The following is a 550,867-nucleotide window of genomic DNA, read 5'->3' as shown; positions in this document are numbered from 1 at the left end:
TGTGAGCTTAGAGGGTGGATCAGGGGCAGTCTGTAAATGGGGCTAATGATGGCAAGGTCAAGGTGATACCAACAAGGAAAATTATAATTTCTGTAAATTTGATTTGGAAAACCAACACTGTCCAAATATTTAAAATGTATCCTGATATATTTATTCCCAAGATGTCTATTACAATGTAAATAAATTATTGCACACAAAAACTAGATTTAGAAACATTATTAAGGTTGCTAAATTAAGCACTAATAAGTAAGGAAATGCCAGGATTAATATTGCCTGTGTAACCTTAATTCAGCTCCTTGTGTGTATACATTATGCGATAGTTTTTAACTACATGGTCACATGCTATTTTTTCCACAGACTCCTGCCTCATTCAGTGCACAGCCTGGACATTATTTTGTTTTTTCCTCATTGTTTAACGTTTGGCCCTATGCCTTATTTATCACACACTATTCAAAGCCATCTCTGAAGAGAGAATTACTAATTTTTTCATGGGCTTTTCTGTAGTGCTCATCGCTATAGTATCCAAGTGGTTCACAAATATTAATTAATTAATTTTCACAGCAACCCTGTGTGATGGGGTGTCTACCGAACAGGACAAGGGAACAAGGAGTCAGAGATCAGCCCACCGTGCTTCATCTGGAGGCTGCTTCAGGTTTGATTTGTTATTAGACTCAGTGGGGAAAGAGCTGGGTCTTCATAAAAGAAGGAAGTGAAAACTATATGGGAGGTCCAGGAGAGAAGAGGAAGGGAGTTCCAGCTTCCTGGGAAGGGGTAGGGTTAGAGTAGACTGAAGAAGGAAAGGGTGTAGCGCACAGTTGCCAACTTTCATGCAGTAAATAAGCACCCCAACTTCCATAATAAGCCAAAAATCAAGCTGATTCCATTTCAAAACAAGGCCAAAACAAGCCAATCCCTAAGAACTGCAACACTCTATGTGACTAGATCCCCCCGGCGTGCAGTCTGGGACTGTGGTAGGCCTGCTGTGAACCCCTGATTCCCTCCCTCTCCTAGCCCCTGCTTGTCCCCCTTTGCCCCTGCTTGCCAGGAGCTGATTTAAAAAAAAAAGTTACAAACCAAAAACTAGCCAACAAGCAACTCACAAGCCAATTTAGCCAAAACCAAGCCCAATTTCTGCATTTTTTTGTGGGTTTGGCTTGTCTGGTGTAGGGAACAGAAGGGCAGTCCTAACGGGTTGGAGTTCCAGCAAGAGAAAGAAGGAGCTGGGAGGACCTAAGGAGAAGCCAGAGCCGTGGGAACCATAATAGAGCTATGTTATGCACATGTTGCAGGAAAGTAGCAAAAGTGGCTAATAGATAATAGGAACTAGCTCAGGGAAACAGCAGTGCATCTGAAATGCAACCCAGATGGAGCTACTATAACATAGGTGCATAACTGGTTGGAAAACTTTTTCAAGAGAGTAATTATCAGTGGTTCACAGTCATGCTGGAAGGGCATAACGAGTGGGGTCCCGCAGCGATCAGTTCTGAGTTCTGTTCTGTTCAATATCTGCATCATAGCATAGAGAGTACACTTATAAAGTTTGTGGATGATACGCAGCTGGGAAGGGTTGCAAGTGCTTTCGAGGATAGAATTAAAATTCAGAATGATCTGGACAAATTGGAGAAACGGTCTGAAGTAAATAGGATGATATTCAATGAGGACAAATGCAAAGTACTCCATTTAGGAAGGAACAATCAGTTGCACACATACAAAATGGGAAATGACTGCCTAGGAAGGAGTACTGCAGAAAGGGATCTGGGAGTCATAGTGGACCACAAGCTAAATATGAGTCAACTGTGTAACACTGTTGCAAAAAAAGGCAACATCATTCTGGGATGTATCAGCAGGAGTGTTGTAAGCAAGACATGAGAAGTAATTCTTCTCCTCTGCTCTGAGTCTTTCAGAAGCAGACTATCCCAGAGTGGATTATTTGAAAAACTCTAGCATTTGCCTGTGCATATAAAACCGTGTATTTTTGCAAACTATAGTTTTAAAATTAGGAAGCTGGACAGTATGGCCATGTCCTTTTACAAAACACCTACAGACACGAAGAAACCTGAATTGTTTTGGGGTGCCCCTAGCTGTGTTCAGAAGAGATGCCCCATTTACAGTTGTTTTGCTAAAGGGACAGTGCCGATGCTGAATGTCTTGTTTCAGCTGAAATTGAACCAAAGAACCAAGAACACTTTATGGAGTCATCACCATCTATAAAAGAGGAAAAGAGTAGTGCGCGAAACCAACTGTTGCCAACTTTGGAGGAAGGAGACTCGAAGGTGGAGGTAAGGTGATTTATATTATTTTATAATAAAATGTTGAAAAATTATAAATGTTTTATATTTTATGATTAAATATATTTATGCTTTTTATAGGTAGGAATGGAAGAAGAGCCAGTATATGAAGACATGGCTGCCGATGTATTGTCGGAGTATAGTGAAGTCAAGAGCCAACTGATAGACCCTGAACCATGGAAAAATGGCAACATTGTTATGGTAAAAGCATCTGAAAGTTTCACCAGGTGTGAAAAAATTATTACAATTATGTGCTTAAAACGTAATTGTTTTTTACAGATAACCAAGCCAGGACTGTACATGATCACAGTTCTGGTGTGTAGCGAGTGGCCATCAAATGCAGAGCCAGAAGCGCATGATGAGGTAAAAACAGTTTAAATTACTCTGAAAGGAAAAAAATATATACAAGGCTCTTGTTTACAACCTTGGTACGATAGGATTGGTTCAGAAAAAAGCATTCTGTGACAAAGCTGTAAAATGGCTTCTGATTGGTCTGACTGAGAGGTGGGGATAGCTCCTGAGGCTTGCCGCCCAGAGCAGCTATCATTTCCCTACTGGCAGTCATTGGGGTAGGATGCTTCACTCTGCAAGTGTTCAGTAACACGAACTCTCTTGTTGCTTTATTTTTTATTTGTTTCTCTAAAACCCTCTCTCCATACTCAGCCTAACCAAACAATCTTTCTATTCTTTCATAACAGCGCTCCTTACTCAACCTAACCAAAAAGCTTTCTTTTTAAAAAAACTCCTTTTCTTTAAGCTCTCTCTTTCTATTCTTTCATACTTTTTCTCTAAACAAGCAGTCAAATGTGTCAAAACACAAGTGTACAACATTCCCCTGGCCAAACACAGAAAAATAATTAAAAAACATCAAAATGGCTGACAGCACCAAAAATGTACGCATCTGGATACGGGAATGGGGAGCCAGGACATAAGCCCTATATGGGGCATGGAAACCTGTCAAAAAGTCTATGGTGATGAATATTATCAAGATTATACTACTTATGAAGGCTCAAACCTAGTTGCTTGATATACAGTGTTCCTGGGCTGGAATCCAGAACAGAATGTGGATTGGGTTCCCCTGCCATCCTTGTGGAAGGTGTGAACAAGCCTGATATAAGGACTACTGAGCGAGGCTGGAGACTGATCCTTGAGGATGAGCTGAGGACTAGCCCAAGAAGGGGAAGAAGGATCTCTTATGTTAGACTTTCTGTTACCCTGAAAGGGGTGGAAACAAAATGTGACCTGGCTGGAGGGCTGCATTGCAGGGCTGGAGTAAAATTATCCCCATTTTATAGATTTACAGAAGGGGGGGCAAGGCACAGAGAGATAAAGACAAAAATATTGACTATGGTTGAGTATTCCATCTGAGAAATACAGGCCTGATTTTTCAGACTACTTAACATATTATATGTTTAAAGCACAGGTCCCAGTGTTTTCAGCTGCAGCTGTGAGTGATCATCACTTTGGCAGTTCAGGCACCAAGAAAATGAGGAACACACAATTAGTGATCACCAGTGAAAAGTAGGGCCAAGTGAGTTGTCTGGCATCATATAGCAACTTGATGGCAGGGGCAGGGATAGAATATAATTCTCCAGGGCAGCATTCAAATGGCTTAACCAGGAGACATCCTTTCTCTTCATGTAATCTCTTGCTTCAGTATACTTCCTCCAGTTTTTGCAATAACTGGAGCAGGGGTACTACTGATAAGTCTTCTTCACTAACCCAACTGTTGTTCATTCCCAAAGCAGGATCGTCCAGTACACTGATCAAGACAGAGGTCCTGTGGGAAAAAATAGTATGTGAACATATAATTAAAAAGTCTTATCATAAAGCATATACACAAAGGAACCCAGTTAAGGTTGCACAGGCAACCTTAATTCTGGCATTTCCCAACTTTAAGTGCTTGACTTTACAACCCTGACAATACACTTTTAACATGTGTTTTCAGTGTGCATATTTCCATGTGAGCTAACAGAGTAACTAATAGCAGTAATTGTCATCCTCTGTGTGGACCAGCAATAGAGCAGGAGGGGAGTCATACACTTTGCTAGTGGGTTTCACAAATATTTGCTGACAGCAAAGGAGTGTTCAGATTCAGGAATCTTGGGTTCTATTCCAGGTTTGAGAAGGGAGTGTTCTCTAGTGGGTACAGACTCTTCTGCCCTTTCCCCCCATCAAGCTTGACTCTTTCTGGCCTCATCCTCTCCATTATGAGAGAGGATATCCTTGATCGTATTTACAACCCTAACAGAAACAGAAGAGCTTGGAAAATTCATCATAACTCTTGCTCCTTTGAGATTTCCAGCTTTCCTTGGCCACAGATATTTGGAATAACAGGACAACTTTTAGGTGCTAATAAGTAATAAGCTGTGAGCCTGATTCTTCTCTCTTGAACAATAATTCCATTGATTGACCTCAGTGGAATTATTTCTGTTTTTCAGTGGAAAATCAGGTTTGCAATGAGAGCTAGTTGGAAACTTTCTGTTGGAAATTTTTTTCAACAAAAAATGTAGTTTCCACAACAAAATTGAGAACTTCTATGGGAAAATGTCAAACATTTTGGCAAAATGGAATTTTCTGCTGGGAAAAATTAGACAAAACATTCCATTTCAGGTCAGTTCAGTGTTAAATGGAATTTTCCTGTTTTGACACATTGCATCAAGGGAGCTGTAGTTTGGAGGCCTGATCTACATCTCCCATGATGCAGTAAAGCCTACCACTGACAGAGCAACATTATGCATCATGGGAGTCACATGGCTGCAGATGCATTGTGGAAGATGTATTCTAGCCAGACAGCCTGGCCTATAGGGGAGAATAAGGGACATTGAACCCATGCTACAACTCCAATGAGGCAATGAGCCACCATAAATAAGGTAATGTAAGTAAATATAGTTTCTATACTACTGAACTGACTCAAAATGAAATGTTTTGGCATTTCTGAATCAATTTTTTTTGGAATACGTCATTCCATGAAAAAAAACCAATGCTTCAATTCGTACTGATTCAGGACAAAAAACATTTTGAAAATCTAATATTTCACCAAGGAATGGAAATTCCAGTTTTGCTCAGCTTTACTGGGAACAAATGTTTGTGCAGTGTCTATGCTAGAATTTAGAATTATGTTAATTAAAACATATTAATACACAGCTAATTGTAAACCATCGATAGGGCCCTCAGATATAAGCCATTTTCCCCTTTGTTAAGGTTACACAAATCCCATTTAAGTCAATGGGGATTGGGAACAGAACTGAGAGCAGAATCTGGTCCATAATCATTACACTGCACATTGAATTTCGCCCTAACAGCTTGCGGAAGTCAATAAAGCTGTATGTGGGAAAAATCCTGCAGTCTTGGCACACTCAAAATTCAAAGTGAAGACATCTGGAGTTTTAGGTATACAATGAATGCAGGGTTGAGACTAGGATATAACTCAGGGAGAACTTAGCCCCATATGTAGAAGCCTGAGTAAGGAAAATAAAATTCAATGAGAGGGAAGCTAAGCATTTCGCTTTAATGGGAGGCATACTGGCACTGATCTTGGGGTCTGATATGGCTGCTTTACACTACATCACAAGATCAATCTGCCCATACAGCCAACATAACTAGCTGCAAGAGGCTCACTCCAGTGGACAGAGATTCCCTTAGTGGAATAGAGTTGGCTTAGAGGCTTGTATGCCTTCTTCTCTGCTGCCCATGTTGGGAACATGGCCAGGAAGAAGGGGTTGTAGCCTAGCACCCTCCTGTCTCCCAGATGCTATATTGACCTACTGGGACTGTTCATTGCTGGCAGTAACTTAGATCAATTTTGGGGGTGCACTAATTTATGTCAGGGGAATGGACTGGTATATAGTAGATCCAGGATTGGATGAGTGCAAAACCCACCTTTGCACCCCTCCTGCCATGACCTCCGCTGTGTGCCCCTTTGCTGGAGATCAGGATCTGAGCCAGTATATCTGAGATTCCTTTAGTAAGGAAAATGCCTGGGAATGACATCTGTGAAACAAAACACATTTTTCTCCTAAATACTTAATACAACAAAATGACCAAAACATTCCAGCATATAGCCAATTACAGTAAACAAACTGATCCAACATAACCAATTAAAAAAGTAAGGTAACTGAAATATCATGTGCCATCTCACAGCCTAGTACTAATCTCCCTGAAGTCCATGGAAAACTTCTCATTGACTTTGGCGTGAATAGGAACTTAACACACATAGCTGAAATTGCAATGTTGAATTTCCTGCTGAACGTGTAAGTTACTGGTTAGCTATGGCTGTGTCCCTAAAGATACACATTATTTTTCTCTTGCCTTGAGAAAAGACTTGAAGATTGTATGCATTGGCTAGTCTATCTTCTAATCAGTAGCTGTCTTTCCATCAAGATTCAGTAACAGGGTTCAGATTGTGGGTAGTGGGGTGGGGATTCTGTTCTCAGTATAGTAGCTGGGTATCTGTGTCTGTCTCTCATGTTCTTGTAAATCCTCCATTGTGATTGCCTTCACAGCCCTGATTCATGGACAAGCATGCCAAGAGTCTTTAACTATTTTCTGTATATACAGAGTCCTCTTTAGTATTGATTCCCAATAGCTTTGCTAGCAATTCTTCCATAAAAGCCCAGATAGTTCTGACTTTGGTACTATGGGAAGACAGGGATTGCCAGACTAGATCAGACCCAAGGTCCATCTAGTCCAGTATCCTGTCTCTGACAGTGATCAGTACCAGATGCTTCAGGAAAGGTACAAAAAATCCTGAAGTAGGCAGTTATGGGATAACCTGTCTCAAAGGAAAGTTTCAGCCTCATACCTGTTATTTAGAGCAGTGGATCCCGACCCAGCAGTGGATTGTGGGAAGGTTCTATATGAGTTGTCACATCCAGGGTTATATTAACCTGTCACTGGGTCATAGGCAAATATATATTTCTCCCTTCCCAGGGCAGAGGTGAGGCCCGGGCTGAGGGGTGTTAAAAAGTGAGCCCCTCTCATACTCACTCTGTTCCACAGGACTGGGGCTTGCTCCCCACTCTGGGTGTTCCAACCTGGAGGATGGGGTTGCAGAGCCACTCACTCAAATTTGGTCTGACTGCACCTTCCTCATGATGAAGAGGCATCCAGACCAAATCTCAGTAACACTGCAACCCTGTGCATCAGCTCGCAATGCTTGAAGAGGGGCACTGGGACAGGAGCTGCTCCTGCAAAGTGTCTGTGGGGTGGGCGCACTCTCTAATCCCAATCCCCTGAGGCCTCCCCTCTGCATGTGGCCAGGACTAAGGTTGCAGTGTTGGGACAGAATGTTGTTGATGGGTTGTCTTAGTAAAAAGTTTGGGAACCATTGATTTAGAAGTTGGCTTATACCCTGCAGCATGAAGGTTTATATCCCTTTCAAAACACACCCTTCTCTCTCTCTCTCTTTTTAAATCCTTTATTACTACTCTGGAAATTCTTGTTATACTGATTACTATCCAGTCCTTTTTTGAATCCTGCTGAGCTATGGGACACAATGATATTTTGTGGCCATGAATCTGCGTTTCAATATCTAGCAAGTTCTGAGAACAGGCCTGGTTTTCTGACAACTGAGTTTGTCTTTGGGAGTAGGTGTGTTTTGTAATTGCTGCTCTTAATATAATTAACTCCTCCACTTGCATACAGTATCTTTGAGTTTCATTTTCCACACCTTCAAGGTTCCTGTTCAGTGTCAATCCGCCATTCAGCAGTTGTCATTCAAGTGGTGAACAATTCAGTTTTGCCCTTCATTCAGGCAACTTTTAATTCTTTTCAACTAAATGTAGTGTTCATGAAGTATGTTTGACTGACAGCTCTGGAGCGTGAAGCTCTCTTTATCCACATCAAAAGTCCAGAACAAACAGCAGCAGTGCAAGCATCTCTATAATGCCCTGACCTGTTGTGGGTGAGAGGGGAGTTCAGTTTCCAGTTCCTTGTCTTCCCTGCTGTGACTTGCTAACAAGGGTGCTTGTTGTGGGGTTTGTGATGTGGACCCTCTTTCACTAGCAGTTGGTCTGAGACCCCAAACAGGTACCAAAGGGCAGCAACTTTTATTTACAATTAACCTGGGCTGGATTTGAGCCAAAATCTATAAATAAAAGCTTATTTTGTTAAATACCAGAGAATTGCCTATAAATAAACTAATCTTTTTTTTTTATTGTGGGATATTTCATTATCAGCCATGTCCCCTTGTTGATGGGGCATATGGCCCACATTAGCAAGAAGTGGGTTAATGAGGGCCTGTGGATCCAATTAGCGCTGCTCTGTTACACCTGTAACAGATTTCAAGTGAGAGGGGATTTAAAAGGAGTAAACCAGTCAGTGGATGTCTGACTAGGAAGGAAAATATAGTTCTGCTTCTTCTTTTGTGAAAGAAGCCAGGTTATAGCCAAGAGTCTGAGACAGTTTGCTGGTTGGATGATTCCTGGTGGATTGGATAACTGGACCCTCAAGGTTACAAAATGAGTGGTTGTTTGAAGATAGGCCTGGGGTGCTGCTGTGGACTTATGGGACAACATTTTGCGTTCCTGATTTCTCTTAATTTTGGACTTTAATATTTCAGCATTGGTGGAAATGAAGAGTGCATTAGCTGGAGAGCTATAGCACCACTGCATTGGGCCTCATGGAAGGTAAGGGCTGACCCCTGAAGACGATGAGGTAGGGTAAGTGGCTGGCCATGGGGGTATGTTGCAGAGGCCTAACCTAGCTCACATCCCATTGTCCATTTTCTGATTTACAGTCTAAGAGTTCTCAAAGAGATTTCTTGAGTCAGTAGATTAAGTGAGGTGTCTATAGAACCATGCCTCCAGCCTACCACCAAATGTGGAGAACTCTGTGCTCTCATGGGGTGATGGGAATTTTTTTTTCAAATTCTGTTTTTGTGGGTAGGCTCTTGCTTTGTACATTTTTTAGTACAATCTGGCTCTTGTTCACTTTTTATCAAAATAAGTGTATTTGCCCAAACAAAAAAAGTATTGGGCCATTCTGCAGTATAAACTTGTAAAGCCCTTATTCTTCTATCATTTACACCAGTGCAAACCTGAAGTAACTCCACTGAACCTGAGTGTTGCTCCATGTGCTTTTGTAGCTGAGAGCAGAATTTGGTTCGCACAATTCTCCGAAAGCATGTTTGCCTCATGGAATGTTTGCCCTGCTGCAGTTTGTATTTCATTTTGTGTTCAGTCTTGTTTCTATTTATGTATGAAAGAAAATGTTCATTGCTGATTACTCACTGTTACCGTGGAAATAAGATTAAGGCTGCCAATATTTCTAAATAGACACTACAGCTGTGAGAAATTTTATTTGAAATTAAAATCATTCTGGAATCTGCCTTTCCAAGAATTCAGTGTTCTCTGCAAAATTTGTCATATCAGTCAAATTTTTGTCCAAGTTGGGCATGACACTTCCCCCCTGCTATTTGGATGTAAGTGAAAATTTTGATAGATTTTTATGGTGTGGTTTTGAGCTGGATTGGTTGGATTTCATCACATATTTTTTTCTTTCATTCTTTCACTGGGTGAGCCTACTCCACGTGCTCTGGAGGATAAGAACTGAATTAGGCTGTTTATGTGCAGACAGCCATTGGAATGTAGAATAGAAATGTAATAGCCATTCTGTACCAGGAGCATAAGAGAGCAGTGACTCATTCTTATTCAGGCAAAATTCCTACTCACTTAAACAGGATTTTTGCTTTATAAGGTCTGAATAAGAACTTCAGGATTTGGCCCAGTGTTTTAGAGATGAAGGTACTTTCTAACTCTACCAGACACTGGAGGAATTTAGTAGGGGACAAATCTTACTTTTTTTCTTGGTCTTTGATTTAAATGGGAATTTTGCCTAAATGAAGACTACAGAATTGGGCCCTTATTTATGCATAATATAGGTATCTGATCAGGAATTTGATCAGACACTATTCACACAGTATGTGGTGATATATCTTGTTAACGCAGAGGAAAGCGGGGCCTCTACTGAGTTAACAATATTTCCTACAACACCTAGGTTTTCCTTTTGAGACAAGGATGCTGGAACAACTTTTATAGGGCTGGTGCTGAAAGCCATTGAACAAAACTGTAAACCCTATGTATGATGCAAGCCATGCATGCTATTATTACTTCAAGCCAGGAGGTGCCCAGCACCCTTGCTTAGGGGTGTCCCATCCCATTACAAACTGAGGCCAGAATGCTAAATTGATGATTCTGATGAAGTTACAACCCAGGAAAGATGGTGACTGCAGGATCAAGAATATAATCTAAACAGAGCTGATATATCTGCCATGGTTAAAATGAAAGTACCCCAAGAACTAAATGGTGACAGACAGTGGAAAAATCAATCATATTGTAGACTTACTGTCCAGTTATAGGTAAATGAGCATTGTATTTCCAGACTTCTTTTTTGTTTAGTTTGTCTAAATTGTTAACATTATTTTAATTCATGTGCATTTTGTCAGATTCATATTATGTACCGTCTGTGAATTTAAACCAGGCCATTAAGAAAATGTAAACATTAGCTGAACTGAATACATTTCTGTGTTTTCCCCAATGGACGTCCAAGAACATGCAGCACTATAGTAAAAATGTAGGAAAGGTATGTGCCAGAATTTTTAAAGTTGTGATTAGCTGTTTATTGAATATTCAGTGCAGGCACAGAACTAAATGTTTTACACTCAGAGATGGCACTAGGCATAAAGCAGACTAAGCAATGCCTGGTGCCCTGCCTATTTGCTTTTTATTATTATGGGGGGGGACACAAAAATATTACTGCAAAGGGTCCTCAGTGGGCTAGCACTGCCTCTGTTTGCACTTGTCAAAATAATTAATCTGCTTAATGAGCCTTCTATAGCAACCAGTGTCTGATATGTGCTGATGGAATTCATGAAAGCTAGAGCCAGTGAATCTTTGATCTTTGGATAATACTGCGAAGGCTCTTTGCGTACCCATTTCAGTGCTGCAATAGTAAAGGTTATACATGTATATGGGGAAAGGAGAATATGTCCCTAAGTACTGCCATTAAATAAAGGGGTGTGTCATTTCCTCCTGGGTTATTCTGCTGGCATAATGCAGGGCAGGAGGCTTCAGCTGGTATATATCTGTTTTATTGTGGTTTAAAGTATCTGCTCTATCAGGGGGCTTGCAGGCAGCCAGCACAGGCCTTATGGGGAAACTGAGGGAAGGTGCAGGTACAAAACACCACCTGTATCTAACCTGGGATGCATCTCCCTTGGGAGTCAGAGCATTTCACAGGTGCAGAGATCGCAATTTGCAGCTCTCTGCATGCAGGGAGGTGAACTAAGCCTAAGCAGTGAAAGAAGAGTAAAAGTTTCCATATGAAAAATTGGATGAAGACCGATAACTGTCAACCTTTGAAACATCTTGGCATTGAAACATCCCAGGTCCTCAGATACCATGGCGATGAGCATGGTATAAATGCCGAGGTAGACAGATGGCAAACCTATCTGATCTCTAGTACCTAGTCATCTGAGAAGGCTGAGTATTTATATACAGTTTATTCTAGTTGGAGCTTTTTTTCCTAGTGTAACCTTTGCCAGGTTGTTAACAGCATCAAAAAGGGCAGCATTCAATGTAGCTAGGTTCCCTCCTGACAAATGACTAAACCATCTCATGAATCCCATCCACAAACCTGGGAAAACTAAATACACCCTCCCTGGAGGCCTTTAACAGGAAGAATGTTCTTGCTCACAAGCAAGCCAAGACTGTACAAACAAGGAATATTGATTAGGGGAAAGGGACTGCAGTTATAAACTTGGGAAAAGACAGCAACAGAAAGTGTATGCAAATAAAGAGTAAAATACCCTTCTTCCAGTAATTTTAGCAGCTTCTAACTCCCTTCCTGTTCCCTGGTGAGAATGTCCCACAGGTGACAGTGCCTTGGCCATATCACCTCACCCACCCACCTAACACTACTCATGATTGGGATCAATGAGTAACAATAGCCTTTGTCTCTCTGTGCAGGTCTGTCTCTAGTCCAAAGGGAGCTGCTTGCCTGGAGGCACCTTCCCCTAGCCCAGCTTCGTGATTCAGCTTTGTTAAGGTGCTGGGTAAAGCTAGGATCTCACCAGAGTCCACTCAGCTCTCTTGGTGTTCTCTCTGTTATTGCTTTTGCAGCAGAGTCCTCGTTCTGCATTCCCTGTGGGAGGTAACCAAGAGCATTAGGACCCCTGAGCAGTGGCCTGGCTGCACAGAAGGGAGCTCTTTGTCAAAAGGTAAGAGTTCTTTCCCCTTTCTGGGAGCCCACTACCCACTCCAATCCAAGATCATATAATTTTTGGTGTGTCCCCAAATGTTACTAGAGAAACAGTGGGTAGGTAACCTATTCAAATGAAGCTCTCTGTGGCAGAATTTTTCCCTTTTCACCTACAGAGGGAGTGGAGAGTCTTTTCTCCTCTGGAGTGTCTGGCCATAGGGTGTGTAAGGACATTATAACAAAATTATAGTTAGATGGGTTGTATTTTTTTTATGTATTCTGTACACACCTTTTTAATGAGATGCTTATAGTTTTTGTCAGTGGTGGATTAACCCCATTTGTTACTTTGGCCCTAGCCTAAAATGTCATCCCCCTTCTGACTAGCTCATTCTAATGAGTAGGAAGTAAAAACTTGCTCCCAAGCCATGTAAGCTGCCTAGGCTAGTGGCACTACACTCAGCTGATAGACAAAACCACAGATGTGTGTGTGAAGGCATTGGATGCTGTTTCTGAGTGCGTAAAGACCCATCATAGGAAATCAAAATGGGAACATCATGAAAAATCACTTGTCCTTTCTCTCTCTGCTTTTTGACCATAGGAAGTTGTCCCACATTTATTGTTGCTTCTGGCTGTGGCCCAGGCACCCACAAACGACAGTGCTTGTGAAAGTATGATGCCACTTGTTCCCAGATAAATTGATGGCTACTTCTATGCCTAGATCTTTCTTCCATGTCTTTCTGCACTAAAATGTTCTTGTGTATTACTGTTCATAAAAGAGTCAAAAGGGGCTGAATTGCAAACAAGGAAGACTGTGCAATTTTGTACAGTGTTCCTGGAAGTGACTGGATATGCTTAGCAAGCAGTTTAAACTATGGTAACACATTGGAGGGGGGAAAAAAGATAAGGCTGCATCTATAATCACAATAGGACAGTGAAACTAGTTCACAGTGCAAGTATCACCCTTCTCTCAGCATTTGTCATTTGGCTCTTTCTGCCGGTGACTGATGCAGGGGCAGTGCTCTTGAGCCAGCATTTGCTCCCAAGCCTATTCCTGAATCTGGCTTAATGTACTGGGAGGATTCCTCAATGCCCAAACTGGTTTCTGTTCCAAGAACTGGTACCATTCTATGCCATACGTAGGAGAACCTTCCCTCCTGTCCTGAGCTGGCTTCCTTTTCCAAGCTTCCTCCCACTTTGAGAATTGGCTCTAAGCATTGGTGATGGAGAGGGAGAGAATTGTGTGTGGAATCTTGTGTGCCAGTCAAGGTGTATTCTCTTGCACCAGCAACAAACAATAAAAATGTTTTGTTAATGTCAACTTTGAAAACAGTGAGAGGTCTATCTCCTGACCTGGTAATATATAGCCTAGCCACTAGTCCCTGCTTGTCACCACAGGTGTTGGAAAAGTGGGCTTTCATTGGAACACAGCAAAGGACTAACAGCTGGCATCATAATCCTGCTGTGATGATGCTTAATTTCAAAGGAAAAAAGCAAATTGTAAATGGACTGTCAGGACATATAGGATACTGACCTTTTGAAAGCACAATTGACTGCTTCTGTCATTCTGTTCTTCACTGAAGTACAAGACAAAGTATTTATGAACAGAAGTCTTTTTTTTTAAACAATAAATTGTTCTAGATACTGCCCAGTATGAAACAGGGCAAAGAATGAGAAATGCAAGTGTAATGTTTTGGGATGCAGTCCAGACCAGTAAGGAGTTATATCACTGCCTACCTTGCAACCCAGCCATGCTTTAAATGCTCTGCTGCAGTAGTTTCCAAACTGAATGCTCACAGCCAGCATGCACTGAGTGTCTGTCTGTGTGTTTAAACAGCCCTAGTTCAGCAACTCTGACGCAGACAGACAGCTTGTTACACCACAGCCTGGTTTCCACCTGCTTTGGTTACTACTAGCCAAGTGATCAACACACTCTGTCCTAATTTTTCCCCAAATTGTCTGCCCTGGAGGATCCAGCCCTCTCCTGAGCTACTCAGAGAACTAATAAGGTTTGCTTATTAATTTTAAAGGGACAATTCCCAGCAGTTTGCCACATTAACTGGCATTAACAATCACTTTAATTCAAATGCAGCATTGGGTTGTTTAGATTAAAAGTAAAACAAGTTTATTAACAAAAGGACATGGTTAAGGGATACCATCTAGAAGTAATGAAGTTAGAAAGGCTTACAAACAGTAAATATGCTTTCTAATGGCTTACACCAACTTCAGCAACTTACCATTTTTGTCCAAGGTAGTTTTCTATCCCCTTGGTGGAGGGACCCATCTTTCTCAGTTTGCAACAGCTCTGGCTTCTTGTGTATGTCTAGTGATGGGTGCCAAGATGTCTAGTGATGGGTGCCAAGATGGCTTCTTCTCTCTCCTTATATTTTTTCCAAACTCACTGCTTTGTCCCTAGACTCAGGATGACCTCATGCTGTTCCTCCCTTCCTGTGAACTTCCCATCACCCTGCTGATTCATATGTAAATGGAGCTTCCACTGTTTTGATCACACCTTGCTTAATTTCATTGGAGACAGATAATTGCTCTCTCTCCTATCTGGGAGGGAACCTGTTTCTCCCTGTTTAGTCACAGACTTCGAAGCATGATATCACTGAGTATTCATAATTCCTCATAATATTAATACATACATTTCACAATTATATTAATCCAGTGTGTCATTTGCTTTTGTAAAAGACCTTAGTTGATGCACTTTTATAATACAGCATGGGGTTGTCAGGGAGGGGTAGTACCTCTGATGGGGGAGCAGTCGTACTCCTAGGAATAGCTCATCCACTTTGGTCCCAACTTGACATCCAGCTCTCACCTGTGGCTCCAAGTAGCTGTCAGCATGTGACAGTAGCCACACCCTGTAAACCGTCTCGACTGGCAGGCTAAACCAGGTGAGGGTAGCCGATGAGTCTGAGACCCTCGATGAGTTAGGGCCTGTCTACCCATTGCATGCGAAGGCTGGATCTGGCTGACTGAGGAAACCTGGTTCAACGGTCAGGAAGGTGGTGACAGCAAGTGTTGTGGAACGCTCAAGAGCACAACAAGACACGTAGGTGTCCTGGTCATTCACTGCACCTTGCCCTATTTCCAGCCATCTTTACTCTTGTCCTGCCACTGGATACAGATAGGAACTGGGAAAAGAGAGTGAGGTTGATGTCGCGCAACTCTCCCTCACTTTAATCCAATTCACGTGCAAGTCTCAACATCATATCATATCACATCAAGTCCTGTGGCGATGGGCGAGCAACGAAACAGCAGGTATGGATACACTGGGAGCTGTAGCCGCTGACCTGCACACAGGCGGCTCAGGTATAATGGTCGTTCCTCACTGACCGAAGCAGCAGTGGAGCTCGGCGTCTTCTTGAGCAACTGAGCAGCCCTATTCAGGATTGCGCTGCTCACCTCCGTAGAATGAGGAGGGGGCTAGAAAAGGTGCCCTAAACATTGCCTGCTTCACCTTACCCTGGCCAGCATAGTGTGGCTGGCGGGGATCCCATAAAAGCGGTCGAACAAATACAAAACTTAGAGTGATACCGATCACTACTGGCACATGGCATGTGCGCACGCTACTGGACAACACCACAGCAGATAGACCGGAGAGAAGAACTGCACTTGTCGCCAGAGAGCTTGCACGCTACAACATTGACATTGTAGCCCTTAGCAAAACTCACCTTGCTAATGAAGGACAGCTGTCCGAGTCAGGCACAGGCTATACATTCTTCTGGAGTGGCTGCAGCAGCGATGAGCATTGTGAATCTGGAGTTGGCTTCGCCATCAAGAATCATCTTGTTTGGAAACTTGCCAGTCCCCCCAAGGGTGTGAATGACCGACTCATGACAATGCAGCTTCTGCTTCAAAAAGGAAAACAAGCTACTTTGATCAGCGCATACGCTCCCACAATGACCAACCCAGAGGATGTGAAGGATAAATTCTATGAAGAACTAGATGCTCTGCTATCATCAGTGCACTGCACAGACAAGCTGATCCTGCTTGGCGATTTTAACGCAAGAATTAGATGCGATGCTGCAGCCTGGGAAGGAGTCATTGGGAAAAATGGAGTGGGAAAGTGTAACAGCAATGGCCTGTTACTGCTGAAAACTTGTGCAGCACATGACCTTCTGATCACCAATATAGTCTTCTGCCTCCCTACCAGTAACAGGACTTCATGGTGCTTCCAACTCTGCTGTACGCCTGCGAGACATGGACTGTCTATCAAAGTCATGCACGAAGACTCAATCACTTCCACATTTCCTGTCTGCGAGAGCTTCTAAAAATCAGATGGCAGGACAAAGTGCCTGATACTGAAGTCCTTACCAGAGCGTCTGCTGTCAGTTCACACACTGCTGATGAGAGCCCAGACCAGATGGGCCGGATATGTCGTGAGAATGTCAGACGAGCGCATTCCTAAACAGCTCTTCTACGGAGAACTCACCCAGGGAAAGCGCTCCCATGGAGGACAAAAGAAGCGGTTCAAGGACACGCTGAAGACCTCTCTGAAGTCCCTCGAGATCAACACCGCCACATGGGAAACCCACGCACTGAACCGTCCAGCATGGCGCAGCTTCATTCACACTGGCAGTAGTACTTCTGAGGCGAGGCGTACTGCTGAGGCTGAAAGAAAGCGTGAGCTGCACAAGTCCAGAGCTGCCCACACATCATCGACAGTGCCATCACATGTCTGCCCGACGTGTGACAGGACGTTCCACGCCCGAATCGGACTGATCAGTCATCTTCGGACGCACAGAGCCCAGTCATCGAACAAATGAGTTGTTGAGATCTTCTTCGACAATGATGGATGAACATCATAATACAGTAATATTGTATGCGTGCAGTTGATTTGATTGCTTATCATCTGAGGTGCATGCCCCTGTATTTATACCCCAGATAAAGCTTCTCTCTCCTGCTGGAGTGTAGACACCAGGCTGTCTTCTCCCTCACTTGTTAGCTTGATAGCTTTGTTTACCTTATATGTAAATGGACCTTCATTGTGTCTGCCTGATGACCAGGCTGGACAGACACATACACCCTCCTTTGTCAAGGGAAGACTGTGCTTATGAATTTCTTGCCAAGCAGATATTAAACATAATTCTAGTAGGTATCAATAATTCCTTGCACACACCCTGTACATGCATCATGCAAGGATATTAATGCTCCAGTGGGTTATTTGTTTTCCAGTGATACATTACATGCGACCTTTTGGGTATATGTCATGACAACAGTGTTAGGTGTAACGAGTATGTCAGGCCTGACAAGTTGCTGACACGGAGTAGTGAACCAGCAATGGGCCTGTGTCACACTAAGGTTGCAAAGTTGAAGAACTCAAAGGTTAGGATATGCCACAATTAAGGCTACCTGTGCAACCTGATTCAACCCTCTTTCATAAAGTCTATGCATGAGTCTTTAATTAAATTTAATTAAATGATTACATATTTTTTTCTGCAGTGCAGTGAACAGGATGGACTTGTATTGGGGAAAAGTTAGAGTTGATAAGGGAAGGAGACCATTGTTTCTGAAATTGGAAAGTGTTCAGTGAATGAAGCAGGGAACTGCAGCAGGAGAAAGGGTGGTCTCCTGGCTAAGGCCGTTGAATGCTGCCTGGGAGAGCTGTGCCTCTGCCACAGAGTTCCTATATGAGGAGCTCATGCTAGTTAAACTTCTGATTTAACTGGAAATCACAAGACCTATTATACCATCAGACATAGTGAAGTAACCAGGTGATAGAGTTCTGTATTTAATCATGAAGCTTTTAATTTTCTTGTGCTTTTAATCAGTTCTTTCATAACTGGCCATTTCTACCACTTCTTTCAAATTCCAAAGTGTAAAAAATTAAAGACAAGATTCTAAACTGTGGAGTAACTGTATTGGAGTTACTCCAGACCTATATATGTGTAACTGGGAGTGAAATTTGGCCCTCTGCTAGCAAATCGAGTAGGGAGTAGATTTTAAAAAATGGGCTTCCTGTGGTGTTTTATTAGACTGAGATAATTATTCCAACTGAAAACTACTGCATTTAGTCCATGATCCTAATTTGTGATTGCCATATAAACACAACCCATGAATTAATGTATTGGCTGGTGTAGATACTGTAGCTCAACTAACAGGGTAAAGTGACAGTTTTAAATAGAAGAATTAAATGTTGGAAAATTTTCTTTTGGAAATTCAGCTAGAGTTACAATAACTATTGTACAAGCATGCCTCCTGTTAGCTAAGCAATGCCATCTTACACTACAGACATGCTTTATATCACTAATGTGAATTAGAATGCTCATCACCCTTACACTCTACTCTCAAGTTAAGTGGAATGCTCATAATTAGGAAGAAGATTAATATAAGAGAATATGCCAGTAGCATTCTCATCTGTTTGGGGCAAATGTACTATCCTAGTAGACTCAGGGCCAAATTCTACTCTTACATTTATTTCAACAAGGATGAGGTGGTGTGTGGGTGGGTGGGTGGGAATGAAGGCTTGGAGTCTTTGCCAGTCCTTCTTGCTAATGCTGTAGGGTTCCCACTGCTGGCTCACTGAAAGTATATAATGGTCCATGCTAGCAGCAGGCAGGGCTTCTAGCATGGCATTACAACATAGATTTAAAATAATAAGCATACCACTATTAAGTCATGGGATACATCTACACTTGGAGGTAGGGGTGTGATTCCCAGCTTGTGTAGACACACTTGCGTTATGTCTCATCTAACTAGCATGCTAAAAATAATCATATAACCATGGTAGCATGGGCAGCGTTGAGTAGTAGCCCCAGGGGTATGTATTTGGGCAGTTAGTCTGCGTTGCCACAGACTGTGCTACCTCAGCTGTGCTAGCTCAGTGAGAGCTAGTGTGAGTGTGTCTGTGAACTGGGAATTGCACCTCTGCCTCCAGGAGTAGACGTAGCCAGGGTTTGGCTGTCTCTTGGGAGGCTCTAGTGTCCTTTTCTTCCTTTGCCATGCCCTTGCTTCCTTCTTATGCCCCTTACTCAGGGCTGGCCAAATCAGTCCTTGAGCTTTCCTGAATACAAAGATTGTTCCCTGTAAGTGTTCTCCGAGGCACAAGAAATGGGGCTGTGAAGGAGGGGGGGCACAGGGGACACATGCTGCACTTCCTAGTGGAGTAGAGCACTGGCCATGGCCTTACTAAATTTCTGGCAAGCAAGACCTCTCAGAGCTCTCCCTAAGGCAGCAGGAGCCTTCCCTCTGCCCAGTATGGGACTGTCACGGAAGGCTTGAAACTTCCATTTGAAATGAGTCATTTCTGTACTGCACTTTTTGTATTGCACAGTGGCAAGGCCCATATGGCCCATTAGTGCACAGCAGGCTAGTGCACAGCACTGTGTGTTCACACCCCAGCTGGCTGTGCACTAACTAGCTCTGTAGGCAAATCCTGAGACTATCCATCTTGGCTTCAATCAGCAATGTATGCCAGAAATTGGAGCTAGAGAGGCGATGAGGACTGGTCTTTAATACAGACTGTGACAATATGGTCACTAATTATATGCTAAGAGGACTGTTTTAAACAGCCACTCACAATATAGTATTTCTGAATCCAATTTTGGTAGTGCTAGTTAAACAGATGAATTACAATGGGGTAAACATTCACTAACACCCAGGGGGTCTGGATTGAGAAACTCCTTCTCTAGTGGCATTATATTTAGTGATTCAGCTCTAATAACTTATTCAGACACTGACTTGAAAAACATGACTGCTGAAAGAAGGCAGAGCAATTAGAGGGCCATATTCTGCCATTCTTACTTCCCTAGAGTAGTACCTTACCCTTCAAGGAATGCCATTAAAATCAATGAGACTACTTGCTGAGTAAGATTCTACTTCATGTCAGTAAAGGAATGTGATGGGGTGTCTACCACATATATGTGAACAAAGGGTTAACGGGAGTCTCGGAGCTCAGTTTGCCCACCTGGTTGCACATGTGAGCTGGGCTAGGCCTAATTAATAATGAAATCCAGCTGGGGAGGGACTGGATGGTTCTATAAACAGGAAGTCTGAAGTGGAAGGGGGTGCAGGGAAGAACTCTGTTGTCATTGCAACTGGGAGACTGAGTGGAGAGACGTGGGGAACAGGAAGGCACTTCCAGGGTGAGGAGAGAGCCCAGGAAAGAGATAACAAGAAATCCAAGGTGGCAGCAAAGAGTCTGTGGAGTAAACCTTGACTGCCTCTCCTAGGGTCCCTGGACTGGAACCCTGTGGAGAGGGCAGCCTAGATTCTCCCCAGCACCCACTGGTAAGGTGGTATGAAGCCCCTGAGAAGGGGACATGGGCTATGGGAATCTCCAAGAAAAGGGCATACAGACCAGTGGTTCTAGAATTGAGAGTGGCAGACCAGAGGGAGGGATTGTTGGATTTGCTGTTACCCCAGGAGTGGTGGGACTAACATGACCTAGCTGGACAATTGAGTCATGAGAAGACACAGGCCATGGCAGGGCTGGAACTGCTGTCCATAGAGGCACTAGAGGAGAAAAGGTTGCTGTGTCATGCTTAGCTGTGAGAAGACATTCCAGCAGTGAGTTGATTCATCCACCTGAAGGTAGAATCAGGCCTAGAATGAATTTGAATATTAAGCTGGGAGAAAAGTTCTATGCCTGATGTGGAGGGGAACAAGAGGGGGACTTTCTTTACAGCATAGATGCAAGGAGAGGAGCAGAGAAAGGGAAAGCCTTTGTTACACTTCCCCCCCTCCTGCCTTTTTAAAAAGGAACAGAGGTTATGGGGGAGGAAGGGGGAACTGCCAGAACAAATACAACAGAAAGGATTAATTTATAAAAGGATTGCAAACTTGTTAATGAGAAACTTTTGGGGGTTGTGTTTTAAAGAGTGACAGGCAGCAGTACTTGTCACTTGTACAGCTTTCTGTTTTCTAAACACTCTATGTACAGCACATGTGCAATACTGCGAGTTAACAGTTGTCATAGTTGAATGCCTTTCTTTCCACTTCTGCAAAACATTAACAGTGTTAATTTAAAATTGTTCAGAGGATAGTGCTGCTCCGTCTATCATTAACATGATACGGTAGCTAACTAATACTTATGTGGTGTCCTCAAATTGACTATATTGGACTGTGTCCCATAGTTAACACACTGGAGTTATAAAGCTTCAAGAAACTGTCTCCATGCTCAAAGCATGCAGAAGATCATTGAATTGCCTTCACATAAATGGATGGTGCAACCTCATCTGAAATATTCTGTGGAGTTCCTGGTCACCCCACCTTAAAATAGATATTGCAGAATTGGAGAGGGTTCAGAGAAAGGTGACAAGCATGATCATGGCATGGGGGAAAAAAATCACAGATGAACAGCGAAGGAAAAGAATCCTAGAATATCAGGGTTGGAAGGGACCTCAGGAGGTCATTGAGTCCAAGCCCCCTGCTCAAAGCAGGACCAGTCCCCAACTAAATCATCCTAGCCAGAGCTTTTCAAACCTGACCTTAAACCTCTAAGGAAGGAGATTCTACCACCTCCCTAGGTAACCCATTTCAGTGCTTCACCACCCTCCTAGTCAAAAAGTTTTTCCTAATATCCATCCTAAATCTCCCCCACTGCAACTTGAGACCATTATTCCTTGTTCTATCATCTGGTACCACAGAGAACAGTCTAGATCCATCCTTTTAGGTAGTTGAAAGCAGCTATCAGATTCCCCCCCCCCATTCTTCTCTTCTGCAGACTAAATAATCCCAGTTCCCTCAGCCTCTCCTCATAAGTCATGTGCTCCAGCCCCCTAATCATTTTTGTTGCCCTCCGCTGGACTCTTTCCAATTTTTCAACATCCTTCTTATACCGTGGGATCCAAAACTGGACACAGTACTCCAAATTCCTCTCCAAGCCGAACAGAGGGAATGATCACGTCCCTTGATCTGCTGGCAGTGCCCCTACTTATACAGCCCAAAATGCTGTTAGCCTTCTTGGCAACAAGGGCACACAGTCAACTCATCCAGCTTCTCATCCACTGTGATCCCTAGCTCCTTTTCTGCAGAACAGCTGCCTAGTCATTTGGTCCCTAGTCTGTAGCAGTGAATGTGATTCTTCCATGTTAAGTGCAGGACTCTGCACTTGTCCTTGTTGAACCTCATCAGATTTCTTTTGGCCCAATCCTCTAATTTGTCTAGGTCCCTTTGTGTCCTACCCCTACCCTCCAGCGTATCTACCACTCCAAGTTTAGTGTCATCTGCAAACTTGCTGAGGGTGCAGTCCATGCCATCCTCCAGATCATTAATGAAGACATTGAACAAAACTGTCCCCAGGACTGACGCTTGGGGCACTTTGCTTGATAACGGCTGCCAACTAGACACGGAACCATTGATCACTACCCCTTGAGCCCAAGGATCTAGCCAGCTTTCTATCCGCCTTATAGTTCATTCATCCAGCCCATTCTTCTTTAACTTGCTGGGAAGAATACTGTGGGAAACCATATCAAAAGTTTTGCTAAAAAGTCAAGAAATAACACATCCACTGCTTTCCCCTCATCCTCAGAGCCAGTCATCTCATCATAGAAGGCAATTAGGTTAGTCAGGCATGACTTGCCTTTGGTGAATCCATGCTGACTGTTCCTGATCACTGTCCTTTCCTTGAATTGTCTCAGAATTGATTCCTTGAGAACCTGCTCCATGATTTTTCCAGGGACTGAGGTGAGGCTGACTGGCCTGTAGTTCCCCAGATCCTCCTCCTTCCCTTTTTTAAGGATGGGCACTACATTAGCCTTTTTCCAGTCATCCAGGACCTCCCCCAATCGCCATGAGTTTTCAAAGATAACGGCCAGTGGCTCTGCAATCACATCCACCAGCTCCTTTAGCACCCTTGGATGCAGTGCATCCAATCCCATGAACTTGTGCTTGTCCAGCTTTTCTAAATAATCCTGAACCACTTCTTTCTCCACAAAGGGCTGGTCACCTTCTCCACATACTGTGCTGCCCAGTGCAGCAGTCTGGGAGCTGACCTTCATGGAGACAGAGGCAAAAAAAGCATTGAGTACATTAGCTTTTTCCACATCTGTCACTGTGTTGCCTCCCTCATTCAGTAAGGGGCCCACACTTTCCTTGACATTCTTCTTGTTAACATAGATTGCCTAGGGAAGTTGTGGAATCTCCATCGCTGGAGATATTTAAGAGTAGGTTAGATAAATGTCTACCAGGGATGGTCTAGACAGTATTTGGTCCTGCCATAAGGGCAGGGGACTGGACTCGATGACCTCTCGAGGTCCCTTCCAGTCCTAGAGTCTATGAGTCTATACCTGTAGAAACCCTTCTTGTTACTCTTAACATCTCTTGTTAGTTGCAACTCCAGTTGTGATTTGGCCTTCCTGATTTCACTCCTGTATGTGAGCAATATTTTTATACTCCTCCCTGGTCATTTGTCCAATCTTCCACTTCTTGTAAGCTTCTTTTTTGTGTTTAAGATCAGCAAGGATTTCACTGTTAAGCCAAGCTGGTCACCTGCCATATTTACTATTCTTTCTACACATTGGGATAGTTTGTTCCTGCAATCTCAATAAGGATTCTTTAAACTACAGCCAGCTCTCCAGGACTCCTTTCCCCCTCATGTTATTGTCCCAGGGGATCGTGCCCATCAGTTCCTTGAGGGAGTCAAAGTCTGTTTTTCTGAAGTCCAGGTCCGTATTCTGCTGCTCTCCTTTCTTCCTTTTTGTCAGGAACCTGAACTCAACCATCTGCTGGTCACTGCCTCCCAGGTTCCCATCCATTTTTGTTTCCCCTATTAATTCTTCCCTGTTTGTGAGCAGCAGGTCAAGAAGAGCTCTGCCCCTACTTGGTTCCTCCAGCACTTGCATCAGAAAATTGTCCCCTACACTTTCCAAAAACTTCCTGGATTGTTTGTGTGCACTGCTGAATTGCTCTCCCAGCAGATATCGGGGTGATTGAAGTCCCCCATGAGAACGAGGGCCTGTGATCTAGTAACATCTGTTAGTTGCCTGAAGACCACCTCATCCACCAGGTCTGGTGGTCTAGTAGATTCCCACCATGACATCACCCTTGTTACTCACACTTTTAAACTTAATCCAGAGACTCTCAGGTTTTTCTGCAGTTTCATACTGGAGCTCTAAGCAGTCCTACTGCTCTCTTACATACAGTGCAACTCCCCCACCTTTTTTGCCCTGCCTGTCCTTCCTGAACAGTTTATATCCACGCATGACAGTACTCCAGTCATGTGAGTTATCCCACCAAGTCTCTGTAATTCCAATCACATCACAATTCCTTGACTGTGCCAGGACTTTCAGTTCTCCCTGCTTGTTTCCCAGGTTTCTTGCATTTGTGTATAGGCACTTAAGATAACTCGCTGATCCTCCTGCTTTCTCAGCATGAGGTAGGTGTCCTCCTTTCTTGTGCTTCCTCCTGGTATCCCACTTCCCCACTTACTTCATGGCTTTGTTCTCCTCTCCCCGCGACCCCAAACCTAGTTTAAAGCCTTCCTCACTAGTTTAGCCAGCCTACTTGCAAAGATTCTCTTTCGTCTCTTCGTTAGGTGGAGCCCATCTCTACCTAGCAATCTTTCTTCTTGGAAAACCATCCCCTTGTCAAAGAATCCAAAGCCTTCTGTCCGACACCACCTGCATAACCATTGGTTGACTTCCACGATTCAACTGTCTGTATCTGGGCCTTTTTCCTTTTCCAGGGAGGATGGACGAGAACGCCACTTGCACCTCACACTCCTTTATCCTTCTTCCCAGAGCCATATAGTTTGCAGTGATCCACTTCTCAGCTTTCCCGGTTGGGACAGCAGATAGATGACTCAGTCCCCCCTTAGGAGGGAGTCCCAGACCACCACCCCCTTCTCTTGGGAGTGGTGGTCTTTGAACCCCCATCCCTAGGACAATGCATCTCAGGTGTTCCAAGCGATGGAGTCTCCTTCTGCTCCCTTCCCTCAGATGTATCATCTAATCCCCCTCCGCATTAGTACCCAGGAAGAGAATATGAAAACAGTTGCTCACCTGTATCTGCATTGCTGGTATGGGATGGGATTGTTAACTTCAAAAAATGACAAGACGAGAGACAATAAAAGTATAAAATTAAATGTTAAAGAAAAAGCAGATCTGTGCCGTCTATGGTCCCTGTGCCATAACAAAAAGCAAGGCACCATTCAATGAAATTAAAAGGTGGTTAATTTAAAACTGACCTAAGAAAATGCTTTTTCAAACAATTAGACTGCAATTAGCTGTTCAGATCACTGCCACAAAATGTTGAGGTCAAGAATTTAGCAAGATTCAAACAGGGATTGGACACTTATACAGATAACCCTGGATCATCTTGTAACCATAATTAGTGTTACCTATTTTAGAAAGGATGTTAAACCTCATGAGTCAGGATTTAAACCAATTTCTAACTACTAGAGTCTGAGACCTAAGGTGGCATAATCTCCTCACATTTGCTTACTGAGGAAGGTTTCTTACACTTTCTTCTGAAGCATCTGGTACTGGCTACTGGACTAGATGGGCCTTGGATCTGATCCAGTAGGGCAGTTCCTAATGAAAATCTGCCATCCCCACTGCCCTTCCACTTGTAACTAGCTAACATAAGGAGGTGATACTTCCATCAGTGACACATTGGGGCCAGCAACTCTGCATTTCCAGAACTGAAATACAGGGGCATGATTTTCTTCTGGGTGGCTTCATATCACCCTTACTCAGTTGACTTCACTGGAGTTCTGATTCTTATGAGTCAGAGCAGAATCATCCCATAAATTCTGAAAATGACAGATCTGATTCTTCACTGTCTTGCATTGTGTGTAGTCATTGATACCAGTACAAAGTAGGGGTAAAATGTTTGCTCACTGTGGAAACACTTTATATTTAGTTTGCATAGGGACACATGGACAAGACAGTGGAGAACCAGGCACATATATGCCAGCATCTAAGGAGATAACATATATCCTATGTTGTTTTTAAAAAAAAAAAAAGGGAAATTTTCTATGCTCTGAAATGGCTTTGGAAGTTATCCTGCATGATCTAAGAACCTCTTCGCTAGGGCCAAAAACAGTCACTGATAAAAGTCACAATGCTGGAAAATAAAATTTGCATTGGAGCCAAAAGGTAAATGACAATGAGAGAACTGGATTAGACAGACACCAAAATGGTAGAACTCCTCCTTTCCTGAAATCAAGCAAAGAATACCAGTATATCAAATGAAACAAATGCAGTCACCTCCTTACATGAAGGTTATGTTGCAACACAACATTTTAAAAGATTGAGCAATTTATTCTAAGTAATCTCTCTCAACTCCAGTCTGATTGCTATAAACTGAACTATGTGGCTCCAAAGCTATATTTCCCTTGGAAAAGGAAAAAAAACTTTGCTATAAGTGAACACAATTGATGTAACAGGCAAACTTGAGGTTGAAAGAGAAATAACTAGGGGGAGGTTGGCACTGCTGTCTCCTCTCCTGAATCAGAGAAAACAGTCACTAGCCTCACACACATGCTTTCACTTCAGCCCAACAGGCTAGGAGTGCTGATCCAATACCATCAAAGTCTTTTTTCTTGATATCAGACCAGCAGGCTAGAGCTGCTGAGCCAGTAACCTCACACAAGCCAATCCTTTAACATCATGCTAGTAAGCTAATAGGGCTCAGCCGGTGAACTCCTAAAGATCTGGGCCTTGGCATCATCCCCTCAAGCTAGAAGTGCTGAGCAAGTAACCTCATAAAGACATGTCCCTGGACATCAGACCAGCAAATCAAACGAGTTGCGTCAGTGAACTTACAAAGACCTGCAACTTGATGACATATCAGAGAACTAGAAGGGCTGAGAGAGTGACCTCTGAAAGGCTAAGTCCCTTTCTATAAATCCAGGAAACTAGATTTGCAGAGCCAGTAACCCCCCAAAAACCTGTTACTTGACATAAACCCAGCAAGTTTAGAGGTACTGATCAGTGACCTCAGAGGCCTGTAAACTGGCCAGCAAGCTCAAGGTGCTGAGTCAATGAGCTCATGAGGTGTGTGTCAGTCACTCATCAGCCCAGCAAATTCATGATGCTGAGCAGTGGATATATTGGAGTGCAGCTCCCCTCCTCTACCTAAAGTAGGACAGTCCCCATTTCTCTTACTTGTGTGTGCTCTCCTAGAATGCTCCTTCCTTCTGCATCTTCACTGAATGGGGAAATGTGGACTCAGCAGTTGGCAGAGCGTGAAGTAGGAAGAGCTGGTGCCTGGCTGAGTATTCCCTTGAGCTCCAAGCCTTCGCACCAGTAGGTGAAACAGCTCCCTCATCTCATGTGGGGGAAAAGAAGAATTCAATGTAATTGTTCCTTATATTCCTGGAGAAGAAAGGAGGAAGGTGGACAGAGCATCTGCCTGTTCCCCACCCCCTCCAGCCATCATTCATTTTCCAGGGGAAAAGGATGACTGTGCCCCTGACTTCCCCTTCATTATCAGATACCAGGGGAAACAGCATGGGTCTGTCAGTTCCCTCTCCCTTCTTGGCAATCCATAGTAGGGTGTGTGGATGGCATGTTCCCCTATCACAACTCCATATTCATCTCTTGCTTGCACTCCCCAATACACTTACTTGGCTGAGTGTGGGCCTGACTGGGGACACACACTCCTATCAGATGCATTTTTTTTTTTCCTGTGACATATCCCAGCTCAGATGATGCATTGACACTTCGCTTCACACTATCAACAACCATGATGAGAACTGGTGAATTTCCCCCTCTATTTTGGTCTATTTTAACAATTGAGGAAAATGCTCCAGGTGAAGGCAGACTTACCTCTTAGTACACCAAAACCACCATAACCTGTATAAATCAGCATTCAGAAACAGGCTGCCAGATTCCCTCAATTAGCCTCCATCACTCTCCGGTATAAACTAAGCAAAATGCAACTGCTGCAGCCCTAACATGCCAATTTAATAGTTTTAGTGATTGACATAAAACTCTTAGCCAACATCTTGGCAACTAGTGCAGAAACCACTATAATACAAATAAGGGGAGGGGGGAACCCATCTTGTGTCACTAAGCTTATTTAATACACTATTTTACCCACAAAGTAATGGGAAGATACCCCTGAGCCTGGACCTATGCATGTGTTCAACTAAGACCTATTCAACTTTACAGTATTTTCAGGTAGTTCATTTTGTAAACAGGTTCCCTGTTAAGAGCGAGCAGGCAGGAGAGAGAGAGGTTAGTGACCGGCAGGATATTGCAGACCTCTAAAGGAGAGGGCATGGTTTGTTGAGGCAGGGGAGCAGATGTGGGGTCCTGGTTCTCTTCCTGACTCCATCACTGAGCTTGGCAGATCCCCGCCCCTCCTTAATGAAGGGGAAACTGTGGCATTACAATGGGAATAATATTACTTACCTGTCTATCTTACAGTGGTTTTGTGAGGCTTGTGCTAACTTGCCTTGTTGGACCAGGGCCTAAGGGTGGAGGCAACCCAGCTGCAAAACACCCAGAATGGCATGGTGGAAGCTATATGAGAGCAGGGATTCTTACTGATAGGACACGTGACAAATGTACTTACAAAAGGACTTGATTTTAGGCTACGGCTACTCTAGAGTTTATAGTGGTGGGAGAGAGCTCTCCTGTCAGCTCAACAGTTACTGCCAGTCGCAGGTCTGGAGTAATGTCAGTGGGAGAATCTCTCCCACTGACATAGTGCTATTCACACCAGCGCTTAAGTCGGTGTAACTTGCATCACTCAAGGGGGTGGGGAGTTTACAGCCGTGAGCAACATAAATTATACCACAGCAAGTGCTAGTGTAGACAGCCTACAGGTGGCTGGGGTGGGGTCTTGTCCTAGAGCTGTAGCAGTTGGAAGCCAACTGAAATGCATTTATGCCATGGACTGGGGGAACGGAAAACTTAGCTTCCATGTCAGAGAGTTTAGGATGAGTAGTCTGATCTCTGTGGGGTTTAAGTGATGCATCGGCTTTGTGCTGGCTCTCTTCCTGGCAATGAATTTTACCCAGTGTCGTTTAGAGGTGAGCTCAAGCCAGGAATCTGGGCCTGGATTTTGGAAAGACAGGGTTTGACCCCTATTCACAATTGTGCGGCTCAGACCCACCTCTAGTGTGGATGTTTAATTAGTGCTATTTCTAAGTAAGCTGGCATTTTGTATCTTTACCTCCTTCACTGCATATATAGCTCTAACTTCAAGCTGGTGAGCCATGTCTAAGAGTTTGCTCCCACAGCCCTTATACAGACAAACACCATCACTGGCTTCAAGAAAAATTTCACTCAAATAAGAACTGCAGGACTGAACCCCCAGATTTGGTGTATTTCTTATTGGCACAGAGTAGCAACTGCTAGATTTATTAGAAAATCTTTTGGTAAAAACATTTTAACTTAAACTGGACATCCTCTCTTTTCATCCCTTAATCCACTAGTACCATGTGGAATAACTCTGTCTTTTCTAATGTCAGTGGGCTGCAGAAGTGCACACAAGTTTTGTTAACTTATTTTCTACTAGGATTTGGTGCAAATGAACTCGTCCTACTCTCTGTAATCATGTATCCATCTGGACCCTGTTATCTATTACTTAAGCAATAAGGCACCACAAGGCCTGAGTTATTGTGCAATAATGACATGCTGGAGGTAGGACATGATGAAACAATAGCCAAGAATACTGTGACAAAGTTCCTTCTCTACTTCGGTGGGTCCCTGCGCTTCTTGGCAGATTTGCTCATCTCAGTGATCTTCCCCACAGTCTGGATCAGCTCCTCCTGTGTCTGATCAGGAGTTGGGAGATTTAGGTGGGAACCCGGGCCCACCCTCTACTCTGGGTTCCAGCCCAGGGCCCTGTGAATTGCAGCTGTCTATAGTGCCTCTTGTAACAGCTGCATGACAGCTACAACTCCCTGGGCTACTTCCCCATAGCCTCCTCCAAACATCTTCTTTATCCTCACCACAGGACCTTCCTCCTGGTGTCTGATAACGCTTGTACTCCTTAGTCCTCCAGCAGCACAGCCTCTTGCTCCCAGCTCCTCTCACACACTTCCTCTCCTCTGGCTCCTCCCCACCTGACTGGAGTGAGCTCCTTTTTAAACCCAGGTGCCCTGATTAGCCTGCCTTGATTGGTTGCAGGTGATCTAATCAGCCTGTCTTAATTGGTTCTAGCAGGTTCCTGATTACTCTAGTGCAGCCCCTGCTCTGATCACTCAGGAAACAGAAAACTACTCAGCCAGTGACTAGTATATTTGCCCTTTACCAGACTCCTGTACCCCACTGGTTTGGGTCTGTCACAATACATTATTACACAATAATCAGCATCCCAGGGTATTATGTTCAGATTTTTCTCCCATCTCACCTGCTACACTATGTTTTTAAAAGATAGAAATGTAGTGGGTCAGAATCTGTGGTGTGGTATATTCATTTTATGCCACTCTGCTTATCTGTCACTAAAGACAGTTTAACCAGCTTAGGGAAGATCACTACAGTGTAAGAATGATGTCTGGTGGTGGAGTAAAGTGACACTTGCAACTGTAACAGAGGGAAAAAAGGAGCTGTGATACTCCTGGGTTATGCTGATGTTCCGCTGTGTGTTTTTGGCTCCCTGTAACCATTAGGGTTAATGTTGGGGACAACTGCTGTAACACAGTGCAGGGGAACTGACCGTTCACAGAGCAGCAGTCCAGGGATGAAGCAGTGCAAAGGGGGATTAAACTCACCATCACAATCTGGCCTGTGCTCTCCACAGCTCAGCTAACCCCAGCATCTGCTTAGGGATTTCAGTTATTCTATTTTAGACAAGAAGAAATATCCTAGGAGCGATGATGCAAAGATCAAAGGAGGTACCTATGTGGTCCCTCTGCTGTATGATGACATTTGAATGCCCCATCTAGTCCAGTCCGCAAAGAGTCTGAGGTGGCATGTGATTGTGAGCATCTTAATATTTAGGTGCCCGACTCCAGAATTCTTGTGCCTAGTCTACAGAAGTGCTGAGCACCGGGAACTGGTCAAGTCACTTCTCTCTGTCTCACTGATTCCAGATATCTTGTACTGGCTGTACTGAGCAGCAGTAAACGCATGAGTAGAATAATGCACAGCCAGGGCTGGAAACTTCTACACAATAGCCAGTGTTAAAAAGAGTAGGGTCAGTGAACAGAGTCTTAAGGGCATGCCCCAAGTGTACTTTTTGAAGAAAAGCGAATCAGATTTATCATCCTTTTGAGAACTTTTTCTTCACATAATTAATGTTAAAAACAAACAGTCCTTTATTTCAGTTATTGGCAATAGTGGCTCGGGTGTGTGTTGTTCCTTCTCCGCCCGCACACCCACCCCCCCACTCCAGGCACAAAGGGGAGTTAAGTTCCCAACTCCCATTGAAAGTAAGCTCCTGTTTGTACCTTTGAAAATCTCCCATGTTACATTTGGGTTTCTAAAGACCCAAGAACCATATTTAATGATCAGTTACTCTAGTTATAACAACACTGTAATTGTCCCAAGGCATTGTTCCCCAGGATCAGGCACCACTAATGTACGGAGACTCCACCTTAACTATAAATTGTTGTGTTAGGGAGCTGCATGGCAAATTGGGGGCACTGATTTGCATGCGTTTATGAAAGATTATGAAGCCTTGTGAGACAAGCTGGGTGAAGCAATTTCTTTTATTGGACCAATTTCTGTTGGTGAAAGGGACAAGCTTTTGAGCTTCATGCAGCTCTTCTTCAGATCTGGGAAAGGTAACCAGAGTGTCTAAGCTAAATATGTATTGGGACAGATTGTTAAGCATAATGGGATCTCACATGTTGCAGAAGATCTCTTCAACAACAATAATACTGCAAATATATACAGCCATGTGTCACAAACTATGAATTGGGAAGTCGTTGATCTTGAACATAAGGGCCCAGTTTTATGCCAATGGTGAGCTTTGTCCAAAGAGAACAGTGGGCATATTTTCTAACTCACTTTGCAAACATTGTGCTGAAATAAACCTAATTTTTATTTCCTAAACTTTTATTAGGCATTGGTGACATCTTGTGGTAAGTTAGTTTAACTGGAAGTAAATAGTCTCTGTAGTTATCCCAGGATTTTCCCATGTCTGCTTTCTTATTTTGAAGTGGTAGTCTGAATTCTTACACCCTAATAAAACAGTTCAGTAGTAAATACAGTATCACTCCATAATGCCAACTTTACATGGGAGGAAACTTCATGGATTCAATAAAGGTAAACTGGAATACAACTAGTTTAATGAACTGGTAAATCAGGCCCCCAGCTATAAGTTTGTCAGGTTTTGGGTTTTTTTTGCTTCCCCACTTCCAAATTTCATTTGTATTCCTTGATCTTGATTCTTGTTTAAAACTCTTTAATGAATTCTGCCAGCAACTACATGAACTCTATTCAATAAGGCCCTCCATTTTTAACTTCTTGTTCCCTCCCAGAGTAAAGGCAAGGGCATTCTGCTTTAGCCCTTGAATTTCAAGTGTCCTTCCAATTCAGATCCCCAACTCTCTATCTGATCCTATGGTTTTGGGTCTAAATGGCATCCAAAAATAGATTTTTCTAGATCTAGCATTGATGTGACCCAAGAGGGTCTTCTGAGAGCAGCCACAACCTCTCACTGGTATATATCCATTTATGAAGAACAACAATTTCACATACTGGTACTTATTTTAGATTGAGAAAAGCAACAGTAAGAAAGAACAAATAAAGTATCAATCACAGGACGCGCTGTGTGTGTATGTGTGCATGCATGTCTCCCCTCTTCATAGGCTGCAACAACTTTGAAGACAAAATAGCTGCTGCTTCTGTGCACTGACAAGTCTTTTGATTTTTTTTTTTTAAATAAATTTTGGCTTGCGGGAGGGCTGTGTTATAGGTGGATGTGCCCAGCAGGAGATGCCTCTGGTACTTGCCCCTCTTTCAGTTCCTGGTCTGAACTTTACAGTTTGCTTTCTACAGAAATACTTCCACTTACAATACATCATCATCAGGCCTGTAATCAAGGCAACAATTTACCTTCCCTGTATTTACATCATCTTGAGTTTCTGTTTCCAGGACCTCCCTTCCTCTGAACCTTTATTGTTTAACAATGTTTCCTCATTACCTCTCCTGTCACTAGCATGTGTGTCACTGGTTCCAGTCCTTTCTTGGCAACACCTCTACCCACCCTTCATTATTTTCTTCCTGGTAATGTCATACCAAAATCTTCTTGCTGAGCCTGGGGGAAATAAGGATGCTCAGCATTTGCAGAAGAAACTCAGCAAGTTTGAGGATTTGAAATCCTTGGATTCTTATTAGTGAAAAAAGCTGGTCAGATTTTTCCAGCAGAATATTTTTTTCCTTGGGGGAAAACCCCACTTTGTTGAAATCTAAACTTTCTCCAGAAATGTGATTTTTTTTCCATTTAAAAATAATTAGAAACAAACATTTTGAACATAGGAGAATAGAACACTTTGCTTTTGTTTCTAAGTTATTTTGTTTATGAATGTTGGGTTTTTATTTTAATTACATTTGATTTTTACATTTACAACTATTAAGCCCTAATTTTAAAATGTAAAATTAAACAAAATATTTGAAAAATCATCACTGAAACAAAACATTTCAATTTTAGTAAAACAATGTTTTGATTGTTAAAATAATTGTAGCTCAAATTGATTTTGAAGGACATTTCAGATTTTGAACTTTGTTCTAATTTGGAGCCTTGTTTTTTTTTTTTTTTTGGTTGGGTCAGAATTTCCAGCAAAATGAAAATTCTGAGTCTTTTTGACCTGCTCTGGTCTTGAGCGCTGAGTCAGGGCTGGCTCCAGGCACCACCTTAGCAAGCAGATGCTTGGGGCAGCCACTCCGGAGAGGGGCAGCTAGTCCAGCTATTCGGGGGCAATTCTGCAGAGGGTCCCTCACTCCCGTGCCTAGCAAAGGACCTCCCACTGAATTGCCGCAGATCGCGATTGCGGCCTTTTTTTTTTTTTTTTGGACTGCTTGGGGTGGCAAAACCTCTGGAGCTGGTCCTGCTCTGAGTATGATGCACTGTAAATCCCACACAGGGGAAACCATGCCACTTTTGAATGCATGCACAGTTGGTTAGAACAGTGGCATGGGGACTGACCACAAAATGACAGCAAAAAATATTTCTAACAAATAGTGAAAGTGTGATATCTTCTGAGCCATCACAAAACCTTAGTTTTTGTTTTTTTTAAGAGTCTTGTCTTCTACTCAATCTTTTATAACCATTTAATACAGTAACAGCGTGGTGGGTTTTTTTGGTTTGTGTATTATTTTTTGCTGTTGCTACCACTGCTTCAGCTTCAATCGGCGATTGCAGTCATAGAAGTGCCAATGGAGACCTGGTTCTGGTAGTTGCTGGCACATTGTGCACTGTCTTATACAGCATAGGGAGGAATATTCAGAAGGGCTCAGCAATGATTAACTCTGCTCTCATTGAAGTCCACACAAATTCTACTGCTGACTTCAGTGGGAGAATAGTTATATTGACACCGAACATCTTAGAAAATACAAGCCATAGTTAGGCTTTGAAGGATTAGATTTTCATTAGGCTGTTAATCGCAGTTAATGCATGTGATTAACACAACAAATTAGATTTTTTTTAAGAAGTCATGATTGATAGCCATTTTAATCACACTTAATAAAATACCAATTAATTTTTAATAAATATTTTGGACGTTTTTCTACATTTTCAAATATATTGATATCAATTACAATACAGAATACAAAATGTATAGTGCTCATTTCATATTTTTATTACATGTGTTTGCACTAAACAAGCAAAAGTAGTATTTTTCAATTCACTTCATACATTGCTTTTGTTTACAAATATTTGCACTGTAAAAAAGATAAATAAGAGGTGAGCACTGTACTCTTTGTATTCGGTGTTGTAACTGAAATATACTTGAAAATGTAAAAAAAATCCAAAAATATTTATAATAAATTTTAATGGGTATTCTATTATTGCTTTACAGTGTGATTTTATTTTTTTTAAAAAGGTGCAATTCAATTTTAATCACCTGATTATTTTTAATCATTTAACAGCCCTAATTTTTATCAGTAAATGTCGGTAAACATCAATTTCACTGTACGTGCACAAAATGACAAAAGTGTTTCCATTGATCAAAATTAACAGGCAAAGCAAGGAAAATGCTGCTTGAACTTTAGAATTTGACTTAATATTTGTTTTGTATGTTTTGACCTGCAATGACGACAATTTGTGTCTGCCCCGTATTTCCGACAATTGTGAAAATTTAAATGGATTTTTTAAAAAAATCAAGAATGAATATGTGAGAGAGAGAGAGAGTGAGTGTTAAAAACATTGATTTCTGCCAAGGCTATCCCACATGTTTAAAATGCCAGTGGACACCTGAAGCTCTGTCTATACTAGAGCTCTTTCTGCTGCTGCCACTGGCTGTGCAAAACTGCTGGTAGCAACAGTGGGAAATGCTAGCAAAAAACTCCAAGGGACAAATCCTCAGCTATAGCCATTTACACTAGTTGAGGATTTGGCCTTGAGTGTTGGCAAAGTCTGTGTCATTCTGGTTGCTTGTAAATTGTTAACTATTTCAGTTTCTAGGAAAATGTGCTTGTGTCCACTGTGCTTCATGCTAATATTTTCCATCTTGTTGCTTTGTTTGTTCAGCTACGTGCTAAAAGAAATTTTGCTCTCTAACCCAAGAAAGAAAAAACAGTTGCTATTATGAGTAGCCTGTGCCAGAAAATTCATAACTCACAGCTTGAGAAAACAAACACTCCTAACTGAAGAGATCTGGCTAAATGAAACTTCAGGATGGAAGAAAAAAAATGTAATAATCAGAATTAGGGGATCATAAATGTCAGTGAGCTAGCCTTGCTTTCCTACTCATGATATGGATACAGTGAGATGCTGCCAATATTTTGACCCACCAGTATTCCCTGTGACCTGTATTTAAACCACATGCACCAGGGTGCATGCACAACAAAGAAAATAATGGAAAGTCTGGCGAAATCTCTTATTTCTGTATTTAAATAAAACTATTTGTTTCCCTTCTTGGTAGGGAATAGAAGAAACACAGTGGGAAGCCAGCAGAGTAAGCCAGATCCATCATTATATGGAGGGTATACCTACACAGCAGCTGGGAGCATGCCAAACTGCTATTTTTAGCACACTAGTTTGAGTGGAGGAGGAGGAATGCGTGGTTGGAGCTCCAAAGCCAGTACCTCTGCACAGTACACAACTGCACCCACAAATGATGGTTCACTTGCAGTTGGCCCAGGCAACTCACTCTCAGAAGAGGCTCCAAGCAGCTGTGTGTGCGCAGCAGCACCACACACTGGTGTGACTTTGCCTCGGCTGGCATGCTAAATCTAGTGAGGGTAGCTAGTGGCAAAACTGCTATGGAAAGGGCGCATCTGGCTCTCCAAGTGCATCAAGTCTCATATGATGAAGCTCACACTTTTACTAATATAGTTTGTTTCACTCAGGGACGCTGGAATAAGCTATGCCAGTAGGAGCCGCATCCATACTTTAAGCATTTTACCAGTATGGCTACACCAGTTCAGCAATCCTAACAGACTTCACCTCGGCAAAGAATTAATCCCAAATCAGAGCCAGGAGAAAAACGAAGGAGGTTCCAACTTCGCAGACATGCCCTAGGCTACAATTGCAAAACAATTCATGTTTTTATGCTGCACTCATCACCTTGGTTTCTGAGCACCTTTCAGTGAGAAATAAATGATTAATTTGTAAATCCCTATCCATTGCTTTATTATTACTAACTAGCTGCTACTGCATTCAGAAAATTCAGATCTGAAAGGCTAAAGACATTTTGATTTAAAAACAAAAAAATCAATGCAAATGAGACCTGTCATGTCAATACTGCTGATGTTATATTAGTAACGTGGTCCCATCCATTGCTTCTAGTATACCAAACTGAACAATCTGGTGATAGTGCGCATCCTTGTTTCATTCCTACGGTTTTCTTGAATAATTCCATCAGCTTCTTGTCTACCCTCCTCAACTTGCTATAGATGTTTTCTAGCAGCTTGATCAATTTTTCAGGGATGCCATACTTTTTCAAAACTTGCCATAAGTCTTTCTGCTAAATGCTATTAAAAGCCTCTGAAGTCTGTAGAGTTGTTGTAATAAGTTTGGTTGTGTTCTGTATACTTCTGATATTTGTCTTATCACAAATAATGGATATATTATACTTCGTCCTCATCTAGACACCTGTTTCTTTGCAAGATCCACTTCCATGTAAGTCTTCATTCTCTCTCATGTGGGTCATTCTAAAAATTTATCAATTTCTTCCTTGGGCTCTGCTGAGGTCAGGACATTCAATAGTACAAGTGTAACAGCACAGGATTTGATTCTGAATCTCCTCTTCAGCATACAAAGAGATATTAGGTTAAATACCTTGAGACCTAGGCTTGCCTTTAGCTTCAGCACCAATGCAACTCCCTTCCTGATATCCACCATCTTCTCTTTCTAATGTCAATATCCTGTGTTCATCATGATAGAATTCTCCATTGCCTTCCCGTATCATTTTGCATAGACAGATGATTTCCCACTCATCCCTTTTTACTTGCATCATTACTGCAAGTGCTCTAGCCTAGGATAACATTATGTTCCATCTTATCTTTCAAGTACATCATGTAATTCCCTGTTCTGCATGTTTGTTTGTTCAGATCACATACTTTTCACTCCTGCCTTGGTTTCTGAGCAAGGAACATGGCCCTTGTTTAACTGGGTGATGACTCGGCCACTGTACTTTTCCTTCTTTTCCATTCTTCATTTGGTTCTACGATCCAATATTCATCAAGAGTTTGTCCATGATTCCTCAGCTTTGTGGTTCAGTGTATTGTAATCTATCTGCAACATTGTTCTAAGCTATCAACTAGCTTTTTCCAGCATCATTTCCGCCAATGATACTTTGAAAGTTTATTTGGTGACTGACTATAACTGCATCTACACTAAAGGCTCTTCCTGGCAGTTATGTTGGTCACAAATCATCCCTTATCACAGTCCTGACTGTCAATTCTGGCAAAAAAAAAAAAAAAAAAAAAAAATAGTATAGACCTGGCCTTGATCCCTTGTTAGTAGCATCCATTTAGAGGGTCTTGCCAGAGGCTGCTCTGGCTCATAGGTAGACAAGGAGTCTTCATGCAGCTTGTCTGATAGTCTATGGCAGGCTGGATTGGCCAAAGGTGTGTTGCGAGCTAATGGATATGGGAGGCCTATTTAGCAGTGCGCAAAAGAGCAAAATGTGGTCCTGCCTATTTAAGGCCTTGTTTATACGGTTACACTGGTAACTCCCCATGTGGACACTCTGTTCTGATATAAGTGACCTTTTATTTATAGTTTTAAACCCTTTCTCAAGTCATACATGTCTTTTTTTGGTTTAGCATGTATGTGAAAATGAGTGTCTGTGCTAGGGATTATATTGGCATAACTCAAACAGTTTAAATACGCACCTTAGCCTATACCAGTATAACTCTCTCATAGACAAGCCCTTAGATTTTGCAGGGCACTAATGAATGTAAGTGCTCAGCTAGGCTGGTGATCAGCATGATATGAATGCTTAGTTAGATACACCAACCACAGAACTGTTTAACACAGCATTTCCAAAATGGTGGTTCCCGACCACCAGTGGGTCGTGGGTAGGCTTCTAGATGAGTCACATATCCAAGGCTAGATTAACCCATCTCTGGGCTCTAGGCCTGATATGGAGGTGCCACCCTGCAGCAGCTGGGTGACTCCTTTCCTGTCATTTTGGAGCAGCAGCTGGGCATAATCTGAATGGTGTTGTGATCCTACCCAGGTTGATTATGGGGCTGGCTTGTTTTCCAATTCTTTACCTCTGCACTGGGCCTGGATTAGGGTTGCAGTGTGTGGATCTCAGAAAGAGACAAAATGCAGTTGGTGGGTCACCTTAGTAAAAAGTTTGGGAACCACTCGTCTAGCACCATGGTTAAATACTGATTCAGAGGAGAAGAGTGCCCCCTGGTGGGTCTCCCAGCACACTTCCTGTAGTATTTTGGGTGTATCTAATTTTGTCTTATTGAAAGGCTGCCCATTTTCATATCCAACCTTGCTTAGCTTGTGAGATCTGGTAAAGTAACAGCACTAAATGCGATAGCTGTAGTGATAAATGGCTCTTCAGTCTTCTGAATAAATTCCACAGAAGGGAAATGCTCTGAGGTCTCTATTAAGCAAAGGTCTCTTGCCTTGCCTAGACTTTCTCCACTCACATGCAGATACCAGGTTTTCCACATAGGACTGTGTAAATGGGTTGGGACTCACCACCCGCAGTGCCTCCTGCTGGTGATTTCGGGAATTAGCTCGATTCCAGTGGAGCACCCCCTCCTGGTGGTGTCCCATCCATTGTTCTGCCCTCCGCTGCTGTTGCTGGACCCACGTTGCTCCCTGCTCGGCAGCTTCCTCTTCAAGGCCACTGCCCTCCGGCAGCGTCCCTTAGTCCATCTGGACCCCCTTACGGGGATCGATGATCAGCAGTCTGATATTCCAGCCACCATATGCAACCAGACACCCCAAAGTCTAATCCCTCTTGTCAGGGATCTGGTGCAGTCTATAATGGCCACTCCCTATGGCTAATGGCTGGGTGTACTGCAAAGAGGAAGGGGGGACCCAGGCCCACCCTCTACTCTGGGTCCCAGCCCAGGGACCCTCTGGCATCAGCCTCACTGTCCTCCTTCTTTCCCCTCCTCTGTCTGTTCCCCTGGGCCACTTCCCCTACAGCCCCTTGCACCCGCTAGGCCCTTCCCTTCAGGGCCTGCAACCTGGCGGCTATGGGCTAGAGCCTTCTAGCCTTCCTGAGCCTGTGCTGAGCTCCTCCTTGGAGACTGACCTTCCCCTGTCAAAGGCCTGGAACAGACTGACTGCTCCTGCTCTGGGCAGCCTTTATATATGGGTGAGTCTGGCCCTGATTGGTTCTCTCCAATCTGGGCCCTGATTGGCTCCCCATAAGCCCTTTTCTGATTGGCTCCTGGGCTGCGCAGGCTCCCTGGCCTGCCACAGCCCATCCTCCCAGGGAGTGGGGCAGTTTGCCCCACTACAAACTGTATAACTCATTCCTTGTTAATTTGTATGGAAATTAAAACAATTAGAAGAAAAAGGCCATTCTCAGTCTTTTACTGAGAGATCACTATCTGACTGGCATTTGGATGTGCCCTTATTCTCCCTGCATTTGCTCTTTAGGCTGAATGAGTAAAAATCTTCCCTCTTGCCCATTTTTTAATGTTTCATTTATTTTAATTTTGGGGTTTTTTTTTTACAGTTGAAGGCAACAAGGTGTTTGCTACAAATCAAGTTTAGAATTCACATGTTGCTTAAAACATGCTAGATGCTATGGTGAGTGGAGCGCTAGAATTACAGATACAGCTGGATATTCTCTCCTTTTGTCCTCTTTTCATATCCTCTACGTTTGAAAGGATAGACCCAGCTACCTGAAGTGTCTTTTCCATCTATAGCTCTTCAAGATCCTCTCAGTGCAGTGTGACACTCTGCTATTGTGGAGCAGCACCCAGACACTCCACTCTGAAGGTTGCAGCTGAGTTTCTGGTGAAGGTGAATTTTCCATCACCTCTGAACTCTACAGGCAGAGACAGATCAGCCTGAAACTTGATAGGCTAGGGCAGAGTGCATGCAATATGAAGTCATTTGAATAAGGGTTACAGCACACTGTAATTGAAGGTACTGTCAAAGCTGCTTTTTGTGCAGAGCTGGTGGGGGAGGGGAAGAATGGTAGATAGGACAGAGGCATATGAAGCTTATCCCCACCCTGGGCTCCCCCAGGTCAGATCTAAGGCATGAATGTCCAGGGCTTTAAATATGGAGAATTATCAGAGCTTGTGAGGGATTCAGCCCTCTCTCCCCAGTCAGCCTGCAAGGAGAATTCCCCAAGCACAAGCATAGGTTGGCCCTATGCTGCCCCTGGTATGAGTCTGGGTGCGGATTGCTGGTGGATCTATAGTGTATGATGGGGATTGTGGGCTGCATCAGGCTGTGAAACAGCCCTCTGCAGGCTGCTGTAAATTAGAGCAGCCCAGAATCCTGAGGGTGCTCTTCCTCTCGCTGGGCTGCTCATTCTTGAATGGCATGGTGCACAGAGTGGAAAGATGATATGCTGGCAATTCACTAATGGGTCTCTGGTGCCGTGTGCAGACTTCTTAGCATAGCTGTTAGCTGAACTCCTGCCAGTGCTTCAGTATAAACTCCCTCTCTCCAAATTAGAGATTTTCAAGCCTTCCCTAAGCTAGCAAAAAGGTGTTTTAATGTGAGATAAGAAGATTTATACATTTTACAGGTGAAATCTTAGCCCCATTGAAGTCCAGTGGCAAAACTCCTATGGGTCCAGGATTTTCAGTTTAGCATCTAGCATAGTCAGGGTTTAACACCTTTTAAAAATGTTAGGACTTGACATTGTGGGGAGCCCATTGCAAAATCCGCTAGGGTGTAATTTAAAGCACAATAGCCATTCCACACTTAGCATGGATTGTGCCATTTTTTCTTAATCCACTTTCAAATAGCAATAGCTATTCTGGGTTATACTCTCCAGGCCCCTCCCCTCCAAGCCCTTAGCTGCTTCATTTGCCACCAGTTCTATTGCTTGAAGACAAAGAAAGGCCATTCCCCCTCCCCTCCCCGCCTCACCCCCAACTTGACACGTGGTTACATGGTCTTTGCAATCTTCAGCTTCCTTACTGCAAGCTTCCTTGCTCCTGCCCAGCAGTCAGATTCTGATCTCCATTACACTAGTGTACATCCATTGATTTTAGTAGAGTTATTCTGGGGTTCCAAGGGAACTGGCTGGTAGAACTATAGCTATGCCATACTACACCAGCATAAGGTCACTTTTATTCTGGTATAATTACTCTGTTTACTCCTTAGGAAGTACAGTAATTACACCAGAATACAGTCACTTTTGTTCTAGAATAGAGTGTCCACATGCGAAGCTATGCTACCATAACTATATACTGCTACAGTTCTGCCAGTAAATGCTCCTGAGAAGAATAGCCCACAGTCTCTCTGGTGTCCTGATACCAGTAGAATCCATTTACACTAGCTCCTCCCCCCCAGGTTTGTGTGTGTGTGTGTGTGTGTGTGTGTGTGTGTGTGTGTGTGTGTGTGTGTGTGTGTGTGTGTGTGTGTGTGTGTATTTTAATCTCCAGGACACTCTTAAAATAATCGTATTTTCTCATTCACAGGATAAATGTGGGAAAGTGGGTTACAAATTCAGGCCCAGCAATGGCAGGATCGTACAACGCAAAGTCAAAGTACAAAGAGTACATTGTAGTATATCTTGCATTGTTAACTAGCTTTGTGTTATACATGTTATGAGCTTCATGCTAACACTCTTAAAAGGTAGCATTCAGAAAATAATGGATACCCAAAAGAACAATTGTGTTCATCTGTTGTGGAAGGCTGATACAAATTGGACTAGCACAAGATAAATAATGCATTTCTTGATAGAGACTGTTACGTATTTAAAATGTTCGCTAGCTCCTAAGACTGTAGACTAAAAGGTCATATAACCAATCCAGAGTTTTCTGGAGTGAGTTTGATAAGTGACAGTAGCAGCACCTTCAGCAGGATTGCAGCAGGAAAACCGCAATGTTACAGTAAAGTTTTTCTGACTTCCTGTTGACTGGCCAGAGGTCAATAACTCAAGTCCAGAGCATCAACTGGTTTCTGCTATCAAAACTTCCTTGCCTTAATTGTTTTGTCACTGTAAAGAGTCTGATTGAAGGTGGGGCTTTGTAACTTGTCTGAGCTCTACAGAGACTCCTTAATTAAGGACACTTTAAAAAAGTGCCTTTCCATGCTATTTTGTGACTGACAAGCTATTCATTGATAATCCGCATCTGTACTGGAGCCTCTTTACCAAAATGCATGCTATACACTGTAGGTACTAGAACAAGTATGCTACAAGGATCCTTATCAGCATTAATTGCTGTCAAGACCAGGCCTAGACAAAATGGCACCCTGAGGAGTGTCTTTGGCACTCCTGCCCCCACCTGCATTTGTTAAACTTTTGAATTATTATTTTTGATTGCATTTGTAGCCCATTTTGCAACTTTGCATAATTTGCATACATGATTTATCCCTGTCATGTAAGATAATAAATTTGCATGCTAGGATCTGTAAATCTGTATTTAATCATGCCATATATAAGCAAATAAAAAATAGTTTCCTCTAAGCTTATAGGGACGTCTTAATTTTAAGAATAACTGAAATGTACTAACATCAAGAAATTGAATTGTGCACCAACATTGGGTGGACCAGTATTAAATAGTGTTACAGTGGGTGACAGCCTTACAATGTTAATCCTTGTCCTTTAGTTCAAAAGGTCGCTTTTCTCCCCTTTGCTCTTGCGAACTGAAGCACATCTCATTAAATATGTCCTTTATTAGTCATTACTTACACTCATCAAGTCTTAAAACACAGGTACACTTTCACAATTACACAGTATAACAAGGTTCACAATATCACAGCTGGGCTCTCACTTCACTTTGTTCTTAATCTCACTGATTGACTTGCAGTGCCCCACCCGTTATATACCCATGAGGGCATGGCTGACAACATTCTAGGAGGTTCAAGGAAAATGTAGTTCTCAGAAAGTCTGGAAGGTTCCATGAGATTCTACAAACCTCTAGAACATTGTAGGTTAGTGAAAAAATGAATCCACATATGGAATAACTGAAACATTTTACGTCAAACATTCAATTTTCCTTTTGTTGCTAACAACAAAACCAGCACACCAAGCAGTTGCCTGGGTGATGTGCCCCTAAATCTGGCCCTGGTTACTGTGCTTCTAGATTTAAGGTGAAGTAAATTTATTTTACTCTGAGGTTGACCTAACACACAATACTTGTAAAAATCATTATATGCTACTGTGCTTTTCACTAGTTAGTGCTCTTGGCAACATCATTAGAGTAGCCAGTGGAAAAAATGAACGGTGAAAGTGAACATCTCTCTCACTCTTAGAAATGACCTCTCCAGGGTCGGGATGAGGCATATGAGTGAAGCAGTGTTGGGGAAATTGTACAGGATGGGCAGCAACAGCATATCTGTTCTGAACTCAGTCTGTTCAGACAAAGCTTGTGGTGGCTTTACTGACTTACACAGACTTCGTTGGGTGTTCTATGTGAAGAAGACATGCACAAGTAAGCTCTGTGTGGATGATAATGACAGGACCTCAGTATCCTGGGTCATCAGTCTAGCACCTTTCATCAGCTGTCAATTAAAAAAATGTTTCTTCATTTATTTGAGTGGGGCTGTGCCCCCAGTGTATCCTCATGGTTAAGCCCTGCTGTGAGGTGTCAGTCACTCTAAGCATTAAAGTCTAACTGAAGGAGACAGTGCCTCAAAATCAGGCTATAGAGCCACACAGCTGAGCCATTTCAGGGCTGGTCTTACCATGAGGTGAACTGAGGTGGCCCCCTCAGGTGCCAGACGGGGCGATGGGAGAGGGGTGCCACTAGGAACCAGAGTGTAGAAAATTGTGTCTGCTGCTGGTGCATATGTATTCTCTCTGCTCTAGATGCACAGAGATGGTGCGGTGCTGTGCTGGAGGAAGGAGGGCACAAGAGACATAACAGACAGGCAGGAGAAAAGCTGAGAGGGAGTAACGGAAAGCAGCAGAAGCTGCAGGGAGAGAGGAGGAGCCTCTTATGTACCTCTCTGGTATCCCCAGGAGCCTGGACTGATTAACACCAGCTTCTCAGGGAGCTTCCTGTTTCCTGCTAATTCCCTGAACCCACTTGAGGAGAACAGGCAGTTAACTGAAGTAGTAGGAGTCAGTTAGACCCTTAAGATGCTGATATCTTTCCTCACTCAGGCCCTGCTACCAGCCTGCTTATTTGTCCCCTTCAATTGAGTGTTGAGAACCACTATAGCTGGCACAGAACAGCAGTCATGAGTGAAAGAAGAAAATGCCCCTCTGGGGTAGCATTCAGAAAAAGAAAGAAAGCAAAGGAAGCTTTTCTGTCTAAGCAGGAAGGAGCTCTCCTGAGATACATAGACACAAATGTTCACAGAGAGCCTTCTGGCCCCAGTGAGGATGTGAGTGGTGAGGAGTGTCCTAACTCTCCTACTCAGATCTGAACCTTAGAGTTCAGAACATGAGAAGCTAGCATGAGACCTCCAAAGCTTAATTACCAGCTTAGATCTGATATCGCTGCCACCAGCCAGAAGATTAGAGTGTCTGGCTCACTCTGGTCTCCCCAAAACCTTCCCTGGGGGACCCCAAGACTCAGATTCCTTGAGTCTCACAACAAAGGGGAGTAAACCATTTCCCTTCCCCCTCCTCCCCTCCAGGTGTTCCCTCCCTGGGTTCCTGGAGAGATATACAGATTCAAGCTCCGTGAATCTAAACAAAGGGATTCCACCCTCTTTACCTCCTCCCAGATTTCCCCGCCCTGGGGACCCTAGGATACTCCCTGCTTCAAGTCCTTGAAACACAAGTACCGAGAGATCTAATCTCTCTCCCCCCTCACCCAGAGGGTATGCAAAGTCAGGCTTAGTAAATCTAACACAAAGAGATTTTCCCCCTCCCTTCGTTTCTTAGCCTTAACCAGTGAAAAACACTCAAACAGGTCTTAAAAGAAAGTTTTATATAAAAAGAATGAAAAAGGACATAAAAGGGTCTCTGTATCAAGGTGACAATATACAGGGTCAATTGCTTAAAAGAAAAATGAATAAACAGCCTTATCCGAAAAGAATACACTCCAGCAACTACACGCATGTAAATTCAAAAAAACCAACAATATAAACCTATTGTCTTACTATCCTTGTACTTACAACTTGGAAACAGAAGATTAGAAAGCCTGGAGATTCCTGTGGTCAGTCTCAGAGCCGAGAAAGAGAACAGACCAAGAACAAAGGACTCACACCCAAAACTTCCCTCCACCCAGATTTGAAAAAGTCTTGTTTCCTGATTGGTCCTCTGGTCAAGGGTTGTTTGTTACCCCTTTCCAGGTGAAAGAGACATTAACCCTTAGCTATGACAAGGAGATGCCTGATTTTGCAGTTAGTCAGAGTGCAGGTGACATGCCAGCTACTGCAGCATCCATATCTCCATCTCAAATGGATGTGATCATGTACATTCCTGAAGAAAAGTATAGATCAGAGAAGTGTGTGGTGGAGGCTCAAGAAACAGCTGCTGCTGAGTTTAGTTCCTTAAGTCTAGATGATCCAGGACTGTGGACCCAATTGAGCATTAGCCTGAGGGACTTCCTTGTACTGCATGGGCCATAGCAAGTGAAAAACTTCATGCTCCCCAAAGACAATGAAAATAGAAGTTTCCCTCCAACACATTACTGGTGTGAAATCTCCAATGGTGACAAAGTGGAGAGGCATGGCTTATATACTCAAAAACCCAGAATGCTGCATACTGTTTTTATTGCAAACTCTTCTAGTCTAATATTCCAGCCACATTGGGGTCTACAGGAACAAAGGACTGAAAAAATCTGGCTGGAAATCTGGTATGCCATGAGAAGGCAGCAAATCACCAGAGAGAATTCCATAGGTGGAAAGAGCTTGAGATGAGACTAAGGTTAAAGGCCACCGTAGATGATCAGTATCAAGAGAAGATTGCATCAGAGTCTCTTTACTGGCAAAATGTTCTGAAAAGGCTCATTGCCATTGTGAAAATGCTTGCTACCCAAAACCTCGCACTGCGTGGCACTTCAAATCAGCTGTATGTGCCAAACAATGGAAACTTCCTTAAAATTGTGGAGCTGATGGCTGAGTTTGATGCTGTACTCCGGGAGCATCTAAGAAGAATCACCACCCAAGAAATGTATACACACCACTTCCTTGAAAAAAACATTCAAAATGAGATCATACAGTTACTGGCAACAAAAGTCAAACAGAAGATTGTGGCAGATCTGAAGTCAGCAAGATATTACTCTGTTATTCTCGACTGCACACCTGACATCAGCCATACGGAACAAATTACTTTAATGGTGCATTTTGTAACAACAACAACAGAACCTAGTGAAAATGTTCCTGCAACGGTGACTGTCAGCATTTTCTAGAATTTGTTGACATTGATGATACTACAGGGGGGAGGGATTGCTCAGTGCTTTGAGCATTAGCCTGCTAAACCCAGGTTTATGAGTTCAGTTCTTGAGGGGGCCAATTAGGGATCTGGGGCAAAATCAGTACTTGGTCCTGCTAGTGAAGGCAGGGGGCTGGACTCAATGACCTTTCAAGGTCCCTTCCAGTTCTAGGAGATAAGATATCTCCATTAATTTTTTTTTTATAGAGGAGTTGGTATGACAAATGTGCTTCTTAAAAAGCTGGAAGAGTTGGGAATTGTGATAGCTGATATGAGAGGTCAGTGCTACGATAATGGTGCCAACATGAGACGAAAGAACAGAGGAGTGCAGACACGAATCCAAGAGTTAAACCCTCAAGCTTTTTTTGTCTCATGCAGTTCTCATTCATTGAACTTGGTGATCAGTGATGCAGCATCAGCTGCTAGTGAGGCTGCTGAATTTTTTAATGTAATTCAAAGCATCTGTGTATTTTTCTCTGCACCAACTCATTGATGGCAAATTTTGAAGCAACATCTGGGAACATCCTCTCTGACACTGAGACCACTGAGTGCCACACGATGGGAAAGTCGAGTGAAGGCAATAAAGCCTATCAGACACCAAATTGGGAAGATAGATGATGCCATAGTTGCCATTATGGAGGATAATGCTATGACAGGAACTGTTCATGGGAGAACAGTGGCAGAGGGAAATGGAATCACCAGAAACATACATAACTTCAATTGTCTGTATGGCTTAGTGTTGTGGCATGACATACTGTTTGAAATAAATGTTATAAGCAAGAGACTCCAAGGTGTTGACCTTGATATATCTGGAGCAATGGAACAACTGGACAAAGCAAAGTCATACCTACAGTCTTACCGTTCAGATGAGGGATTTCAAAATGTTCTGAAGAGTGCACAGGAGTTGGCAGAGGAACTTCACACTGAAGCTATTTTCCCACCCATTCAAGAATACAAGAGTCACTGAAGAAGAAGACATTTTGATTACAAGGCACAGGATAATCCCATAAGAGACCCCAAACAACAATTCAAAGTTGAATTCTTTAACCACTTGCTAGATTGTGCAATACAGTCAGTTGAACGTTTCATGCAACTCAAGAAACACAGCAGTATATTTGGGATGTTGTATGATATTCCAAAACTCCTCACTATAAGGGAAGGAGACCTACACCAGCAATGCAGGGCACTAGAAACAGTGTTGACACATGATGACATGCGGGATATTGATGTGAGTGATTTAGGTGATGAACTGAAAGCCCTTTCAAGGTACATTTCAGCACATCAACTTCAAAGGCTGTCTGGAATATATGTGCACAAATAAGATGACCACCCTCTTTCCAAATGCTTTTGTTGCTCTGTGCAAACTTCTAACACTTCCTGTAACAGTTGCCAGTGGAGAACACAACTTCTCCAAGATGAAGTTAATAAAAACACAATATACTCCACAATGACACAGGAGAGGCTGGTAGGCCTTGCAATCATCTCAATAGAGCATGAGTGGCCCAGACTCTGGACCTTCATGAAGCAGTTCAAATCTTTGCAACCAAGAAGGCACAGAAAGCACCACTTTGATTATTCAAACAGATAAAAATGCCATTGTTTGCTATGCAGACAAGAAAAGTTACATTTCCTGTTCAGGCATTTGAAAGTTAAGTGTTACTTACAATTTTTGAACAAGGCATTGTTAGTTCTCCTTTATTGAGGTAGGTAGCAGAGCAGTACATGAGAGGAGTAGAACAGGAAGAAGGCAGAATTGAGACCTTTCAAAGTTTTGGCCCAAGCAAGGGGGTATGAAGGCGTCATTTGAGCTCCCCGCCTCAGGTGCGAAAATGTTGTAGGCTGGCCCTAGCCATTATCCCTACATATTAACTGTGAATAAGGCATTTCCCAATGCATTCTAATGGAGGGCATGAATAAGCATTCGCATTGCACTCCTCGTCAGTATTTGTCCCAAGCTGGAGAAGCTAATGATACAACCAGCGGATCAAATTCAGTGATGAATTCTGGTCATGTGCCACATGAGGCACATTACGCATATGCTAAGAAGAATGCCTTCTAATAGAAGTGAACTCAGAACCTGATTGTAAAGTACTCTTACTTGCAGCACATTCGAAGGAGAAGTAGGGAAAAAAACTAGCAGCTTTCATTCCCTTTTGTACTAATTAAATCACAATAAGATGATGCATTGGTACCACTGTTCGATCAAGGACAAAGCTAGCAGCCTGAAGTTCAGGGTTCTAGTCCTGACTTGCAGTGCAATCTTGTATTAGTAAAATGCAAGGATGTTTGTAAATACAGTCCTTTGAAATCATGACTTAAAAAATCAATAGGATTTCTATATGCAGATAAAGTAAAGGATTAAGTATAGAAGAGAATGAATTATAGTTTCTGTGTCCGGGTGCTAATCTCCTCCTAGTCCTCTGACAAGTAACTAACCAGTGCTTAATTAGTAATGAAAGAGGTGCTGGGCTCAAGAAATTTTTTTACTTTCATAACTGAAGTGGCAAGTCCAGAGGTACCAGTGCTCAGCCCTGGCAAGCCCTGACACAAATTAAGCACTGTAACTAACCTTCCTGTGTCTGTTTCCTCATCTATAAATTGAGATCTATAAATTGCCCCACCACTGTTATCACTTCCCCGTACTATTATTACTATCTAACATCAGTGTTTAATTTGTAATGACAGAGGTGCTAGGAATCAAGCAATTAGGTGCTGGGGCTCAAGAAATTTTTTTACATTCATAACTGATGCAGCAAGCTCAGAGGTGCTGGGACTGTGAACTGCCAAGCCTAGATGTGCCAGGGCTCAGCCGTGGCACACATTACGTACTGTCTAACATTCAAGTGAACTGAACATGAAAAGTACTGAAATACATATTAATGCTTGTTTTTCTTCAACACTGAGACTATCTTTCAGGGTAAATACTGGCAGTCAGATTCAAGATCGATATGCACTTCTCAGTTCAGTATACAGTAAAAGCTTTGTTATTTGGCATGTTGGGGGGTGCTGATAAGTAAAAAATTCTGATTAACTAAGAGGGAGGGAGTTTGGGTGTGGGAGGGGGTTGGGGCATGGGACGGCGTGTGGGTTGTTGGATCCAGGCGCCGGTCATCTCAGGTGGCTCCCCGCAAGCAGTGACAAGTCCCTACTGCTCCTAGGCAGAGGCGTGGCTAGGCAGCTGTGTGAGCTGCCTCTGCCTGCAGATGCTGCCCCACAGCTCTCATTGGCTGCAGTTCCCAGCCAATGGGAGCTGTGGAGCCAGCGCTCAGGGCAGGAGCAATGAGCAGAGCCACCTAACTGAGCCTCTGCCTAGGAGCAGCAGGGACATATCCGCGCTTGTGGGTAGCCACGTGGAGGCAGGTAGGGAGCCGGCCAGACCTGCGCCAACTGGACTATAAACCGGACATTCAATGAAGATCATAAATGCTAGCTTATAGCGCTTTCTGGCTGGTAAAGTGCCACATAATACAGCTTTTACTGTATCTTAGTGTTGTCTTCAACCAAAATCAGTGGCTGCATATGTACGTATGACTGAAAGACATGTAGCTCTATTGCTTTTTGATACTTTTGGTTTCAAAATTAATAGTGTCTAAAGTGTGGGCTTTTCACAATATAAGGCTGATATCCTCTGCCTATGAAGTATTTCTCCTCTATGGATCTGGACCTAATAGTTAATGCATGGTTTATTTGTTCTAGACAGCAGCATAAGCATGAGGTTCAGCTGCGTGGTTTTTGGTGAAATCTCTTGTTGGAACCATTCACCATTGTTTGTCTGGATTAGTGATGAGCATAAAGTTCAAAAGAGTCAGATAGGCATCCCCAGGTATGAATGTGAATTTGCAGCTGACTTTCTCTCTCTGGTTTGGAAATGGAACTGGAAATCTATAGTGATTGGGATCTGTGTTCATGTACCTTTGCTCCTCTCCATGATCTCTGATTTGAAGAATTACATTCTATTATTGCTCAGCCAAAGCCGCCCAAGGAAGCAGAACTCAAATTAGCTCCTGTTTCTTGTCTCTACACTAACAGTGCCTGCCGCACAGTGGGATACCATTCAGTTCCATTGCTCTTCATCCAGGGTGTAAATTGAATTGAACATCCTCCAGAAACTGGACTGTGGAAATTCCAGCCAAGTTCTGCTCTCCCCACCCCTCCCCCTGTTATACCTATGCTCAGCACCTCACAGGTGCTTACAGGATCAGGCCTTCTGCCCTGCACTTCTCTGGTAGTGGTGCTCCACTGAAACCTCTGCTCCACTGGACTTTTCCACCTGCTGCTGTCCCTGCAACCCATCCCAAAAAAGGGTTTCACAGAGCAGAAGGGTTCTTTAGAAACTTTAATGCAGCCACAGGTATTGCATCTCAGCGGGTTCCTTGTGACTGGATGCATCTTGACCCCAAAATTGGCGATGATCCTCCTCCTCCTTCCACACAGAGACGGAAAGATCTGTGTGTGGAGGATCTCCACCGTACATGGATCTGTGGGTGCACAGGCTGGTCCAGCATGATTATTATTTCATGTATCCTAGCTTGGAACACAAGTGCATCTATTTTAGGTCTATCCTATAGAGGTCACTGCAAACTCACTTGTGAAGAAGAGGCAATATTGTGTTTCACAACAGAATCAATGTTAATACTTAAATGAAGGCTGAAGACTCTTTATCTGTCTCTAAGCAATGTTTATATCTCATGCGTGTTTGTAGAGTGACAAATGAAAATCACTTTTACTCCACATAAATAAGTCCTAATGTACCAGAGAGGAGGGCATTAACAAAAGTTAGATTTTCAACTTGGTTTTTCTATGAAAGAAAAACTGATGCTAGTACCATGCATTTTATCGTTTAATCCTGATCTCTAAATTAGAATAAAATTCTCGCATCTACCTTGCATTTTCCTCCATTTTAAGGTAGATCTGCAATTTCCATAGAAACAACATCATAGCTTTCTTTGTATTGGCAAAGGTGGTTGGCAAATAATTTTCATTGTACTTAAATCATGTTCAAAAGTGTGCACATAATGGTTAAAGGAAAATTACAAAGCCAGCCTGGCTTCACCAGTAGTGGCTGAGTGCTCAGGTAGACAGAATGAGGTAGCATTTTAGCAAACAGACTCCACCTTAACAGGAATCTGTGATTACTTTTAATCATGGATTTATTTTCCAAATATATTGAAAGGGCTTATCTGCTGTATTGGAGTACAGCAGGGGATAAGGGATGTAAGGAACCTCTTTCTTTTGAAACAAGAGGGACACAATCCTCCTTTGCTACTCAAGAGCACTAGAGGAGATGGTTAATGATCCTATCTGCACCCTACATTATTTTAAAATTTGTATTATAGTAGCAACTTGAGGCCTTACTGTGCTAGACCCTAGACAAATCTGTAGTAAAACACGGTCCTGGTCAATGGGATTTTGGCAACTAAGTGCCTAGATCCCTTTTGAAATGAGACTTAGGCTCTTAAATCAGTAAAGTGTTGCAATGGTGAGCACAGCAATGCCTAAATACCTTTTAAAAATCTGGGCCTTGCAGTCTATATAGATAAGGTAGACAGTGGAAATGTTGTTCCCATTTTACAGATGGGGAACTGACAAAGTTAAATGACTTGCCCAGGACATATAAGAAGTCTGTAGCAGAGCTGGGAGTTGAATCTAGAATTCCTGAGTTCCATGCCAGTGCCTTAAGTACCAGGCAATCCTTCTTATTACACAGGTTTACATAAAAGGGTCCTTTTCCAGCCTCCCAGATTATTAGCTGAGTGTATTTTGCATCTTCTCAGACAAACAGCAAAATGAGCTCTACAGTGCATTCCAGCCTGCCAAGAAGAGTTCTACCCACGCTAATAGCAAACACCTGAGAGTAGACTTGATCCAAGAGTGCTAGGATCATTTTGGAAGTCAGTGAAAGATACCTTAAAAATAGCTCTGGGGAAGCCTGGATGTAGTAGTGCAAGTAGAGGGGAAAAATGTCTGTCCAAAGCAGGAAGAAATATGTTGTATTTTTCCCCCTCGAAGTCCTCTATCTCCCTTCTAGACCCCTAAGTCTGTATTACACTCTCCACTCTCAAGACCAAAGCCCATGTCACTTTGGTGGTGCAAGATTAGAGTGGATTCCTTTTGTAGCCTATCCACACATTTCCTTACAAGTCTAGAAGTGTTGTGAACTACTACTAGTGACATGAACTACTTCCCACCTCAGAGCTTAAAGATGCTCTAGCTACAGCACTCTAAGCATCTACCATTCTAGGAAGCCAGAAACTCAGGTCAGGAATGAAATTCAGGTCTTCTCTGCCTTAATGCAGCGCTCTGCCACTGGGCTAGCAGGATCACCTGGCTTCAAATGTTGTTATTGTAGTTCTATTTTAATTTGCACAACAGCATCATTATTGATTTGTTTGTGTTGTAGGAGTGCCCAGAAGTCTCAATCAGTTAAGACAAGACATCAAATGGATGTAACAAACATGATGGGAGGGATGGAGAAAGGAAGATGAGAGGAACAGCAATACGAACAGGTAGGTTACGTAAATTGGCAATCTGTATACTTCAGTGATTCCAAGACACTTACATTTTTATTATATAAATATGTCTCAGTATATGCATAACTATTACAGATGTTTTTAACATAGATATTTACATAGAGCTATTTTATAACAGCAAAAGGTCAATCCAAAGTGTATGTCATGCTTGACTATCAGGCAGAAAATTAATCCATTGATTTTTATGGCTGTTATTTGAACTAATCAGTCTCTCTCATTATATAGCGTGAAGCAGATTAATCTCAGAATGGAACTGATGTTACAATAGTTGCTCTGTCTTGAGTTGAATAATTATAGGAACCTAAGAAATCATTTACTGATCTCAATGTGGCATGTAACACAAAAGCACTTAGGAATTATAACTGCAATATAGTAACCAGAGGCAGAGGTGGCATTTTTTAACATGCATTTTAAATGAGTAGTTAGTAGTTTATGATTTTTAAAACCCCACAAAAACTGACTGAAGAGCCAACTGACTTCCAGAATGATTACCTTTAAGTATTTGAGTATTTCACTGTAGTCAAACTATTTTGACTACTTATGCGGCCTTATAAATGTTTCATTGTAAAAGCTATGTACTGAGCTGTAAAATGGCAGAGCTGGAAATTAAAAAAAAAAAAAAAAAACAGCAGTAACTGTAAACGTTAGCAGTTGCTACTTAACATACAACATTATGGCATTGTTTTCTGTTTTGTTTTCAAGGGTAAACATGCCTTTTGTTTTATATAGTAATGTAATTTTATATAAAGTCGATTCCATTCTTTCAGCAGCTAAATAAATAACCTTTTTTTAGGAAGTCCAAAAACTCCAGGAAGCATAAAGGTTTTGTTTTTTAATCTTGAGTAGTTAGAATCCTGTACTGATAAAGTTTTGATTTTATAAGTTGGGTGTCTGATAGATGGGGCTATTTTTGTGTGTGTGCGTGCATTTTCCCCCTCTACAGGTTGAGACATATTGCTTCTCTTGAAAGTGTATTACTTTGTATCGAGGCTCATGAAAGTATTTGGGTGCTGATAAGTCAACAACATTTATTCCTTGCTAAGTAAATTACATTAACAGAAGGAAACAATGCCATGTACCTATCAGTTATTCAGATTTCTCAATTTCCTATTCATAAAAGATCTGAATCTCTGTGCTCTAGTTTTTCTAAAATAAATTGCATATCTCCGGATTGTGCAACGATAAGTGGACAGATTTAGCACACAAAAGGGGTGCTTTAGCAAACGCCCCTTTTGTATACAACCCTGGCAACAACAACAAATGAGTTTTTGTTTGGATACAGCTTCCCAAGAATCATCTTTCACTGCAGGAGAGTATTAAAAAGATTAGAATAGTAATTCCCCTCTCTATTGGTGTACTTGGGGGCAAGGAGACCTCATGAAATCTCTAGGGCAGGATTTCAATCTATTGCTCAAGAGCATTAGCAGGCTTTTTCTAAAGGTAACCTTTAACGGGCTTGCTACTGTAGTGTTAATGTAACTGAACTTTGAAGAGTGATACTCATCCAAGCATGTTCTCAGCTGAAACGCTGAATGCCAGTGGTTTTTGCGGAAATGCAAACTTCTCCAGCTATAATGAATAGTGGATTAATTAAGAATTTCTTTTACAGCCAAACTGTAGGCTTAGAAATTTTAAAAGGGGCTTTAACTGTCTTTAATAAAGTAAATTAAATGGAAGGAAACTGCATTGAGCAGGGACGAAAACACACTTCTAACAATGAAGGGAGAACACATAGACATGGATAGGGCCAAATTATCCCTTAAGATTTGCAATCCCACTCCCACTGAAGTCAGTGAACTGCATGTGCATATCAGAGGGCAGAATTTGGTGTAGTAAAAGGAAATGCATTGAACAGAGTCAGTAAGGGAGCATTTGCAAGCTCAACTGACTAAGATGACTTAAAGAAATGTGTCATGCTCAGTGAGCCAGGTTTTAGTTCAGTTCCATTTTCTGGAAGTCCTAAAAAGTGTATTCCACCAGGGCCAATCAGGGTTGTATTTTCAACATGAACTCAGGAGTTTTAAATTCAGACAGGAGGATTTGATCTATAGCTTTTGTAACAGAAATTGCCTGCAACATTGTGATGGAGTATTTCACACACTATAATTAAAATAGTTTTTATGGTCTTTTAAAATATATTTAATTATGTCAGGAAGACACTTTTCACTGATGATAGACCTGTTACTGTTTTTACAGTATCTGAACTTTTGTATATCTGCAGTCCAGGGTATCCTGGTGCTAAATTTTAAAAAAAAGAAAACCCTGAGCTTGCTAAAGTGGCATTATATGGTTCATTAGTTATTTAGCTGTATCCCTGCATTCTTTAGTCATTCACACTGCATATCATGTGCCTGATCAAGAGTTTATAACCTGAACTGTTTCTACTGTTCCTCTACTTAGAGCCCTATTTTAAGAGAAATAAAGATAGTAATGTAAAGAACTATTGATAGGTACCATATCATATTGTTAATGTATTTTACATTTATTGGGGAACTTTTTATATAAACGTGAATTAATTAAGCTTCACATTATTATGCCCATTCTACAGATGAGTAAACTGAAGTACAGAGATTTTTTTAATAGTGACTTGGCAAAATCAGAGGGTAAAGAGCAAATGGAGGAATACAGACTTCCAAACCACTGCACCCACCACTAACTAAACTTCTCGTGGTTCAGAAATGTGTGTATGCTCGTATGTAGACCCAAAAGCAACGTCAGAAAAAAAATAAGATTTTGATACCTTTTTATCATCTTTCGTCCTTCAGATATGTGCAGACATAGACTTAGTGTGTGAACAGCTCCAACCTGGGACCTGAGCTTGTATTCAGTGAAATCAGTTTTGTCACTAACTTCAAGAGGAGTGGGACCTTTCTAGGAAATAGACATAACTGTGTAGGAACAAAAGACACAAACCTCAAAACAAGGCATTTAGTCTATTAGAAATTGCCTATGAAATCAAATAATGGAGATGCACAGCATCATTTAGGATGCATGGCTTTTTTAACTTGTAGATGCTGTCAAGATACTACAGTGATGGGCACCTAAATGCAGAAGCTAGATAGATTCTTTTCTAAAGGAATGATAGAAGGAACAGTCAATGTGCTTTAGACTTCTATGATCTGATTCTTTCATTGTTTGGACAAGTTGGAGTGATATTTAGTGAAACAAGGCAGTCCCCCCCCAAAATTTCTTATTTACAGCTTTTAAAAGAATTTTAATTCTCACCTAATGGCCCATTCCATGAAGTTTTGGAAATTGTAGCTGGCTACATAGTGCATGCATCTGCCCTATGATTCCATGATAAGTTAATGCAAAAGAATGACAACTAATCAGCCCAGAAAATTATCTTCTAACCATTACACTAGATAGCAACTATTACACTAGAAATCAACCTATTGAAAGTGATGGGCCCATCTTGCTCTCCTTACTCTGGACCTGATTGTCCGCAATGCTACCTTGCATTGAGCCAGATTGGGTACATCTGAAGTGGATATGGAATATGAAAAGGAAATACCAAGTTTGCAGCATTATTCCCTGCTCTCTTTCCTGCCCTCCCCCACAAATGGGAGCTCTAGGGATTGGGGGCTGGAGGCTGGTATTGGTAGCGCTGAGGAGCAGCCACCACCCATCAATCAATATGCTTCCTTCCAGAGATGGCAGAGAACCAACACAATATCTGTCCCTAAGCACCACATCTTCATGCCTTTCGGAGCTGAGGGTTTTGCACAAAGTGATTGGCCAGTGGGAATACAACTCCTGCAGAAGCAGTGTTCCATGCAAAGGTGATTGCCTGGGCAGAGGCACTGGACCTCTGCATGACTGATCCTGCCCTTGACAGGTGTACCAAGATTCACACAAATTTCTGGACAACTGCATGTTTAGGGTGTTAAGTCCCCTGTCACTCTAGGATTTTTTTTGTCCTTTAACATGCATTTTCTGGACCTTAGTGCTTCCTCAAGCAAAACTTCCATTGATTTCCAGGAATGGGCTATGTGTGTGTATATATTTATAATAGATAATGAAAAAGAATTTGAACTCCAGAAAGTGTGGTTAAAGGCTGAAGGTATAGAAACAAGAGAAAACAGAAGACTAACCATGTGTGTACCACAGAGGTGATTAGAAAAACGCTGATGCTCACAAACAAGAAAAGTGAGTTTCAGTATTGCACTTATCAGACAAACAATCTCAGGTTGCTGGGGCTTACACAAGAAATCGTTATTCATGTCAGAAGATCTTAGTGTAGGACAAACAAATGGTGGTTCCACTTTCTCAGCATTTCCTTCTAATGTTTCTGTGTGGGCTGTGGGAAATTATTTTCCTTGCTGCTTATTAAAGTTGTAATCATTGTACTACATGTAGTGTTAAGACAGCATATACTAGGGGTAGGAGGGGTTCATGCCAGCTCCTGGTATTGAAATAAGAACACACAAACCCTTTGGATGGTAATTAGGCATGTATGGCAGAGTATAAATTTTCCATAAGTTTTGCCAACTCAGATCAAAGCCTAAGGCCATGTCTACACCGTAAACTTTAGCCAACACAATTTATGTTGGCATAAATGTATTGCACTTGGCATATCACTTGTACATGTGCATGCTTGGCTCCTTGTGTCAGTTCTGTGTGTACTCACCAGGAGTGCTTGCACAGTGTTGTGCACCATAGGTAGATATTCCAGTGTACAGCTCACCACCATCCAGTGCACTGTCTTTTGGGAAGTTTTGTCAGTGCATGGTGAGGCAGAAACAGGAGTGACTGGGAGAAAGGTGTAAAGTTCCTGACATGCAACTTTCTCCATACCATAAAGTCAACCATATCTGTCATGGTATAATTCAGCACTCTGAACCTTAGCGTCTAAAAGATGGGGTACCAGCATGAATTCCTCTAAGCTCAATTACCAGTTTAGTACTTGTAGCGCTGCCACCAACCAGGAATTCCAGTGCCTGGTACACTCTGGTCCCCCTAAAACCTTGCCCGGGGACCCCCAAGACCCAGACCCTCTGGAACTTAACACAAGGAAAGTAAACCCTTTCCCTCACTGTTGCTTCTCCCAGGCTTCCCCTCCCTGGGTTACCCTGGAAGATTACTGTGATTCAAACTCCTTGAATCTTAAAACAGAGAGGAAAATTCACCTTCCCCCCTCCTTCTCTCTCCCCCTCCCAGACTCTCCCTGAGAGAGAAAGTAATCCTAACACAGAGAGAAAATTAACCTTTCTCTCCCCCTTCCCTCCTTTCTCCCCACCAATTCCCTGGTGGATCCAGACCCCGTCCCCTGGGGTCTCACACCAGAATAAAAAACAATCAGGTTCTTAAACAAGAAAAGCTTTTAATTAAAGAAAGAAAAAACAGTAAAAATAATCTTTGTAAATTTAAGATGGAATATGTTATCGGGTCTTTCAGCTATAGACACTGGGAATACCCTCCCAGCCTAAGTATACAAGTACAAATAAAAATCCTTTCAGCAAAATACAAATTTGAACTCCTTCCAGCCAAATACACATTTGCAAATAGAGAAAACAAACATAAGCCTAACTCGCGTTATCTACCTAGTACTTACTATTCTGGACATATAAGAGACTGTATCAGAGAGATTGGAGAGAAACCTGGTTGCACGTCTGGTCCCTCTGAGCCCCCAGAGTGAACAACAACCAAACACTAGCAGCACACACAAAAACTTCCCTCCCTCAAGATTTGAAAGTATCCTGTCCCCTGATTGGTCCTCTGGTCAGGTGACAGCCAGGCTCACTGAACTTGTTAACCCTTTACAGTCAAAAGAGACATGAAGTACTCCTGTTCTATTAACCCTTAACTATCTGTTTATGACAATATCCCGTAACTTTTGTGCCTTTTTTAAAAATCCCGTGAACCTGCATGGCCTCCTTTCTGTCCACCATTTCTGACAGAAACCTGAATCATGCACAGCTCTGCGCTATTGTCATGAGCGTTGCAAGCACAGGCTGCACTATACTCCAGCATTTCCAGTGCTGCAAGAAGAACCACATCAGTGAGGAAGAGGACAATTTCATGGAGGACAGATAGGTGTAGGATATAGCAAAAAACAATTTAAGGTTGTTGGTGAAGTTCATGGAAAAGATGCAGATGGTGGAGCACCACTTCTGGGCTTGAGAAACCACCACTGACTGATGGTATCGCATCGTAATGCAGGTTTGGTATGATGAGCAGTGGCTATACAACGTTTGGATGACAGAGGCCACATTCATGGAATCTGTGTGCTGAGCTCACCCTAGCCCTAGTGCAGGGACACTAGGATATAGGCAATGCTGGCAGTGGTTAAATAAGTGGCATTCACACTGTGGAAATTTGTGATACCGGATTGCTACCAGCACATGGGAAATCATTTTGGAGTTGGAAAGTCCACTGTGGGGTCTGTTGTCATGTAAGTTTGCAGGGCCATTATTCATCTCCTGCTACACAAGACTCTTACTTTCAGCAAAGTGCAGGACATAGTGGGTGGATTTGCAGCAACTGGATTCCTGAACTGTGCTGGTGTGATAGATGGCATGCATATCCTAGGCACCAGCTCACCTTGCCCCAAAGCATCTAACAGAAAAAGCTACTTTTCCATGGTTATACAAGTGCTGGAGGACCAACAGGGATGCTTCGCTGACATCAGTGTTGGCTGGTCAGGGAAGATGCATGACACTTGTGTCTCTAAGAACACAGGACTGTTCAGAAAACTGCAAGCAGGGACTTTGCCTGTGGTAATCTGCTGGTTAGGAAAGAATGTTGAAATGCCAGTAGAGATCCTGGGTGACCTGCCTTATCCCTTGCTTTCTTGGCTCATGAAGCTGTGCACAGGCCACCTTGACAGCATTAAGGGAAGATTCAGCTACAGCCTCAGTTGGTGCAGGATGACAGTTGAATGTCCTTTTGTAGATTGAAGGGACCATGACATTGTGTACTCATAAGATTAGATCTCTGTGAGAAAAATATCCTAATGATTATAGCAGCCTGCTGTGTCCTGCATAATATCTGTGAGGCAAAGGGGGAATGTTGCTGCTGGGCTGGGGGTGGGGCGGTTGTCCTGCCAAGTTTGAACAGCCAGACACAAAGGCTGTTAGAAGAGCTCAGCACAGAGCTATATGGCTGTGGGAGGCTTTGAAAGAGTATGTTGACAATGAGCCACAGTAATACATTGTGAACTGTGCTGTACCTGGCCTTGTAGTTTTGGGGCTTGTTAGGAATTATATGGTGCTTGGTGTGCACCTGTATATATAACACTGTCAGTGCATCTGTTAATTTTCTGGTCCTTGCTGTATGTTTGCAACTATTATACTGTTCATCGCTAATCCTATGAGTTCTGTCACACAGTACAAAAACAAGTAAGTGGGTGCTTTCAGCACTGCTAGGCATTCTGCAGCATACATTGTGAACTAATAAAGATGAATTATGTTCCAAAGTGTAAAATTTTATTGAGTAACAAAACCAGTGGGAAAAGTCTATGCAATTTAACAGCAAATACATTAAAAACTTAAGTTCTGATCCATTAGTTTATTAACGAAAGGAAAGAACATTCATATTCATTTTGACTGCATGCACAGCAACCGTGGCTCTCTCAGGTCAGCGTATGTGAAGCTGTGGTTGCCCTTACTGTCTCCTGCTTCGGAGTGGTAGGGGTAAGGATGCAGCCTCTGGTGCCCTGAGGAAGGTAGGGGCAGGGATTTGGAGGTGCTAAAGTGTAGCACTCTATGGAACGCTAAGGGAGACAAGCCTATGATTTGTGAACCTATAGGTCCACAAAAATGTGCAGCATCTGTGTTTACTGTCAGAGAAGCCCCCCAGTGCATCTCCCTCTTTTTTTCCTGCTGGGACTCCTGGGCCTTTCTCCTGTTCACTCTTTCCTTCTCCAAGCAGCTTGAAATATTCACCCTCCAGGCCCTCTGCTTACGGTCCGATGCAGCACTGGCTTGCAGGCTGTAGCTGAACATCTCATCCTCTCTCTCCTCCTTATCAGGCTCAGGCATTCCATGGGTGTGGAGGGAGAACCCTCAAGCCTGCAACTACAAATAAAACACACAGAGGAACCATTGTCAGAATAGTCACAATGGAAAGCAAAAGTTATGGTTCTGAACTCCCTTTCCTTGCTCTCCGAAGTTTTAAACCAGACATGCTTAAGACAATTTCATTTGGGTACAGTATTCTTAACTTCCTGTCCCTAAAAGATCTCATAGTGTCACTGTATACTGTTAAGTGGCTGTTGTGTTTTTTTCCCCAAAGGCAAGTGCATTTTGTTGAAGAGATTCCTCTATATGTTTGTGTATAATAGATAATAGGCCTGAATTTTAATGCTCTGATTCCTATGTGTTAGCAGAAGTGTTTTCTGAATAAGAACACTGCAGAATCAAGCTCATAATTTGTCGAGTACTTTATGTGCTTCAGTATGAAAGTCTATAAAAATGTGTGCGTTTTTTTATTTGTTTTCTAGCACATCTTTCTCTCATGTTGAGTTCTAAATGCATGTGTCTTAGCTTCCACTGGTGTGTTCTGTTGTTTTGGTGACTTCAAAATTAGGCTTGCACATGAGTGGAAGGGAAAAGAAGCTGGCTTTGTTGATGGTGATAGGAAATTTAGAAATCTTAAAGAGGTATTCTGAAATAGAGTGGTAGTACTGTAAGGGGGAAGGAGGGAGGGAGGGAGATGATGGTGGTTACATAGCAAATAAGACTCTTTATGATGGTATTGTTTGTAAAATTTGGCCAAGTATATGGAGAATAAAATTAGCGATCCAAATTCTGTAGCTCTTTCTCTGTAATTATTCATGGAAAACTCTCATTGATTTAACATAAGGACTGAGTCAGAGGTACAGGCTTTGGCTAGCACTTATCAAGCTGAAGAACAAGACCTTGACCTAAGAACTCGCATCTAAGCATGCCCCTTTTGTAGGACTAACTCTTAGCTGAAAACTGACCACGGTCAAGTTGAATAAAGGGCTTTGGTTCCCCCCCAGTCCTGCCACATGTAGGTATTAAACATCTAAGTTCAAGGAACAGGAAGAAGTTTCTGGTTGAGAGCTGCTGTGGCGACGAACAATGGGGAGGAAGATGTATTTGCATATATGCTCCTCTCAAGCGTTTCAGTCTGTTTCCTGTGGTGAGACACAAGACTTGCTTTCCCACTGAAAACTGGGGAATGCAACCACAGCATTTTGGAATTGATTTAACTTTAATTCTGGGAATCTGCTATTCCTTATTTTACATAGAGTGCATTTCAGTCTCTTTTATCATTTCACCTTAGTTAATGTACATTGTATCAGTTACATGGCTATTACTATTGAAACAGAAGATAAGATCAGAGATAAAATTAAAGAATTAGACTTTTGAATCAGCTAGCAAGATTGTTTTTGGTCAAGGTGCCACAAACATCTGAAAGAATAAGCAAAGTTTTTTTCCAGCTTTGAGAGCAGAATGTTCAGACTTACCCCTAAAAGATTACATTGTAAGAACAGCACACAGGCATGAAAAGCCAGCTAACCCTAAGCCATCCATCACACATCTTTTACCTGGTCCTCTGGTGATGTAGCCACTTTCTCCATTTCTCCTTTGCCAGTTTCCCTCTGGCTAAACTAAGCTTTGCCCTTTCCAGGGTAACAGAAGTCAAAAATAAAATCTTCAGTTTGGACAAAAGAAATCAACAAAAATAATTCACCTCCTCATCATGTTCCTTCTTAAAGTGTTTGTGAAAAATGGTACTGTCTTTTGACCAGCTGTAGACTAGAGCCTTGTCTAAAGGGTCAATGCACCCTGTTGAATCATAGATTATTAGGGTTGGAAGGGACCTCAGGAAATCATCTAGTTCAACCCCCTGCTCAAGCAGGACCAATCCCCAAATGGCCCCCTTAAGGATTGAACTCACAACCCTGGGTTTAGCAGGCCAATGCTCAAACCAATTTTCAACATGGGGCACCTAACAAAAAGATTTTTCTAAGTCTGAAGGTCTAAACTTGAGAGCATGGTCTGGCCCTAAAGCTTTGAGACCTTATTTCCAACATCCGCACACCATGATGCCATGTCTTAGTGGGGCAACTAAATGAGTTCACAGATACTCACATAGATTCTATTTTTATTTCTATTAAAGCTGTCTTATTAGGTACGGGTTCTCAATAAGGGAGAAAAAAATGTTACTATGGAGAATGTGTATCTGGTCTGCTAGACAAGAGGCTAGTTTTCTGAAAGACTACATTAAGCCATTTCAGGCTCCCAATAGTTGTGTGTAATACCCTAATAAATTAAATGAATCAAATTGCATGGCTTCTCCCATATGCACATCTACAATAACGGCACATATACTAAATATTGGCTTTAAACTGGGCCTGACTGACTAGATTGTTGGCTGTTCAGCAGTTAAAGCATTCTGGATATGTTTACATGTAGATTTGCTAACGTGTCTAATTTGGTTAGTTTTCAACCAACTTAAATGGCTTGTGTAATACATTGGAAATTTAAGCCAGTCTTTGGGTGTGATGTGGAATAGTAACACATTCCATCTTGCTTCAAATGAGATTGTAATCTCTTTGGGTCAGGGGCCATCTCTTCCTGTGTGTTTATACAGTGTCTGTCACAATGAGGCCTCAATCCTTGATGATGCATTTGCAAGCTACTGCAGTACAAGTAGTAAATCATAATGCTTGAAAACCCACTGAGAGTAGTGTAGATTCATGTCAGCATCCGAAAATCAGGCTCCATTGACTCTTTGGTTTGAAGGAGTGATACTTTATTTTCTGTATATGGAGACACTTTAAAACAGACAGTAGCTTTTTAGGGAGGTCAGATTTGGTTCCTGACAGCCTTGTCAGTGTACCTTTAAGGTAATGCTCTGTCACTGGAATTTGACATAGTATTCCTTATCGGTTAAAGTGTGTGTTCCATTGCTTTTGTAGGTTTGAGTCATTAATTTAAAAGTTATCTTAGTCTTTATCTGGCAAATTTCCTTATTAATAAAAGTTAGTTCATTGTATAAATCAATAATAAACAAATTTGTACTGGCTCCAGTGTAAGTCCAGGGATAAACCTCGTGAATTCTTAGTGATGGGATCCAATAAAAATATAACTTAATGGAAAATTCTTGCCTATGGTATCAATACAAATGTAGTCAACCCAGTAGATACTGTAAAATATTTGTTGTTCCCCCCACAAAAAAAATTCTTCTGTATAAGCTATAAATTCTCCTTGAATTGTTCATGCTTTTAATGTGATTTTGAAGTGAAGCATATCTTACAAATACTTTTTGCATAAAACCACCAATGTCCTATATGGCAGTTACACTTAAGAGCTAATCCACTCACTGCTGGGGCTTCCATATACTTAGCAGTAAGTAGACTGGATAATAATGTACGTTTATGGGAACTCTTGATGCATCAATATCTTCAGTAAATATGCACGGACCCAGGAAGCTTTAAGAAAATAGTATTGAAAAGTACATCCTCCTCTTGTACATTTCCAGACTTCTTTAAATTAATATACAGAAGTCAAAATAAGGCCAGACTAATGGAAAAAGAGCTTTAGCTCTAATTAGGTCTCACAAGCCATAGGCTCAAGGCTGGATGAAGGCAACTCAGTGTTTTATGCATAGCATGGAACTGCTCCTCCTGAGGCCCTGTTCCTATGCTATTACTTCAGTGATAGTATAAGGTGATGAGTGCACAGTACATACAAGCAGTAGCATACAGAACTCTTGCAGAGCACTCCCCGCTACAAACTATGCATGACTTCCTGCTGGGCAAGCCCCAGAAGGAGATAAGACACTGATTCAGTGGTAAGTTAACTCTTTCAGATGAAAGATTGTCCAGATACTAATATGTTTTAACATCCCCTCCATTCCATCCCCTTAGGAAATGAGTGGCAGAGCTACCTATAGGGAACTCAAGCCTTCTATACGTTGCTATTCCTGGTTTTCAGGAGAGTCTCCCCTCCCACAGGCGCACAGTCCGCGGGAGTTACTATAGGGTTCTTCCATGGCCATTAAAAGGTGAAAAGGGGGTGAGGCTTAGGAGTGCTGGCAAAAGAGACTGAACTTTCCTAGTCTCATTCATATCAGGGTTATAAACAGTTAATTTCCCAGTCAGGTGACAGGATCTTTATCCACTGACTCCAGTGGCTACTCTTATGCTGTTTTTCTTAAAAATTCTGCTTTTAAATCCAGGTTGTGTTAGGTCCCAATCCTACACCCTCTGATGTCAATAGCAGCATTCCCACTGCTTTCAGTGTTTGTAGGATCAAGCCTTTAGTTACCATTGGTGAAACCCTGGCCCCACTAAAGTCAATGGCAAAACTCCCAGAGACTTCAATGGAGCAAAGATTTCACCCCCATTATTCTAATTGCCTCTCCAGGCCTAAGAGATAAAAATTAGAACATACATTTTTAATAAACCAACCTTTTAAAGGTTCTGAATTAGTGTTCATACTTAGTTATGCTGTGCTGCTAAGGTCCGATATCTCTGGAACTTAATCATAGACTTTAAGGTCAGAAGTGACCATTATGATCATCTCGTCTGACCTCCTGCACAATGCAGGCCACAGAATCTCACCCACCCACTCCTCTATCAAACCTATGTCTGAGCCATTGAAGTCCTCAAATCATGGTTTAAAGACTTCTAGGACTCCAAGCAAATATTGTGTGTCCCATTGGAAATCTGGCCATCTCCTCTTTCCAAAAGCTTAATGCTCCTCTTTCTATCTATGAAACATTGTGATATATTAAAGCTTAAACCTGTCTCTGGTACAAGATTGTACATTGTCTATCTGAGGCTTCAAGCCAGTGTAATTTGGGGGGCAAACTCCACCTTTTGGGGGGAAAGAAAACATTTCTCCAGGATATATTTTTTAAAGGCAGGTGTTGGCAGCTGCTCAGCAGTTTGGAATGTTAGAAGGAGCCTTGGTGAAGATGGAGTAGTGGACAGTGTGCTAGTGGTGATATATTTAGTGGGCATAGTGCATAGGAGAAGACCATAAGCACCTGACCAATACAATTTATCACAGGGCTCTGTAGTTCTTTGCACATGAATGGGCTTGATTTACCCCTGTAGGTGCAGAATTTACAATCTCCATTGTCTGTGGAGGCAGCTGCATCTACAGTACCACAGCTAGCCTTTCTTCGGATTATATTTAGAGCAGATCCCATCGCTAAGATTGCATGATTGTTATCCTGGGGCTTCTGCTCTGATGTACTGCCCAAGATCCACAGAAGCTTATTTCATGCTTCTCTAAGGAGCTACCCATACTAAGATAAAAAGTGTATTTTAAAAAAACATTAGTTAACAGGTTTTAAAAGCCTAGTGAAGGCAAGGCAAATTGCATTTTAACAGGTGTTAGAAGCAGGTGTTCATGCTGATGTGTTAGTATGTCTTTGATCCTGGTGTAGGCAGGCCCTACTATAGACTGACACTACACCCACACCCCAGGATGGCTTTATCCACTTCCTAAGCTGTGCTTGCCTGCTCTGCCCTCCACAGCACCCATCCACCTGGTTCCGCTAGCTAACCCTAGAAGAGAATTGAGCACAGTGTGTGGCTGTGGATATGCAGTATAATATGAAGAGGATTTGATCCAATACCCTGGTTCCACTGAGTATCTGAACCAGAATCACATTTTACAGATGGATCTAGTTCTTTTATGGGCTGAACCAAAATACTGGGCAAATACCCCTGAACTCTTTTGGGAGAGGTGGTCAGAAACCAGCCTACCTATTTGTCTGATCCTTTCTGAGAGGTTACTGGGCTTTCCATGTTCTCTCTCAATGTTTCCAGAACCAGGAAGCAGTGCAGGGGGATTACATGGAAATAGATCTACCCTTATTCACACCAAATCAAGTACAACTATAAAGAATGCCCAGGAAGGCAGGGAAGTGTCACCAGCCTGTCAGTCGCCTAGTTTCTCTTTCCCAGTCTCCCCGTGTGTTTGAGTCAGAGTGAGTGCCGAGGGGGAGAGAAACACTCTGTCTTTGAATTAGCCAACCGGCTGACCAGCAGTTACCCGCCCCCTTGCCCCCTCCCTCCCCTCCTAGGCTCTGGCACTCGGGAGGCTGCTGGCTGACGGCCCTTAAGCATTCACCCCCCGCCTCCTTCCCTGTACTGCAATCCCCCTGTCCACACAGCGCTGATACAACCAGCGGAGAGCACGGGTCTCCCAATTCCTGGCGCTTGCAGCCCGGTCGCCCTTCTTCCCCAGGCAAGCGTGGACAGACAGCACCTCTCCCATCACAGGAACAAAATTACAGCAGTGAGCTAGCAAAGTCATCATCAAACAAGTCAACTTCATCTTCCTCACCTACGGACACTGACTGCGGGACCCGGCAGTGAGAGGCGAGCCCCTCAAGTTTTGTAAAACCAAATTCCCCCCCACAAGAAAAGAAAAAGCAACTTTTCCCACTCCTCTCTTTGTATGTGTCTTCCCGAGACCTGATGGAAACTGTTCATGCTCACGTGGATAGCCTCTCTCAAGTGTGTTTGAAGGGAACCAAAGTTGCTTTTCTTTATTCGGCTCTCTCCTTGCAATTAGTTGCGGTCATTCTTTCTTAGAGGAGAGACAGGCTCTGCCTGGAGAAGGAATATGCACCTTGGGCTTTGTTGTGGAAAACCTGGTTACCTGGTAAGTGGATGCTGCCATAGGAACTTTGCTTGCAGGCGCACGCACAGAAAAGTAAAAGCTGACCTACCACCAAACCAAGTTAAGAGAAGCACGTTAGCAAAACCACCACGGCAGCAGCAGCAATCCTGTGGAGTCTTAACTGTTTTGTATACACACTCGCCTCCTCTCCTTCTTCACGGGGAAGTGTATTTCAGAGGGAAAGGTAGAGTGTGCTTTACTTATCAGCTGAGACGTGGGCAGAATAGAACTTCCCACAAGGAAACTGAAATGTACCTATGGCTGTATGTATAGTAGAACGACAATGTGTAAAAATGAAAGGGGCGGTGGCTGCTTTAATCTGACCATAGACGGATGTGAGATTTATTTGCAGGAGGAGGCGAAGGGTTAATTGACAAGAGACGAGGCTCATGAAATCTTACAGGCAAAGCAAAGGCTTGGTAGTTTGTCAACTAGTAACTAGTGTAAACTTTAGACCTAAGGGGATTTTAGGGAAGAGTAAGAACCGGGTGAATGAATGACATGAGGAATGCTGTCTCATAAATGCTGTGTGTACATATGCAGGCAATTAAGTCTTCATTAGTTATAGTTTATTTTACGTGTAGTTGTAATATATATTCGTTGTTTTATAGAGTGTGTGTGAGCGTGTGTAAATGCTAGAGTTGGGATATGTATACACACCCAACAATTATATGTAAGACCCTTCAACGCTCTGTTTTTGTCAGCTCTCCAGCAAACATATGCGTTTACATTTTATTCATGCCTAGTGTCAAATATTATTCCCATGTCTCATCCCCACTGTAAGGGACTTTATCCTGGTTCTCAGCTCCAGTCCTATGCATTATCTGACGTTTTTCTGCAAACTGCCCAGTCTGCCTTTGGAAAGCATGAGTCTGCAGCAGTCTTCTCTCAGGCTTCAATGTTTGTTTGTTTGTTTTAAATCTTGTGGTGAAGTTACTTCGAAGTTACTCACTTATAAGAAGTCTGCTGTAGAGAAAGAGAAATAGCAATGTCTGGAAAGTTGGCACAAGTATTCTCTGACTCCGGGGGATTTGTCATCGTGTCGATGATTAAGCCGAGACTTAATACCTTGAGGAGGAAATTTTGAACTCTGGAAAGAAAATGACTGTTTGATGCTCTCCCCTGCGTTTGTTTGCGGGCACAGAATAGAATAAAGCACGGGGGTGATATTGACACTGCAAGTGACTCATATTTACCCTTTGGCAACTGGCCGGTACCCGTATGATCTCCATATAGATGGTGCATTTAATAGATTACTATACCCGTTGGCAGGGGTCGGCTGATTTTTTCTACGCACACATCAGTCTCTGCTGTACTGAAATGCCATATTCAGAGCACCGCAGAGAGGACGGGAGACAGGGGCGCTCGCAGCCCGGATGAGAAGCCCCATGGTGGCCCCAGCGGTGTGAAATCCACCTGAGCGGTCATGTCAGTTTACCAGGGCGCCTTCCCTCCTTTAAGCCAGCCTCAGAAGCGCGTTTAAGGCTGAGCCCAGGTAGCTGGTGCGCTCGCTCGGTAGCCAGCGCTGCTGCTAGGGGGTCGCGGGTGGGGAGCTGACCAGAGGCAGCGTGGCTGCAGATCTGATTGTACCGTCCCCGTTGCAGTCTCGGGAGCTGGGGATAGTCCCCGTACCCAGCCATTAGCCGAGGACACTGCCCTTCCCCTCCAGCAGAGGACAGTGGAATGGGTGAAGCAGGAAGCAGTGGGAGTCAGGGGGTTCCTGTCCCCCTCCAGCAGGGAAGAGTGGGAGCTGGGGAAGGATCTCACTGTAGCCAGGGTTGGTGCTGGTATTTCAGCTGCAAACCAGAGCCAAAAGGTGAACAGCCGCAGTGGGCACCCCATTGCACCAGTGCTTCTAGGAAAGGAAGGGGGCTGCAGCTGATTAAAATAGATGGATAGGTTTCTTTGGGAGCTTTTGTGAATGCTTTCCTGAAAAAATGTTGTCAGAATCTTGAAAAGCTTCTCCCAGCTCTCCTTAGAGCTAAGTTCTGCCCCTTACACTTCGGTTTCTCTCCAGATGGTAGAAATCTTCCCCTTTAAAAACAAAACAAAACAACAATCCTGCACTTCCTGTAATCCAGATGCAACCCACAAGTGTCAATCACATCAAAGAAATGCCACAGAGCCGTTCAATGCTCACCAAAGTGACAGCTTAATCTTCAGGCCTTTTTGTGTCACTGGTAATTTCTATTTGTTAAACTTCGCTAAGTTGTCATTTCTGTTCCAGGCTTCAACTGGATATCGTTTTCCTTCTCTGAGACACTAAGATAGTTTGTTGGAAACTGTTAACTTTTTAATTAAAAGCTTTGGAAAGAGAAAGTGAGAGAGGCTGCATCTCCACTGCTGTTTTTCTTAATATTTCTCACCACTGCATTAACCACAATGGGAGATCTAGTGTCCAGGGGATGCCAATGGTGCCTGTGATTCTACCACCCTGTAATCTAAGCCTGTTCTGAGTAGGGTAGATAACATGGGTGGCAAAAACATACACAGCTGCTGTTGTCCTTTCTGCACTGGAGCTCACTATAGCTAGCTCTGGTGGTTGGCAATGGAAGACTGGGGTGGGGGCTAATGGAACTGTGAATGGGGAGTAAAGACTTTTCACGAGTATGGATTTATAAGACTGGGCCTGGGGCTGTTGACCTCTCCACATCAGAGATCCACAGTCTGCTCACTACAAGTGTTTGGAATTAGGTGTCAGACATAGTTCTGCTTAAAACTGACTTGACAAGTTTTCAAACATGGCTGTACTTAGCACAGTGTGTGCTCTAATGTGAAAAGGGCTTTAGAGAATAATGCCATCTGTGGGTTTGTGTACTTTCTTCAGTACTTTATTTTATTTTCTTGTAATGATTATATCAGTTTAGATGGAGTCTGAAAGTTAAGAGGCCAGATTTTATTCTTAGGTGCATCAGTGTAAATTTACTCCGGGGATAGACTCCGAGTTATTTCAGATTCATACTAGTGTGAATGAAAGAATTCTGCTCTGGATGATTTAAAATCATTTTTATTCAAATTAATACTTAAATGAATTAACATGGTTTAAAAGTCTCTTGTAAAGCGTAAGTTCCAGCCATTTAAGGAGGAAAAATGTGGATTTCAGCTTTTATTAGTGACTTAATAGCAATACCATTGTGTGATCCTTGAACTAGAGCCAGATAACCCTAGAAAGGGCTTTATCCTGACCTCCAATTCACAACACACATCCTCATATGTTAAGGAAAATCAGCTTCTAAGTTTGAGCCTACTGTAGACTAAATCTTGTCCCCAGCAGCATCTGTGACACAGAAACTGCAGAAGCCCACAAGGCCCACTTGGACTGTGAAGCTTCTGATGGTTCAGGGGAAGAAACCCAAAACTGGAGGCAGACGTAGCACGTACTGGCATCCAATCCCTCTCCTTCTCAGGGTGAGTACAGGATTCTACCCAATGACTCATCAGGCCTTGGACATGATGTGAAGGAGGGTACTGACTTTTCACCATTTCAGTGGGGGTAATGTGTATGGGTTTCTGACTGACTGATGGCTGTGAAAGACTGATTGAGGCCATATTATCTGAAGACCTCTTGCCTGACAACTTCAAGCTAAAATGGACAGTCAAGAAGCAAGCAGGGAAACCTGTAGGGTGAAGAACAGTGTTCTTGTCAGAGGGGGAGCTTTGCTAATCAATTTGAGTGGCCATCATGACAGCTCCATTCCCTTCCAACACCCCCTTACCCAAACATAAGTGCATGGTGTTTTTTAAAGACCTGTGCAGAAAAGATAGTAGGGAGAGAGTCTGGAGGCAGGCTGGTTTGTGAGTGGTGATGAGGAGCTTAGGGAAGGGAAGCTGGAAGGCTGCATTCCTACAAGGGCAGAGTTTTATGGTTGTGGGGTGTTATCTGAGGTATATGCTGGTTGTGCCAGAGGTGAGGTGTGTGTCTCTGGGTGGAGGAGTAGATAATAGGGACTGTTAGATGCCTTCACTTTCAGTCTTCTTGCTTTTGTGGCTTTATGTTAGGTAGTGTTATGTGCAGAGCAATATAAACTCACACATCATGTAGTGGTTTTGTATATTCGTACTTTTGTCAAGAAATCTTTGGTTAATAATACTTATTGTCCTGGTTTGTTGAGATGCAATGCAAAAAAATGCATAACATAAGATTAAAAATCTGAATATCTCCAGAGAGAAGACACTTCAGAAAGGATCAGTCTTTTTTTTGAGTTTCTTCCAAACAATGTTATCTAGAGTACTGTAAGAGCTGCAACAGAGTGAGTCAAATAGCATAAGAATATGAACCCTTGAATGTTCAGTATTTTTGATGATTTAAGTTAGACCCATAAAATATTGTTGGCCTATTCTCTTATAGGGACCCAGACTTGCTCCTCTCACTCAAACAAAACTACTGTTGACTTTGTTGGGAATTTTTTCCTTAACAGGGATTACAGGATCAAATTGTACAGGTAAGATTTTCAGACACTCAGCATTGGTCTAACTTTACTTCTATTGAAGTCAATGAGTTTTATCTTCCCAGAGGACTATCCTCAGTGTATTTATACTGTGTATGCATACCATAGTAGGGGCACAGATATTGGTGAATTCATCTTTTGTTTCTCTTTATGAAGGAATTGATTCAGTTTTTCCAGTTCTGCAGCTTGAATTTAAGTCATACTATGTGGTTTACTGAGAGTAGACTCATGAGTCAGATGTGCATTTTGAGTAACTGTTGTCATGTTGTTAGTAACAATGATGTCAGCTAAATAAAATACAGTTTTAAAAATAGTGGGCCTAATCATGTTTCTGCAGACATCAGTGGGAGGAAGAATAGACCCAAGAATGGACTTTACCCATTTTTAAATGTTATTTTCAAACTATAGAGAAAATAAAATGCTCATGTTTATATCACATATCTGATGATGTTACAGTAAAGCAAAATCTGTCTAATAAATTAATACAATCTCAGGACAGTTTTCATTTTATTGGTAATATTTTTGTCTCTCTAAATTCTGAATGGTAAGTTGATTGAAGATATTACATTTGATACATCTGTATTTACATGTTTCAGTTTTAATTTTGTATTCCATGATTTCTTTTATGCAGTATACTTACATTTTCCATGATTAATATGGTTAGAAGGATTTTTTTTTAAACTATGTTAGGGCGTGGTTATAGGTCTAAGTCAGCAGTCAGTTACTATTCAGCAAAACATTTAAGCATGCATTTAACTTTCAGCATGTGCTTAAGGCCCACTGACTTGTAGTTAAGCACATGTTTTAGTGCTTTGCTGAGTAGGGATGGTCTTAAGCACACACTTACAGGCTCTGCTGAACTGGTGCCTGTATGAGTAATAGGCATGACTGAAACATTGTTAAATGATAAAAATCAGTGTGATATTATAATACTTGACTATAATCTACCCGGATGGGCAAACTGAGCTGTAGAGGGAGAGGAGTAGCACTATTATAAAAGATTCCATAGAATCTAGTCAGATAATATTTCTAAGTGATAAAGACCATACAGTAGAATGTGTATGGATATAAATCTGAAGCCACATACAAATAATAGCAGACTTATGCAATCATAGAATTGTGGGGCTAAAAGGGATCTTGAGAAGTCATCAAGTCCAGCCTCCTGTACTGTGTCAGGACCAAGTAAATGTAGATCATCCCTGCAGATTAAGCCCATTACTTCTGGTCCTCCCTTCAGTGAACATGGAGAACAACTGATTACTGTCCTCTTTTTAATATTTGAAGACAGGTATCAGGTCCCACCCTCAGTTGTCTTGTTTCAAGACTAAACATGCCCAGTTTTTTTATCCTTTCATCAGAGGCTTCCTGATCAGAAGAGGGATACTGTATGCATAATGTTGAGGGAGATCAAATTGCAATTAAGGCATTATTAATATGGTTGATGGAACCAAAACAGCAATATCTGTTGTGCTTTACATCCTTAGTTAATTCGGTTTTAAGTCTCTGTGTGAAAACACTTATTTTTGTATAACAGTGCTTTTATAGCAATATAACTTAAGTTGTTTCCTTATCAGATTAACAAAATCAATGTAAAGACACTGAAATAAGAGAGTGTGCACACAGACTTAAACTGAAATAATGAGTGTGAATGCTGACTGATATAGTTCCATTGATTTAATTTGCCATGTACACAAGGACTAAATGTAATAAAACTAGCAAAGGATAACTTCAACTACAGATGTACATTGGTCAAATATCAAAATGGGGCAAGGTTTAGAGAAGCAATTTCTCAGCTGAATAAATGGTGGCTTCCTGGAACACTGATTTGAGTGCACATAAGGGTCCTCCTCCAAGGTAGCCTGAAGTGGCAGACAGGAGTTAGTCCAAAATATAACACTTGTTGACTGACTATGTAATAATGACCCCAATAAAATTAATTTCACCATTTCTGAGAGAAGTCATAACAAAATCTAGGCCAGTGGATTTACCAATGAGGAAGGGAATTAAAAATACCCTACAGTAAAAACTACAGCAGTTAAAATCCTTATGTTTGGCATGGAGGCTACAAAAGTATATGTAAACAGTCACAGAAGTCATGCACACCGTTAACCAAAAAAATAAGTAGGATGGGCTGGTGGAAAAAAACAAACAACAACAACAAACCCCCCACCAGGGCTAAATGGCGTAGTTCAGGAGATTATTTAAGCCAAACAGGTATTCTGCAGAAAGCAGAAATCCAGCCCTAGTGAAGCCAATAGAGTGCAGCATAAACTATGCCAGGTAAAGTGTAGGATGGAAATGAGGGTGAAGAGGATATTTAAAGAGCAAATAGCCAAAGACACAAAAACATTCTCAAAGTATATCCAAATCAGGAAACCTGTAAGAGAATCAGTGGGTCTGCTAAGCTAGCTGGGAGTAAAGGGGAGAAAGGCTACTAGCCTGGAACTCAGGAGGCCCATGTTCAGTTTCCTGCTCTGCCAGATATTTCCTCTGTAACCTTGGGCAAATTAGTTAGTCTTTCTGTGCGTCAATTCCCCATGTGTCAAATTGGAATAATAGCACTTTCCTACCTCACAGGGATGTTGTGAGGATAAATACATTAAAGATTGTGAGGCAGTCAGAAACTACGGTCTTGGGGGGCAGGTAAGTACCTGTGACAGAAATATGAGGAAACTAAGGAAGAAATTGCAGAGAAGCTAAATGACTTATCTGCAATTGCCTTCACCACAGAGGATATGGGGGACTTCTGCAGGTGCTGTAAATTTGCTGCGGTTCAAAATATAAATTATGTGTATGTATGAAAAAGAAGAAAGGGGCAGAGATGGTGAAAAGCAAATTAGATTATTAAAAATTGGCTTATTTTGGAAAATTTACGGTATTTTTAGTCACATAGATTTTTATATTTTAAAATATATATTTATTTTGACAGTGTCCCTTTAATATTGTTGACTAATAGGTGTGTTTTCTTCCATGCACATAAATTTCAATCAGTAGTAAAAAGTTACACATACCTATCAAGTGAAGAACATCAACTTAAGTATAATTGAAATTAATTAATTATATTGGTACAATGGTTAGCTTGAAATCCAGTGAAGTATAGTAAATTTCATCTGTAAGTGTGAAGAACAGTAACATATGATAAAAGTATGACAAAAACAAATCCAAGTATTGCATCTTATTGTAGCATACAGTATTACAGGAAAAATAACAAGGAAATCAGAGTATTAAAAACACATGGAATATATTGACCTGGATTTGATAGGGCCCTTTAGGTATATATATTGTATAGAAATATGCTTCTGTCAATCTAAATATACTGTGAACAAAAGTAATAAACCTGTCATGTATAATCTCCTCTTTATTATGTTTGCACTTTTCTAATGTAGTTAAAAATTATAGACAAGAATGATTTTGGCTTGCTGCTGATTTATACTGCTGTAGTGTACAGCCTTGCCAACAGCATGACAGCTTTTTGTTTATAAGCTCTTTTCTAAAGAGCCAGTCACCTGTGTTAGGGCAAAGTACATTCTGCTTACTAAAATGAACCTTGGGAATCTAAGAACACTCAGCTCTGTCTGTCCTTGGTTGAATTGCAAAATGTGATTTATGTTGCAGCCATGCGTGAAAATAAATGATACTGCTTTTTAACCAATATGTTTTCTAATTTACATTCTTGTAATATAAAAAAATGAAAAATAAGGGAATAGGATTAGACTCTTTGTTATCGAATAACAAACTGAAATATGTGTATGCATGTGTGTATATATGTATGTGTCTAGTTGATATATATTAAACATTATATATATATAAAATACACACACACTTGATCTTCATGGTGCTGAGCACTGGGGTCCCAAATCATCAAAGCAGTTAAGTGTATGCTTAGTTTTTTTGGACAGAACAGGGCCATAGTGCTTAGACCTTGTAGGACTGAAGTTCTTAACTTTAAGCATGTGAGTGGAGTAGTCTGTGATGGCTCTCTGAGTACCTGGCACTGAGAGTCAGCTTGTTATCCCAGCCTCCAGCATGTGGGAGTCTTGCTAGTAGTAACTGAGTGGTAGCTCTGTGACATCACCAGCCTTTCAGCCACTCAGCCGCTCTTCTGTGGGCTATGCCACCCTGTGTCTGTCTTGCAGGTTAACAAGAGATGTGCCTGAGTCCCCGAGTTCCCTTGAACTGTTCCCCTGTGATCTCTAGCTCCTGACACTGGCTACTCAGAGAAATCCCAGATCCTCTGCCCCCAAAGGAGCAATGTGCCCCAGTTTACTGATCGGACTTTAAATCATCACTCCTGTATAACACACGTCACTTATGAGCACTTATACGAAAACAAAAATAGCTTTATTTTAGAAAGAGTAGAGATTCAACTAGAAACAAGACAGAGTGGTAGAAACAAATGGTTACAATACAAAACAAAGTCATAAAACGCAAACCAGGGTCTACTCTTACTAACAGTTACCTTTCCTATCTAATAAAGTAGTTTCTCTTCAAAGTTCAGTCTGTTGCAGAGCTGGTTGACTTTACAGGAAACAGGATCCAAACTTTCATGAAAACACTCTTGCCCCACAAGACACAAGATATTTCCTCAGTGAATGAACCCAGAGCGTCTTTTCCCACTCTGTGATATACTGAAACAGTCTTTTGTCTCTGGGAGAGTCCCTTTCTATTGAAACATTGCTCCCCGCTTTTTAACTTCCAGATGATTTTGATTGTTTGCAGTTGTCTCTGATGGGTTTCTATGGATAGTCTTGGGATGGAGTAAGACTAGACAATTAATCTTGCATTATACCAACAGCTAACCAAAGAGTGGTGACAGCTCCATTCTGTCTGAATTGGTCATCACCAAAAAAATATTATCCCATGGTGACTAACTTTTACTCCAAGACCATAAAGCATACTGTCAATATAGTTACATTATTCCTTAAATCAGAGGTGGGCAAACTACGGCCCGCGGGACCCTGCTGCACAGCCCCTGAGCTCCTGGCCTGAGAGGCTAGCCCTTGGCCCCTCCCCTGCTGTTCCACCTCCCTTGCAGCCTCAGTTTGCCCCACCACCGGCGCAACTCTCTGGGCAACAGTGCAGCTGCAGAGCCGCAGCCTGACCTGGTGCTCTGTGCTGTGCTATGCCATGGCATGACTGGCTCCAGCCGGGCAGCTCGGCTGCCTGTCCTGGATGTCTGGGCGGCATGGCTGTAGTGCTGCCAGCTATAGGTGCTCCAGGCAGTGCAGTAAGGGGCCAGGGAGTAGGGGGGGTTGGATAGAAGATAGGGGAGTTTGGGGTGGTGGTCAGGGGGCGGGGATGTGGATGGGGTGGGGCAGTCAGAGGGCGGGGAACAGAGTGGTTGAATGGGGGCAGGGGTTCTAGGGGGGCAGTCAGGAAGAAGAGGGGGATTGGATGGGGCTGTGGGAGGACAGTCAGGGGCAGGGATTCCGGGGGCGGTCAGGGGACAGGGAGCAGGGGCGGTTGGATGGGCAGAGGTCCCGGGGGGGGGGCATTCAGGAATGAGAGGAGGGGTTGGATGGGGCAATGGAGGGCAGTTAGGGGTGAGGCAGTCAGAGGACAAGGGAGCAGGGGGAGCGGATGAGGGCATGAGTCCCGGGGGAGCTGTCAGGGGGTGAGAAGCGGGGGGCGGGGGGATTGGATGGGAGCAGGGCCGGCCCATGCCTGGTTGTTTGGGTACAGCCTCCTCTAACCAGCCCTCCATACGATTTTGGAAACCTGATGTGGCCCTCAGGCCAAAAAGTTTACCCATCCTGCCTTACCTATATGTTCATCTTGCAATGGTAATGAGTCTTCATAAGTTATAAGTTTTCTGTAGATACTTCACTTTATGGATAAATACCCTGCAAGACATGTGTTTGGTGTAGTGAGTTTGTCAGATATAAGACGAGTTGTTTGCAAAGAACAGGGGGCCCTTTGCCAAGCGGCCTCTGTGTCACGTAGTCCTATGGACTTCAATCATGAACCATCTGGCCCTGTGTCCATTGGTTTCAGTGGGGCTACTCATGTGTTTAAGTGTTTTGCTGGATTGGGGCCAGGGTTCTTGGTCTTTTGCAAAATAGAGTCCTGTATGAATATAAATGCGTGTAATTTGAGCCTCAGTTTTGTGTGTGCAAACTGCAATTGTGCAAAACAGCTAGGTATCTAAGTCCTGAGTCAGCAGAACACTTAAGCATGTTCTTAAATTTAAACACATGAATCTGGTGGTTAAAATTAAGCATGTGCTCGAGTGTTTTGCCGAACTTGGAATTATCCCATTTGTGTGATATCTTTAACCACTTGATTTGAATCCACAAATGCTGCTTCTCTTCACAGATCTGATTGTGTCTGTATATGTGAACATTCATAAAAATGTAAGTGGAAAAATACTCTGGGAAAAACTTGCACAATTAAAAGGCTGCCTTTGAAAATTTGGCCATACGCTTTATTAGGACATTAAAAATAATCTGAATCTAGAAGATTTACATCTTGATCCATCTTTGCAATGATTGCAATTATTTTTATGAACTTGGCACAGTAGAGCACTCTTACAGTATTTTTCCTAGTAGAATCGCGTGCTGTGTAGTAGGGAAAAAACCCTCTGCAATCAGTTCTGCTGTATTTCTGACCTTTAGAATGTCAGCTGGCATCTCTTTCATGTCTTATATGTGTGTGAATATTGCTTGTTTTGGTTTTCAGCACCTTTTTAATCAACAGAGTGAAGGGCTGGCAGAATGGGATAGTGGTGCTCATCCTGGTGATGACTTCCACTCAGCAGCTGCTTTTCACTCCAGGCTGACTTCCTTGACTTGCTCAGCATTCACTCCCTTTCATGGCTAGTTTATCTAGTCTGAAGACAGTTGACCTTATTGTAAAATTCTGCTTTTGAAGGGGCAGGCTTTCTTATTACAATTCTGAGTCATCATTTAGCTTTGTCCTCTCTCTTTGATTGCCTGTATATTGCTCATACTTTGCTGCTCACAATCAATTTTTTTTCATATAGTTAAATATTGTGTGCAGTCCTGTCATCATATATTATTTACTACAGTGTAAAATATTGTCATTTATGTATTTTTAACAGGCTTAATCACTATGGATAACAAATTGACCTTGGCCTGATGTCATTGATACCTGTGGATTTGTATAACACCTTTTGATCATTGCAACTACTTGACAATGAATGGGAAGTCATGCAGTATGAGCCACCGGACCGCGGGTACTCCCCATGGTCCTGGGATGATCAATGGACAGCAAATTCCACCTATCAGAGTTCATGCAGGAACACCTTGCCCATCTTCAAATAGCAGCACCCCAAGCCCAGCTATTGGAAACTTGTCTACCAGCCTCCACTTGAAGATGCCCTTTGGAGGAGGAGTAGCTCCTCAGAGCAACATCACTGATAGTACCATCCACCTCCCTGCTTTAAGTCCCAGGAGACAAGTGGTTACAAATGGGAAGCCTTTATTCCAAGTCCCACAGCCTCCAGGGCTGCCAGCACCACAGTCTTTAAAACCAAAGCAGCAGGAGTTTGGGAACACCTTCTCCCCAAGCACAATTAAAGGTAGGAGCGATTTTTAATGTTACTAGTACTATTTTTCTGATTATGATCCTTCCTTTGCTGCTATCTCATGCTTAACAGTACTGGAGAAAAATTTAAGTAATTCACAGTTTGATTATTACCACAGAAGTTGCAATATCTAGTGATTGCCCAAAATTGTTGTATTGTGCAAAAATGCCAGTGAGCATGTAATCAATGTTTTCTGACTTTGCTTTGCTACTGCAACATCTTAGATCAACAAGTCCAGGTAGCAATTTTATTTGCTTTTGTAGCAAAGTTGTGCAAGTGCTGCAGGAAAAATTCTATAGTGGATGTAAGAGCACAGCCTCCTATGAATGACTAACAACTGCTCATTGATGGAAGCAGCAGTGTTGCTGATGTTTTTGAAGTAAGGGTGCTGCACAGTATGTAAAGCTCTTTAGATACTTTGAAGGGCTACTGGCCACTGAGCACCCTTCAGCCATGACTTACTGATTGGGAACCATTGTATGCGTCATTCTAACTAGTGACGCAGACCTCACAAGGTGTGGAGTTCAGTTCTGTTTGGATAGGCATTTTCTACTTCAGAGGCTTATCTGAACTCCATGAAGCTCTGGAGTCTGCAAAACAAGGCTGGAACTGGGGGATCTGATTCAGGTTGGAAATAGTGAGTACCATTTTTAGGTATTTTGGCACCACCCCTTCCAGTCCTGGAAATGCAGAGAATTACAGATTGAATGAAGGAAAAAAGTGAAACATTTTCAAATATCGGGAAAAGGTTTTGGTCTGAGTGAAAATTTGAGGAGTGGGGTTGAGGTATCTTATTTATTGCTTCAGCTGTCTCTTGCTTTTCACAACTTTATTCTAAGTATGTGGCTGCAGTATTTGAGGGATTCTTGACTTTAATGAAAATGCCATGTCTACATCTGCTCATAACAGGCATATTGGGCATACTGGATTTTTTTTTTGAAAACTTTCCCTGCTCTTTTAAATAAGGGATAAAGTGGGTTGAAAAGTCAGGATATTTTCTTTGGAATGCAAGGAAAAGCAGAATGTTTTGGGCTACCTGATATGTGAATTGCTTTTTAGTAAAGTTATATATATAGGTATTGGTGCTGAAGTCAAGAAAAGAAAACACTAACAGTCTACATTAAAAGATGCTTGCTCAAGATACTAGTAGTTCTACATTTCTATTTTGTAATTATGTTGCAAAAGTTCAAAAGGAAGTGTTATTCATAATGGTACTCACCTTCTGTCCTGTTAAGAGGAATGTTTTGTAATGCACTTGTGTATGGTAAGAATCCATAACATACAGTTTTCTTCTTATTCTCTGGATAAGAAAGACAAGTCTGAACAGGTACTATTGTATGTCTGTTACTTTAGTTAAGTATTACCTTACTTCATTTGTGGCATTGATTGCATAATATGGCTACAAGTACAGGGTTAAGGCATCTAATAAAGAAAATATTGGACATCATGGGATTTTTCAGTACATAAAAATATTACCGAAATAGAATTTATTGTTAGATATGTGTATTTAACAGCACTTTGTGAACAATCAGTTTCTTTTTTTTTTTTAAATCTACTCAGGCTCTGCAAAAGGATATTCACTAGTAACGCATCAGCAAAGCTGAAAGTGACACTTAAGAGGCAGCAGGCAGAGTGGGCTGAGAGAAAAGGGATTAGGGCAGGAGGGAAGAGACATGGGCCTGGGCCTGCTTGGTATTGCTTTGAGGCCTGCCTAAAAGACCATTTGAAATATCACAGGGAGTAGAAAAATCTTATAATTAAAATAAATAATTACCAAAACTCCAGGATATATTATTTAAAGGGAGATGTCTCAGGAAAGAAAATTTAAAAAATGTACCATTTTCACATAATCAAGTTGACATCATCCCTTTAAAGTGTAGTTATGCTCAGAAAAATGACTCAGTACAAATGGCATGTGATTGCATAACATATCTGCTCCCTATGTCTTTTTCAGTTGATTGCTGTTTACTTTTCTTGCAAAAATAAATATTTTCCATATTTTTACTCCTCTTATCCCTGCATTTACATAGTCAACAGTTATGTGAAAATAACCTGGATTTTTTTCTGGCCTGTACATCAGATGTAGAATTGTTAACTAAGTTACACTTGCAGACTCCTTATGAATGGTAATAATGCAAGAACCAAAAATAAACAAGTGTGACTTTTATATCCCTTGGTGAGATTGTAACACTGGAACTTAGAAAAAAACCTTTCCATTTGGAAACGTCATAAAGTTGATCTTGAAATCATTGTGTGACCATAATCATGACACCCACAATGCCGTTTTTAGAGTTACTTCTCAGCATATAACCATACTGCAAGATTAGCCAATAATTGGCAACAGAATACTGTGCTCTCTATTTGAGAAGGAATTACCTCAACAGCTAACCATAACATAGTAGGATTTTAAAGGTAAGATCTCAGTAGAAAACTTATATAGGAAGACTATTTTTATGCTTCAGTTCTGCCTCTTATGCTATGTGTTAATTTCACATCCTGCATGTAAACTCCTCTCTAGAAACCTCTGTATCAGAAATGTAATTTAAGCTCTTACATCTACTCTGTAATCTTCTTGGAGAAGGAGCTATCTTTATTCTATTGGTAAAGGATCATATTTGTCTATGGCACTGTTTGTGGATGTTCAAAATGCTGTTGCAAAGATCATTCTCCTGGAACATCTCTGTGACCATCTCACCCCCTTCTTTGCATCCCTCCACGGGCTGCCCCTTCTCCACTGCAACAAGCACAAGCTACTTGTCTGTGCTTTTGAGACCTATAGCCCCAACACACCTATTGTCTCTTACACAATATTGAGATATTAACTGTCATCTTAATTTCATAAATGATGCCAGCCTTGACTGCCCATTTTTATAATATTCTTACAAGCACCTGCATGCTTCCACCCATGCTTCCTCTAATGCATGGGAGGAGCTCATGGTAAATACTGAAAAAGACACTTCATTATCCTCCTTCAAATCCATCCTTAAAACTATGGATGTTTTCAGTGATGCCTCCAAAAATCTCGATTATGGTTAGGCAGCTGGTTTGCTGTGACCACTGTTATCATGCTGACCAGTGTCAACTCATTGTTTCCTTGGGCTCCCCCACTCTGTTTTATTTATCCACCTTTTGTCTGTAGTCTTACACTTAGATTGCAAATTCTTCAGGGTAGGAACTGCCTCTTTGTTGCATGTTTGTATGATAGTAGCACCTAAAGGTGCATATTAGAGTCTGAATCGAAGCCCATTAACTTCAGTGGGCTTTGGATAAAGCCTGTAGTGTTTTTACTGTAATGACAGTTTTTGAACTAGAAGGAAATATACACATAGTTTATCACCAGCCCAAGCACCATCAAGATACTAAGAAAATAGCTCGGAAGAAGGAACACAAAGAATGTGGTCATACCACTACTGCTCTGAATAGCGTCATGGTTTTCTTTGGTCTGACAATTTTTATAATTTTTTGTTAGAGAATTTTATTAGAGTATAGTGAGTTTGAATAGTAAAGTGACATAAAGACCTATTCTGGGTAGGATTGTCAAAAGTGTTCAGTTTTCAGGGCTATCTCTAATGCCACTGAATCGTAAAAACTCCCATTGACTAATAAAAACAGAGTTAGGCCAACACTGAGTGTTTTTGAAAATGCTCCCCAATAAACTTGGTGAGATGATGAGAAACAGGAGTCTTAATACTCAAAACAGTGAGGAGATTTAGTTTACGCATCTTCCATTGGAATTAATCTCTGGCCAGCTTTGAAAATCTCAACTAGATACTTAATTTTTGTTGTTAACTTGGGCAAACCCAGGACCTGCACCACTGAAGACAATGATAAAACTTCCTCTTATCTTAATGGAAGCGCAGTATCGAGCCCTTTGTTTTAAACTCCAACAGCATCTGCCTTTTACTAATAAGTGATTGATGTAGTCATGGCTAAGACTTTCAGCAGCTCTGAAAACCAAGAGTCACTCACAGCTCACTGAAAGCAGCATTTAGGGCACATACAGTGCTTCGTTGTGGGACAAACAAGTAAAAGAACTAGCTGTACATAGTGCTGCTCGAAGGAGTTCAATTTTCATAAATTCCACGCTTGGAACCTCCTGTTCTTGGAGTCCCACTGGGCTTACAGTCATCAGAATGAAGTGGTATGTGAGCCCTATTCTGGCCTGGTAAACGAACCTGTGTCTTTAAGGGGATAGTCTTATCTTTTCATGTTCCAAGCTATAATCCCACAAGTACTCAAACTCAACAATGCCTCAATAAAATTATTGAGAAGATGTGAAAGTGAGACAGAAATCTTCTTAGTCATGAATTTGTGCATTCATACACTCAGATATCACATGGCAAAAATTAAAAATCTATCTGAAAATGATGAATATTTAAAGAAAGGGTCTATAACTTAAATGACTTTGCAGTTTTTCCTGCAATGTTGGTTAAAACTTTGCCGATTACAAATTTAGGGCTGGATTTTCCAATCCAGTAAGGCCAGCACAAAGTGGCCTTAAAGCAGCAGAAGATGGCTAATGGAGAATTCTCCCCAAGCAGAGAAACTCTTTGCTGGCATACGGTTGATGGAGGCGGCTGATCTGCTGCTACACCATCCACTCCTCCTATGCCCAGTGTAAGAGGAAAGAGGGAGTGCATAAGGGGCATGGCATGGGCAGGACAAGAAGGGGAGCAAGGGTGTCAGAATGATGTTCTAATCTACTACACCCAATCCTCTAGTGATCTTATGCCAGTGGCATAATTTTGAGCTGCCCTGTGCAGCAATACCTTGCACAAGTGCTGAGCATGTCTGAATCAGGGAGTTGCAACCAGCTTCTCGTGGCCGTCACGCTGAATGTAGTGGAGAATCAGCGCTTTGGAATCAAATCTGGCCTTCAATCACACCAAAAAAACTCTGTAGAAATCAATGTAGTTGAAGTACAGGGAAGTAACTGAAGCTTGAATCTGACCTTTAGAGTGTGACTTTGGAAATATTTGAGATACATTATAAAAAAATCATCCAGGTACATTTGTTAGTAAAACTACCAAACTGGAGCCTTTAAAAAAAAAGTGCACATTTAACAAGTTGTGCTTTAATTTACACAGCCACATAACCTCCAGCAAAAGTCTTTTCCATTTATAATTCCTGTGATTCCAACAAGCACTAAGCTTGACACATCTGACAGTTAGAATCATAGAATATCGAGGTTGGAAGGGACCTGAGCAGGTCATCTGGTCTAATCCCCTGCTCAAAGCAGGACCAATTCCCAACCAAATCATCCCAGCCAGGGCTTTGTCGAGCCTGACCTTAAAAACCTCTAAGGAAGGAGATTCCACCATCTCCCTAGGTAACCCATTCCAGTGCTTCACCACCCTCCTAGTCAAAAAGTTTTTCCTAATATCCAACCTAAACCTCCCCCACTGCAACTTGAGACCGCTGCTCCTTGTTCTGTCATCTGGTACCACTGAGAACAGTCTAGATCCATCCTCTTTGGAACCCCTTTCAGGTAGTTGAAAGCTGCTATCAAATGCCCCCTCATTCTTCTCTTCTGCAGACTAAACAATCCCAGTTCCCTCAGCCTCTCCTCATAAGTCAGGTGCTCAAGCCCCCTAATCATTTTTGTTGCCCTCCAATTTTTCCACATCCTTCTTGTAGTGTGGGGCCCAAAACTGGACACAGTACTCCAGATGAGGCCTCACCAATGTCGAATAGAGGGGAATGATCACGTCCCTTGATCTGCTGGCAATGCTCCTACTTATACAGCCCAAAATGCCATTAGCCTTCTTGGCAACAAGGGCACACTGTTGACTCATATCCAGCTTCTCATCCACTATAACCCCTAGGTCCTTTTCTGCAGAACTGCTGCCCCTAGCCATTCGGTCCCTAGTCTGTAGCAGTGCATGGGTTTCTTCCGTCCTAAGTGCAGGACTCTGCACTTGTCCTTGTTGAACCTTGTCAGATTTCTTTTGGCCCAATCTTCTAACTTGTCTAGGTCCCTCTGTATCCTATCCCTACTCTCCAGGGCATCTACAACTCCTCCCAGTTTAGTGTCATCTGCAAACATGCCGAGGATGCAATCCACGCCATCCTCCAGATCATTAATGAAGATATTGAACAAAATCAGACCCAGGATCGACCCTTGGGGCACTCTGCTTGATACCAGCTGCCAACTGGACATGGAGCCATTGATCAGTACCCGTTGAGTCCGACGATCTAGCCAGCTTTCTATCCACCTTATAGACCATTCATCCAGCCCATACTTCTTTAACTTGCTGGGAAGAATACTGTGGGAAACCATATCAAAAGCTTTGCTAAAGTCAAGAAATAACAGATCCACTGCTTTCCCCTCATCCACAGACTCAGTTTTCTCCTCATAGAAGGCAATTAGGTTAGTCAAGCATGACTTGCCCTTGGTGAATCCATGCTGACTGTTCCTGATCACTTTCCTCTCCTCTAAGTGCTTCAGAATTGATTCCTTGAGGACCTGCTCCATGATTTTTCCAGGGACTGAGGTGATGCTGACTGGCCTGTAGTTCCCTGGATCCTCCTCCTTCCCTTTTTTAGAGATAGGCACTACATTAGCCTTTTTCCACTCATCTGGGACCTCCCTCTATCACCATGAGTTTTCAGAGATAATGGCCATGGCTCTGCAATCACATCTGCCAGCTCCGTTAGCACCCTTTGATGCAATGCATGTGGCCCCATGGACTTGTGCTCATCTAAATAATCCTGAACCACTTCTTTCTCCACAGAGGGGTGGTCACCTTCTCCCCATGCTGTGCTGCCCAGTGCAGCAGTCTGGGAGCTGATCTTGTTCATGAAGACAGAGGCAAAAAAAGCATTGAGTACATTAGCTTTTTCCACATCCTCTGTCACTGGGTTGCCTCCCTCACTCAGTAAGGGGCCCACACTTTCCTTGACTTTCTTCTTGTTGCTAACATACCTGAAGAAACCTTTCTTGTTACTCTTAACATCTCTTGCTAGCTGCAACTCCAAGTGTGATTTGGCCTTCCTGATTTCACTCCTGCATGCCTGAGCAATATTTTTATACTCCTCCCTGGTCATTTGTCCAGACTTCCACTTCTTGTAAGCGTCTTTTTTGTGTTTAAGATCAGCAAGGATTTCACTGTTAACCTAAGCTGTTTGCCTGCCATATTTACTGTTCTTTCTACACATCGGGATGGTTTGTTCCTGCAATCTCAATAAGGATTCTTTAAACTACAGCCAGCTCTCCTGGACTCCTTTCCCTCTTATGTTGTTCTCCGAGGGGATGCTGCCCATCAGTTACCTGAGGGAGTCAGGATCTGCTTTTCTGAAGTCCAGGGTCCATATTCTGCTGCTCTCCTTTCTTCCTTGTGGATTTGTGGGTTTGATTGCTGTTGTACTTTTGCTGAAAACTGTGTGCAATAAAGTGGGACATGCTTGATACATGAGGTCATTAAGGGATTGTTTCCATGAACGATTAGACCATGACAAGCTGAGATGCGTATCTGCCCCATACTAGCCTTCTGTGGTCTAACTGTCTTTGTTCTCTCTGCTGATGCATGGTAACAGTTCATGAGAGCACTTTGATCAAGTCTGTCACAATTCAGGGCAACTGCATCTGTATTTCCCCCCAGTGGTTCAGCAAGGGCAGCCACTCTCAGGCTTTTGGCTCGCTAGCTGTTGCCTTTCTTGTGTGCAGACCCTCTTTCTCCTCTGACTGGGTTATCTCCAGGTTGAATGGTTCCCTGCCTTTACTGTGTTATTCCCAACAAAAGACAGGCTTCCTAAACAGGCTTGCTTGCTTTCTTTTCACAGATTAATAACAGAGTGATAACTAATAGTAATAAGTCATCACACGGCATTTCCTATACAAGCAGTACAGAGACAACATATTAAAAACAATGAAAGCATGTACACACATATTAATAAGTTTACCGGAGATCATCCCAACTTTAACATGGGCTCTGGCAGGAGATTAGTTGTTCAAACCCCACCAAAGGGGTCTCTTCTAAGGTCACAAGTTCATAGCTGATAACCGAAGGAATTACATTAGCACCCAAAATTACATACAATCTCAAAATACTATATAAACAACTGTATTTTTAATACAATGGACCCTGAAGTTATTACATCTAATTCAATAAGGTTTAACTTAATTCCATCAGGTTTATCCAGGATATTATCAGTCTGTGACCAGCTCATAACACTCTAGCGAACTGTTAATATGTATCAGCAAAGTGCACATAAACAGTTAGACTGTGGCAGGCTGTTGTGGGGTAGATTTACACCCCAGTTTACTGCAGACTAATTGTTCCCGCAGACAAGCCCTAAGACTCTTCCTCATGGTAAATAAATAAATAAATAAATAAATAAATTGTCAATCATGCCAAGGTTTTTGGACTAGCTGTGGAAAAAGGAGCAGCTCTCAAACTGTTAAGCTGTGTGAGAACTGTGAACTTGGTCAGTAAGGATCATTTGTCCCTAGCTGTCAACAAAGTCTTGTTTTACCAGGAACAATAACTGCACAGGTTTGAGAGGAGTGTTATGTGCAAAAGTGTTAATCAGTAAGCAGCTTGAGCCACATTCAAAATCTTTTACAGAGTTATTTTGCTCTTTAGTACTGTTGTTTTTATTTGTTAGTTGGCACAATCTGAAAAAGAAGTTCATCAGTATGCTGTAGAGCTCCTTACATGGAAAGCTTAATGCGGTCTTACTTTTTTTCCAGTTGTTCTCTTTAATCAGTTTTCAACAGTTTATAAGCCTGGTTATTGACAATGTTTAAGCAGCAGTGAAGTGATTAAATGATACTGATCTTAGTTTGTATCCACATACTTCAGCAGACTTGACATGGTTAAAAAAAACAAAACTAGACTTGATCACAAGGAGATCACAAATGGGGACTTCTGGCAGTTGGCTGGGAGATGCATTTGAAGACAACAGAAAGAGGCCTGGCCTGGGTGAATTCTTCAACCAGATTTGGCTTTTGCCAAATGAACACAATTTAGTGCATGAACCTTTCAAAGCTTAATTACAACAACCTATACAATAGTATTTGTATGGATTGTAAAGATGCTGGAAAAATATATATGGTAGGGCTTGGCATACTGCAGATAGTGTATTTGAGGTATATTTCCCCTGATTTCCATTTAAGCTGTACTGGGTACATTATTGTTGCAAGAGGTTCCTTTGGCAGAGGATGTTTTAGAATGCAATTTATTTTGCATTGTTCATGCTTCAAATTTAATTCAACTATTGAGACACCTTGAGCATAAAAGATGTATTTGATGTGCAGTTTTTCAAGTATATTGTCACACAATACCCAAGTGAATCCCAGGAGTCATTTTTGGGGAGTCTAAAAGAAATGATCTCAAGCATGAACTTCTGGTTCTTTTTCTTATTGTTTGGTTGTTTGTTTTAAATTAAAGAAAATGTGAACAGACAAGGAAACTAGCAAACACATAGTCACACATATACAAAAGCCCCAGGCAACTTACAAAGATCCCTCAAGAGTATTAGGTCTTGTGCCAAAATGGATCTACTTTTATATTGGAACTCTAAAATCCCTCAAGAGTATTAGGCATAATTCCAGCACTTATCCATTCTATGTTAGAATTTAATTTAATTCCTGTTATATTCAATCCTTCACCCTTTTTCCCGGTGCTTTGTAGGTTATGGCAATTAAGTTTAAAAAAAATTATTTTTTTTTTAGATAAATCACATGTATCCAAAATTGAACTTGTTTTGATCCACTGGAGTGTGCAACCTCTCCCCCCCCTCCCCGAGCACTGCTTTACTGGGTTATATCTGAATTTGTGTTATATCGGGTCGTGTTATATCGAGGTAGAGGTGTATCTACAAACTTCGGAGGCCAAATTCTCCTCTGTTACAGTGGTGCAACCCAACTGAAGACAGAGGGTGTTGTTCAGCACTGTCCTATGCCACTTTGTGCTTCACACTGTGGGCAGGTTACAGCAGTGAAAAGTACCTGAGGACTCTAATCTCCAGGAGGCCTGCAGCTGGCTAATGAAGCCCCCAAAGTTGGCATTACTGGCTATTGAGGAGGCAATTGAGGAGGCATGAACAGGCTGCAAGGGGGAATGATATGCTGATCCAGCAAATTCTATAGGCTGCTCTCAGTGGTGGGGTTCTTAAAGAGCACTGGTTGTAAATTAGAAATGCCCTCCCCAGTGTGATCTCTGGAGAATGATGACAATGCAGATGCCAGCTGCTCTCTCCTGGGGCTCAGCAGCTCTCACTGGTGCAGGAGTGTGGATGGGTGTGTATGCATTTTACATCCCTCTACACTACAGAGGGTGACTCAAGCTCACTAGGTTTACATTAGTGTGACAGAGAGGAAAAATAGGCTCCTTAAGTTTAAACATTTTTTAAAACCCATATAAAAATGCAACAAATAAAAACTAACAAACAAAACGCTCAACCAACTATTTATCTTATTTCATTAGCCTTTTTTGAGAATCTCCACATTAGCAAGTGATTTTCAGTTCTGCTTTTTCTCCAGTAGGCGGCAACACCAATGTCTGTGTTCATACAGGAGGTACACATTGTAACTGTCCTCTTGGCTGAAGTTTAGAACTGGTGTCTCAGCAAATTCTTGAAATCACTATAATATCTACCTAGAAGGTAGCAAGGTCTAATGTAGAGGGCACCAGACAAGGACTCCAACATGTGTCCAATTCCCTGCTCTGCTATGGATTTGCTGTGTAACCTGGGTAAGTAACTTAACATCTCTGTGCCTCAGTTTCCTCATTTATAAATTAGGGATAATATGACTCCTCCACATTTTTAAAGCACTTTGAGAGCTTTGGATGAAAAGCATTATATTAACACAAAGTATTATTAAGTACATTTCCGGGCTGCATTTTCACAGGAAAGGGAAATAGGTGCACATGCTACTCCCGAGGGCATTCCGCAAGAAATAATTAAAAATTCTGTGCCAAAAAAATAAAAATTCTGCACACAATGTTTTAAAATTCTGCAAATGTTATTTGTCAAATAAATGTGCAGGCTACAGCATGGCATTGGGGAGCACAGGCCACTGGCCGCACAGAGATGGGAAATCACTGTGCAGCTCCCCTCCGGGGACATGGACTCAGCGGTGAGGCTACACCCAACCCTGACACAGCTCAAGGACTGGGCCTGCCCCAGAAACACCCCAGGGTCTTGCCCATCTGTGCCAGGTGCACCCGGTGTGGGCAGGCAGGCTCAGAAAGGCAGGATCTAAGTATGGAGGGGCTTAGTGTGGAAGCATCCAGGTGTGGGTTGAGGGTTTTGTGTGGGGCAGTCTGGGTGCAGGGGCTCAGTGGGGGATCTGGGCATGGGGCGATCTGGATGCACAGGGGCTTGTTGGAGGGTTCTGGATGCAACAGTAATGGGACTCTGTGGGGGATCCAGGTGAAAGTGGCTGGGGCACAGTGGGGGGTCTGGCTGTGGATGGGAAAGAGCGCAGCAGGGGGTCTGGATGTAGGGGCTTGGTGGGGGTCCAGATACTGGGAAACGGGCTCAGTGGTGTGGGGATCTGGGTGCAGATGGCTTGTCAGAGTGTTCCAGTTGCAGGCGGGTGGGGCTCAGCAGGGAGGTTTTGAGTGTGCAGGGTGAGGCTTGGCGGGAGGGTTTGGGTATGAGAGGGTCTGGATGCATGGGGGTTGGGCAGATGGGGGAGCAGCTCCCCTGAACAGGGATGCCTTCCCCTGCAGCTGAGGAACAATGGGTGCAGGAAGCAGGAGTGGGGAGGGGGGAGACTTTGCAGAGCTTATTGCAGCTGGGAAGAACTCTGGAGGTGGGTCTGACCCAGCCCTGGATGCTGTGCAGGGGAAGAGGAAGTCCCATCTTCCCTAACCCAGCGAGGACTAGCAGCTGAGTCCAGCGCCGGGTAGGACTCACCAGCCAGGTCTTCCCCAGTCTTGCCTCCTGCCCCACAGTGATTTACCTCTCCGAAGGCTGCCCTAGGCTCCCAAAACATACTGCTGGAAAAGATCATGTGACCGCTCTTGTATTTTCCCTTTGCTTCCCTGTCAGAAAGTCATTTTTCTGCAGGGAAGCAAAGAAATCTGTGGGAGACATAAATTCTGTGCATGAGCAGTGGCACATAATTCCACCGGGAGTAACATGCAAAAAATGCATTATTAGGCATGTGTGCATTTCAACTGAGTAACTGGGTGTCCATTTTGTGCACAGTTACCCAGACGTGTGCAAATGCAGGTTTTTGAAAGCCACTTTTGTACTCACTTATATTGTGCTTTCTTTGGACAATTTCTATTTATTTAGCTATATTATACCATGTTCTTCACCATGGTATCTCAGTGCTTTATTTGGTCCTCATTGTCACCACCATTCTTGGAGAAGCCCAGATTTCCCAGCTTTTGCTTTTGCTTCAGCTGTTCTTAATAGGAAGTAAAGAGGAGCCATTCTTGCTACAGCTGCTCTGTGCTTGGAGTGCAAATATGGCCTTCCAGAGTTCTCATGTCTGCAAAATCTTTCAGATTGTAGCAGTGCAAATGAGAACAAAATTTGGTCCAAATATGTGGGCAGACCTGATAGGCTAAGAGGTACGTTCTCTATTCAATACAGTAACTCCTCACTTAATGTTGTAGTTATGTTCCTGAAAAATGCGACTTTAAGTGAAACGATGTTAAGCGAGTCCAATTTCCCCATATGAATGAATGTAAATGGGGGTGTTAGGTTCCACGGAATTTTTTTTTGCCCTACAGTACAGTATTATAGTTGGGAGGTGCCCCTGCCTTACCCCACATAGGCACTGGAGACAATGAGATAGGCAAGGAGGCTGAAGGTGCTGTAGGCTAGGAGAAGCAAGTTGTGCAGCAGCAGCAGCAGCTTCCTCTACTCTACAAGCACCAGGGGTGGGAGGCTCAACCCTTGGCCCGCCCACGCACCCCTTCCCCCAAGCCCCCACCCTTATCCCGCCTCTTCTTCTCCTCATCCTCCCCCTTTACTCCACACGCTGCATCCTTGCTCCTCCCCACTCCCTCCCTTCTCCTGCCCGTGACAATCAGCTGGCTTGCAGCGTTCAGGAGGGAGGGGGAGGACACCGCGTTCAGGCTCCCCCTCCCTCCCCCTGCCTCCTGAACACTGCAAGCCAGCTGATTGCCATGGGCAGGAGGCAGAGGAGGGAAGGGGGGAGGTGCGCTGAGTCCTCGCTCCTCCCCCCGTCCCTCCTGAATGCCGCAAGCCAGCTGATTGCCACGTGCAGGAGACGGGGAGGCACTGATCTCTGGGGTCTGCTGGTGGGTGGGAGGTACTGGCGGGGGCGTAGGGGAGCTGATTGTGGGGCTGCCTGCTGTGGACAGAGCAGGCAGCCAGACAACATTATAGAAAAGCGTTGCACAACTTTAAATGGAGCATATTCTGTAGTTGAGCAGGGAACTAAGATTGAAACAATGTTAAGTGAGAGGATGTTAAGTGGGGAGTTACTATATATGCCTGCTCCTGCTCCAGTTGAATTTGATAGGGAGCCATTGACTTCAGTGGGAGCAGGTCTGGGTCTTGTGACTCATTTTAAAAAGACCATGTTGAAATATTTGGGATTCTGTTTGTCATAATAACTGTCTTCAGCGACTTCCGGTGTGTCCTGTTTCTTAGTGCACTGGATAGTGCAAGCATGGCCTTTCTCATGGTATATTAGCACCTACATTTCTGGACCATGTGACTTTTATCTTCTCTAGGGGTTGCACCTAAAGTCCTATCCTAGCTGTATATGCCGTTTGGAGTTGTATATGCCATAACCTACAAAGCACCCTATTTTCAAAATGAACTAGAATGTTATGCTTTTCACTGCAGTTAGTACCTTTCTATGTTTTGTTTTAATGGGCAAGCTTTTCTTTAAGTGCTTAAAAGAAAACACACACCTTCTCATCAGTAAGGCAGTGAGGTCTAGTAGATTGACTACTGGGATTCAGGGGACCTGGTATGAAAATCTGGCTCCACTGAAGTCAATGACAAAACTCCTATTGACTTCAGTGATGCTGCGATTTCATCCTTGGTTTCTGTTGCTGGACTCCCTAGTGACTAGCTATGTGCCCTTGAGCAACTCATTTTACCTCTTTGTGCCTCCACAAACACCCATCTCTGCCCCAGTATTTTAAAGTCTTCTCAAAGAAATCCAAATCATTTGCTTCTGTTCTCTGTAGTTCTACATAACTGTAGAGAAAACTTCACCTGTTGACCCTTGAACTAAATCTATTTCTTCCTCTTGATCGCTTCCATAATCTGATTTTACTCAGTAACTGAAAAAAATATGTAGGCTCTTTCGGGCAGCATATCATTTACTATGATGGTACAGTTCCTAGCACAATGGGCTTTGACTTCAGTTATGGCCTGTAGACTGTACTGTTATATAAATAATATGGTGATGGGTGTGATGCAAATGCTAATAGTAAATAATTAAATCAGAAGCTTATTTTCTTTTGTACAATGAGCAAAAGTTTTATAACTGCTGTAAAAATTAAGTTTTCAAATACAAAGTTATGTTCTGGTTAGTGTATTCTCTTAACAGTGCTGAAAAATGAACTGCAGCAGCAAAATGCATTTGATATCTTTTATCTCCATTACTAAATTTGTTGGACAAATAAAATGACGACAAAAATGTTATTAAGTTTTGACACTTTTATGTGCAAAATTGCTAGCATGTGATGAAATTGTGATACCTCTCTGTGATGGCATTTTTAAGGCGTCTAAGTTTTGATTCGCTCTTTCCCACTCCTGGACCATGGGCAAGACTGCTCCAGATGATGTCCTTATTGACCACTTTGCCTTTGATCATATTTTACAGTAATATTGCAAATCCACTTGGAAAATTAGCCACTGCATATGCACAGGCAAGATTAAAATACAGTACATGGTGATCTGTTCAGTGGAGTGGAATCAGGACATATATATGAAAGTTACACATTTTTCCTTGAGGAACTTGGAAAGCTTCAAAAAGCTAATATGCAGCTGCAGTTTGTACTAACCTGTAAGCCCCGCTCATCTAGGTCCACTGTGTTTTGTAAATCAATATGAAATTATATGGAAATATGAGCTGCAATTTATTTCTCTTTGCTGTCAGGAATAAAGACTGATTTATATAATTTCTATTTATTTACTTCTGCTTCTCATGCCACAGTATAGCCCAGGACCTTCAAGAAAGCAAACTTGACTTGATAGCTGTTTTCCTAACAATAAATGTTAAATAAAAACACTGTTTCTTTTCTACTGATTTCATATCAGTGCCCTTGCCAGCAAACAAAATCTCTGGTTAGTTGTAAATTAACGTAATGCACAAAAATGCCAGGAGGAAGAGATACAGGTGGGTAGGGTAATATCTTTTAATGGACTAACTTCTGTTGGTGAGAGAGAGAAACTTTTGAGCTTATACAGAGCTCTTCTTCTTTGTAACTTAAGCTCAAAAGTTTGTCTCTTACCAATAGAAGTTGTCCATTAAAAGATATTACTCCATCCGTCTTGTCTCTCTAATATCCTGGGACCAAGCTGGCTATGACAACACAGTAAAGGAGGAAGAGATCTTTGTTTATCAAAATGTAAGTAAGGGTACATCTTCAGTACAGGCCGGATCGGCGGGCAGCAATCGATCCAGCAGGGATCGATTTATCGTGTCTAGACTAGACACAATAAATCAACCCCCAGGTGCTCTCCCGTCAACTCCTATACTCCACCACCACCAAGGGCGCAGGCAGAGTCAATGGGGGAGCAGCAGCAGTCAACTCACTGCAGTGAAGACACCATGGAAAGTTGATCTAAGTATGTTGACTTCACCTATGGTATTCATGTTGCTGAAGCTGCGTAACTTAAATTGATCCCCTCCCCTAGTGTAGACAATGCTCTCATCCTCATCCTTTGTATCTCTTATAAACAACAGTATATTTGAAGGAAAAGAGACAATGGCAGGAGTCCAGCTGGTGTGTGTGAAGATAGACACTTCTATGCTCACTTTCATAATGATCATTTGCAGTGCTTAGGGAAGACAGAACCATTGTATCTTACTGCTATTTGTTTATCTGACAGACCTAACTCCCCCCACCAGCACTGCCATCTTCATTTATTGTCCGTTAGGCCCAAAATGTTGCACTACAGCTCGAATAAGATAAAATTTAGGGAGAAATATTCAAAATTCTGGTCATATGTTTCAATTATAAAAAATGCCAATGCACATAAGTAACAAGTTTGCATAAGCATATGGAAAGTACTTGAATGTGAAAAGATACATATATATACTGTCCGTATATGCACTCTCTATCAACTGTGTGCTTGTGCAACATATGCAATTAGCTTGTTTGTGCATGCAACCAGCTGTGTGGTTGTGCATATACATTTTTGTGGGTGAACCACAGACCTCCAAGTTTTGAAAAAAATCTCCTTTACTGTTTTAGACCCAATCACGGGACAGACATGCAGGAAGGCACTCCCTATCTCCAAAATTATAGTGTAAAAAGATAGGACTTCATCATCAATGGAACTACTGAAAGAATAAGGTATGCCTCATTGTGCCTAAGGATGATGGAACCCAGCTCATAGAGTGCCCAATAAACACACACCTGGGTAGCTATTTGTTTAATTTAACCTCAACTAAGGAATGTCACTAAAACAGTTAGGTACATTATCTTTCTGTTAGACAAATAGGTTAATCACATTTGTCAATTTCAAACATTTATAGTGTGCAGTGAATAGAAACCTATTGTGGTACTCTCGTTTATTTCCTTAAAGCTAAATTATATACATCCAAGAGAGAAAAATATTTTCTAAGACACCCAATTAGTGATGCTTTTTCCACAGTCCTAACTGTCCAAATACCAGTCCTGCTTCAACACACATCACAGTTCATGCTGAAAGTTAAATGGAACAAATCCCAACATAGAATAGGGTAATTGCTCCTGAATGAAATTTTTCTCTCTGATCATCTTGTCATAAAGGCTTTCAAAATGCCTTTTTGTGAAAAGGCAGCAGTGGTAAAATTGACCCATATTCTGTTTCAAGCTATTAGTGTGTCAAATAGTTAGGCCAAGCAGGGATGTATTTTCTGCAAACTCAGGAGAAAAGAGCCTTTAAACACTGATTTCCTCTATTGTGCTGTATCTGTTGGAGTGACCAGATAGAACCTGAATTGAGATCTTTATTGTAAGAAAAAGCTTTCACTTCCTCTAGCTAGAGTAGAAGTTTTTAGCAATTGGAAGTTTATGACCCAAATGCATGTTGTGTCATAAGGGGCCACACACCAGCTCAGAGCTTCAAAACCCCAGGAGCACTACAACTCACTTGGAGGCAAGGGCAGGAAGCGGTACGAGTATCTTGCTGCCTAATCTCTCCTTCCTTGTTGCTGTGGTTGCTCTCTCTGCCCCTTCCCTTCTTTTCCCTCCATCCACCTAGCGCAGATGGGCTTATTATTCCCACCATTCCCAGACTTTGAGGTGCTGTGGATTTGCCTTCTCTAGGCCTCGAAGCAGCATCTTCCAACTTCCAGATCTAAGTACCGTGCAGCTCAGCAGTACACCCAGCTCACCAGATGTCCCGATTTTATAGGGACAGTCCTGATATTTGGGTCTTTTTCTTATATAGGCTCCTATTACCCACCACTCCTGTCCCGATTTTTCACATTTGCTGTCTGGTCACCCTACCATCAACACCAGCTCCCTCCCCACACCTCTTTTGATCTACATGCCACAAAATGGCTGAAAATAAAGGCTGCAACATTTTAAATCAGTCCCACATATACAAAGGTAAAATAATAAAACATACAGGCTTAAATTAGAAATGCAGCACAATAGATTTCCCTGTTTTTTTGTCTTAATTCTCATGAACTTTCCATGTCCTCCCTGCCATTTTTTCCTTATGTTCAGACAATCAGGAAATGCATATCCTCCTTCTCTTCCTGATCCTAAAAGATATACTTCTAGGGCCAAATTCTGCTTTTGGATACAACTTCCTGGTTACAAGGATTGCACTACAGTAATTTTTAAAAGAAATTGGCCCCTGAATTGTTTAAAACACTAAATGAACTAAAACTGCCGCATCCAGAGAACCTAATTGATCACAGATTAATTTTTCCCTTAATTTGAGTGGCTTTGCCTAGATCCAGAAAAGTGGAAGAAGAATTCTTCCATTGACCTAGCTACAGTGTCGGGGTTAGGTCGACTTAACTGTGTCACACAGGGTGGGAAATTTTACACAGTCCTCAATGATGTAGCTTGGTCAACCTAAGTTTTAGCTGTAGGCCCGAGTTACCCCAATCTTACACTAGCAAGAAGGGAGCAACAGTTCCATAGTGTAAGCTACAACTTCGTTTATGCACAAGCTTGAGACAAAAGCCATCTTTTCTTTTATATTTATTCTACGTGGGAACAATGAATTTTTAAGATAGCTTTTAATGTGGCACACAAAGTATCTACATGGTGAGATTTCCAAAAACACTCAGCATTGGCCTAACTCTGCTCCCATTGAAATTAATCTTTTTAACACTGACTTCAGTAGGTGAAGAATCAGGCATGCTCTGAGTGCTTTGAAAAGCCCACCCATGCAACTTTACAATATACATTTTTCAAGGTAGACTTTTTCTGTAGATTACAGGTAAGATTTTCAGAAGCCTCTAGGTGGCTTTCAGTGGGATTTTGTTACCTAAGGGACATTAGTGCTCTCAACATTTTTACCTCCTGACTCAACAATGTCCTTTCAAATACTTTTATTTAAACATATGATGTAGAAAACTGAAAATAAATCAAAGACTGTATTAGTTCATCTTAAAGGTTTTACTTACAGGGGTAGAAAAGGAGTCTATATTCTTATCCAGGGTTGCCCAGAGGATTCAGGGGGCCTGGGGCAGGGCCGGGTCTTTGGCAGCAATTCAGCGGTGGGTCCCTCTTGGAGGGAAGGACCCACCGCTGAATACAGCTGAAGAATGAAGTGGCGGCGGTAGAGCAGCCTAGGTGCCACCAATTGCGGCTTCTTTTTTTTTTTCACCTGCTTGCGGCGCTTGTACTCACTGGGCAGCGCTCTGAGGCTTCGGCAGCACCTCAGCGGCGGGTCCTTCTCTCTCTTCGAGTCTTCCGCTGCACTGAAGGACCCACCACTGAAGACCTGGAGCTAGGGAAGGGCCTGCCACCGAAGTGCCGCTGAAAATGCGGAGCGGCTCGCGGGGCCCCTAAGGGGCCTGGAGCAAATTGTCCCACTTGCCCCCCCCCAGGCAGCCCCGTTCTTACCATGGAGACATTTTAAAGAAGCCAAAGTGATCTTTTAACATTCATCTGAGTTCATGTTGTATTCGGTATCGGTGCAGGACAGTCTTCTCCACTCTCTGACATTAACAATGGGAAATCTACTTTGGCAGCCAGGAATAGTGAATAGCCATATTAAAGTATACCTTGTTATATCCTATTATGACATCTCTAAAGTCTGGTTTCTAAGAACAGTTCAGCTGCAATGTAACTGATCTACAGTGTATATTTATTGAAGATTACAGTTGGAACACGTATTAATAAATCTGTAGTTGCTTTGCAAACTATAGCTAATCAATTGTAACTATTCTCTCATTAACCAGCATTCTCAGAACATATAGTGCTTTTAAAAAAATCAGCTTAGCACTAGTGTCTTTATTAATTAGCATTGGTTCAGCTTAATAAGATCTGCAGTGTTTCTTGTTAACCTTTGACCACTTTTGGCAGCTCCAAGAGGACTTGCGGGTATTTGTTTAAAGTGCATAGGATGAAGGTCACCTAGCTTTCAAGGAACAGGAAAGATGTTTTAAAAATCTAATCAAGATGCAAAAATGTATGCTTCAGTCCTAGCAAACAGACTGAAGAACATTATTACCTAGATATATTAGCAGTTAACAGATAATGTTCAGAATTTTAGACCTGATCCTCTTCGCAGACTCAATGAGTCCCATCTCTTTTTTATCACTAGAAGGAGAGCTTTGACAGAGTGACCTGGAAGTTCTTCAAAGATACTGTAGCTACCTTTGGTTTAGGCCCACATTTGGATTTTCGTCTTATAGTCCAACCCTCCTTCTACTGTGAGAGTAAACAGATATTGATCAGAAAAACTCCGCCTTAGAGAGAGACACCAATGATGCCAATTATTATGTCTTTTTTATTTTTGCTGTGGTAATGGAGTCATTCACCCAAATAATCAGAAATAATCCTCATATAAATGGAATTACAATAGGAAACAAGGAACACAAGTTAGTTTTATATGCAGATGTTGTCATGACATTTGTTATAAATCTAGCTCACATGTTACCCAAATTTCAAGGCAAAATCATAAAGTCTGGCAAAGTGTCAGGATTTAAAATAAACTACAAGTCAAAACTCCTGATTTATAAGTGTGTCCTCTGATCTACAGAACGCTATAAAAGATAAATATAAATACAAATGGGTAACTACTCAATAAGATCCAAGGGAATATATATTTCTAAAAGATGGCAAGACTTATGTAAAATTAATCACACTCCTTTGGTTTAAGAAAATCAAAACAGATCTGGGAAATTGGTCCAAATATCAAACTTTATGCAGAACTGTGGCAGCTTAAATGAATATATTTTTCTAAATTAATTCTCTTTTCCAAACACTCTCAGGAAGTCTCTGAGATCAGAGTAGATGGAGGCCGTGTTGAAACATTTGCACCTATGGGAGGAGAAAAAGGGAGGGTAGTATTTTAAAATATACATTTCAGAGAACAAAGGGGACACTTTGGTATGAGTAAGCCATCACACACAGCTGGGCAACAGAATTCAGCTTGCAGGCAGCCTAGGGGCATGTGGGGTTCTGCTTCTTCTACATTCATTTCAATGTTTTCAAACTGCTGGGACCCCTTTCCCATAGCAAGCAATGCCTGGTGGGTTTGCCATAAAGGAAGGCCTGCGGGCTCTCTGGGATGATCACTTCAGCCAGCCCCTCCTCCTCCTCCTCTCATCCACCACGTGGCTCCGATGAGGCTCTGAGCAGGCATGAGCCCTTTAAACTATATGCGAACAGCCCAGCGCTGCTTGGTTTCCTCCCAGCCCCACACTGTGCGACTCCAATCAGGCTCTCACTCACCAGAAGTACCTTCCCCAGGGTCATGGTCCAGGAGCCCGCATTGGGAGTGGGGGGGAGGCTATTGGCTCTAGCGTTAAGCATAGTTCCTGGCTAGTGGGGAAAATGGATTCCCCACTTGCTGCCTGTGCACAGTCCTCCTCCTCCTCTTCATCCTTCAATGACTCTTCCTCCTCGCTCCATGCAACTTCCCCCTTGCAGGTGTCCACGGACAGTGATGGGGTAGTGGTGGCGTCGCCCCCCATAATTGCATGGAGCTCACAATAGAAGCGGCATGTATGGGGCTGTGACTCAGAACTCCCGTTTGCCTCCCTGGCTTTTTGGTATGCTTGCCTGAGCACCTTGATTTTTGTACGACACTGCTGTGTGTTCCTGGAGTAGCCTCTTTCCGTCATGGCCCTGGAGACTTTAGCGTATGTATTTGCCTTCCTTTTTTTGGAACATAGTTCTACCGTAACAGACTCGTCTCCCCGACATGTGATGAGATCCAGTACCTCCCATTTGGACCATGCTGGAGCTTGTCTGCGAATCCAGGACTGCATAATCTCCTGTGATGGTGGACTCTGCATAGTTGCCTGTGATGGTGGACTGTGCTGACGGTCATCTGTGCTGATGGTGATCAAACAGGAAATGAAATTCAAAAGTTCCCAGGGCTTTTTCTGCCCACTGGGCTAGTGCATCGGAGTTGAGAGTGTTGTCTGGAGTGGTCACAAGGGAGCATTCTGGGATAGCTCCCGGAGGCCAATAACTTTGAATTGCGTCCAAATACTTTAACCCGGGATTGCGATCTGATTTAAGCGCTTCTCACTTGCTGAGGTGAAGTACAGAAAACAATTTAAAGAGCCCTTTAAATCGAAAAAGCTGGTTTGGTCATGTGGATAACTCGGATAATTCTGAAATAACAGACTAGTGTAGACCAGGCCTGAGACTCAGCACTGCGGGAATTTTTTGCAGCGTAGACTTACCCCTACTTTACAAAGACCATGGCAAAAGGGCTGATTGGCTTTACCAAATGCTAAGTACTATTATCAGGCTTGTCAGATCAGAAACCTGATGTGCCAAATAACACTAACTGATAGAGTGAGTACAGATAGAACAAGATTGTTGTGCTATCAACTCCATGTGATCCCCTGGACAAAGAAAACCTATAGGCCCGAATTAGTAACCATCATTTTCTGAAGGCAAAAATAGAAATGTGGAATAATGTATTTAGAAAACTAAGCCCTTACACATTACCTCTATTGCCAGTGCAGACAATAAAGAATTTAACTCCCAATAAAAGCTTGGGAAATAGGAATTTGGGAATTTTTATAGGCGTATTACAATTTGGCCAGCTGTTTAGAAACAATACATTTAGATCACTAAAAGAAATACAACAAGGACATTTGGGAATTTTTATAGGCGTATTACAATTTGGCCAGCTGTTTAGAAACAATACATTTAGATCACTAAAAGAAATACAACAACTCACAAAAGACTCCAGTATATCAGAGCCTACAGTCTTCCACCCACTGCCTCAAAAAGACAAATCTTTGGAAAACGGACAGAATTTGAAAAACTACTACATCTGTGAAGTGTATACGTAGAAGAAATAACTATATTCAGGAAAAGATGGAAAGTTGATGTAGACATAGACACCAAAATTGAGAAATGGGAGAAAATATGGGACAATGGTCCCTAGCCTTAATAAACACAATAAAAGAAAATGATGTTAAAATTATTTCAGTGGCACATAACTCCCCTTAAAATTAAACAAATGTAGTGTACAGGGACAAGCAAATGCTGGAGAGTATGTAATGAAATGGGAGAATTTCTCCATGTATGATGGACATGCTCCAAAATCAGATAATAGAGAGTCAGCTGTCAGATAATTCCTTAGTATTTTTGTTAAATTGTCTTGTAAACTCTGCATCGTATGAAAGAAATGAAGGAACTCATCGCTCCTTTCCTAGTGGCTGGTAGAATTACCATATCAAGGTGGTGGAAGAGAAGTGACAGGTTATGAATCTAAATGTAAAAAAATCCAGAAGTTTGGATCTTAACATGAGATATAGAAATGTTTTAACCAGCACTAACAACTCACAAGACAGAAGAGGAAGAATAGAAAAACATGACCACAATATGTGATCAATAGCACAAAGTTGAAGAAAGTGTCTGGTAGTAGGTCTCATCACTACAGCTATCGGAACGTCCATAGGCCATTTCATAATTGTATATTGTGTGTATATTAAGTTTCTCTCTATTTAAATTGTAAAACAAGTTTTATAAGATTTCTGTTAGTAAATAAATTAAAAACTGTTGTAATGTAGGAGAAATTATGCTTTCACTGGGAGCTCAGTGTATGTAGCAAGAGGACTGTTTGCATGGAGGAGTTCCTTTTCTGGCATGTTGCTGGGTAGTGGTGGAAGCAACAACATTACTTGTTCTCTCCAAATCCTCCCACAATTAGGATACTGCAATCTGTCTGGAGATAGTGGCTCTATGGATGAAAATATTGGAGTGTAAGTTTTAATGGGATGGAAGAAAAGGAGGAACTTTTTCTGTGTAATAGAGGAGAAATGAAGCATTTAGTTAGATCATGTCACCTGATCTGACCTGGATTGAAACCCACATCCCAGCTTCACTAACCCCCTGCTCCAACATGTAGAGAAATGGCTCAGAAGCCTCTTCCCAGCTTCAGAACCTCTTTCCAACCCCATTGTCATGAGTGTCGGGAAGAAATTTTAGGCAGAGAAGAATGCAGAATTCCTTATCCCTTGTCATATCCATATCAGAGAGGTCAGCTCAGACTCTCCGTTAACATTAATGTTAGCAGGAGTAAAACATGCATTGTAAAGACATTACATTTTCATGTCTAACTATTAGTGTAGTACTGAATCAGTATAGTTAAAGTTTAAATTTTTATCCTTAAAAATGTAAAAATATATGTAAATATGTAGATATCTGTATGCTGTATATTTTCAGTAGTTCTTTTCTCTTGTTTTTCATACTAACAATCGCATTAAAAAAGTATCTTTGGTATTTTTAAGTGTTCATCTACTCCTGCTGTTTAATTAAGTCACTGTTGTCTTCTATGGACTTTAGATCAAGCCATGTATGGGGAGGTTAGCTGTTTCACAACATAATTTTGTATATTTAACAGCTCACTGTAACTGGAGTCTTACTTAGCATCTAATACCATTAGTTCATTACATTTTTTCCTATTTTGAATTCCTCTCCTCATTTTAAAAAAATCCTTTTCTTACTAAATATGGAAGCTGTTAAACTCTGAGACTTTCATTTACCTCATGGCATGTCCTGTAGAATTAAATTAAATAGAGCTGGCTTGTTGAATATCTCATCGTTTCAGACTATTATGAGCATTTTCATTGCTACTTGAAATGTGGAATATTTTTTTGAGTCAGCCTCAGAAAATGTTTAGAAGACAAAGGGGACTAGATGGATCATGAATCTAATAAGGAGTTGTAAAATCTTTAACCTCTATTGCTGATCCAAATCTAGCCCAGGTTGGTAGTGACTGAAAGCTGCTTTCATCTCACGGCAGTCTGGTGGGCAATATGAAAGTCCTGTCAGTCTCAATATTTCCCACTCTGTCCCTGTCCCTAACAGGCCTTCTCCCTCATCTAGCCTCTTTAGCAATCCAGAGTGCTGCTTTATGGTATGCTTGTGAGCTGAGGCCCTTTCGTCCTCTTACCTTACACAGAGTCCTTTTCTGCTGCTGTCCCCTTATAGCACCACTCAGCTCTTCTTGAGCCCCATCTCTCCCCACAGATTTTCCCCTGCCTTACAGCCTGTTTTCCCAGGAGCCCCTTGTGACGAACAGCACTGATGAGAGAGGAAGCAGGCCGACAGTGTCCGAGAATGGAAATAGAAAATAGAAATTGCAAGTTTTGTCTTGCAGAGAACCAATACCGTTAGGTTATAGTAAGTAAGGAGAAAAGTTAATTATTACATTGTTCTTCTTTGTGCTGTTATGAAAATGTCTGAGAGCGTGTAACTTGGAGTTTGTAGGGACTGTCGCTCTTTAGTTAGAGGAGTTTGAAAAACACAAGTTTCATAGGAAAACATTGTTTTTAAACATTGCCTTTGTCAGAGATACTGAATATTTGATCCAGAAAATATTATAGGGCCAGATTGTGAATCCATTATTCATGATGAATATTACTTTACACCAAAGATAGTCTTATGGAAAGCAAAGGGGCTATTAGTGGAGTAAGGCACTACTCACTGTGAGTGAAGGACTCTCCTCTTGCCCATCAAAACATTCAAATGCGCTGTGCAGAGCGAGCATATTAAAATATGTATGCACATTAACTTTAGTCATGCAGGTATTCCCATTGACTTGAATGACTGCATACATACTTAAGGTTAAGCATGTGCGTAAATGTTTTGTAGATTGAGACCTTAGTATCTATGAAGCTGCGAGGGTGTCTCCAGAGCATGGAAACAATTTATGGTCCCTTGTGGCCTGGGAATCTGTGAATGTGCTTTTCTTTAAAGCATGAAGCAAAAAAATCATAGTTTTCCATTGGAGTAGCTCCTGTTTTAGTCTTTGTGGAAAAGTCCTATAGAAGCTAGTAGAAAATATAAACACTTTATAGAGTTTAATATAAAATTATATCCTTGCTATAGAATTCAATGAAATGGTTTAAAAACATATATTCTGCATTATACTGTCTAGGTTTTTAGCGCAATTGCTATGGAAAACTAGTTCTTTTTCTCCCAACTAAATTCTGTTTTCAGACTTTTTCATAAGAGAGTCTTCCAGGAGATTCATGTGTTAAAAATAAGTTTGAAAGAAGGTTAATTCACAGTTTAGAGACATACTGCCAAATAGAAGAGACATGTTAAATAAGTAGAAATAGTTTTGTAAAAAAGTTGGAAGAATAACATACAGGAGATGCCGGTATTCTCTGAACGTTCAAAAAGCCCCAGATTATTCTGGAGCAGAACATGACAACTCTGTTAGAAGAAGTCTGGTGTATTAACGACTCAAATTTCTATCACTGTTATTTTTATGACAATTAAAAGAAAAACTCAGCATGTATGCTTTATGTGGCATCAATAGCAAACTATTCAGATGTTAAGGTGCAATGTAATTTACTGACAATAGAGTTTAAATTATTTTTATTGCAGTAGGTATGTTGTTGCTTTTAACGCTGTATGCTAGAGTTTACTGTTGTTTGATTCTCCTAAGAATTATTTTGGCCTCTCTCTCCTACAGAATATCTTAATTGCTTAAAATATCGGAACTTGGTATCCATTTATGTAATGATTTGCATAGAGGGTCTAAATTTGTATGGACATAGGGTGACCAGATAGCAACTGTAAAAAAACGGGACAGAGGTGGGGAGTAATGGGCGCCTATAAAAGTCCCAAAAAAACAGGACTGTCCCTTTAAAAACGGGACATCTGGTCTCCCTATATCGACATGACTAACAAGATGCAAATGAATCTCCACCATAGCTATCTAACTAGTGGCATTTCCAGGGCCATAATTGCTGAACTCCCCTGCTTACTGCTGTATGTTTTGTGATAACCCAATCACAAAAGAGACTGAGATTAGCCAAGATCCTTCACAGCAACTGTTCTCTTTGTACTAAAAGATAGAACCTATTATGGCAAATTTGCCCCATAAATAACAAAGAGCATATGAAGTATGCATCCTCCCCAGATCTGCCAGTTTTTAAGAATTACTAGTTTTTTCCTGATTTTTAGTTTTGCTGATTTCTCAGTGCCTGCTCTTCAAGACACTGTCACTGTTTGTTATTGCTATGTGCCCCTAGTCCATTGTTATTTCACCAAAAATACGCAGCTACAAGGAACATTACTGTCTAGTAGTGACTGCCCAGTGTCTGCAGCAATACCTTTTATGTACCAGACATATGCCTTCAGTATGTCTCTTTTTGCCTGGAATATGTCTACGTAGTTCAAATCACGGTTCAATAATATAATGCTTTGCAGTATACCTCTACTTATACATGCACTGTGAATGTTAGACCCATCTGCATAGCACCTGTACAGACATATGTCAATGCCTGTAATAGGAATGATAGGTGTGTATATAACCATAGCCTGTTCAGTGCTTGCACTTTGCCAGTGAGTACACCGTGTCTGAGCTGCTGATGAAGCAACTTCTTTGGGGAGAGGGGCCTTTCACAGACTCTATGAAGTCAAATGAGGTAGAGGGAGCGGGATGTTTCAACTTAGGCTTTTACCTCTGCTGCTTTTCTTCTCCATCCCAATCTCTCCTCCTTCCTCTTTGTACGCCTGCTATCTTCCCCCCCACCCCACCCGTTACTGCCTTTGCTTTTTTCACAAACATCCCAGTTTCCAAAGCACTGCTCAGTCCAAATGCTAAAACCCCTCGTCCACCTCCAGTCTTTTTAATGACATGGTGCTACTATGTTAGCACCCATATGCTGCTGTTTAAAATATGTAGTTTACAATGAGAAGTTTACATATAGCTACGTAAATAGATTCAGATAAGATAGGGTACCCTTCAAAGACCCTAGGCACATACTTGGGGTTGGCTTGCCTATCCCCCCACTTGTGCTGCTCCACTCTATTTTGACACATTAGCTGGATGAGAGCTAGTATGAGTATCTCTCCTCAAGCTGAGAATCACACCGCTGCTCAAAGTGTAGACACCTGTAGATACAATGTAATAGGAGCCTATATAAGAAAAAGACCCCAAAATCGAGACTGTCCCAATAAAATCGGGACATCTGGTCAACCTAGTTATTTCTTCTTTTTAAATTTTATTTCCCAGGAGAATGAAATGGACTGAAATTCATTTGGGCCTTGGAGCTGAAGGCATGTGCATGCGCATATGTGCAGTGTTTAATTAGCTGCCCAAGAGTGGTGAATGTCATCTGTAATTTAACAAACAATTTTTATATATATTTTACAAGCTGAGAAGCTTTATGTACATTTCAAGTGCTGTAGATAATAAAATAATAAATTAATAGTTAAATTATTAACAGGACCTGATATTGAGAGATGCTGAGCCCCCTCAGCTCCCATTAATTTCAGAGAAAGTTGTGTGTGCCCACCATTAATGAAAATCAAGCCAGAATACCATGGTAAATGCACTATAAATCCTACAATGAAAGATGATCACATAACCGTATAGGATAGCATTTTCAAATGCCCTGAAGTGATTTAGGATCCCAAGTCCCATCGACTTCCAAGGAGACTCAGTCTCCTACATGCCTAAGTCACTTTTGCAAATGGGACCTAGGCTCCTAAATCATTTAGGTACATTTGAAAATTGTACCCATAGTCATATGGTGAGTTGGCTACATTAAACTTATTCAAGCTGCTCTTGCTCTTTACTTTTAGAGGCAAAGTTGAGAGAAACAAAATTCTGACTGCCCACAATCCACTGGTTACAGCACTTCTTTACAAGATTTCAGTCTCCATCAAGAGTACTTTCTGTCTTTTCAACAAAGGTGTTTTATTCTAGTGCAGCACATGCATATGCCTGGCTTTTATGTGCTTCTAGCCATGAAAAATTCTTGTCATCTTTTAGATTGTTCATCCTCCACCACCCCATCATACACATAATGCACACAGTTGCTTTGGTATGCCAATATTGTTTCCTACATCTTTACATTAGATGTTATTCAGTAGCCAGTTTCAGATCCCAAACAATGTAAACTCAGCAGCCTCCTGCTTGGTGAAATAAAAGCTGTGGTTAAGATGTCATTCTCCACAAATCAGTTTTGGCAAGAATGAAGACTGAGGGCAGGAACTGCAGTAGTCTTTACAGGGCAGGATTCATTCAAGTGATCTTAATCCTACCTCTTATTCCCACTAGCTTTGTGGAAGGTAGATGGACGCACTTTAACATGAAGAAATAAGCTTGCTTTTTTTTTTTTGTCACAACAACAAAAGCCTTGGGAAATTCCAGTTAATTAGCATGCCTTGGGCTAATGAAAGAATAAAACTGAAAGAGAAATGCCTAAAGCTTTGGGATGAGTGGAAGCATGTAGGGACAATGCATGTTTTAAATATTTGTGGCTGTTTGTATGATTTTCCCAGGGTTTGCCTCCCTGTGACTTGATGGGATAAGAGTGGAAAGACAAGTGGAAGGTTTTGTGTGGGTCATGATGTAGTAACATTTCAGCTTTTAAGGAGCATAAATAGGCCATAAATTGAAGAATGCTGATAATGGCTGGCCTGTAAAGTCCGTCGGTAATTAAGACTTTAGAATGAGACCATTTTCTGTTTGTATTAATATAATCTGCAGTAGTGACCACAAACAACATGGAGTGTGAGGGTGATTGTATAAACTTCAAAGGAAGGTGCAATAATCATCAGTGTTGCCAATTATGGAATAAGCTGCCCATTTGTGAAGCAACTTCCTAAACCACTCGGAGGCTGGTATATGTCCTGAAGCACAAGGGTTTATGTCCCTTATGTAAAAATTGTTCATCCTAACTAATGTCGCTGGGAATGTTCTCATTGGCCACATTAACAGCTTTATTAAACCCTGTTAAATTTGTGGCCTCAGTGATACCATACAGCTGCAAATTCCACAGGCTAATTATATGTTGTGTAAAAGGGCTGACCTCTGCAGGAACTGAGCTTCTCTGATTTGTAAGAAAGGAAAGCCAAGACTATCTTTCCTTCCATGCAGGACTGCCAAGAACTGCTAAGCTGGTATCATGGAGGGGCTTGAGCAGAGCATGTAGCGATCAGGGCATTGCTTTATTAATATTGAAAACTGTGCATCTTTGTTTTTCTATACAAAAGATATTCACTTCTGAAAAATATTTCTTTTCCATTTTAGCCTAGCCTGAGATTTGCCTACTGCTTCAAGATACTGCTACTGTAGAAATTCAATATTGATAGTGTCTGATAGACATGCTTGAAATGTATATACCAGTTAACAGGATTATCACTTGAAAAGACAATTGTATTTTTACTGAAAAGTTTTTTTGAGGTGATGAGATGTATTGATATTTAATGAAGCATGAAGCTTGTAAATGAACCATGAAAGCAATAGCTAAACTAATTAACTGAGTAATAAAGCCCTTAGAATTACATATGTTATGTGGGCTGCATGCTTATTATTTCTGCCTGGTTAAATTGACATCTAGGATAACATACTTATATAATCTTTTAGGAGAAACAACATTTAATTTTGCTCTTAATGCTGGTTTGCTTTAGGCAGAGGTTATGCATAGGAAATAACTATAAGAAAAGAGAAGCTGTCTCTTTAAAATGCCCTGCTCTGTCCCTGATCCCACGTGGAAACTACATCAGCAGCACTTTCACATTACTGCAATAGAGGGGAATATGCCACCTTAAATTTCTTGCAAGCTCAGATGTGGAATATCTAACTCAGCACTACGGTTTAAGAGTTACAGCAATGTAGCATCCTTGCACAATGTCTTTAACTTGGGAAGCAGGTAGAGATTTAGTGTAATGTCAAGTTATTTACGCATTCCTGCTTGCATAACACCTCTGCCATTTCCTGTAACTCTGTCAATGTTAAAACTTTCATCCTCTCAACTTATGTGGTGGCAGTTGGCCTGTTTTGTCCTACTTATGCACGTCCGTCTCTTGGGGAAAGAGAGAGAGAGAGATACTTTACTGAGAAACAGGACTCCAATATTCTGGACTATACTAAAAGACTCGTTAGAAATTTTCTATTGCAATCACAATTTAAAATCTGACAAATCATTCATTGTATGCTTGTTCATTGTACACTTCTTCATTGGTGTCCTGCTAAACAATGATTTTTGTTGGTTAGGTGAGAATAAGATTGGACTGTCCTGCTAAAATGTGAAGAGTGAGACTGGGCCTTGCTCTAGGTGAGGGAGGAGCAAGGAACCTCTCTATTCTTGCATCACCCGTGCAGTAGCCCTGTCGTGTTTTGGGGGTAGATCCTCAGCTGGTGTAAATTGTAACAGACCACTGGAGTTCTGCTTCTGAGGCTCTGCCTACACTACAGCTGACGTTGGCAGAACTTATGTCACTCAGGTGTGAATAAACCACTCCCCTGCGTGACATAAATTACTCCAACATAAATGCAGGTATGGACAGCGCTATGTTGGTGGGAGACTGGCTGAAGCAGGGTTATGCCCTCCTCCACACAGGCCATCTAAGCTAGTTGACTGCAGAGGGGAGTACATACTGCACCCTTTTAAAGGTGCTGCAACATGTGCTCTCCCTGTGCACACTGGGGAACCTGTCCCTGCACTGGTTAGTACTCATTAGGCACAATTTTGACCTCTGGAGAGAGCAAGAAATCGTAAGTTACTGTCACAGTCAGAGCTGTGTTTCGCTACCTGAAACTACAAAGTCTTTTCAGAAATGAACTCCAGTTACCCGTGACTGCACAAAAAGAGTGATTGTTCCAAAATGGAAAAGCTCTTGTGTCCCACTTCTAAAAGATTGGGATGCTGGCATAAGCAGCCTATATATAAGATTAATGACAAACCTGAAGAATTTCACGTGATATTGCAAAAATATATCCTCTATCTAAAGAAAAGCACAAAGGTACAGTGAAAAGTAAATGATATTGCTTGGGAGGTGTTGTGGGAGGTGAAGTGGTGTAGCAGTCTAAGACATTAGTTTTGTAAAGTGTTGGCTTGTTGTTTACGTCCATAGTCTGCTGTTCTTATGTACAAGATAATATAGTTGCACTTTGAAATTATTAAAGATATTTTTTGCAAAATTCATTCTTTACAAAAATCAGGATGCCTGTAGTCATTGTCCAATGGTCCTAACATTGCTTTGCAGTGTCTTCCTGGTGGTGTCGATCAATACATGATGATGAATTCCACTGATGTGACATCTTTCATACCAACATCATGGCTACATCCAAGCTTTATTTTGTGGCTATCTGCAACTCTGTTTAATTCCAAAGTGACTTATGAATACATGTTTCACTGAGCTGTACTATTCAATATACTATATAGCCCAAAGTTTTCATGATATGTGTTGTATTTAACCACTCAGCAGTTTATTTGCTTGATAAATGTCACATATAAGTGAGCCCTGATACTGTACATTGTTTTGCTGAACATCAGAATACTGAATCAGTGGCAAGTCAGGAAGGAGAACCATTGTCTGACTTCCATTACGCTTCCCTGTTTTTCATGTGTGTTTGTTTTCATTTTGATGATATTCAAAGTTTTCTTTGTGTTGATATTGTAACAACTAAACTTTAAAGTTCTGACTAGTAATAAGAGATGAAGATTTGTCATCATACTACTTTTACTTTGCTATCTAGAGATGGAGGGCCTGATTCTGTTCTTACACTGCTTTAACTCATGTATAACTCCCTTTTCTTCAGTGGAGTTATTCTGATTTATACTGGCATATGTGAGAAGAAAATCAGGCCTGGATAGTATGGATAGTATATCATTAATGGGTGGGAGAAAGTAGTTTATTCATCTTTCAAGAATAAAAGTTCTTTATACCTGAAAATGTCTGGGTTAGTTGTCTATCTGTAAAGCTCATAGGGTACATATACAGCAGTGAAATAGGTGTTGGCCTGGAGCTGAGATGGAGGACAAGAGATCTGCTGTAACATAGGAATACAGATATTTCGTGCATGATGTCATGTCAAGCAGAATAACAGGAACAGCTGGCAAATCATTTTAGACAATAAACTGATATTGCATAGAGCTCATTTTATCCAATATTGCTGATAATTAATTAAGAGCTACTCATTGCAGCTTTATTGATTGTGAAAAAGAAGAGCATTAAAAGATTCCCACTCCTTAAGTTTAACATTGACTGGTACATGGAGTTAACCAATAACTTATTTGTCCTTATGCAAAATGAGAAAAAATCCAAAACAAAACAACACTTCCGAAATAACTTTTTATCAATGCGGGTCTTGCTAATGTAAATACCAATACATAATTAATATGAAATATTATAAATTATATGTGGACTCCAGAGCTAAGTGAAAAAACTTTCAGACAAATTGTCTTTGTGCTACAGCATTTTCTCCTGGAAGCCTCACAAAGTTCACATTTTATTGTGCATTCTTAGTTTAGCCATTAGAAAACCCAGTGTTTTCATTTGTCTAAACTCAGACGCTAAAAATTGTTTCCAAGTAGGTGATCTCATTGCTGTCTGCTTTGAACCAGCCAAGTTAATTACCTGCATGGTATTGTTTGCACCGGTCAGTGCTGGATAATTTTTACCCCAGTTCCACTTGAAGGGAGACATTGTTCTTCATGATGCTTTGTCACTCTCTTTCGTCTCACATTTGCATTGCTGAAAGTACATGCCTGATTACCTCATAGAACTGAACTGCAAATAGCTTTGGAAATTAATGCAAGCTAATTTACCAAATGTGCTCTGGCAGCAAAGGAAACTGCCTTTCCAAGAAGCGAGGTACTGAAGGTCTTTTACTTTATGAACATACAATTTTCTCATACTAAAACATGTAATCATAGATCTCTGCTGACTGTATTTTACCTGGACTATTGTTAATGATAGTAAAGATAAGACCTGTGTAAACAGTTAAGAACATAAGAATTGCCATAACGCCTCAGACAATTTGTCTGTCCAGTTCAATATTCTGTTTCTGAGTGTGGCCAGTACCACATGGTTCAGAGGAAGTTTCTTTCTAACACAGTGTTGCCAATCCTTAGTGTTCAAAATTCAGGAGTAAGACCTAAAAAAAAATCAGTTTAAGAATCATGAGATTTTTTTAAAAATTCAGTTATTTTTATTTGTTTTCTGATTTTTGAGCCTGTCAGATGCAGTTGGCTTGTGTGTCAAGCTTTTCTCTGTAATTGTGAGGGCTAAAAACTGGATGGGAGAAGAAAATAAAAAAGCAGAGACTCTCACATAGTCACATAACTCCAGGAGCTGGGTTCTTTAGGGGAACCTCCAGCATGCTTCATGTGACGCACAGTAAAATTGTTTCTTGGCAAAGCAGATAGTGGCTGGCTTGTACTCTGAAGTATGTGGGTATAAATATCTCAGAAATTTTCATCAGATCAAATGAAATTTTGGCTAAATGTAGTGTAGTTCAGCTACAACCCCTGAGCCCTCTTGAAGTCAGGTTCGGTTCTGGGCATTAGCCCTAACTGTGAACCAGTCCCAAGTTCTCAAAGATTCGCAGACCTGGATTGATGCAGTAGGTACCATCCTTGGGCTCCTCCTCCATCTATCCTGCTTCTTCCTAAAAGGCTCAGGGAGACCACCACTCCAGTTTTAACATTGCTGTCTTCTGAGGGGTAGGAAGCCTTTATGAGGAAGGTACAAGCAGCTGTCTGTCCCCCGAAGAGCCTGATAGGTATGCAGGGCAGTGGCTCTTACCTGGTGGCTCCTGCAGCTAGAAAATGTCAGGGAGAGGTACACTGTGCTCAAGGAGGAAGCATGGGAATAGTCACCAACTCCCCAGAAGTCAGCAATGGTGGGGTTGTAGGATCTAGGGGAAGGAGCTGACTGGAGTTGGTAGGGAGCTTTGAGGCACAGGAGTGGGCTTTTCCCCTTCTAAGTGATTTTTTCCAGCCACAACCACTGTAAAGGCCCATGGCCTTTCTGTGTGATCCATATGAACAGAACCTTGCAGGCAGTGTTTAGCTGTAGCAAAGGTGTATGCATTAGATGGGATATACAATCCTTGAAGAACTACGCTGTGGTGTGGGAGTGATGGAAGGTAGTTCAGAGGGGCACTGTTGACTTGAAAGGTAGCCGATTAAAAGAATGTGTTCAAATAATTTCAGGTACTACACTGGCTCCTGAGCCATCCTGCCAATTTTTATAGTTTCACAATCGCATTCTGGAAAATGTTTTTTCCCTCCTTTATTGCTGGATAAAAAACCCACACAAACAACAGGCAAAACTGACTGACAGGGGAAATTGTGAGTATTCACAAAGTGCTATCAAGTGCACAAGGTAAACAGACTGAAAAAATAGAGAAAAACTTTTTTGTCTGTTGCAGTCATCTTAGGAGTCACATCTACCAATATTAGGTAAAAGAATTTGACTGAAGTGTGTTTTTTTTTAAAGATGATGCTATCCTTTTCAGTATATACATTTCATACTGACCAATTAAATAATGAGGAAAATCATTATGTAATATTCATAATAACTCATAATTCAGAAGTACACTACTATAAGAATTGTTTGGGTTTTCTGTGATGAATGGACAGTGCAAGAATGATTAATTTTAAAAAAGATTTTGAAGATAATACACTATTTATTTAATTGGAAGACTGATTTGGATTTTGATGTGGTGTCTAATTCAAAATATTGAACATTAAAACAGTTTTGGCCTAGTTGGACGTTTTTGCTGTACTATCATTTGTCGGTTTTTAAAAATAGTTTACAGTTACAAAAACAAGATAAAATAGTTGCATTGTTTGAGGATATGATGTGGGTAGCATTATACAACTAGCAGATACCAAGACTTGGGGACAAAAAATTAACTGGTTTTTACGTCAACATCTGCTAGAAGAAATTATGTTTAAACAAAACGTCTTCCTCTTGCCCTCTCAAAATTGTATGAGAATGATTTAAACAAGAAGATCTATTTATCTGAAGTTCAGTCTGCCAAAGTACGGCAGTTAGATTTTCTTGTATTCTATGCATGTTGGCCACATTCTTGGGAAGATTACAGTGGCGTATTATTGCATGTCAGAGATGAGGGAGGCTTAGCTATTAACCAAATACAAAGGGTAAAGAAGGAAATAGGCTGAGGAATGAGGAAATGGATGGATTAAAATATTTCCATAATATTTTTACTGTTACACATTGTATTATTATGTAGTTATTGATGGGGAAACTGTTTTGATTTACATGTATTATGTTGATTTGGAATAAATTATTTACTACTTATCTGAAATTATTCCTTTCAGCCAATTCTGGAACAATTCTGCCTTCTCACCAGTTTTACATAAGTATGATTCCATTGACTTCACTGGGAGGCTCCTGATTTACCCCCAGTATGAGTGAGAGGCGACGTAGGATCCTCTTATCATTTCAAATAATGAATATTATTCACTGTTTCATAAATGTTAGTTTTCCTTAGAATTTGAGGCCTAATCCAAAACGCACTGAAGTCGGGGGAAAGGCTTCCATTGATTTCAGTTGGAGTTAAATAAGACAGGGCTGATTCTCCACTGAACCTGTGTCGTCATTTACATCTGTGTAAAGGGAGTGTAAAATGCTACCTTTCTGCTTTGGTAGTATTTTATACCCACCGGTACACTCACTGTGCATTAACAAAGGAACGTAAATGGTGAGAGCTGATGATAGCAGATTCCTAGTTGATAACTAACGTTTCTTTGATGGTAGAGATTGCGACCCCACCCCTTCTTCATAAAAACAAAAGCACAATGAAAAATTTACCACAGGCAATATTCACTCCCTTCCAGTTCTGAGTTAGAGGAATTGAAAGACAAACGTTTCCCATTAACAGTTACATGAATATAGGGATTGAAAGACGATACCCTTTACTCACAAGTGAAAAATACAATATAATATATTATAGGGCTTGTGTCTCTTTGTTTAACAGCTCCTTTTTGCACTGATCACCTTTCTGACTTTTTTGGCAGGTAAATTCCAATGAGCTCATGGTTAATCATGAATAAACAACAGTCTAATTGTATGGTTTCAAATTTTCATTTGACCAGCTAAACAAAAATATGGCCTATCCCCCAAAAGAAACCTGATAATCTCATACTCTTTGGTTTCTTGCTTCTCTCTCCTTGAATTTAAGAAAGTGGATGTTGTTATTGTTTGCTTAACGTTCTAGAGAGTGGCATAGAGTGTGTTAGCACTGAGAAACTATAAGATTGCTATCTGTGCAGGTTTCTGAAGCTGGGCTCTTCTTTTCAAAGCTAAAAAACAGTTCACCAAGCTACATTATGCATTTTCTTACAAATCACTAGGCCTGGTCTACACGGGGGTGGGGTGAGGGATGAGCTAAGATTCGCAACTTCAGGCGACTGAGAATAGCATAGCTGAAGTTGATGTATCCTTAGATTGACTTAAAATCACTTACTTCGCGTCCTCGCAGTGCAGGATTGACGGCTGACCCTCCCCCATGACTTTGCTTCCGCTCTCACCGAACTGGAGTTCAGCAGTCGACAGGAGAGCGATTGGGGATCGATTATTGTGTCTACACTACAGGCGATAATCAGTCCCCGATAGATAGTAATCACTACTTGCCAATCTGGCGGTAGTGTAGAGTACCCTTAGTCTATTGTTTCTTTCCCCTATATGCAGAGGCTGTACAAGCATTCACAGTTGTGATTATACTAGCAATTACAATTGGTTTCTTCTGTACTATAGCATACTTTCCAGATGGTGGTGATGGTGGGTTTTTGAGACCTATTTGTCCCTTACAGTAGAAAGTGGAAAGACCCTATAAAGTGACAGCAGCTGATGAATTTATTTTGGTGTGGTGCAAAAAAGTGCATATTATTGCCAAGAGGACAGGGACAACCGATGTTATTTTTCCTGACTTGTTCCAATTAGAACTCAGCCAAACATAGGGACATCTATTAAATAGTAAGTTCTTTACACCTTTTGCTTAGGACTAAGTGAAATGATTAGCAAGAAAGAAAAAAAAATCCCTCTCTTTTTCTTTGGATTTGGTTGAGCCTCCTTGGGAAGTATTCCTAGTTACCCCCAGAGGTAGGTGTACATAAGAACATAAGAATGGCCATACTGGGTCAGACCAGTGTTCCATCTAGCCCCGTATCCTGTTTTTGGCATTGGTCAATGCCAGGTTACTTCAAAGGGATATGACAGAAAAGGACAATCAACAAGTGATCCATCCCTGTCTTCACTCGCTGCTCTAGGCTAGGGACACGTAGAGTTACATCTCTGGCCCTCTTGGTAATAGCCATTAATGGGATATTCTCCATGAATGTATCTAATTCTTTTCTAACTCAGCTATAGTTTTGGCCTTCACAGTTTTCTACCGGTTGACTGTGTGTTGCATGAAGTAGTACTTCCTGTTGTTGTTTTAAACCTGTTGCATATAATTTCATGGGTGGCCCCGGGTTCCTGTGGTTATGGAACAAATAATAATTACGTCCTTATTCGCTTACTCCACCTCCTTAATGTTTATAGACCTCCCTTAGTGTTTTCTTTTCCAGCTTGAACAGTGTCAGTATTTTGAATCTCTTCTCATATGGAAGCTGTCATACAGTTAATCACATTTGTTGCTCTTCTCTGTACCTTTCCAATTCTAATATATCTTTTTTAAGAAGGGTATCAAAAATGCATGCAGTACTCAAGATATGAGCATTCCATGAGTTTACATAGTGGCATTATGATAGTTACTGTCTTATTATCTACCCTTTCCTAATGGTTCCTAACAATTCTGTTCGCTTTATGGCTGTCATGCCCATTGGATTTTCAGAGAACTATCCACAATGACTCCAGATCTCTTTCATGAGTGGCAACAGCTAATTTAGATCTCAATCATTTTATACTGTATAGTTGGGATTAGTTTTTCAATGTGCACATCACTTTTCATTTTATTAACATTGAATTTCCATTTTGTTGCTCACACACCCCAGTTTTTGTGAGATCCCATTGTAACTCTGCTTTGGACTTAACTATCTTGATTAATTTTGTATCGTGCCATTTACCATCTCACTATTTATCCTTTCTTCAGATCATTACAAATATGTTGAACAGCACAGGTCCCTGGGGCACATCACTATTTATCTCTCTCCACTCTGAAAACGGGTCAATTATTTCCTACGCTTTGTTCCTGTCTTTTAACAAGTTGCTGCTCCAAGAGAGGACCTTCTTTCTTATCCCCACGACTGCTTACTTTGCTTAAGAGCCTCTGGAGAGGAACCTATCAAACGGTTTTCTGAAAGTTCATGTATAGTATACGCACTGGATCACGTACCTACATGTTTGTTGACCCCCACTCAAAGAATACTAATGGATTGGTGAGGCATGATGTTCCTTTACAGCCAGAGAGCTGCTGTTTTGATGCATGGAAGTTCCCTCACTGGAGGTTTTTCAAAAGTTTTCACCTGTCTTAGATGGTTAGATCCAACAAATCCTGATCGGTCACCAGGGGAGTAGACTAAATGACCCTTGCGGTCCCTTAACCCTATGGTTCATGATTTATAAGTAGTGCTAAGATGTACATAGGAATTATCTGTAGATGCTCACCTCTTACAGGGATTCCAACTGCTTTCGATGAATGTGATCCCCACTCCATAAAGAACTCTATAAAAGCTTCCTGTGCTTCAGTGTATTTTTAACATTTTTACTTGGAGCATTTTAGAGCATGTTTCATGCTCTTTGACTATATGGTGGTTTAAAATGCATTTTCCTTGTCTTCTGCAGAGAAACAGCTTGGCAAAGTACTAAACTATAACCAGTTAGATCATTAGGAAATTACTGCCAATTTGCTGATTAGATAGGGATGAAAAGAGAGTGTGGAAAGCTGCCAATGCTTGTAATTTATATGTTAGCCCTGCTGCCTTGGGGATTGATCCTTTCAGGTTGCACAAGCATAGCCACAGCCAGGTGAGCAGACTGGTGAAATCCATAGGACTCACACAGGTGCTGCTGAAATGCTGATTCAGTAGGTGGTATCCTTCTCTGAGCCTGAACCAACAGTCAGTCCTAGGTACACAATGGACCCTGTGCCTCACATGGGGAGACAGAAAACTCTTGGTAGAAAGGAGGGAACAGCAGCAAAAATAACTATTTTTAATAGGAAGAAAGTAGGAGTGGTGTTAATGTGGAAGCCTCATGGAGTGGGAGATAAGATCCAGGAGCTTACTGATGTAAGGGGACCAAATAGTAATGTTGATCTCTGTAGTAGTTTTGTCACTTCTAAAAATAGGTAATATTGGCATGGAGCATTGAACCAATGCTCTAGCTTTGTGGTAGGGGTGCTGTGCTGATGGGTATGGTCGGATGGGATGAAAAAACTTGTAGTTGTTAAAGATTCCATGTTATTTCTTGTAAGAAGAGTATTGCTAATCCTTATATCCTCATCAAATTTCAAGTTGGGTTATTAAGGGCTGCCTGATTTCTTTCCCCTTGTAGTTCCAGTTGGACACAGTATTCTTCACTTCCCTTCCTAAATAGTATAGCATTGGTACTGTGTGTCTGGTTAAATTGCTGTCACATCTCTCTGTCTCTCACTCACTTACACACACACACACACACACACACACACACACACACACTGCATTTTGGTGGTAGGTGATGTGCTTCCTATGTAAGATTTGTACATTAATTTTGGTTTATACAGCACGTTAGGATCTTTAAAGATAAAAGGTCCTGTGTAAATGTAAGCTATTTCCATTATTATTACTCAGATAAAGAGAAAGGAAGCAATTTTAAAACGAAGTGTAGAACTGTGAAACTGACATAACTAAACATTACTCACTCTTTTTTGAAATGTTTGCCGCCCCATGTGGAGTTTCTTCAATGATTTGCTTTGATCATTTCCTCCCAGTTTTAAAGGAAATCCAGTTTGATCAGGAGGAGACTGAAGGGTATGGATTTTTCCCCCCTAAGCCTGCCTTTGCCACGAATGTCTTAGCCCACGTCCACACTACAGGGTAAAATCGATGTTATTAAAATCGATTTTATAAAGCAGGCTTTATAAAATCGATTTTGCGCGTCCACACTAGAGCTACTTACATCGATGTTGAGCGTCCATGTTCCCTGGCGTCCATGTTTTCCCTGAGCGTTGCACTCTGGGTACCTATCCCACAGTTCCTGCACGGGTCCCTGCCCTTTGGAATTATGGGTTACTAGCCCAGTGCATGATGGGATCAAAGTCCCCGTCCTGGGTGGTTCTGGGTACAGCCCCCCCCCCCCCTTCCTGTAAACGGCACACAGTCAGTTCGCGCTGTTTTTACTGGCTGCAGTGAGGGAAACGCCATTTTGCAGCAAGCATGGATCCAGGTCTGCTCTTGTCCTTGATCGCGAATGCTGTAAATAATTCACGCATTCTCGTTCTATCACTGCTGACCCATGATGCAGAAGTGCAAGAGAGAATGCTTGAATGCGGGGACGACAGCGATGACGAACTGGAGAACGAGTTTTCTGACACCCCGGGCCCCTGCACGTTGGAGCTCCTGACGGTTATGGGTGAGGTTCTACCCGTTCCGCGCCACTTTTGGGCACGGGAAACAAGCACTGACTGGTGGGACCGCATAGTCCTGCAGGTGTGGGACGATTTGCAGTGGCTGCGGAACTTTCGCATGCGTAAGAGCACTTTCTTTGAACTTTGTGACTCGCTTTCTCCTGTCCTGAAGCGGCATAACACCAGGATGAGACCAGCCCTCACAGTGGAAAAGCGAGTGGCAATAGCCATATGGAAGCTTGCAACGCCAGACAGCTACCGGTCAGTCGGGAATCAATTTGGAGTGGGCAAATCTACTGTGGGGGCTGCTGTGCTGGAAGTATCCAAAGCAATCATTAAGCTGCTGCTTCGAAAGGTTGTGACTCTGGGAAACGTGCAGGCCATTGTGGATGGCTTTGCTGCAATGGGATTCCCTAACTGTGGGGGGGCCATAGATGGAACCCACATCCCTATTTTGGCACCGGAACACCAGGGTGCCCAGTACATTAACCGCAAGGGGTACTTTTCGATGGTTCTGCAAGCCCTGGTGGATCACAAGGGACGTTTCACCAACATCCACGTGGGATGGCCAGGAAGGGTTCACGACGCACGTGTCTTCAGGAGCACTACACTGTTTAAACGGCTGCAGCAAGGGACCTACTTCCCTGATCAGAGAATAACAGTTGGAGATGTCCAAATGCCTATAGTTATCCTTGGGGACCCAGCCTACCCCTTGATGCCCTGGCTAATGAAGCCATACACAGGCAGCCTTGACAGTGCTCAGGAGTTGTTTAATTACAGGCTGAGCAAGTGCAGAATGGTGGTAGAATGTGCATTTGGCAGGCTTAAGGCGAGATGGCGAACGCTTCTCACTCGCTCAGATCTTAGCCAAACCAATATCCCCTTTGTCATTGCTGCTTGCTGTGTGCTCCACAATCTCTGTGAGAGCAAGGGGGAGGCCTTTATAGCGGGGTGGGAGACTGAGGTAAACCACCTGGCCGCTGATTATGCGCAGCCGGACACCAGGGCAATTAGAAGATCTCACCAGGATGCTGTGCGCATCAGAGAAGCACTGAAAAGTAGCTTCCTCATGGGCCAGGGTACAGTTTGAATGCTGATTTTCCTTTCAATTGATTGCTGCCCTCCCCGGCTATGCGGTGTTGCTGCTGCAAGATACTTTGCCTGCAGCATTCCTCAATTGCTTGCTTAGGTTACTTGCGAGAGCTGTCCATTGGAAAACATATAATTCTGTATTTCCCAATTATTACCTACCTCCACCATTAGCTGCTTCCGTCTGCTGCTAGGCACAGGACCTGCAACCTTCCTTAACTGCTTTTTTATTGAAAATAAAGTTACTACTATGTGTTACAAGAATTGTGTTCTTTATTTAAAATCAGATCCTTTCATCAATCAAGCATCAAGCTTGTTGTTACAATACTGTGCTTGAAATTTCATAACTCAGCGTTCTATGGGGGACGGAGCGAGGGAGGTTTGGAGGAAGGGGGAGGGAGGTTTGAAAGAAGAAAGTGCATCACAGTAGACAGAACAAGAATTCTCATGGACCAGGGTACGGTATGGCTGCTTTCTTTGTTTTCCCTTTATTACCCATATCCCCAATTGTCAAATCCTGATGCTGATAACTAGCTTCCGTGCAGCTTTCCAAAGCTGCTTGCTTCAGTTCATTACCAAACTACAGTCACACTTCCTTAATAGCATGACCTGAGAGTAAAAATAGGCAAAGGTGCCATGGGAGAAGTTTGGATCATTAGAGGAGGGAAAAAACAGGACACAAAGGGCTTTTCAATCTAATGAAAGCCTTCTGGTTGGAGTGTCCGCAGCAGTGGAGGGGGCTGGTGTAGAGAGCCTTCCCCCACGCGTTCTTACACGCCTGGTTCTGGAAGGTGTGGGACAGGGTGAGTACTGAGGGAGGTTATACACGGGCTGTAGGGGCATTCTGAAACCACGGAGCTCTTGCAGCATATCACGGAGGATGTCAGTCTGATCACGAAGAAGATCCAGAGTTGCTGCTCGCCAGCGCTGATCTTCCTGCCACCTGACATCATTTTTGGCGTCCCTCCTGTCTTCGCGTTGACTGGCAGCCTCCCTGTACTTTGCGACCAATTGCTTCCAGTCTCCCTGCTGAGCTCTCTCTGTACGGGTCACTGCCATAATTTCGGTGAATATGTCCTCACGCGTCCTCCTTTTCCTCAATCTTCTTATGATACCCCCCCCACGTGGATGAGAAGCGAGAGGGAGGCTGGAGAAATGTGCAGCTGTGTGTGGGGGGGTGGGGTTTGGAAAGAGTGATAAAAGAATCATGAGACACATTTCACACAACCATTCATACAGTCTTTCTCCTCACTGACCTGTGCCTGTTACCGAACCTTGAACATTTTACTTTACCACAAGGTCACCTTAGGATTCCTTTAATACTTATTGCTTGTGGCTGAGGACAGAGAGTTCTGCTCAGACGCAGGTCAGGGAAGCACACAGACCTTGTCCGGAGAAAATGGGAAGTTAATAATGGCTAGTAATCCCTGTAGTAGATTGTACTGGTAATCAAGCTACTGTCCTTCCCTGCTTTGCTCTCGCGTTCCCCGAACAAGCAGGTCTCCTTGCCTGCGGTTTGCTGGGTGGTTCGTGGAACGGGAGAGCAAACCGCGGCGAGGCTGCTCTCCTTCCCTGCTTTGCTCTCGCATTCCCCGAACAAGCAGGTCTCCTTGCCTGCGGTTTGCTGGTTGGTTCGGGGAACCGGAGAGCAAACCGCGGCGAGGCTGCTCTCCTTCCCTGCTTTGCTCTCGCATTCCCCGAACAAGCAGGTCTCCTTGCCTGCGGTTTGCTGGGTGGTTCGTGGAACGGGAGAGCAAACCGCGGCAAGGCTGCTCTCCTTCCCTGCTTTGCTCTCGCATTCCCCGAACAAGCAGGTCTCCTTGCCTGCGGTTTGCTGGGTGGTTCGTGGAACGGGAGAGCAAACCGCGGCAAGGCTGCTCTCCTTCCCTGCTTTGCTCTCGCATTCCCCGAACAAGCAGGTCTCCTTGCCTGCGGTTTGCTGGTTGGTTCGGGGAACCGGAGAGCAAACCGCGGCGAGGCTGCTCTCCTTCCCTGCTTTGCTCTCGCATTCCCCGAACAAGCAGGTCTCCTTGCCTGCGGTTTGCTGGTTGGTTCGGGGAACCGGAGAGCAAACCGCGGCGAGGCTGCTCTCCTTCCCTGCTTTGCTCTCGCATTCCCCGAACAAGCAGGTCTCCTTGCCTGCGGTTTGCTGGGTGGTTCGTGGAACGGGAGAGCAAACCGCGGCAAGGCTGCTCTCCTTCCCTGCTTTGCTCTCGCATTCCCCGAACAAGCAGGTCTCCTTGCCTGCGGTTTGCTGGTTGGTTCGGGGAACCGGAGAGCAAACCGCGGCGAGGCTGCTCTCCTTCCCTGCTTTGCTCTCGCATTCCACCAAAAAAGCAGGTCTCCTTGCCTGCGGTTTGCTGGGTGGTTCGTGGAACGGGAGAGCAAACCGCGGCAAGGCTGCTCTCCTTCCCTGCTTTGCTCTCGCATTCCCCGAACAAGCAGGTCTCCTTGCCTGCGGTTTGCTGGGTGGTTCGTGGAACGGGAGAGCAAACCGCGGCAAGGCTGCTCTCCTTCCCTGCTTTGCTCTCGCATTCCCCGAACAAGCAGGTCTCCTTGCCTGCGGTTTGCTGGTTGGTTCGGGGAACCGGAGAGCAAACCGCGGCGAGGCTGCTCTCCTTCCCTGCTTTGCTCTCGCATTCCACCAAAAAAGCAGGTCTCCTTGCCTGCGGTTTGCTGGGTGGTTCGTGGAACGGGAGAGCAAACCGCGGCGAGGCTGCTCTCCTTCCCTGCTTTGCTCTCGCATTCCCCGAACAAGCAGGATGGAGACTTTTCTAAAAACCACCTCATGGGTCAGTGTTTTAGGAAAGGTAAGAAAAATTACACTCACCAGAGGACGGTCCCTCAGCTTCATTTTCTGGAGTAATGCCTTGAGATGGCTGGCAGGGAACCTCAGTAAGGGTGAGGAAAAGATCCTGGCTGTTTGGGGGGATAAAATGCTCTGTGCTCTCTGCTGGAGCCCCCTCCTCTTGGTCCTCATCATCCTGATCATCGCCATCAAATAAATCTTCCGTAGTTGCAGGAATCACGACGCCCACCTCTGAATCAACAGACAAGGGGGGGTTCGTCGTTGCGCTGTTCCCCAATATTGCGTTAAGCTCGTCGTAGAACCGGCATGTTTTGGGGGCAGAGCCTGACCTGCCCTTTGCTGCTTTGGTCTTCTGATACGCCTGTCTGAGCTCTTTCACTTTCACTCGGCACTGTAACGAGTCCCTGGTATGTCCCCTCTCCCGCATGGCATTAGAAATTTTTTCAAAGGTTTTCTCATTTCTTCTGCTCGAGCGCAGTTCTGAAAGCACCGACTCTTCTCCCCATACAGCTATCAGATCCTGTAACTCCTGTGTGCTCCATGCTGGAGCTCTTTTCCTATTTTCAGGAGACTGCATTGTTCTCTCTGCTGCTGAGAGCTCCACGCTGTGCAAGCAGGAAATGGAGTTTCAAAGTTCCCGGGGCTTTTCCTGTTTACCTGGCCAGCAGAAGAGTACCTTTACCTGTGTAGAGCGGCCACTAGAGCACTGTGGGATACGTCCCGGAGGCCATTAACTTCGATGGCCGTCCACACTATCATAAAATCGATTTTAAAAAATCGATTTTGGGGTTACTCCTCTCGTTTTGATGGAGTTCCAAAATCGATTTTAGGGACCCTTAAAATCGATTTTATGCACTCTGTAGTGTGGACGGTTACAGCTTAAAATCGATTTAAAGCTCTTAAAATCGATTTAAAGCTCTAGTCTGGACCTGGCCTTAAAATGCCTTTTTGTGAAGTTCACAACCCTTTGAGCACTCTTAATAAGAAACATACGTCAGGGTTATATGCTAGAACTCATAGACAAAAGGTAGAGAATAATTTAAATCAGTAGTAAGGGACTTCTCATGGTATTCACCTTGTGTTCTCCTTTCTGGCTTGGGGAGGATTTGGAACAAAGAACAAATAGAGATATAAATACTTTTAGTACTTATACCTAACTGTAATGTCAGTGGGATTATTTACTTTATATCATCTGCCTTTCATGTACTTGACATGTATTTAAACTCATTCATCTTCTCTTCTATGAACAAAAGTGAGCTGTTAAACTTCCCTTCTGTAGTCTTAAATCATTATCTTTAGGACACAAAATATTCTGAATGTTTTGTGGTTATGTCCCACTTGCCTACGCTCCTGATAGTTTTCCATACTGCTGTATAATAGTCCATCAATTTGAATCATGGCAATATTGATTAAAGGCTTTTAAAGAACTAGCTATGTGTGGTAGGAAGGAGCTCTGGGAAGTTCTTCTTGCCCTAAGAGAAACACGGACTCAGCCAGAATTTCTCCCAGGGCTCCAAACTTCCTTTAGACTGCAGGCTGCAATGGCAGGTCTGTCCCACTTTGCACAGCGTGCAACATGCGCTCCCCTCTACACCTCTGCTGTCTGTGTGGGCTAAGGAGTCATGGGCCTGCCTTTATCCCCAGTCCTTTCATATAGCTAATGATACTAGCGATGCAGTGGGTCCCCAGATCTGGGAGCAGTGCCTCTCACTCCCAGCAGGATTCTGGATGCAGGATGTGCATGTGGGCAGACCCCCAAAGCTCTGCAGGGATGGACTCAAACCAAGGCTGGTGCAAGGATACTTTGCGCCCTAGGTGAAACTTCCACCTTGTGTGCTGCCACCCCTCCCCCCCATCCCGCATATCAGTTCATTGAGGGGCAAATCCCAATGAGCCTTTATAGACCCCAGGGGCCAGCCATGCCCAGAGGCTGCTCCCCAGACCAGGTTCCCCCCCCCTTCCCCTGTCCGCTGCACTCCCCTAGAGGTGCACAGCCCCCCCCATTGAGTCCTCCCACCCCAGCAGCCCCCACCCTGAGTCCACCACTGGCTTTGCCAGGCTTGGGCTGCTGCAGCATCTCGGAAGGGAGAGCCACCTTCTGGAGGCACCAGAGAGCCCGAGTGTTTCACTTGCGGGCAGCAGCGAGCCTCAGCCATGGAGGAGCCAGCACAGCACAGGGGCAGTAGCAACCCTGCAAAGGAGGCGGTGCCACTAGTGGGGAGCAGCCTTCCCCCACCTCTCCTACCCAGGCTGCAGCCCGGCGCCCTCTCCCCTAGGGGGCTCTCCTGCAGGCTGCAGTGGATGCATGTGGATGCTGGTCCCCATGTGCCCCACTGGTTCTTCCCTCACCATGCTCGAGCTCTGCGGTTCCCGGGCATGTGAGCCACTGCTGCCGCTGAGGCATGGGCCCTGAGCCTGCTCCGGGTGGGGCAGTGGTGGCTCACATGCCTGGGAGCCACAGAACCCAAGCGCAGTGAGGGGGTTGCCGGGGGCACGCCTGCCCAGGCTGCAGCCCGGCACCCCCCACCAGGCAAGTCTCATCTTACGCTGGAGTCACGTTCCGCTGTCAGCGCGTAAAGTGAAAATCGCGTATAGTCAAAATTACATTGAGTGTAATGGCAGGTGGAATTGCCTGCACTACAGGTACAGTATATAAATTGTTGTTTTTCTCTTTTTTTTTGGTTTTGGTTTTGTTTTTGCCGACCGCGCAAAGCTGAATTGACACATGTTAAATGCGCATAAGATGAGACTCACCTGTAGTCGCACCGGCCCTGCCTCAGACCAGTCCCTAATTATGGCTCAACTATTTCAGGGTGTCTTGTCTGACTTTGAATAACTCCAGTGAAGGTGATTGTGTAACCTTCTTCAGTAGCTTGCTCTTTTACCCAGATTGTTCTTACAGTGGTTTTCCCAGTATTTAACCTAGATGGTCCCCCTTGCTACTCAAGTCTGTTCGTTCTCATTCTGTCCTTGTTTGATTAGCATGTATAACTGATTCCACTTTAGAACATCGCTTTATATATTTGCAGAAAATTATAGGGTTCTCAATCATCTTACATGCTCATTTCCAGTAATTTCTCCTCACTGGTACCACAGAAATGGGTGCAATATAATTGTGAAGTCTCTGTTCTTGTCATGTATAAAAGAGACATGAAAACTAATCTACCTCATTTATTTTTAGGAGGTCTTGGCTATGGGCCTCGGGGCAAGTCCATTGGAAAAGGCAGCTGCAACAATCTAGTTGTTACCAGCAGTCCCATGATGGTTCAGCGGCTGGGACCTATATCACCTCCTGCAAACCAGGTCTCAACAGCATGTAACCGGATCAGTCCTAGCTTACAGAGGGCTATGAATGCTTCAAACCTGAATATACCTCCATCAGATACAAGGTCCTGAGTTACATTTCTTCTCTTCAGTATTACAAAAGAGCATATTCATTTTACTGTCATTTAAGTACTTAAACACAACCTGTTCTGATAAGTGTTAATGGAGTTACTCTGATCCATTATATCAGTGATGCTAGTCTGGATTTACACCACTATAACTAAGGCTATGTCTACACTACAGAGTCTATAGTGGCATAGCTATGCCAGTATAGTCCCCTGGTGTAGTTGCAGCCTACAGTTACAAAAGGAATTTTTCTGTTGGGGTGAGATCATTGCCTCCCTGAATTACGTTAATTGTGTCGACAGAAGCACTCCTCCGTCAGCATATCTGCATCTGTACTGGGAGGTTTGTTGACATATCTGTGTTGGTCGGGGGTGTGGATTTTGTTTCATACTCCAGGCCAACATAACTATGCCCATATAGCTTTTAGGTGTAGACCAAACTTAAGAGCAGAACTTGGTCCAAAGCTTCCATGCTCTGTAGTTCTTTTACTGAATGAAGACTTTCATAACTGCAAAAAAAATTACTTTTTTTGACAATGGAAAAATTGTGGCCCAGTAGGTGACTTGTAGGATGGAAACAGCAAAACTCCTAATAATAAATCCAATTGGTGCAGGGTTTCATTGTATTTTATGTCTGGTACAGTGCTTTGTATGTTGTGCCAGTGCTTACCAAATTATACTAATGTCAAACTCATGGTGCAGTGTCTCCATGAATTTGTAAACTAAAATATGGCTATTTACATTGCAAATGAAAATATTATAGAATCATAGACATTAACGAAAGAAAAGAACTGTTATATAGACCATTTTACTACTAATATAGCATGTTCCTGATAGACTAGTTGTATAAACACTGGGTAGAATTTTCAAAAGTGCCTAAGTGACTTTAGGAAGTTGTACCATTTTCAATAACAGCTAGATCACTTAGGCACTTTTGAAAATTAGACTTAGGCTCTTAAGTGACTTAGGCACTTTTAAGAATTTTTGTCAGTGTATCTAACCCAGGCATTGGCAACCTTTCAGAAGTGATGTGCTGAATCTTCATTTATTCACTCTAATTTAAGGTTTCGCGTGCCAGTAATACATTTTAACATTTTTAAAAGGTCTCTTTTTACAAGTCTATAATATATAACTAAACTACTGTTGTATGTAAAGTAAATAAGGTTTTTAAAATGTTTAAGAAGTTTCATTTAAAATTAAATTAAAATTCAGAGCCCCCAGGAGGGGTGGCCAGGACCTGGGCAGTGTAAGTGCCACTGAAAATCAGCTTGCGTGCTGCCTTTGGCATGCGTGCCATAGGTTGCCTACCCCTGGTTTAACCATTGTGTTCAGTGCTGAAATGTATTTTTTTTAAATTTACAAAATTTAATAGTTACTGTTTTTTAAAATATCTTGTACTGTATCTCATTACTTCACTGTAAATTCCAGAATTGTCTTGAAATGCTTAAAAACAATACTAGTATTTGACTAGGTTGAAACGTTGTTTTCATCTATTTGTAAGCTATATTGTGAAGAGGGGATTTCCATCATTTTACCACTGAAGATTGTCTTTGTAGGGCCTCCATATGTTTTCTAACTTGCAAATTAACTGCCAGTCCAGTGTGTGTCACTGTCAGCCATTCAGATCCAAGGCCATGCCTCCGAGCCAAAAGCCATCATGATTAATGTGACAGCAGTCATAATGTAGTTACAGTTAAAGCCATATATGTGTGTTTTGTATATGTATATACTCAGGTATTTAAATGTGTCACTTCTATTGAGTTTAAGCTGTGCCTTCCAAGTATCTATTTTTAGGCTCATCTTTTGCAGAATTTTAATTCACTTGGGTAATTTCATTTTAAAGAGAAATTTGCTAAAGATTATTTGAAATCATCAGACTGTCAAAATTCAAAGTCAAAGGAAATTTAAATATTTTGACACTTGTTTTTGTCCTGAATTGGAATGCAAAGTCAAATCATTGAAACTTGTTCCAAAAAGTTTCAATTCAGAGATGTTGAAATGTTTCATTTTGGGTTGGTTCAACATTAAACTGCATCTGCCTAAGCTGCGGCAGTGTCATATGTGTGTTGTAGTTGGGGGCCTCATGACCCCATTCTTCTGTATGAGTTGGGCTAACCTATAACTCTTGTGATGCCCCACAGTGCCATAATGCACTCTGGCAGCTCAGCATGGTGCAAATTAATGTTGAAATGGACCAAAACAAAATGTTTCATTTTGATTTTCCCAGTGGGACCAGTACTGGGACCTAGGAAGTGCGGGGAGTTCTTTCAGGGGAAACAAAGAATGCTGAACTCAGGGACAGATTTTCAAATGAGTTCAGCATTTTGGTTGCTGACAATCTGTTTCTAATTGTGAATACTGAACACTTGAAATTCTGGCCATAATCAAGTTTAATTTTATAAAATGCAACTTTAAACAAAATAAACTAGTGTGAGCATCCATTTGCATTTAAAACATTTCAATATCTTTCTGAATAAGCCTGAGTCTGATGCCCATTTTTTTGTTTATGAATGGGCAATTTTTGGTTTATATGTAAAGGAGAAATATCCATGCTAAATTAATTAAGCTAAAAAATCCCCAATTTTATTTTCTAGAGAAATACTCAGCCTACCATGTAAAAATCAAATTTTACTATGTTTTACTTGCTTATTCAGCAGACAGTAAGTACGCCTGTTTAGGGCCACATCATAGTAGTATTCAGGACTATACTGCAGCCTAGAATTTGGGCCCTCGCAGTTGCCTAAACAAAAGCAAGAGTTCTTCCCTTACATTAGTGTGTGGACTACTGGACCTTGGGACCAGACATGCAGAAGCAACTTCGGGATGCTGCAAAGCCATTTACTTCTCACTCTGGAACAGCTAACTGAGGAGTGGCAGTGAATAGGTAGCTCCACCTCCTACCCCAACAAAGCACATCAGCCAGTAGAGCTGAGAGAGTCCCTGGGATCTGCAACTTACTATCTCCTTGAAGCAGGGAGGCAATTATGACTACCTGAGTCTGTTTCTTTCCTGAGATGCTCCTGGGGTGGTTTGTCTTTGTGGTACAGTCTAGCCCTCAGCCCAAATTACTGTTAGCTGATGCCTTTGATCAATTGACTCCTGACCACTGTAAAATGCTTGTTATGTTAAGCAACAGGAGAACTCAAACAGGCCCTGCCTCCCAGGTTAAGGAGAGTAAGTGTTTCAGTAGAAATAAACACAGTGAGGATTTTTCAGCTGTAAACTGTATAACTGTGTAGAATTCAGTGTCAAAAGCCATCTAAGTTTCTCTTGTCTAGTGTTTCATACACTCTTCTAATTTGACTGATCTGATAAAAAATTCTACCAATCTCAGAGGTGAAAAGTTGTAGTATCAAACAGAATCATGTCAAGGACAGCCAGCGTACAATTACATCATTTGTGTATGCTTTGATAAACATTACCTCATTAACTGGAAATATCACATCAGCCATTGTTTAGAGCCTGTTCCTGCTCACGCTGAATTCAGTGATAAGAATCTTATTGATTTAAATGGGATTAGGATTTAGCCTTAATCAAAACTGATAGCAAAACTGTGAACTATATATCTATTGCTATATCTTTGTCACATACATTCAGTACCAGTACAACTAAAGATGGAATTTTGGCTTTATTTGTATTGAGTGTTGCCCCTACTTCTGACACCATTGTCCCATCATAACATTAGTATTGTACCTCTTCCAAATAATAGTAGAATTCTGGGGCCCTGTAAGTTGATTTTCCAGAGGAGGAAAGATCAGAGATGTGGCATCTGGGTATACTCTAACTATAATTTCCTTTAATTACACGCATACCCCAATTCTGAGATGAGATAGTCTGGTTCCTAGGGCTGAACTCTTCCTCAAGAATTGACTCTAATCAGATACCAAGGCAGAGAACAATCTTTCCTGCTGCTCCCTCTCTCTTGAAACTGTATCTACACAAAGACTGTGCGTAACTCAAACAGAATGGCAACGCAGCATGTCTTCCCAAGAGTCAAAACTTGCTTGCACTCTAAGAACAAGAACTTGGAAGACTATGTGTAATGGCGCCACCTGGTATTGCCTGCCATAGCGATATCTGGAATATATGCAAATATCAGATGACATTTAGTTCTCTTTTTTGTTTTTGTTTTCTTACTGTAATTTTGAACAATAAAAGTGCATAGTAAAATAATATTAACTAATTGTTTATGGCAGTATATGTGCGTAACATCCAGGTAGGCATAGTTCTTTAGATTAAAATACAGAAAAAAATGCTTATCCCAGGAGCTAAGTGCTCTGACAATTTTTTCCATTATTTAGTAGTTTTCTTATGGTGTTCATCATAGCCTGTAAACCCCCCACCCCCCACAAGCTTTAATTAATTTAGCCTCTGCCTTGTGCGGTAGATAAGCTATTAACCTAATTTTCCAGAGAGGGAACTGAGACTCATAGAGACTAAGGCCACGTCCAGACTAGGAATTAAAATCGATTTTAGATACGCAACTTCAGCTACGAGAATAACGTAGCTGAAGTCGAATTTCTAAAATCGAGGTACTCACCAGTCTGGACGGGGCTCCATCGATGTCCGCGGCTCTCCGTGTCGATTCCGGAACTCCGTTCGGATTGATGGAGTTCCGGAATCGATGTAAGCGCGCTCGGGGATCGATACACCGCGTCCAGACTAGACGCGATATATCGATCCCCGAGCAATCGATTTTAACCCGCCGATGCCGCGGGTTAGTCTGGACGAGGGCTAAGTAACTTGTGCACAGTCACACAAGAAGTCAGTGGCAGAACTGGGAGCAGAAGCCAGATCTCCTGAGTACTGGTCTAGTGCCTTAGTCCAACTCTGTGCTTCTTAAAAACACAAAATATGCAGTGAAAGTAACAAATCCAGCAATTTAACTTGAATCCGCATGCTATAACTATCTTAATAACGATATCTGCCTATATGTCTAGGTGCTTATAAGGACCCCATCACCTCATCTCTATTTGAGTACTTCACAAATATTAATGAATTTATCCTCCGAACACCCTCAAGGTGGGAAGTTCTGTCTCCAGGTTACAGCTGGGGAACCGAAGCCCAAACAGATTAAATGACTTGCGTAAAGTCACCCAGCAAGTCTGTGCTGGAGCTGGGAATTGTAGCCCCACCCTGCCTCTCCTCCTCCTGCCTCTTTGTGGAAACCAGTGCCATTATTGGCTTAAGATGTTAAGATGACACTTAAGAAATCCCAGGCTTAAGCAAATTTCCTGATATTTCTGTGAAGAATTTATATGACAAGTTTGGGAATGTGAGAATTTCTGAAACACTTGTTCTGACTTAGCTGTGGAAACATCATAAAAACAAAACTAAAACTCCTCAAACTGTTGCTCTTCTTTATTTAATTCACTTATTGTGATTTTGTACAGTTAAATATTATCTGCACTTTAAGCTTGAGTTATATCTTTAAAGAGTGATATTTGCCAGCTTGCATCCATTATAGTCTATAATTTCCTTTGAGTTTAATACTTATTTCTCTGCTTATTCATCGGCTTCCTATTTTTTCCACCACCACCTGCCACCAAAAAGGATGGATAGGCAGGTCAACTCAGCAGAAGTTAATATCTGTTTAATAAGAAGTAGAAGCGTAATGTTTTGCACTCAGGGCCTGCTTGTGCTCCTGTTGAAGTCAATGACAAAGTTCCTTTGACTTCAGTGGTGCAGGATCCAGGGGCGTATAGAGTAACTTTCATCCAAGACTCTTAAAGTGCGTTACAGATTTTCAGTTGGCTTCTGAACTATCCAGCATATGCATGCAGTGCCTATGTGTGCCTGCAGGTGTAGTAACTGAGCAGGCAAACCCTTGAAAACATAAAATTAGAGGGCACTTTTAAAAAAATTGGCCCTGCTATGACACTGTGTGAGACTATGCCAATTGAGAGAAGACAGAAGAACCAGTATATTAGTAATATATAAATTTATGAACCAAACTTTTAAGGTGACTTTCTAAAACCCATGTCTTTATTTTTCCTACCTTTATTCCAGATCCCTCATGTCACGTGAGTCTCTGGCCTCTGCAACATTAAGCCTGTCAGAAAGTCAGTCAACACTGAGTGTGAAACATGAGTGGTCTCATGGGTACAGGATTCTTCCTTCCCTTCCTTCCAACCAAGGATCCCAAAATGGCAGTGAGCTAGGGGACATACTGAGTATACCACCTGGAACATCCATGTCCAACAACAGTGTATCTAACTCATTACCTTCTTACTTGTTCGGTATGGAAAATAACCATTCCCCTTACCCGAGCCCTCGCCATTCTTCAACCAGATCTCATTCAGCCCGCTCCAAAAAAAGAGCCCTCTCTCTGTCTCCTTTGTCTGATGGCATTGGGATTGACTTCAATACAATCATACGTACATCCCCAACCTCTCTGGTTGCGTACATCAATGGTTCGAGGACATCGCCAGCAAACATATCCCCGCAGCCTGAGGTCTATGGGCATTTCTTGGGAGTAAGAGGAAGCTGTATTCCCCAGCCTTGCTCTCTTCCAAACACTCAGAAAGGTCTTCTTATGGCTAACAGCAACATCACCCTCCCAGGTTACGGTGAAAATGGGACTGTGGAATACCAGCGGATGCAGCAGTTGGAACAAAGTAGCTTGCAGTCGGCAGTCATGAACAACATGGTGGTTCAACAAGGTATTCCTCTGATAGACAGCCAGCCAATGGGCATGTTAAAAAGTGAACGTGTGGATGATTTTTCAAGTAGCACAATTGACATGCCTCATCCTCCCCCTCTACCACCTCCTCCACCACAAGGTCCACCTCCCCCTTACCATGCACATCAACACAGACATCAGCATGACCTCATAAACCATTCCCATCAACTTGCCTTGCCTTCCTCTGCCCAAGGCCCTCTGTTGGATGAGGATGGTGAATTAGATGATTTCAATGGTAAACACTGCTGTCGCTGGATAGATTGCAGTGCTCTGTATGACCAGCAAGAGGAACTTGTGCGGCACATAGAAAAGGTTCATATAGACCAGAGAAAGGGAGAGGACTTCACTTGTTTCTGGGCAGGATGCCCTCGAAGATACAAGCCATTTAATGCCCGTTACAAACTGCTGATTCACATGAGAGTTCATTCAGGAGAGAAGCCAAACAAATGCACGGTAAGTCTAAAGTGACAGATCCTGTCAGGTAGAAGTACAGTTCACTGCTTATGAAAGTTTAGATAAGGTTTAATTCTGCACTAATTTCTGCTGGTAGACAGAATTTAAAAAAAATTAGAATGAATAAATGACTGCCCATATTTCCATCTACATAATTAGGGAGAGGTGTTCTGTAATATCAACTCTTTACATTTGACCAGAAATAACTTTTTCTGCCTATCTGAATTATTTCTGAATCCAACCTGAGAAAGACACGTGAGACTTTCATAAAGCAAGGAGTAGATACCATGAGAGTCTGAACTTGCCTGCATGATAAGTACTGTGGGATATTTATTACTGGTTATAATTAAATTGTCTTGCCTCAGGTTAACACTTTTTTCCTGAGCAGTTGGCCAATATTCAAGATCTTGGTGGTGGTTTCTGGTAGGAGGAGAAAGAGATGATGGAGTCAGGTATTTCTTTGACACAATCCTGTGTGTTTATAAAGCATGTACAAAACTCCTGTTTCCCTGAACACAGTAGGACTCAAACAACAGGAGACAGCTTTTTTCCTGACAGTTCTACATATCTTTCAGCCAGCACTCTACTCAAAAAGCATTCTCTAAAGGGATTTTTGCAGGGCCACACTATCAGTGCATTTCTGGCTGTGTCTGGGGCTACCTTGGTGCTGCTCTGTGTGCTCCTTCTCCCTCTTAGAGAGACAGAGCTGCAAGCAAATCAATCCCCCATCCTTGCATTTACATTCAACCCACAGTGAAACCCTTCTGACATCATAGCTCAGATTCCTGAGCAGCCTTATATGTATTATATGTTTTGGATGGTGGCTTCTGATCTTTCAGCTATCTTGAAACAAAAGGACATTTAATTTTTCTCCTCATCTAGCCTGAATGGAAGGCAACTGTTATCTCTACCAGCATCAGTGAGGTGTCTCCCAACTACCAGTGTAACACCTCACAACAAATGAACGTATATTTTCTCAGAATAACTGCTGATCGGTACTCAACTAGGAGGAACTTACTGGGTTTTCTCTATATCATGTGGAACATAAATTAATCCAAGGACATTATTGTCAGTCTGCTTCCAAGTAATTTTTTGTGGGTATAATACGTGGAGAGGAATTCTTCGCTTAACATTGTACCAGTAAAAACCTTACAGTGTGTAATAAAAACATTAGTAAGACTAGTTAATGCTTTTTTGTCATTGTAAGGTGCTTGAACTTTTCATTGTGACTAAAAGATGCTATATTTATGTCACACCTATTAGAAACACTAAAAATGAATTAATGTTTTATGAACACAATGTAACCTGAAGGACAACAGGAAGGATTTGCTACATTGCAAAAAACATTTTTTTTCAAACTTAAAATGAATAGCATTTCTTTTACCTTAGGATGGGTAAAAATGATTGTGTATAGCAAATGTTCCTGAACCTGATGAATTCTGTGTGTATAGCATATTCTTCCATGTCACTGGAAGCATGAAATATAATGTGGCAACACAAAGCACAGTTATCACGTAGGGAAGAGACTAGGCAAAATGGAGACATCTTTTTTTTTTTAGTTGGTGCTTTCCGATTTTACAGGATTTCTGCCATATGCATTAGTGTATAATTGCAGGTGTTTCGAATTATGCCTGATTAATTTTAGAGGCAAACATGCCATGTCTCAACTTATTTTAGGTTAATAGAGAAGGTGCTTTTCTCCTGTGCTCAATCAAATGATCTTTGCAACTGCATCCTGAATGGATGTGATTGGGGGAAGATTGCATTTTTCAAGGCTAGAGAAGAGGATGTTGCAGTAATCAAGAGCTGAGGTGATGAGAGCTTATATGAAAGCTTTCACTGTGTGGATGAATAAATAAGGTCATAGCTGACAGATACTATGTGGAAAGAATCTGCAAAGATTAGATATAGCCTGGATATGAAGACCTAGAGAGACGTCTGAGTCAAATTTAACAGGCAGGTTACAGGCCTGAGTGAAAGGCAGGATAGCGGAGTTGTCCAGAGTGAAGTGACCAAGAATGGAGGTGGTAAGCAGGGGCGGCTCCAGGCCCCAGCACACCAAACGTGGGGTGCTCTGCCGGCGTCGCGAGGGCGGCAGACAGGCTGCCTTCTGCGGCTTGCCTGTGGAGGGTCCGCTGATCCTGCAGCTTTGGTGGATCTCCCGCAGGCGTGCCTGCGGGAGGTCCTCCAAAGCCGCAGGACCAGCGGACCCTCTGCAGGCAAACCGCCTGAGGCAGCCTGCCTGCCATGCTTGGGGCGGCAAAATCCCTAGAGTTGCCCCTGGTGGTGTGGATGAGATGGGGGAAAGAAAATAGGAAGAGTAAGAGCTCTGTTTTAGTCATGTTGCGCTTGAGCTGATGGCTAGACATCCACAAGGAATGTCAGAGACAGGCAAAGTTTTTAACTTGGACATAAGGTGAGAGGTCTGGAGTAGAAAGGTAGATATCTGAGTTATCAGCATATTTATATTTGTGAAGGAGATTTCCCTCCAGGCTTTATTTCTGGATAAAGTGAAGGGGACCAGGAACAGAGCTCTGTGGAACCCCCACAGAAAGCTGAGTGAGTGCAGGTGATGAGGAGGAAAAGGGAAAAGAAGGTGAGTCAAGAAGAGGGGGGAAGTCACATCATATTTTGTCAATTCTCTCTTGAAATAAATTAATAAATGTGATGTCCAATTCATCAGTGTTGAAGACTTTTCATCTGCTCTCAGTCCTCTCCTCCCTGCCTTCTCTTCCCTTTCTTCCATTGTTATGGTTGTTGACTCTTTCCAGTTCTCGCTCTCCTCCATCCTTGACTCTTTGGGGTCTGCTCTGCCTACTCCCAGCCCTGGCTCACCCTCTCATTGTCAATTTTCTCTTGAAATAAATTGACAAGATCCTGTGTAAAGAGAGAAGCTGAGGCAGGAGGGGAGGGTTTGAGGAGTGAGTCAAAAGTGACAAAAAGGTGACTGAGATCATGGGCATGTATTCAGTGAAGTTGGAAAAGTAGAACTGTTTAATTAGCAAGATGGTAGAACTGAAAGAGCGGGAGAATGAATTTGTAGCAGAAGAAGTCAACCTGGTCATGGGATTTCTTCCAGAGGTGCTCAGCAACATGAGAGCAGGAACAGAAGAAGTGGGTGTTGAGGGTGAGCCAGGGCTGGGAGTAGGCAGAGCAGACCCCAAAGAGTCAAGGGTGGAGGAGAGTGAGAATTGGAAAGAGTCAACAACCATAACAATGGAAGAAAGGGAAGAGAAGGCAGGGAGGAGAGGACTGAGAGCAGATGAAAAGTCTTCAACACTGATGAACTGGACATCACAGAAAGGTTGAGATGACAGGGTGTGGGGGCAGGGCACTGATGAGTGATGCTGAAAGAGACCAAGTCATGGTCAGAGAAGGGGAAGTCAGCAATGGAGAAATCAGAGAGAGAGCCATGTGTGGTGAAGACCAAGTCAAGTGAATGGCTCTTTTGGTGACCTGGGATGCAAGTTGAATTAAGAGGTGAAGGCAAGGAGACATGCAGCCATGGGTTGGACAGGTCATCAACATGAAAGCTGAAGTCACTGAAGCATGGGAAATTGTGAGGAGAGGAGGAGAGGGAGGGGGAGGAGTTGGTGGATGTAGATGACAGCAGCATGGAGAGGGAGAGAAGAGTCAATTGGAGTCTTGCTCAAAAGAGGATAAAGAATGGGAAAAGGGAGGAAGGGGGGATTAGAAGCACCAAGAATGGGAGAAGAGAAGCCCAACACCACCACTGTGATCTGAGCCAGAGCAGGGAATGTGAGAAAAGGAGAGAGCTTCATAAGAGAGGGCAGCTGCAGATGGCAAGTCAGACTAAGGGATCCAGCTCTTTGTCAGTGCCAGGAGCTGGAGTGAGTGAGATATGAAGAAGCTGTGGATGAGTCAGATCCTTTTAGAGGAGAAATGGGCATTCCAGAGACAGTAAGAGAAGGAAATGAAATAACCCTCAGGCAATAAGCTAACCATATCATACTGCATGAACATTTCAGTGAAATGATGGTTCTTAGCACCATGCAATTGTCTGTAATGGAGAAAAATCCTCCTTTTATTCATGTGTCAGAAAAGGCATGGTCAGTACATTCATCATCCCATATTCTGTACACCTGTCTATCTCTTGGAGTCCATTGTCAATGTAATATATGGTGTATTTTACCTTATCTCCTAGTATTGTAATGACATTGCTTTTCAATGTACCATCAACACAATAGAGGGTCAAAGTTGTTTCTAAGCTATATTACGCCAATGCCAACAGAACTAATGCAGACTCAGACCCATAATTATTTGTTCAGGTTTCCTTCCTACAAATAACCTTTCATAATTCTATGCTAAGTTATACATCTGAAAAAAAAATCAAGGAACTGCTAAACGTGCAATATTGTATCTTCCAATGATTATAAATGTCCAAGTGCACAAGGTTACATAGGTAAGGTTAGTGCCAAGAAAAAATTTCTCCATTGAATTAAATGGATTTATACCAGGGACGAGCTTGTTTCTTTATGTTGATGAAATAGAGGTTTGGAATAGTGTGTAACATATCGCAGGATGAGATGATGTAGTCACTGATAGCATCTGGTCATGACTAAGCAGTCTGCTATGATTCTGAAAGATATAGTAAAAGTAGTATATGCTATGAGTCAGCCAGCTGACAGTAAATATGATGAGTGGCTAATGACTGTGTTTGTTAGATTCAAACTTAGTGACATGCACTGGGGATTTCATTCCCAGGAATCCAGAATATAATTGTACTATCATACCAAGAGCTAATAGCCATGAAACAGTGAAAGCAGCAGTTACAGAGGTCTACATAAGAACACAAGAACAGCCATGCTGGGTCAGAACAAATGTCCATCTAGCGCAGTATCCTATCTTCCAACAATGGCCAATGCCAGGTGTCCCAGAGGGAATGAACAGAACAGGCAATCACCAAGTGATCCATCCCCTGTCGCCCATTCCCAGCTTCTGGCAAACAGAGGGTAGGGACACGATCCCTGCTCATCCTGGCTAATAGCCAATGGAGCTATCCTCCATTAATTTATCTAGTTATTTTTTGAAACCTGTATGACTATAAGGAAGTGATCATACAATGAAATTAGGGTGGCAAAAACTTACAGACTGGTCCTGACTAGACTTACTGCTAATACAGTGAGTTATTCTGCACCTGTCTGAGCTACCCGGTAAGTTAGGCTTCCTGTATAAATTTGGCTGGATCTACTGATAGAACTGCACATTCAGATTAGGCACTAGAGTTGGCTGTCCCTTTCCAATACATTTTTTCTGTGCTAGTAAATATTCTAGTACATTTTTTTTAAGTTGGAGAATGCTTCATGCATGGGAGGGATTTTTCCCACTGTTGACTGTGTTTGGAGAAGGAATTCGATTCAGTGTTTGTTAACACTTACTCTATTTTCCTAAGGCTAGAACTCCCATGGGATTCTGTCCTAACATGTAAATCTGCGATGGATTCTTTAGGGGATCCTGTTGCTATTTTCTAATTACCTGGTTAAGAAACCAAAAAAATCTTTTCAGGACATTACAATTGGGACAATAGATTGCCTTTATCTAAACTTATATCTAAATGTAGATATTTCACATTCCAGTTTGGCCAGTGTACTCCTTTATTCGCTTTTATTTAGGAGTAAATAATTTTTCTAAATAAAAAAATAATCTGGTTTGATGGGTAAAGAAAGACAGAAAAACCTGAATCAAAAATTGATATTGACATGCCAATGACTGTTATACCAGTGGTTGCCGTTAAAAACCCCAGAAATGTTTGCCAGCAGTTGCCACATAGCAGTAATTGAGGTTTCCAGTTTCCTCTGATATTAGAAAAGGCAAGTTCTGTGGTAACTGAGTGAAAACTGTACAATAGCACTTGGCAAATACTGACTTTTTAATATATATGTGAGTTTATTTCATATCCTGTGTTTTTCCTACAGTGGATGCTTTTTGTACTTAAATGTTCAGCGGCTGTGCAGGGTATTTAATTAATTTTCTGCCAGTGTTATGCAAATGATAAGCTTAAATATTTTACTTTAATGTAATAATAGAAGTATGCAGTTAGAAATTTCAGGCGCTCTCTTCACATTTTGTTACAGGTACAATAGAGGTGCTTTCCCTTGGAAACAAAGTACAACCTTTCTGCTTCTAATAACACTTGAACCACCCTCAAGCACACTACTGCTCTGAAAAATGAATCTTTCCTGTGCCATCAGACATTGCTAAGGGCACGAACCAGGCTCTGCCATCCCTATCTGTCTTGGATCACTCTTTGTCCTCTGTGTTGTTAAGTCCAACAAGTGTTCTCTCTCTGAGTAGTTTTTGACAGAGGTATTCTTTCAATCAGCCCCTGTTTCATGTTTCTCCAGATGCCCAATGGCAAGCCTGCCATGACACATGCTCTGGCTTCATTCTTAATACTTGTCCCAGACACTTCATCTTCTCTGGTGATAAGAGGTCATTGAACTCTGTGACAAATCTTGGCATTTGTTATAAATTCATTAAATTTTTATACCTAATATTTTCCTGAGGAATTTGCTTTAAAATGCATTTAGATCTCTGTGCTTTTTGGTGGATTTCCAGTTTTCACATCCATATAGTAAGGTGGAGATGACATTTGAGTTGAAGATTCATAGTTTGGTCTTTAAATTGTAGATTTTTCAATGACCAAATCTTGTTTAAGTTGGTAAATACAGCTGCCACCTTAACAAATCATGATATTATTCCTTCAGGATAGTCCCATGGGCTGCTACTGCTGTTGTTAATATTTTTGAAGTGTAGGATAGTTACAAAAATATTGAATTTTCCTTTTTATCTAATATGCTTGATGTGATTTAAATAAATAAAATTAACAGTAATGTCCCCCTATCAGGTCTGAAACAGCATCAACTGAACATCTGTTAAATATCAGAAATATCTTGGCTTCCAGAATATATCACATGACACCTCAGTCTAGCAAACATATAAAACAGTTGAGATGTTTACAAAGAGAGACAAAGATCCTAAAACACTCGAGTGATTACTAAATGAAACACAAGGAAACCTCTTCTATAGTGTATTTATGTATTGTTTGAATAATAGCTGCTCAGAAATTTTCCATAAAAATGAAACTTTGATGAAAATCAGAAACAATTTTTTGCAAAATCTTTATGGAAATTTTTCCATTTTCTAATGAGATCCAATAATGTGCCTACATACATACAATATACATTTGTACAGCATATACCATGCATTCAGTGTGTACACTATGATATCTATATTATAGGGGGAGCTTGATAGCAGATCCTATATTGAGGTCATCTAGCACTTTCCATTATAAAAGATTACTGAAACCTTTTTTGAGACGTTCTAAGAGCTCCACTGGACTTTTAAAATTTGGCATGGAGAAAACCCTCAGGCCAGAGAGGTTCCTTTTCTTTGTCCCATGAAATTCTGTTCAAGTTTAGCAGAAATGTAAACCGTTAAAAACTGCTTTTTCTTTCTCATCCTTACATTCCTGAGGAAAGTTTTGTTGATGTGCCAAAATAACAACTGAACACAGACATTCTTAAGAGTTGGACTCATGCTGCTTGCAAAGCGGCAGGAGCTACAGCAACAGCAGACACTGCGCTGGGAATGCCTGGGAGCACACTCCCCAAAGGTGCATGGACAGCAGTACCCCCTCTCTGGGGGTACTATATCCTGCAGGAGCTTACCCTACCTTCTCAGGAGAAGAGAGAGTCAGTCCAAGTTCCCTGTGACCTGCCCATGAATCTAGGACATGTAGCCCGTGGCTCACCCCCAGCTCTGTGATAGCATCCTTCTGCTGCTAATGTAGTTAGTTTTGTAGTTCAAGTGGTTGACATCTGTGCTGCACTGCTGATATTTCAGCATTCAAACTTCATTGAAGATCCATGATGAGGTGTTTGTTACAATCGTACATAGTAGTTTGTTTTTACCTTTTAAAAATTAGGAAATTATACTTTAAAAAATGTTTAAAGAATATTATTTAGGTTGCATAGTCAACCATTTGAAAGTTAAAAAATACCATGTTTATGGTTGCCCAGGCAACATTAATCCTGCCCCTTCTGCATATGCACTGATACAATTTTCAGTTATATGATCACATACTGTTTTTTCCACAGAACCTCTGCCTCATTCAGCACACGGGATGGACATGCAAGGGACAACCGTTAAGATTGCCCAGGCCACTGTAAAACTGGCATTTTCTAACTTCCAGGAGCTTGACATTGCAATCTAAATAATGTTCTTTTAACACAGTGTTGTTTGTTTGTGAAATAGATAATGTAGTCACAGAGCAGAACAGTTAGTGAGATACTACAACGACTCCCAATTACTGTGCTGGATGTTTTGGTGGGATTTTCAAAGGAACCTCAGGGAGTTAGTTGCCCAAATCCACTGTCAATAGGCACCTTACTCTCTAAAGTAATCTAAAAATCCCAGACCAGTATATATGTATAGTTATCCATGCTATATATAAAAATACAGAAAGAAGTCCCAGATGCGGCACTGTCATCTTCAGGATGGTTATTTGTGAAACCCAGTTCCACATCACAGAACACACTTTAGGAATCTTCCATTTGATGGTATTTTAAATTTTATTTCTCATAAGGAGGTATTTGATCCGGTTTACCTGAAAAGCTGTTCTCTGTTTTACAGACTTTTAATCTGTAGAAAATTAGTTTCAGATTTTTGTAGACATGTCCAAATAGGCTTCTTTTCTGTTTCACTGTAATTCAGAACATGAATATAAAGTATCCAAGAATGTAAATGGAATTTCCAAGTAGTACCAACACTTTTTCTGTGATCAATACTAGATTTTTAAATAATTACTTCACCATAGAAAGTGAATGGGTAGCAGTACACTAATTTATATTTGTTGTTATTTTTTTCATTCCCTTTTGCTGTGTTTTAGAGGAATGTTTTCCAGATTTTCTGCTTCAATAAAGCTTTTGTCAAACAAAAGTAGACATGAGCTTGAAACAAATCTTCAAATCCTGAATTATGGGTCTGGTTCTAGAGTTGGTTCCAAGTTCTGTCTCTCTCTAACGGGCCAAACAAAAACACCTTATCTGATTGCTTCTGAACCTAGGGTTTGGAATCCGGATCCAAACTCAAAGCTTCCCAGATTTCAGAGGACTTAGATTTGGAGTTTGAATTTGGCTCATTATAGGGTTATGGTTGAGTTACAAATTTTAATCTGAATTTGGGTTTATATTTGAGGTTTTAGTTCAGAGGTATGTCTGAATAAGCATCAGAACATTTGGATCCAAACCACCTGAATATACAAAATTGGGCTGGAGATTTAATGAAATTAGATGTATCCATTAGTTTATGATGAAAACAGATAATGGGCCCAATCCTTCAAACACTTCAAATTGTGAGTAAGTCTTACTTAAGTGAGTAGCTCCATTGACTTCTGTGGACTGCTTGATAGAATTAAGGATTAGTCATGTTAGTAACAGTTTGTGGAATGAGGTTTTTATTTCCTTGTAACTTCCAGTCTCTATCTGGGTTGCCAGCTTTACCTTGGCCTTGGAGAGCAATGCTTGCCAATGGCTGAAGTTGTATCAGGAGTGGCATGAATAAATGATGAAAAATAACCCCCAAACAGGCTTTTTTAGCCTTCCATTTATTGGTAGAAATGTCTAATTAGACATATCTAATACATTTCTAGAAAGATAAATTGTAAAAGCCATTTGATTAAATTGAAGTCCCAATTATGATACACTATTTGTATCCCCCAGACTCTGTTTGTTACACCAGAAACAGACTGAAGCCCCCCCGCAAAATATATAATGTTTTTAAAAAAGAAAGACATAAAAAATTACTAGTTAATAATACTCTGAAATACGTCTCTTACTTCAAAAAGGAAATACAGTTTTAGATAAAACAAAAATGGTCAGCTTCTGCTCAGAGTACTGGCAACTCATTTGCTAGGGATTAAGCTTTTAATTAAGTATTGATGCTCTAGCCCATTGCAAAGAACCTTCTAAACATGTGACACTTTTGATTTATCCCAAGTGTTCACACTGAAATTCAGTGGTATGCACGGTGAAGGACAAATATGAAGGTTTACTTGTGAATGTGGGTCTTAAAAACTAAAGTTGAAGATCCAATCTTATAGATCAGCTATCTGATTGTTTGTATAGAATAGTTAAGAAGTGGACAGTTGGCATAGTCTTTCTGTATGTGCACATGAATAACTTTCCATTAGTTAAATATGTTGCAAACCAAAGGCAAATTAACTGCTCGTAAGGATTTTGATCACTGCTCCTTATTTAAAGTTCAGGTAACCTTATTTTTTTTCAGCATTCCAGTTTACTTTAGACTGTTTCTGTTAATAATGAAATGAATGTGTATAACATAGCATTTAAAGAAATACAAGTGGGGGGATTGATCCTGCAGATTCCTACAAGAATACACTATATGTACGTGGACAGTCCCATTGACTTCAGTGGGGTTCCTCATGGGCATGATCCTGCAATCAGTTGTGCAATTTTTTAGTTCAGTTGATTTAAATGAGACTACTTAAGCACATAAAATTAAGCACATGCATAAGGCTTTGCATACCGAGGCCCCTGTGCGTAATTCCATGCATGGATTAAAAAATCTAGGGGTTAAGAACCCATAACACCTAGGAAATTCAGAATTAAGGGCAGAATGGGTCTGTTTGATCATGTTGCATCCCTAAGTCACGTTGATGTGCCTACATTTTTCAGCGTGTATGATATGTAATATATCACCCACTCTTCTATCAAAGAGGACTGTTCCATCCTTAATTTCTTTATTGTGATGCTCCATTTTAGTAGCATGTCAGGGCTACTCTGTGATTGAAGGATTGCAGCTCTCCCAGTGCACAGCTTCTGACTTACTGTTACCTCTTCTGGTCCTTTCTCCACCCCACCTGTCCGACAGGGTTTGTCTTTATTAGAAAATTTGATCATGATAAACATGACCTTGAGGAGTCATGTTAACCGCAGATGATACTTAGTACAACTTTGAAGTCAATGTAAACAGGAACAAGTCATGTTTGACATCATGTCACCTGACTGTGGTTAACCCTACTCCAGTGGGGTTTACCCAGGACCAGCTGACATAATGTCTATCACCAACGTCCACCTGGACTCAAAGCAGTGTTTAATATCAAGTTCGAAGTGGGTATTCACCCACAAAAGCTCATGCTCCAATACGTCTGTTAGTCTATAAGGTGCCACAGGACTCTTTGCTGCTTTTACAGATCCAGACTAACACGCAGAGGTGAAAGTAAGCTGGTACGCGCCGGTACGGAGGACAGGTAAGAAAAGACTGACTGAGGGTGGGAAAGAGAAGCCTGCTCCCTGCATAAGAATAGTTTAAACTCACCTGTTCCCTGATGGTTCAGCCCCTAAGGCTAGGTTTCTGGCCTCCTTGTTAATTTCAGTCACAGTAGCTAGGGGGAGGGGGTCGAGGAGAGGGTGTGTTTGACCATGGCAGGGGCAGTCCCTGTCTGCCCCCAGGGATGAGGGGATCTCTCCTACTAATATACACAACAAATACAAGCATTTGGCTGCACAGCTTAAATCCTGAGCTAATAAAAACAGGTGGAAGGGGAAAACTCACTGTCACATTGGTTTCTCATCTCACCCTTCCCCCTCTCCAGCCAGGCTGCAGACAAGGCTCTGAATTCCTCCCCATTCCCTGCAGTAGGGGTTTTCCTCTAGGCTCTAGCTTGCAGTAGACTGGCTGAGATGCCTGCTATTGCTGCCTGCAAAAGAACAGTTAAAACTCAGCTGTTCCTATGCAGTTCAGTGCCCAGAGTTAGGAGCTGTTTCTGGCATCCTTGTTAATTTCACTCCCAGTTGTTGGATGTGTGTGACCATGGCAGGGGCAGTTCTTTTCTGCCCCCAGGATGAGGGGATCTTCTAAACACAATCAAAATCAGGAACTATTTCCAAGTTCAAATCTATCCCATTCCCTCCCCAGCAGAGGATCATGGTTGTGAAGTCCAAACTGCTTGCAGATCCTCTTTGAAATGTTACTGTTTAAAAAAAAACAACACAAAAACATGGAGAACATGGTGGAAAGATGTGTCAGGATGATTAGGGTTTATTTTGGGCAAAGCAATTTGCTAAGGCAACTAAAGATTTACAGGGAAAGCAAATAGCCCCCATAGACAAAACCACAAAGGGATTGGAGGGGAAAACTGAATATTCAGCGAAATTATTGAGCCTCTTTTGAAAGAAATAGTAGTTTTCTTTCCAATCCACCCTCTTTCTATATTGATTTAAACACCTGAAATGTCCTTAGGACAGTGGGTGCAATCTCAGATCTCTTTTTGTTTTGTCCTGTCTGCAGAGTGCAGAGGTTGAAATTGATAAAACTTTCTTTAAATATCTTGTATATTTCATGAAGGCTATTCCAGTTGTCCTTCATTCACCCTTGACTTTCCCTTCCTCTCCTCCTGCCCTCCCACCCCGGCTCCATCCCTGGCTGGCTGGCTGTGGTTTTTGCCTTGGTTACTTATTCCTTGGCAGACCCAGCCCAGCGGCATTTGCTGGCTCTCTGCAGGCAGCAGCCCACAGGGGCCGGTTGCTGGGGTCGCTGCTGGTCAGTGGCAGGCTGCAGCTGCATTGTTTGTGACACATTCATTCACATACACATACATACAGTATGTCTGTGTGTGTCACAAACAATGCAGCTGCAGCCTGCCACCGACCGCCCCGACCCCAGCAACCGGCCCCTACTATTGTATTTTAGTAGTATTGGAGATCCCCTCATCTGCCCCTGCCATGGTCTCACACAGCTTCCCCCGCCCCCAACAACTGGGAGTGAAATTAACAAAGATGCCAGAAACCTCTCAACCCCGGGGGCTGAACCATCAGGGAACAACTGAGTTTAAACTGTTCTTATGCAGGAGGCAGTCTCCCTGCTGCAAGCTAGAGGGAAGCCTCTGCAGCAGCTGCTGAGTGCCAGGCAGGGAGAAAGCACAGAGCCTAGCATCGGCAGCCTGGCTGGAGAAGGAGGAGGGAAGGCACAGAGAAAAATATGACAGTGAGTTTTCATTTTTTCAGGCTTATTCCAATAGTAAAGTTTTATTACAGACAGTACTGGTAGTAGTAATAGTAGCTTTATTTTCTCTATCTATGTCATGCAATGGGAGGGATCCATGAAGTACGTAGGAGAGGCGGGTGAGTTGCTTGCGATTGGACCATATGGGTAAGAAATGTAAATTCCTTTCACCCCTGCCCAAACCCCAGGGCTCCCAGCCACCTTTGCAGCTGGTATCTCTGGGGTTAATTTAAAGGGCTTGGCTGCTAGCTTCAGCTGAATCCCTGAGTCCTTTAAATCCTAATGTAAAGGCCCCACCTCTTCCGATAGAGGCCACGCCTCTTCCAGTTGTGGCCCCTCCCCCTCCGCAGGACTCTGGAGTACTGTTAAATCCTTTAAGTTACTTTCACCCCTGCTAACACGCCTACCCTCTGATATTTGACAAGTTAGTTAACGTGACTGCTCGAGGTAGTGCTCTCACATAATCCAGTTTTCTAGTGGAGACAAGCCCCCCACGTGCAACATCCAATCCTGCATCCCAGGAACCTACTGCCACTTCCAGGAACCCCGCTCCTTTCCCAGTCATCTTCCCCACTCTGCTACTCATCTTATTTCCCCATCCCTAGGGATGCTATTAAAAATATACAGGGTATAATTTTGCACTGCCTTTCTGTTGTGGTTTTAAGGGGAAGCCTGAATTAAACAACAAGATATGACAGGAATTGAGTTAGGTCTTCATGTACATTGAGTGGTATATTCTTCTTTTGATGCAAGCATATAATTCCCTTGCTTATTACTTTGTGTTACGCACATGTAATAAGGGGAGATCTCAAGGCTCTGAGTTATAACAAAAAGTGGATGATTTTTTGTCATATAGACCAGGTCTCAGCTGGCTAATGAAGGAAGGAGGAGGAGATCCAATCAGTCAGTCCCAAATTAGCTGTTTTCTATCTGTAAAATATTATTTATTATTTGGGGGCTTTCTTGGCCCTGTTCTGCAGTTCTCTATCTGACCTAGACAGCTTATGAGCACAGCCTTTCTCTTTGCATGATAAGCTTTGCCCCTTCTTTATTCTGGCTTACAACCTTAAGTATGTTCTCCCCATAATATTAACATTTTGTAAAATATTATTTTCCTTAAAGTTCCATTTCTTTGAAACTTTGTAACATTTTGTTCTGATTCAAGAGAATTAATAAAAACAACAAAAGCAAACCCCCAAACTTTATTTTAGTGATGCATTGCCAATCCTTAGGATGCTTCCACAAACACGTTCTGCCTAAGACTGTGATAAACCTTTTGTATCGGAGTTGCAGTCCCCACAAAAGTGGAGGAGTGAAAGACTGGAAAATGTAGGTATTTGTTTTCCTATTTAAATAAAAAATACATTCTTATTACCAAAACCAAAAATGGAAACAAAATCATGTTGCAAACAACCTGATATTAATTGCCCTTCACTGGAAATATTTATTCTTTGTTTCTGAAAACTGTATTGCATGTTGCAATAGCACAAAGGTGAATGTGTGATATTTGACTGTCCATTCCTCCTGACCAAGCTTTGCACAGTCCACAGTGCATGTGCTGATTTCTCATTGTCATTCTTCTACATGCCCCCTGTATTTGTGAGTAAGACTAAGGTGCCCTTTTGGTGGAGGCAGTGATGGGGATACATATTAGGGCTGGGTACATTGCTAAGATTAATAGGAGGTGCCTAGTAGGGAGCTATGGTGATAGAGGGTGCTAAACCACCTTCCCCTAGGAACAACCAACATACCTAGAGCCAATTTTGTTAACTACATCTCAGTTCACTATAAGTGGGTTCAACTGCATTGCAATAATTTTTGGAACTGTTTATTACCTGTTTAGATACTCATTTTCCAGTGTCTTTTTAATATTGATTGGTTCTTTGCTCACCATTTTCATTGCTGCCACCATCATTTATGAGGATGGACAGCAATTTCATCGCACAAGTGCTCAGCTCTTGAGGATTAACACATCATGACAAAGTTCAAGATCAGAGGTGAATGGTTTAAGAGAGATGTCATGTGCTAGGCAATTCTTTTTCTATGTTCTGTTTTGCTGCCTGTGGGTACTGGAAATGTAATATTCCCCATCTGTTCACAAGTAGCTTTCTTGGTATAAAGAGTTTTATGACTGCTTTCCCTCTCCTTTCCCTCATGGAATGCTTTCTTTTGGTCATGAACTAGCACATGCTTAAGACAAAATGATAAAAGACTTCCCTAGGCACTTTGGTACATTTCAATAAATACATTCCCACAAAATAAAATTGCTTTGGCTCTTTACTATGTTCTTTACACTTTCAAAATTACCCCAAGGAGATCAGATGTAGACATCATGCAATGCCATGATTCTTGTACAAGGTCAATCGTAGAGCACAGCTGATGGATGTATTTCCCTAGTAGCATTCAGATCTGTGTTTTAAGAAAGTGCAACTATGCAAAAAAACTTATCTGGGCCAACAATTAATATCATTGATTCTAATTAGGATTTGTCACATAATAGAAAGACAAAGTTTCTTTTGTTTGGTGAAAAGCCTACTTTGCCTGCTTACTAAAATGCAAGGATTTCTTTCCAGGGGCTTTAGATAATCAGTATGACAAAGTTTCAGTCCTGTGATCTTTCAGCTCTCATCAAGTGATTCAGCCTCACTTGTTGAAACTTGTTTAAGGTGTTTATGTGACGGCAATCCAGCACAGAAGTTGTTACATGGTGTGACAATGAGATCTGCACTTTTTGTTTATAGAAACCTGCGACTCCATCATCAATGGAACTAAGGAACATTTATGCACTTAATAGATTGTTGGGTTTATTAACTTTATCTGTAGTACTCCTGTTAGTAAGCGTGCCCATGGTGAAAGACAGGATTGTTCCTCTCTGACCATCTTGCAAGGACTGGCTGTCTTTTCTGGCTGTCTGGGTCAATGAGATCTGAATCTATTGTGTGAATTAAGAATTTGAGCTGCTAGTTGTGATACTGATTTTGTTTTGGGCCAGTGAAATGGGCCCATTATGGCAGAACACGTCGAGGAAAGATGCATATGAGTTGAGTGGATATTCCAGAATTCAGTAGTAGTTCTGCAGAGGTAATAATCAAAAATATATCAGTGAGTCACCAGTACTTTCCCAGACTTTTAAATTCAGAAGAATGAATTTCTGCAACCCATGGCTCAAAGCATAGAATATTAATGAAACAACAGGCAACTTAATTCAAAACTAAAAGCAACGTCAGCCATCTGCAGTTTCATTAATTATTTTAATTGTGGGAATTTGCTAAAAAGTGTGTTGTGTAATTTGTGTGGGTTGACATTTCCTTTGAATGTAGAGGTTGCTAATTCTAATCTGTATTGGTAAGGCTTGATGAAAGGTCACTGAGTAAAATTCTAATCTCAGCTAGTGAGACTGCATCACCATGCATCTTGAAAATCACTGCTGGGTGATGATCTCTGTAGAAACATATCCTTCCCTCCTCAACGACTAGCCACCTATGTTGATCAGCCCCAAAGCTTAATTCCTTATCTCTCATATGCTCCTCACTACCATATATACCATAGCCATATACTCAGAGGTGGCTCCAGGCACCAGCAGGCCAAGCACATGCTTGGGCGCATGCCGCGAGGGGTGCTCTGCCGGTTGCCGGGAGGGCGGCAGGCAGCCAGCCTTCGGCGGCATGCCTGCGGAGGGTCCGCTGGTCCCGCGGCTGCCGGTGGACCTCCCGCTTCGGTGGAGCTGCGGGACAGTGGACCCTCCACATGCACACCTGCGGGAGGTCCACCGGAGCCGCGTGACCAGCAACCGGCAGAGCACCCCCTGCGGCATGCTGCCGTGCTTGGGGCGGGCAAAATGTCTAGAGCCACCCCTGCATATACTGCAAAGCAAATGGCTCCTACGATGTATCTATCCAGGCCTGGAAAATAGCCAGAAGGGAACTCCTCACAGATGGCTTAAATGTATTCTATCTAGGTTTCTTATACATTGATCATCATCCTGCTGTCTGAACACCATTAAATATCACACAAGTAGGACTAGGAAAACTAAGACTAAAGGTGAATACACTTCTGATTAATGCTGTTTTGTTGATATAAACCAAGCACAAGAGCAGCTGATGGTGGAAAGCTCACGAAGAGATGGTTCAATAAAGTAAGGCAGACACAAACTCCCCTCCAGAGGTGTGCAGGTGATCAGTTCAGGCTGAAAAGTGGCAGTGATGACTTGCACTAATTTGTGTCCAGGGTACTGCAGACTGTGCTGATGTCAGAAATTAAATTTGCCTTCCCCTATAGGAACCCAGTAGGACCTGGAGATGGTCCTGTCACAATGAACCCACACCTGGGGAGAATCTACCTGTTAGACAGACTCCAGGCTTCTAGGGCACCTTAGAGCTGACTTGGTGGGGCTTTTTGTTTTGGCAAGTGCCTGTCCTTTAAATCTTCATTTTAACTTTAAACTTTTAAGGGTCAGATTAAACCAACTTTGTTCACATTGAATAGTCATTGCTCTCATTAACTAGTCAATGGATTTAGTGGGAGCTAATCAATCACATGAATAAGGTGTTACTCAGTATAAATAAGGTGACAGAAACAGGACTACATTCTAAAGTTGTGGAGGAGATTCTGAACTCAGTTATATTGGTTTAAATCTGAAGTAACTCCAGTTAAGTCGATGGAATTGTTCCAGATTAAACTTGTGCCACACTTTTTCGGTTACTTGATTCATTGTTGTCCTTCAGTGCTGTGGTTTTGCATGATTCGTCAGCTCAGCTTTGATTTAAAAGAAATCTTAAAATAGAGGAAAATTGTTACAGTATTAATGCATGTATGTAAAATACAGGGGCTAAATTTTCAAGAATGATGGCCTACTTCTCTGAAATTAAAATAGAGCCTACGGAAGGATTATTTGAAAGTCTTTATGAATAGTAAATTTACATTTTCATTTCTCATTGTATCAAAGCAACTCATACTCTCCTAGTTTACTTTCTTTCTTGTTCTGTTGCTTAAATCCAGTCAATATTTTGGCTTGATTATTCACTAGATTTCCAGAAGAAAACACACAGCTCTGCAGTTAAATGTACAGAGAAACACATAAGTCTACTTAACACACTGTAAATCTAATTCAGTAACATGATATAGGCTTTTCTTTTTAAGTTGATTCAAATCTTACAAAAAAAAATAGCCTGAACTGATTCCCAGACAAACAATTTCTTGTTTCAAATCTGGAAGGGAATTTATTCATTCAAGGCTATAACGTAATAAATACCATATATAATTAATTTAACCCCCACCCCACACCCAATGTATGGCACTTGAAAATGTTGTCAAACAAATCAAGGCCTTAAAATTATACAGAAAGTCTATGTATTATTGGATTTGTAGAGAAAATACCAGCAAAATTTAGGGAGAGGACAAACAGAAAATGAAAGGCACCATGTCCCAGATCCTTAATGGCAGTGACCATGTATTGTATTTATTGTTTGCCTAGAAGAGGGGTTCTCACAGCAACTTTTTTGGTGGCCTCAAAGTGCGGCCACCATCTCTTACTAGTGACCGCTCTGACAATTTTTCCTAAAATACTTAATTAACTTTAGGAAAAACAAATAAATTGCACATATACATGTCCAAATTATTGTAATTTATTTATGCAGGGTGTTTTTTTTGCAGACTTAATAATAAAAATAATGTACAGTTGTCATAAACAGATAGTTAAGGGTTAAAGTCTCTTTTACCTGTAAAGGGTTAACAAACAGGGACCCAAACATCTGACCAGAGGACCAATCAGGAAACAAGATATTTTCCAATCCCGGTGGCGGGAAGCCTTTGTTTGTAGTTTTTGGGTTTTGCTTTGTTCTCTCTAGGCTCTGAAAGTGACCACACATACCTACAGGCTCTCTAATCTTCTGTTCCAATTTTGTAAGTACAAAAGTAGAAAGACAGTTTAGCCTTTTTAATTGTTTTCTGTATTTGCAACTGTGTATCTGGCTGGTAGAGTTTAATGTGTATTTGGGTGAAAGTACTTTAAAATTGTATTTCTGCTGGAGAAGGCTTTCTTTCTATTGTCTATAAGCTGAAAGACCCTGTAACTTTTTACCATCTAAATTGCAGAGATAGACCTTTTATTTTTCTTTCTTTTATTAAAAGTTTTGCTTTTAAGACCTGTCTGATTTTTCTCCTTGTTGAGGCTCAAGGGAATTGTGTCTGTACTTAACAGGGAAGGAGAAGGGAGTGCGGGGAACCCACCTGATTTCTCTGTGTTGTGATTCAAAAAGTTGAATCACAGTGATCTCCTAGTGTACCCAGGGCGGGAAAGATCTGGGAGGAAGAAAGGAGATGGAGGAATCCCTTTGTTTAGATTCATGGAGCTTGAATCTGTATATTTCTCCAGGAGCCCAGGGAGGGAACAGGGGGAGGAGAGGGAAGGGAAATGGTTTATTCCCCTTTGTTGTGAGACTCAAGGAATTTGGGTCTTGGTGCCCCCAGGAAAGGTTTTAGGGGAGACCAGAGTCTATCAGGCGCTCTACTCTAAGTCCTGATTGGTGGCAGCAGTACAAGATCTAAGCTGGTAATTAAGCTTAGGGGAATTTATGCTAGTACCCATATCCTGGACGCTAAGGTCCAGATTTGGGAATTATACTATGACAACAGTTCTCTCTATTCTTACTGGACATAAACAGAATAGAAAACACAAATATGATGCTTTGCTTGTTTGCTCTTTTTGGTTGCTTTATTTTTTAGACTTGCTAGCTAGTAAAAAGTGGTAGTTGTATATTTGTTTAATAATCCCTTTTCACAGTAGAGTTACTCCAGCCCTGGCAAGCTGGGAGCAAATTAAGCCCTAGATGAGAGGTAGATAGGGAGAGGGGGCAGAGGGGATGGGGGGCTGGAGGAGGCAACAGAGGCCCTGGGTGATGTAGGGGGAGGGTGTGAGCCCAGGGCCGACTCCGAAGTCCTGCAGCTGGGGGACAGAGCCTGCTGCCCACCCCCTGGCTGAAGCCCAAGCCAACCACCCGCAGAAAAGGTGAGAACTCATTCGGGTTGCCTGCTCCTACAGTGTTGAGTGGCTCCAGAAGTGGGCTGGGACAGTCCTGATGGGGCCTTGGGGGAAAGGCCACTGGGCTTGGTCTCCCCTCCCTTGCAATCACCACCCAGGAAGCTGTGAGTCACAAGAAAGCCCCTGGTAGCTGCATTTGAGAACTGCTGACCTAGAATATTTTCATCCATATTTAGCCTGGGCTGATAAAAGACCTTCCATTGAGGTACTGTCTTCTGGTTTCCAGTATACCACAGGCAGTAACAATGGCAGATTTTCCTCTATCATTTAGTTTCACTGAACTGTAGATAAACAGAAATCAGCTAGAAGACTCTTTAAACCAGGAAGGTGAATATTTTATTATTTTTAGGATGATTAATTACTTTTAAAAACTGATACCAAGCTTCACTCTGCAAACAGTTTATTGTTCATAGAAACATGTTTATCTGACTGTAAATATAATCTGAAATGTCCAAACACAGTTCAAACTGTTCAAAAGCATGTGTTTGTTTTTAAATAACTGAACTTGCAGTAATTTGCATAGTTGCAATGGTTTACTTTTCCCCCCAAAAATGAATAATTTGTTGATATGATTGCAGACAGGATTGTACAGCTGGGAGGATAGTGAAATGCTTGATATAGGATTGTACATGAGGGGAGGGAGCTTCTGGATACATGATTTTATACAAGTTCCCATGTCTTTTATAGCAAGCCTGATTTAAATTCTCCAGCAATCTTCACACTTCAGCCCAATTTCTTCGGCAAGCCAGTTCTGGGGCACGTTGCAATTTCTGTGGCAACATGGAATAAACTGGAAAAAAAATTGGAAGCATATGTTTTTATTTAAATATTAAAATGAATAACCATCAATACAGCATGTTGTGTTACTAGCATTTGATTCTACTGAAAAATCTCTCTATTACAAAATCTAGCTCACATGCTACAGGAATGACAATTCACTATGCAAGGTAATATCTTTTATTAGACCAACTTCTTCTGTTCGTGAAAGAGACAACAGAAGTTGATCCAATAAAAACTATTACCTCACCCACTTTGTTTCTCTAATATCTTGGATCCGACATGGTGACCACAACACTGCAAATTCACTGTACACACAATACTGATCACATCCAACTGCTCTGTGGCCAGTGTTGGGGCAGAAAGTAGGTGGAAATAGAAGGAAACAAAGGATTTGACAGTTGTCCCTATGAGAAGAAGAGAAGCTGTTTCAGAGGTGTTCTCTGTGAAGTCCTGTTCATTTCACAGCAAAAGAAGAACTTTGTGGCCATTTCTGCTAGATGACTGCTTGGGCCAGGAAATAAGTAGAGAAGATTAGAAGAAAGTCATTAACCACAGGAACAATTTATCAGTGGAATTTGTTTGCTCAGATAGAAGTTTTGACACCATCACTGCAGGAATTCAAGAGCAGGATAGGTTGTTTCCCTGCCAAATACACAGGTGTAGAGTATATGGGCTTGCAGTGTGTTTCAACTGGGAGCCTGCCCTAGGAACTGTAAAGTGTGGTCTGACTTGATTAGCTGTACAGTAGACCTCAGAGTTATGAACTGCCCGGTCAACCACACATCTCATTTGGAACCAGAAGTACACAGGCAGAAGCAGAGACCAAACAAAACAAAAGAAAGCACACACACAAAACCACACCACAGTACAGTACTGTGTTAAACGTAAACTACTAAAAATATAAAAGGAAAGCAGCATTTTTCTTCTGCACAGTAAAGTCAAAGATGTGTTAAATCAATATTCAGCTGTAAACTTTTGAAGGAACAACCATAACGTTTTGTTCAGAGTTACAAACATTTCAGAGTTACAAACAATTTCCATTCATGACATGTTCATAACTTTGCGGTTCTACAATATTTCAGTGTGCGAGTGCAAGTTTGCATCTAGGTGTGAATCATTATTTTATGTGAAGAAGCTCTTTAAATTCTGCTTTGCTTCACCAGCCATATATAAATAGAGATTTAGATTTCTAAGAACAACCATTTCAAAAAGTTCTGCTTCTCATTCCCCAAGAACATATCTTAATAGTATCTTCTATCTAAAATGTGTTGGCTCTGTTTATTAATCATTTAGTAGGCCAACAAAATATCAGCATCTTGGCTTTTGTACAAGAACATGGTCTTTATGACTTATGGTAATAAAACTTTGTCAGTTTTAGTCAGGCTGCCCTCTGTTAAATAATGTTATTTCAAAGTCACCATATGTTAGAGAGAGAGTCAGCAGATTTTATTCTCTCTTCTTATTTCTGGTTTTTGTGTGTTTGATTTTTGGATAATATGAAGCAGGGATACTAAGTGGTTACAGATACATGTGTATATAATTTGCAGGGTTGCTATAGATATACATTTTCAGGACATAGCAAATAATTGAGTGATACGGTACTGATTCTTTTTCACATAAACAGTAGATTCTGTTGAGAAATTGGATGTCTCAGGAACGATACATGAAGGAAAATCAGACAGAAAATAAAGCAATACACTTTGAGAATAACTAGAACTAAATGATGAAGTTATAAACACATGAAGGGTCTGAGCCTTCTAAACTTACTCATACAGAAACTCCAGCTGACAACAATAGGAGTTTTGCATAATCAAGGACTGTAGAATCAAGCTCAAAGTGAGTAAGGTTTATTTGTAATTTAATTTGGCATAATTCTAGCATCAGAGCCAAATAACAGAATGCTAGAAAGGTTTTAGTACTATTATAGCATTTGGCTGACCTAACCAGAAAATGGCTTGGCAATTTAGCTTCACTCAGCGCTAAACCAATTGACTGGCTGGCTGTTCTTAGAGTACCTACTTACGTCTTGCTAAATCAAATAGGTGACAGGATGTATTCTCTTACTTAAAACTGCCATCGGCTACATAAAAACATTCCCATGCAAGAAAGTTTCTTCCATGTTCATTTTATAAGTACATCCACTGGTAAATTTATTTTACTATTTAATTTTGTTAAGCTTATCAGTAAATTATGGACAGGAAAAAATATCACATGACTTAGATTGATATTGTGTGTACTAAACATCAAAAATAATGTTTTTAACATAGGCAAGGAGCCATCACTAAAAGGACAGCAGGGGGAATGGGTGACTTTTTCCTTGTGACCCAATGTACAATAGTAACTAGGAAGTTTAGCAATGTTGATTTCTGGATTTAAAAAAAAAAAAGTCATGTCTGCATTGTGTTCAGTCTGTTGAAAGAACTGTTGCAAAGGCCTTAGTTCACAAACAATTAATCTCCCGGACTAATTTGTTTACCTGATTCTGTTGCCAGATGTACTGTACATGTATGGGTTACTCTTTGTGGTGGATAAAGAGACTTAGCCAATAAGCATTTTATTCTGTTTCTGCATTATAAAGCATATTGATCTTGATCATGGAAAATGTTAGCAGTTTTCCTTTGTTTGAATCGTTCATCTAGCTTTTTCAGTGATTGTTGTGTCACTGAAGTAGATCTCATTAAGAATATGCCAAGGTCATTGAATGGCATGTCAATATAACAGTGCCCTTCAAGCTGAACAATTCACAGACCTGCAAATAGCAATTCACAATGAGGTAAGAATAATCTGAAATCTTAAAACTGGGGACTAGTAATAATATTTAGCTCTTAGAGAGTCCGATCCAGAGTGATCCAGTGAAGTAAGTCTCCTTCAACTCCCGCTGACTTCAGTGGCATTCTAAGGGCACTCAACATGTCAGAGGACTGCTCAGCACCTCGAAGGATTGACTCCATATTGCAGTTATCATCCATACATCTCAAAGCACTTTATAAATGAGGGGAAAGTACCATAATCCCCGTTTTATGTCTGGGGAAACTAAGGCACAAAAGTGACATGACTTAGGGCAGATCATACAGCAGGGCAATGACAAAACAAGGGATAGAACCCAGGAGTCCTGATTTCCAATCCAATAAGCGATCTCCATGCTTCTCTTTCTAGTCCCTTCTTAAAGTCATTTCTTTAAACATGTTTAAAAACCCCATGCTACACTCAGGAAATTATTTACAAACCAGACCTTTGACTTGCCTACTTCCCAGTGAAGTAAAAATAAAGTGAAGTGTCCATAAAAATCATGGAACTAATAAGACCTACTTCCATAGTTCCTTGTTCAATCACTCTGCCTTTGGTTAACGTTATTTATTTAGAAAGTAAGTTCCATTAAAGGTGCAAAGCACAGTAATTCATTCAGCACAGTAATGTGTGTCTGTAATGGAAGCTATGTGGGGATTTCCTCTTTTGCATTGGGATTTTTTACTTTTCCACATAGACTATTTGGTGAGTGCTTTCTAACTGCCTGCCACTTTTTCTTTCATCAATTCTTCCTTTCTCTTCCTCCAGCTTCTCTCACTCTTTTTCAAAGAACTGAGTTTTTGACCTTCACGTCTGCCATTACTCTGGTTCTTGTCAACTGAAGCAAATGTGGGTATCGATTTCAAATGGCTAGTGATTAAAATCACTGGTATGGCATGACAGATGTCCAGTTTCCACAGAGCAAAATTGTCCTGTGTATGTAAACAATGAAGGATCATAAATGTTTTAAATACAGAATTTAAGGAGGGAAATTTTGGTATCTGTTTGCCTGACTTAGTTATTATGAGTCCAGTTCTATAATACTCAAAGGAAGCCATATATCTCCCTAAAAAGTACCTAAAATAGTTTCTATACATACAAATGCCAAAATTTTAAGGTTCAATATCATAGGTCTTTCCAAAGTTAGAATGAGTGTGCCAAGGTCCAGTTAGGAATTTGAGAATCTCCCTTTCCTGTTGGATAAAGCTTCCATTTGTAGCTCTGCAGAGTCAGGAGATAAGTTTGTAAGGCTGGGATTACATTTTTTGATGTAGCTCTTTACTGAAGTGATATCCACATAACTTATATAAATCAATCTAATGTACATTTCCATGATACATTCAGCTTGTGCATTTATCCTGGACATCTGATTTTTCTTTTGTTGTGACATCTCTCTCCATATATGTCAAATGAATCTGAAATAAAAATATCAGAACACCAAACAACAAAGCAGAGGCACTGCATAGATGGTTCTGAGCAGTTACATCAGTTAACCTGTGTGAAACTCATTTAGGTTTTTCTGATTTAAGGTTTTAACTTTTTAGTTTCAAAAGTGACCTGTGTCTGACATATTATCTCTCTAGATTGTAGAAATTGTTGGTTGTTAGCTGGAGGAGCCCAGGACAATGTGATAAAACAGTACACATTTTTTAAGAAGTCTTGGCATGCTGCACTCTGATAGACTTTAGTTGGAGAAAGGAACATTCTGCAATCCTGAGAATTTTTTTTACTGGGGGGAAGAACCCTAACAAAATTCAGTTGTTCTATGAAGAATTATTGTGGCAAATCTGAAAATTCAATTCAGGAATGAATTTATAAAATAGATGGATTATAGTCCTATTTAAAGTCTATACTTAAAGTCTCTATTGAGCATATGCAAACTTTTTTTTTTAATAACTTGGCCAAATATAGGTGGGTTTTCATGAGAAGAGCAAAAAGCACATTCCTGGCACAAAGGCCACCCCTCTGCCAAATTTCAATAGAAAAGTGCTTGTTACAAAGCATATAGTCATTAGATTCTGTCAACAAAATGGTTGGAAGAATTTTTATTCACATGAGCAAAACAACATATTTGCCCTATTGTTGTTGTGAGAAATGGCTGAACCGCTTCCAAAATAATTCAGCCTAAGACAGACACATGAGACAGGAAATTTCAGTCCAAACAGTTAATGTTTGTTGTAATTATGAGCAACTGAAAACAGGATAATATGATGGCAAGTGTAGGGCAACCTTAACTGTAGGCAGAACTAGCAGCTCTGTTTATGATATCCCCAGATATGGCATTTTTCTTGTTTTCTATCAATGTTAAAACATACAATAGCTGAAGCACTAATGACAGCTGTAGTTAAGGTCGTCTAAACATTTCCTTTATAACTCCCAGTTTTCAATTGTGCATGACTTTCGAAAGTTTCAACTTTCAGGCTGAAATTTTGCAGGCCTAGTGTCTATCGAAATGTGATTATTTCGGTAAATTTAAGCAAAAACAGCTCATCTGGTTTTGAGTATAAGGACGTGTGTGGTAGGGAATACATTTTTCCAATTGTTAAAAAAAATCTTGTAACCTTTTTGATCATCTGCAGAACTGAAATGGCTGGTGCTGAGAAGCTGACATTTGGCGGGGAAATAGTATTTACAGAGAAGTACCCTTGAGTGTTCCAGTGAAAACTGGTTTGGATTTGGCCTAGTTTAGAAAGTATGAGAATCAGACTTTGCACAAATGGGTTGTGGTTTCTTAGCCCTTCTATTTAATGTTCTGAGGGAGAGGTGAGGCTGTACCAGAATTCTGCCCTGTGCACTGCCAGTAAGGTAAGCATTAGACATTTAATTTGTACCTTAACAAATCAATGGGAGGTGCAAGTATTCAGCACCTTGCTGGGTCAGGCCTAAAATATAATTGACACTATTGGTATTTATTTATTTATTTATTTATTTATTTGAGGGAAAAATTGATATGTTCAATTTGTCACTGGTTCATCAACCTTTTATAATTATTAGGAATATTTTGTAGGCTCATGGAAGTCACTGATGGGAAAGACCTATTAAATCCAAATATCCGTATAAGATTGCAGAATGTGTTAACCAGCAAATAAGTATTCTGTACTTGAATTTATAGCACACTTCAATGGGCAACTTCAGGCTTTTAATATTAAAATGATCTCCTGCTCAACTTGAAAGAAAAATTCGCTGCTTGTATTTTGAAATAATGGTTGAAGGGCTTTCATTCCAGCTCTACAGTGTCTTCTGGAATTGGTGACAGCACATGCAGTTAACATGCAAGTCCTCCAGGTGACTTGCAAAATACACTGTGATTACAGGCAATGTCAGCCTGCAACGTTTTTGTCTTCCTGTGAAATCATATTATTAGATGAAAAATGTCACAGTTCTCGAATAGAAAATGTCTGATTAGATTCCAGGTTCACATTGTCAAAAGTGAGTGTTGATTTCTTAGTGCATTTTGCTAGGGATGGCTAATATTTATAGCATATGGGCTGATGATAGTTGATACTAATCAGATTTTATGGTTCATCTTGACCTGTTGCCTCATGGGACTCTGATCAAAGTCTGTGAATTCTTCTAGTGCAAAGAGTTATTCATTATACCTCTCAGCACATTAGTTATGTACTGTCAGAAGATTTTTGCTAATAAATCAGAAGCATACAGCATGACCAAGGGTCAGAGGCATTAACCTAATATCTCTGCGTGATGTTTTTCAGAAGACTCATGCTTGTTGGCTTTTCTGCTTGGAGAACATGTTTGTTAGTAGTCACAATTTGTTTCTAAGACAGAATTCCTTTAGTCCTCTTTAGTGCTCTTATTTGAAGGATAACTTGTGCAGTATCATTATTCATAAACATACTGCATGCTGAAAATATTGGGAAAATGTATAGAACGCTAGTTAATTGGTGCTGACAACCATTGACACTGTGACATTGTAGTTTGTCCATGAATCTTTACCCATTACTCTGAGATGTAATTATTTTGTTGGATTTTGGCAAGATATCACTTGTGATATTCATTGACCAAAAGTAGAACTTGTAGTAATGCAACAGCCATTCTTCCAGAGAATAACAAAATTGGCCAGATTCATTACTGGTGTAAGTGGGAGCTGTGACACTGGTTTTATACATCTATAGGCAACATCTATAGACAGGTTTTTGTACTCAACTACTTATCCAAATTTTGCAGCTCAGGACAATTTTTGTGATTGTGTATTTGTGCCAGGATATTCAAGAAGCAAGAGTCAATGTCATTGATTGTTATTAACTAGGCGTTTCATTAACATTTTCCTTTGTTTTTGATGTGGTATTACGAAACGCTTAAAAAAACGCTTTGTTAAGCATAGTTCATTAAGTGTAGCTTTAGCAAGTTTCATCATTAATGTAACTGGTTAACTGATATAGTAACTACAAGCACAGCAAGAGATATAGATAAAATGATAGGGTTCAGTTGTGTGAGTAAAGCAGACATGAAGTTATTGTGTCATTTCTAATCTCTGTTTGCATTTCTAAAGCATTTATCAGTATAGTATGTGGGCAGAGGTGAACTATCCTCAGGCAGGCACCATGTGTCCAGGAGCACACCATCTCAAGGAAGGGTGCCACATAGTTCCTTATACTCCTCCAAGAGGCCAAATGCAGTGGGGTGGGTCCATGGCTACCACCTCTCTGTCCCCTTTGGAAAGCCAAGTGTCATTATGTATACCAGACTTGGGCAGTCTTTGCATTCAGAGGAATGCAAGGACTATAACTACTATAACTATGCCTGGGGATGGAAAGAGGGAAACTCCTTGTGTCTTTTTTTCCCCCAAGCACATTTGCTCCTTTGCAAACTATTCAGGCATAATCTGCTCTCTATTATAGGACATCCAATGTATGTATGTATATATTCCATATAAAACACTAGAAGAGGAAATTAAGATTGTATAGTTAAACACTTCAAAGTCAGGAAATGCAATATTTATAGTTGCATGCATAACTTTAACATTATCTCCTTATGCACATGCACTGGATAATGTCTTTAATTACATCATCATCACTGTTGCCCCTTGACACCAGTGTCACTCCTATGGGCCTTGCAAGTCAGCTTCCCAGTGGAAGCTGTAATGTGGAATCTGGGAATACTCCAAGTATAGCTTTCTTTACTCATACATATAGACTTCTTACTTAACGTTGTAGTTATGTTCCTAAAAAATGCGACTTTAAGTGAAATGATGTTAAGCGAATCCAATTTCCCCATAAGAATTAATGTAAATGAGGGGATTAGGTTCCAGGAAAATTTTTCACCAGACAAAGACTATATATAGTCACGCACGCGCACACGCACACACACATGCACACACACACCACACAGAGTATAAGTTTTAAAGAAACAATTTAATACTGGTACACAGTGATGATGATTGTGAAGCTTGGTTGAGGTGGAGGAGTCAGAGGCTGACATGTTTCCCAGGGAATGCCTTACTGCTAAATGAACTAGCAATTGACTGAGCCCTCAAGGGTTAACTCTCACAACACTCTACAAGGCAGCAGAAAAGGAGGGAAGGCAGACAGAGATACACACTCCGTGTGTGAGAGAAAAAATGTGCATTTCCCCTTTAAGTAGCTGACCCCAGGCTTAAGTACACTGCCTTGTTAATTAAATCAGCTTGCTGAGACCCCAGATGGCAACTACTGCCTAGGCACTCCCTCCCTCCTTTTTGTGTCCCCCCTGCTTTATGGAAGATTGGGTAAGCAGGGTGCAGGAGCAGGGGGAGGGGGAGACATCCTGACATTAGCCCCTTTCTTCCCCCCTCACCCTGTACAGCAAGCAGGAGTCTCTGGGAGCAGCTCCAAGGCAGAGGACAGGAGCAGCACATGGCAGTGGGGTGAGGGACAGCTGCTGCACAGGGAATTTAGGGAGGGGAGGGGGAGCTGATAGGAGGGCTACTGGTCCACCCTGGTTCCAAGCCCCGACCAGCTAGCTGGAATGGGCTGCTCTTCCAGCAAGCAGTGGACAAAACAGGTGGCTGCCAAACGACGAAGGGAGCATTTCACAACTTTAAATGAGCGGGTTCCCTAATTGATCAGCAACTTAACATTGAAACAATGTTAACTGGGACAGCTTTAAGTGAGGAGTTCCTGTACACCAGTCCTGGAAAAGATGCTGTCACAAACAGCATGCAGGCAACCCCTTTTTCCAGAAATCTTGCTACCTGCAAGAACTTCCTCTATACAAACAGGGCCGTCCTTAGGCATGCGCAGCATACGCGGCTGCATAGGGCACCCAAAAATTTGGGGCACCATTCCCGTCACTGGCTGCAGATGGCATCCTCTCTTCTCCGGCCCTTCCCCATGCTGGGCCAGTGGGCTTCTCCCCACCCCCAACACACACACAGTCACATGGGCTCTCTCTCTTACATGCACTGGCACTCTCCGTCTCTCACACATACACCTACCCACACACTCTGTCATGCACAAACACAAACTTGTATTGTTGTAGTTGTTACTGCTTGGTACTTCCTGTCAAAATACTTGTGGTGAGCCAGGAATGACTACAGGCTGCAGGAGAGGCGTGGGCTCTGGCAAGATGCAGCCCCCATGTGACAGCACAAAGCCTGCCTTGAACCACTGCTGCAGTGTCTGCTGCATACAAAGCTCGGTGTGTTTCAGCAATGGGGGCAGGGGATGTTCTGGAGGTCCTCAGGCAGGGATGGTGGCTGTGTCCCCTCAACACATTGGGGTCAGTGGTGCCGACTGGGGACCGCCTTCAGTGGAGCAGGGGTACCAGTTTAATAAATCCTAAGAACAGCCCTGTATACAAACATTGCAACCAAGCCAACAATAATACATGCATTTCTTCAAGACTCAAAATTTGCTCATGCACTAAGGGTTTGTCTACAAGGCAAGTTACTAATAAGCTAAGCTGGACACTAGGACTTTCACTGCACTATAGCTGGGCCCACATGGGATGTTACTATGCGGCAGGCTGGTACTCTGTAGATTCACATCCTGGATTGCAGTGTTGTAACTTGACTCCCCATGTACACAAGCCCTAAGGAAAAAGAACTTAGAAGACTATGTACAATAGCACTACTTGATGGCACTAACAATATGCTAACTTAAATATAGAAGAACCTTGTTTTTACAAACACCACATTCACGAATGAGCAATTATACAAACCATTTTTCCCAGTGGGGGAAAAAAAAATCACATCATCAAAGTAGTGTTGATGAAGAACAAGTCAACATTCCTTCCCTTTCTGATGCATTCAGTGCTTTGGAAATCGCTTTGTAGTGGTTTGAAGGATAAGAAGAAGCAATGCATGCACCATACTACAACACATGCACCTACTGTGATTTTGAGATATTGAATTTTGTGAACTTTTCAATATTCTGAACTTGTCAAGTCCCAAGTAGTTTGTAAAGAGGAGTTCTACTGTAATGCAATATATTATCATACTATTTATATAACTTACATACACATATTTATCATTATTCTGTTGCTATTATTTGTATTACCACAGTGTCTTAGAGCCCTGGTCAAGCATTTTGTTCTAATTACTTTAATTCTAATGTCCTTCAGGCCAAATTCTCCCCATGATGTGGTCTCTTTATGCAGCTCAGACCATGCAAAGAGGCCATAAAGCCTATTTAACTGAGGGGTTCCCATCATACGGGGAATCCTGGGCAGTGTGGAGCTGGCAGCTTTGTAAAAGTTTTGCATCGCAGTTCATTTCAAAATTCTGCATTTCTTGACAATATACAGTAACAAACAGTCATATAATGTCACATTTATGTAGATGGGACTGAAAGAGATTCATAGCTAAGCTAAGTGATGCATTGATGGAGTTGTACACACATACAACCCCCCGCCCCCCCGAGTACGAAGTATATGAGTATTTGCAATGTACTATAAGTTAGGTCTCTGATGTTAAACCACAAGGTAACTCTATTAATATAATACGAAGGGGGGTGAATGTTCAATGCAAGAAGTTGTGCACTGGGCATCATATATGACACTGAAAATGTATCTCCAAAGGACTGACTTAAACAGATAATCAAAGGCATTCAAATTTACATGGGAAATTTACTACTTACTACACTGAGTCCAGAAATACCTGGGTCCAACGAAATAGGAGATGATTGCTGAACTGTATTTCTCAAGAAATCTGAGTTTTGTTTTGTTTGTTTTTTTAAGGGAACAAATACTGGCCAATATACCCCAACCCTCAGGGACACTAGTTTACATCACAATCTAGTAACCTTCAAAAAGTCAGTTTTAAAAAGAAATGTTTATAGATTAAGAATGCCAAAGAAACCCACCAACCTGTTCCCCCACCCTCTACATTTAAAACTACTAACTTATTCAAACATATACGGAAGGATACAGATTTTATGCTAGTCCATGTTATTAATGGATTCATTTCTGTAAACAAAAAGGTAGAGAAGATCAAAACAGAGAAAAAAAGACTCCCCTAAAAAGTATTGAAAGATTTTGAAACTTCAGCTCATTCACAGAACTGTTGCAAAGGCAGTGTAATTTCTGTCTCCAGTTTTATACTTTTAATTCACAGGTATGATGTGATATAGCAAAACTGTAAAATTGATATGCAATTATTTCAAGGCAACTAAACAAAACAGTTCCAACTTTGGTCTATAGGCATTTTAATGAAACAGATGAGTATTTTCCTACACTCATAGGTTTTAAGGCCAGAAGGTACTGTTAGATCATCTAGTCTGATCACCTGTATATCTCACACTATTACATTTCACCAAGTTACCTCTGTATTGAGCCCAATACTTATCTTTGACTAAAGCATAACTTGTGTATAGCTCAGGCATATCTTCCAGTCTTGATAGAAAGATATCAAGAGATTTGGTAATTCTGTCCAATGGTTAATCACCCTCACTGGTAAAAAGTTGTGCCTAATTTCTAATTTAAATGTGTCTCGCTTCAGCTTCCAGCCTTGGGTTCTTGTTAGGTCATTCTCCACAAGATTAAAGTCTCAGTTATCCATATGAAAATATTTCATAAATGTACTTATGGTATAAGGGCCAGACTATACAAAATAAAATTCAATTACATTATGTGGTACAGCAAGTTGAATACATTTGTGTTCAGGTGGAGATGTACAGATGAATATTTCTGCAGGATAGTTGACAGTATTTAAGTTTTAAGCAGTTTCACAGATTCACCCAAGTACAGTATGTGGCCTGCAGCCTTTTTTAAAAGCAAACTTGTAAGTCTTCAAGTGTTCAAGGGAAAAGAGGAGTCTAGTGTGATGGGCACACTAGCATATATACATTCCCAATTCTTGCTTGCAAGAGTTTTTTTTATTTTTAAATAGTGTAACACCTGTTAAATGCTTTTGCCTGAATATGCTTTTTAAAAATTTGTTAAGTACACAAAGGAGATAACAAAACATTTAATTCCTACATATTTTATATTTACATTTTAATGAGGTTGCAGTTGACTAATTGTTTAAAAAATACAAAAAGATGCTTGATAATTCTGCAACTGTTTTTAAAATAATAAAAAAGTTTCAGCTAATAAGAATATAAATAGGAAAAGAGGTAAGAGCACTTACAATTTAAGTTTATATCAAGGATGCCATAGTGTATAGATAAGCACCTTTTAATATGTTTGTGCATATAAATAGAGAAATAATATGCTGCACAGCCCTTTTGCATCCTGGGACTAAATTCTGCTCTCACACACACCTAACCTCATTGACTTTGGTCAGAGTTGTATAGGTGTCAGGGTGGAATTTGGCACTCAGATGATGTTCTGGCTAGAGTGGTAATACTGCATTTAAAGCATTGTAATGTTCAAATCAGTTAAAGTCAATGGGATTGCAGTAGCATATCCAAGGGAAGAATTTGGCCCTCTGTGTGCTTACCTTGCAGTTGAATTCAAATAAAGTGGTGTTATGGTAGGTGTTCTTTGAATTACTTTCTTGGGTGCTTTCTAATAGTGCCTGAATACAATATGCAACACATTTGTCACGCAACCTCTATTTAAGATAATTACTATGTTATAAAGAGGTATATGAATAATTATAAAGTACACATACACTTTTCTTATGTACAACCTATAATTAAATGTCCTTTGCTGTCACTAAACCCAGACATCTTGAGTAAACCTAATTCACCTTCATTATTCACTGTCTATTAGTTTTACTAACTGGTAGCAGATTGAATTATGGTGAAAATCATTCAGCACCTTTTGCTTTATTGGGCTGTAAGAAATGTATCATACCAGTGTGGTATAAGGACCTATGTTAGCAGAACAAATCACTAGTTGGCATGACTTGTATTTTACAAATACCAGGCTCTTTAAACTAAGATATTAAGTATCACAGGAAGACATCAAGGTCCACATTCATTCTCTTTTTGCCAGACTTAGCTACTGTGCCGTGGTAGAAGCGGGAGAACTACTTGACATAGGCCAAGAAGTGGTACCAGCATCTGTCTTTCCTTGAGTTTCTGCTGATGGAAGGCAGGTTTAATATTCACAGTGTGCTCTATAGGAGCCCTGCCTGCGGAAACTGCCTATGGGATTTGCTGAATCAGCACATCCACCAGCTACCCTCTCCCCAGCCAACACAGTCGAACTTTTGGGGATTGTCCCCTACTTAGTTCAACATCCTTCTGTTAGTGGTCTTTCCTGCTACACCCTCTTTTGCCCCCTTAGCATGTACATTCCATTCATTTTGCATACTCCCTGAATGCCAAACTGGTGCAAGTCACACTACTTTACCTCTCTTCCAACCCACTGATAGCACCATTTAAATCTCCAATTAATTTGCCCACAACTCCCCTGAGATATGCACTGTTTACTTCTGGGATGCATTTGACCCATTAACTTTATTTCTAGGTGTGTGTGTTTGATAGTAGGATATGTCCCTTCCCTGATTATAAGTGGAATAGTTCAACAGATTGTATGGACATAATCTAGTGCTGCTTCTGTGTCCCCTTTGATTTTGAAAGCAGTACCCAAAATCAATAGCAGCCCAAAGTGTACACTCCACAAGGCCAGTCACATTTTGTTAAGGCCCTACCTGCAATGATAGCAAAGCAACATCAACAAACATTACTGTGGGAAAGTGAGTTCTGACACTTTCACATCTTTGCCATGGCATGTATCCAGTGCCATAAGTAAATATTAGATAGCAAACAAATTAGGAAAAATAGTTCATGAGAATTTTTTTAGAGGATTTGCAATTTCACTTCTCAAAACAAGTGAATTTAATCATTGAGATTCAGTTTCCCCCTTCTCTCTGACAATTTCCGAACATCAACATTTCAGATTGGATGTTTTTTCTAGAAGATATGTTCTAGTTAAATCACAGTTACTGGGCCCCATAACCTTCACTTAGACAATAGGGAAGAAGAATTTCCCCTGCTGCAGGCACTACTGGGTGAAATTCTATAGGCAAGAGGTCAGTTCAAGATGGTCAAAGTGGTCCCTTCTGGCTGTAAAACCTATGAATCAACCCATTTGCTGTCCTCATTGAAGTAACTGATGGTGGTTATTTTCTTAAACCTCTTTAAGGCCTAATTTGCTTGCCTTATCTATTCAGCCATGCACATAAAAGATGTATAGTCACCTGATTCAAAAATTTACGTTTTGGAATACTACTATCTTAAAAAAAGAGGTATTTATCTCAGCGATGTATGTATTATACAAAAGTTATATTAAAATGCAGCAATTTTGCAGTATTTAAAAAAGTATTTAGCAGCTATCTGCCTTTCCACTAAACATTTTCACTGAACATCAGATTTGTTTCCTACTGCACATTTCTGGGTTATCTCATTGTCATGCCTGAACAAAACAAAGGTGGTATAACAAGAGAGAACTGTAATGTTATTCTATGTTAAGATAATAAGCAAGAGGAGGTGGTAAATAATAAGGACATTTCTGAAATACTTAACTCTTAGAATAAAAAAAATTAATGTATTGGAAGTCTAAACAGTCTTGCAAAACTAGATTGTCAGAATAAGAGATTTAACCATGGACTTAAACCGGTGCCAAGATTTCACCCATGATCTTTGTGGCATGCTATTTCAAGAACAGCAACTCTCCATTCAATATGCATGCCTGTTGTTCTTAGTGCCCATGAATCCTGGCCACCCAAACAGATGCACAGTTTTCTGGAGAAGGCCATGTAAGTTGTTTGGGACACATGGCTACACTTCATGATAGCATAGAAAGGAGCAATTATTATCAACTATTTTGATTACACACATATGAAGATACAGCCCCTTTAACACCCCTGTGTAAAGCTCAAAGAATAGGGACAGGGATGAGTGTGGGGTCAGGTTCATGTGTGGGTGGTGTGCAATTACTAGGTTGTTAATTAATTGCAATTAACTCACAGATTAACTGAAAAAAATGAATCATGCTTTAAAAAATTAATCATGATTAATCGCAGTTTTAATCACATTGTTAAACAATAGAATACCAATTGAAATTTATTAAATATTTTGGATGTTTTTCTACATTTTCAAATATATTTACGTCAATTACAGTACAGAATACGAAGTGTACATTGCTCACTTTATATTATTATTTTTATTACAAATATTTGCACTGTAAAAATGAGAAACAACAGAAACAGTATTTTTCAATTCACCTTATACAAATACTGTAGTGCTATCTCTTTATTGTGAAGGTGCAATTTACAAATATATATTTTTTTTGTTATATAACACCACTCAAAAACAAAAAATGCAAAATTTTAGAGCTTACAAGTCCTCTCAGTCCTACTTCTCGTTCAGTCCATCGTTAAGACAAACAGGTTTTTTTACATTTACGGGAGATAATGCTGCCTGCTTCTTGATTACAAGTGTCACCAGAAAGTGAAAACAGGCGTTCGCATGGGACTTTTGTAGCCGTCTTTGCAAGGTATTATGTGCCAGCAATGCTAAACATTCGTATGCCCCTTCATGCTTCAGCCACCATTCCAGAGGACATGCTTCCATGCTGATGACGATCATTAAAAAAAGAATGCTTTAATTAAATTTGTGACTGAACTCCTTGGGGGAGAATTTTATGTGTCCAGCTCTATTTTACCCACATTCTGCCATATATTTCATGTTAAAGTAGTCTCGAATGATGACCTAGCACATGTTCATTTTAATAACACTTTTGCTTCAGATTTGACAAAATGCAAAGAAGGTACCAATGTGAAATTTCTAAAGATAGCTACAGCACTCAACCCAAGGTTTAAGATATGAAGTGCCTTCCAAAATCTGAGAAGGATGAAGTGTGGAGCATGTTTTAAGAAGTCTTAAAAGATGTTGAGAAAGTGGATAAGGGAAGTTATTTACTTATTCCCATAGTACAAGAACTAGGGTCACCAAATGAAATTAATAGGCAGCAGGTTTAAAACAAATAAAAGGAAGTTCTTCTTCACGCAGCGCACAGTCAACTTGTGGAACTCTTTACCTGAGGAGGTCGTGAAGGCTAGGACTATAACAGTGTTTAAAAGAGAACTGGATAAATTCACGGTGATTAACTCAATAAATGGCTGTTAGCCAGGATGGGTAAAGAATGGTGTCCCTAGCCTCTGTTCATCAGAGGATGGAGATGGATGGCAGGAGAGAGATCACTTGATCATTGCCTGTTAGATTCACTCCCTCTGGGCACCTGGCATTGGCCACTGTCGGTAGACAGATACTGAGCTAGATGACCTTTGGTCTGACCCGGTACGGCCATTCTTATGTTCTTATGTACTACTGTGACAAGGCCATAGAAGTACCTTAGACAGAAAAATAATTGACCAATGCCAAATATGCACAGTATTGCACTGAGTACAAATCGAGAACCTACCCATGTTTGTAAAGCTAGGTAGAAATAAAATAATTGTGCCCCCAAACCAAACTTTCACTTAAAACCTTTTCTTTCAAACCTATAACTCTATCTCCTTTCTCACCCTGCCCCTGAGAGGGGGTCCTTTTTACACATCCTCACTGCTGACTTTTTAATCTTCCTGTTATCGGAATTGAATCACATCATTAACCAAATCCAAATACAGATTGTTTCTGTCTTTCTACTCCAAAAGGCTTTGTTTCATCCCTCTCACCATAATTTCCAAGGAACAATATTCAACAAATTCCATTAATACTTTGTAATCAACATAATGCTGGCTAAGAAAAGGGGTAGATATGCAGCTTTCTCCCTTCCCCATTTCCTGGCATGCTGGCTGTTTTCCACCATAAAAGTTACATTGGTTTAGGCTGTGCCTTTTTTTAAAGTTAATTTCTGTTTACCAGAAAACTGAAGGCATGCTGTTGTAATTCAGGTAAGCACCTTCCACAGACTATTTAATCATATCTCTGTCCTGAGAACATCTACTATTGCATATTTCTTTCATGTAGCTATTGAAACTTATCAACTGATTTGTTATCCGTCAGCCATGGGAGCTGTTGCTAACCTAATTTATTATTTTTGGATGTTCTTATTTCAGTATGTATTTCTTTTTTTTAAAGAATCTTTTTAGGTCCTCCTGAACTTAAATCATTAGCCTGGTATCCTGAAAGTACCTTGCCCCACATCACACATTACCTCACAGAATGGGAAAGCATGTTAATAGAACTTATCAATATGTGTCAAAGACCTTTTGATATGGCATGGAGTTGAACAAATATTTAAGAAATTCAACATTCTTTATACTGTCATTCCAAAAGAGGCTAACCAATCTTCAGGCCAGTTTGTCCTTGACCCTTGCATGATGTGTGTATGTGTATGGGAAGGCACAAAGCCTTTTGTACTCTGTGCAAGAGCCAGGAACAACTGCAGTCCCAACACAAGCTGGGGTAGTTGTATTGGTGGGAGCAGGCTAACCTATCATAAAAGATGGCGCAGCCAAGGCATTCTCCCCCTGCACCAAGAAACGAGGAAGGGACTGTGCCTCTATGAGATGCAATCCCTCCTTGAACTCTTCTCATACAGGGCAGCTGCTTCATCTCTCTGTTCAGGGCTATGCCTAATGCACATTTGAGCCCAGTTTCCACTATCAGGTATAGGTGAGCTAATTCATATGCACTAAAAGAGCAGAATATTTTACCCAAACTCCAACCCAACTTGCAGGGTGGTAGATTTTTTTGTTTGTTTTATGTTTTTAACGGTGAGGTTTGAGATGTTAGTTTGATTCGTGCATGCTTCTTCAGTTTCTGGTTCTGACCAGGACTGGAAGTAGAAGTATGGAAATACTGCATGTGACTGTTCTCCCAGCATTTCTGGCTCTGCTAGAACAAGGAAAATGATAATGGCTAATATTTATAAAGCACCTTTCATCCAAAATGATCTCAAAGTGCTTAACAAATTGTGTGTGTGTGTGAGGGGGTGTATATAGCTATACATAATATAGTAATAACTTTCACACATCCCTGAACAACAGGCAATAATACTATGCCACAGGGTGAGGCAGAAAGCAAAAAGTAACACTGTATCAAAGTGAAACTAGAAGGGAAATTGTTGGTAAACAGAAATTTACCCATATTTGCATCTGACCAGAACCATAGAGTTAATGAAAAATATCATGAGGTCTTTATTAAAAACATGTGTTCAGGAAATCCCAGAATGCTGAGATCCCATCTTTCCTGCTATTCTGTTTTTGTTTTGTTTTGTTTATTTTTGTTTTGGAGGTTTTTTGGTTTGTTTGTGTTTTTCTTAATGAGTTATAACTCATTAGGTACTAGTTGCCAAGAACTGTTGGGTTGCTCTGCCTTCTCCAAATCTAGCTTAAAACATAAACTGGTGACATTGTAATCTTTAATTCTAACCCTCATAGTGCTGTTTCATACACAGAACATGATATATAAATACAAAGCTTAAATCACCCTCCACCCAGGAAATTGTGGTTAAAGATCATTCAAATCTCTCTTCTTAATTAAATATATTGGGACCAAATTTGTCATTGGTGTAACTCCGTTTATGTTATTTTAATTAAACCAGGGATGAATTTTCTGGGTGGGGGATACGTAGCAGGAGCCAACATGGCAACCAGTGATTCACTTCTCTGAGGCCCAGCATCCTCAATAAGGTTATGAAGAATGTGCTAGGAGCTCTGGAACAGTGTCAGTTAGCTGCTGCTGCTGTTTTTTTCAGCTTCTTGGTGACAAAGTAGTGAATGTGCAAACAGAATAGGGTAGGCAGTCTAAAAAGGGGGTAAACTGATTTACCAGCTCCCATGGGTGCTCTGTAGTATCCCAGTGGAAAAAGACAGAACAACCCACTTTTTGGAGGCTGGTAGTGTTTGCAAATGTTGATCCTACTGGGAAAGGGCTAAGTGGGTTCTAGTGACGCAGAAGCCATTGACTCATTACTCAACTGGGTATAAAGGAGATAGGAATGACCTGGGAAAGAAGGTTTTAGGATGTGGTCTGAGTAGTCTGAAGTAGAAACCCTAAGAGTAGCTAAGCCCTGAGCTGAACTTTGTTATTGTAAAGCTTGTCTCCATTACAAAATCTTCTTATGTTTGAACAAGATTGTGAAGTATTCAGTCTGCTGACATGATTCTGATCACAATTTACTGGTCAGTGTAGACCAGAACAAACCACACTCAGCATAGAGACAGTCAGCTGTGATTAAAGTCTGGTTGGTACCAGCAGGTTTAATGTTATGATCTCATGGCTTGAATCTGAGTCTGAACTTTCCAAAGTTCAGGGTCATTTGGATCAAGGTTTTGGTTTAGCTCAGAGATAGGAATGGCCAGCAGGTTTGGATCTGAATGCAAATTTGCTTGTGGTTTTGGATGCGTTTAAATCTATGGTTTGGGGTCAAGCTCAGCTGTACTTTAAACATTTATATTTTATCTTGAAAGCATGGGCGAGGGGGGTTTCTAGGTCAATGGAACAGGAGATGACTAGCATGCTGACTTACTCCAAAAAACCAATGGGTTGCATTCATTTTGTCTGGATGAGAGAATTTGTGCCATGTATCCCTGAATATTGAGTATTATCAAAAAAGTGATGACACATTTTAACTATAGACATGCTAATAGATGCCACTTAAATACAGCCTTTGCCATTTGTAGGAATTTGCAGTATTTACAACTAGATTGCTGGCCCTGTGCTCCAGGATTTGTGCTAAGATTTTAGGTACTCTGTATTCTGTAACTAACTGAATTACTTTAACTTGTACTACATGGTATAGTGCACAAAACTGGAGGCTATTGTTTCTTGACATTCCATACTCCTCATGATGTGCAGCAGTGAAGCAGTTAAATTGACCCTTTATCGGTGTGTGTGTGGTGCAATTCTTTACTAAAGATGCAGCAGAATCCTTTACTAATGAACCAGTCATTTGACATTTAACGCTTAATTCATATGCTTAATCTGTTAAATGCTGACACTTGGAAGTTCTAGAATGCCTATCTGTGAACTCTTAAGTCATAGTGTATGTTTGACTACTTACAATGAAAGAATGCAGTGAAGCAATTTGAGGGTGGCATTAAAGTTTTGATTAAAATGATAACACAACCACATATTTTGTTCAGGAACAAGAAAGAAGTACTGGGCAAGGAAGTTTGTGCAATAAACCTCTTTAATATTCATCCCTGCAGTATAGCTGCCTGTTTGGTGGTTACAGCTGTAACATTCGTAGCTTCCCAGGAGAAAGAAAGTGGGTCGTGCACAATGGTGAAATTAATCTGTGAGTATGGAGAAGGGGCAGTTTACTTAGAGACGCAGAGGTGCTAGATGTTGAAAGAAATACTGCCACCTGTTGATCACAGGTCTGCGAAAGCTTTTATGCCCCTGAAATACAGGCTCATTTCCACTAATGTGTCTTAAAATCATTGTGAAAACAAACTGGTCTGACTGGGTGTTCGAAAAGATCTTATGATCTTGTAACTTTATTTAAGTTTTATCCCTGTTTTGCAGCTGCTATTTCCTTGATACATTTAATCTCTTTTAAAGTATTTTTTACCAGACTGATGTGCTATGTTACATAATATCTAAAAATACTCCAAATGTTGGTGTGTCTTTCTCTTCCTTAATGCATCCCTATGTCTGTATGTAAGAAGTTTTTTTGTTATTGAGACAGATGATATTTTTCTTATTTTAGAAGGTATTTCTGTTTCTATCGATGTTTGAGAGACTATTTAATTGTAGCCATGCCACCTATGAGGAAGGGCTACAGAGCCCCTATGCCAATATATTGTAATAGTTAAAAAGATTTCTCTCTCTTTTCTCCCTAAAAGTTCCTATATATGTGGACAGAAGTGAGCCTTTCTGAAGTATACTTTTATGAGATTGGCCTTTTTGAGTGGATTCATTTCATGACCTCAAATGATTCTCACTGCTTCCCTCTGTTAGAAATATAACAACAGTGTTGAAGGTAAAAACTTCCTGAGCTTGCCTTTGATTTAGAGAGATTTTATTCTCTACCAGTCATCCTCTACCTATGGCTCAGGCAGCTGGGAGTTATGGGAAAAGTTTAAAAGCATGGTTATGTCAAAGTCCTCACCTTGCAAAAATGTGGGGGCCTAGTCTGCTTTCATTTACACGGGTTGTTTAAGTGGAGTTTATCTGGGGTTACGTTATTGGATCAGAGCAGATTTGGGCCCCAATTGAGCAAAACTGTAACAGGAATTGCAAGTTGCATCTTTAGTTCTCATATTCTACTTTCCTACAAGCACAGAATTCTCACTGATCAATAGGAGGTCTGAGGATGTCAGGAGAGGCTATTATTGCAGACTCTTGCCCCATAAATTGTCCATGAGGATCAGGAGTCAGATTCTGATCTCAGTTATATCCTTGTAAATTAGGAATCACTTCATTTTATCTAGTGAATTACACTGGTTGTATACTCTGTATTAAGTGAGAGGCCCTTAATTGTATGTATTTACAAGGTATTTATTTTAAAGATGAATGGGAAAATAGAATTGCCATGCCTGATCAGACCAACGGCTCTTCATCCGCATTATGCTGTCTCCGATCTTGCAAGTACCAAGTGCTTCAGGAGAAAGGTTGCAAGAAATCCTATAATAAGCAACTGTAGAATAATCTGCCTATTGGACTGAGTGGCTTGCCTAGGGACAACACAGGATAGAACCCAAGAATCTCCTTTCCCAATAACTCTGCTCTAACCATTAGATTGGTACTGCTTTAAAATGTTTTTTTTACTCAACTCATAGTTCATACTTTTTAAATGATTTCTGATTAGTAAAAAGAAATCAGTGGTAGCAGTAAATCTGCAGGGACTTTGTCAATTAAAAAAAAAAGGTTAAAACTGCTGGAATTAAAGAGTGTTTATAAAACGGCATACTGCAGGGTCAATATATTTTTAAAACTATTAGGAATTTTAACATTTTCATCTGGTCTAACAGTCGATAATCTGCTAGCTAAAGAGGATTTACACGGTAAATAATACCAGGTTCTAGGGGTTATTAAAAACTTCTGGTACGAAACTGCCCTTCTTGCAAAGTGTTTAAATGTAAATGCTTACAGGAAAGATGGTAGTGATCCTGAAAGCTATTTGTGGCAATGGCAACAAAACTGGAATTTTATATTAAAAAAAACTAATCTAAAGAAGTAGCAAACTTGGAGCAAACCGTCCCCAACTATCTGGGTGATTTGGCTTCTCAGGATGTTTATAATATCTATCTAGAATATATATTGAATGTGATAATAGGAGCTACCTTTTCAAATGAGACCTGTGCTGCTCCTTGCAGCTGGCAGCAACTGTTGCAAAGCCTTTGTCAGTAAATTAATCAGATAAGACTAGGAAATCCGCAAGCTGTTTCGGGGCTGCCCAGAGGAGGGGGGCAAGTGGGGCAATTTGCCCTGGGGCCCTGCAGGAGCCCCCCGAGCCCTGGGCCCCGGCGGCGGTCCAGGTCTTGGTGGCTTTTCAGTGGCAGGGGGCCCTTCGTGCTGCCAAAGATGCAGAGTGACTGAAGGGCCCCCTCCCCCCCCCGCCACTGAAATGCCACCGAAGACCCAGACCGCTGCTGGGTGAGTGCAAGCACTGTAGCTCCCCTACTTTTGTCCCAGGCACCCTGATTCCTCTGTGCAGCCCTGTCTGTTTAGAGGAGCCAACACTATATGTATCATACCACAAAGATATTTTACTAAGTCAGTTTTCTGACTGCCTCCCCACTGTAAGGATCAGATTTTGAAGAAACTCAGGGCCAAAAATGAGGCCCAAGTGACTTGTGACTTTAGGTGCATCAGTTTTTTGGGCCCCCAAACTGGAGACAACTTGAAGAGACCTGACTTTCACAGCTTTGTTGCTCAGCACCTTCTGAAAATGAGGGTCCTTTAAAATGTCTCAAGCTGAGAACCTGTAAGGGTGATGAGTCACTTCCGTGCTGATGTCCAGCCAACCACAAGCCAGAAGATGGTCTGGTGATACCCAGGGCAGGTATCTAAGCCCCTTTGGAGAAACAGCAGCAAAGTTTGCTTACATCACTCCAGAGTTGGAACCTCTTCTGCATGACGGTGGCAACAGATTTTCCAAACCTTAGTTTGCTCCAGTCTTGGTCTTGCTTTCTCTCCAGCCTGCTCCTAGTCCTGCTTCAGTATTGCTCTCAGGGCAGCCTCACTCCAACAGTGCTCTGGACTCCAGATTCTGGCTTTGACCCCCTGGCTCTGAACCATTTGGCCCGACTGCCATGGCTTCGACCACTAGCCTGATCATCCCAGCATGCTTTCTGACACCCACATTCACCAGTAAGTTTGGAAAATCTTGGCCGTGGTAAATAACTTTCATGGACAAAAATGCCTAATTTGGGATTACAGTTACTGTGCCTGTACCTGCGAATCAGGTGTTCAGTGCTAATGGTCATTTTTGCATGCACATATCCAGCATGCACAAGCAATCACCAGTAATTATGTGCACAAGTATGCACATCTTTAATGCACCTAATTGTGAGAAAATCATATCTTGACTGATGTTTATTGAAGGGAAGTCCCTAATTTCCTCCCCAGCTTCCTCTGCTTCAGCAAAGTGGACCTGGATGTGACTCCCACATAGCACATTAGCATTGTTTTCTGTAGAATGATTTAGCTCTTTCTCCTCCCTTGAGGGTCTTTCAGCCTTTGCTCCCCCATCAGCAGCTCAGACTAGTTTCTCTCATAGGGTAATGAATAGCTCTCACCACAAGGCTGCCAGATCAGCCTTTTAAACATTTTGTTTTATGGGGAATTTTTATAACTATATGCTTGATTCCAAACAAAAGTCTCCGCATTTTTGATGTATAAGAACATAGACAAGGAACTGATCTCAGGAATGTGACTCAGTTCATCAGTAATTACACTGGGCTTCTGAACCATGTATGGCTTTTTGAAGCTTAGCCATAAGATTTTTTTGAATTGGGCCATTTGTGGGAAATGTAGCCCTTGGACATATTGACTAATCAGATGAAACAGCTACCTGTTTGAAGCTGCAAAGTAATGTACCAAGGAAGGGCAGATTCTGTATTCTTGTCTTCACTGGATAGAAGTGAAATACTGCATCGGCAGCTGGCAGTGGGCCTCCAGCGAGGTCAATCACAAAAGGAGAAGTGGGGAACATGATAAAAAACTTGTTATTGATGGTTAAAACAACAAACCATTATGCGATTAGCTTCAAAATAGGAACTTCAGGCCAGAATTGTGGATCTGCTTCCCACAAAGTTTTTGAAAGAAGACAAATATAAGCATTTTCTTCTTCTGCTGGGAGGAAAAATTAGTATTCACAACATAACACTGATCTGTTTGTCAGGAAACTTTCTTGAACTATTTTGCTTTTGGAGCTAAATTTGCATTACTAAAATTCAGTGATTAGATAGTCCATAAGGAGAGAGAGAATCCAAGACTTGGTTGAAGATATACATGACAAAAAAACCAGAAAAACTATTCAGTGTAAAGATAATAGTGATTGCAGAACTACAAAGACGTTAAAATATACTTGTAAGTTTCTGTATGTGAATATAAGGAGCTCCCTTTATGATCAAACATTTTGCTCAGCTTGGGAAGTGTTTTCTAAAAGCAGCTCAATGACTGCTGTCACATTAAGTGACATACTCAGATGATTTCTTCTAAATCAGATCTAGTCCAGCTTGTCAAGGGCTGTATCAACATTCACCTTTAGTCATCAATTTCTTTACAGCAGGTGCTTCACTAAACAAGACATGAGTTAATAGTTGGGAACGTTTGGTGTCCAGACTCCAAGCAGCCGTTATGCATTCCTATGACAATGTTTTCCAATTTAGTTAACAGTTTATTCAGTTGTAAAACTACAAGACTTATAATAGAGGTTCCATGCGTATCAACAAAAAGATCTTTAGTGCTTGTAACGAGTTGTGCAACCTCTCTGCAGAGCTTCAAAAGAAACAATCAATCAGGGGAATAATATTTTTGGAATGTCAAAAGTGGAAGATGACTGGATGTTAATCACTTAAAATAAAAGCATTGATTAATTACATAACGAGTGATCCCTCTACTGGATGATTTATTGAGTCTCACTTCAGAGTTGCAAACCCAGAGCATTACCAGATTAAGGGGCTTAATTCATAAAAGCATCATGTACTATTTATACAGGTGATTTACAGGTTAACTGAGACAAAATGTGGTATGTGAACTATTGAGAAATGTATCTTCCCCTTGGTACCTCACCGTATAAATAGACCTGCAATCATTTCCCCACGATGTATGTTTAGAGTAGGTTTTTGAACTAGAATCTACCTAGGTATTTGTATATCCGCATTACCGTAGTATAGCTAAGGGCCTTATAATTATACTGGATTTTATCCTCACCACTTCTGTGTGAGATCAGAAGTATTATCCGCATCTTACAGACAGAGCCGGCTCCAGGCACCAGCTCAGGAAGCAGGTGCTTGGGGTGGCCAAGGGGAAGGGGCAGCACATTGGGCTGTTCGGTGCAATTCGACGCGCAGGTCCCTCGGTCCCTCTTGGAGGGAATGACCCGCCGCTGAATTGCTGCCAAGAAGAAGTGCGGCCCGCGCTTTTTTTTTCTTCCGCCCCCCTCGCCCCCGCCACTTGGGTGGCAAAAAACCCTGGAGCCGGCCATGCTTTACGTGAGGCACAAGGTAGATCTCAAGGAAAATCTGTGCCTGAGCCAGGAATTGAAACTAGTGTCCGGGAGTCCCCATCTGTTGCCCTATCCACTAGACCCGTGTTTCTCAATGAGTGGGTTTGGGGCCCTGAAGGGAGTCAAGAAAGCAATCTGGGGGGTCCACAAGACATTGACAAATTTATTACAATCTAAAGCAAAGAAATTATCGCTCCTTCCATTCCCCGCATACACCCTCACACCCTTCACAGTCAAGTACTCTGTCCAAACTCCTCAACACTCTCTCTCTCTCTCTCGCACACACACACACACACACACACACACACCACTATAGTATCATTGTTATAACTGATACATTTTTATTCTTTCTTTTATAAGACATGCAAGGGGCTTGTGAATTTTTTTATTTTGAATAAGGAGTCACTAGTTGGGGTGACAGAGAGACAGTGCACTAGACCATTCTTCTTACCCTAGTGAGTTCTATTAGGGAAGTGTTCAATTGTTTCCAAGAGCTCTCCTGTGACGTAATCCACTGGTTCTGTTTTGTCACCTGTTCTTGTTCACAAGGCTGTTAGGACACACAGTTGGATGCAGTCTCATCAGTAGGTGGGAGTCCTCTGCTCGTTCAAGTTTGTCATTGGGCCTCAGTGGCATGGTTTTCTCTAATTTCCCAGTGTCCAATCAAGTTAGGACTTGGGTGGGAGCTGGCTGGCTTCAGCTAAATCCAGCCAGACAGAGGCAATGCTTGCTGGATATGGCAGCTACTGAAGGAGATGCTAGGGGAAGGAGGAGTGGTTCAGTGGTTAGTGCACATCTAAGATTCTCTAGACCTTAGTTCAATTCCTGCTCTGCTACAGACTTCTAGTGTGACTGTGACTATGTCACTTAGTCTTTCTCTGTACCGGTCAGTTCACTGTGTGTAAAAGGCTTTAATAATGCTTCCCTACATCCACAGGGGTGGCATGAAGCTGATGTGATTGTGAGGCACTGAGATACTACAGTGGTGGGGCTGTGTGACTATTAAGATAAAAATGGGGATGATCCTCTGAGTGAGAAAGTATGCTCCCCTTGTATTACAATCCTTTCTTTTTCACTTAGCAAGGCAGTTGCATGATTTCTTTTTAGATTCAGATTTTACCCTCAACTATCCACACCTGGGGCCTCTCAAAACTAGATTCCTATGATGTGCTGCACTTGGAATCGGGAATGTGGTGCTTATGTTTGGAGGCCAACATGCCAGTGCTCTGTATATTACACTGCTTTCTAGTTTTTTTCTGCATTCACTTAGAAGTGTAGATTTCAACTTATAAAGCCCTCTATGCTTTGTGCTGGTTACTCCAGAGACCCTCTCTCTCAATGTCATGGCATCTGGGTTGCTTGAGGTGAATGAAAACACCTATGATGTTCACTGGGGGCTGCGGACAGGACAGTCCTCTGTGGAGGGGCCTTTGTGTCTGTTTTCTTCCTCCACTGGTCTGACAGAGCCAAAAGTTAGTGAGCTGTAGGGTGCATTGCATGGCTGATTTGATCTCCCTGGCTTTTACTGAAGGGTCTAGAGAGAGAGTAACATATGATTATAGGGTTTCAGTGGTAGCCTTGTGAGTCTGTATCAGCAAAAAAAACAACGAGTCCTGTGTGGCACCTTAGAGGCTAGACACATTTATTTGGACATAAGCTTTCGTGGGGCTAGAACCCACGTCATCAGATGTATGAAGTAAAAAAATACAGAAGCAAGTATAAATACGTGAAATGATGGGGTTGCTTTACCAAGTGTTAGGGTCAGTCTAACAAGATAATCATTAACAGCAGGATACCAAGAGAGGAAAAATAACTTTTGACGTGTAAGAGAGTGGCCTATTACAGGCAGTTGACAAGAAGGTGTGAGTAACAGTAGGGAGAAATAGTATTGGAAAATTAAGTTTAGGTTTTGTAATGACCCAACCACTCCCAGTCCTTTATTCAGGCTAATCTGGATGGGTATCTAGTTTGCAAATTAATTCCAGTTCTGCAACTTCATGTTGGAGGTCTTTTTTTGAAGTTTTTTTGTTGGATAATTGCCACTTTGAGGTCTGTTATTGAGTGACCAGAGAGATTGAAGTGTTCTCCTACTGGTTTTTGAATGTTATCATTCCTGATGTCAGATTTGTGTCCATTTATTCTTTTGCATAGGGACTGTCCGGTTTGGCCAATGTATGTGGCAGAGGGGCATTGCTGGCACATGATGGCATAGATCACATTGGTAGATGTGCAGGTGAACGAGCCCCGGATGGTTAGCTGATGTGGTTAGGTCCTGGATTAAAGGTGTTGGCTTAAGGGAGCTCTGAAGGAAACCATACTTGAAGTGGGGGCATGGCCAGGGAATTTCCAGGAGTACCTGAAGAAAGGTATCCCTTGGTTACGGAGAGCAAAGGGACTGTGGCAGAGCTAGAGGAAGAAGCCTTAGGGAACTAGAAACCTGGAGAGTTTGGGATCCTATTAGGAGCCTTCCTGGTTGTCTTGGGTCATACAATATAATACCTACGCTGTTGTAATTTGAGGCTTACTTAATGTTGGTAAAGCATCTTGCACTTGTCTACATCACCTTTCATGAGAGGATCTCACAGATTAACATAGATTAGTAAGAGCATGCTGTGGGAGCACCTCAGACTCCTGGAAAGACAATATTGGGAAACAGCTGGATTTAACAAGAAACTAATGAGTTGTCAAGCAAAATTGCCTCAATGACTGATTTCAGTAAGAGCTTACCAGAATCCTGGAACAAGCACAGTACACAGCATGTTACGTAGTCATTCAGCTTAAAAGGAAACATAACTTGTCCTGTTCTCAAATGTTCTCTGAAACATACTGGCCTTTCAACATTAGCTGAACCATTCAAATAAGATGCATTAGAATTAGAAAAAGTACAGAGAAGGGCAACAAAAATTATTAGGGATATGAAACAGCTTCCATATGAAGGGAGATTAAAAAGACAGAGCCTGTTCAGCTTAGAAAAGAGATGACCAAGAGGGGATATGTTAGGGCTGCCAAGTGTCCAGTTTTTGACTGGAAAGTCCAGTCAAAAATGGGACCTGGCAGTGTCTGGTCAGATGTGCTGGCTGGACACCAAAGGTTCTGTTACTGTGGGTTGTGAGGGGAGGTGCCCGGTCATCAACCTGCACCAGCCTCTGCTCAGTGGGGGCTTCCTCCTACCTGAATCTCATGGGTAGGCAGGCAGCAGGCTCCATATCAGGCTGCTGCTCCTGTCCCAGCTCTAGAGCAGAGGAAACAACCTGTAGGGAGGGAAATGGAGAAGATCAAGTGATGAGGAAGGGGGAGAGGAGAGAGCTGCGAGCTATGGAGGGGAAGAGTGACCAAGAGTGGGACCTTGGCGAGAAGAGGCAGAGCAGGGTGGGGCTATGGGGGGAAGAGGTGGAACAGAGACAGGTCCTTGAGGAAGAGGTGTAGCAGGGGCAGGGCCTCAGGGGAAGAGGAGGGGCAAGGGGCAGGTTTTCAAAAATTAGAAAGTTTGCAACCCTATAAGGTTTTATAGACCCTCGAGGTCTCTGAAATCATGAATGGTGTGGAAAAAGTGAAGAACAAGGAAGTGTTATTTACCCTGTCATATAACTCAAGAACCAGGGGTCACCCAATGAAATTAAGAGGCAGCAGGTTTAAAACAAACATAAGGAAATATGTCTTCACACAACATGTGAGCAACCTGTGAAACTCATTGCTGGGGGATGTTGTGAAGGCCAAAGTATAACTAGGTTCAAAAGAGAATGAGATAAGTTCATGGAGGATAGGTCCATCAATGGCTATTAGCCAAGGTGGGACACAACCTTATGCTCTCGGTGTCCCTAAACCTCTGACTGTGCTAGAAGCTGGAACTAGATTACAGGGTACGGATCACACAATATTTGATCTGCTCTGTTCATTCCCTCAGAAGACAGCATATTGGGACTAGACTAAATCACTATTGGTCTGATCCAGTATGGCCATTCTTATGTTCTTATGAACAATAATATTCATAAAAATCAACTACCAGAAGGAAAATTCAGTGAACCTGATTCTCCTCTCAATTTTGGAGTAAATCAGGATTAACTCCACTGAAATAATTGAGTTACCCTGGTGTAAGAGAGAGGAGAATCTGGCTATAGAAGTTTAATTTCCTTCACAGCATGTCTTGAAAATATTAAAGTGAATAAAACAACAAAAATAGCTTTTTTCTCAAAATGGTCAGATCACATATAATGTAATGGGTTCAAGGGTACATGGAGGATTCAGAGGGCATAACATGTTCATCTACCTTAACATTTCTATTCTCAGTGTTACTTAAAATTAGTTCATTGGTTTCAGTACTGGATTAGAGTCTTCCTGTTTACATTCCTTGTAAAATATTTAATACATTGTAAAAGCTTCATTTGCTGTTTCAAATATGGAAATATATTTTGTACAATATCAGGAAACAAACTTTTAAATGGCTTTTAATATATTCCTTACAAAAACATATTTTGAATAAAAACCTATCTTTTGGAAATAGAAATAATATTGATACTATAACTACAAAAATAGTACCGTACTCTCTGGCCTTTCTCTGCTACAAGCAAAAAGAAATTGGAAGTGATTTCAAAAGCCATGGGGCTCATTAACTTATTGTAAATGAACCTGTCACCTTTTGACTGCTAGAATCATCCCAGTAGGACAGTAAACTTAAAAACTATTTCTCACCTTTATATGCTATATAATACAAAAATTGTAGTCATTAGAAGCCCAGGATTCTTAGAATGAGTCTACACTACATACGAAAGCCATTGCCAGATTGTAGACTGCAAGGAATGGTGTATCATTTTTGTCCTTCTAGGGATTTATTTTTTCACAGTTTAAAGCTGATTTTTGTCCAATGGTTCTGAAGTTTCCAAATACAATCTCTCCAACAACTGTGGGTCATATCAGTGCATTATGTGGCCATCGGCACTACCTATCTCATAAAGCCCAACACTGTCGCTAGAAATGAGGCTTGTGGATAACTTCCAAACATTAGGCCACTGTGTGGTGAGACGGAGTGCAACTTACAAGATTTTTTTTTGTTACATAACTGCACTCAAAAACAAAATAATGTACAACTTCAGAGCCTACAAGTCACGTAGTCCCACCTTAGTCCTACTTCTTGTTCATCCAATCACTAAGACAAATAAGTTTGTTTACATTTACAGGAGATAATGCTGCCCGCTTCTTATTTATGTCACCAGAAAGTGAAAACAGGTGTTTGCATGGCACTTTTGTAACAGGCAGGATTTGCAAAGGTATTTATGTGCCAGATATGCTAAAATTTGTATGCTCCTTCATGCTTCAGCCACCATTCCAGAGACTTGTATTAGGTGAATTGAAAAATACTATTTCTTTTGTTGTTTACACGTGCATATATTGTAATTAAAATAAGTGAGCACTATACATTTTGCATTCTGTTGGTAATTGAAAACAATATATTTGAAAATGTAGAAAACATTCAAAAATTTAAAGGTGTTCTATATTGTTTAAGAGCGTGATTAATTGTGATGTATTTTTTTAATCACATAATAATCGCGATTATGTTTTTTTATCGCTTGACGGGCCTTAATTCTAACCAATGGTTAGTTGCAATGCCTTTTGTCTATTCAGAGCAATGCAGCAAATCTGTTGACAGGGCCACAGACAAGGAATGTTGGACACCAGGAACTAGATGCCTTAGGAGTCTAGGATGTACAGGTCCACAAGATCTGGTGTGTGTATTGCCAAAATGGTTGTCAGAAGCACTGTTGCACATGTATTTGGTAATGGAGACACGAACAATTCATGTAATATCTGTCCCTACAATGCTTTCCTTGCCCAGTTTTAAGATGTCCCTGTGGATGGTTCTGTCTTTTCCGCAGACTTATTGAGTAGCCAAAAAGGGGAAAGAGGGCTCTCAGGAGAGTTGTGTGTGAACGCAGAGTGCTTAATCCTTTCTAGAACTTGTTTTTTCTAAGAAGTTCTGATCTATACTGGACTAAATGTCTTTGTATATGTGGGTGATCACATGTTTTAACTCAACGAAAACCTGTCCATCCACATTTTCATTATCACAATTATTTTTTTCTGATGTGATGACAGGCTCATTGGCTCACCTGCTGTTGCCAACTTGTAACATGCAGTCGTACTAATTAAAGCGGACAGACTCACAGCGCTCCTCATTTAAATGTTTTAACTCCTTTGGTAGCATTTATGCTTTATGATGGCTGCCATCTTGGAAGACACACTTAGCATTGACTGGGGCACAATGTAGCTAAACCCATGCATCTCTACAGCTTGAGCCTAAACAGCCAGGCTTTGTGACACTCATCCTCTGTGGATTGGGCACAAAGGAGACATGTAACTCACATTGACCAATGAGTTACATACTTCCTCTGGATACTTCCCTATGTGATGGCTGCCATTTTGGTACATCAAACATCAAAACTTTGGTTAAAAAGTACATGTGATAGGAGTCAGCTTGCCAAGTAGTGTTGCCTCCCTTCTAGATCATGAGACAGCATTTTATTTACAACGGGAACATAAATTAATAGATTCTCCAATCCATAATGTACTTCTGGCATGCAGGGTTTAGCACAAGCCAAGAGACAAACTTTTTCAAAAATTCCTGTGTTGAAAATATTGGTTGGGCAATCCTGCTGTCACACCAGGGATAAGTGCAACAGTACTTGGATTAGAGAAGATGAGAAGTGCTGTTCCTACTTGGTGTAAACATTTTTTTTTTTTTTTTACTGAGAGCCTTAAAGTTCATAAGTAATATGCTATTCTTGCTATCCTTTTACAAGAAAAGGACTTCTGCTCATTTTGAAGTTTACTGTTTGACCAATGGAGTCTACCTATCAAACTTTGTTTCCCCCACCTCTTCTGTGGAGTGAAAAATGTTAGAAGATCTATTTACGTACAATTTCTTGAACCTCTAATCCAGTGATGTCAAACACCTGATTCATTGGATAGATTTGCCCTTCCCCCTGCATGCTAAAGCCTGATGGCACTTTAAACACCAGCATCATTTCAGGAGGTAGGATGGGGGACAAGGTGTGGGGAGTGAGAGTGAAACCCACAATGGAAGAATTGTTTCTTTTTAAAAAAACTTTTCCTCCAGGGGGCTAACAATCACTTTGTAATTCACTCATTTAACCGAGGAATGATTTAAAAATATTTCACACATTATAGAGCACATTTTATTCAAAGCATTTTCGAAAGGTGGCTCTGTAAATAATAGTACCCCATTTTACCAAGAGGGAAATTTAAGATTGACCAGTGCCATGCAATATGTTAGTGGTAGAGGTAGGCTTAGAATTAAAAGTCCTGACTTCCAAACCTATGCTCTAAACACTAGACAACACAGCCCAGCTGGATTTCTGGTAAGAAAAAAATCAACAATAGAGCTTGTGAGTTGAGAATTTTCTATTTTAAAATATGGTATTATCCTGTTAACAATCATTAAAGTTAAATGCTGTATTTATCCCAAATAAGATATACCTCTACCCCGATATAACGCTGTCCTCAGGAGCCAAAAAATCTTACCACGTTGTAGGTGAAACCACATTATATCGAACTTGCTTTGATCTGCTGGAGTGCGCAGCCCTGCCACCTCACCCTGAGAGCGCTGCTTTACCATGTTATATCCAAATTCATGTTATATTGGGTCGCAATTATATCAGGGTAGAGGTATATCATTAAAAAACATAGTGTTCACACTCAGAACAATGTGTCCTTATTACCTAAGGTAATGAGTTGGTCTCTCTCTCTCTTACTCACAGACAGAGACAGACAGTGTCTTTAACAGGATCTGCCATTTTCAAACCCTGAAAATATATTTCTGGAATGGTTTCTTGGTTCCTAAAAAAGTGTTAGGAGAGAAGGGTCTGATCTGCCTCTTTCCCAGCACTCAGGACCAGATGATATGCCTGTGGTGGCCAATTGTTTAAGAGTTCTTTGACATTGAAAGCGGTATGTATTGTGAAAGTTGGCTACAGATCATGTATCAGAAAATCTCCTGGGCTACATTGCCCAACAATGAGACCCCAATCATTCCTTCCAGTGTTTAAGTGTTTGTGTTCAGTGTAGTTATCATCTGCCATCTGTTAATGGAATTTTAGTAGCTTTGAACAACAATGCAGTCATCAAAGGACCTGATAAAACATGACAAATTGTGAGTGGCAGTATTCTTAGATGTCTCACTTAATAAGGAATGATTGAACACAGACATGTGTAGGAGTTCTTAAAGTATGCATAACAACAGTGCAACTGTAAGAATAGGCAAAAGGGAGACTAAAAAATGCTGCAAGCATAGCACAGTAATCTTAAAAGCAGAGGCAGCCTTGCCCTTAGACTTTAGGCTTTCCTCACAGCACAGACAGCTTTTAGAAATGTATTGATCCCTGTGGGAAGGCTATTGTGGCTCAGCTCATCTAGTCTAGTTCTTGGGCTGGGAACTTTAAAAGGAGGAGGATGATTTTAATTGAATAAATTATCAATTGAACATTGAAAGAAAGTCAGCAATGATGTGATGCCTTTTTCTGGCAATGATGTCAAAAGGTAAATTACAGACTATTGAGTGAAGTATTCCCATATGTCACTGTATGAAAAATTACCCGCAGATCCACAAATGGAGGATGTCTTCCAGGCATGGATTTTCCCCAAGCTGCACAAAAGAGGGCATGTTAGCTGCCTCCACAGAGCCATTCCAAGACCTGTGCCAGGGTAAGGAGGGAGAAGCTGAGGGAGATGGACATGGGCTAATGCACAGTAGCCTCTCCTGGCAACCTGTGAGAACTCCACAGGAAAGTTGATGCAGCAGAAGGCTGTCTGGAAGCTGTGCTGTCAGGGAAAAGCCACACAGGCTCTGAAACAACAAGGATGGAAGCACAACACCTTTGTGCAGGTGGTCCTATCTCCAGCAGATCCTTGTGATCTGTGCTCACCTCAACGGCTCTGGGAGCTACACCTCTGCTTCTCCCAGTGGAGATGAGCAATTCCTACTCTCCAATGGGAAACAATTTGAAGAAACTTCACAGACTATTCTTGCCTTCCTGCCCCACCTATGGTTTTCCCATAAGAGGCATGATCTGGCCCTACCTTTGGGCCATATGCAACACTTGATTAACATGCAGTAAGAACTGTATGTGGCCGTTAAGTATAATTTATTATTTATTCATTTATTTGCAGTGCGCATTTATAAGTATCTGTCACTTCATTTAATTTGTATAGACTGTATTCTGAATTGTAGGTTTAAATTATCCCTAGTAATGTGCATGTACTATAACTTAACAACAGGATAAAAATAATATATCTGAACAGTTGTGGATTATTGGCATAGTCCTGCACTATTTATTCGGAGTAGACATCGTCAACAGCGCTTCAGCAATGAGTGCAAATTTGGGCCATTAATGGGTTAAACCAAAAACCTGGTTTACAGACAACTTTGAACTTTTTGGAAATTTGAATGCAGATCATGACTTTGTAGCTCTTGCCCAACTGTAATTTAGAGTATGTTAGTTAGTTCTTATTTTAGCCCCTGCATTGACTAGGATTCTTAAGAGTCCGAATTTCCCACTTGCTCTAGAAGTTGCTTGTTTCTGCAGGTTCTCCATGGCAAACCTAACAGGCACATTTCTGGCTCACAGGGGCAAAATAGCAGAGAGATTTTCAGGTTTAAATGTGTGCGTGCCAGAACTGAAAATAGTTCCAGTGTACTCAGTACAATATCAGCAACCTTGTGCAACACTTACTGGTAACAATGTGTTCCCTCTTTATTTGGAATTTGTTTATTTACAGATCAGTTTCACAGCATTTTTCTGTTTTATTTTTCATTCCATTTCTATAGGGTGAGGTGATATCATGAAAGGATTAACATTTACTTTTTTCACACTGTCTATTTTAGTGTCTTATATAGCACCCATCATTTTATTATTTGATTCCTTCTAATCAGTCTGTAATTGATCAGATTTAAAAAAAACCCTCATAAACAAAGGGTGAAATTCAGTTCTTTCTTTGCAAAATTTGCACAAATTGAAAAATTTGGGGCATATCTGTGTACTGTAAGGGCTGCACAACATACATTATATACTCCTGTTATGATAGATTTCTGCATGAAGATCTGGCTGGAGTTTGGTTCCATATCCATGTTTCTGCCAAATATAGTTAGTATTTTGGCCTGCACCTGTGACCAGGGTAACCAGATAGCAAGACTGAAAAATTGGAACTGTGTTTTTTTGTTTTGATTTTGTTTTTTGTTTTTGTTTTTGCGGGGGGCAGGCAGCATGCAGGGGAGGAGTATAGCTTCGTATATAAGACAAAGGCAAGCCCTAATATCAGGACAACCTGTCACCCTATCGCAGTGGTTCCCGCACTGGGGTTTGTGAACCCCTGGGGGTTCATGAAATATTACAGGGGGTTCTCAGGAAAAAAAATCTCTATTGGCAGACAGAGCTGTCCCTAGTGACCCCAGGCAGCACAGAGCCAGCAGCACAGAGCCTTGGGGACATCCAAGAGTAAGCAGATAAAAGCAGGCATATCTATCACACTGAGGAGATTTAAACTTCAGGACTCCTTTTATTAAATAGAAAGGGAGGTGGATATTTTTTGCTGTTTTTAAAATTAAATAGGCAGCTAGTGTTGTTTTTAAAATTATTATGAAAAACAAGTTTCAGCTTTGTTGTAACTTGTGTTGTTTGCCTGGACTGCTCAAGACCTGAGGAGGAACTCTTTGAGTTGGCTTCTTAAATATCTTCATGCTGTTTCACATCTGATACTCCTTGATGAACCATAGGAGCCAGAGGCACCAGTATCAGGGGGCAACAAGGGTCATATGTGTCAGCATGCCCCCCCACAGGTCCCTCCCCTTTTTTTTCCATGGGCCTTCCCACTTTTCCAGTGGTGCTCCCCCGGCCCCGGGGTTGCACAGGGGCTTTGCCCCTGCAGCCCTTTTTTCTACTGGTGCCTTAGTTAGGAGCTTTGTCTTATAACAGCCGTAATCATAGACTCATAGACTCTAGGACTGGAAGGGACCTCGAGAGGTCATCGAGTCCAGTTCCCTGCCCTCATGGCAGGACCAAATACTGTCTAGACCATCCCTGATAGATGTTTATCTGACCTACTCTTAAATATCTCCAGAGATGGAGATTCCACAACTTCCCTTGGCAATTTATTCCAGTGTTTAACTACTCTGACAGTTAGGAACTTTTTCCTGATGTCCAACCTAAATCTCCCTTGCTGCAGTTTAAGCCCATTGCTTCTTGTTCCATCATTAGAGGCTAAGGTGAACAAGTTTTCTCCCTCCTCCTGATGACACCCTGTTAGGTACCTGAAAACTGCTATCATGTCCCCTCTCAGTCTTCTCTTTTCCAAACTAAATAAACCCAATTCTTTCAGCCTTCCTTCATAGGTCATGTTCTCAAGACCTTTAATCATTCTTGTTGCTCTTCTCTGGACCCTCTCCAATTTCTCCACATCTTTCTTGAAATGCAGTGCCCAGAACTGGACACAATACTCCAGTTGAGGCCTAACCAGCGCAGAGTAGAGCGGAAGAATGACTTCTCGTGTCTTGTTTACAACACATCTGTTAATGCATCCCAGAATCATGTTTGCTTTTTTTTGCAACAGTATCACACTGTTGACTCATCTTTAGCTTGTGGTCCACTATGACCCCTAGATCTCTTTCTGCCATACTCCTTCCTAGACAGTCTCTTCCCATTCTGTATGTGTGAAACTGATTGTTCCTTCCTAAGTGGAGCACTTTGCATTTGTCTTTATTGAACTTCATCCTGTTTACCTCAGACCATTTCTCCAATTTGTCCAGATCATTTTGAATTTTGACCCTGTCCTCCAAAGCAGTTGCAGTCCCTCCCAGTTTGGTATCGTCTGCAAACTTAATAAGTGTACTTTCTATGCCAACATCTAAGTCGTTGATGAAGATATTGAACAGAGCCGGTCCCAAAACAGACCCCTGCGGAACCCCACTTGTTATATCTTTCCAGCAGGATTGGGAGCCATTAATAACTACTCTCTGAGTACGGTTATCCAGCCAGTTATGCACCCACCTTATAGTAGCCCCATCTAAATTGTATTTGCCTAGTTTATCAATAAGGATATCATGCGAGACCGTATCAAATGCCTTACTAAAGTCTAGGTATACCACATCCACCGCTTCTCCCTTATCCACAAGACTTGTTATCCTATCAAAGAAAGCTATCAGATTGGTTTGACACGATTTGTTCTTTACAAATCCATGCTGGCTATTCCCTATCACCTTACCACCTTCCAAGTGTTTGCAGATGATTTCTTTAATTACTTGCTCCGTTATCTTCCCTGGCACAGAAGTTAAACTAACTGGTCTGTAGTTCCTGGGTTGTTTTATTTCCCTTTTTATAGATGGGCACTATATTTGCCCTTTTCCTGTCTTCTGGAATCTCTCCCGTCTCCCATGACTTCCAAAGATAATAGCTAGAGGCTCAGATACCTCCTCTATTAACTCCTTGAGTATTCTAGGATGCATTTCATCAGGCCCTGGTGACTTGCAGGCATCTAACTTTTCTAAGTGATTTTTAACTTGCTCTTTTTTTATTTTATCTTCTAAACCTACCCCCTTCCCATAAGCATTCACTATGTTAGACATTCCTTCAGACTTCTCAGTGAAGACCGAAACAAAGAAGTCATTAAGCTTCTCTGCCATTTCCAAGTTTCCTGTTACTGTTTCTCCCTCCTCACTGAGCAGTGGGCCTACCCTGTCCTTGGTCTTCCTCTTGCTTCTAATGTATTGATAAAAAGTCTTCTTGTTTTCCCTTTATTCCCATAGCTAGTTTGAACTCATTTTGTGCCTTTGCCTTTCTAATCTTGCCCCTGCATTCCTGTGTTATTTGCCTATATTCATCCTTTGTAATCTGACCTAGTTTCTATTTTTTATATGACTCCTTTTTATTTTGTAGGTCATGCAAGATCTCATGGTTAAGCCAAGGTGGTCTTTTGCCACATTTTCTATCTTTCCTACCCATCGGAATAACTTGCTTTTGGGCCCTTAAGAGTGTCCCTTTGAAAAACTGCCAACTCTCCTCGGTTGTTTTTCCCCTCAGTCTTGATTCCCATGGGACCTTAACTATCAGCTCTCTGAGCTTACCAAAATCCGCCTTCCTGAAATCCATGGTCTCTATTTTGCTGTACTCCCTTCTACGCTTCCTTAGAATTGCAAACTCTATGGGCTTGGCTACACTCACACTTTACAGCGCTGCAACTGGGGTGTGAAAAAACACCCCCCTGAGCGCTGCAAGATACAGCGCTGTAAAGCGTCAGTGTAATCAGCGCTACACCCGTAAGGGATGTGGTTTACATGCAGCGCTCTGAGAGCTCTCTCCCAGCGCTGCCGCTCTGACTACACTCACACTTCAAAGCGCTGCCGTGGCAGCGCTTTGAAATTCCAAATGTAGCCATACCCTATGATTTCATGATCACTTTCACCCAAGCTTCCTTCTACTTTCAAATTCTCAACGAGTTCCTCCCTATTTGTTAAATCAAGTCTAGAACAGATTCCCCCCTACTAGCTTTTTCAACCTTCTGAAATAAAAGTTGTCTGCAATGCAGTCCAGGAACTTATTGGGATAGTCTGTGCCCCGCGGTGTTATTTTCCCAACATATATCTGGATAGTTGAGGTCTCCCATCACCACCAAATCTTGGGCTTTGGATGATTTTGTTAGTTGTTTAAAAAAGCCTCATCCACCTCTTCCACCTGGTTAGGTGGCCTGTAGTAGACTCCTAGCACGACATCACCATTGTTTTTACCCCTTTATCCTAATCCAGAGACTGTCAACACTTCCGTCTCCTATGTCCATCTCCAGCTCAGTCCAAGTGTGTACATTTTTAATATATAAGGCAACACCTCCTCCCTTTTCCCCCGTCTGTCCTTCCTGAGCAAACTATACTCATCCACACCAACATTCCAATCATGTATATTATCCCACCAAGTTTCAGTGATGCCAACAATGTCATAGTTGTATTTATTTATTAGCACTTCTAGTTCTTCCTGCTTATTACCCATACTTCTCGCATTTGTATATAGACATCTAAGATACTGGTTTGATCTTGCCTCCCAGTTTTGCCCTGACCCTCCTTTCTCTCTGCCATTATAGCCCATGCTCCCTCTTGTTTCCGATCCATCTCCCAGGTCTTCATGTTCCCCACTTACCTGTGGGCTTTGCTCACCTGTCCCCGTCGAACCTAGTTTAAAGCCCTCCTCACTAGGTTAGCCAGTCTGTGTGCAAATAGGGTCTTTCCCCTCCTCAAAGGTGAATGCCATCTCTGCCTAGCAGTTCTTCCTCAAATAGCATCCCGTGGTCGAGGAAGCCAAAGCCCTCCTGGCGACACCATCTTTGCAGCCAGGCATTCATCTCCATGATGCATCTGTCTCTGCCCGGCCCCCTACCTTTGACAGGAAGAATCGAAGAGAATACCACCTGCGCTCCAAACTCCACCCGTACTCCCAGAGCCCTGTAGTCACTCTTGATCCGCTCAACGTCACACCTTGCAGTATCATTTGTGCCCACATGGATGAGTAGCATGGGCAGTAGTCAGAAGGCCGGATAATCCTCAACAATGCCTCTGTAACATTTCGGATACGGGCCCCCGGCAGGCAGCATACCTCCCGAGATGAAATGTCAGGATGACAGATAGGCGCCTCCATCCCCCTCAGCAGAGAGTCTCCGACCACCACTACCCTACGTTTCCTATTCAAAAGTGATACAAGCTACAGAAGGGAGATCTTGGAAGAATATTGCCATTTTCATAATGTAATACAAATACTGTAATGATAAATAATAATAAATAATGTGTAATAAGCATGTCATAAAAACAAATTTTATATTTCCAAGATCACTGCTTTTACAATTTTATACTGAGGTAAGCGAGAAAATTCCTGGAAATATTCGTTTTTAGGATGGGGTTCACGAGACTTGACATTTTAGTGAAAGGGGTTCGAGGGTTGTTAAAGTTTGGGAACCACTGCTCTATAGCCATGTAAAGATCTGTAGTGAAGAAAGGGAAAGAGCTATCTGTCTACCATTAGGTATGATTAGCTGACTAACACTTTGTCACTGAAATTGGAGGGCTCAAACAGATTAGCCAATATTATATAAGACTTAGGAAAGCAGAAGTATATATTATTTAGTCAAGCAATTTAGTATAAAATCTATTATGGTTTATATCAGACTACTGTGGATTAATGCATTTTTCTGTGGGGCCTTCAGCTGAAGCTGGGCTGGAAACAGTTTTCTTGTCCTGTGAGAATTTTTAAATGTTTCACAGTGAACAGCAAGTCTAAGTATCCCTGGCTGGCACATCTGAAAAACCAGGTTACCTCATATTATGAGATGCTGTAGTCCTCAGATCTTATATAAGCAATTTTCGTTCTGTGATGATTTCTTAAGTGTTCAACAAAAATCAATGGGTTGATTTATTGAACTCATACTTTGATTATATAGTAAATGTAGACATATTAAAAGGGCTCTGTATTTGAACATGTGTACTATCTATGAATGATTACTATTATTATTTCTATAGCACTGGCAACCAAAGGTCCCAGTCAGAGAGTCTGGGCCCATTATGTTAGGCACTTCATAAACACACAGGAAGATTCAGTTTCTACCATTAACTTAGTAACTTAGTCCATCCCGTGCTTTGCTGCACATTGGACTACCCACATTTGCCATCCTTGCCGGTTAACTGCCCTTCTCTCCAAATCTTCCCATTTCATGTTGAGGTGCCTAATGTCATTCAGAACTGTTCGTTTCCATGTTATTTGCAGTCTTCCTCTCTTTCTTCTTGTGTTCTCTGTCTTCCATTCAAGGGTGGTATTTGGTAGACGTTCTTTTTCCATTCTCAGCACGTGTCCCAGCCACCGATGTCTTCTTTTGTAAATTATTTGTGAGCTGGTAGCTTGTCCAGTCATTTTTCTGACTTCTTCATTCGTCTTCCTATCTCTATATGTTATTCCAAATATTTTTCTCAGACATTTGTGATGAAGTGCATCCAGCTTTTGCATCATACTTTGCATCATATCTTTCCACCTAACTTCACAAAGTCCTATTTTATATCTATCCATTGCTTTGATTACCTGTGCTAATTTTCCTGCACAATTTAGAGTTCATACATTCCAAGTAGCTATGGATGTACTCTTTTTGGCTGTCAGAATTTGGACCATCGCGTGGGTAATTTCCTGATGGATTTGATCATCCACTGTCATATGTGTATCTGAACGCTTTCCATCCTCCTCAGGCTGTGATTTTTGGTTTATGCGAGTAGTTTCTGTAGCTAGAACTTTTTTTTTCTTTTGTTTTACAGTAATGGGAAGCCACCCCTTTGAGCAACCCTCCTCCTTTTTTATCTGGGCTTGGGACTGGTGGAGTTGGTTTCTCTATAGAGGCCTAATAATGTAATTTATGATAAATATGGGCAAGTCAATACAGCCTAGTCGATTATGGACACAGAGTTTGTTCCACCTATCTCGGAATAGGAGAGCTACTTTTCAGCCAGGCAGAGTCCAAGCTGAGGGCTATATTTAGTTGTCTGCAAACAGACATGCTCTAGTGGGGGTGCAGAGGGACTGTGATGTAGCTGGCATCTCCATGGGAGTTCACACCCAAGCTGTATCTATGGTATCCCTGGAGAGCTTCCCTGAAGTTCAGATAAAATCTGTATGAACGCCCTTTGTCTTCCTTCACAATTTTTGAGATTTTTTTTCAAATACAAACAAAAACAAAACCAACACCACTAACAAAAGGAAGCTGAAAAATACATTTTAAAATGCATTTATTTTCTAAGAAATGAGATCAGTTTTAGACTAAATGGGTGTTAAAATATTCAGAAAGAAGTCAAGATTATAACCCAGTATTACATCCTGCTGACAGTGTTACAGTCCACACTGGAGACAGTGTAATATGCTGGCTGCCCCCACAATTATGCAATCCACATCCCAGATCATGCCTTGGCGATATGCCCTGTGTGCATAAAGAGGATATAGAAGAGGCAAGTTCAACATCACAACCTAGTGAGGCCTACACAGATCCCAATATTCCCTGGAAAAGTCTGTTCACTTCCATAATGCAGCCCTGAGCAAGTTGCTTATCTCATCAGTGTGGTCTGGGATGGCTAGTGCTGTCCTTGCACCTGCCTTTCTTTTGAAAGAGGGTGCTAAGAGGATCAGTTGCCACATCTTACATAGGCTGCTGTGTTCTGTTTGCACACAGCTGGCAGAGTAAACTGGTGCTGGCTGTGGTATCTAGGACATATGTGTTATTAATACCTGCTGCTGCTATAGGGTCTGTGTATGATACTTGTTTGAATAACCCCACCTCTGTCTTGGGTAACTCTGCCTTCATTTGCATATTGTCCCATGATTCCCTCTGCCTGCTTCACAGGCAGGGGATCAGGTGCCTTACTACTTGCCACTGTAGACCTTACGCACTGTGTGACTAATGCACTAGCACTGGGTGGGTGACAAGTTCAGCCACGTTTTTGCAAAGTTAACCATGTGATACAGATATGAACAGGAGAAATCTAAAACAATTAATGTGCCAGTTTTAATGAAAAATGTGTGCAAATAGGTAAACTTTTTATTTTAAGTGATACCAAAAGATTGTGAAATCAAGCACAAGAGTTGGGAAGATGCTGAATATATGGAAAAACATGAAGACTGATGACTAATATACAATACTGTTTTTATGTTTTATAAATCACTGGTTTGAATTGTACTTTTCTGTCCTAAGCTTAGGGATGTTTGATATGAAATTTGCATACAATTTGTGTATTTAATTTTGATGTATGTGATAATATTGTTTGGGCATGATTACCCATTTAAGATTCAATGCTAAGTAAAATATTTTTTCAGGTGTTCTTCTTGCTAGTGTTCTCAATATCTCCCCCCACTACCAAAGTCAGTTACAGCTTGATAGTTGCTTTGATCTTCCCTAACTACTTTTTAAAAGTAATATTTCTAATTAGCTTCTTGCCAGAACTATCAGTTTCCCTAACCTCATTACACATTGGCTAAAAGCTCTTTTGCTTTTATGCCTTTGGGCCTGGACTAACCTGATAAGATCATCTTGAAGTTCTGCTATTCTCCATACATTTTTTTATCTGCTCTGGTATGATTCTAATTTCCTTCAGCATTTCTTCTTTTCCTCTGGGAAATCATATATCTAATTCTGGCCTCTGTTCTCTTTCTTAAATTAACACTGAGGCTAATACTTAATTTAATTCTCTAGCAATCTACAATTTACCTTCTTAGTCATTAAATTATTCTTGCAATCTTATAGAGGTCCAACATTTTATACACTGACCTCTTGGTCTTTACATACTAAAAAATAACTTATTTATTTCAACTTCATGTGCAGTTTTTTCTTTAATACAAGAACTGTAGATGTCTCTCGGGAGCTGAGTTATTCCCTGTACTGTAGATATCTTTATGGTTGACCACAGGATGCTGTCTGGGATCTATATAACATGTGGCCCCTGATCTTTGTAAATTACCTATTGGTGCATTTCAACTGCAATCTGTCAGTTGTAAGCAATAAATGCTGCTTTGCAATAAAAAACAGCTATATACTTTAGGATCTTTTAGCTGTTAATGGTGCCTGATTTACAGTCCTGTAAAGTTAAGGAAGGACTTTGGTTTCAGGCCCATAGTGCCACGTTTCAGCCATGGGCATGCTCATAAAAGTAATCAGGCACCTAGTGCACTTCAAATGGGTATAGGTGTGCACAAATTTGGGACCAAACTTGCAGGATCTGCCTGCATAGAGCATGCCCCCATGGAGCCAGTTGCAGAAGTCTAGGTAACTGCAAAACTAACTACCCAACATGGAAATATAATGGATTGTAGGACAAAAGGTAGGAATGCTTTTGGTCTGTGTGCTCACTGTACCCACACATGATCAACTGACACTAATGTCTATAGTTGTTTGGAAAATGTGATTTTAAACATTATTTTTGTGTCCTTAATTTTTAGAAAAGTGGTAAGATTGTTTTTAAACTTACTTTTAACTTACACAAATTACATTCACAGTATTTTCCATGCACACATATTGGATACATGCACGTATTGATGTGCATATCCATTTTAGCCTCACATACAGTCATAATATAATACTGAACATAACATAAATGAATATAACTTATACTGAATACTTGAGTTTAAATTACTCAATCAGATCATATTCAGCCTTGTCCAGGAAGTGTTCCCTGAATATTCATTATATGATTCTCAATAAATAGAACTTTGGTGTTTTCCCTTTAGTAAACCACATTCCTGCTTGATAAACACCTAAGTTATCACATTTAAAGCTTCCCATTAAAACAAGGGGGGGGGGGAACCCTGCCAGTTAAAACAATCAGAACAAATATATTTTAATGGAAAAATACTAGTAGCGCTCCTTTATTTTATATATATTTGTTATGAATTCTGCATTAGTGGTAATAAGCTCATGAGAAAAAAACTATATATGACACCCACTTGATGAATCTCATATGAATTTGTTACAATCATGGCTCAAACTGAATAGGAAATGAATAAACTCGCCATGATTAGGCATTCAAATATTTCCTTGCTGAAATAGCTCTTTAATTTTTGTGGGTAAAATATGGTTGATGGAACATTATAGCAGGCATATTCATGGTGTACAGTTCCATAGTTTGACACTGAAAAGATGCATAGTTTGACCCTGAAAAGATTAGGTTTAGAGAAGTTATTGACACATTTGGTAAAGAAGCCTCAAAAGAAAAAGAAAAAGAAAAAAAAAAGCCAAACATACATATTCCTGCCCAATGCTACTGATCCATTAGGTGCAGAGATATGGGAAATGATTAACAGTAAGAATAGTTGGGATGGGGGAATAGACTAGTAGACATAGGAGCTGAAACTAGGGGTCCTGGGGATGCTGCAGCACCCGCCGGTTTGAAGTGGGTTCCATCATATACAGGGTTTACGGTTTGGTTCAATGTCTCTCAGTACCCCCACTGTACAAGTTGTTCCAGCACCCCTTCTAGTAAGGGAGCAGCAGCGGCACCCTCACTGGTTGAAGCTGATGTAATGAGTGCTCAGACAGATTACAGGGAATCAGAGCACATGATTCAAGTGGTTCCTCCCCCACACTGGCCCTTTCATCTACGAGTATTTGTGTAAAAGAAGGCTGCAACCAGGCAACTGCAGAGAGAGTTCACATCATTTCAGCTGATACTTTAACTAAACAGGGACACACATATGGCATCACACTGCTTAACAAATGTTTAACCTATACTTACCTTACACTATCAACATGGGAGGGAGGAGGGTAGAAATAAAACATGTTCCCCAGGGGGATCAACTCTAGTCTGTTTTGAGGGCGGGGGGTTCTTCAGTACCTGCATTTTCCTATTTGGGGCTCAATCAGCAGATGAATCCAGATTTGAGAAAGGTTCAGATTTATGTACTGCTTTGTCCTGGAGCAATTTTTTACACTATCACTGTCACTTAAAAGTGTCCCACTCAAAAGGGCCCAACCCTGCAAAACAGAGAGTGCCTTAATGAGGAACTAAGGGATAGATTCATATGCTCCTAGGCACATTCAGGTGCCACTGACATCCTCATAACCACTTTTCAGCTGCTGCCTAACCCTATACATGCTTACATACACTAAGTTTCCATCCATGAGCCTGCACAGTGCTGCCTAAGAACTGATACTGTTCTGCAGCTAACAGGCTGCTTGGAGTCCCGGCCAGGTATTCCCCACCCTCTGTGGTTCCTGATCCCGTAGTCATGCTCAGAGCAGATCACTGGGATTGCACCCTCTTCTCAAATATAGCTGTGAACAAGAAGGTTGGGAACACTGGTGTGGGTGTGTCCTAGTCTAGTGATTATATCAAGGGTGGCCAACCTGAGCCTGAGAAGGAGCCAGAATTAACCAATGTACATTGCCAAAGAGCCATAGTAATGCATCAGCAGCCCCCCATCAGCTCTCCCCTACCCCCACTTCTGAGCACCTCCCACCCACCGGCAGCCCTACTGATCAGCGCCTCATGCTCCCTCCCCGCACCTCTCAATCAGCTGTTTTGTGGTGTGCAGGAGGCTCTGGGGGAAGGGGGAGGAGTCAGGGCATGGCAGCTCAGGGGAGGGGGCAGGAAGGGGAGGAGTGGGGGCAGGGCCTGTGGCAGAGTCAGGGGTTGAGCAGTGATCACCCCCAGTGCATTGGAAAGTTGGCACCTGTAGCTCCAGCCCCAGAGTCGATGCCTATAGAAGGAGCCGCATGTTAACTTCTGAAGAGCCGCATGTGGCTCCAGAGCCACAGGTTGGCCACCCCTGGGTTAGATGTAACAAGTTCAAAATCTCTTCTCTACCTGATACGGATCTGGACTTGAACCCAGGTCTCCTGCATTCCAGATGAGTGCCCTAAACTCCTGGCTATTGGGTATTCCAACTAATATTTAATGAAGTATAGGAAACTAGCATTAGGAAGCAAGTGTTATAGTAGCTCATCATATTTCTTTTATTTAGAAAAGTCCCATTTCTCACAGGGTGAAAACTTCTAATACAAATGCACTCCCTTTGTTTGCAGTACCAAATTTATATTCAATTTATAAATATATTATGTCATATACCTTTATGGAGAATGGACCAAATTTTCAAAATGGGGAATATGAAGTCTATGCAACAATATGCATGCATATGTGACCCTGTTTGTGCATGAAATTATCACAACTACCCACTCAAATTAGGTGAATGTACATGTGGGGATACCACCTAACATTTATTTGCACCACTCAGTCAACCTGATCTATATGCATAACCTTAGTAATTGCACATTCAAATTTAAACATAATATTGTGCACTTTTGCATTGAGACTTCAGGCATTTTATGTTTAAAATTCATACCCAGATATATATTTTTGCAAGTTCAATGAGCATTTTATTTCAAACTGAGGCTCAAAAATAGAATGGGATTTTCAAAAGCTTTCACTGTTGGTCTAACTGTGCCCCCATTGAAGTAAATGGAAATCAGTTTACCAGGTCAGTTTACTGAACACTTTTGAAAATGCTGAACCCTTCTGAAAATCTTACCAATACACTATGAGGGTCACCATTAAAAACTCAGCATTTACCAATAGTTACCATGCAGTAATATCTTAGATACCGGTTATTTCCCTGTACTTTGAATAGGAAACAGCAGGCTATCTCAGGTGATGTGGTAAATTGGTAAATACTGACTTTTTAATAGGGACAAATACACTGTATATGGTCTGCTTATGTATTTTATATATTTTTATGCATGATGCTATTCATTATTTTGATTAAACCCAAATTAATCCTTTTTTCAAACGGGGCACTTGTCTTTAGCCCTACGACCATTCTATTTTCTCCTTTGTAAAGTATTAGAACAAGACTACAGAAAGTTAGTCCTCTTTTTCATAATGTAATTTTCCTCAGAGTTAGAAACTAAAAAGAAATGTGCAATCTAAATTGTAATGATTAAAAATAGACTATATAAATTCTAATTAGCTTCTGAAAGTCAAAGAACTGAGAAAAAATATTTAGCAGCAAATATGACTGTACAGAACTCTGTTGTGGTATCATTCCTTTGCATGAGATTCAATATGTTGCTCCTAACTGAAATACTTTTTCTTTTGCAGCAAAATATTACATATTCATAAATCTTGCATTCTTGGAACAATTTCATCTCTGTGCCAAAAGACCAGAGCTCCTGGCATCTTTAGTAACATTCTCCTCAGTTTTTATCTTTCCTCTTATGTAAAATATTTGTGAGTTGTTTGGGGTATTTTTTAATCAGATAATTGCTTGAACAAAAAAATGATTTCAACTGCTTTCATTGCAGTGGCTACCTACAAAATTTTAAAATAATAAAATACGACACCTTCATGTAGCAACTCTAAGGGAAAATTCAGCCAGTGACAACTCATCTTGCACATGATCTCTGCTGTTTGGATAAACTTAAGTAGACTTTTGGGTTTATGTTTCTTTTGGATGTTATAAATTATATTGTGAACCCAATCCTAATCCCATTGAAGTCAATGGCTTGGTGATCAGACCCGGTACAGTCATCAGTTTTACAGTATGCAACATACTATGTAATACCTTTCCATTGGCAATATGCAGCAAATCTTCAACCAGTTACTTCATCTCATGGCAGCACCCCACTGGTTCTGATCTTTCATATCTGAATTGCCCTTGATTCTTGTTTCCAGAATCTCTTTTGTTTCTCTGTCATACAAGGGCCTAGACTACTTCAACCAAAGAAATAAAGGGAAACACTCTCTTTTGTTCTGTTACAGGACACTATTACCAAAAAAGAATGGAACAGACCTATAAATGTTGCAGAAATGTACCGAAACATTTAAGCCTTTACAAGTTGCTACAGTTACAGCTGTAACAAATTGTGCTGCTGATTGGCCACAAGTGTGCATGACTTACCAAGAACAGTCTCAAAATACTCCTAGAGAGGAACCGTAGTTTATATTCAAACTCTTTTACTCAACCAGATATACTAGTAAACAGTTTTATTTTATTATTTATGCAGCTGTGATAAAACCTTAAGGAGACTTACCACATGCTGTTAGAGGCAGTATAAATCATGGGAAAGAGTGCATTTTGGAATGTCATGTTCTTTTCTGTTCTCTGCATTAGCAAGTAAATACAATAGCACTGCAAGAAAACAAAGGAATTTAAATGTGCTATTCTGTAAAGGCATAATGAGCTCAGAAAGACCAATCGAGGATTTTTTTTTTTCAATAAGCAGTTGCAGTACAGGTGGAATAAGATTCAAGCTCTTGTGTGAACCCCCCTCTCTGAGTTAGAGGAGCCCTTGTAAGGTTTAGAAATGTTCCTACGCTGTGTCCTTTTGAAGATACCCTATGAAAACCAATTTTCATTCACAGTATTTCAGCCATGTCTAAAAGCAGAAGAGAATCTATTCCTATGTGATTTTCAGCTGGTTTTCTAATTTAGGACATCCATACCTGAACACAGAACATTTTGACATTCTCCCTTTACTGGTTGAGAAGTCTATATTTACAATCCAGGAAAGTGGCTGGAAAAACCCATTCATTGCATGAACTCAGGGATGCTGGGATTCTATTTATTTTCTTCTCTTCAGTAATTATGCTCTGATATGCTGACACACAGAAGTAGCAACCAGGAGGCACGTGTTCGCTTTCCTATTATACCAGTGATGCAATGGAGGATATTGCAACTTTGTTTGTGGAACGTTAATGTTGAGGTTGCATACATCAGATGGATGGAATCTAACACAACCTGCTTACTAGACAAACCAAGTGCCAAGCATGAAGGTGGAGTGAATCACAGAATTTAAGATTATGACTTATTATTGCATTACTAATTACTATAATATCTGGTTGTTGGTTGAATGAATGAGTGAACTACATGAGTTTTAGAACAAAAACAGGCATAATGGCACCAGGGTGAGTGGTAGTTCCTTGACAATCTACTTTTCATATATAGTGGTGATATCTGCTATACATGTATTTTTAAATGCCAAAGTATTTTTTTGTTCTGGTACAGTTCTAGAAATTGGTTACTATAATAATACCTTCTTGAGAATCTCATTCACCTAAAACATCACTTCTTGGTTTTGAAAAAAATACACTTTTGGAGAACTTTCAGTGAAAATATACTATAATTTGTGAAAATATACATCTGGCAGAGATAAAAGCTAGTTGTTCTTATAAGTAAGGTTTCAACACACATTAAAGAACATTAGGATCTTTTTATCAGTCATGATAATTTGGCTTCTGCAGCAGCATTTGACATTTTGGAAGGCACAGTATCAATAATCGTTGCTATTCCACACAAAAGGGTACAAAAGACACAACAAATGGATTTAGCATTGATGAGAACTATGTAAGGCATATGAGAGAGTGTCTCATGGAAGGAATTTTTTAAGTGGCTTTATTCTGTTCAGGACCTTTGGTGCTTCCTTTTTAACCAGTAATTGCAAGTGTGAAATGGATGACAAATTGTCCACAAAGAGCATGTACCAAAATTAGTTATGTAATTCTATTGCTCCTTATTTTGAGAAGCTGGTCAAAATTAACTTCTTCATTCCGAAGAAGAAATCAAAGGGAAATTATTTAGTTACAATTCAAAGGAGAGGAAAGAATTTCAAGGATTAAGTTCTCATTTGCTGAACTCCAAAACAAAACCTGTCTGGTCCTCAGCCTGAAGGCTAAAGACTAAGAAGTGGGGCCCCAACGGGAAAAGTGAAAATGGAGGAAACCTTTGGAGAGATTCTGACCGAGGGATGAAGACTCTTGTCCCTTAGGATGTATCTCACAATGATATTCTAGCTCTAAAGAATCAGTTTCCCAACATCACTTACCACAGCTTGATTGCATAGCACAGGTCCATCAAGTCTCAGAGTCATTTTTAGTCACTTTTTGGAAGGATGTATATCATTTTTGATTAGAGATTTTAAGAAATTTTACTCTTAGTTGTACATTGTGTGTTGGAGATTCTGAGATGAAATGAAACCCCAAGGCCTGAGGTTCTGAAAATGTGCAGTCCCCCCTGGATCCTCACCTGAGAGCAGTTCCCTTAAAGTGCAGTAACAGTGAGGCACCGTGCAGATGCTGACTGGCAGCACTATCACTCTCCTTAGATCAGTGCTCACTTAGCAACAGTGAACAGTGTGGGGGCATTTCCCCACTTTTGAATGTTCAAAAAACTTGGTGGCTGTGGATATAAGATCATTCATTCCTCAATCCCTACTTGAGAATACAAAAGAGCTGAATTGTCAGTTGGTGTCTTACTTTCTTTTCTGCTGTAGTCAACTCAAAAAAAAAAAGGCTCAGAGGTTAATTGGCTAATAAAACATTGGGATCTGGCCCTTCTAGCTGCCTGACAATTTGATCCCACTCTGCTAAAACATTATGAAGGCTACCTGTGCTAGTTTGTTACTGTCTTAACTGTATGCAAATTTTATACACCTCTTCCCCGATGTAACACAACCCTATATAACACGAATTTGGATATAACGTGGTAAAGCAGTGCTCCGGCGGGGGGACAGGGGTAGCATTGCGCACTCCGGTAGATCAAAGCATGTTCTATATAACACGGTTTCACCTATAACGCGCTAAGATTTTTTGGCTCCTGAGGACAGCATTATATCGGAGTAGAGGTGTATATAGAAGAAAGCCTGAAAGACTGTTAAATGTGTGGCCCCAATGTGGTTTGGCCCAAGGTCTTTGAGGGGCTGGAACAGTTCTTACCATTTCCTAGACTTATTCTTAAGACTAAATCAAGTTCCTATGTGAAAAGAGAGATCCTTGCTCATACAATACCAGTGTATTCAACCCTGGGAGAACTGCTTAGCCAAGTGAGTGAGGAAGGGTGGAGAAAAAACTAAAATCCCATTCTACAAAAAGAAAAATAGTCAATTTAATTTGGTTAGGGTTTTTTTTTTTAATATTATGAATGTTCATTTAAAGTTTTAATATAATGTTGTAAATCTGTAATGTTTTATAAAATGGTCTAGGACATTAAGGTCTTGGGTAGCTCGGGACACAAAATAAACTAGCAGGTTCTTTTGCCACTTTTAGGGGCTATGCTGATCCACCAGGTCATAATTCCATAGGTCTTCCCTCATTTCAACATCATGCTTACATACCAATGTTCCAGCGGGGAGAGACTAAAATTGGGTCCAGCAGAGGCTACCGTCCCGCACAGCAAAGCATCCCTGGACCAAAACTGTGCAAGAGAGATCCACACACACTTTGGGGAAACAAGAACCCAGGTAGTGTCCTGTCTTTCACCTGTGAACTTGGAGGTGGGGGTGGGGGAATTGCAGAGAGGAGCCAGACAGAGGGTACGTCTACACTACAGGATTATTCCAATTTTACATAAACCGATTTTGTAAAACAGATTGTATAAAGTCGAGTGCACACGGCCACACATAGCACATTAATTCGGTGGTGTGCATCCATGTACCAAGGCTAGCGTCGATTTCCAGAGCGTTGCACTGGGGTAGCTATCCCGTAGCTATCCCATAGTTCCCACAGTCTCCCCCGCCCCTTGGAATTCTGGGTTGAGATCCCAGTACCTGATGGGGCAAAAAACATTGTCGCAGGTGGTTCTGGGTACAGCCTCACCCCTCCCTCTGTGAAAGCAGCAGACAACCGTTTCGCGCCTTTTTTCCTGGGTGAGCTGTGCAAACGCCATAGCACAGCAAGCATGGACCCTGCTCAGATCAAGACCGCAATTGTGGATGTTGTAAACACCTTGCGCATTCTCATGCAGTCTATGCTGAACCAGGACCTGCAAAGCCAGGCGAGGAGGAGGCGGCTACGGCAGCGCGGCGACATGAGTGATGAGGACATGGACACAGAATTCTCTCAAACCACGGGCCCCTGTGCTTTGGAGATCCTGCTGGTAATGGGGCAGGTTCTAGCCATTGAACACTGATTTTGGGCCTGGGAAACAAGCACAGACTGGTGGGACAGCATAGTTTTGCAGGTGTGGGACGATTCACAGTGGCTGCGAAACTTTCGCATGCGTAAGGGCACTTTCATGGAACTTTGTGACTTGCTTTCCCCTGCCCTGAAACGCCATAATACCAAGATGAGAGCAGCCCTCACAAAGCTGAGAAGCGAGTGTCAATAGCCCTCTGGAAGCTTGCAACGCCAGACAGCTATTGGTCAGTCGGGAATCAGTTTGGAGTGGGCAAATCTACTGTGGGGGCTGCTGTGATGCAAGTAGCCAAAGCAATCATTAAGCTGCTGCTACGAAAGGTTGTGACTCTGGGAAACGTGCAGGTCATAGTGGATGGCTTTGTTGCAATGGTGATTCCCTAACTATGGGGGAGCGATAGATGGAACCCATATCCCTATCTTGGCACCGGAGCACCAGGGCACCCAGTACGTAAACCGCAAGGGGTACATTTCAATGGTGCTGCAAGCACTGGTGAATCACAAGGGACATTTCACCAACATCCATGTGGGATGGCCAGGAAGGGTTCATGACTCTCGCGTCTTCAGGAACACTACTCTGTTAAACGGCTTGCAGCAAGGGAATTACTTCCCAGACCAGGAAATAACAGTCGGGGATGTTGAAATGCCTGTAGTTATCCTGGGTGACCCAGCCTACCCTTTGATGCCATGGCTCATGAAGCCATGCACAGGCAGCCTGGACAGTAGTCAGGAGCTGTCCAACTACAGGCTGAGCAAGTGCAGAATGGTGGTAGAATGTGCATTTGGCCATTTAAAGGCACGCTGGTACACATTACTGACTCACTCAGACCTCAGCCAAACCAATGTCCCCATTGTTATTGCTGCTTGCTGTGTGCGCCACAATCTCTGTGAGAGTAATGGGGAGACCTTTATGGCGGGGTGGGAGGCTGAGGCAAATCACCAGGCCGCTGATTACGTGCAGCCAGGCACCAGGGAGATTAGAAGAGCACACCACGAAGCGGTGCACATCAGAGAAGCTTTGAAAACGAGTTTCATCACAGGCCAGGATACAGTGTGACTGCTGTCTTTGTTTCCCTTTGATGAAACCCCCCCTTGATTGACTCATTCCCTATAAGCAACCCACCCTCCCTCTTCGATTACAGCTTCTTAAGGAAATAAAAAGTCACTATCGTTTAAAAATCATATATTCTTATTAAAAGTCATTATAAAAAGAGGGAGAGAACTGACAAGGTATCCCGGCGTGGTTTGGGAGGAGGATAGGAGGGAAGGAAAAGGCCACTAAAAATATTTCAGAGTAATGACAGCCTTTTGGTGGGCTGTCCACGGGGGTGGAGTGGGCGGGTGCACGAAGCCTTCCCCCACGCGTTCTTACACATCTGGCTGAGGAAGATATGGAACATGGTGAGTGGTGAGGGTGATTACACAGGGGCTGCAGTGGCACTCTGTGACCCTGCTGCTGTTCCTGAAGTTCCACCAGATGTTGGAGGATGTCAGTTTGATCACGCAGCAGTCCAGCGTTGCATCATGCCTCCTCTGATCTTCCTGCCACCACCTCTCATCACGTTCGTCCCTCCTGTCCTCACATTCACTGGCATCTTTCCTGTAATTTGATACCACGTCCTTCCACTCATTCAGATGAGCTCTTTCATTGCGGGTTACTTCCATGATTTCCGAGAACATTTCGTCTCACGTCTTTTTTTTTCCTCCGCCTTATCTGAGATAGCCTTTGAGATGAAGCAGGGAGGCTTGAAAATTTGTAGCTGCATGAAGGAGGTAAAAAAGGGAGAGAAGTATTTAAAAAGATACATTTTACAGAACAATGCTATACTCTTTCACAGTGAACAACACTATTCACCTTACATAGCACATGTGATTTCACTACAAGGTCACATTTTGCATCTTAATATTGAGTGCCTGCGGCCTCGGTGTTAGAGATCTCACAGACGCAGGTCCGGGCAGCAGAATTCAGCTTGCATGCGGCTATGGTAAGCCATTGTCTTTCGGCTTCTGCAGCCTTCTATACACAGTGCCCTCCTTTCCCCAAATACCAAGCAAAGCCCGTTGAGTGCTGCTTCTTTCCTGTTAACATGCAGCAGCAGAAACCACCCCCCAATCCACTTCTCTGGGATGATCGTTTTACTGCTCCCCCTACTGCCTGGCTGGTATCATGGAAGATCACTGCTAATCACCCCCCCTTTCCCCTCCACCGTGTGGCTGGTAGCAGGGAAGATCCCTGCTAGCCAAATTGCGAAAAAGCTCAGCGCCATTACCCCCTCCCCTCCCCCTGCTTGGCTACCTGCAAGGAAGGATTTCTTTTAAGCAACAGGCAACAACCCAGTAAGAATGGCCATGTCTGTCCCCTTAATTAAATTCCTGAATTTCCAACCGGGTTACCATGAACGATATCATTCTCCTGAGGATAACACAGCGAGATAAAGAACAGATGTTGCTTGAATGCCAGCAATCACTGGGACCATACGCAGCTAGGCTTTGTCATGCAATGATACCAGATTACTTGCTACATGCATGGCGTGGTCAAGTGTCCTACCATGGGTGGACGGAATAAGGCTGCCTTGCCCAGAAACCTTCTGCAAAGGCTTTTGGAGTACCTCCAAGAGAGCTTCATGGAGCTGTCCCTGGAGGATTTTCTGCTCCATCCCCAGACATGTTAACAAACTTTTCCAATCACTGTACTGGCCGCGAATGCATCCCCAAGTCCTCAGGGCAAATCAATCATTTAAAAAAACGCTTGCTTTAAACCATGTTTTATATTGCAAAGGTACACTCACCAGATGTCGCTTCCATGGCTTCATTGTCTGGCTACTGCTTGGGAGGCTGGGAGGGTAATTCTGTCTGGTGAGAAAAAGCTCCTGGCTGTTGGGGAGAATGGACGGCCGTTGCTCTCTGCCAGCTCGTTCCTCCTCTTCCTCCTCCTCATCTTCCCTGTCTGCAGAATCCTCAGCCATGCTGAGATTACCACCCCACCTCGGATCCACGGACAGGGTGGGGTAATGGTGGCGGACCCCCCTAGAATTGCATGCAGATTAGCATAGAAGCGCATGTTTTCAGCCCTGTCCCAGACCTTCCTTTGCTTCTTTGGTTTTTCTGGTGGGCTTGTCTGAGCTCCTTAACTTGCACTCTGCACTGCACTGAGTCCCTGGTGTGGCCTTTCTCCATCATAGCCTTGGAAATTTTTTCAATGTTTTTTCATTTCATCTTTTGGAACAAAGTTCTGTAGCACAGAATCCTCTCCTCATATAGCGATCAGATCCGGTAACCTACCTTGCGGGTCCATGCTGGAGCTCTTTTTCGATTCTCAGGAGACTGCATGTTACCCGTGCTGATGAGCTCTGCGTTGTCACCTGTGCTGGTGAGCTCTCCACGCTGGCCAACAGGAAATGCATTCAAAAGTTCGCGGGACTTTCCTGTCTACCTGGCCAGTGCATCCGAGTTCAGATTGCTTTCCAGGCAGTCACAGTGGTTCACTGTGGGCTACCGCCTGGAGGCCAATACCGTCGATTTGCAGGCCACACTAACCCTAATCCGATATGGTAATACCGATTTCAGCGCTACTCCTCTTGTCAGGGAGGAGTACACAAACCAGTTTAAAGAGCCCTTTATATCAATATAAAGGGCCTCGTTGTGTGGACGGGTGGAGCGTTAAATTGGTTTAGCACTGCTAAAATCAGTATAAACGCATAGTGTAGACCACCCCAAGACTCCAGCTGATAGGAGCAGCTGCAGAAGTGCCAAAAGCCAGGATCTTTGGACATTCAGAGAACTCTTACAGTTCTGACTGAACTGTCTTTGCTTGGGCTGATTGTCTGTTCATTCCAATCCTCTCCTCCACAGTCTCTTCAACCCAGGGGCGGCTCTAGGTATTTTGCCGCCCCAAGTATGGCAGGCAGGCTGCCTTCGACGACTTGCCTGCGGGAGGTCCCCAGTCCCGCGGATTTGGCGGCACGCCTGCGGGAGGTCTGCCAAAGCTGCAGGACCAGTGGACCCTCCTCAAGCATGCTGCCGAAGGCAACCTGCCTGCTGCCCTCGCGGTGCTGGCAGAGCGCCCCCCCCACACCCCCCCGTGGCTTGCTGCCTCAGGCACATGCTTGGCAATGCTGTGCCTGGAGCCACGCCCCTGTCTTCACCTCAGCTTCACACCTGCCCCACTTACTTTCATCTCCCCTGTCCAGCCCTGCTGCCCCCTTCCCTTCAGTGTCACTTCTCCTTTCACTTTTCTTTCCACTTAGCTGATCCCTTGCTCACTAAACCCATCCCAACCCTCCCTCCCAACACTATGGAACTAACATGCCATTTGCTACCATCACATCGTTCGTTCTGTTTGTCTGTTATATCTTTTCCTCCACCTATGCCAGTCTTCTCTATTTAGATTGTAAGCTCTTTGAGACAGGGACTGTCTACTACTGTGTTCGTACAGTGTCTAGCACAATGGGAGAGCCATTCTTGGTTGGTCCTTAGCACTAGCATAATAAACCAGATTGATTCAATTCAGTAGAGCAATGCACAACTTGTCTGTTGGCTGGACAGGAAGGCTGGAGAGAGACCACATAGAAGACCTATAATAGTCATTGAAATGCAGAGAATCACCACTCTGGTATTTAATTAGCTGATGTGGTGGAAGCTGGAACAGGAAAGTGAGAATAAAAAACTGAAAGCAAGCAAGCAAGCAAGAAACAGAAGAATACAGAGCCAGATGCTATGTGTGATTGAGACAGATGATACGGTCTCTAGTATTTCCATGAGCACATTTTAAAAACCCTTGATTACAGTATTTTACTTAAGCATGATAATTTTAAACTGATAAGTGCACTGACCCTTTACTCTACCCCCTACCCTGTTCTGGTATCATTGCCGAACATGTTATCAGTGTGGTTCTGCGAAAGTAATAACACAATACCTTATGTTCTTAAAACAAACAAATCTCATTTCCTGCTACCCCCTGAGGTGAGAGTAAAACACAGATTCTTGTTTAAATATGATGGCCTTAGTCTTTTCCCATGATTTACTCCATGTTTATGAACATGCAATAAGGTATCCAGATGATCAGAAATTACTCTTACATGAGAACTTCCTGTTTCAAATATTTTAGACATTAAGTGGATGGACCTAGGCCTGAGATGTCTGTTCTTGTTCCATCCTAGACATTGTTTCTCTTGGAGCAAAGTTGATATACTCCGTTCTGCATACAGTAACTTGAAAGCAGTATCCAATCATCTCCATGCAGTTTGATGTGACTGTTTTATCCACAGCCCCTTAAATCCACATAACTGTCATTAAAGTAAGTGGGAGTTTTTGCATATAACTGAAGGACCATAGAAAAGGAATTTGGGCCTGTTATTACAAGCCTTTACTCACATAAGTAGTCCCACAGAAATTAGTCATATTTACTAAGTGTGGTTCATTTCAGTTGGGACTACTTTTAATCTTTCAGTTTGATAGCTTTAGGTGACTGTTTCATAAATCCCAGAATGTTTAATTGTTACTAGAGAACTATTGAACAGTCTAACATCTCATTGTGCTTTGAACTAGTTTATCACCTGTTGAATTACATACACCATTTTTAGTTACAGTATCTAATTAAAGTGGAGTGACTGTAGCTAATCTGAGTGTGTGTGTGTGTGTGTGTTTGTGTTGTGTGTGTGTGTGTGTGTGTGTGGTGTGAATACACACACACCAGGAGACAAAGAAAAATGAAAAAAAACAAACAAAACCCTAATGTGTCTTTAAAAAATCAGTTTATTTGAACCTGGCACTATAAGTAGTACTATGCACTAATCATACTTCTGCGCATATTGCATGGTGTGGAAAGTGCAGGGTGTAGTTAAGCTTTTTTGGGTGCCTTAATTGAGCATTTCCCATGCTTTAACATGTTTAGATTTCTTTTAACCTTAGCTCTGAATTTCCTAGATTTGTAATGCTTGTATTGGGTATAATAGCAAATCCGTCCAATGTTTTGCTACCCATAAGTTAGTTATATGTAAACACTCAACTTTAACTCCAGTTAATGTAGTTCTTATCTGGGAATGTATGTATTTATAGATGGAAACACACACACACTTTGTGTGTATAGTCTATTTGTTTGGTATGCCAATTGCTGCCAAACTACTGGGTGCCAAAAATAATGCAATAAATCCTCATTATCTGTGAGAATAATTTATTAATCACTCAACAGAGCAGTGGCTAACAATTCCCTAAAATAAATGAAATATTTTAGGTTTTTAATTAACACTAGGTAATTGTTTATTTAGTACAAACTGATTGCAAGGCTGGCAGATAGAGAGCAAAGATATCAGTGGAGTTTTTAGGTAATTGATTATGGTGGTAGTACGCATTTCCTAGGCTCATGAAAGCTGAGCACACCCTCCATTCCTACCCCAGTCTGGGCGAAGAACTCAGTTACACCTCTGCAACTACCATATCTTAATTCATACATCTGGCACTTCCCACTAGTCCTTCATGTACAGTCAGGGCTGCACAGAGGGAGTAGGGCAAGTGGGGCAATTTGCCCAGGCCCCACAGGGGCCCCACAATAATATAGGATTCTATAGTATTGCAACTTTTGTTTATGGAAGGGGACCCCAATATTGCTTTGCGCCAGGCCCCTTGAATCCTCCAGGCAGCCCTGTGTACATTTTGAAAAGTGCTGATGTGGGTCTCATGATATTTTTCTCACTTGGGCTTGGGTCAGAATCTGAAACGGGCCCCCTCACCCTTCCAAAGCTTTATCACTGAGGGAGGCCCCAGGAGAGGGGGGAGGATTGGACACTGAGCTGTGGGGCTGGTCCTGGCTACCCATTCCCATGGCTCCCATGTTGCGACCTCTTGCATGCGATTGCAGTGCCACTCAGCTTTGGCCCAGCCACTCCTCTGTCATGACAGAGGGACAGCCAGGCCAAAATTGAATGAGAGGCACAATGCCACTCAAGTTTGGCTAGCTGCTTCTCCATCATGCCAGAGGGTTGGCCAGCCCACACCTGAGCAGGGCTGCAGGCCCATGCACTAGTTCATGATGGCACTAAGTTTGGGGACCCTCTCAAACAGAAGCAAACTGCCTTTTTTGCCCTCTTGCTGTGTGGCCCTGATTTTCCTTCCTTTCTACATGCTTTGATCAGTGAAATATTTAACAATGGTGCATTTAAAATATCTAAGTTGCATCGAGGTTAGCACCCATAGAGATGAATGGGGCAGTTCCACATCTCAATGCTATTGTATTAGGCTCTCTGAAAGCTCAGGCAGAAGTCTGCAATGGTTACATGTCATGTTTTGAAGGTTTCCTTTGCAATCTTACGTGTACCAATGGACTCTCACCAGTCCAGAGAGATTGGACAGATTATTGGCCAAGCTCTTCTCTGTCTTCTGTGAAGTCAAGCCGCAAATTTGACTTGGCCCTCCAGCTAAGCCCCCAAAGTCACCCCCTTTTGGTGTTGTCTCCTCTCCTGCCACTGCAGCAGCTTCAGTAGCAGCATTTCTTTGGCCTCCTCAGCAGCATATCTTTTCCTACTCAGCCCTCCTTTCAGCAGCCAGCAATGCAGATTTAACAATAACCAGCCTCCAGGAGTGGAAATATGTGGTGGGGCAGCATCCCCAAACCTATGCATTTTCTGTGCTTTAGCAAAATATAAAACATTTGTCCTGTCCCTCCAAAAGCTTTCCTGCTCTAATGTTATTCAACAGAGTCAGAGCAGTGACTCTGTATGTTGTCCCTAATTTAACTTTAAAATTTTGATAGGGAGCAGTATGCTTATGATCAAATTGGACCAGTGTCTGGCTTGCCGTAGGATTAATCGTGTCTTATTCATGGAAGGTACTTTATTTTTGCTTTACATGTAGAACCCTTTCTGAGTATTTGTCTTCCCAAAAGCTCACTGATAGTCTTGCTAAGCTGGAAACTGCAATCTAAAGCCTACAGAAAATTCTGCTGGAAATTATCAGAATTTTAACAGCTACCCCAAAGAAGGATTCCATGATGGAAAACAAATTCTAAAAATATCACCCACAACAAATGGTTGGTTACTGCATCTTTTGTTTGATTGGTTTGATTTTGGAAGGGGCTTATGAGTGTGTTGTGTGTGGGGGGGGAAATGCAGGATGCTGGAACAGTTTAACTGTGCAGGTGCTGAGAGCCATTTAATCAAACTGTAAACCCCGTAAGTAATGGAAACAACTTCACACCATGGCTGGGACAGGCTCCCCCAGCACTGCTGTTTCAGGCTCTATGGGGAGAGGGGTTATCTGTGACAGACTTCAGTGTAGTATGCTGATTTTGATTTATATGAGACAGAGAATCTCTCCCATTGTCTGTAATGCTGGCTTCCAAAGAGAAAATGAGAGGTGTGATTTTTTTTCACATGTGGAACACACTTTGCACTGTATGATGCTACTCTGAAAGACAGGATTATGACATGCAGCCTTCTCTCACATCTAAGCATTTCCTCTCTTACGTTTCCTCCTCTTGGCATTCTGAATAGTTAGCAAAAAACTCTGCCCAGGTTGTTCATCCAGAAGTTCAAAGGATGCCAACATAATTTTTCATTACATATTTCTCAGTTTCATTTTTAAAGAGAGATGCTTCTCAGGGGATGCTCTCAGATCAAATTTGAACCAAAACTGAGGTAAGCTTTTCCAGAACTCAACAATCTGTTCAGGACTGGGTATCAATATCCACTGATGCCAAAGGAAGTTCCACCATTGGATTGAAAGTGTAGACTGACTTCTTAATGCAGTCTTCTGTTAGCTGAAATGCTGGAATCACAATCTGCCTTTGAGCAACAGTGCATCATCCCCATAATACTAGTGGGAGTTCCATCTCAAACAATGCTATATTGCCTTTAAACCACTTTTCAGAATAAGATAGTGAAGATTTGTGACCCAGCAATATGGTCTGACAGGCTACATTTTGAAAATCCTTTTTTTCTGAGGTAATGGAGAGGGATAAGATATTTTCAAAATATCTGAATCCTTCTTTTGGAAAGTTAACTGCATATTTTACGCTTACTTCTCCTACTATCTTTTGTCCTAGAAAAGCCTGAAATACACACTGTACCAATTGGATGATTGTAGTAATTTTACCCAGAGGAAGAAGATGAAATTGTCTCAATAAATTGCATACTTTTACTATCCTGTTCTTTTTTCTGCTTCAGTCATACGAGAACTTTGTAAAAGGGAGTTCAAATTCTTATCAAACTGCAATCTACACTCTTTTATCACTTTATATATGGAAGAAAAACATGAGATTGTTCTTTTAAACTTGTAACTGTTTCATTCTAAATTCCCGTGAACTGTCCTGCCTTTCTATTACTGGAAAATTGCTTTTCAGAAAGGTGTGAATAGTGCTGATTGACTTAGAGAGCAGCATAAGCTAGAGCTATTGGCCCATACTAGTCAGAAATATTATTTTTCACTAAGTGCATCAACCACATTAATAATAGGTAGTAAATAGGAATTTTGAGCAGAGTAGCATTCTTTTGAAATTCACTTAGTGACACAGGCAGTCCTTGTGAATGGTAAAAGATGAGTCTGAGGTAACCCAGCAGTTTTCCTGTGAGGTATAAATGGCAACTTTTTCTCTTATTATGTATACATCATGTGAGGCTTAAGTCTCAGATAATAAAGATAGTAAAAGAGAGCAAGTATTAGTTAGATTACTGATGTATCCAGTAGATGGTATTCAGAAAAAGCAGTAGAAATCATGAGTTTATTTAGACCTTCTTGGCTTCCTTTATAATCCATTCATAAAATTTAATATTATGAGAAGAAGAGTGAAGTAAACCCATAACCCTTTGGTCTGTTTTAATGAATTATAATTAACAAAGGTCTTGAAGAACTTCACAAAATTATATTTGTAACATTTTAAAAAAAACGGTACAAATGAGTGAGAATTGGAACTATCTGTGCACTTATTTTTTAATATGTCGCAAAGGAAATGCAAGTTTCTTAAATGACTACCATCATGATTTAAAATGCCTTTTCCCATTATTTTTAGGCGTAACACTTTGTTATTGGTATCATTACAGCTACTGTGCTCTTGCAGTAGAGCACACTTTTCTATTGCAGTTTGTATCACAAAGCTTTGAGGACCCATCTTGGAAACCTTAACTGGCAAAGGGCTATTGCATGGATCTAAACTTCCCCAGAGTTCAAGGGTGTTTAGATCTGTGGCTTTGCCTCTTCTGTTGTTCCTCATTGTTCTCTCTTCCCTCATTCTTTGTTACCAGAACACTTGCATTAAACACAGTTTTCATTTCTTAACTGTTCCTCTGCTATGTCTCATTATATCTCACTTGAAGCATGATTCTAGTGGAAATAAAACTGAGAATTGTGACTTCAGAGAAGATTAACTCTTGGGAACAAAGATTGGTTTTCATGCAATTTCTCAAGTACTGCAGAGAAAATTATAGGAAAGGGTCAAATTCTGCGCTATTATAACCATGCCACCCCAGTGAATTCAGTGGGATTGCATTGGAGCTACAGAGTGTAGAGTCTCATGATAGCTACTGAGAAGTAACATTTTCTCAAAACAGAACATTTTCAAAGTGTTCCCTGAATGTCATTTCCTCTTTCTGGGAAAGCAATGATGTAGTTGGGGATCTGACTGTAGTCATTACTGATCCATCGATTCTTCCTCATGGAACAGGTGGTGTTTACCATTTCAGTGATTGAGGAGCATAGATCCTAAGGGTGAAATCAGACTCTACTTGCCACTGACTCAGTGGGGCCAGAATTTCACTCTTAATTCTTTTCTTCAGTTCCCAAGATCTATTGCATACGTATTCCTGGTAGGAGATTGTGGTTCCCTGAGCTAAGCTTTTACTGGCAACAGCAGTATTTCTCATTTCTCCAACAACTTTTGTCAGTGCCACTCAAAATGGTATTCTGTCTAGTTGTTTTTTTGTTTGTTGTTTTTGTAAGTACATACTTGATCTGCATGTCAGCAGCTGTATAAACTTGGTATGCTAAAGAAGAGCATTTAAACGTGACTGAATTCATTTTAGCCCCCAGAACTTAATAGTCAGGAAGGTAGCAAAACATTTCAGAAATCTAGAATGTAATAGGTTTAATTGCTGAAGCAGATAATTGTTAAACACATGAGACAATCCTTTTGAAAGTACTTTTATTACAGGCTCAAATGTAAATATACCAAATAAAGCATTTAAAGGGTGCCAATCAGATAACTGCATGCCTATCATGCTACTGTGTGCACCACTGATTAGTGCTTATTATGTTGTAGAGTTTGGCTTTGCAACCTGCACTTATGATCTCAACGACACACATCATTTCATTTGCGATATATCTTAATTACAGCATAGTTTTTTAAAAAAAATATTTTCCACGTGTGTTCTTAAAATAAAATAATCATTGCTTATTTAAAAAGCAAGCTATTCTACAGTGACATTTACACATGCACAGGAATATAACTGATGCTTACTTTGCTGCAGAAAGCTCCGTACACTCCTTAGCTGACCTGGGTTACAGCAGGGGCACCGTACCCTTGTGAAGGAAATGTTTTACAAGCTGATTAGAATAACGAATATCAAATCTCAGTTGCTTGATGGGCTGAGGGACATGGTGGCTGTAAAGGTATCAAACTGGAATCTAACATGACACACTAGACGTTCTGCAGCACTTCTGCCCATTGAGGAAAGAAAACATTGAAAATACCCAACATGGTAACATGATGCGCCTTATGTACGTTAATTAATCACATGAGTCATACTGCATTCTAGAGTGCACACTGTCTCAGGCTGTGGCTGATAAAAGAAAATGAGCTGACATCCCAAATATCCGTTTTCCTGCAGTGTCAGTCTGGTTACACTGTCCCCATTGCCTCTCCTACTAGATGTGTTAACTTCAGCACACCCTGCGTTCAGGTCCATTTTTTGTCTTTAAATGATTCCCCTCTTAAAAACATTAAATTTGGCCAAGATGATTACAGAAAAACAACACATAATATGGGCCAATAAGTCTCTTCAGATTTTGTTTTGTGCAGAATCTTGATGTCTGTCTCCATTCCCAATGAATAATATAATGCTAAAGTTAGGGCATATTTGAGATTTTGACAAAATTACTGTAGTTTGTTTGCATCTATTTCCCCCCTTTTCTTATTGGACACTAGTGAGACACACGCACACATTCTCAGCTTTAGCAAATCTCTTAAAGTTACAGAAGACACTGATGCCAATAGTTATATTTGTGCTTATATGGAAGCCACAATTACAATGATTTTCAAATTACCTTAACAGCTAGCTTTTTGCACTTAAAATAGAGGAAAACTAAAATGAAATTGGTTTCCAGGCTGCTAATGAAAGCAAACAAGACTAATGACTAAAGTACAACACAGATAAGCACTAGTCTACAATTTTTGAGAAGTCATCTGCTTCAGAGATAAAATGTATATTTATTATGTATTTTGATATGCTGAATTCAAATATGACATTAAAACAACTGATTGGCTACTGTTTCTAAGATATTTAAGTTTTTACATTTTATGTCTATGTATATTGTGTAGATAGTAGAGTTTTAATCATAAATTGTAAACCTAGGTCTTTTCATGTGTTTATGGGTGCTTCACCTGTCCTGTTTATGTAACATTTAAAATCGCAAAGGGTTATGTAAATAAAATATATTATGAAACAAAGGCAAAAAACTATTATGTACATAGTTTAGTCCCATTCAGTGTCTACTCAACTGCTTCTTGGCTTGTCTCTTGTATTCATTAAATGGAGCATCTCTTGTCACTGTCCAGCAATAGTCTGAAAGCATTGATGGGCTCCATTTGCCCTGACTAGCCTGCCAGGAGATTCCACTGCTGTAGTCGGAGCCCAACAGCTCTGCCTTACTCTTAGGGAGTTCCAATCCCTGAAAGGTCATTCAGTTCACCTTGTGTTATGAGTGTGGTTCAGAGGAGGAGGATGGGAGAAAATGTGTCCTGTGACATTGATGGTTCAGGACCAGAAGTTTCATCCTCTTCCTCGTCTGACTCAAGTGAGAATGATTCTGGTGCATCAGGAACCGGCAGTCCTTCTCCGTGGGGTACTGGGCGTATAGCTGATGGAATGTTTGGATAATGCACAGTCCACTTTTTCTTCTTTGACACACCTTTCCCAACTGGAGGCACCATGCAGAAGTAACAGTTGCTGGTATGGTCTGTTGGCTCTCTCCAAATCATTGGCACTGCAAAAGGCATAGATTTCCTTTTCCTGTTCAACTACTGGCGAAGATTTGTTGCACAAGTGTTGCAGCATATGTCTGGGGCCCACCTCTTGTCCTGATCTCCAATTTTGCAGCCAAAATAAAGGTGATAGGCTTTCTTAACCATAGTGGTTAGACTGCGCTTTTGTGATGCAAAAGTCACTTCACCACAAACATAGCAGAAGTTATCTGCACTGTTCACACAAGTACGAGGCATCTCTGCTCACTTTGGCTAAACAGAAATGTGTCCCTTTGCAAAATCAAACACTGACAAATAAGAGAGCACGACACTGTATGATTTCTAGAGCTGATATAGGGCAATTTCTTCAGCAGAATGATGTAGGCTTCGTTATGATTGCATCATCCATGACTTCTAGGAATAACATGATGCAATTCATATCATGTATGATGCAATACCAGCTTCAGATTGCATCATTCATTGTTTTGCCTAAAAAGCAAGTACTGTCCAAACCCAGTCATAGATTTATTCATAGATCCAGTCAAAGATGTATTTTAGTCATTTCTGGTTTAAATTGAGATCCCTTCCCTTTATAACTCACTTATCTTCCGCCATTCCCAAGTCAAGGGTCATATATACTGACCCAATAGCATAACTTGAAAACTAGAGCCAATCAACAATTTTAAGCATCATTTTCGTTCTCAGTGACCCAGAATTAGTAAAGTTGGACTACATTTATTTCAGAAGCATTTTGGCTGTAGAGCAGTGTAATGGATGTAGAAAACTTCACTGCAATGTAACCATAGTAAATCTTGGTCACATTAATCAGTTATCAACACAATTAAAAAGTTTATCCTAAAATTAGAGTTGGAACAGTGTGAATGCATGTGGTTACTATAAAAATACCTTCAAACTTGTGACTACACAATGGCTGAACTGTGAACAACTTTCTAGAAATATCACTTTCAAATTATGGGTGTACAGCTGAGAATAATGTCATGCAGTGTTCAGCTACTCAGTTTGTCCTGTGCTATAAATCTTGTCCAAAACAGCCAGTGGGGCTCCTGTTCTTGTCTTTTTAGACCGTAAGTTCTTTGGGGCAGAAACTTTCTGTGTCTTGCAGAGAGTTTAGCACATAAGGGCTTTATATTGTAAGTAATAAAATATGTCTGCCCATAATCTAGAAATATCACTTTCAAATTATGGATGTACAGCTGAGAATAATGTCATGCAGTGGTCAGCTACTCAGTTTGTCCTGTGCTATAAGTCTTGTCCAAAACAGAGAGTGGGGCTCCTGTTCTTGTCTTTTTAGACCGTAAGTTCTTTGGGGCAGAAACTTTCTGTGTCTTGCAGAGAGTTTAGCACATAAGGGCTTTATATTGTAAGTAATAAAATATGTCTGCCCAAGTGCTAGTAAATTATTTATCTTTTGGTACTGTTTACTGATATCTTAGTCAAGCAAAGGCATTGCTATATCACATAGAGGAAGGCATCTCATGTCATAGGATGGTAGAATGGTGCAGTGGATACAGCACTGGACTGGGAACCCAGTGACCTGATGTGAAATCCTAGCCTCAGTGAAATCTTTTCAACTTTGGGAAAATTACCCTTTAAAGCCCCAAGTGCATATATTACTTGTTTGGACTTTATTTTGTTTGCACATAACAAATGTAATCAACTCATGACCATTTGCTCCTTAGCAACTACTAATTCCTCTTCATCTGCCAACATGAGATCTAATATAGCATTCCCCTATGTTGGAGGCAATATTTTTTGAGTTGGGAAGTTGTCAACTATAAATGGTAAAATTTCCAAGGATGTTTTAGTTCTAGCCATGTGGGCTCTCCAGTATGTATCCCTCGGACTGAAGTCCCTGATGATCTTTATTCCTACACTGTATAGATAGGAGTGAAGAGAGCAGGTCATCCTGTTCTCTAGTGTGATTAGGTGGCCTGTCACAGATACCAGTTAGTACCCCTTTGGTTAGAACTTTAATCCATAAGCATTCAAAACCATTGCTTCAGATTGGTTAATGTCTCCGTTTTGCTCACTGAATCCTTCCTAAATAGGTTATATCCAGTGATGAAAAACACCACATAGCTGGCAAATATAAATATTTATGTATTTTATTACAAAATGTGCTTTTCCTATATTACACTTCTTAGTGACAAAATGTAGGGGCCAACCAACGCAAAGATGGTTAAATGCTTAACTTGTCTTTGATACAAAACATGGTTAAGTCATCAAAACTAAAAGTAATGCCTTTGTGACAGTGTGGAAAAAACCACATAACATATTAGTGATGGAGACTAAGCTCACTTCAGTGATGACTCTTTCCATGTTCAGGAAGGTAAAAGTATGTATTATGCATGAAAATTCTATTGCTGGTGCCAGGTTCCAACCTCAAGTGAAATGAAATTCTTTTATTAGAAATTTGCATAATGAGAGTTTGGTAATTCTCACACTAGAACCTTTAGCTGGATTTTACATGTTCCCGAAAGGATACATTTTCAACGTTCAGCTAATTTCTGTTTGTGCTGTCCCACTCAGTTTTGGTCTTTCATGTCCTATAGGCATATGGGATGTGAGTCAAAGCCCATTGAAATCACTGGAAAGACTCCCCTTAACTTCACTGGGATTTGGATCAGGCCCTGGATGCACACCTGTCAAGTAACAGGTGAATAGCCCTTTAGTTGTGTGCTGTTTGAATCAGAACTCTGTAGAATTTTAATATGTGCATGAGGGGCTGCTCAAGAGGCTAATAAGAGCCAGGCTGCTAAACCATACACAGTTCTTAGAAAGTATAGTGTTAATACTTGCAGTGTATAGTTAGAAAAGGGCCTTTATCTACCAGGTGCCAGGTTGTGGTTTTGGAACTCTTCTACAATTAGGAAGGATGAGGAGCTATATAAAATTTTGACTTCTTGGAGGTAATTCTCAATAAGACTTGCTGGGCAGTAGGGATACATCTACACCAGGATAAAAAACCCACAGCTTGCCCAGGTCAGTTGACTCGGGCTTGCAGGGCCAAAGCAGCAGGGCTAAAAATTGCTATGTAGACAGTTGGGCTCAGGCTGGAGCCCAAGATCTGGGACCCTCCACCAGGGGCGGTTCTATGTATTATGCCCCCCCAAGCACGGCAGTCAGGCGGCTTTTGGTGGTGTGCCTGCAGGAGGTCCGCTGGTGACACGGATTCGGAGGCAGGCCTGTGGGAGGTCCACCGTCCCGCGCCTTCGGTGTACCTGCCGCTAAATTGCCACTGAAGCCGTGGGACCGGTAGACCTCCCGCAGGCATGCCACCGAAGGCAGCCTGACTGCTGCCCTCACAGCAACCGGCAGGACATCTCCCTGCAGCTTGCTGCCCCAGGCACACGCTTGGTGTGCTGGTGCCTGGAACTGCCCCTGTCCTCCACCCTCGCAGGTCTCAGACTCTAGCCCGAGTCCTATCATCTACACAACAATTTTTAGCCCCGCAGCCTGAGCCCCATGAGCCCAAGTCAGCTGACCTGGGCCAGCCATGGCCATGCCTCAAGGCTTTTAGCCCTGTGTAGATGTACCTTAATACTTGATTCATGAATTGTTCAAAACTATACAAATATGCTCTTAAAATAGGCCTTGTAAATGACCATTTAAATGTACAGCATGATACTACACTGTTGTAGTCATCGGCTGCTAGTAAGGGTCCAAATACATAGAAAAGAGCATATCATCATGTTCTTCAGGAGCCTGGGGACAAACACAGACAAATAGGAAAGTAAAACTCCACTACGAAAAGGACAATATTCAGTCACTTACACGTGACTGAGCCTATACCTCCCAACAGCCACTATAATCTATGTCTTGGTCTGTTTTCTGTACTATATTTAACTACATCTAGTGTAATAATAAAAAAAGACCATGGAATACCCAAAATATGAAATTGATTAAAATGTTTATATTTGCAGATTAACTGAGTCCTATTTTGATGGCCACCATAGCTGGTGATCTGCCCATCTAGGGTTCCTCTATTTTAGTCATTGCCCTTTAGGTCAAATTGATTACTGACTTAACTCTATTTAAGCCATTAGAGCTACTCTGAGAATGAATTTTGCCCAGTATATTTTCCCTTTGCAAGCGTAAGTTTTCCTTGAAATTGTAAGTGTTACAGGGTTAGGGGTTTTTTGCTGACAGTTGGAAATATAAGTGAACTTTCAGGCAAATTTCATTCATGTTTCTATCCAAAAAGACTGCCACAAAAGTTTGAGGAGAAAAAGCAGTTAAATCACTGATTTTCTCCATATTTGACAGTTCAAACTCCTAAATCCTAAATCTCAGGGAGTTAAAATTACTAAGTCTGTACTTAGAGGCTACAGCCAGCTGATTTGTGCTCATGTATTCGAAAGGCTGAACAGCGTCACCATAAATACTAATCTTCGCTAGGTGTTCTAAAAATTTGTTGAATGCATGTCACTGTTCAGGGGTGTGTCAGATCATTATGGTAAATATAGGTCTATATACAGTGTTGGCTTTATAGTTAGAGCTGAGCAAATAATTTATCTAATAAATGTAACCATTTTTCTTTTCTGAGCAGGTTATGATTTCCTCAGATATATTAATTATTTGAAAAAAATAGATTACATTTTTGTGGTTTTTTTCAGCTATAGGGCTCTTATTCTCCATTGCCTTGCACCTAGTGCAGTCATTTACACCAATGGAAAGTGGGTCCAAATACTACTTTTTTGATCTGGTAATGCCTTACACCTACTTTGCATTCATTTTGCACTGGTGTAAATGACTACACAAAGTGCAGAGCAATGGTGAATCAGACCCTACTGATCCCAGACATGCATGTGAGTTTGAAACTGACTTTCCATAAATGTTTGTGCCAATATAACTTGACAGCACAAATGTTTAAAGTGAACACATATGGGACATAAGCTTGACCAAAGAGAACTCATTAAAACGTCTGAGTGAACAATCTGATTTTTTTCAGTATTTACTATGCTGTGTTTATGATTTTGTTTCAACATCATTCAGAACTCTGCAATTTTGGCTGAGTTTCTCTTTCTGTCTGTTTCGACATTTCTAACATACTCATCATTGTGCTAACTGGGTGCCTGCCACATAGCAAATGAAGGAGAGCGACAGTTGTATGAACCTCTTTCTCAAAATCAAATTCAGGTGGTTGACAGCAACACAAAACCAAAATCTAAAAGAAAGTCATTGTACTCCATGTGAACTGAACCTTTAAGGGTATGTCTTCACTGCCAAGTTAACTGAGGTGATAGGCATCCGAGTCTGAACACACAGGTTAGTGGAGCCTGGATCTGAGCAGCCGCACTGCAACACCGTACTTGAGTGACTGTGTCCTCATTGATGCTCCGCTCACCTACGTGTGCTGCTAGGACTTCTGGGGACATACGCCCTGTTTCTTAGCTGCAATAAGATGAGTCGCTGTGTGGTTCTTTCCCAGTGAATTCTAGGAGAAAATGTCTGTTCTGGGCACACTGCGGGTATTTTGGGAAAGCACTGGAGGACTATCGGCACTCGACTGGTTTAGCTTGCATCCTCACTGCAAAGTGCATACTAGCCTGAGTGACAGCAGCCCTGTGGCTTTAGCTTATATGTCCAGCCAGGCCAGCTAGTCTGGATGTAAAGCATTAGCACACTCAGGTCTGAGGTTTTTGTGTGTGGACAGGAGCTGGGTTAGGGACAACACCTGAATAAGAATGCTAGTTAACTCTGCAGTGAAGATATACCCTAAGTTTTGCATGGTTCTACAGCAGCTAAGTAGAGTAACTAGCATCATTGAGGCTACACATATTTTTCTGTAATATGTATAATAGATATATTCAGACATTTCTCTCTCTTTTTGTAGTTAAAATATTTTGCAAAATTAACCTGAACATCTATTATGGATGTAAAGTAAATCAACACTAATGTGAGAATTAGCTATATTTGGTCAGTTTGTTCTCCATTTTGAGAATTTTGACCTGTACAAGTAGCATGCTAGTAGGTAGGAATGGGAAAACTTTTGGCCCCACTTCAGGACAATACTTTTAAGCAGATGCTTAAAGTTAAGTATGTGGAAAAATGCTTCCTTGATTTGTGGCCTGATAGTATCCTTCAACTGTGCCCATTAGCTGTTGTTGCTTAGATGTTAATCCCCGCCAATAAAACCGTTTTTATCAATAGTGATAGACAAACACCAAAGGTTCAGAATTCAGGTTTTGGTTAATGTAAACATGGACAAATAATTCTGGATACTTCTCAGAACCATCCAGACCTTCTGACTCTCCAAAATTTGTCTGAGAACTAGTTATCATGAGATTTCTAATACTTCTTTCTTCTGCTTGGGACAGAAATACCTGTATTCTCATTGTATTATGGCATCATCAAGTCCCAACTTCAATTTTATGAATGAAAATAAAAAAGAGAGAGAAAGTTCATCAAATTTCCAGAAGAAATTTATTCAGTTTTATTTAAATGGGCAGAATTCAGGGGCCAAGAGTATCGTCACACATACTCACACACACACACACCCCGAATTGGTTCACGCAGGCCTGATTTTAGCAGCAATAGATGTATTCAAAGAACACACGTATTTTTAAAGCTTTTGTTTGTGGTGTTTGGCAAGTTGCGATATTTGGCAATTCTCCCCTTATTCATACCACAGTTACCCTTGCCCTTATTTATTTTTCTGCTCGTGATGGTTATAGACTTTTTGTAAGACACCATCCCAGATGTCAGTTAAAAACAATTTAAAATAATGATGTGACTTTTTAAACATATTTTTTTTATTGTGTCTGCTCTCATATGTCACGGGATGGGGAGGAGGGAGGTGGCAGGGGAACAACGTTAAAATTCACATCCAGAACCTTGGCTTCTACTGCAGAGCTTTGTTAACATGGGATTTGCCCAAGATTTTAGCGGTACTTTTGCTGAAAGGAGGGAAAAACCTCCTTGTCACCAGAGATTAAATGCTGAATGACATCATTAGGACTCAACAAAATGCCGGGATCCTATGCAGCACTGCCCTCAGTTTCTTTCTTCTTTGACTCTTCTCCTCTTCCTCTTTTATTCTACAACCATTTCTTAAATAAAAATACTGCTTTTCAAAGTCATTACATCAGTGATGAACTGTAAGTCATTCAAACTTGTGTGAATAAATGTAATTCCGACAGGCAAAGGCAGGCTTTGTCTCTTAAGACTGGATCCTATTTGCAGTGGTGTTTTGCCTCTGATTATTTTCATTAAATAGATGTCTTTCTGAAAACTGAGGAAAAAATATTGCTAAATAAATAAATAAATAAAAGACAAGAAATTGAGAAGACTTCCATATGAGAGACCACGCAATTCTCCTCATCTCTGTGTTTGCAGTTGTCCTGATCCTGCAGTTGTCCTGATCCTGCAAAGATTTACTCACATGATTAACTTAAGGCATTGTAATCATCCCACTGAAATCAAAAGGATTGCGCATTACTCATCGTGTGTGAGCTTAAGTGTGTACAAAAATTCTTCCAGAATCAGGGCCTAAGGCTGTAAAACTGTCTTGATCTAGCTCAGATAGGCAGACCGTGCATTTTAATAGCTAAAATGTTTCAACACTGACCATTGCAAGCTATTAGAAATGCACTTTAAAAAGACATTTTGAAAACATTCTGTTGTTTGTGCAAATCACTTTTTCCAACTATATACTCTACAGTAACTGAGGGCCTGATTTTAATTCCTTATGAGTAGGAACCAGAAGGTATTCTACTGAAGGTAATGATGTTATACCAGTATAAGTAAGATTTGAACTACTAAAGCCATTAAGATAATGTAAAGGCCAGGTTCTCTTGCTTACACAGCTGAAAATATGGTGCACCTTCACTGAATTCAGTGGGGCTAAACCTAGGTTACACCAGTGTAACAGATTGATACCAGTGTAACTAAGGCAGAATTTGCATCACTCTGGATAACTCTTGGCAAATTTTTTTTTAACAGAAGCATCATGATAGACAAAGAACTTTTCTGCAGCCCTTTATCAAGGCAAAACTCCCATTGTAAGATATGTGCAAAGAACTGCAGGGTTAGGCCCATATCTTCCACTGAAAGCTATCATGACTAAATAGCTTCCAAAAATATTATTTTGAGCAATTAATTTCTTAAATACGTTTTTGTACAATTGGTTTCATAGTCACCAATTCCTCAAGATATGAAAATGTTCCAATATTGGTGACTTTTTTAAAAAATAGGACCTTAATAACATCACTGCAGATCAGATTCAGCCTCCAAGTCTGTATTCCTTTTGTTTGTTTGTTTACTTCTTTTACAAAATGAATTAGTACATGGCTTGTATGACCTGTGCCATTTGACTGATACTGTTTCCACCTCTTGTGAGGTCAAAAGGCCACTGCATGCCATACAGTCAGAAACACATGGTGGGCTTGATCAGTCATTTACTTCTTGTAATGTAAGTCCCTGTTTAGTGTGATACTTGTGCTGCTGTCAGAGACAATGAGGGTCAGCAGTTGTGGTGACAAATTAGTTTTGACAAGCTTAATGACTCCAAGGAAGAAAAGTCTGCAGCCTTGATAGCAACGGCAAAATAATTGGTTATCTCAGCCAACAGGGAATGTGTTAAAAATCCCAAATCTCTCTGGCAGGCCAATTACACCATTCAGCAAAGGGTTGGAAGGTTTGCCATCAGCTCCTATAGTCTTACAAAAGCATCAACATGCTGTATTTCAATCAATTCAATTTTGTTTGGCGGGACATCAGGACATCGAAGGAAACAATTGGGCCTTTCAAGCAATGTTCATATTATAAACTCAGGAACAAAGCAAAGGGAAAATCTTTTGTAAGAGCCCTTTAGAACTATACTGACTGTAGTAAGTTAGAGTGTTTCAGGTAACGTGTGTGTGTGTGTGTGTGCGTGCGTGCGTGCGTGTGTGTGTGTTCAGACTTTATATGCAAGCCTTTTTATATTTCAGATTTTATCCAGGTTTTCAGACTATATAACAAAGCAACTAGAGTCAAATAATAGAGATCATGTATGTAAACAGTAATAGCTGGTGTGCATTTACCTGATAGTGTTAATACCTGGTCTATACATGGCACGCATCACAGTGACATAATAGATATCGAAAATAGTCCTAACCTCAGCCAGTTATAGCAGATGTCTTTGAGACTACAGAATATAGAAGCAAGTTGGAAAGAGAAAGAAAATTAATTGGACAAAAGATGATGGCATTAGCACTTTGGATTAAGGATCCTGGAATGAGCATACACCAGACATGGAACATTTTAGGACAGTTTCTTAAAAGGCGGAGACCCTAATTCTGACCCCGTCTCTTCCTCTTATTCTCTGCCTCCCTCCTCGATATAAAAAATCTTACATAGCAGACTTTTTAAAGGTGTTAGTAAGCCTGCCAACTATGTAATTAAAATTAAATTATTTATAAATAATAATACTTAGCACTTACGGCATCTTTTTTCATCTATGGATCTCAGAGTTCTTTACAAATGTAGAAACATCTCCTAGTTTTACAGTTGGGGAAATTGAGGCACAGAGCGGTTCAGTGACTCAGCTACCATCACACATCAGGTCAATGGCAGAGGAGAGAATAGAACCCAGGAGTTCTCCTAGTCCAATGTCATACAGTATCTGTTGGACCAGCTGTACCATTAGACTGTCTGCAATATTGTAGCAGCATAAGACCACTGCCCAGGCATGTTATTGTCTCAAGGTAAAAAACAAGCCAAAAAAACCTGTGCTATAAATTGTCCTAATATTGGTGAAGAAATGGATGCTTCTTATCATCAGTCACATGAGTCATATTGACTGGCTCCACAGGATACACCATATTAAGGGAGCACCGTAATGGGTATAGTACCTCCTAGGCTCCAGATGATCTCTTTCTCATCAGTAGGGTCAGACTCTTGCTTTGGATAACAAACTAGGCTGTTATGTGGGACAAAACAGGTCATCCTTTCTGAAAACTTTCTGAATTGCACAGTGTGCTGTCATCAACTTGTTCAGCTAAAATAAGAATGGACATTCAGTATCACCAAAAAACCCATTGAATCCAATCTGAATCTTTTTTGAGACTTGAAATTCAGTTAAATCTTTTAAAATTAATTTAATTATTGTGGCTCTTTGCACTCCCCAGTAGTAGCTGGCATGCAAAGGGGAAGGTGGAAGGTGTTAAATTGCTCTTTCACATTACTAGCTCCAATGGAAGTAAGAAGTACTGAAAATCTAATGAGAGAGCCCAGCTTCATAAGAATTCCAGCTCAGTTTTAGTGGACTGAGGAGATTGAGATAGTTCAAGTGAGGATCTAAACTGTTGGGTGCTCATCCCCCGCAAAACCTACCGACCTTTCAGATTTTCCCCTCATTTATACACACACAACCTTTGTTGAAGTTAATGCATAAGATAGAAGTTTTTATACAGAGATGATCTCCTCTGTGTATACTACTATTAGTGACCAATACCTATTAGATAAGTATACCCTGAAATGAATGTGTTAATATAGATATAGAACCATTCTCACTCTGTCACTCAATTCTACCAGGCCAGATACCGGTCTTTTTCATAAATGCGTAAACTCAGAGTCATTTCTTCTTCCCCATTCATCTTTAATTAGATTGTGTGTGGTGCTCTTACAATTATATCAGTAGAATCTTTATAATCTCACCTTGTCTCATTTTAAAGATGTTAATCATTAAAATAGAATTAAGTATATATTGTAAATTAATAGACACACAAATCTGCCTTGCAAACTGTGTAAAAGTAGTTCTGCATCTCATTGGATCTTCCCCAGAACACTCCTCCACAGAAGGAAATTATATATTTCAAGGACTGTTGAATGCTGCAAATATTCACAGTGGATCTACATTCAGTTACCTAATTTATGGGAGATACACTGAGGAAAATGTTCCATATGGGTAAAAATAAAATCATAACTTCACAGACTGGAGACTCATTTTATAGTGAGTTCACTTATTGAGCCATCCATTAATTCAATCTGTTCCAATTTAAGCACCTTCTCCTCTCCTTCAAGGACCTGCATAACTTAACCCCTGTTTACATCTCTGACCTTGTTTCCTTTGTTCTCCCTTGTCTCCTAGATGTGGTTCATCTAGTAATACAGGATATTATTTGTTCCAAGGATAATACTCAACCAGTCATAGAGTTGGATCTATAGTACAAATAATTATTTGTCAAGTACCTACTTGAGTGACAATATTCTATCAGACATTCTTCCTTTTTTTACCCAGCCAGCTCCATTTCTCCTCCCACTTATGTCTCTGTGCCTTGTTCCATCTGGCATCCTTTGCCAAGAACCCTTTCCTGATGTAGTCTCCTGTGACTGAATCCTCTCTTCTTTAAGTCTTTTTCTAAATGTTACTCCTTCTATGGAGCCTACAAATTCTTTCAAAGGTTCAGTATGTCTCACAAGGTATAAACAAAATTCTTAGACTGTTCATGATTTGTGACTTCCATACTAACAACATACATTTGTTTCCTTTGTCATAGTTCAGGGCAACTGCACCTGTGTTCCCCCTTCATGGTCCAGCAAGGCATCCACTTTCAGGCTTCTGACTTCCTAGTTGTCACCTCTCTTGGGCACAGATCTGCATTTCTCTCCCATTGATTGGAGGTATTCCCAGGCTGTGCAGTTCCCTACCTACTGTGAATTCCCCAGCAAAGCCAGACTGTCTAAGCAAGCCTGCTCTCCCTTTCTTTCTCTTTGATGGCTATGAACAGTGTAATTGCCACAGTTATAAATTACTGCACAGCTCCTTTTAAGCAAGTACATTTATTATTAAGGTAAAAGCATTGCAGATGAAACATATTAAAACAATTAAAACCTACAATCATGCTAATAAGCTTACCAGAGATCACCCCAACCCCAGCAAGGGCTCTGGCCAATGAACAGTCCTTCATACCCCACTGAGGGTGTTTTCTGTGGTTACAAGTTCATAACAGCTGTTAGCTCAGAACAGGCACACCCCTGGATGTGAGTCACTGTTTATCCTGCTTAGGCCTCTGGTCTTGTCCTCATGTAACAGCTGATCAGCAAACAATGAGTTCCTCATGGTGCAGTTTCTAAAGAATCCATTGCAGAATCTGAGTTCTAGGGCAGGGATTCTCATAGACTGTAAGGCTGGAATGGGCCATCATGATCATCTAGTCTTATCTCCTGCATATTGTGGGCCACAGAACCTCACCCACCCACTCCTGTAATAGATCACCTAATCTCTGGTTGGGTTACTGAAGTCTTTAAATCATGATCTAATGACTTAAAGATACAGAGAATCCACCATTTACATAAGCTTAAACCTGCAAGTGACCTTTGCCCCACGCTGCAAAGGAAGGTGATTCTGGTTGTTTTTATTTTTCGTTTAATTGCCATGAATATTTATGCCAATATATCAATTAGTAATTAGGTTTGTAAACCCATTATGGTGCCACTTTTGCCAGAAGCACCAATAATTTATGTAGAAGGACACAATGTTCTTAAACCTCTGTCTGCATTGCACTATGGCTTACACAGGATCAGCTTGTACTTTTCATGTTGAGTCGTCTCTCTGTGTTAGGTATTTCCAAGGCACCTATGGGTACTGAATCTTAAGTGCTAGGTGTAGGAATTCATTATTGTCTGTGTTTTGCATCTTGTTGCTAAAGTGAAAAATAAGGATGTACCCCCAAAAAGCCCTTAGCTCTAATGAAGCATGGCTAGGAGTGACCCAAAAACCTCTTGTTGTCAATTGGCAGAGGGAACGGGGGTATATAGGAGTACACAGATCCCCTGGGTTCATCAAAAAACTGTCATGTAAGATCCCTAATGAAAGCCTGTGGCACACCAGTCATCATAATCATTATGAGATGTGAACACAAAAAAGATGTGAGGAATTAAATGTATATGCTGAAAATTATGTTATCTAGGCCTTGTAGTTAAAGGTAGGTGACTCAGAGGTAGCATATCCTGAGACAAACTTCTCCAGACAGGAGGTAGGAAGCACTTATTTCCCTGGTGGATCATTGTGTATTGTGTGTTTTACAATGCAAGGCCTTGGCTACACTCACACTTTACAGCGCTGCAACTGGGATGTGAAAAAATACCCCCCTGAGCGCTGCAAGATACAGCGCTGTAAAGTGTCAGTGTAATCAGGGCAGCAGCGCTGGGAGCGCTCTCTCCCAGCGCTGCCGCTCTGACTACACTCACACTTCAAAGAGCTGCCGCGGCAGCGCTCCCGCAGCGCTGCCAGGGCAGCGCTTTGAAATTCCAAATGTAGCCATACCCCAAGTCTATTAGCATACTGAGTCAAATGCCAGTGAAGAGCTTGCAGAGACTTCAGAAGGAAATTAACAAGAAGTGGTAGGCAGCAGGGGTGGGGGAGAAACCCTATTTTCAGGTGGACATTAGGGGTCTGGTCTCATTGATCTGAAAGTGCAGAGAGACACCCTGGCATCCTTCAGTCTGTGAGGACAAGCCACCAATAGGCTTAATCTCATGAAAGGGCGATCTCAGCCAACCCAGCTGAAAATGCAGGGAAAAGGACTTGGGGTAAGATGTCCTGTAGGAAATGGGACTGTCTTGAGAGTAAAGTTTTGGCTCTAGAAAATATGTATGATTTTGTTTTGTATGTAACCATTTGTTTCCTATATTCTTACTACCATCTGAGCAGTTCTTTGATAATAAACATATTCTTGTTTTTGCTATACATATATCTAAGTGCTATGCGTTAGGCAGAGTGGTGATCCTGAGGTGACTCTAGTGAACTGGTGTGCACTATTCCATTGGGAGTAGAGATTCTGAGGGTATGGCTACACTTGCACTTCAAAGCGCTGCCGTGGCAGCGCTTTGAAGTTTCAAGTGTGGTCGCAGCGCCAGTGCTGGGAGAATGCTCTCCCAGCGCTGCACGTAAACCACATCCTCTACGGGTGTAGCTTGCAGCGCTGGGAGCCGTGCTTTCAGCGCTGCGGCACTGTTTACACTGAGGCTTTACAGCGCTGTATCTCACAGTGCTCAGGGAGGTGTTTTTTTCACATCCCTGAGTGCGAAAGTTGCAGCGCTGTAAAGCGCCAGTGTAGCCATGGCCTGAGAGTTCTCTGAGGGTATGGCTACACTTGGAGGTGTGCAGTGCTGGGAGTTACAGCTGTCTTCGTACAGCTGAGTAGGGAAAGCGCTGCCGTGTGGCCACACTGACAGCTACCAGCGCTGCAGTGTGGCCACATTTGCAGCATTTGCAGCGCTGTTGGGAGTGGTGCATTGTGTGCAGCTATCCCAGCGTTCAAGTGGCTGCAACGTGCTTTTCAAAAGAGGGGGGTGAAGGGGAGCTTGGGGGAGAGAGAGAGTGGATTTTTGGAGCTGTCAGCTCCCTGCCTTGCAAGTTCTAAGGACTGGAACATACACATCACCAACGTGCAATCATTTTAAAAGTTTCGAGCCCTTCCCCCACCCCTCTCTTATTCACTAAATGCAAATTATGCTCTCCGAGCTCCAACACGGACTCCCCCTCCCCCTCCACTCTGTGGCTTCTCTACTCAAGCAAACAGCTGTGAACATTCCAAAGCAATTCTCCTGCCTCTTCTCGAGCAAACAGGAGCTGTGTTTGTTTTTTAGATAAGCAGTTCCGGGGAGCCTGGTCGTCCAGTTTGTTGTGAACAGGCATTCTGGGATACCTCCTAATACCCTGGAGGCCAATTACAGCGCTTTTGGTGGCCACACCTGCGGAGCAGCGCTGCATCACCAGCGCTGCAATCGTTATACCCCAAGCAGACCAGGTGTACAGCCAGCGCTGCAGCCAGGGAGTTGCAGCACTGGATGTGCCTTGCAGGTGTGTACAGTTACTAAGTTGCAGCGCTGTAAACCCACCACCAGCGCTGCAACTCTCCAGTGTAACCATGGCCTGACTGTCCAGGGAAGCAGGGGCTGAGCACTTCAGAGGTCTTGGGGGTTGGTGTGTTCCTATTGCTAACATATACAGAGAGTGCAAGGCCTGCAAGGCAGTGCTTGTGTTCCTAGTGGCTGATGGAGTCAGGGAGCTGATCCACAGGAGGCACAGACAACACTTTCTCTTGCTGGGAAGCATCACACTAGGGTTCTGCAAGGGTGGATGAGCTGTCAAATATTGCCTCAGCCTCCTTTGGCTCTCTGTAAACGGTCTTTGTGAAAATGGTAAATAATGATTCCATAGGGGAACAATTTTTTTGCTGAATTAGTCAAAATGGCATAGTCTTCCATAGTTATTTGCAGACTACTGCACACAGGACACTTCTGCCAAATGAAGTTATGGGGTAGCTATTGAGCTTTCAAACCTAGTGCTGTTTGATTAAAATGTTTTCATAGTCAACCCTGCAATAGCTGGCAGATCTGTAATCTTGTGGCTTTTGATTTGCATTTTGTTTTTTGCTTCAAGTTGGACACTCAGTAAGTTGGAACTGAAAACATTAAAGTGACTTGAATTTATCAAACTGACTGAAATAAATTTTCTTTTAGATACTTAATTCAAAACAGAACCACACATTTTTTGTAAAACAAAGGCCAGATCATCTTCTCCCATGGGAAGAGGTTTGCCAGAGTATCCCCTTGTGAGTTCCTCCTCCTTGATAAGTTCACTGTAGGGTAGAGTTCACTCCCCTCTCTCCCCACCCCCCCCAAGTACAGCTAGTGGGCCAACCCCAAGCTGTGGGTCCCTGAGGCCATTTACCGAGAACCGTTGTGCCTCTACAACTGCTTTGGACCCCAGCAGGCAAGCAAAGCAGAGGAGAGTTTTTGGTAGCATGGCATCTGTGGAGGCTGCAAAGTTGTGAGTGATCTGGGACTAAGGTAATATAACCCAAACAAGCCACTTATTGAAAACCAATGCATCCATCTGTCTTCATGGTGCCACTAAATGGAGTCTCATAGGAAAATGTACTCTCTGGTAAGAACCTGAGCCACCATCCAAACCTCATGTTCCTTCCCTCATGTTCCCCTAGTGTAAGAACTCCAAGAAAAAAATGATTGCAGTTCTCTTTCCTGTTGTGTATGTTTCCTCCTCTGTGAGCTCAGATATTTCCTCTGCAGGTCAGATTAGATTTCTCAAACTCCCCACCAAAAACTGGGAAAGTGACTTTTTTAGAGTGCCTCTTGCTATCAACCATAACTCTCTGTAGGCCTGATTCTGGTCTTGTGTACATCCGTGTGAGAAGAGAATCAAGCCTTTGAGCTTTGATTTGGTACGTCCAGGTCAGTTTACTTTTCATTTAAACAAAGTAAAACATCTCTGTGTCTACTTGTTGCACTGTTTAGTGGCTCCCTTTTTTCACACAAACGTTCCTTATTTTAATTTCAAACTGGCAGTGTGACCATCAAATTTCAGTTCATCATTCAATAATGAGAAAGTATACAGTAGTCAGTGGGGCTATGTCTCTCCCAAATCCTATCCCTGGGTGTCTTGTCCTCCCTGCATCGTGCCTCTTACCATACAGATGTGTATCTGATAGATTTGTTGGGTATTTTAAAAGTTATTGTCTGCAGAACTGCTGACACCAGCACCCAAAATCTCTTCCCACTCTCCCACAATAGAGATCCTGCTTCATGTCCTCACATATTCTGGCCTCTCTTCTTTGCACTCACAAGTCTGGAGAGTTTGCTCACCAGGTGGGTTCTTTTAAGCTTTCACAACTCTGCTTTTTACTCAGAGGCTTATAACATGTAGGACTATTATCTGAATTGTCATGAATTTTGGATTTAGTTCCAGATAGTCAAAAGCATGTTTTCAGCTGAGCAAATCAAATGAAGCAAAAAAGCTTTTGTTCTCCTTTATTCTTATTACACTTCCCAGCAGGGTAGAAGAATAAAGAATGCATACTCTAGATTCTAAAAGAATTTCTAATATATGTTCTTTCTCCATAAGATACACAGCTTAAGCCTTTCTTTAGACTTTTTTCCCTAAACAAACAGGGCCTAATTGGAAAAAGCTGAAGGAGCTAAGCAGCAAACAATAGAAAACATTTCCTGAGCTGGGAAGTGCATATTGAATGTTGCAGGAAATTTGCATATGGATTACTTATTGGGGAAAAAAGAAACATCCTTAGCCTGTTTGTTATTGTGATGGACTTCCACCTACTAGAATACATTCCTTTGCCTTGTTTCCTCCAACTGTTCTTTTCTGCTCTCATTTTCTCTTAACAGGATGAATAAGCATAATGAATAATAAAAGAATAATGAAAAAGAAAAGCACTTGCACATTGCAAAAGAAGAATAGAGCAAGAAAAGTAGCTGTGTCCAGAGTAGGAGGAGGCTATGTTTGGATTTTAAACACTAGGTCACATTGGAACCACACTTTGGTTCCCTTTTAACCAGAGACAACTGAATGAAGCTGAGACTGTATTTAATATAGAACTCATGATGTACTTCACACCAAGTCTTAGGTTGCTTAATTTAATTAAGTTGTTACAGATAAGAGCTTAGAGGCAAGATACTCATATGATATTTTAATAAATAACTAGCATCCCACAATTAGCACCTGCTGGGCACTGCAGTCTTCTTCAGTAAGCAATGTTCTGTTGTGATGAGGCACCACCATTATCATGGATTCTGACCTAAAAAGAAAAATATATTAAGGGACTGATTTGACATTCCCTATTTATCCTAAATTTCCATTGACTTTGTTGGAAATGTTTAATGTGCCAAAAAATGTAGAATTGGGCCCTGTTATGACAGAATCATTATAGTATGAGCTGGCAACAATATGGACCAGAGCTAAAGTTGCTTAACTCTTTGCATTATAAACCACTGTTTTCAGTTGCTTATAATTTTGCCAACTTTAACTATTCGGTCTGAAATTCTTCATGCTTGCTCTCTTCCTTGGTTTGATTTTATTTTAATGTCTCAGTGAAAACAATTCAGTCATTTTCAGGGATGAGGATAGGGAAAAGCAGGCAGCTTGGCTAATGTTAATTTTCCCCTCATCTGGTTCTTTGAAGAGATCTAGTATTTCTGTGCTCTGAATAAAGAATTTGAAAATTGTTAGGATTACAGCGTTGGTTTCTGGAAAGTGTTTTTCACTGTTTCTGCAAAAGTTCACCCTCATTTGGCTGAATTTCATATCTGTGAAAATCCTGTTTTACACATGGTCATTAGAGGTTGCTGATACTATCTTCTAAAATTCCCAGTCTCATAGGTCACCCTATCAACAGAAAAATTGTAAGAGGTGAATTGTGATTGGACAGCCAATATCTGGGAAGTGAACATCTGAGATCAAAAAGGTCTGGCACAGAGTACTAAGATTTTTCAGGACTCACTTTCACTTGTGTGAATTACCAGAAAGTGGTGGCCATTTTGAGAAGACTACTTTAACTGAGGGCAGCTTGCAGCCTCAGTCTTGCTGAGAAAAACTAGCAATGATGGCCATTTTTGAATAGGGCAATTCTTGATGTGTTTCTCTGGAGGAGAACTCATGTGCCAGCATCACTGAAAGAAGAAATTTTCACTTATAAAGAATAACAGTGGGAAATGACTATTAATCCTAAAACTTTATTTGAAAAACTGTTGCACCAGATGTACCCAGTAGAAAGAGGAGAAAGAGGAACCCAAAGAGGTGTGTGCAGGGCCTGGAGGAGTTATAGGTAGAAGGGAAAAACCTCTCAAGTGTATTTTGTTTTGGGGAACAGCACTCGTTTTAGCCCCAAATTTCCCTATGTTCCATACAAATTTGGCATCCCCTCACTTTCATCACTGAACATTGCCTACATCAGAAATAAAGAATCATGAAGCTGAGGTTACACAAAGAGGCAGGGCCGGCGCTTCCATTTAGGTGACCTAGGCAGTCGCCTAGGGCACCAGGATTTGGGAGGGCGGCATTTTGCCGACCTTGGCAGCAATTCGGCGGCGGGGGGGTCCTTCCATGCTCTGGGTCGTCGTCGGCAATTCTGCGGCAGGTCCTTCACTCGCTCCGGGACCCGCCGCCGAAGTGCCCCGAAGACCGGGAACGCGGAAAGACCCCCGCCTAGGGTGCCAAAAACCCTGGCGCCACTCCTGCAAAGAGGAAGGAATCCCACTGCATTTTAAGTTTACCACATGAATAATTTTTTGTGTCCCCCTCACTTTGGATCTTTGTCATACATTTGGATGTTGGTGGGTTGAAAGGTGTGGGGAGGTGTGCAGGGAAATGTGGAAGACTGGAGGGAGCAGGAAACTAGGGTGTACTTTCAGGCTACTTTGCACCACCATGGTGATGCCAACAGCTGTAACGCAGATTAACTGGCCAATATGCTGCAGCTGCTTTATGCCTAATGACTTGATTCACTCAGATTTAAAGGTAGCCATCCTGCAGCAAAAAAACGTCAGGGTCAGACTTCAAAGAGAAACTGCTGAGCTTCAGTTCATCTGCAAATTTGACACCATCAGCTCAGGATTAATCAAAGACTGTGAATGGCTAGCCAACTACAAAAGCAGTTTCTCCTCCCTTGGTTTTTCACACCTCAATTGCTAGAAGAGGGTCTCATCCTCCCTGATTGAACTAACCTCGTTATCTCTAGCCTGCTTCTTGCTTGCATATATAAACCTGCCCCTGGAAATTTCCACTACATGCATCCGACGAAGTGGGTATTCACCCACGAAAGCTCATGCTCCAATATGTCTGTTAATCTATAAGGTGCCACAGGACTCTTTTGCTGCTTCTACAGATCCAGACTAACATGGCTACCCCTCAGATACTTTCTCTCTCTCTCTGGCTCAATGTATATTTATTTGTACACTGGGGAACAGCTTCAACAGAAGAGACTGAGACAGACTCACCTTCAAATATCCCATAATCCAGTCATTAGGGCAGATCCCTTTTCAAATCCCTGCTCCACATCAGGCAGAAGCGGGAATTGAACTGGGGTCTCCTACATCCTGGGTGAGTGCCCAAACCATTGGGCTAAAGATTATAATGAGCTTCAGATGGGAAGGTGACGAAGAAATACAAAGAATTATTATCCATAAGGGATTCATCCCATTTTTGAACCTTCATTGGCTCTATTCGCATGCACAAGATAATAAAAGCATTCATTTCAATGTTATGGTCTTTGTGGATTATAAGAGAACCGTGGGAGAAGAGGGTGAATTACTAGCTACTTTATCAATTCCTCCTGATGGAAGAATTCCAAAGAAATTCCATTATTTGAAACTTGCAAGCTTTCCTGTTTTACTGAGATTATTCCTGTATAAGCAGGGGTGGCGCTAGACATTTCGCCACCCCAAGCATGGCATCATGCCACGGGGGGGTGCTCTGCCAGTCGCCGGTTCCGTGGCTGCGGTGGATCTCCCACAGGCGTGCCTGCGGAGGGTCCACTGGTCCCGTGGCTTCAGTGGAGCCGCGGGACCAGCGGACCCTCTGCAGGCACGCCTGCGCGAGGTCCACTGGAGCTGCGGGACCAGAGGACCCTCCGCAGGCATGCCACTGAAGGCACCCTGCCTGCCGCCCTTCCGGCGACTGGCAGAGCGCCTCCCGCGGCATGCCATCCCAAGCACGTGCTTGGCGTACTGGGGGCTGGAGCCGCCCCTGTGCATAAGGGTAAATATGAAACTTATTTTTGTCACTGAAAACAGCAAATATGCTTCTGCATATTCCAAGACAGGCAGACCTGTTCAGTAAAAAGGGGCCATTATTGCAATTACCATCCAGAGCAGAACCACAGTTTAACTTTTAGTATTTAAAGAAATGTCTTTATATGTATAGATTAAAATTATGCTCAGGTAAGGAAACATCCTTTATCTTCTCAGGTTCATGAAGGGGAAAAAAGTGCCAGTGCAACAGCAGCAAGTGGAAATAGTTATTTTAAAATGAGGAAACACAGCTAATGTCAGTATATTATTTAGTGCATTTTTCCAGCTAACCTTGAATCTCTAAGTAAAAATTAAAGTTTGATCAAGCATATTTCTTTCTCATATTGTTACCTCATTCTGTGCATATTGTGCTTTTCTATCTCAAGCATTTCAAGTTTAACATCAATGTACATAACTAAATGGCCAATTATACTGTGCCTAATGTAATTGTTTTAATAAGAACTCTTTAGCCAGACCCTTTAATTAAAATCAGTGTCAGCCTGTCAAAAAAATTGGAACCATAAAAATACATCTATTTTTTTAAGGCTAACTCTCTTAAGTACGTGAATTTCCTGGTCACAAAGCTGGTGTTTATGGACATGTTTTACTTTATTCCAGCATATTTTCTTTAAGCAAATACTATGCTCTTGAGAGATCAAAAGGAGCACTCACTGCTTTCATTTTGTTCTTGGCTCTGATCCATGATGGATTTTTTTTAATTTAAAAAAAATTATTTCCTTAAGAAAAATAAACAGTGACTCTGTGAATCATAACAAGAGTTCACTAATAGAGTAGGACCAGACTGCCGCTACCTCTGTATAGACATATGGAGAGTGGAAAGAGCCTTCCCCTGACACACACACCTTGTGCAATTGTGCAAAAGGCTGCCACAGTCTCAGTCCTTGGTATACACAGTGCCGAGTAGTTTGGGGAGTCAAAACACTGCCACCAACGTGAGAGTCCACCAACGGAGGAGCCACAGCCATGGTTCTGCTGTCCCCACCACTGACTAGCTGTTGGACATCAGGATTGATGCACCAGACTAGAGGGGAAGAAAAACACATGCTTTGTCCTACTAACCAATGTATGACTGAGGCAGACAGAGTGCCTCCGTGATCTGCCTTTGAGGAAGGAGGCAGACTTTGACTTTCAAAGCTCAAACTGAAGTTATGGATTTGATGCAGAGTTTACCGGGTGAGGTTCTTTGACCTGTGTTATGCAGGAGGTCAGACTAGATAATCATAATGGTCCCTTCTAGCTTTAAAATCTACGACAACAGAGCCCTATATTTTAATTAGCTGTAGTTTCAAACTACTTTAATAATATTTACAGGAAATCTTTTTTTTGTATTTTCAATACAGTTTGTTTTGTGTGTGCGTGTGTAATACAAAATATAGTGACTCTAGTATAAATATGGAGAACTTCACTGACTTCAGTGGAGTTACTTTAGTTTTACACCGGGGTAATGGAGATCGAAACCTAGCCCTTCATGAGGCTCACTTTGTCAAAATACTGTAATACAGAGAAGTTCCCCACCATGTCCAAGCCCCATTTCCACCTGAACTTCTGTGAAAAGCCGTCTGGATTTGAAGTCTTGAACTATCTTCTCTTTTGGATGCACTCTATTGAACCAAACCAAAACTTAACTTTGGACCCACATTCAGCTCTGAACTACACTGCCTAGTTACATCTCTAATATGTATGGCTCTTTACTGGGAAGCTATCATACCTTTAGTCCAAGATTTGGACCTTAGCGTCCAAAATATGGGGGTTAGCATGAAAACCTCCAAGCTTAGCTACCAGCTTGGACCTGGTACTTGCTGCCACCACCCAAAAAATTAGAGTGTTTTGGGGCACTCTGGTCCCCCTGGAAAACCTTCCCTGGGGACCCCAAGACCCAAATCCCTTGAGTCTCACAACAAAGGGAAATAATCCTTTCCCTTCCCCCCTCCAGGTGCTCCTGGAGAGATACACAGATACAAGCTCTGGGAATCCAAACAGAGTGACTCCCCCTCTCCGTTCCCAGTCCTGGAAACAAAAGCACTTTCCTCTTCACCCAGAGGGAATGTAAAATCAGGCTAGCAAATCCAACACACACAGATCTCCCCCTGATCTCTTCCTCCCACCAATTCCCTGGTGAGTGCAGACTCAATTTCCCTGAAGTAAAGAAAAACTCCACCAGGTCTTAAAAGAAAGCTTTATATAAAAAAGAAAGAAAAATACATACAAATGGTCTCTCTGTATTAAGGTGACAAAATACAGGGTTAATTGCTTAAAAGAATATTGAATAAACAGCCTTATTCAAAAAGAATACAAATCAAAGCACTCCAGCACTTATATTCATACAAATACCAAAGAAAAGAAACCATATAACTTACTATCTGATCTCTTTGTCCTTACACTTAGAAACAGAAGATTAGAAAGCAGAAACTACTTCTCCAAAGCTCAGAGAAAGCAGGCAGACAGAAAACAAAGACCTCAGACACAAAATTCCCTCCACCCAAAGTTGAAAAAATCCGGTTTCCTGATTGGTCCTCTGGTCAGGTGCTTCAGGTGAAAGAGACATTGACCCTTAGCTATCTGTTTATGACAGAAGCTAGAAAGCATTCAGGCTGCATGTGTTTTGTAAATCATTTTAGATGTTAGTGAGTGAATGTTATGTTCACTTCTCCTTTCCTTTCCTATATCATGTCTTTTTCTTTTCCTTTGAATCTTACTCTTCCCTTCTCTTATCCCATCTATTGTCAGGAAGAAGTGCTCCCAGTTCTGTCTGACATCTCCAGAGATTAGTGACAGCAATATTAGCTCCAATTGTGAACAGATTTAATCAAAGGGAGAAGGTTTTCGATAGGGGAAACTGTATGAATACACAGGACAACCTCTGTTATACAAGGGTTTTAGAGACAAAGGTTACATGTGAGCAATACCAAGGACAGCATGTTGGAAACTACTGGAAGAGGGAGTGAGAGGAGAGTGTCAAACAAAAAAGACTAGAGACACCCTCTAAACACAGGGAAGCAATAAACCAATTCCCAAGTTGTTCATTCTTCCTCTATTGGCTTCCAATCCATGTGTCTTTTGAATTATTACCAGATGATGTGTTCAGTAGTAGATTCTTTCCAAGAAACTTGTCATAATATTTACTTGCTCTGCAACAACAGGAATGTCTTCCAGGGCTGAAATGGCCAGGCTTATTAAAACAAATGAAAACAACAGCCATTTCCATGGTGGATGAGTCTGTGACACCTACATTTTGTGGGATAAATAACATCCACTATACAGTACTTTGCTTCAGTTGAGCATATTTTATATCCTTGGGGTTCTCCCGGAAGTTTAGTGCTTGTCTTCAAGTGTGAATATGGAGGAGGGTGCCATAATTAAGAGAGAAATATGAAGATCCCTGGAATATTTGAAATATGAAAGAAGAGATTTGCAATTGCATCTTTCATTTTTTTTATTGGAAACTTACTAAGTATAAAAGGTTGTCAGTAGAGAGAGCTCTCATGCAAAGAGAAATCTGTGGTGTGGGAACAGCCCTCTACAGGTACTGCTTTTCCATTGATGTGGATCCTTGCTCCCCTTTTTCCTGTTTTTCCTTCCAGAATTGTTAACACCACAGTGAAACTTAAAGGAACTATTATAGGTGTATTTCAGTGATAGGTTCAATCAGTACATGGCTGGAAACACCTGAGGCAATCCACAGGAGAAAGTAAGCATTTGTCAAAGAGAAACATGGAAGGAAGCACTCAGCTGTAACTCTGCCAGCAAAAGTAGTGCATTTCAAACATTCTAAACAATGTGTTGTGTTCTTCACTGAGATTTCATTGCAGATGTGCAGGTGTAAGAGCAGAATATAACTTTCTGTCCAGGGTCTAGCCATAAGAATTTTAGATTTGAAAATTAAAATCACATTAGGATATAATTTATTAACCCTGTGTCTATTCACAGACAAAATCTTTTACTTCTCAGGTGCAAAGCTCCCTAGATGGTTTGCAGCAGCAACAAATTGGGTACAACAAAATCCCTTAAAATATGATTGATTTATTCCATTGATAGTGTTACATCATTTATTGTCTCTGACTCAGAGAAAGCATTGTTTTCTGTGTAAATCTGTGTTAAATATATCTATTATTACAGTGTATGAGTTCATGAAAAGATAGAAATATACCAATTATGGTTTACTCCATGCTTTCCTGTAGTCTGTAACTTTTTTCTCTTTGTATATATGCTCACATATTCAGGGTCTCCAAATTCTTCTGAAATGTTCAGCTTATTTCTGCAGCAGAGATAACAGCATTTATCAGCCATTTCAAAGGCTGATCCAAAACCCCTTGATGTCAACGGAAAATGCCCATTGACTTTAATAAGCTCTGGATCAGGATCTTAGTGAATTGTTTGGCAAACACCAACTGTAGTCATCTGCAGTAAGTGTACACATAGCCCACTGTTGTTTAGTGGAATTGATGAATTCCAGGAGCCATGGCTTTTTATGATTTCAGAGAGCCTAACTTGAAAGGGAGGAAATCTCCCAACCTATGCACTGTTTGAAAATATAGTTGTATACAAGCACTATGCATACAAAAAACCAAACAAGTACCATGTCATAAAAGGTGCTTGCACTCTGATAGAAATATTTCCTTGACAATGAAATGTAGCCTTGGGTGTTATATTTTCCCCTTTTATGTACTCTAAAGGTTAAAATCATACCACACATTTTACATAAAATGAACCCAGCCTTTCAAACCTCAGCTGTGGCATGCAGTGTCCTTGTTGGTGAGCACCTGATGTCAGCGTTTTGAGTGATGTCTGACACTAATTATGTGTCACTCACAGGATTGCCAGGCAAGAGAGTCAGGGGGAATAAAAAGCTATTTAAAAGGTTTTGATATGAGGTCTTACTCTCAATTTTTTAAAAGCCCTCATGCCTTTTATAGAGCAGCACTCTGCTAATGCTATGGGGGAAGGGAAATGCTTTTTAAAAGGCTTTTAATTAATGTTTAAAATGCATCACCATTGTTTGAAAGCAATTTAAGGAGCAGTTTCTACATCTGTTCCCTCCATACTCTAAAAAAGGGGGAGGAGGGGAAATCTTTCATTCCTTTCGTGCCACTCACTTCAGTAGTTGCACAGAAGAGCATAATTGGGCAGTGTATCGTATTACCTAAAATATTAATGGCAGATTGATATAAAAGGCTGTTGGACTCATTAATTACTCCTTTATCTGCCACAAAGGAAGCTTTTAAAAAAAATGTGACCATGGGACAATTCCAAGGCAATCTCAGAGCCTCATGTGTATGGTACTATGGGTTTATAAATACATATATGTATATCCCCTTTTTATATGCCTCTATATTATATGTACCCATATCTTCCTCTGTGTGTGTGAATTATAGCAGTGCCTATATGGACGCCCCCCGACTTACGCAGTCGTTCTGTTCTGGAAAGCCTTGCATAACTCAAATTTTGCATAATTTGGAAACGTATATTGATATGTTACGCAAAAATCCTATTTCTGGCTTATGGAACTTTTTCCGTAAGAGCGAATTTTTGTAAGTGGGGTCCTGCATAACCCAAAGAGCATCTGTATTAATCTTAAGCCTTTCTCAGATGTTTATAACTTGGCCAAAAATCTACACTGGAAACATCTACAAAAGACTTCCATGTCTTTGGTGAGTCTAAGAACAAATTATTGCCTAGTATGCAAGTCTCCTGCCCTTTTCAAAGCAAGCTAAACAAGAACCAAGCAAAAATAGATTCCAGGGGACATCTTGCTTTTGCCTGTATCCTCAGGCCAACTTCAAGCCAGCACAAGATATAAAGACAGTGCGTGTTCCTTTGGTGGATGATCTCCTCTTGTCCACTGGCAGTAAAGTATTTCCACACTTATCCTGCTGGACCTCACTGCTGCAGCCTTTGGTGCATGTTATCACCAGATAATCTTGCTCTGCCTTCAAAGGCTGATGAGATTAAAGGAAAGTGTCTCAGATTCTTCCTCTCAGACCAAACACATTCGATGAGCCTCTGTTCTTCCATGTCCAAAGCCAAGTCTCACAAGACTCACTCCTCTCCCTCATATCATTCAACATCTATATGAAGCCAGACTAATCAAGCTATTTTTTCTATAATCTGGAATGGGAAAAAGAGAAAAGCTGTTGTTTTCACTGATGTTTTCTATTTCTATTTACGTTTCTTAGGCAGGATGTAAAACATTTTTAAATCAGCAGGACTGGATAACTTGCACACACGAATCTTAAAAGAAGGAGTTGGCTCCTATGGAAAGTAGTATTTGATCATATAAGTTAACGACCATTGAGCTGATTCCTAAATACACAGAGGACTTTATGCACTTTTGTGGCAGGGTAAAGGAGTACCAAAGGGGGCATAAATTACACTTACACTCACTTTGAGCCCCCTTTACACTGTTGGATTAGTGTAAATGGGTCTGAGTGTAACTGAGAATCAAGCCCAACGTTATAATGCATATGCACAGGGGAAAGAGTTAAGGTTACATAGGGACCTGATTTCTGAGTGCTTCCCTTTGTAAATTTAATGTTTTTTTAAACTTTGTTTTTCTGTATGCATACACACATACGGGTAAATAAAGGGGATGGGGCCTCTGTATGTGGGTATGTAAATTTCTTATGAAATCAGTGTAGATGTCATAAAGAACCACAATCCATTTAATGTTTTACTAATATGCTCTACCCGTGTTTATAAACTTCTAATTTTGATAACTAATATACGTCTGTGTAAAGAGAAACAGAACAATTGCATATATAAATAAATGGACAGTCCAATGAATTTGTTTTAAAGAAAACTCTAGGTCAACATTAAGAAGCACGCTGAGCCAGGAAATTGTCTTTATGAGCCGGTTAATGGTTTCAATTTGCATGGAACAGTAAAAAGAAAAATACAGTAACTATGATTCTTTTATTGCAGATTAGGAAAACATTACAAAGGGCTTTTTTATTAATTCCACAAAACTCTAATACTTCCAGAAAATCTGGCTGAATCAGGATTATGTTTAGGAGTGTTATTCAGTTTTAGAATGTCAAATGCATAGCACCTACTAAACTGATTAATTGCGGCAAAGGTGTTACATCCTCTTCCACAACCATACTTAATAACTTGGAAACTATGAAGATTTCCATTTGAAAATACAACTACAGTCTACTTGACTTTTTGTTCCTTCAGCTAATCATGGCTTCTGTGGAATAATTTAACAGAAATCCTATTAGCAAAGAATAGTTCATATTATATATAGTTCAAAAAGAATATCCTTCTCAAAGCTTTTTGTCTTTTAAAGCATGAGAGATTCCCTAAATTTCAGATTTTTTTTTCAGCATTAACATTTATACTGTATTGTCTGAAAAAGGACTTTTCAACGTTTCAGGCTCAATTACCTAGTAAAAGATAAAGAAGAATTCACAGTATCTAGAGTGGTGAATGTCAGATGCATGAATTAAGGTACTATGAAGGAAAAAAGCTGCAATATATTTTCATTATTTTCAAGTTCTACTCAACAATGCAGAGTTCTTAAAAATGTTAATGTCTATATCTTTTAGGGTGAAACTCACTTTACTTCTCAACTAACCACATAATCTGATATAAACTCTGTGTTAATTCCCCAATCCTATAGACACTTGCGCACATGCTTAATTTTACTTAATTATCTGCAGGATCGAGGACTATAATTAACACGGGGCTGATGCAGTATAGAGGGTCTTCTTTGGAATCTCTGTAGTGGGGTGAATTTCACCCTATAAGATTGACAGATACTTGAGAAAATGGAGTTTATGCTAGAGCTATATACAGTTTAATCCATGTCATTTGAATGGAAATTTGTTCTGTTCTAAACTTTCCTCTTGGAACTATTAGTGACTTGCCAAAAAAATATAATTTCTACTGTCTGTGATTTTCGCTAATGCTACCACCTGCCTGTTCTTGAGTGATTTTTTTCCCCAAAATACTGGCTATTTTTTCATACCAATCCTGTCATCCTTATGTTTTCCTTTTTCATCTGTTTTTCTCACAAAATTTTGTTACAGTGGTTGGAATAAATATAAGGGAAATTCCATGGTACATGATAGACTCATGAGAAATCAGGCAATCTTAAAATGTATCAGAGTGATGAAGTACTCTAGAGGAACACTATGTTTTATGTTTGTGATTTCTGTTTTGACTCTTCCCTCAAGATTTCATTGACAAAGAACAATCAATATTTTTCCTTCCCTCCCCTGCCTCTACAAGCACAGTTGAATTTCTGGATGATGGTTTGTGACTGGAGAGCTTCAAAAGCTTTGGAGGTTCAGTTTAGATAAAAACCCCAAGATCTAGATAACCTGCTGCTCCCTCCCTCCAAATGTTCAGAACTATTGGGTTGTCAGAGTTGGGTTAGAAGTGTTGCAAAAACTTCTTTTTCTGAGACTTCAAATACATCCCACTTTGTGTTTGAACTTGGGCACAAATACCATTGAATAAAGCCTCCCATTCAGTATTTCATCACTAGCATCTCTGATTCTGTAAATCAAGGAAGCAAAGGCATGAGTGAAAATGAAAACTGCATGGTTTGGAAAGATTTCTGAATTTCTCTGAATCTGAAAAAAAATTATACTGTGTTTGAGTTTAAGGTGAAGGTTTGGGTTGGCTCACTCATCCCTAATGAGTATGCCTCTTCTTATATGTAGCATTTAAAAATCAGAGTTGTATATCTTGTCCCATCTTCTAAATTTGCCTGGGCAATGTGTAGTCCATTTTTTCTTTCCTATGGTTTAAAAAAAATAATTGTGAAGCAAGGCCCAGAGATTCACCTCATTCTCCATCCTTTCCGTATGCTTCTTCATTCTGTGCAATTTTATCTGATCCTTTACTCATTATTCCAAGAATTAAAAGTTGAGATCCTTAGTTTTCTCACTTTAGTTCTAATTAATTACAAACCAATGCAAATTATGATCAGTCATTTTGATGTTTCATCTATCTCTACTTTTGCAAGCATTCATACAGTAAATAAAAAGAACAAATGTTATTTATGGAACTCCAGAGTAAGTTAAAAGTTGCCCCTATTCTAGTTATTGCTCATAGACTAGGTGAAATAAATTAGTAAGAGGAACTCTAGAAATAGTTCATTATATCTGCAGTATTATACATGCTTGACATTTATGCTAGTGCATTTTTATCGTTGCAAACGTACAAGAACAGCAAACTAGCATGTAATTTGGGAGACAGCTTCTAATACGGTGCAATGAAACACACAGCAGCTATGATTAATTGCATTAATTGCTCTTGACTGATGGAGTCTAATTGAAATGAAATACATATATAAAAAATGCCTGATGTCACAGAAATCCTTGTTTTTAGTTTCCCTAACATTAGAGATGCTTTGGAAGCCTGATCAGGAAAGAACTGGTGTTAGCACTCGGGAGATGCACTTCTGTTTTGAGTAGATTAAGTAGCTCATTAGGGAAAGGAACAGTATTCTATTCTTTGTTACCCATATAAATTAAATCCTGTTTTGATGGAGTCTAATGATGAACTCTTTATTTTTAGTACCTTATACAAAAACCTGTAATAGAAAGGTAAAATAATATTTGCATGCTGATTATAGCTTAGATTTTGTTTTTTTAATACAAAAACACTAGCAAGGCAGTGGAGGTTAGGGTTTCCCAGGGTGTGGGTTATATGAGTTTTTTTGTTTTGGAGAGGTTTTTTTGGTTATTCAGTTCTGTTGATATGCAAGCTGGAACAAAACTGTGAGGAAAGATGGTCCAGTGGTCAGGGTGCTAACCTAGAAGGAGGGCAACTGGGGTTCACTCCCTGCTGTGCTTCCTTTGTGACCCTGAGCAAATCTTTGGTCTGACCCAGTACGGGCATTCTTATGTTATTCACTTACACTATCTGTGCCTCAGTTCCCCAGCTGCAAAATGGGAATAATTGTGGTTTCTGACTTCACAGTGTGATGTGAAAATAGATACATTAAAAGATTGTGAATTGCTCAGATACAGTAGTCACAGGGGTAATATAAGTACCTAAGGGCTTGTCGGCATAGCAGTGGGTGCTAGAAGGGTGTGATTTCTAAAGCACATCAATATGTTGTGTACTAACTGGCGTACTAACAGACAGTACTATGTTAATGAGCACTAGGAAACTTTTAGTTCACATCAGCGGGGTATTCACAGTCCAGTTAGTGCACAACATGCTGGTGTACATTAGAAATTACACCTCTTCAGTCACACTGCCATGCCATGTAGACAAGTTATAAGAGAGAAATTCCACCTCCATTTCCCAGAGCTATGTTGTCTCAATAGAGGTAAAGACTCATCTTAGTCACTAATGTAAGCAGAAATGAAATGGCCAGAGCTGTAAAGTATAGACATGAACTCTCTCAAAATTTGAGGGTGTTCAGCTCGGAAGTTTAGTTCAGACCCATCTCTACGAGAAAGAACAAAACAGTGGGACAGGATTTTCAGAAGTGCTTAGGGTTGGCCTTACTCTGTTCCCACTGAAGTCTATGGAAAAAATTCCATTGACTTCAGTGGAAGAAGGTAGGTCGGTGCTGAGTGCTTTGGGAAATCCCTCTCAGTATATTTTGAGACAAATGCTTAATTTAGTGACTGAATATTTTTAAATTACAAAGTAAAAATTACACTTGGATTTTAAAAGATGAAGGCATTCAAATGTGGGTTTCTTTTTTTAAAAAAAAAAACAACTTGTCTTTATACAGTTTGAGGGCTGCAAGAAGGCCTTTTCCAGACTAGAAAATCTCAAGATTCATTTACGAAGCCACACAGGAGAAAAGCCCTACCTTTGTCAGCATCCAGGCTGTCAGAAAGCATTCAGTAACTCCAGCGATCGAGCCAAGCATCAGAGGACACACTTGGACACTGTAAGAAATAAAAGAACTCAAATTTGATTTCTTGTTAACCTGTTAAATCCTTTTTCTCTTAGCTGATTGCATCAAATACTGTATATAATTGGAGATGGGAGGATAGGAAGAGACGTCAGTTAATAAAATTTGAGCTGTGGCAGAGATGACATAGTCCAGGGGTGGCCAAACTGTGGCTTGTGAGCAACATGCAGCCCTTTTACCATTAAAGTGCAGCTTGCAACCCCCCACACCCTCTCTCCATTCTCTGCCTACCACACTGGGTGGGGGGAGGCAGGGAGGAGCTTCTGCCCAGTGGGAAGGAGAGTCTTGGGGCTTCAGCCCTGTGGGGCACGTCTGCTGGTGCTTGGCAGGAGTGGGGCTGAAGTCCCAAGCCCTGACCCCTCGCAGGTGTGCTCTGAGTCTCAAACTTCTGAAGATTATCATATGTGGCTCAGAGGGTCAGTAAATTTGGCCATCCCTGACATAGTCTCAGTCAGGAGAGTTACCAAGTTGTGTTTAGTTTTCCCCATTTCTTTTGCTTGTAATAACACTGGGACTGACTGACAGAAACACAGTCTGGTGCTGGCCTATATGTAGGGTCAGCTCCAGGTTTTCTGCCTCCTCAAGCAGCAGGGGAGGAAAAAAATGACGATCAGCAGCACTTCGGTGGCAGCTCGATCGCGCAGCTCCATTCTTCTCTGGCAGTTCAGCAGCGGGTCCTTCACTCCCTCTCTTCCTTTTCGGCGGCACTTCGATGGCAATTCAAAGAGGAAGAGAGGGACTGACGGACCCGCCACCAAATTCCCACCAAAGACCTGGACGTGCTGTCTCAATAGCGGATGGAGTGCCACCCTTTTGTATTGACTGCTCCCTTAGCTGGTGCCTCAAGTCGGCCCTGCTTATATTTCTATGGAGGTTCTGGTTACTGACTGAGGTATATAAAGGTAAGTAGTGGAGATGGGCCAAGGTTACAAAATTCAGATTTGGATCCAGATTTTGAATACCACAAAATTCTGGAGTGTTTGGAAACAGGATAATGGACCACTGTGGAATTTGGATCCAGGTTTGATTCTGAAGTTTGGAGATTTCCAGGTATGAAGTTTTGAATCAGGGCTATCTCCAGTCTGTACAATTTGAAGTTGGAATTAAGGCATAAATGCCTGGGCCATAACAAAATGATCTGATGATGAACGTATTAGCCTTTGCCTACAGAGATACCACAGTGCATAAGAAAACCCATTCAAATAGGAGCAAGATTCTGGAAAATCAAAATGTATCTTCCACAAGAATATATCCCAAAATACAGAATACATTAAGGGCAAAGACCTGTCTGTTTTAGTCACACTACTTCATTAACTTCAGCAGGACTGTTCACTTCGGCAAGGCGAGCCTTATTTGGGCTCTTAACTCTTATTACTAGTAGATTAGTGATCAATGCAAATGTGGCATGCTACTTTTTAAAAAATGGTATGTTAAAAACAGTTGACTTAGGGCCTGATTCAAAGCCTAGTATAGTCAACAGGAATCTTTTCATTGGCTCCACTGGGTTTTGAAACTGGCCCTTAATGGTTACTATCAAGTTCTGTTCTATTTTAAGACACATAGGTATTCATTATGTTGTATTGCAGGTTCCGTAGATAAGAAGTTATTCCATGTCACAACATATAATGAACGTACAATGAAAGGCTGCTGAGAACTTTACAAGAAAGCAGAACATTCAGCTAGATTCAGTTTTACAAAACCACAAAACAAAAAAGTTTCTCATTTAGTGAACGGACAGTTTTAGGCCTTCCTGCATCAGTTCAATAGTCGCAGGAGGGAGAATGGCTGGAGAGATCCGTTTTAAAGTAGCTTTTACTCTGAAATGCTTTCTGTGGGAGGGAACCATTCTTCTCAGCAGAAATGGATTTTTTTTCACTGCAAAGAGTCTGTAATTTCCCAAAGCCAGTTAAAATGCTTCTTAGAAAAAATATCTAAAACATAGTGCTTTAAGATAATAAACAGAATAAATGTGTCACCTTAAAGTGATAAATATGCATATATAAGCCAGATAGTAGTTAGAAGGAGCTAAGCTGCAGTTGCACAACCTGCCCATGGTTGAGGGAGTAAATTTCCCCCCTCTTCCACAATCCTCAAGACTCCAGTAATCACAAACATCAATAATAACATATAGTTATCACTAGACAAAAGTTTTACTAAGGCAAAATTAAGATTGAGGGTACACATCAAGAAGTTAAGGGCAAAACTCTATTAGCAAAAAATAAAATAAAATAAAATGTTATGCAACCAAAATATTGTTTGTGAATTATGGGGTTTTAGCCAAGATTTATTTAATAAACAATATTTGTTTTACAGCAAAATAAAATTTAGTTTTAAGCAGAAGCAGACATAGTTTATAAAGGGCATACCATCAGGAAACAGAAATAATAGTATGTGACTTAGCTGACCAGTCGCACAACTTAAATAGCAAATTTCAAATAATGAATAGTGAACAGAATGTTCAATACAGACAGTTCCCAATTTCATAAAAAATGTGATCTGTTTGCATATATTCTGTGAACAAAGTAAAGAGTTAAATATATCAAGTAATTGTTTGCAATAATAGTTGCACCAATTCTAATATTTACATATTAGAGACATTCCATATTGTAGTGCAACTACAATTCTGGAAATACCTCAAGGGGTGTCAGAGAACAGGCAAGTTAGAGCAAGTAGATGTGACTTTTAGTGAATCTAAAAACAATTTACATGGACATTCCAGGATTGTATATGTTGGCAATATTGTATATTTGTGATTGGCAATTAAGAGATGAAAAAAATTGTCCTGTCCTTTACATAAAAGTACATATTCTTTGCATATTCCTTTTTATTGCCTTCAGTGTTTTAGAACTATAGTGTTTAAAGGTTGCTTTGTTGTTGTTTCCTCTCTTTGTCATGTAGTAGACTAACTTTTTCTCTTATTCTCTGTCTTTCTGAAGCAGGTTTCCTCTATAACTCTTAAGCAGTCTGTCCAGGACTTTACTGCAGTTTCTTTACCTGACTTACTAAAGAATGTAATTTCTGACTAAGTCAAAGATTGCTGTGAGGGTGACATAATTGTAAGTACTACTGGAGATACTCATTCATAATGATAAAAAGAATGATGAGGTAAAAGGAAATATGGCATGGTAAAATTTAAAATAGGCATTTAAAGATTCATTTACTTTCTCTTGCTTGCAAACCTTCCTTTCTTTTCTCATATACCATGCCATTAAACTACTGGGCATTCTACCTGTGGTACTGCTCTGTGTAACCAATCAATAGCAAGACTTCAAATGGATTTTCCCCAGTTAAAATAATCTGTGGTTTAACCAATTTTTCTGTGTGCTTTTTTGGTTTGTTTTTGTTTTAGAAACCTTATGCATGTCAGATTCCAGGATGTACTAAGCGATACACAGACCCAAGTTCCCTGAGAAAGCATGTAAAGGCACATTCTTCCAAAGACCAACAGGCCAGGAAAAAGGTAACTTTCCCAGAGGATTGTTCTGCATAGGAATTATATAGTGAAGGTAATGTTGTACACTAGAAGTATTGAGACATCTTAAGTACCAGCACTTGTGAAACTGTAAAGCCCTGGTCTGGGACTGCTTGATTAATGAAACCGTCCATGAATAAGTGGTAAATCCAGTGTGTGCACAGATGATACTTTCGGTTTTGACTCAATAAAGCTGATTGTTTTACTAAAAGTCCAGCAGAGATTATCATCTGTTGGTGTAATGATTAATCATAACGAATATATGTAACTCAGTATATGGAAAAATAATTTTGAGAAGGGAGATTTATTTGTAAAATTCTTTCACCACATAAGTATATTGTGATGCAACCTCCAGTTTACGCTGCCAATCTGAGATAAATAGATGTATGTTGAGGATTGATGGATGGTAGGTCAAACTGACCTGTATAGAAACATTAATTATATTTTCATACATCCCAGCCGTTTTTAAACATCAAGGTATTCCACAATGCTGAGTCTCAGGTTTCTCAGTCCCATGGGAAAAAAAGTTAGCCGAGAACATGATCTGATTTTTTCCCCACATCTCAAGCCCATTTTTACTATAAACCATATTATACTGTTTTAGACCAATGAGGATAAGTGCAATGCTTTCATTTAAAAAACTGATGAGGATGAAGATGGCCTTGTCTGCACTACCGGGGTAAGTTACGCTACTCCAGCTACATGAATAACATAGCTGGAGTCAACATAGCTTTGGTTGATTTACTGCAGTGTCTACACTGCACTGTGTCGACAGGAGACTCTCTCTCGTCAACTTACCTTACTCCTCTTGTTCCAGTGGAGTACTGGAGTCAACTAGAGAGTGCTCTGTGGTCGATTTAGAGGGTCTTTACTAGACCCTGTAAATCTACCCCCGCTGCATCAATTGCAGCAGCATTGATCCCCCGTAAGTGTAGACATGGTCTTAGAATAATATAGAGAGGGTTAAAACCCTAGAGTCATAACCCCTACAGAAAGGGCTATATTTAACGTGGATGACAGCATGATTGCCCTTGATTTGAATGGTAACAACTTTTGTTTAGCCAGTGTCTGAAACACTAAAGCATAGTCTTACAAAGTGCAAAATGTAGGGCTAGATTGTGATTTAACTGTTTGCCCTGAGCATGTATCTGTGCTGCTCCCAGAGACCAGGGAATGAATTTTAATTGTTGGGAATTATAATTTACTTCCTAATTCCCCCTTGTGTCAGTGGAAAAGTAATCTCCTAGTGGTCATTACTGTGCTGGCTGGCACCTTGACCCACCCCTATCTGCCCTCTCCTTGCCGATGCGTGGAGGAGGGCTGGTGGTGGTCCTGTGCAAACTGGTCTCCTGGCTGCACTGTGAACCATAGGGCACATAGCCCATGGAGAGGAGCAAAGGGGTGTTATATGCCCCCCACTTACTGCCTTGTGTCAGCATGTGAGGCAAACAGTGGTCATGCCTGAATGTTCTGTCATATTTACCTATGACACATTAAATAAAACTTGGATAATGTATCTGAACAGAGGGTATTAAACTCTTAGATAACATTACATAATTGAATGTAAAATAATATGGTATGCTCTGTACATAATTGTATCAAATTGCAGGAGTATGAGGGGTACTATTCTTAGGATGACATTTCCCGTATGTTTTTGTTCATTTTCCATTCTTCTGTTAGAACAGTTTAAAGCTGGCCCTTTTAACTCCGCACGTGGTCATTTTTTTTAGAATTACACTGAAAGTTGTTTAGTTTTTCATCCAGTCCATTTGATAAGGATTTATTTATCTGAGATGGGTTAATATGTGGAAGTGGAAATAAGTCAACTCAGCAAAAAAACAAAGAAAGAAATGGGGCATCAATCAAGCCAAATGTTTAAAAACATGCACTGAGGTTGCAGTGTATAATATTTACAAGGTACAGCATAGTTACTGGACCTTTGAGAACTTATAATTGCTAACTCGCATCATGCTTTGGTATTTGAAATATTTCCTGACAGTAATAATAATAATAATAAAAAGTAAGAAACAATAAACCTTTTAAGGCAGAATTAAGATTATTTATGACTTTAATTAAAAATGAAAATTGGCTTAATGTCAAAAAAGCCTTCACAAAAAATGTGAATTCATCAAAAATAACCATAAAAATTCCAAGGTGATAAAGGCACAGTGGAGTAATAGTTCCAGCCCTAGGGAACTATTCTGTTGAAAAGAATGAAACCCTTTGCTGTCACACCCTGTTAGTCATAGATTCATTTAATATATCTTGCCTGACTGCCTCTAATCCTCATTTTAACCTCCCCCTACACACTAAATGACATTATTTTGGTGTCTTAAGTTGCTAGCTATCCAAGATTGTACACTGAAATATGTTCTTGATGTTACACAGATTTTAAATAGCAGGGAAAATGTATTTGTGGCAATGAAGATGCCCTGGAATAAACTACTGTACCCCCCATGTCAGTCTGAGGCTACACTGATTCTTCCACACAACTTTTCATAATCCATCCTCAACGCTCCTTGCCCCTCCCTTTGCTGTATAACGTAGACCAGAGAGAAGTTGCAGTGAGAATCAAAATAGATTATCTATCTATCATGTAATAACTTTTTGCTGATGTGATTTTGTGCTCTATTGTGCAAGGCAAAGTGCCTGATTCTGCAGTTCTTTTTCAGGCAGAACCCCTATTGATGTAAATTTAAGTCTTTCCTATTAAGGAAATGAATTCCTGACCCACTGAAGTCCAAAACTATGTACAATGTATGCAGTTCAACAAATCTGAGCAAGAGTTTGTATTCTATTTTTAAATACAATATTGAAAATAAAACCCAAAAGTTTAGCTACATCTAGTTTTTCACCTTGTGAAATTTCTAAGAAATTCCCCACATGACATCAGAAAGGGGATGGGGGGAAGCGGGGAATCAGAACAGAGAGTGAATGCAAAGCCAGAAATATCAAATATCTGATCAAAGAAGTCTAAAATGCAATTCAGATCATTTTCTATTTAAAAGGTCTTTAATGACTTTCAGTCATGCATGGAAAACTGTATACAACAACAACACAAAATATTTTCTTTCTACATATTTTAATTGGAGATAAAAACAACACATAAAAGTATCTTTAAACAAAATTAAAAATGCAGCCTTCATGTTTGAAGTCCATCTCCCTAAAAACAGTTGGTGCAACTCTTCCTAAGCATGGTCTATGGAAATCAGCAGTATGGAAGTACAGATAGTGCTTAGATTGGGAGAAGGTTGAATACTGGTTTATAATGCCTCTGACGTATTATCAACTGTAAGACATCCCCACTCCCGTGTTATCCCCTCCTTTAAACACTTCCTTTTATGCCAGGGAAATGCAATAATTCAGTGTAGTAAATCTGAAAGACAACAAATTTTAAAACACTTTTTTACACAATGTGCAATTACCTTATGGAACTTATTACCACAAGATACCATAGAGGCCAAGAGCTTAGCAGGTTTCAAAAAAGTACCAGATATTTATGTGAATGATGAGTGTATCCGCAGTACATTCATTAAAATTTTTAAAAATCCCCAGATTTATAAGAGATATAAATCCTCAATCTTCAGGACAGAAATCAATGTCATAGTAATGAGATTAGAAAGAACCTTGGTTATTCCATAACTGGTCCCTTGGGGTTTCTCGCACATTCCTCTGAAGTATCTGGTCCGACCTACTGTTGCAGACAGCATAGGACAGGATTGATCTTTGGCCTGATCTAATTCAGCAATATGAATAGTTCTAAATGGATTAGCAAAAATTAATTTAATTCTAAATGAATGAACAAAAAAGTAATTTTACAATCTGTGTTTTCTTGCCTTTTCCTCCCCCCATTCCATTTTTACTTCTTTTCTCCTGTTCTCGCTTTCCGTGTCCCTTCTCATTCTATCTCCCACTTTCACTCGGTGTGATTTTTTTTAAAGTTATGCAACCAAAACTCATATAAACTGTAATGGGAGGTTGGGGTGCATATGCTAAGATAAAATTGGTCCCAGTATCATTCTATCTTTGTTTCTGTCTCTTCAATAGACTCTGCTTTTCTCTTTTCTTTTCTCTCCTCCCTTACCCTTATCCTTGCTCTGTCCCCATACACATTCTGTATCTGAACTATTTCTTCAGAAATATATATGCTAAAGCAACTAAATGTTTCACATTTAATGTTTTCACTAATCATTTAATCATTTTGTAGTATGGATAACATATTGATACAGAGTCACATGGATCATTTTGTCTCCCATTCATGATTATACAACAATCCTGTGGCATCTTGACTTCAGTGCACCTACACAAATGGTGAGAATCTGGCCTTTTAAAGGTGAAAGCTCCAAAAATGACATAAAATCTGCTTTCTGTACATAAATATGTCCCAGCTTCAATATCCAATACTTCGGGCCATTCCAAGTGTTATGCTTTCTGTTGAGAAGTTGGGAATCCCTGTATCCCAAAGGAATGAAGCTCCAGTTTCTAGCCCTGCAGTGTGATGAAGTAACAGATTTTTATGTAAAGAAAGGCTGTCATTGGCCTAGGACTGAATATTGCTCAGTCTTGATCTCAGGACTGTGTGATCTTTACAGAGAAAATTCTGTATTTGGGAGTAGAAGTAGAGTTGCCAGGTGTCTGGTTTTTGACTGGAACGCCTGGTTGAAAAGGGACCCTGGTGGCTCCAGTCAGCACCATTAAAAGTCCGGTCAGCAGCGTAGTGGGGCTAAAGCAGGCTCCCTGCTTGCCATGGCTCCATGAGGCTCCCAGAGCAGTGACATGTCCCCTCTCCAGCTCCTGTGCATAGGGGCAGCCGGGGGCTCCGCACACTGCCCCTACCCCAAGCGCTGGCTCTTCAGCTCCCATTGGCCAGAAACTATGGCCAATGGAAGCTGCAGGGGCAGTGCCTGTGGATGGGACAGCGCACTGCAGAGCCAAATGGCCGCACCTCCACATAGGATCCGGAGAGGGACATGCTGCTGCTTCTGGGAGCTGCTTGATGTCCCAACCCCCTGCCCCAGTCCTGATCCCCCTCCCATCCCCTGAACCCCTCAGTCCCAGCCCAGAGCACCCTCCTACACCCCAAACCCCTTATCTCCAGCCCCACCCCAGAGGCCGCAGCCCCAGCCAGAGCCTGCACCCCCCATCAACCCAACCCCCTACCTCAGCCCTGATCCCCCTCTCACCTGCCAAACCCCTCGGTCCCAGCCTAGAGCACCCTCCTACACCCCAAACCCCTCAGCCCCAGGCCCACCCCAGATCCTGCACCACCAGGCACAGCCCTCCCCCACCCCTCCTGCACACCAACCCCCTACCCCAGCCTGGATCCCCCTTCCACATCCTGAATCCCTCATTTCTGGCCCCACCCCGGAACCCACACGCCCATCCCAGAGCCCGTACCCCCTCCCACACCCCACACCCCTGCCTCAGCCCAGAAGCCCCTCCCATACTCCAAACCCCTCATCCCTGGCCCCACCCCAGAGCCTGCACCCCCTCCCACACCTCCCTGAACCAGTCTGGTGAAAATGAGTGAGTGAGGGTGCAAAGAGTGAGCTACAGAGGGAGGGAGGATGGAGAGAGCAGGAGTGGGACCTAGGAAAAGGGGTGAAGCAGGGGCGGGGCCTTAGAGGAGGCTTGGGGCAGCCAAGGAGCAAGTGTGTTGGATTTTGCTCAAGTAGAAAGTTGGCAATCCTAGGTAGAAGGAAGAAACAATTACTGTAATTGTTATTTCATTTCTTCTGACAAATATGTAATGGGTGAGAGGAAGATTCATGCAAATATAGACAGATAGGAAAAAATGGGAGGTAGAAAAGTCGGAGGATAGAAATTGCAGCATATTTGCCCCAGATAATCCTCATAATATTTGTTTTTACCTTACATTTCCTAAAATCTGGCAACCATTTCTAGATTATGACATTGTTCGATTACACTGCAGTCTGAAAAGTATGTACTGATGCATCTGATAATTTTTATATCCATTCATCTATATTAGGTAGAGGTAAATCCCTCTAATGTCTATGGACCAAATCCTGTTGTCCTTATTCTGGGAAAATCCTGTCTGAAATTTATGAATAAGGGCCAGATGCTGATACCCTTGCTCATATTGAGTAGTTCTTTATTCCTCTATTAGTTCCCTGAAGCCAGTGAGATTACTAAAGAAGTAAGGTACTACTCAACATGAGTAAGATGGTGTTGCTGCTGTTGTTGTTTTGCAGTCTGTAAGCTTAACATTTTCAAAGGAAAGTTCTGCATAGAAATTTCTTACATCTGTTTAATTGATGATGTTGTACTTGAGCATGACCATTCTATAGCCCTTTTCTTTATTAGACTCCTATACTGAAGTTACTGTATGGGAAATGACAAAACTAAATCAGTAATAAAATCCACAGCTCATTCTGTTGACGCAGCATTGACTGAAAGCCAGATTAGAAAATGAATATCATCATTACTTCTTTATAAGATAAATTTGATGGGGAAGCTGAACTACAGTCCTGTACAAACAAAAGGACGTTATCCTTTTCATACAGACATACTCTGAGATATGATACACTATTTCACCAGAAGCCCTGCTTAAGGAAAATGTATTTGTAAAATGTATGATAATTCTTGTTCATTTTTATTGTTCCCACTTTTTTTAAAAAAAGCAGCCCATGCAGTAAATGGAGTCTGGCCTTCTTCAACTTTTTGTCTGTGTGTAGATCATGTCATGAACCAAGAAATCCACTTTCAACTTCAAAGTGGATTTTTTTTTCTAGTCTTTTAAAATATATTTCTGTTACATTAAGAAAAACCTATTGGAGCCCTCCAGTGGCCAAAATAATACCTCTAAATTCCCATAAATATTAAGCAGGGAGAAGTTAGCCTAGTTGACTATGTCAGTCTTATAATTCCAAGATATAAACTTCATTTCCTGCAGTTGCTGTACTTTTAATTACAATGTCCAATGTATTTATAATTACACTGATGGACAAATATTATTCATGACACTTTCATTTAGCTAAGACAGTGATGTAACATATTTCTGCAAAAAAATATTGAAAGATTGTTAAGGAGAAAAACAAATAAAATTAGGTTAAGTTGGCCTATGTTGTGATATCAATAAAACAGCCCTGGTAGTCATTTAAGTAGTTAAAGTAAATGAGACCACCGAAGATGACTTTAGAACCTCTCTTGGGGTTCATAAATCCACAAATGAGAGCCCTGAAGTGAAAAGTGAGAGCCAAGTTAGACCTAATACAGTCTTGTTTATCTTGATCAAACATCTAGTCCAGTGGTTCCCAAACTTGTTCCGCCGCTTGTGCAGGGAAAGCCCCTGGCAGGCCGGGCTGGTTTGTGTACCTGTCGCATCTGCAGGTTCGGCCAATTGCGGCTCTCAATGGTCGTGGTTCACTGCTCCAGGCCAGTGGCAGCTGCTGGAAGCAGCCTCCAATACGTCCCTCGGCCCGCGTTGCTTCCAGCAGCTCCCATTGGCCTAGAGCAGTGAACCGCAGCCACTGGGTGCCGCAATCAGCTGAACCTGTGGACATGGCAGGTACACAAACCAGCCTGGCCTGCCAGGGGTTTTCTCTGCACAAGCAGCGGAACAAGTTTGAGAACCACTGGTCTAGTCCTTAGCTATTTATATAGATATCACATCTTTTAATAGTTCCTTATTTGCAAACTTTACCATTTTTAACATTAGATGTTCTAGTTCAGATTCATAATAAGGCAATCTTTCAGACATTGATCACTTCATTGCACTGATACTAAATAGGACTCACTCTTATGGAGCTATTTCTCCATCATTTTAGCTTGTTCAAATTGCTCTTAAAGAAACCAAACCTGGATTCGTTCTGCCAGGTAACTTACCGTCTTGACTGGTTCTGTAACATTAGTAAATGCAGGTTTGAAAGACTACCGCCTTTGCTGCTCTGGGTATTCCACTGTTATATACAATGTCTTTCAGCTGAGCAGCTAAAGATTAGAACAACAGTGTCACTAATGCGGAATGTGAACCTCAATGAAACAGTGATACAGTTGGGCAGCTATTTATTTATCTGGTATACATTCTTGTGTCTCTCCCACAACAATTGTGCTATGTGTCTGCTATCCCTTCTTTCTTTATTTTAAGACTATTTGTGGCTTCTCCTTTCATACAGTCAGTATCTGATACATGACACTTCAAAAAATTGTTCATATGTTTTTAGAAGTTACTTGGAATTAGTTTATTGGATTTGTATATTAGTCTGATGAATGTTGCAAAACACCTGACTTTTTATTTCACCAAAGAATCAGGGGTCTTCCAAATGTCACTATTAGGATGCTAGGGAGGTAGAACGTCTTATTTGTCATAGCAGTTGGGTCTGGGGAAGGACTGAATATACAAACATTTGCCAAGTTTGCTACAAACATAGTTCAGTTTTCCCTTTTTGGTACCAGAATTGGCAAAGTGAAAACTGGGGGCTTTGCACAGCTGCTCTCAGTGAGCTCATAAAACAAACAGCCCAGGGAAAAAAAGCACTTCATACGCTATTGTTCCCATGAAGTCCATCAAGAGGCTTTCTGAGTTTCTCTCATTGGCTCTGTCAAATTGTGGAAGTAAATGAGGCGGGGAGGGAGAAGAGCACTTGCTCAGCCTTTTCTCTGATGTTTAAAAAAACCTGAAGGAGAAAGTTTTGGCCGTACTCAAAGCAGGATTTCCTGAACTGACTCTCAGATGCATTTTAATTCTTTGAATGGTAGCTCAGGCTAGAACTGGTTGGAAATTTTTCAAATGAAATTTTTTGTCATTGAAAGAATGGTCTTGTTCAAAAATACATATTTCCATATTAAAATTTTAGTTTTTAATTTTTTTCAATTTTTTTAACAAAACTGGAAAATGAAAAATTTAGTCTTTCTTGGTTTACTATTTTTTCAGTGGCAAATTGTAACAAAGGGAGGAAGAACAAGAAAACTGAAAAACATGGAGGGAAATGAAAAATTAAAAACTTTGAAAATGAAAATTTTCTAAATCAAATATTTACGATGAAAATGTACGATTAAAATGTCACGTACATGAAAAACTGTTCCTTTTCAAAATCTGCAGAATGAATATGACTTCAAAGTTTTTCACTAAAAAATGTTTTCCATTTTTTCATCTATTCTAGTTGGGTACATCTTTTCCTTGTCTCCTCTAAGCTTCTACCTTGATTTTTATTGGAGAGTAAACAAGCTTAGCTTGATGTTGGTAAATCTGAATTAAGTGCTTTTTTTAAATATCCAGGTTGTTGAGATTGTGTTCTTTGTGAAATTAATCCTCTGAGATGTGAACACTGTTATAATGGAGCCTGAGAACAAACAGGAAGCAGATAAACAAGACTGAAATGTAGTGGCTCAGGGATCAGTAGCATTTTTCAATATGTCTGATAATTGTATAATCAGAAGAGGCAACTTCCTTCAGATCTGCAGGAAATCTAGAGTAATGGGATAAATACTGCAAATGACAATGAAGAACAGAGGTAGCAGAGGTGGATTGGTGTGACTCAGAATATCTGGAAGGAAAATGTTAAGGCTATGAGGTTGAGACCCTATTTCCCCTCTCACTTACACTGTGTTTATACATGTGTAATTTCCCTGGCTTGTGTAGGGTAGGAATGTTTAAGTTAAAGTGGAGTAGGAGCTACTGACACACCTTTCTGCATGGTGTTCCAGTTCCTGGTTGAATAAATTACCCCAATTCAGACTTCCTTACAGATTGGTAAAACAGGTGTACATAGCCTCAGCGAGAGAAAAGGGATCTTTTATACAGCCATTCACATCACTTCTGAATTTGGCCCACTGTCACTAGGATTTGAGGCAATTCACTTTGACTAAAACCTTGCATAAAGTCCAAGTATCTAGGCTCTATGCAGGTGAAGGGCAGGGGAGGTGAAATCCACCCTTCCAACCCTGAGATCAAGACACATGGGCTGCATTCCAGCCTACCTGTGTCTGCTATTCATGTGGGCTGAAATAGTAGCCACAACCCTTCCACAATCCTTATGTGTTGGGGCCACAAGAGCCTCATCAACATGGATTATGTGGCCACTCCCTGGCTAATTCCAACCATTGCCCTCCTTGCCAGTCTGTGCTGGCATTGGGAAGAGAGACCCCTTCTGTAGCTCCTAAATTTTGCAAAGATACACTTGCTAGCTATATCATACAACAGCCAACCCTCTTCCCCCACAATGCATTCCTAGTACAAATGCTATAAGTGATGCAGTGCCTGATTTGTGCACCATAGGTCAATTTCACCTTCAGGAAAGAATCTGGATCCTTGTTACTCCTCTGGACTTTGGCCATCCTGATAAGCTCTATATCCCCTAGCAGGTTGCCTTTATGTCTGACTTACTCAAATATATAAGGCTGTCTGTCTTAAAATATGAAAAAACAAGCAAAATGGATAGAATAAAAATAGAGGAGCCAAAAAGACATTCCTTTACTGAACAATATTTTCTCTGACTATAAGACATATGATAGTTCTACATTAGCCTGTAACAGGCGTGCTGGAACAGTGTTTATAGTGGGGGTGCTGAGAGCCATTGAACGAAACTAAACCCTGTATATAATGGAACCCACTTCAAACCAAGAGTCTGCAGCATACCCCGCATCCCTAGTTCCAGCCTATAATTAACAACATCTAAAAAGACTTGACAGATAGTTTACTTTTATTGTCCGCTATGGGATGATTTGACAAATACATCCTTCTCCCACAAATAATACAGATCTGGTTTTATAAATATGAGCAGCATATAATGCTGTGTGATGTCATCTTGATTGTTCATTGTTTACACTGTTTTATGGTTGGGCCAAATTCTCTGTTTAACTTTTATGAATATATGTTGATTTCACCCCAGTACGGCTGAAGTTACCTGTTTGTTTGCATAGACTTTGAGTAAATGGAGTTTTATGCCAATGTTTGGGTTTAGGGGAGAGCATAGATAGAGCACGATGTCCAGGGTTTTTCTTTTGCTGAAATCTTTGGTTCAGATTTCATTCTACAGAATTGTTTCGAGTTAGTTTTTTCATTCTCTTGCTTCAGTCTTTTTAATCCTTTCCCCAGTATTTTAAAAGGATCTTTTTCCCTGTGGAAACAATGTTAGTGCCTTTTTGCTGAATGCCTTGCAAATGTAGCAAATGAACTCACTCTTTTTCCCCCTCTCTCTGTCACTCAGAATGATTGCCAAGAGAAGTACGAGCCATGAAGGGGTGAAACTTTATTCTATTGATATTCAGCAGTTATTAGTGTGTTGTGTTAGTGACAGTAAACAGCAATGTTGTAGATTATTAGCCTACATGTATCTGGAGAAACTGTTCATAACAAGGAGGGTGTTCAGAAGCAGGGCAAACAGCTTTTCTCTGGCTCCTAAAGTACCAGCCCTGTATAATTCTGAGTCTGTCTTTCAGTTTTAAATTGCTCTTGTTCAAACTCTTAGTTTAGATTTCACTGTTAATACCACAAAAGGGAGAGAATTGAGTAAAGGGGTGAGGGAGGAGGAATCTATTTTCTTGCTGTGAGAGCAGATGAATTTAAGGATATTTTCCCCCCACTTGTTTTCTATGGAGTCCATTTAAAATATGTCATTAATGCAAACAGAAGTGCATTCAGAGAGTAAGGGTCAGTGAGCAGTGCCCATGGCAACTAAGAAACTATTCTGCACAAAAAATGCAGTAAAGAGTAAGTGTTTTAATCCTCAACTTTAATCCCTTTACTTCCTGTTCTCAAAATGAAATATAAATCAGGCACCATGGAGTGCAGCAATTTTTCCTGAAAGGGACATTGGCGAGTAAAGGATTAGTAATGGGCAGAAGTGTTTAAGGAATTTAATCACACAATTTGTTGTAAAACTTTTGAGACTACGAGTGACCAGTTCTTTTGAGCCTGGCCAATGAAAAACAACAAAACATACTTTGAAAGTGATTTGAGGGCTAGCTCTGGCTGACACCCCCATTTGTTGTTGTTGTTACATCATTGCAGCAGTTGCTGTGACTTGAGAAACCATGGAATGTACTTGGTGTGCCCACTGAGAAGGCTCCAAGATGGGGGTGGTATTTTAATGGTGATGTATAGAAGACTCTTCTGATCTCTAGGAAACAGAGAAAATAAAGCAACCTGCATTTTTCATCTTGCTATTGGGTTGCTGCAGTTGTTATAATCAGGAGATTAGCAAGGCACCATGACATTAATATTTACCGAAAGACTGCTTCCTACTATATTTTTCCATCACTGCTTTCAGTCCTGAGCTTTCCCTTGTGCTGGTATAGGCTTTGGTGATATGGAGTAGTGGTACATGCTTAAGGAGGAAGAGCTAGCATCATACCTTAAGAAATAAATACATTGTCACATGGCCAAAAAACAAATAAAAAAAGAAAATGAATCAAAACACAGCTGAAACATCCCTAAGTGTAGCAATGTTTGTTATGCCTGTATTCCACCTTTGTTATCAAACTATGCCCCGTTTCATTCATGCCTGTCAGCTCTCCATTCAGGATTTATATGAGATTGTTTCCTGCTACTTTTATGCATATTCCTATGACGCTATCGCAAAGACTTGTCAGTAAATATTTCAGCAACTGGGGGTATAAAATGTATAAGCAGATATCAAACTCTTCCCACTGAAATCCTGTGTCCATGAGCAATAGAACCTGATGATCATTTCTGTGTTAGTGCCATATACAATCTCACAGATTATGAGTGATAAAGGTTCTGCAGGCCACATTAGGTCCTTGGTATTACCTGTGCAGTCCTTTTGCCGTCACTGGTTTTACAAAAGTGTAACTGATTGGAACTAAGGCCTGGTCTACACCACGTGTTTAAACCGATTTTAGCAGCATTAAGCTGATTTAACGCTATATCCATCCACACAATGAAGCCCTTTATATCGATATAAAGGGCTCTTTAAATCAGTTTCTATACTCCTCCCCAATGAGAGGAGTAGCGCTAAAATCAATATTACCATATCATATTAGGGTTAGTGTGGCCGCAAATCGATGGTATTGGCCTCCGGGCGGTATCCCACAGTGCACCATTGTGACCGCTCTGGACAGCAATCCGAACTCGGATGCACTGGCCAGGTAGACAGGAAAAGCCCCGCGAACTTTTGAATTTCATTTCCTGTTTGGCCAGCGTGGAGCTCTGATCAGCACAGGTGGCCATGCAGGCCCAAATCCAAAAAGAGCTCCAACGTGGACCTTACGGGACATACTGGATCTGATCACTGTATGGGGAGACAAATCTGTTCTATCAGAGCTCCGTTACAGAAGATGAAATGCCAAAGCATTTGAAAAAAATCTCCAGTCCATGATACAGAATCCACAGCACAGTGCTGCATGACAAGCGTAACGGAAAGCCAAAGAATCAAATGGACGCTCATGGAGGGAGGAAGAAGGGACTGAGGACTCCAGCTATCCCACAGTCCACAGCAGTCTCCGAAAAGTATTTGCATTCATGGCTGAGCTCCCAATGCCTGTAGGGTCAAAGACATTGTCCGGGGTGGCTCAGGGTATAGCTTGTCAATATACCCTGTCCCCGCCCCCCATGAAAGAAAAGGGAAAAAAACCATTTCTTGACTTTTTTCAATGTCACCCTGTGTCTACTGTGTGTTGCTTGTAGATTCGATGCTGCAACAGTGAAGAGCAGTATCCGCTCCCCTCCACTCCCCGGTGGCAGACGGTACAATATGACTGATATCCGTCATCATAATCAGCCCGTGAGTGCTCCTGGCTGGCCTCAGATGAGGCTGGCCGGGGGCGCCTGGGTAAAAATGGGAATGATTTCCGGTCATTCTCAGTAGATGGTACAGAACGGCTGGTAACCGTCCTCATCATAGCAACTGGGGGCTGAGCTCCATCAGCCCTCTCCCTTTCATGTGTAAAGAAAAGATTCTGTACTGCCTGGACTATCATAGGAGCGGGATGCTGGGCTCCTCTCCCCCACACCGCTTAATGTTCTGCCTGGACTGTCATAGCAGTGGGAGGCTGCCTCCCACTCATTTTATCTCACTAACAAGTCACTGTTTCTTATTCCTGCATTCTTTATAATTTCATGACACAAATGAGAGGGACACTGCCACGGTAGCCCAGGAAGGTTTGGGGAGGAGGGAAGCAACGGGTGGGGTTGTTGCAGGGGCACCCCCCGTGAATGGCTTGTAGCTCATCATTTCTGCGGGATCTGACACAGAGCAGCTGTGCTCTCTGATACACTGCTTCTCCAATATACTTGCCCCATATTCTAGGCAAGACTGACTCTATTTTTAGAAACCATAAAAGAAGGATTGACTTGGGGAGTCATTCCCATTTTTGTCTTTGCGCCCCCGGCCGACCTCAGCCAGGGGCACCCATGACAGCAGCAGACAGCACAGAACAACAGATAACCATCATCTCATTGCCAATTTACAATGGCGCAGCAGACGGTACAGAACGACTGATAACCCTCTCTGCTCTTATGCAAAGGCAAATGAATGCTGCTGTGTAGCACTGCAGTATCGCCCTTGTCAGCGGCATCCAGTACACATACGGTGACAGTAAAAAAAAGCTGAACGGGCTCCATGGTTGCCGTGCTATGGCGTCTGCCAGGGCAATCCAGGGAAAAAGGGCATGAAATGATTGTCTGCTGTTGCTTTCCCGGAGGAAGGAATGACTGACGACATTTACCCAGAACCACCCGTGACAATGATTTTTGCCCCATCAGGCACTGGCATCTCAACCCAGAATTTCAAGTGGCGGCAGACACTGCGGGAACTATGGGATAGCTACAGAATAGCTACCCACAGTGCAACGCTCCGGAAATCGACGCTAGCCTCGGACCATGGATGCAAACCACCGAATTAATGTGCTTAGTGTGGCCGCGTGCACTCAACTTCATACAATCTGTTTTACAAAACCAGTTTATGTAAAATCGGAATAATCCCATAGTGTAGACGTACCCTAAGTAAACAATTCTATTGAAGAATATAATTCAGCTCTCACTTGCTTAATTGTGTTGGCTATACAGGCTAACAGGAATTAAAAATGAAACATATTTTTGTCCTTAAAGAAATCAGACCTGACTGAATACACACATCAACCAGCTCTGTTGAGTGAGAAGGTACCATTTTACTTAATCATTTTTCAGACTAGAACTTCACTTTTAGATAACAGACTGAGTTTCACCTGCTTTGAGCCTCCTCAAGGATATGCACATCTTTGGGTTTCTGTTTTTTTAATGTATGTAAAGTGAGGATGATTAAGATAATTATAGATAAAGAATATAATCGACTCACTTTAGGCTTCATGGAAGTAGTGAGTTTTCAGGAGCAATTTGAATAAAGGGAGCGTAGAGGCTTAATGTTTTTTCTTAGATACCCAAAACTTGGGACAGCTTCACTGAGGTTTGTGAAATTTTGAGCAAAGCTGGCCCTGTTTGAGACTCAGGGGGTTTGGCTGTGTTGTAGGTTGAGCTGTGAGTTTGTTAGAATCTGAAACTCATAGCAGAATGTGTGTGTGTAGGGGGGGGTTGTTATGGTTCAAGGGTGAACTGTACCTTTGACCCCTCACTCTGTCTCTCTGTGGACACACTTTCAAAGCAACAGGGCCATATCTGTGCTTCCCTCACAATGGAATCCCCTGATTCACTGCATTTTTAGACTGGATCCCCAAGTCACAGCTGTATTCTCAGCAGGTCCAACTGGCTTCTGGCCCATGCACAGGCTTCCCTCTGGGATCCGATGACTAGGGCTCTGTGTCTGTCACGGAGGTCACGGAAGTCATGGATTCCGTGACTTTCCACAATGTCCGTGGCTTCTGCAGGAGGGAGCATGTGGGGTCTGTTACTTGGGGGACTCCCAGGACAGCCACACTAGCCACTGCTGCAGCGGCTCTGGGGACAGCCACACCCACTGCTGCTCCAGTGGCCCTGGCAGCGGTCACTGGGCAGGTGGCTGGAGCAGCCACAGTCCCCAGCCAGCCAGCTGGAACAGCCACAGTCTGTGGCTCCTGGCGGCCAGTGCCACTGGCCCTGGGTGTCCCGCTCCCCAGTAACAGCCCCCCCACATTCCCCCAGTGTCCCCACCCCCCAAGATTTAATCACAGGTATTTGTAGTATAAGTTCTGAACAGGTCATGGGATGTGAATTTTTGTTTATTGCCCGTGACCTGTCCATGACTTTTACAAAAAATTACCCCGGACTAAATTGTAGCTTTGCCTATAACCAATATGGAAGTGCAGTAACATAGAACAACTTGTTCAAAGCAAAGTATTGTTTATCCATAGAAACATCACAGAGACCAAAGTCTTAAAACAACAGCAGCCTATATTCTTATTGTCTTAGCTAAGCTTTGCAACCATTCCTTGAAAGTTTAGGTGGCCCCGCAGTTATCTGTGGTGCCCCAGCATCAGGGGCTATGTTACAGTCTGTTTCTCTTCAGACTGCCTCATTTCATCAGGCTGCTCTTTAACACAGTTTCCAAGTCTTTTGTTAAAGACTTGCTGCCCTGGTTCCCTCGGAAGTTTCCAGCTGAAACCTTCCCCCCCCCCCCCCATCCTGGGATTCAGCTAGATCCTGATTCCACATTATGGAGGTGAGCTTCAAAGACCTTTAACACCTCTACTGTCCATTTGAGTACTAACAATCTGGCTCTGTCTACAGCCATTCTGACAATTGTCTTTGGATTCCTCAAGGCCACAGCTACCTAAGAGTGATTTAACCCTTTGTTACATACTAGCCAGCAATACAATAACCACCAAACTCACAGATATATATATATATATAATTCTTAAAGTGAATACATATATTACCCACGTTTCACAGAGTTACAAACCCATCAACCCAAAATCTAAAAAAAGGTTCAGAGGACCCCTCTCCTAAACAAAACTGCCAGGTTTTGTCCCGCTCCAAGGACACGTCAAAATAATCTTTAAAAAATTCAACTATTTACTGTTATAAATTGACCCAAACATCAAATTTAGATCCCAGTGCAAACCTCCCAAAGCTGGGGACTGAGGATTCAGATACAGGGGTTTTGGTTCATATCAATCTAGAAAGAGGGGATGCTGCAAAATTTGGATCTGGCCATGACATTTCCCAAAGTTTAGAAGTGATTAGATCTGGGTTTTGGTTAGACCCTGTCTGTGTTTCTGTTACTAAGAACATTCTTTATTTTGAATATAGATTTTCATACCAACTTTTCACAGATAACAAAGGAAAAAAGATGGGTTCACTCTCAATGGGTCCCCGGATGGATGTAACACTTGTTCATTACTCTACTTAAAAGATACTCCACTCACATGAAAAGAGAGATCTGCCAAGCACATCTCTTTTCAAAGGAGAAGAGCAATTATTCAGCATAACTGGGCTCTTTGTCAGGATTGCATTTATCCAGAGAAACTAGCTGTTAGACACTAACATGCAGTAGCTATATATATTTCAAGTCAATCTGATGCAGAATAGTACAAGATAATTTTTTAAAATGGCATGGGCTCCACTGCTAGATTGCTGGTCACTGTGAACAAAGACCAGGAACCTTTTTTGAATCGCAAAGAAAAGCAGCTTGAATGGGAGGGATTGTATGTATTGTAGGCAGTGTTTTACATAAGATGGTGGCAATATGAATGGGTTTAACTATCAGAGATGACCTCTGTAAGAAGCTGTGTGTGTCTGTGTGTGTCTCTCTCTTAGTTTTCATGTCTATGACTAGACTGCAGAGGGAAGAAATCTTCCTTTATGAAAATGTGAGCTTCTATAATACAGTGAAAGTTACAGAAGAGACCACCTTTAATAGATAGCCTCCTGTCTTACAAGACTACCCCAAAGGATCCCCAAGCCAATGTAGTAGAATTCTGATCAACCTTTATTAGACGACAACCACTGTTAAGCAAGCAATTTTGGTTGATCCAGTGAATGGTTTATTAAGACAGATCTCACTGGATTTCTAATTGACTTCTCAAAAAGAAAAGCGTCAGTGTTATTTTCTGATTTTTGAAAGTTCCACAGCGTCTGTTCCAACTGAAATTTCTTCCTTTAAATGGTGTTCTTGCTGCTATATTATTTTCTGACAAGAAAGAATGTGAGTTGCTCAATGACAGTTTTAGAATATATTGATCTATAAGAAAGCGGTGTTTTATTATATATATATATATATATATATATATTTATGATATTATAAATGTATATTTATTATTATACACAATAATAGTAGAATTCAGTTCAGTCTTTCTCCTTCAAACATTCTTTAGTCTTGAGAAAGCAATGTTTCTTATCTTGCAAAACTATTCCAAAACCAAAGTATTTTGTTACCTTAAAAAAAAATCTTCTAGTAGCCAATGATAACTTAGTGCACAGGTAACAGATGTTTTTATTTTTTAGATTTATCTTTAATACAAAAGGCCAAGAAGTATCTAGGGTGTTTTTTCTTGATTTAGGAAAGATCACAAAAATGAATTATTTTTTACCTTAGCATTCAACATGTCCTGGTCTTCAGTATCAGTTATTGGGAGAGAGTAGTAAATATAAGGTGTTTTTTATTTTATTTTAATATTGAAATATAATGCTACTCTCAGTGGATGATAGACTAGTCTTATTTGTTAAGTTCCATTCTGTTTACTGGTCAAGTAAAACAGATGACAAAAGCTGTTTAAAACAGTGCGTATGTTTATCTGTTAAAGCTGCCCAGATCTCAGGTGATTAAATAGAGGTGAAGAGCATCACAACAGAGACCCCTTCCTTCTATATTGTTTCCTAGCCCTCTGTTACTTCTGAGTGGAGGAATTAGGAGAAAACTTGGGAAGTACAAACTTACAGAATTTCCACTGTCAGCTTGATTTTAGTCCTGTGCATGGGAGCATTAAACCTTGATGAAGTTGATCAGTATGAGCAGCATGTGATCTACCATGCAAACATATAGCATAAATAAACACTCTTACATAGCTTTGGCTTCATGTTTAATATTTATTTTTCCAGTAGTCAAATTGGTGTACTCTATCAGTGTCATTAGACTAGCAGGGATGAAATTTGGCTCTGCACTATTGCAGGCAAATATTAACTTCCGGATACTCTCCTACACAAATTCAGAAAATGTGTGGAGGCAAAGATAGAGGATCATACTCCACTTCCATCACGACCATCTTCCAGGCAGACAGGGACAGGCATACTTGACTACCACTAAGCCTTACTCAGTCCTTGTCAGCTGGGGCTGTTGTTTTTATTGATTCCTAAATTATGCAACTCACTTTATATCTATACATAGAAAAATAGTTTTATAATGCTATGGCATTTTAGTGTAAAGAACTCCACCCATTAAAAATATTGATATTCAGTTTTATTTTGCCATTTAAGACACAGCAGCCACAGTAGATCTGACAAGTGCCAAAGACAAGTGGCCATGTTTGTTATTGAACTTGACCCTGTATGTGGAGATTTTCTGTCATGCACACAAGTGTATATACAGCCCATTCAAGTTGCTTTCATAATAATTAGGTTGAAACTTCTTGGATATAAATTATTAAGCTGGTAAGTTTTTGTGGTGAGAGAGGCCCAGTCTTTGTGAAGAAGCACTGATGTTAAAATGCTACAGTAATATTGAATACCAGGCAGGGTTTTGAAGTTACTATGATCCTATTTAAAATGGTTTGGGAAAAGCTAATCCTATTTTAAAAATCTTAAACTACTTTTTCATGGCCAAGACTCTTCATAAACACACATTTTTGTGGCATCTGATTCCTGTCGAACAAGAAGAAGAAACTACCAGTGTTGTGCAGAAACACGCACAACCCAGATAAAACAGATTGTTTAGAGAAATGCAAAACAAAAGGTCTTTGATTCTTAAGAGTTTTCTTTGGAAATATGTCATGCATCAGACTAACGTAATGTCTCTGCTTTTAGACTCAAATACAATGAAATTGAAAATTGAGGAATCTGTCCCTTATTCCCTCCTGATTACTTCCACTTGACTCACTTAATCTTGGGTGATTATTCAATCATATCTGAAATGAGAAAATGACAGGAGTAGAATTTCCATCTCTTGTTCTGAGAACTTATAAACATTAGCAGAACTGTCACGGCGGGGAACAAATGTAAATCGCTGTTGACAGTGCCTTGTTTTTATATGTTAAAAGAAATACCCATATTGTGATGGAAGCAGCTCAAGTTTCTAAGTACAGAGCTTGTCAAGTCTGCTGGGTGATTTAATTATTAAAGTTGAAAATCTATCATTTGGAACAAATATTTCATAAAGGAAGGTTGTGCAGCAGCTCAGCAACTGGGTTGTTTACTTGCACCTGGGCCAGCCATGAATTTAGGACAAGAAATGGCACACCAGAAACCTCTGAGCTCAGTGTATTAAGAATGTCTGTCATTAATTTCATCACTCAGCAAAATAACTTGCTACAGACCCTACCTTTGCCTCTCTGCTCAAGGGTAGAATGATTGGCATGTTTTAAGTCACAACGAAATTGCACTGATGACTAGCTGGATGCTCATATGAGATGGACTGTGTCACAGCCAGGAATACAGTATATTTGATTTGCAAGTTTTAAGTGAGACTTATTACATAGTCAGGTCAAAATCTGGTTATCCTTAAGAATAGATGATATCCCTATAACCCAGCCTGAGTAAGGGGCACATGTAACTATGCTTTCACAGAAGCAAAGCAGAAATTAGATTGTCAACATAGAGCTGGTCAGCATTTTTTCTTAACTTTTTCTATGAAAATAGGCTGGTTCACAAAAAAACACAAATTTTCATAAGAGAATTTCTGTTTTTATCAACATTTGGGGGGTTTTAATCAGGAAAGAATAATTCTAAAAACCAATTTTAGTTTTTGACAATGTAAACCAGTTTTCAGACTTTCTATGAAAATCTGAAAAATTCTGTGGAAATTTTTGACTACTTTTTTTTTAAATCTTTGCAAGAAATAAAATACATCTTTTTGACCAGCTGAAATTATGATGCTGAGAGTCACCATCTCTTTTGATCCAGGGAGGATATAGTTTGTGCCTGCCCTTTCACTGGCACAGATAACTTCCCCCCTCTGCAATGGTTCCAGTGCACCACCTGATGCATTAGTGGGGTGGAGACAAGGCTGCCCAGGCATTCTTGGCCATTTGCTAGCCACCTTTGCAGGAAGGAAAATAGCAGACCAGTGGCAGCTGTTTCTCTTATCCTCTCACCCCCCACAGTGTAGGCTACATAGAGAAAAAAGGATGCCTCTGACACCTTTATTCCCTTGCGAGGGTGTGCAGCATGTCTCATGACTGACCTTTTTATAGTTTTGTTGTGCAACTGACTGCAGAATCCACCTCTTACTCCAGAATCTGAGCTCTCATTTGTTTTTAGTCCTCATAGTTGAGAAGAAACCCTTCCAGATGTGAGCTGAATGTAATGAGTGCAGTATGGTCTTTCTGGGAGATAATTACATGGGTTCAGAACCCTCTGCAGACAGACAATCAGAGCACAGCTTTCTTCCATAGGTTTTCATAAGAATGATTCCTGTTCACTGGGCAGGTCAGAAAATTTTGTTTTAGCACTGATTGTCCTGAGGGAATCATTCCCAGTGCCAAATAGAAAACACGTCACAAAAGCAAAATAGAGAGAAATGTGTGTAATGTACTTTGTGTATATTTGGTTGACATTTCTGTTTAACATGCATATCTAATGTGTAAATACCCAAACTACACTTCTCTCGGGTCTGTTAACTACTTTTCCTTTAAGTGTACTTGCCTGTGGTTCCTAAAGAAAAAGGTGAGCAGTTCCATGTTATGAAGTAAAAAGGACCAATTAATTGCAAACAAGCAATTTTACACAGGAACCTCTGGAAATCTTCACTCTGTGTAAACATTGATTTGAAATCTTTCTTGAAAAGGATGGTTGTCTTTGTTTTATTATTATTTTATTTTATATTATGATGATGATGATGATGATGAATCAGGTTTGATAGAAATTAGCACCACTTCTGCTTCTTATGTTGAGAAAAATATAGATGGAAAGAATTTGAATATGTTTGGCCTCAGGAGTACACATGCACTTAATTTCATAAAAGGCCATATTCCTGCTGGTAGCAGTAAAGGCATAAGAACTAGTAAGTAATAGAAAGCAGACAGGGGTTCCAGGCTACAGTAGAAAAAACATCTGGGCCCTTGAGCAGATTGTAAATATGGGAGATAAATGAGAACTGATTCCAGAACTCATAATAAACTTGATTTTTTTTCTTTGAATTTTTCTATGCTTTGGGCTTTAGATAAAGTCCAGAAAAACATACATGCATACATACCTTACAAAGATCTTTTACCCTTAGGATCATTAAGCACCACTGTTGTGTAACTTTTTTGTTTCAGAGAGGAAAATAATGTACAGTATACATGGGCCGAGCAAATGGTTTTAACTAATCACAGTCCTCCTCGTTTATGATTTCAGTGTTATTTGTCTCTGTTATAGTTAATGTAGTCACACTCCTTTGAATATATGGGCCTGATTCTCCACTCCATTACCCAGACTTACACCATTGTAAATCCAGTGAAGTCAGTAAGTCATGCCAATGTAAAGCAGGAGTCATGCTGCTTAAAGCTGGTCTAGCAGAGTAGGGGAATGAAGCCACTAACAGATCAATCCCAGCATGAAATCCTGACATTGTCTGACCTGCAATATGATGAAATCACAAATTAATATCAGCCTCAGGCACTGTGACTATTTTTGGCTCTCCATAAGTCCATTCAACACTGTTGCCTCTTTCCCTGGTTCCCCATTCCTGAATGTGGGAGGGACAGGGATGTTTCTCTCTTCCTTTGTTGCTTCTCCTCTCCTTATCTTCCTCCACTGGATTGTTGGAGGAACTGGGTTAGATCCTGGATTTCTATAGCCCACTTACTTAGCACTCTCTGTATGGCCTCTCACAAGACCACGCAAAGTGAAAGGTGCTTCCAATTAGACCCATAGGGCCTCATTCTCATTTACATTAAGGCCATTTTACAGCTACAGCTCTGTAACTGTAACTCTTTATGTCCACTTTATATTGCCAAAGTGGACTTAGTGTAAATGAGAATCAGATAAACTCCAGATGAGCTGTATATAGGGGTAACGTGTCTTTAGAGCTACAGGTTGAGCTACAAGTTGAGATCACTATTTTAAGACATCTTACAAATGTTTATACTGTACACATCACTTCTCTGCTCATAAAGAAAATGTTGGTCCCATTTGATAGTTTCTCTAATGTGCAGCAGTCAAGCCAGTATTTCAATTCTGTAGAGCACTGTGCAAAGAAGAGAGCATCTTTCGTGGATTTCTTCTGCTCACCCCTCTCCCGCTCCATCCGCCTCACTTGGTTCTTAAAATATTTCCTTCTGTGGGCCATCAGGATGCTTTGTGGCCCATATTTTGAGAACCACTGTTATAATGGAACAGTCATTTCTCAGGATTGTATATAGAAAAATCTTTCTCAGTTTCTTCATCCAACCCCTCAGCCTTTCTTCACTATCACTGCCCAATATCTTGATCATTTTCCTGTGATGATGGTTTTTCCTTCTTATCTCTTGTGCTTCAGTTGCGATCAAGCTCAGAGCTTGACCAGGACATCCTCAACGATTGCCTCACTATTCAGCCTCTCCAACCAGCCCCTTCACCACATGATGCTGCAGACAATACTATGGGACGATCGCCAGTGCCTGTCCATGACATCTACACAGGTATAGTAAAAAGATAGGAAATAATCCCAGAACATTTAAAGTTAAGTATGCTTGATGTAGACTTCTGGGATTTTTAATGTGTGGAAAACTCTCTAAAATCCACCTCTTTTGCTTCCTAAACTACTCCTGAAAAGGACAGAACAATGTACAGTATATTAGAAAGGTATGTCTCTATCTGATATTTAAGTCTTTTTTAGCAGGTCTCATTTTGCCCAGGAAAAGACATATCACAGTAAGGAATATGTTTACTCTATGGGAATTGGACTCCTGCCAGAGGTTCAATTCACCCATTCCTTCTAGGCTCCTTAAGTTCATTAAATTCGATTTAGAACTGAAAGGGAATGTTTCCCTCTTTGCTATTCATAGGCTACATATAATTTTTATAATAAAGGTATATAAATTAAGTTAAATGTGGCATTTTGTTAGAAAATATAATAAACCCTTGTCCTATAGGTAAATATAAATCCACCAATAAATATATCTATATTGTTTACATAACAAGCCCTTTTTATAGTTTCAATAAAGTGTTTGGGAATTTCACTCTCAAAAAATGGCTGATGTTGGTTCGCAGTGGTTATAGATGTTCAAATTTAAGCAAATATTGAAATACTAAGAAAAAAAAGTGACAATATTTTCCAAAGTTCAAGTTCGTCTGTAACATGCAGTGGATAACATTTCAGGATTTAGTATGAGATATCTAGATAACTGAAAAGACACTTATTTTTCAGTATTTGCTTGAATAAAGTTGCATCTTCCAACAGTCTTCATTCTCATTTAGCTGAGGGTACGTCTACACTACGGGATTATTCCGATTTTACATAAACCGGTTTTGTAAAACAGATTGTATGAAGTGGAGCGCACGCGGCCACACTAAGCACATTAATTCAGCGGTGTGCGTCCATGGTCCGAGGCTAGCGTCGATTTCTGGAGCATTGCACTGTGGGTAGCTATTCTGTAGCTATCCCATAGTTCTTGCAGTTTCCCCTGCCTCTTGGAATTCTGGGTTGAGATCCCAATGCCTGATGGGGCAAAAATCATTGTTGCAAGTGGTTCTGGGTAAATGTCGTCACTCATTCCTTCCTCCGGGAAAACAACGGCAGACAATCATTTCGCGCCCTTTTTCCCTGGATTGCCCTGGCTTACGCCATAGCACGACAACCATGGAGCCCATTCAGCTTTTTTTTACTGTCACCGTATGTGTACTGGATGCCACTAACAGAGGCATTACTGCAGCGCTACACAGCAGCATTCGTTTCCTTTTGCATGATAGCAGAGACGGTTATCAGTCGTTCTGTACCGTCTGCTGCCATTGTAAATTGGCAGTAAGATGACAGTTATCTGTCTTTCTGAACTGTCTGCTGCCATCATGGGTGCCCCTAGCTGAGGTTGGCCAGGGGCTCAAAGGCAAAACTGGGAATGACTCCCCAAGTCAATCCCTCTTTTATGGTTTCTAAAAATAGAGTCAGTCCTGCCTAGAATATGAGGCAAGTGTATTGGAGAAGCAGTGTATCAGAGAGCACAGCTGCTCCGTGTCAGATCCCGCAGAAATGATGAGCTACATGCCATTCACGGGGGTTGCCCCTGCAACAACCCCACCCGTTGCTTCCCTCCTTCCCAAACCTTCCTGGCCTACCGTGGCAGTGTCCCCCCCATTTGTGTCATGAAGTTATAAAGAATGCAGGAATAAGAAACAGTGACTTGTTAGTGAGATAAAATGAGTGGGAGGCAGCTTCCGGCTGCTATGACAGTCAAAGCAGAACATTAAGCGGTGCGGGGGAGAGGAGCCCAGCATCCCGCTGCTATGATAGTCCAGGCAGTACAGAATCTTTTCTTTACACATGAAAGGGAGAGGGCTGATGGAGCTCAGCCTCCAGTTGCTATGATGAGGATGTTACCAGCCGTTCTGTCCCATCTACTGGGAATGACCAGGAATCATTCCTATTTTTACCTAGGCGCCCCAGGCCAGCCTCACCTGAGTCCTACTGCACCATCTGCCACCAGGGAGGGGAGAGGAGCGGATACTGCTCTTCACTGTTGCAGCATCACGTCTACCAGCAGCATTCAGTAGACATAGGAAGACGTTCAAAGAAGTCAAGAAACGATTTCTTTCCTTTTTCTTTCATGTGGGGACGGAGGGAGTAAATTGTCGAGCTATACCCTGAACCATGCCGGACAATGTGTTTGAACCTACAGGCATTGGGAGCTCAGCCAAGAATGAAATATTTTTCGGAGACTGCTGTGGACTGTGGGATAGCTGGAGTCCTCAGTACCCCCTCCCTCCCTCCATGAGCGTCCATTTGATTCTTTGGCTTTCCGTTACGCTTGTCACTCAGCACTGTGTAATCTGGAGATTTTTTTCAGAAGCTTTGGCATTTCATCTTCTGTAACGGAGCTCTGATAGAACAGATTTGTCTCCCCATACAGCTATCAGATCCAGTATCTCCCGTACGGTCCATGCTGGAGCTCTTTTTGGATTTGGGACTGCATCGCCACCTTGCTGATCAGAGCTCCACGCTGGGCAAACAGGAAATTAAATTCAAAAGTTTGCGGGGCTTTTCCTGTTTACCTGGCCACTGCATCCAAGTTCAGATTGCTGTCCAGAGCGGTCACAATGGTGCAGTGTGGGATACCGCCCGGAGGCCAATACCATCGATTTGCGGCCACACTAACCCTAATCCGATATGGTAATACCGATTTTAGCGCTACTCCTCTCATTGGGGAGGCGTACAGAAACCGATTTAATCGGTTTAACGCTGCTAAAATTGGTTTAAACGCATAGTGTAGACCAGGCCTGAGAGTCTGATTGAAAACTTGATTGGCAAGTGAAAGAGTTAGCTGAATCTTACAATGAGGAGATAACAATATAAAGTGGCTATTTTAAATAATGTTCTCCTCCTCATTGTAAGATTCAGCTAACTCACTTGCCAACCAGGTTTTCAATTAGACTCTCAGCTAAATGAGAATGAAGACTGTAATATATATTTACACACACACACAATATAGTAGTTTCATCTTGCTGTAAGACATGCCAGTTCTCAATTTGTTTTTCCCAAGGCTGTCGTTGAACTATATAGTACTTTTAATGTCGTTTTTCTCATTTGTGTTTGATGTGTAATATTGTGAATGAGATTTACACAAAGACAGTCAAGAAATTGAAAGTTGTGGTTCCCACAGTGACTACACTCAGGCCCTTTTCACATAAGAACTGTTTTGTCTTACTTCAGATGACGTTGTTTTTTAATGCCTTAATCCATGTAGTCTATTCAATCTCCTTCAATCTGAGTGTTGAGGGAAATGTCAAAATTCAAAATTACATTTGTGTACATGGAATCTCTATCATAATTACTTTACTAAAATAATTTTGCGTACATTTGCCTCTCTTTTATTGCCCTCTGAGGAGGGGATGGGTATTGAAGAAGTTTGAATGAATCACTTGATCTGCTGGACCTTCATCCATCTGAATACAAACTTAACGTTTTTTCAAGGAAAGAAAGGTTTGGTTATTTCCCCCAGCCCAACAAATTATCTTTCATTGGTGACTTACTGACTTGGGGCCAGACAAGGCCAGAGTTCCAGAAGGGCCCAGCACGTTCTCACAAAAAAGTCTCAGTGAGAGCTGCTGAGATTTTTACAAATCTGGCTTACAGTGTGCTGTTAAACTTTTCAGTTCTAGGTTGCTGATTCAAATCCAGCACAGGCTGGGAAGGACCAGATGTTTCTGCTGTCCAGTGTTCTAGGCCAAATGAATTAATGAGCTCAGTCCAGTTCTTAATCAACAGTTGTCCACTCTATAAATGACACAGTTTAGCAGTCTCTTTGTCAATTTCAGCAGAGAGATCAGGGATCAAATAAACATGGAAACTGAACTCCCCTCTGTCTTGCAAATGGTGTTTTAAGATCTGAGTGGTACAGAGTAGAGCTAGTAGTTTCCCTCACATGCTTTACTAGTGGATAAATAGATGGCCTCTGACTCCAGCATCTTTCATGAGATTTTTTTTTTTCATTTTTGCGTGATCCTATAGGGAGCAAAAGTGACAATATACTGTGAGAATCTATATTACCAGACTTATTCAAATCAAGAAATACTGAAAATCTCATTGATTTCTAGCTCAGTTTTGTAGACTCAGAAAGTTTGGATGAGGTTTGTATAAGCATCCAAACTTTTGTACTTTTATCCATATTGAATAATCAATTTACTTTCCATTTAAGTTCCAGTAATACATTGGTTGTATGCTGAAACACAAGTTTGAAATGCAGCTGGGCCATTATGGCCTGATCCAAAGGCCACTGATATCAATAGACTTTAGATAAAGCCCCAGTGTAGGAACTGGAAGCTCAGGAGGAAAGCTGCTAGGTAAGAAACTTAGTGTTGCCAAATCTCGTGATTTTATCAAGGGGTTTTTGCTATTCAGAGTGGGGGGGGTTAGCTTTTTATGATTGTCATAAACAGATAGCTAAGGGTTAATGTCTCTTTCACCTGAAACACCTGACCAGAGAACCAATCAGGAAACTGGATTTTTTCAACTTTGGGTGGAGGGAAGTGTGTCTCTGAGTCTTTTGTCTGTCTGCCTGTTTCCTCTGAGCTTTGGAGAAGTAGTTCTATTTTCTAGTCTTCTGTTTTCTAAGTGTAAGGACAAAGAGATCAGATAGTAAGTTCTATGGTTTCTTTTCTTTGGTATTTGCATGAATGTAAGTGCTGGAGGGCTTTGATTTGTATTCTTTTTGAATAAGGCTGTTTATTCAATATTCTTTTAAGCAATTGACCCTGTGTTGTAACATCTTAATACAGAGAGAGCATTTGTATTTTTTCTTTCTTTTTTATATAAAGCTTTCTTTTAAGACCTGTTGGAGTTTTTCTTTACTTCAGGGAAATTGAGTCTGTACTCACCAGGGAATTGGTGGGAGGAAGAAATCAAGGGGAGAGCTGTGTGTTGGATTGCTAGCCTGATTTTGCATTTCCTCTGGGTGAAGAGGAAAGTGCTTTTGTTCCAGGATTGGGAACGGAGAGGGGGAATCACTCTGCGTAGTTTCACAGAGCTTGTGTCTGTGTATCTCTCCAGGAGCACCTGGAGGGGGGAAGGGGAAAAGGATTATTTCCCTTTGTTGTGAGACTCAAGGGATTTGGGTCTTGGGGTTCCCAGGGAAGGTTTTTCAGGGGGACCAGAGTGCCCCAAAACACTCTAATTTTTTGGGTGGTGGCAGCAGGTACCAGGTCCAAGCTGGTAACTAAGCTTGGAGGTTTTCATGCTAACCCCCATATTTTGGACGCTAAGGTCCAAATCTGGGAATAAGGTTATGTCATGAGTGGCAGCGGCGGGATATAGACAGAATCCAGAAGCCAGTAGGAATATTATATTTTTCTTTTCTCTGCTAAGGGCTTTTTAGCAGAGAGAAACAGTTTGGTTTTAAAAGGGAACCAGAGAGAATTTTTTTTTCTGCTCTCTCTAGCAGTTGTGGTTTGCATGTTAAGCGAGAAGACTGTTGAGGGTCTTTTGTCATGCAATAGCCCTCCCATTAGCAGGCAAGTACCAGCACTTATATGCATGCAAATAAAGTGGTTTTTCTGGTTTCCCTTCATTGAACATTAGCTAGAGAGAGAAAGGGAAAAAAGCACTGTTGCTAGGCAGACTTCAGGAGGCAACAGAGCCTGCAGTTCAACAGAGAAACACCGGAGGGCACCCCAACACAAGAAAACAGGAACCATGTCTACTAGGACAAAAATGGAGGCCGAAGACCAATTAAAAGAAGCTGAACACAGGCGACAACTGGAAATAAAACAAAAAGAGATGGAGATAAAAGAAAAGGAAGAAAGCATCAAACTGGCAGCCTTCCAAAGAGAACAGGCAGCCCAAGAGGCAGCACACAAAAGAAAACTAGAAGAAGAAGAGGTGGCCCACCGCCGAGAAATGGAAAAGCACCAAAAAGAAATGGAAAAACAACAAAAAGAGAATGAAGAGAAGGAAAAACAGAGAAAACATGAACTGGAGTTGGCAAAAGCTGGGCTGCATGTGCCAGCCAACCCTAACAACCCGGCGCCAATTATTGCTCCACAGCACAGGAAATTTCCCACCTACAAGGCAGGTGATGACACCGAGGCCTTCTTGGAAAATTTTCAAAGAGCCTGTCTTGGGTACAGCATCCCCGAAGACCAGTACATGGTAGAATTAAGGCCACACCTCAGTGGACCTTTAGCAGAGGTGGCAGCTGAAATGCCCAAGCCGCAAATGAATGACTATAAACTTTTTCAAACCAAGGCCAGATACAGGATGGGGATAACCCCAGATCATGCCCGTCGGCGCTTCAGAACCCAAAAATGGAAACCAGAGGTGTCATTTCCCAAACACGCCTACTACATTGCAAAAAACTATGAGGCCTGGTTAACAGGAAACAACATTCAAACCTTGGAAGAAGTGAACCTTCTCATACAAATGGAGCAGTTCTTGGATGGTGTTCCTGAAGACATCACACGGTACATACAAGATAGAAATCCCAAAACTATCGCTGAGGCGGGGGAGATTGGAGCCAAATGGATGGAACTGGCAGAAAGCAAAAAAGCTACTGTCAAGGGGAACGATTACCCCAGGGGGCACACAGACCATAAACCCTACAACCGAGGACAGCCAAAGACCCTCCATACCACCCAAGTAAAGCCACAGATACCCTACTCTTCAACCTCACCAGTCTCCAGTAACTCACCTCGGCCCAGTGACCCATCAGATGGAAGATGCTTTAAGTGTAATGAACCGGGACACATCAAGGCCAACTGTCCCAAGAACACCATGCGAGTGCAATTCATTACACCACCATCACACAAAAGATCCCCAGGCCCGGATGCCTCTCAAATACCCTTGGAGCGAAGGGAAAATTTGAGAGTGGGCGGAAAGAAGGTTACTGCGTGGAGAGACACGGGGGCACAAGTGTCAGCTATCCACCAATCCTTCGTTGACCCCAAATTCATCAACCCAAAGGCCAAAGTTACAATTTACCCCTTCATGTCACAAGCTGTAGACTTGCCTACAGCTCAACTGCCTGTCCAGTACAAAGGCTGGTCAGGAATGTGGACTTTTGCAGTCTATGACAATTATCCTATCCCCATGCTACTGGGGGAAGACTTGGCCAACCAGGTGAGGCGGGCCAAGAGAGTGGGAATGGTTACCCGTAGCCAAACCAGGCAAGCTTCCAGACCCATTCCTGTTCCTGAGCCGTCCACAGAGGCCCCGTCTGTGTTACCAGAGACCCAGACAGAGGTAGTGGACCCGGATTCCATGCCTACCACTGAAACAGCCACAGCATCTCCAGTCCCAGGCCCGGAACTGGAACAACAACCAGCACCAGCAAGTGCAACCACATCTTCAAACTCAACGCCAGGGGGCGCCAGCGAGCCAGAACTGGCAGACGCGCACGACAGCCATACCCAAAAGGCTCAGCCAGAGCCTGAAATACCCTCAGGTGCACCAGCGGAGAGCGGTTCACCAGCAACGGAAACAACCCCATCACCTACATCGCTTCCAGAGGGACCAAGCCCAAGTCCACAGTCTGAGGAAGAACTGGTGACCCCAGCCTCAAGGGAACAGTTCCAGGCTGAGCAGGAAGCAGATGACAGCCTTCAGAAAGCGTGGGCGGCGGCACGGAGCACCCCACCGCCTCTCAGCTCTTCTAATCGATCCCGGTTTGTTATAGACCAAGGACTTTTATACAAGGAAATTCTTTCTGGTGGACACCGGGAAGAATGGCAGCCGCAAAAACAGTTGGTGGTTCCAACTAAGTACCGGGAGAAGCTCTTAAGCTTAGCCCATGATCATCCCAGTGGCCATGCTGGGGTGAACAGAACCAAGGACCGGTTGGGGAAGTCCTTCCACTGGGAGGGGATGGGCAAGGATGTTGCCAAGTATGTCCGGTCTTGTGAGGTATGCCAAAGAGTGGGTAAGCCTCAAGACCAGGTCAAGGCCCCTCTCCAGCCACTCCCCATAATTGAGGTCCCATTTCAGCGAGTAGCTGTGGATATTCTGGGCCCTTTCCCAAAAAAGACGCCCAGAGGAAAGCAGTACGTACTGACTTTAGTGGACTTTGCTACCCGATGGCCAGAAGCAGTAGCTCTAGGCAACACCAGGGCTAACACTGTGTGCCTGGCCCTAACAGACATCTTTGCCAGGGTAGGTTGGCCCTCTGACATCCTTACAGATTCAGGGTCTAATTTCCTGGCAGGGACCATGGAAAAACTGTGGGAAACTCATGGGGTGAATCACTTGGTTGCCACCCCGTACCACCATCAAACCAATGGCCTGGTGGAAAGGTTCAATGGAACTTTGGGGGCCATGATAAGAAAATTCATCAACGAATTCTCCAATAATTGGGACCTAGTGTTGCAGCAGTTGCTGTTTGCCTACAGGGCTGTACCACATCCCAGTTTAGGGTTTTCACCATTTGAACTTGTGTATGGTCACGAGGTTAAGGGGCCATTACAGTTGGTGAAGCAGCAATGGGAGGGGTTTACGCCTTCTCCAGGAACTAACATTCTGGACTTTGTAAGCAACCTACAAAGCACCCTCCGACACTCTTTAGCCCTTGCTAGAGAGAACCTAAAGGATGCTCAAGAAGAGCAAAAGGCCTGGTATGACAGACATGCCAGAGAACGTTCCTTCAAGGTAGGAGACCAGGTTATGGTCTTGAAGGCGCAACAGGCCCATAAAATGGAAGCATCATGGGAAGGGCCATTCACGGTCCAAGAGCGCCTGGGAACTGTAAACTATCTCATAGCATTTCCCAATTCCTCACTAAAGCCTAAAGTGTACCATGTTAATTCTCTCAAGCCTTTCTATTCCAGAGACTTACAGGTTTGTCAGTTTACAGTCCAGGGAGATGATGCTGAGTGGCCTGACAGTGTCTACTACGACGGAAAAAAAGACGGTGGCGTGGAAGAGGTGAACCTCTCAACCCCCCTGGAACGTCTGCAGCGGCAACAAATCAAGGAGCTGTGCACTAGCTTCGCCCCATTGTTCTCAGCCACCCCAGGACGGACTGAACGGGCATACCACTCCATTGATACAGGTAATGCTCACCCAATCAGAACCCCACCCTACCGAGTGTCTCCTCATGCCCAAGCTGCTATAGAACGGGAGATCCAGAACATGCTACAGATGGGTATAATCCGCCCATCTACCAGTGCATGGGCATCTCCAGTGGTTCTGGTACCCAAACCAGATGGGGAAATACGCTTCTGCGTGGACTACCGTAAGCTAAATGCGGTAACTCGTCCGGACAACTATCCAATGCCACGCACTGATGAGCTATTGGAAAAGTTGGGACGTGCCCAGTTCATCTCTACAATAGACTTAACCAAAGGGTACTGGCAAGTACCGCTAGATGAACCTGCCAAGGAGAGGTCAGCATTCGTCACCCATGCGGGGGTGTATGAATTCAATGTCCTTCCTTTCGGCCTTCGAAATGCACCCGCCACCTTCCAGAGGCTGGTAGACGGTCTACTAGCTGGACTGGGAGAATTTGCAGTTGCCTACCTCGATGATGTGGCCATTTTTTCAGACTCCTGGCCCAAACACCTACTCCACCTGGAAAAGGTCTTTGAGCGCATCAGGCAGGCAGGACTAACTGTTAAGGCCAAAAAGTGTCAAATAGGCCAAAACAGAGTGACTTACCTGGGGCACCAGGTGGGTCGAGGAACCATAAACCCCCTACAGGCCAAGGTGGATGCTATCCAAAAGTGGCCTGTCCCACGGTCCAAAAAGCAAGTCCAATCCTTCTTAGGCTTGGCCGGATACTACAGGCGATTTGTACCACACTACAGCCAAATCGCTGCCCCATTAACCGACCTGACCAAAAAGACCCAGCCAAATGCAGTTAAGTGGACTGATGAGTGTCAAAAGGCCTTTACCCAACTTAAGGCAACACTCATGTCTGACCCTGTGCTCAGGGCCCCGGACTTTGACAAGCCATTCCTAGTAACCACGGATGCATCTGAGCGTGGTATAGGAGCAGTACTCATGCAGGAAGCAACAGATCACAACTTCCATCCTGTCGTGTTTCTCAGCAAGAAACTGTCTGAGAGGGAAAGTCACTGGTCAGTCAGTGAAAAGGAATGCTATGCCATTGTGTACGCCCTGGAAAAGCTACGCCCATATGTTTGGGGACGGCGGTTCCAACTACAAACTGACCATGCTGCACTACAGTGGCTTCATACTGCCAAGGGGAACAACAAGAAACTTCTTCGTTGGAGTTTAGCTCTCCAAGATTTTGATTTTGAAATTCAACACATCACAGGAGCTTCTAACAAAGTTGCTGATGCACTCTCCCGTGAGAGTTTCCCAGAATCCAGTAGTTAAAAAGTGTTCTTAAAATGTAAAAGTCTGTTAGTTATATACTTAGTAGTATATGTAAAGGTGCATGTGTTGTATTAATCTGTTTATTTTCAAGTTCTAGAAGGAAATTGCCGCCAGTGAGCTTCCCCACTGTCTGCAATTTGGGGGGCGTGTCATAAACAGATAGCTAAGGGTTAATGTCTCTTTCACCTGAAACACCTGACCAGAGAACCAATCAGGAAACTGGATTTTTTCAACTTTGGGTGGAGGGAAGTGTGTCTCTGAGTCTTTTGTCTGTCTGCCTGTTTCCTCTGAGCTTTGGAGAAGTAGTTCTATTTTCTAGTCTTCTGTTTTCTAAGTGTAAGGACAAAGAGATCAGATAGTAAGTTCTATGGTTTCTTTTCTTTGGTATTTGCATGAATGTAAGTGCTGGAGGGCTTTGATTTGTATTCTTTTGAATAAGGCTGTTTATTCAATATTCTTTTAAGCAATTGACCCTGTGTTGTATCATCTTAATACAGAGAGAGCATTTGTATTTTTTCTTTCTTTTTATATAAAGCTTTCTTTTAAGACCTGTTGGAGTTTTTCTTTACTTCAGGGAAATTGAGTCTGTACTCACCAGGGAATTGGTGGGAGGAAGAAATCAAGGGGAGAGCTGTGTGTTGGATTGCTAGCCTGATTTTGCATTTCCTCTGGGTGAAGAGGAAAGTGCTTTTGTTCCAGGATTGGGAACGGAGAGGGGGAATCACTCTGCGTAGTTTCACAGAGCTTGTGTCTGTGTATCTCTCCAGGAGCACCTGGAGGGGGGAAGGGGAAAAGGATTATTTCCCTTTGTTGTGAGACTCAAGGGATTTGGGTCTTGGGGTTCCCAGGGAAGGTTTTTCAGGGGGACCAGAGTGCCCCAAAACACTCTAATTTTTTGGGTGGTGGCAGCAGGTACCAGGTCCAAGCTGGTAACTAAGCTTGGAGGTTTTCATGCTAACCCCCATATTTTGGACGCTAAGGTCCAAATCTGGGAATAAGGTTATGTCAATGATCCTCTGCTGCTTTCTCATCAAGACAGTGCACTGGTATTTCCAATACGATTGAATCCAGGCTGCCATGAGGCAATATGGGCACCCCCTCTATTCTGTCACTGGGAAACTGTGAGAGGGGTAGAGGGATACATTTGAAGCAAGAGAAAGACCAAGGACAGGGTATGTCCATTACTCAGTGGGGGAGGGGAAACAATAACAGAAAAATGTGGAAAAGGCAGAAGTGCTAAATGACTGTTTTGTTCCAGTTTTCACCAAAAAGTGTACTAGGAATTGGACATATCACTTCATGAATGCCAGTGAAAATGAGGTAGGATCAGAGGCTAAAATAGGAAAATTACTTAGACAAGTTAGATGTCCTCAAGTCACCAGGGCCGATTAAATAGAATCATAGATTATTAGGGTTGGAAGGGATCTGAAGATATCATCTAGTCCAACCCCCTGCTCAAAGCAGGACGAATCCCCAAATTGCCCCCTCAAGGATTGAACTCACAACCCTGAGTTTAGCAGGCCAATGCTCAAACCACCGACATCCTAGAATACTCAAGGAGCTGAATGAGGATATAGCTGAGCCTTTACCAATTATCTTTGAAAAGTCATGAAAGACAGCTGAGATTCCAGAGGAATGGAAAAGGGAAAATATACTTCCCATTTATAAGAAGGGGAATAAGGACACCCTGGGAACTAGAGACCAGTTAGCTTAACTTCAATACCTGGAAAAATTATGGACCAAATAATTAAGTAATCAGTTTGAAGACACCTAGAAGATAATAAGATAAGTAACAGTCTTCATGGATTTGTCAAGAACAAATAGTATAAAACCAACCTAATAGCTTTCTTTGACAGTTTAACAAGCTTTATGGATGGGGGGAAGTGGTAGATTTGGGAGATCTTGACTTTAGTAAGGCTTTTGATACTGTTTCACATGACCTTCTCATAAACAAGCTAAGGAAATATAAACTTGATGGAGCTACTATAAGGTGGGTGCATAACTGATTGGAAAACCATTCCCAGAGAGTAGTTATCAGTGATTCACAGGCAAGCTAGAAGGGCATATCAAGTGGGGTCCTGTGGGGATCAGTCCTAGGTCTTGCTCTGTTAAATATCTTCATCAGTGATTTAGATAATGGCATAGAGAGTGCACTTATAAAGTTTGCAGATGATACCATGTTGGGAGGGGTTGCAAGTGCTTTGCAGGATAGGATTAAAATTCAAAATAATCTGGATAAACTGGAGAAATGGTCTGAAGTAAACAGGATGAAATTCAGTAAGGACGAATGTTAGGTACCCCACTTAGGAAGGAACAATCAATTGCACACATACAAAATGGGAAATGACTGCCTTGGAAGGAGTACTGCAGAAAGGTATCTGAGGGTCATAGTAGATCACAAGCTAAATATGAATCAACAGTATAACACTGTTGCAAAAAAATCAAACATCATTCTAGGATGTATTAGCAGAAGTGTTGTAAGCAAGACACAAGGAGTAATTTTTCCACTCTACTCTGCACTGATTAGGCCTCAACTGGAATATTGTGTCCAGTTCTGGGTGCCACATTTCAGGAAAGATGTGGACAAATTGGGGAATGTCCAGAGAAGAGCAACAAAAATGATTAAAGATCGGAAACGTGACCTATGCAGAAGCTTGAAAAAATTGGGTTTGTTTAGTCTGGAGAAGAGACGATTGAGAGGGGACATGATAACAGTTTTCAAATACATAAAAAGTTGTTACAAAGAGGAAGGAGAAAAATTGTTCTCTTTAACCTCTGAGGATAGGACAAGAAGAAATGGGCTTAAATTGCAGCAAGGGAGGTTCAGGTTGGACATTAGGAAAAATTTCCTGTCAGGGTAGTTAAGCACTGAAATAAATTGCCTAGGGAGTTTGTGGAATCTCCGTCATTGGAGATTTTTAAGAGCTGGTTAGACAAACACCTATCAGGGATGGTCTAATACTTAGACTTGAGTGCAGGGGACTGGACTAGAAGACCTCTCGCGGTCGCTTCCAATCCTATGATTCTATTTGGGAGGCAGGGAAGAGAAGTGATAGAGGATCTGAGGGTCAGGGAGTGGACTGAGGTGGTGGATGTGAAGAGCCAGGGGCAGACTACGGAGATTGTGAGGAGGCTGGAGAGGAGTGTGTAGGTGCAGGATGGTAATGTAGAGTGAAGAGGAGGGAGATGAGAATCTAGATGCAGGAAATAATCACAAGAAGAACAAGGATATGTGAAATATGAGAGGAGACTGAGGAGGTGGATGGGAAATAGGGGAAGAGATGTGTATGAGGGACAGAAGAACATGAGGGGGAGATGGGGGCAGTTAGGGAATTGGGGACTGTGGAGGGAGTCAGGAGGGGAGAAAGTGGAAGGATAGATAATAAGAGTCAATGCTAAACCAGACTGAGAGGTAAAGTGGAGTCCCCTGCAAGTAGCCAATTTTCGTGTGTGTGCATTTAAGTTTGAATTTTGAACATGAGATCTTTTGGGGCAGGTAGCTTCTCCCTTAAGGCTAAAAAAAAATAGAATGTAGTGAAGAAAGAAATGTATTTTAATAGCTTGATTTCCAATCCTATATCATGATATTTTACAGTCTGATTCTTGCTTTGGATTGGTAATATTGCGTGACTGTTTGGATTCCTGGAGGAAATCAGTAATTTTTCATTTCTCACTATTTGTCTCTGCTTCCTAGTGAACAGCAATTCTTGTAAACTAAGAGTTCATCATCATGCTTTTACGAGCTGTAATTTCTCGTTAGTTAATAGACTGGTTTCTCTAACACATTTGTTTATTCATTGCTGCATCTATCATTCAGTTGACACATTTGTTTGCTTTTTTCTTGATGCACTGAAGACAGGTAGTATTGTTTCCCATCAGTTAGCTTGGGATTTTGTGTCAGACTAGACATAGACTGGACTAGAAGACCTCTCGCGGTCCCTTCCAATCCTATGATTCTATTTGGGAGGCAGGGAAGAGAAGTGATAGAGGATCTGAGGGTCAGGGAGTGGACTGAGAGGGTGGATGTGAAGAGCCAGGGGCAGACTACGGAGATTGTGAGGAGGCTGGAGAGGAGTGTGTAGGTGCAGGATGGTAATGTAGAGTGGCTTCGTCTATGTCAGGGATAAACGAAGCCATGTCATTTCATTCTGACAGCCACTCAATCAGTTTGGAAGAAATTATTTCATTAACTACTTATCTGGGCTACTGGATAATGAGAAAGTGAAATAACAATAAAAGAGAGAGACTGAATTTTTGGGGAACAGCAATATTAAAATTATTCATGCTGCAGAGAATAGAAAAATATTATGAACTTGGCTGTGGTGCCCTAGAGAAGCTGCTGTTCCAAATGGCAAATGGAATCAGCAAAAATGATCCCCCTCTCAAGTCGAGGAGAAAAAGGTTTGACACAATCTGAAGCAGAAAATCGATGATACTCACTTTTACTGTAAACTGTTACACAGGACATATCACCTGAAATACGTCTGTGCTGTTTTCCAATTATAAACATGAGCAGATGTCTTTGTCACCAGTGGCCTTCATCAAACTTTTTACCAATTGGAGATATTTTAATATCTTATACATATTTAAAAGCAAGAGATTTTTAATTACTTTTCTTCTAAGGGATGCACAAAATATATACTTGAAGGGATACTTTAAATTTGAAAAATTATATTTCTCTTTGGAAATGTTGTACCTGCTCAAGTTACAAGTATTGTCTAAGAAAACTATAACTGAAATAAATTAGTGGAAATATACTTTTTCTCTATTTTTCCCAGTTTACTTTGTGCATTTGAAAGCACGTTGTTTATAGCCATTTTCACTTTTCTCCCTGTATATTCAGTTTCTGTCATGCTGAAAAGATATTTGGAACCATCAACAGGGGAGCAGAAAAACACTTATGTATGTTTTTTGATTCAGAATGTAATATTTAAAGGGTTTTTTATCAGAAACTGGAATCATTTTAAATAAGTCAATTTAAAAACTCCATGTTGAGGGTGTCCCTTTAAAGCTCTGAGCTAGTTTTCAGAGGAGCTGCGGATCCATAGCTCTCAGTGATTTCAGATTCTTAGCGCCTCTGAAAATCAGGCCATTAGTCCATTAAACATTAATTTAGACATGAATTGTAAAGCTAAAGTGCTAAACTTAAAGGCCCTAAGTATCCCTACATTTAATTAGCTTTATAAAATGGGATAAAGGGATTTTTTTAATTTAAAAAAACATTGTAGTTTTGTGGTTCATAGTAATGCACTAGTAAAGTCATCAGTCTTTTTTTAATTCAGAAAACTGTACAAGACCATTTCTTTTTTTTCTTCTTTTTTCTTTTAAGAAATGGCAACAGTGAAAAACCTTGAGACTAGCACATTTTTATGGCTTAAAGTATAATCATGCATAAAAATGACTTAGGGCTTGTCTCCATGGACACTTAGCGCAAGGGAAGCCATTGTGTGAATCTACAGTCAGGGGCGGCTCCAGGCACCAGCACGCCAAGTGCATACCTGGGGCGGCAAGCCACAGGGGGCACTCTGCCGGTTGCCGCGAGGGTGGCAGGCAGGTTGCCTTCGGTGGTGCGCCTACGGAGGGTCCACTGGTCCCGTGGCTTCAGCAGACCTCCCGCAGGCATGCCGCCAAATCTGCGGACCAGGGACCTCCCGCAGGCAAGCCGCCGAAGGCAGCCTCCCTGCCGTGCTTGGGGTGGCAAAATATCTAGAGCCGCCCCTGTCTACAGTACACTAGTTTTCCATGCACTACTGGCCACATGGACCCTGCTACCGTGCACTAAAAGTTTCATAGCACGTACCTCAGCTTGCTGTGCACTACATTTTTGTGTAGACAGTCCCTTTCCTTTGAAGAGCCTGATTCAGCAAACATGTACAAATGTGTTTTAACTTTAAGTGTGTGTGGTCCCTTTGATTTCATTGAAATTACTCATACTTAAAGTTAAGCACGTGCATAAAAATATGCAGTATCAGGGCCTAAAATGAAAACCTATTCTGACTTGTGATATAAGAAGTTTCAATAGAGCATAACCATCCTGATAATACACTGGAGTACATATAAAGATCTTATATTACCAAAAAGATAAAAACAGATCCAAAAAATAAAATTACCAGTATAGAATAGTATATACATGCGTCCTGTTCTCTTCATAGGAAAACAGTTATAATAACAATAGTATAAAATATATAACAATGTTTGTATAAGCTATAATATTTGAGCAATTATTAAAATGTTAAGATTTACTATATTTTTATAAACCCTGTAGATTTTAGGAAAACTTGTTATTTTTACTGTTTTCTATATAAATTGCATGTTTAGGACTAACTTCACCACTAGCTATAGATTTATTTCTCCTTGGTCTAAATTCTGTTCTGTGTTGCACTGGTGCAAGGCAGAGTAGACTTTGACTCAGAATAATTGAAGGCCTGAGCCTGCAGACACTTAAGCAAGTCCAAAACTTCTGAGTAGTTCCACTGAGGTTGATGGGACTACTCATAGGTGTAAAGTTAAGCATATGCATATGTATTTGCAGGAGTGTTACTTAAATATTCCTCAGACCAGAGAGAGTGTGAGACTCAGCATAACCCTGTGGTTAGAGTATTCACCTGCGAGACCCAGGTTCCAGTCCCTGATCTAATGAGTATGTAAGTATTTTATACAAAGTAGATCAACTACAACAGGAGAGATTGAGAGAGACCCACCCTAGTGGTGAGGGCACTCACCTGTGAGTTAGAGACCTGGGTTCAAATTCTTGCTCTGAATCAGGGAGAGCAGGGATTTGAACCTGGGTTTTTCACGTACTAGGTGAGCACACTGGGCTTTGGGGCGTAAGGGTAGCACCCTCACTATCTCCTCATTTATTTTTTTTTTACTTTTTTTTTTGTGAGACATGGCTGGCCCAGCTTAAGCACATAACTCCAGGAGAGTATTCATGGCTGAGAATCACAAGTGGAGGGAGCCATCTCCTTCTGGGCCAGAGTCAGGCACCTAATTCCCTTTGAGGAGCAGGGCTTAGGCTCCACCACTTTCCTCTGCATTTCCTACTGGCTAGCTTAGGCAGCTCCCCACTCAGCTTGCTGGCTTTTGTGAATCCAATTCTTAGGTTCCTAGCTCTCCCCACACATCCTATAGTGAGCCTGGAGGCCTAAATTGCAGCTATGGACTCAAGTGGGCATCAGAGGGCCTACACATTAGATGTTGCAATGCTGAGTGTAAGTCCCTCTTCACGTATCTAGCCCTATGTTGTCATTTAAAAAAAGCCTATTTTTGCGGATACAGACTAACACAGCTGCTACTCTAAAAAAAGCCTAGTCATTCTGGTTTATTCACGGTTATAGTATCATGACATTTTCAGTCAGAATTTATAAATTATATATTTTCTGCTACATCCCTGTCTCCTAAAATATTTTGTGCCCCATATCCTAGCATTTCATGTGCCAAAAACATCCTAAATGCTGTAATATAGAAATTTTTTTGTTAGTGTTAAGTTCATTGTGACATATGTGGCAAAAAGTCGATAGTTTCACATTTTAAAATAAACCAAAATGTGTAATTTATAAATTCTCTCTGAAAATGTCATGAATTGCATATTCTCCGGTGCTCTAAAATGAAGCAAGCTAATTCCTACAGCTGTTCACATTTGCTAGATTTTCTTTGCACCAGAAAGACAGAATTGTTGTAATAAGAGTTTAGATTCTGCAGAAGATTTTCGCAGCATTGCCCTGAAGACAGTGTTGTGAACCACTCTTCTAAGTAATATCATAGGGCCCCATACATGTTTAACTTAGGAACATAAGAATGGGCATACTGGGTCAGACCAACGGTCCATCTAGCCCAGTATCCTGTCTGCCGACGGTGGCCAATGCCAAATTCTTCAGAGGGAATGAACAGAACAGGGCAATTATTGAGTGATCCATCCCCTGTCCTCCAGTCCCAGCTTCTGGCAATTAGAGGCTTAGGGACACCCTGAGCTTGTGGTTGCATCCCAGTCCATTCTGGCTAATAGCCATTGATGGACCTATCCTCCATGGATTTACCTAGTTCTTCTTTTAACCCAGTTATAGAATTGGCCTTCACAACATCCCCAGCAATGAGTTCCACAGGTTGACTGTGTGTTGTGTGAAGAAATATTTCCTTTGTTTGTTTTAAACCTGTTGCCTGTTAATTTCATTGGGTGACCGCTGGTTCTTGTGTTATGTGAAGGAGTAAACAACTCTTCCTTATTCACTTTCTCCACACCATTTATGATTTTATAGATTTCTATCCTATCCCCTATTACCAGAGCTGTCCCTTGGGTATGGAGAATCGGGGTGATTGCTCTGGGACCCGCACTCTGGGGAGCCCCATGGACCGCTGGTGCAATTGACCGGTGCTGGGCACAGTCAGTTCTGGAAGTGATGGATTCTTCACTTCTGCCCCGGGCCCTACCCCCCTTAGGGACAGCCCTGCCTATTAGTCATCTCTCTTCCAAGCTGAAAAGTCCCAGTTTTTTTAGTTTCTCCTCACATGAAAGATGTTCCATATCTCTAATCATTTCTTTTGCCTTTCACTGTACCTTTTCCAGTGCTACTACATCCCTTTTGAAAGGTATGGGTGTACCGTGGATTTATATAATGGCATTATGATATTTTCTGTCGTCTTATCTATCTCTTTCTTAATGGTTCCTAATATTTTTTTAGCTTTACGCTTGGTGAGTAATGTTACACATGTGCTGCAGTGTTGATTTATTATTATTATTTGAAATGTACAGTGCCTGGGTGCTCCAATTAAGGATCATTGTGCTAGATGTTGTACACACATATAACAAACAGATGCTCCATGCCCCAAACAGCTAACAGGCATATGAGGCAACAGGTGGATACAACAACAGATAAGAGGAGCACTAGGTAACACTGAGACAATTATTATTACAAGCATACACAGCTGTCACAGCGCATCAGCTGCCTAATCATTAGGTATCATGACAAAGGTAAATTTTGAGGAGAAGTTAGAAGGAAATCAATATAGTGACTTTGTGGATAAAAGGCAATATGAGAGAAAGCATGAAGGTGTTTGTAGAAAAATTAGCCTTCTGAGGGATAAATGCTGGCATAGCAGAGGTGGGGGCAATGGCTCAATGCCAATTAAAAGATGGCAAGTGTGGTGTGGTTAAGTCATGAAAGGCTATCAAAGTGAAGACAAGTAGTTTGTGTTTGTGCAGTGGAAAAGGGGGAGCCAGTGGAGGGATCAAAAGATGGGGGTGATGTAGTCAGGGCAACAAGTCACTTATTACCTTTTAATTACAATCAAGAAGAAACACTGTTTTTGTAGGACCTGCTATCTTTTGTGATCTACTATTGAAGAGGCAGGGAATGGAGCACACTTAACTAATCTTAGAGGCATTACAGGAGAGAACAAAAATGGGTCAAAGCCGGGCCTGCCAAATTCAATATCATCTTGACCTCTTCAGATATGACGTTTCATTCTTTTCTGTCCTAAGGCTTTTCATAGGCAGCATTTTGAATGGGTTTGTGTGGGGCAAGATGGGATTTGTCAAGGTCAGGAATTAGGAGATTACAATAGGCAAGAATTTCCTGCTAATATTTCATATTCACAAACATTTTCATGAATACCCTGCAGTTGTCCTAATACGTTCAAATTATGAATAATGTGAGCCATTAATGGTAACAAAACCAAACTTGCTGTGTTTATTCATTGATATATGTTCACAAATCAGGGTTGTTTACTGTTGTTACTATTTAGTGTGATCTAGCTGAAATATTCTGGTAAGGCCAGAATCGTGCAAACAATTATGATCATGCTTATATTTAAGCAGATGAGTAGTCCCTTTAAAGTCAGTGCAGTACTCCTGTGTATAAAATTAGGCATGTGCTTAAATCTTTACAGAATTTGGGTCTAATGCTACATTTGACCCTTATCCTTAGCTTTGAATAACATTTTTGAGGTCTAGTTCTGAATTTCTCAAACACCAAGGGTTCTCATTAAATGAGAGTTATTGTCAGGATCAGGCCTATTTTGCACATATACAAGGACCCACTAACTTTAATATGTTACATATTTTATGCAGAATGCAGACATTTCCTTCAGATTTGTCCCTTTCTTCCCCAGCTTTAGTCTTGAATTTTAGAAGTTTAGTTCTTAATGTAGCTTTAAGGTAGCTATTTTCATGTGGATGCAATTTGCTGGTGCTATGTGAATTACATGGTAATGATTTTCATTCAGATTGTGAGGGAAAGCTTAAGTGTACTGGTGAATTAGCATTACCATTGTAAAGTAACAAGTGACAACTGTGTTATTTCTATTTCCCTTCTTCATGCTAAGAGAAAACCAAAGTGAAAAGAAACTACAATTCACTGAACAAGTAAGTCAGGCAAGGTTATGATATAATGACCTCCAGCTGAAGCAAGAACCTCAGGTTTTAATCCAGACCACAAACTTTATTGCTTTGGGGATTTCACCATCTCTTAATCACAGAAGTAATAAGAATTTCCAATATGTTCAACTGCTGTGCTTAATCAATTGTTCCAGCTGCCAATCACTGGCAATATCAGAAAGTACTGTGGACTTAACAAATGCCTGCCAGCCAACAAACCAGCTGTGACCCTTTGCTAACACTGAAGGGTCTAGACAGTGAACTTTAACCTCTCCTCACACATCACTGACATATTACATATTGTATCACAGCAGGTTCATAGTTATTGCAGTACGTACTGGACAGATTTTATTTTGTTACTCATGTGTACACAGAAAGCAGAAACCCATGGCAGCAAGAGTCAGAGCCCACGTCTACTGGGCTCTTAGTATGGCATTACAAATAGCAGTATAGACTTCAGGCTCAGGCCAGTACTCAGAATGAGAAGCCTGCCCCCCACCCTAGGTTTCAGACCCCAAGGACCCTTTTTTGGCAAGTAGTCTCCTTGTCCAGTAACTTGCTGTAACACATTGAAACATCAAGTTGGCTTTTCTGTGGCGATGGAAAGAGTCTCTGCCATTTTATATCTTCCGCCACCTCCAAGGTGAATATAGAGCTAACACTCTGCAGTGGGCTGCTACCTCAGAGCCAAATATTAAAAGGTGGCAAATTGCATGCCTTCTGACAGGAAATACTAATAGCACAAAAACAAAAAACACCACCACATAATAATAGCTCAAACCTAATCAGACAAAACCTGGGGAAAAACTAAATTTCAGAAGATTTTTTATAATGAAAAAATAATTGTCCTGCCTATTGTGGAAAAATACAATTGCCTGGTTCTTCTGTGGTAAGAGACCATCAGGCCAGGTGATCTGGAGTATCATTAAGAAAGGAGGAGGTATGGCTTCATTTTCAGCTTGTAGACTGCCTGCAAGTCTCTGGTGAGTGTTAAGATCTTTAGTGAGGAAATACCAGGCACATACTCATCAGAGAAAAGCCAAAAAGACCCAGAAAGCTAGGTTTGTAAATCTCAGTTCATGTTGCTATGTTTTATTTGATTCCCTTTATATGGTCTTGTGGTTTTAGGAAGCCCTGCAGTCTCACTCCACTTCTGCCAATGACTTCCTCTGTGGCTTTGGAAAAGTTACTTAAGCTCTCTGCCTACTTTCCCCAGCTGTGAAATGGAGATAATGATACTTACTAACCTAACTCCCAGGTTGTGAAGATTAATGTTTGCTTGTAAAGGACTTTGACCCAGGCAAACATATTTAGGTACCTAACTCCCACTGAAATCAAATGGGAATTAGGCATCTAAATATCTTTTGAGGAGGATTTAGGCCTTTGAACATGGAAACACAAAAAGGGGAGCTGAAAGGGGGAGGTAGACATGGGGATGGGAGAAATATAGCCTGAATGCAGCCAGGTGGCCATGTCTGTTTTTCTATTCTGATACCAAATATCCTGTTCACATGGATGATATAATTATTCTATATACAAATGGAATGTTAAATATAGTAATTTAAAAAAAAACACTTAGCAAATATGCAGTTTTAATTGAAGCTGAACCAAAAAACAAAAGGCTTATGCTTTCCTTTCTAAGTGGGAAGTATTTTTAACCCTGCCTCAAAATCTTTGTGGGCATGGGTGGGAAGAGAGGCATTTTGGGGCAGAAATAGATAGAGCACTGATTTGACAGTAATAAATCCATGGTAATAAATTACACCATAGTTGGTAGTTTGCAAGAAGAAAGGTGGTAATTCTGCATTTTAAACATGTTCCTTTAAATAACAAAGTTCTTGCTCCATTAAGAGAAGAAATTGAATTTTTTATAGTATAAATTCTATAATATTTTAAAATGCTATTTCTCTTTTTTCTTATTCATGAATCAGGTTTCTTTTCCCCTCCATCCACTTCATTTTTATTGCATGTAAATAGAATACATAAGAATGCAGCTCCACACAGAGAAAATCTGTAGGAAGAGAGATGCCTGTTGGATAATCTTTATGTGTTAGTAAATCCAACTGTGATGAGATCTCGAAAATGGCAGCATGAATTTTTCCTATATAATTACCAAAATGAGATGACCTAAAAAGGTGTAACTCAATCTTAGATTCACATCCAAGTCCAAAAGGCTATCTGTCTGAAACTGTGCTGTAACCTGAGCTTCTTAAGGATCACGGGGGAACAATAGCTTTTTCGTGGCATTTATTCCTGGGAATTTCTTTTGTTGGGTTTTATTTATGTTGGAGTATTATACAAACTATTGACTTTCATATTTATTGAAGAAACAGGAAAAAGACTTTTTACTGAGGAACACTTTGTTAAATAAAGCCCTTTTTCATGTTTCTATGCAAATCTAGCTTATGGTAAATTAGAGGTAAGAAGAACGTTTGTTGTCACAGATGTTTACTAAGTTTCATGCTATTCAAACTATGTGCTTAACTTAGATCAGGCAGCAAAAGGCAATTACTTAAGAGAAACTGACAACAGAAAGATTTGTTTTCTCAAATAATGATGTTAAGGACCCTCCACGTAATTTGGAAGTTACTATAGTACTGTACAGTATATTGAGAAATTAGAGATTCAGATCTAAGGGTATGTCTACACAAGAACAGGAAAGTGTAATTCCTAGCTCATGTAGACATACTTGCACTAGCTCTAAAAGTAGTAGCATGGCTGTGGTGGCATGGGTGTTTAGCTTGAGCTAGCCATCTGTGTATGTACATAGGACCTCAGACCGTAGGAATTGTACTAGGGCAACTAACCTGAGCCACCACCTGTGCCACTGCAGCCACAGTGCTGTTTTTCATGCACTGGCTCAAGCAGAGCTAGCACGTGTATGTCTAACCAACCTGGGAATATACCATCCATCTGCTGTGTACCCATATGCATAGATACTACAGCCAGGAGTGCTCCAGAAATGCACATAAATATCTTCCCATTGATATGCATCTGATATCATAGGGCCAAATGCTGGCCCCCAGCTTTCTTGCAGCATGGAGGCTGTCAAGGCTGTGTGACATAACATGGCATTACTTGGAGGCTGCTGTCTTCCATGGATGCTGAAACTGCTTCATAGCATCCATAAAGCCAACCAAGCCGTTCTTCTGCCCACTTGTGAAGTCCATGACTGCACCTCACTCAGACGTTGACCACTGAGATTAGCGAAGGGCTCTGTATTCAGCAGGCTTCCCTTACGCTGTGGGGAAAGAAGGGGTAGATTTCTTTTGGACTATCAAGAAATAGGAAAGACACAGCAGGAGTGGAATGCAGAACCTATTTAGGGCAAAGAAAACACCACTATTGCAATAAATAGGGAAGGAGACAGACACCCACACAGGGAGAAAGAGAGACTAGGGGTATGTCTACACTATGGGATTATTCCGATTTTACATAAACCGGTTTTGTAAAACAGATTGTATGAAGTTGAGTGCACGCAGCCACACTAAGCACATTAATTCAGTGGTGTGCGTCCATAGGGCGAGGCTAGCATTGATTTCCAGACCGTTGCACTGTGGGTAGCTATCCCGTAGCTATCCCATAGTTCCCACAGTCTCCCCCGCCCCCTGGAATTCTGGGTTAACAGCCCAGTGCCTGATGGGGCAAAAACAATGTCGCGGGTGGTTCTGGGTACAGCCTTGCCCCTCCCTCCGTGAAAGTAGCAGATAACCGTTTCGCGCCTTTTTTCCTGAGTGAACTGTGCAAACGCCATAGCACAGCAAACATGGACCCTGCTCAGATCAATACTGCAATTGTGAACGTTGTAAACACCTCACGCATTCTCGTGCAGTCTATGCTGAACCGGGACCTGCAAAGTCAGGCGAGGAGGAGGCGGTGGCTACGGCAGCACGGCAATGAGAGTGATGAGGACATGGACACAGAATTATCTCAAACCTCGGGCCCCTGTGCTTTGGAGATCCTTCTGATAATGGGGCAGGTTCTAGCCATTAAATGCCAATTTTGGGCCCAGGAAACAAGCACAGACTGGTGGGACTGCATAGTTTTGCAGGTGTGGGACGATTCACAGTGGTTGCGAAACTTTCGCATGTGTAAGGGCACTTTCATAGAACTTTGTGACTTGCTTTCCTTTGCCCTGAAACGCCATAATACCAAGATGAGAGCAGCCCTCACAGTGGAGAAGCGAGTGGCAATAGCCCTCTGGAAGCTTGCAACGCCAGACAGCTACCGGTCAGTCGGAAATCAATTTGGAGTGGGCAAATCTACTGTGGGGGCTGCTGTGATGCAAGTAGCTGAAGCAATCATTAAGCTGCTGCTATGAAAGGTTGTGACTCTGGGAAACGCGCAGGTCATAGTGGATGGCTTTGCTGCAATGGGATTCCCTAATTGTGGGGGAGCGATAGATGGAACCCATATCCCTATCTTGGCACCGGAGCACCAGGGCACCTAGTACATAAACCGCAAGGGGTACTTTTCAGTGGTGCTGCAAGCACTGGTGGATCACAAGGGACGTTTCACCAACATCCACGTGGGATGGCCAGGAAGGGTTCATGATGTTCGCATCTTCAGAAGCACTGCTCTGTTTAAACGGCTGCAGCAAGGGAATTACTTCCCAGACCAGAAAATAACAGTTGGGGATGTTGAAATCCCTGTAGTTATCCTGGGTGACCCAGCCTCCCCCTTGATGCCATGGCTCATGAAGCCATACACAGGCAGCCTGGACAGTGGTCAGGAGCTGTTCAACTACAGGCTGAACAAGTGCAGAATGGTGGTAGAATGTGCATTTGGCCGTTTAAAGGCGCGCTGGCACACATTACTGACTCGCTCAGACCTCAGCCAAACCAATGTCCCCATTGTTATTGCTGCTTGCTGTGTGCTCCACAATCTCTGTGAGAGTAAGGGGGAGACCTTTATGGCGGGGTGGGAGGCTGAGGCAAATCACCAGGCCGCTGATTACATGCAGCCAGACACCAGGGAGATTAGAAGAGCACATCACAAAGCGGTGCACATCAGAGAAGCTTTGAAAACGAGTTTCATCATGGGCCAGGGTACGGTGTGACCGCTGTGTTTGTTTCCCCTTCACAAACCCCTCACCTTTATTGACTCCTTCCCTGTAAGCAACCCGCTCTCCCCATTTGATTACAGCTTGCTTAAGGAAATAAAGTCACTGTCGTTTAAAAATCATGTATTCATTATTAAAAAGTAATTATAAAAGAGGCAGAGAACTGACAAGGTATCCCGGGTGTGGTTTGGGAGGAGGATAGGAGGAAAGGAAAAGGCCATTAAACACATTTCAATGTAATGACAGCCTTTTGGTTGGACTGTCCACGGGGGTGGAGTGGGCGGGTGCACGAAGCCTTCCCTCACGCGTTCTTACACTTCTGGGTGAGGAAGATATGGAACATGGTGAGTGGTGAGGGTGGTTGCACAGGGGCTGCAGCAGCACTCTGTGACCCTGCTGCTCTTCCTGAAGATCCACCAGATGTCGGAGGATATCAGTTTGATCTCGCAGCAGCTCCAGCGTTGCATCCCGCCACCGCTGATCTTCCTGCCTACACCTCTGATCTTCCTGCCGCCACCTCTCATCTCGAGCGTCCCTCCTGTCCTCATGTTCACTTGCATCTTTCCTGTAATTTGATACCACATCCTTCCACTCATTCAGGTGAGCTCTTTCATTGCGGGTTACTTCCATGATTTCTGAGAACATTTCATCTCGTGTCTTCTTTTTCCTCCGCCTTATCTGAGAGAGCCTTCGGGATGGAGTAGGGAGGCTTGAAAAATGTGCAGCTGCATGAGGGAGGGAAAAAAGGGAGAGAAGTATTTAAAAAGATACATTTTACAGAACAATGGTTATACTCTTTCACAGTGAACAACACTATTCACCTTACATAGCACATGTGATTTCACTACAAGGTCGCATTTTGCATCTTAATATTGAGTGCCTGCGGCTCTGGTGTTACAGATCTCACAGACGCAGGTCTGGGCATCAGAATTCAGCTTGCATGCAGCCATGGTAAGCCATTGTCTTTTGGCTTCTCCAGCCTTCAGATACACAGTGCCCTCTGATGCTTCTTTCCTGTTAACATGCAGCAGCAGAAGCCAACCCCGCCCATCCAATTCTCTAGGATGATTGCTTTACCCCTCCCCCCACCGCATGGCTAGTATCATGGAAGATCACTGCTAATCACCCCGCTTTCCCCCCACACCGCGTGGCCGGTAGCTGAGAAGATTCCTGCTAGCCAAACGCAAAAAAGCTCACCGCTATCCTTCCTCCCCTCCCCCCGCTTGGCTACGTGCAAGGAAGGATTTCTTTTAAGCAACAGCCCAGGAGGAAAATGGCCAGCTCTGTCCCCTTAATTAAATTCCTGAATTTCAGCCAGGTTACCATGAATGATATCACTCTGCTGAGGATAATAGAGCGAGATAAAGAACGGATGTTTCTTGAATGCCAGCAATCACCAGGACAATACGCAGCTAGGCTTTGTCATGCAGTGATACCAGATTACTTGCTACATGCATGGCGTGGTAAAGTGTCCTACCATGGTGGACGGAACAAGGCTGCCTTGCCCAGAAACCTTCTGCAAAGGCTTTTGGAGTACCTCCAAGAGAGCTTCATGGAGATGTCCCTGGAGGATTTCCGTTCCATCCCCAGACATATTAACAGACTTTTCCAATAACTTTACTGGCCGCGAATGCATCCCAAGCCCTCATGGCAAATCAATCATTAAAAAACACTTGCTTTTAAACCATGTTTTATATTTACAAAGGTACACTCACCAGAGGTCGCTTCCATGGCTTCACTGTCTGGGCTAATGCCTTGGGAGGGCAATTACATCTGGGTCACAAAAAGCTCCTGGCTGTTGGGGCTAACGGAGTGCTGTGTGCTCGCTGCAAGGTCGTCCTCCTCTTCCTCCTCCTCCTCCTCATCTTCCCCCTCCACAGAATCCTCAGCCATGGTTGAGATTACAACTCCCACCTTGGAATCCACGGACAGGGGTGGGGTAGTGGTGGCGCAGCCCCCTAAAATTGCATGCAGCTCAGCGTAGAAACGGCATGTTTTTGGACCTGACCCAGACTTTCCGTTTGCTGCTTTGGTTTTCTGGTAGGCTTGTCTGAGCTCCTTAACTTTCACTCTGCACTGCACTGAGTCTCTGGTGTGGCCTTTTTCCATCATAGCCTTGGAAATTTTTTCAAATATTTTTTCATTTTGTCTTTTGGAATGGAGTTCTGTTAGCATAGAATCCTCTCCCCATACAGCGATCAGATCCAGTACCTCCCGTGCGGTCCATGCTGGAGCTCTTTTTCGATTCTCAGGAGACTGCATTGTTACCTGTGCTGATGAGCTCTGCGTGGTCACCTGTGCTGATCAGAGCTCCACGCTGGCCAAACAGGAAATGAAATTCAAAAGTTTGCAGGGCTTTTCCTGTCTACCTGGCCAGTGCATCCGAGTTCAGATTGCTGTCCAGAGCGGTCACAGTGGTGCACTGTGGGATACCGCCCGGAGGCCAATACCGTCGATTTGCGGCCACACTAACCCTAATCCAATATGGTAATACTGATTTTAGTGCTACTCCTCTTGTCGAGGAAGAGCACAGAAACAGATTTAAAGAGCCCTTTATATCGATATAAAGGGCCACGTAGTGTGGACGGGTACAGCGTTAAATCGGTTTAACACTGCTAAAATCACTTTAAACGCGTAGTGTAGACCAGGCCTAGATCTGTGGAAAGCTCCAGAGGGGAACATAGAATTTATTTGTCAATATCTTCACTAGGTGAGTCAGGACTTGATCCATCTATATGTCAATGGCTATTTGTTAATTGATAGGAGTTGTGTATGTGCACATCCAAAAGTAGAATTCGGCACACTAACAGTTATGGGAGCTGTGTGTGTGTGCGCTAAGGGGACATTATACATCCCTACATTACCCAGATGAAAACAAGCAGTTTTTTTCTTTGTCAGCAGATTACGATCTCTAAATAGAAACATAGATGTTAGAGATGGAGAAGACCTCTTAGGTTACTCTATATGCCATCAGTGCATGCTTGTTCTCTATAGTACTTTCTCCAGTTTAGCTTTATCTCAAGCAATGTGGCTTCTATCAGTTCCCTTGGAAACTATTCTCCAGTCTAATTGATCTCACCTTTAGGTAGTTTTTCTTAATATGCAGCCTACATTTTAATTTTCTTAATTTCATCTCATTTCTCCATCATATACCTTGTGTTATCTACACAGTTCCTCTGCTCAGAAACTTGAAGACTTATCTCTCTTTTTTGTTTCAGTAAGCCATGTGCTTTTTGTACTCTTTATCTTTTTTGATGAAGATTAAGTATCTATGTTTTCACTCAAAATCAAATGCAACACTTGACCCAGATGTCAGTAAAAAGCACCTAAGTTTGTCAGTGGCCAAGTTAGTGTGTCACTCTCCCTATTTACTGTTGCTTTGCTTTGCCAAAAGTAAAAACGTCTGTGTTTTACATTTGAAAGGAAACTCTTTGCCTTTGAGACAATCCACAAGACAGCAAGGATTGTCTACAATCCTCATACAGTTGCTAATTGCTGGCGTCCTCATTTATAGCATCTCTGAAAATGAAGCTACTGATTTTTAGGTCATCTCATTAGGATGTAGGGAGGAACATCTATAATGCTTTTAAGTTAACCCTTCAGCATGTGACTAGTTTTTTTATTTGTTTAAAAATTATGGAAGTATTCAGATTTTCAAAAAGTAGTAAACATTTGTTTTTAACTGTGATGTTTTGTATCAGTTTTTAGATCAGCTCTAAGAACTATGCTTTATAGCTTTACAACTTGTTCTGCAATATGAAAAAATGATAGACCCCAGATTTGCACTATTTATTCAAGCAAAACTCCCAGGGCTGGGTCCATAGTGTTGTCCTTTTTAATTTTAGACAGCTGTCCATTGTGAACTGTCCAATCACGTGCATATTTTCAAAACCCAATCTGTGTTTCTTTCATTATAACATAGTTTGGGTTGTTTTTTTATGGACCAGTAACATTTTTTCAAACAGAACGTAAGACTTGAGAGAAAGTTGGTTTCTAAGAATTAACATTAAATCATTTATAGGAAAGGTGATCACTTACCTGGTAGTACTAACTGATCATTGAAATCATGTTGTGCCTACCATGATACTGAATATTGCTCTCTCTCTGATTTCAGCTACAATGTTCTCCAGTACTCACTCAAGTCGGAGTGGAACAGCTGCTGGGGGTGGTCCACCATCACATCCTGTCAGTCACCCTTCTCCAGCGCACAATGTACATGGTAGTCCCTGCAACCCACCATCCCAGTTACCTCTTCTCTCAGCTGTAGACTCAGGCACTGAAAGGTAAGACTATCTTTATTCATTTAAAAAATGAGAAGCAATTGACTTTGAACATTACTAAGTTTAGTAGTAGTTTTATTGTTACTCTTGTTTGTTTAGAATGTTAACAGCGAAGCCGGATTATGATGATACTTTAACATATATCTTGTGTTAGCGCACAAACGTAGAGTAAGTGACCACTGTTCTAAGTAAATCCCAGAGCATATACTTGTGCCTCTGGGATTTACTTAGCTACATTCACTGGTAGTTTTAGAGAGATTCTTATTTTTTTTAATTTTATTATTTGTACTACAGTAGTGCCCAGAGGCTCCAACCAAGATTGGAGTCCTATTGTGTTAGATGCTAACACACAGTAATACACAGTCCCTGCCTAGAAGAGCTTACGCTGTAAATAAACAAGACAAATAGTAGGAGGGAACACAGGGATGAAGTGACTTATCCAAGGTCACTCAGTAGATCAGTGATAGAACTATAATAGAACCCCAGGTCTCTAGACTGCTAGTTAAGTATCCTATCCACAAGTCCATTATATGAAAGCTATAAACTATAAGTAGGCTTGGAAGGATTAGATTTTTATTGGTTAATGTCAATAAACATCAATTTCACTTTGTATACACAAACCAACAAAAATATATTTCCATCAATGATTATCAAAATTTACAGAGAAGCAAAGTAAGCAAAATGTTGTGTGAGAACTTATTAGAGTTTGATTTAGGGATATTTATTTTTTGTTTTTTTGACATTTGATGCTGATAATTTGTGTTTTAACAGTTAGAAACCTTTAACTTTTGAATCTCAATGTCTACTGTCAACAATTATTGTCTGACCCCCAATAATTTCCTGCAACTGTAAAAATTTAAATAGATACAATTTTAAAAATGCTTAAATCCTGTAATATTTGCACAACCATGAAAAGTTAAATTGATAATCTAAAAACAATGCTTTAAAGTAAACATTGCTATTATTGATTGAAATTATAAAAATTGAATTCTGCCAAGCCTATGAATCAGGAGAGTGTCTCTCCAATTAAAAATCCCATGAAGGAGAAAAGACAAGGTGGAGGAGAGATGGAGAAGCTTTCTTAATAAGAATGAAAATGTTAATTATTGAGTTACTCTATGTAAGTGGCTTGGGAGCCATGACTGTTAGAGCCTCGCTAGCATTTATATTCTTGTGCTACTTGCCAACATGTTGAAGTGGGCAGGTTGTCAGTTTGATTATCGCTTACTGGCTTGGCTTTCGAGAAGTGTAACGCACATGGGTTGAACTTCTACTGCATGTGTTAGTATTTGTTTTCAGCATGTTTAGTAGGAGGAAGTTTTTTAATCATGAAACTTTGCAGGGTGAACTTGCAAGATGCTGCGTGCCTCCAGTGAACTTATAAATGTCCCTCAAGAACAGTGAATTTTTAGAGTTCAGGTCACTTTGCACCTCTGAGGAACTGATCCGGACCGCACAGGACTGGGACCCTGATTTGCATGTTATTTGACATTTGCAGCTTTGAAAACTCTGATGGAAACTAAAGCTGCTTTCTCAACTTGAAATAGGCTCATATTTTTGCAGGAAGCTGATATCTTCCATATTGTGAGACTAGCGTGCGATGACTAGACTTGACTTCTAATTCAGTAGCAAAAGACTATGATTCATAGTCAGAAGTCATTCATTGCTGGTTAGGGACAAGATCTCCCATCTTTATGGTTTCTATTACTTTGGATATTTCAGTGATGTAAAAGCAAATCCTCTGAGAGGGATCCAGTTTTCATCTTTTAATATTACCTAAATGATTATTGAACAGATATTGCATGATGTTACTGGTTTCCACTTAGTATATTAAATCAGAATTCTGACTATATTGCCTGAGACCTAGGTAAATAGTTTTTCAGTAGAAACATAACTCTGATACAAATTCAATGGTACACATATTACAGTCTAATTTTAATATAAATATTCTATTATCGCTATATATCTATGGACATTTTTAAATATCATTTTGCTGATTTTACATAATTTTCTACACACTAAAATACACACTTCTATTTTTCACTAATGTATCGCAAGGTGTTTAATTTTCTTGAGGAATAGAAATGTCAGTAATTAGGAAAGCATAAAGTCCAATATAAACCTCAAAAAACATTCCTGGATTTCAGTTGCTGATAAATGGACCTAATTCTTCCATGATGAAAACAGTACTACAGCTCTGCCTTTTATCTTGAAAATGGAGGAACTGAATGGCTTGGGGGATTGAGCTAAGGCAGTGGTCCCCAACACGGTGCCAGCAGGCGCCATGGCGCCTGGGGGGCATCTTAATGCGCCCACATCCTGGCCCCCGGAAGAGCACCCACCAAAATGCCGCCGAATTTCAGCAACATTTCGGCAGGGACGCCTCTCGATGACGACGCTTGTTGCTGACAAATGATGTCATCGAGAGGTGTCGCCCCCAAATTTCAGCGGGGGTGCCTCTCGCTGACGCCACTTGCCGTCAACAAAAAGGTTGGGGACCACTGGGCTAAGGTGTCTTTCATGTTTAGATTGCCACTTTGAATTTGGTTAGTTCAGTCATGGCTGAAAGGAGTTAGACCTCCTGCTCCATGGGGGTAGTATCTGTCCACTTCTAGTGGAGGTGCCTCATGACAAACGCAATTGTCACTGCTGCAAATTGTTAGTATTCTTGTTAGGAGACGGGCCAAGGAGTGAATGATATATCGATTCCCCTTCCCTGTAGAAGTCGGTTCCTGTTGGTCGGAGTTGAGGGATATTGGCAAATGCTATTGGGATGTTTCCACTGCCTTTTGTTGCTAGACCTCTAGCAGGGTCAGTCCAGCATTTATTACAAGCATTAAAATCACTGTTTAAAAAACAAGTCTGGATCCTCTTGTTAGCACATTTCTGAGAAGATTACTATGGGGAGACTTCTGTCGAAGTGCTTTAATAGTGACGTGTATAAATAGTTCCTATCTCATTGGGGCCCTGATCCTGTTTGGGGCCTCAGGACACTGTGATGATACAGGCAATAATGAATAATAATGAAGTTCTGGTTGGATACACTCCTTCTTTACAAACCTTTTTTTTTTTTCTTTTAACTCTAACCATATACACATTTTCATAAACTGTTTCATTGTTACTCTCCATCTCTGTTTGGGGCTACTTTGGATTCAAGACTAAGTGCCAATAACTCCATTAATGCAATGTTAAGAGGAAGCATTTAAATGCAGGAGAGTGATGATTACCACAGCAGTGATAAGTTGGTCACAGGGTACCTATATATATTTAGGCAAATATTTAACAGTAGAAATAATACAAAACACTGCATATAGCCAAGACCTTGTGTATTCTGCCATCATGGAGTTTTCCACAGAACTCACCCCTTGTTGCAGAATCTCCATTTCCATTTTAAAAAATTAAATTTCAAGCCTCCATGGTTGTGATGATAACCTTGAAAAAGTGAACTAAGTATAAACTTGTCTGTGTGCACAAAGAGCCTGAAATAATAGTTCTGAAAGGTATGAACTGCCTCAGCCATCTCAATCTGGGACCCACTGACTTAGACTTGGTCTAAACTTAAAATGTAAGTTGACATAACTATTGTCTTCAGGGGGGTGAAAAACAGACACACCTGCGTGCTGCAGCTATGCTGACATAACTCCTGGTGTAGACGCAGCTAGGTCAATGGAAGAATGTTTTGGTCAACCTAGCTATCGTCACTCAGGAAGGTGGAGTTTCCACAGCAATGGAAAAACTTATTCCACTGCTGTTATCTGCATCTACACTACAGGGCTATAATGGCGTAGCTATGGCACCATAGCCATTGTCGCACCCATAGCGTACCCATGGCCTTACTGATTATGCAAGCGTGCAAGGTGCCATTTTTTCCAAGAGATCACAGAATTCTGCATACAGAATTAATTATTGAGCTGGAGCCAAGATCTCAGCATTTTGTTTGTCTCCCTGGCCTGCTGGGACCTGCCTGCAGCTGCCTCTTGCTCTGAACCTTTCTGCACAAGGGGAAGTTAATTGGACTACAGTGCATGCTCACATCACCAGGGCCGGTGCTACCATTTAGGCAGCCTAGGCAATCGCCTAGGGCTCCAGGATTATTCGAGGGGCGGCATTTTGCCGGTGGGGGTGGCACGCGGCTCCGGCTGACCTGCCGCAGGCATGCCTGCGGAGGGTCCGTTGGTCCGCGGCTCCGGTGGAGTTGCCACAGTCATGCCTGCGGACGGTTGGCTGCTTGCACGGCTCCGGTGGACCGCTCGCAGGCATGACTGCGGCAGCTCCACCAGAGCCACGGACCAACGGACCCTCCACAGGAATGACTGTGGCAGCTCCGCCGGAGCCGCGGGATCAGCACAGGGGGCGGTGAAATGGCCGTGTGCCTAGGGCGCAAGAAACCCTAGCGCCGGTCCTGCATGTCGCTGTTTAATAGAACAAGGCAGGAGTGAGGAGGGGCTGGTGCAGAGTTTAGGGAGCCAATGCTGGAGTCCACATTGCAGCCATGGAGCAGGGGGAGGCAGAAGAGCAAGCTTGATATGGAGAGCTGAGATGATGAACTAGGGAAGCAGACCACAACCTCTGCCTCTGCCTCCCCTCTTCCATGGCACATGTGAGGAAGAGGAAGGAGAATCTGTCTTGGACCACCTAATTAGTGTTGTAACTGCTGAGGCCCTTGGAGCTGGGCATGTAGTGTACAAGGCAAAAAAAAATCCATCATGAAAAAAGTATGGTTGAGAATAATCATTGGTGAATTGTACAGCCCACTATGAGTCATAGCCATGTGTTTGGTTGCGGAAGGGATGAGAATGTAGGATATTTCACACAGATACAATAAGTTAATATTGCCTCAGAATTTAGGAGTTCTTACCACAGACTTTGTTGCCATTGTGCCATGTAGTACATGAGGGGCTGCATATTTTATGTGAGCAATGTGGCTCCACTAATACACTACGGGATTATTCCGATTTTACATAAACCGGTTTTGTAAAACAGATTGTATAAAGTTGAGTGCACGTGGCCACACTAAGCACATTAATTCGGCGGTGTGCGTCCATGTACCGAGCCTAGTGTCGATTTCCGGAGCATTGCACTGTGGGTAGCTATCCCGTAGCTATCCCATAGTTCCCACAGTCTCCCCGACCCATTGGAATTCTGGGTTGAGATCCCAATGCATGATGGTGCAAAAACAGTGTCGCGGGTGATTCTGGGTAAATGTCGTCACTCATTCCTTCCTCCAGGAAAGCAACAGCAGACAATCATTTCGTGCCCTTTTTCCCTGGATTTCCCTGGCAGACGCCATAGCATGGCAACTATGGAGCCCGTTTTGCCTTTTGTCACTCTCACCGTATTTGTACTGGATGCCGCTGACAGATGCGGTACTGCAGTGCTACACAGCAGCATTCATTTGCCATTGCAAGGTAGCAGAGATGGTTACCAGTTGTTCTGTACCGTCTGCTGTGCCATTGTAAATTGGCGATGAGATGACGGTTGTCAGTCGTTCTGTACTGTCTGCTGCTGTCATGGGTGCTCCTGGCTGGCCTTAGCTGAGGTCGGCCGGGGGCGCACAGACAAAAATGGGAATGACTCCCAAAGTCAATCCCTCCTTTATGGTTTATCTAAAAAATAGAGTCAGTCCTGCCTGGAATATGGGGCAAGTGTACCAGAGAACCAGAGAGCACAGCCGCTCCGTGTCAGATCCTGCAGAAATGATGAGCTGCATGCCATTCACTGGGGGTGCCCCTGCAACAACCCCACCCGTTGTTTCCCTTCTCCCCCGACCTTTCTGGGCTACCGTGGCAGTGTCCCCCATTTGTGTGTTATGTGTTGAAGTAATAAAGAATGGAAGAATAAGAAACAGTGACTTGTTAGTGAGATAAAATCAGGGGGGAGGCAGCCTCCAGCTCCTATGATAGTCCAGGCAGTACAGAATCTTTTCTTTAGACATGAAACGGGCAGGGGGTCTGATGGAACTCAGCCCCCAGTTTCTATGATGAGGACAGTTACCAGCCGTTCTGTACCATCTACCGGGAATGACCGGGAGTCATTCCTATTTTTACCCAGGCGCCCCCAGCCGACCTCACCTGAGGCCAGCCAAGAGCACTCACGGGCTGATGATGACGATGGATAGCAGTCATACTGTACCATCTGCCACCAGGGAGGGGAGGGGAAAGGATGCTGCTATTCATTGCCGCAGCACCGCGTCTACTAGCAGCATGCAGTAAACATAGGTGACGTATAAAAAAGTCAAGAAATGAATTTTTCCCTTTTCTTTTACGGGGGGGCGGGGGGGTAAATTGACGAGCTATACCCTGAGCCACCCCGGACAATGTGTTTGACCCTATAGGCATTGGGAGCTCAGCCAAGAATGCAAATGCTTTTCGGAGACTGCGAGGACTGTGGGATAGCTGGAGTCCTCAGTCTCTCCTCCCTCCCTCCATGAGCGTCCATTTGATTCTTTGGCTTTCCGTTACGCTTGTCACACAGCACTGTGCTGTGGCCTCTGTCTATCATAGCCTGGAGATTTTTTCAAATGCTTTGGCATTTTGTCTTCTGTAACGGAGCTGTGATAGAACAGATTTGTCTCCCCATACAGCGATCAGATCCAGTATCTCCCATACGGCCCATGCTGGCGATCTTTTTGGATTTGGGACTGCATCACCACCCATGCTGATCAGAGCTCCACGCTGGGCAAACAGGAAATGAAATTCAAAAGTTCACGGGGTTTTTCCTGTTTACCTGGCCAGTGCATCCGAATTCAGATTGCTGTCCATAGCAGTCACAATGGTGCACTGTGGGATACCATCCAGAGGCCAATACCTTCGATTTGCGGCCACACTAACCCTAATCCGATATGGTAATACCGAATTCAGCGCTACTCCTCTCATCGGGGAGGAGTACAGAAACTGGTTTAAAGAGCCCTTTATATCGATATAAAGGGCCTCGTTGTGTGGACGGGTGCAACGTTAAATCGGTTTAACGCTGCTAAAATTGGTTTAAATGCATAGTGTAGACCAGGCCAGAGTTAAGAACACCTTGGGAATGGAGGCTGTTCGTAACTCTGAAATGTTCGTAACGCTGAACAAAATGTTATGATTCTTTCAAAAGTTTACAGCTGAACATTGACTTACTGCAGCTTCGAAACTGTACTACGCAGAAGAAAAAAACAGCTTTTAACTATCTTAATATGAATGAAACAAGCACAGAAACAGTCAAATCTTTTTTTAAGCTTTCCTTTTATTTTTTTAGTAGTTCACATTTAACACGGTACTCTACTGTATTTGCCCTTTTTTTTTTTTTTTTTCCTGGGTCTCTGATGCTCCCTGATTGCATACTTCCGGATCCAAATGAGGTGTCTGGTTGACTGGTCAATTCATAACTCTGGTGTTCGTAACTCTGAGGTTCTACAGTATTACCCTGAGAACCTTAACTACTGGGTTTTCTGCATTTTGAATGATTAACTTCTCATCCTTAATGTTGCATTAACATAGTTCTTGTTTTTAATATTCAATTACAAAAATGAAAATTTTAAAGAAAAAAAACCAGTTGCTGCTACTACCTAATTCCACACCCACCAGCAGAAATTTCTCTACTGCTATTACAGAACAAGGCTGTCACTTGTTTTCCAGCTGCTGAAGTACTCACATCCATCATCTCCCAAAGTGAAATGCCCCATTATAGGTAATGGTATGTCATTCAATGTAGAATCTACTGACCCATTCACACGCACACAAGTCTGTGTTGTTTCAACATTAAGTTCCCCTCCCACACATTCTTTTCTCCCCTGCCTGAGTGATGGTTTCCCTGGACAAGTGTACACCTCATCCTCCAAGGAGACTTCTTTTCGACCCTTACATTTGGGCAGCCGGCTCAGGATTCTAGGGAAGCCATAATAACTCCCATTTCTTTCACTCCCATGGACAATAAGAAGGAGAAAACATAGAGGAAGCAGAGGTTCCTCTTCAACTTTCTCTGCCTTTGGACAATGGGAGGGAGGCTTTAGAGAAGCTGATGAAGCCCTGTGAACCTGAGCCTCGAAGTTGTGGGAAGAGGAATTGAAAAATAATGCACGCATCTCGTGCAAGTTTAGTTCCATGCCAAAACTCAAATCAACGAGATTGGTTTTGGTGCAGGTTTTCATATCCAAACTCTCTAAAATTCAGGTGGTGGTAGCGAAGTTAGGATAAAACTGGAATCGCAAATCTAATCTCTACCATAAAACTCATTTTTTCTAATTGTTTTGTTTTTATTTTTTTAATGCTCACCAAATTTGAAAAGATTTGTACTGTACATGAGTATCATAGATTATTAGTGTTGGAAGGGACCTCAGGAGATCATCTAGTCCAACCGCCTTGACTGTTTAATTAAGAGAAGGCATGATAAAGGTATACAAAATATTGTATGGTAGAGGGAAGGTAAATGCGGCCTACTGTTCATCCCCTTTTGAATACAAGAACAAGGGAACATTCAATTAAATCAAAAAAGCAGCAAGCTTAAAAACAATAAAAATGAATAATCGTTTACACAATACATAATTAACTTGTGGAACTCACTCCCACAGGATCATTGTTGCCCAAATGCCCAGTTTAAAGGGATTAGCTGTATTTACAGATGATAATATCTGCAGTTACATTTTGCTTCTTAAGTCATATGTTTCTGGACATAAATGACCCAATAGCTACTGGGTTTGGGAAGAAGTTTCCGCTATGGGCAGGCTGTTCTGTAATTCTCCACTATGAGGGTTCGCTCATGTTTCTCTGAAGCTTCTAATACTTGCAACTGTCTGAGACAGGATGTTGAGCTAGATGGACCTGGTATAGCAATTCCTGTATTCCTAAAGCGTGAGAAATTTTAGCTTGAAAGGAACTTTTTAGGCTGGTATTAATGGCTGAACAGAAGAATTTAGAATTGAAATATTCAACTTTATTACTGTAGTGCTATAATAAGAGTGGGAGCAGTACTTTTATTTGCTTATTTGGGTATGTGGTTATATTCTTTTTATGGCTTCACTATAAAACAGCAAGTAATTCCCAGCCAGACCTCCAGAAGCAAGAGCCCCCAAGTGGTTCTAACCAAAGAGTCAAGGCAGCTAATGCTTACATATTACAAAGCTTCTTGTATGTGGTATGAAACAGGCTGGCTGTAAGAAAGATTCCACTTAAAGCACAAAACAATGTTGTTCTGGAATCAGTACAGTAATTTCCTCCCATGGTTTGGACGGTTGGAGACTTGTCTGCTAAGAGGCTGTATCTTTTCTGCTAGTGAGGAAATGTCTGCTTGTTAACCATGACAGACTCTGAAGGGTGGAGGTGAGCAACTGGTCAAACCTTGGGCCCTGCCTTCACCAAGCTAGCAAAACCTGATCTTTCTGTCTAGCCTGTTTCCATGCTTTGTCTCTTTTTTAGAGAGATTATCTGCCCTCACTTGCCCATACCAACAGTTTAATTCTCTAGCATAGATGTAACTCACCAGTCATTGTATTACAGGTCCCCCTCTGTGATGACTCACAAAGGATATGAGTTGTTACAGCCCTAGTTAAGGAGCTCTAGCTCAAGCTGTAGCAGCTTGTGCTTTTAGTCCTGGAAATCCCCAGTTCAATTTCCACTGTGTTGGTCAAGGGAGCAGCTATCATATCAGAGTAGCCACTGGCAGTAAGAAAAGGCTCTTCACCTGCTGATGAGGGGAATCAGTCAAGGATGAATCTTCACTTCTGAGCCTAGACTGACTATATTTTCAGTGGCAGACTGAGACACTAGTCCTGGTGGCAGGAGTAGAAGTGTGCCATTGACTGTTCTGTGCATACCTCCTCATAGGAAGGAAGGTTGGTCTTAGCACAATGCCTCCTGCTTCTTAACGAAGCAACCGTCACCTTTCTATATGTAGAAAGACTACAGCTGCCAGCTTTTTTGGAAGGAAAAATGTAGAAACACTTGCCTGCTGTTACATTTAAGCAAAAAGTCAAATAATTTACACATAACCGTAAACTGCAGCTTTAAAAACAAAAAAGCATGGATTTAGTATTGGTGAAGGCGTGAGTTTGACAATACTGCTGAATGAAGTCTTCTGTTTTACTACAAATAAAGCATGCATCAGGGCAAGCTTCTCATGCACTGGCATGCTTCACACATGATATGAGGGGAAGGGGATTTCCTTTACATGTAACAGGGCTAGTTCAATCTCCATAGCCCATGCAGTTTGTGGCCTTTCTGCTGAAAAAGTGTAAAGTGTGTGTGAGAGTTTATGATGTTGGAGCTGGAACTGAGACCCATCTGAGTTCCCTTGTGGCCTCTGTCCCCTTCCCCTCACAAGGGCTCAGTTGAACAGGCTGGGAAGGAGACACTTCTCCCAGCCCCTCTCACTCATGGGGTAGTAGAGGCAGCTTTCCTAGGGGCTTGGCAACTGCCTGCCACAGTGTTGCCAGTTCTTCTGATTTTTTCTTGAGTCATGGGATTTCAGCCAGGGCTGGAACCAGTCTGGTCATGTCACAAGAAGCATCAGCCCCAATTTCAGACCTGCATGCGGGTGAGGAGGAAATGCCTTCCAGCTGGCTGCCTTCCCCACTGCCCCACCTCCTGGGGAAGAGCAGCCAATAAGAGCTTCTACCGGAGGCAGGCAGAGCTTTTTCCCACTCCCCTCAGGAGCAGAGACCATCTTCACAGGAGGAGAGGGGGAAAAAGGGAGCACCAAAAAGCCCAGCAGCTCAGGCCTCCATCCCTCCTTTCCTACGAACAACAGGGACAGTTCCCCTGCTGCTCTTTCTTCCACTCTCCCTTCTTGTAACACCCGGCCTGGGAAGGGGCATAGGGTAGAGCCACTGGAGGGTGGAGCCACTCTCCTCCTCCCCAGCATAAAAGTGGGAGAAGGGACCCTTCTGCAACCTCCCAGGTCTGGGAAAGGGGGTGAAGAGCCCCAGGAGGAATGCAGTTGAGGATGGAAGGGGCAGAACTGATGTGGAGGCAGAATTAATTGGTTGGCAGGGGGGATGAACAGATGAGGGGTCAGGGTTCCAGCAGTAGGAGCCAAAAATCACCTCAATAAATCTGGGCGTGTTGGCAACACTAAGTGTCTCACACATGCATTGGGTGTGGGTGAGGCAGTTCGAAAATCAAAAGACAGGCCCAAAACACTATATAATCTTTTTTTAAATCATTGTTTTGGGGGATCTGACTCATGGCTTTTGAACCTTTGGGAATATTGCAGCCAGATCAACACCATTTCTATTGACACAAATCAGGGAGCCTCCCTCAATTGCTCAATGGCCACTTGAGCCTGCCTCAGCCCTGTATGCACACAGCAGGGCCCTGAAACTTTGCAGGACTCCTGCCACTCAGAATTGGGTCAGTGCCTGTATTATGGGAGTGCACCATGAAAATCAGGATGGGTGACAAGGACTCATGCAGAAAATGGGCTTAATTGGAAACCTTATCAGGAAAAGGCATCAACACGTGATGGGCCTGATGGGATAATCTACCTAGGTGTTTGTACCAGGCGCATTCACTGTGGTATTTGCAGCTATAGGCGCACATATGCATATATCTTCTGTTGATAGTTTCACCAGCTTAGCTGACTGACAGTTCCTTCAGGTGGCCAGAGTCTGCCTGTGGTGCGCACAAAAGTTGGGACAAAATCCTGGGTCTTTTTGTATAACCATCAGGGACACTGGAAAAGGCCCTGGAAACTGGGTCAATCCTGGGTTTCAGGAACACATGCTTGCCTCACTTTCAGGGAGAAAAAACTAAGGCTCTTCTCTCCCTAGCGCTAAAGAAAAGGTACTGCTGGGGAATTTGTCTCCTCATCCCTGGAGGTTACAAGAAAAAGGGTTTGTCCTACAGTGATGCAAATGCAGCCTGCTACGCCAGGCAAGTTGGAACAGCTAGCAGAACAAATCAGTGTTTCTGTAGTAGCTCAGTGATGCTGCCAGTGGAGCTGGTGACAGTAGCGGGCACGGAGGTAAGGAAAACAGCCACATTTAGATGACAGACATTTGTGTGCTCAGTAGAAAATCTAGTTTTGATTTGCCCATCTTCTGGGGGTGAGGAGTGTTGTGTCACAGCTGCAAATTTTGCTATTTTTGTCTTTGTAAAACCTTAGGCAAAACATGTATATTTGTGACATTGTTAGAAAAACATTGAGTTTCATGCCATTCTGTTTTGCAACAAATCACATTGTTCTTTAAACATGTTTTTAAACAGAAGGTTTCCTTGTGTCACAGATCTGGGAGACGCCTGGAATTCTGGTGCATTTCACTGGGGTACAGTAGACTGTGAACTAACAGGACTTTTTACTAGTCCACAGCGGCAAAATGTGGAGAGTTGGTGAAAGCCAGAATGTAAGACGTTATGGGAATTTTAATTTTTATATGAGAACTGCCTTGGAACTTTGCCCAAAACCTCCTGGCTTTGACTAGAAATACTAATATATGTAGAGAAAGTCTGTTCCTGATTATTGTTTACTGAGTACAGTCAGTGTACTGAGCACTACACAGAGCACTGAGGTGGACAACAGCCTGCCCCATGCAGCTTACTTTTTTTCCCCAACACAGTCAAAAAGAAGGAAGTTCAGGAAATCTAATAAGAGCCTGATCTTATGACCACACCAGCTCAAAGAAATTTTGTGATGTTCAGAAAAGTATTGGCAATATTGGTTGTACAGCAGATTCTTCAGTCTTTGTAGAGTTTTCCCCATTGCTGTTGCACATCCAGGGTGTCAGTTACTGGGTCACTTGTGCTCAGAGTAAACAAAGATGATTGGCTGTGCACAAGCTAGCTACACACCTCCTAAATTTTATTGCTATGTTGAGAAAAGTAGGCAGTCAAGATAAAGTGACTTCCAACATAAACTCTGTCTTCCCTAATGGTCCCTGGTGACATGACATGTCATACTTTCATATGGATAACTATTATTGAACCATTTTTTCTCCAATTTAATAGTTCCAGATAGGCATGCTTGCCTTCCCTTTTGACTAATTTGTTTTAACAAAAACAGTTTTTTGTGGCCACACAATGGAAGTGTTCCCTAGTGGCTAGAGCACCAGTTGGCCCCTGGCTTGGCCCCTGGCCTGCTGGATGACCTCTGGCAAGTCACCTCACTATTTTGTGCCTCAGATTCCCCATCTTTGAAATAAGGGTAGTGATGCTTACCCCCTTTGTAAAGCACTTTGAAATTTACTGATGAAACATGAAATATAAAAGCTAGATATTATTACTGTTATTTTACAGGAACTTATTCTTGATTTGTCATCTCTTTTAATCCCCCACAAGACTTCCATAGTGCAGAATAAGTGGAATTGTGTATTTCAAACAGTAAACTTTTATTGAGGGAAGCTAATTGTTGGGCAGCGTGAAAGGCAGAAGTTTAAGAGTTGGTTAGAATTAATTATCATTTTCTTGGCCTTGAAGATGCATTTTTATCTCCCAGCTCTGAACTAACAACAGAAGAGAAGAGTTAAGAAAAATATTAGGGAATGAGAAGTGGTAGCACCAGAATCAGTAAGTAGCTTGGTCTGAATAGTTAGCCAATATTCAGAGCCTTGCTGGGTTGTTTCCATTAGGAGGAAATATTGATTATGAGTCAGGTTGTTATTTGGTGCAATCCTGTTTATTTACAAAGTGCACAAAGGCCTTGTTCCCTGAACACAGTAGAAACAAACAGCAGGCAGTGTTCTTGCTCACAATTTCCAAGCCTGCTTTTCCAGCCAGTCCTGTGCCTCATGGAGCAGGGCCATGCTCACCACTGCTTCTGCAGCTTTTTGCTGCCTTTCTCTTTCTTTTTGGTTGCTTTCAGCTCTCTGCAACGAATCAAAGACCCAGCCTCTGTGTTTGCAATCAGTCCCCAGGAAAAAAAACAGCCAGCAGGGTTTAGTGTCTGGTCAGCCTTGCACATGGCTAGCGCCTGAGACAGTGGTTTCCGTTGTCTCCAGGTATCTTAGTCCATTAAAGGAGCTTAATTGCTTCTGCCATTTAGCCTGAATGAAGGGTGGGTAGCATGCTCATCAGTTTTAACCAGATCTATGGTAGTCTAGAGATTACAGACATGCCAATGGCAACCATTAACACCTTCCAGACTAATAATATTTTATGTCTGTTTTGGCATTCATTTGCCCTGAATCCGTGCAATTTTTGTGGATACAGTTGATTCTCTTGGACTACAAACTGTGTAAAAGTGCACAACTATTATTTGCTTTGTTCCCTTTTCTGATTGAAACAAGGGGAATGCCTGTGACCTTATTTGAATGCATACACAATCCGATGCTTGTCAGCGCATCGCCACTAGCTCAGAGATTAATTGATCTGAAACCAGTTTACTGCTATGTAGATGACTCACACAGAAAACAGAACCAGAAGGAGAAGGGGGTTTCATGGAAGGGAGTTCGGTAGACATGACAACTCCAAGAAGATCAGGCAGTGAAGGTGAGGCAAACTCAGTGAGAGATTTCAGTTTAAGCACAATGTTGAATATTACTAGGCCAGTCATGTATTTCCACGTCCCCATTGAGACTGGCAGTGTGAAATCAAATAAAGGAATGCTAGCCAAAAAGAACACTAGCCAGGATAATTCCGAGGTGACAACTCTTTTAAAGTCTTTCAAATACTACTATGAAGAAGTGGAGCACCATCAAAACACCTTTAAGAGGTCAGGTTTACCCTGAATGGGAATTTTCTTTTTGCTTTGTTTGATTCTAACCAGCGTGAATAAGGACAGTCAATTGATACCTCAGTCACAATACTGACATCGGGTTCTGTGTAGGGAATCCAACAGCCTGGATTAACAATAGAAGTTCTGTTTTGTGTGGAATTGCAGGAATGAGGATTTTCGCCTCCAAATCACTTCTTAGAATCTGTGATGCACAAACAGTTTAGCAACAGTCAATTCTGTGGCCAAGAATCTCAAACCACTTGTACAAATTCTTTTCCCCAAACATATAAAAACTTCCCCCTCATCACCACCACCTCCAAATAATCATTTTCAGTGTGCTGAGTCTGGCCTGTATGTCACTTAGCAAAAAACTACTAATACCAAACATCATTTCTTGGTGATAGTGGTAGTTGTTTGGTTTTTTGTATTGAAGCTTGCTAGCAATTTGCTCATACTGTCCTCCTAATTTACATTATGTCCAGGTCCAGCCAACACTTACCATGACATTTATTACATTTAATGGTGATCCATATTGACTAATTAGAAATCATCTGTGCATGTCACATTGTATAAATTAATCTGGTCATTTAAGCTTTGATAACGTAATCCTCTTGTTTCCCCCATCAAATCTTGAAACCATTTCAAATCTAATCATTCATTGAGGAATGGCATACTGCGTAATGGCTCCTAGAACATGCTAGTTCAAGTTTTGAAGACCCCAGAAATCATGGAGGAAGGCAGCTCTCTATAAATTTGGTTATTCCTGTTTGCATGGGATGCAGGGCATGGCCACAGTTCAGGATGGCAGTTTCCTAGCAGTTACAAGCTGATCCTAATTGTTTTAGAAACAGAATTAAATTTGCAGTTCCCCCAGTAACGCACTGTGATTTATTTGGGGACAAATCTGGATTGAAACAAGTCCAAGTTTCTCTTTTGTGAAGCAGAAGGGAAGTATATGTAGATACTATAGTCACCCATATGAGTAAGCCAGGAATTCATGAAGTGATTCATAAATCATTATAAAGACTACTGAAGTCTACTAAAAAGGATCCCTGTCTAGCTATACAAAGTGGTGTATTATCTTTGGAAGGTTTTTTAGATGTTAAATCAAATGTGAAATCTTTAAAATGGTGCTTTTCATTTTAAGTCTTTGAAAAGGATTTTTTCCCCTGTTGTTGGCTGGCGGTTAAAGCCATTTTTCATTGATTAGTTTTCACAAATGAATTTTGAAAACACAGAGGATGATATCCCACGATTCTTTAAATAATAATGTGAAAAAAGACCAGTCTGTGCATTGTTGTTGATCTCTGGCAGCAAATCAATAATCTTTCTATGTGAGTGCTATCCAGAAAACTAACCCCCATCTTTCCTCTTTCTTGGGAAACCTGTAATCCTGCAGTTGTAGCACTTTTTTAAAGCCCTCTTATATTTTTTCATAAACACTTACTGTATATTTCTTCTTTTGTTAGTCTCAATTGTTACTGAAAAACACACATACCTTGTCCCCACATTCCTTTGCAATGTGTTTTAAATATATAGTGCAGAAGTTACCTGCAGCAGCAAAAATATGTGACATGTTATAGACTGAGTTACTTAGTAAGGACTTCATGATTTATCCCATTACTGATCGTATTTCTATAGTTTCTCCTGTACAGACATATCTTTTTAGTAATAAATTTGAGTTTGTATGTAAATATAGAATCAATACAGAGACAAAATAAACTGTAACTTGTAAGAAACAAAAGGGCTACTCAATGAAAGCAAATAGAACAAGCAGTAAAGCATACAAGACTCGCTATGAAATTTGCTATAATGTTAACATGAGCTATGGATCTGCCAAAAAAATAGTGTATGGGTTCCATATAAGGACCAAGTCATGCAGAAGATGTTTGACAGAAATCTCTTCTCTGTGAATCAGAAGAACTCAGGTGTTTTGGAATTGAATATGCTTGCTCATGTGATGATTTTATGCAGGAGTATTTTGTGGTAATATTATTATAATTATAGCTCCGACTGTATTATTTGTGAGACCATAGCCTCCTTCCATTGTTGCCTAGAAAACACTATTTGTTGCTGAGTAGGCAATATGGACTGAGCATGGTCATGTGGATCAAGGAAGTCAAGCCTTGTAACCTCTCTACACCTTGGCTTCCCATCTTCAATGGGAATATTACTTACCTACTTTGTAAAGAGCTTTGACATGCACAATTCAAAGGAGTAGTTGTTATTATTTCTAACATGGCTTAAACCCTTCCATGAAGCCCATAAAAAGATCCAGGTTAATAACCCATCCCCTTATAGTAGCAGAAGTAATAATATGTTTTAGGCCCTATCTTCTGTAATGTTGCACTCCTTTTCCCAGCTGAACCAGAGCATTAGCTCAGGAAATGCCCAAGGTTTGGGAGTTCATAAATTGGATCCAGATCCAAATTTTGATAAGCTCAGGCTCATCTCCACTTGAAATCATTTAACACTGCAAGATCTTCATGAAAACTAACGTCTATTTTATATTGGTTTAAAATAATTTATTTCAAAATACTTGAATATAAAGTGGAATATTTCCAAAAGCTGTTAAAGCATCATATGCAACAGAAAACAATACTTAATAAAAGGACTTGGGACTGATCCTACACTGCCTCTGCACAGCATATCTTCTTTTAGGCAATGCCCCACCACCCATCAACCATTCTCTGTGCCCCATAGAAGCACCGGAATTGACTGATTGCAGCCCTTCTAAAAAGGAAGGACTGCCATTTGTCTACTGGTATCCCATTGCCTCCCCACAATACAGTCCTGCAATTTAGCAGTGGCCCTGATGTCAGGTATCCCATCTAAGTATCTATGTGACCCTCATCACCGGACTGTCTGAGCCTCTCCCCTGGAAGTTAAGAGGAGTTTGCCTGGTAGAAGCTACAGACTGGGTTTTCGTTGTTGTTTATCAGGTGTAGTTTATCCATCTAATTTGAGAAACTGGAACATGACTCTTGTGAGTGTTTAGGACTGCACTCTATTCTTTTAGAAATCTGTATCAGTGCCCATTGTTAAAGCACTTTGATTATTTAAATAATTTAAAACATTTTGTGCTCTTATTTTTGGGGGGCTTCATGCTTCAATCTGTTTCATGATTTTCAGGTTTGCAGCTCCTGCTCAGTCTCCCCACCATATCAGCCCCAGGAGAATTCCAGTTCCCCCTCCCATGATGCAGAGACGGACACCCCAGACTCCCCATCTCCTGCAGACTGCAGGAACACATCTGAAGACATACCAGCCAATAACAAACCCCTCTTTTCAACCAAACAGCATCCACATCCAAGGTAATAAAGTCATCTTGAATTTAGAAGCTGTTTTCATGTCACTGTTTACTCATAAAACTTCCAAAAGGAGAATGAAGGATTTTGAGAACTAGCACTGGGATTTTCAAAGGAGTGTTAAGGGTGAGGCACCCAGTTTCCTTTGAAAATCAATAGGAAGTAGGTATTTAACTGCCTTAAGCTCCTTTAAGATTCTCAGCCTACATTTTCAGAATTCATCATCCTAAGTGAGGGGCTATGGGTTTCTGTGTGGAATTATTTTCAGAGCTGTAAATGAAGGATGGCTGAAAATAATTCTGTTATGCATACTCAGCTTTACGCCCCTGATTGTCTCCCAGCTGCACACCCAACCTGTCATCAGGTTTTCAAGAAATCAGACATTTTTTTTCTCCCTTGCAGTTGTAGAGTGATGAAGGCCATCTTGCTCATTAACATACATGTTCTTTCAAGTTTGTGTTCTCATTTGCACTACGTTAACAGCTTCTTTCTCCCTCTTTGTTCAAACACAAGCCTTTGTAGCCAAGAAGAAATTTAACAGCAGCTGAAAATAATTTTTTACTGATGTTGAGTCAGAATAGTAATTACCTTAACATGTTGAAAATATGTTGACATGGACAGCTCTATTTCCTCTAAGTTAAACATGCAATTTCTCATTTTTGCATGCACAAATTGGGAGCATGTTTTTTTAAAATGTCACACTAAATGTTCTGTGGTCTGTCATAGCTAGAGCTGATCAAATGATGTAAAACAGTATTTGCAAACATCTGTCCAGACCATCCATACGATTCACCCATTTTTGTGCCCTTTGTCATTCATGAGCATTCATGCTTTTTTCACCTGACTGTTTAGCAAATGGCTTGCATCTGCACATGAACAAAGACTTTTGTTTGAACAGGAGTATTTGCAATCTCCTGACCATTACTCTCGAAGAACAGAGCCTTGTTGCTTGCCAAGAAGGTGGTCAGACTCCGAATTAGCCTGATCTACTCTGGAATCTCATTTCACAGACAGATTTCTTTTAATTGAAAATACTGTCTCCAGCTTCATTCTGGGCTTTGAAAGCTGTATTGTGGCAGATGAAGTCACTGATGCAGCTGTGGCCTGGACAGCTGATCTTTTTGAAGATCAGAACTAAGGTTTTAAACTAACAATAAGGCAATCTGGGAGTCAGTGCTCACGCTAGTGTTCATATCAGCCCATCCTGTTGAGGAGGTGGGCCACCATATTCTGCATATAGAGCCTCTGCAATACTTTCATATCTGGTGCCAGATACAAGAAGTTAAAATAATCCAGTCTGGAGGAAACGAATGCCCAAGTCATTGTGAGAGAGACAAGGTGGATGAAGTAATATCTTTTATTGAATCAACTACTGAAATTGGTCAAATAATAGATATTACCTCACCCACCTTGTCTCTCTAATATTCTGGGACTGACACAGCTACAACAATACTGCATGGATCATCATCAACATCCTTATCAGGGAGGAAAAGGTGAGGAAGAAACTGTCTTTTTATAGGTTGTACAGCACCTTGCACAATAGGGCCCGGCTCCTCGATCAGGATATCTCGGCACTATCATCACAATAGAAATAACGAAATCTTCCTAGCAAGCTGCAGAAGGAACAAGGGGCAACAGCTGCTGCTTCTCCTTCCTTTTTTTAAAAAAAATGTTATTTGGCACTAATGACACCTGTTTGTCTAGGCTTGGTGATGACTCAGACAAGACCCCAAGGTGTTTTACTGATTTGATGGATGGATGCCTTCAGCGAAAAGGAAAGACAAAGTCCAGTCTAGTTCTTTGAAGCTCTTACCCTTTCTGACCAGCATCACCGTGCTCTTATATGGGTTCAATCTGAGCCAGCTTTCTCTTCACCCAGGAGCTAATCTCTTATAGGCATTGTGACATAACTATAATGGTACTGGTTACATTGTGGAATATGAGGTATACAGCTGGATGTCATCAGGAGGAGCTCGAGGGTCAGATTAAAATGGCTAGTGGGCTGGATACAGCCTATGGGCTGTAGTTTGCCCACTCCTGTTCTAACTCCTCCAATCCCCAAGACTCTAGAAGCTTCCAGGGGCTAACAAAGCTGTCACCACAATAACTGGCATTAGTGGATAATGGTCTCCAAGAGGCCCTGCTTCTGACAAACTCCTAGTCCATCCTGGAATACACCTCAAGGCTTGAGGGGCCTGAAACCAGCTCAGCCTTCTCCTGTGGTAGAGAAATCCTCATCAGTTGCCTTATAACATCGAATCCTCATTGCGCCTCTCCAGCAGCACAGAGAGCATTTAAGAGAGATCAGAGACCTAGTCCATTACATGCATTGTTTATTAGAGATGGGCCTGAGCCAAAATCCAAGTTTTGAAACATCCAGCAAATGGAGGAACTTTGAGTTTGTGGGTTTGAATCCAACTCAGGATCCACACTGTGTAGCTTTCTTCTCTCTCTCTTTCTCATGGGCTGGACGAAACCCCATGATCTAAACACCCTCAAGCTTTGGGGGTCAGGACATGTTTCCAGATCTTTTTCAGACCCACCTCTGTTGTTTACTTTATACTTTTGGCCTTGCTCAGTAAAGTCTGAGTGTGTTGAAAATTTTAATTTGTCAGTGGGTTTCATATAGGAATCAGTAGCAACTCATATTTGAGACAATGCTGAGCCTTGCACTTAAAGCAGGTATCAATGAGATGTGGGTGTGATTTCATCAGCTATATATTCAAGAGAAACTATAAATGACAGGAACAATGTTACAAATGTAAATTATGTTTTTATTTCACCTGTTAAGTAACTTTTTGTTATTATATGGTCTGTCTTTTAGCATGGGGTGCTGTTAGCAAGGTACTCCCTCTCACTTCAGCAAGAGTTAGACAGTTATATCACACTCCCTGCACTACACCAAAAGCTTTATCCTGTAAGTCTGATCTACTGGACTAAACTCTCCCTTTGTCACTTTAAAAGCTCACAGCTTAGTTTCCCTGTAGCAACACAAGGATTTCAATCTTCCTAAGTCACGTCATTATAATGTATTAGAAGAATACCATGGAGCTACTTCATCAGCCTGGGCTATTTGGTATATATCAGGTGGCTGTGGGAAGCTCTGTTAGCCTCAGCCTTCTGCAGTTCATAATCTGCCTTTTCATGATTTAGAGGGCGGTAACTATAGCCACTGAACTTTCAGCTCAATCTGCTACCAAACAATGGTGACATTTTTCTATCTTAATATGTAGTCTTAAACGTGTCAGCTCAGTTTAAATTGGCTGTACCAAGGAAGAAAGGACTTCATTGCCAACAAGCCTCATGAACAAAACAAGTTGTAAATGGTTTCCCTTGCTGAAAACTTGAACATCTTACAAGCTCATGGAAATCTCAGAGTGCTAACACTTAAAAAAGAAATGATGTGGCAGATCCAAGATGGACTTGTCTTATATACTCTATCAACTACTTGCATTGTGGTACTGCTGTTTCTTGGAAGAACATTGGCAGCTATTGAGATCTCATGCCTTGTTTCTGGGAATATGCAACATCAGAACACTACAGAGCTTTTCCTTAAAGAATATTGTTTGAGGGAGTAAATATTCCCTTTCCTTCCACAGGAAAGAGAGTCATATCTGAAGACTTTCTCTTGTGAAATAAAAAGTATATAGAATTGCTTGCTGCATGTGGGTTTGGAAGTGCCTACGAGGTGTTTAGGCAATGTATTGAGCTGTGCACATGAAGTATAATGATTGTGAAGCAGAAATTGTTTACTATTGATAGCACCGAGAGACCCCGCAACTGGATCAGGGCCCCATTGTGCCAGGTGCTGTAAAGATAGTCCTGACACCGGAGAACCTACAGTTATAGGCCCTGATCCTGTGGCTAGATCTGCTCTGTGAATCCCTGTTCCCATATGGAACCCTCTTGAAGTCAATGGGGCTTTTGTAGACAAAGGATGAGTCTAAACAGCAACTAAATACTCACAGTCGGCCCATGCTAGCTAATTGGGTCTCACTGGGGTTGGGCTGTGGGGCTGTTGCATTGCTGTGTAGACTTTCGGGCTCAGGCTGGACCCCAAGCTCTAGGACCCTGTAGGGTGGGAAGGTCCCAGAGCTCGGTCTCTAGCCTGAGCCTGGAAGTCTACACAGCAATGAAATAGCCCCATAGCCTGAGCCTGAGTCAGCTGTGGGTTTTTTCTTTGCTGTGTAGACATACCCAGAAAGTTCCATTAGCCCGAGTGCAGTTGCAAAACTGGGGCCTTAGTTTAAGACCAGACATAGTAGATTAAAGAAACTAACAAATGAGGTGTGGGCAATGAGGGACAGGAGCTAGCCATAATGAAAAGCCATGTCTTTGTAGTAAAAGGATCTTGTTGTGCTTACAATATCCAGTTAGGCAAAGTCTACTGGGGAGTAGAGTTGTCTGATACTGTACAGTGATATTTGCTGCTGCTGCTGCTATCATTTTGGTCATTGCTGCAAAAACAACCTGGTTACACTTCAAGTCTAGACCATACTTCATACCTATTTGTGGTTTATGGTAGTAACTAGAGCTGGCTGAATAATAAAAGAAGAAAATGACTTGTGATTATAATTCGGTGGAGAAAATTGCCAAAAGTGGAGCAACGGGCTTGTCTACACAGTGTGGCAGTGTGCAGCAGTAGTACCTGAATTGTTTCGTGCTAACGTGTTGTGCATTAACTGATCTGTGTAGATCCTACTGGCACACACTAAACATTCCCTATTGCATGTCAGTGTAGTACTGTTTGAAATGGGACTAAGTTATTGCTCACTAGGAAGCTTTCAGTGCAAGCCAGCAGGTTCTGTGTGGGCTAGTTAGTGTGTGACACATTGATGCACATTGGAATTCACATTCCACTGATGCATACCACCGCACCATGTAGGTAAGCCCAAATATTGCCTGCCATGAATTATTCAGTCAGCTACCAAAGTAACAATTATGCATTCTTTATTTGTCTTGGGAACCATCAGATTTTTAAAGAAAATAAACTTAGTTGCTACAAAAGTAATTCAAATTGTTAATTTCATAAAGCAACCATCTTAAAATGTCTGTCATTCCACAACGAGGAGGCCTTCTAGCAATACAGGATGTGACCCATTTCTCTTTTTTTAAATAGCATAAACATCACTAAATTATCATTTCACTCTCGTTTGATAGCCTGCATGGTCTAATGGAAATAGTAGAAATATGCACCAAGAAACACCATTTTATAGCACCACAAGATGAGGTGCATGTTTCTTTTGAAGATGAGGATTGATAGGTCAGATATAGAGTGATAGCACTGTGAAAAGTGTTCACCCAGCACTCTGAAATCAACTCACACAGGAAAATGATAAAAGACAAAAACACCACATCACCTGTGGGTGAACATGTTTCACAAAGCAATCACTCTGTATCTGACCTATACATTTCCCAGACCTGAAGAAGAACTCAGTGTAGCTTGACAGATTGTGTCTCTCACCTACAGAAGTTGGTCCAATAAAAGATATTACTTCACTCACTGTGTCTCAGTTACAGTGTTTCAGAGTAGTAGCCATGTTAGTCTGTATCCGCAAAAAGAACAGGAGTACTTGTGACACCTTAGAGACTAACAAATTTATTTGAGCATAAGCTTTCGTGGGCTACAGCTCACTTCATCAGATGCATGTAGTGGAAAATACAGAAGGAAGATTATATATACACAGGGAACATGAACCAGTGGGTGTTACCGTACACATTATAAGGAGAGTGAGCAGTTAGGGTGAGCTGTTGTCAGCGAGAGAGAAAAATAACTGTTTGTAGTGATAATGAAAATGGGCCATTTCCAGCACTTGACAAGGAGATATAAGGAACTGGGGGGGGGGACGATAAGCGTGGGGAAATAGTTTTACTTTGTGTTACAGTGATGTCCTTCAGAGAATGGGATCAGGAAAGGCTTTGTAAGATTCTGCAGAGAGCTGGTGATATCTGCATTACAAAATAAGGTTTCTCACAGAGGGAACTCCACTATCCTCTGAAACTTTTAGGAAAACAGTCCTAACTGTGCTTGTGTGCAGAGGAGAGATCAGACATCTCAATTTTCTACAGGGCATACATATGTATTTTCTTTTCACAGTGAAATATGGACCAAATCCTGGTCTCTGGAGTGTCTGTGGTGAGGAGACATTGGCCTTCCAGGACCCCTCTGGGCCCTGCAGTCCCAGAGACCTTCACTGATACTGAGGTCACAGGACCCCTCCCTCTACACCACCACACCACTGCTTATTATAAGGCATGAGGTTAAATCCTAGCTCCATTGACTTCAATGGGAGTTGTACCATGGATGCCGATGGAGTCAGTATTTCACCCTGGAACTTCAGACATGCTCAGTACATGGTAGGAACTCAGAACCTCTCGGGGTGAGCCCCTCAGCGTGGTACAGGCTATGTTTTGTTAGAAGAACTGTTTAAACTGCACAGCTATTACTTTTATTCTATTTATAAGCATCTCATTTTTGTCAGGAAATAACATTATCATGCCAGAAAATAACTGCTTGCCTTGTGTCCGGAAGTCATCAATCTTTGACTGCAGCACTTAAAATAAAGGAAACACAATTGAAATAACAGTGTGTGTAATATATATAGATATAGATATAATATAAATAAAAATATAATCCTGTTTTCAATCCTTATGTGAAACCGCCATGCCTGGTGGTATTAATGAAACACTATGTTCTATAATTCCAATGTTTACAGCTGGGATTTGCCATGTCAAGTGGATGGGTAATTAATAGTATTGAATAAATTTGAACGGAGGGAGGTGGTGGTTATTTAAAATAAAATGCAAACTCAGAAACATCTGGCTTAGTGGTAATGAGGTTGATGTGTTAAACAAATAAAACAAAACAAAATGAGACTGACTTGGCCTAGACCCACCACACCATCTGGGGCACAGTGCCACAGTATGAACCTTTGCTATAAACATTTGGAATGTTACAGTGGTTTGACAGGAATTGCATTTGCTTTTTATCTTATCATATGTATTTTATTACATTCTTGAGTGTCTACAGGGAGCAGTAAATCAGCTGTCTCTTCAGCTTTCCCTGGTATCGCCAAAGGTAATGCTTTGGCTCCATTATTAATCAGCGTTTACAGTACATGGTTCCTTTGTGTGCTGTGATAGGATATGAATTAGATGTTCATTTTTATGTAGATCAGACAGAGTTATTTTAAGATAGGTCTTATTTGTTTCTGCGCTTGCTGTTTTATCAGTTTATCATGAGAACTGGAGGAATGGCTAGAAATACAAATAAACTATTAGTTAGCTCCAGACTCCAACTTAAATTGCACTACTACTCTTATTCTATTTAGTTATTAAAAAAAAAAGGCAGAGTGGATTCTGTGTTTACTGTTCTTCAGTGACTTACACATTAACTTGCTCAGTGTATAAAAAGATGTTTTTCCTAATCCTGCAAACTCCAGCTGGATTGGAAAGTCCAGCTGGTTTCTTCCATTTTGATGCTTCATCCCCAGTATCCCTCACTAAACTGAGATGTATAATAATTTTGTTACAGTGCAAATAGTCTATAACCATAGACCTACGGAGTGATTCTGCTACTGGAACTTCATTAAACCAGCCTCTTAGGGTATGGCTACACTTACAGCTGTACAGCGCTGGGAGTTACAGCTGTCTTCGTACAGCTGTGTAGGGAAAGCGCTGCAGTGTGGCCACACTGACAGCTACCAGCGCTGCAGTGTGGCCACATTTGCATCATTTGCAGCGCTGTTGGGAGTGGTGCATTATGGGCAGCTATCCCACAGAGCACCTCGTCCCATTTTGGCGCCGTGGGTTGTGGGAACGGGACAGAAGGGTGCGGGTCATTCCGCTTCCTGTCCCAACGCCCCGTGGTGCGTTGCTTCACATCCCAGCAGTCACTGTTTTTCCGTCCACATTTGGCGCCATTGTGAGTCTCCCAACGGTTTCTGTGCAGCGTGATTTCTGTGGGAAATGGAGCCCGAGCTGCTGAGGACTTTGCTGATGAGTGTCGCCAGCACATCACATTTGGCAGTTGAGCTATTCCTTCAGCTCCAAAGTGACAGTGAGGAGTCCGACGATGATATCAAGTCCCCTGATGCGTATGACACTAAATTGCTTGTGGCAGTAATGGAAATGCTCAGCACCGTAGAACGCCGCTTTTTGGGCTCGGGAAACAAGCACTGAGTGGTGGGATCACATCGTCATTGAAGTCTGGGATGATGAGCAGTGGTTGCAGAACTTTCAGATGAGAAAGCCACTTTCATGGGACTGTGTGAGGAGCTCGCCCCCACCCTGCGGCGCAAGGACAGGAGATTGAGAGCTGCCCTGCCAGTGGAGAAGCGGGTGGATATTGCAATCTGGAAGCTGGCAACTCCAGACAGCTACCGATCGGTCGCGAACCAGTTTGGAGTCGGAAAGTCGACCGTTGGAATCGTGTTGATGCAAGCTTGCAGGACCATTAGTCGCATCCTGCTAAGAAGAACCATGACTCTGGGGAACGTGCAGGACATTCTGGATGGCTTTGCACAAATGGGTTTCCCTAACTGTGGAGGGGCGATAGATGGGACGCATGTTCCTATTCTGGCACCATCCCACCTAGCATCCGAGTACATTAACCGGAAGGGGTATTTCTCTATGGTTCTCCAGGTGCTTGTGGATCACCGTGGGCATTTCATTGACATTAACACAGGCTGGCCTTGAAAGGTGCATGATGCACGAATCTTTCAGAACACTGGCCTGTTCAGGAAGCTGCAGGCCGGGACTTTTTTCCCAGACCGGAAGATCACAGTAGAGGACGTCGAAATGCCCATTGTGATCCTTGGAGACTCCGCTTACCCGTTAATGCCTTGGCTCATGAAACCGTATACGGGGAAGCTTGACAGCAGCAAGGACTGGTTCAACTACAGGCTGAGCCGGTGCCAAATGACTGTGGAGTGTGCTTTTGGCCGTTTAAAAGGGCGCTGGCGATCTCTGTATGGGAAGCTAGACTTGGGGGAAAGCAGCATCCCTGCGGTTATATCCGCATGCTGTACCCTCCATAATATTTGTGAATGGAAGGGTGAAACATTCAGTCAGGAATGGACCTCCTAGGTTCAGCGCCTGGAGGCTGAATTTGCAGAGCCAGAGAGCAGGGCTACTAGAGAGACCCAGCATAGGGCTACAAGAATTAGGGATGCCTTGAGGGAGGAATTTGAGGCTGAAAACCAGCAGTAATGTTTGGTGCCTTGCACGGGAGTGAAGTGCAGTGGTTACAATGTTAGTAGGAATCTGTTTTTCCTAAAATGATTTGCAGTGCCTGTTTCTTTCCTGGGCTACGATGTCTTTCACTTTCTGCAATAATGAAGACTGTTTTCAAAGCCAAGAATTTATTTATTGAAAAGAAAATAACTTTCTTGACAGACACACAACATTTTGGGAACCTAAAAGGGCAGGGGGATGGGGTGGTGAACTGTACAGTCACAGGTTTGAATATGTCCTGTCTGGAGTGCTGTGCAATGACTGCTGCACTTCAGGATGAAAATACTGCATGGTGATGGGGGTTGAGAGCAGAGGGTAAGGGTTGTAGTTCTCAAGGCTAGTTGGTGAACGTACAGGTGTTGGGGGCAGCTGGTGGTGGTAAGAACCTGGATGCTGGGGAAGGGGGTTTGGAGCTGACACTGGGGCACAAGGGAAAGAGCTTTGGGACAGTGGGGGGAGGGGACTGGCATGGTAGTGCTCTGCCTGCATGGCTACGAGTGACTGGATAGAGTCCGCTTGGCGCGCCAGGATGCTTATCAGCTGCTTTGTGCTTTTCTTCTTAGCCGCTGCGTTTCTCTGGCGGAGCCTGCTTTCCCTTTCCCTCCAGTCCTGAAGTTTTTTCCTCCAGTCCTGCAGTTTTTTACTCCCTCTGGCAGAGTGATCCATAACTGCTTTCAGCATGTCTTCTTTGCTTTTTCGCGGCTTCTTCCTGAGGTTTTGTAACCTCTGAGCAGTGGATGATACAGGCAGTCAAGTAGTCAAGGACACTTTTCGAAAGGCAAAAATGGCAACAGTTAACCTAGGCTGCAGTGTTTATAATCTCATCCAGACAGTTATTCCCACACGGTGAAGGAGTTTACAGTCTTCACTTTAGGATACTTTTCCCATACCAAACAGAGCGCACATAACCCACAGGAGCCAGGAAATGGTGAGTAAGGAGGATTGATTGCTTCAGGGATGTGCAGGGGTTTCTGTGCGTTGGGGAAAGCAAACTACTGCAGGGGGCACCTACAGTTAACACTCTCCCAACATTTCCCACAGGAGTTAATTTTGGAAGATATCTCGCTGCTGCGGGTCATCTGGGAAGAGCAGGAGGGTCTTCTACAGCAATGTGGATTCGGCCCTGGCCCCTATGCAGCTTGCTTGTGTGCAGCAATGGTCCCCCCACCCCTCGCAGCACAGTGGCTCGGACGCGTTAGCCTGACTGGGACAAGGATCACAGTGGCTCTCCCAATAAACTTGCTCTGAAGTGTCCATCATGGTTGTCGGATTGGCAGTGGGGTCACCCCCAAGTATAGTGTCCAGCTCCTTGTAAAAACGGCAGGTCGTGGCGGCAGCACCGGAGCGGCGTTTTCCCTCGTTGGCTTTGCAATAGGAACTCTGCACCTCCTTTACTTTAACCCTGCACTGCACCGCGTCCCGGTCACGGCCCCTTTCCAGCATGGACCTTGATATCTGCCCATAGGTATCGTAATTGCTACGGCTGGAGCACAGCTGTGATTGCACAGCTTCCTCTCTCCAAACACTGATGAGGTCCAGCAACTCGCCATTGCTCCATGTTGGGGCTCGTTTGGCACGTGGAGGCATGGTCACCTGGAAAGATTCACTGATTGCATTCCACACCTGGCTGAGCAAACAGGAAGGGGATTTTTAAAATTCCCGGGGCATTTAAAGGACGGGTCACCTGAGGCCAGGGCAGTAGAGTTTGAACTGATGAGCAGAGTGGCTGAACAGGCATTCTGGGATACCTCCGAATACTCTGGAGGCCAATTACAGCGCTTTTGGTGGCCACACTGGCGGAGCAGTGCTGCATCACCAGCGCTGCAATCGTTATACCCTAGGCAGAGCAGGAGTACAGCCAGCACTGCAGCCAGGGAGATGCAGTGCTGTATGTGCCTTGCAGTGTGGACGGTGAGTAAGTTGCAGCGCTGTAAACCCACCACCAGCACTGCAACTCTCCAGTGTAACCAAGCCCTTAGACGTTCTGTTAAAGATGTTGTATCACAACACAGAAACCACTACCATAGTTTAGCTCCCTTGTGGGCAGTCCCAACTGTGAGGCCAAGAATGGCAAGGGATTGAATTGCCTTCTTGTCTGAGGTATATTGCTGCTGGACATACAATCTGCAAGGTTGTGTCCATCTAGCACTTGTTTTTTCTTACTAGTACTACGTTTGCTAAAACAAACAAAAATGTTGCTGCTTTTTTTCACTTTGCTATTCTCCCACAATATATCTCCTATCTGTAATAATATGATTTTTCTCTTTTTTTAACCTAAGCCCGTTTGGACAAGTTCAACCCTGATATATACCCACTGATTTGCATGAAGCTGGGTTGGGTCTGAAATAGCTGAGTGTAAGCTGGTGACATAAAGTGTTCATATAAATACATATATTTGAATACGTGAAAATTTCATTAGATCTTTTTTTAACATTCAGTGTTTACTATCTACAGGCATTCCAAGAATACAGCGTTTTTGTCTCTTTCCAGCTTGAAAATGATTGATGAATTTGTTAATTAATTAAATGCTTTGTGTGCTTTCTCTATTTTTTTCTCCATTATGTCTGTACAAAACAGCAGTTCTCTTTGCATTGGGCCAAAACGTACAATGCTTACTCAGACCAAATTCTTTTGCCTCAGCAGTGAGTGAGAAGGGACAGGAGGACTTGGCTTGTTACGCTTACTTTGGGGCTCAGTTAGTGATTGCACCAGGCTACAATTTGCAATAGTCAGTGTTATTGCCAGACTGTTCTGCATTAAGAATAGGATGCTGTGAAAAGGCACAAATAAAGAATAAGTTCAGAGCAATGAAAGAACATTTTCAGCATGCGTCTTACTGGGCCCTGCCAGCTGGCTCTGACTACTGTAGATTGAAATGATTGTGTTTCTGGTAACTGGTCTGACTCAACAGTAAACTTTCACAATGTGGCCCAATGCTGGTTGAGACAGCAGTTGTTTTTAAGAGCACTTTTTAAGTTTGTCAATAGTAACGGTCTAAATCAAGTTTTGGAAAGTATTGTTTTTCCTTTTTTATTTTACTAGTTTTTTTCTTAAATGTCAGCACTGAGCAGTGAGGAGATCTATTGTAAATAGCTAACATGCTTTGGAAGCTGGCTCATTTCTGTTCCAATTAAACTTTTTAAATACAAAAGTATTCAAAACAATGAGCCTGGTCCTAAGAGTTGCTAAGAACCCACAAGTCCTACTAAAGGCAGTGGGAGTTGAGTGTTCAACCTCTCTTGGGATGGAGCCCACAGTATGTTAGCAATGCCTATAGCACACATTTGCTGTCTGCTTTAAAGGAAGGGTCAGATTTGTGCAATGTTTTTCTGCTTCTTTCAGGGTAAGCCAATGTTCCTTCCCCTGACAAAGAAAATAATCTGAGAGCAAAACTTTAAAGCAACTTTAAAAAATTTATTTGCTGGCTTTTTATACTATGTAACCTTTTTATATGGACAAAATTGTGTGTGTGTGTATATGTATGGACACTGGTTGGTTGGTTATGTCAATGTGTGCGAACCTAAGTTTCTTATCAAACTCCTCTCTGCTTTTACAAACTGACAAATAGGTCCTCTTCTGAATTATAAGTGAAGGTTCAGATTGCTTTCCCCATTCTTAATGTTGGCCCATATATGTATCCACTTAAGTATTAAATTTTCCATTTTGAAACATGTACACGCGACACATGCCAAGATCGGTATATTTCCTCAATGAGCCCACAGGATTGTAGTCTCAAAGGAAAAATAATGAGAATCATAAAATTCCTAAATTGCACATCTTTTCTCCAGCTTGGCAGGAAATCAATTGTACCGCACAAAGTGATACAGCATGTTTTTCAGTGTATCCTCTCTGCCGCTTTATCCACTAATATTTATGAAATACATCCATGCATAAACACTTAGCACATGTCCTTTGTAGACATTTTCCTAGGAAAAGTAATGAAAATATATTTGGATCATAGTTAGACTACAGCAGTTTTGTAGAGTGCTTTGAGCTCTTGCAAGTTAGGGTGCCATCAAAGTGCAAAAATCCCTCCTGCAAAACAATCCTAGGTCGGAAGGGTTTTATTTTTTAATAATCTCTGCAGTTGTAGAAATGCATTGAGTATTTATTTTTTTTAAATTATTCTTTTATAAATAAGTCAGTGCTGGATGAATCAGGTTGGGCACTCTTTAATCATTAGTAATGGACAAATAGGCTGATATTCATATTCAAGTGACCTATAATTTAATGATATTTAGACACATCTCTCCCAACTATAAATATCATGAGAATGAACATCAGCCATCCAGCCCTGCATGAGACAATGAGTAGCCCTTTATGGCGTTGCCCTTTACTTTCAGCTGTCTTTAGGTAGTCTTCTACCTTCTTCCATGTCATCAGGTAACTAGCTATTCATTTCTTAGCTATTTAGGGGTCAGCAGCAGGCCCTGCATCTTCTCTTAACCACTCATGTCACCAAGATGGCTACTCTTTAGGGGATAGACAATCCATAGATCTGCCAGGACTAGCTAACTTCCAGGAAAATCAGAGTCTGCTATGGTCCCTTGATATCAGCAGAGGCCAGAGATGGATGCTGAATAGTCTCTGTTATCATGAATATGCATTTATAATTATTTGGTTTGGCTATGACTGAGACTAGCGTTGTCTGAATTGTATTTGTGCAATATTAGGCTGCTGAACAGCACTAAAGTTTGCACTATTGGGCTAATGTATTTGACTTGCCACTCCCTGATGAGTACCCAAACTAAGATGTGTCCGTCACACCAGGTTTAACACCTCCCTGCTCTATAATACTTTTTGCTACTATAAGGAAAAGCCACTGGGATCTTTAATGACCACAAATTGGCAAAGTTGTCTTCACTTTACATCTCATCCCAACTACAATTAACCAGTTTGATACTGAATTTTTTTCTTCCAGGTTGAGAAGAGATTTTTCATCCAAATTTGATTCATAGCCCCAAATCTGCAGCGATCACTTTATTTACTGCAGATATGTCCAGAGCAGGGCCGGCGCTACCATTTAGGCAACCTAGACAATGGCCTAGGGCGCCAGAATTTTTTGGGGGTGCTATTTTGCTGGGGGGGCAGCACGCGGGTCCGGTGGACCTACCGCAGTCATGCCGGTGGATGGTCCGCTGCTGGAAAGGCTCCGGTGGAGCTGCCGCAGTCATTTCGGCAGACTGTGTGCTGGTCTAAAGGCTCCGGCGGACCTACTGCAGTCATGCCTGCGACAGGTCCACTGGAGCCTTTAGACCAGCGGACCGCCCACCGGCATCACTGCGGCAGCTCCACCGGAGCCTTTCCAGCAGCGGACCGTCCGCTGGCATGACTGCGGTAGGTCCATCAGACCCGCGGGGGGCGGCAAAATGGCCGACCGCCTAGGGCGTCAGAAACCCTGGCACCACTCCTGGTCCAGAGATGGGCTGTTTCTGATTTTAGTGCTGGTAGGCAAAAAAATTTTACTTTAAGAAGTTAAAAGAAAATTACTCAAGGAGGGCTGTGTCATATGACAGTTAGTTAACAGTACTAGTTAGAAGAGTCAGCCTAGCACATCAGCATTTCTGTTGATAGCAATTTCTGAGAAAGAAACTTGAGATACAGAAAATTTCTTAAGTTGCTTTTTGAGATAGAGTAATTTTTCCTTGCAATGGCTTTTTGTTATAACTTACTGTTACATATTCTTCAGCATGAGAAATGGCACACCAGCCCCTACAATGGATTGTTTGCTTACAAAATCTTCTGAGGTTGTATTGCTCCTGGGCTCGTTTAAAGATACTGGATTTAAACTATAAAGCCCTCAGTGGTTTTCACCCTGTTTACCTTTCAAACTTCTCTTCTCCTTGTGTGATTCTTCAGCAGTTCAGATCAGGCAAGGCACTCAAGCTGGTAAGTGTTGGTATAAATGAGAGAGAGCTGATAATGGGTGTTTATGTAGGGGCCTCAGCTTTGATATTTTCTTCCATCTTCTCTCCTCTGAGTCTCCCAGAGCCTAAATTGATTACGGTCAGAGCACTAGATAATGTTTTCACCTCTCTTAGCCAAAAGGCCAAGAAGCCCTATCTGTTTTTCCAGGCTTTTCTAGTGGAGAGAGTGAGTGGAAAGAGGGGTCTTGCATCTAATGGTGGGGAAAGCCTTTTGTTGGTATTGAGCTGATTTGTAAATATTTTTGATCTAATGGTGGTTTTATCTTTGGCACCTGCTTTAGAACTCATGAGGAGCACATTTTAGAAACCTGAAATAAATGTCTTAGCTGTTCAGAACCCCAGCAAATAATCCTGTTACCTCGACCTAACGTGCAAATCTGTAAGTGGGTGGAAGGAGCATGATTCCATGGGATAGCTCATTCTGTTGTATGCCTTACTAAATTGTTTGGCCTTAGATTCGCCCTGTCTGTTGCCCACTACGAATGGCCATCTCACCCACTCTATACTAGATTGTTTCCTCTCAGTTACTTGATACCCATAATAGTAGAACATTAACTCACCGGATATTTGTATGCCCGTTATAGTCATTAAAATGTCAATAAAGAACATAAAAACTAGGCTTCTTTTTAAATAACCTCTAAGGAGTTTAAGTGATTTAGACATAATGGACAAGATTCTTAACTGGTGTAGATCAGTATAGGTTCATTGAAGTCAATGAAGGTGTGTTGATTTGCACCAGCTTAGACTCTGACCTGATGTCTACATGCAGGAATAGCTAAGGGGGAGTGTGTATATGTTGTGAGTGCAGCCCAATCATTCAGAGCCTCGTACATCAGTCTCCACCATCTCCAACAGTCTTAGAGTCAATTTCAAGCGCTTGGATAGGATTTAGTCTGCCGCCTTAAACCCAGGGACACATCCTATGGTTTTATGTAGTCCTTATTCAGGCAAATCTTTCCTTATCTTTAATGAGAGTTTTTCCTGAACTTGAAGCTAAGTGACATTTGCAGGATGTCAGATCTTTGAACAGGACTGTAGAAGAAAGGAAGTGTTTTCATGAAAACGTCAATCTCCCTATAATGACTCCTGATCAACTGCTGCCTCCACAAAGATGATGTTAGAATCAGGATGGTTCAAAGATGGATTTAAAGTCGTTAGGAGCCAGTGGGGACAAAATCTAATGGAGGAAGCATTACTGCAGAGAATGTTATAGTGAATCAGATATTAAGGCAGAAAAACAATTGCAATAAATGGGAGTTTTGCCATTGACATCAGTGTGGGCAGGGTTTCACCCACTGTGCTTGTCGTTGCTATTGTTCTTTGTCTCTCTATCTGAGCCAACCAGACAAAATATCAAGGTATCTTAATGTCTTCTCTCCGCTCTTTGTTTTAGGTTTTTATGGGCAACTACAGACTTTCTGCCCTCCACATTACACTGACACTCAGAGGAACATACAACATGGCGGCTCTTGTAATATGGTCCCTCCTTTTGAAGACTGTCTAGTTCCCACGTCGATGGGCCAGGCGGGGTTTGATGTTTTCCACAGAGCTTTTTCAGCACATTCTGGTATTACAGGTAAGTGAGTATTGTGAACTAGAAATACCTATACACCTACATTCCAGTTGTAAATGTAACCAGGCTTTGCTGACTTCTCAGTTACAACCAGAGATGATGGGCTTCATCCCCCTACTCCAAAGTTCTGATGTGTATTGGAACTTTGTGGGGTGTTAGCTATGGAGATCTGGTTTGGGCATATATCTATAACATCTGGCATGCATACAGACTGTGTGTTGGCTGTATGTTTCTCTAGATTCTGAATCCAGTACAGGGTCAGACATGCACTAGCTCATGTATTCACTTTGAAATACTGTCCTCTGAGCCTTGTGAAGTCTTTTTGCTCCTGCAGTCTCCTAGAAGGATTGTAGTATCTAATCAGGATGACTTAATCCATTGGTTTTGCTTTATACTTTTTTGCCCAAGATAATTTTCTTAGTCAAGGAATTCATTTATCTAGATGTGCATGACAACAATAGCCTGTGGTGCACACACCAATTCTATCAAGATTTAATTTTCTCGTTCACTCTCAGCTCCCTATAAGGATTTGCATGTTACCCTGAAAAAGTCAGATTTACACCTGGGTGGAGTACCCGCACAAGGCCCATGATCTATTCTGGGTATGTCTACACTGTAATAAAACACCTGCACCAGCCCCCATGCCAGCTGACTAGGGCTTACGGGGCTAAAAAGTTGCAGTATAGACATTCAGGCTCAGGCTGGAGCTTTGGGTCCCTCCCCACTCACAGGGTCCCAGAGCCTGGGCCTTGGCTCAGCTACATTGCAATTTTATAGCCCCACAGCCTAAGTCCTGCAAGGCTGAGTCAGCTGACACGGGCCATCCGCGGTTGTTTTATTGCAGTGTAGATACACTGCCTCAGGGCCTGAGTGGGACTTAATAAATATTACATAGGCCATGTGCCATCCCGCTGCACCAGGCTGAATTTCACTTAAAATGTGCTACACATCTAAATCCTGGTGTGAGGTGATTAAAAGCCCAATCATAAACCTAACTGCCAGTTTTAAGATTCGTGGCAGCCATCTACACAAGCATTTAAAAATTCAAAATAAGGACCCTGCTCTGCAGTTATTCTCCTGAATACACATCTAGTGCTGCACACAGTCCTACTGAAATTTAGTGTTTGCAAGATAGGGTCCTCTGCCACTGCAGAATAATCTTGCAATAGTTTGCTGGGTTTTATCTTATATTGCATGTGTAGAAATCCCATAACCAAGGGCAGTAGGCATATTGATAAAATAAAAGGATCTTCAGCTAAACTGCACAGTTATGGGAAACTCCACAGGATCTGTCCATCCACATATTCATACACACAGCGCATATAATTTGTGTGTGCATGTATATAATGTGTGTCTATACATACACAGTGGGTGACATCCTAGTCCTATTGAAGTCAATAGGAGTTTTACCATTGATTTCAATGGGACTAGGTTTTCCCTCATAGTAAGCAATTCATCTGAACCTTTAAGTACCCAGCTTGTAAAAAATACATATTTCCAGCTATTTTTTTGTGTACTATTACAGACAGTAGGTCAGTATTAATTAACGATTTCTGTACTCTTTTCCAGTTTATGATCTTCCATCAGGGTCAACAGGTATCTTTGGTGATTCATTGCGCAATGGGTCTGAGGACGCCAGTTTCCTTCAGATAAATGCAGTGGATCGTTGTCCTAGCCAGCTTTCCTCTGTCTATACGGAAGGCTAAAATGATCTAATTATAATCACAAATACTCTATTGCATATCATCTTTCTTTTCTGATAGTCAGGAACAAATGTTACAAATATCATTCCTCCATAAGACTGCTGTATGTATGTTTCAGAAAGAGGAGGAAATGCAATCATCAGACACTCAACCTCACAAAAACAGCCAATCAAAGGGGGAAATGTTGGTAAAACTAGAAAACTTTGCCAAAACTTTAGCAATTGTTACTTTTCTTTTGATCTGCAGCATGGCAGCACTATTTTTTTTCTTTCTTTTTTTTTTTCAAAGGGAATTCAGATACAGTACTGAATAAGAAACCTTCTGCTGGCTGTAATCTTTTTAAGCCAAATCGGCGAAATCACTTAAGAATGCAGTTTTGCGAGGGAGGGGAGAATCTAAGAACTAAAACCAGAGAACAGTACAAACATTTTAAAAGGCTCACCTTCTTGCACAACCTATTTGCCTGTGGTGCTTACATAGCTAGATACACACAAAGACAAAAAAGGGAAAACAATTTGAGACGCATCATGGCACCACCAGCTAGAAGCATTGTTGGGGCTTCTTGGAGCCAAAGAGCATTGGTACTGGATTTCCTGCAATCCTTGTTTTGGTTTCCTGTTCCATTCCACTAGAACAGTGTTTCCCAAAGTGGTGCAGGCCAAGGGATATACTGGCCACTGCTTCCAGCAGCTCCCATTGGCCTGGAGCAGCGAACCACGGCCAGTGGGAGCCGTGATCGGCCGACCTGCGGGCGTGGCAGGTAAACAAACTGGCCCTGCCCGCCAGGGGCTTTCCCTACACAAGCGGCATCCCACGTTTGGGAAACACTACACTAGAATTTAAACCTTCCAGAATGGCTATTACTACCTTTTCCAATATTGTTTCCATTTTAATATTTTATACAATGAATAAGAAGGATTTCCTTTATATCTGAGCAGCCCTTATTAGCATTGCTATGGAGAATTTAATAAATAATGATAAACTTTCAATAGAATTTTTAACCATACTATGCAATTTAAAAGAAAATTGTATTCCTGATGTAGAATGCTATAGGAAGGTTAAAAATAACCCGTAGAAAAGATATCATTCTCCATTAAATTCAGTAACTTTTTTTAAGCAATTTGTATGAAACCCTATTAAATTTATATTGAATCCTATTGGCATCATCCTTATATAATTCTATGAGCCTTTTCCATATGGCTTGCTATATTAAAGGGTTTGTTGATGTTTGTGCTAGGTTATTCAGAGATCTACAACTTTGTTGTTAAGTTGTGGTTTTTTTAACCTTTGGCTGGCCTGCAAGTTTTAGCCCAGGCTGAAAGCAAATCAATTTGGCCATCTTAAAAGACACAAGTGTATGGGCAGGGTAGGGAATGAAGTTGAGATGTGGATTTTGTTATTGCTGTGCTCCTGGAAAGCAGCTTTTCTTATCAGTTATTTAAATCTTTATTTTAAAATTATTCATCCCTATTGTGAATAAAAGCGTTTGGGGTTTCTTAATGTGTGTGTGTGTGTGTCTGTGTGTGTGTATGTGTATATATATATATGCTTATTAATATCATGATGGCTTCATACTATGGCCTGATATGATATGCAGGACTAAGATCCAAAGAAAATTTTGCAGTCCAGCAAGTTTGCATGTTGAAATTTGTTGACGTATTATTCACAGAATAGACCAAAACTTTTCCAAAGGACTCATTAGTCTAGAAAGATACATTTTAAAAAATTGTCCAAATACCTGCTTATGATGAGATGCTGTTATGATCAGTCAGGTAAATTCATTCCTGATTTAACTGCACTGACTTTGCTGGAGTTGCATCAGGGATGAATTTGGCAAAACACCAGGCCTCAGAGGACACTCTGTATCAGAGTGGACAAACTTTTTGGTCTGAGGACCACATCTGGGAATAGAAATTGTACGGCGGGCCATGAATGCTCACAAAATTGGGGTTGGGTGCAGAATGGGTTGCTGGCTCTGGTTCTGGGTGGAGCCAGAACTGAGGAGTTCAGGATGTGGGAGGGGGCTCCTGGGTGGGGTGGGAGGGTTGGGTGCTGGGGAAGGGGGGCGGTGAGGGCTCTGGAGTGGGGCTGGGAATGAGGAGTATGGGGTGTCAGAGGGTGCTCTGGGATGGGACTGAGGGGTTCAGAGGGCAGGAGGGGGATCAGGGCTGGGGCAGGGGGTTGGGGTGCGGGAAAGCTCCAGCTAGGGGTGTGGGCTCTAGGGTGGGGCTGGGGATGAGGGGTTTGGAGTGCAGGAGGGTGCTCTGGGCTGGGACCAAGGGGTTTGGAGGGTGGGAGGGGGATCAGGGCTGGGGCAGGTGTTTGGGGGGTGAGGGCTCCAGCTGGGGGTGCGGGCTCTGGGATGGGGCTGAGAGGTTTGGGGTACAGGAGGGTGTTCTGGGCTAGGATCAAGGGGTCTGGAGGATAGGAGGGGGATCTTTTCAATTGGAGCTGTGGGGGTGGCGCTTGGGGTAGGGAGCAGCATGCAGAGAGGAGCCCCCTGGGTGCCCTGTGCATAGGAACCGGGAGGGGAGCATGCCATTGCTTCTGGGAGCCACATGGAGCGGCCCCCAACCCTATTCCCTGGCTGGAGCAGGGCAAGCCCCAGATGCCGCTCCCCAGCGGGAGCTCGAGGGCTGCATTAAAACAGCTGGTGGGCCGAAGTTTGCCCACCTCTGCTCTATATTCTGTCACATCTGGACATATACACTTAATTGGGAGAGTTTCCTCTAGTCTATCAATAAAAAGTATACAACATTTAAGCAAAATTAAGTACTAACACACAAAAACTATACAAAAGTAACAATAAGAGTATGGCATAAATCTGGAAATTCTGTGTGAAATTAATCCCTATTGTATTTGAACTTTGACACCAGGGATGAATTTGGCCCTTTGTCTTAACTCACATCATTGTGCCTAGACACATCGTCCTGTTTGCTATGGTAAATAATGTTGCACACTCATTTAAAGCATCTGCACTGAGCTATAGTGCAGCACAGTTGGATATAGAGCCTATTTCCATCAGCTGAAGATCTGGCCCAACGCATTAACCCTGAGTTTTATCCTTTGCTGGAGATTTCATTTTATCCTATATTCAGGCCATCCCTATGATCATTGCACAAACGTAACTCACTTTGGCTTCAGCAGGAGTTGTAGGCATGCTTAAAGTTGCAATTTCAGGCTCACTGGGCTCTCTCTTACACCACTGAAGTCAATGAGAGCAAGATTGGGCCCCTTGTGACTCTGGACAGTTAAATCAGTTATAAGTTTTCCTCCTTACTGCAACCTTGACATGGTTGTCCATGATTTATCTGTCACTCACTGTGTATGAAAAGCGAAAAAATAACTGCAGAGTTCAGATATATACCTCTTTGACCTTTGAAGCTACTGAAATACTTTTTCTAATCTCTGAACATACAAACTATCCAGTGAGGAAGGCTTATAAAAGAAAGATATGGCAGAAGTGGTAGAAGAAAGAAAACAAAACAAAAAAGGATGGTGAGAGTTTTTCCTTTTTGTCAGATAAGATTGAAAAAAATACTCTTGCAAGTCAATCACATTTTTTTTACTGTGCACAGCTTGTAAAGTGCCTTAATCTTAATGCAAAATAGTTAAAATACTGCCTCCAGAAGCACATATAGATGGGCTACCATTCTGCAAAAAGGATATGCCATGTTTACTTATATATCAAGAGCGAAAGAGAGATACTTCACAATTATTTCATTATCATTCTCATAAACTTCAGATCATCTTGCAGCAGCTGGATACTTAACAAAAAAACTCTTCTGTGACTGTTTTCTTGAATAGTTAAATAGAGAATTGTTTGTCACATCACAAAGGAAAACTGGTGCTTGTAAAAACATACACAGCTTAATTCAAGTTACTGAATTACATGCAATACGTGTGCCTTGAGATTTTGTTATTGTTTTAGATTGCTGGAAAATATTAACTTTCTAAAGGGATTAAATCTAAAAGATGTTTTTATGTTAGAAAATGAACATTAAACAATATTATAATTAAATAATTTGCAATAATTCTTTTTATATTATTCTTTATCTTCATATTCAAATGGTGTATTTTTATCTACAGGAGAAAGGGGTCTACACTGGAATTAAAATGTAGTTTCAAATAGCATTTTGTATCAAAAAACAAAGACATCATAGTTTACTAATATCAGTTGCTGAAGTGTTGCAATGTTAATGCTATCTGTCACATGATACTGTACTTTCAGATTTTCTTGAAACATTGTGAATGACTTTGTATAAACCTACATTTAATTGTGTTCATTACCAATTTTGGTTGTGTGCTTTTATAGCAGCATTGTTTTAAACAGCACTTTTTGTTGTTCGAATTTTTCTAGTTTTCTTTTTGTTTTGTTTTTTCTTGGAACAGATAAAGCAAAAAAACACACATTTAAAATTGTGTGTGTGTTTTAGGTTTTTATTTTGTATAGAAAGCAGAGTATCTTGTGTAATATTTTTACACAAAGCACTTTGGGGAGGAGAGGGAGTGAAAATATGTTTTCTATAAGCCTTACAGACTCTTGTACATATTTATACATGCTCATATATAGAGATTTGAACTCCATATTCCATACTGTATATCTAGCTGATTTTACTGTACTGGCACATCTGTTGCATATTGCAAGTCATAATCTTTTAAAGAATTAGCTCTACTTTTTTTTCTATTAATATGTATAGTTTTGTGATTTGTTACAGTTATGTTTCATATAATCATAAGTTATTTCATCTTGTTTCATGAAGTTTTTTTTATGTAAAAGGTAAAATGAAGGGTTTGTGCATATGATACAAAATAAAACTGGAAATTTATAACAAACTCACATGACTGGTGGAACGCCTTAAAACAAGACTGCTCTAGTCATTGCTTCTCACCATGAGGCTACTTGGAATTTGGACTAGTCCAGGGGTCGGCAACCTATGGCACGCATGCCAACGACTGCACACGAGCCAATTTTTAATGGCACGCTGGAGCCTACCTGGACTCCAGCATGCCCTTAAAAATCCTGCCCAGCCTCGCCCGCTCTCCTCTGCCCTCTGCTCACCCTGCAGGGGCAGGGAGCAGAAGCATAGCTGCGTGCACGGGGTGGGCAAATGGCCGCACTCTCCCGGCACAGCAAGCTGCGGGGTCCGCGCTCCGGGCCTGAGCACCGGTGGAGCACAGCAAGCTGCCGGCCCCTCCCTTGTCTTCTCCCCTCTCCAGGAGCCCTGCCTTCGCGTGCAGCACTCTGGGGGTTGGGGCTGTGCGCTCCCGCGGGGCAGCGTTTGGCTCCGTGGGGAGGCAGACATGCTCCCTGCTCAACTGGAGCTCTGCCACCGCCACGCTCAGCGCTCTGAAGGCCAGGGCTGTGCTGCTCTCCAGTGGGGCAGCCTGTCTGGCTCTGCATGGAGCCTCAGGGTAAAGGGCCCTGGGCTGGGAGGGTTGGATAAGGGGTGGGGGCAGTCAGGGGACAGGGAGCAGGGTGAGTTGAATGGGGAGGTGGGGTCCCTGGAGGGGTTAAGCCAGGGTTCTCTGGAGGGGGCAGTCAGGGAGCAAGGGGGGTTGGATGGGGCATGGGAGTCCTGAGGTTTGTGAGGGGGCAGAGGGTGGATAGGGTTCAGGGCAGTCAGGCAACCAGGAGCAAGGAGGGTTCTGGGGGGGGCAGTTAGGGTGGGGGTTTCTGGAGGGGGTGGCCAGAGGACAAGGAGCTGGGGGGGGGTTGTATAAGTTGGGAGTTCTGGGGGTCCTGTCAGGAGGCAGGAGTGTGGAGAGGGGTTGGGTGGGGGTTGGATTGGTTGGGAGTTCTGGGGGTCCTGTCAGGGGGCAGGGAGTGGTTGGATAGGCATGGGAGTCCCGGGGGTCTGGCTGGAGACGGGTGTAGATAAGGGTCGGAGCAGTCAGGGGACAGGTAGGGGATAGGGTCCAGTCCAAGGACAAGGAACAGGGAGGCTTAGATGGGGGTAGGGTCCCAGGATGGGGTAGTCAGGGGACAAGGAGCAGTGGGGTTGGGAGTTCTTAGGGGGACAGTCACCTAGCCCTCTCCCCTGAGCCCTGACCCCCACACACACCCCACACTGTCTGCCCTGAGCCCCGCAAACCCCCCATGCCCCTGCCCTGAGCCCTGTACCTCCCTCATACACACCCAGCCCTCTGCTTGACTCCTTCATCCCCCCAACCACAACCTTAGCCCTGACACCAGCTCCCCCACCCATACCCAGCCCCCCCTCTGCCCTGACACATATACCTCCCCACATACCCACCGCCCAGCCCTGACTCCAGCCCTCTGCCCCCAGCCCTCTGGGTCCCAGCCCCGCACAGCCTACTGCTGGTCTTGGGTTCTGGCTGACGGACCCTTACCAGCTGGGGTCCCGGCCGCAGGCCTCGCTCAGCCCTCTACCAGCCTAGGTGAACAGAACTCCAGACCAGCGGCGGGCTGAGCGGCCCAGCAGCGTAAGATCAACATTTTAATTTCATTTTAAATGAAGCTTCTTAAACATTTTGAAAACTTTGTTTATTTTTCATACAACACTAGTTTAGTTATATAATATATAGACTTATAGAGAGAGACCTTCTAAAAAACATTAAAATGTATTACTGGCACATGAAACCATAAATTAGAGTGAATAAGTGGAGACTCGGCACACCGTTTCTGAAAGGTTGCTGACCCCTGAACTAGTCAATGAAATTAGAAACAGATATAAGGAAATAAATCTCAGAGGCTTGTTCTAAAAATTCTTCTGGCTTTGGAACCAGAGTTTGTCTGGATTTAATCATATATAAGGGGATGAGGAACTGCAGAAAAAAATGGTTGCCTTACTGTGTGGTTTACATGTTAGGATGATGTATAAATAAAACATGAAGTTTTGTTTAATTAAAACACTCGTATTTTACCTTATATTGGTTTTTCTGTTCATGGGCTTCTCTGAGCAAATGTGCACTGGGATTCTTTGTTAAGTTTGATACATCATATTTGTATTATGCCCATGGAGTTCAGTTCTCTGATATGAGTTCTGAACACACTAAAATAGATTCTTGCTTCTTTTCACTATGTTGTGTGAGGGAAAATATTTGGGCAAAACAGAAGCATAATCTAATCCTCTATCACTGCCCATCCCGTACAACATTTGTGCTGAAAAGTACAGTGTGCTTTGGAAACCAGATAGTTATCTCTTACCCAAACTCATGTTATAACAGCAGGCGTGCCAGAATTGTTCTTAAATCAAGCAGAAATTATAAACCAAGAAATGAATCTGGTATAAAATGACATCACAACAGGAGCATGCTTCAAGAACTGATCATTTCTAAAGCCAGTTAAACTTGTCAGGGAAATGGCAGATAGGAGCTCAAGCTATAAACAATTAATAAGCCACTTTGATATATTTGTGCATAAAGCTCCTAAAATGATGGGCCTGATTCTACTCCCATTAAAGTCAATGGCAAAATTTCCATTGAGTCCAGTGGGAGCAGGACTGAAACTAATGGGTCAAATTCACCCCACACCACCACCCCAAAGTAGCTGTAAACTTCAGTGGAGTTACACTAGGAATTAAATTTGCGCAATACTTAGCTGGCCTAGGCCTTCAGTTACTAAAGGAAACTTACCAGTTGGTTTATCAAATACTGTCTAACTGCTGTGAGTCACTCTGAAGTAATGTAACATGATTGAGCTGCAAGATTTTTGTAGTTAATGCTAATTTGTCTGATGGGGTAAGGGCCCCATCACTATGAGGCAGGCACAGTAACCATGCAGTGGAGACAGTGGGATGAGAGTTCTGAAAAAAGATGTAAAATAGATTTTGAAAGTACAGCATGGCAGTACTTGCTCTAGTTTCTGGGCAGGGGAGCCAAGCTGCTCTTGCCAGGAATAAGAAAGGCGGATAATAGGAACACATGCTTCTGCCAGCCAATCATAGCATTCCCTCCCCCCACCCAACACACAGGGGAAGTGGACCTCCATTTGCTTTCCATCTCCACCCAGCACAACTTCATGGTCTGTAGCCATGTAAGAGGGAGCAGGGTCTAGTGCACATGTGACTGATTAGCCACCTCCCAATTGGTAAAAGAAGGCACCTGGGCCATATAAGGGTCAGCAGGAAGAGGTAGGTGAAAACAGATGACATCTTCTTGAGAGTTAGTCAGGAAAGGGGCTAGTTTGCTGACTCTTCTGAGCTGGAGAACTACTGGCAGGAGGCTGAAAAGACCTGAGTAATTGGACTGTGCCTTGAATAGAAGACGTGGAGTGGTTATAGAGTTCCTGGCCCTCCACAGAGAGGAAAGGGATGTGTTGCAGCAGGGAGCTTAATATATGTAGGATCTTCCTGGTTAGGAAGCTTTTTAGTTGCTGCTTAAATCATGGCTCTTTGTTCTCACACTACATGGTGTCATAATGAGTTAAGGAAGAAGTAAAAGAAAGAGCAGAGACCTGCCAGAAAGGTGAGTGAGTGGGGAAAATGGAAAAGCAGAGAGAAGACCTGTGAAAGCTGCAGTGAGAAGGAGGCAGTGCCCAGTCTCAGCACAGCGATGGAGCCCATAGCACAAATAGATCAGTTTGAGAAGTTTGATTTTGGCAACCCCCACAACTGGTCTTGCTGGATCCATAGATTTGAGCAATTCCAGATGGCTTCTGACTCAACAGAGCACAAGAATACCAGGTAAATGCCCTGATATTTGCCCTGGGTGAACTGCTGGTGATATCCTATGTACCCTATCCCTCTCTGCTAAGAAGGAATACTCCAGAACAGAGGAGGCTTTTAATGTCCATTTCACAGGCAGACAGAATATTATATATGAAAGGGCTAGATTAATATGATGTGCTAGTAACAAGGGGAAACAGCTGAGACTTCAACTACTGCAGTTTGTAGTCTTGCTGAATATTGCAAATATGGAATGTTAAAAGAACTCATAAGAGACCAGATTCTTGGTATAAGAGACATCTTACCTCGTTGGCAGGTAAGAAGTGTTTTGGTGAGGGCAGCCACCTCCAGCACACCTCACTCTCCTTCCCCTCTGCCATTTGTGAGGAGTATAGCAGCCACCATCCCTTCCATTCATGAGTGAATGTTCAGTGGCACTGCACCTCCTGCCCAGCTGCTTTTCCTTTCCTTGAACTTTATAAGAGGCTCAGTGGTGTTCCCCATCCCTGCTTTAATCAGCAGCTTGGATGCCACTATGGTTAGTACATCTGCCACCCCATCCTTTCCACATCCTTTCCAAACAGCCAGGCTTTTTCTTGGGAGTAGAAAACATTGTTTTTACACTACCTATCTTGATTTCTTAGTGAGATGCTTTGAAAGGACTGCTCTGGATGACATGCCACAGCTCCTTCCCACCTTGCTCTGTGACCCACTGCTGGTGGTTTGTTGGTTGGTTTTTGTTTGGCAGCCACTTCTCAGACCTGATGAACTCCTAGGTGAGTGCATCCCCATCCCCAAAAGAGCTTTCCAAGGGTCTGCTCAGTGCCTAGCTGCTCCTGCCTCTTTCCCCAAGTCCCTCTGGCTGGGCCTCCACCTAAGGCTCTTCTGTTTTGGGTGAGTCCTTTGGGGAACATGTGATGGGAGTTTACACACAGGGCCAACCAGTCGGGGGACACGCAGGTAGTGGTTTCTAGACTTCTGGCTGTTTTTTTGTTTTTTGTTGGGAGGGGGGATCAGAAATGCTCCATCCGAATGATTTTTCAATAGAAAATGTAGTTTCTGCGAAATCAAAATTTTTAGTGGGAAAACTTTTTTGCTTTTGCTGAAATTTTTGATGCTTCTGTCAGGAAAATCAAAATGAAATGTTTTTGTTTTGGGCTGAATTGCTCCAAATCTATTTAGTTTGGTTTGTTTAACTGACCTGAAAATTTTTGTTTAATCTGTTCAACATTAAACTTCATTTCCTACAGTAGTAGTTGTCTCATGGGAATCGTAGTTTGGATTCCTGAAGCCCCAGTGCTCTCCTGTGGACTGGGCTCCCTAGCTGGTCTACACCTTCCATGATGAAGGGCAGTCTCCCCTCTGACTGAATGGCATGGTGCATCATGGGAATCGCATGATTGCAGGAGTATCATAGGAGACACAAAAGAGCATTTTAATAGGTATGTGATGTTTAGAGGGACTAGGTCTATACAAAAGCACAACTGTCTACTTTCCGGGGCTAGGATTATCAGGGAAATACCCCTGATACGCCACCATTTTCGGAGATCTTGCTATTTTCTAACTTGACTCCCTTTACTTTTATCACTGCAAACAACTTCAAACTCCCTTTGAATCTCCTTTTGCACAAACAGAATTTTAAACTCTCTCTAGAAAACACTTATTGAGCTTTCTCAACATCCGCTACAAAGGGTTTCTACTTCAGTCGACAGCCTTAAAGTAAACTCTTTCTATAGAAAAGTATGTCCTCCTTACTGCAATAGATACAGTAAGAACTTTACCCACATTATTTCCTGTTAACACCCCAGTAAGGGAAATACTTGCTTTTTAAATTCCCCACTGTCTAATCTCCCAGATTCTTAATTTATATCTCTCCTCTATCCCCCTGGAAACTAAACTGTTCTTATTTCAAAGTTAGATATGAAAATCATTCTACCACATCTTCCCATGTCATTTATAGATTTACAGCTAAAGTAAATTTACCTGGCAGTCAGTATCATTAATGATTCACAAAGGAGATGGGCTGGTTTAGTGAACTGTAACAAAGAACTCCTTTCTGTGTTCCTTGTTAAAAGTTCCTGCATACCTTTGAAATAGCTAGCAAATGCCAACCTCATGCATGGTTGCAACTGTGTACACAGGATAAAGTGCTACAAGTAGGCAGAAGGAAATATTTTTACCCTCAATATTGTATATATTTTTGACACACAACCTAGTCCAACCTCCCAGTCCGTGTGAATCCATTTTTGCTCACTAATGTCTTGTCTAAACACACAAGATGTACTGCTTTAACTATCTTGGGATAAGTGGCACACCCCCTCTAGTGTCTCTGCTCCTGATGATAATGAACCTACAACTGCCCACACCAAGCTCACCAATTATCAGACCAATGCTAGTAATAAATCTTTGATATCCAAAATACTGAAAGCAGCCTAGTTGCATTGTGAGCTCCCTGGAAGAAAACACCACCCATAGCCAAGAGTGATCAGCTCCTATTGTCTAGCCTAAAGAAAACCCTTGAGTCATCAGCTTACCTATAAACAAATCTAGTGTTCTCCCTTGAACCACTGTATTTTCTGTACAAAAATCCCTACTCACCCTCTAGTCATGGTTCTGATGCTTAGATCCAAACTATGCATCAGTTCCACTGGGACTCATATTCTCCTGACTGATCGTGCTGGGGACTCTGCCTGTCTCCTGCCCTCAAGACCCCCTGCTACCACCATCACCTGGGAACCCCGACCAGTTCAATCTTCAGGGAGCGGTGAAATCCCCTTTCTCTCCATTTTCCTTTCTACCTTAGGTATTAACCTTTTAATAATGTATGTTATGTTGGTTTAGGCTCCTTGGTTTAGGCTCCTTGTGTAGTTATCACTATTATTCAATAAATTTTTTTTATGGTTAAGTTGGTTGCTTCCCTCTCTCTCACTGAACTTTACTCTTTTGTGTGTTTAGCTTCCCTCATTCACTGTACAGCAACGCTTCTTTTACCTAAGCTAAAGATCCCTGCAGTGCCCAGAATACTGTGGGGTTTGCTCATCAAGTAGGTTACTGCCAATACAATTGTGATGTGAGAGTGGGGATAGGGACGTGCTGAATTTGGGACACATAAGGGTAACAGCTTGAAAGTGCTGCTTGACCCAGCCCATGGAGCCCAGGGGCATAGAAGGAGAGGCAGCTTGACAGTGCTGCTTCATCCAGCCCAGTGAGTCAAAGGACGAATAAGGGGTCAGCTTGACAGTGCTGATTGACCCGGTCTGCTCAGACTTGCTCTGTTAATGTACGTCTGGGTATGTGTTCATCCGGTCCTGGGGTTGGAGAAACCCAGCCCTAGGGAACCTAGGTCCTGCAGGATAACTCCAGTGGGATGAGACTTGCAGAAGGGAGAAGTAGAGCTCCATATTAAAATACAAGTGACACAAACAGTACATTGATAGAATTACAGAACCCCCACTCTGCCCCCCCGAAGAGTAACCCAAACAAATGAGCATACCCCAAGGTAATGGGCAAATCTGGTAACACCATGTATTAGCTAGCACATGGTAACTAATATGAAGTAAAATCCTAGTAAAGAGAGGCAAGGTTTGTAGTTTGTCAGACAAGTTGACAGAGTTCAATCTAAGTGAAGAGACTCTGGTTTACATTAAAATCCACTAACGTGTTTAAAACTACAAACTGCACTTGTCTTAAACTAGGATTTTTACCCCATGTTGAGTTTATCGGTTAGCTAACACAATGTCAGAACACACCTTTTTTTGTTTTTGCTGTTGTTTTTCCCCTTCTTTACTGAAGACAAGGCAAAGATGGGGAACTCTCCGTTACATTAGCAAGCCCTGAAGCCACCCATTTCTCCCTGCCTTATCAACACTCGTCAGGTTTGACCAGCAACATCTCTGCTAATCAAGGCCTGGACCTGTCTGTATCAGACATTGCCAGTTGTGCTGCATTATGGACCAATGACTAGTCTGAGACAACTAAATTCACATGAAACTTCATTTAGGGTTTGGACCCACATCTCCAGAAGAGAGAGGTCAATGCACTAGCCCACTATGAAACCAATTACTTATTGCTAATCTTTTACCCTATCTAAGAATAGCAAGATCTCAATTACAGGAGAGCCCTATTCATCAGAATAGATGTTTGGATATGTAATTTGTGCTGAGAAACAGTCTTGCTACTGAAGAGTTTTTCATGTAAATAACATGAGTGGTGAGCAAAACCCACATTTTGATAACAGGAATTTTTTTAAAGATTAAAGAATCTAGCTAATAGGTGTGCTGCTGCATTTATAGAAATATGATCTAGTTCCTTCTTTTGATCCCTAACCTATACATTATAGTCAAGGAAGCAGACACCATGCTTGCTGATTCAAAGAGAAAAGCAGTGTGTGCTCCAATCCCATTGTTCCTCATTTCATTTTCACATGATTGTGTGACCTCCAACAGGACATTTATCAGATGAGAACAAGCTGAAACCAAATTGATTGGCCCACTTAGTCTTTCTTGTCTTTTCTGAATGAAGCTGTGCAGCACTGTACTTTTCTTGTATGAATTATGGTTTTGTGGAGTCATTGTTCAATTTAAAACATAGGGCCAGATTCTCTCATCCGCCCAACCTGCTCTCAACATAAAAAACATGGGGGCAAGAGGGAAAGGTGACTAAAAGCCATCTTTGTTCCCGTGATTCTGGGACTGTCCCGGCACTGGTCTGATACCCAGCACAAGTTAAATGTACCTGAAGGCTAAATGGCTATTATGGCAGACACAGATCAATGTGGAACAGGGATGGCCTAGTAGTCACTCCCAGTTTCTCCCTGACTGCGTCCCTAGTACCAGCCACAAGGAAGTAGAGTTGATGTATGAGCTGTTATGACAGTCCTGAGCTACCTGAGGATTCCCCTAGACTTGAGGTCCTCAAATAATTGGTTAAGATGGGTTTAGGCTGCTATGGACCGTGCCAATGAACTGAGCCATAGTTCTTGTTAATTGTATTTGGAAGAAATTGAAGAGAACTAAAAAGTTGCTTTTCTCAATAACCACAACACGATTGGGGCAACTTAATTCCTGGTGTCATGTTTATGTCATGCTAGATCTAGCACACTTCATACTCTTCATATCCTCACTATCAACATTTATCTGGCACCAGGGAAATGGGGAATTTTGTATCCCATCTAGAATACTGTCTATAGTATAGGCTAGAACAGGGGTAGGCAACCTTTCAGAAGTTGTGTGCCAAGTCTTCATTTATTCACTCTAATTTAAGGTTTTGCATGCCAGTAACACATTTTGACATTTTTAGAAGGCCTCTTTCTATAAATCTATAATATATAACTAAACTATTGTTGTATGTAAAGTAAATAAGGTTTTTAAAATGTTTAAGAAGCTTCATTTAAAATTAAATTAAAATGCAGAGCCCCCCAGACTGGTGGCCAGGACCCAGGCAGCATGAGTGCCACTGAAAATCAGCTCGCATGCCGCAGGTTGCCTACTCTTGGGATAGAAGGAATATTACTGCTCTGTAAAGGAGGCAGCCTAGGGCAATACAGGTGACGACGTTATTAAGGGAGATGATGAAAAAAGTTAACAGAGCTCAGTTTGCTCTAAGAAGTTCATAAAGGGACATATTTTAAAAACTAGGTTTAAATTGGGAACTCAAGTGGAACTATCTAATGCAAGAGGTAAAAGCTAATAAATGGAATATGTTATGGGGAAGACATTTGAAACCAGTTGTAAAACTTGGTTCAAGAGATTCATGATAGTGATTTGTTTCTGGGGAAGAAGGTAGAAGAATAATAAAGCAACAACACAAAGTATGGGCAGGGACAACAGGAACTGAGATTAGCTCCTCTGTTTACAGGCTCTCGAGGCAGACTACAAACATTAATGAATGAAGCCACTAGTTGACAATCTGAAGTTGAAGGTATACAGGCAACTCTCTGATATTTTGTGAGTTCCTATACAGTAAAACAGTTTTAGCTCAAGCCAAATGATTGTCACTTGTCACCGAAGGCAGCAATTATTGCTTGTTGGAATATGTACAAAATTACAAAAAGGACCCCTTGTTCCCTGTTATCTTCTGAACGTAGATCAGTCTTCTTGACTTGACCTCCCTGGCTCCAGATAAGTGGAGGCTGGAACAATGCTAACATCTTGGGCCTGATTCTCCATTGCCCTGCATGCCATGAAGTCATTGCACTCACTTTGCCATTCTGAATGGGTAGTGTTGTACACATACTTTGCCCTGGTGTAAATGACTGCACAAGAGGTACAGTAATGGAGTATCTGGTCCCCAGTCTTCTCATGCCCTTTGTTCTACTCTTTCCTCTCGCCTGACTCTGCCTTTTCTTTGTCTCCCGCTCATGAAGGAGCTCTAGAGATGCCCCAGAGGAAACGGGTCTCTGTGTATGGCCCTGTCCACCTGTGGATACCCCCAGATACACAAATTCAGGGTAGGTGTCAAATCCCCAAACTCATTCCACAGGGGAAGAGTGTGCAAACCTCACCCACTTCGGTCCCTCAAAGTAATGATCAGGAGAAAATGTCCACAGTCCATTTCCTGTAGGTTTCCCTGGGGAAAGTGATCTGACCCTATGTTACCCCACACACACCTTGGTGGGGAGGTTTTCAAGGCACTGAACATCAGTAGCAATTGGGTACCTAACTCCCATTTGTGCTTCTGAAAATTTCCCTCCAAAGAGTTAAAACTGGAAGAACTTTCAAAATCCCCATTACTTGTCACTCTTTATGCTCTCTTGGAAAACAAGAATCTGCCTTCCCAACAACCTGCCAGTCTGTCATTAGCCCCCTATCTTAAAACAAGGGCAGGCCCTCTGCTTCCCTATTTACAGACCTATTTTCTATTTAGAAAAGACTTTATTTACATATTTGCCAAGAGTTTGGGCACTTTCTTCCTTAATCCCACAGTTTTTAGACCCATTGTTTGAGCCTTGGCTAATGAAAGAAAAGAAGTGAAGAAAAGTATACTAGAAGTGTTAGCCTTGCTATTCATTTTGAAGTATAAAGAGATTGGGCCAAATTCTGATCCCACCTGTTCTGGTGTAAATCAGGAATAACCCCACTAAAATCAAAGGCATTAAACCAATGTAAAACTAATGTGAAACCCAAATTAGGCCTGTTAAATGCTGTAGCAAAAGTTACTCTTAGCTTTCTATACTTATTTTTGAGTAGGCAGGAGAAAAAAAGTGTGTAATAAACTTCTCTCTGCCTCAAATGTCTGCCTGCCAAAGCTGTGGAGTGTGCGTAACTATAGAAATGTTGGCCTTAGTCCTACAGCCTTACCTCATCCTGCAAGCATTTAACAAAGGCAGTGTTATTGAATACCAAGTTCCAACTAATTATCAGGAGTGAGAGAGAGAAAGGGGAAAATGGACACCTGACACGATGCCATGTTAATAATTCACTCAGATGTCTTTGATAATATAAGCCCTCCATACACAAGACTTTCATGAGATCCTGGAATGAGCTTTCATTTTCAGAAAGGTTTTCCCTTAGTGGTGGAGGAAGCATGCTATGAAAATGGCAGCCATCAAGGTCAGAATAGTGCCACCTGTTTGCACACCTTTCATCCTGAGCAAATGTATCTTGCTGCTGTGTATTTTATATGCAAAAGATCATCAGGCTTTTCGCTCCACTGGGTTGCCTTAATACCTCCAATAATTTATCATGAAAATTGCACCCAGGAATTCCAAGCATGCAGCTTTCAACAGTGATACAATTTATCTACGTATAAGGCCACTAAAAAAAAGACACTGGACTGTACCTCCCCAAAGGTCACATTCTTTACTGAACTCTTTGCATAATTTAAATGTTATGGCCTCTGGATATGCATGCCATGGTAGGGGAAGTGCTTTGTAACGCAGAAAGGCTTGTTCTCCAAAACTGATTAAGAATGAAGCTGTCTTCCCGTTGTGGGTTTGCATTAAATAAGTAAGCACACACGGGCAAATAAACCAATAAACAATAGATGAAAGCCAATATTATCCATTATGTTCAGGCTGCTTTAAACCAATCCACTTGCAAAAAGCAACCTAAAGAGAGCATAGCTGGCCAGGGGAGGATCATCCTCATGTTATACTGGGGGTTGGGTGCAACAGCTTCTCTTCATTCATGATTGATTGTAAAAAGCAACAAGGCTCCTTTATGAAATAGATAGCAGAAACAAGTAGAGCCACTGCCCAAAACACAAGCCATATGCAAGGTTGGAGCCAGATTCAAGCTGTGTATGCGTGAGAGAAAGGGGAAAAATACCATGCAACACAGAAGGCAGCAAGGAATCCCCAGAGACAAGTAGAGAAATACTTGTAGCGTATCTCTGAGAAAAAGTTGAGAGCACTTTTGTGTAAAGTAGCTAAAAAGAGGCTTGGAATAGTGAGTAAAGAAGCTGTCTCCTGTTGTTTGAGTCCTACTGTATTCAGGGAAAGAGGCCTTTATATACATATTATTTACAAACAGAATTACATAGTAGCATAACTTCCATGCCCTAGAGCTGGCATAATGGCTTCTGTGACAGATAAGGCAATTTCCTACATATCCTTGGGAGACCTTATTGATTTAAGTTTAACTATCTTTGGGGTCCATTGTATTAAACGCAAAATGTATGTATTATGGTGGGCCAAGGATCGCATGTAATTCCATGGGGAAGGGTACTCAAAGCTAAGAACAGTAAGGGGTGATTAGGTAAATTCACTCAGGTTGTAAAGCCTCCAGAGAGGTACTATCACCTGAAGAGGCTCATAGATACTACTCAGACTGGATTCTCCAGAGATCAACAGACAAAGAACGGACTTTTGGATAAACAGCCTAAACGTAAACTGACTCTGGACCGTCTTTCTGATTCAACAAATGAATGAGACTTTCTGTCCAAGAGAGGGCTCCAGTCCTGGTGGAAGGGTTGGGAGGACCTACCAGACCCGCCTCGTACGCTATTCGCATGTGTATAGGAACTTGTATTGTTTTAATATGTTTTCTCTGTAATAGTCTCACCTTAAGAGTAAATGTGCTTGCTTAGGAACTGCTGGGTGGTGATTTGTAACTGTGGGCAATTACACTGTTCACTGTTTCTTTGAAGAGAAAGCAGAGCAGATGCTGGCCTATTTAGGCAGTCTGGCTTGATAGGAATATCACAATGTATGTCAGAGCACCGTGCAGCCTGAAAAGCCTCTGGTCAGGAGGGAGATGCAGGTTTCTACCCAAGAATGGTAAAGGCAAGACCCAGAAACCTTTAAGTGGGTGCCCTTGGCAGACCATGGATGGGGAATATAGGTTCATTTCCCCTGAACTGTGACACATTCCACTCCAGACTCTTAGCTGATATCTGGGGAGGGGGAAGCTCTGGCAGCTTCTAGCTGCCATAACAGCCCCTTGGGAGCCACAGACACCTAGTGCAAGTTAGAAATCTTCACCTGGCCCAGAGCTGAGGAAGCACAAAGGTGGCTTAAAGCTACAGACAAGGATTTGAGCCCACATGTATGTGCATTTAATTTCTTAGAGGGTGATTCTGCAATGCTGAGCACTCTCCATTTCTAGTAAAAGCTACAGGATGTGGTAGCACTCAACACCCCACAGAATCAGGCCTGTAAAGAGATTTTTAAGCACCAGGCCTAATCCTGAAGTTGTTGAGTGGCTTTTTCAAGGTTAAAACTAGATGAGTGCAGAGGCCCCTTGCCCACTTGCAAAAACTGAGCTTAGTGTGAGTACTAAGAATAGAAAGTACAATTATGCTTCAGCTCCTCATCCTCGCCTCAGAACTCTGTTCCTCCCTACAGCTCCTGTTATTTCACCCCAAATGTCCATCCTGCTCTTTTCACATTCTATCTCATACATGTTTCTTATGTCTCCTCCCACCCTCAGCAGCACTTGGGATAACCTGCAGCTTCCTACAAGCCAGGCACCCAGCTTCTTCTTTCAAATATCTCTTTAAAACCCACTGCCTTTGCAAACCTTTCTTTTGCTGGTCCCCTCCAATACCTTCTCATTATTCCTCACTTAAACTATTTTCTGGTATATCATATTTTTCTGATAGATTGTAAGTTCTTTAGGGCTGGGACCTCGGGCCTGATTCTGACCTCACTTACACCAAACCAACACTAGAGTAACTCCATTCACCTCAGTGAAGTTACTCCTCAAATATGCTGGTGTGAAACCATAATGCCTTGGGCCAATTCACTGTTGCACTGCACCTTGTGTAGTCATTTGCACCAATACAAAGTGGATATAAAGCACTATCGGATTAGAATGGTAGCATCTTAGCCTCAGGTTGCATTGGTGTAAATGATAATGCAAGGTTGGAGCAATACTGAATCTGACTCCTTCTTTGATTTGTAAAGTGTTTTATACATGTTTGTGAACTACACAAACAATATGAGATATGGTTCCTATTACTGCCAATAGGATGGCTTGCATGAGTAAGGTGAACATGACTAGACTACTGGTGAATGTTACAGATATGGCAATTTCCTGCAATGACCTTAAACTTAATTCGATAAGGTATCTTTTTCAAGCTTCTTTGTAGTTCATTGTATTGAATGGAAAGTTTGTGTGTTTATTACAAGGCCTGGATGATCAAAGAATGCTATTGAACAATATGGCAGACAAGAATGGCTTTTTGAGATAAGTGTGCAGTGGATTTCCTGGGAAATGGTGGAGATGTATGTGAATTCCCCATCTCTGATTTATGCAAAAACCCAGACTTTTCAAGCTATAGCCTAAAGAATTTGCCTTTTCTCTGCTGCTCACGTGGTATATGAGGCCAAGATCAAAGGCCCAAGCTGCATAAAGGAAAGACTAAACTATTCATGGTGACTCTGGTTCATTACTATTTCAGATTCAAAACTTGTGGGTTTTGAAGTACTGACACCTACCAGAGCCCAAGAGTGGAGCTGGGATAATCTCTGGCAAACTTGGTAGCATGCATGTAGGTTTTTTTGTTATTTTGATATGTTTTCATCTGAAGAATAAATGTGCTTGCTTAGAAAGAGTGGGGTGGTAAATTGTGGCTATAGCAATTTATGCTGTTCAGAACCTCTGGAAAGGAAGCAAAACGTAAATGCTAGCTTGCTCAGGCAATCTGGCTTGCTATGAATATCACAATGTAAGCGGGGAACTTTGCAGCCTGGAAAAACCCTGGTAAGGACTGAGAGAGAGAGAGGTTTCCACCCAAGAAAGGTGATGGCTGAGGAGCCAGGAGCCTAGAGTGGATGCCATTGATGAACCAGGAGGGGGAAATACAGGTGCACTTGCCCTAAACTCTGACAATGAGGACTGGTGGTGACCTCATTTTTACAGCAATTGGTAGAACTAACTGCATGTCCACAAGGAGTAATGTTTTTAGAATGCTGTTTGGGAAAGGCTGGAAAAGTATCCTCCATTGGTTTTAGAATCCTCAAACTGTCTTAATCTTTGTTTTGAAAACTACATTTTTTACAACAAAACAGAAAAACCAATTCAGAGCTGATACCGACTGCTAGGTTACATCAATAGCATCCTGTAAACAAACAATGAGACTAGCAACAGGCACATCTCCAGCAGCAGGCAAACTGCAAACTTTCATCCATTTGTTACTGCTGTTGAAGGAGTTTTATTACTTATCGGAAGGAAAGTAAGAGAGAGAGGAAAAGAAAAGGTGTGTGCATCCGCAAAATCCAGTACATGATAGTTATACATTTTACAGTGACACCAGTACCACATACGGTAGTTGCCTAATGCATGAAAAGATGTACAAAGAAACAAAATTCCCTACAAACCCAAATAAACTTGCTGAGTCACAGAATTCCAAGAAACTGAGCTATCATTCTTGAAACTGTTCATACATCTCACATAATTGGTATGTGATCTTTGTCTAAATTTGCTGAACCTCTACAGCCTGAATACTTCTCAACAATGCTAATTTTGTTTGCTCTCTTCCTCTCGCTTTTCAGTCCTGATTTTGATTTCACACTCATTTTAACCGTGTGTAATGGCTTCAATGGAGTTACTCCTCTTTTTACTTTTTCTTTCTTTCTTTTCTTTTATTTATTTATTACCATGGCATTGTGTAGGCCTAGTAATGGAACAGGACCCTACTGTGCAAACACAGAACAAAAAGACAGCCTCTGCCCCAGAGAGTATATAATCTTAGTAAAATACAAGATAACAGGTGGATACAAACAGATGGCAGAGCACAAGGAAATAATGACACAATATTGATCAGCGTGAGTGGCAGAGGTCTCAGCACACAAAAAGTTGTCAAGATTTTTGTAGACATCACAGAAAAGGAGTTTTTTGAAGAGGGTTTTGCAGGGGGCTAATGCATTTGTTCTGCAGATATTTATGGGGCCCTTCTTCCAAGTGTGATTGGTAGCACAGGAGACAGCACAAATGTGCTTGTTTGAAAATGTAACAAGTGAGCAATGGAGGCTGGCATCATGGGATGATCATATAGGCAAGAGGCAACATGAATGAAAGATGGTAGGTAGAGTGGGACTGGACCATGATGGTCCTTGAAGATAAAGACAAGCACTTTGTTTGATGCGATAGGGAAGGAGGAGCCAGTGGAGGGATGCAAAGAAAGGGATGTCATGGTCAAAGCAGTGGGCTAGGAAAGTTATTTTTGCAATGGATGAAGATTGCATTTGTCAAGGCCAGAAAACCAGATGTAGTAGTAATCAAGACGTGAGATAATAAGAGCTTGAATGATAGTTTTAGCTATATAGATGGATAGGAAAAGCTGTATCTTTGAGATGCACAAAGAATTGGCAACATTTGGACATATATGGGATATGAGGCTCTAGAGAGAAGTCCCAGTCAAAGTTGATAGCTAGGTTATGGGCCTGAGTGACAGGCAAGAGGATGGTGGTGTCCACAGTGACTGAGAAATGAGATAGCAAGGATGGTTTGTTGGGGAAGATTAGGAGCTCTGGTTTAGCCACACTGAGCTTGAGCTGACGACTAAACATACAGTGGCAAAAGTGAGAACAGAATCAGGTTCTCTCAAAAAGAACACTAGATTTGTGTAGAAACATGTTGTGCCTTATTGAAATTAAAAAGGTTGTTCAAATAAAAAGATCTGGAGATCTCAGAGGCCCGTGTGTAATATAAGTTTGAAACATCTGTTCACTTCCTCCCAGAAGGTGAAACTGATCAGGGTAGTACTAATGAAACTCTAGTTAAGGATGAGAAGACATTATAAAACCTTATTTGCGTTTGCTTAGCACTTCCTGAATATATTACCTTTTGGGCTAATACTTTCCGAACTTGGTTCATTCGAATATCACGGCAGTGTAAATCAGGAGAAATTCTACTGAAGTCACTTGAGTTAGGTGGACATAAAATCAGCCTTAGCAGGATTTGAATCAGTCCTATAGTCTCAGGTTATTACACTAGAAAATTTGGGCAAAATCAGCTCTTTTTGAGATATGTGATTGAAAACAATATTCTTCCACTGTAAAAATATTTGGATGACCCTTGTCTTTTAAAATGGCTGTCCATATTTGTCTATTTTTATGAGCATCCGGGAGAGTACTATGGTACCTCCCCAATTTGGCTGCAGGCAGATACCCAGAAATACATGGTACTGGAGATTTGATGCTCTCTGTTTCCCTGTACCCTACAGGAAGGTGTAGAAACAAAGAGCTCGTCTACATGGGCTGTTACTGCATGGCAAACCAAGGTGTGAAGCTATAGTGCACCAGCTTGCCACATAGTTACTTCCCACCTGGACACTGCTACAGCACACTAAAAGTTCCATAGTGCCTTCTGAGGTCCTCTTATTTCAAACAGCCCAAACGGTGTTAAGGGGCCTTAGCATAAATTAGAATTAGGTCCTTTGTGTCAGGAATCGGGGCCCACAGCAAAGCCAGTCTCCAGCCTACCTAAGCAGATGGCTGTCTAACTGGCTACACCACCTGATTGGCTTGAAGAGTCAACAGACTGGCTCTTAAGCCGCACAGCAGGTGCAGTTCTGTGGTGGCTCAAAGCATTTGTCTACAGCTGTGATAGCTCCTGTGCCTCTTTGTTCCCAGTCTTGTTCCAGCCCTGTCTCACTCCAGGTAACCTGGGTCTGACCCTGGTCTCCGATTCCTGATTCTGACTCTGAACCTAGGCTCTGGCATCTGGCCTCTGACTCCCCTTCTGACTCTGGACTCCAACTCCTGGCTACCAACACCTGTTTTAACCACTGGATGACTGCCCACATCCTGATCATTGACACCTTATAGTCAAAGGAAACAATGGAGTTTACAGTCTTACATCTCACTTATTTGTAATAGGATAGGGCACAGAAGACTTAATTAGAGGCCCATTGTGCTAGCCACTGTACATAGATAATAAGAAAGTCCCTGTCCCAATGAGCTTACAGTCTAGATAAATGGAGATTGACTTTCATAGAGAAACACACATGAAAACTGCAAGATGGATTGAGGTCATGATATGGTTCTAAGACTCAGTTGAGAGAGATTGCAGAAACAATTAAAGGCAATAATTCCCCCCCCACACACAAATCAAGACTTGTCTTATTGGCCATTTTTTTATTAGTCATGCTCCCTTACTTTATATTTGTTCATGTTCTATAATGTCACACTGAATAGAAAATGGCTTTATAAAATAACAACCAGAAGAAAGTTTGGCAGCGCTCTACAACTAGTGGCTAATCATTAAAGCTATTTGTGTTCATTGTATTGTAATAACATTATTCATAAGGAATTTATTCAATAGTAATGTGGCTGCATTGTGCAGTTCCACAGTAACCTCTTGAATCTTATCATTGAATACCTTCCACTTATTGTAAAGATTTTAAGCAAAATTTTCTATGGATAATTTGAAAGGGGGCTATTTTCAATTATTTGAGAATCTGAGTGACTGTGTTGGCGAAATTCTCCATTAGAGATGTACACCCAATGTCCAGTGCATCTGAGGACAGAATTTAGTCCTTTAGTGTATATCTACACAGCAACTAGACATTCATGGCTAGCCCATGCCAGCCAACTCAGGTTTGCAGGGCTGTGGGGCTGTTTCATTGCAGTGTAGACTTCCGGGCTTGGGTTTGAGCCCAAGCTCTGGGACCCTCCCACCTCACAGGGTCCTAGAGACTGGGCTCCAGACCAAGCCTGGAAATCTACACAGGAATTAAACAGCTCCAGAGTCCTGCAAGCCTGAGTCAGCTGGCATGGGCCAGCCGCAGGTGTCTAGTTGCTATGTAGAGATGTCTTATTTTTTGTTGCTCAGATTAACTTCCAAGCAATTATTTGAAAATCCATCTCCAAATGGTTTGCATTGTAAAACAGTTTAAGTGGCTACAGATATTGTATTATGACTATGATTAGACGGGAATGTACATAAAGCAAAAATCTCCCAAGATGACAATCATTCTGAATGGCAATGAAATCATCTATTCTTGTGTCTGTCATGGGCTAGAATCAGCCGCATCGAGACAGAAGCGAGAAATCGGGCTTTTACCAGATTTGGGATCTGACAAAAAACAAAAACTATAAGGTCATCTTAAATTTGAAGTTTATCCTACTTCTATTTACTAGTACAGAGAAATGAAGCATGTAGTTTTCCTACTATAACCTAGATAATTTTCATTTTTATTCAAAGCACATGCTGTCAGATTTCAGCTATTCATAGACAGATTTCACTATGAAAGTATGACTATCTGACTAACCAGCATTTTCATCTTTTTTTCCCAAACGCAAAAAATAACCATATAGTTTCAAATAATGTTGAGAGACTCTCTTCTTATCCAATGCTGGAAATATCATGAGAACTGCTTGTGAGACTTTGGCACTGTTGATGCAGAACCTAAACCCCAGCTCTGTCTAGGCCTGAAGCATGAATTGTAGCCTAAACTAGATCTAGATCCCAACACCACTTCTATGGCCTATCTCTACTAATAACTATTTTCTATTAAGTTTGTTATTCTATTCTAGTTGTATGCACACTTTGCCAATAAAATTATTTTTACATCATTTTGTCAATTACATTTTTTCTCCATGGTAGAGCTGTTCTTATTGGTTAAAAAACCCCAATTCTCCCTCATTTAGGGCCAGATCCAAAACCCATTGACACAGTGGGATGCTTTCTATTGATTTTTATGGGCTTGTGGATCAGGTCTTTATTTTCCCCTTTGTGCATTTCTTCTAAACCATTTACCAACCTGATCTCACTGAGTCATTTTATGTTGCCAGACTGTTCAGATTACCTCTGAGAAGAGGACAAAAGTTATGTGAGGGAAGGAAAAGGAAGAGATTAAAATAAAAACCCAAGTCCTATCACTTTTGAGGAAATACTGCAGTGAAGAAAAGATTAATGCTGAGGTTTTAGATTCCTAAACTATAAAGTATTAAGATACATAAATATAAAATTTCCCCTTCAGTATCACTTCTAAGGAATTTTTTAGTTCTTGCCAGAAGGTTACAACACAACAATGGTTACTCAAGAAGCTGGTTAGTAATCCATGAAAAAGATACTGGCATTTTTGTTATTTTCTGACATCACACAGAAAGAGGAAAATAAGCAAAAGCAATAAAGCTTTAATATAATACATATTTGCTGTTTTTCCAGTAATTTTAACATGTTTTTATGTCTTGCAGGGCAACCAAGCCCTGTGGTTTGGTCTATGGTTAAGATACCAAAGCCCACTAATGCAGATTGCATTGTTCACTGTGGAGAGAGGTCCAGAAAGAATGTAACCAGCCTCAAAAACGGCCTTGTTTTTTGTTTTGGACGTGTTTTTTGCAGGAGGGGAGCAGTGGTTTGCATGCTGAAAATTTCTAGTTATATCTTCCAAGAATGGCACAAAGGCTCAATAAAAAGAAGAAATAAAAACTCATTGGGCTTGATTCTGCTCTCCTATCACTGTAAATCAGAAATAGTCTGTTGAAATCACTTGGATTAAACCAGTTCAAAACTGGTCTACGTGAGATAAGAATCAGACCCACCGACTATTAAAAAGGACCGTCATACTCAGGTAAACTGAAAGGAGTCAGTTGTGACAGCTCTCATGAACACAATTTCCCTTGCACAGTGCAAGCAGCACACTCTGGGGTAGGTGCCAATCGCAGTCTGTGTGAGCTGCTAGATAGTTAGTTGCTGCTGTGGATTTCGCTGTCCTTCCATGAGACCAGATCAGATGACAATGTTGAGACAACTTAAAATGCTCCAGTTCCGTCTGAAGTTTCCCTTCAGTAAATTACTTTCCCAGCTTTGTCTCTGGGTTGCTGACGGATGGAGCTGAGAGAGACAGTTTTCAATCTCAACCTCCGGAAGGCCCATTTTAGTTTAATTTCTTCCCCTACTCAGACATGCTTAGGGAATTCTTCCCTTCCTCAGACTTCTCTGGAGCATCCAATTCTAGACTCTTTAGATAAGTGTTTTCTAAAACCAATCTTTCTCTCGTCCTTATGCAACTCGCATTGACCACCCTCCTGGAGGGATATTCACATCCTCCCCATATCACTGTCCAATGGATAACATTTTCAAAGAAGCTGAAGCAGCTGCTGAAAGATGTGATAGTAAAACATTTTACCAACTCAACAGGGTTATAACTGGCAAGTTTACACCAGCCATACGGCCTGCTGAGGACAAACAAACACAGACTTCAACAGAAAAATAGCAAAGGGAGCAGTGGACAGAACAATTTCAAGAGGTGTTAGACCAATAACACAAGAATCTATTGATTTTGATAAAGAATTTAAAGCACTCGAATTAGATATCATAACATCTCACATCACACAAAAAGAAGTGAAAGATGCAATAAAAAAGTTAACCTGGGAAACCTGCAGGTAAAGATCAAGTCACAGGAGAAATGTTAAAAACTTGTGATGACGAGACCACAAATAAAATTAACAAACTCTTCAAAAAAGTATGAGACTAGGAAAAACCTCCAGAACAATGGAAAAAATGGCTTTATAGTCAAAGTACCAAAGAAAGATGACTCACCGATTGCAATAACTGGTGATGTTACCTTCCTTTCAGCAATAGGCAAAATCTTCTGAAATATTATTTTAAGCAAAATAAAGGATGCGGTTGAGGCAAAGCTAAGGGCAGAGCAGGCTGGAGTTCAACCCAGAAGATCATGTGTTCACCAGATTTTCATTGGAGAATAATCATCTAAGAGCACATTGAATGGCAATAACCATTCATAATAAACTTCATAGATTTTTAAGAAAGCATTCAACAGTCTCTATAGCGATTCAGTCTGGAACATCTTGAAGTGTTATGCCAGGAAAAATGAGCATTATCAAAATTCAGATTACACAGTAAAAATAAAAGCAGGTTTAAGTGAATGGTTCAGTATAGACACTGGTGTCAAACAAGGATGCATTCTCTCACCTCTTGTTTTTGGCATTGCCATTGACTCATTATGAGAAAAAGTGTAGACAGATACAACAAAGGCATCACATGGCTAATGACAGTATACTAGGAGATTTGGGTTTTGCTGACAACATAGCTCTTCTAAGTGTGCTGGGGATGGGGAGGGAAAGGGCTGAGTACATCTGTTTGTAAAGTGGAAAGCACTCAAGGACAATAAAATCAACCTCCAACATGCAAGTAAAGCCCCAAAGACTGTCCAGTGTTACAAAAAAAGAGCAGGCTAATAATTAGTTATGAGAAACAAATTAAGCAGAACACTAGCAACTCCCAGCTGAGACAGTACATTAGAAGGAAAAGGAATGCAAGGGGCGAGTTAGTTTACATACCTTGGCAGTAATGTGAAGAGCCAATAGGACTATCCAAAAAAAAATAATATCAGGAATTGGCAAAGCAGTGGCACCATTCACCAGCTTAATCAAGATTTGGTCATTGAACATCTACAGCTTGAAGAGCAATCAATGAAACCTCAATTCAAATGTTATTTCCACCACAACATGTTGATGTAAAAGCTGGAAATCCACCACAGGTACAGACAGATGTCTAAATGCCTTCAAAAACAAATGCCTTGGGTAAACACTAGGTATAAAATGGAATGAATTTATAACAAATGCCAAGATTTGTCAGAGTTCAACAGGCCTTTATATCTAAAGTTACCCAGAAAAGAAGACAGAAATATCTGGGATGTGTTAAGAATGAGCCAGAGCATTTGCCATTGCAGGTGTGCCACTGGGCAGCTGGAGGAATACATAAAAGGGGCCAACTGAAAAAATCCCTCTGAACACTGCTCAGAGGGGGAAAACAAATGGAACTTAACATAGAGGAAGTTCAAAGAGCGACTCATTATACACAGGGATAGTGAAACCTTCTTTGTGCCCTAAGGGATGTTTGATACCTCAGAAAGGATTCAGATTCAGATCACTGACCAAATATCCCATTGGCACTACTTTGCTTTGTATTTGACCACATAGCAATCAAGAAGACTGACATTTAAAGGTGCGGTACACAGATAACAGAACACCAACATCTTTCATTCTGACTGTATATATGAACCGTGTGGTACAAATTCTTCCTACAACCTCATGAGGTATTAATAGTCCTCATGCAAGTAACATAAAAACAAATGTACAGGTTTTTGAATGCTTGTTATTAATTTAGAAGTTTTGCTCTGGATTGCTAATCTCCCCTAGACAGACAAACAAGGTTGTGGATTGTGCTTCTGACCTCAATGCCACAAGCTATTAATGATTGCCAAAAGTCTTGATTTTTGTGCCTGTATATTTGGTAGAATTTTATTAGTTTACAAGGATAAATCAATAGAGTTCATTATTTTTCTAAAATAAAATTATTTATGTTTTAGGATAAAATATTCTGAGGCTATAACTTGGCCTCTGAATCTGTGCTTGCAATTTTTGTCCATGCTGAAACCTGAAGGTGTTTATCTACCCTATTAATATGGACAGCATTGCAGAATAAAATTAGAGGCTGGTTTTGGCCCTGATTCCTTGTGTTACCCTGTTGTCTTACTGTTCCCTAAATCAAAACAATGGCCTTGTAATGACAATTGATTTTAAGCCAGCTGTTTTGAAAGCAATCAAGGAAAACAGCAGCCTCAGAATCAATATATTAATTAGAGCCTAACTTGGGCTCTGACAAAAAAGGCTGCAGTACTTTATTAAAGGGCACAAACACATATACTGACTTGAAAACTGGGGCCAAATTCTCCCATCTCATCTATACCAACTATGTTAGAATATATGTTCTGGATGTGTTGGACAAGCAATAGCAGCTTTTGGGACCTTTCAGGTCAGTTTTCCATTAGAAAATAAACATGTGATGCAGAGTCAAAGGATTTTCTCAGTGTAGTTTGTTTATTTATAGACTGTACAAAAGTCCTGATTCCTGCAACAGAGGTGTCCTTATGAAGTGGAGGGTAATACTTTGATCTAGTTTCAGTACAGTTTAGTGTGCAGATGCTGCTTGGTGTTGGTGGACTGTGTTATACAGGCAGTCAGGCTATATGATCTGGTGGTCCGTTCTGGCCTTAAACTCTGAACTCCCTTTTGCAGAAACCTCCACTAATGCACCATGCCCCTATCATTAAACGCCATTGTCTTTGGTCTCTGTTTTTCCTGGAAACCCACAGCTTAATCGTTGTTCCCTGATCCTGCCTCAACTGCTGGGCTTGACTTGGGAAACCACCTTACCCAAAGCTGCTCGCTTAAGACCACATGGTCTGGAAAAGACATTAATGCTCCTTTGGCTTCTTTGAAACACATAGGAATACCAGAAAGGGTTTAAGTGCCAATCAGAGTGTTCTTTAACACACACAGCCCCTTTCAACAGCAGTCTGGATGAGACTACTTCATGGTTAACTTCAACTGTTTCTATGAAGAGTTTCATCCTGGTGCTTCTACATCAGTGACTCATAATGTGCATGATATTAACACCTGTTCCATAATACATTTTTGTTCTCAAAAATTATGAAGCAACACAATAAGTAGCAAATCCTAGATAAAGGAAAAGAAATGAAAAATGCTGTCTTATTTTATTAACCCACTCCTCCCTTCTGCCTTTCCTCTGCAATGTTCTTAAGTCTTATTCATGTAAATTTACCTAATTCAGATTGTATTCTGTAGTGATAATTGGGGCCTAGTAGCCCCAGTTGTGAGTCTAACTGTGGGAAAGTGGATAAAAGTTTATAAAATTGTCCCATAACATATAACAATAGATGTTGATGTGAAAAGATGCAAAAGGGAGAGATTGAATTAGCCCCCCCAAAAGCTTACTGATATGATTCAAACATACCTGGAAAATAAAAAGAGTGGGACCACAAGTTAATGGACAAACCTGGTATGTTGGAAAGTAGGCCTAATTGGTGAACAAAATAATGAGAAGGTGGACTGTTTCTCCCATCATCCATCTTTCAGGGTCCTTAAAAAGAGAGACTTTGGGGCAAATACTGGCTGACTGAAAGGCAGAACAGGGAGGAGTGCTGGAATTAGGGGTGCAGCAGGAACCCATGGCTTGAAGTAATAATAGCAACCAAAAGTTTTAGTTTTGTTCAATAGCTTTCAGCACCCCCTCTACCCTTTTGCCCTCTGTTGAGCAAGATTGGCTTAGCCAGCCAAGACTGTATATGTTGCAACATTATTACAAGACTGTGACCAAAGTGGTAAACAAAAGCAATGGCCAGCCCCAAACAGACCAACACTAGTACAAGTTTGCCAGATCTCAAGGTGACTGCTAATCCATGTGTTCTGCCTGTCTTTCTCCAGCAGTGAAGGCTGCCAAGTGAGTCCAACGCCAGAGACAATTTTCTACCTTTGCTGTTTTTTTCTCTTCCTCTTTTTTGGTGTTTGTCTTATTTTGTCTTACAGGAAAGCCACATTGGGCTTTAACAAGAGCAACAGCAACAGCTCCAGACCAACTAACTTCTTCTGTTTTCCCCGAACAGGACAGTTACTAGTATCTTCAATGCAGTCTAAAAGGCAGTCAAAGAGGGTTTTTTCCCCTTATAAAAAGCTCACTACAGCTAAAGGGAACAAAGGATAGTGTTAAAGTGAAAGCTTTATTTAATATTCTCTATTTCAAATTCCTTAACTGATTTTCCTTTTCTGTATTTTTAAGAAAAAGTTTTAAAAGAATTGTTCGTGGTGTTTGCGCCACAGTACTTAGCAGGCAGAGGTCTCTGAATACCAAACCCCAACACCTATTAAAGTTCCATTGCCCCTGCTGCAGCCCTACCTGTCTATAAATGATTATAATCAATACGATACAGATTGAACATGCAGATTAAGTGAATATTAACAAAGGGACATGTTTTCAGGGAAAGGAGTGGAATTGAGCTAGATACTATGTATCTAGCTATATTCTAAAGCAGAACTGAACACAATTGAATGTTTAAATTACTGCAGACTTTGTGAGGAGTAAGTTAGCTTTTTGCGTGTTGGCTGACATTAGTTACTTTTGCAACCCTTCTCTTCTTCCCTTCCTAGCCCCAAAAGGTTGAAACTGGGAGTGACATTTTAGAGTGGCAGATCCAAGGATCCTATAAATAAAGTTCAGGATTCATCTATGTCCCTGAGGCTGTAATGTGCTAAAATTCAGAGCAGGTGAGTCCAATTACCAGTATCTCCAGCCAGGAAATAAAGGGGTGAAGAGTCTCTCTCCTGGACCAGAAGAAGCTAGGAAAGCAGCGAATTCACAGCGACAGTATAGTCTTGGATTTAGTTGTGTTATTGGTAAAGCTCAGACAGAATGTGCAAGGCTGTAACATGGGGGTCCATCCCCAGCCCTTTAGATTGGTCTTTAGTGAAAAAACCTGTGTCACTTCACAATTTATTCTGCTTTGGGAGCAATAGACCCCTATGGCTCCTCTGCTGTAAAGCTTCAAGCAATGGTGAGTTTTGGTGTGCAGAAGACCTCTTTGCCTTGTTCCTCAATAAGGTAAAATAATAGGTTTACTTTCCCGTTGTTGTCATGGAGGTGCATGCCCAGGTCTGTGTACAGCTTGAACTCTATCCATCAGGCCATAGCTGGGCTAGGTTTGTGTGTCTGCCAACTCAGGGCTCCAGGGGTATTCAGAGTGAGTTTCATGGTTTGCACTGCCAGCTGTAGCTCTGCAGAAAACTCACAGCTCAGCAGCTGCCACTGTGTTTCATTCACAAAGAGGGAAGTGGAATGCAGGTTAAGTTGAATAAGTGAAACTTTATTAAACTCCCTGCATTGCTCTGTCCACTTAGCTCAGTTGCTTCCAGTCTAGCTACCCTGGTTCTCTGTTTTCCCAGTGTCCTTTCACTAACAGTCCCTCCAGGGAACATGGGCCCTTTGACTCCAGTACCACTGATCATGATACAGGCACAAGCAGAGGAAGCACTAAGGGCAAGAGAGCAACCATCTGCCTGCCCTCGGTTCCTATGCCCAGCCCTACAGCAAATCAGGAGCTGCAATAGTAGGGAAGTCCTGCTTAGCCCCTGCAACCCTGAGCTGCAGCATGCTCAGTCCCTCTGTAAGGATGGTCCATGTGCAGTCCAGGAACCATGGGGGGAGTAAAATGCTCATGCAGATAGAATTTTCGAAGAATTTAGCTACCAAACTCTTAACAAGTCTCTTCTGAGCATGCACAAACTCAGATTTTTTTTCAAAGGCTTATAACATGGGCAAATTTTCACCGGGATGGTAAAAGGCACATCCCTGACAAGGTGACATCTGTATCAAATTTCAAGTCCCTCCTCCAAAGCATTAGGTGCTAGAATTTCTCAATGAAACAGTTGTAGGATTTTTTTTTTAACATGAGTAAAACAATGTATTTTCCCCTAATCAAATTCTCAGAAACAGCTTCAGTGTTTTAGCTGAAACTTTTCAAAATATTCAGCTTCATGTAGACACCCAGCATGGGAAATGTCATCCAAAAAGTTAGAGTTTGGAAAAGTTTTAAGCACCTGAAACTCCAGTTTTGTAATAGAAAGTGTTGGGCCATAACTGCAAGCTCTGCTCACTTATAATATGTACATGCATGCATATATATAATGTATAAGAATTCATATAAAGGGGGTGGGATTTTAATTGAGGATTGGCCAGAGGGCTAATCACTCAAGCTCTGAATTGCCTGCTAGAGGGGGATGATGGCCCACCAGCTGGAAGAAGATTGGAAACTGAGGCATAGTAGTGAATCTCAATAGGGAGGTACAGCAGTCCCATGACAGGGATTTTACTTATATTGTATATCCATTCTTTTGCTCTCTGTATGTTCATCTCAGATTCTGAGCAGGAATTGTGTCTGTTTGAAAAGTGCCTAGCACATTGTGCAAAAAAGAACAGAAGTACTTGTGGCGGATACAGACTAACACGGCTGCTACTCTGAATAGCACATTGTGGGTGTTACTGGAAACCAGTAATAAATAATAATTATTAAGCAGACCTAATACTAGTTAGTTGATTGAGAAGCCAGTCATCTAGCTCCTGGTTTAAAGTTTTAAGTCAGTTATCCTTAGAGCCCTGCGCAGATAAAAAAAATATGGATCCGCATCCAATCTGCATCTGATAGGATTGACCCACAATCCAACCCACAATCTGCTAGCCGTCTTTTACCTGCATCCGCATCTGCATCTGTCTCACAAGGGCTAGCAATTGGGGGGAACATGTGGGGGGCAGGGTCTTGCAGTGAAGAGGGTGGGGACTAGGGGTAAGGGCAGTGCGGGGTCTCAAGGAGAAGGAGCAGTGCGAAGTGGGGGCTGGGGGGATGAGGTGTTGCATTGCGTGCTGCTCCAGGGGGCTCACAAGCAACAGCACACGGCAGCAGCAGTGCATGTTGCATCACAGTGGGGCACAGGGGGGCGCCGGGGCCCCTCCTGCTCCAATCCCTGTGGCCAGGGCAGGCCCAGCCCGCTGGCTCCTGGGCAGTAGGACTGGGAGTGTGACCAGTTGTCACGGAGTGTGGGGGAGTCCGGCCCTGCACCCCTCTTCCTGGGACCCACAGTGACTCTTAGCCAGCCAGTAAAACAGAAGGTTTATTGGACAACAGGAACACAGGTTACAGCAGAGCTTGCAGGCACAGTCAGGACCCTCCACCGAGTCCTTCTGGGCTTTCAGGGTGCTTGGATCCTAGCTAGGATACCCTGAATTCCGCCCACACAGCCCCAAGCCCAAACTCAAACTGCTTCTCTCCTGCCACTCCCTTTCTTTTCTCCCCTTCCCGGGCAAAGGTGTTGACCTTTCCCCTCCCTTACCTAGCTCAGGTTACAGGCCCTGGCATCATCCATCCCCTAAAGTCCTCCCCTGCTCTCCCACTCCCCACACAGACATCCCCTACTGCATCACATCTCTCCCCCCTTCGAGACTGAACTGAGCAGGGTCACTCTGCCCAGTGACCTGGGGAAGTTCAGGGTCCCCTCTCCGGGACAACGCATCCGCTGTCAGGGTTGGCACTTCCCTTCACATGGACCACGTCCATATCATAGTCCTGCAGGAGCAGGCTCCACCTCAGGAGCTTGGCGTTGGCTCCTTTCATCTGGTGCAGCCAGGTCAGGGGAGAGTGGTCGGTATACACGGTGAAGTGTCGCCCAAAGAGATATGGCTCTAGCTTCTTAAGGGCCCACACCATGGCCAGGCATTCCTTCTCGAGGGCCGCGTAGCTTTGTTCCCGGGGTAGCAGCTTCTTACTCAGGTACACGATGGGATGTCTCTCCCCCTTTTCATCCTCCTGCATTAACACTGCCCCCAGTCCCGTGTCTGAGGCATCGGTGAACACCATAAAGGGTTTGTCAAAATCTGGGTTTGCCAGAACTGGGCCGCTAACCAGAGCCTCCTTCAGCGCCCGGAAAGCCTCCTGGCACTGCTCAGTCCAGATCACCTTATCTGGCTTCCCCTTTTTGCACAGTTCAGTGATGGGGCCGGCTATGGCACTAAAGTGGGGCACGAACCTTCGATAGTACCCCGCCATCCCAATAAAGGTCTGGACCTGCTTTTTGGTTTGGGGAGCAGGCCAGTCTCTTATCACCTCCACCTTGGCTGGTTCCGGCTTCAGGCAGCCGCTCCCCACCCGATGGTCCAGGTAAGATACTTCAGCCATCCCCACCTTGCACTTCTCAGCCTTTACTGTTAACCCAGCCTTTCGGAGTCGGTCCAGGACTTGTTTAACCTGGGACATGTGGTCCTCCCAGGTCTGGCTGAAGACGCAGATGTCGTCAATATACGCCACTGCAAAACTCTCCATCCCCCTCAGTAGCTGATCCACCAGGCGCTGGAAGGTGGCCGGTGCTCCCTTGAGGCCGAAGGGCAGGGTCAGAAACTCATAGAGCCCCAGAGGGGTGATAAAGGCCGATTTCAGCCTGGCATCTGCGTCCAGCGGCACTTGCCAGTAGCCTTTGGTAAGATCCATAGTGGTGAGGTACCGAGCACCTCCCAGCTTGTCTAGGAGCTCGTCAGGCCTGGGCATAGGGTAGGCATCAGATACGGTGATGGCATTGAGCTTTCGATAGTCCACACAGAACCGGATTGACCCATCCTTCTTGGGAACCCCACCCGGCTGAAAATTGTCAGCAGCGCATCTGCCACTGTGTCTGCTTCGATAGAGGACAAGGCCACCACCTCGGGGTAGCGAGTGGCAAAATCCACCACCACCAGGAAGTATTTCTTCCCTGACCGGGTCATCTTGCTGAGGGGTCCCACTATGTCCATGGCCACCTTCTGGAAAGGTTCTTCTATGATGGGTAAAGGCCTCAAAGCCGCTTTCCCCTTGTCCCGGGCCTTCCCCACCCTCTGGCAGGGATCACAGGATTGGCAGTACTGTCGGACATGGGTAAAGACCCCAGGCCAGTAAAAGTTCTGTAGCAGCCTCTGCCTGGTGCGCCGGATTCCCTGGTGCCCTGCGAGAGGGATGTCATGGGCCAGGTACAGCAGCTTGTGACGAAACTTCTGGGGAACCACCAGCTGCCTCCTGATCCCCCATGACTCTACTTCCCCTGGGGGAGCCCATTCTCAGTACAGGAACCCCTTCTCCCACAGGAACCTCTCCTTGAAACCTCTCCTCATGGTCTGTACCGCACTAAGGTCAGCCCGGTCCCTGTGCTTCCGCAAGGAGGGATCTTTCTGCAACTTGGCCTGGAACTCAGCAGCTGGGACAGGGATGGGGACCGGCTCTCTCTTGCTGGCTGGGTCTGAGGCCGCAGCCTCTCTGAACTGTGCCCCTGGGCGTTCCCCGCTCCCTGGGTTAGGGTCCTGCACCTCGGGTGGAGTACCTTCCCCATTGTCGGGGTGCAGTGCCCTTTGCCGACTCTGACTATGAGTCACGACCAGGGCACTCTGCGTGTTACTAGGCCAGTCCTCGAGGTCCCCTCCCATTAACACGTCAGTGGGCAAATATCGGTGTACCCCCACATCCTTGGGGCCCTCCTTGCCCCCCCATTTCAGGTGTACCCTTACCACGGGCACCTTGAATGGGGTCCCGCCCACGCCCATCAGGGTCAGGTAGGTGTCGGGCACCATCCGATCTGAGGCCACCCACCTCAGGCCGGGCCAGCATCACCTCTGCGCCATGTCCCAGTACCCAGTGACCTTCCTCCCATCTACCTCCAGGGAAACAATGCACTCTTTCCGGAGGGGCAGCCCCGCGCCCACCCGGTAAACCAAAAACCCGGAGCCTGGAGCATCCACAGGTGGTATGTTGCCAGCCCCACTTTCCTGGGAATGTAGCCCCTCCTCCGATTGGGTTTTTACCCAGTCCACCCTCTGCGGGTTGGGTCTGCTTGGTCTGTCCCTGAGCTTGGGGCACTGGGCCCGTATGTGACCTCGTTGGCCACAGCGATAGCAGCCCATGTCTCGTGAGTCCCCTTGAGTGGGTCGGAGGGACCTGCCGCTGGATGTTCCCCTTTTGGGGGGGTTCTCCATAGGACCCCGCTGGGAGGTCCCATGATGACTCACTCTCTGTATTGAGGCAGGCTTGCTCCTTCGAGACTCCTCCCTGCCATCCCCTGCCCGACTGTCCACAAATTGGTCGGCCAGCTGGCCTGCGTGCTGTGGGTTCTCCGGCTTCTGGTCCATCAACCACAGCCTCAAGTCGGACGGGCACTGCTCGTACAGGTGCTCCAGTATGAATAGGTCAAGCAGGTCCTCTTTAGTTTGGGCCCCAGCTGTCCACTTGCGGGCATACCCCTGCGCCCGGTTGACCAGTTGTAGGTATGTGACCTCACGGGTTTTACGCTGGCTCCGGAACTTTTTCCGGTACATCTCAGGAGTCAGCCCAAACTCGCGGAGCAGGGCCTGTTTGAACAGTTCGTAGTCCCCTGCCTCCGCCCCTTTCAGTCGGCTGTACACCTCCACGGCTGTGGAGTCCAGTAAGGGGGTGAGAACTGCGATCCTGTCTGCAGAGTCAACCCTGTGCAGCTCACAGGCATTCTCAAAGGCCATCAGGAAGGTATCTATGTCCTCCCCCTCCTTACGCCGGGGCAGCAAGTGCTTATCAAAGCTCTTTGTAGGCTTGGTTTCCCCCTCACTCACCGCAGCCGGGGCCTCACTTCTCCTCAGCTGGGCCAGGTCCAGCTCATGTTTACGCTGTTTCTCCTTCTCCTCCTGCTCATGTTTACGCTGGTTCTCCTTCTCCTCCCACTCACACTGGCGCTGGTTCTCCTCATGTTTACGCTGTTTCGCCTTCTCCTCCAGCTTTTGCCTCTTTAACTCGAGCTTCTCCCTTTCATGTTCCAGCCGCGTCCGTTCCACAGATGCCGAGCGTTGCCGGGAGGATCCCTTGCTGGCCGGGGGTGTCACGGTGCCCTCGGTATACACTGGGCTCCTCCCCGCCCTTCCCCTAGGCCTAGGAAGGGGGGGTCTCGGGAAGCCCTCATCCGCCGGCTAACCACTCCCAGCGGGGACAGACACTGGTGCCTGTGCTGCATCTGCCCGGCTGCTTCCCTCAGAGACAGGGCTCCGTTCATTCATGCGGTCTCCCTGCTCCAGCTGGGCAATCAGCTGGTCCTTGCTGAGCCTCCCTGGGTGTAGCCCCCTCTGCTTGCACAGCTCCGCCAGGTCGCACTTGCGCCGCTTGGCATACATCTTCCTGCTGGGCACTCACAGGCCGGGGTGCTCGCCGCTCCCCACGGTTTCCAGGGGGACCCCTAGTGCACCAGCCCTTCTTGAGGTCACCACCTCTCTGCCAGGGTCGAGCTGCAGACTCCTCCGCCCCTGGGACCGCTCGCTGCAATCCCCCGGGGGACCCTGTTACTGCAAAGTCCTTCTCACTGGGCACACACTCCCAGGGGTTAACCACCCCTTCGTTTTACTGCTCTCCAGTCACTTACTGCAGGAAGCGCTGTCCACGGGGTGCAGTATATCCCACCACTGCCACCAGTTGTCACGGAGTGTGGGGGAGTCCAGCCCTGCACCCCTCTTCCTGGGACCCACAGTGACTCTTAGCCAGCCAGTAAAACAGAAGGTTTATTGGACAACAGGAACACAGGTTACAGCAGAGCTTGCAGGCACAGTCGGGACCCCTCCACCGAGTCCTTCTGGGCTTTCAGGGTGCTTGGATCCTAGCTAGGATACCCTGAATTCCGCCCACACAGCCCCAAGCCCAAACTCAAACTGCTTCCCTCCTGCCACTCCCTTTCTTTTCTCCCCTTCCCGGGAAAAGGTGTTGACCTTTCCCCTCCCTTACCTAGCTCAGGTTACAGCCCCTGGCATCGTCCATCCCCTAAAGTCCTCCCCTGCTCTCCCACTCCCCACACAGACATTCCCTACTGCATCACACCAGTGCTGCCAGGTCAGGCCATGGTGGGCACACTAGCACTGCCCAAAGGGCCTGAGCTGCTGGGCAGGAAGCAGTTTAGCAAGCAGGTGCTGGACACCCCCAACTCCGATCTGCTGCCAGTCCTGAGCACCCTGCATCCACCCAGGCTGCCTGAGCTGGACACTGCCGGCCAGGCACCACCAGTGAGTAGAGACCTGCATGGTTGTATTTGCATCTGATCCTCTATATGCAAAAATGGTCTGTGGATATCCGCATCCATGGATATGAAGTGGGCATCCGTGGATTTGCAGGGCTCTATTTTTCCTTCTCAAATTCTATTTGTCTGGCTGCCTTGGATCTGTTACGAGAGAGACAAAGTGGGTGAGGTAATATCTTTAACTGGATCAGTTTCTGTTGGTGAAAGAGACATGCTTTCAAGCTCCCCAGAACTGAAAAAGAGCTCTGGGAAGCTTGAAAGCTTATCTCTTTCACCAACAGAAGCTAGTCCAATAGAAGATATTGCTTCACTCACCTTGTTTCTCTGATATCCTGGGACCAACATGGCTACAAAAACACTGCAAACAATAATGGGTCTGTTATGTCAATCAGTCCTGCAGATATGGGATACCTTTACAATTTTGAAGCTGAAGAAATGGACATAATGTATCATAATTAGATATAAAACAAGAACCTTTGTAGGGTGGAAATTTCTCAACAAACTTTTGTGTTCCTTTAAATATGGCCATCTGACCTCATTATTTAATATAATACTGTCAAGTCTTCTGTTAGATTTTCCTTGGATGTAATGTTGGACTTCTCATTATAAAGACAACTTAGATACGATGGTGAGGAAGGGTATATAAGTAGCTAGATAAAAATAGAAACATATAGAAACAAAGAAAAGCTGACAAGTATCCCTTGGACAATTGTTATTATTATATTAAATGGAGAGTAGTGCTGTCTCAGAGTGCCCTCCTTGTAGGATGAAAGATAAATGTAGAGAAGTTCACCTATAGCACGAAGCATAAAATAGGCAAAAATCTAAGGCCTAATCTGTTTTACGCCTGTAACACTGAAATGGAATTTTCTAAATAGCTGGAATCTTTTCAGAGCTGATCCTAGAGCTGTGCAAACAGTGCAGCCAACTTGGTTGCCCTTTGCTTAAGGCATCTCCCTGACAAGTCTTGGCTCTGGGAGTGGCAGTGACAAAATAAACAGTGGGATTTATTATCTTTTTAAATGGGAGGAAGGTGTGAGAGGGGCTGGAGTCCCCTGATGGATTGCTGGGAATACTCTGGTAGGGGTAGACAGACTGAAGAAACTAGTATCCATGAGCTGCATCTAAATATGTTAGACTGCTCCTGAATTCTCTCATAGGGGGGAAGCAGTGGAAATGTGTATCCATGAGTTAATGCCACTTCTGGCTATGGTGGGGGAATATGAAGGGATTTATTAGGGTCCTAAGCTCGATATCAGGAATTTATGCACCTGAGGTTCTTATATGGTTGTCAATAAAAACATAAAAGCAGCCATACTGGGTCAGACCAAAGGTCCACCTACCTCAGTATTTTTGTCTTCCCACAGTGGCCAGTACGAGGTGCTTCAGAGGGAATGAACAGAACAGGTAATCATCAAATGATCCATCCCCTGTTGCCCATTCCCAGCTTCTGGCAAACAGATTAGGGACACCATCCCTATGCATCCTGGCTAATAGCCATTGATGGATCTATCCTCTATGAACTTAACTAGTTCTTTTTTCTTTTTTGTTTTTTTAACCCTGTTATAGTCTTGGCCTTCACAACATCCTCTGGCAAAGAGTTCCACAAGTTGAGTTGACTGTGTGTTGTGTGAAGAAATACTCCCTTTTTTTGGTTTTAAATCTACTGCATATTAATTTCATTTGGTGACCTCCTGGTTCTTGTGTTCTGAGAAGTGGTAAATAATACTTCCTTATTTATTTTCTCCACACCAGTCATGATTTTATCCAGTCATATCCTCCCTTAGTCATCTCTTTGGCAAGCTGAAAAGTCCCAGTTTTATTAATCTCTCCTCAGATGGGCAATGTCCCATGCCTCTGATAATTTTTGTTGCCCTTTTCTGAACCTTTTCCAATTCCAATATATCTTTTTTTGAGATGGGGTGACCACATCTGCACACAGTGTTTAAGGTGTGGGCATACCATGGATTTATATAGAGGCAATATGATGTTTTCTGTCTTATTATCTATCCCTTTCTTAGTTATTCTCCACATTCTGCTCGCTTTTTGGACTGCCTCTGCACCTAGAATGGATGTTTTTAGAGAACTATGCACCATAGTACCTCACATGCAGCTTATATTTATTCTCACAAGACTCCTGTAAAGTAGGAAAGGGCTACTATTCCCACTAGCCCAAGAAAGTCTGGAAAACATTTTTCTTCACACAGGAAGTCTGTGGTAGAGCAGGGACTTGAACCTAATACCCTAACCGCTGGACTGTTCTTCCCCTCCCATGTTAAAGATGAGGCTATTTGATGCACTTAATAGACACGGTACATTATATCAATTTTATTACCCCCTAAATGTTGATAAGAGTGAAAGATATTAGGCATAGACGACTGATGCCTCCCCATACTGAGGGAACACAAGCTAAAGGGGAGGACACTTGACCAACCTACATGTCTCTGCCTCCCTTCCCCCCCATGCCCTGTTCCCCGCCTGGGACCTCCGTGCTCTCCCGCCCCCTCTTCATCCCACCTTACCTGCAGGGGGAGGGGTCTGTTCTCCCGCTGCGCTGGCTCGCCCACCCCTAACACATTCGGCTGCTCTCCCTTGCAGCCAAACCCAGTCGCTGCTCTGTGCAGCATAGCCAGCTGCCTAAGAGAGAGCCTGGCTCCCTGCCCAGGCTTGGCTTCTGGGGATAGGGGCCAAGCGTGACAGCTCACTTGACTGCTGTCCCCAGCAGCTGAGCCTGGGGAGAGGGACAGACCACCACGGCCACAGCTAGGTGCTTTCCCAGGCAGCTGCTGCGCTGCAGCAGGCAGCATCTCTGTGGCTGGAAGAGGATCTGACCCCGCCCCTTCTCTCCACCCCGGCCAGCTGCTGTGGGAAGGGGCTTGACTTTGCCTCCCACCCACCCAGCACACTATCTTTCTCACAAAGACATGCTCATGCTCTCTGTCATTGAGCTAGGGCACTAAAAACAGTAGGATAGCCCTGGTCCATATTACGAGTTTAGGTCGAATTTAGCAGTATTAGATTGCTTAAACCCTGCACCCGTCCACACAACAAAGCCATTTTTGTCAACTTAAAGGGCTCTTAAAATGGATTTCTGTGCTCCTCCCCGACGAGGGGATTAGTGCTGCAATTGACTTCAGTGGGTCCAATTTGGGGTAGTGTGGATGCAATTTGATGGTATTGGCCTCCAGGAGCTATCCCAGAGTGCTCCATTGTGACTGCTCTGGACAGCACTTTGAACTCAGATGCACTAGCCAGATACACAGGAAAAACCTGGTAACTTTTGAATTTCATTTCCTGTTTGGCCGGTGTGACGAACTCAGTAGCACTCAGCAGCACAGGTGACCATGCAGTCCCCCAGAATGTTTCTATGCTCCCCCATCATCTCCATCCCTGAGGTTATTGCAGATTAGAAGGTAAAAAAAAAACGCACTCGTGAGGACATGTTTTCCAAGCTCATGCAGTCCTCCCGCACTGATAGGGCACAATGTAATGCATGGAGGCATTCAGTGGCAGAGGCCAGGAAAGAACTGCTGTGTTTGCTTAACAGCAAAAGTATCATGCCTCGCTAGCGATCCTGCCTGAGCCAGGTCGCTGTGTCACATGCACTCCTCGCTGTGTCAGTCTTGGGCAGGGGCATGACCGCTTTGTGAGCAGGAAGGCCATAGATATAGACATTGCATTAGGTAGCTTCTGTAGCTAGAGAAAACATTTCTGTGCATTTGGCAAATTCTGTGGCAAAAAAAGAGAAGCCCCATAGTGCAGTGGTTATCACGTTCACTTAACACACGAACACCCCATAGTGTAGTGGTTATCATGTTCCCTTAACACATGAAAGCCCCGTAGTGTAGTTGTTATCACATTCACCTAACACGCAAAATGTCCCTATTTGAAACCGGGCGGAAACAGGTCACTCTTCCTTTTTCTGACTCCCCTCCTGCATTTTTAGTATTAGAACAGACCGCGCTGTGAAATTTTACTTTGAATTATATCAGTTATGAGTTAAATAATATGGAATCGCTCTCTAAGTTATAGTCCTGGGTTCCTTACCCTTTCAGCTGCTCTAATAAATTAACATTTTTTGTTAGGAGTGGATGAAAATTTTCACGAAGCCTTTTATAGGAACTAAATGCTATCTAGGACTCTGAAATAATCTTAATGTGACCCATAGAGTGCAATCCTTCATTCTGGATTTGTCATTCCACAAGTTGAACTGCTCCTTACTACTGTTCAGGCTTCATGAGCCATGGCAGCAAGGGGCAGGCTGGGGTAGGTGCGACTGCGGTGCTGCTGGCTGGGAGAGCAGCCTGAGGCAGAAGCCTCCAGTTCGCATGATATTCCAGGCAGGACTGAATCTCCATGAGATGAAACTTAAGAGAATGACCTGCAGTCACTCCCATTCGGTGCTCTAAGAGGAGGATAGCCATGTCGGTCCAGGCACCCCGATCGACCTCACCAAGGTCTGCCAGCTGAGCAGGGCTGAGCAGGACTCCGGCTGGCAGGAGCCGGCGGACGGAGCCCCAGATTGGCAGCAGGCTGAGCCGCTCCTAGGGTTCTAATCATCTAGGCAGGCAGCAGGCTGAACGGGTCCAGCAGATGGGACCCCAGAAAAAAGGCGCAAAATGATTGTCTGCCATTGCTTTCATGGAAGGAGGGAGGGAGGGAGGCCTGACGATATGTACCCAAAACCACCCGTGACAAAGTTTTTGCCCCATCAGGCATTGGGAGCTTAACCCAGAATTCAAATGGGCAGCGGAGACTGCGGGAACTGTGGGATAGCTACCCACAGTGCTAGCCGCGGTAGTGAGGATGCACTCCACCAACTTAATGTGCTTAATGTGGACATATGCAATAGACTGTATAAAATCGAATTCTAAAAAACTGACTTCTATAAAATTGACCTAATTTCATAGTATGGCCATACCCGTAGTCATGGCAGCATGGGCAGCAGCAATACAGAATAGCTGTGCTGACTATGTAACCATAGGGTCTAAGAAGATTTGTACTTATGGCGGCACTGTGCTGCTGCAGCTATGCTTCTATTTTTAGCACTCTACCTCAATAAGAGCTCACAAGTATGTCTACTAAAGCTGCTTCAAAATGTAGCTTATGATGATAGGTTGTGTGGGGGGGTGATGCCTGCCCCACATGCTACCTGAGTGGCCATATCCCTAAAGATAATAACATATTTACATTGCACCTTTAATCCCAAACTGATACACAAATTTTACACAGGGTCCATTCTATCCAGCACTGAGATTTAGTTACCTATGGCGCTACACTAGAAAAGTTTGCAAGTGTTTTACTGCACCATTGCTGAAAGCTGTAGGGTGGAAAGGCTCTGGCATTTACCTCTGTGTCATCGGAACATTCTGGAATATTGAGGAAGATTGGATCTAGCTTCAGAAACAAACTTTGCTGTTGAGTCCCATTTTTTGTTTTACAAACATATACAAGGAACAACCAGGCACCATTGCCTCAACATTCATTAATTCTCTTTTAAACAACACAAAAAGAAACATCCAGATTCTTTAAGAGAAAAAGAACAGTTCACTTGGGAAAAAAAATAGCTTTCAAATTCAACTGTCTGCCAAAATAACCCTTGTGGTGTAAATATCTGAAATAAGTCTTCCAAGAGCATTGTACAGTTACCACAGTCTCGGCAGTGGAGGGGAGAAAAAAAACATTTCCAAAAGCCAGATCCTAAAGAAACATTCAATATATCTAAGAGTCAACAAGTAGACAAAGAAAATTCAGACCTTTGATGACCCCTGGTGAATAAACTAAGCACTGCATTGAAATGCTAGCTAAAAATTGTATTTGAAGCACAGTCCACTCAATTCTCACAATAATCAAATAACAAAGAAAGGTAGTTCCTTTTTAAAAAAATACGTAGCTGGCATGCCAAAGAAAACTGGCTTTCTGCAGCTGGAATACTATCAGAGCTTACAGTACAAGTTTTTAGGCAATCTAAGCAGATTTTCAGATAATGAAATTCTACATTTCTATATCATTGTAATACAAACTGGGCAAGCTTGTTGGGGAGAAAAATAGTTTATAGTGCAAATATAGCATATGTCTCTTATGACCCTCAGACAAGAAAGTTTAATCCATATAGCAATTACATAGAGTATTAGAAACGGTAAACCCTGATGTTGTGGCCTCAGTTAGATTATCTATGTCTCAAGTCCTGTTTCATGGAAGAGTTAACCTTATTTACCTAAAATTTAAGTTACAGGCTTGATCATTTTGCCTTTGGATCCTTGTGAATCAAAATTCCTTTTGTGCAGACTCCTACTTTATAAATAAAATAAATAAAATATAAAAGCCTTTTTGAAAGGTTGCATCTTGTACATTGATTTGCACATAGACTACACTGTATATGGCAGTAGTAAATAATAGTGTGAATTTTATCAGGTTATGAATGAGAAATAAATTATTTTAATTTTTTGAGAAGAGATAGAGGGTGGTAGGACTCTATCTATGCATGAATCTTACTGATACTAATCAGAATAATACAATTATGTGCTAAATTCAAAGAGGTATGATTTTGCCTTACTTATATATGTAATAATTAGTACTGTCTTATGTTTAAGATAAATAATATTTCTCATTTATGTAGTGCTTTTCATTCCAAAAAGACCCCACATTTAGTAAAGTAATATACTGTGCAGATTATGTACAGGGACTCTGTGATGTTTTGGGGATTACCCAAATCAGTAAGGGCTCTGTCACTGCCTATCCTGTAACCTTGGGTACCTTTATGCTGTGTAGCTTTGGTTCAGATGCTTGACACCAATAGTCTGCCCACAAACACAAGGTCTTACCCTGGCTTCCACATGCTAGTTACTCCTTGGAGTGACACCAACAGCACTTCCAGTCCTGAGCCTCCCCATCCATCTGCCCCGGATTCTTAAATATGAGACACTGGGACTTTTCCCCTCTGGTTCATCACCCATGAAGGCATAAAACCCATCCCCCCAACACCAGCTTATTTTAAACACACACACTCCACAGATGTTTCAAACTCATATTACATATTGATTTACATAAATCTGTGTGGAATGAGCGACTTGTCTCATCTGAGAATGCCATTTTAACTGCTGATGATATAGGACCTTGTCATTCCTCTAGCACTTCAAGTAAAATGATATAGTATGGATAAGTTTTTAAAACATATGTCTACAGAAAAATATAAACACTTATTAATGCAAGGTATTATTTCATACAACAAACACATTTTAATGATCTGTATACTTTGTGGGCATTGGATCTGGCACACAGCTAGGAGGCATTTTTCTATAGTCGGACAGTTGGCTTATGGATAAAATCAATCAAGATTCATCTTTATATGTACCTCTTCACCAATAAGGTAGGCTGGTTTCAGTTTAACACTTTTTATAGTACACTATACAAAGAATAAAAATATTTTGTTTCTTGTTTTACATACAAGTGTCCTATTTAGTAAAGAAATGCAAAGTTTATTTTATTCCAGAGCTACAGATATTCTGTCTCAGCATCTCCTATAGAATCAAATTTGGGAAACCATTATTTTTGCAAATGATATCTACTTATCTTACTAATTACCACCCTGAAGGGGCAGGTTAATTTGTGCTGATGTCTATTTATAAGGATGTGTAAGGCTGTTAAGTTATTGCCTCAACTCACAAACTGAAAGGGACACTGTCAGGTTAGAAATCAGATTTTAAAAAATCCTTTAGAATATTTTGCAGTATGAAAATTGATATTTTTTCTTTGCATTATTTATTCTGGCTATTTCCTTTTTGTATTTCATTCTTCTTGGACAATGAAAATAGCCTAAGCAATTTCACTTTTGTTTGTATTCAGTTTTGCAATCTGTTTCATATGTACTAGCACAACATTGTGGAGTTTAACGTGTAACCCTCAACAGAAAAATGTTTAATTTAAAAAAAAATCATTTGTTGTAAATTAATTATTTGAAAAAATCATTAAAATATTTGCTTTACAGGGACACTCAATTTTAAAATGGCACTTCTTTCTGAAATCGTTTATCCATTTTTGTTACAAGTAATGCTGAATATTCTTATAACTGAGAGTTAGAGAACAACCCATCTTTCTTTGTCTTTTCAGTTTGCTTCCTATGGGTATTTCTGTCTGCCTACAGCCCATCACTGAAGCATCTGTGTGCCTATTCAGCATTTGTGTATAGTCAGTTTCACGTTTTTCCCTGTACAGTGAGTCAGTTTCCCATTCATTGTGTTGGTCTTGTGAGGGGAGAGAAGAACAACTTTAAAATATAGGAAACTGTGGTTGTAAAATCACAAAAAGTGGTTGGGGGACTCAAGAGCAGCTTGTGGTGCCTGAAGTTACTTTACATTCTTAAAAAATAATAAATTGACTAGATATCTAGTTGATATACCTCTTACATTTTTATTTTGTTTTTGTTTGACAAAACCTAAATGTGACAGGTGCCCTTTAAATATCACAGATGATCAATGGAATTTTACAAGTTCAGGACACCATGATAGGGAAATGATCACTTTGAGCTCAGTCATCACCTGCAACATTACTGTTGTTTTCATTACCTTAGTACCCAAGTCATGGACCTTGAAACCTGTGCTAGGTGCTGTAGGATGACTCAGACCCCACAGAACAAAGAGACAGTCCCTACCCCCAACGAATTTGCAAATTAAGTATATGATAAGAGATAATAGATTGATATAGACAGACAGGGGAGTACAATTAAAAATGAGACAATTCTGATCAGCATGATAGGCAGCAGTCCCAGCACACCCACAGCCTAACTATTGTCAAGCTTTTTTTTTTTTTCGGTAGTCATGTTTCTGCTCTGCCCAGGACCAGGCTGGAAAGCAGGTTGTGACTCAGATTCAGTTCAGTAAGAGTTGAATGCATGCTTAAGTGCTGTCGTAAAGAGGAATACTTTCCTGAAATGAAACCACAGTTCTACTGATACATCTTTATCCTGACCTGAAACATCTCTAGAACAATGGCTTTGGACTCAGATGAGCACAGAAAAAATCACCAAATTCATATTTTCATGTAACTCAAGTCAAATTTTAACCCAGGACTCCAGAAATGAAATAAATTCTTAAAAAAGAAACAAAACAAAAGAAATGACTTTTTTTTCTTTTAGCTAAAACATTCCAGGGTGGGAGAACACATCTCTAGATGGAAGTTTGTTATTTAATAATAATAATAATAATAATAATTAATTATTATTGATAATAATTAACAAAATATCTGCCCTTACCCTTAAGCCCACATAAATCCTTTATTCATCGAATGGAACAGTATTTGTGAAAATAATCATATTCTGTTAACTTTTCTCCAGTTGCTGCCATTCACATTATGTTTTTATGAAAGTTATAGTGAGCTCATGAAATGTATGGTAGAATTGGCCAGTAATTCACTCACATTCCAAGGTCCATACACAGTAGAATGACTCAGACCCCATAAATATACTTCACTTGTCTCACTGATGTATAATATTGTATTTAACGTGCAATAATGATCCACTTTGCATAAAAGGTGCAGGTAGAGGAGGCCTGTCATCATTGTATACTGAGGAAATCTAAATTGGGAGTGCACATCTGTGTCTGGCTCAAGGCTGAGCATGTTAGGTCATTACTAGAGCTGCTAGGAAAATGGTTTCTTTTTCATGCAATAAATTCTTGATTGTTCTTTAAAAAAAAAAAGTTTATAGCCCAAAAAGATTGATTTCAGTTTTCCGATGTAAAAAAAGAAAGTTTAATGGAAAGTATCTGCTTTCTTTAATATTTTGTCAAAACCCAAATTTTCCACTGAAAAGTTTTAATGGAATTTTTTTTGACTGGTCCTAGTTGTTACAGTTTAAGTTGTAATAAAGTGAATTTTTATTGCCCTGGTTCTATTCTGCCAGGAGTCACAGCATCCTCTTAGACTATGTCTTAACTGGAAGAGGGGAGAGGGAAGAAGGTGTGCATTTTATAGCTAAGGCAAGTTAGCTGTCTTGATGAAAAACCCTAGTGTAAATAAGTCATGGGTAGTTTTTACCTCAGTGTAGCTAATCAAGGTCAACTCTGTATCCCCCTCCTGGAGCTGACTTTGACTAGCTGAGGTAAAAATTACCCATGATTTGTCTCCACTAGACTGATGGTTCTGGAAACTTGTATTCTTTTTATACACAGATCAGATACACAAGAATATGCGCCAGTGAAAGTTTCCCCACACATTGCCCTGCCAATGTGCCTCAGCCCTGACCGAGCAGGAAGGGTAATTTAATTATTGTCCTCTTTGTTGAGGCTGCTAACAAGAGCGCCAGGTGTCAGGCACTGTATATCTCAAATATTGGTGATATTAGAGTTCAAATAGATACTATCCCTGCTATTTAGATTTGAAAAAGCAGTTGGCATGAGACTTGCTGTGGTTACTGACAGTTTTTCTTAGAATAGAAGCACAGATCATTGAGTTTCCCCCATCCCATATCAAAAGACCCAGTGGCATTTCTGTTGTAGCCAGCCACGCTCCTTCTACTAAGCCACTATAAAGGAAAAGGGAAAAAAAAATCCTCTAGCCTCTATTTCAGATGGTGTGGGGGAGGGGTGCAATGCTTATAACTCAGAAATGACTGGGCACTCAGAGAGGGTCCAGTGACTGGTATATTGTTGTCTGATCCGAGTCAAGGCTGGATGAGATGAAGATGAAGTCTTTCTCTGAGTCAGGGTTCATGTTACAAGAGAGCAGTAAACGCGGTTAATTCTTTAATATCCAGATAATCTCCAGGGACACACAATCTTCACCTGCAGCTCCTCATCCTTTGGCTTGTGGGGAAAAGGAGAATATAATGTTTAGTTCCCTGGCCAGCTCTTCTCTGGGCTCCTAAGTGGTGAAAGACCATCTCTGACCACCATCTCATCTCTTTTGATATTGCCTATTTTCCTGTTGTCCCTCCATCTACTCTTCACAAGCTGATCTGTACCATCTCATGGTTTGCTCGTGCTCCCCCATCTGTTTGTATCCATTTACTGTCTCATCTTAGATTGTTAGCATTTTGGAGCAAGAACTGTTAGAAGAGGTTAGGCAAACCTATCTCTGTTATGTGTTTGTACAGTTAATAATCATCTCTGGTTTCAGTGCTCCCACCTCTGGCCTCCAGGAGGAAAATGAAGATGACAGAAGAAGGTAGGCCTTTCCACCCACTCCCTCATCTAAGTATCCCCATGTACACAGGCCCTGTATCTGAATAGGATAGGGTGACCACATGTCCCAATTGTATAGGGACAGTCTGATATTTGGGGCTTTTCCCTTATACAGATGCCTATTATCCCCCACCCTGCATCCTGATTTTTTCATACTTGCTATCTGGTCACCCTAGAATAGGACACATTCTGAATGCAAAGAGCTAGGCACATCTCTCCAAACTGTGTTTTGTGAAGTTCTGATTGATTTTGTGATGTAGAAAACCATCCACTAAAAACTGGAGTGAAACCACAAGGGCTGGTCCCTGAGTAACTATTGGGCAGGGGTGCTGGAACAATTTTAATAGTAGGGGTGCTGCCGATGGAAACCAAGGTGCCCATGTATTTGGTGTTTATTATTACTACTTAGAGCCAGGGGGCGTGGAAGCATCTCTAGAACATACAGCTTTAGCACCACTGTCATTGGGTAGTAAAAACTTTCAGTTGACTCCAAACCAGTGACCCAGAGATCAAAGACTATCATAATGCCCAATCTTCTGCATGATCCAGCACTATTAGGGTATGACTACACTTTGAGCTGGGGGTGATTTCCAGCTTGAGGAGACAAACCCATGCTAAAAACAGAATCATAGAAATGTAAGGGACCATGGGAAGTCATCTAGTCCATCCCGCTGTGCTAAGGAAGGACCAAGTCAACCTAGATAATCTCTGACTGGTGTTTGTCTAACCTATTCTTAAATACGTCCCAATTACAGGGATTCCACAATCTCTCTTAGAAACCTATTTCAGGGTTTACTATCCTTATAGTTAGACAAATTTTTCTAATATCTAACCTAAGTCTCATTTGCTACAGATTAAGCCCATTACTTCTTGCCTATCTTCAGTGGACATGAAGAACAATTGATCACTGTCCTCCTTATAACAGCCCATAACACATTTGAAGAGTGTTATCAGGTCCCCTGTCAGTCTTCTTTTCTTAAGACTAAACTTACCCAGTTCTTAAAACCTTTCCTCATAAGACAGGATTTCTAAATCTTTTATAATTTTTGTTGCTTTCCTGTGGTCTCGCTCCAATTTGTTAGTATCTTTTCTGAGGTGTGGTGCCCAGAACTGGACCCAGTATTTCAGCTGAAGCCTCACCAGTACCAAGTAGAACATTACAATTACCTCCCATGTTTTACATACAACACTCTTATTAATCCACCTCAGAATGATATTAGCCTTTTTAGCAACTGCATCACATTGTTGACTTTCATTCAACTTTGTGATCCACTGTAACCCCCAGATCCTTTTCAGCAGTACCATTGCCTAGCCAGTTATTCCCCATTTTGAAGTTGTGCATTTGATTTTTTTTTTTCTTCCTAAGTAGACGTACTTTGTATTTGTCTTTATTGAATTTCATCTTGCTGATTTCAGATCAATTCTCCAATATATCAAGGTCTTTTGAATTCTAATCCTGTATTCCAAAGCGGTAGCAACTCCTTCCAGATTGGTGTCATCCATAAATTCTATAAGCATACTCTCTACTTCATTATCCAAGTCATTAATGAAAGTATTGACTAGGTATTGAAAGTATTGACCCAGGACAGAGCTCTGCAGAACCCCACTAAACATATCCTTTGATTTTGATGGTAAACCACTGATAACTACACTCTGAATATGGTCTTTAAACCATATTTGCACCCACATTATAGCAATTTTTATCTAGACCACATTTCCCCAGTTTGCTTACGAGAATCTCATGTGGGTCTGTGTCAAAAGCCTTACTAATACCAAGATATATCACACCTACTGCTTCCCTTCAACCAGTAGGTCAGTAATCCTGTCAAAGGAGGAAATTAGGTTGATTAGACATGCTTTGTTCTTGAGAAATCCATTTTGGCTATTGGTTATAGAGGAAAAGAAAAAGTCATTCCCCATGGACTGCGCCCTGATGTGATGGAAAGGCTTGCGTGCCCCCATGACTCCAAGAGCTATGCTGGTGGGTGCAGAACTCTTGGTAAGGTCACCTACACTAGAGATGTTGAAGGGTAGGCCCCCTCTGGAAGGGGATTGGGATAATGATGAGCTGCACCTGTTTTAAAAAAAAAAAGCAAAGTCGTTAAGAAAACCTACATGTAACTGGGTAGGCCGCCTCTCGTGTGCCCCCTTGTGGCCTAGTTTCATGCTATAGGTAGCCTGCCTCACTTTCCCCTTTTGGACTACTCAAGAAACAAAAAATATTTCTATCCGTACCCACCCCTCTGAGATTGTATTTGATTAAATTATAAAACATTCAGAATAAATTTTTCAAATCCATCCATAATCTACAGAAATAAAGGTTTCTCTTCCTCCCAGGCCTTCCTGCTTTGGCAGGCCACTCCCAGGCCCTTGCTAGCACAGGTGCACCTCTTTCCCCGTAATTGGCTCATTTGGGAGCATGTTCTCTGGCACTGGGGAGCTGGACCTATTTTCATCACAGGGGCCAGTCATGCTGTGGCACTATGCTATTGCTCAGTTCAACAAACCCAATCCAACTCAACTCAATTCAAATAGACCTAGAAGAGAGATGATGCTAAATGGCTAAACCCACAAGAAAGCTACTCCGCTGAGGAATTTGCTCTCTCCTAAATACATTAACAAAATTGGTACATGGAATGTGAAGACGCTATATGAACCCAGTAAACAGTTCGAATAACAAAAGAAATGGATAGATATGCTCCAGGCCTAACTGAAAACAAGACAAATTACTTTGTCAGCTGAACACATCCTACTACATTCTGGACTACCGAATGCCACTGATGTTCACAGAGAGATGTGGGTCTGATACTGTCAAGGAGGGCAGCTAAAAACTTGATAAAATGGTCACTAGTTTTGGAAAGAGAGGGCAATCAATTGGTTAAAAAGTGGAAAGGCTCCAGGTCCAGATAACATTCCAAGGGAGATTCTTAAGGGAGACTTGAAGAACACAGTAGACATTTTGTTAGGTCTCTTATGATAGATATGGGAAGAATAAAAATACCAAACAAGTGGAAAAGGGTCATATAGTAAAGCAACCAAAGAAAGGGGACCTCAACTAACGTAAAAACTGGAGAAGCATTCAGTTGCTGTCTATTGCAAGTAAGGTATTTACATGCTTTATTCTAGACAGAATAAAGAAGGCAGTAAATTTAAGGTTATGCTAAGAATAGGCAGGATTCAGACAGGAGAAATAATGTGTAGATCACATAGTAACCCAATTTATCATCATAGAACTGTTAACTGAACAGCAGTCACTGCTTTATATGAATTTATAGGTCTCCAAAAAGTCCTTGATATAGGACAGTTTTATGGAATCCCTCAAAAATTTGTGCACATAATTAAAAGCTTCTATGAAAACATGCCATGCCAAGAAATACATAATAGCAAACTGACTCAACCATTTGAGGTTACTATGGACATCAGATAAGGATGTCTTATATCACCTATTATCCTTTTACTGGTAGTGGACCGGGCAATGAGAGAGACCACAGATCAACCAAGGGGCATACTGTAGACTTACACAGAAGTCAGATGATCTTGACTTTGCAGATGACTTCAACTTGCTATCCTATACCTATATGGACATGTAAACCAAAACAAATTATCTCCTATGCACAATTAGTAGGGCTGAAAATCAAAACTGAGAAAACTAAAATCATGAGAATCAACACACAAAAAGAGACACCAATAACACTTTCTGGGATTGACTCAGAAGAAGTCTGATATTTCACATGTCTTGGTAGCATATAAGTACAACAGGTACAACAGATAAAGACATGACAGGCAGAATAGCAAAAGCCACACATACATTTGTTTCCGAGTAGCAGCCATGTTTGTCTGTATCTGCAAAAAGAACAGGAGTACTTGTGGCACCTTAGAGACTAACACATTTATTTCAGCATGCTCGGAGGTCGCGTAACATACACTTGTAACTCTGAAGCTGATCTGGAGAAACAGAAATATTGCCCTTCAAATTAAACTTTGAATATTTAAGACCATTGTAAAGTTGGTCTTACAAAAGAGCCCTGAAGCTTGGAGAGTTAAAGACCTTAGTAGCTTAACTCCAAGTTTTCATAAACAGCTGCCTTCAACATATACTCAATTTCAGATGATCAGAAAAAAATCAGAAACTTTGGAGAAAGACAAAACAGAAACTGATTGGACAGAAAATTAAGGAATTAAAATGGAGATGGCTATGACCAATATGGAAGAAAGACCTGAATAACATAACAAAATAGGTAAGGGACTTGGAATACCCAGGGCAAGAGGCAACAAGGTAAGGCAAGGCTAACATGGTAATTCACAATAGAAGCACACTTGAAAGCTATTAAAATTACATGGAAAGAAGCTAAGACTGCAGCAGGAGACTCAAAAATAGAAGGTAGTGGTGAAGACCTTATGCTCTGTGTGGAATAGAGAGGTATAAGATTGTAGCTGTGGGAGCACAAGCAGCGGGACAGACTAGCCACTGTATACATACCGATCCAAGACACTAGGCACCTACTCAGGGTGATAAGTGCCCCTGCTCCTTCTCCCAGCCCCGCTCTGTTGTTCCTACCACTGCCAAAACCTTCAATTTTACACTCTAACTCAATCAGAGCTAGCACAGGTATGTCTCCTTGAGTTGGGAATTATGCCTCCAGTTTGAATTGTAGATGTATCCTAAATCCCTTCTCTCCCCAGGTATATTTATAAAGTCATTATTTCCTGAAGTATTTTTAGTTCTACTGTATCTTGGTCCATAAGATCATATAATAAAGCTCTAGTGTTTTCATCATTCATTCTCTAAGCACATTACAAAATATTTGCCCCTTGTATTCACATACTGTTATGAAATAACATAATTAAGTACCTTTTTCAAGATTAAAATATCCAGCCATCTCCTCTATACAAAACTTCAAGAGTTAATTTCCTTAAAGTGAATATTATTAAGAACTGGTAGATTCAGTAGGGGGAAAAAAAACCTGTGAAAATACTCAGAATTTGCTTCAGGAGATATGCAAAAATGGCAACCCCCCATATAGTTAAAAGATCAAGGGAAGGAATGAAAGATTAAGCAGCAGATGAGATAATAGACAAGATAATTACAGAGCATTGAAGCCTACGATTTATTTTTAAGATGTTCAAGCTCTATTTAGAAAAGCCCATTGCTAACTTTTGTGAAGCTAAAATGAATTGTCCTCAAATATTGAACAGTAATGTGACTGATGGAGCCAAAATTTCATCATTTGATTTTGTAAAACAGCCCGTACAGTGACTGGCCATGGGGTGCAACAGCGGCATAACTGGGAGATGTGTTGTCTGAAGGAAATGGTATCTCAGGCTTTCAGGTAGCAAACCCCAAAATACCACATGGTGGGGGAGGGTCACCTTCAGTGAAGATGAATGTGGAGGGTGGTGGAAGCCATGGTGCTCTTCAGCATTCTCAATAATTTACAATAGGCATCATCTCACAAGTATCAGGAATCATCTCACAAGGGAGCCAAACAGACCCCCTTCTTACCACTGTCAAATTATCACTCTGCTTTTGTGTAGAAAGGAAAAGGACTCTAATTCAGGGGTAGGGTTGGGTAATTAAATACCAGAGCTATGGTCACAGAAGTATAACTGCAATGACTCTGATATGTGGACTATGGACAGAAAATCAGGAATTGCATTGATGGATTTGTGGAGTAGGCAGAATTAACTGATGGATTGGGGACGAGGAACTATGTATAAAATAAACTAGATGGAAAGGCGGCACAAATTGATGGGAGAAAGTGAAAGCGCCAGAAAATGGACTTTTCGAGGGACAAATGTAGTGAATGGATTTGTGAGCAGTGTATGTATGTGTGGAGTGGGGACAGAATCAAAGAACTGATGGTGTAAGTTAAGAATTGGGGCTGAAAAAGGAAAAATTGATAGAGTAGTGAAAGAGGAGGATATGGAAAGGAAGAACAAAGTGAATTTGGGAAAAGTTAATGGATTTTAGAGAAACATGGGGGGAACAGATAGGAGAGAGATTTGGAATCAGGAAGAAGAGAGAAATTAAGGGAGACAGAAAGGAGTGAAAGATGAAAAGAACAGAGAAGGGGTAAAAACTGGGATGGAGGAAGAATGTTTTTGTGTGTTTAGTAAGTAAACAAGGACATTTGGGACCCATTGCTTGTGGCATGCAGTGTTTTTTGTTAATTGATTATAACATAATTTGCTATTGGCAGGTTAGTCTGATTAGGAATTCAAAATAAATTCTAAGTAGAATTCTTTCATTATGTTTGTTTGCTTTGAAATGCTCTAAGATCTTAAGCACACAAATTTACACCTGACACTTAAACATTTTCTAGGGGATGGCCCTAAGTTTGCACCTCAATTTAATTTTTAGATGCCTTCAACATATCCCAAAAATCTGCACTCTCGGTCTAGGCTCAGACACATCAGATTAGAGTTTAAAAGTTAAAAACATGGTAGCAGTGGTCAGAGTACAGAAATGTACAGCAAGAAAGAGAGTTTCTAGGTGCTGCTTTGTTTTCCTAGGAAATAGGCAGCATGGACCACTAGGAAAGCTGGATATCCAGACAAAACACTTTGCACAAGCACAGATGCACTGAAAGCAAGAATTTAGTCAGTGTATAGAGCTGACCATAGAGGATAAAGATCAGACAATGAAGGTAAAGCTCTTTCACTGTCTCAATGTGGAAAAAGAAGAAGCGAGTGAAACACTCTTGCTGCCAGCATTAATTCCTGAAACACTGGCACAATTCGTAAACTGTCTGAAGACTGTGACCCCAGACAGAATGAGACCGTAGAGAGATATCAGTTTTTTTGTTACCCAAAACCAAGAAGCAGAAGAGGGAATAGCTATTTACATAATACAACTGAGAACTCTGTCATCCACATGTAAATTTGGAGATATAAAAGATTCCATAAGTAGAGACAGAATTGTTTGTGGGACAAGTGACTGAAAAATCTTGTGTTGGGAGAAACCGTTCTAATGCTAGAGAAATGCCTCCAAATAGCAAGGGCAGCTGAACTGTCCAGAAAACGGATAAAAACAATGACAGCCATTAGTGACACACAAGTACACAGTATTAAAGGAACCCAGGAAGCAGAGAGAGACTGATGAAGAATGCAGGCATTGTGGTCCAGTGTATATACTGTAAAAATCAGCATGTAAGCCAGAAAGAAAAATGCCCAGCCTATGGGCAGCAGTACAAAAGGTGTGGGAAACAGAACCACTTGATGACCTACCAGCAGCTATGTCAAGAATTAAAAAGTGGCAGTACATTAAGTGATTAAAAATGTCCAGCTTTCCAGTGAAAAGGAAGATATCTGTGGGGTGACTTTAGCAGGACCAAAGACTCTTAATATACATGCACTACCAAAGAAGGTTGCCAGCTAGTCAACTGCCATATTTGCAGTTATACTTTTGGATCTGCAACCAATTCAAGTCCAGCTGGATTTCAGAGCCATCTGCAATGTAATCCCAGCAATGCTGATAAGCAGCAATATTAGACTGGAAAAATGTGACCAAATGCTGGTGATGTACAATAAACCATTCTGTGGCCCATGGGCAAATGCAGGCTGTTGATAAGAAATCCATGAAACAAGAGACATTGTTGTTTGGAGTTTATAGTAGTTGACGTGCCAGAGTACCACCTACTGCTGGACTGCAGGGCAGTGCAAGCCATGGATATGATCGCAGTACAAAATCAGAATATCCTCAGTGTGAAACAGGAAGGAGAACAGTCACCGTAGGTCCTGTCCAGCATTCTAACAGAATATAAAGATATAGTTCAAGGAGATAGAAACCTAGAGGCCAAGCTGAAGCTAGAAATAAACCCCCATATGTAGCCTGTGAGACTTCTGAAACACAGAGTTATGTTAGCCCTCTTGAAGCCATAGAAGAAGGAGCTGGCAAGCCTGCAAAGAAGAGGCATCATTACACCTGCTGAAACTTGCATAGAGTGGATCAGCAGTGGTGAGAACCTTTAGTTAACTGAGGATTTCCAATGAGCCAAAACCATTTACAGAGCATTGAAAAGAAGTCTCTGCCCATTACCAGTGACTGAGAATATATTACCTCATCTACCCAGGGTAAAAGTATTCATTCTTTGTGATGTCAAGGCTAGGTTATAGCATATTGAGCTAAATGAGCCATCCAGCCACCTGACAACTTCTGCCATACCTTTTGGCAGGTACTGCTGGGTATGAATGCCTATGGGCATCAGCGCAGCCCCAGAGGTGTTCCAGTGTAAACTGAATTGGGCACTAGAACGACTCCCAGGTGTCAAGATTGTAGCTGATAATGTTCTTATTGTAGGAGATGAGATACCAAGGAAAAGGCAATCCAAGACCATGACACCAAGCTCTGACAACTTGTAAACAGATGCCAGGGGTAGAATATGCATCTAAATGCAGACACATTGAAGACGAGGTCAAGCTGGACATTTGTTGACTTCTGAAGGACTACAGCCAGACCCTGAGAAACTGAGAGACAATAAGGAAATGCCCGGACTAACAGCTGCAAAGGGAGTCCAGTGATATATAGGAATAGCTGACTATCTTTCCATATTCTGTGAATGTCTATGAGAAACCTGTGAACCTTGTGTATGCCTATCAGAAATCTTTGAGACCGTTAACACACAACAACAAGAACGAGTCCAGTGGCGCCTTAAAGACTAACAGATTTATTTGGGCATAAATAAATCTGTTAGTCTTTAAGGTGCCAACGGACTCCTTGTTGTTTTTCTGGATACAGACTAATACGGCTACCCCCGATACTTAACACACAATGGTGCAGTGTGCAGATTGTCAGAGACCAAGAACAGGCATTTGAAAGAGTAAAGGAAATCATAAGCATGAGACCAGTCCTAAATTACTACAACTCTGCAGAGCAGCTACAACTATATCGTGATGCTTCAGAAGGAAGCCTAGGAGCAGCACTGATGCAAAGCCAGCAGCCCATAGCATTTGCTAGTAGACCCAACAACAGACACAGAAAGGGGATTTTTGCAGAAAGAAAAGGAGGTACTGGCTGTGCTTTTTGGAATGGAATAATTTCATCAATTAACCTTTGGGCACCAAGTAGACCTGCAATCTGATCATAAGGCCTTAGAAAGCATCATGAAGAAGTCACTGTTGGGTGCATCCAAGTGCAACACGTTATTGAGACGTCAGTGCCATGAGGTGAGGATAAGGTACAGCCCAACAAAGTCACAGCTGGCAGCATGTACGCAGATGGCTTTGTGGAACAGGAGAGAGTTTGTCAACATGCTACAATACCCGTGCATCTCTCGTGGAGGCTCCAGGCAATCCAACAAAACACCAAACAGGATGGGGTGCTACAGGCAGTAAAATGATTCAGACTTCCAGGGTTGAGTCGGATCAAAAGGAGCAAGTGCCACAGGAGCTTACCTCCTACTACCGGATGAGGGAGGGGTTGGATGTGTAAGACATGATTTTATTTATGGGAAACCAAGCAGTAATCCCAGAAAATTTAAGAGCTGATCCCATGAGACAGATACATGCTTCATACCTGGGTAGAGGCATGCTTGAAATGATCCAGGAATGTATTTTCTGGCCAGGCATGAATGCCAACAGAGAGCATACCTGGTACAGTGCAAAGTGCCTAAATGGTATAGAGGTCAACAACAGAAGGCAACTCTACAGCCTCATGAAATCCCAGCCCAATTCTGGGAAAAGATCAGGACAGACTTGTTCACTTTTAATGACAGGAACTCCTAAAATTGGGAATGGCAATATCTGATGCTTTTGCTAAACAGCTTTTTTTTTGAGAGGTGATTATAAATCTTCAGAGATAAAAATAACAATATGAAGGACTCATTGTATAAGTCTCGTAAAAGCCTGCAAAAACAGTAGAAAGAAATCAATTAGAATTACCATGGCAACAACCAACAATTTTACATGCAAGAAGGAAAGAAAATAAAACAAGGAAACTAACAAAACAGAAAATGATTGAAATAATATGGGATTTTAAATAAATATGGTAGAGTAGAGTATCAAGAGAGTCTGTCATTCATTTAAAATATAATCTCAGATGAGGCAAATGTTTTGCATTCTTATTGATGAAGGGTGAAATCTAAAATATTATTGATAAACTTTAACTATGTATGGAAAGTTAAAAAGATTTTCAGGAAACTGAGGTCTGACAAAGTAGAAACATAATATAAAATGAAACTAATAAATCCATCCGATCTATATTTGTGTGTCAATTGTTTTCTGTTTTGTTTTGTTGTTTTCTCATTAAATAAGAAAAATTGATTTATGAAAAAGTATATACCATATTTTTATACCTACAATTTGAGAGTCAATTTAATAATCTGTAGAATGCTAACATACTGTAGAGCTTGATTCTACATTCCCTGTCTATTCCAAACTCCCACTGTAGCCAAATAGGAGTTTGATATACAGAGTTTACCCTTTATGTCAGAGGTTCTCAAACTGGGGCCACAGAATGTATTCTGGGGGCAGGGCTGAGAAGCTTTAGGGAAAAAACTTATTGTGCACATTTTACCCATAGCAGTGAAGAACTAGTAAAGATAATTCCTCCAGACATATCAGGTCTTCAGATAGCACTGTACATTTTGACGAATTTCTGTTAAGCTTGTACAGCATTATACAAAGTCGTTGCCATCTGTAGGTTAATCAGTTTGCTATGATGCAGTATGTACATTTAATTGTAAGCATCGACCACAACTGTGTTTTGCTTTTGCTCTTATTACAATGGATCATTAGCTCATTCGTGCAATTTGTGGAATTGCTCTGCTCCAAAAAACAGGTGCACCCATCACACTAATAACAACAGTGTGATGCCAGTAAGCAGTATCTCACTTAAAGTTTACATTGCTATATGCTTAAATAGCTCTGTTTGAATCAATGCTTTACTGTTTTTAATATTTAGTGAGAGTTGCATGTTGATTTTTTTTATTGGTATATGTACTTGTGTGATGAGAGTGGGGGGCATGTAAACTACTATAAACACAAAGAAGGCGAGCATGATCAGATAAATTTGAGAACCACTGCTTTATATATCAATCATTCAACAAAATGATTAGAGACCAAATTCTGCTCTCTCTTCAACCCTACTGAAGTCTTCAGGGCAAATCAAACATTAAACACTATTGCTTTTAAACCCTGTACTGTAGTTACAAATGTGCACTCACCAGAAGGACCTTCTCTGCTTTCAGGGTCAGGGATCCTGCCTTGAGAGGGTTTTGGCTCCAGGGTGATGAACAACAGGTCCTGGCTGCCGGGGAGAATGGATTCACCACTTGCCTGCTGCACATTCTCCTCTTCCTCATCCACAAAATCCTCCTCTGTGTTGCATGAGACTCCCCCCTTGTAGGTGTCCACGGACAGTGGTGGGGTAGTGGTAGGGTCCCCCCCTAGAATGCCGTGCAGTTGGTCATAGAAGTAGCATGTATGGGGTGACCGTTTGCCTCCTTTGTCTTTTGCTAGGCTTGCCTGAGCTCCTTGACTTTCACGTGGCATTGCTGTGTGTCCCTGTTGTAGCCTCTGTCCATCATGCTCTGCATGATTTTGGCATATATATCAGCATTTCTTCTTTTTTATTGGAGTTCTGCCTGCATAGATTCTTCTCCCATACAGCAATCAGATCCAGTGTCTCCCGTTGGCTCCATATTGGAGCTCATTAGTGATTCTGGGGGGACTGCACGGTCATCTGTGCTACTGAGCTCACCACGCTGACCAAACAGGAAATGAAATGCAAAAGTTCCCAGGGCTTTTCCTGTGTACCTGGCTAGTGCATCGGAGTTGAAAGTGCCGTCCAGAACAGTCACACTGGAGCATTCTGAGATAGCTCCCGGAGGCCAATACCATCGATTTGTGTCCACATTACCCCAAATTCGACCCAGCAAGGTTGATTTTAGTGCTACTCTCCTTGCCGGGGAGGAGTACAGAAGTCCATTTTAAGAGCCTGTAGTAGGGTGGTTACGCTGCTCTGGCCCTGAAGAGCTCCAGCTGGGAAAAGGTAGGCTGATGGGGAAAGCAGCCAGAGCTGTGCCCAACTTAATCAGGGCCCAGCTGGCTCTTATAAGAGGGCTGTAGGCCAGAAGCTAAGCCACACTATCTCTCTCTAGCTTCTTGAGAGAGAAGGACCTGGCTGCAGTAGCTCAGCTTGGGGGGAGCAGGGGGAGCGGCTGCTCCCCTGAGCACTTACTCGGCGCTTCCCAGCATGTCTGGGTCTTCCGCAGCACTCACTTTGGGCTCTGCTGTGTGCATCTTATGGCGGTGATTCCTGCGGCCGGAGCTTCTCCTGCTCCCCCCGCCCTCGCTTTGTGGAGACTGGGTGATGCTCCTCCCTGTGCCTGCTGGGGGGCGCCTGCTACTTTGCTTGACTGAGGATTAATCCAGCACGAGTTTCCCACAGGCAGCTCTGATTTGGCAGCAATTCGGCAGCGGGTGCTTCAGTCACTCCGGGTCTTCGGCAGCAATTCAGCGGTGGGTAATTCGGTGCGAAGGGTTCTTCAGTCTTTGACGTCAAAACTTGGGTTTTTCTTTCTTTTTCTTTTTTTTTTTTTGCTGCTTCGCAGAGGGTGGCACCTTTTGTATATGTTCGCTCCCCATGCTCTTAGAACCTGACTACGCCACTTTCTGGGAGTTGAGAAGGGTACCTGAGGTGGAGCAGTGCTGGGGAAGGGCAGGGGGAGCTGGGGAGCTCCAGCCAGGAAAAACCTCAGGTTGCAGGCCTTGCTAAAAGGGCCAAATAGGTACTGGGGCTGCAGAGGTGAAGCCCAGAGATAGGCAAAGGCAGCAGGTCCTAACCCCCTTGCTGATGATGAGTGGTTTACAGATTGCAGTCGGCCCCAGGGAGTGGGGGCTAGATGATGACTGGCAGTAGTCACTGAAGCAAGGTGGGTTTAGAGGGCTGGGAGTTCCCCTGGGAGGGGAGACCCAGAGCGAGGGGGTACTGTGGTGGGCAGAACCCCTGGGCAAAGAGCACCAGGGTCTGGGAGGGACATGGGCGCCAGCAGCAGGCAAGACACTGGCCTGCAGAGGGCGCTCTGGGCTGGAAAGAGCTGATTCCCGAGACAGCCAGCAGGAGACACTGTGCCAGTGAGGTGTCACCCCACCACAGAGCCCTTTAGGTTGACAGAATGGGGTTGCTTGTGTAGACACATTCATTATAAAATTGACCTAACACGGCTAAATTCAACCTAACCCTGTAGTGTAGACCAGGGCTTAGATTTTACAGTAATAGAACATTACAGAAATTCATAATATAAATTAGATAGGCAAATAGCTGGGAGATGCGGTTCAACTGTTTTCTGGGTAGTTCGTGAGCTTCAAGGAAAGCTCAAGATTCATCCATAGCTAACCAAGAACTTGTCAGAAGTTCTCCAAAAAGGCAAAGTAAGACATAAAGGAGAAATACATTACTCCATCAAAGAAAATATTTTTATTTTGTGCTTTGAAAGCTGTGAGGCTTGTAAGGTGGTGTTCCAAGTTATAAGTATTTCACATGTTGGTGAAAACAATCTTGCTGCCGAGTAGGAGAAAACTGAAGTAGAGCAAAGTTGAGTCAATAACCCAAAGTAAAAAAGAGCAGAGGCTAGCTATGAAAAGTCTGAGCAGCAGAATGGAGTGACTAGCATTTACAACACTGGAGAGAAATTCTAGAAACCTGAGGAAAGGGGATACACAACAGCCAGGGCAGTAACTGAAGAATAGGTAGCTAGTAAACCAGCAAACCACTGAATTCTAAATGGAGGTTTTAGAGCCAAAAAGTCTAAATAAGGACAGAGGAATTAAGAAAAGAAAGCACCCAAGAGAGAAAAATCTCCTAGGAAGGTGAATATTAGGCACAGGTTAAAGTTAGAGGAAATTTTACAGGACCTGTAGAGAATAAAACTAGACCAAGTGGAAGTCAAAATAAGGTGAAGGGCACAGTCAAGAAAAATAATGTAGCTTGCCCAAAAAGATATTAGAGGAACATTGTAGTTAGGGTTGCTACTTGCAAGAATTTTGAAAATGAAATGCAGGATAATTAGCTTTTACATTAAGTTATAGGAAATCTGTACAAAGTTTTCTTAATCTTACATTATTGATTGGGTGGCTGTGACCCAAGGACGCATTGATGCCAAATGACAGAGGGCACAGAGGTACCAGGGATCCAGTGTGTTCACCAAAAGGAGACGTGAGGTTTCTAATAAAAGCCTGTGCCACTCTGCTTATGTAAGGAGTTATATATATATACATCAAAAATTATATTCTTAAGGTCTATGTCTAGGGACTGGTCATCAGCAAAGGTGAAAGCGGTTTTCTTTCAGGCAAGAAACATTGATCCATCTGTGTGTTTATATGTAAATTAAGGATTGTATGGTTCACAGTTGGGCCTCTGTTCACCAGTCTGAACTAAATGCTAATGAAGATTGTGAAATCTTGAAAGAGAGAAAAATAACAGGAGGGGGTAAGCAGCCGGGAGGACCCTATCTCAGGGTGCATATCAAAGGCATATGTTGGTATATTTTGAGGTGCAAAGACATATCCTGGCATGCTTTACCTAGGAGGTAAACAGACAGCAAGTTTGCTTCATGAACAAAAGGTTCTCAGCCAGGCTTGGTTGAAAATGCTGCAGAGAACGTCTGGTGAGAGAAGCTTCTTTGGACAGGAGGATAATTTGCTAGTTACATTTAGTCTCTAGAAAACAAGTTATGATTTTGTTTTATATGTAACCATTTGTTTCCAATATTCTTACTCACTAATGCTTGAATCTCTGTTCTTTGATGATAAACTTATTCTTGTTTGCGCTATCACTATAAATGTATCTAATTGCTGTGTGTTCAGCAGAGGTGTGTTCTAAGATATAACTAGCAAGCTGTGGTGCACTGTTCCTTTGGGAACAGCAGGCCTGGTAATTCTGTGAGTGTTCAGTGAATAAGGGCTGGACACTATGGGGAATGCTTGGAGGATTTGGAGGTTGGGGTGTGCTTATCAGTACTTGTACAGAGGCATCCAGGCCTGCAAAGGCCTGGAAGGCAGTGCTTGTGTTACCAGAGGCTAGTGATTTCAGAGAGGAGAGGCAAGGCTGGGGCAAGGAAAGAGACTGAAATTGAGCAGTTGGAGGTAAGGTGACCAGATGAGAGGAAGAAAATATCGGGACACATGGGGAAGGTCGCTGGCGGAGCAAAAAAAAAGGTGTAGTGCCGTGAAATATCAAGACAAATTGCGTCCCGACCGATTTTTGGTTGGCACTCAGGACAAACGCCTAAATATTGGGACAGTCCCAATTTTATGGGGACGTCTGGTCACTCTAGTTGGAGGCTAGATGCAGGGGACTAAGCTAGCCTGTGCAGGATTAGAGCAATCAGAAGAGAGTCCAAGGAAGTGAGCAACAGGTTGCTAAGTAATCACAGAGAGAGAACAAATATTAAAGCTAAGGAGGCCTATACAGAAGACAAAAGTAATGTTGAGTGGCAACCCGCATTGGGAGTCTGAGGGAGACTCTTAATAGTCTCCTACCATTTTCTCTGAGAAGTTAGGGACTTTAGAGCTTTGCTTTTTTCCACTAGCAGCCCCATACAGTGCACAGAAAACTTCACATGCTAAATCTGTTGTTTATATCACACAATATTTACAACACAGTTGTTGGTGCTAAGAGACTCTGTTTAATCCTTTTACAATCAAAGCAGTAGTGAGTGAAAAATGGTAGTACTTCTGGTTTGTCATACATAGTGTGTGTCATTAGAAATTGCATGTTAATGCAGAATAGCAATCTATTGTAAATAAGCATTATATCTTATAGAGTGACGAGTCAAGGCTTTGCCATCAACGCTGCTATCTACAGAAAGATGCACACAAGGGGCAAATTTCAGTGGAGTATAGGCCTTGGCTGGCCCTTTGAACAGGAGTGAATTTCACCCGAGTTGAATACATTCATAAAAGTCTTATTAAAGCCAGAGTATGGGATTTTCACCTGAAGAGTTTCTGGGAAAGAATGATATGTATTTTTAACTCAATGTGGCAGATCTAGTTGTTATGTTTTTGTCTTTAAATTATCAGTATTGTTTACTTAAAAATTTAAAACTATACTGAAATAAATGCAAAACCAAATGTAATACACAACTGACAAAATGCAAGGATTTTTCATTCATATTGATGTCCGTAACAAGCATTCCACAGTGGTCTCTCTGTGCTGAGGAAAGTGTTCTTCCAATGAGTCTCAGCCGAGATTAGCTTTTAAACTGGGAATCTAGCAATGGCTAGAGCTGCTAGGGTTAGGACAGCTTTGCACTGCCAGAGGAAAACTGCTGCAATATGGCTAAAGATCTGACCTAAAGTTTTGCAAATTTTCTAAAATACAGTAGAATATCAATAGTGATGGACAGTAATGAAGTGTCAGGGTTTTGCTAATTAACTAATCTAAGCTAGTCTATTAATAACATCTGCCACTTATACTTTTTTAGTTGTGATCGCCTTTATTTATTTGCACTTGAAACCACTGTCCGTGGTCTGAGACCAAAGCCTGTAGCTATCATTGCATTACTGTCAAGTGGCCCTTGTCTGCTTTTCAGTAGATATTTTCCCACCTTTCCTATTGAGTATGTGAGGTTCCTCCCATGAACTTCAGAGAATGTCTTTCTAAAATCTTTAAGATTACAAAACCTCTGGTTTCTCGGAAGCAGAAATCTGTTTGATCCAATGGACAAGCCACATAACTGTACAAATATTTCACTCTTATTCCTGCCCTCTCTCTGTTAAACCTGGGTTCCTCGGACCTCAAGAACAGAAAGACAGAGAAACAAGTCAATGGGAGGAGAAAGGAGTAATGAAGGGGTTATATTATGAGTAGTCCATTCAAAAAGAGTTCCACTGATTGCAATTTTATGTAAGTAAGGGTTGCAGAAATATGCCCAATAGTTGGAAGTGAGAACCACATATGTTTATCTACAAAAACTTAGAGTTATGGTTGACTCAAGTGCATTTCCTATCCAGTCCATCAATAGAAATCAGGACATCACTAATTAAGTGATCTCTCATAAATTCTTGGGCAAAAGTCAACATGGTTTCTGCAAAGGGAAATCATGTCTTACTAATTTATTAGAGTTCTTTGAAGGGGTCAACAAACACATGGAAAAGGGGGATCCAGTGGACATAGTGTACTTAGATTTCCAGAAAGCTTTTGACAAGGTCCTCACCAAAGGCTCTTATGTAAATTAAGTTGTCATGGGATAAGAGGGAAGATCCTTTCATGAACTGAGAACTGGTTAAAAGACAGGGAACAAAGTGTAGGAATAAATGGTAAATTTTCAGAATGGAGAGGGTTATCTAATGGTGTTTCCCAAGAGTCAGTCCTAGGACCAATCCTCTTCAACTTAGTCATAAATGATCTGGAGAAAGGGGTAAACAGTGAGGTGGCAAAGTTTGCAGATGATACTAAACTGCTCAAGATAGTTAAGACCAAAGCAGACTGTGAAGAACTTCAAAAAGATCTCACAGAACTAAGTGATTGGGCAACAAAATGACAAATGAAATTTAATGTGGATAAATGTAAAGTAACGCACATTGGAAAAAATAACTCCAACTATACATACAATATGATGGGGACTAATTTAGCTACAACTAATCAGGAAAGAAATCTTGGAGTCATTGTGGATAGTTCTCTGAAGACGTCCATGCAGTGTGCAGTGGCAGTCAATAAAGCAAACGGTATTAGCAATCTTTCAAACAGGGATAGAGAATAAGAGGGATAGTATCTTATTGCCCTTATATAAATCCATGGTACACCCACATCTTGAATACTGCATACAGATGTGGTCTCCTCATCTAAAAAAAGATATCCTGGAATTACAAAATGTTCAGAGAAGGGCAACTAAAATGATTTGGGGGTTGGAACGATTCCCATATGAGGAGAGATTAAAGAGGCTAGGACTTTTCAGCTTGGAAAAGAGGAGACTAAGGAGGGATATGATAGAGGTATATAAAATCATGAGTGGTGTGGAGAAAGTGAATAAGGAAAAGTTATTTACTTGTTCCCATAATATAAGAACTAGGGGCCACCAAATGAAATTAATGGGCAGCAGGTTTAAAACAAATAAAAGGAAGTTCTTCTTCACACAGCACATGGTCAACATGTGGAACTCCTTGCCTGAGGAGGTTGTGAAGGCTAGGACTATAACAAGGTTTAAAAGAGAACTAGATAAATTCATGGAGGTTAACTCTTATTTATGCATTTCATTCTTTCAGAGCAGGCAGACCCATAAAGTCAGCAGGTGGAACTGTGATTCCCTCAGCCAGGCTGATATAAGTTTCCACATTGAAAGAACATTCAGTTACATGTGCTCACTCAGACAGCCCATTCTAACTCACCAGCCTAAAGAAGGTCATAATAAAACATGAATGTTCAGTAATGCAGTTGTTACATCATGTTGGAAGTGCACAAGCCAGGAGAAGAAGAAAACACAGAATTGACAGTGTTTGTCAGCACACGCTGCCTTTACTTTTTTTTAAGTGGAGACAAATGGTACCATTTTAAAGTGATATACATGATTCTAGTGCATCTTACATAGTGCAGTACTGTGCCATATTACTTATGCATGGACTAAAAAGGGTATGCTGATGTAAATACATTTTTCCATCATCTTCAATATTAACATATGTGAAGTTCATTTCATCTTTATGGATGTGAATGACTTCATAAATTGCTATTTATTTTTTTCATCTCATGACATATAATGGCAGCCCCTCTAGATACTACTACTATTTAGTTAAATCAGGGGATCATGGCCCCAGGTGTCACATGGTAGCAACTATGCTGTCTTTCCCATATTATCAAATGGGTATGGGTCCTAACTAGCTCCTGGCTACATGGGAAGAGGGTCCTAGTATGGAAAACTTTTAGGATCACTGACCTAAGGTAAAGAGACTAAACAAGATAAACATTTACAAAGTGCAAGTGGTACACTGCTATACATTTTTTTGTGACTATCAAACTATGTCTACCTTTCTTTATGTTATTGTCTTGTTTAACTATCCCAAGAAAGCTTCTCTAACTTTGCAAATTTTTCCTTTTTAGTACTCAATCCATACAAAAGTAATAATGATTCAGTTGGTTTCACATGACAGACAACACACACGGTTGTTTATATTTGCTATAGGTATAGTGGCCATTTTAATTAAAATCAATAAATAATTAACCCTGACTTGATTTTCTGTGTACCATAGCAGAACAAGTACACTTGGGTTTTTGTGAGGCAAGTAGAAAGTAACTCTGATCTCATTCTGAATATTTTATATGTTCTTTTCCTCTCTCCCCCACAATGTTTCTTCTCTTTCCCCAGTACTACTTTAAAAAAAAATCTCAGAAAAGTAGATTGCCAGTTTTTTTCTTTGTGTTGTATTTTGCACAGTAGTGCCAAGCCCAAGCATTCAGGCAGCATGAGTGAAGCCCCCAAAATCATGAGATTGGCTTAAAAAGATTTTTTAAAAAGATTAAATTTCTGTTTCTTTTTATTTGCCTCTTGAGTTTTGAGCCTTTAGGGGTCACGTTTTCAAACTTTCCTCTGCAACCACAAACTCCAGATGTTTTTGTAGATGAAAGCTGAAATAATCACATGACTCCACGTGCTGCAACTTCAGAGAGAACCCCAAATATCATGGGACTCATGATAAAATCATGACAGTTGGTAACATTGTTACATCTTCACAGCTGCTGCTTATGGTGCCTGCCCTGAATTGGCCTTTCTGGATCCAGCACTGTATCAGCACTGAGCACAGTTCTTTATTTCAGAGATAATATGATGGACCAATGACAGACACTAGGGTTGATGGTGTTTAGCACTGGCAGAACTGTAGGAAAATGTTAGGTAAGATTTTTTTGTGAACATGTTTGTTAAAACATAGTTGAGTCAGCTAGTCACAGTCTGAACAACTCTGGACTAAGTCCCTAGAAATGGGAAATCTGGTGACTCCCATGATTGGGGTGCAGAGTGGCCCATTTGAGGCCAGGATGTGTGGAAATATGCTTAGAACGCCATTTTATTTTACCAGACTTGATATACATGTAATTCCTTTTATCTGAAACCTGCTAGTACCTTATTCATTCTACCATTTTTAAAGAAGCAATTAAAAGCTGGGTGATCAAATACATTTCTTATAAGGACCTGGCACACACAATCATGCGACAACAGATGGTATCTGAAAGCCTTTGTGAGAAGTTTGGCCAGTGTTAAATAGACTGTGAATATGCAAGGTTGAACATATATTCTTAGAGTACCATTCATCTGCTCAGGCATCTGAAACATGGTAAACAAAATTCAGTTTATTTTGATATAATGCATGTTAATGTGGAGAGCCATGCAAAAGACATGGAAAACTCCGTACGTACTGCTGGCTGCTGCACAGCAAAACATACAAAGCAAGGTTAATGATATTAGCCCCAGAGGGGGATTGAATCCAGTCATGCACTAGAACGTTGGAATTCATCAAATTAGTGGAAAAGAACTAAAAGCAACATGTGTTCAGAGCAGTAACAGAGACGCAAAAGAATCTAGTGTAGGAAAAACCAGAAGGTGTAGTATGGAGCAGAAGATCCCCACTATGCATGGGAGATGGCAGTAGACCTGCAGCCAACAGCAGGGGAAGACAGGTGAGTAATGCCCCTGTGCTAATGTACTACACATTGTCCTAGGTAAGGAGTATTAGCCCTAGATCTCCTTGTCTCCTCAATCATAGCAAGTTTTGGCTCTTGGTATTAAGATGATATAAAATATGTAAGGCAGCACACTAATGAGAATTACTATTAAGCAACGTAGAGGTTGGCATCAATTAACAACAATCGGCTCAGAAGCAGAAAGAGCAAAGGCAAAAAGTCAGAAAAGCAGTTTTTCTGGAGATGATATGTTATGGTTGCTTTTAGCATCAGGCAAGGTCAAGTATAATGTATGTTTAAGCTGTCGGCTGATATGATCCACTCTCTTGTTAAGACTTCTGGGGGGAGGGGTGGGTTTCAAGCATTTTTTTCTTCTCATTAGGAAAAAATTCTAGAGACATTTTATGGGAAATGACTGTGAAAACAATGAGCCTGATCTTTGAGGTTGGTTTTTCTGCTCCACGCACTATTGGTGAAATTTCTAAATGTTCGCACAGCCAAATACCCTGTTGTATGCTTCAAATGGGGCCCAGCACATGTAGGCATTCTGCAGCTTTTCAGAACTGATTTGCAGATGTACTTAAGTTCTCAGTGTTTTGCATGCTAAGCCCTTCAAAATGGCAGTGTCAGGGCCTGGCTGAGGAGCTGAGCACTAAAATGACATTTTCAAAAGCATTCAGCAGCCTAGACACATTCTGTCAGGTGCTCCTGAGTTAGTTATGCTTGGTGCATGGTTAAGACAGGAGGCACAGTTAAACCAGTCAAGCACCAGCAATACTCATTGATTGCTCTGCATGCCACACACAGGGGAAACAAACAGTGAGCTGACTTGAAAAACTCAAAACACATAAGAGAAAAAGATGAGAGAGTGATTCAGACAGCTAGAAAAAGGCTCGGGGAGAGCAAATAGTAGCTTAGGGAACTAGAATCAATTATTGCAGGCCTTTGGAGTCCATGACTTGCAAACGTGGTTTTAGTGTGCCTGACTTCAGCTGATATTATGGTAACTGTAAGTATCACTCTTTCTGGATAGTTTCTAAAATAGTCTGTTATAATCAGGTAGTACACGTGAACATGAGAAAAGCATCATGTGTTGTGTCACCAGATGTATAGGATGAGATAGAAGGAGGGAATAGCTAAGGAGGGAAAAACATTACAAGCTGTTTGTAGTGGATGGAAGACTCAACACTTCTGACCTGTGCATTCCCAATATACAATGAGCTTTCAGCAATCTTGGGCATACTCATGAAAGATTAAAAAATAGGAGTTCCCACACTGATTGGAAGCTAACATTGGAAAGGATACATGAAGGGCACTCTGGAATTACTAACTTAAACAGCAGAGCTGGGGAACTCTTATTTGGATCAAAGACAAACAGTAATATTGAGTTCATTCACCCTGTCACAAGGCCATACAAAATCCATTTTGTGTGTGCCAATTCTGATACATACAGCCCCAACAAGTTCATTTCGTATGAATGGAACACAGTAGACTAGATGAGGAACCTTAACAGCCTAGTTATAAATATTAAGGCACAGTCAGGCTCAGTGGAAATCTTCAAACCATTCATTCAGGCAGTCCTTCCACCAAATACATAATGGGGGACAGGAGCGAGTTGTGAAATAGCCTAGTTATAAATACTAAGGCACAGTCAGGCTCAGTGGAAATCTTCAAACCATTCATTCAGGCAGTCCTTCCACCAAATACGTAATGGGGGACAGGAGAGAGTTGTGATGGTGATGGAGGCATGTCTCAGTTCTGCATTAGTGGGAAAAAAAGCAAGGAAATTTATTTTGGGGGGAAAAAAAGAAGTTTCAGCTAACAATTCCTAAAATGTTGGCTGTACACTTCAGCACTATATTAAATAACATTTCCATTCCCATTTAGATTTGTTATTGTCATTTAAGCATCTAGAAAAGCAGATGGGAAAATGTTTGAAGCTTTTTCATTCACAATTGTTCAAGAGCCAAGTTTCACTTGAAGAACTGGTTTCTTGGCAAAAATCAGTTTTAAATTGCTATTAATGAACTGTTACATTTCATTTAAAACTCTTAAGGCCTGGTTCTGTGTTCTTTACATACCCCAGACTGCTATTGACTTGCCTTCCTTTCATGGGAGTTTTGAGTATGCAAGGAATGCAGGATCAAGATCAGTATAACTGAATGGCAAAAAACTTTGACACAGAGTTAAAGTTGCCCGGTGATAGTTTGTGCCCTTCTAGAATGTCTGAGGCCATGGCTACACTAGAGAGTTGCAGCGCTGGTGAGGAGGTTACAGCGCTGCAACTTAGGATGTGGCCACACTTGCAAAGCACGGCCAGCGCTGAAACTCCCTGGTTGCAGCGCTGGCTGTACACCCGGTCGAGCCTCGGGTGTAGCGATTCCAGCGCTGGTGATCCAGCGCTGGTCAGCAAGTGTGGACCCCACCAGCGCTTTTATTGACCTCCGGGGTATAAGGAGGTATCCCAGAATTCCTGTCCACAACAAACCGGAAGAAAGGGGGAGCTCGGAGTTCAGCCAAACTGCTTATTTAAAAAACAAACACAGCTCCTGTTTGCTGAGCGAGCAGAGGCAGGCAGGGGAATTACTTTGGAATGTTCACAGCTGTTTGCTTGAAGAGAGAAACAGCACGCTCACATGGCAGAGGGGGAGGGGGAAGTCCATGTTGAGCAGATGCTTATCTGGTCTGACGGCTATTTAGGAGTACATAATTTGCATTTAGTGAATGAGAGAGGGGTGGGGGAAGGGGGTCAGAACTTTTAAAATGATTGAAGGTAGGCACTGTGAGTCTTCCAGTCCTTAGAACTTGCAAGGCAGGGAGCTGAGAACAGTGTCAACTCCAAAAATCCATTCTGTCTGTCTCCTCCAAGCTCCCTGTCACATTCCACCCCACCTCCCTCTTTTGAAAAGCACGTTGCAGCCACTTGAATGCTGGGATAGCTGCCCACAATGCACCACTCCCAACAGCACTGCAAATGCGGCCACACTGCAGCGCTGGTAGCTGTCAGTGTGGCCACACTGCAGCGCTGGCCCTACACAGCTGTACGAACACAGCTGTAACTACCAGCGCTGCAGAACTGTAAGTGTAGCCATGGCCTCATTCAGCAAAAATCAAGAGGAGGAAGTTTTTAATCACTCAGGGTATTTGCATGAATTCAGAAGCTTTGCTTCTTATGAGTTGATACACTTTTGTTGCTGCTAAGGTGACCAGATATCCCGATTTTATAGGGACAGTCCTGATTTTGGGGTCTTTTTCTTATATAGGCTCCTATTATCCCCTACCCCTATCCCGATTTTTCACATTTGCTGTCTGGTCACCCTAGTTCCTGCTTATAATTCACCTGAAGTCACAGGTCCCAAACCTGTGCCTGTGTAAGACAATGAGGACACTTTCATTGGACATCATACCTGCAAGATAGAAGCTAGGAACAGGATTTTACCTTAAATCCATTGGTCACATCAAGGCTGTCTCCATAGCAGCACTTTTATTTGTGATATCACAAATGAGAGATTATAATATTTAATAAAGGAAGAAGTAACTGAGCAGACATAAACAAAAATTCTGCTTTCTTTAAATAAAAAAATAAGGGGAAATGCTTATTTTTAGTATTATGTATTCCATGAGATGTCAGCAACTTTTCAGTGAATTTCAGTTTTGTTTCATATCTAATCATTAATTTGCACCATGAATTTACTGTGTTTCTATCTGTTTTCCCCATGTTTGTTAAATTTCAATGCCCCATGCTAATATAAGGCAGAGTGTGTCACCCTTCCTTACAATGGGTAGTACCACACTCTGCAAGCAGTTCCAGTGATTTCAGTGGTGGCACTTGAAGGGGAATGGTGTTACTCAACAAGAGTGAGCAAAATCTAGCCCACAGTAAAGGAACTACGGGCACGTTTACACTGTGAGGATTATAGTGGCATAACCCTGTAGTGTAGACGTGTCCTACAGCTCCGGAAGGAGTTCTTCCTTTCATTTAGCTAGGTCTACATGGGGGTTAGGTCAGCATAGCTACAGCACTCAAGGGTGTGAAAAATCCACACCTCTCTGGACCGTAGCTATGTCAACCCAAGTTTTAAGTGATGATCAGGCCTAAATTATTCCAGTGAGGAGCTAGAATAAAAATCTAAACTTTGAAATTATTTCTAGGGATGTCAAATGATTAAAAAAATTAATCATGATTAATTGTGCTAGTAATAAAAGAATACCATTTTTGAAAATATTTTTAAATTTCTACATTTTCAAATATATTGATTTCAATTACAACATAGAATACAAAGTGTACAGTGCTTACTTTATATTTATTTTGATTACAAGTATTTGCCCTGTAAAAAACAAAAGAAATAATATTTTTCAATTCACCTAATACAAGTACTGTAGTGTAATCTCTTTATTGTGAAAGTGCAGTACACAAATGGTTCACTGTGATTAATCGACAGCCCTAATTATTTTCCAAAAGTGCTAAGCAAATGTATACAACTCTTTTTCTGGTTAAAAAATAACTTGCAATAATAATGAGACTATTTATTTTTAGACTATGATGTTAGATCTTATCCCTCGCAAATGCTGAGGAGGCTCCTGAAAGACATACTGCTTATGAGGGACAGGGTCCAATATGGTTCCACCTCCTCTTGTAGATGCATCTGAGGAGTCAGAAACATCTTACCCATTTTTAAGGGTACTGTGTGTGTAAGTGGCAATGCTGTTCAGGAGAGCTATAATTGAGGCAAAAGTAACTCATCCAGGAGTTAATGAGCATAACTAGGAAGAGTGAAGAAGCAGATAAGACAGATAAGAGTAGATTTGATCTAAATAGAAAGTCCCTGGTGAGGCTCAGGTTAGTACTCTCTATACTCTAGAAAGGAAAATATAGGTCTGTCCCAGTCAAACCACAAAGTAAATGTACAGAGTGCACAATGAGCTTAGTGTTTCTATATGTAGGCTGTTTATACCAAAGCACACAACAATTACAATTGTCCTTTAAGCATGAACCTTAGTCCAAATGAATGCAAGAGAGTTTGAAGCATGAATTCTCCAGTTGCATTGCTAAGGATTTTCATTCAGAGGAGTATTTCCCAATATTCAGTATCTTATAGACATGCACACAATTGCAATGGATTATTAAAACATAAAATTCTCTTTCTCATATTTAAGGTCATTTTGGGTTGATTCCATTTGAAGCCAAAGAATGACTTTCAGTCCAAATGCCCAGTTGTGCAAACTCTTGTACTACATATAGCACTATGCCTCGCTATCCAATAAGTGTTTGCAGGATCAAGCCCAGTTTATTTTATAGATACCTACCAATTAGAGGAATACTGTCAGGTATGCTTTTCATCATTAAAATTGAAAGAATTTTTTAAATCTAATTTTAGTTTTCCCTTTCTGCATTTTTCTTTTGTTATTTATTTTTCTTTGTTTGACACAAATGGGGGACCAACCTGGTGAGTCGGTGAAGGTTTTAGTTGGGAAATTGCAGCAGAAGTAAGAATGTGATGCCTGATCTCATTTTTGCCAAGCAAGCCAATGCACCTAGGGGCTTTTTTAGCTGCCATTCTTTCAAGACAGATAAAGGATTAAACAATGAGTCATCAACAATAAAAAGACCTACAGGCCTTGATCATGCAAACAAGCATGTATTTGATTTTAAGCATAGTAGTCATTCAATTTTCTTCAGTGGAACTATTCTCATGCTTAAAGTTATATATGTTTGAGGCCTGGTCTACACTTAAAACTCAGGTCTACATAGCTACGGTGCTCAGGAGTGTGAAAAATCCACTCTCCTGAGCTCCATACCTATGCTGACCTAACTCCTGGTGCAGACACAGCTAGGTTGACAGAAGACAGTCCCTGCCCCAAAAAGCTTACATAGGCAAATATTCCATTAGAACCTAGAAGGTCTGAAAGCTTGTAATCAAACATGATTTAAATACTCTCTCCAGCAGTGAAATGTTAATTGCAATAACTCTTGAAAGTGCTACCTTCTTCACCCCAGGCTAGTGAGGGATTTCTGTAATGACAAGCAGAGATGGCAGATTGGTGTTCCTTACTGGTTATATGCATGCTGAGTCTGAGTCAAGATATGAAAGATGCAAATAGAATTTTCATCTAAAGACTCATCACCCAAGGCTACAAGTTAGTGTGCAAACTTTAAATCGGTAATGCAAAACAAAAAAAACCCTTTATGTTAGGGAAGCACTGTACCACTGGAGGCAGCATGTTTTTGGCCGGGATGTAAAATAATTCTTGATCACATCTGATTAAAGATCCTGTGGGTATTTCTTGCAAGAATTGCCATTGGTGTTTTGGCCAGATTCCAATCTTGATAACTGTATAATGTTTATTCTGCCCTTGCAGTTTCAGTTGTGTTCAGTATTCTTCACTTCCTTTCCTAACTCTTCTGTGTTATTTTTATGCACTGAAAACCTGTGTATACATATAAAAGTGCTTTGGGATCTTTGAGGCTGAAATGAATATGTAAGATATTTTCATTATAAACCTGACCAGTGCCTCCAAAGAGACATATAATGATGGAATTTCTTAAGAGCAAAGGTACTGGGGCTACTTTAAAAGCTTAGGGAGTTTTACATTTAGTATGATTTGCCTTTATGAAGGAAGGAACTCCATCCCACTCTCTCATCTCTAAAAGTTCTACTCAGATCCCTAAAGTACAGACTTCAAAGGATGATAAAACTCCCAATGAAGACTTTATTAAATAGTTAGGAGCTTACTTCCCTGTTCTCCGCACTATTCTAACTACCATTTTGACAATGAATGATCTGCCAGCCCGCATACCATCAGTCTCTGTAAGATACACTTAGTTAAAAGAATGTTATGGTTGCAAAGTCAAGCACTCAAAAGTTAGGAAATGTCAGCATTAAGGTTGTCTGTGCAACCTTAATTCATCCCTGTTGTTCATATGAATTATGATACAGTCTTTAATTACATGATACCCCATATTATTATTTTTTCTTTTCCTTTCAATAATTCCTGTTAGCTGATAAATTCAACCTGGCTTCTGTCAGAGTGCTCAGCACAATATTGTCATGGTCCCTGAGCTCACACTATCCTCAAAATGCCTAAGAAAGGCACCAGAAAGAACCCACAGAGGCCAAATGCAAAAAAGGACTAGGGTAGGGAGAATAAAATAGGAAGAACTAATACACATACTATCTGCACAAAAAGAGCACATTTGTTCAATAACAGGCATCTCCTTTTACATTTCAGAGTGGAATCATACTTTAATTAGTAACCATGAACTGATATTTCATTTAGAACACAGTGAAAGGATCATACTCTGAAATTAACAACAGTTCTAAGTAAACTAATAACTTTGTACTTTTCCTAAGAGTGAAGTCTGTAGACTTAAGCTAAAGGGGCAATATCAGATATATTGCTTTTTAAAAATTTGATTAAACATTATTTTTGCATAAACTGTGTCACAGTAAATTACAATAAGTACTAAGGGAAAATCCAATAGAATAATATTGATTTTTTGCACCGATATATTAAAATATAATAGTGTAAAATATAAAATTTTTGTTTTCATTTGAATTATTATTAGATAAAGGGAGATAATATTGAGCTCTCCAGGGGTTGCCCAAAAAGACAGAGAAGAGAAATAGAAAGAAAGCAAAAACAAAAGTAAGACATGGTGTTCATACACCGCAATATTTGTAGTTCATAAGAAGCTATGCTTACATGGAAACTGCATTTATAGAAAAGTAACTAATAAACATAATACACTTTTATTTCCCACAGATATGGTCAGTAGTCTCATTATTAAGCATTGCCCTTGACTAACAAGAAAATACATAAATATGTAAAATATTTTGTCTGAGAACAATCTCCTTCATTCTTCAATTTCACATATACACCCCACATAGATAAATTAATACTTATAATCATACCTGTGCAACTATATTGAAGTCAGCGAGGTTGCATGAGAGTAAATGACAACAGAATTATGCCTAATGCCGCCTTCTAAAATTTCATATAAAATCTATGCTAATTAAACATTAACATTCTACAGTTATGCACTCAGTTTCAGAAATGCCAAAATTTAGATTGAATGTTCAGCCTTAACTCTGCCTCCATTGGTTCATGCATTATGATACAGTCTTTCATTACAGGAGAACTTACTATTTTTCAAACACTAAAATAAAATATTTTTATTTGTTTACAGTATTAATGTCAAGGTCATACATGTAAACCAAAATTTGGCATCCCCTGACTTCCAAGGGCTTAATTGTACAACTTTAATATTTAATTAATTACAAAACACTATATAAAAGAAAGTTAAGGTTGCACTGAATGAGGCAAAAATGTGGAAAAAGTAGAGTTTGATGATCTAATTAAAGATGATATCATAATGCATATACACACGGGGAGCAAATTAAGGTTGAACAAACAACCTTCATTCTGACACTTCCAAGTTTTAAATACTTGATTTTGCAACCTTAATATTATTTTAATATAGTTTTTTAATATGATTTCACAGGTTTTTAAAATAAAAGCAAACTGAAAAACAGATTTTCATCCTGTGGAATCATGTTAACTACTATATGGTTCATCAACAGGGTTGTGACCTTTAGATCCACAGCACTGATCTCTGCTATTTGATGTAACAGAGTGACTGGTAGCAGTAGGAGGTTATAATCCTCCATGTAAGTCAATCACAGAGGGAGGCGAAACACACACTTTGCCAGTGGGTTTCAGAGCTGTCTGCTGACAGGAGAGGAATGTCGATACTCAGGAATAATGGGTTCTATTCGAGTTTGTGGAGGGGAGTGTGTTTAGTGGTAACAGACCCTTTTGCCTCTATCTGTCCCAAACCTAACCCGTCCCATCCAATCTATCCTTATCCCTGTCTCTCAACAACACTCCCTCTGGCTACATGTCCCAATCTCCCTCTACCACGTCCACCTACCTTAACTCCTCAGACCAGTCTACCCCATGCCACTCTCCTTTTCTCTGCTTCCTGCAGACCAGCAGGAGGAATGTTCAGAGCACAGGAGAAGACAGTGTCCTTGGTCTCAGTTCCTGTGCTCAGTGTCAGTGTGACCCCCAGTTGTCAGGAGGAGCAATTGCAGCAAAAGTCCTTAAGCTCCACTGGAGCAGAGCCCTTTGCTCTGGCAGAACTTATGATTTCCACTAGCTCAGTGGCCTTCCCGAGCTACAGAGCTGCTGAAGTATTCAGGAATTAAGCCAGGGGCTCCCGTAGAACTTATAAGGTTTGGAAGAGATTTTGGCAATGCACCTGTCAACTGTACAAGGTCCACCGAAGGCCTTATTCTTTCCCTCTACATGGTATAAGTTCCCAAGAACCCTTCTCTCTGCATCAGTTCTCCCTACCAATTTGCAGCAATTCAGATGACTAGCCAATTCACTGCAAAGATGGATTTGCTGTATATGTCCATAGAGTCACAGTTAGCAATCTTAGTGAAGACAATGTACTGTGTATGCTCCATGTATGATTGCTAAGTGCTAATAGTCATATAAAAATCTGATTTTGTCCAGAACAAATCTGTGCCCTGGTCTTCACTGAAGGCTATTAGCATGCCAATTTTCAACTTTCAAACTTCAGCTGATTTGACTGGACAAACACACACACACACACGTCAGGAATTTTTTTATTGTAGGGAAAATGTTTTTTTATTCTCCTCGTGCTTAAACAGCTGATCAGTTTTTACTCAAGTTTACATGGACATTCACTTCAGGCAGAGACCATCTGGAAAGTGTCAACCCAAAAGGGGGAAGATTCAGATAAGTTAACATAGAAATCATAGAAATGTCTGAAAGGATGTTGTAACTGGAAATTATTAAATGTTAATCATCTCAGTTAATTTTCACCTGTTATAGCACAGCCAATATATTAACGTTTCAGCTTTGCCACCTGCCAGATAATGTGTAATGTGTAAAACTGATGTCCTGATAACAGTGTTGTGTGGCAGACAATCCAGGCACACACAAACATACCGTTAATGTTCTTTAATAAGCAGAGTACTAGCAATTTGCTCCACACTCAAACACTGTAAACTAGACTAACTACCAATTGTGCTGAGGTTCTCAGGTTGCAATACAGTAGCCTTAAAATGAAACATCATTACACTGATCACCAGTTTATTTCATGTTTTTATTTTTAACTATCCCTACCACCCAGCATACTGTTGTTATACATTTTAATAGTAATTTTTTAAAAGCTAAACATTAAAAAGACCTTCCTCAACAAAGGGCAGCCCCAAACCTAAGTTCTCCCCAAATAATCACTATGTAATTTAATTTACTCACATTTTCTTGTGATATTTACAAACTTTAAGCATGGACCACAAACCCAAAAAGCCTTTGAAAAAAGATTCCCACTCCAACCACTAGACTTCTCCCATTAGTAGCTCCATTAAACTTTCAGTCATTAGAAAGTCCACGATATTTTCCACGAAAAAAGGATTATTGGTCCCATATTGCTAAATTATACTTTGGCCATTCTGCTCTGTAGTTTGTTGAATTAGATATCACACACTTGTAAGGTGACCATTTAAATGTGTTCCATTTTTTGATGTTCAGACTGTCTTTCTTGCAAATGTAAGGCCAGATTCTGGCTGGCCCTTACTTGGGTGTCCACGGCAGAAAGCACAAAGTGCCTTTTCTGTGTTTGTGTTGCCCAGATAAGAGCTCTCCACAACTGTAGTCCCTGTACTCAGCAGAGCACAGGGACTGTTATTTCAGGATCTAATCTACCTGAAAGAAGCAGGGAGAATGTGGGGCCATAGACCAACCCTATTTTTCTGCACCACTCCACAAAGCAAACTTGTATGGGGCACCCCCAGAAGGGGTGTAGAGGTACAGCAATGGGCATGCTCTTCAGCACTGTGGAGCTCAGTGAGGAGTTCTGAAAATCTCAAAATGCGTATTTTTAAATGAGTGCCTTATAAACATGTGTAATAATAATTCAGTTACAGGAGAATGTAATTACTCCTGGACTGGGAGTCAGGAGAGCTGGGTTCTAATTCCTTGTTCTTCCCCTGACCATCTGTGTGATCTTGGGAAAATAATTTCACTTCTCTCTCAGCTTTCTCATCTATTTAAATGAGGTAATCTATACTTACCTTACTTGATAAAGTGCTTGGAGCTCTAATGGATGAAAACACTATATAAGTGCAAATTTATTATTACTGTTGGCAGTGTGCAACCCTTACTGTTTGGGGGGGGGGCGTGTAATGCATGCCAGAGTACTTAAAAACTGATAACCTCTGATTTGTGATGTGTATATTTAATTTATATTTATTTTAAAATGCACCCACCCAAAGCCTTAAGATATGAAACATTCTATAAAATACATACTCAAATATACAACTGTTATAATTTTTGTTGTTCAACAGTGATGGAAGTTAAGGCCATATCTGCAGTCTTTTAGGTGAGCTGCTTGCACTAAATATCTTTAGAAATATGCTCCTGTGCTTTCAAATTTAGTATCATTTTCTGAGATTCACAACTCTATAGGAAACAGTTCATCCACCATAGAAGCACAACTAATTTGGCAAACACCATGCCATCTATTTAACAGTGAAGAGCCACACTATGCAACAGGTTTAGGCATGGAAATGAAGACTAGGAACTGCAGAGGAAATTTTAGTTATACAGAATGTAATTGCCCAAATTGGAATTTGGATAGTGTGTTGGTGTTAACCATCTACTCTTACAGAAAGAATGATGGGAATCTGAATGATCAAAAGTTTCAGGACCTTATATTTACGTCTCACTTGAAAGTCAGCAACTCCAGCAACGTAGTGCCCTCTAATACTATGCTGAGAATTAGCATAATGCTGACCCAGAATACTAGCATAAGGCAATATGTATCCAAGCTAAAAATATACTACAGACCTTTCAAATGGAGGATCCCTTGTGTTGATTTCAGTGGGCGTTTCACCAACTGGTTTCTCCATCCCTTTATCTGGATTTTTTTTATTATTATTCTCTGTACAATGTTTTAATTTTCTTACTGAATTCTAGGCTTGATTTTATGAAGAGTTAAAACACAGATTTTAAAAAATTCTCATTCAGAAGACAGACATTATTATGTTTAATAATTAAGCCTGCTAAAAATCTTCTGTCAGGGACTACTATTTTTTATGTAATCTTTACTATTCTCATTAGCACTACTGAGCTTTCATCAATCTTCAGTTCAAATTAGGGTTCTTTCTTTAAAGGTTATTTCTTCTAGATGAAGAATGATATCACATTTTAATAAGAAGTCTATAATTATGGTGTCATATGTCTGCAGCTGCAAATAGGGCATCCCTATACCACAAATTAAATGTCTTTACCTTATTTTTAAATACATTGCTTCATAATTTCACAGCCCAATCAAGGTATTGAATTCAAAGAGACTTAAGTGATCACCTTTTAAAAATTCTCTTCACTTCATTACACATTTACTCTTCATTAAAAATTCTCTTAATTTCTTCATTACACTTTTCCCTAATATCTTTGCAGTCCAAAGTTCATAACATTTTTTTTCATGTTAGTGAATAATTTTTGGATAAGTGCTTCCACCTCTGGGAGAAAAAATTCTTCAGTATATTCACCTCAAAATAATCATGTCGTATATGTTTTCTAAAGCTTTCAATTTGAAAAGACCCGTGGAGTAAGTTTGTTGACTGTAGTGTGTGTGTTTTGTGTTGTGGCGTGTCTGCTGCTTGACTGAAATATACCATGTGGTCTGTTTGTTTGGGTGACCGTGTGCTGAGCCTAGCAGCTTACTAGGCAAGACTGAGAGCTTGTTAATGAGGCTTTGATCCCTAAGTCCTTTAGCACCCATCAACCTTTAATCAGGGGACCAGGCTACTCAGGAAGACCATGGCTTTAAAAAGCACGCTCCTAAGCAACCAGAGGAGCTAATGAACTGGCGCAGCTAAGGGGAGTTTTGTGAAGGAGTTTAGAGAGAGAGAGAGTGGGGGTGGCGAGGCTAGATACACTTATCATTCTTTAACCTTAAAGCGCAAACCCTCCCCTAATAAAAACAAAACAACAAGATAGGAACGAGCTTCCAGAGCAAAAAGATATTGCAGGCAGAAGTCCAGTAATAGAGTGGGGGCTATCCAGGTTATTGCACCAGATGCAGCATGTATGACTCTCTCCTCTCTGGGCAGGTGGCATATGTGTGCATTTGGTGCAAAGAGCTCCTGGCCCTCAGAGACCATCATGGGCTTTGGAGACCAGAGTGGCTGAACTGGAGGAGCTAAAGGAGACAGAAAGATACATAGATGAGATTTTTTTGGGACACAGTAGAACGGTGCCACTCCTGGTCTGAGAATCTCTTTACTGTTGAGGAGGGTGAAAGTTTCAGGGAAGGAGAACATCCAACTGGAGCAAACGACATGATCCATAGTTGGGACCCTCCTTCCTGATGATGTTGTGGTATCCTCTTGCACTGAAGATGCCTTTCTGGGTAAGAGAACTGCAGTTATTAGGAAGACACTGGTATTAGTAATGGATGATTCGAACATTAGAAACATAGCCAGATTTGCAAGGACTGGGAAAACCGCATGGTGACTTGGCGGCCAGGTACAAAGGTTGTGGATCTCTCAAGACATCTAGATAGATATATGTGTAGAGCTGGGGAGGAGCTGGTGGTTGTGGTACATGTAGGTACCAGTGACATAGAAAAGGATAGGAGAGAGGTCCCGGAGGCCAAATTTAGGCTGCTAGGTAAGAGACTGAAGTCCAGGATCTCCATGGTAGCATTCTCTGAAATGCTTCCAGCTCCACATGCAGGGCCAGTTAGGCAGAACTGCAGGGTTTCAATGCATGGATGAGATGATGGTGTAGGGAAAAGGGGTTTAGATTTATTAGGAACTGGGGAAACTTTTGGGAAAGGGGGAGCCTATACGGAAAGGATGGGCTCCACTAAACCAAAATGGAACCAGATTGCTAGCACTTGAAATTAAAAAGGCTGTAGAACAGTTTTTAAACTAAGGGCTGGGGGAAAGCTGACAGATGCAGAGGAGCACATGGTTTGGACAGAGACATCCGTTAAGGGAGGACCTATTAATGGAGATTCTCTATATCCTAGTAAGGAGGAAAGGATGAAAGATGATAAAATACAGGTAGGATCTGATGAGAAACAGTGAAATGAAAAAAAGACCCATTCAATTACATCATGTAATGGCAGACAGCTAAAAAGTGGCAAGTTTTTAAATTTTACAAACGCCAGAAGTCTAAATAATAAGATGGGTGAACTAGAATGCCCTGTATTAAATGAGAATATTGACATAATAGGCATCACAGAAACTTTGGTGGAATGAGGATACTCAATGGGACACAGTAATACTAGGGTACAAAATATACTGGAAGGACAGAACAGATTGTGCTGGTGGGGGAGTGACACTATATGTGAAAGAAAGTGTAGAATCAAATGAAGTAAAAATCTTAAATGAACCAAACTGTACCATACACTCTCTATGGATAGTAATTCCATGCTCTAATAATAAGAATATAGCAGTAGGGATATATTACAGACCGCCTGACCAGGATGGTGATAGTGACTGTGAAATGCTCAGGGAGATTAAAGAGGCTATTAAAATAAAAAACTTGATAATAATGGGGGATTTCAACTATCCCCATATTGACTGGGTACATATCACTTCAGGACAGGATGCAGAAATAAAGTTGCTTGACATCTTAAATGATTGCTTCTTGGAGCAGCTAGTCCTGGAACTCACAAGAGGAGAGGCAATTCCTGGTTTAGTCCTAAGTGGAGCACAGGATCTGGGCCAAGAGGTGAATAAAACTGGACTGCTTGGTAATAGGGATCATAATATAATTAAATTTAACATCCCTGTGGTGGGGAAAACACCATAGCAGACCAACACTGTAGCATTTAATTTCAGAAAGGGGGACTACACAAAGATGAGGAAATTAGTTAAACAGAAATGAAAAGGTACAGTGCAAAAAGTGAAATTCCTGGAAACTTTTTAAAGACACCATAATAGAGGCTCAAAATAAATGTATACCCCAAATTAAAAAAAAAACATAGTAGGAGAACCAAAAAAAAGTGCCACTGTGGCTAAACAACACAGTAAAAGAAGCAGTGAGAGGCAAAAAGGCATGCTTTAAAAAGTGGAAGTTAAATCCTAGTGAGGAAAATAGAAAGGAGCATAATCTCTGGCAAATGAAGTGTAAAGATATAATTAGGAAGGCCAAAAATGAATTTGAAGAACAGCTAGCCAAAGTCTCAAAAAGTAATAGCAAAAAATATTTTTTAAGTACATCAGAAGCAGGAAGCCTGCTAAACAACCAGTGCGGCCACTGGAAGATCAAGATGCTACAGGACCACTAAAGGACAATAAAGCCATTGAGAAGAAACTAAATGAATTCTTTGCATCGGTCTGCATGACTGAGGATGTAAAGGAGATTCCCAAATGGAACCATTCTTTTTAGATGACAGATCTGAGGAACTGTCCCAGACTCAGGTGTCATTAGAGGAGGTTTTAGAACAAATTGACAAACTAAACAGTAATAAGTCACCAGGACCAGATGGTATTCACCCAAGGGTTCTAAAGGAACTCAGATGTGAAATTGCAGAACTACTAACTGTAGTCTGTAACCTATCATTTAAATCAGCTTCTGTACCAAATGACTGGAGGATAGCAAATGTGATGCCACTTTAAAAAGGGCTCCAGAAGTGGGCAATTACAGGTGGGTAAGCCTGACTTCAGTACCAGGCAAACAGGTTGAAACTATAGTAAAGAACAAAATTGTCAGACACATAGATGAACATAATTTGTTCGGGAAGAGTCAACACAGTTTTTGTAAAGGGAAATCATGCTTCACCAATCAACTAGAATTCTTTGAGGAGGTCAACAAGCATGTGGACGACGGGGATCCAGAGGACATAGTATACTTAGATTTTCAGAAAGCCTTTGACAAGGTCCCTCACCAAAGACTCTTAAGGAAAGTAAGCTGTCATGGATCAGAGGGAAGGTGCTCTCATGGATTGGTAACTGGTTAAAAGACAGGAAACAAAGGGTGGGAATAAATGGTCAGTTTTCAGAATGGAGAGAGGTAAATAGTGGTGCCCCCCAGGGGTCGGTACTGGGACCAGTCCTATTCAAAATATTCATAGATGATCTGTGAAAAGGGGAAAACAGTGATGTGGCAAAATTTGCAGATGATACAAAACTACTCAAGATAATTAAGTCCCAGGCAGACTGAGAAGAGCTAGAAAAGGATCTCTTAAAACTAGGTGACTGGGCAACAAAATGGCAGATGAAATTCAATGTTGATAAATGCAAAGTAATGCACACTGGAAAACGTAATCCCAACTATACATATAAAATGATGGGGTCTAAATTAGCTGTTACCACTCAAGAAAGAGATCTTGGAGTAATTGTGGATAGTTCTCTGAAAACATCCACTCAATGTGCAGAGGCAGTCAAAAAAGCTAACAGAATGTTGGGAATCATTAAGAAAGGGATCGCTAATAAGACAGAAAATATCATATTGCCTCTATATAAATCCTGATACAACCACATCTTGAATACTGCGTGCAGATGAGATCACCCCATCTCAAAAAAGATATACTGGAATTGGAAACGGTTCAGAAAAGGGCAACAAAAATGATTAGGGGTATGGAATGACGGCCATATGAGGAGAGCTTAATAAGACTGGGGCTTTTAAGCTTGGAAAAGAGACAACTAAGGGGGGATATAATAGAGATCTATAAAATGATAACTGCTGCGGAGAAAGTAAATACAGAGAAAGGAAGTGTAATTTACTCCTTCTCATAACATGAGAACTAGGGGTCACCAAATGAAATTAATAGGCAGCAGGTTTAAAACAAACAAAAGGAAGCATTTTTTCACACAATGCACAGTCAACCTGTGGAACTCCTTGACAGAGGATATTGTGAAGGCCAAGACTATAACAGGGTTCATAAAAGAACTAGATAAATTCATGGAGGATAGGTCCATCAATGGCTATTAGCCAGGATGGGCATGGATGGTATCCCTCGCCTCTGTCTGCCAGAAGCTGGAAATGGGTGACAGGGGATGGATCGCTTTCTGATTACCTGTTCTGTTCATTCCCTCCGGGGCACCCGGCCTTGGCCACTGTCGGAGGCCAATATACTGCGCTAGATGGACCTTTGGTCTGAACCAGTATGGCTGTTCTTATGTAAAAAAAATTGTTTTATTTAACTAGATTTTTTAAAAAAACTGCCAAATTAAATTTTAGCAAATAGTTGAGCAAAAATATTTGCCCATGCAAATTATAACACAATTCTAGACACACATTTTAATGCAATTCAAGAGAATAAAAATGACATACAGACAAGCAAGTTTATGCAAAAATTGCATGCAGATTTTAAGCGTCTATTTTAGGAAGTGGCATAAAAAATACACATACAAATGCTTAGCATTTACAACTACAAACTATGTTTGCAGCTTCACATTTTACAGAGTGTGCTTCAGCCAACTGGCTAAACATGATGTTGCCATTGCTAAATGCTCAGATAAAGGCCACTCCTGCAAAAGGGTCCACAAGTGAGGACTCTTAGATCCTTGCAGAGTCTAATTGAGATTAATGGGATGCCTCATTGCATGAGGTTCTGCATACTTCTAAATCACTTTGGAGGACTGAGGTGTTAGATGCTACATGAACATTATTAATATTAAACATTTTCGTAACAATTTTAACCTTTTGTATATAAAAAATAGGTTTGAGTTTGACAGATTTTTAGTGTATGAGTTGTGAGCAGGAAGGAAATAATAGACCAGAAGCTTGAACAGATGTTTTCTCTAGGCTCCACACAATTGTACATGAAATACAGAAAGAAAATCAGTGTGCCAAATTTCACAAGAGTATATCAAAATCAGGGCATTATGTTAACATTAAAAGCAAAAAGTTATTACAATAAAGAAAAGAAAAAGGTAACATTCTAAATAAAAGGATACAAATCTCTTATAGTTTTTCCTCCTATGGGCCAAATTCTGCCCTTGATTACATTCTCAACTCCTACTGTGAATTTTTTTTTAACAACATTATACATGTTTGGCCAACTGACTATGTAACCCACATGCTTTACACTGTAGCCCTCAAAGAAAGAGACAGAAGCAGTGAGAGGAGACATGGATTTTAGATAAAATATTCTGTATCAACACATATACAGGGGAAGGCAATTCAGCTATAAGGGCACAGAAACATTGGGTAATAGAATGTGGCAATCACTGGACATGCTTAGTAACTGCTTCTCAAGTTGCATAGAAATTTTCACTGTAGGTAAGAACCTGGCAGGTCACACTCAGTTACCCTCTGAAAACTGAACCAATCAGAGTATAGGGGGGCCTGGAGGGTGGGCAGCAGGCTATAAATAAGAGTTAAGGATAGCCCTGTGGACGATCCACAAAAGTCTAAGAGTTGTGTTTGCTGTGAAGACTTGGGCTTGTCTACACTACAAAGTTTTTTGTCAACAAAAAGCTGCTGTTTGTCAACAAAGCAGTGAATGCATACAAACTGTGATGTGACTTTTGGCAGCAAAAATGCCATTCTGGCAACAAAATACAACCACTCCAATTTTTTTCCCACTAAATTTTTGTCGACAAAGTGCCAGTGTAGACACCATGCTTGATTTTATCGCTTTAATTGGCCTCCAGGAAGCGTCCCAGTAATGCCCATCATGACCGCTCTGGTCAGCAGTTTGAACTCCAGTGCCCTGCAGCCAGGTAAACAATCATCTGCTCCTCCCCCTTAGAAGCCCCAGGAATTTTTGAAATTCCATTTTCTTTTTGCCTGGTGTACAGAGGTCTCATCGCATCTTCCCAGGTGACCATGGCAGGTTATCGCAGCAAATGCTCTCCCACTTAGACCACTGCAGAGCTGCTGGATCTGCTCAGTACATGGGGAGAGCAGGCTGGGCAGTCCCAGCTGTGCTTGAGCCGTAGGAACTGGAATACCTACAGGCACATTTCTCGAGGCTTGTGCAAAAAAGGCTAAGATTGAGACATGCTGCAGTGCAGAGCGAAGATAAAGGAGCTGAGGCAGGCGTACCATAAAGCAAGAGTTAAACTCCTGCTGGTTCTATAAGGAGCTGGATGCTATCCTCAGTGATGACTGCACCGCCAAGAGCCCCATGGATACTTCGGTGGGCATGGATGCGGTGGAAAGAGGACCTAACCTGGAGGACAAAGTCATTGATGAAGAGGTGGAGTTACACGACAATGTGGTGCTCCCGGCGGGGCAGGCAGATAGAACTATTCACTACTCCAGAGGTGTCTAGCCAGTTTCAGCAGTTCCCCTCCGGCAAGCAAGAAGCAGGAGAGGAGACGCCTGGTAAGTGGCTGTGGTTTGTGTTGTGCAGAGGTGGGTTCAGGGTATGAAAATGTAGACGGCTGGATGTATTTCTGTGAGCTGGACATTTCCCTGTGTAGCTAATCAGTACAGTGGAACAGGGTGTTGATGCACACTGAGATCTCATGGAAATCCTCTAGAGATATCTCCAGGAAAATTTCCTGGAGATACTTGGTAATCCTCTGCCTAAGGCTCCTTGGCAGAGCAGCTCTGTTCCTTCCCCCATTATAGGAAACTTTACCATGCCATTTGGCAATCACTTGTGCAGGGACCATAGCAGCACACAAGCAGTAAAGGGAGCAGGGCAGAAGCCAAAAGCATGTGGTAGATGTACTCTCATTTCCCTGCATACCCTGCTAGAATGACCCCCACCTGTGGAAAAGTGTGGGAGAATTTTAGATTCCCCCCCCCCGCAGTTCGCTGCACCACAACCCTTGCAGAGTGAGTGCTCCTTTCCCCATGTGGAGCGGCCCCCCTCCACCAACACTCACCATGCTTTGGGTGTTCGCAGAGATGTGTGCTTGCCAAGGGTCATGAGAAAGTGATTGTTATGTTGCAAAAGGTGTATTTTACTGAAATGTTTCAGTGCTGTGTGTGAATTTAACAAACATGCATGGAAGATGCATTGTTCCTTGTGTTTCAGCAGATGTGGCCTTCAGGCCCCTCCCCCCTCCAAACATACACACCAGCTGATCATCTCCGCCAGATAAGAAAGCGGGCAAGATGGAGCAAAGAAGACATGTTCTGGAAGGTACTGCACTCCTCCAATGCAGAGAAAAGGGAACACAAGAAGTGGTGGAAAGCCAAAAGGCAGGACAGGAAAGAAAATCAGGAGTTTGTTAAGGATGCTACTAAGCCGGCGATTAAAGTAATGGAAGAGGAAACGCAGATGTTGAAGTCCTTAATAATGCTGCAGACTGAGCAGATCCAGGCCCGCGCTCCCCTGCAGCACATTCAGAACTCTTTTCCTTGCTCCCGCAAACTCCACCTGCACAGTGCTTCCCACTTTTTGGGACTTCTGGGTTTCCCCGTCAGTCCACCCCTTCGGCAACTTTCATAATGATAGCTGGACCTACACACAGGTCTGAAAGTCTACCCTTCCCTGGTACCTCTTTTCCCACCAAGCATCTTTGTGTGAGTTGTTTCTTGTGCAATAAAAGCAAAGTTTTTGAATGGTAACTCATCTTTCTTTGTTTTCTACAAATTGAGATCGCAGGCACTACCAGTACATAAACAGGCAGTTTATTCATGTGTTTGCTGGAATGTAAGGCCCCAATGTCACCATTACTTCCTAGGAAAACTACCTGTAATACTGTAGCACCAATCACTGAGATATACATTACTGGTTCTCATTTTCAGTGTTGCCTCAAAGCCTCCCTGATTCAAATTGTCCCCCTCTGGACTCCTCTTATAGCGTTGGTATCTGGCTGCTCAAAGTCAGCAGCCAAGCTGTTTGCCTGAACGCTCCACCCCTGAGCAAACCTTTCACCATTACCTTCACGAAGATTATGCAATATACAACATGTGGCTATGACCAAAGGAATATTATCCTCATTAAGGTCTAGCCTGCCATAAAGGCATCGCCAGCACACCTTTAATCTGCCAAAGACACTTTCCACTGTCATCTGGCACCTACTCAGCCTGTTGTTGAACCACTTCTTACAGCTTTCCAGGTTCCCATGTAAGGTTTCATGAGTCTCTAAGGGGTACGCTGGGTATCCCAGGATCACTGTGGGCATTTCAACATCCCCCACTGTAATCTTCTGGTTTGGAAAGAAAGTCCCTGCTTGTAGCTTTCTATACAGGCTGGTGCTCCTGAACATGCATGCATCACGCACCTTCCTGGACCACTGCGCACTGATGTCAGTGAAACACCCATGGTGATTCACACATACCTGCAAACCATGGAGAAGTACCCCTTCCTATTGATGTACTCATTGCAAGGTAGTCTGGTGCCAAAATTGGAATATGTGTGCCATCTACTGCCCCTCCCCAGTTAGGGAAATCCATTTCTACAAAGCCATTCACTATTTCATGCAGATTTCCCGGAGTTACAGTCCTTCATAACAGGATGTGATTTATTGCACTGCACACTTGCATTAACGCAGCCCCAGTGGTTGACTTCCCCACTCCAAAATGATTCGCGACCAACTGGTAGCAGTCTGGTAGTAGTTGCCAGCTTCCATACAGCAACTACCACATGCTTCTCTACTGAGAGGGCAGCTCTCATTCTGGTGTTCTTGTGCCGCAGGTCTGGGGAGAGCTCCACATGTAGTTCCTGGAAAGAGGCTGTCCGCATCCAAAAGTTCTGTAGCCACTGCTGGTCATCCCACACTTGCATGATGATATGCTCCCACCATTCAGTGCTTGTTTCACAAGCCCAAAGCGATGGTCTACCCTATGCAGCTGTTCTGTGAACGCCAAAAGCAATCTAAAATTGCTCCTATGTCCTATATTCCATGTCAGGCGACTGGGAGTCTTCTTCAGTTAGGAACTTTGCAATTAACTGCACTGCCATCCACGTCTTCATGACAGTTAACAGAGCATAGAAGAGCAGTGTGGGCTTCATCCCTTCTCACAAAGCTGCTGAGGTGCACAGCAAAAAGGGCCATTGAAAAATGCAGCGAAAGAGTCTGAAGCCCATGGAGAGCTGGAACACAAAACAATGCATCACAGGACACTGAGCCCAGTCCCAAGATGTGTGGGATAGGTACCCACAGTGCATTGCTCACACTGTCGATGTCAGTGCCCCAACTGTGAACACACCCTGCAGACAGAGGCAGCGAGTGTGAACATAACACTCTGATTTTTATGATGTCGATTTCTGAGTTTCTACATCACTTTTGTCGACAAAACTTTGTAGTGTAGACAAGGCCTTGTGTACGTGTACCACTTTGGATACAGGTGAGTACTATTCCAGCTTTGGTTACGAGGGAAGCAGGATAATGTTTGATATAGTGTAGCATGTATTACAGACCTAGAGGGAGAGTGGATATTTGAATGCTAATATCTAACTGTATTATTACATTTATTCACCAAAACGTGGGTTATTCCTGATCATCCACTATATGTATCTTCTGACTTTTAAAACAAACTTTGTATTTGTGGATAATCTAAGCACTATACCCAGATGTACAGAGACTCTTTTCTTAACCTGTGTATTATAAATTTTTTCAACATTAGCTTTAATAAAAAATTTAAATCTGTTCTTATCAGTTTGATTATTGAGGCAGAAACTACACCTTCTACTAGACCTAGAAGGAGAGTGGCAAGGAAGCATTTCATACCTATAGATGTTACAGAGCCTATGGAACTTACTTTTAGCTATTAGCTAACTGCTTTAAACTGGGATTCTGTCTCAGAGAGAACAAAGGAGTGAGATGAGGGTTGTACATTCTTACCTATCTTAGCAGGGTTTGTGGGGAGAACAAAGTGTTCTACAGATTGAAAGTCTTATAGAAATTCAGGGAGTGGATCTTATACTGATCCCAACACCTGTACTACTTTAGATATAGGCTACAACTTTGTTTCACCAGAATCTGAGAATTTGTCAACTATTAACCCATAGGCTGGAATATTGTTAGCAGTGGCGACCACAGACTGTTTGAAAGCATTCTGTATTGTCTGGAAAAGGACTGAAATTCTACCATTCTTTTCAAGTTCTGAAGGGTTCCGGTGCTAGACATTACATATTATGATCACACAATAAAGACTGAGAAATCATCTCTGAAAGAAGACCAGAGGGGAATGTATTTACATGTGTGTGCTAAAGTATAGGAGTGTAAATGTTATGTTGAAACCTTGCATTTAAATTTTAAATATGTAACAGCAACAAAGGATGGGTAGAGGCTATATCTGGAACACATGTAGATTTGTCTATTAGCTTTTGTTTAAAAGCTACTCATAGTATTCTAAATATTATTTACAATTTTTATACTATTTGTATTCTGCGTGCTTTGAATGTTTGTTTACTAAACTATGTGGTTCTTTTTTTGAAGTTGACTGGGAACCATTAACACATACTTGTCAAGGTTTTACATTCAATAGCCCTGCGGTTTAACTCTAACAGCTTTCTGAAAATATCGAACTCTGGCCTATGCTTCAGCAGAGTTATGCTGGTGCTGAAGAAACAAAATGTAGTATATTGCCTCAGCATTCCCATATTCTGTTAAACATACAATATAAAATGCAAGCTACAAACATAGATTTTTGGTTGCAAATGCAGAGCCTGCCAAAAGACCCTAGGGTAGGGATAAATTATGCCCATTTGATTTCAATGGAGAGTTGTATGTGTGTAATTAAGAGCGTAATTTGGCTAAAAAATGTATATGTTTACATGTTGAGTTTAAATTAAGAACAGCTATGTCTATTGTTCAGGGTGGATAGATTCTTGTATTTAAAAAACCTTATTTCTACTAGAAGTTTGTTTTCTTTAACTATAAAAACTTTATCCAAAGAGAAACTGTGATACTTTCCAGACAGATCACTGGGGGGAGCATCCACAAATGACATTTGTCAAAAAGCTTCCTGGTTTTCTGGTAGCATGGTGATTGCTCACATTCAGCTTGTATCCATATAATCTAATCTGGGTAAGGGGAGGCACATAACTGCAACACCTTAGCAGCTGACAAGAGAACAAATTTCTCCCCTGCTCCCACATAACTCTGGGGAAGGAGCAAATTATTCTATTCCTTCTATTTAAGCTCCTTAAATTATGGCTATGCTGAACCTAGAGGTCTAATTTCCAGCTTGGGTAGATGTACACGTTAGCTTTGACTGAACTCGTGTGCTTAATATAACAGCGTAGCCACAGCAGTACTGGTGGCAACTCAGGCCAGCTGCCCAAATATGTACCTAGAATCTTGGATGGGATTGTACTCAGGTGGCACCATCACAGCTACACTGCTATTTTTTGTGTGCTAGCTTGATCAAAGCTAGTGTGTGTACATCTACCAAACTGGAAACTATACTCCAGCTACAGTGCAGACCTTCACTTACTCTCCCCTGTGCCACTCAGCCAACTACACGTCTACTCCAATATAACGCTGTCCTCGGGAGCCAAAAAAATCTTACCATGTTATAGGTGAAACTGCATTATATTGAACTTGCTTTGATCTCCTGGAGTGCGCAGCCCTGTCCTCCCGGAGTGCTACTTTACTGCGTTATATCCAAATTTGTGTTATATCGGGTCATGTTATATTGGGGTAGAGATGTAGTAGGGGGCAGAACCAGGGTTCCTCCTATTCCCATCCTTCTCTGCCTATTTGCTTGCAATGGGAAACAGCAGGTGAATGGTGACTGTTCTCCTTCCCCCAAGAGTCATAATGTCAGGAGGGTCACTTTACTCCCCCAGGCTCTAAATTATACCAACAGGTAACAGCATTGAGGGGCCTGTCTATCAGAGAGGAATAGTTGGATTGCAACTGTGCCCTGGCCACCTCACTGCTGGGCCTACATGACCTCGGGATTCCAGTAAGATGGACAAATCCTTGGCTGCCTGGAGTGGTATAGAGCAGGGGTAGGCAACCTATGGCATGCGTGCCAAAGGTGGCACGCGAGCTGATTTTCAGTGGCACTCACAGTGCCCAGGTCCTGGCCACCAGTCCGGGGGGGGGGGGCTCTGCGTTTTAATTTAATTTTACATGAAGCTTCTTCAACATTTTTAAAACCTTATTTACTTTACATACAACAATAATTTAGATATATATTTTAAACTTATAGAAAGAGACCTTCTAAAAATGTAAAATGTATTACTGGCATGCAAAACCTTAAATTAGAGTGAAGAAATGAAGACTCGGCACACCACTTCTGAAAGGCTGCCGACTCCTAGTGTAGAGGCTGTATTGCGGACCACCATCCAACCTGTAAACTTTATGGAACTGAAGATAAGCTTCTGCAGTGCTCTGCTGTATCACCAACTTGAATGCTGCACCCTTGTGGAGCCCCTGAAGACAATAGGAGCAGCGTTTGCTCAACATCTCAGGATAAGGCTCTATTTTGGCAAATAATCCAGATCTTCAACTTGATCACAGTGACAGTTTGACTAATTCCTGAATATTATTTCTTAACTGATAAAGTCTCCACCAGCCAGTTACTGTAGGTCTTAGACCTGGTCTACACTTAAAAATTAGATCAATCTAGCTACATCACCCAGGGCTGTGAAAAATTTTGTTCCTTGTGCAATGTAGTTAGGGAGATACAGAGAATACAAGCTGACTAAGGTGGATTAAAGTTTGTTTGAAGACATGGTGTGTGGAAATGCAAGATGGTAAAAGTCTTCTGCAGGGGTATAATATGTTCTAAGGATAGAGGCTGTGTATGTGGAGGGAGTCGGTGGATTACAAATTGTGCCTATTGGTAGAAAATGCTTGTGAGGATATAGGCTGGTTACAGGCTATGCATAAGGATTCAGGATGCGTATGTGGGGGGAGTTAGTGGAAGTTTCTAGAGTGTACCTGGTTTACAGATTGTATGCAGCAGAAATGTTAGAGAGACCAGTAAATACGTTACAGTGTACATGGGTTCTCAGTAGGTGGATTAGAGGGTGCATGACTGGGAATGTGTGTAGAGAGTACCTGGGTTACAGAGTAAATAGAGGTTGTGTGCATAGGGTTGTAGGTAGGTTACAGGAAGAGTAGGGGATGGAGGTGGGTTACAGGATGTGTGCGGGGGAACAGGATACATTTGGGCTGTCAGTGAATTACAAGGGGTGTGTATAGAGGGGTTGTAGGTAAATTGCAAGGAGTGTGGGAGGTAGAGGATATAGGTGATGAACAGATGGCTACAGGGCATGGTATAGGCAGGGGCTGTGGAGATGCAGATGGGCCACAAAACATGCGTGTTGAGGTAGGTGGTGTGCAGGAGACGGCTAGAGTGGGGTATGTGGGTTGCAGGATGGGCAGGCCTGGGCTGTAGGTAAATGAAAGTGCTGGTGTAGGAGTGAGGAGCATGGGGGGGAGCAGTAGCAGGGTTGCCGGTTGGTGTAGGGTCAGGCATGTGCACACTGGGAATGCAGATGGGAGTAGGGTAAGGGATGTGTATGTTGATTGCAGGACAGGTGCAGAGGTGTGGGGTGTGCGTGTGCAAGTGAGTTGTAGGGCAACGTATATGTGGATTGCAGGTTGGTGTATGTGGATTGCTAGGGACGGGTGTACTACAGTTGGTGAGCTGAAGAGTCAGTGTAGGGGTGACAAGGGGGTATAGGCAAGTTGCAGGGCGAAGGCTGTGGGATGGCTCCGCGTGGGGGTGAGAGGCGCGTGTAGGCGGGTTGCACGGTGGATACAAGGGCTGTGTGTGTCAGGGGTGCCGGCAGGTGGCAGGGTCAGTGTATGCGGCGGTAAGGCGAGTGCACCCGCGCCGTGCACCCAGGGATTGGCTAGTCACAGGCTGTGCGCGCGGCGGCGATTACAAGACGCTGAGTGCGGAGGACCTGCGATCCCCTGTCCTCCCTCTAAGATGGCGCCTCCAGACCGCCGTCTTCATGGCGCTAGAGGAATCGGGCACGAGGCGGGACTTCCTCCGTGCCCCGCTCTACAACTGCTTCCTCGGGACGCAGGTGGTTAGAGGTCCCCGAGCGAATCTCTCGCCTACCCACATCCGGGACTTTCCTCCGCCTCTCTCCCATAGCCGGAAATGATGGCGGAGCCGGCCCGCCGCGTTGCTCGTGCACGCGGGAGCCAGGTGTAGCCACGCCCCCTAGTCGCGCAAGGCGGGTATCGGCGCGGGGTAGTTGCGCCTGTTGAGCGGAGTAACTGTCCCCGCGAACCGCCCGCTCGCGGACACCGCATTGTGCTCACCAACACCCGCCTGTGGGCGCGCCCCAAGGCGTGGAGCGCTCAGCCCGACCCCACCCCGCGTTCAGTGAGAGACAGGTGCGCTCCCCTCCTGCCTGTGAGGGAGCCGAATCCCCTCCCACCGCCGCCGGGACGGGAGGTGTCAGTCATGCGATGGCCCCGCCTCTTCCGGGCCTCTCAGGCTGGGCCGCCTCCTCCTCCTCTCTCGCTCGCTCTCTCCCTTTTGTGAGTTATAGCAACCGTTGCCTTGTGAATCAAGCGCCATAGTCACCGTAGTCCTGGCGACTGTTACCCATCAACAACAACCGCTCCTCTCCTCCTCCTCCTCCTCCTGCTGCTGCTCCTCACCCCCATCCTCACCCCCTTCCTCATCATCACCCACAACAACAACAACATCCACCAGCAAGAGCAACAACAACAGCAACACCACAGCCCTGCACAGCCCAGGTGACTATGATTGTTCCGTGCACTCCGGCCCCGCGGTCCCCGGGCTGCGCTGCCCCGTTGATTGAGATGTAGCCGGAGGCTGAGGCTGTAACGCGTGTCTCCCTACTGACTGGTTGTCCCACCCCCCTTGGTTGTACTTTGATGGTGGATGGGGAATGTGGTGTTGGCTGAGGGCTGGGAAGTGGGGGTTGGGGGGAATAGAGAGTCACGCTTCTGGTCTGCGGGACGGTTCTGGAGAGGGTGGGCAGGTATCCCCTTGGCCTCCGGGTACACTAGAGGAGAATGGTTAGAGGAGAGGAGATGAGGTGTTGATGAGCCCTGTCTGATGGTACCTGCTTTAGCGAACACCCAGGCATAGATTCTACAACACACCAATCACCAGGGAATATTTCTCCTCTTCACTTCTAGGGGCCTTGTTCTGGGGTTATGAGACTGTTCAGATTTAGGTGTTTGTGAACTTTTTTATCTCTTCTGGTGATACTCACACATTCCATAGCCCTCTTCTGTGAAGCCCCAATTCTGTGGCCGTGGCCAGATTATTTCCTCCTTTAACCGTCATTAGTTTAATTGTTTATTTTTGGGAAAACTGTATTTTCTTTGTACGTAAATTGTTTTTCTATTCACCCAATAGTCGCCCCCGCCCCCCAACCACCACAGACAGTAGGGTTTTGCTTTGCTGTCCAGCTGCTGGGAAAGATTTTTTTTTTATGCTGTTTTTGTACTTGTGATTTAATTTGGATACAGTGCATGTGTGTTGTTGGGTTTGTAGTTTATCTAGTGTGTTATCTTCCATGTAGAGATGTTTGGGGTAGAGAATTCATTTCAGTTTCCTTAAGTTTCCCACAGTGAAGGGAATTTTAGTTTATTTTTCATTATGGATGAGAGACTTTGTGTAGATCAGATACATGAAAGAGAGAAGAAAACATTAAGAAGACTTGTTTTGCAATTTTATTTGTCAAAGCTACTGTACTTTTAGAGGATTTTTTTTTTGGTGGGTCTTCTTTTTCTGGAGAATGCTGAAATTGAAGTAAAGTTCATAAAGAATGTATCAATCTTATGAACTTGAAATGTATGTATATTTCATCTTCTTTTTGATTGTTTTAAGCTTTAGGGATTTGGCTTCTCAGCATATACCATCAATTTATTCACTTGTTTTTCTGGACGTAAGGTGTGTATTTGATATCTTCATGGGGTATCATGGGGAATTTCTTTAATATTTTTATAGCCAATTCTCTTTCCCCCCCCCCCCCGCCGTGATGTCAAATCAAGTCTCAGTTAATTAAACAGTCTCTAGAATTTACAAGTTTTTTTTTTATACAGATGATTTTAAGTGTTATTTCCTCATTCCAATATTTAATGTAATTCGAAGGAAAATGATAGTGTTTTACAAGATATTTTTGTTGATTTTAATTTTGAAGATACTTTTTTCCACCTTTATATTTAAGCCCTGCATTGACTACAATCTTGTTCCTCATAACAACGCCAACAGAAAGATATTGATTTATTTGACAGAGCAACCTCTGAAGAATGTGACAGTGTCAATTATTCTGGGGATTGTCAAGTGCAGAGGAGGTTAGATAATTAATGCATTAGTGATACTTATATTAATTTTTGAACTAAGGCTTATTATGTCTCTTGCAGTTTTACTTTCTAAGTATGTTTTCATATGTAGTCCATGTAACTGAAATGATACATTTCAATGAACCACCAAAGGTCTCAAAATTCTCATTTGTGGGCTTGTCAAAGTTTTCATCCTGAACAATAAAACAGTCATCAGTAATAAAAATGTTGCTTTCATTTAACTTAATATACTTTATATTTAAAAGGAGGAATGACTTATTTTCCTTTCTCCCAGCATAGGTACTGTGATCAGATAAGTTCCAAATATGTTAAAAATTACTGACTTCAAGTCAGTTCGTAACTATGTGTTCAGTATGTTATATAGTAGAGTTGTTGCATATAAATTTTAGTGAATTAATTTCTATAATATAACAATTATTAGATTTTGTCACTGAGTTTACTTTTGTGATTCATTATTTGTTAGTTCATTCCACACATCTAATATTGCCTGCATGGTAATGCCCCAATTCTGCAAGCAGCACTGTGTGGGTTGGACTCCCTACACCAGCAAAGAGCCTCATTGATGGTGGAGTTCTGGATGGGTCTAGAGATCTGCCTGGGTAGAACAGCTTTCAGGATCAAAGCCTAAATTAGCAAAGAAAAGTGAGCTGGCTGTGGAAGCAGAAATCTTTATTTTTTAAAGACTGTATTTAAAAAAAGCTGTTTTGTATCACAAAAAGTTTTTTAGTATTCCTCACCACATTTACTTTAAAGGAGCTGTTGCATGAGGTAATTGAAAATAGTGCCATGTCACATCAGCCAGCATCACAGACTTTTACAAAGAAAAGCAGCATTAACAATTTGTTCCCACCTTAACGTTTTAATGTTTCATAGATGGGATCTTCATTATGCATTTTGATTCCCCAGTGCCTTCAGCTCTCAGAATACCAGATGTTTGCAATGTCAGACAGCCTTTTGATAATAAAATTGTTTGTGATTTTTATTTATGTGTTTGTGGTTTAGAGTACATAGCTGAACAAGTGTGATTAAAAATGCATTTTAATGCACTTGCACATAGCTTCATTGAGTTTTTGTGAGTTCTGTGCCCTGGTGTGTTAGCTAACTTGCATTGTGCTGGAGTAGACAGATATTTTTTTTGACAATGTATTCAAAAGAAATAAAATAGGAGTCCATGACCTTCCATTTTTATATAGTTTAAAATCCTTGTTTTCGTCATCTCCTCGGGTAACTGGGCCTTGTTTTGTTACTACTGTATATTTTCTTCTCTCCCTAAATATAGCAATTTGTTAGCTATAACAATACAGTTCTCGGAAATAAAAATGTTACTATTTCTTTTAACTTAATAAACATCACACTGAAAGGGAAGGATGACATATTTTCTTTGTCCTTACCTGGAACAGAACCAGGTGTGCTTAGTATGGTTAAGGAATCCAAAATGTTGCACATTTGTATCATAGTGGTTACTTTGTGGTGTAGTGAGTGTTACTGATTTTCAGGGTTTTTCCTCCCTCTTCTGTCATTAAATTATTTCCTTTTCATATTCAAAATTGAGGGATGCTTTTTCATGCAAACCACAAAGGAGGCCTACCAACAGCAGACATTGACGTGTAATATTAACAAGAGAACAGGCTTTTTCAACATATATAATGTATTCTGATTTTTTTTTTAAGTTTGTTTTGAATTGAGATTACAGGTTGTAAATGCAACACAAATATACAGAGAATAAAAGCAAACTTTCAAAGTTATTATAGAGCTAGGTTCCATGTCAGATTAATATAGACTCTAATTAGCATACCAAGAAGTGTGTGTTTAAATAATGAATTAAACTATTAATTTTTCAGCCTCCTCTTAGTAAATAAACTTTTAAAAATCTGCATGTTTAAAATTGCATGTTTTTTCCACCAATTATAAGTTTGACATTATTTATATGTCTTTTAATAAAGGTGATGTTAACAGTGGTTATAGTTTTTCTTTGCTTGCAAGTTGAATGTACACACACATTTTGGAAATGTAAGATTAAGTGGATAGACAGATTTGACTAAATTTAGCTTGTTAGGGACAGATGGCTGCTTTAAACAGGTGTCACTTTCATTTCTAGTGCATTGTGCTGGGACTTCCAGTGGCTCACAAAGTCCTGTCTAAAGCAGGTGGCATCTTCTGCTTTTGTCATTAGCAAAATCTACTCTTTTATAGGTAATTATTTTCCCAGTGACTGGGTACATTATAATATGTGGTATAGTTTTATCAGAGTCTTAAATGGCTCCTCATAACACATTCATATATTAAATTTTTGGATAATCCGCTTACCAAACTTTTAAATGGAGGAAAGGAAAGCATTGTCGAGCAATATAAGTTAGCAGCTTTTGAATACAAGTAGGCTGAATAGTTCTAATAGCTGGCTTGCAAGACAAGTAGCAAATTGCAGCTTGATGTAAAAACTTGTTTTGCTAGACAACTGACTTGTGACTTTTTAAAATCTGACTTGTTATGACTTAATTTTTATACCAGTGAACTATAAATAGGAACATTAAATACATCTTAAGCTTCCATCTTTTATTTACAGTGTCTATTAATCTGTGGGACATCTTTATTCTTTTCATTTTATTGAATATTAACTGTTACAAGTTAAAATATTCTTAATTTTACACATTTGGAAAGAAAGAATTGGGATATGAGAACTAGAGCTTTCTAGATTTTTACTTTCTGCACCAGTGTTGAGAACAATGACTGGTGCCCATTTTTAATCTGTTACATTTCCTCTAGCAGATGCACCAGAGGGTGCTATGCTATTTCAAATACAATAAGAAAAAAAGCTAAAAAGCATTGATTTATTCACATATTAAATATATATATATATAATATATATAATTTATATTTTTTATTCTTATTGTAAATCAAGATTTTTCTATCTTTATTCTATGCATCTCCATATAGCAAGATGTTTTCCTTCTAACTACTTACAGTAAAGATTTTAGAATAATAGACTGTTCCATAACAAATATGTATTTACGCAGTATGCAGTCACAGTTTACTTAAAATTTAAAACATACTCATTTATTTATTAGCTGTGCTTGTATTGCAGATGTGGTTTCCACTTTTATATATCTGCTTTATATCTTTACATTATTTACTCTTATTTAAGTATATCATTGCTAATCTCAATAGCTGAATTAATTGTTTGGTTTAAGAAATTCTCACATTTTTAGTTTGGTTTAATGTACTGCCATTTCAGTTGTAACTATTATGCAAATTTTGTTTGGTTTGTTAATTATTTTGCAGCTGAGCTTTGTTTTGGAACATATATTACCTTGCATTTTTGTTGGTCAGTTGTTTTATTCCTTGCTGCAAGTCTAGCTGGAAGAAACTGGGGTCAAAGCAGATAGAGCTAATTATTCTCTCATAAGTAGCAAAGAGAGTACAAGAATCTAGTGGACTGGAAGACTTGTATGTATTATATTCCCCTAATTATTGGGACTGATGGGCTAATAGAGAGGCAGTAGCCTCTTCATATTTAAGATAACAGCGAGGTTCTATTATAAATACTCTATTGTGGGTATGTATAACTGACAAATTAGGATTTCTTTTTTTACCTGTTTCATACCAAAACACAGCGTTTTTGCATGACTAAAATTAAGTATACAGTTATGGTAAAAATGACAAAATACCTTTAAAAATAAATCTACAGTATCTTTGCTTTTCATACCTAGCAAAATTGTGGGATGCAGTTTCTTACCACTTCTGTAGCTTAATGAAGTCTTCCGAATTCTTTTTTTGTAGATAGCATCTAATAATGTAGTGTTTGCAGCACATATTGAGCCTTCTTGAGGAGATGTGTAAACTGGTAAAACTTGAACTCTGCTAAACTTATACTCACTCACACCAGTAGATGGGTGTAAGTAAGGGTGTCTAAATCAGTGGAATTGCCATGCTGAGAAGCCACAAAAAGATGTATTCTGCTTTAATTCACATGTTCTTACTCCTTTCTGTTAGTTGCTTTTTTTTGCTACTCTCCAGTCTTCTGGCCACTGTGTGAATTACACCATGCTCAGAATCTGTAGGTCAAATTTAGAAATGAAGTATTAGGCGTATTTGTAAGTTGTATGTTGGTGAGGGGTTTAAACTGGTGCAACATGAATGTGAGGGAGCCAGAAAAGTGTACATTATACCAGTTTAGACATTCTTAAACTTATAGTAGCTTACATATAATCTTTATCTATCTAGATTCTTATATGGTATCCATCAGTACCCTAAGCTAGGGCTGAACATTATACATTAATCTCTGAATTTGACCCACTATATTCACTTATATTTTGGTAACTTCTGCCTCACTTGTTAATAATTGGGAAAAACTTGTTTAGCAATATTTTTAAAGTTTGCTTCCTATTATTAATGAACCCAATACATTGAAGAGTGATTCCTTAGTTCCCCTCTCTTTGAGTGTACATGTAATGCAACCATCACATTGTACACAATGCTACCCTGTGTAACTATGTAATCTACTACCTTTGTCTTCCCTCTTACTGTTACTGTCACTTGTGCCTTGTCTCAAATTAGACTGTAAGCTCTTTAGGGTAGGCCATATCTTCCTGTGTTTATAGTGCCTGACTGGGCTTTTGGGCACTACCACCATGCAAATAAAGAACAACAATGGGTCTTGCTTGCTGTGTACCCCCCAAGCAAGTGGCTTCCCTCTTCTGTTTTGTTACTTCAGTATAATAAAGTTAGCTGCATTTCTCCGTATTTATCATGTCAAAGGCAATTTCTAAACAATGAAACACACACTATTCAAGGCAACGATATAGAAGTGCAAAATACAGGGTACAAATGAGCAATTCTGTAAAAGGTGCCATTTGCCCAATTCACTGTACATCAGTTAAAGCCCTACTGTTAGTTTATCTGATTTCTGAGTTCTGTTTTTTATAAATAGTGTAATAATGCAATAATAATGAGGTACTGGCTTTTTAACTTTCAGAATTTAAAATTAATATGTAGAAATTTCAGTGAAGGTATTTTTTTAAAAATATGTTTTTAGCTTGAACAAGTGAATTCACTTCATCAGCTGAATTTTCAGTTAGGTCAGTACTGATTTTTAAAGAATATTTACCTGAGATTTTATTTTTCTTTGTTGTGACTGTGTTGAATGCTCAGTGGCCAGTTAAAGATATTTTACTTACAAGTGGGTTGATAACCAGCATTGAAAATTTGATCTCCTGGCCTTCAGCATGGTCAGTGACATATCGTTAGCAAACACCAAAGATAAAATGGAGGAGGGGGTAGATGCTGAGATTTCTACATGGGTGTGCTTTCATATCAGCCTCTGGCAAGGAGGTGTCATATAAACATAAAGCTTCTCCATCCTCTTTAATAGCTGGAATGAGAAAGGAGCTTTTTGTATTTCTCCCTCTTCTTGAGCCTCCTGGCTGATGTTCCATAGTATGGTCTCTGCAAAATTCTGAATGACAGATGTAAATCTGACCAGTCTTGTTAATTTCACTCTTTTGCTGCTTATCAAACCTGTGGCATGGGCAGAAGCACAGGTACTGTAGAAAGACAGCAGATGATTGATTTACACTAGGTTCACATTTACAAGGGCCAGAAACTTCATGAAAGTTTAAATTCGGCAGAAATTGATGATTTAGTACTTCCCTGCCTTCCCTCCGCCCCCTCCCCCCCATTCCAACCACCATCACCACCACCATGCTCATGAGTGAGTTTACCACTCCCGGCTGGCAAGTGTATATTTCAAGCCCTCTTAGGCAGCATATAATGCCACATATGAAATTAATTGAAACATCATGTAAGATCACAGAAATTGGGTCAGTTCATACATTTGACCAGTGACTGTCAGGGCGCAGTTAAAAACACTGGAAAGCATCCAACAATAACAATGGAAGCAAGGTGTGGGGGAAGGAGGGAAACTCAGGTTGAAGAAGTGTCATATGGGGTTAGCTAATACCTCACATATGGTGTTAGATAATAGTTAACAGACCACTTTCTTCTCCTGGCTCATAAACAAGGTATGCAGTTTCCAGGGATAAGACTATTTACATTTGTGTTGTGTTTTGTTGAGTGTCTTCCTGTCACTGGAGGAGTTGATGGATATATTGGTAAAATGAAGCAAAGAGAACACAGAAGGTACATTTCCTTTTGTTTTGGATGAAACTTAAGCAGTGAAATTCTGCCCTCACTGAAGTCAATGGGAGATTTGCTATTGACTTCACTGGAGCCAGGATTTCACTTGTGGGTTTTGACTACACCTCCAAGTTTGGAACCTAGTTTTGTTAGATATAAGAAGACATACCCATTCAGAGAGTGTCCACTTAACATTCTGGATTGCTGTGATTCACACTATGACTCTTACGTGTCTATACACGCAAATACAGTCCACCTCTTTGGTGACAGTTATATACTAGCTGCTCGTTCTTGGACTGAAATGTCATTTGCATGGGCACTTACTAGGTTTGGCATGGGAGGATGTGGAATAGAGGTATATTCAGACGGACTGCTAGGTTGGATAAAAATACATGCATCCATTTTCAGAAACTTTGTGTGTTTGAGTCACCATTTCTGCCATAAGACTCAACTTACCTTGTGGATTCAACAGGCGGATTTTATTCAGAAAAAGAGTTGTGGTCTAAAATTGCAAGAATTCTATTATGCATCTCTTGTAATATGAGCCATGCACATTGGTGACATGTAGATCAAAAGGGAAAAGTTTGAGTCATCCTTCAGTCAAATCTCCATAGTCCCAGAAAGCATATTACATCTGTTTAGAAAATTAAATGAACAGTTTAATGTGTTCAGTCATGACCTCTGACAAGGATAATCTGTATTCAGGCTTGTTTTAGTGATGGTTAATGAGGGTGAATTTGACTACCTATGTAATAGCTAGTTTACCATGTTAACTGTTACACAGAAGATCAAGATGGCATATATTATTAGCTAACCAGGCACGAGGCACTTCAAGGTCACACTACCAATCCAATCATTACTGGAAGGGAATGCTTTTGCTTTTTATTTAGTAACTGGTTTCAGTCCAACCTGAACTGGTTCGTGTTCCATCAAACCATTTCAGCTGAGCTACAAGTTGTGTGCTAACTAGTTACATAATTTTATAGATTCACTTTATTGCATTATACGAAGTTCAGTTATATGAAGAAAATGCAAAATCATCTGACAGTTAAATTTTAGACTTGGTTTATAAGTAAAATTAATAATATGGTAACTTTTCCTTCTGCTTAAGGATGATTCTTGAATAACTTTCTATGTTTATATTCTTTGGGTCAACTGAATGGATCTTATTGTGTAGGCCAAATCATTCCTTCTGCTTTTTAGATGGAGGGGTTAAAATCTTGTTAGATTAAAAATAGTGAAGGGGACATGCAATTGAGGAATGTCTCCTTCACAATGTCAATTCCTGATTCTGTAGAAACCCTGCTGTACATGTTTTGTGGTTTCAGGATCAGTCAGCTGTGAAAGGGTTGAGGCAGACAATGCCATGGAGAATGTCTCCTTTCAACCTCTTGGTCATTCCCTGCTGGGGTGAATGTAGACTATATCAGAATAATGTATGCTATTGTTTCTCTCTAAGTGCTCTGAACCCTCTTTCTCCAACAGGAAGGTCCTAGGAGCAACAACCACATGGCAAACTCATGGTAGCTTTGCTGTGTTAAAGCCATGTTAACATGGAGACGAGAGCTGGGAGGCATTAGACCTTAGCAGAGTTAGTATAGGGCAAACCACAGGTTTGAGGACTGCAACCTCAATCCACTTCCCACTCCTCCCCTGCTCTCCCTACCCCACATATTTGTTATTTCTCATAAAAATGGTGTAGCTAATTAGAACCTCTTTAGTTTCTGGAAGAGTGTAAACTTTGTCTTCTCCGAAGAATGTAACATTGTATCATTACTTGGATGCAGAGAGTTAGTTTAGTCATAGCCGGATCAAGTCATACATAATATTAGTTTGTTTTATGGTGTCCATACTATGATTTTAAAAATATTGTCACAGGGAGGGGGATAAGCACAAGAGGGTTTTGACAGCTAGGCAGCTGTTTTGTGGTTGTCTGTCATAGAATGAAGGATACCCAAAAGCCAGTTGTGATCTGAGGAGCTGCAGGATTTGCAGTGTCTCTATGTGCATTACATAGTAACTCGTACATCAGTAAGGAGGCCAGCAGGTAGCACAAGCTGGCTAAGGACATTAGCAGCTGGAACAGAATTCCTTTAATGTAGGCTTGAAGGCACATTGGACAATTGTAGGAAGAATGGAAAAGGTTGAGGGGCTAGTTGATTATATATAAAACCTTCAGTTTAATCAGCTGTGTCAACCCTATAGAGTGGACCAGTTATGACTTAACTTTATGTATAACCTTAATTTCCACTTCCCAGCTTCCCTCTCTTCATAAACAAATATTTTCATTTTTATTTTTAAAGTATATTTGCTCTACATGGATTAGTCATTGTTTCGTATATTTCTTATGCGCTGATACAAAAGCTGTCTGCATTCTCCTCCTAAACTGCATTTTGACAATTTAACCTGATAGAATAGTAAGCAATAGACCTGCAAAAAACTCAAAATAACTGTTCAATTTGAGAGTACACAGAACTGTGTATCCAGTTGTAAAGATCACCAAGGTGCATAAAGTTCCTGAAGAATAGAAGAAACATATAACAAATATTTCCATTGGACTAATAACCATCTATCATGGTACAAATAGCACTTTATTCTTAAATAATAAAAATATTGTATTAGTTGCTTCCATGTAATTCACTGTCAATTTCTAAATCAGATGGATTCCACAGGGTTTCTCAAGCTTTTTCGTATTGCAAACACACTTTAATACAAAGATTATGTTGTGGACTGCCTCACCTCCTATTAACAAGTGTACAGAACACCTTCCCTCCCATTTCTGATCATATAACATAACTGTGGGACATAGTGGAATTGTGTATGTGAAAAACTAATTACAATAGAACCTCAATTTTATGAATACCTGTCTTATAAACAACTAGTTATATGAACCATTTTTCTTAATCTGAGGGGGAAAAACCCATGTAATGAAAATTATGTTGATGAATAACAAGTAAATATCCCTTCACATTCGCATGCCTTCAGTGCATTAGAAATCGCTGCAGTGGTTTGAGATACAAGAAGGAAGGGATGCAGTGCATTGTACTGCAACTTACACACTTTACCTACTGTAATTTTGAGGTGTTGAATTTTACAAGCCTCTCAATTCCTAATTGTACAATAGGGCTTCTGCATTAGAAACAGATTTACTGTGTTTTTAACTTGTTTTAATGAAATTTAGCAGCTAGAAACTACTACTACTAGTAGTAGTAGTAGTAGTAGTGTCATGTGACTAAACAGGTCTCCTTGGACCCTCTGCTAGTAATCTGTCGACCACCAGTGCTCTGTTTTACAGCAAGTTTTTTCCTGTTGCTGGCCAAGGCTTCTGTTTTAATTCCTTATTACAACATTTGAAACTTGGCCTATCAGTGTAAGTGAATAAGAGAGGGGACAGCAGCTGGAGTTTGCCACACAAAACAGGTGTTTTGTGTTACAAAGAAGCAGGATGGCTGTGCAATAGAAAAATCTGAGTATAGAAAAATACTGTGTAAATGTTCCTCCCCCATGCAGTGTATTACTAGTTATTTTTATTCAGACATTTTATACTTTGAACTTTGTAATCCTTTGACCACAGATGGGAAACTGTATGTATGTTTATTTGTAAAATATTAGTAGGAGACCCTGTGAGATATGGGATTTTATTTTCAGTGGACTCCTGAGATGACAAAAATAGCTGCAATACAGAAAAAATACATTAGGATGAGAGAGGATTCTTTAGGGCTCTTCAAGGGAGGATATAAGCAGGAGGAAAAAATGCGTGGTCTGAATATCACGAAAAAGAAAAACTTAGTTTCCCAGTGATGTGGTATTCTAGGTATTCTTGTTTTCCAGATCCATAATTCAGAGTTCTGCATTGGCTAAAGAGGGTCAGCATAAGATTTTCTGTGAAACTTTTTAAAATACTAAAAGAAACAGCAACCCAGAAGCTGAATGTGAAATTGACTACAAGCTTACTATAAACCAAAGCGAAACTGACCAGTAGTCTTGGTTTAGTGATTAGAGTATGAAAGTGAAGTAACTTTGGCTGCCAATACTTCATTGTGCCTCAATTTTCCCCATTTATAAAATGGAGAGAGTAATACTTGCTTTTGTAACAGAGTGTTTTAGGATGAAAAGCACTAAATGCAAAGTACTTTTTTGTGTTTTTATAACTTTAATGATCGTGGGTTGGATTTTCAAAACTGATTTAGCAGCATAAATCCTATTGATTTCCAGGGGAATGTGTGCTCCTAAGTCACTTAGGCCATGTCTACATCTAAAATTTTGCAGCGCTGGTTGTTACAGCTGTATTAGTACAGCTGTATAGGGCCAGCGCTGCAGAGTGGCCACACTTACAGCAACCAGCGCTGCAAGTGGTGTTAGATGTGGCCACACTGCAGCGCTGTTGGGCGGCTTCAAGGGGGGTTCCGGGACGAGAGAGCAAACCGGGAAAGGAAACCAGCTTCGCCGCGGTTTGCTCTCTCGGTCCCGGAGCCACCCAGCAAACCGCAGGGAAGGAGACCTGCTTGCTCGGGGTTCCGGGACCGAGAGAGCAAACCGGGAACGCCGCGGTTTGCTCTCTCGGTCCCGGAGCCAGCCAGCAAACCGCAGGGAAGGAGACCTGCTTGCTCGGGGTTCCGGGACCGAGAGAGCAAACCGGGAACGCCGCGGTTTGCTCTCTCGGTCCCGGAGCCACCCAGCAAACCGCAGGGAAGGAGACCTGCTTGCTCGGGGTTCCGGGACCGAGAGAGCAAACCGGGAAAGGAGACCAGCTTCGCCGCGGTTTGCTCTCTCGGTCCCGGAACCCCGAGCAAGCAGGTCTCCTTCCCTGCGGTTTGCTGGGTGGCTCCGGGACCGAGAGAGCAAACCGGGAAAGGAAACCAGCTTGATTACCAGAGGCTTCCTCCTTCCACGGAGGTCAAGAAAGGCGCTGGTAACTGTCTACATTGGATTACCAGCGCTGGATCACCAGCGCTGGATCCTCTACACCCGAGACAAAACGGGAGTACGGCCAGCGCTGCAAACAGGGAGTTGCAGCGCTGGTGGTGCCCTGCAGATGTGTACACCTTCAAAGTTGCAGCGCTGTAACTCCCTCACCAGCGCTGCAACTTTCTGATGTAGACAAGCCCTTAGAAGCTGGTTTGAAAATTCTAAACCAAAGGCTTTCCAAGTAACAAATAAAGAAATTTTAGTTTTTACAATACAATTTTTAACTAGATAGTGTCCTTTTAACAAAAAATATAGCAAACACAAGTTTCACCTTTTTCATCTCAGCATTTAAAAATAATGTCATAGGGATAGAGGTCCTCTTGTATGTAGAATCTTGTTTGGGAGAGATTGACTGAAGCTGAGCAAAATTCCGTATTTAGCTAGTTGCCACATGACTTGTAAATAAAACCTTAACAAGTGGAAGAGATGCCTAACTGAGAGCTTGAAGATTTGTGTCTTTTCTGTCATGGGGGTAATTCTGAAAATATTTTTCCTTGTGTGGGTTACACTTTCACTAACTTCACTAAGAGTTGGATTGTATCACAAAAGGGAGAATGGTATAGCTCGGGTCGGCAACCTTTCAGAAGTGGTGTGCCGAGTCTTCATTTATTCACTTTAATTTAAGGTTTTGCGTGCCAATAGTACATTTTAATGTTTTTAGAAGTTCTCCTTCTGTAAGTCTATAATATGAAACTAAATTATTGTTGTATGTAAAGTAAATAAGGTTTTTAAAATGTTTAAGAAGCTTCATTTAAAATTAAATTAAAATGTAGAGCTCCCCCAGATCAGTAGCCAGGACCCGGGCAGCGTGAGTGCCACTAAAAAAATCAGCTTGCGTGCCGCAGGTTGCCTACCCCAGTATAGATGACATATTTCTTGAGGACATGCAAATAGCTGTTTTAAAGTGGACTTTTCAACTTTAGAAAAACTGTGTGGGCTGTAGGCTCTAGGGTTGTGCATTGTAGTGCACTTTATACAGTTGCAAACACAAAGCAAAGGGGGAATGATGGGGGATTTGTGGTAGTGACTACATCATTGCTGAGACCAGCTTCATATTATCTGATTAATTGCTTTCAGGGATTGAGGATGTTTCCATGGCCTATTCCTTTGGTTGGGTCAAATCAGGCTTCTGAGAATAGGCTTCCCCTGCATCGAAGTCCTCAGCAAAATTAATGTTGCTCTTTTACTCATGATCAGAACTGCTCGAGGGATGCACAAACTCATCACCAATTGTGATAAATAGTATTTTAAAAATCAAGACTATATTAGGAGCTAATCTCTTATATTCAAAGACAGATGTTTCTTTGTTGCTAGAATCTAATTAAATGATCAAGGCATGAACAAGTAAATACATATACAGAGCTTACATTTTAGTTAAATTAAAAACTGACTTCAACTTGCCTCCATCAAATCATGGTAGTTCATAGAAAGGCACGTGTGACTTATTAAGATGCTTTGCAATAATGCCTTTTATATAGTATTACCAGTCAGACTAAACAACGAAATGCCCAGTAAAACTTTTCCGAAATGATCTAGTACTGTAACAACATGACTGGCTCTTTTCTCAAAGTCACATTATTCTCTGTTTCTAGCTTTAGGAACATCTTACCCCAGTGATGCTGTATATCTGATTTTTTCTCATGCATATTAGGGTTTATACAAGTTAGAAACAGATTAAAATGTATGTCAGAATTGGAGTGTCAGAAAGCTTATTGAACCAGACAAGATGTTTGAACAAAATAACTGAAAGACAAATAAAATATCACTGTGTGAAAGTATATAGCAGTATTAATAATATTTAAGGTAGTTGTATATTTACTGTACTTTAGTGCGATACTGTCAGGTTAAAAAAAATCATGGGCTGTGTAATAATGTCAGTTTTAAAGTAGAACAGATTTTTGAATGAGGTGACCTGCTTACAAATGAGTAGCATTTTAAAAGCCTATTTTAAAAAGTTACCTTTTATTACTAAAAACTTCTTAGATAGTTTAAATATGAAATATTTTATTAGTTTCCAGTTTTAAAAATCTAATTTACTTTTTCGATGGTTTACTCTTTATATATCTTATTGGAGAATATAATTAGATTGGTCAGTTTACATTCAGTTTTGTTTTCTGGTTCTTTTACAATTACAAGTTGAAGACATTGTAGAGGAATTTCAAATACAATTTTCACTAAATGAGAAGACTTGAGTTAATATTACGTTTTGTTAAGCCCTCAGTTAAAAAAAATTGTCTAAATTACCTGGGAGACTCTACTTAACAGTAAGTGCAAGAACATTTGTCAGATTATGTGAAAAATTCAGTTAAAAATGTTCCACATTAGTTTATATTAATAGGCTTACACACCATCCACATGCCACTTTTTAACAGATTAAAAGATACAAAATCATATCTGTGACATAACTCAGGTGACATTTCTTGACATTCAATCTGTGTCGTAATTAATACCCAGTACCACTACCATTAAAATAGAATCATGTATAACATAAATTTCTGTCTCATTCAGTTTTAGCTGAATCCTGCAAATTCTGTTAATTTTTATGTGGGTCTCCTATTTTAAGACAATGGAAGTTCCATCCATGGTGCCATTTAAGTTTACATCATGGAGTCTTATTGTGTATTCACTACTTTATTTGTGTTTGTTTGATCTGAATCACCTTTGTGATATTTCATGAATATAAAAGTCATAGCAGAGGATCTCCAGGATTAAGTGGGCTAACCTATTTTATGCAAACTATGGTGTGTGCTGTCTAAATAGAATGCATATTCTGGTGTTTCAGTAATAGAAGTTGTGCATTTTGTTCTTGATTTTATATTTTCATATTCTTAGTGGAGCTGATGTATGTCAGAGTCAGTAAGGTGAGTGAAAAGAATCCACGGGCCTCTATGTTCTCCTTTTCTGGGGAAGGGTGTGGTTAGATTTAGAAGGTTTAATAGCATAGAAGATTTTATAAATCATATGTCATTAAGAAATACAAATGGAAACTCTTGTTCCTGTAGGTCACACTTGTGGAACAAAAACACAATATTGGCATCTGCACAAGTACAAGCTGAGGCTTGCCAAGGCCAGTATCTTTTAAGGTGTTGCAGCACAGTTAAGTGAAAAAAGTCAAGGAGGAGAATGCATCCTCTATGAACTGAATACACTTCACTGCATAGCAACTAAAAGCAATGCAGGCAGTTGTGCACTATTATGTTTAGTATTTATCTTAAAGTGGTGGTAGTGGTTTTTTTGAGTAGGGTGATACAGTCAAGATGTGACTAAAGTTATGTTTCTTTCTGTGTATAATAGTTTTCTGTACATTTTTAATTTAAATTATTTTAGAAAATGCTGAGAGACCAGTGTTGATTTTTGTTTTCTTCATCCTAACTGGGAATAAGATATTATGAGCACAATTGTGTCTAAAAAGAAGTTTAATTAATTGAAACAATCATTTATTTAAAAAATATAAAAGATTGGAAGCTCAAAGGTATCTTGATGTTCTGGTAGTCTAGGTTGTGTTAGTGAATATGAAATTACATTTGTAATAATTTTCCTATGAGAGTAAGCTTTTGTCATTTGTTCTTAACCAGATAAATCCCCTATGGATAATTTTTTCTTGAAAACTACTCCCATTGGATTTGGCCTTAACTTGAATATTAAAAAAAGCAGTACGATAAACAATGGCATGATGAAATGTTAGTTATCTCTTGCACCTTTGCTACGAAGTTCCTCGTCCGGTGTTATCAATCTTAATACTTCAATTTGTTTTTATTAGTGCTATTCCATTTGAATTAAAACAGTTTTTCAACTAGAAATTATATTAATTGATTTCATTTTGAGATAATTGTAAAATAATTCCTTATACAGGACATGATTATTTACTTTTAGCATTATTATACTTTTGAACTCCTGTGGCTTCTAATCCGTGAAATGGAAGCAGAAATGCTAAATTTTTTAAAGGAGATTTGGAAGTCAGCAGAAAGGAGAAAGTATTAATGACACCTTCAAGACTTTAAATGAGCATATGGTAACTCTTTCACGATGCTTTTACCAAAGTAACCAGATACCAGATTATTAATTTTGCAGGGCATAAAAAGGAAAAATATAATGGAATGTGGTTCTAAATATCTAATTACTAATTTTATTTTAATTGTTACTAAACAAGGATTAAAATTTAACATCTGTTGTTAAAATAAAAAAGGTTTAAGATCTTCTCTACTTACCAGTTTATATTTTAATCTTGCTCTGTTTTCCAATTATGTTATCACCACTGGCAGCAATGTATTTTCGTATACTTTTTGTAGTTATTGTTCTGTTTCTGATGTTTGCTGGAACCTGAATCTTGTCAGCCTCTAGTTTGGGGCCTACTTTGTCTCCTTTATTTTTACCACCTTCTACCTATTCATAGTGTATTTCTCTGCTGCCTGAATTCCATGTGTTTTAATATTTCACAGTTTATCTGCGAAGATCGGATGTGGCAGGGCTTCTAAACACCACACATCTGGCAGTTCTGACACACATTCAGCTTGGCTGCCAGGATAGCCTGCAGCTACTTTTGCCAGACTCCAGGGTCTGCAGTGACATCTTGTTGCAGGCAGCCATGCAGTCACTTTGCCCTTCCTTTGCTGCTCCTTAGCTTTCATTTGAGGGAGAAACCTTTCCTGCTTTGTCTCAACCCCCAAATGATTGGTTGTTTGTTCTTGTTTAAATATTTGAGGAAAAATTTCCTCCACCAGTTTTAAGTTAGTGGAAGATTGAGAAAAGAGACACTAGGAGTATGTTTACACTAGCACTTTTGCCAGTAAAATTTTTGTCGGTCAAGGATGTGAAAAAACACACCCCTGATTGATAAAAGTTACACCAATAGAAGTGCTGGTGTGGACACCGCTATGTCAGCTGCAGACGCTCTCCTGCTGACATAACTACCGCCGCTCGTTGCGAATGGTTTAATTATGCCGACGGACGAGCCCTCTCCTCTCGGCATAGTGCAGCTACCTTGTTACAGCTGTGCCGCTGTAAGGTCTCTATGTAGAGATAGCCTTTGGTCTTGTCTAACCTAAATCTTAGGTTGCTCTAACTATGTTGCTCAGGAGTGTGAAAAATCACACCTTTTGAGAGTCGTAATTAAGCTAACCTAAGCTGCAGTGTAGACACTGCTAGGTCAATGAAAGAATTCATCAACCTAGTCACTGCCTGTCGAGGTGGATTTGCTACAGTGATGGCAAAACCCCTTCTGTCGCTGTAGTGTCTACACTGTAGTGCTACAGCAGCAAAGCTATGCTGCCATAGAGCTTGTGGTGTAGGCATACCTTTATTCAGCATTTTAAGACCTACTTTTTTTCACTAGTAACTAAAGATGGCTTGGGAAAAACCACTGCAAACATTGCATTTAAATCATCCTTACTGAGAAATGTGCTTTTTTCCAGGGTTGAGGGACTAGGAAAATTTTTAAAAATTTATAAATGATTGAGAAATCGCCAATAATATGCTGAACTGAGATCTGCTAAGGTTTTAGCAGAGCCTAACAAAGCCTCCCCTCTCTGTGACATCACAGTGCAAAACTTCCATTTCTGGTGTAACAGGCTGGGGTGCTGCAGCTGTGACAGGTCGCAGAAGTGAGATTGTCAAAATATATTCTTGAAAAATACAGCACATCTATCCAAAATATGAAAACTAAAGGCCCCCTCCTGCAAAACTTCACAGAAGTAATCCTTATTCAAGTTTGTAGTCCCTTTCGCATCAATGAGACTGTTTGCTTGAGTAAAATATGCAGGATTGGTCCCCCCCCGTCATTTTTTTCTGTCATCATTTATTGTTAATACCCTATTTTACTCAACCTTGCAAAATGTTTTCAGCTAAATAATAGTAACTAATGAACTTGTTTTGCCACAAACAATTCATCTAAGTGAATTGTCCCAGGACACAAGTCCCCGGACAGCTTACCTGCTTAAAGTTAAGCACATACTTAAATGTTTGCAGGATCAGGTCTTTAACTTTTGCATTCATAATCTCTGACTTTATGTTTAAGTTCTCATATTAATATTAACTTGTTAATTCTGCATGTAATATGGTAAATGTCTGATGATATACAATACAGGCATTAGAACTTTCATATAACCCTATTATCACATTCTTTTCACTTGCTAAAATAAATTCTTTCTAGCTGTAAGTTTTCATGTTTGACTTCAGCCATAATGTGACTTTTTTGTTTAAAGTTTGTTTAAAGTTTGAGCAATATTCTTTCAGCAGCTTTTCAGCTATGTAAGTTCAAAGGGGTCCCACTAAACTAGATGACGGGCAACAAAATGTCATGAAATTCAGTGTTTAGTGCAAAGTAATGCACACTGGAAAACATCCCAACTATACATAGACAATAATGGGATCTAAATTAGCTGTTACCACTCAAGAAAGAGATCTTTGGAAACATCTGCTCAGTGTGCAGCAAGAGTCAAAAAAGCTAACAGAATGTTAGAAACCATTAGGAAACGAATAAGCAGCAGGTTTAAAACAAACATAACAAAGTATTTCTTTACACAGTGTACAATCAAACTATGGAACTCGTTGTCAGCAGATGTTGTGAAGGCCAAAACTATAGCTGGGTTCAAAAAAGAATTAGATAAGTTGATGGAGGATAGGTCTGTCAGGGTCTATTAGCTAAGATGGTCAGAGATGCAATCTCATGCTCCAGATGTCTTTCAACCTCCAACTGCCAGAAGCTGCGACTGGACAACACGGATGGATCACTCAAAATTGCCATGTTCTGTTTGTTCCCTTTGAAGCATCTGGCACTGGCCCTTTTGGAAGACAGATACTGGGCTAGATGGACCATTGGTCTGACACAGTATGGCCACTTTTATGTTCTTATGCTTTCCCCTACCTCAGGTAAGACTGAACTTTACATTTTGAAATTTTTAGATTGACTAGTCCCCAGTTAACATTAGGCCCTTTTATAATCGGAAAAATAAATTAGTTGTAAGTGTATTAAAGGCCAGTTTTGTATATGAGTGTTGCTATGCCGGTTTTGGCCCTTAATCTTGATATTAATTGTATACCATAAATACACTGACAATGTAATGTGACAGACTGAGTTAGTATAAGAACTTAATATTTTTCAGTTTCTGAATTCTGAGCATTTAAATTCCTATCTGTAATATTATATTAAGGTATATTTTTTTATTTTAATATATCATTCACAAATACAGAGAAGACATGTGAAAGGCTTATTTAGATAAATAAAAGTCACATTTATGGAGGTAAATTGCCTCATTCTGCTATTTTGACAAATAGATTGTCATGCTGATATTTTAGAATGGGACTTTCACTGTTCTGATGTCAAAATCAGTGTCAAACAGTCAGCTTTCTTTGCCAGTCATCCATTATAGGCTGATGTTATTTGAGACTGTTCTACTGTATTGGAACATGTGAAAGAGATACAAAGTCTTTTTATATAATTCAATACATATTGATAAAAACCTTTTAAATTGCCTTTTTAATTTTGCAGAAAACATTATTTAGTAGCAACTTGCATATAGTTTCTCAAGGCACATTTATGCTGAATAGAGTTATATATATATATATATATATATATATATATATATATATATATATATATATATATATATATATATATATATAAAAAAGCCATTTCCTCCTCCCTTGCCCCCCCGCCGCCCCAGCTTTGGTCAGTGTTTTGTAGTACTTTGCCTCGTGTCTACCTAAAAACTCTTATTTCTGAATATTAAAATTGTAGCTTTTATCTTGAAAATGTAATACTTACTGCAAATATAAATGCCACAGTTGGACACATTAATACATTTCTTCACCTATTAAATTTTTATTAGGTATTGAGAAGGTACTACATTTCAATAAGAATAGTAAATCAGCAGCAATTTATCCAATGGTACCAAGTCCTTCGTTTTGAGTGGAGTGCAGTTTGAACATATAGTATGAATTAACATGTAGAATTAAATATAATCTTAGTTCTGTATGTATGTCATATTCTCTGCATAAGAGTTACACAAATAAGACCCACAAAGTGCCTATTTTGTTCCTGTAAAGTTAGTGCATTTACAGAGAATAGTGAGGAAATATACAGGTCAATGAGTTTAAAACAAAAGCATGGAAAAGGGAATCTTTTAGAAAAGCAAAGAACTATTCTTCTGTCTACCACTGCTCTTTGTATGCTCAGTTAAGCAGGGTATATTATCTGTCTGCTGTGTCCCTCTCACTCTCTCTGCTCCTATCCTCCCTCATCCCTGGCTCCTGATGCTCTGCATCAGCCACTCTTCCACCTCCTTCTCCCCGCTTCTTCTGCTCCTCTCCCACCAGCTTCATTGGCTCATACTCCTTTCCCCTTTCTCACTCATTCATCTGTATTCAAATTAGGCCACTTTCTTCTTTGCCTCTGCTTCCTGGACACTAGCAGGGACCATTCAGAGCACAATAGAGACAGTTTCCCAGCTCTCGGTTAGCTATGAGGGGCTGGTGCATATTCATTGGAGACAATCTTCAGACATTTTAGCCAGTTTAATAAGTCTCTACGGAGCATGTGAAAACTGAGATTTTTCAGGGTTTATAACTGGGCTAAATTTGGGCAGATTTTCATTGGGCTAGCAAAAAACACATCCCTGACACCAGGATGGACCTCCTGCCAAATTTCCAGTCCCTGCTTCAAAGCATGGACGTTTCAGAGCTTCTCGACAAAATGATTGTAAGGGTTTTGTTTTTGTTTTTTGTTTTTTTAACATGGGCAAAGACCATATTTTTCCTTAATCTCATTCTTGGGAATGCCTGAACCATTTTAGCTGGAATTTTCCAAATATTTCAGCCTGAGGCATACACTTGGCATGAAAAATTTCAGCCTAAATGGTTTACATTTGGTGAAGTTATAAGCAACTAAGAACAGCGTTGGGATTCCCCATGAGACCTCTTTCCACTTGGCTTTTCAAAAACTCAGTTCAGCTTCAGATTTCTTCACTTAGTTATCTTTATTTGGCATACAGAAAAATGACGCTGATTTGATCAGAGTCAGGCACAGGAGATGGGTGTAGGGCCTACCGTATAACCAAAGTTACACAGAAAACCTCTTCCTTTGTATACATTTACACATTACATTGCATTTAGTATACCTTGCATCACATGCTTTAGAATAAGCTTGATTACTTTGTAGGAAACTATACCTATATAGCATGCTTTGCCCATGCTCTGTTCATGTATAATGCTGATCTTTACATTCAAGCTTGCTATTGGTCAGTGGCCAATCAGTTTGGAATTAAAAATCCACCGTGGAGGACCACTGTCTTCCAACTATGCAAGGCCGTTAAGAGTATCTTGCTGCATAGGACTGTGACCCTTGGCAACATGAAGGAAATAGTGGATGGATTTGCAGCAATGGGGTACCTGAACTGCGGTGGGACAGTAGACATCACTCATATCCTTATTCTGGCATCACCCCACCTTGCCTATGAGTACATAAACAGAAAGGGATAGTTCACCATGGTTTCACAAGTGCTGGTAGATCACTGGGGACACTTCAATGATATCAGTGTGGGCTGGTCAGGGAAGGTATATGGCGCTTGCATCTTTAAGAATACAGGTCTTTTCCAAAAGCTGCAAACAGGGATACTCTTTCCCAAATGGCACATTGCTACTGATGATATTGAAATACCAATAGTGATTTTGGGGGACCCAGCCTACCCCTTGCTTACCTGGATCATGAAGTTGTACACTGGCCACCTTCACAGCACAGAAGAGAGATTCAACTGCCAGTTCAGAAGGTGCAGGATAATTTTTGAATGTGCTTTTGGTAAATTTAAAGGCTCACTGGCACTGTTTACTGGTTGGATATCAGCAAGACAACTATCTCCATCGTTATAGCTGCATAATATCTGTGAGACAAAGGGTAAAGGGCTACCACTAGGGTGGAGGGGCAAGGTACCATCTGTCTGCTGAATTTGAGCAGCCAGACACCAGGCTGTTAGGAGAGCCAACCGCAGAGCTATACTGTTGTGGGAGGCCTTTAGTATTTTAACCGTCAGCCCACAGTAGTGTTTATGTGAGGTTTTTATGAACTGCTATTGGCTCCCCTTATGAATTTTGTAACATGGCAATTATAATTGGGGACACTAATAAATATACATGAGTTTCCACAAACAAAACTTTGCAAAGAAACAGACAGCAAAATTAAAGTGCAAGCACACAAGGTTCAAACATTGCAGTAACCCTGTGAAAAGGTGATCTGTACTTTAAAACAATGTTTATATTTATGTATTAATCAAATATTACAATCTGTCAGTCATGTTACAAAATGTGTAGTGCATTGTGGCTGGTCCTGTCTTTTTCACAGGTCAGTATCGGTGTAGTTGTGGTTCTCTGTATTTTCCCCTGGTGTGAAGTAAAAGGGGTAAGAGTTCATATTGTGCTGCCACCTGTTACATTGGTGGGGGGGGGGGGGGCGATAAGGAGCAGTAACTATGGAGTTTTCCATGGATTGGAAATTGTGCTGTGTCCAGAATCTTTGGTCATGTATCTCGAAAATGCTCTTCAACATCTGTGTTTGTTGCCTGACGTCCTGTTGCACTCCCTACTGCACCTCTCAATCCCTTTGCCTCTCTTGTAGCAACCACTTTTGCCATTCTTGGTCATTATTCCTGGTCTTGGACATGTAGCCCTTCCAAGTCTTGTGTTTATGGTCAGCATTGGTGGAGGGTTGAAGGATCTCGTAGAACATTCCTCCCTGGATCACTTCTTTTTTTCCTGGATCAGTCAGGTATTCAGCAGTCATAGAATGAAATGTTTCAAGTGTACCATGGCAGAGGCTGCTGATTAAAACAAATACACGATTAGATTTACAGTTACAAAGGAAACAGAAAGATTACGTCTCAAAACTCCCTTACATTACTTCCATAAATACCTTTAATAAGAAATGCCTATTGTAGCACCTTTTTACAGCACCACTATGCAGCTCAAGCTATGGTGAGTACTACCCAGTGGGACGAGTCTGTGTGGGTTAAATGGAAGATTTAGACATTGGGTGCCCTTTGGTATGAGTATAGAGAAAGTACATTGAATATTGCCTTTAATTTAACAGGCAGTAGAGAGTTTGGCTGGTATCTCACTCCTAAGGGTGATAAAGGCAGTGCTGCTAATGGCATCCCAAAGCTGCCCAGGCCCACGTGGTGCTAGCCGATTTACTTAAATGATGCCAACAGAAGTGATTGCAAACTAACGTGGGAAAGTCTTCTATTATAAGGGAAGAAACAAGGCCGCCATCTCTAGAAATGTTTGGGAGAGGATGGCAGAGTATCTCCATGAAAGTTTAATTGATATTGTTCAAGAGGATAAAAATATGATCTGTTCAGAAATACAAGGACTTCACATCAGATGTATTGTTGTCCCTGCTACCTGGCCCAACTAGGCAAAGAATGGAATAGCGGGCACTGCCTTTGCCTCTTTTTTTAATCTCTGAGCACAGGACATTGATATGAGATGGACTGTGTAAATCAGACTGCCATACTAATTTTTTAAAATGTATTTTCTAATATATTACAAGTAAAGTGAGCAATCAGACTTCATTTACAGAACAGAAGCATTGCACACGTGGTGGGTGCCATTTTAATGGAGAAGAAAGGCAGGAGGGAGAGGAAGTTTTGGTAACAAAAAAATAAACTGTTCTTACAAGGAATAATATGTGTACATGCTTAGCAGAGCTCAGTTTCCCTTCATCAACAGGCTCATCTACATGCAAGTGGCAGGGTTGGCTTGACTCTGATGGAGTTTCCAACAGTGCCTAGGTCATTGCATGGTTTGCATTCTCCTTCTCATCACTGTCTCCTTCCCGCTTCCTCACTTCACACTTCAGCAATGTCTACATGAAGCTTCCACAAAGTGTCCACAGGTGTATGCGGGGTGCTAGTTGGGTCCAGGCCAAGCGTGGCTTGCATTTCGTTGTAGAAGTGGCAAGTCTGCTGGGTTGCCCCAGATTTGTTGTTGCTCTCTCTCGCCTTCTGATATGCCCACTGAAAGTTCCTTCACTTTCACACAGCACTGCTGCTCATCCATGTTGTGCTCCAGTTTCAACATCAACTGTGCTCGCCCAGTCTCTTCTCCCCACAGGATGAGGAGATACATGACTTCTTTCCTGCTCCAGGCAGGAATACGTCAAGTAGGTCTCTGCATGCTTGGAGTGAGTATGGTTGGATACTCACAACAAAGGTGGGTCATTAGGTGTGCTTGCCAAGGTGGGCAATCAGGAAAAGGCATTTCAGAAAGATGCTGGAGATTTATAACGGGGTGGAGGGTGCTTCTGGTGGCTGTGACCCTTGGGTAGTGGAGTTCAGAATTGTGAGAGGAGCAACCACTGTCACAGGGACGAAGGGCATTATGGGACAGCTACTGGAGGATTGTTAGGGTTGATGGAAGTAATGCAGTGTCTACACTCAGGCTGCATTGACACAAGGAGGCTGACCGTGCCTTTGTGTCATTTGGGGAGGTGGCGTAACTGCATGGCTTAAGTCATCAGGTGACAAATTCAGGTGTAGATACACACACAGCTAGGTTGAAACCAGTCAACTTAGATTGATCTAACTTTTATAGTCAAAACCAAGTGAGGCCATCAACTCCTACTGAAGTCAGTATGAGTTCAGGGTGTTCAGCAACTTGCAGGAGACATACATCGCATTAGGATTAGGCTCTAGGCCTATGGTTTTGTATTTTAAAAGTGTGCTTTCTTGCGGAAGGTAAGAAGAGTCAGGTTTGCATTCACTTCTTTACCCGCAAAAACACTGCAAGGCTTTAAATTCAGGGGAGGAAAAAAGTATCTACTGCAAAACAGTTCCCTTTTCTACGGGCTCTACCAGTATCTCCACAAGAAGAGGATTTGTTATTTCAGAGCTCTTTACCTCCATAACAGTCTTTACAAACCTCACTATTTCTAGAGGTCCTTGTGGAACATCTCAACCAAGCAATCAGCATAGAGTATGTTAGCAGAGACACAAACTCTTTTCTTCCAATCCTTTTCCCAATTTTTAGAATCCATTTCTAGGCACTGGTTGTTTTGGTTATCCCTTAGACTAGGCTGTGACATATCTACCTTAAGCTTTCCCATCCCTTTTTGGGATTGTCTCGCTCTTTTTTTGTTGTTGGTGCAGATTGTTGGTGGGATTACATTGGGGGCTTTTTTCAGAGTGGTAGCAGTGTTAGTCTGTATCAGCAAAAAAAAAAAGGTAGTCGAGAGAGGCTATACCACCCAGTTCTACTCCTTGCCACCTTTCAGTTCTTCTCTAATCAATTTGCAAAGGTATAACTGAAGACATAACCTGAAGGCACTGGGATTGCATAATTGTCACTAGGTCTAATTTGGCCGATAAAACCTTCATTACTGGTGATGATACACAATGAGGAAAGAACTCAGTTTGACACGCAGATCTTAGATTGAGTTCACAGGACTGTTAGACAAATTTGGCATAGAAATCATTGAGAGACAGTAAACTTGAAACATCATGTGCCTCTTTTAAGTCATTTTTTCAGAATTGACTTGTTGCTTTAAGGTTCCAAGAGCAATATTAATTCAGTTGCTATACATGTATATAAGATTTTCTTTTGTTGTTTTCTTCTTGTTAAATACATAGCTTAATAAATTGTTTTATGTTGGTAAATGTATAGAATAAAATGTGCTTTCTGTGCAATTGTATTAACTTTGCTGTTGAAACTTTAACTTTGTCATTTCCTGCCTTTTAGAGAATTTTTAACTATACAACTTTAATGTTGGATTGAGGTATAGGAGTGAGTTTGCATTCGGTTAGAATGCTATGGGGTTAATATGGACAGGCTTTGAGTAGTTTTCCTGTTTTAAAATGCATTAGCATTGTTAGAATCTCATTGTTACTTGTTTATAATAAGATATGTCCTAAATTGTGTGCTGACTATTTAAGAGTTTTAAGGTCTTTACACATGCTGGTTGGAACTGTAGAAGGAGGCCTACAGGTTTATTAACGCTTCTTATCCTGAAAGCACAGCATACCTTTTCAGGTTGCACAGCAACAGACTCCTAGCAACGATAATAGATTGAATTTCCAAGAGTGACCATGCCGGATATAATAATAAAGCAAGAGTACAAACAGTTGTCATGGTTTTCTTTTCACAATAAAAGTGTCTTCATTTAGAGAGCTTTGTCTTTCAAAAATGGCCAACTCCTTGTAAAACTAAGGATATTTAAGAATAGTGGTGGTACCAAAACAAGTCTGCTTAGAAAGAATGACTGTCATGTTTTTAAAATGCATAGTAGTATTAGACATACAGAAAACAAAGAAACATTACATCGATTATCAAGTAAGGAGGACACTTAATACCTACATAAAAAGGTTTGTATTTCATAACTTGTTCTATAAGTTGATCCATACTAGGACTTTATTAAACATGGGTTTGAACAAGTAAATAAACAAGAATTTTGGAAGGGATAGAAATAGTTGTGTTTTAGGGCATAAGGCACCCTTTAACTAGTACAGGGTAGGAACAGACTTTTCCTGGGAATTATCCCATAACTGTCTACTGTAGGACTTGTTGCACCTTCCTGTGAGAGACATGGTGTCGGAGACAGGATATTGGTGTGATCTATTCTGGCAATTTGTGTGTTCTTATGCATGGTCAGTGCTTTGTTTTGCCTTTATTTGTTCAGTTATCTCCTCTTGGTTTAGCTAGCATGAATCCTGGGCCAGTTCATTCTAATATCTTTTTTTCTTTTTGGAGACACATGTATGTTCATGTAAAAATCAGACCTTATTAAAAAGGTTTATTTCTTTGAAGAAGCACAAGAAAACTGGATAATTTGATTCCGTAGAAGTCTTATAGATTTTTTTTTTTTAACGTTTGTGAGCTAATTGTTTGTAAAGACATTTGTAGGCAGTAACAATAAATAAAATTGCCAGTGGCTGCTGGACAAATTTATTTCAGTGTCGTAATAGTCTGTCAGAATTTTCTCTTGTCACGTCTTATATGTGTGAAAGGTGAGTATGTGTGGGCAGGCAGGCAGGTGGTGAGTTAGTAGGGTGAGAGAGAGGAATCCTTCTACAAAACTAAAATACAGAAATCTAGATGCACCTGTCCATACTGTAGTTACAGTTTCTGACCCAGCTAATTAAGTTGAGATTTGAACTGCAGCTTTTGACAGCAGTAAGAGGTAAATGTCAGGGTGGATTGATCTTTAAATCACTGATTTTAATCATGATTTAAATCAGCAAGCAGGAAACCTTGACTTAAATCATCAATTTTACATTTGTACAGTTTTACATTTGTACTTTTTCAGTTGTTTTCCTAAAGAAAGATTTATTCTCATTGGCTGGTGATCTGCAAGTAAATACAGCCTTCACACTCAATTTGGTCCTTCTTTTTGATAACTAGGAAGATACCTGTATCTGTATTCATTTATTTAAAGCAATTATATAGCTTAACTTATATTTATTTAGTCTTAATTTTTACATTTGTATTATGTTAAGAAATTCATCATTTACCATTTTATTTACTAGATTAATTTTTTACTTACAATATGTGTCAATCTCTATTTGGCAGAAATTCAGATTCAATTTAAAATGCACAAAACTGCACTTTAATTTTTGTAGTAAATAAACTACCTTAAAGAAGCTGGATACATAAAATTCCTTCCCTCATCAAAACGTTTTGCATTTAAAACTACCTTACTAAACAAAGGAAGTTAATGAAATGAACTGATTGTTTCTGTTCAACATGTGTTTAAAAATTTTAGAACTACAAGATCTCAGTCTCACACCTAATTTTTATTCATATATTGGAAGAAGAAAACATGCTTTTCTACTTTTTCAACTGCCATCTGGTTTCTTAACTTTGAATGAACTAGCCATTGAACTGAACTAGTGGAATAAGCTGAAATGAAGAAAGTTATTCTCTCTGCACTTGCAAAAGAAGGTTTAGCACTTCAACAAACTCTGGTTCAAGGTGCTTAATCAGGGATGTTCACCAATTCAGTAGACATTTTAGAAAACTTGACAGCAAATATGTACTGTTCATTATCATTTTTGTATTTAACTTAAATGTTTAATAGATTATAGTAAGTTTTTATTCCTTAACATAGGTTATCAATTTCAAATCTAATCTTAAATAGGTTTATTTTTTTAAAAATAAGCCTGTATTTCATTTAAATTTTAAATTTTAAAAATCCAGTTTTAATTTTTTTAAAATAGGTTTTCATCTATTCTGGCAAATATACACATATGCCTGTACACATACGTTCAGCTTGTGTGTCAGCATTTAGAAAAGATTGTTAGAATGGATTGGTAGCTTATAGTAAAAACCAGGAAATACAGTAAAAAGCAGAAATTATGTATCATTGTTACATTTTTTTAAAAAGGATTACCATAGGAAAATGGCACCATTCTGATTAGTTGACAACTGCCATAACATGGTATAAACCACACAGCTTCAGTTAATAGTAAAACCAACCACTCCATAGAGCTGAGCAAGGAAATGATATAAAAATATAAACAATTATAAAAAATAAATGTGACTTTTAAATTGGGATGTTTTACTGGAATCACATTAGGCCATCATTCTGCAATGAGTTTTCCCCAGCACAGGAGTCTGTCTGGGAAGAACTCATTATGGGACTGTCTTTTTTTTTTTTTGCATTCCTAAAAGAACTTTGTTAAAATGACATTTTAGGCCAGGCAGTGATATTCTTACTCTTGTTGGATAATATGTTATTCTGTGAGTAGTTCTATTTAACTCAATGAAATTATTTTTAGATTAAAGTACTAGGTGAAATGAGTAAGGATATTGCAGTCTCCCTCTGTCATTGACATTTTTAATTCATGTACTAAGCATCTTGGGGTGTCTACACTGTAGTTAAACATCTGCAGCTGGCCACTGTCTGCTGACTTGGGCTTTGGCTGCAGAACCTGTAAAATTATAGTGTAGATGTTTGGGCTTTGGCTAGAACCTGGGCCCTGGGGTCCTCTCCTCCACTCCCCTCCCCTCCAGTTTGAGCCCAAACACCTTACAATGCAGTTTTGCAGTCCTGCAGCCAGAGTCCCATGAGCCCAAGTCAGCTGACATGGGTCAGCAACTGGTGTTTAATTGCAGTGTAGACATGCCCTTAGTTTTCGCAGCTGTGGATTGGTATTCTAAGATATATCAAAGACTTTTGTAATAGAAGCAGTAGAATACCAGTCTAAATGATTAACTCATGTTTCCAAATTATGTAAATACTTTTTCTTCTTCTAGTGATTGCTCATGTGTATTCCACAATAGGTGTGCGTGCTCACCATGTGCACCGGTCCCGGAAGTTTTCCCCCTAGGAGTACCCATAGGGGGGAGACCCCCAATGACCCCTGGAGTGGCGCCTCCATGGCACGGTATAAGGGGAGCCACTCGCTCCCCCCACCCTCAGTTCCTTCTTGCTGTCAGTGAAGGTGCATCGGAACTACTGTGCTCCAGCTTTGCTGTAGCTTGTCCTCAGAACTGCTTATTCGTTCAGTGTTAGTACCTGTAGTTAGCTGTTCAATTAGTTCGAGTGCCTGTGCCGGGGCATGCCCTGTGTCCTGAGTTCTAAATCGTGCGACACTTGTAGGCAAGCTATGCCAAAGAGTGACCCGCATGCAGATGGTTTATGCTGCTTGGGAGAGACCCATATCAGCTGTCGTTGCAAGATTTGCAAGTTGTTCAAATCTCGGACTAAGAGAGAGAGAGACATCAGGCTCCGGACCATTCTGATGGAGTCAGCGCGGACCCTGACGTCGGCGCACCGCTCTGAGTCGGTGTTGGGCACTGTGGTGTCTGTGTGCGGTGACCTTCTGGCACCTTCAGCCAATTGGCATCGCTCCCCAGCTACAGGGCACGAGAAGGCAATAAGGACCCCTTCTTCGCAGTGGCACTAAGGAAAACCCGGGGCAGAGGCTAGACCCATGTCGGGCAGTCCTCGATCCCCTCCGGCCTCTAGGCCTCCAACTCACATAGAGTGGAGCAGCCTGGTTGCTCCGGGCCAGACCTCCCCAGATGTCCAGATGCTTTCCATGCCAGAGGCCCTGCAGGTGGCTCAGGATGTCAAGTCCATGCCGGTACTAGGAGCGCCACTGATGCTGGCTCCACACTCCAGGGCACCCCCGGCTCGGTCCTGGTCTTGGTCCAGGGAGCGTTCCCGACGCCTTTCGCTGCCTAGCAACCATTCAGGGCAAAGTCCATGTGGATCGTCCACCAAACTATCTGGTTGGGTGTCATCCACCAAGACTCTCGGCACCTCTCCATTTCAAGGAGTAAGTACCGACGGGACCGAGGCAGATGTCACCAAAGGTCCTTCTCTTGGACGGGTTACAGCAGACGGCCACGGCACAGACTTCAACACCGTTCATGCTCAGAATCCCACTCCAAGACTCTCCAGGGCATCGGCTCCGGGTGTCGATCGCTGGCTTATCGCCTCCGTGGGTCTGCCTGTTGGAGCCGACCGCAGAGTAGCTGCTACCAATGGTACCGATCCTCCATGTCAAGATCTCAGTCCCATGGTTGGCATCACTCTCGGCACTGCCGCTCCTCCTGGTCCCGGGACAGCGGCAGGTCGTTCATCAGCCGGCATCCGTTTGCAGTCGTCCTTCCATGGGCCAGGCCAGCCAGGCCGAACAACCAGGCCTGCTGGTGCCGCAGCAAGCGCAGTGGCACCAGGCCCTGTGGCCAGCCCAGTGGTACCAATGGGCACTGTGGCCCCGATGCAGTCCTGCTGGGGACTCGCTCGATAGCTGGAGCCTCAGAGGCACCATCGGCCTCCCTCTCTGGACCACCAAGGAAGGGGTTGGTGGGACATACATCTTTGGTATCGTGTCCAGAGACCAACCAAGTGGTGGACCCTCTGGTATGGGTGGATACCTAGAGTATCGTAGTGGCCTCCTTGCCCTCCCCAGATTACCTGATAACGGTCCCGCGCCCTCTCTCCCACAGGAGGACTTTAGGGACACCAGGAGCTTTTAAAAAGGGTGATGTCAAACCTCCACCTTCAAGCAGGAGAGATGGAGGAACCCTTGGACTCCCTGTTCAATGTGCTGTCTTCTTCAGCACTGGGCAGGGTAGTTTTCTACCTCTCCACAAAGTTGTGGCAAAAATTTCAATGCCTTGTGGCAAACACCGGCCTTGTTGGCCCCCCGTCTATAAGAGAGCAGAATGTAAGCACTTTGTACCTGCCAAGGGACACGAGTACCTATACACCCGCCTGGCGCCCAACTCCCTGGTGGTTGAATTGATCAACCACAGGGAACGGCAGGGCCAGCCAGCCTCTACCCAAAAAATAAGGTTCACGGAGGCTGAACTCTTTCGGAAGAAAAATTTGTTCGTCCTTGAGCTTTCAGCTGCAAGTGGCAAACCACCAGGGGCCCCTGGGCAGGTACGAATTCAGTTTTTGGGGTTCCCTGCCCAAGTTTGAAGACTCCCTCCAGGAATGCGATAGGAAAGAGTTCAAGGCACTGGTGGAGGAAAGTACAGTGGCTGCCAGGACAATCCTGCAAGTGGCTTTGGATATGGTGAACACGGCTGCGCAGTCCATGGCCTCCACGGTGCCCATAAGAAGGGAATCGTGGCTCCTGCTGTCGAGGCTCTCCAGTGAGGCACAGGTGGCCATGCAGGATCTCCCATTTGATGGGATACAAGGCTGCATGGCATGAAAGACTCCCACATGACCCTCCAGGCTCTGGGCCTCTATGTCCTGGCTCCAGCAAAACTGAAGTTCAAGCCGCCTCAGACTCCGCCCAAGCCGCCCTCCCGAAGTATGAGGCTGTCCATAAGAAGTAACGGACCTATAGGAAACACCCTCAGGGCCAGTCTAGGCCTGCTCCCCAGCCTGAGTCCCCCAAGGGCAAGCAGAGGGGGGAAAGGTACTTTTGACGGGATGCTCGGGAGCACCCCGCTAGTCCTCATCAGAGATCCACCCCAATAATGGTCTTTTTCTCCAACCGGTTGTTTGCTTTCCTTCCGGAATGGTCACTGCTAACTTTGGACTGATGAGTCCTCAACACCATCTCTGAGGGTTACATCCTCCAGTTTACTTCCTCCCCACCCAACCACCCCCTGCCTCTGTGCCTCTTGGGGGACCCCTCGCATGAAGCTCTGCTTGAGCAGGAGGTGGGGCAGCTCCTGGGACTAGGAGCAATAGAGACGGTGCCCAAGAAGTTCATGGACAAGGGATATTACTCCCAATACTTCTATACCCCAAAAGCCAAAGGGGGGCTCAGGCCCATCCTGGACCTGCGAGGTCTGAACCAGTACATGGTGAGACTCAGGGTCTGTGTGGTTTTCCCTGGCCTCCATCATCCCCTCCCTGGATCCTGGGAGCTGGTACGCTGCCCTCGATCTCCAGAATGCGTACTTCCACATCCACATATTCGAGGGGCATGGACGCTTCCTCCATTTCGTGGTGGGACAGAATCACTACCAATTCATGGTCCTCCCATTTGGCCTCTCCACTGCTCCTAGGATGTTTACAAAATGCACGTTGAGGGTAGCGGCCTACCTCAGATGCCAGGAGGTTCAGATATTTCTCTATCTGGACGATTGGCTTGTCAAGAGCACCTCCCGGTCACAGGTGAGGGATCACGTAGTGCTCCTCCTGTCCATGTACACCGCCTTGGGCCTGTTGGTAAACACCAAGTCCACGTTAGTCCTGGTCCAGCGCATACAGTTTATCAGAATGCTCCTGGCCACAACATTGGCCAGGACCTCTGACCCTCCAGATAGATTCCAGACCCTGAAAAGTCTCATCGACTGAGTCACAAGGTTCCCGGTGACAACAGCCAGGACTTGCCTGCAGCCTTTGGGTCATATGTTGGAGTGCATGTACGTGGTCTGTCATGCCAGACTCAGGATGAGGCCCCTCCAGCTCAGATTGGCCTTGATGTTCTCTCAGGCCACGGACAGGATGGACAAGGTCCTCACTGTTCTGAACTCTGTGATCACCTCCCTATGGTGGTGGTCCGCCCCAAGCAACTTGCTCCAAGGGGTCCCGTTCAGGGACAGGGCCCCATCATTGGAGCTGGTGTCCGATGCATCGGACCTGGGTTGGGGGGGGGGCCTATGTGGGGAACTTTCAAACCCAAGGCCTGTGGTTGGCTCAAGACCCGACCCTACATATAAATGTCAAGGAGCTCAGGGCGCTGTGGCTAGCATGTATGGCCTTCTGCTCGCACCTGGAGGTCAAGGTAGTCAGGGTCCTCACGGACAACATGGCCTCGATATTCTGTATCAACGGGCAGGGCGGGCCCAGTCCTTGGCCCTCTGCCGCGAGGCCCTCAGGCTGTGGGACTTCTGTGTAGCCCACATCATCTGCCTAAAGGCCTTCCACCTGCTGAGTGCCCGGTGCCCGAGGGCAGATCACTTGCGCAGGGACTTTTCCTCACAACCAAGTGGTCCCTCCACCTGGACATGGCCCACTGGGTCTTCCGAAAGTGGGGAACTCCCTAGGTGGATCTGTGCACAACCCGGCAGGACCAGCGATGCCCCCGGTTCTGCTCCGGGGGGACCTGGAGAGGGGCGCTATCTCCAATGCCTTTGTCCTGGTCAGGCTGGCTTCTCTGCACCTTTCGTCTGTTCCCTCTAGTCAGCAGGGTCCTGGAGATGATAAAGACGAACAAGGCCTGCATCCTCCTCGTTGCCCCGGCCTGGCTCGGGCAGCATTGGTATGGGACCCTCACGGGCCTGGCAGTAGTTCCACAGTGACTGTTGCCACTCCACCCGGACCTGCTCTCTCAGAACCAGGGCCGCCGCCTCCATCCCACCCTAGCAGCTCTTCACCTCACGAAGTGGCTGCTCAGTGGCTAGGTGGTGAGGAAAGGACATGCACAGCACAGGTTCAGCGTGTCCTCCTCTAAAGTAGATGGCCCTCTACTCACTGCTCTTGTTTGGCGAAGTGGTCCCAGTTTTTTTCTAGGTGGATGATGGACCAAGGTGTTTCCCTTGTAGCTGTCCCGATCCAGCTTATTCTGGTTTACTTCCTCCACCTGAAGGCCCAGGGCTTGGTGCCCTCATCAGTCAATGTGCACCTGGCAGCCATATTGGCCTTCCGTCTGCTTGTACAAGGGCACATGGTATTTTCCCATGCTATGACTGGCCTGTTCCTTAAGGGCTTAGACCGTCTTTTCCCATATTCTAGACCTCCGGTTCTGCAGTGGGACCTGAACCTGGTGTTGACCCATCTCACGAGGCCCTCGTTTGAGCCACTAGCCACGTACTCCTGGTCCCACCTGTCGTGGAAGGTGGTCTTCCTGGTCGCATTCACGTCGGCCAGGAGGGTCTCGAAGCTCAGGGCCCTGACCTCTGAGCCCCCGTGCATGGTGTTTCATAAGGACAGGGTCCAGCTCCGCCCACATCCCGCGTTCCTGCCAAAGGTGGTCTCCACCTATCACATGGGTCAGGACCTTTTTCTGCCGGTTGTGCCCCAAACTGCGCACGTCCAGTGAGGAGCGCCGCCTCCACACTCGATGTGTGGAGGGCTCTGGCGTTCTACCTTGAGTGGCCTAAGCCATTCAGGAAGTCCTCTCAGCAATTCGTTGCCTCGGCTGAGCGCATGAGGGGTTGGTCGATCTCCACTCAGCGCCTCTCCAACGGGATCACTTTGTGCAACTGTACCTGTTGTGCTCTGGTGGGTATTCACCAACCACCAATTGTGAAGGCGCACTTGACTCAGGCTCAGGCCTCGTCAGCAGCCTTCTTGCCCCATTTCCCTGTCCAGGACATTTGCAGGGCCACCACGTGGTCTTTGGTTCACACGTACACCTCGCACTATGTGATCGTCTCCCAAACCGGGGATGATGTCGGGTTCGGCAGAGCTGAACTCTGTCCCGAGAACTTGTGAACTCCTACCCGTCTCCAACAGATATAGCTTGGAATCACCTATTGAAGAAGAAGAAAAGATGGTTACCTTTTCCGTAACTGGTGTTCTTCAAGATGTGTTGCTCATGTCTATTCCACATCCCACTCTCCTTCCCCTCTGTCGGAGTTGTCTGGCAAGAAGGAACTGAGGGTGGGGGGAGTGCGCAGCTCCCCTTATACCATGCCATAGAGGCGCCTCTCCAGGGGTTGCTGGGGTGCTCCCCCCTACGGGTACTGCTAGGGGAAAAACTTCTGGCACTGCAGCACATGGTGAGCACGCGCACCTATTGTGGAATAGACATGAGCAACACATCTCGAAGAACACCAATTACGGAAAAGGTGTTTTATACTGATACAGTAACTTTGACTTAAGTGATTTTTGTGGTATTGTTATAGCCATGTTGGTTCCAGAATATGAGAGAGAAGGGAGGTGAGGTAATATGTTTTATTGGACCAATTTCTGTTGGTGGAAGGGAAAAGCTTTTGAATTTCTTCATTTCTGGAGAAAGTGACCAGAGTGTCTGGTCTGAATACAGGAGGGGAGAAATTGGTAACCATAAGGGGTTCACACATGGTGTAGGAGAATACTTAAAATGAAGTAGGCAATTGAGGGTTACCAGGCAGTAGTGTGTGTTGTAAATTGTTGTAATGAGCCACAAAAACAGTCTCTGTAAATACCATAGTTTTTAGTGTCCTGCAGTTATGAATTTGTTCCCAGGTTCGTCTTTTATAGATGTTGTGCAGGTTTATTTTGAAGATGAAGACAAAGAGGTTAGATATAGAATGATCGCTTTATGAAAAGTCTTTGCCCATGAGTGATAGGGCGTTTGACATTTATTACTTTTCTGTGTGAGTTCATTCAAGAGTGCATTGATTATGTTGTTGTACCCACATACACCACTACCTCGATATAATGCCACCCGAGATAACACGAATTTGGATATAATGGTAAAGCAGTGCTCCAGGGGAAGTGGGCGTGCACACTGCAGTGGATCAAAGCAAGTTCGGTATTTTCACCTATAATGCAGTAAGATTTTTTGGCTCCCAAGGACAGTGTTATATTGAGGTAAAGGTATAGTTGTTGGGGCATTTGTTGCATTGGATGAGGTATACCAGATATTGTAATAAGCATGTCCAGGATACATGGATCTTGAAAGTTATGCTGTGGGGGATATTGATCATCATAGTAGTGGAGATTGTCTGCAGGTTTTGTATCTGTTCTTTTGGCAGGCCCTGGTGCTGCTTTGGGTTGGTGTGTCCTCGTCTGTGGGGAGCTTGATTCTGATGTTGAGTTTGCTGAGGCTGGGTGGTTGTTTGAAGTCCAGAAGATGGGACTGAGAAAATATTTTTCTTGATGAGGTCCCTATCAACTCTGAGTTGTAAATGTTTAATGATACTGTGTATAGGTTCTAGTATGGGGTGGTAAGTGACAAGTAGGAATGTTTAAGCACTTTTCTTGATTAGGGGTGCTTTCCTTGAATCTGGACTTATATTTATTTAAAATAATAGGTCAATGTTTTGGTATTTATTACCTCACTAAGGAGGGACAAATGTGTTACAGTATTGCACTCTCAATGTGGTGAGCTAACAACTACTACAGAAACTGGACGGCTTAAAGGAAAAATTATGGAGCAAAGAAGAGATGGATTTAAAAAATATATTGACTGGGGACTTAAGATCGAGAAAGGAAGGGTTATAATCTAGATAGAGGGATAAAGATGCGGGGATATTTTTTTAAGTGATGGAAAATGTATAAGGAAATGGAATGTGAAAAGGGAGAAAACTGCAAAAAATAAAATTGTTTGAATTTGTAATTTAGTTAACATTTCTTAAAATGGCCCCTATAAAGATTTTAAGTAAAATTGTTTGTTAGTGGCAAAGTACAGCATTTGAAATTTTCAAAGCAGTGAAGGGGACTTAGATCCATCTTCCATTATAAGGTTTGGTGACTTAGACACATTCTTATCATTAGACTGCTTTCCAAATCTCAGCAAGTATGCTGTTGTCCAGAATCATCTTAATTACCTTTAATAAACACTCTCTATTTTTTAACCAAGTACCAGGATCTCTCACTACATTTTTTATCACTATATATTTTTTCATTTTAATAAAAGCTTTTTACATATTTACAAAGCACAAGATGTTTCACAGTGTGGTTACTCTTCCATCCTTTCCTTACTGAGACAAACCTGTATAGTTAGAAATGCAGCATCCAGGCCTGACCACCTGCACTGATGGCTCTATGAACGTGAGGGAAATTGTAACACAGGTAGTGCAGTATGCCAGACATTAGAGCAACAGAGGGTAAGTATCACAGCTTTAATCATTTGGATAGTATCATTGGAGAGGAATTCAAATGATTATATCTAAAAGAGCACCTTGTATGTCTTAAAATTATTTATTTGTTTTTATAAAGAGGAGAATAGAGAGGGGACAGGGTAGTGGTGTAAAAGAATGAATAGAAACCAGAATGATAGAACAAAACTCTTTGGAAAGAAATGTCATCCAAATAAAAAAATAATGTTGAGTGAGGAAAAGGTAAATAAGCTAAAAAGAAAATAGAACATAAGTAATATATATTCTTAAAAGAATTGTGGATTTATTTAAAGCAAATTAAGAGAATTTCCAAAGTGTTTCTAAGTACAGAAAAATACTATAGGGAGAGCAGACTAAAGAAGGAAGATAGTAGAAGAGAAGACTGATAACAATTAAGCAAGGTATGGCTGAAACTGCATGCGGTATAATTAATATGTTATGAGGTCATATTGCGTGTTTGTCAAAATCAGTCTTTGTGGGTTTTAAAATTACTGATGTTGATGTGGAAGGCCTGTGTCAAATTTACTTCCAAAATTCTGTGTTTGCAGACAGATATTTCCAGGGAGATGCTTAGCCCAAGACCATATTCACTGTTTTTGTTGTTGTTGTTTTTTATTTAAATGTATGTGCGCTGAAATGTATAGATGAAAATGCTGTTCCACTCATCTATTCTAAAAATATCTTCTCATGTGCCTTACTGTTGCATGTTTACCTTAAACCAGTTCTTTCATAGCAATGCCTTCCATTTGATTCTTCTGCAGATCATGGCAAAAAATAAAAAGTACTAAAATAGTAATGTTAATTAACTAACATTATTTAAATGGAAAGTAGAATCATTAGCTGTTTTTAAAGTTACTGTATTGACTTATTTTAAGAACAGACTTTTAAATACTAAATGTTTCAAGTAAAAATCTATATTATGAGCAACATCGTTGTCCTCTGAGTGACTATAAGACAGAATTAATTTTCCTCGGACTCAGTGTGTGTGTGTATATGTATATATATATGTATATATATGCACACGCACACTGTATTTATGGCATAATCTACCAATATAACGAACATAAATGAGCCATTTTTATGCTTAATTAAATGCTGAGGGTCCAATTAAATGGGTCTACATCATATTTATATACACACATTATATTAATCAGAAATAAATGCAGAATGGTGTTTTCCTAGTAACTAGAGAATATTGCTGAATGTGTCTCTCTCTTTTATAGACTCATAGACTCTAGGACTGGAAGGGACCTTGAGAGGTCATCGAGTCCAGTCCCCTGCCCTCATGGCAGGACCAAATACTGTCTAGACCATCCCTGACAGACATTTATCTAACCTACTCTTAAATATCTCCAGCGATGGAGATTCCACAACTTCCCTAGGCAATCTATTCCAGTGTTTAACTACCCTGACAGTTAGGAACTTTTTCCTAATGTCCAACCTAAATCTCCCTTGCTGCAGTTTAAGCCCATTGCTTCTTGTTCTATCATTGGAGGCTAAGGTGAACAAGTTTTCTCCCTCCTCCTGATGACACCCTTTTAGATACCTGAAAACTGCTATCATGTCCCCTCTCAGTCTTCTCTTTTCCAAACTAAACAAACCCAATTGTTTCAGCCTTCCTTCATAGGTCATGTTCTCAAGACCTTTAATCATTCTTGTTGCTCTTCTCTGGACCCTCTCCAATTTCTCCACATCTTTCTTGAAATGCGGTGCCCAGAACTGGACACAATACTCCAGTTGAGGCCTAACCAGCGCAGAGTAAAGCGGAAGAATGACTTCTCGTGTCTTGTTTACAACACACCTGTTAATGCATCCCAGAATCATGTTTGCTTTTTTTGCAACAGTATCACACTGTTGACTCATATTAAGCTTGTGGTCCACTATGACCCCTAGATCTCTTTCTGCCATACTCCTTCCTAGACAGTCTCTTCCCATTCTGTATGTGTGAAACTGATTGTTCCTTCCTAAGTGGAGCACTTTGCATTTATCTTTATTGAACTTCATCCTGTTTACCTCAGACCATTTCTCCAATTTGTCCAGATAATTTTGAATTTTGACCCTGTCCTCCAGAGCAGTTGCAATCCCTCCCAGTTTGGTATCGTCCGCAAACTTAATAAGCGTACTTTCTATGCCAACAGGGGATCTGGGAGTGTACCTATTGGGTTCTGGGAAGTGGCCCACTTCCCAGAACCCAATAGGTACACTCCCACTCAGTACCTCTCTGGGATTCATGGCATCCTACAGGGGATTAATATTAAAATAGCTTATATGAAAAAACTTAAAGGCACTGATGTAGAGGATGAAACACACAGCATATCTATGACTCAATCTTTTTAAAAAATCCAGATTGGATGAGAGAGTAGGAGAATAATCTTTATGGCCCTTTTAATAGGAGGATGCAATGTTGAGATCCATACATTTGTCCATCTCAGTTCCAAAGTGATTGGCAATCACAAGGTTAGAAGGGAACACAAGGGTCCTCAGTCTAACCCCCGCCAAGATGATGAGAGAGGGAAGGGCACAGTGTAAAGGTGTGGGACTCACCCCTGTGGCGCCTCCTGCTGGTCATCTCAAAGAATTAACTCTCCAGCCATCAGAGTGCCCTCTGCAGGGGCGGTGTCCCACTTGTAGCTGGCCCTATGTCCCTCCCGGGCCCCGGTGCCCCTTTACCCTGGGGCTGCCCCGTGGCAATACCCCCCCGTCTCTATGGGTCTCCCCTCTCTGGGAAACCCCCAACCCTCTAATCCTCACCTTGCCTCAGTCTGGGCTACTGCCAGTCATCATCTAGCCCCTGCTCACCGGGGCAGACTGCGGTGTAAAAGCCACTCATCATAGGCAAGGGTGGTTTGGACCAGCTGCCTTCCTCTACCACTCAGTACCTCTCTGGGCCTAGGACCAGGCCCTGCAGCCTGAGGAGTTGCCAGCTGGGAGCTCCCCTGCTCCTTTGGCCTTTCCCCAGTCCTGCTTCACTTCCAGTACTCTTACTGCAGACAGGGAGGCCCTTCTCCCTCCAAGACTGGAGAGAGTTTTTTTTCGGGCTCCTGGCTCACAGCCTTTTTATAAGGGCCAGCTGGGCCCTCATTAAGCCAGCCACAGCTGTGGCTGCTTTCCAATCAGCCCAGCCTTTCCCCTGCCACAGCCCTCTGCCAGGGCTGTTCTAAGCCCTTCAGGGCAGGAGCAGGGTAACCATCCTGCTACACTCAACAAAATGTGGGGTTCTCTGCTCGGTGTCCCCGTCAGGCTCCCTTCTTTTGACCCTCTGACCGCACTCCTGTCCCTGTTCTTTTATTAGTTGTCCTCCGAACTCAGTTGGGTTTTGAGGTCCTGTAGATCCTCCCCTTAGGCTGGTGGGCGGGATCCTTTAGCGGGGGGCGGGCTTCCTCTCGCCCACTTCCCAGAACCCAATAGGTACACTAAGTAAAATGGAATGATGGTAACTTGCATACGATCCAGACCTTTGTGGGAGCATCTGAAGAGGACGCAAATTCCAGCATGCTTTGGAAATTCATCTTGATAACCAGGAACTGTTAGAAGTTTACTTTTAAAAATAGATGTTTCATAAAATCATTGATAAGGAAAACTGTTTCCCCAACCCTTAAAGTTAAGAGATGTGCTACACAATCATAAACAATCTCTTGTAAAGTGTGTTCTGTGTGATGGTGGGTGAATCCATAATCATCTGTAAAACCAAGCTGCATTTTCTGTTCAGACCTAATTTATGTTTAATTACAGAGGTGCACAAGGTTTTTGTCTTCCAGTGGAATTAAACTCTACGTTGTTAATTGTTTTGTAGCCCTCAGCCTGTTCTTTGCAGAGAATTGACTTCATGCTAGAAAAATCCAGTTGAAACCAAGGAATTATTATTGGATTATAATCTTGAAGAACCATATCTCTTGAAATAAAAAATTTTAAACTTTGATGTTGATGAATTATCACACCAAAATTATGAAAGGGCAAAAGATGACTGTGAATTTTAGGTATGTATTGTTTGTAGAAGTGCCATCACAAGGACTTCACAAGGTGTACAGGGGATCACCATGTGAATGAAGAGCAGTACTTCAAACTTAATGTAGGCAACACCAAAATGATGCCGGTTAGATGGAATTAACTGTGACACTGAATTCTCCTTTCATACTGGGCTTCTCCGCCCAATTTATCAAAGTGGTAAAAAGCAGCATGGTCATCTTATATGATTTATTAATTCTACATAGGGTTGCCAGGTGTCTGGTTTTCAACTGGAATGCCTGGTTGAAAAGGGACCCTTACAGCTCTGGTCAGCACTGCTGACTGGGCCATTAAAAGTCCAGTTGGTGGGGCTAAGTCAGGCTGTCTGCCTGCTGTGGCTCTGCACAGCTCCCGGAGACAGTGGCATGTCTCACCTCCAGCTCCTACGTGTAGGGGCAGCCAGGGGGCTCCATGTGCTGCCCCTGCCCCAAGCACTGGCTGTACAACTCCCACTGGCCAGGAACTGCAGCCAGTGGGAGCTGCGGGGGCGGTGCCTGTGAACAGGGCAGCGTGCAAAGCCGCCTGGCTATGCCTCCACTTAGGAGCCTGGAAGGGGGACGTGCTGCAGCTTCTAGGAGCTGCTTGAGATAAGCACTGCCCAGAACCTGCACTCCTTCCATGCCCCAACCCCTCCCACCCTCCGAACTCCTCACAGAAACTTGAACTAATCTGAATTTTAATTACTTTTAGGGCCTGGTGTAAGATCCTCCTCTTTTGGTGGCAAAGCTCTCCCTAACTGGGTAGATAACATAAAACCAAAGCAACCAACCAAACAAACCAATCCACCAGCAACATTCAACCCAAGCAGAGCCTCCTCTATCCAGGAAAGAAAAAAGAGCAGAAGGCTCCATGAAATCCACTAGGGATCTCACTATGAGGCTAAAACAGGGATTGATACTATGCAAAACCCTAAATTAGATAGAGGGCTGGTACCCAAACACAAAAATAGGAGACCCCAAAAGAGAGGTGCCTGACTCCAATTAACTTTTGCCTGACTCCCTTTAGTGCCTTTTGAAAATCTCCCCCATAAACTATTGAAAACTTTACCCTATGTCTCAATTTTTTACCTTTTTAAAGTGCCCATCTGACTGAGAGCATAAGTTCCATTTTCAAAAACTTGTATGGCAGTTTGTGAATAACTGTCTCTTAACATCTTGTTCTTCTTCAAGTGATGGTCCCTATGTGTGTTCCTCATGTGGGATATGCATTCGCACGATGCGCTTAAGTCCAGAAATACTTCAAAGTTGTGTCTGTTGGCCTGCACGTGCACAGTAGCTCTCTTCATGCTCCCATGCATGAGGCAGTGTGTGTCAATGCCTCTTCAGTTCCTTCTTGCTGCTGCATGCCTGAGTTGGAATTGTGTTCTCCTTCACTTAGTTGCATAACCTATAATGAAACCATTTGTAAATAGTTATATTCTTAGATTAGTAGTTTAATAATTACATTTTAAAGTATAGTATAGAATATTTATTTTTCCCAGGTTGAGGAACCCCTCCCTGGCTCCAGGACTATGCATAGAGTACTGGGATTCAAGAATTGTGTTTCCTACCCTCAGTCCTTCTTCATCAGTGATGAACATCAACACTGCCTGTATTGCCTGGGTGAAGTGCATATCTCTGTGAAATGCAGTATCTGTCACTCTTTCCCACCCAGAACTCGAGAAGTCCAGGAGTTTCGCCTATAGATGCACCTGTTAGAGAAGGCTATGAGGCCCCTCTCTAATCCAGGCCAGGGAGAAATCCCGTGTACATCGGCCTCAGCTGACAAGCAGTGCCCCGTCAAGTGCCTTGGAGTGGAACCCTCAACATCTAAGTCCAAGGGCTCTACTTTCAGGGCTCCTAATAAGAGTAAAGGGGGCTCACATGGGCGCAAGGATAGATCCCCATTGAGGATTCTCCATAAGAAACGCACTTCCTCCCCAAGCCTGTCCTGGTTGAGCGAGATGTTGTGTAAAGAACCTAAGGAGCTGTCTCGAGTGAAGACCCCCAGATCAAAGGGCAAAATGTAAAAAGAAGGATCTGCTGGTTTCATCAGTCACCTTGGCACCGAAGTGCAAAGATATATGTTCCTCAGTTCTGTCTATGAGTGTGGGTAGGTAAAAGGGCCTTGTCCTTCTGAAGACCATCCAGTCACTGCAGGAGCACTGGATGCATCAGACTTAATTGGCAAAATTCCTCAGGCACCATGGTGTGCTGAGACTTATAAAACATAGGCTAGTATATTCCTCTCTTATCCACGGTCTTCATTTCTTTCTGGCCCAGCTCTCCTGAGGGATGTCCTTACTCTGGTGGAGAGTCTACATCACTGTCCCAGGAGCCATTTCATCTCCAACCATCTGGCAGGAGTGCCGTGGTACTGATGGCATGGCTGCTAGCAGTGAAGCAGTTCCCAGATGAATCAGAAGAGATGGCTGCACTGATATCTCCGTGGAGGCAGTTGAGTTGTGATACATAGTAAAGGGGATTATGCTTACCATTCTGCTGGGTATGACCCACTCCCCAAGAATGCTAGTACTGATTTTCTTGGGGTCCATTGCAACTGATAAGTCCTTTCTGCCTTTATTGGGTTCTGTGGGATTCTGTGCAGGCATCTGGGCTCCCTCAAGAGTCATACTGATCCTCTTTCTCTCGTCAGTGGATTCCATTGGTCAGGGCCGGCTCTAGCCATTTGGCCGCCCCAATCACGGCAGCATGCTGCGGGGGGCGCTCTGCCACTCGCCGGTGCCGCAGCTCCGGTGGACCTCCCGCAGGTATCCCCGCTGGTCCCGCAGCTCCGGTGGATCTTCCGCAGACGTGGCTGCGGAGGGTCCACCGGAGCCACCTGATGCCCTCCCAGCAACCGGCAGAGCGGCCCCCGTGGCATGCCACCCCAAGCACGCGCTTGGCATGCTGGGGCCTGGAGCTGGCCCTGCCATTGGTGTAGAAACATGTGGAACTGAATCTACAGGTACTGATGATTCGGATGGCTGTCTCTTTATCTTCCCTGGCTGAGGTGGTTGCTCCTTCGCTTTCTCCACCGGATGACCACTGCCATACCAGGAGCTGTTACAAGGAGTTGCCAGTGACCTGCATATCCCATTTGGACATCTTGTAGCTGCAGGGACCGAATAAGGTAGCCCTACCCATCAGTGAGGCCATACTAGAACTGGCTAGAGTGGCATGGAACACTCCAGCATCCTGTGCCCCTACACCAAAAAGGGCCAAGAGGTGGCATTTTGTTCCTGCTAAAAGGGCTGAATTCTTATTCTCCCTCCATACTTCCTCCAACTTGCTAGTGGTTCAGGTGACTGCTGAAAGGGCTCAGTCGCACTGCCAGGTAAAGTTCTAAGGTAAAGACTGGACCTTCTGGGGAGAAAAGTCAACACATTTGTGTTGCTAACTGCCAAGCATATTTTAATACCTATCAACGCTCATAGACTTCACAGACAAGCTTTCCACAGAAGACAAGCACCAATTTCAATCTCTTTTAGATGAGAGGAAGCTACTGGCAAAAGCAGCCCTCCAGACTGCAGTGGATGCAGTGGACATGGCTTCCAGAAATTTGACCACTGGTCTAGTCATGAGGAGGGATTCCGAGCTGCAGTCCTTTGAGTTTCCTAAGGAGGTCCAAAACATCCAGGCCATTCCTTTTGACAAGTTGAATCTCTTCAGTGAGAAAATGGATGAGTTCCTGCATTCATTAAAAATCTCAAGATCAACTCTGCATTCCCTGGGAATTTATACGCCAACCCTCAGGGGGAAATACTGGAGGCAGTCCATGATTGAGGCCATCCCCTCCCCATGCACCTTATTTCCAGCGCACGGCTGAACCTCCACACAAACACCAAAAGATTCAGAGGTCTCACTTTTTGGCTCCCTCTTCTGCTACAGACTCTAATCACTCTCAACCACCAGTCAAGAGCCACTTATGGCATGTTGGTCAAGTACCACCACTGATGCCAACTGCCCCATCCCCTGTCATCTTTGGGGACTGTCTTACACTCTTTACCCACAGCTAGAACAAGAGCCCTACAGACATCTGGATTCTGGAGATTATCTCTTTCCCACCTCATAAAACCCTGTCCCAATACCCCTTTTGGGGACCACTCTCATGAGGTGGTTGTTCAAGAGAACGCAGAATCCTTTTTACACTGAGAGGCAATAGAGCGTGTCCTACCTCATTACCATAGGAGAGGGTTTTATTCCCCATATTTTCTAACCTTCAAAAGAGACAGAGGGTAGAGGCCCATCCTGGATCTTCTGCAACTCACCATCATTATTTGAAATCTGAAGTTCTGAATGATTACATTGGCATCTTTAAAACTCTCACTTCAGGAAGGGATGTGGTTTGTGGCTCTCAACATGAAGGACATGTAGTTCCATGTGGACATACACTCATCACACAGGAGTTTCCTGCGTTTTATGGCAGGCCAGGAACACTTTCAGTTTTGAGTCCTCCCCTTTGGGCTGGCTGTGGCACCCAGAGTATATACAAAGGTGTTCTCTCAGTAGCAGCCCAGATGAGATGTTAGGACTATATGGTATTCCCATACCTTGACAATTGGCTCCTGATAGGCTACTCTTGTCAGGAGGTCACATCAGCAACAGGGTTTCTCATACAACTTTTAACAGCCCTGGGCATTTGCATAAATGAAGAAAAGTCTGTTTTGTTACCTACAAGATCAATGAAATTTATAGGGGCAAGATTGGACTTGATATCCATGAGAGCATACCTCCCCTCTGAAAGGTTTTGTGCAATGGGCAACCTGATTTCACACATCACCTACAGTGCACAAGTACCTCTCACTGTTAGGCCATGTGCACCTAAACCAGACTTCACTTGCAGTGCCTGCAGGCTTGGCTTAACTTGATTTATTGACTAAGCAAGGACCACATTAACTCCAGGATGGTCGTTCCCAGCAGAGTTGTCACCTCCCTAACTTGGTGGTTGAACCCAGAAAAGGTCATGGTGGGAGTTCCCTTCAGTTCTCCCACTCCACCGCCACCATTGCGACAGACGCCACCCTTTTGGGGTAGGATGTTCACCTGGACAGCCATGCTATTTAGGGCACCTGGATCCCATGAAAGGCCAGACTGGATATAAACATACTGGAACTGAGGGCGATCTGCCTTGCATGCAAGGTCTTCCTTCCTTTTACATGCTCAGTCCATGTACAAATTATGTCAAACAATATCACCATGGAGTTCTATATAAACAAACAGGGAGGCGTGATCTCATCCCCTCTGACACAAAGCCATCAGGCTTTGGAAGTGGTGTATCAGGAACTGCGTCATGATACAGGCAGCATTCCTTCCTGGTGTTTGCAACTCCCTGAAAGAGAAATTAAGCAGAAATTTCTTGATAGACTGTGAGTGGGAGGTTTGCAGCACATCATAAGTGAGATATTTTCGCAGTGGGATGCACCACTGTGGGACCTCTTTGTGTCCCAAATGAACAGAAGTCTCTCCCTATATTGCTTTAGGAGAGCCATAGTTGTGACTCCCAAGGCAGTGATCTGCTGATATTCTGGATTAATGGCCTCAATAAGTCTTTCCTCTCATTTCCCTGCTTCCACAGATCATAGGAAAGATGCATAACAACAAATCCAACATCATTCTCCTAGCACCCCACTAGCCCAAACAGTTCTGGTTCATGGAACTTGCAACAATGTCTGCATGCCTACCGATCAGGGTCTGCCTATTCCCGGGTCTCCTAACCCAGGATGGGGTGGGAGGTGGAGAGAGGGAGAAGGAGAGACCAAGCATCCCAATCTGGGATCCAACCTCAGGGCCTGGTTTTTGGATGGGCTTCGGAAATAGAATGTCCATGTTTAGCCCCTGTTCAGGTGATTCTTAACCAAAGTAGGGATGAGTCTACTAAAACTTGCTATCCTGCCAACTGGAGACACTTTTCAGCATGGCACGATCAACATTCTCTAGATACTTTAAGCATTCCAGTTGTTCTAGACTATCTCCAGTCCCTGAAGACTTCAGGTCTCTCTTAGTTTGCTAAGAGTATACCAGGCAGCCATCAGTGTCTTCTTCCCTCTGGTAGAAGGATGCTCCATCTTTAGTTACCCAGCTATAGTATGATTCAAGAAAAGCCTAATCAGAACCTTTCCACCAGTGCTTAAACCTACCCATCAATGAGACCTTAATCTTGTCCTGTCCAAACTCACTAGTTTGCCTTTCAATCCCACGGCAACTTGTACCATGGCCTACCTGTCCACAAAGGGCATTCTTGATAGCTCTCACCTCAGATAGGTGGGTCAGCAAGCTCTGAGCCATCATGGAGGACTCTCCTTATACCGTATTTCAAAAGGAAAAGGTTTCTCTTCAACACTACCCCAAGTTTCTCTCCAGGATTGTTCCAAATCAATCAAATGAATACTTCCTGTATTTTCCCCGAAACCCTATGCTTCCTCTGAAGACAAGAGATTTCATTCCCTCAGTGACAGGCATGTACTCATCTTCTACCTGAAAAGCCGATTAGGAAACTGATACTCTTTATCACCATAGCAGAGAGATCATGTGGACAAGCCATATCCTCCCAGTGGGTCTTGTGATGCATCTTATGCTATGTCTACACTGCACAGTTTACAGTGGCACAGCTGTGCCACTAATGCATTGCTGCTGCTCTTTGTCGACAGGAGAGAGCTCTCTTACTGACAAAATAAAACCACCCCCAATGAGGGGCGGTAGCTTTGTTGGCGGAAGAGCGTCTCTCGTGGACAAAGCACTGTTCACGCTAGCGTTTTTTGTCATTAAAAATTTTGTTGGTTAGGCATGTGTGTTTTTCACACCTTTGACTGACAAAAGTGCAGTGTATACATAGCCTTCGAGTGCTACAAGATAGCAAACATCCTCTGGGGGTTTCATAGCTGACTCCATGTGAGCACAAGCTGCTTCCTGGGCATCCCTATCAGATGTTTCTCTTCAGCACATCTGCAGAGTGGCCACCTGAAGCTTGATCCACATGTTCATGATGCACTACAGTATAGTACACGTGTAGGCTATGGATGCAGTAATGGTGTTGGTGGAATTGGAAACATCTTTACTACCAGCTTTCTTGCACATGCCTCCAGTCTGAACATTGCTTGCCAATCATCTCCGTATGGAATACGCATACATACCATCACACAAAATAGTGGATGTTGCTTACTGTAACTGGATGTTCTTTGAGATGTGTGGACCCTATCTGGATTCTACTACCTGCCCTCCATTCACTCTGCTTTGGATCCTATTGGATTTGTGGTAAAAATGGAACCACATTGCCTCTTAAATTCTCGGTTGGGAGTACAAGGAGAGCTACTATGTGTGTGTGAGCCAATGGATGCTGCTTTGAAGAATTTCCGGACTTGCATGCATGTGTATCCCATGTGTGGAGTACAGATAGGGACCACACATCTCAAAGTACCGCCAGTTACAGTAAGCAATGTCCACTACTTCAAGTGATGGTACGTATGTTTATGTAACCTCCACAGTTTGAAGCATGCTAGAAGAATAGGGTCTTCTGGATTACAACTCAATATGAACGTATGTCTATTTAGATTATATTGTGAATATTTTAGAGAGAGAGAGAGAGAGAGAGAACTTTTGCTGAGGTTACTAAACTTAAAGCATTCGAACTCAAACCCTGAAATGTTGTATGCAGGCAGACATTCTGTAGAACAGAATGGATGTTGATACGTATTTGGAAATGCATAAGGTGTGACCAGATTTATTTTAACTATGAACTAGAATCGTGATTGGTAAGGAATGTAATGATTAAAGGAAATATCTGCTTATCTTAATTGAAATTCCATTTTTGAGATGATTTTTTTCTTGATATTTCATGGCTGACATTTTTGATAGGGGACTTGTTTTAAGGGAGTACAGGAAGTGCTTCTAAATAGTGGAACGTCATTTACCTAGGAGTACTTACCTGACTAAATGGAAAATATTCCATCTGGTACTAACAGAAAGATGTTTCCCTGGCCTGGGGGGCTCATATCCAGCATGTATTGGACTGTCTCCTGTTCCTGAAACAACGAAAGTTAGCCATTAGTTCCATCAAAGTACAAATAGCAGCTATCTTGGCTTTCCACCTTCCTGTTGATAATCAGTCACTCTTTTTTCCAATCCTATGTTTATCAGATTTTTGAAAGGTCTGGACAGGCTATAACCACAAGTTCAGGAGGCTGTCCCTCCATGGAACTTGAATCTAGTTTTAGCAAAGTTGATATGTTCCCCACTTTGAGCTGCTGGCAACCTGTTCCCTGCTATGCTTTTCAGTGAAAGTGGCTCTTATGGTTGCTCTTACTTTGGCCAGGAGAGTGGGGGAATTGCGACCTCTAGTGTCAGAATCCTGCATACGGTCTTCTGTAGAGACAAATTTTACTTTCATCCTTACCTGAAGTTTTACTGAAATAGTTTTCTGTTTTCATATTAACCAAGCAATCTATTTACTGACCTACTTTCCAAAGTGTTATACTCATAATGAGGAAACACTCTGTACTTTAGACATTAGAAGAGCTTTGGCTTTTTACGTGCTTCAAATTAAACCATATAGGTCTTCAATGCAGCTGTTCAAAGCATCACAGAAACATATGACTTGCTGGGTCCTCGATAGGTCATCAAGTCCAATTCCCTGCACTGTGGGAGGACTAAGTATTATATAGACCAGAGGTGGGCAAACTATGGCCTGCGGGCCACATGCGGCCCGCGAAGCCTGCCTGCCCGGCCCTTGAGCTCCTGGCCAGGGAGGCTAGCCCCCAGCCCCTCCGCAGTTGTCGCCTGTCCCCTGCAGCCATGCTGCCACATGGACAGCACTCTGGGCAGCGGAGTGGCGCGCTCCTGCCAAGCAGAGCAGCAGCATGTCTAGCTCCAGCCAGGCGGTGAGGCTGCCAAATATGCTGCTCTGAGCATCATGGTAAGGGGGCGGGGAGTTGGATAAGGGGTGGGAGGTTTCTGGGGGGGGAGTCAGGGGACAGGGAGCTGTTGGATGGGGCAGAGGTTCTGGGGTGGGGAGGGGACAGTCAGGGGATGGGGAACAGGGGGGTTGGATAAGTGTAGGGTCCTGGGGGGCCTGTCAGGGTGGGGGTGTGGATAGGGGTCGGGGCAGTCAGGGGATTGGGAGTGGGGGGGTTGGACAGGGGGTGGGGCCCTGGGGGGGTGGTTAGGGGCAGGGGGTGCTGGGAGGGGGTAGTTAGGGGACAAGGAGTGGGGGAGTTGGATGGTCGGAGGTTCTGAGGGTTGGGGTCAGTCAGGGGGTGGGAAGTGGGAGGGGGCGGAGGCCAGGCTGTTTGGGGAGGCACAACCTTCCCTACCTGGCCCTCCATAAGATTTGCAACCCCAATGTGGCCCTCGAAAAAGTTTGCCCACCCCGATATAGACTATCCCTGAGAGATGTTCATCTAACCTATTCTTAATCTCCAGTGAGATGGATTCCAGAACTTCCCTAGATTATTTGTTCCAATGTTTAACTACCCTTACAGTTGGGAAGTTATTTCTAATGTTTTCCCTTGCTGCAGTTTAAGCTCATTACTTTTTGTCCTGTTCTCAGTGGAGAAGAACAATTTATCACCCTCCTCTTTATAACAACCTTTTACATATTTGAAGACTGTTTTCATGTCCCCCCTTATTCTTCTCTTTGCCAAATTAAACAAACCCAGTTTTTTCAATCTTTCCTCATAGATCATGTTTTCTAGATCTTTAATCATTTTTGAATTTGTCCTGTTGAATTTTATCCTATTTGTTTCAGTCCATTTCTCCAGTTTGTCAAGATAATTTTGAATTCTAGTCCTGCCCTCCAAAGCGCACGCACCCTTCACAGCTCGGTATCATCCTCAAACTTTAGAAGTATACTCTGTGCCATTATCCATTATTCACCACTATTCATCAGGACTGCAAAGAGAATGAAAGGCTGTCCAGTGTCCTCCCAAAGGATCTCCTCTTGGATGTCCAGTTGTATTTGATTATACATACATACATACATACATAAATGATTGGCTAACATAGTGTCCCCAAGTAGAGTAGTGGCCTATTCAACCAGATCTCAAGAAGCTTCTGGCTCATGAGTTCAATTTGAACATTTATAAGGCAGCAACCTGGTCATTGTTTCATATGGTTGCCTCTCACTATTGGGCAGAATAGCAAAGATAACTCATGATAAGATCTGTTGTATATCATCTTGCTCCATCTTTTGTAGTGCTTAGCCAAATAGAAGTTTTTGTCTAACTCACTTTTGGATGAAAAATCCCCCAATCTTCTCTTGGTATCTTTCGTCAAAGAAACTTATTAATTTTTGAAGGATAAAAAAGGTTCAGAGCTTTATTTGGTTTTGGAATAGTTTTCCTCTTTCTGCCCTTTGTTGGAGGATATTTGCTACTTTTTTTTTCTCCCCATCAGTTCAAAGTCTCTGGAGCAACAGGTACTCATGAGGATAGAAAGGTAAAGTAAGGTAATGGAAACTTTAATTTTATCTTCTCCAGAGTGTAGTCTATCAGAACTTACTTCGTGCATTTTATTCTCTGTTGTATTTCATTGATTGGACATGCATAGGGATATCCATCCTAGTATAAACCTCCTATCTGCAGAGTGAGGGAGAGAAAAAAAATGGAAGGACTCTTAGTTTTAAATAAAAAGCTTTCTGCCTTGATAATGTTTGAGTAATGATTTTTCTAAAATAGACTTTAGATCTTTGTATTTCCTCAGCTATGGTAAAATGCCTAGTGTCTGAATGTGACTTTATTTCCTTATGCAGGCTAGCAGGGGAATTTGAGATATTGTCAAATTAAAAGTCACACTTCTATCAATTATTTTTAGTTCAAGATTTCTCAGTCACGAGAGGAACCTCATATACTACCTCTGATGCTTGAGGAATAAAGGCAGAAGACCAGTACAAGACTGAGAACAATGGGTACACACTTCAGAGAAAGTGAAATTATGGATAAGGAAAAATAATTTCACATTTTTTTCTCTAATCTCTTTCAGTTATATAATCTTAAATGCTTCTTGTGCTGATAGATTAAAAAAAATCACAAAAATGCAGTATTTTAAGTTGGTGTTCCTTTTTAACTATTTTGTTTGCTTAGTGTCCTTAATGATTACTAAAACTGTACTTACTGATTACATAAACTGAAGAAATCTTCAACTGAAGTAATCTAGCAAATGAAATTCAAATAATCTTACAAAAACCATAACTCATTATAGGTCCAGTAGTCAATCAGGTACTATACATGCTTCAAATTTTCAACTATATTAAGAAAAATAATAGTTTAAAAGTGGTCAACATAGTTCATGTTACAATTTAAAAATAACATTTTACAGATGTGTTAAAGTCCTACAAATGTAAGTTTGAACACAATTCTATTGTGCACAGATAAGTTGTACTATGAATAGGTCTTGCAGAAAAATTGTATTAAGTCTCCCATAATGCACATCATTATTCTAATAAAATAAGCACTTGCAACATGGTTCAAAGCAGGAAGTAAATGCTCTGTTTGCACAGTCAAATAAATACAAAAGTATACATATCGCTGAATGTGTGATACCACAAGTATGTTCACCTATGATATTTGAACTGCAGTCATGTGGGGCTTGTCTTCACTGCAACAGTTAGCATGAGTTAGTACACTCCAGTTACTGCACCGGAGTTAGCTTAGCTTTAGTGAGAGGACCACACAGCAAAACAGCACTGGAATTGCACAGTGATTTGATTAGCAACACAGAATGATTGGATTAGCTTCTGATGTACAGCAGTTCAGGCTAGCTGCTTTAGTACAAAGCTGCCTGGATCCTTGGGTACCTATTCAGGTGGCCACCACCTGCACTATTGTGCTAGATCAAGCAGAGCTAATGCGTGTGTCTGTTTATCCGCTCTGCGAAGGATGATTACAGCTACAGTGTAGATGTATTCTTAGCCCTGGTCTACACTATGGGGGGAATCGATCTAAGTTATTCAAGTAGCTGAAGTCGACGGATTTAGATTGACTTACCGTGGTGTCTTCACCCTGGTGAGTCAACAGCTGTTGCTCCCCCATCATCTCTGCTTACGCCTCTCACGGTGCTGGAGTACAGGAGTCAGTGGGAGAGGGCTCCGGGGTCGATTTATCACATCTAGACTAGACGCGATAAATCGATCCCCGCTGGATCAATCACTGCCTGCCGAACCGGCTGGTAGTGTAGACATACTCTTAGTTTATATTTTCTTTTACTACTCTGTGAAGACAGAGAAAAAAAATTTCCAGTAATGAGTGCACTTCGATACAAGCAGGACAAAAGATTCCTTATTGTGTCCCATGATTCCCTGAATTAAAAAGCATATGCAGACTAGTTTCTGAAGGGTCGTGAGGGTTTTTTGTCTCAGTTGTAAAAATGGGGTAATTTAAAATGATTGTGCAGGTTAAGCCATATTAGCATATTTTGAAAACAATTTAACTTTGTGTTGTTATGAACACAACCTTAGAGTTTAAAAAAAAAAAAAGTATTCCTATATCCCAGTGTTTATGAGGACTTCCAAAATTGTAATTTTTTAAATCATGTCTTTATTTTCTAAGGCAGTAAGGGCTTTCTTACCTTTATTCAGGGCAGCAAACATCATTATTTGCTGATGCTCAGTTTTCAAGATCTATGGTTGCCTTTTCATTGCTTTCAGTTTCTCAGATCACAACAGGGGCCATAATAGGGGCTGTCTGACCTAGTGGTTGATGCCAGGAGTAGAGTTGGGGTTGTGATCATGCCAATGGTCAAAGCCAAAGTGAGCAGCTGAGGTCAGGGCAAGGAATCAGGAACCAAGAAAAAGGTATGGTGAGAGGAACAGGGACGAAGCATGGTAGTAGGAACAAGAAATGTATGAAACAGCAAGAGCAAGGAGCCGGAACTAGTTGAGGAAGCAGGGACTTTGTGTCCGAGGTCTAGGCAGGAGCAGGCCTAGTGACTAGATGCTCAGACAGGGTGTGGGGACAGGAAGAGGAAGCTTTATATCCAATGGTGCCCAATCAGCATATGCTGTCAGTCATCTGACACAGCTGAATCAGCAGGTGTTGGGTATTAGTAGCAGTTCCCTTGTCAGTGCGTGAAGGTGCTGAATATAAGATTCCGACTTGGCAGCCTCAGGGGCCTGGATTTGAGACTGGTGGTTCCTGACAGATCAGTTCTCTACTTATTACTTTTTTTTTTAATTAAGATTCTTGCATAAACATTTGGTTATTTTAATTGAAACCTCTTCTGGATGTTGGTTATACTCCCAACGTTAAAAAATTTAACAAGAAAAGCTTTACTGCAGTCTGTGGTTTTTCAGACACTTGTGGTTTAAAATGTTCTTTGTGGGGGATGTTTCCTTTTGCAATCTTCACCTCTTATCTGGATGGATTATATTAACAATTGAATATCTTCCATCAAAAGTGATATCAAAGTCTGAGAGAGGAAATAACCAACAGAATTACAGGTAAGCATCCTGCATAATACCTCTATAGAACAGATAACATAGTTATCTCTGTCTTGTATACACTGTGGGACTATATAACCATGTATGGGCTGTTATAATTTCTAAATGTCGTCCAAAGACAACGTTGTCCAGACTGTTGGGACTCAATATGTTCCAGAATGGGGCTGAAAAGCCAATGATTGGGAGGTCCAAAAATCTTTGATATCTAATCTGTATCTATTTTAGATACTTACTACATCACTGTAGTACCTGAACACCTCACAATCTTTAATGTGTTTATCTTCACAATCCCCTTGTGAGGTAGGGAAGTGCTAGCATCTGCACTTTACAGATGGAAACCTAAGCTTAGAGATGCTAAGTGATTTTTACTCCTGGCCACATATGATATCTGTGATGGAGCAGAGAATTGAACCTGGCTGGGTCTCCCCATCCTAAACTAGTGCCCTAACCACTGGACCATCCTTCCTCTCTAAATTAAGGGTCTGGCCTGTCTCTCACTATTCAGCTGTGATCTAAGAGAATCCAGTCAAATGATATCTTCAAGGATGCATAATTACCAATGAATAATTTAATTGCTGCTTTATAGTCATCTCTTGAAATTGATAAGATTAAGTGAACTATTTTCTTGCTCTTGCAAATTACTCTACTTTGATATTTTCCACGGTAGTTGTCCATCATGAAATTATAGTCATTAGACATGAAAAAACCACTGTGTACATCCTACTGGAATTTTACCATTAGCCTTTATAATAGATGATGTATAATATATCTAAATCTCTCTCATATAAAGTGATGGAAAAACACAGGTGTATTGATAGGTCAGTGAGATTTTAAATGAACTGGTTAAAGTCGTGTCAGCGTGAACAGTCTGAATCTTTACAAGTCCAATAACTATCTCCCTCAGTAATGTTCAGTTTGTGCCGGGTGGGTGTCTGTGGTTCTTGGGATCTTGTTGCGTGGCATTTTTGTAACTTGTTTTTTGTTCCCCTCTAACCTCCCTGAAGAATATATAGAGGTCTAGATCTATGTTTTTAAACTCTAATCCCCAAAGATACTGTTGGAGTTGACTGATAAGTTAAAATTTTGTTTGCAATTTGGTTAATAATCAAGAAGTTTCCCAGGACAAAGAGACAAATGCAGAAGGACAAGCTCTTTAGCCAGCTGTCTCTGTATTCAGGAAACTATTTTTACTGTTCTTACATGGTTTGAATTAGTGAGGTCTCATTCAAAATACTTCTTTTTTTTTTTTTTTTGGTTGATGTGCCCCGATCAAAAAAGCCTTTTATTAATGATTTATTTGTAATAATAAAAAACCCTAATATTTCTGTGGCATGTTAACCAAGGGGATTGTAATGTGTAAATCCTAGTGTGAGCTGTGCTGTATGATTGACTAAGTAATATCTGATGTCACAATTTCATCACCCAACAATGAGCTAAGCACCAGCACAAAATCAGGATTCTAATCCAAATGAGGCATTTGTTGAATGGCCCAAAGTTCTGTGTAAGTAATGCTCTCTCTATCAATAGGTATAAGAAACTGGCCGAGGAATGAGTCTTGCAACTAATTTCATATAGGTATGCACACAAAACTATAAACTGCTAGATACGAATAGTATTCCTAACAGAAGATACAGTAGATCATTAGTTGGCTCTAAGGAAAGGGGTGTTTGATGTAGCATCTTTTCTTTAGAGTCCTGTGTTAAAAGGGGCACACTTCTGATGAGTCGAGCATTTCACTATTAGTATGTTATACCTGTTCTCAGGATCTATACTGCTACCTGTGGGTCCCTAAGAATTTGAAGTCTGGTCTTGACACTTTAAGCCTACATGATTAAAGCCTGCCTGTTTGGGAGACTCTCTCCATGTGCTATTGCCAAGTTATAGCTCTTAGCTACTGCAATGCTTAGACTTTAGATCTGTGGTTCTCAAACTTTTTTTTTCGTGGACCACTTGAAAATTGCTGAGGGTCTAGGCAGACCACTTAATGACCTTTCCAAATGATGTTTGTACTGTTAGCTAACTGTTATAAAGCGCTTTGGATAAAAGCGCTATATGAAAAAAAACCCTTAATAATAATTAACCTTTTTTTGTTCTAAAAATAAAAGCACACAATACATATTTTAATATCACTAGTCTTACCTTTCTGATGTGATGGATGTGCCCTCTCTCCCCCACCGTGGCAGCCCTGGAGCTGAGAAGGAGGGCCATTTCTCCCTGGCAGCTGCAACTCTGGAGCTGGGGAAAGTGGTCTCTTTCTCTGGCTGCCGCAGTCCTGCATGTCCCAAATTCCCCCCATCTCCTCTTCTCACCCCACTGCTCCCTCCCATCTGCCCCCTATTCCTCCCCAGGCCACTACCTCACCTTACATGTGCATCTTCTCCAGGGTCCAGGTACCTAATTAGTGGAGCCATACCTGCATGGGAACCTTAGAGGGAACTATCCACAGACGACCTGAATGGAGCTTGTGGACCACAGTTTGAGAACCTCTGCTTTAGATAATGTACAAAATAAATTACGATCAGTGGAGATGGTAGCTCAGGAACTTCGTCAGTTTAAAAGGGAAGGGCAGCTGGCAAGGAGCTGTCCATGTTGGGGCTTGACTCTGAAATTCACTCCCTCACCTCTTGACTCTGAAATAGCCCAAATCTGTTGATGAGGGCATGCTGCATAATCCAATTTTGCTCAGTTTTCTGAGGAGGAAGAAGTTGGAGGAGAGCTGCTCTTTCTTGGAGAGGGTAAGATATATTTTTTTAAGATTAACCTTTTTGGTTGATTATTTTTGACTTAAAGGTGAAGAAATGCAAAGTCTACTCACCTGTATAATAGAACAACTATGTAGCGAGTAGGGGAAAGGTTAGGGATTTAACAAACATAACCAAACAATAATTACCAAAGTTTTTATGTTTTAAAATTATACTTGTTTGTTGTCTGCCTGTTGGTGCTGGTCTGTATTATCTTTTTAGATTGTAACTACATCTGATCAGGGACCATTTCATATTTTGTGTTTGTGCCATGCTTGGCACAATGGTACCCTGATCATGATTGTAACATTTAGGCCAGGGGTGGGCAAACTTTTTGGCTTGAGGACCACATCTGGGTGGGGAAATTGCATGCAGGGCCATGAATGTAGGGCTGGTGCAGGCGGTTGGGTGCAGGAGGGGAGTGCAGGATGTGGGAGGGGGTGCAGTGTGCAGGAAGGGGCTCAGGGCAAGGGATTGGGACGCAGCAGGGGTGCAGGGTGTACAAGGGGGCTCTAGGCAGGGGGTTGGGATGCAGGGTGCAGAAGGGAGCTCAGGGCAGGGGGTTGGGGTGTGAGAGGGTGCAGGATGCGGCAGGGGGATCAGGGCAGGGGGTTGAGATGAAGGAGGGGTATGTCAGGAGGCTCAGGGCAGGGGGTTGGAGTGCAGGAGGGGGTTGTGGGTGCATGGTGCAGAAGGGATGTGGGCTCTGGCCCGGTGCTGCTTACAGGAGCAGTTCTGGGATGGCAGTGGCACGCAGGAGGGCTAAGACAGGCTCCCTGCCTGCCTGCCCTGACCCCACCACACTGCTCCAAGAAGTGGCCAGCACCATGTCCCTGAGGAAGAGTAGGCAGAGGACTCCATATGCTGCCCTCGTCTGCGGATACCTCCTCTGCAGATCCCATTGGCCACGGTTCCCTGTTCCTGGCCAATGGGAGCTGTGGTGGGGGGGCGGTGCCCATGGAGCCCTCTGCTCCCCCATCCCCTAGGGGGGCTGCGGGGATGTGGTGCCGGTTGCTTTCAGGAGCTGCACAGGGCCTGCGGTGTCACAGGGATGGCAATCCCGTGGGCCAAATCCAAAGCCTGATGGGCCAGATCTGGCCCATGGGCTGTAGTTTGCCCACCCCTGATTTAGGCACTAGTGAAATACAAATAATAAATGGTAAAAAAAAAACTTTGTTCATGTGGCATTAAGGTTGCCTGGTGATAATTTGTTCCATTCCAGGACACTGAGTTCAGGAAAATTCAGTGTTCTGAAAACCAGAAAATACGGAGTTGAGGTAAACACCCATGCAGCCTTAACTCTGCCCCCAGGAGCTGGCAGCATTCACTAGGAATTATCTACCTGCACTTCAGCTGCATTGACTGTGTTAGTTGTATCTGTATTGAATGGTGGCGAAATATTTTGGAGCAGCTTGGAAGAGCTGTGATTGTGATATAAAAAGATGTGGGGATTAGTTTGAGGAGCGCTATAGAACTTTGACTGTGATATGAGGAGATCTGGGCCTAAGTCCCTTCTCATGTGCTATCAAAAGAAGGAGATGGATATGTATTTTGAGGTTCTACTCTTCATCATTTCAATACAAAATTGTGTAGGTTGTATCAGTAGCACGGCACTAGGCCAGGGATGGCCAACCTGTGGCTCTGGAGCCACATGCGACTCTTCAGAAGTTAATATGCGGCTCTTTGTATAGGCACCGACTCCGGGGCTGGAGCTACAGGTGCCAACTTTCCAATGTGCTAGGGGGTGCTCACTGCTCAACCCCTGGCTCTGTTACAGGCCCTGCCCCCACTCCACCCCTTCCCACACTGTCCCCTGAGCCTGCCGTGCCTCTCCCCCTCTCCTGAGCCTCCTGCACGCCACGAAACAGCTGATTGGGAGGTGCGGGGAGGGAGGGGGAAGTGCTGATTGGCGGGGCTGTCGGTGGGTGGTAGGTGATGGGAGCAGGATGGAGGAGTAGATGGAGGGCTGCTGATGTATTACTGTGACTCTTTGGCAATGTACATTGGTAAATTCTGGTGCCTTCTCAGGCTCAGGTTGGCCACTCCTGCACTAGGGCTTCTTGCCATGAGTATCATCAGTAGTGAGATGAGATATGAAAGCGGTCTCTGGATTAAAAAGTGTGGTATTCTGTCAGAGGAGTAGGCTCAGTGTTTTAGGGCAAGTAGCGCCTATGCATCATAATGAAAAGACAAAGTGTATGTGTGGTGTGGGCACCCAAAGAGGGCAGAGTTAAGGCTGTGTGGACATTAACTTTAACTCTGGATTTCTTCGTTCTTCTTCGAGTGCTTGCTCATATCGATTCCAGTTAGGTGTGCGTGCTCTGCGTGCACATTCATCACATTCGTAGCAACACTCGGTGGGTCGGCTAGGCGCCCCCTGGAGTGGCACGCTGTGGCGCCGGATATATACCCCTGCCGACCCAAGCACCTCTCAGTTCCTTCTTACCACCCATGTCGGTCGTTGGAACTGTGGAGTGCGGTTTTACTGACCTCCACCTCCCTAGCTACTCGTAGTTCTCTAGTTACTTTTTGTGTATATAGTTCAGAGTTATATAATTATAGTTAGTGTTATAGTTAAGAGGGGTTTGGGGATTAGCCTCTTCCCTGCACCCGGTGCTGGGGCCCATGCCCAGTTCACCGAGTTTCAAACCGTGCTCTGCCTGTCACAAGCTGATGCCGACAGGAGAGCCACACGACTCCTGTCTTAAGTGCCTTGGGGAATCTCACCTGGCAGACAAGTGTCACATTTGCAAGGCCTTTAAGCCGAGAACAAAAAAGGAGCGGGACTTTTGGCTAAAACACCTCCTCATGGAGGCGGCTCTTACCCGTGCGCCTTCGGCACAGAGCGCTGGACAATCGGCGGGCAGAAGTGCCTTCTCGGCACCGGCCAGCACCGGCACCAAAGTTGACTCGGCACCACTCCCTCTCCCCGAGGTTGAGAAAGCCTAAGACTCCTGCTGCTTCTGTGCCACCTGCACCGCAGCCAAAGAGCTCATCTAAGTCGGATTGCCTGGCACCGACACCTGCTGCGGCACCGACAACGTCGGCACTGTCGATTCCGGTCCCACAAGGGCCGTCAAGTCCGGTGCCTGTCAGCTCCATGGCGTGAGCTGTGGTTGAGCTTACTATTCCATCCACACTGGAGACATTCTCAATGGCGAGGGATCTGATTGCCATGACAGAGTCGACGCTGCCTCAACCCTCCGACACCGCCGGTGCGGGTTAATACAGTCTCGGCAAGCCTGCCTTGATAAGACCATCCTCTATTGGCACAGCAGAGCGACACCGTTCATGATCACGGTACCACAGACGTTTTATGTCCTGTCGGCGCTCCCGCTCCCAGCGTCTCTCGCAGTCCCGGCACCGTTCTCCTCCTCGGTACCGGTCGCACTTGCGGCACCGTTCAGTATCTGATTCGCCGGGCCGCTACTCTCGGCACCACTCCAGCTGCCGGCACTGCTCCAGGCACCGTGACTCCCATAGTCGCTCCCAACGTCAAGCCTCGAGATCTCAGCCGATTTCCCGGCACCGCTCCAGTCGCAGGTCCCGATCTCATTCCCGGTACCGGTATGCCTCCCGGTACCGGTCCCCGGTGCCGAGTAGAGCAAGATCCACTAGAGACAGAGACTCTTCCCAGGGCTTTTCAGCCACTCCATGGCCATCCAGACACACACCAGTGTCGTCCCACGCGGACAGCTCTTATGCACAGTCTTCCAAGAGGCCCAGGCCCAGGCCCAGGCCCAAGGCCCCCATCAGTGGTCATTCTGGACACCTTGGGCGTACCACCAGGCCCAAGGCGTACTAGTAGTTCTATCCCGCTCTGTCCCTTCAGAGTACCAAGTGCCAGTGGCGACAGTTAGCCATCCCCCTCCAACTGCTACGGAGGAAGCCCCAGTTCAACCATCAGACTCCCAGGTTCCACTGGAGCAGGAGGTCACCCAAGAGCAAGAGGTCACACAGGACCCGCTCGTCCCCAGCATCTCCTCTTCCTCTTCTCCAGATGAGGCGGTGGCAGGAACATCCTCCTTGGGCCCTCCTCCAATCGACCTGAGAGCCCATCAGGACCTCGTGAGGAGAGTAGCACTCAATATGAACCTCCAGGTGGAGGTGGTCCCAGAGGTAGAGGACCCGGTAGTGGACATTCTGTCGACGGATGCCCCCACCAGAGTGGCCCTACCGTTTATTTGGACCATCCAGGCCAATGCTGATACTATATGGCAGTCTCCAGCCTCTATCACTCCTGCAGCCAGGGGAGTCGAGCGTAAATACATGGTGCCCTCTAAAGGGTTCGAGTACTTGTATGTCCATCCTCCTCCCTGCTCACTAGTCGTCCAATCTGTTAATGAGAGAGAATGCCATGGCCAGCAGGCGCCAGCCACAAAATCGAAGAAGGCTAGGCGAATGGACTTACTCGGCCGCAAAGTGTACTCGGCCGGTGCCCTACAGCTCCGGGTGGCAAATCAACAAGCCCTGCTTAGCAGCTATAATTATAACACCTGGGTGGCGGTAGGTAAGTTTACGAAGCTACTCCCTCAAGACTCCCGCCAAGAGTTCGCTACCCTCTTGGAGGAAGGGAAAAAGGTGGCCAGACCTTCCCTCCAGTCTTCGTTGGATGCAGCTGACTCAGCAGCCAGGACTCTGGCCTTGGGTGTTGCCATGAGGCTCATCTCATGGCTTCAGGTTTCAAGCCTCCCACCGGAGCTCCAGTATACCATTCAGGACTTACCATTTGATGGTAAAGGTCTCTTCTTGGAAAAGACTGACCTTAGGCTGCAAAGTTTAAAGGGCAACACGGTCATAATGCGCTCTCTTGGCATGCATACGCTGGTGACCCAACGCAGGCCTTTCCGTCCCCAGCCTCACCACCCGTACTCTGCGCCTAGACAAAGACAGGACTTCGGCAGGCAGCGCGGCCGAGGTGGTCGTAGATGACAGTCAGGACCCCAAGGGGGCCAAAATCAAGGTCCCTTGAAACCACCAGCGGGACCAAAGACGAACTTTTGAAGGTGTGCCCGAGAGCGGCATACTGGTTACAGGCCAGGATCCTTTTCCTCCCTTCTCCAACCGTCTCTCCTACTTCCTCCCGGCGTGGTCCCAGTTAACTTCAGATTCCTGGGTCCTACGTACAGTGGAGTATGGGTACCACCTCCAATTTATTTCAACACCGCCTTCCCACCCTCCAATCCTGTCCCTCTTCAGGGACCTCTCTCACGAGCAATTCCTCTTGCAAGAGGTGCGGACGCTCCTCGCCATGGGAGCTATAGAGGAGGTACCAACGGACGAAAGGGGCAAGGGGTTTTACTCCTGTTATTTCCTAATCCCCAAGTCGAAGGGAGGTCTCAGACCTATCCTAGACCTGCGAGGACTCCACCAGTTTATGATAAAGTTGAAGTTCCGCATGGTATCCCTTGGGACCATTATCCCATCCTTGGATCCTGGAGACTGGTATGCTGCCCTCAACGTGAAGGACGCGTACTTTTACATCGCCATTTTTCCTCTGCACAGGAGGTTCCTCCGCTTCGTAGCCAACCGTCAGCACTTCCAGTTTACGGTCCTGCCATTTGGCCTTTCTGCAGTCCCAAGGGTATTTACAAAGTGTATAGCCGTAGTCGCCGCCAATCTCCGCCGACGTCAGATACACGTTTTTCCGTATCTGGACGATTGGCTCATCCGAGGGGCCTCCGAGACACAAGTCACCCAGCATGAGAGCATCATCAAGGACCTATTCACACGTCTAGGCCTGATGATCAATATAGAAAAATCCACTCTGTTCCCACGCAGAGGTTAGACTTCATAGGAGCTATCCTGGACTCCAATCTAACCAGGGCCTGCTTACCACAGCCGCGGTTTCAGGCGATGGCAACAATCATCCGAGGTCTACAGAATTTCCCGACGACCTCGGCTCGCACTTGTCTCAGTCTCCTGGGTCACATGGCTGCCTGCACGTTCGTGACGAAATACGCCAGGGTCTGCCTCCGTCCTCTCCAACCTTGGCTCAACTCGATATACTGCCCGAGCAGGGACCCAATAGACATGATAGTCACCATTTCCCCCGAGCACCCTAGGCTCCCTAGACTGGTGGCTGACTCCCTCCCTGGTGTGTACAGGGCTGCTGTTCCATCCGTCCCAACCCTCAATGTCCCTGATGATGGACGCGTCATCTCTCGGCTGGGGTGCTCACCTCGGACACCTTCGTACTCAAGGCCTCTGGTCATCTCGGGAGCTGGCATTACACATAAATGTCCGAGAACTGAGAGCAGTCCGCCTGGCGTGCCAGGCATTCCAGCAACATTTACAAGGCCGTTGTGTCTCAGTGTTTACAGACAACACAACGGCCATGTACTACATAAACAAGCAGGGAGAGACACGATCCTCCCCCTTTTGTCAGGAGGCCCATCCAACTCTGGGACTTTTGCATAGCCCACTCGATAGACCTGGTTGCGTCCTTTCTCCCAGGGGTTCGGAACGCTCTGGCGTATCGACTCGGAAGGTCCTTCCTGTCTCACGAGTGGTCGATCCGCCCGGACGTTATTCATTCTGTTTTCCAGAAGTGGGGATTTCCCCACATAGACCTGTTTGCTTCCCGCGCGAACAGGAAATGCCAGATGTTCTGCTCCTTCCAAGGTCTCTCCCCAGGATCGATCTCGGACGCTTTCCTGATGCCATGGAAGAACCAGCTGCTTTATGCGTTCCCACCATTCCCGCTGGTTCACAAGGTCCTGCTAAAACTCCGCAGGGACACAACGCGCCTAATCATGATCACTCCAGCGTGGCCCAGGCAGCACTGGTACACCACGTTGCTCGACCTGTCGATAGCCAACCCAATTACCCTGCTACTCCACCAAGACCTCATAACTCAGGACCACGGCAGACTTCACCACCCAGACCTGCAGGCCCTTCACCTCACGGCGTGGCCGCTGCGAGGCTAAACCAGTTAGAGTTATGTTGCTGTGCATCAGTATGACAAGTTCTCCTGGGTAGCAGGAAACCTTCCACCCAGTCAACGTATCTGGCCAAGTGGAAGTGTTTCACCTGCTGATGCGAAACACATAATCTTACTCCCACTGAGGTCCTGATTCCCTCTATTTTGGACTACTTCTGTTCTCTCAAACAGCAGGGCCTAGCAGTATCATCACTGAGGGTACACTTGGCAGCCATCTCTACCTTCCACCCAGGAGAAGGTGGCCGTTCCGTGTTCTCACACCCTATTGTTTCGAGGTTCCTCAAGGGCTTGAAGCACTTATACCCTGAACTACACTGCCCCGCCCCGACCTGGGACCTCAACCTGGTTTTAACCAGACTTATGTCTCCCCGATTCGAGCCATTAGCAACCTGCTCGCTACTCTACCTGTCTTGGAAGACAGCTTTCCTCGTAGCCATTACATCGGCCAGACGAGTCTCCGAGCTTAGGGCTCTTACGGTGGATCCGCCATACACTGTGTTCCACAGGGACAAGGTGCAGTTGCGACCACACCCAGCATTCCTCCCTAAGATGGTTTCGGCATTTCATGTTAACCAGGACATCTTTCTCCCGGTCTTCTTCCCAAAGCCACACTCAACACGACAGGAACAACAATTGCACTCCCTGGACGTCCGTAGAGCGCTCACATTTTATATTGAGCGGACAAAACCCTTTTGTAAAATGCCCCAACTCTTTGTCACGGTAGCTGACCGAATGAAAGGCCTACCTGTTTCCTCTCAGAGGATCTCATCTTGGGTGACGGCGTGCATCCGCACTTGTTATGATTTGGCTCATATTTCCCCAAGCCACATCACCGCGCATTCTACCAGGGCTCAGGCTTCATCTGCCGCCTTCCTGGCTTGTGTACCTATCCAGGAGATATGTCGCACAGCTACCTGGTCTTCGGTCCACACCTTTGTTTCACATTATGCTCTGGTTCAACAGTCCAGAGATGATGCAGCTTTTGGCTCAGCAGTTTTGCATTGTGCAATATCTCACTCTGACCCTACCGCCTAGGTAAGGCTTGGGAATCACCTAATTGGAATCGATATGAGCAGGCACTCGAAGAAGAAAAGACGGTTACTCACCTTTGTAACTGTTGTTCTTCGAGATGTGTTGCTCATATCCATTCCAAACCCGCCCTCCTTCCCCACTGTCGGAGTAGCCGGCAAGAAGGAACTTAGGGGCGGTTGGGTCGGCAGGGGTATATATCAGGAGCCATAGCGGCGCCATTCCAGGGAGCGCCCAGCCGACCCACCGAGTGTTGCTTGGGTAAAAATCTTCCGACAAACGTGCACGCGGAATGCGCACACCTCATTGGAATGGATATGAGCAACACATCTCGAAGAACAACAGTTACAAAGGTGAGTAACTGTCTTTTTTCAAATATTTGAGTTTTGCTGAACTGGATGTTCTGGAAGAGCATGAACTATTACTGGTCATGTTAACTTTGTATTAATAAACTTTTTTGCCATTTAATTTACCAGGTTTTCAAACAGAAGGAAAAATGCTTGTTGGTCATTTAGATAGCTGTAATGTGGGGGGGAGGGATAGCTCAGTGGTTTGAGCATTGGCCTGCTAAACCCAGGGTTGTGAGTTCAGTTCTTGAGGGGGCCATTTAGGGTTTTGGGACAAAAATATTTCTGGGGATTGGTCCTGCTTGGAGCAGGAGGTTGGACTAGATGGCGATCTGAGGTCCCTTCCAACCCTGATATTCTATGATTCTATGAATTCTCATCCAAATTTGTATCTGATATGCTACTGTGGCTACGTAATAATCAGATGAGCTAAATTTTATATAGCTTTTTCAGCAGTAGATATCATAGAACTTTACATCATTATCTGCATTTTACAGATAGGAAACTGAGGCGTAGAGAGCTGAAGTTACTTGCCCCATCGTCACCCAGCAGGGCAGTGGCAGAGCTAAGAATAGTTCCAAGCCAAAGGTATTTCCACTTCTAAGCCACACAATTACTATATGTTTTCTCTGTGCTCCTCCCACTTCCTGTACATTTTGTTATACTGGAATGGGGATAATGGCCATGCTTTGCAATGTTTAGTTGCTTAACAGGGTGGGAGAAATCTCATCCATGGTCTATGTCCAAAAACCTTGACAGTTTTATTACATGGTTGTTGCAGTAACTATAAGCATGTGAGAGAAGACTGGTGTGTCTCTCTCCTTCTCTGTTCCCTACCATATGTAGCCTGCCCTCCAAAATGTCCAGCTCCCTTACTCCTTCCTGCCCCCATAAAGCCATGAATTAGGGCTATAGAAGCCATTAACCTGTAAGATATTGCTCCATGCTGTCTCCTGCAGGTCCCCTATCTTGCTGCTGCATTAAGCATAGCCCAAACTGCACACTGAGCTGGCCCCTCACTCCAGATGTGATTCTTGCCCCTGCTTCAGCCAGGCATGGCCAGGTCCAGTCCACCCCTCCTCCAATCCAGGCTCTTCCCCTACACACTCTGGTGAGCCCTGTTATCTCACACCAGGGTGGCGTGTATCTTAACTACTTACTCTCTGGATTTCAGATGTTTAAATTTATGTTACCTTCATTAGCCCCATGCCAGATTCCAGCTTGGAGGGAGATGGGCTAGGACACCCAAAAAGGGTGTTCCCCAGATCCTAGAAAAGCATGCAGGGAGAGGGGTTCAGATCCCCGCAGAGGGGGAGGACTCCCCCAGATCCTAGGTCGCACACACGGAAGAGATTTCAGTGACAGCCCATGTCACTCAAAAACCCACAACAATTTCTGCTCTAATTCTTTAACCCCTCCTGTCTTCTCCTCTTCTAGTTCCTCCCCTCTCTGCCTTACATGACCTCACACAACCCCTCTTCGCTTCCTTACCACCCCTTCACATAATTTAGCCCCTTCTGGATCCCTCATTGGAGACCCAAGCCCCTCTGCCTTTTGCCACCTACTTTTGTACTCCAATCACCCTTTCTCTCCTAGTAAGCATTTGCATGAGTAATTTATTTTCTTAACAAAACAAAACAACTCCCCCCCCGCCCCCAATAAAATCTTTGATGGAAGCAGATTTTTGCAGATGTTAACAGTTCATTCTCAGATTTCTGCCCAGGGTGTGTTTCTGAAGTTATTGGAATCTGGGAAGTTAATTAAATGCTCTTATTTCTGGAGTCTCTCTCTTGGGAACCCGTGGCTCAGATGCCTCCACATTTGGCTAATTAACCCTACCCTATGCTGCCATGAGGCTTGGCAAATGACAAGACAATTTGTATAAGCATCTGGATTTTACAGCACTTAGATTCGTCCTTTAAATATCACTTAAAGGCTTTCCAACCTTAGCTAGAGGAGAGCATTATAATATTGCTCCTGAGGGAATTCTGTGCCTAAAAATTAAAAATTATGTGCACAATATTTTAAAATTCTGCAAATTGTATTTGTCAATAAATAAATGTGGCTCCAGCATGGCAGTGGAGAGCACAGGCCACTGGCTGCATTGAGGTAGGAGAGCACCCTGAAGCCCCCACCTCCCCTGGTACAGAGACTCAGCAATAAGGTGTAAGGGTTGGGCTTGCCCCAGAAACACTCCAGGGCCCTGCCCCTCTGTGCCAAGTGCATTAAGTGTGGGTGGGCAAGCTCAGCCCAGCAGGATCCATGTGTGGAGGGGCTCAATGTGAGGGGATCCAGGTGTGGGGTCAGAGGTTTATCTGCGGGGCAATCTGGGTGAGGGCGGCTCAGTGATTGATCTAGATGCCCAGAGGCTCATTGGGGGGTTCTGGGGCAGTGGGACTCTCTAGGGGATCCAGGTGAAGGTAATTGGGGCTCAGAGGGGGAGGGGGGAAACTGGGTGTGGGGGTCTCAGTGGAGGGTCCAGGTGCTGGGGGACTGGGGCTTGATATGTTGAGGGCTCATTGAAAGGATCCAGGTGTAGGGGAGTAGGGGTTGTCAGGGTGAGGGGTCAATGAGCCTGCTTAATGGGGAAGCCCCAGCTGCTACTGAGAGGATGCTCAGTCCCACATTTTCCCTCCCCCTGACGTATTCCATCTCCTCTTTCTCCCCACTGCCTCTTTCCCCCACCTCGTCACCCCCCCTTCCCCCATTTTCCTCACCCTCCCTTACCCAGTCCCACTGCGAGCACTCACTGTTGCATGGAATAGAAAACAGGAAGGCACCCAGCACAAAGTAGGGGAGCGTGACTGGCATTAGGACCCAAGAAACGGCGTTCAGCTGCAGAGTCAGTGGAGCCCAGACACAGCCTCCTTCAGCTGGGCAGCTCTGCACTAGCAGAATGACGGGGGGCAGTGGCATATAACCCCATGTGCATCCCCATGCCTCACCTCTGTTTGGAGGGGGGGAATCCTCCCCCCCCAAAAGTGCACCCATGATCACCCATCGCCCTACCTCCCCATGCGGCTTCCCTTTGCTTCCCTGCTGTTTTCTGCAGGGAAACGCAAGAAATCTGTAGGGGAGAAGGTGTTTTCTGTGGGCACGCAGTCACGCAGAATTCCCCCTAGGAGTAGAATATTGTCTGAAATGAGAGAGAGAACGGAGGGGAGGGTTTCCATACATCCATCAGCAGCATAGCATTCAGAGAAGTGTTAAGTGACCCATTCATCTCAATGAGATGGTCTCATTTGAAAGAGTTTGGACTTAAATGCTGCCTGAAACAATAGCTCTGAGACATGTGAACTGCTCCTTTAACGTCAGTGGGTGTTCCCTTCTCACCTCCCCAGTGTTGGAGAGTTTTTGATATATGTGAAGCATACATATTCCCTGCTCCTCACCCCTTCTCAGTGTGCTCTTGCCTTGGTCCATGCTCTGAGCTTGCCTGATCGAAAGTCCTCACTCAGGGCTTGTCCACAGTGGCACTTTACAGCGCTGCAACGTTCTCGCTCAGGGGTGTGAAAAAACACCCCTGGAGTGCTGCAAGTTTCAGTTCCATAAAGTGGCAGTGTAGACAGTGCACCAGCACTGGGAGCCGCGCTGCCAGCACTGGAAGCTACTCCCCTCATGGAGGTGTTTGTTTTTTTTTCTCAGCGCTGGTGCCGCGAATACACAACCATGTTAAAGTGCTGCTGCAATAGCGCTTTAATGTTGCTAGTGAAGACATACCCTCAGAGAGACAAGGCTCCCCCAGTCCTGTCCCACATGGTGGGGGGAGACTGGAGGGAGAGAGGCTCAGACATTCTGAGAAAGTTAAGACCCCCAGAACTTGGCATACATGAGAGAGGCAGGGTGGGCAGGGTCCTACAGATCCTGGTGGGCACATTGGGGGGCTCAGATGCTCCCAGAAGGCCAGTGATCTCCCCTCCCCAGATCACATGAAGCAATTAGGGAGTGGGGCTCAGACCACCCCAGAAAGGTGACGGTCCTCCAGAAAATACGGGATGAAGATGCTTTCTGTCTTTTAGACTTTTACATAAGCAACACATTTTAGAAGTGAACAGTGCACTTAACAAGTCAGAAATTTAGTGTATCTGACAACTTTCTGTGCATGAAGAAATAGTAAAGAAAGAGACTCACCTGTGACTATGACAGACTGAGGTGTGAGTTTTTGTGTTTTATTTTTGCTGTCTCTTCTCTGCCACCTTGTGGGCTAATTTATTTTCATTCCAGAATGGCATCTTGCTGTTTACTGAAGATGACTTTTTCTTTGTGTTCTCATTGTCCTTTATCCTGATTTAGTATATTCTGCTGCTGTTTTATACTCATTTTTATTTTCAAATTTGGAGTATAATGAAATTATTGCTAGCATTTTATATGCTATGGTAACATTAACAGAAAGCTGATCATTCAAACTTATGCAGGCATTTCTGCAATAGTCTCTAACTTACTGAATCGGTCATGCTGATAGTTATAAAAATTACAAGAATGGCTGTCGATGATTGGATTTTTGCTTCTTACTGATCTGCATATGATGATTTGAAACATCTTAATTGCACGTGAACTTTTTGTAAGCACATATTTCTTTACTCTCCCATTGCGTACTCTCTTGGGTCCTCCTTATAAAAATAATCAATAGCAGTCTTTAATTAAGGTTTACAAGTTTCATCAGTTTGTTTGTCAAGATAATTTAAGAATTAAGTTCAAAATGTGATCAAAGAAAATATACTACAGACATTAAAACTTGGAGTAAGAAATCAAAGCTTTTGCTCACCCATTTAACCCTCCCCTCCAGAAATCAAATGTATCAGTATATAATAATACCTCTCCTGACTCCCAGGTAAAGTAATCGATCCAACAGAAGTTGAATCTGTTCTGTTGAAACATATAATCAGGGAAAAGAGTTTTGATGGGAGTCAAAGTGTGGTCAAATTTCTTCAGAGCATTCTATCCCAGTCTACTGCTTGGGTCAGTATATATCCTCAGATGGTTCAAAAATCAAGATAATGATTTGCATAAATATCAAAATTCATCCTCAACTTTTATGTTCTATTTATGCCCATAATCCTGTGTTTCATTATCCATCACCAACTAGTGTACCTGCTACTCGGGCCATTGATACAGACTTATATAATGCCAGTTTTAAAAATTCCTGCTGCTAATTTTGGGATTTTCATTTTATCTGTTATAGTTTAATATTTTAATTTCTTTTCTGTGCATTTTTGGAATTCCAGTACAAAAATATTTAGATTTTTTTGATACACATGAGATGGAAAATGGCTTTGAAGTTAGATACATTAATGTGCCTCACATTATAGAAAGACAACACTAATGCACTGAACGAGGTCTGAAATCCACTATAAGACTTTCTCACTTCAGTTAACTTTTGGCAAAGTCTGCTTAATGTGCATTGACAAAATGAGAAGTATCATTTTAAATTAGCCAAATGAATGAACATTCATATTCAAATCCAAAGTAATTGACAAATTGATAAATTGTCCTGAGCTGAGAATTGCATCTTTGCCCCCCACAGCCTTTGTTGGCTTAATGAAGGAGAGAGGGAGTAGAAGAGGGAAGATATCTATGAGGGAAGTGGACTGTTTAAGGGGAGCTGTTGATAGTGGGGAGAAGAAAGCAGACATCAGGGAGGAATAAGGGAGTGGGAGCAGACTCTGAGTATGCTGCACTGTACAACTGCACATACACTGGAAATAGGATTCGGGAAGCAGGAAGGAAACTGGGAAACAAGAGAGTTAAAGGGCAAGGTGAATCTCTGCCCCCCTCTAGTAAAATTATTTCTCATTTCCAGAGAAGTGGTTAGAGTCAGAGAAGCACAACAGCATTAGCTTTCTTGAGCTAAGAGTGGATATGTTGGCTTTGATAGTTTTCAATAAATCTATATATGAAGACACACAAATTTTACATCAGTAGTCTACCTACATAAATAAGAAAAACAAGAAGCTCCTTCACTTGATGTTTTCAGAAAGAGGCTGGATAGCCATCTGTCTTGGATAGATTAGATACAACAAATCCTTCATCCTGGTAGGAGGTTAGACTAAATGACCTCAGCAGTCCCTTCTAACCCTATAGTTCTAAGAAGTTTCAGCCTTCCAAAAGGCAATAATAGAGACTCAAGTAGGCAGTCTGCTACAACAGAGTTGATACAGGCAGAAAGTAGTCGTCTATCCATCAGGTCTATGTACATAAGGGGTATCCACAGTTTAAAATAATAATAATTTTAAAAAAGGATTGGCCATAGCAGCAACACAAAACAGGAAATATTAAGGAATGATTACTCTGAGTGTCAACAATTTTCAGTCTCTAAAGCAGATGTGGATGGAACACCAAAATAAAGCTTTGTTTTTTAAGGGGCAAGGAACCCAAAGTCAAAGGAGAGAATAAGCTGTAGGAAGCATGGTCAAAAGATATTTTGTGTCTATTTCTACTAATACTATTTGTAGGTCAGCTAATACATAAAATAAATGCAGCAGAAGCATATATAATGACCAATCAAATATGACCTTGATTTTTCTAATCCTACTATAGCTATAGAAAGTTTTCATCATGAGTGATCTCTCTATCAAGCATAGTAGATCTCAGTCAGGGCACCTGGCACAGATTCATTGAAGGAGCTTTCCCCTTATTAGATTTGTTTTGTTTTAGAAAGAAAATTCATATTTAAAGCTAAAATTTTATCTTTAATTTTTATTGAAAATATATGATGCAATAACCTGAACTCTAAATCTGAGCCTTAAAGGTGAGCTGCAAGTACAAACTGTTGTTATGTCCTGAAATAAGCTGAATGTCCTTATTGAACAACCAATAAAAAAACATTCAGCCTAGAAGTTTACCCCTTCTGTGAAATTTTCTGGCTGTTTGTTGTTGCGTAATGGATGAATATTATAAGTGCAGTTACAGAGTTTTTGCATATTCTGGTTTGGGTTTAACAAGCAAGGTGATGATGTTGGATTTTATGGAGTGGGGAAAATGTTTTAAAGAGGGTACAGTAAAAGTTATTTCTTTGCTCAATGTCTCTGCAGTTTAGTAAGAGAAAGTATTCAGTGTACATGTCAGAGCTTAAGCAGACTTTCATTTTATCATTTCAGTTTGAATTTTCAGGCCTTGGCTACACTGGAGAGTTGCAGCGCTGGTGGTGGCTTTACAGCGCAGCAACTTACTCACCGTCTACATTTGCAAGGCACATATACCTCTGTATCTCCCTGGCTACAGCGCTGCATGTACCCCACCTCTGCCTGGGGAATAACGACTGCAGCGCTGGTGATGCAGCGCTGTTCCGCCAGTGTTGCCACCAAAAGCGCTGTTGTTGACCTCCAGAGGTATTCGGAGGTATCCCAGAATGCCTGCTCAGCCACTCTACTCATCAGTTCAAACCCTACTGCCCTGGCCTCAGGTGACCCGCCCTTTAATGCCCTGGGAATTTTAAAAATCCCCTTCCTGTTTGCTCAGCCAGGTGTGGAGTGCAATCAGTGAATCTTTGCAAGTGACCATGCCTCCCCGCGCCAAACAAGCCCCAGCATGGAGCAATGGCGAGTTGCTGGACTTCATCAGTGTTTGGGGGGAGGAAGCTGTGCAGTCACAGCTGCGCTCTAGCTGTAGGAATTAAGATACCTATGGGCAGATATCAAGGGCCATGCTGGAAAGGGGCCATGACCGGGATGCAATGCAGTGCAGTGCAGAATTAAAGTGAAGGAGCTGCGGAGTGCCTATTGCAAAGTCTGTGAGGGAAACCGCCGCTCTTGTGCTGTCTCCACGACCTGCCGTTTTTACAAAGAGCTGGACGCGATACTTGGGGGTTACCCCACTGCCAATCCGAGGACCACCATGGACACTTCAGAGCGGGGAGGGGGGGAGTTGGATTCAGAGGAGGGAGAGGAGGAAATCGAGAGTGAGGGTACTGGGGTGGGGGGAGACACTCCAGAGTCCCAGGAGGCATGCAGCCAGGAGCTCTTCTCAAGCCAGGAGGAAGGTAGCCAGTCACAGCAGCCTGTACTTGGTGAAGGACAAGCAGAGGAGCGGGTTCCCGGTAAGCGGCTTTTATTTTCAGGATGGAAATGTTTTGGGAGAGGAGAGAGGGTTAGGGCTGCATGCATGCATGCATGCATGCATGCCTAGATGTGGAATAGCCCATTGATGTGGTCTATCACGTTGTGGTAATCAGCTTCGGTAATCTCTTCAAAAGTTTCAGCCCGAGTGTGGACAATGCACTTGCGCAAGTTTATAGGGAGAGCCACTGTGGTCCTTGTCCCAGTCAGGCTAATGCGTCCGTGCCACTGTGCCGCGAGGCGTGGGGGGACCATTGCTGCACACAGACAAGCTGCGTAGGAGCCAGGGCGGAATCCGCATTGCTATAGAAGACCCTCCTGCTCTTCCCAGGTGACCCGCAGCAGCGAGATATCTTCCAGGATTAACTCCTGTGGAAAATGTTGGGAAAGTGTTCAGTGTAGGTGCCCCCTGCAGCTGTTTGCTTTCTCCAATGCACAGAAACCCCAGCACAGCCCTGAAGCAATCAGTCCCCCTTACTCACCATTTCAGGGCTCCTGTGTGCTCTCTTTGGTATGGGAAAATTATGCTAAAGTGAAGACTGTAAACTCCTTCACTGTGTGGGAATAACTGTCTGAGATATAAACAATGCTGCCTCTGTTAACTGTAGTCTTTTTTTCCTTTCCACAAGCGACCTTGAGATCTCAGCTGCCCGTGTTAACAGCAGCTCAAAAGACTCCAAAGCCTGCGGAAGAAGCCGCGAAAAAGCAAAGACAAGCTGCTGCAAACAGTTATGGATCACTCTGCCAGAGAGAATAAAAAACTGCAGGACTGGAGGGAAAGGGAAAGCAGGATCCGCCAGAGAAACGCAGCGGCCAGGAAGAAAAGCACAAAGCAACTGATAAGCATCCGGGCGCTCCAAGCGGACTCTATCCAGGCGCTCGTAGCCATGCAGGCAGAGCACTACCGCATGGTCTCCCCCCTCCCCCCCATCCCAAAGCTCTTTCCCTTGTGCCCCAATGTGAGCTCCAAACCCCCTTCCCCGGCATCCAGGTTCTTACCTCCACCAGCTGCCTCCAACACCTGTACGTTCACCAACCAGCCCTGAGAACTACGACCCTTACACTCTGCACTCAACCCCCATCACCATGCAGTATAGGCATCCTGAAGTGTAGCAGTCATTGCACAGCACTCCAGATATGACATATTCAAACCTGTGACTGTACAGTTCCCCACCACACCCCCATCCTTTTAGGTTCCCAAAATGTTGTGTGTCTGTCAAAAAACTTATTTTCTTTTCAATAAATGAATTCTTGGCTTTGAAAACAGTCTTTATTATTGCAGAAAGTCAAAGATACCTTAGCCCAGGAAAGAAACAGGCACTGCAAATCAGCTTAGGAAAAGCAGATTCCTACTAACATTGTAAGCACTGCACTTCACTCCCGTGCAAGGCACCAAACATTACTTTTGGTTTTCAGCCTCAAATTCATCCCTCAAGGCATCCCTGATCCTTGAAGCCCTGTGCTGGGCCTCTCTAGTAGCCCTGCTCTCTGGCTTTGCAAATTCAGCCTCCAGGCGTTGAACATCAGAGGTTCATGCCTGACTGAATGTTTCACCCTTCCCTTCACAAATATTATGGAGGGTACAGCACGCGGATATAATCGCAGGGATGCTGCTTTCCCCCAAGTCTAGCTTGCCAGACAGAAATCGCCAGCACCCTTTTAAACAGCCAAAAGCACACTCCACAGTCATTTGGCACCAGCTCAGCCTGTAGTTGAACCGGTCCTTGCTCCTTTCAAGCTTCCCTGTATACGGTTTCATGAGCCAAGGCATTAACGGGTAAGCGGGGTCTCCAAGGATCACAATGGGCATTTCAACGTCCCCTACCGTGATCTTCCGGTCTGGGAAAAAAGTCCCTGCCTGCAGCTTCCTGAACAGGCCAGTGTTCCGAAAGATTCGTGCATCGTGCACCTTTCCAGGCCAGCCTGTGTTAATGTCAATGAAACACCCATGGTGATCCACAAGCGCCTGGAGAACCATAGAGAAATACCCCTTCCGATTAACATACTCGGATGCTAAGTGGGGTGGTGCCAGAAAAGGAATATTCGGCCCATGTATTGCCCCTCCACAGTTAGGGAAACTCATTTGTGCAAAGCCATCCACAATGTCCTGCACGTTCCCCAGAGTCACGGTTCTTCTAAGCAGGATGCGATTAATGGCCCTGCAAACTTGCATTAAAACGACTCCAATGGTCGATTTTCCCACTCCAAACTGGTTCGCAACCGATCGGCAGCTGTCTGGAGTTGCCAGCTTCCAGATTGCAATAGCCACCCGCTTCTCCACCAGCAGGGCAGCTCTCAATCGCGTGTCCTTGCGCTGCAGGGTGGGGGTGAGCTCCTCACACAGTCCCATGAAAGTGGCTTTTCTCATCCGAAAGTTCTGCAGCCACTGCTTGTCATCCCAGACTTCCATGACGATGTGATCCCACCCCTCAGTGCTTGTTTCCCGAGCCCAAAAGCGGCGTTCTACGGTGCTGAGCATTTCCGTCAAAGCCACAAGCAATGTTGCGTCGTACGTGTCAGGCGACTCGCAATCATTGTCGGATTCCTCATCACTTTGGAGCTTAAGGAATAGCTCAACTGCCAAACGTGATGTGCTGGCGAGACTCATCAGCAAAGTCCTCAGCAGTTCGGGCTCCATTTCCCACAGAAATCACGCTGCACGGAAACCGTTGGGAAAGTCACAATGGCGCCAAATGTGGACAGAAAAACAGGGACTGCTGGGATACAAAGCGATGCATCACGGGGCGTTGGGACAGGAAGCAGAATGACCCGCACCCTTCCGTCCCCTTCCCACAACCCACGGCGCCAAAATGGGACGAGGTGCTCTGTGGGATAGCTGCCCATAATGTACCACTCCCAACAGTGCTGCAAATGCTGCAGTGTGGCCACACTCCAGCGCTTTCCCTATGCAGCTGTACGAAGACAGCTGTAACTCTCAGCGCTGCAGACCTCCAAGTGTAGCCAAGGCTGCAGTTTTACTTTTCCCAATGCACATCGCAACCTTTGCTTTATTTAATAATTTAACATAGGTGCTTCTTCTAGTCATCCATAAAGTATATTTTTGCAACTAACGGTTTTATGAATTTAGATTTTTTTTTAACATTACTTTGCATTGAGAGGCTTTACATCTGTCTATATTTTGGTTATCCTAATTACAGAATTAATATTATAAGTGTATTTTGGACATCAGTGTCTTTGAAATATTACGAATTGTTTTTGAAAAAGGATACAAATCTATAGTTTTTATATCTCAAGTATTTCTGCTTCACTGTTCTGCAGGATGATTAATATTTTATAATAAAATTCTGTTTTCCAAGAAGAAAAAACAATCAGGGTAAAATATGAAAAATGTTTTAGTTTATCCAAGGCTAATGTTGACTTAAATAAGTCTAGGCCTTCATGGTTGACAGCTGCGAATAATTAGCTTTTTCTTCCTTAACAAAGAAAGCAAATCAAGCCGCAAGACATTCATTGCCTTTTCTGTCATCATCATAATAATGTATGTATTTAACTTCTGCATTTCTTTAAATTTATTTAGGTCTAAGCTGCCTATATTACATATAAGGGGAGTGAGAAGTGAACGCTGAAAAGTATATTTGTGCTGCAAGAGGGAGAATGATTGACAGCTGGGTTCTTCTTTATAAGAAACAGCAATGTTTCAGTGCTTTATTTTTTTAAAATCCTAAAAATATCATTCTTAACACTGTGGAGTTTAGAAATAAATTTTGAAAAAGGGTTGCCATTTGCACTTCTCTTAGTGCGGAAACAACAAAGGTAAAATATTCTAAAAGATCTTTTTCAGTTGTGTAAGATGTTATAGCTCTATGCCAGCACTGCAAATTACAGAGAAAAGAATATGGATTTTGGATAGCTAAAATAACATTTTTTTTCCTCCATTCCTAATTGATTGAAAATCTGTCTGCTTGAAAGAAAGCAAGTAGTGACAAAACCAATGCAAATATATACACATGAAAAGCATAGGGACATAATAGTTTGATTTATGTTAAAAGCATACCCATTTGATACGAAGCGTGCAAGACCTTTGGTTTCTTTTCTGAGAAAGAGGTATGGGGTCCATTTGTGTATTTTATAAGTCATCAGTATAAAACGTATGCTTGCTTTTAGTTTTACTTACTTTACTTGGAGAAGAAGGATGGTTGAGTGGTTAAAATGCTGGAGTGGGACTTCAGAGATCAGCATTCAATTCCCTGTTCTGCTACAGACTCCCTGTATATGACCTTGGGCAAGTCTCTGATACCTCAGTTGTGTAAAATGGGGTTAATAGCACTTCTTTGACCTCCATGCATTCTCACTCTTGGGGTGTGCCGGGGTGCAGCTTGGACAATAAAACAGTTTGTAGCCCATTGGAGCACTCTCTTGCCTCCTTCTGCCTGTCCCTTCACTTTACTTGAACATTCTGAGAATGAACCTGTAAACGGGAATGTGATGCTTTGCCTCCCTTCGTTCTCTTCCAGCTGCAGTGCCAGACTGACTGGAATCTCTCCAGATCTGACTCAGATTCACCTCTTCAAGCAATACCATGCCTTTAGCTAGTTTTTAGTCATAGTTAATTAGGATTAGTACAGTATAATTGCTTTATTTTACTCCAAAATATTTTTATTTAAATTTGTAAAGATCCATTTGGTTCTGCCCCTGGGTGCAGTCTCCCAGATCCCATGGTGGATATAAAAGTAGAACAGCTAGACTTTAAGAGATGTCGGTCTTGTCCTGCCATATTTCCTGCCTCTGATGCCCATACTAGGTGTTTAAGGGAAGGAATGCAAGCCAAATTAAGAAAAGAACAAGTTAAACAAATATTTAGATAAGTTTGAGTTCAAGTCAGCAGGCTCTGGTAAAATTCATCCTAGGGAGCATTAAGGAAATAGCTGAAGCAATCTTGGAACCATTAGCAGTTATCTTCAAGGACTCACAAATGGACAGGTGAGGTCCCAGAGACTGAATGAGAGCAAACATAGACCTACCTTTAAAAAGAGGAACACAGAGAATCTGGGGAATTCTAGACCAGACAGCCTAACTTTGGTACCTGGAAAGATGTTGAAACAAATAGTTAAAAATTCATAGATTAGCCTATAACACCAGGATATAGAGATCACTTCCCTATGGTGATGCAAGATATGTTTTCAGAAGAAGATCCTATGGGAGAAGTAAAATTCCATGACATTGACTTCGAACCTGTTTACCAAATGACAACACAGGAGTTGCTGCACAATCTTCTCTTTCTGAAGTTGCCATTCATGAGCAACATCTTTTACTTTTGGAGATACTAGCTAGAAGAGACCTCTCATCCTGTTTTTGATATTCTGAGCATCCCTAATTCCAAAATAACAAAATTAGAATTGGAAGGACTCTTACCAAAAGGATCTGGTTGAATCATGTGTCTAAGAAGGCTGATCGTGTTTACCAGCTGTACTACAAGAGCTTCTTTCTATTTCATACAAATCCTACTTCCAGCTCTGTGGTGGCAGCTGCAGCTGTCCAATGGGTAAAAGGAGGCAAGATGTATTATACCCAATCTGACAGGAAAGGCAAGATGCTGGATACTTTGGGCAGGAAGATCTTCTCATCCAGTTAGGCGTCAGAGTCTCAAATCAAGCTGCAAAGAATCCTGTGGCACCTTATAGACTAACAGACATTTTGGAGCATGAGCTTTCGTGGGTGAATACCCACTTTGTCAGATGCATGTAGTGGAAATTTCCAGGGGCAGGTATATATGTGCAAGCAAGCTAGAGATAACGAGGTTAGTTCAATCAGGGAGGATGAGGCACTGTTCTAGCAGTTGAGATGTGAAAACCAAGGGAGGAGAAACTGGTTTTGTAGTTGGCAAGCCATTCACAGTCTTTGTTTAATCCTGAGCTGATGGTGTCAAATTTGCAGATGAACTGAAGCTCAGCAGTTTCTCTCTGAAGTCTGGTCCTGAAGTTTTTTTGCTGCAGGGTGGCCATCTTAAGGTCTGCTATAGTGTGGCCAGGGAGGTTGAAGTGTTCTCCTACAGGTTTTTGTATATTGCCGTTCCTAATATCTGATTTGTGTCCATTTATCCTTTTCTGTAGAGACTGTCCAGTTTGGCCGATGTACATAGCAGAGGGGCATTGCTGGCATATGATGGCGTATATTACATTGGTGGACGTGCCGGTGAATGAGCCGCTGATGGTGTGGCTGATCTGGTTAGGTCCTGTGATGGTGTCGCTGGTGTAGATATGTGGACAGAGTTGGTGGCATCAAGGTTTGTTGCATGGATTGGTTCCTGAGCTAGAGTTACTATGGTGCGGTGTGCTTTTATCCTCACACACAACTATTTCAAATTTGATGACAATATATATCTCCAGATCAGTGGCATCGCTATGGGCACCCGCATGGCCCCACAATATGCCAATATTTTTATGGCCGACCTGGAATAACGCTTCCTCAGCTCTCGTCCACTCACGCCCCTTCTCTACCTGTGCTACACTGATGACATCTTCATCATCTGGACCCATGGGAAGGAGACTCTGGAAAAATTCCACCACGATTTCAACAGCTTCTACCCCACCATCAACCTCAGCCTGGACCAATCTACACAGGAGGTCCACTTCCTAGACACCATGGTGCAAATAAGTGATGGTCACATTAACACCACCCTATACTGAAAACCTACCGACCGCTATGCCTACCTTCATGCCTCTAGCTTCCATCCCGGGCACATCACACGATCCATTGTCTACAGCCAAGCACTGAGGTACAACCGCATCTGCTCTAACCCCTCAAACAGAGACCAACACCTACAAAATTTCCACCAAGCATTCTCAAAACTACAATACCCGCACGAGGAAATAAGGAAACAGATCAACAGAGCCAGATGTGTACTCAGAAGCTTCTTACTGCAAGACAAACCCAAGAAAGAAACCAACAGGACTCCACTGGCCATCAGATACAGTCCCCAGCTAAAATCCCTCCAACCCATCATCAAGGTTCTACAACCTATCCTGGACAATGATCCCACACTTTCGCACGCCTTGGATGGCAGGCCAGTCCTCGCCCACAGACAGCCTGCCAACCTGAAACATATTCTCACCAGTAACTGCACACCGCACTATAGTAACTCTAGCTCAGGAACCAATCCATGCAACAAACCTCGATGCCAACTCTGTCCACATATCTACACCAGCGACACCATCACAGGACCTAACCAGATCAGCCACACCATCAGCGGCTCATTCACTGGCACGTCCACCAATGTAATATACGCCATCATATGCCAGCAATGCCCCTCTGCTATGTACATCGGCCAAACTGGACAGTCTCTACGGAAAAGGATAAATGGACACAAATCAGATATTAGGAACGGCAATATACAAAAACCTGTAGGAGAACACTTCAACCTCCCTGGCCACACTATAGCAGACCTTAAGGTGGCCATCCTGCAGCAAAAAAACTTCAGGACCAGACTTCAAAGAGAAACTGCTGAGCTTCAGTTCATCTGCAAATTTGACACCATCAGCTCAGGATTAAACAAAGACTGTGAATGGCTTGCCAACTACAAAACCAGTTTCTCCTCCCTTGGTTTTCACACCTCAACTGCAAGAACAGTGCCTCATCCTCCCTGATTGAACTAACCTCGTTATCTCTAGCTTGCTTGCATATATATACCTGCCCCTGGAAATTTCCACTACATGCATCTTATTCACCCACGAAGCTCATGCTCCAAAATGTCTGTTAGTCTATAAGGTGCCACAGGATTCTTTGCTGCTTTTACAGATCCAGACTAACACGGCTACCCGTCTGATACTTCAAATCAAGCTGTGATATGTAAGTATCAGCTCCATCTCTCGGAGAAGATGGCTATCTTTAAGGACTTGCCTGAATATCAGTCATTGGGATATTTGTCGATGCTAGTTTCTGAGTCATGGAACAAAGATGTCATGGCTCTAAAGGCACTGGGAATGGAAAAGACTGTTAGCCTGTCAAGGAACTTAAAGCCATGTAGGTTCCAGCTATATTGGTTTTGAAGAAGAAGAGGTTGAGGGAGAAGATTGCCACTGTTAGCAGTGCCAGATGCCACTCATCAGACTTACCAGATCTGTCTGATACTGATGTACTCTCTGTGGTTCTAACTTTGAGATTCAAGTCAGTTCTGGGTTCCACTTCAAAGCCCAGTGTTGTGTGGCTATTTCCTCAGATGTGGTATTTTCCAGGCATGTGATGCTAGATCTGTCCCTGCTCCAGTTCTGACACCATCACTGGATCCAAAGAGAGCATTAATAGTAGTGGCTGATATCCATCTTCCTCCTCTCTGAGCGGTCCTCAGATCTGAGAGACAGAAACTTGGTGATGGAGAAGAGACAATCTTCTTTAGTTCTGTGATCTGTTTTAAGGGAGATGGGTTGTTCAGTTCTAAAAACTGATGACATCCTCAAAGATGAAAGATACTAAATCGACATCTAGATACCATGTGAATAAGTAGAGAAGAGGTTATTCCTTACGCCTGTAGGATCCATCATAACTAGGATACTACCAAGTTCACAGTCCATTGGGGTCAATTTCACAATCACAGGATTTTTAAAATGATCAGTTTCATGGTTTCAGATGTTTACATCTAAAATTTCATGGTATTGTGACCATGGGGGTCCTGACCCAAAAGAAAGTCATGGGGTGTGGGCTCACAAGGCTATCATAGAGGGCTGTGGGATTGCCACCCTTACTTCTACGCTGCTGCTCTCCGGATCACTGCATTCAGAACTGGACAGCCAGAAAACAGTGGTTGCTGCCGGGGCGCCCAACTAAAGCCAGTGCCACTGCCAGCAGCAGCACAGAAGTAAGAGTCGCAGCATATGAGTGGCATGGTTTTCCATATGTCCAGATGTTCCCACCAGCCTCCGACCCCTCCCCCCACAGTTGGGGGCTGACAGCCACCTTCGCTTCTGTGCTGCCTTCAGAACTGGGCTCTCAGCCAGCAGCCATGGACCTTCCTGCAGCCAGGAGATGTTCCTGGAGGTAAGTCTGACCAGGCTCCAGGAGCTGCCCCTGCAGGGGAAGAGGAAGTCCCATCCTTCCTCAGCCTGGGCTGGGACTAGCTGTTGGAGCCTGGAGCATGTAGGAGCCTCCAGTTGGGGCATCCCTAGCCCTGTCCCACTCCTACAATAGCCAAATTTCATGGGGGAGATCAGATTTCATGGTCTGTGACATGTTTTTCACAGACGTGAATTTGCTAGGGCCCTAATCGTAACATTTATTTTATAGCACTTCACCTAACAGCAGAAGAGAACGCACTAGTGGATCAATTCAGCAGGTCCAGAAGCAGCTACCCCCCTAAACTGCCTCTGACAGAGAAAGTCTTTGGCTTTAAGAGTCATCTGGATAGTGATCTTTTTGCAGTTACAATGCCAAATGCTTCAGAGCAGGAGCACACAGCCTGTCCACTTCAGATGTGTTCCTATTTGACTGGGGAATTTTTCTATTCTACATCTTTTCTTCATTTCCTCTAATCCATAGAGTGATATAGAAGATAAAGCAAGACAGTTCCAGAATAATTCTGATTACTGTTTTGCCCATGCTGGAGCAATGATTTTTGGATCTCCTTCATGTCTCTAAAGAAGTATGTCATTATTCTTCTTCAAGTGATTGCTCATATCCATTCCAGTTAGGTGTGCACATGCCGCGTGCACGTTCGTCAGAAGATTTTTACCCTAGCAACACTCGGTGGGTCGGCAGGGCGCCCCCTTGAGGGGCGCCGCCCTGGCTCCGGATATATACCCGTGCCGACCCAACCGCCCCTCAGTTCCTTCTTACCGCCCGTGTCGGTCGCTGGAACAGTGGAGCGCGGCTTAGCTGATCTCCATCTCCCTAGCTTCTCGTAGTTCTTTCATCGTTATTGTGCATATAGTTCAATTTTCTATATTTCTACCTAGTTTTTTGAGTTCTTTAAAGTAGTTATTGTATATAGTTAAGAAGGATTGGGGATTAGCCCTTTCCCCTCACCCAATGCCGGGGCCCATGCCCGGTTCACCTGGTTTCAAACCATGCTCGGCTTGTCACAAGCCGATGCCGACAGGAGATCCTCACAACTCCTGCCTTAAGTGCCTGGGGGAATCCCACCTCACAGACAAGTGCCACATCTGCAGGGCCTTCAAGCCGCAGATGAAAAAGGAGCGGGACTTTCGTCTCAAACAGCTCCTGATGGAGGCAACCCTTACTCCTCCGCCCTCGGCACCGAGTGCCGGACAGTCCGCACTGGGGAGAAGTGCATCTTCAGCACCGGAGCGCACTGGCACTGTGAAGGCCCCTCGGCACCAACCGTCGCCGGCCCAGAAGCCTGCTGGTACTGCTCTCTCTCCCCGTGGGTCAAGAGGCACAAGACTCCTGCGACTCCTGTGCCTACGTTGCAGTCAGAGCACCCGCCTAAGTTGGACCGCCCGGCACCGACAACTGCCGTGGCACCGACAACTTCGGCGCCATTGATTCCGGCCTCTCAAGAGTCGTCGAGTCCGGTGCCTGACAGCTGCCCGGCATGCGCCGTGGTTGAGCTTATTGTTCCCTCCACTCCGGAGACATTCTCTACGGCAAGGGAGATGATTGCCCTGACAGAGCCTGCGTTGCCTCAACCCCCGGCACCGCCGGTGCGGGTTATCCAATCAGTAGGCAAGCCTGCCCTGATGAGACCGTACTCGCTCGGCACCGCTGAAAGGCACCCGTCACGATTGAGGTCCCGCCGGCGTTCTCAGTCCCGTCACCGATCCCGCTCGCACTCCCAGTACCACTCTCCATCTCTGTACCGGTTGTACTCGCGGCACCGTTCGAGATTGCGCTCGCCGACCCGATACTGTCAGCACCAATCCAGCTCCCGGCACCGTTCATGGCACCGCGCCTCTCACAGCCGCTCTCAACGTAGAGCTTCGAGGTCCCGGTCGACCTCCTGGCACCGCTCCGGTCGCAGGTCCCGGTCTCATTCCCGGTACCGGTACGGCATCCGGTACTGTTCTCCGGTGCTGTGTGGAGACGGATCAACCAGACGCAGAGACCCTTCCCAAGTGGTTTCAGCTCCTCCGTGGCCGTCTTGCCATATATCAGTATCATCACACGCAGACAGTGCCGCCTATGCACATGACCGTGATTCAGATACACACAGCCGAGTCTTCCAAGAGACCCACGGCCCAGACGAGGGACCTTATCAGTGGTCCTTCTGGAAACCTTGGGTATATCACCAAGCCCAAGGTGGACCCGCAGTGACATCACGCTCCATTCCATCAGAACACTGGGTGCCAGAGGCCACTGTCAGCCGCCCGCCTCCTGCGAGTACGGAGGAAGCTTCCATCCATGCACCGGACCCTCAGGTCCCACCGGTCCCTGATGTCCCCCATGATCAGGAGACCATACAGGACCCACTCATCCTGGACCTTTCATCTTCCTCTTCCCCGGATGAAGTGGTAGCAGGGACCTCCTCATCGGGCCCTCCTCCAATTGACTTCAGGGCACACCAGGACCTCCTGAGGCACGTCGCCCTGAATATAAACCTGCAGGTGGAGGAGGTTCTGGAGGTTGAGGACCCCATGGTAGATATATTGTCGGCGGATGCACCAGCTCGAGTGGCCTTACCGTTCATTTGATCGATTCAAGCTAAGGCAGATACAATCTGGCAGTCCCCGGCATCTATTCCGCCCACAGCCAGAGGAGTGGAACGGACGTACATGGTGCCCTCTAAGGGGTACGAGTACTTATATGTGCACCCTCCTCCCTGCTCACTGGTCGTACAGTCCGTAAATGAATGGGAGCGCCATGGCCAGCAAGCCCCTGCCCCAAAATCTAAGGAGGCTAGGTGCATGGATTTGTTGGGCTATAAAATCTACTCCGCGGGGGGCCTCCAACTCAGGGTGGCGAACCAGCAAGCCCTACTTAGCAGGTATAATTACAACACCTGGGAGGTGGTAGGAAAATTCACAGAGCTGGTCCCGCAATACTCCTGCCAAGAATTTAAGGCACTATTGGAGGAAGGAAAGAAGGTGGCGAGAACTTCTCTCCAGGCCTCGCTGGACACTTCCGATTCGGCAGCCAGAACTGTGGCCTCTGGAATCGCCATGAGGTGTATATCATGGCTTCAGGTGTCAGGCCTGCCACCTGAACTTCAGCACACTATCCAAGACTTGCCATTCAACGGCCAGGGTCTGTTCTCCGAGAAGACGGACCCTAGGCTACAGAGTCTGAAAGGTAATCGAGTGATTGTGCATTTGCTTGGGATGCATACACCACAGACTCAACGAAGATCCTTCCACACCCAACCTCAATGCCCTTACCCCCCGCCTAGACCAGGACAGGACTTTGGCAGGAGGCAAGGTCGAGGCAACCGCAGACGACAGTCTGGACCTCAAGGGGGTCAGAATAACGGTCCCTCCAAGCCAACGACGGGATCCAAACCTAACTTTTGAAGGTGCGCCCTTGGGCAGTGTACCAGTTGTCTCCCAGGATCCTTTTCAGTTTTACAACCTCCTTTCCCCGTTCCTCCCTGTGTGGACCTAATTAACCTTGGATCATTGGGTCCTACGCATGGTAGAATTCGGATACCACCTCCAGTTTATTTCACTCCCTCCCTCCCAACCCCCCTCCTTGTCCCTCTTCGGGGACCCCTCTCATGAGCAATTCCTCTTGCAAGAGGTACGGACGCTCCTTGCCATGGGAGCTATAGAGGAGATACCGAAGGACTTAAGGGGCAAGGGGTTCTATTCCCGGTATTTCCTAATCCCCAAGGCGAAAGGAGGCCTCAGGCCTATCCTAGACCTGCGAGGACTGAACACGTTCATGAAAAAGTTGAAGTTCTGCATGGTATCCCTGGGGACAATCATCCCATCCTTGGATCCGGGAGACTGGTATGCTGCCCTCGACATGAAGGACGCATATTTCCACATCACCATTTACCCTCCGCACAGACGGTACCTCCGGTTTGTGGTCAACCATCAGCATTTTCAGTTTACGGTCCTTCCATTTGGCCTCTCTACAGCCCCTTGGGTATTCATGAAGTGCATGGCTGTAGTCGCTGCCTCCCTCCATTGTTGTCGAATACATGTCTTCCCGTACCTTGACGACTGACTTATTCGGGGGACCTCCGAGGCCTAAGTCACCAGTCATCTGAGCGTCAAGGACCTCTTCATGCAACTAGGCCTGATGATCAACCTAGAGAAATCTACCCTAGTGCCCACACAAAGAATAGAGTTAATTGGGGCCATCCTGGACTCCAGTCTCACAAGGGCCAGTTAACCACGACCCCGATTTCAGGCAATAGTATCAATTTTACAAAGCCTTCAAAACTTCCCAACAACTTTGGCTTGCACTTGTCTCGGCTTCCTCAGTCACATGGCTGCCTGCACGTTCATGACCAAGCACGCCAGACTACGTCTGCATCCCCTTCAAACTTGGCTTGCCTTGGTTTACCACCCAGGCAGGGACGCCGTAGACATGATAGTCACCATTCCCCCGAGCATCCTAGGCTCCCTCGACTGGTGGCTGACGCCCTCCCTGGTGTGTGCAGGACTGCCGTTCCATCCACCACAGCCCTCCATGTCCCTGACGATGGATGCGTCATCTCTCGGCTGGGGTGCTCACCTTGGACATCTACGCACTCAAGACCTTTGATCGTCTCAGGAGCTAGCGTTACACATAAATGTCCAAGAACTGAGAGCAGTCCGCCTGGCGTGCCAGGCATTCCGGCAACATCTACAGGGCCGTTGTGTCTCAATGTTTACAGACAACACAACGGCCATGTACTACATTAACAAGCAGGGAGGGACACAATCCTCCCCCCTTTGTCGGGAGGCGATCCAACTCTGGGACTTTTGCATAGCCCACTTGATAGACCTGGTAGCGTCCTTTCTCCCAGGAGTTTGGAACACTCTGGCAGATCAACTCAGCAGATCCTTCCTGTCTCATGAGTGGTCAATTCATCTGGACATTATACATTCTGTCTTCCGGAAGTGGGGAATTCCCCACATAGACCTATTCGCATCCCCGCGAGAACAGGAAATGCCAGAAGTACTGCTCCTTCCAAGGTCTCTCCCGGGGTTCGATCTTGGATGCCTTCCTGATTCCGTGGAAGAGCCAATTACTTTACGCCTTTCCATGACTCCCGTTGGTTCACAAGGTCCTATCAAAGCTCCGCAGGGACAGAGCTCACCTGATCGTGATCGCCCCTGCGTGGCCCAGGCAACACTGGTACACCATGTTGCTCGACCTGTCGATAGCCAACCCAATCACTCTGCCTCGTCATCCAGACCTCATAACTCAGGACCACAGCAGACTTCACCACCCAGACCTGCAGTCCCTTCACCTCACAACATGGCTCCTGCATGTTTAACCCAGTCACAGTTACGTTGCTCTGCCCCAGTGCAACAAGTACTCCTGGGTAGCAGAAAACCTTCCACTCGGTCTATGTATCTGGCCAAGTGGAAGCATTTCTCCTGCTGGTGCAAAATGCAAAATGTTACTCCCATCGAGGTCTTGATCCCCACCATCCTGGACTACCTCTGTTCTCTCAAACAGCAGGGCCTAGCGGTATCATCATCGAGGGTGCACTTGGGGGCCATTTCTACCTTCCACCCAGGAGAAAGTGGCCGCTCCGTGTTTTCACACCCTATAGTTTCCAGGTTCCTCAAGGACTTGGAGCGCCTATACCCCCAGTACGCCACCCTGCCCCTACCTGGGACCTCAACCTAGCCTTAAACAGACTTATGTCTCCACCATTCGAGCCGTTGGCCACTTGCTCGCTGCTATACCTGTCCTGGAAGACAGTTTTCCTCGTAGCCATTACATTGGCCAGATGAGTCTCCGAGCTTTGGGCGCTCACGGTGGACCCACCGTACACAGTCTTTCACAAGGACAAGGTGCAGTTGCGACCACACCCAGCGTTCCTCCCTAAAGTGGTATCGGCCTTCCATACCAATCAGGACATCTTCCTTCTGGTCTTCTTCCCGAAGCCGCACTCATCACGACGGGAACAACAATTGCACTCCCTAGATGTCCGTAGGGCGCTTGCATTTTATATCGAACCGACGAAGCCCTTTCGTAAATCGCCCCAACTCTTTGTTGTAGTGGCAGACCGAATGAAGGGCCTACCTATCTCCTCCCAGAGGATCTCCTCTTGGGTGACAGCGTGCATCCGCACTTGCTATGACTTGGCTCATGTTCCCTCGGGCCATCTCACCGCACATTCTACCAGGGCTCAGGCTTCATTTGCTGCCTTCCTGGCTCGTGTACCAATCCAGGAAATATGTCGCGCAGCTACCTCTGTCCTCGGTCCACACTTTTGCTTCGCATTATGCTCTGATTCAACAGTCTAGAGATGATGCAACCTTTGGCTCAGCAGTTTTGCATTCTGCCACATCTCACTCCGACCCCACCACCTAGGTAAGGCTTAGGAATCACCTAACTGGAATGGATATGAGCAATCACTCGAAGAAGAAAAGACGGTTACCTTTGTAACTGTTGTCTTTCGAGATGTGTTGCTCATCTATTCCAAACCCGCCCCCCTCCCCACTGTCGGAGTAGCCGGCAAGAAGGAACTGAGGGGCGGTTGGGTCGGCAGGGGTATATATCCGGCGCCATGGCAGCGCCACTCCAGGGGGCGCCCAGCCAACCCACGGAGTGTTGCTAGGGTAAAAGTCTTCCTACGAACGTGCACGCGGCGCGCGCACACCTAACTGGAATGGATATGAGCAACACATCTCAAAGAACAACAGTTACAAAGGTGAGTAATCGTCTTTTTCCCTGTGATTACAGATACGTTATCTTAGTAGGACAACTGGATCTTTCACGTAGCCCCTCAGTATCTACGCTTGCCAGCAGGAGCTGTAGGTCTCTAGCTGGTCTAAAGAAATGGTACAACATATATCCTGTTAAACTCTAGAAAGCAATCTGTTTGTAAGTTCTGTGACCTCAAGTGGAAAAGATTTTTTCTTTAGGCATCAAACAATGTAACACCTTCAGTCAGCGTCATTTCAGTCTAGGGGTGGCCCTAGACTAGTTGTTAGCAACTGGCGCCCTAGGCGAACCTGCAGTTGGCGCCCCCAAACCCCAAGGGCAGATCTAGGCTGAGGTTTTTGGTAAACTGGGAAACATTTTGCCCCTTTTTTCCTTTTAATGTTTTTTAAGCATTTTTTTTTAAACAGAGGCTTAATTATTCGGTTTGTCCATCCGTCTGTCCAGCCAATGTTTCTGAGATCAGATAAAATAAAGACATGGAATTTTTTAGAATAGATTTGTACATGACAGCTAAATGATATTTCAATCAGATTTCAAATAAAAATGCATTAAAAATGTTAATTATAATTTTTATTATTACAAATAAAAAATCATCCATGATTTAACTGCCATTACCGCCACATCCAATATAGAAAGAAGTAAGAAAACTCTTCAATGAACTTTAACCTGTATTTACAAAACACTCTCTGAATAAAAAACACTCTGTGCTTTTAAAACATGACTTTTCTTGCTTTAAGTTTTGAAAATTCAGTCACTAGTTCTTTTAGATCCAGTTTTCCAGCTATTTCATGGTCTACTGACATTTTGGCAAGTCCAATAAGTCTCTCTTGCACCATTGTTGAATGCAGATATGTTTTTACCAATTTTAACTTTGAAAAGCTACATTCCCTACTAGCTATGGAAACTGGCAAAGTTAAAAGAATGTTTAGAGCTATACAAATGTTTGGAAAACTGTAAGTTTATTTTCCCAAACAAACTTCAGTACTTCTTCAGGAGTGGAATGTTTCTTAAGTCATCTTGAGAAAGCTTGAAATTCACTACATAATCTGTAGCATCAATGTCTTTTGAATTTTCACGAGTCAATGCCGACTCCAGTTTTACAAAAAATTCTCTTATCTGTTTTTCTGTTTTCTTTTGCAAGCTGTGGATATCATATGGAAAACCAAATACTGACTCTAGCTGCTGCATCTGTTGAAATCTTTCGTCAATTGAGTGAATAGCAGTATCAAGGCCTGCAAAGTAGAAATCCACGTTGAGCCTTTGTTTTGGGTTCTGAATGGTGTGTGTCTTGTTCTTCATATGAAAACTGCTGTTTCCTTTGCTGAATGCTCTGGCTCTGGTTCAAATTCTGTTGGAAAGTCTATTTCTTCAGCAAGTACGAGAGAATCTACCAGTGTTCTTTCAAACCCTTCATCACTTCTGAATTCCTCCAGAACGTTTTTAGTTTGCTGCAGTTTTTGAATAGCAGAATGTATGTTCAAGTTCTTTTCCTGACGCTGCTTACTAGTGAGGTTAATTTCAAAAAGGATATTGTACCACAAAATGAGCGAAGTCACACATTGGAACTTGGAAAGGCCATTTGCAAGAGCTTCTGTGTCTGAACATGCCATATTGCCAGATGATCCACTAAAAGTAGTATCATCAGAAATTTCAATTAGAGCATCATAAATATTTCCAAGTCCATAGCGAAGAGGCTTCAAAGCATCAATGTGACTCTCCCATCTTGTCTGACTAAGTGGTTTCACAGTTAGAGAATTAACATGGTGAGTCAGAATCTCCCAACGATGTGTTAAGCCTGAGAAAAATACATAAACATGTTGCACCAGATCAAAGAAACTGCTTACCTCCAAACAGCATCTAGCAGCATCATTGACAACCAAATTCAGAGAATGTGCACTGCAAGGAACAAAAAAGGCCCTAGGATTGATTTCCATCATTCTCCTTTGCACACTATTGTCTTTACCCTTCATATTACTCCCATTATCATAGCCTTGGCCACATAAGTTTTCAACAGATAATGGCATTGTTTCAAGCTCTTGTAGAATAGTTTCAGTCATAAATGCTCCAGTCGTCTCCTTCAGTGGTACAAAACCCAAAAAAGGTTCCTTTGTGAGCACTTGAACATTATCTTCATCTGCAGACTTTTCCATATCCACAAAACAAATGATCATCGTCATTTGTTCAACATGACTCACATCTGGTGTACAGTCCAGTATTATTGAAAAGTATTTTGCAGAATGGGCAGCTTCTACAATTTTCTTTTTAATGGCATTTACTAGGATTTAAATCAGTTTATTCTGCATATTTTTTCCTAAGTAATGAATCTGTGTTTCATGATCTATTATTTTACATAAATGCTCCTTCATGACTGAATCAAACAAAGCTAGGTATTCAACAACTTTTAAAAAGTTTCCTTTACCTGGAGTGTGTAATTTTTCATTTCTACTGCAGCTGCAGAATGCTAAATTTTGCCCACTGAGAACTCTTACTAAAGCAATCAGACACTCTAATATTTGTTGCCAATATTCTTCTTTTTCCTTAATCACACACAAATTTTCTTTGATAGGTTTTCTTTTTTTAATCGTAATTCAAGTTCTTTCCAATTCTGAAAACATTCCAAATGTTCTGTACTACTTTCATGTGAAGAGAGAATTGAAGAGATGTTTTTCCAGTCCTTTGAACCATTTTCAGTAAGTGATGTACCAATTGCTTGATTTCTAAACAACTTGCAGCAAAAACAAAACACAGAGTCCTTTGACACTGAATATTGTAACCAGTTTCTTCCCCATTAATGAGTTTCCTCTTGTTATGCTGAGCAGAGAATTTTATTTTATTTCCATCCTTAAAGAAGGGAAATTCATGAACTTGTTAGGGTCCAAATTCCATGAGAATTTGCTGCACACTGTCATCACATCTGGGCCATGAAGCTGGGACGCCATACTGTAACTTGTTTGTAACTTCGTCATCCTTTCTTCCTTCTACTTCATTTACTTCAATTTCTGCATGTCTCTCTGAAGGTGAATAAATTTTCTGCATTTCCATATCAGTCTGATGCTGTGAGCTGCCTTCACCTTGAAGTAAGTTTCCATCAACTTGAGTTTCCAAACTGCTTTTTTGTGGATGTGAGCTACCCTCCTCTCCAAGTAAATTCCTTCATCTGGATGCTATGAACTGTCTCCATATTTATTTGGATTAAAGAGAAGATACTTCAGGAAGGATCCCTGCTATTTTGTTTGGTCCTTTCCCTTCTCAGCCTTTTGTTTATGATACTCAGCTCCTGAGAGTTTTCTTTTTCCTCTTTCTGCCATGGGGTATTTGAATATTGTTATGTACTGTGCTCCCAACTGCAAGCACTGTAACATTAAGGATGGCTGACACACCCACCACTTGGTTGGAGATTTAAATCACATTGCAGCCATCCCAACACGTCTTTTCACTGCTTAAAGGTTCAGTGACTAGTAACATACACTCATTTACCTATTAAAACAGTTACAGCGTTTACACAGAAACAAAGGGCTTGTCTACATCACAAAGTTGCAGCGCTGGTGAGGGGGTTACAGCGCTGCAACTTAGGAGGTGTACACATCTGCAGGGCATCACCAGCGCTGCAACTCCCTGTTTGCAGCGCTGGCCGTACTCCCGTTTTGTCTCGGGTGTAGAGTATCCAGCGCTGGTGATCCAGCGCTGGTAATCAAGTGTAGACACTTACCAGCATTTTTCTTGACCTCCGTGGAACAAGCAGGTATCCCAGCATACTTGAGGAAGCCTCTCTGGTAATCAAGCAGGTCTCCTTCCCCGCGGTTTGCTCCGGTGTTCTCCGAATCCCCCCCCCCAAGCGGGTCTCCTTCCCCACGGTTTGAAGGGGGGTTCGGGGAACGCGAGAGCAAACCGCGGGGAAGCAGGTCTCCTTCCCCGCGGTTTGCTCTCGCGTTCCCCGAACCCCCGAGCAAGCAGGTCTCCTTCCCCGCGGTTTGCTCTCGCGTTCCCCGAACCCCCGTGCAAGCAGGTCTCCTTCCCCGCGGTGTGCTCTCGTGTTCCCCGAACCCCCGTGCAAGCAGGTCTCCTTCCCCGTGGTTTGCAGGGGGGGTCGGGGAACGCGAGAGCAAACCGCGGGGAAGGAGACCTGCTTGCTCGGGGGTTCGGGGAACGTGAGAGCACACCGCAGGGAAGGAGACCTGCTTGCACGGAGGGGGTTCGGGGAACGCGAGAGCAAACCGCGGGGAAGGAGATCTGCTTGCAGGGGGGTTCGGGGAACACTGGAGCAAACCGGGGAAGGAGACCTGCTTCCCCGTGGTTTGCTCTCGCATTCCCCGAACCCCCCTTTAAGCCGCCCAACAGCGCTGCAGTGTGGCCACATCTAACACCACTTGCAGCGCTGGTTGCTGTAAGTGTGGCCACTCTGCAGCGCTGGCCCTATACAGCTGTACTAATACAGCTGTAACAACCAGCGCTGCAAAATTGTAGATGTAGACATACCCAAAGTGACCTTTTTTGGCATTGTAACCTGGCACTGGTGGTTTGGAAAGTAATCCCCTTCTTCATGGTTACCCGCTTAGAGTGTGATGTCATCACTTTCGTAGTCTATTAAGTGTTAACGCTGTTACTTTTCTTTTATGGACCTTATTTATTACATGAGAACCAGTTATAACAAAGAAAAATTCATAATTATACAGCCCAATAATAATGCTAAGGTTTATAAATCCAAGCATTATAAATCCAAAACGTGAGCATCTTTAAGAGTTATTAAACTGTTAAAGATGCTCACGTTTTGGATTTATAATGCTGAAAGACATTATTCTTTATTCTTTGGCACTAAGAAACACAATTTTCCACAGTGTTCACTCGATTCTTAACCATCTACCTGCAACATATGTTAAAATGGACATTTGACATGTATCAACTCGCAATATCTCTGCATAAATTTCCGGCTGTGCAACCTTGTTGTATATCAGAATTAGGTGTCACTAGCTTTGCAGCTCTTGCCACTGGCTGATATATTTCACTGTGGCTGAGTTGTTGCTTATCAAAATTGCAGAGTGGGTCATCTTGACCCTACATTGCAAATTGAAAAAAAAATCACTAAAATATTATTTATTTTTGCAGTAAAGAAAAGATTTGACATATTCTCAGAAATGTAGAGAAATAATTATAATTCATATTCCCTCTGTTCGTGTTGGGAATTGAAATAATGACGTCTTCGTTATTTTATTTGTATTTGTTTTCATCTTTTTCATTTTTTTTTTTTTACTTTTTTTTAATTTGACTTTTTTCCTTGAATTTGATGCTCCATTTAACTTGGCACTCTAGACAACCGCCTAGTTTGTCTATATGGACGGGCCTCCCCTGTTTCAGTCCAAACTTGATTACTTGCTACATCTGAAACTATTTGGTCTCTCCTTCTCCTTGCTGTAATCCGCTTAGCTGCCAGTTCAGCTTACCGTATACCAGTGCACAGCCAATCTATGTTTGCCCATGACTCAATTAAACAGTTTATGAAGGTTACCCTGAATGTATATCTGCCAGTCAAAAATCACATATCATCATGGAACCTTAACCTAGTTCTCACTCAACCTCTGAGACCCTTCCTCCCTCTTTGAGCCTATGAATGATTTATTGATATTTTGTGTGTCAATCAAGACTTACATGTACTATACAAACTATTATCAGAAGAGTAAGTGAAATACAAGTCTTGGTGGTGTAGCCACTCTTCAGTTTCCCCAAAGACAAAGTGGTCCTCGATCCACATCCTAAATTCCTCCACAAGGTGGTTACTAACTTCCATCTTAATCAGGCAGTTAGTCTACTGATATTTTTCCCCAGACCTCCTGCACCTTCAGGTGAGTGGAAACTCTACACATTAGTTGCTAAAATGACATTAGCTTTTTATTTAAATAGGACTAAAGACTTTAGAAAATCCTCTAATCGTTTTATAACATTCAAAGAAAATAGTAAGTGTCTGGCTGTTTTACCTCATTTTTTGTTCAGATGGGTTGGGTTATGTGTTGAAGAGACCTACAAACTAGACTCTGACCTTCTTTCCATAAAAATTGGCATGCATTCTACAAGGGCCAAAACGGTTTATCTATGGCATGTGTCATAAACAGGTAAGAAAAGTTAATAGCACAGAAGTAATTTATATCTCTTTGACTGTAAAGGGTTAACAAGTTCAGTAAGCCTGGCTGTCACCTGACCAGAGGACCAATCAGAGGACAGGATACTTTCAAATCTTGAGGGAGGGAAGTTTTTGTGCTGTGCTGTTAGTGTTTGGTTGTTGTTCACTCTGGGGGCTCAGAGGGATCAGACGTGCAACCAAGTTTCTCTCCAATCTCTCCAATACAGGCTCTTATAAGTTCAGAATAGTGAGTACTAGGTAGATAAAGCGAGTTAGGCTTATGGTCGTTTTCTTTATTTGCAAATGTGCATTTGGTTGGAAGAAGTTCAAATGTGTATTTGGCTGGGAGGAGTTCAAATTGGTATTTTGCTGAAAAGATTTTAATTTGTACTTGTATACTTAGGCTGGGAGGGTGTTCCCAGTGTCTATAGCTAAAAGACCCTGTACCTATTACATTTTTTTTAAATTTACAAAGATAATTTTTACTGTTTTTTCTTTCTTTAATTAAAAGCTTTTTTTGTTTAAGAACCTAATTGTTTTTTATTCTGGTGAGACCCCAGGGGACTGGGTCTGGATTCACCAGGGAATTGGTGGGGAGAAAGGAGGGAAGAGGGAGAGAGAGGCTGATTTCTCTCTGCACCAGGATTATTTTTGCTCAGGAAGAGTCTGGGAGGGGGAAAAAGAAGGAGGGAGAAAGGTGAATTGTCCTCTCTGTTTTGTGATTCAAGGAGTTTGAATCACACAGTGATCTTCCAGGGTAACCCAGGGAGGGGAAGCCTGGGAGAGGCAACGGTGAGGGAAAGGGTTTACTTTCCTTGTGTTAAGATCCAGAGGGACTGAGTCTTGGTGGTCCCCGGGCAAGGTTTTGTGGGGACCAGAGTGTACCAGGCACTGGAATTCCTGGTTGGTGGCAGCGCTACAAAGGTTCTAAGCTGGTAATTGAGCTTAGAGGAATTCATGCTGGTACCCCATCTTTTGGACGCTAAGGTTCAGAGTGGGGAATTATACCATGACAGCATGCCTTAGCCATATTCCCATTATGTATTAAAATCAGCAGGGTTGCAACATGTAGCTCCATCTACACATGTACTAAACATTACTCTTGATTTAGCATCTAGATCTGATGCACAATACTGTTGAGGAAAGTAGGATACTGAATTCTAATAAAATCTTCCTCAATTTACAGTATTGCTTATCAAACTATCCCAGGAGTTGGAATGTATAGAGGCCACTCAAAGAAGAAATGTATTGTTACTCACTTGGAATCAGAGTTCTTTGAGATGGATTATATTCATTCATACTCCTTGCCCGCCTTACTCTCTTCTTTTGAGTCCTGATTGCTGTCTAGGACCTGAGGAGACAGAGGAAGGAACTAAGGTGTGGCTGCAGTACCGTTCCACTTTTCAGAGCCTCGCCTTCAGAATGGTCAGGAACTGTGAGGGGACAAGTGTGTGTGTGCTCTACTGGACAGTGCTATGAATCATTCCACCAGCACATCCTGAGATTCTGAATGCATAGAGTTCATCTCAAAGAACTTCAATTTCAGGTGAGTAACCTTCATTTCTCTTTGTTGCAGAGGTATTGTGAGTATAAATACATGAAAATTTATGAGGCATGGTCTGCATTGTTGTGGGGAAACAGTAATCACTTTAAAGTGAATGTAAGACTGAAAGTTGATTTTTCACTGTTGACAGAAGCCAGGACCTAATGTGTATACTAACTTCAAAAAAAGGACAATAATTAAAAAAAAATCAAAAGAAGTTTTCAAGTGTCTCACAAAATTTACTTTAGATTTATTTAGTTTTTTTATCCTTTCTTATTTGTTGGTGTAGTTGATGGAGAACTGCAATAAAAGGATCACATAGTATTAGCTGAATCTAACTAAAACTTTTGAAAGGTGATCTGCAAGAAGGAATACAAAAGAAGGGCTATCAATGTGTATTTACATTAAATATAGCTTATGTTTGTGTTTCAGGTTACACCACTTGCTGACTTCTGCTGTGTGTAATTTTTAATCATGCATTATGGTGGTAACTTCACATCCATCATGGAACTTCACAGGAGCGTAGAGCTAACCATGGGTCGGGGGTTCTATATGTATTGGGCAAGTTCTGGGGATGGGAGACTTATGATATTTTTTGAATTTCCAAGTTTTATATTTTTAAATAACTTTGATTATATACCTTTATGAGGTATAAAATAGGGATATTTCTCCTAGATCAAAACAGTATACTAAAAAAATTCTGTCACTTACCACACCACTGCCCAATTGTTCTGTGTACCAGTGTAGTTCTGGGGTGTGTGTGCTGAGATGTCCCACAAAACAGAGCTAGGTACCTATGACTCTGGGACACCTGAAAAGCAAAACCAACCCCCTTCCTCTCCCAATAAAATAAATGTGTCAAATGATCTTGATCCTTGCTATTTGGAGCATGCAAAATATTGAGAGTTGTTGCAAAAAGATTCTGATTATTTTTTGAGAAATTATGATGGGACACTCTATCCTGGGAAAGAGTGACTCTGAAAAAGATTTGGGAGTCGTGACAGATAATTGGCTGAACATAAGTTCCCAGTGCAGTGCTCTGGCTAACGAGATCCTTGGATGCATAAACAGGGGAATCTTGAACAAAAATGGAAACTTTTTGTTTTTCACCCCTGTATTTGGTACTTGTGCGACCTCTGCTGGAATACTGTGTCCAGTACTGGCGTGTACAATTAAAGAAGGATATTGATATATTGGAGAGGTGTCTGAGAAGAGTCAGGAGATGATTCAAGAAGTAGAAAACACTCCTTAGATAGACTCAAAGTGATAGACTCAAGGAGCTTAATTTATTTAGTTTAACAAAGAGAAGGGTTAAGGGGTGACTTAATTATAGCCTCTAAGTACCTCCATGGGGAATAAATATTTAATAATGAGCTCTTCAGTCTAGCAGAAAGAGGTGCAACACAATCCAGTGGCTGGAAGTTGAAGCTAGACAAATTCAGACTGGAAATAAGGTGTACATTTTTCACAGTGTAATTAACCATTGGAACAGCTTATCCAAGGGTCATAGCAGATTCTTTATCACTGACAATTTTAAAATCAAGATTGGTTGTTTTTCTAGAAGATATGCTTTAGGAATTATTTCTGAGGAATTCTGAGGGATCTGTTATACAGAAGGTCAGATTAAATGATCACAATAGTCCCTTCTAGCCTTGGAATCTAAACATTTATGTATTAGGAAAATATTCAGGAAGCTGTAATACATGACTATAAGGATCAGATGATATTCTGCATCCCCCATATAAGTGATGGTGCATGTTTTTGCCATTGTCTTGATGTTTCCTGCTGACAGTTTTGTAGAGTGATTTTGTTACATTTGTATTGTATTCTGATTAGATCAGTTATATTTGTTTATAAAGTGTGCAATTCATTTAGATGAGGATGGGCTGCGCAAGGCCCTCAAAACCACTTAAGTATTGCGGTAGAGCTGCAGAGGGATGCTATGTAAAGCCTCCGCTCAAATGCATTTGTAAGATCTGTAACTTGTATCATTAAGTTCTGCAACCTTTTTGCAGACTTTGTAACTTCAGTTATTGTAAGCATAGCCTTTGAAGGTTTGTAACCTTTGCAAGCTCTGTGGCCTTTTCAGGTTGCCACTTGTATGAACTTCCAAGCTTTGTAATATCCCATCCCTCAGAGAGAGTGTGAAGGAGGGAGTGTGAACAAGGGAGTGTATGTGAGACTTGGCAGAGAGGAACTGCAAGGAGAGAGGAGCCCAGACACAGGAGCCAGGTGTGTCTGATATAATCTGCCCTGAGAAGGCAGTCATGAAGTGCTGTAAAGAAAAAAAGAACCTGTATGAAAGGAACTGGTCTGGGAATGCTTCTCGGTGACGGACACAGAAAGGAAATTCAGTGTATGTGACAGGAGCCGCCCAATTCCAAAGTAAGAGGAAAAAGGCATGCACACAAGCCCCTGCTTCTTGACCCTCTCAGCAGCCTGGGTTCGTGACCGCAGACAGACACACCAGATCTATCATGCTTCGGCTTCTCGGCTTCCATGCTGTCTCTGGTAACTCTCTGCCTGTGTAAGCGTGTGGGTGCATGAGAGTATGAATGCAGTGAATATGTGCATGTATGAATAAGCTCCATCTCTTCTCTATCTGACCTAACAGTGGCATTATAATAAAACTAATACAAGTGTGACCCTGGGTTGATATTTAGGGGAACTTAGATAACAAGGGACACTGATGTGGCAGCTACTCAATGGAGCCTCCAGATCACCTCCTTGACAGTGTGGGTGATACTGGGGTGGGCTAAGGTAAGGGCTTAGGTATCCATGGTTATGCAGAACCAGTGGCCCCAGCACTCAGTGAGAGTGGTGCACATGGAGCTGCCGCTACTCTAGTTGAGAGCCTGAAGTAATTGCCATTACACTTCAGATGAGTAAAGCTCAAATACTTTCTTACTTACCTTCCTTTGTAAGGTGCTTTGAGATTTGTACATGGAAAAACTCTGCAAGAGCTAACTATCATCATCATCTTTTGGGCTGTAAGTGTTGGAAAGAAATCATCTGATTTACAAAGGTTCTGATTGTTCTGGGGTCTAGTCTAACAAAGATTCACTGTAAAAGCAGCAAAGAATCCTGTGGCACCTTATAGACTAACAGACGTTTTGGAGCATGAGCTTTCGTGGGTGAATACTCACTTTGTCAAAGATTAACTGATTTTACTTTCTTGAAGCGAATCAATCTTTGTGATGAAGAAGGGGAAAATATTGCCTGGGAAAATAGTTTACCCACTTTAATCATCCCTGATGTAATTATTTCCTCAAAGTTAAAATATTAGGCCGAATCACGTAGGCAGTGCTATATGAGCGAACCTTACGGTATGTCTACGCTACCTGCTGGATCGGCGGGTAATGATCGAACTATCAGGGATCGATTTTATCACGTCTAGTGTAGATACAATAAAATTGATCTCCAATCACTTGCCGTTTGACTTCGGAACTACACCGTGGTGAGAGGTGGAAGTGGAGTCGATGGAGGAGCGGCAGTGGTTGACTCGCCGCCGTCCTCACAACCAGATAAATTGACCTAAGATATGCCAACTTCAGCTACGCTATTCATGTAGCTGAAGTTGCGTATCTTAGGTCGACACTCCGCCCCCCCCCCCCAGTGTAGACCTAGCCTGAGTGCCTGCTCATAGCTACTTACAAAATTGGGGACTTAGACTTCAGGGAATCTCGTTTGATCCTCAAGTCTGTAGATTTTGTTTCAGAAATGTCACTTGCTGAGGACAACTGCAGCCATGGTTGAAATCTGTGAGATTTCTTTACAACTCAGCTGACCGTTCCTGTTGCCATAGAAATGGATGTCAGATTGGAGGGGGTTGAGGGAAAAGCAGGATGGGTAAGTGCTTTAAAATAATCACTGGTTCCGTTTTGAAAGCATTATTATTGTAAAGTACTTACTTTTTTGTTGCTCTGACATTAACTTCTATAAGTGGAAACAGCAGTGAGCCACTGACTTGTTAGAACTCCTTCTAGTATATTTCAGTTGTGACATTTGGTTAAAATTCTCAAATTCTTTTTATTTTAAATACAACTAACAGACCTAGGCCTGATTCTGCAAACACACACAAATAACTTTACTCCCATGAGTGAAGCTTGTTCACGTGCAAGTAGGTGTTGGCAGGATTGGGCCTATGTTTTGGAAGATAAGTTTTTTGTATGTGTTCTTCTTCAGTAGTTTAAGTGAGTGGTCATGATCCTAAAATTGAATGCCTGCCAATGAATCCCTGCCTCTGCATATTATTATTGACTGCTGTGTGCCTTTGTGCTGTCACAGGCATGTGTGTATGGATAGCAGATTGCCAGATCACAGCCCCATTTAATGCTCTAGTCTTTAGGGTAGCAGGAAATATGGTAAAACTGAACTGCAGCTGCCAAACTTATGTCACATAGACCACCAAACAGCCATTTGATGACATCTTTGGTCCTTACCAACTTGGCTAGATGTTTGGAATAGCAACCTTGAGATAAAAGTTTTTTTTATCCAATTACCAATGCCCTAAGCCATCCAGTCCCTCCTATTTTTTTTCCTGTTCTTAATACTGTGTTGTTTGTCACGCAGGTATTCGTAACAGAAGTTATCACTTTATATAGTAAATACATGTACATTGTACAGTGTTCATGCTGTGAAATACTTATTTCATAAATCAGGAAACGATACAGTAGTAACAACACAATGATATCAGCACAATGTATTAATTCTTGTATCTTTAAATGTTATGTAGTTGCCATTTCTAGTAATTGCAACCATTTCAAGTTGTTACAGCTGGATAAAGGAGGAAAAGGGAGAATTTTTTATTGTTTGTCTCTGTGTTGTGGTTAACGTCTACTTTTACTTGTCATATGTTTAGCTATGAACATTCTGTTTAGAATTATATTGCTTCTCATCAGTTTTTCTCTTCCCTCCCCACCTGCAAAGTATATTGGATTTTAGTTATGTTTCTGGTTATGAAAAATTGACAAAGGAACTTACATACCTTTTGAATTATGGAAGTTGTTTACATATGGTAACTCATTACTTCGTGGAAAGGAAAACTCATTTTAAGAAGAGATTTATTTATTTATTGTTTTAAAAGGATTCAATCATTTAGGGTGACATTCATTTCCAGACCAAGGTCCTGCATGAAACTGTTCATCACACAAGCCTCACTTAAGTTCTTAACTAGGGTTTGTGTGGTGTATACTGCCTTGAGGATGGCCCAGCCCACTGGGGTGAATTTTACTTAATTGTACATCTGGCCTGAGATTTTCAAAGGATCTTAAAGAAACTGAGTACTCAACCCCCACTGAATTTCAGTAGGAGTTGGGCATCTAACTCTACATTCCTTTGAAAATGCCAAACCTAGTGTACAAAGCAACAAAACAAAACAGACAAAACACACACATATGCAACTTTGCACATAGAGGAGTAGTACCAGAGAAATTTGATATGAGAACAATTGATAATCTCTGTGGAACAGCTCCACAGGGAGCAAAATTGGTGGGTCTAACTGAAATAAACTACTCTAGCTAAAATAAAACAGATACTCAGCAGTCATGAAGAACTCAAGATATGGCAAAGTTGGACCTAAGACTGTTGCTTGGAAAAGAGAAAATGATGCTTCGGGTAAATAGTGTGTCCTAGATTCCAAGGGAAAAGGAGAAGGAATTATCAGGACTAAAGTCTCTGAACATGAGGAATGGATTTATTGCTTGAAGTCAAGTTTCTCTCTTTCTGGAGAACTAACTCAAGAGAAGGTGCCCACTGGTGGGTCATTGTTAGAGTATGTCTGCACAGCAGTTAACACCCGTGGTTAGCCCAGGTCAGCTGGCTTGGGTTCGTGGGGCTGTAAAATTACAGCGTAGATGTTTGGGCTTGGGTTGGAGCCCAAGCTCTGGGACCCTGTGAAAGGCAGAGTCTCAGAGCCCAGTATCCAGCCTGAGCCCAAATGTCTACATTGAAGTTTTACAGTTCTGCGAACCTGAGTCAACTGACATGAGTCAGCCACCAGTATTTAATTGCTATGTAAGCGTACCTTCAGAGTCCTCAGTCCACTTACTGAACATTCCGTTGTAGAGTGGCATGATAGAAAATATATTTTGATCCAGGTTTGTTTGTGTAGGTAGTTTCTGATTTGGTATTGTCAAAATATTTAAATACCTCCAATGCACTTGGCAATGTTAAAGACAAAACAGAGTCAGTATCCCAGACATCTCACATTTACACATGATTTTGATACTAAATTGAGAAATTAATAAAAATATTAAGCTAGTGGAAATCTGGATAGGTATACTTAGCAAAAATTATTGTAAACAAGTTTACATCAGTGCAAAAATATTTCAAAATTAATGTATTGTTTTAAGTGTTGAAATCAAGAATACTAATCAGTAAAATTTTTAGAAATTAACTTTTCCACAGTTGGTTTATTTTACTTTTGGATTCCCTCTTCATAGATGCCAAAACATTTGGTTCCAAGGTGTGCTGTGAAGTAAGGCATTAATCCCCTGCTGGATAGGTGCAAGGGTTCACTCATATAAGTAGTTGATTGATTGGAGACCAGGATAGAAAGTATGCTAGCTCTTCCTTTCTGTATGTCCTTTCCCACCCTTTGTCACACTTTTTAGAAGTGCTGCTATGCATACATCTAAAGTAGCACGTTGTACAGTACAGAAGACATACTAAAAACTACATGCTTATATGTTTGTAAGCAGTAAAGGGATTTTTTTAAAAAAACAACAACCATGATTTATAGCAGTGTATGTTTATTCCAGAGCTAAAAACAGGAGAATAAGTGAATTTTAAGGCTTTTTCCCTGCTTAGGAGGAATACATTTCATTTTAACATATTATGTATTTATATATCAGATGTCTGTTACTAGAAAATTTTAAATTCAGATTTTTT

General features: G+C 42.1%; 1 protein-coding gene and 1 long non-coding RNA gene across 5 annotated transcripts; both read left to right on the top strand.

Moving 5' to 3' along the window:
- The first annotated feature begins 68,495 nt into the window (after positions 1 to 68,495).
- Positions 68,496 to 349,079, top strand: GLIS3 (GLIS family zinc finger 3). 4 transcript variants are annotated; one of them, XM_030567464.1, is made up of 11 exons: positions 68,496 to 68,575; positions 80,102 to 80,581; positions 128,761 to 128,968; positions 134,978 to 136,103; positions 254,680 to 254,841; positions 258,215 to 258,325; positions 281,839 to 281,980; positions 311,866 to 312,034; positions 329,786 to 329,967; positions 346,516 to 346,698; positions 348,265 to 349,079. In XM_030567464.1, the coding sequence occupies exons 2-11, from the start codon at positions 80,197 to 80,199 to the stop codon at positions 348,399 to 348,401; spliced, it is 2,805 nt and encodes a 934-aa protein (XP_030423324.1). In that variant the 5' UTR covers positions 68,496 to 68,575; positions 80,102 to 80,196; the 3' UTR covers positions 348,402 to 349,079. The 4 variants fall into 4 exon arrangements, with proteins under 4 accessions (XP_030423324.1, XP_030423325.1, XP_030423326.1 ...); XM_030567465.1 differs by lacking the exon at positions 254,680 to 254,841; XM_030567467.1 differs by lacking the exons at positions 68,496 to 68,575; positions 80,102 to 80,581 and adding an exon at positions 110,974 to 111,029.
- Positions 349,080 to 503,897: 154,818 nt separating this feature from the next.
- On the top strand, positions 503,898 to 519,801 carry LOC115653497. Its single transcript, XR_004000935.1, has 3 exons — positions 503,898 to 504,204; positions 513,027 to 513,117; positions 519,627 to 519,801. It is a non-coding gene; the product is annotated as an uncharacterized LOC115653497 (long non-coding RNA).
- Positions 519,802 to 550,867: the final 31,066 nt, after the last annotated feature.

The sequence above is a fragment of the Gopherus evgoodei genome, chromosome 6 (assembly GCF_007399415.2).
Source record: "Gopherus evgoodei ecotype Sinaloan lineage chromosome 6, rGopEvg1_v1.p, whole genome shotgun sequence".
Classification (NCBI taxonomy): domain Eukaryota; kingdom Metazoa; phylum Chordata; order Testudines; family Testudinidae; genus Gopherus; species Gopherus evgoodei.
This window is presented reverse-complemented; position numbering and strand designations above follow the sequence as displayed.

Coding starts and splice junctions, on each gene's coding strand:
- GLIS3 (XM_030567464.1), top strand. CDS start 80,197: ATGAATGGGAAGTCATGCAGTATGAGCCACCGGACCGCGGGTACTCCC. Junction 80,582..128,760: donor CTCCCCAAGCACAATTAAAG/GTAGGAGCGATT, acceptor ATTTATTTTTAG/GAGGTCTTGGCTATGGGCCT. Junction 136,104..254,679: donor AGAAGCCAAACAAATGCACG/GTAAGTCTAAAG, acceptor GTCTTTATACAG/TTTGAGGGCTGCAAGAAGGC.